At 44.3% G+C, this 576,716-nt stretch overlaps 17 protein-coding genes and 2 pseudogenes across 41 annotated transcripts; 9 read left to right on the top strand and 10 right to left on the bottom strand.

Moving 5' to 3' along the window:
• Nucleotides 1–2,321: 2,321 nt before the first annotated feature.
• Nucleotides 2,322–5,527, top strand: gstt1a (glutathione S-transferase theta 1a). The gene is made up of 5 exons (XM_014171685.2): nucleotides 2,322–2,626; nucleotides 3,150–3,237; nucleotides 3,436–3,592; nucleotides 4,231–4,407; nucleotides 4,593–5,527. Exons 1-5 carry the CDS (start codon nucleotides 2,515–2,517, stop codon nucleotides 4,791–4,793), a joined length of 735 nt encoding a protein of 244 aa, XP_014027160.1. The 5' UTR covers nucleotides 2,322–2,514; the 3' UTR covers nucleotides 4,794–5,527.
• Nucleotides 5,528–6,648: 1,121 nt separating this feature from the next.
• LOC106585307 (taste receptor type 2 member 40-like) lies at nucleotides 6,649–7,614 on the bottom strand. The gene has a single exon (XM_014171404.1). The coding sequence runs from the start codon at nucleotides 7,612–7,614 to the stop codon at nucleotides 6,649–6,651; it is 966 nt and encodes a 321-aa protein (XP_014026879.1).
• A 1,407-nt stretch (nucleotides 7,615–9,021) lies between these two features.
• LOC106585461 (P2X purinoceptor 4) lies at nucleotides 9,022–15,843 on the top strand. 2 transcript variants are annotated; one of them, XM_014171686.2, is made up of 13 exons: nucleotides 9,025–9,228; nucleotides 9,653–9,800; nucleotides 9,948–10,019; nucleotides 10,143–10,215; nucleotides 10,538–10,634; nucleotides 11,182–11,262; nucleotides 11,481–11,622; nucleotides 11,890–12,026; nucleotides 12,222–12,312; nucleotides 12,452–12,517; nucleotides 12,610–12,714; nucleotides 12,858–12,965; nucleotides 14,719–15,843. In XM_014171686.2, the coding sequence occupies exons 1-13, from the start codon at nucleotides 9,110–9,112 to the stop codon at nucleotides 15,202–15,204; spliced, it is 1,725 nt and encodes a 574-aa protein (XP_014027161.2). In that variant the 5' UTR covers nucleotides 9,025–9,109; the 3' UTR covers nucleotides 15,205–15,843. The 2 variants fall into 2 exon arrangements, with proteins under 2 accessions (XP_045563026.1, XP_014027161.2); XM_045707070.1 differs by lacking the exon at nucleotides 12,610–12,714 and having other exon boundaries at nucleotides 9,022–9,228.
• An 11,886-nt stretch (nucleotides 15,844–27,729) lies between these two features.
• LOC106585463 (small nuclear ribonucleoprotein Sm D3) lies at nucleotides 27,730–29,428 on the bottom strand. 2 transcript variants are annotated; one of them, XM_014171688.2, is made up of 4 exons: nucleotides 29,188–29,428; nucleotides 28,773–28,902; nucleotides 28,168–28,360; nucleotides 27,730–27,898 (listed from the first exon to the last, which is right to left on the bottom strand). In XM_014171688.2, the coding sequence occupies exons 2-4, from the start codon at nucleotides 28,896–28,898 to the stop codon at nucleotides 27,834–27,836; spliced, it is 384 nt and encodes a 127-aa protein (XP_014027163.1). In that variant the 5' UTR covers nucleotides 28,899–28,902; nucleotides 29,188–29,428; the 3' UTR covers nucleotides 27,730–27,833. The 2 variants fall into 2 exon arrangements, with proteins under 2 accessions (XP_014027163.1, XP_014027164.1); XM_014171689.2 differs by having other exon boundaries at nucleotides 28,773–28,898; nucleotides 29,188–29,374.
• Nucleotides 29,429–29,709: 281 nt separating this feature from the next.
• Nucleotides 29,710–33,711, top strand: LOC106585462 (protein GUCD1). Of its 2 annotated transcripts, XM_045706727.1 has the most exons (7): nucleotides 29,711–30,081; nucleotides 30,209–30,389; nucleotides 30,620–30,704; nucleotides 30,808–30,973; nucleotides 31,130–31,221; nucleotides 31,378–31,619; nucleotides 31,934–33,711. In XM_045706727.1, the coding sequence occupies exons 3-7, from the start codon at nucleotides 30,694–30,696 to the stop codon at nucleotides 32,023–32,025; spliced, it is 603 nt and encodes a 200-aa protein (XP_045562683.1). In that variant the 5' UTR covers nucleotides 29,711–30,081; nucleotides 30,209–30,389; nucleotides 30,620–30,693; the 3' UTR covers nucleotides 32,026–33,711. The 2 variants fall into 2 exon arrangements, with proteins under 2 accessions (XP_014027162.1, XP_045562683.1); XM_014171687.2 differs by lacking the exon at nucleotides 30,209–30,389 and having other exon boundaries at nucleotides 29,710–30,081.
• Nucleotides 33,712–65,242: 31,531 nt separating this feature from the next.
• Nucleotides 65,243–76,035, bottom strand: LOC106585464 (adenosine receptor A2b). Its single transcript, XM_014171690.2, has 4 exons — nucleotides 75,267–76,035; nucleotides 73,288–73,372; nucleotides 70,470–71,191; nucleotides 65,243–67,265 (listed from the first exon to the last, which is right to left on the bottom strand). Exons 3-4 carry the CDS (start codon nucleotides 70,802–70,804, stop codon nucleotides 66,236–66,238), a joined length of 1,365 nt encoding a protein of 454 aa, XP_014027165.1. The 5' UTR covers nucleotides 70,805–71,191; nucleotides 73,288–73,372; nucleotides 75,267–76,035; the 3' UTR covers nucleotides 65,243–66,235.
• Nucleotides 76,036–89,346: 13,311 nt separating this feature from the next.
• Nucleotides 89,347–112,922, bottom strand: LOC106585466 (cytospin-A). 3 transcript variants are annotated; one of them, XM_014171692.2, is made up of 16 exons: nucleotides 112,639–112,922; nucleotides 106,957–107,119; nucleotides 106,431–106,569; nucleotides 104,668–106,313; nucleotides 101,074–101,281; nucleotides 100,498–100,571; nucleotides 100,096–100,271; nucleotides 99,666–99,850; nucleotides 99,391–99,512; nucleotides 98,285–98,375; nucleotides 97,658–97,750; nucleotides 97,274–97,424; nucleotides 96,411–96,513; nucleotides 92,431–92,547; nucleotides 91,489–91,548; nucleotides 89,347–90,829 (listed from the first exon to the last, which is right to left on the bottom strand). In XM_014171692.2, the coding sequence occupies exons 2-16, from the start codon at nucleotides 107,101–107,103 to the stop codon at nucleotides 90,740–90,742; spliced, it is 3,402 nt and encodes a 1,133-aa protein (XP_014027167.1). In that variant the 5' UTR covers nucleotides 107,104–107,119; nucleotides 112,639–112,922; the 3' UTR covers nucleotides 89,347–90,739. The 3 variants fall into 3 exon arrangements, with proteins under 3 accessions (XP_014027167.1, XP_014027169.1, XP_014027168.1); XM_014171694.2 differs by having other exon boundaries at nucleotides 99,684–99,850; XM_014171693.2 differs by having other exon boundaries at nucleotides 112,723–112,922.
• LOC123730450 (uncharacterized) lies at nucleotides 109,740–109,900 on the bottom strand (annotated as a pseudogene).
• Nucleotides 112,923–115,219: 2,297 nt separating the features above from the next.
• On the bottom strand, nucleotides 115,220–158,594 carry LOC106585467 (breakpoint cluster region protein). 5 transcript variants are annotated; one of them, XM_014171696.2, is made up of 24 exons: nucleotides 158,439–158,594; nucleotides 156,605–158,252; nucleotides 141,653–141,831; nucleotides 140,712–140,834; nucleotides 140,352–140,537; nucleotides 139,547–139,654; nucleotides 139,299–139,356; nucleotides 138,975–139,027; nucleotides 137,448–137,588; nucleotides 125,998–126,119; nucleotides 125,668–125,833; nucleotides 125,364–125,483; nucleotides 125,080–125,155; nucleotides 124,877–124,981; nucleotides 124,659–124,733; nucleotides 124,019–124,116; nucleotides 123,794–123,925; nucleotides 121,503–121,562; nucleotides 121,061–121,170; nucleotides 119,581–119,720; nucleotides 119,061–119,195; nucleotides 118,804–118,909; nucleotides 118,496–118,658; nucleotides 115,220–117,180 (listed from the first exon to the last, which is right to left on the bottom strand). In XM_014171696.2, the coding sequence occupies exons 2-24, from the start codon at nucleotides 157,959–157,961 to the stop codon at nucleotides 117,091–117,093; spliced, it is 3,903 nt and encodes a 1,300-aa protein (XP_014027171.1). In that variant the 5' UTR covers nucleotides 157,962–158,252; nucleotides 158,439–158,594; the 3' UTR covers nucleotides 115,220–117,090. The 5 variants fall into 5 exon arrangements, with proteins under 5 accessions (XP_014027171.1, XP_014027172.1, XP_014027173.1 ...); XM_014171697.2 differs by having other exon boundaries at nucleotides 124,659–124,730; nucleotides 156,605–158,594; XM_014171698.2 differs by having other exon boundaries at nucleotides 140,712–140,816; nucleotides 156,605–158,594.
• Nucleotides 158,595–158,620: 26 nt separating this feature from the next.
• LOC106585468 (intraflagellar transport protein 81 homolog) lies at nucleotides 158,621–182,072 on the top strand. The gene is made up of 19 exons (XM_014171700.2): nucleotides 158,621–158,714; nucleotides 158,841–159,444; nucleotides 159,662–159,765; nucleotides 160,873–161,053; nucleotides 161,698–161,787; nucleotides 161,920–161,985; nucleotides 162,287–162,397; nucleotides 162,674–162,758; nucleotides 163,413–163,576; nucleotides 163,736–163,831; nucleotides 167,221–167,367; nucleotides 170,496–170,645; nucleotides 172,643–172,771; nucleotides 174,507–174,596; nucleotides 176,432–176,518; nucleotides 176,738–176,809; nucleotides 176,911–176,996; nucleotides 177,393–177,438; nucleotides 180,280–182,072. Exons 2-19 carry the CDS (start codon nucleotides 159,301–159,303, stop codon nucleotides 180,460–180,462), a joined length of 2,031 nt encoding a protein of 676 aa, XP_014027175.1. The 5' UTR covers nucleotides 158,621–158,714; nucleotides 158,841–159,300; the 3' UTR covers nucleotides 180,463–182,072.
• Nucleotides 182,073–184,981: 2,909 nt separating this feature from the next.
• On the top strand, nucleotides 184,982–214,719 carry LOC106585469 (sarcoplasmic/endoplasmic reticulum calcium ATPase 2). Of its 4 annotated transcripts, none has more exons than XM_014171704.2 (21): nucleotides 184,982–185,501; nucleotides 188,878–188,895; nucleotides 189,101–189,183; nucleotides 191,329–191,433; nucleotides 192,912–193,050; nucleotides 199,682–199,762; nucleotides 200,497–200,582; nucleotides 200,925–201,389; nucleotides 206,901–206,989; nucleotides 207,118–207,220; nucleotides 207,318–207,449; nucleotides 207,545–207,664; nucleotides 207,785–208,003; nucleotides 209,644–209,979; nucleotides 210,097–210,317; nucleotides 210,419–210,621; nucleotides 210,813–210,898; nucleotides 210,993–211,126; nucleotides 211,269–211,386; nucleotides 211,478–211,598; nucleotides 213,937–214,719. In XM_014171704.2, exons 1-21 carry the CDS (start codon nucleotides 185,384–185,386, stop codon nucleotides 213,948–213,950), a joined length of 2,991 nt encoding a protein of 996 aa, XP_014027179.1. In that variant the 5' UTR covers nucleotides 184,982–185,383; the 3' UTR covers nucleotides 213,951–214,719. The 4 variants fall into 4 exon arrangements, with proteins under 4 accessions (XP_014027179.1, XP_014027178.1, XP_014027177.1 ...); XM_014171703.2 differs by having other exon boundaries at nucleotides 184,983–185,501; nucleotides 211,478–211,781; XM_045706885.1 differs by lacking the exon at nucleotides 184,982–185,501 and adding exons at nucleotides 185,512–188,132; nucleotides 188,216–188,397 and having other exon boundaries at nucleotides 211,478–214,719.
• Nucleotides 214,720–215,050: 331 nt separating this feature from the next.
• Nucleotides 215,051–220,644, bottom strand: LOC106585471 (anaphase-promoting complex subunit 7). The gene is made up of 11 exons (XM_014171705.2): nucleotides 220,248–220,644; nucleotides 218,988–219,174; nucleotides 218,693–218,812; nucleotides 218,426–218,537; nucleotides 218,161–218,314; nucleotides 217,901–218,043; nucleotides 217,625–217,742; nucleotides 216,762–216,958; nucleotides 216,396–216,620; nucleotides 216,105–216,255; nucleotides 215,051–215,946 (listed from the first exon to the last, which is right to left on the bottom strand). The coding sequence occupies exons 1-11, from the start codon at nucleotides 220,346–220,348 to the stop codon at nucleotides 215,757–215,759; spliced, it is 1,698 nt and encodes a 565-aa protein (XP_014027180.1). The 5' UTR covers nucleotides 220,349–220,644; the 3' UTR covers nucleotides 215,051–215,756.
• Nucleotides 220,645–233,880: 13,236 nt separating this feature from the next.
• LOC106585472 (ubiquitin-conjugating enzyme E2 G1) lies at nucleotides 233,881–238,658 on the top strand. Of its 2 annotated transcripts, none has more exons than XM_014171706.2 (6): nucleotides 233,881–234,064; nucleotides 236,402–236,504; nucleotides 236,614–236,711; nucleotides 236,841–237,019; nucleotides 237,156–237,258; nucleotides 237,364–238,658. In XM_014171706.2, exons 1-5 carry the CDS (start codon nucleotides 233,902–233,904, stop codon nucleotides 237,240–237,242), a joined length of 630 nt encoding a protein of 209 aa, XP_014027181.2. In that variant the 5' UTR covers nucleotides 233,881–233,901; the 3' UTR covers nucleotides 237,243–237,258; nucleotides 237,364–238,658. The 2 variants fall into 2 exon arrangements, with proteins under 2 accessions (XP_014027181.2, XP_045562965.1); XM_045707009.1 differs by lacking the exon at nucleotides 233,881–234,064 and adding an exon at nucleotides 236,092–236,309.
• Nucleotides 238,659–241,955: 3,297 nt separating this feature from the next.
• Nucleotides 241,956–255,899, top strand: LOC106585308 (cell cycle checkpoint control protein RAD9B-like; annotated as a pseudogene).
• A 2,709-nt stretch (nucleotides 255,900–258,608) lies between these two features.
• On the bottom strand, nucleotides 258,609–276,693 carry LOC106585473 (protein phosphatase PTC7 homolog). The gene is made up of 6 exons (XM_014171707.2): nucleotides 275,871–276,693; nucleotides 270,733–270,912; nucleotides 263,113–263,311; nucleotides 262,462–262,585; nucleotides 262,198–262,327; nucleotides 258,609–261,960 (listed from the first exon to the last, which is right to left on the bottom strand). The coding sequence occupies exons 1-6, from the start codon at nucleotides 276,070–276,072 to the stop codon at nucleotides 261,902–261,904; spliced, it is 894 nt and encodes a 297-aa protein (XP_014027182.2). The 5' UTR covers nucleotides 276,073–276,693; the 3' UTR covers nucleotides 258,609–261,901.
• An 8,366-nt stretch (nucleotides 276,694–285,059) lies between these two features.
• LOC100194534 (protein phosphatase 1, catalytic subunit) lies at nucleotides 285,060–287,851 on the bottom strand. Its single transcript, NM_001139620.1, is given in 7 exon segments — nucleotides 285,060–285,675; nucleotides 285,868–286,002; nucleotides 286,094–286,317; nucleotides 286,505–286,609; nucleotides 286,769–286,999; nucleotides 287,105–287,236; nucleotides 287,730–287,851. Coding segments are annotated over 7 exon segments (972 nt in total). The 5' UTR covers nucleotides 287,785–287,851; the 3' UTR covers nucleotides 285,060–285,585.
• A 10,957-nt stretch (nucleotides 287,852–298,808) lies between these two features.
• Nucleotides 298,809–413,635, top strand: LOC106585474 (homeobox protein cut-like 2). Of its 5 annotated transcripts, none has more exons than XM_014171709.2 (22): nucleotides 298,809–299,355; nucleotides 343,701–343,811; nucleotides 345,392–345,439; nucleotides 371,874–371,952; nucleotides 398,374–398,514; nucleotides 399,298–399,454; nucleotides 399,671–399,747; nucleotides 399,830–399,896; nucleotides 402,193–402,241; nucleotides 402,996–403,100; nucleotides 403,344–403,535; nucleotides 403,627–403,685; nucleotides 403,786–403,834; nucleotides 404,074–404,173; nucleotides 404,521–405,162; nucleotides 405,737–405,886; nucleotides 406,046–406,875; nucleotides 407,333–407,498; nucleotides 407,672–407,968; nucleotides 408,203–408,391; nucleotides 408,574–408,850; nucleotides 409,013–413,635. In XM_014171709.2, the coding sequence occupies exons 1-22, from the start codon at nucleotides 299,293–299,295 to the stop codon at nucleotides 409,827–409,829; spliced, it is 4,665 nt and encodes a 1,554-aa protein (XP_014027184.2). In that variant the 5' UTR covers nucleotides 298,809–299,292; the 3' UTR covers nucleotides 409,830–413,635. The 5 variants fall into 5 exon arrangements, with proteins under 5 accessions (XP_014027184.2, XP_014027186.2, XP_014027185.2 ...); XM_014171711.2 differs by having other exon boundaries at nucleotides 298,810–299,355; nucleotides 405,737–405,838; XM_014171710.2 differs by having other exon boundaries at nucleotides 298,810–299,355; nucleotides 409,016–413,635.
• A 574-nt stretch (nucleotides 413,636–414,209) lies between these two features.
• LOC106585478 (myotubularin-related protein 3) lies at nucleotides 414,210–440,293 on the top strand. Of its 7 annotated transcripts, XM_045707013.1 has the most exons (23): nucleotides 414,210–414,405; nucleotides 422,628–422,708; nucleotides 423,029–423,102; nucleotides 423,679–423,744; nucleotides 424,705–424,794; nucleotides 424,985–425,101; nucleotides 426,109–426,132; nucleotides 427,696–427,778; nucleotides 427,866–428,032; nucleotides 428,154–428,250; nucleotides 428,552–428,665; nucleotides 428,904–429,115; nucleotides 429,357–429,488; nucleotides 429,593–429,704; nucleotides 430,251–430,446; nucleotides 430,637–430,822; nucleotides 431,112–431,282; nucleotides 431,622–431,767; nucleotides 432,385–433,933; nucleotides 434,138–434,248; nucleotides 434,403–434,491; nucleotides 435,647–435,673; nucleotides 436,294–440,293. In XM_045707013.1, exons 5-23 carry the CDS (start codon nucleotides 424,726–424,728, stop codon nucleotides 436,469–436,471), a joined length of 3,780 nt encoding a protein of 1,259 aa, XP_045562969.1. In that variant the 5' UTR covers nucleotides 414,210–414,405; nucleotides 422,628–422,708; nucleotides 423,029–423,102; nucleotides 423,679–423,744; nucleotides 424,705–424,725; the 3' UTR covers nucleotides 436,472–440,293. The 7 variants fall into 7 exon arrangements, with proteins under 7 accessions (XP_045562969.1, XP_014027200.1, XP_014027196.1 ...); XM_014171725.2 differs by lacking the exon at nucleotides 423,679–423,744 and having other exon boundaries at nucleotides 435,647–435,668; XM_014171721.2 differs by lacking the exon at nucleotides 423,679–423,744.
• Nucleotides 440,294–440,357: 64 nt separating this feature from the next.
• On the bottom strand, nucleotides 440,358–504,526 carry LOC106585475 (citron rho-interacting kinase). 2 transcript variants are annotated; one of them, XM_045707012.1, is made up of 39 exons: nucleotides 504,177–504,526; nucleotides 490,715–490,836; nucleotides 489,590–489,733; nucleotides 487,868–487,987; nucleotides 483,873–484,043; nucleotides 483,696–483,749; nucleotides 483,203–483,256; nucleotides 482,539–482,679; nucleotides 480,275–480,400; nucleotides 479,690–479,785; nucleotides 479,347–479,463; nucleotides 478,957–479,066; nucleotides 478,584–478,758; nucleotides 477,757–477,954; nucleotides 477,580–477,633; nucleotides 473,940–474,137; nucleotides 472,257–472,450; nucleotides 472,045–472,180; nucleotides 471,859–471,963; nucleotides 471,543–471,683; nucleotides 463,625–463,735; nucleotides 463,238–463,457; nucleotides 462,899–463,069; nucleotides 452,854–453,027; nucleotides 452,527–452,707; nucleotides 452,151–452,239; nucleotides 451,262–451,366; nucleotides 450,930–451,099; nucleotides 447,510–447,590; nucleotides 444,740–444,875; nucleotides 444,478–444,617; nucleotides 444,268–444,360; nucleotides 443,927–444,035; nucleotides 443,577–443,705; nucleotides 443,297–443,377; nucleotides 443,067–443,145; nucleotides 442,555–442,728; nucleotides 441,912–442,203; nucleotides 440,358–441,747 (listed from the first exon to the last, which is right to left on the bottom strand). In XM_045707012.1, exons 3-39 carry the CDS (start codon nucleotides 489,731–489,733, stop codon nucleotides 441,724–441,726), a joined length of 4,893 nt encoding a protein of 1,630 aa, XP_045562968.1. In that variant the 5' UTR covers nucleotides 490,715–490,836; nucleotides 504,177–504,526; the 3' UTR covers nucleotides 440,358–441,723. The 2 variants fall into 2 exon arrangements, with proteins under 2 accessions (XP_045562968.1, XP_014027193.1); XM_014171718.2 differs by having other exon boundaries at nucleotides 440,359–441,747; nucleotides 490,725–490,836.
• Nucleotides 504,527–576,716: the final 72,190 nt, after the last annotated feature.

Here is a 576,716-nt window from a genome sequence, read left to right as displayed (position 1 = left end):
TTAGTCCAGGTCTGGGAGGAGATCCCTCAGGAGACCATCCGCCACCTCATCAGGAGCATGCCCAGGCGTTGTAGGGAGGTCATACAGGCACGTGGAGGCCACACACACTACTGAGCCTCATTTTGACTTGTTTTAAGGACATTACATCAAAGTTGGATCAGTCTGTAGTGTGTTTTTCCACTTTAATTTTGAGTGTGACTCCAAATCCAGACCTCCATGGGTTGATAAATTGGATTTCCATTAATGATTTTTGTGTGATTTTGTTGTCAGTACATTCAACTATGTAAAGAAAAAAGCACTTAATAAGATTATTTCATTCATTCAGATCTAGGATGTGTTATTTTAGTGTTCCCTTTATTTTTTGGAGCAGTGTATAATCTTTCTAAGGGAATTGAGGGAAGGGAATTGAGGGAATAGAGGGAATTGTCAGTTCAACAGCCAATGTATTAACATGGTTCACACACATCAACACAGTCGTCAAGAAGGCACGACAACGCCTCATCGCTCTCAGGAACCTGAAAAGACTTGGCATGGGCCCGCAAGGCGCTACAGAGGGTAGTGCGTACGGCCCAGTACATCACTGGGGCCTAGCTCCCTGACATCCAGGACCTCTATACCAAGAGGTGTTAGAGGAAGGCCGTAACAATTGTCAAAGACTCCAACCACTCAAGTCATAGACTGTTCCCTCTGGTACCGCATGGCAAGCAGTAGCGACACAAGTCTGGAACCTATAGGACCCTGAACAGCTTCTACCCCCAAGCTATAAGACTGCTAAATAATTAGTTAAATAGTTAACCAAATAGCGAACCTGACTATCTGCATGGACCCCCTTTTGCACTAACTCTTTTGACTCATCACATCACATGCTGCTACTGCTTATTATCTATACTGTTGCCTAGTCAATTTACCCCTACCTATATGTACATATCTACCCCAATTACCTTGTACCGCTGCACATCGACTCGGTACTGGTACCCTGTGTATATAGCGGAGTTATCGTTACTCATTGTGTAGTTATTCCTGGTGTTATTATTTTTCTATTTTTTTAAAAGCATATGACAAATAAAATGTGATTTGAATTGATTTGACAAAACTGTGCATGTAGAGTGGAAGTGACAAAAACATCTGAAACTTGGGCAATAGGGCTTTGTCAGGTGTTCTGAGACATTGCTGAACAAAAATGACAATATTCACATGCCGTCATCAGGGACACGCATGTACTCTCCAAGGCCGTTGAGCCCATTTATTAATTTGCTAAATATTACAGGAGTCTACTGCATTCCAAGTGGAGGTGAAAGAGTTTAAATGGACTGCCAGTTAACCAAAACCATTGCTAGACTAGGCCCTTGTCTCTGGGGGCTGAGAGCAGAGGCGTCATGCCCATAGCGGGCACAGGGGAACGTGACCCCTAAGATTTGTACTGTTTCAAATAATAATAATTTCACTTTATTTTGTTGTTGTTGTTGTTTCTCTGTAATACCACTAGCCATCTAGGAATTTTATGAAGTAGGCTTTAGCGAGCCCAGATAGGTTCCCAATCTCCCAACCTCATAACTAACTACCAAGAAGCCATTTCAGGCTATCAAGTTAGAGTAGTTAGCTTGTCTAACTATCTTAGCTGGCATACCTGCTGGCAAGGTTGGTAGACTTGAGAAAAGCATGCAATAACTAAATGTACTGAATAAGACTCACATTCCTTTCAATCTTCTACCCAGATTTTAGCATTGATGCAGAAAAGCATATTTAGTTTCTTTAAAAAAATACAGACAGCTCAAGAGGTATGCTTAGCTATGCAGAACAATATACATATAAATATAAAATATAGAATTAAGCATAGCACTTATGGCTCTAGATTGTAGGAAAAAGCTGTTTCGGATTTGTATAAAATGCAAAAGGCCATCCTCATGTACTTTGTGACCCCTCAAATTTTTGGGGTGCGTGATGTCCCTGGGTAAGAGAGTCTCTGGACTTTATGCCTTCCTCCCAAATCTGTCTTAAAGGCCCATTATGTTAGTAAACAAAAAAACTTGACCTACTTATAACATGATCAATACCGTGGTGAAATTGATAACGCTAGCTACCAACTGCACTACTGGTTCAGCTGTACCACTGGTCATCAACTTTGGTAAAAAAAAAAAAAATGTAAATTGCACCTAGTGAATGCCCAAAAATGCGTTCATGAAATGATCCAGACTCGCAAACAATAACTGTCTGAGACATTGCTCATTATATGACATTATAATAAAACAGTCTATATGCAAATAATAACTGAATCATAGCATGGTCGATTGCACGGAGTCCCCTTATGGCTCAGTTATTCTGTCTGGATAATTTTATAAACATTTACAAAATGTTGCCAACGCCTGACCCCGACAATCAGAAGCAGACACTACATTGAACTGTCGGAACCTCTTATAATCATTTGACTATATGGGAGGGGCTCCATACCAACATAAAGGATAGCGGGTGCTGGGAAGAGATTCGGCACATAACATCTCTTCTACATCTGTGAAAATGCCGTTGGAATTGTATCTTGATCTGCACTCTCAGCCATGTCGCTCTGTGTTCATTTTTGCAAAGAAAACAAACATTCCGTTTGATTTCAAGTTTGTCGATCTGGCTACAGGTAGGCTACTGCGAGATATTTGGAATGTGATTTATAACGTTTATATTGAATATATAGTATGTATGTTGACGACTTCTACACAACAGAGTTTTGGTGTGTATAAAATATGTTCAAATATAGTGAAATTCTATTCGAGGTAAATCAAAAAATAGATTATTTTGAAGCAAGCATTTTAGTAAATATGGGCCTACTGCAAATACAGTTAGGAAATAGCCTAGCCTATTATGAAAATGAAAGTTAGATTTTATATGTAGGCCATAAACTTCTAGGTGAAAACAATCAATTGCAAACTTTGAACATGTTACATAATGACCTTGTTTGTTTATTCAGAAGGTAATATCTAACTGGACCCAATAACTAGATAGAAGTCATGAAACATGAAAGACATACTGTATATGGAAACGTTTTTTCACCATAGATAATCATCATGCTATATGTGTAAATTTATTATAACAACAAAAGAACTATATTTTCTTAAAAGTAATATTGGATAAATCAGTATCACAATTGTTTTGCTCCTCAGGCCAGCAGTATGGGGAAGACTTTGGTAAGATCAGTGTGGTGAGAAAGGTTCCAGTCATGAGAGATGGAGACTTCATTCTTACAGAGAGGTAAAGTAGCCTACAGTAATCTACACAGAGAGACTTCCCACTGGGCACACACTGGTTGAATAAACATTTCAATGAAATTACTTTGAACCAACGTGGAATAGACGTTGAATTGATGTCTGCCTACTGGGTTACATGTCGACTCTACTTAGGTTTCTAGGGAGTTCCTTAAATGAATTGTATATCTCTCCTTATTTTTAGTGTTGCCATCCTGAAGTATCTGGCTGAAAAATTTGGCACCTCAGATTCAGACCACTGGTACCCAGCAGACCTGCAAAAGCGAGCCCGGGTCAACGAGTACCTGTCCTGGCAACACGCAGCCATGCGAGCCCATGGCTCAAAGGTGTTCTGGTTCAGGGTAAGATATAAACATCCAATATGTCCTGTAAGTGGAACTGCACTAAAAGCCTAAAAGCCTAAAAGGGTTCTTAGGCTGTCCCCATAGGAGGACCCTTTGAAGAACCCTTTTTGGTTCCAGGTTTGGTTCCGTTCCACAGAGGGTTCTACCTAGAACCAAAAAGGGTTCTCCTATGAGGACAGCCCAAGAACCCTTTCGGAAGCTTTTTTTCTAAGTGTGGACCTTGGCTGGTTATTGAACCATTTGTACACAAATCATTTCTTGTGTAATAACTTAGTTAATGATTGAAGGAAATCATTAGCGTTGATCATTTAAGTCTATGGCATTGGTGAATAGACATTTTATCACTGGATTATTTTATTTAAATGTAGACTCAGCGACATGACTCAGGTGCATAAAGTAAACAGCATAGTGGGTCAATTTCCGGAATAGCTAAGAGCATTGAAGCGCGAGGCTCAACTTCTTCGTTGTTTTGGTGCCCTGGCTACCACACTGTGAACAGTGTTGCAACTTGCTAATTTCAATATCTCCGGTGCTGCTCGTGGCAACTTCATTTTGCTCAGTCTACCTTTAAACCATATTGAATAAGTATGGGTATAGACACAAGTGAAATGTAAAAAATATTTACATATTTTCAGGCAATAGTTCCCATCATAACTGGTTCAGACGTCCCTAAGGAGAAAATGGACTCCGCTATGGAGGACCTGACACTGTCTCTGAAGGTGTTTGAGGAGAAGTTCCTGGACAACAGACCCTTCATCATTGGGGAAAAGATCTCACTAGCAGACCTGGTGGCAATAGTAGAGATCATGCAGGTAACATTAAATTTGTAAAAAGTGAAAGGGTAGGGAAGAGTGAGTTGTGCATGATTTTGAAGCTATTGTGTGAGGGATTCTCTCACTAACTGTTGTAAATGTCCCTCCCAATGTCTTTGGTTGCAGATTTGCGCTGTACTTTCCCTGAAATGATATGGGTTTTCCTGTGTGTGCATGTTTTTCAGCCAGTTGGCACTGGTCTGGATTTGTTTGAGAACAGGCCCACTCTCAGTGCCTGGAGAGACAGGGTAAAAAAGGAGCTTGGCGAGGCTCTCTTTGACGAAGCTCACAAGACCATCATGGATGTGGCCAGCCTGCCTCAAACCTTTGAGAACAATGGAATGCTGGAATTTCTCAAGCCAAAGATACAGAAGATGTTCAACTAACTCATGATGAGAACATTTTGACCACCAAATATTGTGTGACAATGCTTTTAATTTTTGTCTTAATTTTTGTATATCTTTGCACCTTTTATTAGCAACCTGAACTCAAGTTTAGACATAACATACTAAACGCACATCTGATACTCCAATTAGTATGATATGTTATATTTCGTATTGTATGTATTAATTTGTGGAACTCCATCAACCATTTTGTGTGATATGTTACAAGTTACAATCCGTATGATATGTTACGGATTGCAATTCATACAATATGTTACAAACTTGCAAATCGTATGATATGTTACGAATTCCAATTTGTTGTGGCTAACGTTAGCTAGGTGGTTAACGTTAACTAGGCTAGGGGTTAGGGGTTAAGGTTAGTGTTAAGGGAAGGGTTAGCTAACATGCTAAGTAGTTGCAAAGTAGCTAAAAAGTAGTAAGTTGTTGCAAAGTTGCTAATTATCTAAAATGCTAAAGTTGTACATGATGAGATTCAGAACACACAACCTTTGGGTTGCTAGACGTTACCGTTATACGCCCATCCAGCCACCCTGACTAACCACCCTACTTTTTGCCTTAAGTAACCATCTGTCTTATGTTACCATACCAAATATAATATATCATACTAATTTGAGAGTCTCGGATTTACATTTACTATGTTACGTCTAGTCTATGAGACCAAGTTGTTATTAGAATAAACACTTAATTTCTTGATAATAAATAAAATAAAATCTAAATGTGTCTTTTTCCAATTTTTTCGAATGATTTTTAATTCTTAAAAGATATTAAACAATAGAATGTAAAGTACTATTTGGTGAGAGATGCAAAGGTTCTGCAGTCCAAAACCTGAAAGAAAATTCTTTAAACTCTTCCCATTTTTCCAAAAAGGTTTAGTTCTAAAAAGAAAATGCCCAATTAACAATAGAATGTAAAGTACTATTTTATGAGATATGCAAAAGTCCAAAACCTGAAAGAACATTCTTCAAACTCTTCCCATTTCATTTACAGTGCCTAGTGAAAGTCTACACATCCCTTGCACAGTTTTCACCTTTTGCTGCCTTAATAAAATGATGTAGATCTAAAAAAGGGGAAAAAAATGATTTTAGTGGATTTTTTCCCTGCTTATCTACCCAACTTGCTTCACATTAACAAAGTGACATTTATAGAAAATGTTCTTAGTTAATAAAAATATTAAAGAAAGATGTCTTGCATAAGATTGCATATGTCTTCACACTCCAGAGTTAATATCTGGTGCAAGCGCCTTTGGCAGAAATTACAGCTGTGAATCATTTTGAATAAGATTCTACCAAATCTGCACAACTCTGCACAATTCTATCCATTGTTTTTGTTAAAATTGCTCCAGCTCAGTAAATTTGGTTGGGAATCATTGATGGACAGCCATAATCAAACTTTGCCTCTGATTGTCAAGCAGATTCAAGTCAGGACTGCTACTGGTCAACTCAGGAACACTCAGCACCATGCTGGTGTGTCTTTGGCATTAACATTTGTGTAATTGTCCCTCTGAAAAATAAAACTGACATTGAAATAGTGTAGACTTTCACTTGGCAATGTACATAAAGCCACACTCCTTCATTTGTGCAAATCATCATTAAGAAAATACATAAAAAATATAACAAGACAAATAAAGCCAATACATGCACTGCTACTTAAAAGTAAAATACTATGAAACCCAGTACACCTAAGCATAAAAAGCCAACAACAGCAGTAGCAAAAAGGGATTTTACAACAAAATAATTAGCACTTGCTTGTAATATCTGGCAATGACAAACATTAAGTATATTGTGACATAATACACTGTCCTGAAGAACTGAAAAGGAGACAATGTATTAAAAGCATATCAAGCTGCCCCAGTTTCTCCACTCAGGCTTTTGCTTGATGGGTTTGATGCCTTGGTACTGCAGAAAAGAGCCAAGAGTTTCTCCCTCAGGTTCTTATTGGAGATAGTCAAGAGAACGCCTGATGCTATGCAATAGAAGGAGTAACCCAGCAGGAGTGAGTTAATGCTAATGTCAGAGCCATATAGTTTAGAGAGATAGAACAGGGAGATGGTGGTCAGAGTGGTTATGTAGACGCCCACCAGGGCCACAGTAAGCTTGCACACCAGCAGGTAGGAGTCAGCACTCTGAACATCGGTCTTGTTCTTTCTCATCTCCAGCGTGTGTTTGCAGAGATGGACCACCAGTCTGATGGAGGAGGGAACCATCACCATCACAGGTAACGGAGCCAGGTAGCAGATGAAGACTAGTACATAAAGGTTCATGTTGATCCAAGTGGGGAATAGAGGTGTCTTAATCACGCAGGTGGTGTTCTTTGTCACAGGTGTTATGTATGACTCGTTACGGTAATTAAGGGAGAAGAAGGGGGAAAACATCACACATGAGTTCAGGAAGGTCACTGCAAGAGCCACGTTGATGATCGGTGAGATGTTTGTCTTGATCTTAGCGAACAGCTCAGAGGTGAAGTTGACCACCTTCACACAATAGAGGACACTCAGCCAGGCGATGGACCAGAAGCTCAAACAGCTGCTGCTCAGCCACACATACAACATGGCACAGAAGAACATGGGTAGATCATCCCAACACAACACCCCACGCCATGTAGTGACTACGATGCCAAAGGTGGAGAGGTGCAGGAAAACATTGCCCAGGGAGATAGTGGAGATGATCAGTCCCACAGTCTGGACACCACCAGCCTTCCACTGCTGGAACATGGTTGTTATCAAGTTGAAGGTGTTCCATAGCACTCCAATAATGACCAGGACAGCTATACCATACAGCTGGACTTCATGTTGTCCAAAAACCATAGTTATAACCAGAGGAGAACGAATTCCTCTTTGTTATGAAGCAGAGTATTATCCACATAACATTTTATAGAGAAAATGAGTATTCCTATGCAAATCTGTTTCTGTGAGTAATGACTCTCTGAGATAATGTAAATGAGGGACAATGCTGATTGATGGTAGGGCATGGCCATTCCACAGCAGAATTTGAAAACACAAATTAGCCATGAGGAAGACAAGTCACGTTATTCATGACCATTTTGCTTTTATGAAAAGCATGCATGAAGTATACATTGACTAGAATGTAGACTATTACTGGATTTGCAATGCTATAACCAGACACAGATTAAATTGAAGATGGAGGGAGGGAGTAGCGATGCAAGATAGTGAATACATGTATCATCTCAACCACTCTCATTGTCCCTACTGAGGATAAACATGACATTTTACTTACTGTCTGCCTTGCCACTGTCCATCAAGCCATGGTTTTTGTTTACAGACCAGACAGTCATTTACTTACAAGCGTCTTCTGGGGCTGGTTTTACATTTTTAAACCATGGAAATTATATGTATTTTATTTTCCTTTGCCTGATGACGCTGGACGTATTTCCTTATTCAAATCCATTATGTATTTCATTTGTACAAATTAGCTTATTCAAAATGAAGTTTTGTGCTTTTCATCCTGTTTCAATGTCATGTAATTCACAATGCAAATGTTTTTGAGCCCATAGTCTCTTTTCTCCAGATTTTATATTTTTCTGAGGCATAATTGCACAAGCAATTTTAATGTCACACATTAACAAAAACGAAATATATTGAACTACAGTGAAACTAAAGCTAGTATGTGACACAATTATATAGTCCTCCTTTTCAAGCTCCTGTGGTGGCCAAATACATCCAATTCCTTTCCATACTAATTATTTACTGCACCAAATCAGGAAACTTGTTTGGCACAACTTTCCCCCAAAGAAACTGTCACTCATACTGCATAAAAAAACATCACGCCTACTGTAACCTATATCATATCTGGAGTAGGATGCAGTGCACATCTTCACAATCAAGTTAAGTGGTCAGGATACAGCCATGCCCAGATACAATGACTTCCTTCATAGGGATATGTGACCCTTTGATTTGCAAATACTGATAGTGACAGAAATCTTCATTTAATCTAATTTATCGGTATACCCCATGGCAGGCCAACTTCATATGTTAGTCTTTAATTCATATGAATGCATTCCTGTAATTTTCATGTAATACATTTCAAAGTAGCAAATAACATAAAACAATAGACAAACGCTACTTTGTTCCAGCTTTGGCTGCACAACAGGGATACATGCATAATGCCATACAACAACGATGACTGGACCAGTCTTGAATTTCACAGACGTAGAATATTGTTTGGTCAATGGAACTGAAACAGCTCCAAGCAGATGTACATGTGATCACTGACCCACACAGGAAGGAGAAGAACCAGTATGAGTCAGAAGAAAGAGATTCACTCTCTCAGACAATATCCAAAATGCCTTGTAAACTGCTAAATATATGTGAGTATGAAACACATAAACTGGTCCGAATACAAAGTGTAAGGCTGGGATCGCTGAAATGGGCATTTAACGGAGTCATACTGATGTTCATCTGGTGAGTATTCTGCAGAATGATTCAGTTTGCGGTAATAACGGTAGCAGACAAGGAACGCCCACGCATCTTGATCAAGAATGTGTGCATGAAAATAAAGTATGAATGTTACTATAGATAACGAATACATTCTGAAATAATGATTTATTACTTTTATCAATTGTATTAACAATTTATTTTTATGTGTTTACCATCCATCTTCTAGCCATACCAATAATATTTCAAAATTAATGTTATTATAGATAATGAATACATTCTAAAATAATGATGTATTACTTTTATCAATTGTATTTACTATTTTGATTTTTTTATTTACCATCCAACTTTTGTAGCCATACCAATAGTATTTAAAATCTATCAGGGACACATAAAAGTAATTTACTCCAATTTGCAACATTCTATAATAAAATACTGTTTTACATTGTAGCATTGTAATGTTCTGGAACAAGGAGTACCAAGAACACGACTATGTGGTCAGCTCTGTTACTGCTAAGGTCAAGGGAGTGGCCATGACCAGCTTGCCAGATGTTGGTGATATAGTATGGGATGTTGTAGATTACAGTGGGCCATCACAGGTGTGTGTGTGCGTTCATACGTGTGTGTTTTACGAATATTCTTGTTCTATTGTCGTATATTATACACATATTATATTTGTATTATACATGCATATATTTGTACATTGGTTCTGACTTTCTATACATTTGTTGGACTTTCTGTTTAAGGGAAAGAATTCATTTTTCGTGGTGACCAATGTCATTGTTACAAAAAATCAAAGGCAAGGAAAATGCCCTGAGGTAGAGTGCCAGTAGGACGTCCCTACCCAATTCCTGTAAATTATAATGTCTTATATCACTTCTATTAACCACACTATTTGATGACTAGAACCAACTCATCTCCCAGGAGTCTTTGTATTACAGGTCCCTCCTTACGGAAAAGTGTGTTGGACAGACAAGGACTGCGTGAAGGGGTTCTGGGATCAGAACAGCCACGGTACAACTACAGCTGTCTACAACTTTTCTCCTGATCATTCTCCTCTGTTTGTGTCATCTCTATCTGGTTAGACCATTAGTTCTTGCAAGGAGGGGAGGAATTTGTCCCTGATGTGTAGAGGTTTCAGATGGTCAGCTCTGTTCTCTATGTCTTTACTGTAGGCAGATACATTCTGGTTATGTAAGGGTTACACAGTAGTAGTAAACATGTAGACACATGATAATAGAAAATCTAAGACAATTTTTGTTATTATTTGTCATGTGAACCATATAATAGTTCAAATTGAACTCATTCTAAATTCCACATTTTGCTTTCCTTTCAGGGGTTCAGACAGGTGCATGTGTGAAGTTTGATGTAACACAGAAAACATGTGAGGTGTCTACATGGTGCCCCATAGAGACCAAGAAAAAGCCCCCCAAGTAAATAAGCTCACTATTATTTGTATTCTCATTATCAGTATGTGTGCCTGCCTTCCCCCTCTCATCATGTTCAGTGTGATTTGACTTGCAGTCTCTGCAGAGTTTAGTTACTCAGTAAATCAAGTCATCTTCACTTCTACATAGACCACTGCCTGACAGCTATATTTATACTTTAGTTCCTCTAATGTGGAGGAAGCTCACCACATTACTGCTGCATGAGTGTATAGTCAAATATGATGAGGAACATTGTTTCAAAGTAGTTTCACAACAACTTTGGAATGAAAATGAAGGGCTCTATTCAATTGTGGAAGTTCAGCTTTGCAGCGTGATTGAAATTTAAATGCAATGTTCCCGTTTTAGCAGAGACTGCGTTCACGGTAAACGCTGCATGTCGGCTCAACCTGAAATTACCTTTACATTTCTATCACGGAATCTGTAACACTTCAGCTTTAAAGACTGAATAGAGCCCTAAACCATCAGCTGTAAAAACATATTTTTTTCACAACTATGCTTCAATAGTGCAATTGATGACTGCTCTGACATCTAGGCCTGCTCTCTTGGCATCAGCTGAGAACTTCACAGTCCTCATCAAGAACAACATCAGATTCCCAAACTTTAACTTCATTAGGTGAGACTGCCCAATTGAATGTGAATAGATTTTTATTTTTAGCTTGCACACCACAGTTAAGTATATTATATATATTATATTCAGAGTAACCTTCACCACCCCACCTTTACATACTCAAAGGGTCACAAAAAACAGAATTACATGAATTCAGAAACAGATGGAAAACAAGCACCGTCTTTACATTCAGCTGATCTTACTAATGTGTGCTTGTCTCACAGAAGGAACATCCTCCCTGAGATGACGGACAGCTACCTGAAGCACTGCCAATTTAACAGGCGTACAGACCCCTGGTGCCCCATCTTCCGCCTCGGGGACATTGTGTTGGAGGCCAGAGAGAACTTCTCAGAGATGGCAGTTGAGGTGGGCTGCTCTGTTAGAGGGAATTTCTCAAATAACCACAAACTTACCCTATGACTCTCAATTATGTATGTATGTAACTGATGTCTGCATCTATTTGGCATTGCACATACTAGCAGTTCATAACGTTGGACATATTTGATTACTTAATGAATTACAGAATGAAATCCCCTTAATTACTTCAGATGTGAGAGGGTTTACATGATTGTCAGGTAAGGTTGATCTTAAACAAGTTGAGTAGATCATCTTCACCATGCTCTCTCACCAAAGGGTGGCGTCATTGGGATTCAAATTAACTGGGATTGTAATCTGGACGGGTTCTTGCGGAACTGTCTGCCCAAATACTCCTTCCGCCGGCTGGATGAGAAGGAGAGCAACAGAACTCTGTACCCTGGTCTCAACTTCAGGTAATTGTGACTGGTCTTGTTCTTTAGGCCGAATGTCATAGACCATACATGGCCAGTTGACCCATTTCAAATGAGATTATGGAAAGCTGTCAATCTATGCTGGAATAGGCATTTGTAATTGTAGATATCGGTGCATCCAGATATTACAGTGTAACATAGTTTTTTTTACAGTTTTATAACTACATGTGTTGGCAGGTTTGCCAGATATCAGACAGAGAAAGGTGTTGGGGAGAGAACCCTGTTTAAAGCGTTTGGGATCAGGTTTGATGTCATGGTGTTTGGAAAGGTTTGTATGACTCATTAAGTCTTATCATTCAAACCTGCAATAATGATGATGGTAATCTTATGAATGAGCATATATTATTCTAATGAAGCATGAATCAGAATAATACAAATGGTCATTTATCATGTGTGTTCTTTTAAAGGCAGGAAAATTCAGCATAATCCAACTGATCATCTATATTGGATCAACTCTATCCTATTATGCACTGGTGAGCTTTATTCAGATGTTTTTATTCAACTTTTTTTGAAATTCAACATTTAAACAGGCAAAGATGCCTACATTGACTGTGACTTTCCCCAGACCACTTTATTCATTGACTGGCTCATTGGGACCAGCTGCTTCTCTAAAGAAGCCAGACAGAACTACTCAGAGAAAAAGGTTGAATCTGTTCAGGACAGACAACAGGTAGGAGTGGGATGGCATTCCCCACTGGGGATTATACATGCCCTCAAATCCACAGCAACATTTGCATTCCCATTGACTGAATGTTGGATGTAAATGTGTGGTGAGACGCTGAACAATGGCACTATTCTTCTTCTGTGTTCCAGTGCATTCTCTGTGTCTCGTTTGTGGACGATAACCATATAAGAGTGGTGAAAAGATCACATAGAAAAAGTTTACAACAAGTGAAGCCCATGTCCGTTCACCCATTCAAGGTTAGCATAATTGTGTTTTCCCAAATGTAGTGCCATTCTCACCCCCAGATACAGTAGATACTCCCTTTTACAGTGAGGGAAAAAAGTATTTGATCCCCTGCTGATTTTGTACGTTTGCCCACTGACAAAGAAATGATCAGTCTATAATTTTAATGGTAGCTTTATTTGAACAGTGAGAGACAGAATAACAACAACAAAAAATCCAGAAAAAACGCATGTCAAAAATGTTATAAATTGATTTGCATTTTAATGAGGGAAATAAGTATTTGACCCCTCTGCAAAACATAACTTAGTGGCAAAGGGTGGCAAAACCCTTGTTGGCAATCAGAGGTCAGACGTTTCTTGTAGTTGACCACCAGGTTTGCAGATCTTCTCCAAGTCATTAAGGTTTCGAGGCTGACGTTTGGCAACTCGAACCTTTAGCTCCCTCCACAGATTTTCTATGGGATTAAGGTGTGGAGACTGGCTAGGCAACTCCAGGACCTTAATGTGCTTCTTCTTGAGCCACTCCTTTGTTGCCTTGGCCATGTGTTTTGGGTCATTGTCATGCTGGAATACCCATCCACGACCCATTTTCAATGCCCTGGCTGAGGGAAGGAGGTTCTCACCCAAGATTTGACGGTACATGGCCCCGTCCATCATCCCTTTGATGCGGTGAAGTTGTCCTGTCCCCTTAGCAGAAAAACACCCCCAAAGCATAATGTTTCCACCTCCATGTTTGACGGTGGGGATGGTGTTCTTGGGGTCATAGGCAGCATTCCTCCTCCTCCAAACACGGCGAGTTGAGTTGATGCCAAAGAGCTCCATTTTGGTCTCATCTGACCACAACACTTTCACCCAGTTGTCCTCTGAATCATTCAGATGTTCATTGGCAAACTTCAGACGGGCATGTATATGTGCTTTCTTGAGCAGGGAGACCTTGCGGGCGCTGCAGGATTTCTGTCCTTCACGGCGTAGTGTATTACCAATTGTTTTCTTGGTGACTATGGTCCCAGCTGCCTTGAGATCATTGACAAGATCCTCCCGTATAGTTCTGGGCTGATTCCTCACTGTTCTCATGATCATTGCAACTCCACGAGGTGAGATCTTGCATGGAGCCCCAGGCAGAGGGAGATTGACAGTTCTTTTGTGTTTCTTCCATTTGCGAATAATCGCACCAACTGTTGTCACCTTCTCACCAAGCTGCTTGGCGATGGTCTTGTAGCCCATTCCAGCCTTGTGTAGGTCTACAATCTTGTCCCTGACATCCTTGGAGAGCTCTTTAGTCTTGGCCATGGTGGAGAGTTTGGAATCTGATTGATTGATTGCTTCTGTGGACAGGTGTCTTTTATACAGGTAACAAGCTGAGATTAGGAGCACTCCCTTTAAGAGTGTGCTCCTAATCTCAGCTCGTTACCTGTGTAAAAGACACCTGGGAGCCAGAAATCTTTCTGATTGAGAGGGGGGTCAAATACTTATTTCCCTCATTAAAATGCAAATCAATTTATAACATTTTTGACATGCGTTTTTCAAGATTTTGTTGTTGTTATTCTGTCTCTCACTGTTCAAATAAACCTACCATTAAAATTTTAGACTGACCATTTCTGGGCAAACGTACAAAATCAGCAGGGGATCAAATACTTTTTTCCCTCACTGTAAGCTCACTTTATGTTACCCTTCTCTTGTCTTTTACACAGTTACTAAGCAAGGTAAACTATTGTATATAAGTACATATGACTACTGTAATATGTATGTATTGCACTCTTGTTGTCAGGACGACATAAGGCACCTGAGTGCCATGGCTGGTGTATTGCAGAAAGGGCACATCATAGACAAGCAGCCCCAGGCTCTCTCTCGGCCCAGCCGTCCAGCCTGGTGTATGTGTGGCTGCTGCCTCCCCTCCACCCCTCCCCAGGAGCAGCTGTGCTGCAGGATGAGCAGAGGTCGCTGCATCACCACCTCTTCCCTGTTTGAACAGCTGGTGCTGAGTCGGCCCTTGCTGGAGGCAGTGTTGCTGTACAGAGAACCCCTTTGTGAGCTGACCGAGGGGGAGCAGTGGACCACCGCCCTGCGTCACTGCGCCTACATTCAGTATATCACCTGGAGAATTGGGGCCCCACCCAGAGAAAGCCTCCCTGTCATACCCAGTTGTAGTGTGTGGAGAATCAGAGAGGAATACTCCAGCCAAGATGGAGAGTACACTGGCATGAGACCCAGCAGAACTACTTCTCCCCAGTCCAGCCCTAACACAAAGCTTTAGGGAAGAGGGAGAGTCAGTGTTCTAGAAAGCAGTGTTCTACATAGAAGCTCCATCAGAGACTGGTCCTCATCATGTAGCAGCTGTATCATGCATTTGTACTGGTGTATTTATCTAATCTTCCATTCTGCATTAAGGTTAACATTTTCAACTTGATCATTATCCTCGCCTGTAGATATTGTGTTTATCCATCCCACTGTCTAGAGACCCTGAATGATGAAGAGGGCTCCCAAGTGGCGCAGCGGTCTAAGGCACTGCATCTCAGTGCTAGAGGCGTCACTACAGACCCTGGTTTTAATCCAGGCTGTATCACAATCGGCCGTGATTGGGAGTCCCATAGGGCGGCGCACAATTGGTCCAGCGTCTTCGGGTTTGGCCGGGGTAGGCCGTCATTGTGAATAATTTGTTCTTAACTGACTTGCCTAGTTAAATTAAAGGTACAATACATTTAAAAAAATGTATTTAAAATAAAAAATATTGCGGAAGATCCATTATCTTAGATGACAATGAACTGGAGCTAACTGGAGAAGGGAATTGTGTTATCATTTTGTTGACTGTCTGCAGACATGTAACCTATTTCAATTATTTTTTATATTGAACAGATCTTTTTTACCATGTGCAATAAATGTAATTTGGAAAATATTGTTGACTTGATGATAATGTAATTTCACATCTTCTCCAGTTCTTGTGTGCATAAAATAGTACATACGGTTTCTATGGATCCATTGTAGTCGATGTACAGTAGTTTTATTATGCCTCTAATCAGATGAGTTAGATTTGTGAAATGAGCCAGGGTCAGTTTCAGTAGAGATTTTAGCATGTAAATCTAGGTGTCACAAGCGTCAGAATGAGTAGACCAAGGTGCAGCGTGGAATATGTTCATCTTGTAGTTTAATGCGAAAGAATGAAGACTTTACAAATTAAACAAAAATGACAGCAGACAGTTCCGTCAGGTACTTACAACTAAACGGAAAAACAACTACCCACAAAAAACAAAGGAAAAACAGGCTGCCTAAGTATGGCTTCCAATCAGAGACAACGATAGACACCTGCCTCTGATTGGAAACCATACCCGGCCAAAACATAGAACACCAGACATAGAATGCCCACCCACCTATCACACCCTGGCCTAGCTAAACAGAGAAAACACAGCTCTCCTAGGTCAGAGCGTGACACTAGGTGGGGCAACAACCAAAAAATTATGTGGGATGCATGCCAGCAAAGCCACTACAAAACACTAAACAATACATTAATTGCACTATAACGGTGACAAACGGTGCCCACAAACTGGCCTACATACAGTGCCTTGCGAAAGTATTCGGCCCCCTTGAACTTTTCGACCTTTTGCCACATTTCAGGCTTCAAACATAAAGATATAAAACTGTATTTTTTTGTGAAGAATCAACAACAAGTGGGACACAATTATGAAGTGGAACGAAATTTATTGGATATTTCAAACTTTTTTAACAAATAAAAAACTGAAATATTGGCCGTGCAAAATTATTCAGCCCCTTTACTTTCAGTGCAGCAAACTCTCTCCAGAAGTTCAGTGAGGATCTCTGAATGATCCAATGTTGACCTAAATGACTAATGATGATAAATAGAATCCACCTGTGTGTAATCAAGTCTCCGTATAAATGCACCTGCTCTGTGATAGTCTCAGAGGTCCGTTTAAAGCGCAGAGAGCATCATGAAGAACAAGGAACACACCAGGCAGGTCCGAGATACTGTTGTGGAGAAGTTTAAAGCCGGATTTGGATACAAAAAGATTTCCCAAGCTTTAAACATCCCAAGGAGCACTGTGCAAGCGATAATATTAAAATGGAAGGAGTATCAGACCACTGCAAATCTACAAAGACCTGGCCGTCCCTCTAAACTTTCAGCTCATACAAGGAGAAGACTGATCAGAGATGCAGCCAAGAGGCCCATGATCACTCTGGATGAACTGCAGAGATCTACAGCTGAGGTGGGAGACTCTGTCCATAGGACAACAATCAGTTGTATACTGCACAAATCTGGCCTTTATGGAAGAGTGGCAAGAAGAAAGCCATTTCTTAAAGATATCCATAAAAAGTGTCGTTTAAAGTTTGCCACTAGCCACCTGGGAGACACACCAAACATGTGGAAGAAGGTGCTCTGGTCAGATGAAACCAAAATCAAACTTTTTGGCAACAATGCAAAACGTTATGTTTGGCGTAAAAGCAACACAGCTCATCACCCTGAACACACCATCCCCACTGTCAAACATGGTGGTGGCAGCATCATGGTTTGGGCCTGCTTTTCTTCAGCAGGGGCAGGGAAGATGGTTAAAATTGATGGGAAGATGGATGGAGCCAAATACAGGACCATTCTGGAAGAAAACCTGATGGAGTCTGCAAAAGACCTGAGACTGGGACGGAGATTTGTCTTCCAACAAGACAATGATCCAAAACATAAAGCAAAATCTACAATGGAATGGTTCACAAATAAACATATCCAGGTGTTAGAATGGCCAAGTCAAAGTCCAGACCTGAATCCAATCGAGAATCTGTGGAAAGAACTGAAAACTGCTGTTCACAAACGCTCTCCATCCAACCTCACTGAGCTCGAGCTGTTTTGCAAGGAGGAATGGGCAAAAATGTCAGTCTCTCGATGTGCAAAACTGATAGAGACATACCCCAAGCGACTTACAGCTGTAATCGCAGCAAAAGGTGGCGCTACAAAGTATTAACTTAAGGGGGCTGAATAATTTTGCACGGCCAATTTTACAGTTTTTTATTTGTTAAAAAAGTTTGAAATATCCAATAAATTTCGTTCCACTTCATAATTGTGTCCCACTTGTTGTTGATTCTTCACAAAAAATACAGTTTTATATCTTTATGTTTGAAGCCTGAAATGTGGCAAAAGGTCGAAAAGTTCAAGGGGGCCGAATACTTTCGCAAGGCACTGTAGAGCTGTCTCAACAGCAGAGTCCCAACAGCAGTCCCAACACCTTACCACTGCTACACCTGGCTATCAGGGGAGCCTAGTCCGGCAATGAAACAGTTCATTCAGCTTCATTTACTGCCTTTTTAAAAAACATAGCTGATATGGCTGACTTACTTAAACAAATGTGGTTTCTACTGACAATTGAGATGTACAAACTATGGCATAAGGGGACGACAATCGGATAAGAGGCAATCCGTAATTTCAATAAAGACATTGAGCGAGCTAGGACGGACGTTGTCAATATAATTATTTGCTCAGCACTTTTGAAAGGTACAGCGACAGAATTCAGAACATGGGCCGTTCTTACAGTATTTTCCCTGTACACCAAGTCAGAACCATAAGATAAATAACGGGGCATATAAGCTGACAATGAAAGCTCTTACAATATTTGATGATTACATTTCTCTAAAAACAGGCTATAGGCTAATTAAGAGGGGAAAAGGGAGCAAATTATTAGCGTGAGGCACATGGGCTACTAACAACTTACTAAACAACATATGCTTAGTAACGTTATTACTTTCTTAGCTACAGTATACATATCTCCCTGGCATATTACATCATTTATGCAGCAGAATACAATACATTTTTGGACTTCAAAACCACTCGTTGATATTTGCGATTTCTAACTTGTTGTGTAATGTTTATGTCCAATGGCCGATGAGCACCGATAAGTTTTATCTATAATTTCTCTTCATTATTTATCTTTATCTTTCAAGGATTAAAAAGGATTTGCCAGTAGATTGTCAACTTGACTCATGATGATGACTGCTAGCTAAGATTTTGAAAGTATGATGTTGACATGATCAGTCCAATCAAAGCTACTGCACAAATAATGCGATTTGACGTCATTTTATCTGTGGCCAATGACCTTGAGTCTTCTTGGATGGGCACTTCTAATGTCAGCAGCCAAAGGGCTAGAATGTTTGAGGACTCCCCTTACACTTCACGGTGACGTAGTTTCCCCACAAGTGACAGAACACTGAGCCAATCCCGGCGCAACACTCCGTATTTTCTGCTGGCTTGCCCCACCACCACAGAAAGCACTGAGCTAGGCTGAAACACCTACATTTTGGAGCTGCCTTACTCAAGAAAACAAAAAGAGACCATGTTTGTATGCAGCTTTCTTAACTCAATGATAAACTCAGCAAAACAAGAAATGTCCTCTCACTGTCAACTGCGTTTATCTTCAGCAAACTTAACATGTGTAAATATTTGTATGAACATAACAAGATTCAACAACTGAGACATAAACTGAATAAGTTCCACAGACATGTGACTAACAGAAATGGAATAATGTGTCCCTGAACAAAGGGGGAGGTCAAAATCAAAAGTAACAGTCAATATTTGGTGTGGCCACCAGCTGCATTAAATACTGCAGTGCATCTCCTCCTCATGGACTGCAACAGATTTGCCAGTTCTTGTTGTGAGATGTTACCCCACTCTTCCACCAAGGCACCTGCAGGTTCCCAGACATTTCTAGGGGGAATGGCCCAAGCCCTCACCCTCCGATCCAACAGGTCCCAGACGTGCTCAATGGGATTGAGATCCGGGCTCTTCGCTGGCCTTGGCAGAACACTGACATTCCTGTCTTGCAGGAAATCACGCACAGAATGAGCAGTATGGCTGGTAGTATTGTCATGCTGGAGAGTCATGTCAGGATGAGCATGCAGGAAGGGTACCACATGAGGGAGGAGGATGTCTTCCCTGTAACGCTCAGCGTTGAGATTGCCTGCAATGACAACAAGCTCAGTCCGATGATGCTGTGACACACCGCCCCAGACCATGACGGACCCTCCACCTCCAAATCGATCCCGCTCCAGAGTACAGGCCTCGGTGTAACGCTCATTCCTTCAAAGATAAATGCGAATCCGACCATCACCCCTGGTGAGACAAAACCGCGACTCGTCAATGAAGAGCACTTTTTGCCAGTCCTGTCTGGTCTAGCGACGATGGGTTTGTGCCCATAGGCGACGTTGTTGCCGGTGATGTCTGGTGAGCACATGCCTTACAACAGGCCTACAAGCCCTCAGTCCAGCCTCTCTCAGCCTATTGCGGACAGTCTGAGCACCGATGGAGGGATTGTGCGTTCCTGGTGTAACTCGGGCAGTTGTTGTTGCCATCCTGTACCTGTCCCGCAGGTGTGATGTTCAGATGTACTGATCCTGCACAGGTGTTGTTACACGTGGTCTACCACTGCGAGGACGATCAGCTTTCCGTCCTGTCTCCCTGTAGCGCTGTCTTAGGCGTCTCACAGTACGGAAATTGCAATTTATTGCCCTGGCCACATCTGCAGTCCTCATGCCTCCTTGCAGCATGCCTAAGGCACATTCATGCAGATGAGCAGGGACCCTGGGCAACCTTCTTTTGGTGTTTTTCAGAGTCAGTAGAAAGGCCTCTTTAGTGTCCTAAGTTTTCATAACTGTGACCTTAATTGCCTACCACCTGTAAGCTGTTAGTGTCTTAACGACCGTTCCACAGGTACATCATTGTTTATGCTTTATTGAACAAGAATGGGAAACAGTGTTTAAACCCTTTACAATGAAGATCTGTGAAGTTATTTGGATTTTTATGAATTATCTTTGAAAGACAGGGTCATGAAAAAGGGACATTTTATTTTGCTGAGTTTATAGTATATATATATTTTTTACATTGTTTGCAAACTGGTGTATGAGACGTATTAATGCCAAAATAACTTGCAAAACAGTTAAGCCCCCAAAAGAAATGTATGACCACTGGTCAGTTGTAGTTTTCATACTAGCCATGAAGATGATTTTACTATTATCTCAGCAGGCTGTGAGTGTGAGGCCTGTTTACCTCTTGTATCACTCCCATTGCTAGTTTGCTACAGTATATCCATAACTCAGAAGACGGGCTGCTGTAGCTGTCAGAGCTGCTTGTCAGAGCTGCCTCTGCTGTTTGTTTGATTATGAAACATTAGGAATTATTGTGGCTAAGAGCAAAGTGGTGGGAGCTGTCTTTAGATTAATCCAGTTTCTGGTCATCTTTTATGTGTTCGGGTAAATTGGGGCTTCAATAATTCAGTTTCTATTACAAAGCCATCTATATTAAGTCATAGTGGATGATGTGTGATTGTATCACTCTACACTTGTTTCTTCTTGTGTCGTGTCTAACCTGTTATACTGCAGGTATGTCTGTACGGTGCAAAAGTCTTACCAGGAGACAGACTCAGTGATCAGCTCTGTCACCACCTAGGTGAAGGGCACTGCCTTCCCCAACATCGCTGATCTGGGTGCCCGTGTGTGGGATTTGTGTGATTACATCCCCGCTCAGGTAGCATCATATACTCAATACACCTCATCTACAGTGTATCACCTTTTGGTCAGTTTCAGTTCAAATTGTATTTAACTGTTTTTATATTTGCGTATAAGGGGATTTGTTTGAGGAAAATGTGATCTTTGTCTGGCAGACTAACATGATCGTCACCCCCAATCAAACTCAACTGAGCTGTTCAAAGGTACGTTTCTGATTTCTTGTAACGCCCTGGCCATAGAGAGGGGTTTTTTGTTCTTTATTTTGGTTAGGCCAGGGTGTTACATTGGGTGGGCGTTCTATGTTCATTTTTCTATGTTGGCTGGTTTCTTTGCTTTGGCTGTGTGTGGCTCCCAATCAGGCACAGCTGTAGTTCGTTGTTGCTGATTGGGAGTCACACATAAGTAGCCTGTTTTTCCTTTGGGTTTTGTGGGTGATTGTATTCTGTTAGTGTGTTTTCCTGACAGGACTGTTTTGCTGTCGTCTTTGGTTTATTTTTGTAAAGTGTTCTCTTTTTCAATTAAATTGCTAAGATGAACATATCCTCCGCTGCACCTTGGTCTAATTCTGACCACGGCCGTTACATTTCTTCTTTAAAATATACTGAAAAGTATAATAGGCTATATTGTGAAACGTTATGTTATTGTTTGAATTGAACACTACTAAAAATATATTGTAAAATGTATAATGAGACTGTAGTTACACATTAATACATTTACTTATACAACCTTTTTTTCAATTGTAGTCAAAAAGGTATTTGAATGTTAGTGAAATGTGATCCTGTATCTTCTTAAGCTCCCAAACCAATACACCATTTGCATGTCAGACAGTGACTGCACAGATGGATCCAGTGATGTCCGTGGCAACGGTAAACCTCCATGTCTTGCTGATGAATCCTTGTAGAATTGTTAACAAGGGCAGCAACCAGCAAAGAGATGGCTGAAATATTCATTCAGAGTGTCATAAGTAAATACATATCTACTGCTCCAGAGAAATGTGTCCTAAAATTCATTAACATTTTCTGAATCATCCTGCAATATATTTGAATAACTATATAGCAATGTCTCTAATCATATTACTCTCTTCAAAGGTATGCAGACAGGGCTATGCGTAAACTACTCAGACACTGTCAATACCTGTGAGATGCTATCTTGGGGTCCTCTTGAAATAGACACTAAACTACCTGAGTAAATAAGAATACATTACAGTGCATTCGGAAAGTATTCAGACCCATTGACTTTTTCCACATTTTGTTACGTTACAGCCTTATTCTAAAATGGATAAAATAGGTTTTTTTCCGTCATCAATCTACACACAATACCTCAAAATGACAATGAAAAACAACAGAGATATCACACTTTACTCAATTAGTTGATGCACGTTTGGCAGTGATTACAGCTTCTAGTCTTGGGTGACGCTATAAGCTTGGCACAACTGTATTTGGGGAGGTTCTCCCATTCTTCTCTAAAGATCCTCTCAAGCTCTGTCAGGTTGGATGGGGAGCGTTGCTGCACAGCTATTTTCAGGTCTCTCCAGAGATGTTCAATCAGGTTCAAGTCCGGGCTCTGGCTGGGCCACTCAAGGACATTCAGAGACTTGTCCCGAAGCCACTCCTGTGTTGTCTTGGCTGTGTGCTTAGGGTCGTTGTCCTGTTGGAAGGTGAACCTTCACCCCAGTCTGAGGTCCTGAACGCTCTGGCTCATGTTTTCATCAAGGATCTCTCTATACTTTGCTCTGTTCATCTTTCCCTTGATCCTGACTAGTCTCCCAGTCCCTGTCGCTGAAAAACATCCCCACAGCATGATGCTGCCACCACCATGCTTCACCGTAGTGATGGTGCCAGGTTTCCTCCAGACGTGATGCTTGACATTCAGGCCAAAGAGTTCAATCTTGTTCCTCAAGGTCTGACAGTCCTTTAGGTGCCTTTTGGAAAACTCCAAGCAGGCTGTCATGAGCCTTTTACTAAGGAGCGGCTTCCGTCTGGCCAGTCTACCATAAAGGCCTGATGGGTGGAGTGCTGCAGAGATGGTTGTCCTTCTGTAAGGTTCTCCCATCTCCACGGAGGAACTCTGGAGCTCTGTCAGAGTGACCATCGGGTTCTTGCTCACCTCCCTGACCAAGGCCCTTCTCCCCTGATTGCTCAGTTTGGCGGCTAGCTCTAGAGTCTTGGTGCTTCCAAACTTCTTCCATTTAAGAATGATGGAGGCCACTGTGTTCTTGGGGACCATCAGTGCTGCAGAAATGTTTTGGTACCTTTCCCCAGATCTGTACCTAGACACAATTCTGTCTCGGAGCTCTACGGAAAATTATTTCGACCTCGTGGCTTGGTTTTTGCTCTGACATGCACTGTCAACTGTGGGATTTTATATAGACAGGTGTGTGCCTTTCCAAATAATGTTCAATTGAATTTACCACAGGTGGACTCCAATCAAGTTGTAGAAACATCTCAAGGATGGCCAATGGAAACAGGATGCACTGGAGCTCAATTTCGAGGGTCTGAATACTTCTGTAAATAAGGTATTTCTGTTTTAATTCTAAAAACCTGTTTTTGCTTTGTCATTATGGGTTAGTGTGTGTAGATTGCTGAGAATTGTATTTATTTAATCCATTTTAGAATAAGGACGTAACGTAACAAAATGTGGAAAAAGTCAAGGGGTCTGAATACTTTCCAAAGGCACTGTATGTTTGTGTTGCACTCAAGTGAAACATGTAGGAATAAAGGCAGGGCACCTGCTTAAGAGTTCTATTTTATTCTGCAGAATACCCCATATTTTCTCCATTAGTCTCTTGCAGAATAAACATTTTGGCTGATGTTAACCCTTCATATCTGAAGCAATGTGATTTCAATCGCACATCAGACCCCAACTGTCCCATCTTCTGCTTCAAAGACATGGTCACTGAAACTGAGGAGGACATTCAGACCATGGCTATCAGGGTATAACATGTAGCCACTCACTTTCTTTTCTCAGGTCCCATTTAGATTTGACTCTGCATAAGCCCATACTAGATATTCCTGAAGTTATTCTCAGCAGTTATGATGTGTTTGGTTTGTGTCACAATTTAATAAGGGCTTCATCCATGCCCATCAGGCTATAGGCTATTTGGGCAATAGTGTAACTCTGTGGTGTATATACACTAAGTATACCAAACATTAGGGACACCTTCCTAACATTGAGTTGCACCCCCACAACAGTCTCAATTCATCGGGGTATGGACTATCCAAAGTGTCAAAAGTGTTCCTCAGGGATGTAGGCCTATATTGACTCCAATGCTTCGTACAGTTGTGTCAAGTTGGCTGGATGTCCTTTGGGTGGTGGACCATCCTTCATACACACAAGAAACTGTTGCGCATGAAAAACCCAGCATTATTGCAGTTCTTCACACAAACCGATGCGCCTGGCCTGGCACCTACTACCATATCCCATTCAAAGGCACTTAAATATTTTGTCTTGCCTATTCACCCTCTGAATGACACACATACACAATCCTTCTTTAACCTGTCTCCTCCCATTCATCTATACTGATTGAAGTGGATTTAACAAGTGACATCAATAAGGGATCATAGCTTTCACCTGGTCAGTCTTTCATAGAAAGAGGTGTTCTTAATGTCTTGTATATTCTGTGTAAAATTCGCTAAATAGCTGAATTTTGAAATTAGACTATATCATGGTTATGTTGTTAAGGGTGGCATTCTTGGGATTGTGATTGACTGGAGCTGGGACCTGTGGCCCTAAGTACTCTTTCCGCAGGCTGGACATAAAAATTCTGAGAACAATGTACATTTGAAGTCAGAAGTTTACATACACCTTAGCCAAATACATTTAAACTCAGTTTTTCACAATTCCTGACATTTAATCCTAGTAAACATTCCCTGTCTTAGGTCAGTTAGAATCACCACATTATTTTAAGAATGTGAAATGTCAGAATAATAGTAGAGAGAATGATTTATTTCAGCTTTTATTTCTTTCATCACATTCCCAGTGGGTCAGAAGTTTCCATACACTCAATTAGTATTTGTAAGCATTGCCTTTAAATCGTTTAACTTAAGTCAAACGTTTCGGGTAGCCTTCCACAAGCTTCCCACAATAAGTTGGGTGAATTTTGGTCCATTCCTCCTGACACAGTTTGTGAAACTAAGTCAGGTTTGTAGGCCTCCTTGCTCGGACACGCTTTTTCAGTTCTGCACACAAATCTTCTATAGGATTGAGGTCAGGGCTTTGTGATGGCCACTCCAATACCATGACTTTGTTGTCCTTAAGCCATTTTGTCACAACTTTTGAAGTATGCTTGGGGTCATTGTCCATTTGGAAGACCCATTTGCGACCAAGCTTTAACTTCCTGACTGATGTCTTGAGATGTTGCTTCAATATATCCACATCATTTTCTTACCTCATGATGCGATCTATTTTGTGAAGTGCACCAGTCCCTCCTGCAGCAAAGTACCCCCACAACATGATGCTGCCACCCCTGTGCTTCACGATTGGGATGGTGTTCTTCGGCTTGCAAGCATCCCCCTTTTTCCTCCAAACATAACGATGGTCATTATGGCCAAACAGTTCTATTTTTGATTCATCAGACCAGAGGACATTTCTCCAAAAAGTACAATCATTGTCTCCATGTGTAGTTGCAAACCGTAGTCTGGCTTTTTAATGGCGGTTTTATAGCAGTGGCTTCTTCCTTGCTGAGTGGCTTTTCAGATCATGTCGATATAGGACTAGTTTTACTGTGGATATAGATACTTTTGTACCCGTTTCCTCCAGCATCTTCAAAAAATCCTTTGTTGTTGTTCTGGGATTGATTTGCAATCAAAGTACGTTCCAAAGTACGTTCATCTCTAGGAGGCAAAACACGTCTCTTTCCTGAGCAGTATGATGGCTGCGTGGTCCAATGGTGTTTATACTTGCATACAATTGTTTGTATAGATGAACGTGGTGCCTTCAGGCGTTTGGAAATTGCTCCCAAGGATGAACCAGACATGTGGAAGTCCACAATTTTTTTTCTGAGGTCTTGGCTGATTTATTTTGATTTTCCCATGATGTCAAGCAAAGAGGCACTGAGTTTGAAGGTAGGCCTTGAAATACATCCACAGGTACACCTCCAATTGACTCAAATTATGTCAATTAGCCTATTAGAAGCTTCTAAAGCCAAGACATCATTTTCTGGAATTTTCCAAGCTGTTTAAAGGTACAGTCAACTTAGTGTATGTAAACTTCTGACCCACTGGAATTGTGATACAGTGAATCGTAAGTGAAATAATCTTTCTGTAAATAATTGTTGGAAAAATTACTTGTGTCATGCACAAAGTAGATGTCCTAACCGACTTGCCAAAACTATAGTTTGTTAAGAAATTTGTGGAGTGGTTGAAAAACAAGTTAATGACTCCAACCTAAGTGTATGTAACTTCTGACTTCAACTGTAGCTCCTGAATACAACTTTAGGTGAGATCAATGAACATGTGGACACAATACTCTAAAGAGAATAAATGTAGCTTTTCAATAAGACTATGTTATTTCCACAGGTTTGCAAAGTACTACAAAACCGCTTATAATGTGTAAACAAGAACCTTGAAGCCATGCTCTTTTTGTCCAGACCTTTACCCACCTCCAATATCCAGCCCCTGCCACTAAACATCATGCATACACTCATATTTCCTTAACTTTTCAACTAAGCCTCTTCAGTGTACGACCTATCAAACTGCTCTGAAGTTTAGCCAGAATGCTTGCTTATATGTGCACTGCGGTCGACAGGCTTCCTGTTTAGATTAAGACATGAGATATGGCTCAGAAGACAAACCATAATCCAGGAATGAGAAATGCGTTGTACTCCGAATTGTCCCTTTACCTCAACTGTTATACCGATAAGATTGAACGACTGCTAGTTACAGAAAACTGCCCTTTTCGTCCTAATTCTAGGTAGCAGAAGCAAGAGCAGACATTTTGGAATGGTAGTGTCAGCCAATCAGCTCTTTTGTTGTTCAACGGAACATTCCATAACAACGCCAATGGCTACTGCTAGCTAGCATGAGAACAAAAACAGCAGTTTACTTAAACTAGCAGTCGTTCAATCTCCTCAATGTTACAGTTGGGATAATGGGACAATTCGGCGTACAACTAATTTCTCATCCCTACATTGAGGTATATTTCCCGAGCCATATCTTGCACCGGCTCCACTGTGTTTTAATCTAAACAGGAAACCTGTTCGACCCCAGTGCAGCTGTAAGCAAGCGTAGGGTCAGAATCTATTATGGCTACTCTAAAGTTATTTGCTACCTGATAACAAGGAACAGATAAATATTAAGAAAATCATTTTAATATGGAAATGGTATTTCGCATCATTTATCAACAAAATAACAACAAACAAGCGGTATTATAGAAAGTAGAAAATCATTTTTAAAATTATCGTCTTTTCGGGAACATATTTCCTCTTCCCATCCCTCCACGTCCTCGACCCCTAGCAGCCACTGGGAGAGGAGACAAAGCAAATTGTTCATCAATCAACATACATTATTACAATAATCTGCTTCCATAATTTATGTAGCAAATCCAATAGGATACTAGCCTGGGCCTAGATCTCTTTGTGCTCCTGCTAACGCCAACTCCATTGCTGTTATAGTCAAGCCAAACACGTTTGGCATCACAATGACTGACAAAGAGTTGGCATGATGGCGCACGCAGGCCAGTTGGATTCAAAGAAGATCTGATTAGGGCCAGAATGTAATAAAATCTATACCTTGTGCTTTGAGAATGGCAGCTTTGCCTCTCCCAGCTCCAGCTCCCTGGTTCTTGTTCTTCATACTCTTTAGCATTGGTGCGTTCTTCAGCATGTCTGGTAGAATAAGGAATCGGATCTTGCTGCCTCGGATGTACACCTGCTCCAGCTGGGCTACACGGCCATCTCTGTGAGTCACTGTGATGTTGGCCATCTGGAGGGGACAGAATGTTGAATAAGAAATACATCAAATTAGATTAGAAAGGGAGAGGTTGGCGGGTAGGTTGTGGAGGACTACTCTTTATGAGGGCTTCAGGGAAAAGAGATGCTGATTTGTACATTTTAGTCATTTAGCAGATGCTCTTATCCAGAGCGACTTACAGTAGTGAATGAATACATTTTTTTACTGGTCCCCCGTGGGAATCGAACCCACAACCCTGGTATTGCAAACACCATGCTCTACCAACTGAGCCACACGGGACCATCATAATATTAAAATATAGACTAGTAAGGAACTTAGAACTTAAGAGAACTTGATGCAACATGTTCAGAATGATACATTATATAAAATTGTAATTCATGTTAGGCATGAAATCCACTTTAAAGTTTGAGACGCATGTTATTACCTGGCAGTTCATGTTGTCCTCAGCTTCAATGAGTTTCCCCCGGTACACCTCCCCGGTGTTGGTCTCGCAGGTAACGATGTGGCCCTCAGCTTCATGAAGGACTTTGATTGGCACTCCAATGGACATCTTTCTGAGCACCACCACAAATACAGTAATGGTTTTAGGGAAATATAAAACAGTTAGCTTCTGGTTGATGTTATTTGTCACTAAAATCAGTAGTTAAACGTTAGTAGCTAAAACAGGATGAATGGAATTGGCTAGCTGGATGTTAGCTAGCTATGCTTGGTAGCTAACGTTGGCTAACGATAACTATCTAACGTTAGCGCCGAATGATACGTACTGTAGCTAGCTCATTTCCGTGTGCACTGCTATAATGCTAATAGCTAGATAGATTATGATAACCGTAATGTCTTACCGTTTAAATCCTTGCTAACAAGTTCGTGGAAATTATTCAGCTAGATTGCTAATATTTTTATTTAGGTCTAGTCTAGCTATGGGTGAATGGCAAAGATGTCCTGCTTGTTTGAAAGCTAGCCTCTCCAGACCCGTGTATTTCCTGTTTGTTTCACTCATAGACATGGCAAAGACGTTTTATAACTAATAGCTCATTGTTCTATCTGTGGCGATGCAGGGTGAAAACTAGAGCGAGAACTGTGTGTGCTGCCACCTACTGACGTCCTGCCAACGGTGCAGTTTAGTTCACTACTAAAGCTTTTTTCTTTTACAGACAACGCTCAATTCAATTTAATACGTTTTTTTATATTCCATCTATAGTATGAACAACAATTAAGCGACTCTAATAATTTGGGATACACTCTGTGATAGATGTTGTTCTTGTTTGCGACCAGGGTTATTTTGGTGGCAGTGTAGTTTCTGGATCCACTTTTAAGTGTGTGCGTGTGTGTGTGCGCGCGCTATAAACAACATTTGGGTGTGCGGGCGCCACTAGCTACCGGAAGTGAGTTTGACTCGCAATCCTCGTTCGTATCAATTATTTGAAGAAACCCAGCTAGCTATCCGAACAGAACTAGCTTAGCTATCAGTACAAGAAAACATTAAACAATTCACATGAATCCACTTTCAATGATCTAACAGTTAGTGGGCGAATTGACTATTAAGTCGACCAACCAGATGTAAATAATGATATGTTCTAGAGTACACTAATTCGGTTGCTAGCGCCAGGCAGTGCTAGCCAACACCCTCATGAGGCAATCCAACTCCGAAGGATTAACTAGCTACCGACCGTAAGCAAGTCTAACTAGTTTGTGATTTGCATCTAGCAGCAAAGAACACACCAACAGAATGTCAGGTACGTGTGCTCTAGTTATCTAGAGAGTGTTTTGTGAATGGTAGTAGACCCCACCTAACTTAGCTAGCTAACCACCAATTTAATGTGAAGCAAAAGCATTTTTTTAATTTAACCTTTATTTAACTAGGCAAGGCAATTAAGAACAACTCATTATTTACAATGACGGCCTACCCCGGCCAAACCCCCAACTAACCCGGACGACGCTGAACCAATTGTGCGCCGCCCTAAGGGACTCCCGATCACGGCCGGTTGTGTTACAGCCCGGGATCGAACCAGGGCATCCCATCCATCTCATGACATTGTCACATGTAAATAACACTTGCTGTGTTTATCAGTGATGCTAAAGGAATGTCCAACCCATTAGAAAAACATTAGTTAGCTAGCTACAGTAGTTATTTACTTTTGTAAACATGATTTTAATTAATTTGGAGAAGCTTGCCACAACAGTAGGAAACTGACATATTATAGGCCAGGTGAGACCGGTAGCTAAAATTGTGTAATTCTTTCCATCAGCCTCATCACATCTTGTTTTTGACAGATGATGCTGTCCTGCTGAATGTACCTGTCATTCGGCAGCTGTACCATTGGGACTGTGGATTAGCCTGCTCCAGAATGGTTTTGAAGTAAGAGGACCTTTCATCATATACTGCATACAGACATGGGTCTGCATTTTAACTACAGTGCATTGTGTAGCTGAAGACTTCATCATATAAAATAATTTGGCAGGTACCTCCACCCTGTGAGTGATGAGGAGTTTCAGGGTGCTTGCTGGGAGTTGAAGCTGACGCAGAGCGTCTGGACAATTGACTTGGCTTACCTCATGTGCCAGCTGAGGGTCCGGCACCGCTTCTGCACTCAGACACTGGGTGTTGACAAGGGCTTCAGGAATCAGGTAATGAGTCAACACTTTGTAGGCCATCACAAGTACAATAGTTATAATGTAAGGTTAAGTACATTTAATTATCATGTAGCCCACCATAACAAATGTCCTTAACTAATACGTACCTGAGAGACTTACCATGTTTATGTTTCTTTCATCTGTTTCCAGTCCTTCTACAAGAAGCATTTTGACACTGAGGAAGACCGAGTCAACGAACTCTTCCTAAAGGCTGAAAGCAAGGGTGTGGTGGTGAATAAATGGTTAGTTAACTTTGTGAAAAACTTGCACGGATATAGAAAAAAGACAAATTGTTCCAAATCTACCAGCTTGTCTGGTTAGTAATAGTTTTTTTACAGACCTAGACAGAAAACAACTAAGAGATGCTAACTTTCTGCCTTTTTGAATGTCACCTGTAGCTCTGTGACAATTCAGGAAATCCAGGAACATATTGACCAGGGCCATGTGGCCATAGTGCTGGTCAACGCTGTGGTTCTGGTGTGTGAACTCTGCTCTTCGCCTGTCAAGTACTGCTGTTTCCTGCCTGTGGGCCAGAAGTGCTTCTGCAGGAAGCCAGAATACCAGGGTCATTTTGTGGTGGTGTGCGGCTTCAACCGGAGCACTGGCTGCATCTTCTACAACAACCCTGCCTACTCAGACCGTTAGTCCTCCCTCTACACATTTCCAACAGTAGACAGGGCCACTGACTTACTAGACCCATATATTCATTAAGTATAAGTGTGGAATAAATCACATTGTATTTTTTGGCATTCCAAGTTCTAAATCTAAGTGCTTCTTAATAAATTTCACAATAACATAACACCTGCACCTGACTCTGTGCCCTGCATGGTGCTTTGCATGAACATGTAACCAGAGGGTGAAAAGTTGACCATGTTCTTGTCAATAAGCACAGAGAGATTGAGTAAGAGTGAAAATATCACATTGACCGAAAGCCTTTGTGTGTTTTGCTTACAGGTGTGTGTTGCACCAGCATTAGTAACTTTGAAGAGGCTCGAATGAGCTACGGGACAGATGAGGATATTCTTTTCATCTTCAAGGAGAGCTGATGGCTTAGGGACAATGAAGATGCAGATGGTCTCCACATTGCTATGGCGCCCCATCCTCACTATGATGACACACCAGTGGGTCTACAGGTCCCTGAACTGGGACTGCTGGTTCCAGCTCTAGCCCAGTGTTGTAGATGGTCCCGGGCTGTCCTCTCCAGGGCTAACTGACTGCTCACCGAACACACAACACCACTCCAACGTCACCACACCCGCCTCACTTCACATAGCCCATGCTAGTTGTCAGTGTGTAAAGGAATAATCACTGAAGACATAAATAAAGTGTGGTTTGTAAGTTGGTTGGGGGACAAGCAGATAGATGATATAGAATAAATGAATTTTTCCTGTGTCCCATTTTGTTTAGTTTTACTTCAGTTAGTTGATTCTACCAATTGATGTGTGAAATGGTGAGCAGTGCAAGACTTGAAATCCTTTTCCTAATGTTGGGTGGAAAAAATAACATGACACTCAAGTTGATTCTAGACTTGGAGAGGACAAAACAATGCACATACAAGGGCTTATGGCAACATGATGCTTTCTTTGGTTTTACCTGGTGTCATGCAAGTCTGATGGGCCATGTATTGCTGCTTTCATCCCCTTAGACTAGCCTCGTCTTATTTTATTAATAGTTATTTTGATACTGTTTGTTAAACTTCATGTATTATTTAGTATTTTCTAATAACATGGAATAGAGGGAGAAATTGTTTTTAAAAGACTCAGGTAATTAATGTCCATAGAGTCTAATGTGTTGTACTACAATAACAAACCCATGTTACAAATGTATTTTCTTTAATGCAATACACCTTGACCCATAGCCTGTTTATGGAACCAAATCTGCCTGGCAGGCCACGGTGTCAGTCATCAGGACATCATGTTCAACCTCAGCCTGCTGCTTTGTACAGACTTTGCTTTTGTTGTGTGAACCAATGATTACAGTCCATGTCAGTGTCGTTCACATCAAGGAGATTATTACAGAGAATCAGTTATAGTTTCATCTGGAGGCAGTGGAGGCTGGTGAGAGGAGCTATAGGAGGACGGGCCCATTGTAATGGCTGGCATGGAATTAATGAAACTGTATCAAACATGGAAACCACATGTTCGAATCCGTCCCATTAATTCCATTCCAGCCATTACAATCAGCCTGATCCTCCTATAGCTCATCCCACCAGCCTCCACTGTCTGACGTTTTGTCCGTGTTGCACTACATGCCTCGATCTCCATGCTCTTTGAGTTTGGAAAAGGGAGAATGGAGACAGTGGAAAGTGTGAAATAGTCGGTACCCGGTAGATGGATGCCTTGCAGGTTTTGCTTCAGTATATGACATATTTAACACTACCTTCCAAGTTTTAAAGGAATTATTAGATCATAAGATATTTTCTGTTGAAAATAACAATCAAGTGGAGGCAACACACAGAATGACTTCTTTATTCTCTTTCAACATTTATTTTTATATTTTGGTATCATGGATGATGTTATTGCACTTTGGTTTTTGTACCAGCCATAATTATGTATTATTTAATTTTCATTTTACCATGATAACATATTTTCCCAATCTAAATGGGATGACAATGATTTATTCCTGCTTGTGTATTTTTGTTATGAACAAATGGAATGTGTTAAAATGGCTTTATTTTTATGAAATATACAATTCCATGTATGTACTGTACTCAATAAAATAATTTGAACACATTCTTTGCTTTAGCTTATGGTTGGCTTGTTTGGTCTGTTAATAATCTTGATAGCACTAATCATGTCTTCCTCAACATTGACCTCATGTCCTCTCATTGAGATAGCCTACTGTCTACAGTGCAGCACGTCTCTTTGTTTAGGGGTATCTTCAGGTCATATCGATCTTCTACTCCTTGATAATGTTCGGCTTGAAGTCATGCTTGGTTGCCCTGGTGAGCTCCTCTGAATACTCCCCACACCTCCCAGTCATCTGCAGATATAGTAGTGCAAACTACTTATGCAAATGTAATATACCAGGTTTATGTTATTGTGTAACTGAACATGATACAGGTTAGACCAGACAGTGATGTCTGTTAGAGTTTCACAGGTAGACAACCTGCAACATTATGCATGGGTCATGAGGTCTATGGATATGAATGTGCTGTGAGGCTAACGTTCAGCAACATGACACTTGTTAACATGGCACCTGGCCCCAGGCCTGTTCTGGATGCAGAATGTAAATGGCAGACAGACACACTGCACTGGGGTGTGGCTCATATATCAAACATGGGTCTATGCCATTGAGGCTCACTGTCAATGACGCTGGTATAGACCTGACCCATTTCTGGATATCCCTTTTGTATGCTTTACTTATTCAGAATTATCTCTATTCATGCAGACATCCATGTCAAATTCTTGACAGAAAGATGCAGTGTTAATTGAGTACTTAGTTGAAAAACAGATATGCAGTAATATGCATGATACTACACTGTCCTAAAAAAACAGTGAAAGATTCATACCTTTTTTTTCCATTCCCAGAGGTGAACTCATTCTTAAAGTGCTCCTACATAAAACAAGAGAGATGTCCTCTTCAGGAAACTGCATTATGATGGTTCATACATAATGTAGTTGTGTTCACCAGCTGTGAAGTCTTGCAGTGGCATACTATATGAGGCTACACACAAAAGAGAGGATACCAGTATATCATGGATAATTGGACTATCGAGGCAGTAGAGGGCAGAACGGAATAGATGTTTCAATGCCCCTAGGACTTGGCTCAGTAATAAGAGGTTGTAAAAGAGATAATGTGGAACAACATAAACCAGTCTTTGGTGGTATTTACTGTCCCAACAAGGTTGATTCCACAGGTGAAGCAGTGGTTTGCTATAGCTGCATTCCTAGCCTCAATTGACCACATGGGCTCACTGAGTTGAAGAGGATTTCTGCTTATATATCTGAGTCTAGAGGAAAGTCTTTGTCCTTCGGCCTGGAGGGAAGCCAAAGTCATTCCGCTACCCAAGAGCCTTTAGTGGTTCTAACAGCAGACATATCAGCTTGCTGCCAGCTATTAGCAATCTGTTTGAAAAAATGGTGTTTGACCAAATACAATGCTATTTCTCTGTAAACAAATTAACAACAGACTTTCAGCATGCTTATAGAGAAGGGCACTCACCATGTACTGCACTGACACAAATGTCTGATGATTGGTTGAAATAAATCAATAGGAAGAAGATTGTGGGAGCTGTACTGTTAGATTTCAGTGCAGCCTTCGACATTATTGACCATAACTTGTAGTTGAGAAAACATAAGTGTTATGGGTTTTCAACCTTTGCCATAATATTATTATGGATTCAGAGCTATCTATCTTATAGAACTCACAAGGTTTTCTTTAATGCAAGCTTCGCTAATGTCAAACATGTAATCATGGCCTCCAAACCCTCAAGCTGCATACTGGACCCTATTCCAACTAAACTACTGAAAGAGCTGCTTCCTGTGCTTGGCCCTCCTATGTTGAACATAATAAACGGCTCTCTATCCACCGGATGTGTACCAAGCTCACTAAAAGTGGCAGTAATAAAGCCTCTCTTGAAAAAGCCGAATCTTGACCCAGAAATTATAAAAAACTATCGGCCTATATCGAATCTTCCATTCCTCTCAAAAATTTTAGAAAAAGCTGTTGCACAGCAACTCACTGCCTTCCTGAAGACAAACAATGTATACGAAACGCTTCAGTCTGGTTTTAGACCCCATCATAGCACTGAGACTGCACTTGTGAAGGTGGTAAATGACCTTTTAATGACGTCAGACCGAGGCTCTGCATCTGTCCTCGTGCTCCTAGATCTTAGTGCTGCTTTTGATACCATCGATCACCACATTCTTTTGGAGAGATTGGAAACCCAAATTGGTCTACATGGACAAGTTCTGGCCTGGTTTAGATCTTATCTGTCGGAAAGATATCAGTTTGTCTCTGTGAATGGTTTGTCCTCTGACAAATCAATTGTAAATTTCGGTGTTCCTCAAGGTTCCATTTTAGGACCACTATTGTCTTCACTATATATTTTACCTCTTGGGGATGTCATTCGAAAATGTTAAATTTCACTGCTATGCGGACGACACACAGCTGTACATTTCAATGAAACATGGTGAAGCCCCAAAATTGCCCTCGCTAGAAGCCTGTGTTTCAGACATAAAGAAGTGGATGGCTGCAAACTTTCTACTTTTAAACTCGGACAAAACAGAGATGCTTGTTCTAGGTCCCAAGAAACAAAGAGATCTTCTGTTGAATCTGACAATTAATCTGGATGGTTGTACAGTCGTCTCAAATAAAACTGTGAAGGACCTCGGCGTTACTCTGGACCCTGATCTCTCTTTTGAAGAACATATCAAGACTGTTTCAAGGACAGATTTTTTTCCATCTACGTAACATTGCAAAAATCAGAAACTTTCTGTCCAAAAATGACGCAGAAAAATTAATCCATGCTTTTGTTACTTCTAGGCTGGACTACTGCAATGCTCTACTTTCCGGCTACCCGGATAAAGCACTAAACAAACTTCAGTTAGTGCTAAATACGGCTGCTAGAATCCTGACTAGAACCAAAAAATTTGATCATATTACTCCAGTGCTAGCCTCCCTACACTGGCTTCCTGTTAAGGCAAGTGCGGATTTCAAGGTTTTACTGCTAACCTACAAAGCATTACATGGGCTTGCTCCTACCTATCTTTCCGATTTGGTCCTGCCGTACATACCTACACGTACGCTACGGTCACAAGACGCAGGCCTCCTAATTGACCCTAGAATTTCTAAGCAAACGGCTGGAGGTAGGGCTTTCTCCTATAGAGCTCAATTTTTATGGAATGGTCTGCCTACCAATGTGAGAGACGCAGACTCAGTCTCAACCTTTAAGTCTTTACTGAAGACTTATCTCTTCAGTAGGTCCTATGATTAAGTATAGTCTGGCCCAGGAGTGTGAAGGTGAACGGAAAGGCTGGAGCAACGAACCGCCCTTGCTGTCTCTGCCTTGCCGGTTCCCCTCTTTCCACTGGGATTCTCTGCCTCTAACCCTATTACAGGGGCTGAGTCACTGGCTTACTGGTGTTCTTCCATGCCGTCCATGGGAGGGGTGCGTCACTTGAGTGGGTTGAGTCACTGACGTGGCCTTCCTGTCTGGGTTGGCGCCCCCCCCCCTTGGGTTGTGCCATGGCGGAGATCTTTGTGGGCTATACTCGGCCTTGTCTTAGGACGGTAAGTTGGTGGTTGGAGACATCCCTCTAGTGGTGTGGGGGCTGTGCTTTGGCAAAGTGGGTGGGGTTATATCCTGCCTGTTTGGCCCTGTCTGGGGTATCATCGGATGGGGCCACAGTGTCTTCTGATCCCTCCTGTCTCAGCCTCCAGTATTTATGCTGCAGTAGTTTATGTGTCGGGGGGCTAGGGTCAGTCTGTTACATCTGGAGTATTTCTCTTGTCTTATCCGGTGTCCTGTGTGAATTTAAATATGCTCTCTCTAATTTTTCTCTCTTTCTGTCTTTCTCTCGGAGGACCTGAGCCCTAGGACCATGCCTCAGGACTACCTGGCATGATGACTCCTTGCTGTCCCCAGTCCACCTGGCCGTGCTGCTGCTCCAGTTTCAACTGTTCTGCCTGTGGCTATGGAACCCTGACCTGTTCACCGGACGTGCTTGTTGCACCCTCGACAACTACTATGATTATTATTATTTGACCATGCTGGTCATTTATGAACATTTTAACATCTTGACCATGTTCTGTTATAATATCCACTCTGCACAGCCAGAAGAGGACTGGCCACCCCTCATAGCCTGGTTCCTCTCTAGGTTTCTTCCTAGGTTTTTGGTCTTTCTAGGGAGTTTTTCCTAGGGAGTTTTTCCTAGCCACCGTGCTTCTTTCACATGCATCGCTTGCTGTTTGGGGTTTTAGGCTGGGTTTCTGTACAGCACTTTGAGATATCAGCTGATATACGAAGGGCTATATAAATACATTTGATTTGATTTGATTTGGTGTACCGCACGAAGGTGAACACGGGCAGCTTCCCATGTCTCCTCTGCGCCTGGACCAGTCGTCCACCGCAGGAGCCTTGGTCTGACTCTGATGCCAAGGCGCCAGAACCGGCTGGTACCCCAGTACGCACTGGAAAGGAGAGAGGTTAGTGGAGAAGTGGCGAAGCGAGTTCTGTGCCATCTCGGCCCAGGGCACGAACGCCGCCCACTCCCCCGGCCGGTCCTGGCAATAAGACCGCAGAAACCTGCCCACATCCTGGTTACTCAATCCACCTGCCCATTACTCTCAGGGTGAAACCCCGAAGTAAGGCTGATCGAGACCCCCAGACGTTCTATGAACGCCTTCCAGACCTTAGACGTGAACTGGGGACCTCGATCAGACACTATATCCTCAGGCACACCGTAGAGCCGGATGACGTGCGTAAACAAGGCCTCCGCAGTCTGTAGGGCCGTAGGGAGAGACCGGGCAGAAGGAGGAGACGACAGGACTTAGAGAACCGATCCACAACGACCAGGATCGCGGTGTTACCCTGTGAGGGGGGAGATCGGTACAAAAATCCACCGACAGGTGCGACCAAGGCTGTTGTGGAATGGGTAAGGGGTGTAGCTTCCCTCTGGGCAGGTGCCTAGGAGCCTTACACTGGGCACACACCGAGCAGGAGGAAACATAAATCCTCACGTCCTTAGCCCAAAGTAGGCCACCAGTACCTCCCGCTCAAACAGCGCACTGTCCGACCGACCGAAGCCCAGCGGGACACTGGACGGGAGCGGGCTCTGTATGTAACGCCTGCTCAATGTCCGCGTCCAGCTCCCACACTACCGGCGCCACCAGGCAGGAGGCTGGGAGTATGGGAGTGGGATCTATTGGCCGCTCCTCTGTGTCATACAGCTGGGACAATGAGTCTGCCTTCATGTTCTGGGAGCCTGGTCTGTAGGAAAGTGTAAACACAAAAGAGGTGAAAAACATGGTCCACCTTGCCTGGCGAGGGTTCAGTCTCCTCGCTGCCCGGATGTACTCAAGATTGCGGTGGTCAGCCCAGATGAGAAAAGGGTGTTTAGCCCCCTCAAGCCAATATCTCCACGCCTTCAGAGCCTTTACGACAGCCAACAGCTCCCGGTCCCCCACGTCATAGTTTTGCTCCGCTGGGCTGAGCTTCTTCGAGAAGAAGGCACAGGGGCGGAGCTTCGGTGGCGTACCCGAGCGCTGAGAGAGCACAGCTCCTATCCCAGCCTCGGACGCATACACCTCCACTATGAATGCCAAAGAGGGATCCGGATGAGCCAGCACGGGAGCCGAGGTAAACAGAGCCCTCAGGTGACCAAAAGCCCTGTCCGCCTCAGCCGACCACTGCAAACTCACCGGCCCCCCCTTCAGCAGTGACGTAATGGGAGCCGCTACCTGATCAAGACCCCGGATAAACCTCCGGTAGTAATTGGCAAACCCAAGAAACCACTGCACCTCCTTTACCGTGGTGGGAGTCGGCCAATTACGCACGGCTGAAATGCGGTCACTCTCCATCTCCACCCCCGAGGTGGAAATGCGGTACCCTAGGAAGGAGACGGACTGCTGGAAGAACAGGCACTTCTCAGCCTTGACGTACAGGTCATGTTCCAACAATCGTCCAAGCACCCTGTGCACCAGGGACACATGCTCAGCGCGTGTAGCGGAGTATATCAGAATGTCATCAATATGCACCACTACACCCTGCCCGTGCAGGTCCCTGAAAATCTCGTCTACAAAGGCTTGGAAGACTGATGGAGAATTCATCAACCCGTACGGCATGATGAGGTACTCATGATGCCCTGAGGTGGTACTGAATGCCGTCATCCACTCGTCTCCCTTCCGGATACGTACCAGGTTGTAAGCACTCCTAAGATCTAGTTTGGTGAAGAAGCGCTCCCCGTGCATTGACTCAATGGCTGTGGCGATGAGCGGTAGCGGGTAACTGTACCCCACAGTGATCTGATTTAGACCTCCATAGTCAATACACGGGCGCAGACCTCCATCCTTCTTCTTCTTCACAAAAAATAAACTTGAGGAGGCGGGTGATGTGGAGGACTGAATGTACCCCTGACGCAGGGATTCGGAGACATATGTTTCCATAGCCACCGTCTCCGCTTGTGACAGAGGATACACGTGACTCCTGGGAAGTGCGGCGTCTACCAGGAGATTTATCGCACAATCCCCCTGTCGATGGGGTGGTAATTGAGTCGCCTTCTTCTTAGAGAAGGCGAGAGCCAAATTGGCAAATTCAGGGGGAATGCGCACGGTGGAGACCTGGTCTGGACTTTCCACCGTGGTAGCACCAACGGAAACCCCTAAACACCTCCCTGTGCACTCTCGCGACCACCCCGTGAGAGCCCTCCGTTGCCAAGAAACAGTGGGGTCATGACAAGCTAACCAGGGTAGGCCTAGCACCATGGGAAATGCAGGAGAGTCAATGAGGAAGAGACTAATTCTCTCCTTGTGACCCCCCTGCGTCACCATACCCAGAGGAGCAGTGGCCTCCATAATCAACCCTGACCCTAATGGTTGACTATCTAAGCCGTGAACGGGGAAGGGCACAGCCACGGGAACAATGGGGATCCCTAAACTACGGGCGAATGATCTATCTATAAAATTCCCAGACGCGCCTGAATCGACGAGAGCCTTATGCTGTGAATGCGGGGAAAACTCAGGAAAAGTGACATACAAAAACATATATGCAACAGAGGGCTCTGGATGAGAATGGTGCCGGCTCACCTGGGGTGACGCCAGAGCACCCTGCCTGCTGCCTCGATACCCAGAGGAACCAACCCGGCACCGACCGGCAGTGTGACCTCTGCGGCCACAGATGGTGTAAGAGCTGGAACCCCCTCCGGTCTCCCTGCGCACTGCCCCTCCCAGCTCCATGGGTATTGGAGAGGGGGTGCGGGGGATGGAACCAACATACCCTGATCTGAACGTCCGCGGGTAGCCAGCAGGTTATCCAGCCGGATGGACAGGTCCACCAGCTGGTCGAATGTGAGGGTGGTATCTCTGCAGGCCAACTCCCGATGGAGGTCCTCGCGCAGACTGCAGCGATAATGGTCGATCAGGGCCCTGTCGTTCCATCCCACGCCGGCAGCCAGGGTCCGAAACTCCAGGGCGAACTCCTGGGCGCTCCTCGTCCCCTGCCTCAGATGGAAGAGGCGTTCTCCCGCCGCTCTACCCTCGGGTGAACTCCTCAAACTGGTCCAATGCCGCATCTCCCTCTCTCCACACGGCGTTGGCCCACTCCAGGGGTGAGGCACGAGACGAGGGTGGACACCCTCTCACGGCCCGAAGGAGCCGGGTGGACGGTTGCTAGGTATAAGTCTAGCTGCAACAGGAACCCCTGGCAGTTTGCAGCCGTCCCATTGTATTCCTAGGGAAGGGAGAGACGAATCCCACTGGGACCAGGAGAAGGGGGGGTAGTGGAGGTGCGAGTAGTGGAGACCCCGGTTGTGCTAGTGGAGGTGCTGGTAGAACTCCCTGTCTCGCCCAGCGGTCCATTGTCTGGACAACGCGGTCCATGGTGGTGCCAAGATGGTGGAGCATTGCTGCGTGCTCCCGGACGCGCTCCTCCACCCCTATACCCGGGGTACCTGCTCCTGCTGACTCCATATAGCTGGTCCGGAATTCTGTAAGGGGTGCGTACTGGCGGCAGAGAAGTCAGGCGCAGGAGACCAAAAACTGTGTTTACAACGGAGCAGCTTAATAATAAAAACCACCGGAATCAGAACAAAACAATCAATGGGTACAAAACCCGTCGCACACCAGATAAACGTGCACATGCACTTACAAGAAACAATTCCGGACAAGGACATGGGGGGAACAGAGGGTTAAATACACAACATGTAATGATGGAATTGAAACCAGGTGTGTGGGAAGACAAGACAAAACAAATGGAAAATGAAAAGTGGGTCGATGATGGCTAGAAGACCGGCGACGCCGACCGCCGAACGCCGACCGCACGCCGACCGCCGAACGCCGCACAAACAAGGAGAGGAACCAACTTTGGCGGAAGTCGTGACACGTGACCTACTTGTTGTGTGTATGTACTGATATGTATGTGTAACTGATAGATGCAGAAATTACACTACATGTTAATGTTTTTAAATGTTTTGTCTGTCTTTTGTCTGTAATGTATTTTTCGGGTATGTTTCAGACCACAGTAAGACTAGCTGTCGCCATCGCCATCAGCTAATGGGGATCCTAATAAATAAAAAAATCTAATCAAATCTCAATCCATTCATACTGTACATGAACCATTTGAGAGGGTGATGGTGCCCATAGTAGATGTTCACAGCAATCTTTCCAAACTGGGTTTGAAACACTCTGTGGCCAGTGTCGCCCTCCATGTAATATGTGGACTGAGTTAGGGAGGGAAAAAAGTCAAAGCAAAAGTCTGTGCATATCTGCATCCAGTATAGTATATTTGCCATAAAAAATGTAAGAGGTCAGCTAAACAGGGTTACATGTAAGGAAATATAGAAGAAAAAGACAAAAGAAGAAGGTTCAAATAAATTCTCATAAGCTCTACAAATCTAAGTATTCTTAAGGAAATGGTTGATACTGTAGGTGTCAGTGTAGGACAATGAACATGAGCAATGCACATGTCATGCATGCCTTGTCATCTGCATGAACATGCAGAATCCGTTGACCTGTAATAATAGGTTTAGTGGATGACATGACATGATTATTAACTTCTTGAGAAATGAAACAACAGCCCGTTGTGTTCAGCAAGTAATGAGTATGTCTTCCTACTGTAGACACACCATTGTGGGATGGGAGCTTGAAGAGTATAGTGTGTGTGTGTGTGTGTGTGTGTGTGTGTGTGTGTGTGTGTGTGTGTGTGTGTGTGTGTGTGTGTGTGTGTGTGTGTGTGTGTGTGTGTGTGTGTGTGTGTGTGTGTGTGTGTGTGTGCGTGACAGACACAGAGTACAAAGAATACAGGCAGGCTGGAACAGTCCTCCTGCCAGCCCTAATTACAAATGTCTGTTCCTCACTCTGAGTATGGACATGCATCTAATGAGACAAGCACACAGGTAGATAAAAGAGATGGGGTCGTAAGCAGGGAACCTTTGTTGTGTTCAGGCCGTACAATGCAGGGCTGCAGCAAGTGTAGAACATATATAGCAGAGTGAGGTTCTTAATAGGCCTTTTCCATGGATTCAAAGTGCACCCGCTCCAATTAACACGAATTTATTTTTGTCAGGGGCGAGCTACAGGCTCTAAATTCAGCTTCCTGTTGGTTTACAGATCGGAATGCCAGAAATATGAGGAATTATTGTTTGATGAACAAATGGGACACTATTCAATTAATATGTACACAATGATCTGCTCGGGACTTGATGTACACATACACGACGGTTCAAAAGTTTGGGGTCGCTTAGAAATGCCCTTGTTTCTGAAAGAAAAGCAAATTTTTTGTCCATTAAAATAACATCAAATTGATCAGAAATACAATGTAGACATTGTTAATGTTGTAAATGATAATTGTAGCTGGAAAAGGCAGATTATTTATGAAATATCTACATAGGCGTACAGATGCCCATTATCAGCAACCATCACTCCTGTGTTCCAATGGCACGTTGTGTTAGCTAATCCAAGTTTATCTTTTTAAAAGGCTAATTGATCATTAGAAAACCCTTTTGCAATTATGTTAGCGCAGCTGAAAACTGTTGTTCTGATTAAAGAAGCAATAAAACTGTCCTTCTTTAGACTAGTTGAGTATCTGGAGCATCAGCATTTGTGGGTTTGATTACAGGCTCAAAATGCCAGAAACAAAGACATTTCTTCTGAAACTCATCAGTCTATTCTTGTTCTGAGAGATGAAGGCTATTCCATGCGAGAAATTGCCAAGAAACTGAAGATCTCGTACAACGCTGTGTACTACTCCCTTCACAGAACAGTGCAAACTGGCTCTAACCAGAATAGAAAGAGGAGTGGGAGGCCCCGGTGCACAACTGAGCATGAAACTAGACACATAAGAGTGCCTAGTTTGAGAAACAGACGCCTCACAAATCCTCAACCGGCAGCTTCATTAAATAGTACCCACATAACACCAGTCTCAACGTCAACAGTGAAGAGGCGACTCCGAGATGCTGGCCACCCGGGGAATATGATTATTCCTGGTTTTACCCAGGACGCTGCCTGAGTTGGAGACCTCTACTGCTGTGTTCCAAAGTACGTTGTGTACCTTTTCTCGCTCCAAAATGGGCGATATCACTACGATGTTGTATTTATTTTCCAGCTGAAGACAAAACAAGAGTAGAGTTTAAGACATGAGTCATCATACAAAGACAAAAGGCTGGAATTGCCCATCTCCATCAGCACAAACACATGCACACACACACATGCAAACACAGAGATGTATGTGTGCAACAGCGCACAGCTACGTGCTGGAATGCTCATATCAGACTGGAGCTTTTTTTATGTTCTCGACCCCAAGCTGAGCATGAACTCCCACCACAAACATGTATTATTCACTATGCATGAATTAGATGACAGCATGCAAACTACCCCAGAGTACAATCACTCTTTGTTTCTCAACAGCTAGGCCTACATTATGTTGTAGAATGTGCCTTGTAGTTAAACATAATGGAACATTATTTCACATGCACTAAGGAGCAATACCAATCTCTAATCTATACAATGGCATTATTTGACTACAGTTTCATATCTGTTAACCTTTTACTGCAGTGGGCTAAATCAGGGTCACACAGAGTGTTTCTTGGTAGTCAAATAAATCTACTTTGAAACAAAAGTATACACCTCACACACATGGTTATGGGCTTACAAAAAGAAGACACCTGGACCATGTCAGATATAGAGTTGAATGTATAAAATCTTTAGTTTGCAACTCAATATTACACTTTATATACATCATAGAAGACTGAAATATAACACTGTTTGATATAGAAACACAGGATTTTCGCCACAATTGTTTTGTTTTATTAATTTTGAAATTATGAAAAATATTAATAACATTCCACCCATGAGGCCACTAGGTCATTTGACTGCAGGGAATTTGTAAAACTACAGTTAAATGATGCATACTTACTACTACCCATACTATTAAATGGCTACTACTATGACTGTTCTCAGAGTATGAGTCACTAGTAGTATTGCATTGGATGTGGTACATTCCTGTGCCATGGATGACCCTTGAACTCTAACCTCTTGGCAGAAGCGGGTGGTTTATCCACCTTATGCAGACTCTGTCCGCATTTCTTTCTCCCGGGTACGGAAGGCAAAGGGAATACCTGTGATGGGGAACAAAGCAGGATCGTCTCTAAAAACTCAGAGCCGTAAAATTGAGGTACACACTAGAGAGCACTTAAACATAACTGTTCATATAAGTATATCTCTCAGAGGACAGAAAATATGCATACTATGCTCCAAAAATGTATCACGTGATCTGTCTTCACACCATGTGAAGCATTTTGATGAAAACGTCTATGTATACTTATTACTGTTGCACATAGTTGTGGGGATGGGGGTCACCTCCCTGGTGGAGCGTTGGGGGTGAGTTTGGTGTATTTCTGCTATACTAGGACACTCTAAAGGGGCAAGAGGCCATAGGAATCCACTCCTCTTTCATCACATGTTCAACACATCATAATGTTGTTTAGGACCCCAAACAAATAGGATAACAGACTGTGTTTGGTGTGCTGCTGATGTCCCTATGACCAATTAAGGACAAATTAACCCTCTGCCGTATACCCAGGTCCTATCACCCTGGCTGATCCAGTTAAAGTACAGTAAAGTGAACAAGCACAATTTGTATCCTTATTCTCTGTAACAGATTGCACAAAGAAAATGTATGGAAAGCTCCAATAGGCTACCCCAGTAAAACAGATCTGTAATCTCACTCACTCCAGGCCTCCTGAAAGCAGACAATATTGACCCCACACATGGCCGCCACATCGACCATCTCACCAATCCTTTTGTGGAATGCTATTATCCGGGTAGAGGGATGAACACCAGTGGAGGCTGCTGTGGGCAGGACGGCTCATAATAATGGCTGGAATGGAGTGTAATGGCTGGAATGGAGTGAATGGAATGGTGTTTGATACCATTCCATTTACTCCATTCTGGCCTTCATTGATGAACACAGAGATCAGTCACCAAGCCCCATGGATCTTCTCAACACTGCTCATAGCAAGGACTTCAAATTGCAATTGGGTAAATCCATTTAAATTCAATAACTTTTTGACAGCACCCATTTTGATTTGAACAAAACGTTCCATACATATTTTCCAATTGTAGAAGGGCTCAGAAATGGACTTTTTGGACCTGAATGCCAAATCATTCAAGAGAAAAAGGTGCTCAAAGTTGACCCATTTTGCATACCCCACTATACCATGAAACATCCATGTCATCACTGGAAAAGATAAATGGTTGAGATTAATATAATTTAAAAGTTTACAAACAGGGTTGTCAAAAATGTTATAATATACAAATAGAAAATAGGTCATGTTTTAGCTTAGACCCTATTTTACATCATCTGAGGTTTTTGTGTTGTGCCCGCCATCAGTTGAGACACAACATGCGCTTGAATACAGGGTGGGTGTCATGTTTTGGCTGATAAATGTACTAAAATGGGAATATATTGAGATGTCAACTTTCAAATGGTACGACAAAGATGGTTAGAGGTCCACACATCAGAGGATGTTGACTTGAATGGGAATATCTGTTGTTTTAGATTATACTGTCCATCCTCCATAAGAAACATGGCCATTAAGTTGAATATTCAACGATGGTTGGACCCGTGGTCATCTTTGTGGTAGTAATTAGAAGTTAAAATTTCTATTCAATTTTTATGGTGTACCAGCTAAATTGCAATGGTCTGAAGGGATAGGGTCTGTTTTATGAATTCGTTTTCTATGGTTGAAATGACACTGTATTCAAGCAAGTACCCCTGAAGCTCAAAGTCCCTCTCCAATGCAGCCTCCACTGCACATGCTGGGAGGTCAAACTTCCTGCAAGAGATTGTCAAATGTGCTTTAAAGGTCAGCTAAACCTAATTATCCAGACAGAAGTGACTCACATCTGGTTTCACAGACCCTCAGCAACACCTATATGAAATGCTGGTAAACCCTACAAACAAGTGCATCTTTGTGTGATTGTATTAACAGTTGAGTAATTAACAAAATACTACACGATTTTGATTGAACCATCCCTTTGTTTGGCCATTGCTGCCAGGAGGCACCAGCCTGCCAGGCGGCACCAGCCTGCCAGGCAGATAGTGTGTGGATTGCTTAATGTCCATATATACTAAAGACTGAAGATGGCCCCCATGAACGGTTCAATCATAGACATTAAAACCAGGGTTCAATACTGCCCCCATTTACAGGCACTATGACAGGGGTTGGTTGAAAGGACACTGTTTGATCAAAGTCCACTTGATTGTAAATAATTTACTCACTCTGCTGAACATCAGACTCCAAAGGAATGTTTGAAAAGGAAAAATTAAGAGACATCAACATTTTCATATATTTTTCACTTCATAACAGCAGTGTCAAAATGTGGCTAAACCTCATGGATGAGTACATATTGTCCAAATAGTTATAAAATGCAATCTACTGTATTTTCTATGGTTGCATAGCAACCTGGTCTTATAGCATTTCGTATTATTCTGTACATGTATCTGAAAGACTCCATTTAGTATGATATGTTATGTTTCGCGTGGTATATATTTAGTCCCAGGATCCTTAGCTTAGCTCATCACTAAGCTGAGGATCCTGGGACTAAACACCTCCCTCTGCAACTGGATCCTGGATTTCCTGATGGGCCGCCTCCAGGTGGTAAGGGGTAGGTAACAACACATCTGCCACGCTGATCCTCAACACTGAAGCCCCTCAGGGGTGCGTGCTCAGTCCCCTCTTGTAGTCTCTGTTCACCCACGACTGCATGGCCAGGCACGACTCCAAAATGTCATTAAGTTTGCAGACGACACAACAGTGATAGGCCTGATCACTGACAACGACGAGACAACCTATAGGGAGGAAGTAAGAGACCTGGCCGGGTGGTGCCAGAATAACAACCTATCCCTCAACGTAATCAAGACAAAGGAGATGATTGTGGACTACAGGAAAAGGAGGCCCAAGCATGCCCCCATTCTCATCGACGGGGCTGCAGTTGAGCAGGTTGAGATCTTCAAGTTCCTTGGTGTCCACATCACCAACAAACTAACATGGTCCAAGCACACAAAGACAGTCATGAAGAGGGCACGACAAAGCCTATTCCCCCTCAAGAAACGAAAAAGATTTGGCATGGGTCCTCAGATTCTCAAAAGGTTCTACAGCTGCAACATCGAGAGCATCCTGACTGGTTGCATCACTGCCTGGTACGGCAACTGCTCAGCCTCCGACCGCAAGGCACTACAGAGGGCAGTGCGTTCGGCCCAGTACATCACTGGGGCTAAGCTGCCTGCTATCCATGACCTCTATACCAGGCGGTGTCAGAGGAAGGCCCTAAAAATTGTCAAAGACTCCAGTCACCCCAGCCATAGACTGTTCTCTCTGCTACCGCATGGCAAGCGGTACTGGAGCACCAAGACTAGGACCAAAAGGCTTCTTAACACCTTTTACCCCCAAGCCATAAGCTTCCTGAACATCTAATCAAATGGCTACCCGGACTATTCATCAAATGGCTACCCGGACTATTCCCAACCCCTCTTTTATGCTGCTGCTACTCTGTTTATCATTTATCACTTTAACTAATCCTACATGTACATATTTCCTCAAATAGCCCGACTAACCGGTGCAAACACACATTGACTCTGTACCGGTACCACCTGTATATAGCCTCGCTACTGTTATTTATATATATTTTTTCTTTATTTATCTATTGTTTACCTAATACCTATTTTTTACTTAAAAACTGCACTGTTGGTTAAGGGCTTGTAAGTAAGCATTTCACTGTAAGGTTGTATTCGGCGCATGTGACAAATAAACTTTGATTTAATTTGATTTGGATTTGTGATTACAATTCGTATGACATGTTACGAATTGCAAGTCGTACAATATGTTAGGAATTGCAATTTGTAACATATGTCATGAATTTTCAAAATGTACAATATGTTACGAATTTGCAACATGTATGATGTTACTAATTTGCAAAATGTATGATATGTTACAAATTCCAATTTGTTGTTGCTAACGTTAGTTAGGTGGCTAATGCTATAACGTTAGCTAGGGTCAAGATTAGGAGTTAGGTTAAAGGTTAGGGTTAGAGGAAGAGTTGTTAGCTAACATGCTAAGTAGTTGCAAAGTAACTAAAAAGTAGTACTGTAAGTAGTTGCAAATTAGCTAAAATGCTAAAGTTTTCCATGATGGGATTCAAACACACAACCATTGGGTTGTTAGACGTTCACATTATACACCCACCCAGTGCTTAATGGTAAATTGGGAGGTGCTGGAACAAAAAGTGAGCCTGAGAAACCTGGGCCTGAAAAAATATAGATATATCCTTTTGCATACTGGCATAGAGCAGTAGAGTAGAGGTCTTTGCAGAAGTTGCACAAATGAGGGAACACGTTTGTAGCCTTTTATAACCGCATTTCATGCAATTCTACATAATTTTAGATTACTGAAAGAAAAATTGGTTTGGGCTCATTGCGCATGCGCTTTTAGCGCCTTTTGGAGCGCATTCTTCTGTCAAAATTGTTGCGTCTAAGTGAAATTGACTGACAACACTGTCAGCAAATTCGATGTCTAGCCAGTCTCAACTAGTGAAAAGCCACTAAAGCCACCAATGGGAATGCGAGACATTCTCAACTAACGGTATCCAACCACCATCGCCCGTTTGTCGTGTGGGTGCAATCATGTTCGTACTTTGACTTTAGCCTCCGCCCAAACTCGAATTTTCAAAAACAAACGGCGGCCATGACGCTTTCCCCGCGTTGGATCATTGTTTACATCACACAGAGAGAGAGTTACATTGTTTTATAAAATGGCATGAAAACGATTGTAATGTTTTTGCTACATTTGTAAATTTTTAAGAATGGAAAGCGAATTGTAAACATTATTATACAGTGCAATCTCATTGTAAATAAGAATTTGTTCTTAACTGACTTGCCTAGTTAAATAAAGGTTAAATACAAATAAATAAAATACATCTCTGGTGTCATCAACCATCTACCACGTAGCATTTACCGGCATCGGTAAATCATATTTTTACAATCGTAGCTATTTTAATGCATACTTGCGCTTACATTTGTGGTTTTTTTTGTATGGAATAAGACGTCTGTTAAGTTGTGAGAAAGTAGCATGCTACAGTAGTTTATTTTTAGTTCCAGTGTATGGCACAGTTTTATGTAGTAGTATCAGTCATGTATTAGCTAATACATGTATTTTGTTAGCTAGTTTAATGGTGTAAAAATCGTGATATTTCCCTTGCATTTCAATCTACACATGCATATGGGTCTGCAATGTTAGGTAGGCTATTCAATTCCCTTGACATTCTGCAAGCATGAATACTTTACAATAATGGAAGATATGCATTGTGTTAATCTTACTATTGTCCATGTAGATTTTTTTATTAAAAAAATAAAAAATCGAACCTTTATTTAACTAGACAAGTCAGTTAAGAACAAATTCTTAGATCTGACATGTGTTACATTTTACACAACTTTACATGCATGCTTTCCATACATGCAATGTGTGCTTTGCACAGATGAAAACCCTTCCATGATGACACTCTTCCTGTATCTGTCATATAGGCCTATGGATTCTTTGTCCTATCGCTACATAACTAAATCTAGTAGCTGTCACTTACCATCCATGCTGCTGCTTGGGTATAGATTTGCTCTCATGGTGCTGAGAATGCTTAGTACTGTAGCTGTCACTTATGTATTCTCTGTATGTATTATGTATGAACCCTTGGACGTACAGGTACCTCCAGCATGCCCTCCTGCATCACGTTTGGCCCCTGTCCCTCGTGATCTACCTCAGGTCCTCTTGTATCCACCCCATTCTTCTATCTGTGCCTTGGTAGAGCAAAGTCCAGCAGAAGAGGGTGATGTCCTTTCTGCCTCGATGGCATGCCTCAGAAAGTGCTGTTCTATAATAAATTAGCTTAGAAATAGTAATTTAATATTTGCTAATGTTTGGATAACTATTAGTAGTTTAACTCTCTCTCCCTTAAATGCAGCTGGTGATTCCGGAGAGCTGGCAGGCAACTCTCAACAGGAAGCAGCAGCAGTGGATTGACCGGACGCTGTTTACCAATAGCCGCCTACGGAGCTCACAGTTCATCACTCTCCTTGCCCCTGTGGGCAAAAACCATAAGAGGGCGATGTCCTTCTTGCCTTCAAGGCCTGCCTCAGAAAGTTCTGGGATGAGTTTTTCTATAATAAATGAGAAGCTTAGAAATGGTAATTGTATAGTTGCTAATGTTGGGTCGACTATTAGTAGTATAACACCCTCCCTCTCTCTCTCAGCGCTTGCTGGCAACTCTCAACAAGCATCAGCAGCGGTGGATTGGCCGGACGCTGTTTACCAGGAGCAGCATGGGGAGTTCATAATTCATCACTGACTTGCTTGAAAGACACTAGACTAACGTCGGTCCAGTGTGAGCTGGCAGCCAGCAGTGGATTGGCCGGACGCTGTGTACCATCTCCCCGATCCCCTTCTTTGCATGTCCTCTGTTCTGGATGCCCGTTTGTATGTGGGCATTTAAGCTCACATGCCCCCAGCCTGGGTGAGGGCACAATTCATCACAGACTTGCTTGAGACACCAGACTAATGACAGTCCAGTGTTTGCTTGTCTAACTCATGCTGACAAGAGACATTTAAGTGTGACATTTTGTAACTAATCAGCATTTCACTCAAATGTGTGGCATGCATATTCAATGCTTAAAATTGTCTACTACAAAGGGACAGTTATACAGACACTCCTGTTATGTCTATGGCCTCCTCTAACTTCGAAATGTTAATTGTGAACTGAAAATAACTATGTTTTAAGTTCTGCTGAGGGGAAGATTGTAGAACAGTGGCTGGCGGAGATGAGAGACGCTAAGGGGGCGAGGTGCTGAAGGAAACTGAGCCACTCGTAGGGTGGTCGTGAAACAATCCTTTTGTATATACACTGAACAAAAAATATAAATGCAGCATGTAAATTGTTGGTCCCATGTTTCATGAGCTGAAATAAAAAATGTTCCATACACATAAAAACATATTTCTCTCACATTTTGTGCACAAATTTGTTTACATCCATTTTAGTGAGCATTTCTCCTTTGCCAAGATAATCCAGTCACCTGACTGGTGTGGCATATCAAGAAGTGGAGGAGTATTTCTGTCTGTAATAAAAGCCCCTTTGTGGGGTAAAAACTCATTATGATTGGCTGTGCCTGGCTCCCCAGTGGGTGGGTCTTTGCACTCCCAGGCCCACCCAAGGCTGCACCCCTGTCCAGTCATGAAATCTATAGATTAGGGCCTGATGAATTTATTTAATTGACTGATTTCCTGATATGAACTGTAACTCAGTAAAAGCTTTGAAATTGTTGTATGTTGCGTTTAGATTTTTGTTCAGTATAGTTCACAGTTCAACTTGTTCCCCTCTACCAAGACAGTGTAGAGGCTTGTGTGTTTGGAAGACCCTCTGAGCTATATTCTCTATAGCCTATGACTACAGGCAGGAACTCCCATGACAAACTAGTCTGAGGTGAGTCACCAGCCTGACATCAGTTCTTTTTTCAATGTAACAATTATTTATTCCAAAGGAACAGACATTTGGACATTGGTGAAATATGTTTTAAGTTTGACATTTGTTACTAATTTGTAGTTCACTCAAATGTGGGGTGTGAATATAAGCATTGCTTACAATTGCTTCTACAAAGGGACAGTTATACAGACTCTCCTGTCAGTTCTATGGTCCCCTCTTCAAAACTTCAAAATGTTAATGAATTGTTTTAAGTGCAAAATATATGAGCACAAGAGACACGGTAAAGGTTTATTTTACTTTATTATACATTCAAAATGGGAAAGGGATATGTTTAAAGAATATGTAAAAATACCCTCTAAATGAAAATAAATACATAGAAGAATTTGTGTGAGGCAGGGGCAATAGGGAAGGGGTGGGAAAGGGATATATTGACAATGTATGAAATTGAAATATGAACTGTAAAAAAAAGTCATGAGTTGAGTAGAATACAATGACATTTTATTTTTGTCTACTACAAAGGGACGGTTTCACCTTTAACTTGTATGTATTTGTCACGGCTGTCTGAAGAATGGGACCAAAGCGCAGCGTGTGTATCGTTCCACATTTTATTTAAACTGTGAAACTATGCAAGACACACAAATAAACAAAACAACAAACCGTGACGAAGAGGTGCGACATACACTTACTCAAAATAATCTCCCAATAAACCTCCCAATAAACCTAGTGGGAAAACCAACAACTTAAATATGATCCCCAATTAGAGACAACGATGACCAGCTGCCTCTAATTGGAGATCATCCCAAAAAAACAGAACATAGAAATACAGAAACTAGACAAAACCCCCTGTCACGCCCTGACCTACTCTACCATAGAAAATAAAAGCTTTCTATGGTCAGAACCTGACAGTACCCACCCCAAATGTGCGGACTCCGAACGCAGAACCCTAAACAACAACAACAAAAAACAGGGAGGGTTAAGGTGGGTGTCTAATGTCGGTGGCGGCTCTGGTGCAGGACGAAGAACCTTCTCATCCCGCGGATCCTCCTGCATTGGAGGCGGTTCTGGTGCGGGACGAAGAACCCTCTCATCCTGCTTATCCCCCAGCATAGGAGGTGGCTCCGGTTCGGACACTCTGGACAGCGGACCACGCTGGAGAATCCGGACCGGGGGACGTCGCTGAAGACTCCGGACCAGGGGGCCGTCATAGGAGAATCCAGACCGGGGGACGTCGCTGGAGAATCTGGACCGGGGACGTCGCTGGAGAATCCGGACCGGGGGACGTCGCTGGAGAATCCGGACCGGGGGCCATCGCTGAAGACTCCGGACCAGGGGGCCGTCATAGGAGGCTCCGGACCGGGGGCCGTCTCAGGAGGCTCCGGACCGGGGGCCGTCTCAGGAGGCTCCGGACCGTGGGCCGTCTCAGGAGGTTCCGGACTGGGAACTGTCGCCGGAAGCTCTGGACTGGGAACTGTCGCCGGAAGCTCTGGACTGGGAACTGTCGCCGGAAGCTCTGGACTGGGAATGCGCACTGGAGGCCTGATGCGTGGGGCTGGCACGGGTGGTGCCAGACTGGTAACACGCACCTCAGGGCGAGTGCGGGGAGCAGGAACAGGACACCCCGGACTGGGCAGGCGCACTGGAGGCCTGATGCGTGGGGCTGGCACAGGTGGCGGCAGACTGGTGACACGCACTTCAGGCCGAGTACGAGGAGCAGGCACAGGGTGTACTGGGCTGTGGAGGCGCACTGGAGGTCTGGAGCGTAGGGCTGGCACAATCCGTCCTGGCTGGAGGCTCACTTTAGCCCGGCAAGTGCGGGGCGCTGGCACAGGACGCACTGGGCTGTGAATGCGCACTGGAGACAATGTGCGTATCATCGCAAAACATGGTGCCTGACAGGTCACACGCTCCTTCAAGTGAGTGCGTGGAGGAAACACAGGACGTACCAGACTGGGGAGGCACACTGAAGGCCAGATGCGTGAAACTGGTGCATATGACACCGGACTGGTGTCACACTCCTCAGCATGTCCGCTCTGCAGCGCTCTCAATGCCAACACCTCTCTCCGGAATCTTGCGTCGAGCTCCTCACTCGTCTCCCTGACTGGCTCTGGTTCACCCCTCAGCTCTCCATGGTAAGCACGAGGAGTTGGCTCAGGTCCCAAACCTGACTCCACCAAACTCCCCGTGCCCCCCCCATTTTTCTTTTTGGAGCTGCCTCTCAGGCTTCCGTCGTTGCAGTGCTAGTTCCTTGTATTGTCGCAGTTCCTCTCTCGCTGTCTCCGCCTGCTTGCCTTGATGGTATAACGCCTCGTAATATCGACGTTCTGCTCTCGCTGCTTCAATCTCCTCCTTTGGACGGCGATACTCCCCGGGCCTTGTCCAGGGTCCTGCCCCATCCAGGATTTCCTCCCAGGTCCAGTCCTCCTGACCACGCTGCTTGGTCCATTGGTGGTGGGAGATTCTGTCACGGCTGTCTGAAGAATGGGACCAAAGCGCAGCGTGTGTATCGTTTCACATTTTATTTAAACTGTGAAATTATGCAAGACATACAAATAAACTAATAAACAAAACAACAAACCGTGACAAAGAGGTGGAACATACACTTACTCAAAATAATCTCCCACAAAATCTAGTGGGAAAACCAACAACTTAAATATGATCCCCAATTAGAGACAACGATGACCAGCTGTCTCTAATTGGAGATCATCCCAAAAAACAACAACATAGAAATACAGAAACTAGAACCCCACATAGATATACAGAAACTAGACAAAACCCCAACATAGAAAAAAAGAAAGTAGAACCAACATAGAAATAAATAAACTAGACAAAACACCCTGTCACGCCCTGACCTACTCTACCATAGAAAATAAAAGCTTTCTATGGTCAGAACGTGAGAGTATTGTAATTTAGCCCATCTTCTATCACCTTAACTTGCACAGTAGGTATACAGGGGACATACAGGGGACATACAGACAGTGGAGCAATTGTGCTGTGATGGTTTGGGGCACACGTTATCCTGTAATTTCTTTCACTGTGTTGTTTTCCACATTTTGTACAGGTGTGGCATCTGGTGTGAGCTAATGTTCAATGTCCCCTCCTGTGAAAATATGCAGTATTATTTATCTTTGCAGACTTTAATGAATTGTTTTTTAATGAATTACATTTGTATTCAGTTTTCAATCACACACCAACTGTTACTAATTTAGTCACCTATTGGACACCATAATGCAAAACTATTTAAAACAATATAGCTTCAAGCAGCCATGCACGGGGTTCAACCTGTTGGGGATAGGGGGCAGTATAAAATAAAAAACGTACCCGATTTAATCTGGTTACTACTCCTGCCCAGTAACTAGAATATGCATATAATTAGTAGATTTGGATAGAGAACACTCTAAAGTTTCTAAAACTGTTTGAATGGTGTCTGTGAGTATAACAGAACTCATATAGCAGGCAAAAACCTAAGAAGACTCCATGCAGGAAGTGGAAATCTGATTTGTGGAATCACCTTCAACACTTTGCCTATAAAACACACTGTGAGTTAGGATTCATTTAGCACTTCCTAAGGCTTCCACTAGATGTCAACAGTCTTTACAAAGTGGTTTGAGTCTTCTATGGTAGAAACTGACCGAAAGAGAGGCTTGGAAAGTTGGTCACAGGGGGAGGGCCATTAGTACTATGGGTACTCTCTCATTCCGAAACGTTTAGTAAGACAATGCAATCGTCCGCCTTGAATATTATTGAAGCTCTGGTTGAAAAAGGCCCTAAAGATTTATGTTATACAACGTTTGACATGTTGGAACGAACGTAAATATATATTTTTTGCTCTTTCGTGACAACAAGTCCCGCGCGCTACAGTACATTATGAGTAGCCTTCGGAACGCGCTAACAAGAAGGAGCTATTGGGACATAAATTATCAACTTTTTCAAACAAAACTATATTTGTTGTGGACCTGGGATTCCTGGAAATGCCTTCTGATGAAGATAATCAAAAGGTAAGGGAATATTTACAATAGTATATTTGATTTTAGATGGTTCCAAGATGGCGCTAATCTGTATCGCCTAGCCTATTTTTCTGAGCATACCACCTCGTTTATTGCAAAGTGTGATTTCCCAGTAAAGTTATTTTTAAATCTGGCAATGTGGTTGCATTCACGAGATGTTAATCTATAATTCTTTGAATGACAATATTACATTTTAACAATGTTTTCGAATAGTAATTTTGTAAATTGTAGCGCTGATCCACCGGAAGCATTTGAGGGAAAATATTTTCTGAACGTCACGCGCCGATGTAAAATGCTGTTTTTATATATAAATATGAACTTTATCGAACAAAAAAATGCATGTATTGTGTAACATGATGTCCTAGGAGTGTCATCTGATGAAGATTGTCAAAGGTTAGTGCCGCATTTAGCTGTGTTTTGGGTATTTGTGATGCATGCTAGTTGCTTTGAAAATGGCAGTGTGATTTTTTTGGCTGGGTACTCTCCTGACATAATCTAATGTTTTGCTTTTGCTGTAAAGCCTTTTTGAAATCGGACAACGTGGTTCGATTCAGGAGAGGTGTATCTATAAAATGGTGTAAAATAGTCATATGTTTGAGAAATTGAAGTTATAGCATTTATGAGGTATTTGTATTTCGCGCAACACGATTCCACTGGCTGTTGACTAGGGTGGGGTTCCCAGACAGGTTAATCTACATGTATTTTGTAATTGACAGCTTAATCTACATTTATTTTGTAATTAACAGTTCCTAGGACTGTGTAAGGACAACATAGCACATGGTTACTTAGTTATGCATTGTTCACATTTGGAGGGGTGTGTTTTTGCTTATTGCCCCCTGTCGTGTCTTTGGGGTACCATTAAACTGAAGACATGTTTATCAATTAACTCCCTGTAATTATTATCACGCGATTAAACTGATTAATCGTTTAATTGTAATTAACTAGGAGATCGGGGCACCAAGGAAAATATTCAGATTACAAAGTTATAATTTTCCTAATATAACTTTCCTACATTATAACATTATACATTATATTCTATTATAGTATAGGCCGATTATCTTCTGGTTTAAATGGTGTATTTTACCTCGCGTCCAGTCTCATTCCAAACGTCGTAAATTGTTGTATCTGCACGAACCCAGTCTTTACTAAGAGTCATCCATACATCAATTGTCTTAAAATCATTTATTTACTAAACGAATTAATTCACAGAAAGTATACAAACAGTAATTATCATCACAAAGAATTGGTAGAGTAATGTGCCCTAGTGGTCTAAACAGGCATGGCTGGTGTCTTGTCGAACAATGGGTCATAAAGGGCAGCTGAGAAGACCCTACAGAGTTCATTAATATTAACAATTGATATGCTAATCCTTTGCACATGAACGCTCACTCATTCGAGAACAATTGCAATCAATATATATTTACGCTCAGTGTGTCGTCGGGATCCTTGTTGGAGCGTCGTTCGGTTGGAGAGTTCTCTCTCTCTCGGTTAGAATGGATCTTTCAAAGCGACATTCATTAATGTCGTCATAGAATGGATGTTTCGTTGGTCTTCGCGTTCAATGATATAATTTACTTAGCTGCAGACTAATAATTAATATCAAAGACTTGTTCTTATTCTGTCAGTATCAATAGTCTAAAAGTTAACCACGTGGTATGGTTCACTTTCAGTAGATGGATTGGATGGTCAAACCTATTGGCCAACTTCTCGCAATGGAGTGGAGGCCTGGTCTGGAAAAATGTAAATCAGGGTATAGTTTTATAGTGACATAAAACAGCTTGTCACATGACGCCTGGTCCTGTCTGTGTCCCAGATTATTCTTCTCTTTTCAGCAGGAGCCATTTACTTTCCAATCTGTGTTTTCCGGTGATGGTATTTGAAATATTGGGAAAGGCCTGTTTTAGCTAGGTTCTGTTCACTGAACGATTTTCTGCATGCTCCCAGCTGTAGGCGATTGTGATTGGGCTACACACAATCCACAGCTAGGCAAAAAAATAAAATAAGCTATTGATCCTCTGTGGCTAAATTATAGGCCTACTCCTGGAGTAGTCTTCTGAATTATTTCACTTCTTTTTGAACAGGCAGCAGTAATTCTATAACTTTGGCAAAAGTGTTTAAATGTATCAGGGGTGCTGGTGCCATCCAGCACCCTTCCTGCGGCTATGATTCTATAAGGAAATAAATTATGAACTGTAATGCTGGAGAGATGAGAGTTGCAGGCTCATGTTCATCAGAGCAGAGAGAGGGACAGAGATCATAAAAAGTTCTGTGAGAGATACAGGCGTGCTTCTCTCTCTCACCACAGCAAAGGCCACACGTTGGTCTATAGGCTACATGTTTCGCAAACAATAAACCCGGGCTGGTAGAATATCAGGCACTTTTTTACATTACATTTTTAAGGGGAAGGAGAATTACGGAGGAGGCAACTTGAATGAACTCTGATTGCTTTTATTATAATTCTTACATTGCAAACAGTGACAATTATTTTTTAGGGCAATAGAGATACCAGATCTTGACAAATGGGTTTGCGGAATGAAACAGTCCAAATGGAGAGGTGCAGGATCCTGTTCTGGCAGGATCCGTCTCAAATTATGCACTGCGCTCACCCATCCACCCCGACCAACCACTCTCCTTTCGTTTTTGCCTTAAGTAACCTTCTGTCTCATGTAATCGTACCAAACTTTACATATCATACTAATTTACATGCCCCGGATTTACTTTTACTATGTTACGTCTAGTCTATGAGACCAGGCTCAGCATACAGACAAGGAGACTTCTGCAGCCTGATAGGGCCGAATGCAGAATTCAACAACAACTCACTTGGTTTCTTTTCCAAACAAGATTCGTTTCACTTCTTTCAATTCCTCATCTGGAATATGTGTCTCCAGTGTCGTCTCCAAAGATTCAAACTCAGACCCCGACATTGTGAGGCTCCTTCTGTACAAGTTCCACTGTCCAAGCCGTGTGCTTCTGTAATTGAACCCGATAGCCCAGTAAGCCCACCCCGTCGTCTATTGGGCAAAATTAACATAGTCATATTTTTACTTTTGCTGTGGTTATGCAACCTGTCCAATTCTATCACGTTTCTCTGTCGTATATCATCATGAAGATGATGAGTCACGCTTTACACTGACTACAGTTAGGAAGTCTATGACACTTCAGGTACAGTATAGACAAAGCTTGTATTGTATAGAAAACTATGTGGTATAGGACTAGGCACTGTATATACAAATATATATGCTACCTTTACTAGTTGTTCAACAATTGTTGTATTTTATTTTAACTTGATTAATTGTTGTGAATACATGGATAAGTAGATTTATGCATTTAATAAGTGGTCCATATAGCCTAATTCTTACAAATAGTCCTGTATGAGTACAAAACGTTTCTGGACCTATACCAGGCTCTAGTATGCACAGCAGACATGTAATATTCTTACATTACCAGTTGGGATATGTTGGAATGTTAATTTATCAACCTAAATGTACCTTTGTTAAAAAGAATCGGAGTGAAGAGAACCACAGCACCAACACATTTACTGTATCAGTATGTGGATCACATCGTTTTATTCATGCATGTCCATCACCATCATTTTCACCTTTCCTCCTCTCCTCTCATCATAGTCAAAGTTTTCCAGAATGGCTCTTCTTGTTTCCAGCGGTGGCCTTGCTCCAGGTCTGGTTAACAGAGCCTTTCCTTGACGGACCACCCTTTCTGTCCCGCTCCTTACAGGGGTTGGACAGCTTCTTTAGGACCTCTGAGGTAGAAAAATTGTACAAAAGTAACAAGGGTGCAGACAGTACATAGAAACGTACATATTAGCCACCCCTTTTCATAAAGTCTTAAATCAGAATTGATGTGGGTTTGCTCAAGGCAAGTGCGGCGCACATGTACAGTAACTAGGCAAGAGAGTCATATTACAGGTACAACTCCAGTCTGTACCATTAGGAGGCCGCAAAGAACCACTTCAGATCATGCGCAGCTCCAACTGAATAGACTCATGCAGTGGTTTCAGTGGTGCACATTTACCTGTGCTGTGGATGAACGTGTTTTTTGCATTACCTGCTAACTCAGGATGGCTCTTGTCCAGGTCATTTAAGAGTGGCACATACTTCTGCCCTTCAGTACCATCACCTTCTGGGGGCAAAATATGAAGTGAATTAAAGTTAATCAGTCTCATTACTGTAAAATAGCTTTAGTAATAATAACATTTATTGCAGCCATGTTAATAACCTATCTATAACATATTAGTAGGCATAGTAATAGTGTTGGGCAAGCAATGTGAGAAACCAGTCTTTGATCCCATGGGATTTTTAATATGGACATGTGAAGCCTAGTGCCTTCATCATATTTTGAGAGACTCACTGCAGATGCGTATGAGAACGTAGCTGTGCCTCTTCTTCATCAGACTGCTGGCCTGCTCCATGCTCTCCTCCTTGTCACTCAGGTGCACCAGCTCCCCTGTCCTGTCCATCAGGTCCACACAGTCTGCAGAGTACATCTTCAATGTGATCTTTACACTGGGCTCTCTCGGTCTATTACATATTCACTTATGACATTTACTCAGTCAGGAACCAATCTGGCAGAGTTACCATATAAACTCAGCAAAAAAAGAAAGGTCCTCTCACTGTCAACTGCGTTTTATTTTCAGCAAACTTAACATGTGTAAATATTTGCATGAACATAACAAGATTCAACAACTGAGACATAAACTGAACAAGTTCCACAGACATGTGACTAACAGAAATTTAATAATGTGTCCCTGAACAAAGGGGGGGGTCAAAATCAAAAGTAGCAGTCAGTATCTGGTGTAACAGTAAGTACCAGCTGCATTAAGTACTGCAGTGCATCTCCTCCTCATGGGCTGCACCAGATTTGCCAGTTCTTGCTGTGAGATGTTACCCCACTCTTCCACCAAGGCACCTGCAAGTACCCGGACATTTCTGGGGGGAATGGCCCTAGCCCTCACCCTCCGATCCAACAGGTCCCAGACGTGCTCAATGGGATTGAGATCCAGGCTCTTTGCTGGCCATGGCAGAACACTGACATTCCTGTCTTGCAGGAAATCACGCACAGAACGAGCAGTATGGCTGGTACCACATGAGGGAGGAGGATGTCTTCCCTGTAACGCTCAGCGTTGAGATTGCCTGCAATGACAACAAGCTCAGTCCGATGATGCTGTGACACACCGCCCCAGACCATGACCACCTCCAAATCGACCCCGCTCCAGGGTACAGGCCTCGGTGTAATGCTCATTCCTTCGACGATAAACATGAATCCGACCATCACCCCTGTTGAGACAAAACCATGACTCGTCAGTAAAGAGCACTTTTTGCCAGTCCTGTCTGGTCCAGCGACGGTGGGTTTGTGCCCATAGGCAACGTTGTTGCCGGTGATGTCTGGTGAGGACCTGCCTTACAACAGGCCTACAAGCCCTTAGTCCAGCCTCTCTCAGCCTATTGTGGACAGTCTGAGCACTGATGGAGGGATTGTGCGTTCCTGGTGTAACTCGGCAGTTGTTGTTGCCATCCTGTACCTGTCCCGCAGGTGTGATGTTCGGATGTACCGATCCTGTGAAGGTGTTGTTACACGTGGTCTCCCACTGCGAGGACGATCAGCTGTCCATTCTGTCTCCCTGTAAGCGCTGTTTTAGGCGTCTCACAGTACGGACATTGCAATTTATTGCCCTGGCCACATCTGCAGTCCTCATGCCTCCTTGAAGCATGCCTAAGGCACGTTCACGCAGATGAGCAGGGACCCTGGGCATCTTTCTTTTGGTGTTCTTCAGAGTCAGTAGAAAGGCCTCTTTAATGTCCTAAGTTTTCATAACTGTGACCTTAATTGCCTACCATCTGTAAGCTGTTAGTGTCTTAATGACCGTTCCACAGGTGCATGTTTGTTAATTGTTTATGGTTCATTGAACAAGCATGGGAAACAGTGTTTAAACCCTTTACAATGAAGATCTGTGAAGTTATTTGGATTTTTACGAATTATGTTTGAAAGACAGGTTCCTGAAAAAGGGACGTTTATTTTTTGGCTGAGTTTACATTAAACCTCACACTGCAATGTACTGTTTAATGTATATCCAGTACTGTTTGTATCACCCTTTCATACTGCAACCACACTATCAGGTTGAATTAGGAATGTGATATTTGATGAAACACACCAGAAGTTCAACTGTAAATTATTCTTCTCTATGGGAGAAGTACAGGACAGTACCTTGAGGATCCAGATCACACCTCTCCTTCAAACTGTGGATGAAGTTTATCATCCTGCAGTTCAGGTTAAACAATTCTGTTTGGGCCTCTTTCAAAGTAATAAAAGAGAAGTATTTTTGTACATATCCTCTATCTATAACCCCTTACTTCATTAAAGTAACCTGATTGTCACATCTAAATCCACACAATGATTTTCTTAAAGGTTTTATTCTCATATGATCCATTTATATCAACAAAGCTCTCCATTACCGTATGTCGTACATTTCATTATAGGTCAGCTGTTGACCTCCACAGAGATGATGGAATTATGCCCAATCAAATTATGATGATGATATAGCGCCATCTTTTACTTACCTCCAAACTGCACTGTGACAAACATTTCACCTTCTCTCTATACAAAATGCTTCAGACCAGACCTCTATAGACCCCTCCTGTAAGGTCGCTACAAGCAGCTGAAGCACTCGCCTCTTCCATAGAGCCAAAAGAAGTAATGAGTTTGGGCTAAGCACACAGTGCCACAATAGGGGGTGTTAAATCAATGTTGTTGACTACAATCACACTTAGTGACAAAGCTTTGGCATTGAGGGAGAGGCCATTGTGAATGGCTTCTGCAGTTGCTCTGAGCAAACCAACAGTTGACAGGGTAAATATTCTGTTTGGAATTTTAACCAGACATGTAAACAGTTTTGAACTGTTGCAGGGACATCACATTCCCCCATGGTCGATAACCCCTCTGACACCCACTCTTCTCTCTTCTCCTTTCAAAAGATGAGAAGACAGGAAGCCTTTTATGTGAAGGGACTGTTTTTGTTTGTATCCATGGAGTCAATACACAGACAAAGCTTTTACTGCTACTTGTTGAACACTGTGGTCTGACAGCTATACTGTGGGAGATGACTTATTGTCAGCCGACCACTAACTGGAATTGAAAGTAAGACTGTGTATGACCTATAGAGACAATGCTACACTACTGTCTAGCGAATTACAATGGCAAGCCAGTTGTTACCACAAGCCTCATCACAACAAATCTAAGAGAGCAATAATCTGTCTTTATGCTTAGAGATGTTAGGGGCAGGAATCAGCTTTTCCTCTTACTTCACAAATACCACACAAGTTGTATTGAATACACTTCACACATTCTCTACTTACCACCATAACAATGACCAGTACAGTAGATCATCTGAGGACCTAAGTCCATTCATGGCATGGTCTGCTGACTTGTATATGCTACATCAAGCAGGGCTGGTGAGAGTTAAACCATCAACACTGAACTATGAATAAACTAGCATTTTCCCCTCTATGACCATGAAGAGAATTGCATTGGTACTGCTCAAATCACACTATCAATCAGATGAGCCAAGAATACCAGACCATCGAACACTTGATAGATTGTACAGTGAATGAGGCACTAGAACCACTCAGCGACAGAATTAGATTAGTCTTGTTCAGTGAGCACCATTACTCATGGCCAAATGTACAGTAAACCATGTACAGTATCAGGACCAATGGTCATCACTGAGTCATGACAGGAAGGTAACATAACCCCCCAGGTCACTTAGGACAGTCACAGGTATATCATTTTACATTAGATTTGAGTAATTTAGCCGACGGTCTCATCCAGAGCGATTTACAGTAGAGTGCATACATGTTCTTACGTTTTCTTATATCAACAGTAGAGGTTAGTACAGTAACACTGGAATAAACATACATGTGGGTGAGGATGACACTGTAAAACAGGTAAGTGGTGAGTGGTGAGTGAGAGATGTATTGGTCAGAATGGCCACAGCTAAAAGGGTGAGTTGTTGAAGTCTGATTTAGCAATGTCAGAAATGGGGGGAGAGACAATATGTTGTTGTGCAGAAAAAAACAGTAAACACCAGTGAACTAGTCTGGGAGCATCTTTTAAAAAACATTCAAATGTCATTTCAGGAAGCCCCTGAGAGAATATCAAAAAAGAGAATGCCCTGTAACCCTGTAACCTGGAATCATCAGGGAATTTGGATAAAAGCTGGGAAAGCTGGAGAAATCTGAGGATCTCACAGCTTGTGATAGGGGACATAAATCCCCATAGAGGGCCCGTCTGCTCTAGTCTGCCCCCTCCCCAGACTCACCAGCAAGCCTGCCTCCGAAGCTTCACTTCCCTTTGTCCAAAACTCCTCCCTGCTTGGAGCAAAGCCACAGTGAGCCCTAGAGCTTTCTCTGCACTTATTGATCAATAGTTGGTTAAGCTTATTGATGAATAGTTGGGAAAGCTTATTGATGAATAGTTGGGAAAGCTTATTGATCAATAGTTGGGAAAGCTGTACAGTAATTGTAATGCGTAAACAGTGCAACATGGAAACGCAAACAGATACACTTTAAGATGACAATTACATGCAAATATTTATTTTCAAACAGGAGGTATTGCATCCTGTATTGCATCTGAAAATGTGAAAATGCAGAGAATGCCATAGCTATGTAACACTTGAGAGTATATTCAGTGAAAAATGTAAGCTGTATGTGTCATTGATGAATTATTTGGGCCATTTAATTGTCTGTGTAATCTCAACGATCAGCTCAACAGTTTTGGTTTGTGTTACTGACAGACAAGTTGAGAAAGTGCACAGTAGTTTAGATATTCCTCAAAATAGTTTAAAACCATTATCATTTAAAAACACGCAGATCATTTTTTGAGCATTCATACATTTGCAAGATCATAAACCTGAACATCTAAAAGAGATTGTTCTTATCATGTCCATCTGTATGGTGCACAAACATTCTAAATCAATGCAGTAGTACTGTCCCCTTATCACGTACCTGGAATATCCCTGCCATCCCCAAACGCACAAGATTCATCATAAACGTGATTTATTAAAACCTCACCAGTTATCATACAACAAAAGTTAATTGTGAGGATTCAGATTTAAGCACCAGACACAAGTCACAGACCAAGAGAATAAACATCGTAAACAGAATCACATTTAACTATTCGAGTCACATTAACGTTTCTTCCATAAACTAAAACATTTTTGTTTGCAAATTTAAATAGAATTGTTCATGCCCCCAAAATAAGTTGTTCTCTTCCGCATGGTGAATGTACAGTAGGCTTTGCATGCCTGCCTTTGTGTAGGTCCTCGTTTCGTACTCATTCAGGACCACGGTTACAATCCCTGGCGATAGAATGCCTCCAAGTATGTGGAATTAGGCCATCTGGATAAGATGGGATACAACCAAACTCTGATCCTCAGATTGTGAGCCTGACTGCCCAGTAATCTACCTGAGCTGACTCCAAAAAATGTACACATCCGTAGTAATTTCACACCAAAGGCCAGGTGATAAGGATCCTTTCTGGCTGTCTAATGCCCATTCTGTGTCCATTAGGACACCTCAGTGAGCTCAGCGAAGCAGGTTTTATGTTTATAGAACAGTGTTTTGACCTGGACAGGGGAGAGATCCTGCCTGTCCTTTACCTCTTCCACCTCCGGACCTTTGTGAGACTGCTGCTGCTGGTCCCCATACTGCAGGGGATGACATAAAGGGGGTATATGTGTCTGTCTGAGAGGCTGTGGCACAGGGAGGCTTTCCCTGTGATTGTGGGAGCTAATCACGGTAAGAGGGTGGTTGTAAATGGGCGCTGGCTTCAGAACACCCCCTGCAGGTTTGATATGGCTATGACAGGGGTGGGAGCTCTCACAGCTACTGCTGCTGCTACTGTGCTTGGTAAAGAGGTCGAAGCGGAGGCCATTGGCCTTAACCCTTACTGAGCCGCTGATACTGTTGTGGGTGGAGGTGCGGCTGCTGCCACCACTGTCAAACAGCTCCCGGCAGACCAGGACATGGCGGCGGATGACCCTCTTGAAGGTGTGGCGGAACTCCTGGATGCGGTATGCGTAGATGAAGGGGTTGACCACTGAGTTGCCGTGAGAGAGGATGATGGCAACGTATATGATCCAGAGGGGCGGGCGGGCACACTGAGGGCAGAATAGGGTGAAGCAGTTGATGATGTGCAGCGGCAGCCAACAGATGGCAAACAGGCCCACGATGATGGCCAGCGACTTGGCCGCCTGGACCTCCTTCTGCAGGGTGGAGTGGGACTTCCCCCCGTGGACAGCCTTCAGTTCTATGAGCTTCAGCTGATGCCGAGCTGCCATGAAGATCCGCAGGTAGATGACCAGCATGAGCAGCAGAGGCATCAGCACACAGGCGAAGAAGTTAAAGTAGACCATATAGTCCATGACCACCACATCCTCAAACAGGCACTCCATCAGGCCTGGGGGGCAGGTGCTGTTGGGGCGCTCAGTGGACTTATTCCAGCCCAGCATCGGGGTCAGGCCGATGATAATGGACAGCACCCAGCAGACAGCAATTATCCCTTTGGCACGCTGGCCTGTCACCAGGCTATTGTATCTGTGGGAATAATAAAGCAATGGACTGTCAGTAAGACACACATGATGGGCTCTCTTGGCTGGAGGAGGATAAGTTAGACTCCTCCAGAGGTTAAGGGATAGAGAGTTAAATAATAAACACTATAATAGTATATCATCAGCTAGGTTTCCATCCAATTTGCGACCAATTTTTATGTGAATATTCTAAAATCTTTATTAAACAATATGCGCATTTTCCCACCAGAGATGTTTCCATCAAACAGACTTTTTGCAGATAAAAGGCTGTGCGTGATGACGTGGTGCACATGAAAATAACTTTTTCCCTTAAATTCCCATGTACCGAATGAAAAATACAAGTTAAATGGTTTTCCAGCGCATTTTGAAATCTACTCATGGTTTTGTCACAAAAACTGTTGTGTTATTTAGCAAATGTGCCCACTCCAGTCTTGACACATGCACTCTAGCCAACAGCTCACAGATACAGCAGGTAGGCTACCTACATTATGAGATTATTATGGATAAGAGCAATATTATTTGTATTTGTCAAATGGCAGCCAAGCATCGATTATCATGTCACCAGAATAAGACCCTTGATATTTATTGGAAAGGAGCATCAAGCTCATGACCTTTAACATTCACCACACTGCGAAGTTCATCATCATTTCTTTAATCTGTAGCCTAATAAACTGCATGCTTTCCCGAGTCATAGTGGGAGGACAACACAACATACACTACATGAACAAAAATGTGTGGACACCTGCTCATCTAATATCTCATGCCAAAATCATGGGCATTAATATGGAGTTGGTCCCCCTTTGCTGCTGTAACAGCATCCCCTCATCTGGGAAGGCTTTCCACTAGATGTTGAAACATTTCTGCGGGGACTTGCTTCCAATCAGCCACAATAGCATTAGTGAGGTCGGGCACTGATGTTGGGCAATTAGGCCTGGCTCTCAGTCGGCGTTCCAATTCATCCCAAAGGTGTTCAATGGGGTTGAGGTCAGGGCTCTGTGCAGGCCAGTCAAGTTCTTCCGCACCGATCTCGACAAACCATTTCTGTATGGACCTTGCTTTGTGCACGGGGGCATTGCCATGCTGAAACAGGAAAGGGCCTTCCCCAAACTGTTGCCACAAAGTTGGAAGCACAGAATTGTCTAGTATGTAATTGTATGCTGTAGCATTAAGATTTCCCTTCACTGGAACTAAGGGGCCTAGCCCGAACCATGAAAAACAGCCCTAGACCATTATTTCCCCCCCACCAAACTTTACAGTTGGCACTATGCATTCGGGCAAGTAGTGTTCTCCTGTCATCCGCCAAACCCAGATTCGTCCCTCGGACTGCCAGATGGTTAAGTGTCATTTATCACTCCGGAGTCCAATGGTGGAGAGCGTTACACCACTCCAGGCGACTCTTGGCATTGCGCATGGTGATCTTTGGCTTGTGTGTGGCAAGTCGGCCATGGAAACCCATTTCATGAAGCTCCCGACGAACAGTTCTTGTGCTGACCTTGCTTCCAGAGGCAGTTTGGAACTCTGTAGTGAGTGTTTCAACCGAAGACAGACGATTTTTACGCAATATGTGCTTCTGCACTCGGCGGTCCCAGTCTGTGAGCTTATGTAGCCTATCATTTCCAGCTGAGCCATTGTTGCTCCTAGACGTTTCCACTTCACAATAACAGCACTTACAGTTAACCGGGGCCGCTCTAGCAGGGCAGAAATTTGACGCTGACTTGTTGGAAAGGTGGCATCCTATGACGGTGCCACGTTGACAGTCACTGAGCTCTTCAGAAAGGCCATTCTACTGCCAATGTTTGTCTATGGCGATTGCATGGCTGTGTGCTCGATTTTATTCACCCGTCAGCAACAGGTGTGGCTGAAATAGCCGAATCCACTAATTTGAAGGTCTGTCCACATACTTTTGTATATATAGTGTATCATTGCGTGACTAAGTTTACTTCGACATGATGGTTATTATATCAATATTTGCGCATAAAGGCATTTCCACTGCTTTTTTTGCGTAATTAATTTTACAGACACAAAAAGATCCCACCATGTCGAACTAACAAATTGTCTGTCGGCATTTATAACATTGCCCGTTTGTGACTTGTTTCATGCGTCAGGTAATTCATCTGACGGATGGAAATGTGGTTAGACACACTCTTTTTATGGGAAAACCTCTCGTCTAAGTTATAAAAAGAGACTTAAAAACAAAACGTCAGTATTTAGAAGGGAAGTCTATTTCAAGTGTCTGTCGGTCAGTGTGGGAGAGCAGCTGAGCTTTTGGGCCTGTTTCTGTCACATTCTCTAGAAGTTGAGTTTCAAAGGTTAGCTGTGCGAAAACAGCAACCCCCCCTCCCCCGTGCAGCAACACAGACATGCACAAATGCCCTTAACACATCCCAGGGACACAACAGAACAGCAATCTTGGACGCAATAAAAAGGGAGTGAATGGCATGTTGTTTTTAGGTAATGCACACTATCAAATATGCCAGTAAGAGTGAGGTTGAAAAGAGTGTGTGAGCATCAATCTACACACACTATCCAGAAAGTGTATAAGTAATTACTGATTATTAATATATTTTAGGGAATAATGTAATTTATATTTGTTTATCTAGGAAAATAAATGGTCTGAACAGCATTTTTTTTTTTACATGCTTATAGTTCTGAATGGGGATCATGATCTGTATAAACTATTAGTAAGAGGAGATTACAGTTAACTGGTCTTGGGTGAGATGGCCTCCTGAGAGACTATAGCTGGTTCCACTGAGGAAATCAAAAGCTCATCTAGCCATTTGGTCCAAAAACCTAAAGTTCATTTAAAAATAGCACGGTCCTCTACTGCTCTATTCTGAAAATATCTCACACAGATTTTAAGATTAAGAAAAATGTAGCAATGTGCTACTGGCATAAAGCATGAACTACACAATGTACCTGCAACCTGGGTATGCAAATCAATCAATAACGCTATACAACCTCAGAGGGCAGATTTAAATCTTTGAAAAGCCTAACCCAGGGTTGGGAAACCTTTTGACTCGAGGGCCACATAGGGATTTCGAAATTCGTCCGCTCCAATTTTTTTTGTGGGCCATTTCCCCCCAAAAGTAGTTTGCTCACCCCTGGTCTAACCTCTTTCTCCGTATATGGGAGTGGAAAGCAGCGCGACAGCAGCAATATGTTTAAAATGGTTGGCACACTCTCTGTTATGTTCATACAATTTGGAACTGACCTGAGGGGTATCTTGATAGCGATGTAGCGGTCTATGGCAATGGCCAGCAGGCTGAAGATGGAGCTCTGGGTGAGCACCAGCACAAAGCAAGCAATGAAGAGGCAGCCATAGAAGTTGGAGCAGAAGCCCGTGCTGATGACGATGGCGAAGGGGATACCCAGCACTCCCACAGCAATGTCTGCCACCGCCAGGGACACCACAAAGAAGTTGGTGATGCTCTGCAGGTTGCTGTTGAGACAGACGGCCCAGCAGACCAGCACATTGCCCAACACAGACAGTACAGCTATCAGCAGCTCCAGCACAATGTAGATGACAGACGCAGCATCGTTCAGCATGGTGAGAAGAGCAGCGAGGTCACTGAGGAGGAGGGAGGACCACTCTCCTCAAGGTCCATAGCTGCAGCCTGGCAGCAGTGCGCTTACTCTGTAGGGTGTATCTCACTGCCTGGGACTATGGCTGAGCTCTCCACACAGAGAGCACTTCACCTTAAAGCCTCTTAGAAGTCCCACACAGTTGGTGGTCAGAGAAGCAGTCCAAAGGCTAAGGCATTCTCCTCACTTAACATATAAGGCATGACAGTCTCCTTTCTGTTATGGTATCTGCTGTCCTGTCTGGCCCTCGCCTCTCAAGTCCTTCCCCTCCACTGTTTGAAGATTCAGCCCTGTGAAACTCAGATGGGGCTCAGATTGAGCCAGGAAGTGATCACGAGCGTCATACTGCTGCTGATAAAGGGAAGAAAGAGTAAATAAAGTGGAAATACTGAATGCAGAAATGACTACACAAAATACCAGTGAATAAGAGGACTTTCCATCAAATATTAACCACATTTGAAGTCAAACAATAAATTACAATGTATTGTCTGCCATGATACTCTGGAATTTCCAATGTAGCAAGTCAAATAACAATTGTACTGTTTACTTTACATAGACAATGTACTGCATCCCCATACAACTGCCGGTCACTAACAGTCACGAAACTGTAAACCAGGGCTAGAGTAAATAATGTCATGATGACACGGTGGTGTTATGGAGCCACTATCCCAGTGACAGTTAAATGTCAGCTGTACCAGAGAGAGGAAGAAGTCAGATGCTTCAGGAACTGGAATTTTCTATGTCCCCTGAGATCACCCAACCCCTGCCTGATAAGGAGAAAGTAGTCTTGAGGACATCCAGACAGAATCACTAAATGAGGTTATCAGGACACCAAATGAAGCATTCAAATTTCGTTAGAGAAGGGTGTCGTCATGCTCAAGAATAAAAAGAAGAAAAAAAAGGAACGTAGTACAGTATGTGGTTTGGGATTACAGCAGGTATAATCTACACTTGAAATGACAATTGTTTTAAACAAGGTCTAATTTGTCAATCAACTGTGGTCACTGCGCCACGCTGAATTTCCCTGGAATTAAATATGAGCGTGAAGAGGTTTCCAAACTCCTTTCATACAGAACTCTGATCATGTTTATGGAGAATTCCCACTGTGAAGCCAAGGATGTTTTCTGAGGTTACTCATGGTTTCAGGAGATAACAGCTGTGATGGAACTGAAAGGCCTTTGCTCTCAGAAACATTTCCATTTAGGTGGGACTGAGGTTTCTTCCGACCAATCTCAGTTACTGTTTTAAGTTTATCACACACATACAGCATGAGGCACCGAGGCTGCTGTGGCAAATAGTGTCAGTCTTGGAGCACATGTAACCCAACAGTGACAGATCTGATAGCCATAGCCTAGAATACTGTAGGAAAAACCCTTTGCATTGCAAAAAGCCTATAATGCAGTTGTGAAAGGCGAAATTATGTTCACCATCACACAGACCTAGTCACAAAAAGACCAGGGAAGGTACAAAGTGGTACCTTCAATATAGAGGTTACAACTTGATTAGAAGTGACATCGCAATGTGACTGCATATGTGACCCTGTCTCAGTCACCTTACAACAGCAGTCAAAAACTAGGTAATAACAGGGTATTTCAGTTGTCCCCTTTGACAGCACTTGAGGGGTATGAATAGTCCAAGTATAGTCTATAAATTCATTTTTATTCCATTGTGAAACAGCTGTAGCAAACAAGAGCTCTGACTGTATTCTGCTGAACAGTGGACCCTGGTGGTTGGATTAAAACCAAGGGTAGTGCTTAGATACTGCATCTCAGGTAAAAAGTATTATTTTAAGTAACTGTCTAGTGTTTACAGATTTCTATGAAATATGAAGAGTCATTAATTACGTAAAATTGTTGGAATGGTGTAGACGTACCCCAACAACAGAAGGGTGTGGGTGTAAATGGGTCATAAAAAAATTATGTAAGTAGACCACTGATTGGCCAGCTTATCGATGACATAATCCTCTATGAGGAAATAGCAAGTATTTTTATAAATGGTCTGTTTGTGATATAAGTTTGAGGTTGGGTTAAAATACAAAATGTTATATCAAATTTATGCTTTGGCCACAAATACGAGCATAGGATGAAACAAAAACATTATTTGGGTATGAGTTAACAGAATATGAATTTATAAAAGTTTGATTTTCTCTGGACAGTTACTGTAAGCTTAACACAAAATATGTTCAAGCTTGACACAAAAGGCAAATGAAATCATTCCCATGAAGACAAACCAACTGAACATACTGGGCCTCAATAAGTGCACATAAACAGCTTCATGTAAGACTGTTTGCTGAGGAAACCAGAGAACATAAAGAATCTGACTCCCACTTTAATACACTTACCTGTAAAACCACTGTGGTAAAATGGAAACATAATATACCTGGCACACCCATCAACATTATCCTTACCAGTAAGTGACAGTATTAGTATCCCTAACTATCTACTCACCTCCATCCTGTAGTTCCCTATCAAAGAGGGAGTATTTGTTTATTTGGATCCCCATTAGCTCTTGCAGAAGCAGCAGCTACTCTTCCTGAGGTCCCAAAAAACACAAAACATGACAAGTAACAAAACACTGATACACTGCTAGACAAGGACAGTCACATTCATGTTTAAATACAATGATTTACAAACAATACAACATACAAGGGGATCTGTGTAAACATAATATCTAGAAATACATAGTGATTAAAAAACTTCCCAAAATGTATTGGGCACAATTATCCATAATATACAGTGCCTTCAGAACGTATGCATACCCCTTGACTTATTCCACATTTCTTGTGTTAGTCTGAAATCAAAATCCCCAAAAATACAACAAATCTCACCCATCTACACACAATACCCCATAATGACAAAGTGAAAACATGTTTTTAGAAGTTTTTCAAAATTGGATAGAATTCCAAGGATTTGGACTTCTAGTTCACCCTTCTAACTCCATTTTATTCATCTATTATCTATTAATTCATCCAAGTATGCAAGCGCTTTGCACACCTGGATTGTACAATATTTGCACATTATTCTGTTTAAAATTCTTCAAGCTCTGTCAAGTTGGTTGTTGATCATTGCTAGACAGCCATTTTCAAGTCTTGCCATAGATTGTCAAGACGATTTAATTAAAAACTGTAACTAGGCCACAGGAACATTCAACATCATCTTGGTAAGCAACTCCAGTGTATCCTGTATTTGGCCTTCTGTTTTAGGTTATTGTCCTGCTGAAAGGTGAATTTGTGTCCTAGCGTCTGTTGGAAAGCAGACTGAACCAGGCATACCCATAACATGATGCAGCCACCACAATTCTTGAAAATATGAAGAGTGGTACTCAGTGATGTGTTGTATTTGCCCCAAACATAACGGTTTGTATTCAGGACATAAAGTTAATTTCTTCGCCACATATTTAGCAGGCTTACTTTAGTGCCTTATTGCAAACAGGATGCATGTTTTGGAATATTTTTATTCTGTACGGTCTTCCTTCTTTTCACTCTGCCATTTACGTTAGTATTGGGGAATAACTACAATTCTCAGTTTTCTCCTATCACAGCCATTAAACTCTGTAACTGTTTAAAAGTCCTCTTTGGCCTCATGGTGAAATCCCAGAGCTGTTTCCTTCCTCTCTGGCAACTGAGTTAGGAAGGATGCCTGTATCTTTGTAGTGGCCGGGTTTATTGATACACCATCCAAAGTGTAATTAATAACTTCACCACACTCAAAATGATATTAAATGTCCGCTTTAATTTTTTTTTACCCATCTACCAATAGGTGCCCTTGTTTGCGAGCCATTGGAAAACCTCCCTGGTCTTTGTGGTTGAATCTGTGTTTGAAATTCACTGCTCGACTGAGGGACCTTACAGATAATTGTATGTTTGGGGTACAGAAATTAGGTAGTCATTCAAAAATCATGTTAAACACTATTATTGCACACAGAGTGAGTCCATGCAACTTATTATGTGACTTTTTAAGCAAATCTTTACTCCTGAATTTATTTAGGCTTGCCATAATAAAGGGGTTGAATACTTATTGACTCAAGACATTTCAGCTTAGCATTTTTAATAAATTTGTAAACAAGTCAAATAGCATAATTCCACTTTGGCATTATGAGATATTGTGTGAAGGCCAGTACAACAAAATGTCAATTTAATCCATTTTAAATTCAGGCTGTAACAACAAAATGTGGAAGAAGTCAACGGGTGTGAATACTTTCTGAAGGCACTGTAAGCCTTGCATAGGCTAAGGTCCCGTGTCTGTATACCTGAACGAAAATCATTTTGATACCTGAACGAAAATCATTTTGATTGCACCAGCACTGTTGTATAAACTTACATTGTTTAACAAAATGTTTAATTAGGCAATTCATTAAAATAGTTAAAATACTCTAAATGCAAACCCTTTGACTTCTATCCAATTCCATGTTCAATAAAAAAACTTACCTTTTTAAATGTTTGCCTCGTCGTATTCGAAATGAATTACAATCTTTTTAGAAATGAGTTTGCACCATATTTATAATCATTACTTAATAAAATAACATAATTCCTCGAAAACCTGTTGTGAAGAATAAGATATGGGAAACTCAATTTGATAGGCTACTTGTGCGCTCCGCTCCCACCGTTTCACTGCCGATTCTCGGTTCAATACCTCAGGCTGACCAGATTTACACCACGTGATCCCATGGTCCGTGTTCGTGCGGATAATTACTTTTCTACACTAAACCGAGTAACACGGAATGAGAAAACGGACAGTTGTTTTGTTTTTAAGACACATTTTAAAACGGATTTCTTATTTTTTTACATTTTTAATCTCATTTTTCCTTATAAACCCAAACACAATTTGATATATTTTGATTTTACACATGTGGGTGGGGTTAAATGTGGAATGCCTGTCATTGGCCAAATAAACAGCCAACACTTCCTGTCCATTCAAAATAGAGGTTCACCCTTCAACTCCATTTTATTAATCTATTAATTAATCCATTAATAGCTTCCCATAACATGCCACAGTGCCAAGGCAATTTCTACTTCAGATTTAAGGTTAGCTATGTAAGCTAGCCACAAGAAAGATAGTGTTTATTGACTTAAATTCCTACTTCAGATTGAAGGTTATTCATGAACTTGTCACACCCTGATCTGTTTCACCTGTCCTTGTGATTGTCTCCACCCCCTCCAGGTGTCACCCATCTTCCCTATTATCCCCTGTGTATTTATACGGGTGTTCTCTGTCTGTCTGTTGCCTGTTCGTCTTGTTTGTCAAGTCAACCAGTGTTTTTGTTCTCAGGGCCTGCTTTTCCCAGTCTCTCGTATTCTCGTCCTCCTGGTTTTGACCCTTGCCTGTCCTGAGTCTGCCTGCCTGGCCACTCTGCCTGCCCCTGAGCCTGCCTGCCTGCATCTTTGCCCCACCTCTGGATTGTTGACCTCTGCCTACCCTGAGCCTGCCGTCTGGTACCATTGCCCCACCTCTGGTTTACTGACCCCTGCCTGCTTTGACCTGTCTATTGCCTGCCCCTGTTGGAATATTAAACCATTGTCAAGTTGAAGTGTCTGCATCTGGGTCTTAACTTGATTCCTGATAGTATGAACGGGCCATGACTGACCCAGCAGTCCTGGGCCAGCTGCGCAACACCGAGAGAACCCGAGGCCTCCCGACCTGCCCAGAGGGCTGCCGAAGATGACCGAGTCACCTTTTCCTGAGTCTATGCTAGTAGGCAGAGCTGGGCTGTCACCAGCGGAACGGCAATGCAGAATCGACACGAAGAGTTGTCTGTATTGTGGGACTCTTGGTAATTTCTTGTCCTTTAAAAAAAAAAACAGGCTGGTAGGAGCGAATACTCTGGTGGGCCATATCGAGAACGTTCCTGCTTCCCTTGCTCGAACCCCTTTTCATGCCATTCTGCTGTGGGGAGACCAGTCCAAATCTCTCTGGATTCTCATTGACTCTGGGGCCGACGAGAGCTTTTTGGACGCTACCCTGGCGTCCGAGCTGATCATCCCCACTCAGCCCCTCTCCATTCCCATGGACGTTAGAGCGCTGGACGGGCACACTATAGGCCGAGTCACCCACAACACCACTCCCATCAACCTACGTGTGTCAGGGAACCACAGCGAAGCTATCCATTTCCTGCTCATCAAGTCCCCTCAGATTCCAGTGGTATTGAGATTCTCCTGGCTCCAGCGACACAATCCCCTCATTAACTGGTCTATTGATGCCATCATGGGCTGGAGCCTGTTCTTCCACACCAGTTGCTTGAAGTCAGCACAACCTGCCCTGGGACGTCTTCCTGGGGGCTCAGTAGGTGCCCTGGACCTCTTCGCCATTCCCGCGGAGTCCCAGGACCTCTGGGAGGTGTTCAGCAAGGCCCGGGCCGCTTCGTTCCTGCCGCACCGACCTTATGACTGCGGGATTGACCTTCTCCCTAGCACGACTCCGCCCCGAGGACGACTGTACTCTCTGTCGGGACCTACATTGGGATGGAGACCTACATTGGACTCCCTTGCTGCAGGATTCATCCTTCTCCTGCCGGCGCAGGGTTCTTCATTGTGGAGAAGGACAAGACCCTGCGCCCGTGCATCGACTACCTGGGTCTCAACAACATAATGGTGAAGAACCGCTACCACTCATCTCCTCGGCCTTCGAGGCGCTCCAGGAGGCCACCGTGTTTTCCAACCTGGATCTACACAATGCCTATCACCTGGTGCGGATATGGGAAGGAGACGAGTGGAAGACCGCCTTCAACATGGCCAGAGGTCACTACGAGTATCTGGTCATGCCATTTGGCCTTACCAACGCCCCTGCTGTGTTCCAGGCTCTGGTCAATGATGTTCTCCGCGACATGTTGAACCGGTTTGTCTGTCTACCTAGATGACATCCTCATCTTCTCCTATTCCACCCAAAAACATGTGCTCCACGTCCGACAGGTTCTCCAACGCCTCCTGGAGAACCATCTGTTTGTAAAAGCAGAGAAGTGTGTGTGTTCCCTCGTTCCACCATCCCTTTTCTGGGTTTCATCCTCGCCGCAGGGAGTGTGCAAATGGATCCTGGGAATGTGAGAGCAGTGGTGGATTGGACCCAGCCTACTTCCAGGGTGCAGCTGCAACGTTTCCTGGGGTTCGTCAACTTCTATCGCCGCTTTATCCGGGGTTACAGCACCTTGGCTTCCCCCCAGTCCTCACTCAACTCGCCCAAGGTTCCGTTCATGTGGTCTCCAGCTTCTGACCAAGCGTTCCCGGACCTCAAAAAATCGTTTAACCACAGCTCCTATCTTGGTTCATCCGCACCCTTCCCGTCAGTTTGTGGTGGAGGCCGATGCTACTGATGTCGGCGTGGGGGCGGTCCTATCCTAGTGTTCTGCACTGGACCTCAAGCTACATCCTTGCGCCTTCTCCCATTGCCTCAACTCTACGGAAAAAAACTACGATGTGAGGAATCGTGAGCTTCTCGCGGTGACGATGGCGTTGAAGGAATGGAGGCACTGGCTGGAAGAGGCGGAACACCCATTCGTGTGAACCAACCACAAGAACCTGGAGCATCTCCGCACCGCCAAACGCCTCAACTCCAGGCAAGCCAGATTGGCCCTGCTGTTCACACGGTTCAACCGTACCGGTCGGAATCCAAGAATGTCATGCCGGTAATTGGATGTTTGAGTCTGATGCTGTCTGCACTGCGGTACTGGAGTGGGTCCATTCCTCCAGGCTTACCTGCCACCCGGGCTCCCGTCAGACCCTGGCCTTCGTGCAACAACGCTTTCGGTGGCCTACGATGGTTCCGGATGTCGCCGCATTTGTCTCCGCCTGCATGATCTGTGCTGCGAATAAGACTCCTCAGCAAGCTCCGGCTGGTCTGCTGCAACCACTGGCTGTCCGTCACCGCCCCTAGTCCCACATATCCCTGGATTTTGTCACGGGTCTCCCCCCGTCTGACGGCAACACTGCCATCCTGACTGTGGTCGACTGGTTTTCCAAGGCCACTCACTTCATTCCTCTCCCCCAACTACCCTCGGCCAAGGAGATGGCCCAAATCATGGTGTAGCACCTCTTCCGGATCCATGAACTGCCCGTGGACATGGTTTCCGACTGGGGGGGGGGGGTCGCCCATTATCCCCTGTATTTATACCTGTGTTCTCTGTATGTACATTGTCAGTTCGTCATGTTTGACAAGTCAACCAGCATTTTTTGACTCAGCTCCTGCTTTTTCCAGTCTCTTTTTTTCTCGCCAGAGCCTGCCTGCCATCCGGTACCGTTGCCCCACCTCTGGTTTACTGTCCCCTGCCTGCCTTGACCTGTCTATTTCCTGCCCCTGTTGGAATATTAAACGATTGTCAATTTGACATGTCTGGGTGTTACCTTGATTCCAGATAGCTAACCATTTACAATAACAGCAGTTCTAACTGATATATCCTAGCTAGTCATCTCCAAAATGATGGGCAAAAAATACTTTATAAAAATACTGAGCTATATTGTAGGCCTATGCAAAAAAAAGTATATTTTATACAATTGCTCAAAGATATGTTTAAGTAATTAAAAAAAGGTGTCAATTATTGCCACTCGTTTTGAATACTTTGTGTACCCTACCCTTGCGAGGATAACAGCATTTAGCCTTTTTCAAGGCCATTCCTCCATACAGAATCTTTCCAGAGACTTGATATCCTTCGGTCTGAGCTTATGGACTGGCCTCTTCAATTCAAACTACAGGTTCTCAATGAGGTTCAAGTCCAGAGACCGAGATGGTCATTGCAAAATGTAGATTTTGTGGTAAATTAACAATTTCTTTATGGATTTTAATGTGTGCTTGGGGGTCATTGTCTAGCTTGACGATCCACTTGAACCCAAGTTTCAGCCCAATGGCTTAGGCAACCAGGTTGGTGGCTAAAATGTCCTGGTACTTGGTAGAGTTCTTGATGCTGTTGACCCTAACAAGAGCCCCAGGTCTAGAGGAAGCAAAACATCCCTATAAAATCAAAGATCCACCACCATATTTTACAGTAGGGAGAAGGTTCTTGTCTGCATATGCATCCTTCTTTCGAAGCCAAAACCACCACTGGTGTGTGTGGACAAAGAGCTCTATTTTCATCTTATCTGACCATAGCGCCCAGTTCCAAACTCCAGGCGTTTACATTTGTTTGCTCTGAATAAAGGCTTTTTTATGGAAACTCTTCCAAATAGCCTATAAATCAAATCTTATTGGTGACATACACATATTTAGCAGATGTTATTGCGGGTGTAGCGAAATGCTTGTGTTCCTAGCTCTAACAGTGCATTAGTATCTAAAAACGATTCACAAGAATACACATCTAAAAGTAAAAGAATGGAATTAAGAAATATAAATATTAGAGCCATGTCGTCGTGGCATTAATTCAAATACAGTATATACATATGAGATCAGTAAAGCAGTTTGTAAACATTATTAAAGTGGCCAGTGATTCCAAGTCTGTCGATAGGGCAACAGCCTATAAGGTGCAGGGTTGCGTAACCGGGTGGAAGCAGGCTAGTGATGGCTATTAAAAAACAGTCAGCTTCTGTCTCTCGGTCCCAGCTTTGATGCACCTGTACTGACCTCACCTTCTGGATGATAGCGGGGTGAACAGGCCGTGGCTCAGGTGGTTGATGTTTTTGATGGTGTTTTTGGCCTTCCTGTGACATCAGGTAATCATTAGAATACGCCGCCTCAATATTTGCAGCCGTAGGCGGTAATATCTCTCTAGGAGCTTATCCGTTGTCAGTATTGTGAGATACTGAAATATTTCAATGGAGAAAGCTGATTCAAGAGCAGCACTCCTTTTCTTTTGATCCTATCAGTATCGACACATGCTCCAATGACGCACTTAACGACATTTATATTTGGGTGGTGTTTTGGGAAACGCATGTTACATCTTCGGACGTTGTAGGAAAGATGCATCATGAAAACAAATCATAAGCCTCAAAAGTTTAATCGCTATCAGGAAACCTGCCCAAGTCAAAACATTGTGTTGCAGTGTGTTAAAGCACTGCGGAGAAGAAAAAAACAACCGGGGTTGAAATCAATTAACGTTACGAAATTTAGTTAGTTTGTAGACTTATTTATTTTTATTTTTAAAAACTAGTCTGCGAAATGTATAGGCCTAGCCTACATTTCACATGAAATGTGGGCTATTAGTGGTGTTTGCATAAGACGCAAGCGGTGTTGATTTCAGCGCCAGGGAACTGGACAGCTCCCCCAACTGGATCATGTAAAAAACCGAACATGCCCCCAACAATGCTCTTAGCTGTGGGTCAGCATATGTGGGAACTCCTTCCAGATTGTTGAAAAAGCATTCCAGGTGAAGCTGCTTGAAAGAATGTCAAGAGAATGCAAAACTGTCATTAAGGAAAAGGGTGGCTGGTTTGAAAAATCTCAAATATATTTTGATTTGTTTAACACTTTGTTGGTTACTACATGATTCCATGTGTTATTTCATAGTGTTGATGTCTTCTATTATTCTACAATGTAGAAAATAGTAAAAATAAAAACCCTGGAATAAGTAGCTGTGTCCAAACTTTTGACTCGTACTGTATGCATGCATGCATGTATAAATAAATTACCAGAACAAGGCTGCTGGCTGTATTCCAAATCCCACTGGCTAGCTGACTGAATGAAACACTATTTCATCAACAATTAACGTCCCAATCTAATTTGATATAATCCCATGATCTAAATCACACACGTAGTTTAATATGCCCTCTTACAGAGAATCAGAGAGAGTATTACTGTTTCCTGTTTCATAAGAGAGGATGAGGAATTATGTTCGTCTTCACAAAACACATACCTGTTGCAGTGATCCTTTAATATTACTTTCTGCAAAATAAAATATAAATACATATATAAAACCTCTCTTTTTTCCCCTTTTTATAAATGGTTGATTATCATAATACATGAGCATTTGGTCTACTCCCCTACACAACACCATACTCTATCAGTATCAAATCAACAGGACACGTTTTTCTTTCAAGATACACCTTCGGCAATTAAGTGGCAATCATGACTTATTCTGTTTATAAGAAGACGACATGGATCTCTTGGTCTCCTTATTACCAAGTAAAACTCTGGCAAGAATGACATTCATTTGAATGCAAAAAGCACCATGAATAAGAATGAAAAGGCTTAGAAACATTTAAAACCTTTCAAATTAACAAAAGAAATGTATAACATATAGACCCGTAAAACAAAATAAAACATGCTTTATGTTCTTTTCACATTTGTTGTGATGTAATGAAGAAATAAATCAGAAGAACACGCTGAGCAAAATACTAAAAGTCTAAAGAAGCCAAGGAAAATGTGCAACTTACTGAATGAACTCAAGCACTACGTACACAGTTGAAGTCGGAAGTTTACATAGACCTTTGCCCAATACATTTAAACTGTTTTTCACAATTCCTGACATTTAGTCCTAGTAAAAATTCCCTGTCTTAGGATCACCACTTTATTTTAAGAATGTGAAATGTCAGAATAATAGAGAGAATGATTTATTTCAGATTTTATTTCTTTCATCATATTCCCAGTGGGTCAGACGTTTACATACACTCAATTAGTATTTGTTAGTATTGCCTTTAAGTTGTTTAACTTGGGTCAAACGTTTCAGGTAGTCTTCCACAAGCTTCCCACAATAAGTTGGGTGAATTTAAACCCATTTCTCCTGACAGAGCTGGTGTACTTTTCTGCTCTTTTGCACACCAGTATTTCTACTTGCACATCATCTGCACATTACATTTACGTCACTATCACTCCAGTGTTAATTTGCTAAATTGTAATTATTTCGCTACTATGGCTTATTTATTGCCTTACCTTCCTAATCTTACTACATTTGCACACACTGTATATAGACTTCTCTATTGTGTTATTGACTGTACGCTTGTTTATTCCATGTGTAACTCTTGTGTTGTTTGTGTCGCACTGCGTTGCTTTATCTTGGCCAGGTCGCAGTTGTAAATGAGAACTTGTTCTCAACTAGGCTACCTGGTTAAATAAAAGGTGAAATAAATTTTATAAAAAAAACACTGAGTCAGGTTTGTAGGCCTCCTTGCTCGCACGCACCTTTTCAGTTCTGCACACAAATTTTCTATAGGATTGAGGTCAGTGCTTTGTGATGGTCACACCAATACCTTGACTTTGTTGTCCTTAAGCCATTTTGCCACAACTTTGGAAGTATGCTTGGGGTCAATATCCATTTGGAAGACCCATTTGCGACCAAGCTTTAACTTCCCGACTGATGTCTTGAGACGTTGCTTCAATATATCCACATAATTTTCCTGCCTCATGATGCCATCTATTTTGTGAAGTGCACCAGTCCCTCCTGCAGCAAAGCAATCCCACAACATGATGCTGCCACCCCCGTGCTTCACGGTTGGGATGGTGTTGTTTGGCTTGCAAGCCTCCCCCTTTTTCCTCCAAACATAACGATGGTCATTATGGCCAAACAGTTCCATTTTTGTTTCATCAGACCAGAGGACATTTCTCCAAAAAGTACAATCTTTGTCCCCATGTGCAGTTGCAAACCTTAGTCTGGCTTTATTATTGCAGTTTTTGAGCAGTGGCTTCTTCCTTGCTGAGCAGCCTTTCAGGTTATGTTGATATAGGACTCATTTTACTGTGGATATAGATACTTTTGTACCCGTTTCCTCCAGCATCTTCACAAGGTCCTTTTCTGTTGTTCTGAGATTGATTTGCACTTTTCGCACCAAAGTACGTTCATCTCTAGGAGACAGAACGCGTCTCCTTCCTGAGCGGTATGACGCCTGCATGGTCCCATGGTGTTTATACTTGCGTACCATTGTTTGTACAGATGAACGTGGTGCCTTCAGGCGTTTGGAAATTGCGCCCAAGGATGAACCAGACTTGTGGAGGTCTACACTTTTTTTTCTGAGGTCTTGGCTGATTTCTTTTCATTTTCCCATGATGTCAAGCAAACAAGCACTGAGTTTGAAGGTAGGCCTTGAAATACATCCACAGGTACACTTCCAATTGACTCAAATTATGTAAATTTGCCTATCAGAAGTTTCTAAAGCCATGACATAATTTTCTGGAATTTTCCAAGCTGTTTAAAGGCACAGTCAACTTAGTGTATGTAAACATCTGACCCACTGGAATTGTGATAGTGAATTATAAGTGAAATAATCTGTAAACAATTGTTGGAAAAATTACTTGTGTCATGCACAAAGTAAATGTCCTAACCGACTTGCCAAAACTATAGCTTAACAAGAAATCTTTGGAGTGGTTGAAAAACAAGTTTTAAATGACTCCAACCTAACTGTATGTAAACTTCCAACTTCAACTGTACGTTCTTCAGTGGTGATATGTCAAGATGATAGTCTGATATTTTGACATTGTATAATCTACTATACCACCTCCATTCTGTCCACACAGTACAGTTGAGTATGTTAGGGAAAGGTTTCAGTCCTCATAAATTGCAACATATACAGTGGCTTCAGAAAGTATTCACACCCCTTGACTTTCTCCACATTGCTGTTATAGCCTGCATTTAAAATTGATTAAATTGAGATGTGTCACTGGCCTACCAACAACACCGTAATGTCAAAGTGGAATCATGCATTTAGATTCTTTTACATAATAATAAAAAATGAAAAGCTGAAACGGTCAATAAGTATTCAACCCGTTTGTTATGGCAAACCTAAATAAGTTCAGGAGTAAAAATGTGCTTAACAAGTCACATAATAAGCTGCATGGAGTTTATTGGCTGTGATAAGAGAAAACGGAGAATGGTTCAACATTGTAGTTACTACAAAATACTAACCTAATTGACAGAGTGAAAAGAAGGAAGCCTGTACAGAATGCAACATTCAAAAACAGGCACTAAAGTAATATTGCAAAAAAGTAACTTTTTTTCCTTGAAGAAAGTGTTACGTTTGAGGTAAATCCAATACAACAAATTACCGAGTACCACTTCATATTTTCAAGCATAGTAGTGGCTGCAACATGTTATGGGTATGCTTGTAATCGTTAGGGACTGGGGAGTTTTTCAGGGTAACAAAGAAACAGAATGGAGCTAAGCACAGGAAAAATCCTAGAGGAAAACCTGATTTCCACCTGATACTGTGAGATGAATTCACCTTTCAGCAGGACAACAACCTAAAACACAAGGCCAAATATACACTGGAGTTGCTTACCAAGAAGACAGTGAATGTTCCTGAGTGACCGAGTTAGTTGACTTAAATCTACGGCAATACCTGAAAAGGGTTCTCTAGCAATGATCAACAACCAATTTGACAGAGCTTGAAGAATTTAGAAAATAATAAAAATGGGCAAATGTTGCACAATCCAGGTGTGGAAAGCTATTTTTATTTTATTTGTACCTTTATTTAACTAGGCAAGTCAGTTAAGAACACATTTTCAATGACAGCCTAGGAACAGTGGGTTAACTGCCTTGTTCAGGGGCAGAACGACAGATTTTTACCTTGTCAGCTCGGGTATTCGATCTTGCAACCTTTCGGTTACTGGTCTAACGCTCTAACCACTAGTTAAGTCTATTAGAGACTTACCCAGAAAGACTCACAGCTGTAATCGCTAACAAAGGTGCTTCTACAAAGTAATGACTCAGGGGTGTGAATACTTAATGTTAATTAGATATTTCAGTCTTTACATTTTCAATACATTTGCAAAAATCTCTAAAAACTTGCAGTCACATTGTCATTATGGGGTATTGGGTGTAGTAGATGTGATCAAAATAAATGTTAATCCATTTGGAATTCAGGCTGTAACAACAAAATGTGGAATAAGTCAAGGGGTATGAATACTTTCTGATGGCACTGTACCACTTATCAATACCAATGTACATTGGAACATGATCAAGAGACATTCCAAGGGTATCTTAGGGATATGCAAAAAACATTTCAAATTCACATGCGTGAAATAGGACAAATGTAAGCACACCCACCCAATTATTATTACATTGTGTACTTGGCAAGAAGTAGCAGAGGAGCTTCACATAATAGAATCATAGCAAACCAACTGCTGTTTGGATCCAATGCAAATCAGATTTTAGCCACAGGTTTGCAGTATGGCAATGGGAAAGAAATACAGTGGGGGAAAAAGTATTTGATCCCCTGCTGATTTTGTACGTTTGCCCACTGACAAAGAAAGGATCAGTCTATAATTTTAATGGTAGGTTTATTTGAACAGTGAGAGACAGAATAACAACAAAAATATCCAGAAAAACGCATGTCAGAAATGTTATAAATTGATTTGCATTTTAAATGAGGGAAATAAGTATTTGACCCCTCTCAATCAGAAAGATTTCTGGCTCCCAGGTGTCTTTTATACAGGTAACGAGCTGAGATTAGGAGCACACTCTTAAAGGGAGTGCTCCTAACCACAGCTTGTTACCTGTAAAAAAAAGACACCTGTCCACAGAAGCAATCAATCAATCAGATTCCAAACTCTCCACCATGGCCAAGACTAAAGAGCTCTCCAAGGATGTCAGGGACAAGATTGTAGACCTACACAAGGCTGGAATGGGCTACAAGACCATCGTCAAGCAGCTTGGTGAGAAGGTGACAACAGTTGGTGCGATTATTCGCAAATGGAAGAAACACAAAAGAACTGTCAATATCCCTCGGCCTGGGGCTCCATGCAAGATCTCACCTCGTGGAGTTGTAATGATCATGAGAACGGTGAGGAATCAGCCCAGAACTACACAGGAGGATCTTGTCAATGGTCTCAAGGCAGCTGGGACCATAGTCACCAAGAAAATAACTGGTAACACACTACGCCGTGAAGGACTGAAATCCTGCAGCGCCCGCAAGGTCCCCCTGCTCAAGAATACATATACATGCCCGTCTGAAGTTTGCCAATGAACATCTGAATGACTCAGAGGACAACTGGTGAAAGTGTTGTGGTCAGATGAGACCAAAATGGAGCCCTTTGACATCAACTCAACTCACCGTGTTTGGAGGAGGAGGAATGCTGCCTATGACCCAAAACACACGGCCAAGGCAACAAAGGAGTGGCTCAAGAAGAAGCACATTAAGGTCCTGGAGTGGCATAGCCAGTCTCCAGACCTTAATCCCATAGAAAATCTGTGGAGGGAGCTGAAGGTTCAAGTTGCCAAACGTCAGCCTCGAAACCTTAATGACTTGGAGAAGATCTGCAAAGAGGAGTGGGACAAAATCCCTCCTGAGATGTGTGCAAACCTGGTGGCCAACTACAAGAAAGGTCTGACCTCTGTGATTACCAACAAGGGTTTTGCCACCAAGTACTAAGTCATGTTTTGCAGAGGGGTCAATTACTTATTTCCCCTCATTAAAATGCAAATCATTTTATAACATTTTTGAAATGCGTTTTTTCTGGATTGTTTTGTTGTTATTCTGTCTCTCACTGTTCAAATAATCCTACTATTAAAATTATAGACTGATAATTTCTTTGTAAGTGGGCAAATGTACAAAATCAGCAGGGGATCAAATACTTTTTCCCCCCACTGTACATGAGATTTAGAGGTAACATACTATGCAATGTTCCAACAGTAAATACTGTACATGATAACAATCACAGCTCATGCTCTCTCACAAATTAGTGTTCATCCATACAATCCCTTCCTACAACTTTTAACCACAGTCTTACTCTCCAACCACACTGATCGAAAATAAAAATAAAAATAATTCCACTCATGCTCCTAGTTGTGCTTGGTCAGTGAGTGCCTCAATCACCATGCAGTGCTTGGCAAGCAGACAGGAGTCAATGTGCTTTCAAATATATATATTTTTTTAAGTCCCTCAAAAGTTTCATTGCCACATGCAAATGTGTCAGATCGTAGATGTATGGGGGTCTAAACTAAGGTTGTACAGCAACGAGGGAGTATCCACAGCTTCCTGTACCATTCTGAAATTATACAGTAGTGTGGTTGGAAACAAATGAAAGGCAACAAGCCAGCTTATGTTATGAGCTTATGAGAGATATCAGTGCAGCAGTGTGATGAAGTCATAGACTTGTGTCACATACACTACATAACCAAAAAGTATGTGGACACCTGCTTGTCGAACATCTCATTCCAAAATCATGGACAATAATATGGAGTTGGTCCCCCCTTGCTGCTATAACAGCCTCCACTCTTCCAGGAAGGCTTTCCACTAGATGTTGGAACATTGCTGCAGGAGCTTGCTTCCATTTAGCCACAAAAGCATTAGTGAGGTCGGGAACTGATGTTGGGCGATTGGGTCTGGCTCGCAGTCAGCGTTCCAATTCATCCCAAAGGTGTTTTATGAAGTTGAGGTCAGAGCTCTGTGCAAACCATTTCTATATGGACCTCGCTTTGTGCATGGGGGCATCGTCATGCCGAAACAGGAAACATCCTTCCCCAAACTGTTGCCACAAAGTTGGAAGCACAGAATTGTCTAGAATGTCAGTATGCTGTAGTGTTAAGATTTCCCTTCACTGGAAGTAGCCCAAACCATGAAAAACAGCCCCAGATATTTATTCCTCCTCCACCAAATTTACAGTTGCACTATGCATTCGGGCATCCGTCAAACCCACATTCGTCCGTTGGACTGCCAGATGGTGAAGTGTGATTCATCACTCCAGAGAACGCATTTCCACTGATCCAGAGTCCAATGGCGATGAGCTTTACACCACTCCAGCCAACGCTTGACATTGCGCATGATGATCTTAGGCTTGTGTGTGGCTGCTCGGCTTTGGAAACCCATTTCATGAAGCTCCCGATGAACAGTTTTTGTGCTGAAGTTGCTTCCAGAGGCAGATTGGAAGTCGGTAGTGAGTGTTGCAACTGAGGACAGACGATTGCTACTTGATACGAAGCTTCAGCACTCGGCGGTCCCGTTCTGTGAGCTTGTGTGGCCTACCACCTTGAGGCTGAGCTGTTGTTGCTCATAGACGTTTCCACTTCACAATAACAAAACTTAAAGTTGACCGGGGCAGTTATAGCAGGGCAGAAATTTGACGAATTGACTTGTTGGAAAGGTGGCATCCTATGATGGTGCCAGGTTGAAAGTCACTGAGCTCTTTCAGCAAGGCCATTCTCCTGCCAATGTTTGTCTATGGAGATTGCATGGCTGTGTGCTCGAGTCTATACACCTGTCAGCAACGGGAGTGGCCGAAATAGCCGAATCCACTCATTTGAAGGGGTATCCACATACTTTTGTGTGTGTGTGTGCATGTATGTATGCATGTATATAAAATAGTGTACTTTAACATTTATAATACTTGCCTCGCTATACTGGATGGTGGATTAAACCACACTAATAAATCCACAGAAACTGTAATAAGCAGGGGCACAATAACATGACAGTCATTCTTCATTCCAATATCTTTCTTGCCGACTATGTAAACTACATAGAATTGAGATCCACATTAATGTTAGTAAGGCTTTATATCAATGAAGTAAATTGGGTGAAGATAGCTCAGATATATAATTTACTTATGTGTTACTTAAGCATTTCTTGTAGTTATAATTTGCTGTGCAAATTTCTTTGTAGGCTAGGTAAATGTTACTGGCAAGATGGAATATCAACTTACAAAAAGTTTGTTTACACACACACACACACACACACACACACACACACACGATTAGTTAAAGCCATTGTGAGTTGAGCTCAGAGTATCTAATAACACATCAATCTTATAGTTCAAGAGCAATGGACTGTGAACAATCCTGGGAGTTCAACGTATGGAATGCAAATCAGTCTGCTGTTGGTGGAAGTAACGTGTTAACACTAACAACATGTTAATACAGTTGGTTCCAGCAGCAAAACCGATGCATTTTGTAGTTGAAAAACTTTCCCAATCTTGATGACCACAACAAAAGTGACTATGAAGAATGTCCAACCTTGAGACTTGAGATCCAGGCCAAACAGTCCAATCAAATCACCAAGAAGCAGGGCTTTTGGCAAGTCTAACCCTGGATTTCACATAGAGAAAAAGCACATTCCTTTTTTGGTTCAGGATTAAGACAGTTCTATGTGAGAAAGCTGTCACGGAGAAACATTGTGTTGGTCCTGTATAGTTCATTGGTCTCTGTTACCAATACAAAATGCTACTGTAGCAATGTTCACGCTCCTAAAAACAGACCAAAAGCACATCAACATTGTAGCTTGAATCTAACAGGTGATCATGGGAGCACCTGACAGCTTTATCCCTTATGATGTAGCTAGTGTTTCTCATATAACTGCTGAATAACTAGTGTTTCTAAAAAGCTTCACTTCGATTGCTCCAAAGATGCTTTGAAAGCATGGCGCATTGAAACAGTTTCATTTAGACATTTTTGCTACAACCTTCTTTCTTAGGAAGTCAGTGATGTGATTTAAACAGGCACTTAATCCATGATAAAAGATGAACCTGCGCCTGACAGTGTTCCATTTGTCTCTCTTATTTCCATAGAAAATAAGTGCCATGAACATACTACACACAATGGGTATGGTTTGGCTGAAACATTTTGGATAACCCCTTGGTTAGAAGAGTAAAGGCTGGGTGCAAGGCACAAAAGCTGGGATAGTCTGTAGCATGTTCCCCAACTGGTTTAACCAGACCATTTGGATTAAGGGTCATCTCAGCCGGGTTATTCAGTAATGGATCAGAGTAAAAATAGAATCCCCAACAGAGCAGGCCCTGAACAGGTGTTTGAAGTGCCCTTAAGCTGTGTGTCCATCACACTTAAGGTGTCAGTGAAAAGGGCAAGACTGTTCACAATAGCAATATTATGAATAGCTCGCAGTGAGCTTATTTGTATGTTTCTTATGGCGATTCAAAATTAGCAGGCCTCTAGACCAGAGACAGAGTGGCCGGCATGTGGCACGGCTGGGATGAAGGGTGGTTCAGTGAAGTGAGCTATAACACCGGAGTTGAATGTCGAGGTGAAGTGTTGGAGGTGCAGGGAGGTCAGAGGAGCTTCCGAGCAGGGCTGCAGGTTGTGCTTGCAGTGTTGGGTGGTGAGATCACATCAGGTCTCAAAGTACTTGTAGATGGCTGTGACGTAGGTCATCACACTCTGCCAGTCTGGTCTCTCAGTACTGGCCATCTCATTGAGGTCCTGCAGCACAGAGAATAAGACCACGGGGGTGACAGAAGCTTTGTCATTAAGACACATAATGCCTTGGAAAAAGTCCTTGCCATTTGTTCATCTTTGTATTATCTCTCTCTCTCTCTCTCAAGGTGAAGTTTGTAAAAAAAAAAAAAAAATGAAATAACATGCTGTTGTTGTCTAGGTCAGAGTTCCACAATCTGACTAGAAATAACTGTGGAGGTCAGAAGAGTGCTTTTGTGGCATATATTCTGAAAATAAGAGCTTGCATTTTCAATTTATGGAACCAAGTGAACCCATAAAACAAATGTCAGGACAATTCACACAGGGCCTGCTTTATACCTAGCTATGGATAGTGATATACATTCATGTGAGGACTTATTTTGTGAAAAGGACTAAAATAGCTGTCCAGGTGATGCTATGAAAGTGCAGTTTCATCTAAAAGATCCTCTGTACAGGAGTCTGCCTATAAGAGCCAGTGAGTACAGTCCACAATCTCAACACCTCACAGAAAACATACCATCCTCAACATGCAATAGAATAGTGACATTGTGGTGATTTTTAAAGGTGAAATGAGCCTGAAAGATTCTCTATTAAAAAATAGAATTTTTTTAAAGCATGTCAGATATACTTTTGAATATATTCAGTTCAGTTAATCTTTCACTTACCAGAGTGGACTTGATCCCCACACTCTCTGCAGCCTGGAAGGCTAGTGTGAAATTTCGCCTCTAAAGATGGAGACAAAAACACACCATAATGATCCCTGATGATAGATTAATGAGACAACTGTAAACAATAGCTAGGTTTTCATCCAATTGGTAACAGATTTATGAGAATATTCCAAAAACGACATAAAAACAATATGCACATTTTCCCGCTAGAGTTTCCATCAAACTGACTTGTTGCAGATAAAAAGTCTGTGCCTGCTGACATAGTGCACATGAAAATGACTTGTGGTTATGTTCCCATGTACCGAATAAAAAAACTAAGTTAAAAATGGCCTTCAATCGCAACTTCAACTCTAACGATGATTTTGTCACAAAAATTGTTGCAATAAATAGCAAACTTGCACAACCTGGTTTTATCACACTCTCTCTAGACTTGGCTGAAAGTGGACAGGGGGTTGTATTTGATACAGAAAAGAGCAAGAATTGTATTTGATAATTGGCAGCCAAGCACCGATCATCATGTCATCAGCATTTACATAATATTCTACCTTTGATATTTAGCCTATTGTAAATTTGCATGATTACTGTACACTCAACCACAAATAAACTTTTGATGATTTTCCGCATTATGGTGGTAGGCCCATATTGTCTTGTGACTGAGTTTACTTCCATATGATGGTTATTATATCAATATTTGCGCATAAAGGCATTTCCACTGCATTCCTCAAATAATTAATTTTAGTCACAAAAAGATGTCGAACGAAACAAATTGTCTGTCGACATTTATGAATTTGCGACAAAAATTTCCTGTTTCCATAAGACCTGTTGTGACTTATTTTAGTCAGGTAATTCTTCCACATGTAATGGTTGGATGGAAATTTGTATATAGTTCTCTGACACATTGTTACTCATCATCACCACCATAGTAGGAGGTAGGCTTGCCTTGTCCTGGCTTGTGAGCTCCTGGTAGGGGATGTGAGCAGGCAGGTAGGTGTGGAGCACAGCACAGAACGCAAGGCCGTCGTTCCAGCTGCTGCTGAAGTTTGTTATGTCGATGTTCTGCCAGAAAAAGGGGCAAAAAGTTATTTTCATTGTAGTGCAAATGTACAGTGTAAAGACATGTGGGATGCAGGAGTTTGGTATTGATAATACAATATATAACTGGGTCAGGTCCCAGACATTGGTCCTAAAAGCACCATGCGGTTTCATCCTACTAGTGGCTATAATGTCTAAAGTAAACAAGCTTGTGTTCCTCATGAACAAACTGTTTTATGAGAATGACCTCGTTTCTCTGAAGGATGAGGTCATATACACTGAGTGTACAAAACATTAAGAACATATTGAAAATATTGAGTTGCACCCCTTTTTGCCCTCAGAACAGTCTCAATACATCAGGTCATGCACTCTACAAGGTGTTGAAAGTGTTCCACAGGGATGCTGGCTCATGTTGACTCCAATGCTTCCCACAGTTGTGTCAAGTTGGCTGGATGTCCTTTGGGTGGTGGACCATTCTTGATACACAAGGGAAACTTTTGAGCGTGAAAAACCCAGCAGCGTTGCAGTTCTTGACACATTACATTTACATAAGTATTCAGACCCTGTACTCAGAACTTTGTTGAAGCACCTTCAGCAGCGATTACAGCCTTGAGTCTTCTTGGGTATGACGTTACAACCTTGGCACACCTGTATTTGGGGAGTTTCTCCCACTCTTCTCTGCAGATCCTCTCAAGCTCTGTCAGGTTGGATGGTGAGCGTTGCTGCACAGCTATTTTCAGGTCCCTCCATAGATGTTCGATTGGGTTCAAGTCCAGGCTCTGGCTGGGCTACTCAAGGACATTCAGAGACTTGTCCGGAAGCTACTCCTGCATTGTCATAGCTGTGTGCTTAGGGTCATTGTCCTGTTGGAAGGTGAACCTTCGCCCCAGTCGGAGGTCCTGAGCGCTCTGGAACATGTTTCATCAAGGATCTCTCTGTACTTTGCTTTGTTCATCTTTCCCTCGATCCTGACTAGTCTCCCAGTCCCTGAAGAACATCCCCACAGCACGATGCTGCAACCTCCTTGCTTCACGGTAGTTTCCTCCAGACGTGATGCTTGGCATTCAGGCCAAAGAGTTCGGTCTTGGTTTCATCAGACCAGAGAATCGTGTTTCTCATGGTCAGTTTCCTTTAGGTGCCTTTTGGCAAACTCCAAGCGGGCTGTCATGTGGCTTTTACTGAGGACTGGCTTCAGTCTGGTGGAGTGCTGCAGAGATGGTTGTCCTTCTGGAAGGTTCTCCCAACTCCACAGAGGAACTCTGGAGCTCTGTCAGAGTGACTGTCGGGTTCTTGGTCACCTCCCTGACCAAGGTCCTTCTCCCCATATTGCTCACTTTGGCCGGGCGGCCAGCTCTAGGAAGTCTTGGTGGCTCCAAACTTCTTCCATTTAAGAATAATGTAGGCTACTGTGTTCTTGGAGACCTTCAATGCTGCAGAAATGTTTTGGTACCCTTCCCCAGATCTGTGTCTTGACACAATCCTGTCTCTGAGCTCAAGGACAATTCCTTCGACCTCATAGCTTGGTTTTTGCTCTGGAAGTGAAATAAACGGACACCTGTTTAGGCGAGGTGCTGGCTAGTGGAGTAGAAGACTTGAAAAAGAAAAGGAGAGCTCCACACTCTAGGAGCTCAGATGAAATAATTAAATAACCAACATTGACAGACAAGCTATCTTCATCATTGGTTTTTGCTCTGACATGCCCTGTCAACTGTGGGACCTTATATAGACAGGTGTGTGCCTTTCCAAATAATGTCCAATCAATTTAAAATTTACCACAGGTGGACTCCAGTCAAGTTGTAGAAACATCTCAAGGATGATCAATGGAAACAGGATGCACCTGAGCTCAATTTCAAGTCTCATAGCAAAGGGTCTGAATACTTATGTTAAGGTATTTCTGTTTTTGAAATGTTCCAAAATGTCTAAAAACCTGTTTTCGCTTTGTCATTACTGGATATTGTGTGTAGATTGAGAATTTTGTATTTATTGATCAACTTTAAAATAAGGCTGTAACATACCCAAATGTGGAAAAAGTCTAGGGGTCTCATTACTTTCCGAATGCACTGTAAATCTTTTGTCTTGCCCATTCACCTTCTGAATGGCACATACTGTACACAATTCATGTCTCAATTGTCTCAAGGCTTAAAAGTCCTTTTAACCCATCTCCTACCCTTCATACACTGATTGAAGTGGATTTAACAAGTGACATAAATAAGGGATCATAGCTTTCACCTGGTCAGTCTATGTCATGAAAGAGCTGGTGTTTTAAATATTTTGTATACTTAGCGTATGTTGATTGAGTATGATGTGTCTGCTCAAATTAATCTGACCGGATGATCAAATGCAACTATTAATCAAATGTATTTTATAAAGCCTTTTTACATCAGCAGATGTCACAAAGTGCTTATTTAGACACCCAGCCTAAAATCCCAAATAGCATGCAATGCAGATTTAGAAGCACGGTGGCTAGGAAAAACTCCCTAGAAAAGCAGGAACCTAGGAAGAAACCTAGAGAGGAACCAGGCTCTGAGGGGTGGCCAGTCCTCTTCTGGCTGTGCCGGTGGAGATTATAAGCGTACATGACCATTAAGGCCAGATAGTTCTTCAAGATGTTCAAACATTCATAGATGACTAGCAGATAAAATGACTAGCAGATAAGATGACCAGCAGATAAGATGACCAGCAGATAAGATGACCAGCAGATAAGATGACCAGCAGATAAGATGACCAGCAGATAAGATGACCAGCAGATAAGATGACCAGCAGATAAGATGACCAGCAGATAAGATGACTAGCAGGGTCAAATAATAATCAGTGGTTATAGAGGGTGCAACAGGTCAGCACCTCAGGAGTAAATGTCAGTTGGCTTTTCATAGCCGAGCATTTAGTTGGTCGAGACAGCAAGTGCGGTAGAGAGAAAGTGTGATAGAAACTAGATTTATGTTAGCACATTCTAATCCTGACAGGATTGTTTCCTCAGCTACAGCAACAACAAAATAATCCCCCCCAAAAAAACAAAGATGGTTAGTTTCCATCCCACTAGCGCAATGCATTACATCCCAATGCTCTCCTCCCAGCCAGGCAAACCACAGCTTTTCTGTCAGGCAGTTGAAAGGACATGTGTAATTTGGCGCACTTCCTGAAGAGGACCTCTGTAAAGGGGGAACCATGACGAGCATTCACTCTCTGCACCAGAACCAACAAGACCATTGAAAACAAAGCTGTTTCAATATGATAGAGTGAGTCTTAAAGACATGCCCTAGATAGCAAATTCAACAAATCAATATAGTTGATTTATAGTAGCTAAATGTTTATTCCCTCTCTGGATGACGTTTGAAGCCGTGCCCAGGCACTGTTGGTCCAATCCCATGCCTTAGAGTAGGAGAGGAACCATAAGGACAACACAATAAAACTGACACAAGTCCTCATGACATCTAGAATGGTTTAGGACTTGAAAAGGAGAGCATAAAGGATGCACTGATATAGGTGTCTGAGAGGGGCTTTTAAAACTCAATGAACTAGACCTCTGGACGAATAAAGGACATTCTGACAACGCTATTGAATTAGACTGTCATTAATGAACCTCACACCAGATATTTTAACTTCTAAAAAAAAACATCCATTGGATCAGTCTCACTGTTGAGATATTTAACTAAATAAATTATTATCAACAGGCGAGGCAGTGACATGAGGTGAAACGACCCGAGATATCATTCTCATCCCAACCCTTCTGTTCTGACTGAACGACACATACCAGTGTGTTCCTGTTCTGACTGAACGACACATACCAGTGTGTTCCTGTTCTGACTGAACGACACATACCAGTGTGTTCCTGTTCTGACTGAACGAAACATACCCGTGTGTCCCTGTTCTGACTGAACGCCACATACCTGGTACCCCTCAGTCTTCTTCTGGCACCACTTGAGCAGTGCGTTCCTCTTGGAGCCCCCATACTCCCGGGCCAGCGCTGAGAGGGGGTCCTTCCGCTCCTCTCTGAACACACATAGGAAAGGGCAGAGAGTCATTTGAATTAAATACATATCCAGATTCCATGTACCTGGCTAGTCCAAAGTCCATTGAAGCCTAAATGCGATAGTCAAAATCAGTGTTGTAGTACTGGAGATCGGTCTCCAGACCACACATTGAGTGTCTCGGTCTCGACTAGGTCTCGGACAATCAGGACTCGTCACCGAGACCATTAATAATTATCAGCTCCCATTCAGTCAGCGCATAAAACCACTTCATCAGGCCTACTATCCACACTTCATTTAGGACACATTATCTTTTCACCTACCTGGGCTTGCTACTTTGTAACATTACTGTCCTTTACTTCTGTAAAAAAAATATCCTCAAGCTTTGTTGCGCTCGTCAGAATTTCCTTGCTTCGCTAGCAGTCTCACTATTAGTAAGGGGAGACTGGGGAAGTTACAGAGTGGCTCCCTATTTGCCCTCAGCTTGCATTCTGAATGTCGAAATATAAACACAGAAACACTGGACATTTTGAACTCTTATTATGATGGCGATTTGACACAATTACAATCATGGTCTTGAATTTGACTTTTTGTGCATTTTTCTGGTCCGGTCTTGACTCGCTCTCATACCCCTTTGCCCCCCTCCCGGTCTTGGGTTTGACTCGATTGAATCAGTCTCGCTTTAAGTGGTGTCGAACACAAAAATATAATGTTAACCATACAAAGGACTTAGTGGACTCATATGTATCGTATGAAAGGTATGGAGCTGATAAGGCTGTTACCGGAGGCGGCTGCGTGCGGTGGGGGTGACAGAGGCGGTGGGGGAGGAGGAGGACAGGGAGGAAGCAGAGCCCATGGCCATCAGAGAGGACGAGGTGCCACCCTCAGGGGCAGAGATGTCCCTCTTCATCTCCTCACTGCTCCTGCGGGACACTGGCCACCACACAAACAGACAATGATACAGTGTGGCTGACACGTCTTCACAGCAAGTGACAACTCAAAAGTCTGATCTGTGCTGTGTGTGGATGGTAGGAGAAGCATTTCGATAAAATATTTTCAAATGTCATTGATTTCTTTCTCAAAATGCACTTAATTTGACTGGCAACCATTTCGAAGAAAGGCGGATTTATTTCAAGGTCGATTCCTACTTCCATGACTTGTGATACCTGATATGGCCATGGCCTTAGAGGAGTCCATGTTTGAGACCCTCTGGAGAGCAGAGGCAGGGCGGCTGGCAGAGGAACCCCGAAGATGATGCTCTGGTGTGGAGGGAAGGACATCGGCAGGATTAACAACCAGTCAAGAAACAAATATGACTTTCAAGCGAGAGGGATGTGGGGTCAAAAGCAACATTCCAGGCCTGGAACTGTCAAGTACCATGGAAGGAAGTTTATTTTCCATGCAAGAAAACAGCCGGGACATTAAACTAAACATTGGAGACTGTGACCACTATAGTACGTTCACATTTACAGGCCTTTGAACATGGAGTTAGCAGGGCTTGATGTTTACCCACCCATGGTGCTTTGTTACACCTCCCTGACCAAATTAAAGTCAACATGAAGCTCTGCTGACTGCACGCTGACCTCCTCAGGGGCTAATTACACCTCCTGCTAACGGCAAAGCACCACCACACTCGCTGAAATATAGCCACATAATATGAAGACTCACTGAGGTCTAATGTCCAAGATGAAATTGTATTATTTTCCTGTGACAGATTAAATGCCTCTCTCAATTTGTTCAAGAGAGACCGAATGATATCCAGACATGGAGCTTTGTTTGTGCTTCCGACTCACCTGGCATGCTGATGTCTGTGTAGCTGGGCCTTTTGTCATTCAGAGAGGAGAGGGGTTTGGCTGCTGAGATGGACCCAGTTATGGAGTGTCTCTGAAATAGACCAACAATCATTTGATTAAAAGTCTCACATACAAAATGTCTTCATCCTCCCAACAGAAGTAGCCTACTGTTTGCCATTTCTGGAAAAAGGCCCAGCTCGAGGAGAGGCCATTTTGACAGCAGCACTAGCAGCCAGCCACTGGCAATAATCTTGTGACTGCAGAGGAGGTAGAAAAAATGAAAACAACAAGACTGAAGACTTATGAAAGTTGTATATGAGGAAACAGAAAAACCCATCTCTCCATCTCCCCCTGAACTCTGACCCTTTTATATGAGAATACCAGATTCTCTACTAGAATAATGCATGTAAAATATCCAAGGCTCAGATTTCCCCCCTCTGTCCACAGTATTACATGGCCTGACTGAATGTGTCCGTCTACTGTATAGCACCGCAAAGTCCATGAAAAAGGTGGTAGTCTTTGAGCCATGAAGCTCATTATGTTCTGAAAAAATGTGAGAGTTTAAAACATGAGAAAAAAAATGTATGGGGGAATTGAATGCATTGAGAAAGAATCTATGGATGATGTGGATGCACTGATAGTAAGTCACTCTGGATAAGAGAATCCACCAAATTACCAAAATGTAAGTGAAGGGAAAGTGAGGTAATGGAATTAGAGCGATGGGACAATATTCTCAATCAAAATCTCAATATCTGTTCCATCTCACAGTTTGTGTATGAGGCAAGCCCAGCTGTGACAAAGTGCCAGAAGAGGAAGTGCCACCTGTAGAGTATTGGAGGTCTATAAACACTGTGAATATAGGACAACTCTTGACCTGGTGGTCACAGTAACTCTTTAACTACTGCACCGCTCCCCATCCTAAACTGCTCTGGCGGGTTCTAAAAACACTCAATTTGATCTAGACCTTGATAAGTAGTGTGTGTGAATGACTGGTCTAGTGTAAGCCAGGGATTCTGTGTGTTTGACCAGATGCCTACATTTAGAGCTCGCCATGCAAATAAACACACTGAAATGGGTCAGTGGGTCAAATGTTCCAGGTGATATACCTGTATGGGTGTGATGGCGGCTGCAGGAGGGGTCTTCATGGGGCTGGGGCTCAGGGGAGTGCGTGGTAATGTGGCAGCAGGTGCTGTGGGAGCAGCAGGGGCAGCGGTCGGGGGGACTAGGCCTGTTGTGAACAGAAGAAGACACAAATCAGTCACATCAGGTAGAAATCCCACAGTAATAGAACTACACTGTATAAGGAGCAGTGATGCTGGTAGGCTCATTACTAGGAATGTACAGGTCAAATTAGAAGTCAGAAAAGGGGTCCATATCTTACACTCGCAGGTTGGGGTACCTTGTGAGGAGGCATTGTCGAAGCTCTTGATGAGGGTTTTGACGGTGGGAGAGGGCTCTGAGGAGGTAGAGGAGCGACGGCTCAGGCCCATACCCTGCCTCAGTGCAGCCAGATCCCTCTCCACTGCATTCATGTAGTTATACACCCTGCCCCTCTCCTCATCCTGCCTGAGGAGACAAACAAAAACACACTCAATACACACACATACAGACCAAGGCACATCAGGTGTCACATCACCCATTTCATGTGAATGAAAATACAGACCAGTACATCCAGCTTGATCAATGTGACTATTACTGTTAAACCCAAACCTGCACACATACATCTATCTCCCTTAATGATCACAAGACAGCTGGCGCCGGCTGACGAGACACTTGGAATCAAGCACAGTGTGTTCCTCAGTGTCTCTTACTTGCGGTTCTTGACTTCCTCCAGCTCCTTGCCCAGCTTCTCGTTCTTCTCCTGGGCCTCGCGGAGACGGTGACGCATATCCCCAATCTCCTCCTGTGCTTCCGACTTGATGTCATTAGCGATGACCACGGCCGTCTGCAGATCAGCCTGGAACTGACGCCACTCTGCCGACTCTTCCTGAACACACACACACACACACACACAAGCGCATCATGAGATACGGCCCTCTGAATGCTGAGGCTGAATGATCAATCCCATCTAATAAGACTTATTTTTGGAACCAAACGTCATTATATTGCTTTCCAGTGAATTCCAGTTGTAATGAACATGGCCCAAACCATAGTGCTGCTGTGTTTGACCATGTCAGTGGTACCCTGGTCCTCAGATGGCCCTGTCCACTCACCCTCAGCCTCCGGTGGAGAATCTTCATCTCCCGCTCCATGTCATGCTTCTGGTCCTGTAGCTTTTTCACAGAGTCTGAGGGAGGAAGCAGATACATGGCTGAGTTCATGTGAACAGGCCACAGGGTATATTCACACGCAGCACAGGAAGAGAATCTGCTTTTAAAAAATTCAAGAGCCGATAGAGGCCTTAGTAGCACCAACTTATGAAACTGGGAGTTAGACTGAATTACACAATAATTAACCCTATGAAGTAAACTGAACCCCATTGATGGCAATAGCAATATAGCTACACATCAAGGAGTCTCAAAGGCAAAACATTATTGACTTGTTAAATAACAACAGTTCATACGTGTGCCTTTTGTTAGTCTGAGTGACTTATAACCACATAAATCAACAAAGGTGCGAGTACAGAAATCTCTTATTCTAACAGAGGACTATTCACACTTTCCTCAGGCTGCAAGAAGCCTGACACAGCCCCCATGTGGCCAAAAGTGGAAAATGCATTGTGGGGCTCCAGTGTTATGATGACGTAGTTCTATGATGCTGTGCCCCCCCCCGGGCCCTAGCCCACTCACTCTCCAGGTCTGTGATGATGAGGTTGTCGTGGAGTTTGACGGCTCGGTGCTGCTCCACCTCATCCTCCAGCTCAAATATGGTCTCCTTCATGTCCCCGATCTCAGTCTCCTTCTCCAGCAGCTCACCGCGCTGTTTCTCCAGCCCACGCTTCTGCTCAGCCATCTGCTTCTGCACCTGCTCCTGGAAGTCCTGGTACTCCCCATCCAGCTGCACACACCACCCAGGACAGAAGAAATCAATCCTCTCATTCATTAACTAATGTCCCAAATGAATACTCATTCTTTTTTTACAGTGGTGAGGGAATACAGTGGTTTGTCCTTTAAAAGTTGCAGCGTACTGCAGCGCAGCTTGTACGGTGCCACAGAATTCTATGTCACGTTATTTAAGTGTGAACCACTGGTACCATTAATGCTTGTTAGTGCTAGTTTAACCACCAGAGGGCATCTTTGAGAAGCATTTGATAGCCTTCAATAGTGGCTGTATTAGAGAATTGAAAACCTTTTTTTGTAAGAACATAGTATATGGGACTGATTAAGAAATGTTGCTTAATTCATTTAATAAAAATGGTGTTTCTATTTCAAGAAAAACCCTCTGAATTTCCATTAGGATGGAACGGAAAATATGGTGCTGTACAATGTGACGGTCGGGAGTAGGCCACAGTACTGGGCTATTTAGCTAAAGAATCCCTCTGTCCTGCGGGCACATGGGAGACCGGGGTTCAATTCCCCAACGGGGAGGAAGGAGTAGGCTGTCCTTGTAAATAAGAATTTGTTCTTAACTGACTTGCCTAGTTAAATAAAGGTTACACTAAGAGCATAACATTTCTACACCCTAATTGAATAATTGTAGTCTAACCAATACCCAAATGGAAATTCAGTCAAAATAACAATCTCATCGATTTATCAAGACCAGTCCCCATGCTTGTCTCAGAGCAGCGCGAAACAGTGCTAAAAGAGTTGTAGGCTATTGCTTCAAATCCTATTGCTTCTAACTTCAATATGCTCTTTAAATAAATAAGACCTACACCACTTTTAACAGCACATTACTCAACACTAGTGAGACTCATGTTGCCTACGGTAAGCCGACAGTATATCGAAAAACATGACGTGACTCTCCGCCATTAATTACAGGAGGATATTTCTGTAATTCACTGATATTTATTCCCATAGTAATTCATTATGGATCCATAACTAAATAAACATTGGCATTTTGAAAGAGTATTTTTATCATTATTTTATTAACGAAAGCATAAAGATGCCATTATTAGTTACATTGTTTTAGTTTGAACGTGCAGACTGGCACTAAGAACAGTGGGAACATTTCCCTAGTCAGTGCCATTATTAGTGCAATGCCCATTAATAAAGTGTTGCTCTGTGCTACCCAGTGTGGCGGGGGCGGGGTAGTGGTCCCCCCCCCCGCCCCATGGGCTAGGTCGGTCTTCTGTGCACGGCTCTGCGACCCATCCCGTGCCCCCTGCCCTTGTGCTTTGAACCTTGCACGCTTTCAGTGGATACAACTGGAGAACTGCAAGGCAATCCCATTGGGCGCCACTCGGGAGCTATGAACAATATGACCAATATTTACTGTCCTGCTAATAACAGGGTTAATAATATATCTATGAGAATATCCAAGGGGCTTTTACATAATTCTAAATTAATAGTAAATCACTTTGTTTAAAACAATAATATTTTGGAGATTATTAAATTTTCAAATAATGTAAAATGAGCGAGAAAAAGGCCATTCTTGAACATGGGGTGAGACATCTCCTAATTTGTTATTAAAGAATGATTTATTTCTGTTTTTAGAGAGAGAGAGAAAACAAAATCCTAGTCATCTCATGGGTCTCCCAGTAGAGGGTGTTGAACCAGCATCTGTAGCAACACTGCTATGCAGTGTCTTATTTCGTTGCGCCACTCAGGCGCTGTACAGGACTACAGTAAGAGCAAAATAATCCTAACAAAATAATAAAAACATTAGTGTAACAACAGTTTTAGTAAGTAATACTTAGGTCGTGCACAATTATCAGTTTCATGTCACCCATTCATTGTCACAGTAGGACCCAAAAGCATAATCACTGCTTTAACTCCTCCTTGCGCTGCTCTGGAGCAATGAAGTGGTGACGCAAGGTACCCTACTAAACCACAAATTACCTCTAAGTCCCGCAGCATAACCACAAAACTGTATATACTCAGTTTATTAGGTACACCACCCAGTTCAAGAAAATGGATCGCTCCTACAGACAGTGAGTCACGATGCCGTGGCTTGCTATATAAAGCAGGCAGACAGGCATCCAGTTACTGTTCAATTGAATGTTAGAATGGGCAAAACGAGTGACCTAAGTAACTTTGAGAGTGGTATGATCATCTGTGCCAGGTGCACCGGTTCCAGTATCTCAGAAACAGCCACTCTCCTGGGCTTTTCACACATGACAGTGTCTAGGGTTTACAGAGAATGGTGCAACAAACAAAAACATCCAGTCAGCGGTAGCCCTGTGGGCGAAAACAGCTCGTTGATGAGAGAGGTCAAAGGAGAATGGCAAGAATCAGGCAAACTAACAGGCGGGCCACAAACAGACAAATAACGGCGCAGTACAACAGTCGTGTGCAGAATGGCATTTCGGAACGCACAACTCGTCGATCTTTGTCATGGATGGGCTTCTGCAGCAGATGACCACACCGGGTACCACTCCTATCAGCTAAAAACAAGATATAGTGGCTTCAGTGGGCACACGATCACCAACACTGATTTGAGGAGTGGAAAAACATTGCCTGGTTCCTGTTGAGTCATGCTGATGGCAGAGTCAGGATTTGGCGTAAATAGCATGAATCCAAAGACCAATCCTGCCTGGTGTCAACGGTATAGGTTGGTAGCAGTGGTCTACCGCCATCTGATCTGCAGCAACTATGTGATGCCATCACATCAGCATAGACCAACATTCCTGTGGATCGTTTCTGACTTGTAGAATCCATGCCCCGAATAATTTCTGCTGTTCCGGAGGAAAAGGTGGGTCTGTCCCGGTACTAGATGGGTGTACCTAAAACTGACCGGTGAGTGCATAAAGCAGACAGATGCATTTCTATGAAAGCTTTAAAGTAACTGTCCAGTGAAAATCTCACTTTTAAAAAGTTCATATTCTGTTAACTCATACCCAAATAATGTTGTTGACTCGTCCTATACTCGTATAAGCATAAATGAAAGAAAAGAATACTTCAAAAACCCCACCTCAAAAATGCTTTCTATTTCTTTATAACGTGATGTCACATTGGCCCATTTGCTGAGCTGGCCAATCAGCTGTTTACTTGAATATTCTTAATGACCAGTATACAGCCACACCATTCTGTTGTTGGGGTACAACCCACACCATTCAAACACAGAAAAGCTGCTTTTTAACATACTTAATAAAACAATTTAAGGAAAAATATTTCACTCATAATTAATTAAAAACACTGGACAGTTACTTTAAGGTGGTATAGAGGAAAGTGGACTTTTATGAACTTTTCACAAGTTGGATACAGGAGACAGAAGCAACCATCAAAAGGGTGGGATGAAGGAAAGTGTACTACCTCTGTAGGATAGTGTGTGCGTGGACTCACCTTATTGAGGGTGTCCTGCAGCCTGGTGACATCACTGCAGGCGTGGCCCAGGTCCTCCTGCAGTTTGGCAGCCCTGCCCTCTGCCTCCTCCTTGTCCAGCCGAACACCTTCCAGCAGCTGGCAGATGTCACTCTTGTCTCCAGAGTTGTGGATGGAGTAGAGCTCAGCCACCTTCTGCCTCTCCTGGTCCAGCTGGGCCCTGCAGCGGCTCAGCTCTACCTGGTCACTGCTCACCGCTGCCTTGTACTCCTCCAGTGCTGCCACCATGGCCCCCCGGTCCTGCCTCTCTGACTCCATGATGCGCTCCATGTGGTGGTTTCTCTCCTTCAGAGCGCCGATCACCTCCTGGGCCTCGGCGTTGTCCTGCTCAGCCATCTTCAGTGTGTTGCTGAGATGCTGCTGCACTCCCAGCAGCTGCTCCCTCTCGAAGCGGGCGTTGTCAGCCAGGTCCACGTAGCGCTGCTCCAGCTCCATGTAGCGGCCGCTCTTGATGTCCTCCTCCAGGCCGTAGGACACGTGGTGGTCGTCCAGCAGAGAGCGGAAGTACTCAATCTGCCGGCCGTAGTGCTCCAGCTTGTCGCTCTGCTGGCACAGGGAGTCCATGAGGATGACCTTCTCCTCCCCTAGCCTCTCGTTCTCTCCATTCAGCTCCTGGGTGATCTGCTGCAGGTCAGCCAGCTCCTGTAGTGTGGCCTGCAGCTCCTCGGCCGTGCTGTGCTGGTTCTCCTCCATTTGGTGGATTCGCTCTGTCAGGCAGGCCACAGACACCTCGCTGGCGTTGCCGCTGCTACCCCGGCGCGAGCGCTCTCGGCTGGGCAGGCTCTCAGACTCGGAGGAGGAGGAGGCTCCGGAGGGGGCGTCCAGGGCGTCGTCGCTGGATGTGACACCCTGGTAGACCTCGCTGGACTCACTGTCCAAGTTGTCCAATGAACCACCGTGCTGTTGGGCCGTCAGCAGGTCCTCCAGGGAGCCCGGGGCAGAGCCCTCCACAGAGGAAGTGAGGGTACCAGTGCACCTGCCATCGCTGTGTCCGCTGCTGGCTGCCAGGTCTGGGCTCAGGGAGGTGTAGTTAAAGAGCTTGTCAGAGCCATCCAGCCTCTGCTCCAGGGAGAAGCCAAGTGCATTGAGTCGGTCCTTTAGCATGCGGTTCTCACTCTTCAACAGGTTCAGTTCCTCACGGATGGCATGGTTCTGCTCCTGCAGGAGGAGCAGCGTGGACTCCACATCCGCTGCTGTGATGGCCGACACCTCCCTCTCCAGGGGCTTCTCCTCCCCCCTTCCGCCTTCTCCCTCCTCTGGGTGCACCTCTTCCCGTCCCAGGCCCAGCTGAGCCCTCATGTCTCTCAGCTCGCTGCGCAGGTGCAGGATCTCCACATCTTTGCTCTTGGCCAAACCCAGCAGGTCCTCCACCTTGGCCTCCAGGGCCACCTTGTCACTGATCTGGCTGTCTGATTTAGACTTGTTCATGCGGCCCTCTGACTCTGCTAGCTGCTGACTGCGAGAGCGCTTTCCCTGGGCCACATCTCCCTGCCCTGCCCCTGATGATGACTGCTTCTTACTAGGCGATGTTCTGGATGTCCGCAGACGATCCCTTGATGAGTTGGGCTCCTTGGAGGTCGAGGACGTCACACGTTTGGCTGAGGAACCTTGTAAAAAGAGAGAACAGAGCAAGCATGAAATGCAGAGTAATAATAAATATGATGAAAATAGACTAGGTCATTAGAAGCTAGTCAGCTAATATAAAAGATATAAACAGATAATACCTGTGCTAGTCTTTGGTTTACTGTCTGGGTTACCATTGCTGGTCCCCGTGGAGGCAGTCCTCTTATTCTTGGTCACAGTGCGGTTCGAAGCTGGAGCGCCCCCTGCCATTGCTGCTAGCAGATCATCATTGCTTTTAACCTGAAGAACAATCACATGAGAAAGATTACTTTAATACCCCTCCCACTGATCCAGCCAGCCACCAGAAGAATAACTTAGTAATGTTCGGTACCATGGTAAACATGTACAAATGGGTGTTGGCAAACTAGGCCATTGTATGTTTAAGCAATAAGGCATGAGGGGGTGTGGTATATGGCCAAAAAAACACGGCAAAGGGCTGTTCTTAGGCACGACGCAACGTAATTAGAGCAGTAACAAGAAATGTTTTGTCATACCCGTGCTATACGGTCTGATATACCATGGCTAAATCAGCATTCAGAGCTCAAACCATCCAGTTTCTAATACATAATATGGTAGAAGTGTACCTGGCTTAGTTACAAAAAGTGTAGTGGGATAATAGAAGTGTACCTTTGACAGTGGTGCTGTTGTGGTCTTGGCTGCAGCCTTGCCGGTGGTTCCTGTAGCAGTGCCTTCAGTCTTCCCCCTCTCTCCACTCTGAGCCTTAGTCCCCACCGGCCTGCCTGTCTTCTTCATACTGGGCTCTCTGATGCCCATACATTTACACCTCAGTCTGGACACACAAAGGGGGTAAGGACAACACATCAGTGGAAAGATTACAATCAACTACATTTCATTGAAACAATTGCCATAAAAAGGAAAACACCTCATCTCCACAAGTCTGGAAAACAAGGCATTCTCCTTTGGAATTCATCTTGCTCAGTCTCAGATTTCCTGACTGTCATCAACTCCACTAGATGGCAGTCACTGGCTGGTTTGGGTCTACCTGGGGTTGTTCCGCGGTCAGAAGTTCTTACTGTCACAGATCAAGATTTAATACACAATCCATGTGTATTAGCTCACATCTCACCCAGGTGCATGGACAACTGGCCTTGCTGTCATGGTGACCAAGGTAGGGAAAGTATTTGGGGCTTTATCTATGACAGCAGAGCTTATAAAACAGTGTTAAAGGACAAATGAGGCAGTCTTTTTCATCCTGAAAAAACAAAAACCTTTCTTCTGTATGCTCTCCCCTAAGATTCCTACGATCGACCCAACCTGCTGCTTCTGGCTATACTATACCTCACTGCATAGCCTATGTGACCATTAAACCAAAACAGGCTTTCTGGGTGTCTTTGTGCCTGCTCTCAAGATGGGTGCAGATGGAAGTTCCAACTCCCTGCCTGGAAAGTCTCTCATTGTTTAATCAATTAAGACGACAAAAAAAGGTAGAGTAAATATTATACTTGCTTCATTTTAAAATAGAAATTATATAGGGAGCATTTCTGGTTAAAGACAATTATCTGTGCCTGTGACAAAGTTAACTTTTCCTAAACTCTTTTGTTTGGTGTATTAAGAAATTCCAAATTGAAGCCAAAACTCTTTCAATTCTCTTTCTTCTTTAGACTAACTGACATAATCCATCAAAGAGTTGCAAATAAAGGGAACACGCCGTCTGGTCCTTGTGCTGGAGTTATGAGATCTTTCCAGAGCTTTTCTAACAGCTCCCCGTTGTCCTCTCTCACCTCATTTATGGCAGAGCAGCAGAGGGCTTGTGCTCATGAGGAGTGGGCCTAAACTCTGCCTAATGTCTCTCAGCTGTGCGCAAGTGTGTGTGTGTGTTGCAACCCTGTGGTGGGGAGGTGCTTGTTTATTCAGACCCCCCCATTGAAATATATCTAGTGTACACATTCCTGAACAGCCAGAGGGCAAGAGACAGGCCAGACCGTGAATGTTGAAATATCTAAAGGGAAATACATTACAGTAACATAGTACATACACCCTTATTGGCAGTGGAATATTAATGTAAAAATTTGCATTGGAATATTCCTTTACAGTTGCCCCTATAATGCAAAACAAAAACACAGAAATAGGGACATCTTGCAACAATGAGTGTTCTACTGAAGCCTATGCGTTCCAGTCAGGTGTGCGTATGCCTGTTCTCACCCCCATCTAACCTCTGTTTGGATTGTGCAATGCGTGTTGCCAGCTGCTGACATGGGCTCTCAACACACATACTGGGTAGGCTATAGTTGTCTGTAGCTCAGATGTGGGTCAAACCAGATCACCCAAACACACAACCTGGACCTAGAGGGCTGCTCTTTTCTGTAGCTATGAATGAATGGAACTGGGTGACAGAGGCTGGGGAATAAACTGACCTTCAGTCTATGCTCACCCTTCATAGAGTAACATGATGGAATGTCTTCTGTAGACCATCAGGTTCAGGTGTGAAGTAATACTTCAATAGCTTTCTTATAGTCAACATACACTGAGTACACCAAACATTAGAAACACCTTCCTAATATTGCACCCCCCCAGCACTGGTCCTGATGAATGGGCTAGTGATGCTATTTGACTACAACAATGTCAGACTAATGAATGCATGGGACCCTTGGATTCAATCCAAGGCTGAACAGAAGGACAACTGTGCATAGTCAGTGTTCCTTATTGCTTATTTAACAATACCATTAAAAGTGGGGGGGGGGAGCAAGAGAGCAACAGACCATAAATAAATTGAAATTCACAAATTTACTCCTAACTGCCCCCTCCCTCTTCCTTATTCAGCATGCTTTGACTGTGGGAGTCACTTCCCTTTCCATAACATCAGCTTCCTGTGGTGTCGTCTCCTTTGAGTAAATCCTACAAGGATGAATGTGTGCGAGGACAAGTAGGCATCATTGCGTTTGAGACAAAGCAGACAGTGTAACCTACTAACCTCTGATCTCACAGTCTAAAACATCTTTCAAAGCCGAAGAGCCAGTCCTAACAGATCCAACCAAGACCTTTCTCCTTTAAGATTAAGATCACAAGATCCAACCGAAATGTGACTTCCACTTTATCTCAACCCCTCCAAAAGACACACATACCTATACAGGATAGGAGAGGTTGGAGGAGGGGGCTGCCACACTGGGCACCTGTGAAGCAGTTGTTTTGGGGGGTTAAGTGCCATACTCAAGGGCACAACAGCTGGCAATGGCATTTAGGATTTGATACCAGCAGCAACCCTCCGGTTGCCAACCAGAGATTTGAACTGGCAACCCTCTGGTGGACCCCGAAATGTGGTGCACTGTTCCCGGGGGTACACCAATACTGGGTAGATGCTGAACAAGGCAGTTAACCCACTGTTCCTAGGTCGTCATTGTAAATAAGAATTTGTTCTTAATAACTGACTTGCCTAGTTAAATAAAGGTAAAATAAAGAAAGAAATGCGTGGAGCAACTCCCATTTCCCACTCCCTATTTGAAAAATCTATTTAATAAGTAATCAATTTAATAAGTAATCCCCCGATGGGGGATGTATTAGATAATAAACTGATAAGAACAGATACTACACTTGATTAGGATTGCAAAATTCTGGCAACGTTCAATAAATTCCCTGGTTTTCCAGAAATCCTGGTTGGAGGATTCCACATTTTCTGCTTATTCCAGGATCCTCCAAATGGGATTTTGGGAAACCAGGGAATTTACTGAAAGTTCCCGAATTTTGCAACCCTACACTTGATCTCAGCCAAGTTAGGGTTAACTTAACATGTACCTATTATGCTGGATTGGGAAACACTGAGCTATACAATGCATACAACAGAAAACATGGCTAGGACAGTCTGTATCAGAGTTTAGGGGAACTTGGTTAACAACTCACAAAAGGAGGAGCCCACTCACAAAGGAGGACAATCACACATGCACAAACATATTCTGTTTAAAGGGGGAATTGGCTCTGGAAGCAAAAACAGCCAAATACTCCATCTAAATCGATTCTCAATTATGGTCCAGTTCTAGAAACATAAATCCCTCTATTTTCATATCACATCAAAATAATTTCACAAATCCAAAATACATCCCAACTGTAGACTGTTTTAACCCGCTTTAACACATTTGCAGCCGACAGTATTTTTCAGTGACAACTTTGTGGCATCGTTCTTCCGTTTACAGGTGTTCGGAGACACAGATAACTAATTAGCACAGATAGCCCACTCTGTCTTCCGTATGTTTTCCGTAAACAAGCGCTGTAACATGGAAATATGGCCGTGTGGGAACACTAACCCTATAAAAGGCGTGTATCAATGAAACCTTTTTATTATTTCTCGCGGATATGAAAGATAAGGTTCCAAAACCGTACCGCGAGCGATGGTGTGTATGTTCAGACCGAGCATTGCGGCTCTTAACAAAACTTACCCTACAGAAGCCTTCGTCCAATGACTTGTGTGTAATATAATGGAACTGAGAGTCATGACCAAGGGCTAGTGCTTAGGTAACCTCCAGCTTTAGGAATGTGCTTTGTTTGGCAGGGGTTTCCTTTCAAACTGCAAGAGGAACATTTCCAAGAACTGAAGATTTTTCACTTTGGGACATTTTTCCAAAAGGCAAGCTGCAGAGACAAGGAGGAGTAGGCTAGGCCTAATTCCTATTGCATAAGTCACATTCCTTGGACAGGACATTGAAGAGCAGACCATAAAAATATAGCTTAATGATGCACTATGCAGAAATTGGTGGGGCCTAAAATTCTAATAGTTCACTTAATTTCAGTTTGTGAGAGAATCATTGTACCATCTAAACCGCTGTGAAATATATTTTCCATAACCAAAAATATTGTATTTTCAGCTGGTGTACAAAACCAAAACTATACCGAACAAAAATATAAAATGCAACATGTAAAGTGTTGGCCCCATGTTTCATGAGCTGAAATAAAAGATCCCAGATATTTTCCATGCGCACAAAAAGCTTATTTCTCTCAAATGTATTTCTCTCAAATTTGTTTCTGTCGCTATTAGTGTGCATTTCTCTTTTGTCAAGATAATCCATCCACCTGACAGGTGTGGAAGCTGATTAAACAGCATGATCATTACACAGGTGCACCTTGTGCTGGGGACAATGAAAGGCCACTCTAAAATGTGCAGTTTTGTCACACAACACAATGTCACAGATATCTCAAGTTGAGGGAGCGTGCAATTGACTGTAGGAATGTCCACCAGAGCTGTTGGCAGAGAATTTAATGTTCATTTCTCTATCATAAGAAATTTTTTGTTTTAGAGACTTTGGCAGTACGTCCGACCGGCCTCACATCCGCAGACCACGTGTAACCACGCCAGCCCAGGACTTCCACATCCGGCTTCTTCAACTGTGGGAATCGTCTGAGACCAGCCACCTGGACAGCTGATGAAACTAAGTATTTCTGTCTGTAATAAAGCCCTTTTGTGGGGAGAAACTCTTTCAGATTGGTTGGACCTGGCTCCCAGATTGGCCTATGCCCTCCCAGGACCACCCATGGCTACACCCCTGCCCTCCCAGGCCCACCCATTGCCACACCCCTGCCCAGTCATGTGAAATCCATAGATTAGGGCCTAATTAAATGTATTTAATTTGACTGATTTCCTTATATAAACTGTAACTCAGTAAAATCGTTGTTTATATTTTTGTTCAGTATAAAATATGCAAAAACGAAACTTTAACAGCTGTTTAGCCTTGCTTTCAATGAGAATTACAGATTTATAACATTTATATGCGAGTTTGGTCGGGTTGCCCAAAAAGTATTATTCCATTAAGTCAAATTAAAGATGTCAGTTAAAAGAGACTCACAATTATTCTACTGTATATGAGAACAGTGTACGTTTTAACAAAAATAAGTATGGCCTTAAAATAAATCTCTAAATTGCATGCGGTAATGAGAGTGACATGCTTCAAGTTCAAGGAATCAAACATTTAATTACATGACAATTGGTTACTAATGTAATGACATTTGAAATAGAGCAGTTGACAGAATGTCACCCAACTTGCCTTACTTGTCAGCTATCAATCTAATAGCTTTCTGCCAACATTTTGTTACCTAGCCAAACGCTTGTTTTCCCAGTGCTTGTATATGACTAACTAGCAGACATAGTTATCATTATACGACAAGGAATACATTACTTGTAGCTCTATTTTCTAATCACGTTAGCTAGCCATCGTTTTAGCAAGCAAATCAATCAATACAGCCACTCATGAGTTGTCAGCTAACGTAGCTACCTACCGTCGCTAACTATTTAAGGTAGCTAACGTTAGCTGTGTCAAACTATTCAGCTATACTACCAACTAATTAGTTAGACAAAAATATACCCACCTAGCTAGTTGAATGTTCCAGGAGACGTGAACGCTGCAAGGTTTTCATTAGCTTAAAAGCTATCTAGCTGGCTAACAATCATACCTTGTCCTTGGCTTTTTCCATCTGATCCTTGAAGATTAAATATGACTTCCGGGGTGCGAGTACATCTGAAGACAGCTTTGTAGCCGAGACAGATAGCTACTGGAGATTATCCCAATATTTCCATTGCAGCTGCATTGGTCCATCTGACACGATGCTTTTCAGTTGTCAATGCAGCAGCTAACAGCAGCCTGATTCTTGATTGGTCAGTGCAATCCGGGATCCTTGGGACGTCCCTACCATATATTAAAACCCCTTCCCAGAGCCTTGCCTGGTCTGGAGAGCATCGTTCATAGATGCGCATTCTAGCCCTTCTATCTCCATCTTCTTTTTCTGTGGATTTTAAATGGCTATTGGCAACCAAACTATCTCCATCTAGAGCCAAACTCGAGTTGAGGGCAGGTTATACAGTATATATGAATGAGATGTTTTTATTTATTCTATTTCACCTTTATTTAACCAGGTAGGCTAGTTGAGAACAAGTTCTCATTTGCAACTGCGAACTGGCCAAGATAAAGCAAAGCAGTTCAACACATACAACAACAGAGTTACACATGGAATAAACAAACATACAATCAATAATACAGTACAAAAATCTATATACAGCATGTGCAAATGAGGTAGGATAAAGGAGGTAAGGGAATAAATAGGCCATGGTGGCAAAGTAATTACAATATAGCAATTAAACACTGGAATGGTTGGATTTGCAGAGGATGAATGTGCAAGTTGAGATACTGAGGTGCAAAGGAGCAAGATAAATAAATAAATACAGTATGGGGATGAGGTAGATTGGATGGGCTATTTACAGATGAGCTATGTACAGGTGCAGTGATCTGCTCTGACAGCTGGTGCTTAAAGCTAGTGAGAGAGGTAAGAGTCTCCAGCTTCAGAGATTTTTTGCAGTTCGTTCCAGTCATTGGCAGCAGAGAACTGGAAGGAGAGGCGGCCAAAGGAAGAATTGGCTTTTGGGGTGACCAGTGAGATATACCTGCTGGAGCGCGTGCTACGGGTGAGTGCTGCTATGGTGACCTGTGAGCTGAGATAAGGCGGGGCTTTACCTAGCAGAGACTTGTAGATGACCTGGAGCCAGTGGGTTTAGCGACGCGTTTGAAGCGAGGGCCAGCCAACGAGAGCATACAGGTCACAGTGGTGGGTAGTATATGGGGCTTTGGTGACAAAACGGATGGCACTGTGATAGACTGCATCCAATTTGTTGAGTAGAGTGTTGGAGGCTATTTTGTAAATGACATCGCCAAAGTCGAGGATCGGTAGGATGGTCAGTTTTACGAGGGTATGTTTGGCAGCATGAGTGAAGGATGCTTTGTTGCGAAATAGGAAGCCGATTCTAGATTTAATTTTGGATTGGAGATGTTTAATGTGAGTCTGGAAGGAGAGTTTACAGTCTAACCAGACACCTAGGTATTTGTAGTTGTCCACAGATTCTAAGTCAGAACCGTCCAGAGTAGTGATGCTGGATGGGCGGGCAGGTGCGGGAAGCGATCGGTTGAAGAGCATGCATTTAGTTTTACTTGCATTTAAGAGCAGTTGGAGGCCACGGAAGGAGAGTTGTATGGCATTGAAGCTCATCTGGAGGTTAGTTAACACAGTGTCCAACGAAGGGCCAGAGGTATACAGAATGGAGCAGCAAGAGCGACATCATTGATGTATACAGAGAAGAGAATCGGCCCGAGAATTGTAACCCTGTGGCACCTCCAGAGACTGCCAGAGGTCCGGACAACAGGCCCTCCGATTTGACATACTGAACTCTATTGGAGAAGTAGTTGGTGAACCAAGCGAGGCAATCATTTGAGATACCAAGGCTGTTGAGTCTGCCAATAAGAATGTTGTGATTGACAGAGTCGAAAGTCTTACCCAGGTCGATGAATACGGCTGCACAGTAATGTCTCTTATCGATGGCGGTTATGACATCGTGTAGGACCTTGAGCGTGGCTGAGGTGCACCCATGACCAGCTCTGAAACCAGATTGCATAGCGGAGAAGGTACGGTGAGATTCGAAATAGTCGGTAATCTGTTTGTTAACTTGCCATTCAAAGACCTTAGAAAGGCAGGGTAGAATAGATATAGGTCTGTAGCAGTTTGGGTCTAGAGTGTCTCCCCCTTTGAAGAGGGGGATGACCGCAGCAGCTTTCCAATCTATGGGAATCTCAGACGATACGAAAGAGAGTTTGAACAGGCTTGTAATTGGGGTTGCAACAATTTCGGCAGATAATTTTAGAAAGAGAGGGTCCAGATTGTCTAGCCCGGCTGATTTGTAGGGGTCCAGATTTTGCAGCTCTTTCAGAACAGATTGATGAAGAACATGTATTTAGTCTCTGTAGCTCATGCAGCTGTTTTGAAGAATATTTGTAGCTAAATACATTGTGAAGAAAAGAGAACAAACATCAACATACGGTGTAGTAGGCCTACATACAACACGTGAACAACACATATAGTTCAATTGTGTTCTCAGACGACAGAAAATCAAGAAAAAAATACAAAGCACATGGAAATGAACTCTTTATTGTACATGTACATAAATTATTGGGATAATGACTACAACGGTATCTGTAAGGAAAAAGAGATGTCAATTAAGTGATTGCTGATAGGCTAACTGACTGTTTGTATGTAGCCTAACAGTTTCATATGTGCTATAATTGTATCTTAACTTGCATAACATCTCAATTCAGATATCTGTAAACATTTGGAATGATTTTCACTTTGCCAGCACAGATACATTTTCCAAGAGCTTTCAAAGTTACAGCTCACCAGGCAGAGAACAGTAAACCGCATTATACATTCTACTAGAAACAAAATAACACAACAGAAGACAATGGTGCCCTTCACAATGCCCATATTTGTTTTCATACCCAGGAGATTTGGATATTAGTGGATCAATACCAGGGCAGGCTACCACTAAAATGTAATAAAGAGACAAAGCTTAGCTCAGTGCTATTTCTGTCTCAGTTCCATGTGACAGCACTGAACAGTCTGTGGTTGTAACCCTTCTGAAATAAAAACTAAATTCCTCCTGTGAAGGGATGGCGTTTTCAGATTAATGACCTCTAATTGAATCAGATCAAAAGATAGATTATCCTAAAGAGGAAATGCTTAAGGCCAATGTAGGACCTTTATAAGATAACAAAACTCTGATAGACGGTTGAGGTCCACTTTTATAACCTGGCAGAAATCTCTTAACTAAAACTATCACATAGACAGCAGTTGAAGAGAAAAATATTTAAAACATATTTAAATCAACATGCCTGCATGTTAAATATACCTACTTAAAAGTGTAATCAATCTCACATTCCTTACAAAATAAAGACAGCATTTGCATAAACATCTGGTGAATACATTTTTCCTACAATGTGTTTCAACAGGGGGGAAAAAAATGGCACATGATTCCACAATGAAACAGGCCTAACGAATTAGCTCCATAATAAGGATTTGAACTACTGTATCTTTCTGTTTTGAGAATTATGCTCATTAGTGGATAACCAGTACCTCTAAAATGACTTGATTGTCAGATATAAGTAACATAAATACATTTTGACACACTATCTGTAAGTGCTCAGCACACCTAATATGTGGTAATGACAATGGAAGTATAAATATCTAAAGATCCCAAATTAATCAGAATATCAGTGTGCAATATACTGTAGGAGAGAATGTTTTTCTCTTTTGCAACAGCTGCATCATGGAGTTGACAATTTGCCTCACTTCCATCATCTGGTTAAACTATTATTTCCTTTTAAAATCAAATAAAGGAATGGCCTGTGCTTTGATCTGACCACATTCAATGGATTTCTTTGTGTTTGATGTAAGACAGTTTTAATGTCAACAACAAGATAAGGATGACATCAGGATCATCGATCATATTGGAATGGCTTTGGTCACGTAATGAAGTATTTGTTCTAGTATGGAATGTGCTGTTGACTCCATCTGGTGGCCATATAGAGGAGCTGCGCTGTAATCCAGCCATTGCCTCTCAGCACACCGTAAAAACAATTTTTTGGATTCAACTAATTATTACTAAGTAACTGGTTCCAGAACCTTTTTAGTTTACTCAACTTTTCAATCAGTGTTACCTGAACTTAACATTTTTAGTTGGCCCAAAATAATAATTTCTAGTTGAATAAACATATGAGACAAGTTAAGCAAAAACATAATTTTAATTTGACTGAATTTATGCCTAAACTTTCTCAAGTTGGAGCTAAGTTTGGACCAACTAAAAATGTTACGTTCAGGTAACACTTTGATCAGAAAGTTGTTAATTAGCTCCTGCCGCAGCCATTCTTGGTCACAGACAACAATTTATCACGGAAAGCAACATTTTGTCAAATTCTTCCTCAGATGGAAATGTCCATGCTCCCGCTATACTTCAGTGGAGAAGAGGATGCTTTGACGTTTGCTGTCTGGTGTTGGGATGCTCTCAAGCTGAAGGAAATACAGTAGGACCTGTACCTACAGAAGGGGAGAAGGGACAGAGCAGAGGAAAGGGATAATTAGAATCATATCACAGATTTATGGGCTCTTCAAATACACCACATGACCAGAAGTATGTGAACACCTGCTCGTCGAACATCTCATTACAAAATCATGGCCATTAATATGGAGTTGGTCCCCCCTTTGCTGCTATAATAGCCTCCACTCTTCTGGGAAGGCTTTCCACTAGATGTTGGAACATTGCTGCGGGGACTTGCTTCCATTCAGCTACAAGAGCATTAGTGAGGTAAGGCAATGATGTTGGGCGATTAGGCCTGGCTCACAGTAGGCGTTCCAATTCATCCCAAAGGTGTTTGATGGGCTTGAGGTCAGGGCTCTGTGTAGGCCAGTCAAGTTCTTCCACACCGATCTCGACAAACCATTTCTGTATGGACCTCGCTTTATGCACGGGGACATTATTATACTAAAACAAAAGTTGGAAGCGCAGATTTATCTATAATGTTATTGTATGCTGTAGCATTAAGATTTCCCTTCACTAGAACTAAGGGGCCTAGCCTGAACCATGAAAAACAGCCCCAGATCTTTATTCCTCCTCCACCAAACTTTACAGTTGGCACTAAGCATTCGGGCAGGTAGCGTTCTCCTTGCATCCGCCAAACCCACATTCGTCCGTCGGACTGCCAGATGGTGAAGCGTGATTCATCACTACAGAAAACGCGTTTCCACAGCTCCAGAGTCCAATGGCGACGAGCTTTACATTGCACTTTCGCATTGCGCATGGTGATCTTAGGCTTGTGTCCGGCTGCTAGGCCATGGAAATCCATTTCATGAAGCTCCCGACGAACAGTTCTTGTGCAGACGTTGCTTCGAGAGGCAGTTTGGAACTCAGTAGTGAGTGTTGCAACCAAGGACAGACGATTTCTACACACTTCAGCACTCGGCCGTCCCGTTCTGTGAGCCACTTCATGGCTGAGCCGTTGTTGGTCCTAGACGTTTCCACTTCAAAATAACAGCACTTACAGTTGATCTGGACAGCTCTAGCAGGGTATACATTTTACGAACTGACTTGATGGAAAGGTGGCATCCTATGACAGTGCCAAGTTGAAAGTCACTGCGCTCTTCGGTAAGGTCATTCTACTGCCAATGTTTGTCTATGGAGATTGCATGGCTGAGTGCTCGACGTTATACACCTGTCAGCAACGGGTGTGGCTGAAATAGAAGAACCTACTAATTTGAAGGGGTGTCCACATGTTTTTGAATATGTGGTGTACCCCAATCTACCTCAGCAACAAAAATCAACATCGAAGCTTACTTTCAATAGACACTATAGTACCTGTGACATAACCTCCAGTGACCAGCTGTCATTCATAGTGATGGGCTGTGTGGCATTGCTTGGGATCTTGCTGTCTTTCTCAGAGGGGCGGAGTAGGGTGGGGCCAAAGACCGTGGCCAGGTTGTGGAAAGACATCTTGTTAACACTCTCATTATCAGCAATCCTGTAAGAACACAGATGATATGAAGTGTCAGCTTGTGGGATGCAGAGAAAAAGGAAGGAGATATTAGCAAGAGGATTTGAATGACAGCTATCTGACTGTATTCATGTCACAGAATAGAACATGATGCCACTTTGGGGGACTATACCTCTTCAGGTGGTCCAGCAGGAAGAGGAAGGTGACCAGGTTGGGTTCTGGGAGTGATAGCAGCAGGTTCAGCATACAGCTCTCCTTAGCCACACTGTCTGACAGGGCTGAAAGAGGATACAATTAGTTAGCTTTTCTTGTGGTAACTGTACTACCCGATCTATGTTGAATGGTTTGTTAAATTTCACGCTTATGCTGTATTCACAATGACAATATGAAAAGCAATGGTAGGCTTTGAGGTTACAAGGAGAGACTGACCGATGCCTCCAGCGAAGTTGGGGTACAGGTCATCTGTGAAAAGAGGTTCCGGCAGCTCCCGGAAATACAGCTTCAGCGTTCCAGCAATGGCATTCACATCCATCTCACTCATCATCACCGACACATCCTTATTGTCTGTCAATCACAGGAAGGAAATGATAATCAGGGGGAACAGTAAGCTGCAAGACGGTATAAATAATAGTAATCCATTAATGACAATGTATACTCCCTGCTGTATTATTTGCAGGTTAGCGTTGTTCGTCACTGTTATGGAGGCAGCTCTGCAGAGTGCTCACTAGCTGTCACAGCCACAAAGTCATAAAATCTGATTCAAGTTATGTTGAGAACAAAAACCAAATGTTTATTGTCATAAATTCTTACAATATAGCCAATTTTGATTTTGCAGTTGGCCTATCTAAGGGAAAATCGCTCAGTTCTGCCTCCAGGACAAGACTCATGACAATAAATGTCAACCTGCGTATTATTTGCTATGGAGGAGACCCAAGGTCTGTGTACTCACTGGCATCAAATGCACCCTTCAGGGCCTGGATGTCTGTAGCCACCCCTGAGACCCGGTAGATTCCCACCTCCTCCATGCCCCGGCGCTCTATCTCCTCTACACACTGCTTCACGATGAGGGGCACCTTGGACCGCTCCCGTCTGTCAAGGACACAAACACACACACACCAGGATTAAAACAGGATCAATGCAGGAAACGAGAAGTCCAGTACTTTACACTACTGTTACCTGTGACTGCATAACTGGGTGTCTCATTTCTGACTACACAGCTGGTGTTTATGTATTGTGGTAGTGCATAAACTATATCCAGATAATTTTTCTGCTTTAATATGTAAAACCAGTTCCCCAGTATGTAATACCTGTTCCCCAGTATGTAATACCTGCTCCCCAGTATGTAAAACCGGTTCCCCAGTATGTAATACCTGCTCCCCAGTATGTAAAACCTGTTCCCCAGTATGTAATACCGGTTCCCCAGTATGTAATACCGGTTCCCCAGTATGTAATACCGGTTCCCCAGTATGTAAAACCTGTTCCCCAGTATGTAATACCGGTTCCCCAGTATGTAATACCGGTTCCCCAGTATGTAATACCTGTTCCCCAGTATGTAATACCGGTTCCCCAGTATGTAAAACCTGTTCCCCAGTATGTAAAACCGGTTCCCCAGTATGTAAAACCTGTTCCCCAGTATGTAATACCTGTTCCCCAGTATGTAATACCTGTTCCCCAGTATGTAAAACCTGTTCCCCAGTATGTAATACCTGTTCCCAGTATGTAATACCTGTTGCCCAGTATGTAAAACCTGTTCCCCAGTATGTAATACCTGTTCCCAGTATGTAAAACCTGTTCCCAGTATGTAAAACCTGTTCCCAGTATGTAAAACCTGTTCCCTGTTCCCAGTATGTAATACCTGTTCCCAGTATGTAAAACCTGTTCCCCAGTATGTAAAACCTGTTCCCCAGTATGTAAAACCTGTTCCCAGTATGTAAAACCTGTTCCCCAGTATGTAAAACCTGTTCCCCAGTATGTAAAACCTGTTCCCCAGTATGTAAAACCTGTTCCCAGTATGGAGGAATGGCCGCTGCCTTCTTTCTACTAGTAGAGTAAAGTGAACACTGAAAAAGACGTCCAGCAGTATTGCATCTTCAGCACTATAAAATTATGTTTTCTCAAATAAAACCTGACCATAAGGGGCTGAAGTTTAGAGTTACTTTACAAATTATCATGAGAGCCTTGGGCTCCCTATGAAAATAGAAAAACCCAAACAAGGCATGTCTTTGAGAGTTATTCCTGGCCTTACATTGAAAGTGAAGGAGGTTGGAGGAGGTATCCCATTCATTTGGCAATATTAGGTCTGATCTGTGTTGGTCACAGAAATGTGGTATGCATTACACTGAGGCTCTCATGACAGGCTTAACATGAGCTGATTTGGTTCAGGGTGCTGAGATTATACAGAGGCTAACAAAGACACATTATTCACTCACTTGGTTACAACACTTATTTTCACCCCAAACACGCCTGACTGTTTCCGCGAGGGCATTCTCTTTAGACTGAACTCTCTGCTGGTGAACTTCATTGACAGCTTCACCTCAATCTGTACCAAGAGAAGTTAAGAATTAGCCAGCAGTCAGAGAAATGAAGACCATTGCATGTAACATCATCAACACAGTAAATGTAAATACAGGGGGCACACTTAATATTGAAAAGTCTTTATACCACAGTAATCATCATTGGAAAAACCATTGTAATTACCATGTTATACAGGCCTAGATAACGTATTCAACAATGTTTACACTGGCCACTGGAGTATAAAGTGGTGCCAAAAACTGTCCCTTTGCAAAACAAAAAAAAGTAAGATGGTGTGGTTTCAGAAAGATTTGTGAAAAACAGTGATGATTTAACATTTCCTATGCTGGTAATACGTACTCCGTTCATGGTGATGACTGTTCTTTGCCAGTCTTTGCTTTGTAGGGTCTGGGGATCCAGCTAGAAAATATGGAGACATCTGTCAGTCAGAGCAATCATCTGACCCAGTAAAGACAAACTGATCAGACAAACGCTGTTCAGACACCATGATGGTGTGGGATTGATGCAGTCTTTATCTCAGTACAGACATGTTATAGTACTGTATTAATGACATCCATTTTATTATTAAGAACCACTGAGATATTTAAACCACTAGAATGTTTCGCACAGTTAGCCTCTTGATCCTTTCCAACTTATCAGAGACTAAAACAGAGTATAAAAAATAAAACAAGTTTGAAGGAAACTGTCCATATTAGAAGGAAATGATCATTTCACAGAAGAAAAGCTAAAACTGCACAAAAGGATTCATTTAATGATGAAGATGGTTATTTTGTATTTCTTTCCAATCAGTAAGCCTGGGTCTTACATACCAGTTACCCATCACTTTCCCTCGTCCTTACATAAGCTCCATATGGTTGAGTAGTGTCAACTCAAGTTACTGTGCTATTTTAATCATCTGACTAATACCAAGCTGCCAACAGTTCTTTCTAGTGGTCAGGCACAAGTGTGATAACATCATCTCATGGTATTCAGATGATCTACCATGACAGATGTCCTCTCAGCCAAGGAACCAACAGATACTCAATATAACTCTGGTAATCTTAATCTTTTTGTTCTGTGGACATCTTCTTACATAAGGCGGTGGACTTATCAAAAGAGAATAGAGTATTAAGTATGAGAATATAACACATTCAAGGATACTTAAAAGATGTACCAACTAAGGATGTATGTACATATTAATATATCTACCCTACCCTCTAGTAATGTTCCTAATCAAATACCATCCACGACAACAATAAAGACCATTCTCTCTCTTATGTGTGACATGTCTTTACCTTCTGTCTGAGCAGAGTGCTGCGGACCTTGCCCCACAGCCGTGCCCCTGTGCCTGGGGGCTTCCTGGGACCTGTGTCCCCCTCATCCTCCAGAGAACAGCTGCTAGTGTTCACCTCTCCAATCAGACTGCTGGTCTGATCCAGAATCAGCTCTTCAGTACAGGTCTCACCCATTCTTTTAGTTGAGACTCAGTCGTTCACTCTCTACTTTCACCACTAATGTACTGTACCAAACAATGGGACAAACAAAACGAGACAGCAGTCCAGAAAATAATCTTCCAAATCAGCCACTCTCTCCTAAACAATCCCCACCAAACAGCATGGGATTGGATCCCTCTGATCTGATATGGTTATTGTATTGTCTCAAAGAATCCTGAGGCCCGCATAGTCTTTTAGTGGTCCGGTAGAGTCCCCCACAAGTGTGTGTGTCCTGTCAACTCCTTAACCCTGTCATGCTATCAATCCTTCCACACCAGATAAAAAATAAGTTGAACAAAGGCAGCCTCTCAACCACGCTGCCTCCCTGTTGTTCCAGTTCCCAGATGGATATGTGGATTAACTCCTGAGAATCCCCTCCTCCTGTGATTATGGACACACGCTGGTGGCTGCTCAGAGGTTGTTATGAGAACTACAACCCCAAGCCTCCTACAGGATCCTCATCAGTCACCAGTTGGTAGATATTTTTTGGGTCTACTGGCTCCTCCTAACTGAGTGCCTTTGTCTGACCCTTTCTCCTTTCAACCAAACCCTCCCACATCTGATCTGTCTCTTTTTAATCCCCAAACATTTGGGCACACATGCACACACAATGTTCAGACTGCCTCTCCAATCAGCACTTATCTCAAATTCCACAAACAGATCAGATCAGACCCAGGCCAGAGGGTCACACACAATTGAATTGAAGTGTGGGACCACGTTGGCTGTGGATTGTCCAAAAAGACAATAGAAACAGTACATTGTCTATTCAAAAGACAAACATACAATGTTCTCTTTTGGATGTTTTCAGGGTTTTTCTGAGAGGGGTCCCGCTCTGTCTCACATCCACTGGATGGATCTGTGCCAGGGGCTACATTTGGTCAGCCTGTTTCCCTTCCCAACTGTAATCCCCCCCTCTGTCACAACACCCCATCACCAATCAGGCTGAGGTGACCCAGGAGCATCCCCCACAGCCCTTTTCCTCACCACAGAACCACACATGGTGGGATTATCCACAGACAGGGCAGCTATTGGGGCTGACATACTAGATAAGTCATTTTCGCCACTGTGGCCTATTAGTTAATTCAGCTATGTCACGGTTGACACTGTAGACCAGCGTGACAGGCAACACAAAATGTGCTTCATACTCTCACTCCGTACCTGTATCTGTCCTTTGGCCATGATCCTGTCTGTGCTCTCTCCGTCCTCCTTGTTTTGCTTGGCTTTGTTGTAGCACTTCTCATAACACAGCAACCTCAGAGTCTGAGAGCCTTCCAGCTCAATCTCAAACTCCTGCAGGGAAACAGCAAAAAAAAAACACGTAAGAATCAATCCAGCAGATAAGGCAGAATAGACAGGACACTAACTGACAAGTGGCATCCTCACCTCGTTCCACTTGGGTTCTGTGGAGTCTCTGTACACTCGTGTCTTGGCTTTGTTCACAAAATAGCCAAAGGAGTCCACCTCCAGAGTGCAGTAGAGATCTGTGTGGAAGAAGAAACAGTTCATGGGAGTTAGCATGGTTCATAGGGATACACACTGAGTCACAGTAAGACCTGGATGGAGGAGTATACATGTACTTTGCCCTACACTGTTAAACCATACTTTATGACAACCCTCACAATACAACTTGCCGTGCCCTCTGAATCTGGTAAGTATTGAGGAAAATATTTCCTGTCCAGAGCATGTTTACATCTGGATTAACAGGTCAGATTTGTTATAAAATAAGAGATACTGTATGCATGTGAGCTGTACGCGTGACTGTATTTGGGACAAAGAGTGAGACGACAGGGGTTTTCCATCCAGACCAGCTGTGGCCGGACCACAGTGTTCCTTGTTAATCCTCAGAGTTCTGACTGTTCCCCAGCAGCTGTTCCACATGGGAATGTCCGCTGACTGCCAGGTGACAGCCGGACTGGAGGAGACTGACAGCGGAAGGGAAGGACAGCCTTGGCTATACTCCATTCAAGGTGATCAGTGTAGGACACCAAAAAATATGGAGAAAATACACAACTGAGCCACTTACTCAAGCTCTGTTGGAGGCCTGATGCAGAGTGAACAATGACATTCAGAAAACCGTAGAATCCAGACGATTCATCTTCTAAAGAGAGGGGAAAGTCATGAGAGTTGTTCAATCAAAAACAACACTAATAAACATCTCCCTCTCTTATTATTAATAAGTGTGACATTACTAACCAGCCTTCCATCCTTACCAATGCTGTATCAGTTGTGTCTATGGCCTACCTTCTTTATTCATGGTCATTGGTATAGTATGGACCGTCTGAAGCTTCACACATGAGTTGGTGAGCATCTGCAGCTCCAGAGAGGTCAAAGAGAAGCTTTTGAAACCTGCAGGAGGGAATGGAGTTCAGAGAGAGACTGACAGCCACCATCAGCTCAATCATGGGATTGTCACAAGCATAGCTTATGTTGCAGAGAACACTCACACTTCTTCTGTTGCTCGCGGATGATGTCCTTCCACTCCGCACGTTCGTAATCTGACGAGATGAGGAATGTGAAGCCCTGAAACACACAAAAGAACATGTAGCCCTCTGCTGTACAATACAACAGACATCTTAGCAATGCTGTACCACATTTCTACACCTGTAGGGGGCAGCAGACCCTGGACCAAAATATTTCAAAGTACAAACAATGAGCTGTGTAGTTGTTAGATATGACCTTGCAGAACCATAGGTGCAGAGAGAGAGTAATCAGTCAGTGGCTGGCTCACCTTGCCGTTCCTGTTGGCCACTCTAAAGGCCATGCTGGGGGACATGAGCAGCAGCAGAGAGTCCTGCTCCGACAGCTTCTTCCTCAAACGCTCCATCGCCTTCCCTCCTTTAGTGGTTCTCTGCACAGACGCATATAGAAGAAGAGCACTCAGACAGCTGCTGCCGTCTCAATGTATAGCACTGTCTCAGTCATTAATGGCTATTATGAAGCCATAATCTGGTCAAGTGTTTCAACATTATTATAATAAAGTGATCCGTTATAACACTACAGGGATTTCCCCTCTGTCTGACGTCTGTTGTCACCTTCTCTCTCTGGAGCTCGTTCTTGATCTGTGAGATTCTGATCTTCATGGCGTCAATCTCCTCTTCCTGGACCTGGGGTATGGGCGTGGCCTCTGAGTCCTCAATGGTCTGGAAGGTGAGGTCTGACAGTGGGATGTACCACTTACAGTCATACTGCTGGCCTTTCCTGGAGAGAGACAAACACACACACACACACACACACACACACACACACACACAGGAACCATCAAACAACAACACACACACACACACACACACACACACACGTAAGGAACACCACAGCCAGGATATTAAACAAACCATCTGGTCCATCAGTAAATCTACACTCACCCTGCAGTCTGTTTCTTCAACTTGGCACAGAGAAGTAAGTCTGTGAAGAGGAAGACATGGCGAAGCTTTCTGGATCCCTCCACCAGCTCCACCATGAAGCAGTCCCTCAACAGCTGACGGTTCTACAGGGGCAAAACAGGGAATCACACATTCATTGGATATTTTTTCTATTCATATTTGCTAGAATTTGCTTCCACACCACCAGAGTGGTGGTATGGAAACATTTTTCAGTAATGTCCTTGTCAAGTTACTTTCTGACCCCATCACATTCAGCAAATGAGAGCTGTACCTCAGGCAGCTGACCCTTAACCCCCTCATTCAATCAATTCACAGTTGACAGAACACAGATTATACCCAGAACACAGAATCAGTAGTTGTCGAGTGGGTTTCATAAACAATAAATGTACTCTGATGACTCACGTGACTAGGGTTGCAAAATTCCGGGATTTCGGGAAAATCAGGGAATTTATGGAAAGTTGCTGGAATTATGTATCCCTACATATGACACATGGTCAGAACATGTTATTATGGCCCTCAAGTGGAACCAGTATGTGTATGATATACCAGTATGATGTATGTGGCCTGACTGGTTCTAGACAGGAGGAGCATCTCCAAAAGGAATACTTGCACTGAATAGCAGAGGTGAGGACTCGAGTCATATGACATATTTGATGACTTGACACTCGACAGAAAATAAAATAACTTTACTTGGACTTGGAGCCTCAAGACTCGACTTTGACTTGAAATTATCTGGCCAGGTTTGGTAACGTTTTGTCACTCATTTTGTGGCACAGAGTCTCTACTGTCCAAGCAGCCAGAGACAGCTGCATGCCAGCATCACACTTGCAAAAAAACAAAAAACAGATTGGCTAGTTAAAACGCACACTTGGCCCTCTGATTGGACCAGCAAACTTTCAATCAACAGGTCGAGTGAGCTAGCACAGTGAGTTTTTTTTGCATCAAGCAACAATTACTACTACTGGCTACTGGTCTGATAATTAATCATTTACTTGCATTTGGAATTTGTTGTTAAAATGAATTACATAATCAAAATGTGTTGTGGACAAAAATAATTTTAAAAACCCTCTGGTAGTCTCAATAAATAGACACAGATTTGTATTTCAGCAAGTCATTGCATGTATAGATTATTTTTTTCTTGACTTGAAAAAAACTTGACTCAACTCGCTCTTAGAATTCACGACTTGGACTTGACTCGAAACTCAACCCGTTCTACTTTGGACTCGACTTGACACTCAGACCTTGTGACTTGCTTGTCACTCGAATAATAGTGAAACCTCTGCTGAATAGTAACATAATATTTTAACTAACTTCTAGAAGCTGCTGGGATAAAGATATTCTCTTCCCATAAATTAACATCTGTCCTCAAACAGATTTGAGACCTGGTTGTAAAAAGTGTAAATGAAAGAGATCAAGTTAAATCAGTGTCTTGTTATCAAAGAAAATCAAATCAAACTTTAATTGTCACATGCGCCAAATACAACAGGTGCAGACCTTACCGTGAAATGCTTACTTACAAGCCCTTATCCAACAGTGCAGTTCAAATAATCTGGGTGGCCATTTGATTCATTGTTCAGCAGTCTTATGGCTACCCTCTGTAGCGGCTTACGGTCAGATGCCGAGCAGTTGTCATACCAGGCGGTGATTCAACCGGTCAAGATGCTCTCGATGGTGCAGCTGTAGAACTTAAGGATCTGGGGACCCATGCCAAATGCCAAATCTTTTCAGTCTCCTGAGGGGGGAAAGGTGTTGTTGTGTCCTCTTCACAACTGTCTTGGTGTGTTTGGACCATGATAGTTCATTGGTGAAGTGAACACCAAGGAACTTGAAACTCTCAACCCGCTCCACTACAGCCCCGTCGATGTTAATGGGGGCCTGTTCAGCCCGCCTTTTCCTGTAGTCCATGATCAGCTCCTTTGTCTAGCTCACATTGAGTGAGAGGTTGTTGTCCTAGCACCACACTGCCAGGTCTTTGACCTCCTCCCTATAGGCTGTCTCATCGTTGTTGTGTTGTCAGCAAACTTAATGATGGTGTTGGAGTCGTGTTTGGCCACACAGTTGTGGATGAACAAGGGAGTACAGGAGGGGACTAAGCACACAGCCCTGAGGGGCCCCAGTGTTGAGGATCGGCGTGGCAGACGTTTTGTTGCCTACCCTTACCAGCTGAGCTGTAGTCAATGAATAGCATTCTCACATAGGTGTTCCTTTTGTCCAGGTGGAAAAGGGCAGTGTGGAGTGTGATTGGGTCATCTGTGGATCTGTTGGGGCGGTGTGCGAATTGGAGTGAGTCTAGCTTATCTGGGATGATGCTGTTGATGTGAGCCATGACCAGCCTTTCAAACACTTCATGGCTACCGACGTGAGTGCTACAGGGCGGTAATCATTTCAGGCAGGTTACCTTCGCTTCCTTGGGCACAGGGACTATGGTGGTCTGCTTGAAACATGTAGGTATTACAGACTCGGTCAGGGAGAGGTTGAAAATGTCAGTGAAGACACTTGCCAGTTGGTCCGCGCACGTCGTCGATGCACTTATTGATGAAGCCGATGACTGAGGTGGTATACTCAACGCCCTTGGATGCATCGCGGAGCATATTCCAGTCTGTGCTAGCAAAACAGTCCTGTAGCGTAGCATCCGCGGCATCTTACCACTTCCGTATTGAGCGAGTCACTGGTACTTCCTGCTTTAGTTTTTGCTTGTAAGCAGGAATCAGGAGGATAGAATTATGGTCGGATTTGCCAAATGGAGGGCGAGGGAGAGCTTTGTATGCATCTCTGTGTGTGGAGTAAAGGTGGTCTACATTGCGTGCACAATTATTAAGCAAGTGAGTATTCTGATCTTATCATTGTTTCTATTCACATTTTCGAACTCCAAACCATATAAACTTGAATGCTTATTGGATTTAATCATTTTCAGGTGATATGTATTTGTGTAATGAGGGAGGGTGTGGCGAAAGTGAATAACACCTTATATCAAGGTGTGCATAATTATTAGGCAGCCTCATTACCTCAGGTAAAATGGGCCAAAAAACAAATTTAACTGACACTGAAAAGCCAAAAATGTAAAATGCCTTTCAGACGGATGCGACACTCTTTAAATAGCTAAACTATTGAGGTGTGACCGCCGGACATTCAAACGTTTTGTTGCGAATTGTCAACTGGGGAGCAAAAAACGCATGGGGAAGAAAAGGCGCAAATTAACTGCAAAAGACTTGAGAAGAATTAAACGTCAAACTACCAGGAACCCATTATCCTCCAGTGCCACCGTATTCCAGAACTGCAACCTACCTGGAGTGTTCAGAAGTACAAGGTGTCAAGTGCTCAGAGACATGGCCAAGGTCAAGAAAACTGAAACAAGACCACCACTGAATAAGATTCACAAGTTGAAGCGTCAAGATTGGGCAAAGAAATACCTGAAGACAGATTTTTCAAAGGTTTTATGGACAGATGAAATGAAAGTGACTCTTGATAGACCAAATGGATGGGCCCGTGGCTGGATCAGTAATGGACACAGGGCACCACTTTGAGTCAGGTGCCAGCAAGGTGAAGGAGGGGTACTGGTATGGGCTGCTATCATTGAGGATGAGGTAGTTGGACCTTTTCGGGTTGAAGATGGACTGAAACTCAACTCCCAAACCTACTGCCAATTTCTGGAATATTCTTTCATCAAACAGTGGTACAGGAAGAAGTCCTCAGCATTCTAGAAGGCCATGATCTTTATGCAGGACAATGCTCCATCACATGCATCCAAGTACTCCACTGCTTGGCTAGCCAGCAAGGGCCTCAAAAATGCCTGAATAATGACCTGGCCCCCTTCCTCACCTGACTTAAATCCTATTGAGAACTTGTGGGCCCTTCTCAAAACGTGAGATTTACAGTGATGGAAGACAATACACCTTTTTGAACACCATTTGGGAGGCTGTGGTTGCTGCTTCATCGAAAATTGATCGTGAACAGATCAAGAAACTGACAGACTCCATGATGGAAGGCTCATGGCAGTTATTGAAAATAAGGGTGGCTATATTGGTCACTGTATATTTCTGAAAGGCCAAAAATGTTATATAATTGTCATTTTGTGTTACTTATCTGTTACACTTACTCTAAAAATTGAGAATAAACAAGTGAGTTGAGAGAATTTTTTATTTTTATTTAGTTGCCTAATAATTCTGCACACTAATAGTTGCCTAATAATAATGCACACTTATATATTTCCCTGAGAAAGGCAAAACTCACTTTTCCCTTGTTAAACATTCAGGTTTGAGGTTCAATAACATTTTGGATTGACTGAGAGCATTGTGTTTGTTCAACAATAAAATTAATCCAGAGGAATACAATTTGCCTAATAATTGTGCACGCAGTGTAGAGTTCTTTTTCCTCTGGTTGCACATGCTGTTAGAAAATAGGTAAAACGGATTTATGTTTGCCTGCATTAAAGTCCCCAGCTACTAGGAGCGCCGCTTCTGGATGAGAATTTTCTTGTTTGCTTATGGCCTCATACAGCTGGTTGAGTGCGGTCTTAGTGCCAGCACTCAACCAGGTGGTAAATAGACGGCTAAGAATAATATAGATGAGAAATATCTTGGTAGATAGTGTGGTCTACAGTTTATCATAAGTCAGGCGAGCAATACCTCGAGACTTCTTTAATATTAGACATCGAGCATCAGCTGTTATTGACAAATAGACACACTTGGCTAATAGAACGGACGGCAGCGGGGGTTTAATCACTTGCCTATGAATTCTCAGAAGGCAGCCCGACCTCCGCCCCATTTTTCTCTGTCTTTTCTCCACGCAAATGACAGGGATTTGGGCAGTTCCCAAGAAAGCAGTATATCCTTCGCATCGGACTCGTTAAAAAAAAGAGCCAGTGTTTACAGGAATAGATCCTAATAATCCTGCCTGCCCGGCCAGTCCAGTGGGTAGTTGGTAACTGATGCAGTGACATCTGCTCTTCCTGTGGCTAGAGTGGGGCTGTGAATGCTTGGACTGTTAATACTGACCTTTGACCCTACGGGCTGAAAGCTGCTTATAAATAAAAAAATAGCACCGATGTGGGACTCGACCAAACCATCCTAACCACATTTATGCAAAAACAAGGAAAACTCCACCAGGGAGATGCCCTCATGGATTTATAGTCACTGTATTGACATGGCCATCGGTTACTTTGACATATCTCAAAATGGAGGATGACTATCTGATGACAAAATTGGTAAGATGGGCCCAACTAGGGTTGCACATTTTGGGGAATATTCAGGTGGAAATTTTCCCTGGGAATATATAGGAATTAATGGGGATATATGCAAATTAATATGAATACTATTTAAATGTAGATGTTTTTTGCATTGGAAATATTTACCATATCATATAGAGCCAGAAACATAAACCTTTTACCTTATCATAAGTAGACATCATTTCAAATGATTAAATCCATCCAATAGAAATGTTATTATGAATTTTGGTTTAATTAAATGGGTTGACTTTTCACATGGGATGATTTCACTGAAAAACAAAAGGGAATATTGAATGATCCCCAATGATCCATCGCATCTCCCCCCAAAAATGTCAACGTACATCTGTAAAATGATTCTGATTCCAGGAGGACCATGAGTTGTTGCTATTGATAAGGTGTCTGATTCATCATTTTCACCTCGAATAGAAGTAGAGGGACTTTTGTCAGAGGTTGCTTGTTGTGAGTGCGGAGGGAACTTTATGCACTTGGCCAGGTGATTCTGCAACTTTGTTTCATTCTTCACATATGATTTGGCACAGTATTTGCAAATGTACCCAGCTTTTCCTTCTACATCAGCTGCAATGAAATGTCTCCACACATCAGATAGTGCCCGTGGCATTTTCCTGTAAAGATTAGAAGAAAAATATATACAATTCCATGTACAGATAAATAGTTAAGCAGTTAGATTAAACAATTCATTTGTAAGATGTTTTATTTTACTTAACATGTATGGATTAACACTCCTTAGTTAGCAGGCTCAATCAAGCTAAAACCCACATGGTAGCAACTAACCAGCAGAAAATGTTAACAAGTTAGAAATTATTTAAACACACTTTGCTGTAGACTACCATTTACCAGTTACATGATTTTTTGTTATGTCATAAAATATATTCACCCCACCCAGTATTGTAATCAAAACTTACCAGAAAGCATGTAGTCCTTGGCTCAGACAGTGTAGTGGGGTGGGCTCAATAGCATCTCATTAGTGTGCAAGATCTTGAGAATCAGCTGTACATGTGATGGAAGAATGCACTGTGCATGCAGAGGGTTGCAATTCCATTGAATTGGGGACAGTTTCACCAAAATATGCCACAAGACCTCGAATTGCCTTAAGTGTATCCCACAAAAAAAGGTTCACTGTTATAAGCTAAACATTTTTTATGAATTTAAGCAACATTCCCAAAATTCTGGGGCTTAACTTCAAGGGAAATTGACCCTTTGCAACCCTAGGCCCAACTAAATCGAACCCTGGATTTCAATCACCACAGTAAGTTTATCCAGTTAGCTACCAAACTCCAGTCACTTACAAGTACTACATTTATTTTGCCTTAAACAAATAGAGGCCTATGAATTGTGGAATACTACAATAGAGCCAACCCATACAGAAATGTAGTTTGTCTGAGTTTCATTCTCACGTTTACTTATTGTAAGAAGTCTGATGGACAAAGTGGGAAAGGTTTCCAGTAATAATAGATGAAATTCAGCAGGGGTGAGGGAGTGAGGGTAAGTAACTAGTACGTGCCGCCACAGGAAAGGGTGGACAAATACTTGATAAGACGTGCTACAGGTCATTTCTGGGAAGCAGACTTCAGAGTGGAACAGGAGGATGGGAGTGGGGGAGCCAGGACAAGGATGTAGGCAGTGCGATGGGCTTTCCTGGTCAGAACCATATTATTTTGTCATGAGCTTCCTCTACGCTCCACTTCCTCCACTAATAAACCAGACAGGCAGAGATGACTCAGCAGGAATCTGACTCACAACGCAGGTTTATTGGAGTTTACAGACACACCATTTCCCTGGCTTTTACAGGAACTGAGAAGCACTGATTGGTGTGTTTACGGACATATTCAATCAACCTTATCCCAGTCTGCTGTCCCCACATGCTTCAAGAGGGCCACCATTGTTCCTGTTCCCAAGGAAGCTAAGGTAACTGAGCTAAATGACTACCGGCCCGTAGCACTCACTTCCGTCATCATGAAGTGCTTTGAGAGACTAGTCAAGGACCATATCACCTCCACCCTACCTGACACCGTAGACCCACTCCAATTTGCTTACCGCCCCAATAGGTCCACAGACGACGCAATCGCTATCACACTGCACACTGCCCTAACCCATCTGGACAAGAGGCATACCTACAGTGGGGGGAAAAAGTATTTGATCCCCTGCTGATTTTGTACGTTTGCCCATTGACAAAGAAAGGATCAGTCTATAATTGTAATGGTAGGTTTATTTGAACAGTGAGAGACAGAAAAAACAGAAATATCCAGAAAAACACATGTCAAAAATGTTATAAATTGATTTGCATTTTAATGAGGGAAATAAGTATTTGACCCCCTCTCAATCAGAAAGATTTCTGGTTCCCAGGTGTCTTTTATACAGGTAACGAGCTGAGATTAGGAGCACACTCTTAAAGGGAGTGCTCCTAACCGCAGCTTGTTACCTGTAAAAAAAGACACCTGTCCACAGAAGCAATCAATCAATCAGATTCCAAACTCTCCACCATGGCCAAGACCAAAGAGCTCTCCAAGGATGTCAGGGACAAGACTGTAGACCTACACAAGGCTGAAATGGGCTACAAGACCATCGCCAAGCAGCTTGGTGAGAAGGTGACAACAGTTGGTGCGATTATTCGCAAATGGAAGAAACACAAAAGAACTGTCAATCTCCCTCGGCCTGGGGCTCCATGCAAGATCTCACCTCGTGGAGTTGTAATGATCATGAGAAAGGTGAGGAATCAGCCCAGAACTACACGGGAGGATCTTGTCAATGATCTCAAGGCAGCTGGGACCATAGTCACCAAGAAAACAATTGGTAACATACTACGCCGTGAAGGACTGAAATCCTGCAGCGCCCGCAAGGTCCCCCTGCTCAAGAATACATATACATGCCCGTCTGAAGTTTGCCAATGAACATCTGAATGACTCAGAGGACAACTGGTGAAAGTGTTGTGGTCAGATGAGACCAAAATGGAGCTCTTTGACATCAACTCAACTCGCCGTGTTTGGAGGAGGAGGAATGCTGCCTATGACCCCAAGAACACCATCTCCACCGTCAAACATGGAGGTGGAAACATTATGCTTTGGGGGTGTTTTTCTGCTAAGGGGACAGGACAACTTCACCGCATCAAAGGGACGATGGACGGGGCCATGTATCGTCAAATCTTGGGTGAGAACCTCCTTCCCTCAGCCAGGGCATTGAAAATGGGTCGTGGATGGGTATTCCAGCATGACAATGACCCAAAACACACGGCCAAGACAACAAAGGAGTGGCTCAAGAAGAAGCACATTAAGGTCCTGGAGTGGCCTAGCCAGTCTCCAGACCTTAATCCCATAGAAAATCTGTGGAGGGAGCTGAAGGTTCGAGTTGCCAAACGTCAGCCTCGAAACCTTAATGACTTGGAGAAGATCTGCAAAGAGGAGTGGGACAAAATCCCTCCTGTGATGTGTGCAAACCTGGTGGCCAACTACAAGAAACGTCTGACCTCTGTGATTGCCAACAAGGGTTTTGCCACCAAGTACTAAGTCATGTTTTGCAGAGGGGTCAAATACTTATGCAAAAAATGCAAATCATTTTATAACATTTTTAACATGCGTTTTCTGGATTTTTTTGTTGTTATTCTGTCTCTCACTGTTCAAATAAACCTACTATTAAAATTATAGACTGATAATTTCTTTGTAAGTGGGGAAACGTACAAAATCAGGAGGGGATCAAATACTTTTTCCCCCCACTTTATGTGAGAATGCTGTTCATCGACTACAGCTCAGCATTTAACACCATAGTGCCCTCCAAACTCGTCATCAAGCTCGAGACCCTGGGTCTCGGCCCCGCCCTGTGCAACTGGGTCCTGGACTTCCTGACGGGCCACCCCCAGGTGGTGAGGGTAGGTAACAACATCTCCACCCCGCTGATCCTCAACACTGGGGCCCCACAAGGGTGCGTTCTCAGCCCTCTCCTGTACTCCCTTGTTCACCCACGACTGCGTGGCCATGCACGCCTCCAACTCAATCATCAAGTTTGCAGACGACACTACAGTGGTAGGCTTGATTACCAACAATGACGAGACGGCCTACAGGGAGGAGGTGAGGGCCCTCGGAGTGTGGTGTCAGGAAAATAACCTCACACTCAACGTCAACAAAACAAAGGAGATGATCGTGGACTTCAGGAAACAGCAGAGGGAGCACCCCCCTATCCACATCGACGGGACAGTAGTGGAGAGGGTAGAACGTTTTAAGTTCCTCGGCATACACATCACAGACAAAGTGAAATGGTCCAACCACACAGACAGCGTGGTGAAGAAGGCACAGCAGCGCCTCTTCAACCTCAGGAGGCTGAAGAAATTCGGCTTGTCACCAAACACACACAAACTTTTACAGATGCACAATCGAGAGCATCCTGTCGGGCTGTATCACCGCCTGGTACGGCAGCTGCTCAGGCCCATAACTGGAAGGCTCTCCAGAGGGTAGTGAGGTCTGAACAACGCATCAGCGGGGGCAAACTACCTGCCCTCCAGGACACCTACACCACCCGATGTCACAGGAAGGCCAAAAAGATCATCAAGGACAACAACCACCCGAGCCACTGTCTGTTCACCTCGCTATCATCCAGAAGGCGAGGTCAGTACAGGTGCATCAAAGCAGGGACCGGGAGACTGAAAAACAGCTTCTATCTCAAGGCCATCAGACTGTTAAACAGCCATCACTAACATTGAGTGGCTGCTGCCAACATACTGACTCAACTCCAGCCACTTTAATAATGGAAAAATTGATGTAATAAATGTATCACTAGCCACTTTAAACAATGCCACTTCATATAATGTTTACATACCCTAGATTACTCATCTCATATGTATATACTGTACCCTGTACCATCTACTGCATCTTGCCATCTTGATATGTAATGTATCACTAGCCACTTTAAACAATGCCACTTTTATACGTTTACATAGCCTACATTACTCATCTCATATGTATATACTGTACTCTATACCATCCACTGCATCTTGCCAATGCCGTTCTATACCATCACTCATTCATATATTTTTTTATGTACATATTCTTATTCATTCCTTTACACTTGTGTGTATAAGGTAATTGTTGTGAAATTGTTAGGTTAGATTACTCGTTAGATATTACTGCATTGTCGGAACTAGAAGCACAAGCATTTCGCTACACTCGCATTAACATCTGCTAACCATGTGTATGTGACAAATAAAATTTGATTTGGCTAATTTACAGTAACCCTCAGATTCCTAATGTATAGCTCTGAACCTGTGCTGCTTGGGGGAATCTATCTTATTATGCAATCTACCCAACTAACTACTGTAACTGTCTGAATGGACAAGAGACTGGTGATTTCTCATTTTGACGCAAGCTGTGTAATCGGACACTATTTTGCTTATGGAATGGTGCAGTGTGACATCAAAGTGTCTGAAAAGAAGACAAGTATGAAAGCATTATAAGGGAGGTCCAGATAGCCACAGGGCCAGGTTGGGGTGTCTGTGTGCCTCTAAAGCCGTATTCACATTGGCAGTTTGAAGTGACTCATCCTATACATTTGCATATCCGATTAGAATCTGATATTTTTCCTGCAAAGATTTTTCCTACAAAAAAGCACACGGAATCTGATATTTCAAGCCACATATCAATTACAAATCTGATTCCTGGCTATGTGACTTGTGTCTGAACGGTCAAATCTGATTTATTTGCCCTCAAGTGGTTTTTTGACTTTTTTTCAGCATATATTGTTTCTTGCTAGCTACTCTGCTGACAGTTTGACAAGAGCATGTGGTAGCTAACTAGCTTGTTAATTAGTAACAAATACATTTGTGAATGTGCTAGCTAGCTAGTTGACTGCTGTGGCTAGCCAAAAAAGTATTGTTTGAAAGTTGGATCATCTTATCCTTTGAGGCTTTAAAAGTGTTCTTACCCTATGATTTTGAACATTCAAAGCAAACGTCCATGGCAAGCATTGTTGTCACCTTAGCTTGCTACATAACTTCTGAGTGACAGGAAGCACAAGCACCAGAACCAATCAGCCTACCCCACTGTACACACACACCCGTCGTTACTGTGACAACTAGTGGAGCCTTGTCAGCAAATTACTGCTGTCTGAACATACACACATTCGATTTGGTCACTTGAAACTTTCTGTTTGGACAGTCAGTTGTCCAAAATGCATGCCACCTCATGTCATAGCCTGCCACACTGACCTCTCCCTTCTTCACTGTCATAGACTGCCTGCGTGGGGTGATCTCCTCGTTAATGCTGGACAGGAAGTTCTGGGAGATTCTCAGGGCATCCTGCAGCAGTGGATAGTCTGGGTGGCTGGAGGGGGTGTGTTTCAACAGGTCCTGAGAGAGAAAGAGAGAGAAAAAGATAGAAAGAGGGTGAAAGACAGAGCGGGTGAAAGAAAGAAATAAAAAGAGGGGTGAGAAAGGTGAAAGAAAAAGAAAGAAAGGAGAGGAGAGAGAGAGAGGGTGAAAGAAAGTAAGAGAGAGATAGAAAAAGAGTGAAAGAGTAAGAAAAAAAGGAGAGAAAGATGGAAAAAAGAAAGAAAGAAAGCAGAGAGAAAGAAAGTAAGAAAGTAGGAGAAAGAAAGAAAAAGAAAGGAGAAAAAGAGGGTGAAATAAAGAAAGAGAGAAAGAGGAGAGTGAAACAAAGAAAGTGGAGAGAGTGAAAGAAAGACAGAATGAAGAAAGAAAGATAAACCGGGTGAAAGAAAGAGAGAAAGAAAGAAAGAAAGAAAGAAAGAGGAGACAGAGTGAAATAAAAAAATGTAAGAAAGGAGAGAAATAGTAAGAAAGAAAAAGAAAAAAGAAAGGAGGGTGAAAGAGAGAGGGTGAAAGAAAGAGAGAAAGAAAGAGAGAGAAAGAGAAAGGAAACAGAGCGAAAGAAAGAAAAACGTAAGGAGAGAAATAGTAAGAAAGGAAAAGAAAAAAGAAAGGAGAGAAAGAGAGAGAGGGTGAAAGAAAGAGTAAGAGAAAAAAGAAGAGGGTGAAAGAAAGAAATGAGAGAAACAAAGAATGAGAGAGAGAGAGAAAGAGTGAGAGAGACAAAGGAAAAGAAGAGAAAGAGGGTGAAAGATAGAGAGGAGAGAGAAAGAGGAGAGAATGACAAAGAAAGAGGAGAGTGAAAGAAAGAAAGACAGAATGAAGAGAGAGAATGGAGAGAGAGAAGAGACAGAAAGAAAGAGATGAGAGGGGGAATGAGGGAGAAAGAAAGAAAGAAAGAAAGAAAGAAAGAAAGAAAGAAAGAAAGAAAGAAAGAAAGAAAGAAAGAAAGAAAGAAAGAAAGAAAGAAAGAAAGAAAGGAGGGCAAAAGAGTAAGAGAGAAATAAAAAGGAGAGAGGGTGAAAGAAAAAAGAGTAAGAAAGAAGAGAAACAATGAATGAGAGAAAGAGAAAGAAAGAAAGACAGGAGAGAAATAGGAAGAAAGGAAGAAAAAGAGAGGAGAGAGTGAAAGAGGGTAAAAGAAAGGAGGAAAAGAGAGTAAGACAGAGAAAGAAAGGGAGAAAGAAAGAAATAAAGAATTTAAAATTAAGAAAGGAGAGAGAGCGAAAGAGAAAGAAAAAGGAGAGAGCAAAAGAGAGAAAGAAAGAGATAGAAAGAGAAAGTGTGAAAGAGAGAAAGAAAGAAGATAAATTATGATCACTTCTTCTAAGATATGTGAAGCATTGTTTTCATAAAAGAAATTCAAGTCTGAAGGGGAAAAATCTTCAGTGTGTTGATTTGACTTACATGCAGAACCAGGGTGCTGCGGGTGACTCTGTCCACAGGTTTGTAGAGCAGAGCTGAGAGGGACAGGGTCATAAAGTAAATAAAGTCCAAGACAGGACAAGGCAACGCAGAACTAACAACATAACTAACAACATAGCATCCTATCAGTCACCTTGAGGTTGAGGGTCATATTCAATATGCTTTAACTTAAGCATGTACCACTCTTTCTGAATTCAAATAACTAGAGGGTTGAATGCTTCATAGTCTTGAACTATAGATATTTAAATAAATGTAAGGTTTAGTTCATTTTGAATGAATTGTTCAAAATAATGAAATTGCACTTACTTTCCAGTGAATTTTTTGCCTGGTCTTTGCATTCCTTGGTGCTTATGACCTTAAGATTCTGAGGGCACAACAGGAATTGAGAAAGGCATAATGATATGAGAACACCATTTCAACACAGCACAGTATCGCCGTAACATTTATTCTAATCTCGGTCCACCCAGCCGGTTCTGGCAATTGAGCCTGGGGATGAGGTATTCTAACCAAAACGTTGCCCTTGTAAAAGTAGACATATAAAATACAATACATACCTGACATATTTCAGCAAACTGTATGTTGGCCTGGCAGCACTTGTCTGCCGTCTCCACAGCAACCGTATAGTTATCCACAAAGGCCCTGTACACTCCTAGCTGGCTGGCCTATAATAGAGAGTAGATACGATGAAGTTAACCTGCTGTTGGATTCATGTACCCAGTTTTGGCTGCTCTCTACTCCGGCCATACTAGATGCTTTCCCTTCTCATGGTGCTGGGTATAGCCATCAGACGAGGTATGGCCTTTCAACACAAACAGCATTGAAAACATGCATCCTATCATCATAATTTGTCCTTTTTTTTATGACTGTGTGTGCATGCACACTCACTGCCGCACGTGTGTGTGTGTGTGTACGCGTGCACATGTGATTTTGTTTCATGCATCTTCCTTTCCTCCACTGTCATACTGAGGCAGCTCTTTGCAGTCAGGAGCCTCTTAGTGGTGTTTTGTCCTCCTTTACTGCCTGTTATGTGCTATAGCCAGGCTTTTATCTGTGTGGGAGATGTCTCCAGGCAGGTCCAGCATCCACCGCACATTATAGCCAGTCTAACTCCCTCTTTCTACTCTTTAAATCTCTCGTCAGTATTATTAATGATCAAAGGAAGTCTACTAATATTGTCTTTAAAAGTGACTTATTGGATAAATATCTGCTTACTCACAGAAGAATGCAGTTTGTGGCTGGGGGAGTCTATTTCACGTTTTTTGTACTTATGAACAAAGGAACAAATACATCTGGAAGAACTAACACAAAATAACCATAACAGCATTTCCTATGTCTTTACACAACAATAATAATGCTCACCAGTTTCTGGAAGAGATCGCCCACACACTGGTTGTGGCACCACTCCTGAACTCTGGGTAGCAGGGCATTGTAGAAGTCCTTGTGGATCTCATGGAGCTCTGTCACCTTGAAGAAGATGGTCTCTATCTGCTGGGTGGTCAGCATCGGCTGGGAGGTAGTAGCTGCCGCCCTCAGAGGCTTCATGGGCTGGGACAATCAATGCAAGACAAGCATTACTGTGTGTGTATGTGTGTGTACGTGCATCCATCCATCCATCCAACATTTTCCTGTCCCAACGCCCTTAAATCACTGTTCATCACAGTGAGGTGTGGCATATTCAATTAGTGTCATATTCAATTAGCTCAAAGTCCTGTCTCTTACCAGTAAGATAGCCCCCAGGTGGCTGAGATATGTCTCCTCACTGGCCAGGATCCCTGACAAAACCCACTTCCGCATCTCCAACTCTTTCTCCTGATCCAGCTCTGTCTGTGTGTGAGAATGGGACTAACAGTGAATGGCAGAGAGCGAGAGAAAGAGAGAGACAGAGAGACAGTGAGAGTGACAGACCAGGTATTCACTTCTACCAGGCTTATTTGGTGATTGTAATTGTAACCAGAGCAGATCTTCCCTAATCTCCCTGGGTGTTGAATGAGACCTCTAAACAGCCAGGAGTTGAGACTGTCCTCTCAAGGGAACCCAATACATTTGATTAAATCCTGTTGGAGATGTAGAGGGCAGAGGCCAGGGTCAAAGATCCAATGTATTATAGAGGGAAACGATTGTTTTCCTAGCCTAGGATGGGACCTGTAGTTACTGATGGGTCAAAGGCATCAGTAGTGAGGTTTCTGACAGTCTGTCGCTCACGATTCCATTTATTCCGTTCCAGCCAATACTATGAGCCCGTACTCCCCCATTAAGGTGCCACCAGCCGCCTGTGGTCGGTCGATATGGAGCTCATGCACAGAGCAGAAATGAATAGCTCTGACATTCCACAGCCTGAATACTAAGGGGGGCACAAGAGGAGGCCTCCCCCTGGATTTAACCTTTGAAGATCAGAGAGCTGAGCACATCAGAGGAGGACCTAGGGGACACCGGAGATTGGCTAGGTACAGTACAATAGAGGTGGATGAGATTTATAGGGTGAGTGAAAGTGTGGTTGGAACGAGCAGAGCATCTATATTAAATACACTCAGAGAGCCCAGGGCAGACTTATAGAGGACGGGGGAATTAACAGACAGCTGCACTGGGTGGAAAAATCAGACACATGGGCTTTAAGAGTAGAAGATGGAGGTGTATGATAATAGGACTGGCAATAACCTTACCGACAGGGTGGACTCCAGGGAGCCAGAGGAGTGTGTGTGCTGGCTGCTGCAGCTCTTGGAGCGGAGGCGAGGTGAGGAGGAGGGTGAGGTGCTGAAAGGCAGGAGGTCATGGTGCTGCTGGTGCTCCTCCGCCTGCTCCAGGTCATAGCCATAGGAAGGAGGGGTCCCACTGTAGGGGACTTTTGGGACAATTACAGACAGATGGAGGGGATTAGGTGTGGTAGTGTAAAGTAGGTTCCAAGACAGTGGCACTGTGTGAATCTCTCGCTCTCTGACACTTCACATGCAAGACATCCTCTCTTCTCCTCTAAAAACACCATTAAAGCCACTGAACAGGCAGTGAAAGAAGATAGAAATGTGTGATCAATTGTCATGACCGGTTTGACTGGAAACATCACCTCCCTCAAAAAAACGAATCTGTATTCATATTTGTCTATATTCATCTGCTCTTTGAAATTGAAAAAAAAAAGAAAGTTAAACAATAATCCTTTGTTGAGGCGAGAATATGGTGCAGACTCAAAAAGAACCAAAATAGGTCTTACATCAAACACAAGGGCTTAAAAAAATTACAAAAACAAAATTAAGTTATTCATATCTGTATATCAATGGTATTATATAAAAGCTACTGTACATTCAAAATAACTAGAATGACCTGATGAAAACAGCTCTGTCACTCAAACTCTAAATGTGCTCTATTCCAATACATTCTGTGTCTCTGTGCTTCAAATCCCCTCTGATCTTCAGAGACTGTGCCAGACACACAGGGACCGTCCCACCGCAGAGGATAAGCCAGGAGAATCGCAGCGAAAACTCTGATTCACTTGTGTGGTGAGGAGAAGCATTAGTCAGTCCCTCTACTCTCTGTACGTAATATACTTCAACTGTACAGATGCAGCAGCAGTTCAAGGCAGCTATACTGGACAGGAGCTTAACCATAGTAATGCTTTATTTACATATCAACTCAATGATGACAAAAAAAAACTCTGTGCCCTCCCTAGAGTATGAGAGCAATCAAAGAGGAATTCCCTCTTAATGATCACTCAGTAGCCACAGGTGAACCAGTAACCTGAGGGACAGATATTTGGGTCAATGGGATTTCCGCCACTCGTTATCATATCTTCTCCTCTCCTTCCTTCTCAACCATGTCTGATTGTGGCTGTGCGGTTTTCAAGTTAATTCTGGGTGAATAAATCCAAGGTGTAGGGAAGTGGCCAAGGCTACATTAGACCTCCCCGTTACAGAGAGAGAGGACTAAGCGCAGCTCTTCCTGCTCCTGTATTCTCTCTGGTTTGTACTGCAGGTGTTAGACACAGACCAGAAAACACCACCTTTTATTCACAATCACAGCAAAAGCAGACAGACATTCTGGGTGGAAGTGTTTGCAGACACAATGCAACACAGGGGTCTATCTTGATGTGTTAGCTGCTGTTGTGTAGACTAGTTGTTTCCTCTATTATTCCTCTATATAGTATTGCATCAAGAACAGTTCGATCCCTTTTATTGTCACTTTGACTCACCAATAATATCTACCATTATTATCAGTATCTGTGTGGGAGAAGCACCAGCACCACCAGTATAATGATACAAGCTGTGGTGTTTGTCTGAGGCCTCAGTGTTAAAATAGCAGGACACTGAAATACTGTATGTTCAGAAGTGGACACAGAGATAACTATACTGAACCAAAATATAAACGCAACATGTAAAGTATTGGTCCCTTCATGAGCTGAAATAAAAGATCCTCAAAAATGTCCATACGCACAAAATGCTTATTTCTCTCAAATTCTGTGCACACATTTTTATCCTCGCCGTCAGTGAGCATTTCTCATTTGCCAAGATAATCCATCCAACTGACAGGTGTGGCATATCAAGAAGCTGATTAAACAGCATGATCATTACACAGGTGCTCCTTGTGCTGGGGACAATAAAAGGACACTCTAAAATGGGCAGTTTTGTCACACAACACAATGCCACAGATGTCTCAAGTTGAGGGAGCAATTGGCATGCTGACTGAAGGAACGCCCACCAGAGCTGTTGCCAGATAATTAAATTAAAATCAGGCCCTACACCCAAACAAGGGCACTGCGTTCATCCACCTCTGGCCTGCTGGCCCCCCTACCTCTGAGGAAGCACAGTTCCCGCTCAGCCCAGTCAACTGTTCGCTGCTCTGGCACCCCAATGGTGGAACAAGCTCCCTCACGACGCCAGGGCAGCGGAGTCAATCACCACCTTCCGGAGACACCTGAAACCCCACCTCTTTAAGTAATACCTAGGATAGGATAAAGTAATCCTTCTAACCCCCCCCCTTAAAAGATTTAGATGCACTATTGTAAAGTGGTTGTTCCACTGGATATCATAAGGTGAATGCACGAATTTGTAAGTCGCTCTGGATAAGAGCGTCTGCTAAATGACTTAAATGTAAATGTAAATGTTAATTTCTCTACCATAAGCCGCCTCCAATGGCATTTTAGAGATTTTGGCAGTGCGTCTACCGGCCTCACAACCGCAGACCACGTGTAACCACGCCAGCCCAGGTCCTCCACATCCGGCTTCTTCACCTGCAGGATCATCTGAGAGCTGTCACCCGGACAGCTGATAAAACTGAGTTTGCACAACCAAAGAACTTCTGCACAAACTGTCTCAGGGAAGCTCATCTGCATGCTCGTCGTCTTCACCAGGGTCTTGACCTGACTGTAGTTCAGCATTGTAGCCAACTTCAGTGGGCAAATGCTCACCTTCAATGGTCACTGGCATGCTGGAGATGTGTGCTCTTCACGGATGAATCCCAGCATCAACTGTACTGGGTAGATGACAGACAGCGATGGCATCGTGTGGGCGAATGTTTTGCTGATGTCAACGTTGTGAACAGAGTGCCCCATGGTGGAGGTGGGGTTATGGTATAGGTAGGCATAAGCTACGGACAATGAAGACAACTGCATTTTGTCAATGGCAATTTGAATGCGCACAGAGATACTGTAACAAGATCCTGAGGCCCAGTGTCGTGCCATTCATCTGCCGCCATCACCTTACATTTCAGCATGATAATGCATGGCCCCATATCGAAAGGTTCTGTACACAATTCCTGGGAGTTGAAAATGGCCCAGTTCTTCCATGGCCTGCATACTCACCAGACATGTCACCCATTGAGCATGTTTGGGATGCTCTGGATCGCCGTGTACAACAGCGTGTTCCAGTTCCCGCCAATATCCAGCAACTTCGCACAGCCATTGAAGAGGAGTGGAACAACATTCCACAGGCCATAATCAACAGCCTGATCAACTCTATGTGAAGGAGATGTGTCGTGCTGCATGAGGCAAATGGTGTTCACACCAGGTACTGTATCTGTGACCAAGAGATACATATATGTATTCCCAGTCATGTGAAATCAATAGATTAGGGCCTAATGAATTTATATCAATTTACTGATTTCCTTACATGAACTGTAACTCAGTAAAATCTTTGAAATTGTTGCATGTTGCGTTTATATTTTTGCTCAGTATAGTTCACCTCTGCTAGAAAACAGGAAAGAGAGGATTCCGGAAGCAAGGAAGGCAGATGGAACCCAGCCATGTGGAGTGGCCGGGGGCTGGTTGAGTCAGGCTGACAGTGGGACACCCCCAGAGACCATGACAAAGAACCTGAACAAACACACTGGGCCGTACAGAGAGAAACCACTGTGTTTACTCTGGAGGAGCAGGCCTGGGGAATACAGGGGAAGTCAATGTGAAAGGCCACACTGTGTGTCCGTCAGATTATACAACAGCAGTGACACTGTGTGAATAACCACTCACACAGCCACAGAGGCCTGGAAATCACTGTCAATGGACACTGACCAATCATACAGACACAAATATATTTCAGTAAAATGGACATAAACTATAAAACATGTCTTAAAATGTTATTTCTTACATATGAATTGATATGAAATAAAAATAATGTTCACAGAGACAGTTATTTACATGGTTCTGGAATAACCATGCTTTTTTAAATGCAGAATAGTTATCCATGGTAGCATGAAAAAGCAGGCAAGCTTCCCAACATTGAGTGAAGAGGATTTCACAATAGACTAGTTTCTCAGTACAGCTTAGTTCTCGGCCTGTTGCTAAGGAAGTGTCCAGGCAGGTCTGTCCAGAACGTTCAGCAAATTCATCAACTTCAGAGCAGGAAACAGACATTCTGCACAAGGTCACCTTTTCACACAAACATCCCCCTCCTCCCACACGCACACATTTAGATGAATATTAAATATAATATATCAACTCTAGGATTGCTGTCCTTGAACCAACCCTGTGAGTTGTCTAATGCATTGACTTTTTCCTAAGTTAAATCATGATAAAACATTTAACAAAGAAGTCCAGCTACAGCTCTGTGGGATTAACAAAGAGCTAATACAGTTTCCCCTGTGCAGTATTAGTATGGAAAGCCGTTTTAACATAGTCAGTGGCCAGTTCACGAAAATGGTTCGCTCCTACAGACAGTGAGTCACAAGGCCATGGCTTGCTATATAAAGCAGGCAGACAGCCATTCAGTTACTTTTCTATTGAATGTTAGAATGGGCCAAACTAGTGACCTAAGTGACTTTCAGAGTAGTATGATCGTCGTTGCCAGGGGCGCGGGTTCAAGTATCTCAGAAACATCTGGCCTCCTGGGCTTTTCACGCACGACAGTGCCTAGGGATGACCAAGAATGGTGCAACAAACAAAAAACATCCAGTCAGCGGCAGTCCTGTGGGCGAAAACAGCTCGTTGATGAGAGAGTTCAAAGGAGAATGGCAAGAATCATGCAAGCAAACAGGCGGGCCACAAACAGACAAATAATAGCTCAGTACTACAGTGGTGTGCAGAACGGCATCTCGGAAAACTCAACTCGTCTGTCTGTGTCACGGATGGGCTATTGCAGCAGACGATCACACTGGGTTCCACTCCTATCAACTAAAAACAAGAAGTGGCTCCAGGAGTAGAAAAACATTGCCTGGCCCGACAAATCCTGGTTCCTGTTTGGTCATGCTGATAGCAGAGTCAGGATTTGTCCACGGCCCCATCCTGCATGGCGACAACAGTACAGGCTGGTGGCGGTGGTGTAATGGTGTGGGGAATGTTTTCCTAGCACACGTTAGGTTCCTTGATACCAATTTCCATGCCCCGAAGAATTAAAGCTGTTCTGAAGGAAAAGGGGACTTTGAACCAGTACTAGATGGGTGTACCTAATAAACTGTGTGTATATTCATCACATTTTTTATATTAATAATGGAATTTATATCAATAATGGAATTTTCTATATCAATTATTTATTTATTTAAAATTAATAAGGAATATGAAATAATTTTTATTTTACTTTGAAAATGTGGACTAGGTTGTGTACATCAGTACGAAAAATATAAAATGTAATCCTTTTTTAGATAACATTTTAAGGCAGCAAAACGTGAAAACTGTGCAAGGGGTGTGTAGACTTTCACTAGCACTGTATGTAGGAGCATGCAAATGTGATCCCGCCCCCATGAAGTTCATTCTAATAAATAACAAAATATAAAAATGCTATTGTCGCTATCAAAAAATTTGAATTATTGCTATCAATAATTACATTTTTGATATCCAAAATGGTCATTTTTATATTGATGAATCATATATAAATAAAAATATATATCTTAATTACATTTTTACAACAATAACTATGTTAAAACAGCTTTCCCTAGTAATAGTCAAAGCAGATGGGTTTACTCTTAAACACTATGTGGTTGAATGGTGGTAGAGTGTATCTGACAGTCTCCCCTCAATTAACCTCAAAATGGTTACTAATGTGCAATAGAGCTGTAACAAATACATTCTAATAACATTGCATAACAGCGCTCAAACCAACAGCTGGGGCTGAGAGTGTTTTAGATGTAGCAGCAGAGGACAACGTTTCTCTGGACTTTTAGTAGACAATCCTGCAGAATTTAGAGGTTCTTTCAGCATTATTGAATTTGCCTGTGTTCTGATCTTTGGGTTTAGGAAGCCAAAGTTCATCAGGCTCAGAAAAGCTTTGGCTGGATCTGGAAGTTGTGTTGGTTTAGTGTACAAGTTAGTAGTTCCCGAGGGAGCCATTTTGCCACACTACTACAAATCCTCTTCTCTTTTATCTTTTACAATAGGACAGGGCTGACCTAGAAATAGCTGCCTGCTAGGATTCCAAACATAACAGGTTAACATGCTCTTAAATCCTAGTCCAGAGAATAACCTGTGCACTGTCAACACGCACTCTCCCTGTGGATGCAACAATTGTGGAGAGTGATGAGAGGTTTGACGCAACACACACAACAAAAGCATCAAGGACATATTCACAGACCTGTAATCCTAATCCACATGTATAGATAGATGAACCGACTATGATCCAGAGAGAAGGGGGAATGACAGATGTGTTAACAGGACAAATCCACAGAATCATAAACACAGAAATTCAACATCACAACTGTGATGTGACCTTGCTTAGAGTGCAGGGTTCACACAGTTTTGGTGGAATACAGGATATCCATATGAATGCTAAAAAATAAATGTAAAAAAAGACTTGTCTTGAAGATATAGTTCCCTTTTCTTTCTCCCTTGGATTAAGACTGAGCGCTTGATTGTGTTGAAGCTGAATGTTGCTGCTTTTAGAATCTCCATGTAATGCATGCATCAAAGCACTGTCACACTTCACTGCATTGGCTAAAGAACACTTTAAATATTTCTATGGAGAGAAGGATGAACTCTGCATTTGTTCTGGAAATAACTAAAAGGAGGAAATGGTCCAGACAGTGATCAGAGTGACAGCCTGTAGAGATCCTGTCAGTCCCATCTGGACACACATTAACCGGGATGGGATGCAATGAACAAAACAGAGTACACCAATTCCTCTCAATTGACAACCAAAAATCTGTTAAAATGAGACACAAATGTTAAAGGATTCTCCAAAGAAGGGGCTAATATTCCCTTTAAGACTGATTACTTGGGACATTATGGTCCAGGAATAATAACTTTAGTATTGTTAGGGTTGAACTGGCTATTTGTATGCATAACCTATATAATATACTGGGGAAGCTATGCTACAATATTAAGTATATAAACTACGGATAAATCAACTGCTGAAGACAAGAACTACACCCGGCGACAGGAAGTGCGTCATGAGGCTGGGACCAGCCTGCACGCCGACGATAGGATGAGCAAGTTTAAACCACGCTCCTCCTCCCTCTGACAGGCCAGCATTGAGCGGGAACTCTCTCTGTCAGAGTATATAAGAGAGAACAATAGGATGTGACGTTCTCTTCTCTGTCTGCCCTGCGTGGTGTCACAGCGAGACCGATATATATATATATATATATATATACAAACATCATATTTTCCATTTGTACCATCATTCTATTTATGAATTAAATAATCATTGCAAAACTAAGTTGCATGGTTTGTTTATATCCTAATACCAGATTCGATTTGGCGCAACGTGACAGTATTGAGTGTAGCACAATGACAGTCTGTCTGTCACCTCTGACAGCATGTTTATAGATTAGAAGAGATATGGCACCTTCTAAAAAATGTTTTTTGAAATGATGCTGTTAAGAGGTTTGAACACTTTCTGCCTCCACTAAATGGATTCTCATCCTGATCGTGTGATCACTGGAGAGACAACTGTCAGCTAACAGAGAGGAAACAAGTGTTACAATGGCTTTTACCATCCAGCATGTATGGAATGTACAAATAGAAAGTTATACAGGTTTATCAATAACAAATCTGCTTTACTAATCCTCAGCCTACAAAGAGCTGCACTTGAATCCCACTACTACGAAGGGGTCTTTTCATCCCTCACAGCTAACGCAGGAAGGCATGGGTTGGGTGGAGTGGATCTTTCAGTACTGCATACACTTCATTTCAGCACATCTGGTTTCTCTCTGATTGAGCGTCACCCATCAGGTTGAAAAGAACCAGGTCTGAAAACGTGGCACCTGCAACGGGGCGGTGGCTCTGCAGCCCTGAAAGAAGCTGACTGGGTGTTTTGGCAGATCAGCAGAGTGCGAGCCAACCAACCATCAGCACATTCTGGCACATCTGAAGTGCCCTGTTGAAGTGGGAGGGAGCCCGACCACAGGCCCAGTTGGAGTAGTGAGGCCCACCAGGACTGCTCAGATCGGTTATGGGACAGTCTAAAATTAGCACCAGCCATTGAGCAGTGTAGGTCAGAACTCAGCTGCCCAGCCCACCACACTTACTAATCAGCGTGTTGAAATAGCTCAGGGTGGTCACAGTAATGCTCTGTATAACAGAATATCAAGGTTCAATAATTGCTCCAGTCTGTGACCTACAGGATAAACAGTACCAGTCAAAAGTTTGGACAAACCTACTCATTAAAGGGTTTTTCTTTATTTTTACATTGTAGAATAATAGAAGACATCAAAACTATTAAATAACACATATGGGATCATATAGTAACCAAAAAAATCAAAATATATTTTAGATTCTTTAACCTGTTAGGGCTAGGGGGCAGCATTTGCACGTCTGGATAAAAAAAATGTACCCGATTTAATCTGGTTACTAATCCTACCCAGTAACTAGAATATGCATATACTTATTATATATGGATAGAAAACACTCTAAAGTGTCTAAAACTGTTTGAATGGTGTCTGTGAGTATAACAGAACTCATTTGGCAGGCAAAACCCTGAGACATTTTCTGACAGGAAGCGGATACCTGATGTGTTGTATTACCTTTAAACCTATCCCATTGAAAAACACAGGGGCTGAGGAATATTTTGGCACTTCCTATTGCTTCCACTAGATGTCACCAGCCTTTACAAAGTGTTTTGAGTCTTCTGGAGGGAGATCTGACCGAACAAGAGCCATGGAACGATGATGTCCCATTAGACACCTGGCGCGCGAGTTCATGTTGGGTACCCTCGTTCCAATACGTTATAAAAGAGTATGCATTCGTCCACCTTGAATATTATTCATGTTCTGGTTAAAAAGGCCCTAATGATTTATGCTATACAACGTTTGACATGTTTGAACGAACGTAAATATATTTTTTCCCCTCGTTCATGACGAGAAGTCCGGCTGGCTTAGATCATGTGCTAACAAGACGGAGATTTTTGGACATAAATGATGAGCTTTTTTGAACAAAACTACATTCGTTATGGACCTGTGATACCTGGAAGTGACATCTGATGAAGAGAATCAAAGGTAATGGATTATTTACATAGTATTTTCGATTTTAGATCTCCCCAACATGACGTCTAGTCTGTATCGCAACGCGTATTTTTCTGGGCGCAGTGCTCAGATTATTGCAAAGTGTGATTTCCCAGTAAGGTTATTTTTAAATCTGGCAAGTTGATTGCGTTCAAGAGATGTAAATCTATAATTCTTTAAATGACAATATAATATTTTACCAATGTTTTCTAATTTTAATTATTTAATTTGTGACGCTGACTTGACTGCCGGTTATTGGAGGGAAACGATTTCCTCAACATCAATGCCATAGTAAAACGCTGTTTTTGGATATAAATATGAACTTGATAGAACTAAAAATGCATGCATTGTCTAACATAATGTCCTAGGAGTGTCATCTGATGGAGATTGTAAAAGGTTAGTGCATCATTTTAGCTGGTTTTATGGTTTTGGTGACCCTGTCTTTGACTTGACAAACCATTACACACAACTCTTGTAAATGTACTGTCCTAACATACTATAAATTTATGCTTTCGCCGTAAAACCTTTTTGAAATCGTAAAACGTGGTTAGATTAAGGAGATGTTTATCTTTCAAAGGGTGTAAAATAGTTGTATGTTTGAAAAATTTGAATTTTGACATTTATTTGGATTCAAATTTGCCGCTCTTGAAATGCACCTGCTGTTGATGGAGTGCACCACGGGTGGCACGCTAGCGTCCCACCTAGCCCATAGAGGTTAAAGTAGCCATCCTTTACCTTGATGACAGCTTTGCACACTCTTGGCATTCTCTCAACCAACTTCATAAGGTAGTCACCTAGAATGCTTATCCAACAGTCTTGAAGGAGTTCCCACATATGCTGAGCACTTGTTGGCTGCTTTTCCTTCACTCTGCAGTCCAAATCATCCAAAACACAACTGATTGGCTCAAAAGCATTAAGGAAAGAAATTCCACAAATGTACTTTTAACAAGGCACACCTGTTAATTGAAATGTATTCCAGGTGACTACCTCATGAAGCTGGTTGAGAGAATGCCAAGAGTGTGCAAAGCTGTCAAGGCAAAAAGGGTTGCTACTTTGAAGAATATATTTTGATTTGTTTAACACTTTTTTGGTTACTACATGATTCCATATGTGTTATTTCATAGTTTTGATGTCTTCACTATTATTCTACAATGTAGAAAATAGTCAAAATAAAGAAAAACCCTTGAATGAGTAGGGCTGTCCAAACTTTTGACTGGTTCTGTACACGTGTATGTGTTTGTGTGCGGGTGCGCACACAAACTTGACTGATACAGTGAGGGTGTGATACTAGCTGAAAAAGAGGGAAAGAAAATGTGTTTTCCCCTCATATCATAAATTATTCAGATCTCAACACCCGTGTCTTATCTTCTCTTTTCCAATAAACCACAAGAAAAACAGATTGCAGACACACACACAAAATTCAACCCAAACAGATTGCAGACACACACACAAAATTCAACCCAAACAGATGCACTCACATGAGACAGTCTAAGAGTTGGACACACAGAAGGCCAGGTTTAGAGGCTTTTCCTCTCAGCACCGTGGACAACCAGGAAATGGGAGCAAAGACCAGCAACTAAACATGATTATTCCCTATAATTGTGCTTTCAGAGCAATTTCAAGAAAAGCTGTTAGCTTCCAGGAGGAATCTTCTTAAGGACTCATGCTTGTGGATATGGGTATTTGTTCTACAGTACATCTTGTTAAAGTAAATACATGAAATAGTACTGTCTGCCAGAAGCGACATCCACAAAGTAATTATTGTCTAACATGGCCCAGGCTGTTTGTGCAGAGGTGAGCTCATCTCATATAGCACATTACCATCGCTGTGTTCCCCCACACCCCACAAGCAGCTGAGACATTCCAGAAACACGTGGCTTGCCAGCCAGCAGCACAGAGGGCCCTTTGAATAGGACCTGTAAAGGGAGCTAAGACCAGGGGACCAGAAGGGGACAGAGACAGAGCACGAGGGAGGATTAGAGAGAAGGAGGAGGCCTGGAGGGAGGGCCAAAAGATCAAACATTTCTCATGCATTTTTACCATTATCTGTAAGAAAATATATGGATATGGAAAACAGCCTGGGGTAGACACAAATACTTTCAGATGTTCTGCTCAACCTGAGAGTATTTCTCATGTTTCCGAGTTAAGGGTTGAAATAGCACCAAGTAGGCTCCTGCCCAACCGTTAACCCCTATGCTGGTTTAACTTGAACTGGATAGGGCCTGCTTATTTGAGAGATATTAATGGTGTGTTTGTCCCTTCGCTCCATCTGACTGCAGTTGGCAGGTCCCTGGCCTGCTGCTATGATCCCCTTTCAGCTCTCCAGGCACACTCCATTCTGTACCATTTTACCAAGTCACCCACCCGAGAGGACAGGTGACACTAAACACAGAGCTCACTCAGGGTGCACAAGAGCTCTTTCCCTTTTCTGTGCTGGCCCTACTTCATCTAAATTGTTGGACACGTATCTTGTATGTAAACTCAATGGGAGGGAGAGGTGAAATAATGTTTGCTTCCTTAACCACTAAAAGCTCAGAATGTTGTCATTCAGGTACAAAAAAGAAACAGTGTGAGCTTCATCAGGAGCTCTGAAATATTCACGATTGGATCGTAAACCTGGAGGGTGGGCCACCACCGCCTCTCTGACTTCTCCTGTGGTTGCAAATACAGCCCTGGACTGAGGCCAGACACGCAGACAGATAGGACCACTATCAGACCGCCTGAGTGAAAGCGTTTCATTAGTGTCAAATGAGACATACAGACCTGTCTAATTGATATTAAGTGGAAGCTGCTCTTGGCCTGGCACAGGTTCACTCAAAGTGCAGACATTCTAACAACACAATCCCCAGTAGACCTTCTTATAATGTACTCATGATTAGCCATGAGTCAGTTGTTTGGAAGCCCCAGACTGAGCCACACCCTAAGAAAAAGTCCTGGCCACTGGCATATGCCTATGTTATAGTGATAATTAACTATAGCAAAGCAGACAAACCATAGAAGTGGCTTCCTTTAAGCCACGCAGCTAATCAGCAGCTCTATTCACAGCTAATCAGCAGCTCTATTCACAGCCAATCAGCAGCTCTATTCACAGCTAATCAGCAGCTCTATTCACAGCCAATCAGCAGCTCTATTCACAGCTAATCAGCAGCTCTATTCACAGCCAATCAGCAGCTCTATTCACAGCCAATCAGCAGCTCTATTCACAGCCAGGAGTGACAATTGGCCTAGATCTCCACATATGAGGAGACTGGTGCTCATTCTCTAATTCCTAGGCTATTCTAGGAAAAAGAGACCTTAAGAGATTTGTACATTTTAGACTGGCTGTTTTCCGATGATTACAAGCGGGAGGTGTAGCAGGGTTTGTAGAGTCAGTATGGCAAGGACAGAGGCCCATGTATGCCATTCAGTACTGTACCCAATACTAGGGCTGTCCCTCCTCCTCCTCCTCCTCCTCAGGCAGACCCAAAGTATGCCACAATGCCAGACAGTAAAACACTAGAGGTCTGCCGGGTAGTCAATGCCCCTCCATGTTTGACTGGCTGTTTGCTCATGCAGTCACAGGAAAAAAACGCATCGCTGAGTTGTTTTTTTCTTCAAATGTAGCAATGACATTAACTAATTCAAATGAAGGCAGCGCCATCTGAAAGGAACATACGAACCCTCCTAAAGCTACAGTAAATATTCACCAGAACGCTTACGTAACTAGAGCACAGTGGCCCTTTATAACATTGTCATTATAAAATAGCTTTAGCAGATTACATGGAATTTATTGAATGCTGCAAGGAGTTTTATGATAAAAACAAAAAATGACATTTCCCACACTCTCTAAAAGTCAGTGCCCACAACAGAGGACAGCAGTTTGTCATGCTCGCCTCAAAACTACTGCTTATCACAGCACTGAGCCAGCAATGTATGCAATAATGTTCCTACGACAGAAAATAAATCCAGATCTCTGTTAATCCACAAAGCACGGTTTGAATGAAGTGATCCTGCGGCAGGACCGTTACCTCAGCAGCATGGCCTTTAATTAAGACAACCACTCCAGGGACAGGCTCAGCAATGTTTTTGCTGGACATTTAATCAGAAAGCTGGAGCAATCGCAACTTTCTCTGTATCTGACAGACGGTTTCCCTATTTTCTACAGGTCAAGCTGCATTGGTAAATAGGTGTTATTGTGAAGAAACAATCAAATGGTAAGACAATGTGGAAAACCACACATTACAGTGTCATAAAGCTAAATATTTGACCACAAGTCTCATGGACTTGTGTACTTTGTCAGAAGAGCCACACACTGGTTTACTGTTCTCATGCTGATTATTTCCCAGATTATTTGCTTGTTCATTGCACCTTTGGTTTACAATCCTATGCTTTCCAGCCTATCCCCTTTCATAACAGCCTATTCTCAACAATTGCTACCAAAAAAAAGTGTTCTGCTCTTCTCATATGAATTATCATAACTTTTATTAGTTGAGCCTAGCATGTCGGAAATGGAAGACAACGAATGACCCTGACTGATTTACTACAACCAACAGTCTGCTTTTATGACTTCAGTGAAATCATGTGATATGAGGAAATATGTGGCATTGAGTCAGCCATTCACTTAGACATGTCTATACCTATTTGAGTCATCATAGACCTGAGCAACCAAAAATATCTCAATGACTGTTCGTTTAGAGACTAAGAACAACACAGGGAAGAAGACAGCACATCAAATCGTGACCTTTCCCTGTCAATCTGTGGCTAAGGAAATCAGTTCTAAAGACTAACGGAGAGGAAATCAACATTTGGCTTTTTTCATCTCCACCAAAATAATATTTTCAAGACCAGATCAAAGCAGTTAAGCATAGGCTTAATAAGAGAGGGAGAACATATGTTTATTTGTTTTTCCTCAGCGGTCTGGAACAAAGTGTTTTATAAAACATACACCCTGTCATGTATTGATGCTTTAATAAATATTTTGCATTGAACTCACTCTCTTCTCTCTGACCTTGCAGTACCTAGTACCACCCTATCCCACTTAAACATTGTTGCAGTGTCAATACCTTCTACATGAGTGACTCTCCTATTGTGTTCACACATCACAACAGGAAACACTGAGGACTGAAATGTTGATGGGAAGCCATGTGACGATGAGCCCTCCATCCTCTTTTTAGTGAGAGTTATCAGGCCTTTCCCTCCCCATCCCCAACAAAGAGCCTCCCTAAACGGATCACGCTACACAAACCCTTTTAAGTGAATTACTCCTAGACAAGGACAACAATGTTGATGTGTGCTGACACAAAAACACTCTAGGTGGACAGGGCCGAGCGTCTGGGCAGCCTGAGGGCACGTACTGTCTCAATCAGGGCATCTCTAGAAGAGCACTACACACTCAATGGTAGAGAACAGAAGGGGGGAAAGGGGGCAGGCATGCTTACAAAGTGAAAAGAAAACAGTCGTACAATCCACAACGAACCACACAAGCACTAGGGTGCTTTGCAATGGTGGGCTGTGCTAATGGTTTCATATAATCATATGTAAACAAATTTGGCAGAGCTATAGTACACTATAGCATCATGTTGCAGGTGCACATATAAGCACATCGCTGCCTGAGGAGAGATCAAGGTTAGAGCAAGTACAGGCATCTCTAATAAACACATGAAATGGCAGTGGCTATTGAGCCCTAAGGATGCATTAACAGTTCTTGTGCTTTTATACATAAAATATAAATAAAAGACTCTTGAGTACAAAAGGACAGTATAGAGACTATGGGCTTGTAGACCTACCCAGATCTCCATGGAGACTGTTGTCATGCGAGGTCCTACTGGACGTAGTGGAGTCCCCATCACCGGGCCAGATCTGGCCTATTTTACGGACACCCATGATGGAGGCCTCGGACACCAACACTTGCTGCTTCAGACGATTCTGAGACAGTGGGGAGGGCAGGCTGCTGCTGTCAAAGGACTGCTGGGAAATCTGGGAAGGCGAATGACTTTTCTGTCTGTACATGTGATTGGTGGTAGGACTTGGGGACACGTGACTTGACTGGCCGGAGGAGAAGTCTTCCTCGCTGGACGTTAGGTTCTCATTGGAGCTGCAGTCTGGGGTATAGCCGCCCCCAACATCGTAAAAACTGCCAGGTGAGTAGGAGCGCCTTGGCCAGTTTTGGCGTGAGTCCTCCTCCACACTGTGGTCCCTGATGTGAATGACCCTCCCCTCCCCCTCTGCCATCATCCCCCCGACATACACACTGGTGTAGGGTTGACAGTTTGCCGGCTGTCTCCCCCCATTGGAACGGATCACAGTGTCCTTGAGGAAATGTGGGTTAACCTCTGTATCATCATACAGCCCATTGTAGCCACAGCCACCCTCTGTGGACCTGCATCTGAGCACAGATTTGCGGATCTCCCCAGTCGCAGTGGACAGGTTCCCGGGCAGGGAGTGCATGGACCTGTTGCGCTCCATTTGCATGGCCTGACAGCCCAGGCTGCTGATCTTATCTGAGACCTCCCTATCATTGACCTTCACGAGGCCCCTCTCATGGTGGTACTCCATGTTCACATAGAAGGGTCTCTCTGTCCCTCCAACCCCTTTCCCATCTCCAGCTGTGTGAGAGTTGGCTATCTTGATGCGCTCAAAGGTGGACCTCAGTGCTGCTACTGAGCTCATGCCCACCCTGTCCCTGTCCAGATCTGTGTCTGGGGGACCCACAGTAGGCATGTGGGGGGACAACTCACCCCTCTGTTCGGAGGGAGCCACCCCATCTACCTCTCCCTCTGGAAACAGTTTATACCTCCCTGTGTCGACTGCCTCTCTCGGCTGCTCCTCCACTGTAGGCTCCTCATTTATGTGGGATGTCTGGGTGTCTGAAACACTGGATTGGTCTCCAATATTCATTAGGGACATCCTCTTGATGCCCCATCTCTGCCCATCATAAGCCTTCCTCTCCTTGGCCAGTAACGTCTGCAGGTAGATCATCTGAAAGCGCTCTTTGTTTTCCTCTAACTCCAGCTGCCTGATAGATGACTTGCATTTCTCCAGCTCCTGCTCAATATCACCCAATGATTTTAGCTCCATGCTTGGGGCATCTGACTCAGGGAACTGGGCTTTCCAAGCCTCCACAAAACCTACTGGTTCAACCATTGTTTTTTTTGTTTTACCTAGTCCACTGAGAATAGAGTAATAGAGTAGAAACTAAGTTTCTACTAAACTATATGATACGTTTCCAATCAAAATAATTTCTAAAGCATGACTTATAATGGCCATTAAAAGCTATTTCCACACTAGACTGACTGAATAGATTTTTCATAAGACTCATGCAAAAAAAATGTCTACTTAACATACAACAACATGATATTATAATCAGATCGAGTGTTTACGGGCACCAGTGAGAATGACATGAGGCCTGTTCTCAAAACGAGCCAGTTCAGATACCTGCAACAAGAGAATAACAAAGAATAAGTGTCCTTCCATATCTTCTGTAATGTCGGTAACAAACAATTATTCTTCCTTCATCGTAAAAGCAGAAGAACTGTCCTATCCAGAAGTTCCATTCAATGATTTAGTGAAAGTCCAAGAACAATTAAACATTTCCAGTGTAATAACTGTTTTTAATGTTACCGGTAATTCGTTATCCTGCACCCGATTGAAAGTTAGTTTGAATGTTCTCTCGTTAACCTTACACCCACTAGACATTAGATACACTTCGTCGGATCGCACACTAGCTACGGTTACTGTGTGTTTTGGTCATTTTCTTTATTGAGTTGGTGCTGAAAAGAGAGGGAGGGACTTTGATGTGTCCAGTTTTAAAGACGCAAGCACGTCGAGAACACAAAAGATAAAGCCAAGCTGCAAAACAACTCTGGAAAATATGATTATATGGTCTATCTATAATATGTAAGTAATAATGTAGACTAATCTTTTGCTATTTTGAAATATTAAAAACATAAATGTTGTATTGCGGTAAGTATGCTACAAACCGCCTGAAATAATGATATTTGTCTCCATCTACTGGTACAAAAGAGAATTCCAGACGGACAAGAACCCGCATGCAACTCTGCGTGTGCACTTGGCAGAATCTTGCGCAGCATGTTCCACAGGCTGAACCCACTGCAGGCTGACCCTCTTGAACAAGCCGAAATACTTCCTGTTAGCAACCAGCTCGAGGACGCTTGTGTCTGGTTTCCAAGACGGATTGCCTTGTGACTGTACACGTTGTCTTTGCGGTTTAAAACGAGTTTTTCTCAAAAGAAACAAGGGGACAAGCCAGCTGGCCACTTTGTGCATACGAACTGGCTTGTCAGCGTGTAGCTAGCTATGCTTCAAGCTATCCACCTCGGAAAGTAACGGTAGCTAGGCTAGTAAATAGCTAGCAAGCTAATGCTAAGGTTGATTCTGACTTTTTGCTAGCTAATCGTCTTGACCAGCTTGCAGCTAAAGTTCTTTACCTCGCAATAACATTAGCTGACCAGTTGATTTCAAGATGAGCGAGCAACTTAAATTTATTGTTGAGCACCTGAATAAAGACCCCTTCAAGAAAAACTTTAACCTGATCACGTTTGACTCACTGGAGCCAATGCAACTTCTGCAAATTCTCAACGATGTTCTGGCCGAAATAGACCCTAAGGTGAGACAAATTATGTTTTGCAATGAACACAACAACCTCATACTTGATCACGAGTTGTCCAGTGGTGTATACAGTTGTCCCAGTTGATATTATGCCTATAATGGTATTATCTTGATGATGACACCTGCCCCATTTGGAGCCCCACTACTATTGTGTTTACCAGTCACCTAAAGTGTGTGTAAAATGTGTGAATTACTTCATATTTTATTTATTTCAGCAAACTATTGATATACGTGAAGAAATGCCTGACCAGACAGCAAAGAGAATGTTCACTCTGCTGGGGATGTTGAAATACAAACCACTTGGGAATATGTCTGAGCCGTAAGTATTCTTCTGATCGAATCAAATCAAACTTTATTTGTCTACAACAAGTGTAGACTTTACCGTAAAATGCTTACTTACAAGCCCTTAACCAAAGTGCAGTCCAAGAAGAAGAAAATATTTACCAAGTAGGCTAAAATAAAAAGTAATAATAAAATGTAACACAATAACGAGGCTATGTACAGGGGGCACCAGTACCAAGTCAGTGTGCAGGGGTACAGGCTAGTTGAGGAAATCTGAACATGTAGGTGGGGGTGAAGGGACTATGCATAGGTAACAAACAAACAGCGAGTAGCAGCAGTGTACAAGAGGAGGGGTGTCAATGTAAATTGTCCGGTGGCGATTTTTATGAATTGTTCAGCAGTCTAATGGCTTGGGGGTAGAAGCTGTTGAGGAGCCTTTTGGTCCTAGACTTGGCGCTCCGGTACCGCTTGCTGTGCGGTTGCAGAGAAGTCTATAACTTGGGTGACTGGAGTCTCTGACAATTGTATGGGCTTTCCTCTGACACTGCCTTTTATATAGGTCCTGGATGGCAGGAAGCTTGGCCCCAGTAATGTACTGGGCCGTTCGCACTACCCTCTGTAGCGCCTTACGGTCAGATGCCGAGCAGTTGCCATACCAGGCGGTGATGCAGGTCAGGATGCTCTCGATGGTGCAGCTGTAGAACCTTTTGAGGATCTGGGGACCCATGCCAAATCTTGAAACTTGAAACTCTCGACCTGCTCCACTACAGCCCCGTCGATGTTAATGGGGGCCTGTTCGGCCCGCCTTTTCCTGTAGTGCACGATCAGCTCCTTTTTCTTGCTCACGTTGAGGGAGAGGTTATTGTCCTTGCACCACACTGCCAGTTCTCTGACCTCCTCCCTATAGGCCGTCTCATCGTTGTCGGTGATCAGGCCTACCACTGTTGTGTCGCGTTTGGCCACGCAATCGTGGGTGAACAGGGAATACAGGAGGGGACTAAGCACACACCCCTGAGGGGCCCCAGTGTTAAGGATCAGCGTGGCAGACGTGTTGTAGCCTACTCTTACCACCTGGGGTCGGCCCGTCAGGCAGATTTCAGCATTAGAACACAGAGTGTTTACTGTCTTCTCTTTTTAAATACAGGAGCAGTTTCAGACAGGGCCTGGTGACTGGCAGTAAGCCTGTGATACACCCTATCCTTCACTGGCTGCTGCAGAGGATCACAGAGCTGAAGAAGAGAGCTTACTTGGCTCGCTTCCTGGTTAAGCTGGAGGTGCCTGCTGAGTTCCTGCAGGATGATGTCATCACTGACACCTATCACCAGGTTTGTTTAACATTGGGCAAATTCGTTGGCCCGCCATGCAAAACTATTTGCCCACTGACTTCAAGGTGGAAGCATAATGCTGCATTTATAACCAAGTGGGAAGGTGATGCATTCACGTGTTTTGAACTCATTCAGAAACACATATTGACTCATGGCCAACAAGCTGCATCAACCATAAACTAAAAGTACAGCTATAATGCTTGCAACCAAATTATGGTGTTTAAAAAAAACATATTAATAGATTGCTTTTTATAAATAATGTTTTGCTGTTTCATTTAACTGTCGAAAATGCTGTTCTACCTTAGTAGGTGATGTCAGAGGTCAGCATGTGTGAGAAGTCCGAGCTCAGGGATGATTTATGAGTTTCCCACTAGAAATTACCATTTGGAGGGATGTTCAAGTAGATTTTTCCTAGTCATACGTGGTAAATACCACCTTCCCACTAGATTATGAATGCAGCATAACATTTAACATGGGGTCATGGCTCCTCCTCTTGCTAGACTAAAGAGATCACACAATGATGCCATGATTAAAACCATTATTTTATTATTTAAAGGTCACTGTGTGTCAGACAGATGCTATGTGAGGCATAACTGAGAAATGTGATTCGTAGTTTCATAGTGTTTGATCTGTTGTTTTTGTAGTATGAAGAATTAGTGGAAGGATTCAAGACCTACCACAAGGAGTGTGAGCAACTGAAAAGCTCTGGCTTTTCCACTGCAGAGATCAGAAAGGTAAAAACGGGAACAACATTTTATGTATTCCACTCATCACTTGGTATCATATGGAATTCTCTTAAGTTAAGCCACAGATGGGGATATGTGCACAGACACAGTGCTAAAACACAATCTTTTCCCTAACCTCAGGACATTGGTGCTATGGAGGAGGAGAAGGACCAGCTGATCAAGCGAGTGGAGAGGCTGAAGAAGAGGGTAAGGCATGCAGGCAGTCTGTTTGAGGAAGCCCACCCTGTCATTATGCCTGGAACTCACAGGGATTCACAGAGTAATGAAAGCATAACCTCTCATACACGCCAAGAGATTCCTCATGGTAATGAGACTAGACAGGCATCTGACAGGCTCAATGCTTCACCCTTTTACAGGGCAGATGAGTAATGGAGCGATCATTTAGTGGGTCATACTTTTAAGCCATGCCAGAAGGGGGAACTGAGTCAGTGGCAGTGGCTCCTGGCAGTCGTGTGAGGTGAAACACAGTTTATTATGTGTCCAACAGGTGGAGTCAGTGTCCAACCACCAGCGGATGCTGGAACTGGCCAGACAACTAAGGGTGGAAAAGGAGAGAGAAGAGTCTCTGGCTCAGCAGAAGCAAGAGCAGAAGAACCAAGTAATGAATTGACTTTTCTTAGACAAAACAGGACGTAAATTAGACTATCTTTCCAATTTACAGGCTTTGTTATCCATATGATCAACTTGACTGCATACAGAGTACAAATAAATGATACAGACTTTAGGGTAAAGGTCTACATGTTATCACAGATTGTTGTCAATTAGATTTTCCAAATTCACCTACAAGTAGATTTATAAGCATGATGTTGGTTAAAACTTGATGTTGTTTTTTTTAGATGCTGATAAGTATGTGTTGTCATTTGGACATGTTCAGCTTTTCCAGGCAGAACAGAGACTGCAGAGATCTCAGCAGCAGCTGAAGGACCTGCGACAGGCAGCAGCAGATGCCAAGCCAGAGAGTGAGTAGGCATGTTCTGCATCACCCTCAACGCCACAGCTGGTTGAAAGGTCAGGTACACATCAGATCAGGCTGAATCTCTGTTAATTGATTCACATGTATTAAGGCCCTGTAATCATGCTGATCTTTGATGTGCTCCATTGGAGCTCACCATATGTGGACTTGCCTCTTTTTTTGTTGTTGTCCTGATCTACTAGTAGCCTTTTTACAATCACACAGGAGATTTACACATTTACAGTTAAAAAAAATTCAAAAGCAAAGAAAGACAGACATGAGACCTTGGTGTGTGGCACACCAACAAAGAATTTGACAATCCAATGACTCAAAATTTCACATATCAAAACATTTCCTAATGTGACTATTTTGTAACGGTTTTCAGTCTCATATAGGCCTACTGTGCATCAGAGCTCAACAGCAGCATTTAAGAGCACAATCTATGTTGAGGTTACATGCCCTTGAGTTAGTTAATTTAGACAGTGTTTTGCATATACTCTTGATCTTGTCTAATTTAAATGATTATGATGAACGGGTGTCTCAAGTTTAAGATGTGCATATTACCCTCCTTCTATGAGCAGGTGTGCCTCATTGTTTTTCAAAGAATGAGGTATCCTGATCAAAGGTGTAAGAACGAGCTTTGTCTTTGTCACTGTCTCAGGCTTAATGAAGAGGCTTGAAGAGGAGATCAAGTTCAACTCCTACATGGTGTCTGACAAACTGCCCAAGGAGCTGGAGAGTAAGAGGCGGATGGTGCAGTACCTGCAGAAGGTGGTGTCTGAGCCGGCCATGGGCCAAGCTGAGCTTGGGGAACTAGAGGACAAGGTGAGATATCGCTACCTACCTGGGCAATTAAGCTATAGAGCTTTGCAAGTTTGGTAAATTTGGTTCACACATATTACAATAAGAATGACTGACAATAGCCAAAAAGTTTGTTTCTGACAAATTGAAAGTTTAAGACTGACTGTTCCCCACTTTGTCCAGATTCGAGAAATCAACATTGAAATAAACCTGCTGATTGAGAAAAGAATGATGCGAAACGACCCCATGGATGATAAACTGTCTCTTTTCAGGCAACAGGTGATTATTTATTTTTTTCTTATTTTCTATTATCACATTCTTCAGAGATACAGTAGTGTTATTATTATATGACATAACACCAGCAATTACGTAGGATGAATTTTGTGTAATTTTCAGAATGCCATTCTCTGTCATTGATACTAAACTCAGCAAAAAAGAAACGTCCCCTTTTCAGGACCCTGTCTTTCAAAGATAATTTGTAAAAATCAAAATAACTTTACAGATCTTCATTGTAAAAGGTTTTAACATTGTCTCCCATGCAATTAATGAACATGCACCTGTGGAACAGTCATTAAGACACTAACAGCTTACAGATGGTAGGCAATTAAGGTCACAGTTATGAAAACTTAGGACACTAAAGGGGCCTTTCTACTGACTCTGAAAAACACCAAAAGAAAGATGCCCAGGGTCCCTGCTCATCTGCGTGAACGTGTCTTGGGCATGCTGCAAGGAGGCATGAGGACTGCGGATGTGGCCAGGGCAATAAATTGCCATGTCCGTACTGTGAGACGCCTAAAACAGCGCTACAGGGAGACAGGACGGACAGCTGATCGTCCTCGCAGTGAGAGACCACGTGTAACAACACCTTCACAGGATCGGTACATCCGAACATCACACCTGCGGGACAGGTACAGGATGGCAACAACAACTGCCCAAGTTACACCAGGAACGCACAATCCCTCCATCAGTGCTCAGACTAATAGTCTGAGAGAGGCTGGACTGAGGGCTTGTAGGCCTGTTGTAAGGCAGGTCCTCACCAGACATCACTGGCAACAACGTTGCCTATGGGCACAAACCCACCGTCGCTGGACCAGACAGGACTGGCAAAAAGTGCTCTTCACTGACGAGTCGCGGTTTTGTCTCACCAGGGGTGATGGTTGGATTTGCGTTTATCGACGAAGGAATAAGCATCACACCGAGGCCTGTACCCTGGAGCGGGATCGATTTGGATGTGGAGGGTCCGTCATGGTCTGGGGCGGTGTGTCACAGCATCATCGGACTGAGCTTGTTGTCATTGCAGGCAATCTCAAAGCTGTGCGTTACAGGGAAGACATCCTCCTCCCTCATCCTGAGATGACCCTCCAGCATGACAATGCTGGAGGGTCACTGCTCGTTCTGTGCATGATTTCCTACAAGACAGTAATGTCAGTGTTCTGCCATGGCCAGCGAAGAACCCGGATCTCAATCCCATTGCAGTGCCGCTCGGCAGGGTCGTGTTTCAGAAGACGCACGGCTCTCAACCTTCGCCTCTCCCGAGTCCGTACAGGAGTTGCAGCGATGGGACAAGACTGTAACTATCAATTTGATACGACGAAATTGGGGCGAAAAAAGGGGTTACATTTAAAAAAATATATAATTAATAAGAGATTTGCACACTCTTGGCATTCTCTCAACCAGCTTCTTGAGGTAGTCACCTGAAATGCATTTCAATTAACAGGTGTGCCTTGTTAAAAGTTAATTGCATTTGAGCCAATAACTTGTGTTGTGACAAGGTAGGGATGGTATACAGAAGATAGCCCTATTTGGTAAAATACCAAGGCCATATTATGGCAAGAACAGCTCAAATAAGCAAAGAGAAATGACAGTCCATCATTACTTTAACACAAGGTCAGTCAACACTTTTTTGGTTACTACATGATTCCATATGTGTTATTTCATAGTGTTGATGTCTTCTATTATTCTACAATGTAGAAAATAGTAAAAATAAAGGAAAAACCCTGGAATGAGTAGGTGTGTCCAAACTTGACGTATTCAGACCCTATTACTTTTTCCACATTTTGTTACGTTACAGCCTTATTCTAAAATTGATTACATTAATTTCTTTCCTCATCAATCTACACAGAATACCCCATAATGACAAAGCAAAAACAGGTTTAGACATTTTGGCTAATTTATAAAAAACTGAAATGACACATTTACATAAGAATTCAGACCCTTTACTCATTACTTTGTTGAAGCAGCTTTGGCAGCGATTACTGTACAGCATCGAGTCATCTTGGGTATGACGCTACCAGCTTGGCGCTGTATTTGGGGAGTTTCTCCCATTTCTTCTCTGCAGATCCTCTCAAACTCTGTCAGGTTGGATGGGGAGCGTTGCTGCACAGCTATTTTCAGGTCTCTCCAGAGATGTTAGATCGGGTTCAATTCTGCGCTCTGGCTGGGCCACTCAAGGACATTGAGACCTGTCCTGAAGCCACTCCTGCGTTGTCTTCGCTGTGTGCTTAGAGTCATTGTCCTGTTGGAAGGTGAACCTTCGCCCCCAGTCTTAGGACCTGAGCGCTCTGGAGCAGGTTTTCATCAAGGATCTCTCTGTACATTGTTCTGTTCATCTTTGCCTCAATCCTGACTAGTCTCCCTGCCACTGAAAAACATCCCCACAGCATGATGCTGCCACCACCACCCTTCACTGTAGGAATGGAGCCAGGTTTCCTCCAGAGGTGACACATGGTATTCAGGCCAAAGAGTTCAATCTTGGGTTCATCAGACCAGAGAATCTTGTTTCTCATGGTCTGAGAGTCTTTAGGTGCCTTGTGGCAAACTCCAAGCGGGCTGTCATGTGCCTTTTACTGAGGAGTGGCTTTCGTCTGGCCACTCTACCATAAAGGCCCGATTGGTGGAGTGTTGCAGAGATGGTTGTCCTTCTTGAAGGTCCTCCCATCTCCACAGAGGAACTCCGGAGCTCTGTCAGAGTGACCATCGGGTTCTTGGTCACCTCCCTGACCAAGGCCCTTCTCCCCAGATTACTCAGTTTGGCCAGGCGGCCATCTCTAGGAAGAGTCTTGGTGGTTCCAAACTTCTTCCATTTAAGAATGATGGAGGCCACTGTGTTCTTGGGGACCTTCAATGCTGCAGAAATGTTTTGGTACCCTTTTCCAGATCTGTGCCTCAACACAATCCTGTCTCGGAGCTCTATGGACAATTTCTTCGACCTCATGGCTTGGTTTTTGCTCTGACATGCACTGTCAACTGTGGGACCTTATATAGACAGGTGTGTGCCTTTCCAAATCATGTCCAATCAATTGAATTTACCACAGGTGGACTCCAATCAAGTTGTAGAAGCATCTCAAGGATGATCAATGGAAAGCTCAATTTCAAAACTCATATAGCAAAGGGTCTGAATACTAATGTAAATAAGGTATTTCTGGTGTTTACTTTAAATAAATGTTCAAAAATGTCTAAAAACCTGTTTTCGCTTTATCATTTTGGTGTATTGTGTGTAGATTGCTGAGTTAAGAAAATGTTTTAAATCCTTTTTAGAGTAAGGCTGTAACGTAAACAAAATGTTGAAAAAGTCAAGGGGTCTGAATACTTTCGGAAGGCACCATATATATACTGGCTGTATCTGTATTGACTGTATCTGTAATAATATGACTGGTGTGGCTCTTCAGGCATCGATTATAACTCGTAAGAAGGAGGCGAAGGCGGAGGAGCTGCAGGAGGCCCGGGAGGAGCTAGCTGCACTAGACCGAGAGCTGAATCAGAAGAACAGCCAGGCACGAGACCAGGACGGAGATGAGGTCATCCGGGGAGATGAGGTAACATTACAGTAACTAACCGCCTTTCACAGCTCAATACTTTTGTCTGAACATCATCATCCACACCAATAGTAATCACCTTCCTCACCAGTCAATGTCTGTGGAATAGGGTCAGATACTTTTTTTGGGGTGATTCAAATATTGTCATTTTGCAGCAAAAAGACTGCTACCATTATATATAATCTGCTCAGTATTCACTAGCAACGTTGTACAATTGCCCAACGCTCAAAACTGAACATCACTGTCCAAAATTTCTCAGAAGATAGTAAAATGCATCAGAGATCATATATTTTCCATCTTTAGGGGTAGATTGATTAAACATTCTCCTGTTTGCTTACGTCTACTCCGATACATAAACTTTGTTGATAAGGGTGACGTGCGGTAGTTGTGGATCCCAGTGAACATGAGACGCTATTTCTGCTCTTATGTAAACATAGTGGAGCTCACAGGCTAATGCTACTTATCCCTGTTCCCCTCACTCTCCCACTTTCCCATGCAAGGTTAAAAATAGACCACAACAGGGACTACCCAGAACCAGGACAGTATTTAACAAACTGTCTGAAATGTATTTATTTTTATATCTCTTGTGTAAATATTCTTCATTAATTCAGCAAAACAAACTAGTTCAGTGTAAATCCTTCAACTAACTTTGACATCTATGGAGGATATTTTACCACAAAGAAAACAAACTGACATGAGGTTTTGTTTATATTTTTTACTTTTACCCCTTTTCCGTGATATCCAATTGGTAGTTAGTCTTGTCCCATCGCTCCAACTCCCCTACGGACTCGGGAGAGGCAAAGGTTGAGAGCCGTGCGTGCTTTGACGCCATGTTTGGTTAGATCACTTAGTATAAACCATTGGCAGAGAAAGGTCTCTCAAATTTGAGTGCCTTTTTGCCTCTGCAACATAGTGCCAGGAGCCATCACTCCTGTGTGTCAGCACACCCTGTGCCTGGCTCTATAAGATCAAGGATAAAGAGAACGACCACTCTTCACATCTCAGACTAAGCCTGTTCCTGTTTGCAGCGTGACCTTTGGCCATTAACAGGTCTATATAGTTGGTGGTAGCTGATGCATAGGGCATGTGCTGTACCCATATGTTGTCTGAGTGGTTTATGGGCAGGCGTTCCACACTCAGTGAAAACATTGCGCTGACAGCTGGACAGGCTGGCGAAGCACAGGAGCTGCATGTCTGAAATAGCATCCACTTTCTCCCTGCTCTCCTCCATGCCCTGTTCAATGTGTGTGGTTTCATCTGCTCCTCTGGATAATGAGTGAGTGTGTTTGATGTGAAAGGAAACTCTAAACCTGACTTTTTCTCAGTATGGTAACAGTAGGTGAGAACAGGATGGAAGGGGAGTCAGGGGATTTATGGTAAATGGAAAGGGTCTAGTCACACTGGGCTTATCAGTCTCTCCTGGGGTCCATGGGTCATCGTGGAAATGAGCACCTTATCAGAGGTATTTTCCATTATGCTGCTAACATGTCATCACATGTCACTCAGCAACTGCTCATCCTCAGTTAGCTTGCTTTTACACCCACTACAAACTAGTCCACCATGTTGCTAGTGTTCCATCATTACATACACTGAGTGTACAAAACATTAAGAACACCTTCCTAATATTGAGTTATTGGCCTTAGAACAGCCTCAATTTGTCGGGACATGGACTCTACAAGGTGTCGAAAGCGTTCCACAGGGATGCTGGCCCATGTTGACTCCAGTGCTTTCCACAGTTGTATCAAGTTGGCTGGATATCCTTTGAGTGGTGGACCATCCTTGATATACATGGGAAACTGTTGAGCATGAAAAACCCTGCACCATTGCAGTTCTTGACACAAACCTACTACCATACTCCGTTCAAAGGCACGTAAACCCTTTGTCTTGCCCATTCACCCTTTGAATGGCACACATACACAAACCATGTCTCAAGGCTTAAAAATCCTTCTTTAACCTGTCTCCTCCCCTTCATCGACAATGATTTGAAGTGGATTTAACAAGTGACATCAATAGGGGATCATAGCTTCCACCTGGATTCACTAGGTCAGTCTGTCATGGAAATAATAATGCTTTCTGTTCACTTGCACCCCAAATTCCTCCAATGTAAATAACAGATGTATTTGCTCAGTCTGGAAAAGCTATTCACCCTGACAAAATGGATTTCACATATAGTAGGTTACTGCTATTTATAAATATGCTCAGTGCATATACTGTATGGGCACAATGTTTCATTACCTATTATAAACTGGGTGGTTCGAACACTGAATGCTGATTTGGCTGAAAGCCGTGTTATATCTGACCGTATACCATGGGTATGGCAAAAAATAAAATTGTACTGTTCTAATTACGTTGGTAACTAGTTTATAATAACAATAAGGCACCTCTGAGGTTTGTGGAATATTGGCCATATACCACAGCCCCTCGGGCCTTACTGCTTAACTATCCCAATGTGCTGCATTTTCCAGAACTATCCGCCTGTCCTGAGTATGTGTGTGTCTGACACAGGGTCATGATAAATAGTTCAAACCCTTCAAAGTTGTGTTGGATAACTTAGCAGCTGTTTTGGGGACATATTGTATGTGACGAGGGAATGCTACGCAGCCTTATTCTGGCTGCTAATTCCCTCTCAATCTTATCTGCCCTTGATGTCCCAATATTAAACAAACCATACATTCTTGCGCACAAGCCATGCATGCCCCAAGTGACTTACAGGACATTTTCTGGGATTCTCCAGAAGGAATACATTTTGACATGCACAGGAGTCTGAGGCACCTCGACCCCCCCCCAGTACTGCCTCACCCTCAGCATTTGTCTTCTCCAAGAACATTTTACATTGTTCCATCACTGCTGGATACTAAGCCACATTACAGTAACTCTCTCTCTCTTTTTCACACTCCCCAACTCACTCTCTCAGACATGGGTCATGTCTGTCTCAGTAGAAACTGAAGGGGATGACCTTGCTTCAAGATGTGGTTTCCCTTGTGTATTTACTTTTTCTTCACTGATGTTTGATCTGTGTGGGAAGAAAGTTAAAAAAAATATATATTTTTTTTATGTTGTCATTTCTGTCTCGTTCCATTTCTCTTAGCATATCTTTCATGACAATAGTCTCTCTTGATTCCTCTCAGTTTAAACGTTTTGTCGGGAAACTGCGCAGCAAGGGGACGGTGTTCAAGAAGAAGCGGCAGGAGATTACCGAGCTGAGAGCTGAGTATGGGGTCTTGCAGCGGACAGAGGAAATCCTAAAACAGAGGCACGAGGTCGCCCAACAGCAACTGGTAACTATGCACCACAGCAATCCCCTTCGCAGCAATCCACCCTACCACCCTACCTGCCCCCCTCCATACCTCATAGAAGCCCCTGTATGTGTATAGTGGGACACTTACCTTTCCATCCTGCCCTTGATCATGCAATGTACATTAACAGTAAAGTGACAAACCTTCCTGGAAATGACTTCACACCCCGTTCCCTCCCAGCTCCTGACTTGCTAATAGCCTGGCTGACACAGTAAGGGCTGGGCTGCTGCTATTTGCGATGGCTGCATTTGCTCTTCTCTCTGTGTCTGACGCTGGTATTTTTTTAAATCAGTGGATGTTAGGGTCTGAGCCCTCTCTCCTCTCACCACCTGCATTCCTGTTCCCATCACTCACCCACCCAGTCACCCCAGTCCAACTGTTACCCCTTCAACCTACAACTATGAACCATTTGCTGCAACAATGTTGGTTATAGCCTACTGTATAACCCAAAACTCACTAGAAGCCCTGCTTGAAACTGTGAACTATTCATATCAGAACCAAATATTACAATGTAATATATATATATATATATATATATATATATATATATATATATATATATATATATATAATAGACCACACACACGTCCTGCTATCTCAACCGCATGTAATCTTCTCTTCTTGGAGAACAAAGTGGCCTCTACTCCCAGGTGTTGAGCTGACCCCTGCCTGTTTGTGTGGACACAACCCTTCACAGTGCTTAGAGCACAGGCGCCAGGGGTCATTTCAGGACGAGGCTCCATGCTGCTATATATCCTCCCAGACAGGGAGGGAGTAACTCAGTCACTGTTTCAAGTTGTATTAGTCGTATGTACAGGATGCACATGGTAAACACCGTCCAATGAAATACTTACTATCAGGTTCCTTCTCGACAATAGAACAACAATAATAAATAATAAAAGATAAAAACATAAAGTAAATTTCAGTAGAATAGAATAGTACATTTTAGCGTAAGCATAATATAGGAAGGCACAATTTATAGTCCAATATTTACACATGTATCAAGGAAGGGGGGATTGGGGCCAAGTGTTTAAATTGTGCAGTTGTGATGTGTGTGTAGCATGAATGTGTGGGTGGATGTCTGTGTGGGTGGGTGGATGTCTGTGTAGGTGGGTGTCTGGGTGGGTGTCAGTGTGGGTGGATGTGTGTCTGTGTGGGTGGGTGGGTGTCTGTGTGGGTGGGTGGGTGTCTGTGTGGGTGGGTGGGTGGGTGGGTGTCTGTGTGGGTGGGTGGATGTCTGTGTGGGTGGGTGGATGTCTGTGTGGGTGGGTGGGTGTCTGTGTGGGTGTCTGTCTGTGTGGGTGGGTGGGTGTCTGTGTGGGTGGGTGTCTGTGTGGGTGGGTGGGTGTCTGTGTGGGTGGGTGGGTGGGTGTCTGTGTGGGTGGGTGTCTGTGTGGGTGGGTGGGTGTCTGTGTGGGTGGGTGTCTGTGTGGGTGGGTGGGTGTGTGCATGCGTGCTAAGGTGTGGAAAGTCAGTGCAGGTGGTCACTCTAGTTCAAGTGTTCAGCAGTCTGATGGCTTGTAGATAAAGTGTCTCTGAGCCTGTTGGTATCAGACCTCATGTTCTGACACCGTCTGCCCAACGGTAAGGGAGAGAACAGCCCGTGGCTGGGGTGTGTGGGGTCCTTGATAATGCTGCGGAACTTCCTCAACCACCGTTTCTGAGTCATAGCTATAGGCTTACATTTGTTGACATGGTGCAAGCGAATCATTAACAATTAAGTCAGATGAGCCACTGTATACATTACATGGAGGTTTACTCATTGCAAATTATTAACTTGAATTCACTGATTTCATCTTACTGCCTTGCAGCTCATGTGGGTGTAGACTACATTGCTCAAGTGCCATTTGCCTCAGGATTCTAACACTGGACACAATCGCATAATTTTATGCTGCTGCATTACAAGGCTGTCATATTTGGTGTAGTTACTGATGTGTCACCCCATATGCCCTCTCATGCTCTTATGGTGGTCCATTTAGCAATCCATGGAGGCACAGAAGGGGATCTCTGGGTACAGTGACACTCAGGAGGAACTGGAGAGAGTGTCAGCCATCAAGAGTGAACTGGACGAGATGAAGGGGCGCTCGCTGGACGACATGTCAGAAATGGTGACTATATCAGGGGATCGGAGCCACTGTCTGAGTAGCATGTCACTTTACCACAGTGACAGATCTTTCCCCACTCCAGACCACCCATACTCAGTCACAGGATCATGCTGATTGCTTTCAGATGCTCCTTCTAATGGGCTACACAAACACAGCACAATTTGTTTTACCAGAACTGTCCTAGTCCTGTTTTGTTTGTGTCATTGATTTATTTGCATTGACTTAGTGACTTGATACCTTTTGAAATACCACTTGTGCGTAATTAATCTGTCTTTTGTGGGGAAAGGAAGAGTAATTGCTGAGTTTTAAGCCAAGTTGGATCACCAAATCACTCTGTTTTATCAATCTGTCATCCCATTGCATTGAAGTCCAAATAGAACCAGTTGCAGCCGTTTAGGCCCCAGTCCAAGATGTTTTTGAAATTATTTAAAGGGTAGACAGGGCTTATGGTTAAAGCTGGCAGCTTGCACACTTGTGCTGCTGCCAATGATTCAAACATTCCTGGCTGTAACCATAAAGTAGATTTTGACTCACTTCACAATCTCCTGTTTGGCCTTAGATAGCTTTGCCTCTGAATGCACACCCTGTAAGGCCCCTGCTTGTGTACAACACAGGTGACATAAACTCAGCAAAAAAAGAAACATCCTCTCACTGTCAACTGCATTTATTTTCAGCAACTTAACATGTGTAAATATGTGTATGAACATAACAAGATTCAACAACTGAGACACAAACTGAACAAGTTCCACAGACATGTGACTAACAGAAATGGAATAATGTGTCCCTGAACAAAATCAAAAGTAACAGTCAAAATCAAAACAAAATCTGAACAAAAGTAACAGTCAGTATCTGGTGTGGCCACCAGCTGCATTAAGTACTGCATTGCATCTCCTCCTCATGGACTGCACCAGATTTGCCAGTTCTTGTTGTGAGATGTTACCCCACTCTTCCACCAAGGCACCTGCAAGATCCTGAACATTTCTGGGGGGAATGGCCCTAGCCCTCACCGTCTGATCCAACAGGTCCCAGATGTGCTCAATGGGATTGAGATCCGGGCTCTTTGCTGGCCATGGCAGAACACTGACATTCCTGTCTTGCAGGAAATCACACACAGAACGAGCAGTATGGCTGGTGGCATTGTCATGCTGGAGGGTCATGTCAGGATGAGCCTGCAGGAAGGGTGCCACATGAGGGAGGAGGATGTCTTCCCTGTAACGCACAGCTTTGAGATTGCCTGCAATGACAACAAGCTCAGTCCGATGATGCTGTGACACATCGCCCCAGACCATGACGGACCCTCCACCTCCAAATCGATCCCGCTCCAGAGTACAGGCCTCGGTGTGATGCTTATTACTTCGACGATAAACGCAAATCCAACCATCACCCCTGGTGAGACAAAACCGCGACTCGTCAGTGAAGAGCACTTTTTGCCAGTCCTGTCTGGTCCAGCGACGGTGGGTTTGTGCCCATAGGCAACGTTGTTGCCGGTGATGTCTGGTGAGGACCTGCCTTACAACAGGCCTACAAGCCCTCAGTCCAGCCTCTCTCAGTCTATTGCGGACAGTCTGAGCACTGATGGTTCAAGACAGGGTCCTGAAAAAGGGACGTTTCTTTTTTTGCTGAATTTATAATGATTATTATGGTCATAGTCATCTTTAACTGACATTTCTGTGGATTACTTTTCCCACCAAATCAGGATGTTGGCAGATGGGTAGAAATATGTGATGCTTTTTTTCAGGTGAAGAAACTGAACTCAACGATAGTGGAGAAAAAGTCTGCCCTTGCTCCAATCATAAAGGAACTGAGGCCTTTGAGACAGCAGTGTCAGGTGAACGTCACACGCTATAAAACTTTGTCTGCAGTTTCATCTTCAAATTGTGTCATTACACAGAGCTGTGTCTATAGAATAAGCTAAATGTACAGTACCAGTCAAAAGTTTAGACACACCTACTCATTAATGGTCTTTTCTTTATTTTTACTATTTTCTACATTGTAGAATAATAGTGAAGACATCAAAACTATAAAATGGCACATATGGAACACATGTGGTAACCAAAAAAGTGTTAAACAAATCAAAATAGTTTTTAGATTTTTCAAAGTAGCCACACTTTGCATTGATTTGCATAGCTTCGCACATTCTTGGCATTCTCTCAACCAGTTTCACCTGGAATGCTTTTCCAAGAGTCTTGAAGAAGTTCCCACATATGCTGAGCACAAAGAAATGCAATCGCCCAAATAAATGCTTCAGAGTTCAAGTAACAAACACATCTCAACATCAACTGTTCAGAGGAGACTGCGTGAATCAAGCCTTCGTGGTTGAATTGCTGCAAAGAAACCACTACTAAAGGACACCAATAAGAAGAGACTTTCTTGGGCCAAGAAACACTAGCAATGGAAAGCATTCCAGGTGAAGCTGGTTGAGAGAATGCCAAGAGTGTGCAAAGGCTGGTAACTCTAATGAACTTATCCTCTGCAGCAGAGGTAACTCTGGGTCTTCCTTTCCTGTGGCGGTCCTCATGAGAGCCAATTTCATCATAGAGCTTTATGATTTCTGCCACTGCACTTGAAGAAACTTTGAAAGTTCTTGAAATTTTCCGCATTGACTGACATTCATGTGTTAAAGTAATGATGGACTGTCGTTTCTCTTTGCTTATTGAGCTGTTCTTGCCATAATATGGACTTGGACTTTTACCAAATAGGGCTATCTTCTGTATACCACCCCTACCTTGTCACAACACAACTGATTGGCTCAAACACATTAAGAAGGAAAGAAATTCAACAAATGTACTTTTAACATGGCACACCTGTTAATTGAAATGCATTCCACTACCTCATGAAGCTGGTTGAGAGAATGCCAAGAGTGCAAAGCTGTCATCAAGGCAAAGGGTGACTACTTTGAAGAATCTCAAATATAAAATATATTTTGATTTGTTAACACTTTTGGTTACTACATGATTCCATATGTGTTATTTCATAGTTTTGATGTCTTCACTATTATTCTACAGTGTAGAAAATAGTCAAAATAAAGAAAAACCCTTGAATTAGTAGGTGTGTCAATTTTTGACTGGTACTGTACAACCACAGATTAAAAAGCATTAAACATCATGACATGAGGCCAAGAGATTTGACAAAAGAAAGGGGGGAAAACCCTGAGGCATCAGCCAGCTGCTGTTGACTTCATTCAGGATTTTTGTGGAGTCCATTAACGATAATTGAAACATAGTCTATGTGTATAGTGTACGACAGGGAAAGCACCTCACATCTCTCAGCTAAAGCTGGGGATCATATTTTCCAGATTGTGTTCCCTGAGTTGGTTGACCATCATACTGGCTAACATTTACTAATGATGAAAAGTTACGTCAGAAATGTATGAATATACTCAGCTAGAGCTTAGGCGTAAGTAAAACGGAGCAAATACATGGGCTTTGATCTGATAATGATATGAAAGGGGTTGGGAAAACTAGAACTTTTGCATACATAACATTTTATAATGGTGAAAAGTATTGTCATTGTACTATTGTCTTTTTAAATGCTATAGAATATATCCATTTATGTGTATTTCTTTGTGTTCATGTATCTGTGAATGTGTATTTCTTTGTGTTCATGTGAATGTGTATTTCTTTGGGTTCATGTATCTGTGAATGGGTATTTCTTTCATGACAGGAGCTAACTCAAGAGTATGAGGAAAAGAAGGCCCAGTATGACAGCTGTGCTGCAGGTCTGGAGAGTAACCGATCCAAACTGGAGCAGGTATAATATGAATGCTATGTGTAGACCCCTGGCCTATCTACTAACACACCCAACAGATCAGCATATCACCACATATCAAATCTTCTCTATTTACATCATTGGAATGTGCTCTGCGCGAGGACCAGTTCAGTACCGCCATAGCAACAAGCATCTGATGCTTCAGGCCTAATGCTTCAGTTTCTTACTGCCACATGTTTTCATTCACCACCTCCATTGCAGGAGGTGAGAGCTCTGAGGGAGGAGATGGCTCAGGAGGAAAACCGATACCACTATATCAACTGCATGAAAGAGGTAAGGGGTTCAGGTAGCAAACAACCCCTCCCCCAACACCTGTTCTGTGACCGTCAACCAGAGCTCTCTCTCTCTCTGCCCATCTCTCTCGCTCTTCACAGATCATTGAGATGCAAATGCAGCGAGCAGCAGAGGAAATGAAGGCCTACGTGTCTCCTGATCCGCAAGAGAGGAGGAAGACCATCAGGTGAGTCTGCCAGCTGCTTAGGATTTCTATTACCGCAGTCACCTCCATATGCTACGATTACAACACAATGGGTGCCTACTGTATGCTACTGTTGCCACCCACCTCCCCCTATACCTCCCTCAAAGGACACACTTACAGTAGTCTGTTAGTAGATTCACCCTCATAGGTCACCCTCATTTCCAAGTGTGTCCAGAAGTATTGCTTTGCTATAGAAAAATATGTAAATATATTTATATTACTGGTTTAATAAAATATGTTATGGATGTTTGCAATGTTGTTATTCAACTACCAGGTAGTATTTTCCTTGTAAAACTCACAGTAATGTCATAATAGCAGCATTGAGCTTGCGAAAGTTTTAAAGCTCACATGAACTCTGACCCTCTGGCTGTTTCACAGGGAGCAGTACATGAAGAACATTGCAGAACAGGAGTCCCTGGGCAAGGTGAGCAGAGAGGTGCTGTTTGTGCTTTGTCAGGGTGCAGGCACGGTGCCAATCCTGTGCTGCACTGGCATCTGAAATGGATCCCCTGCAAACACAGGCACCATACTTTGGGTTCCTTCCTTCTTCACCCTGATAAGAGGGATGCCAGAGAGGAGGAAGGGTATGGCAGAGGGGGCTCAGCTGCATTCCTGCTAAACCATTTGGCCCAGTAGACAAGCTGTAATGTAGACGTGCTGCTGCAGTAGACCAGCAGTGGAGGCTCCTCAGAGGAGGAAGGGGAGGACCAACCTCCTCAGTGAATTTCATAAAAATTGTGAAACATTAAAAGAGTAATCCTTTTTAAATAAAACTATACAAAATATATTCACGTCAAAAATAATTGCTTAAAACACACTGTTATTTATGAAGATCTACAGTAGCTTCAACAGCACTCTAGGGTTGCACCATGGTGTAGCCGAGAGGACAGCTAGCTTCCATCCTCTCGGTACATTAACTTCAATACAAAACCTAGGAGGCTTATGGTTCTCACCCCCTTCTATAGACTTACACAATATGCTGTAATAGAAATAAGGCCATGCTCAGTCAAACATTTTTACGGCACCGACCACCACTGCACACCAGTATAGGTGCAGCTTGTATAACACAATGTCCATCCTTATCACTGGAGCAGCTGGAGGGATGCATGCTGATTTCTCTCTACCCTAGCTCTGTCCTAGTCCTCATCTACATTTCCCCACCCCTGTCACATTCGTGACAAGCTACTTCTTTTTTAGGGTTATGAATAGGCTATATGCTAATTCCTCTAAGTAGTAAATATTTGGTTGGTCAAGCTTCCTGTTAATTTATAAAAGGATGGCTTGCCTTGCAACTTATAATGAAAAGGTACCGTAATTTCCGGACTATTAAGCACACATGAATATAAGCCGCACCCACTGAATTTAAAAAATATATATATATTTTGAACATAAATAAGCCGCGCATGTCTATAAGCCGCAGGTGCCTACCGGTACATTGAAACAAATTAACTTTACACAGGCTTTAACGAAACACGGCTTGTAACAAAAAATAAAAAATTAGCAGTAAGCTTTAGTTGTCTTTTTGCACTGAGTCAATTCCTCAAGCTGCTTCCTACTTACTCAACAGCCAGTGGAATCCCGTGGCGCGATATTCAAATACCTTAGAAATGCTATTACTTCAATTTCTCAAACATATGACTATTTTACACCATTTTAAAGACAAGACTCTCGTTAATCTAACCACACTGTCCGATTTCAAAAAGGCCTTACAACGAAAGCAAAACATTAGATTATGTCAGGAGAGTACCCAGCCAGAAATAATCACACACCCATTTTTCAAGCTAGCATATAATGTCACATAAACCCAAACCACAGCTAAATGCAGCACTAACCTTTGATGATCTTCATCAGATGACACTCCTAGGACATTATGTTATACAATACATGCATGTTTTGTTCAATCAAGTTCATATTTATATAAAAAAACAGCTTTTTACATTAGCATGTGACGTTCAGAACTAGCATACCCACCGCAAACTTCCGGTGAATTTACTAAATTACTCACGATAAACGTTCACAAAAAATATAACAATTATTTTAAGAATTATAGATACAGAACTCCTTTATGCAATCGCTATGTCCGATTTTAAAATAGCTTTTCGGCAAAAGCACATTTTGCAATATTCTGAGTAGATAGCTCGCCATCACGGGCTAGCTATTTTGACACCCACCAAGTTTGGCACTCACCAAACTCAGATTTACTATAAGAAAAATTGGATTACCTTTGCTGTTCTTCGTCAGAATGCACTCCCAGGACTTCTACTTCAATAACAAATGTTGGTTTGGTTCAAAATAATCCATAGTTATGTTCTAATATCCTCTGTTTTGTTCGTGCGTTCAAGACACTATCCGAAGGGTAACGAAGGGTGACGCTCCCGGCGCGTATCGTGACAAAAAAATTCAAAATATTCCATTACCGTACTTCGAAGCATGTCAACCGCTGTTTAAAATCAATTTTTATGTGATTTTTCTCGTAAAAAAGCGATAATATTCCGACGGGGAAACCCTGTTTTCGTTCAAAGACTAAAAATCTCAAATGGACTCTTCACGTGCATGCGCGCCCCCGTCTCATTGTTCTCTGATCGACCACTTACCAAATGCGCTACTGTTTTTCAGCCATGGCCTGCAAAGTCATCATTCAACGTTCTGGCGCCCTCTGAGAGCCTATGGGAGCTGTAGGAAGTGTCACGTTACAGCAGAGATCCTCAGTTTTCAATAAAGAGAGTGTAGAAGGCCAAGATATGGTCAGAGAGGGCACTTCCTGTTTGGAATCTTCTCAGGTTTCTGCCTGCCATATGAGTTCTGTTATACTCACAGACACCATTCAAACAGTTTTAGAAACGTTAGGGTGTTTTCTATCCAAATCAAACAATTATATGCATATTGTAGTTTCTGGGCAGTAGTAATAACCAGATTAAATCAGGTACGTTTTTTATCCGGCCGTGCAAATACTGCCCCCTACCCTAGAGAGGTTAACCCGTTCGGCAATTTCATTGGTCTAATGAAAGCTTCATGCCGCCAAAAAACTGAGCACGTCACAGAATGTGTTTTTTTGGAGAAAAAATTATTGAAAGCGGGAAAAATCCATATATTAGCCGCGTCATTGTTTAAGCCGCGAGGTTCAAAGCCTGGGAAAAAAGTTGCGGCTTATAGTCTGGAATTTACGGTATTCAACTGAAAAAGGCAATTTAACAATGCTGATCATACACTGTATGCATGTTGGGCTGACATTAATTCGCGGGTCTTTCCCTTTGGACAACAACAGAAGTTGCGTGAGCAGCAGAAGACTGTGAGGGAGAGCCATGGGCCGAACATGAAGCAGGTGAAGATGTGGCGTGACCTGGAACAGCTGATGGAGTGCAAGCGCCAGTGCTTCCTGAGGGCCCAGAGCCAAGCCTCCATTGGCCAGGTCATCCAGGAGGGTGGTGAGGATAGGCTGGTGCTGTGAGGACGAGGAGAATATTAAAGCAGGGCCAACTCTGGTACACTAAGCTCTACCACAATGACCAGGACTTCTCACTCGTCTAACTACTGTACTTAGTTAGCCAGTTATAGTTAATTAATCTGTTCTGTTTGTCTTGCATTATATCTATTTTTAGGTGAGATAATTACTCTTCATGTATCAAAACTACTCTGCTTTCATCGCCTACAGTTTAAAGGATTCCATTCATCCAATCTGTGTAAATCCTGGTTTAGTTAGTGATTTGTGTTTTTTGTAAATAATCCCAAAGTAGGATTCAGTTTAACTGATTTATCCCCTGTGAGGAACACCTTTCTGGTGACGATATTGTGAGAGTTGCCTGATGAATCCAGAACCAAAGGGACACATGTACCAGGAGGTTTCAGCCAGATAAGATGTTTAACCCTCTCTGGCCCTCTGACTTTAAACAAATCCACAGCCTCCATTTTAAGAATACAGCTTAAATCTATGTGTCTAAAGATAACAGCGTACAATGTGTTACACTTGGGATGCAACTGCACTCAGTTATTTTGGGAAACAACAGCCACGACCTTGGGTAAAGGAGCTTGCCAATTTTGGAATTCAACTGGGCCTCTGGTTCAGATGGGACAGTGCAGAGTGAACTAATCAAGCATCATTTTCTTGCATCTTTTACTTTGGTGAAGTCTATTTCTATGTAACACCTTTATTTGTTCCATAAATTATACTGAACAAAAATATAAATGCAACATGCAACAATTTCAAAGATTTTACTGAGTTACAATTCATATAAGGAAAACAGTCAATCGAAATCAATTCATTAGGCCCTAATCTATGGATTTCACATGACTGGGCAGGTGTACAGCCATGGGTGGGCCCATGGCTGTACATCTGCCCACTTGGCAGCCAGGCCCACCCACTGGGGAGCCAGGCTCAGCCAATTAGAATTAGTTTTTCTCCACAAAGGGCTTTATTACAGACAGAAATACTCCTCAGCACCACCACCCCCCCACTCAGACGATCCCGCAGGTGAAGAAGCCGGATGGGGAGGTCCTGGGCAGGCGTGGTCACACGTGGTCTGCGGTTGTGAGGCCAGTTGGACGTACTGCCAAATTCTCAATTTTTTGGGAGGGATCTTATGGTAGAGAAATGAACATTCAATTCTCTGGCAACAGCTCTGGTGGACATTCCTGCAGTCAGCATGCCAATTGCATGCTCCCTCAAAACTTGAGACATTTGTGGCATTGTGTTGTGTGACAAAATTGTACATTTTAGAGTGTCCTTTTATTGTCCCCAGCACAAGGTGCACCTGTGTAATGATCATGCTGTTTAATCAGCTTATTGATATGCCACACCTGTCAGGTGGATGGATTATATTGGCAAAGGAGAAATGCTCACTAATAGGGGTGCAAACAAATTTGTGCACAAAATTTAGAGAAATACACTTTTTGTGCATATGAAAAAAAAAAAAGGTTTTATTTTTCAGTTCATGAAACATGGGACCAACACTTTACATGTTGAGTTTATATTTTTGTTCAGTGTATATATTTTATGAGTTACATAATATCCTGTTGTACTTCTCATTTAACTTTGTTCATAAAAATATATTCTTATAGAGATTCTCTGGAACTTTTGTATACTTATTAGCGAGTAGTTCTGAAAGTAGGCCACATGAGCCAAAAGTGGTTCGTTAAAATTGCATACTACGTCACATATGTGCAGATATGTACACCACATCATTGCTCTCCCTCTGCTGTGCGCATCTTGCTAGCTGTCACTCAATTGGTGAGGTGCTGAAGCTCATCGGCTAGAACTCGAATTGCTAGGGTGTTGGACCATGTGGGGGGAAATGTAGAGAAAATGTCACATTTCAGAAAAACAGTCGCTTTCAAACTAGGGATTTCGTGGCTAATTGAGGTAAGATAGTAATTCTGCTCATAGAATATGCATTTATTAACTACACCTTGACACATCCAGCCCAAAGCGGGAGGTTTAAAAAATACTTAGTAGTCACCAAAGTTCCGGAGCATGTATTTAATACGATATTTGAAGTTTATTGATATTTGGTTGTATTTCTGTCTGACTAGTCACAGCCGTCTAAAGGGGATAGATAACAATCAATGATAAATCAAACTGACCGGTCATCCTTGGAATATATCTCCCATTCACAAATCAATCATTCTGAATACCTGTCTATAAATGCTGATGTGAGTAAGGGGACTTGTCACTTGCCGTACCCATGTCTTAGCTTTGACTATAGCGTGGGGACTTGAAGGGGGCATTCACGCATGGTAATTTCCACCCCCCTCCCCTCTCATTCCTTCCTCTGGGTATAGCATATACACTATATATAGAAAAGTATGTGGACACCCCTTCAAATGAGTGTATTCTGATATTTCAGTCACACCTGTTGCTGACCGGTGTATAAAATCGAGCACACAGCCATGCAATCTCCATAGACAAAAATTGCCAGTAGAATGGCCTTACTGAAGAGCTCAGTGACTTTCAATGCTGTTATTGTGAAGAACAACAACGGCTCAGCCACGAATTGGTAGGCCACACAAGCTCACAGAACGGAACTGCCTCTGGAAACAACGTCAGCACAAGAACTGTTCGTCCTGAGCTTCATGAAGTGGGTTTCCATGGCCGAGCAGCCACACAAAAGCCTAACATCACCATGTGCAATGCCAAGCGTCGGCTGGAGTGGTGTACAGCTTGTCGCCATTGGACTCTGGAGCAGTGGAATAGCGTTCTCTGGAGTGATGAATCACGCTTCACCATCTGGCAGTCCGATGGACTAATCTGGGTTTGGCTACCCGCCCCAATGAATAGTGATAACTGTAAAGTTAAGTGGAGGAGTAATAATGGTCTGGGGCTGTTTTACATGCTTCGGGTTAGGCCCCTTTGTTCCAGTGAAGGGAAATAATAATGCTACAGCATTCAATGACATTCTAGATCATTTTGTGCTTCCAACTTTGTGGCAACAGTTTGAGGAAGGCCGTTTCCTGTTTCAGCATAACAATGCCCCCATGCACAAAGTGAGGTCCATACAGAAATGGTTTGCCGAGATCGGTGTGGAAGACAACATGTAGCCTAGTGGTTAGAGCATTGGGCCAGTAACCGAAAGGTTGCTAGATCGAATCCCTGAGCTGACAAGGTAAAAATCTGTCGTTCTGCTCCTGAACAAGGCAGTTAACCTACTATTCCTAGGCCGTCATTGTAAATAAGAATTTGTTCTTAACTGACTTGACTAGTTAAATAAATAAAAACCTTAACTAGCCTGCACAGAGCTCTGACCTCAACTCCATCAAACACCTTTGGGATGAATTGGAACGTTGACTGTGAGCCAGACCCAATTGCCCGACCTCACTAATGCTCTTGTGGCTTAATGGAAGAAAGTTTTTAACATCTAATGGAAAGCTTTCCCAGAATAGTGGAGGCTGTTGTAGCAGCAAAGAGGGGACCAACTCCATATTATTGCCCATGATTTTAGAATGAGATGTTCGACGAGCAGGTGTCCACATACTTTGTCATGTAGTGTAACTCAATATACTGCGGACTGTCCTGACAGCCACAGTTAGTGGTCCCTCCCTGTGCCAGATGGATCGCGTGTGAATTCTAGAAGGCAGCTTGGCTCGGAACTGGTTGGGATAGAATTATAACTGAACAACAGGATCGGCCTTGTCCCACTGGAGGCTTCATTTAGAAGTGTCAACAGATGAAACAAGCCAGTCCTGTTACAAGAATGCCCCCTAATAAACACAGTGGGGTGTCATCTTAACCTAGTGCCCTTCGCTGACATACTACACGCCATCATAGTAGTTTGCCTGTGATTGCTTTGCATCACTTGGTTTGACAAAGAAATGCTGCCTTTGTTCACATCAAATTATGATTTCAGGTGAGGTGAGTGCATTCAAATATGTGCATGCTGCTAGGGTCCAGTCACTCTCATTGTTGTTGGTCATACTAATGTACGTAAATAATGGCTGTGGCTAGGTATGCAAACTCAGTGTGGATCACAATCTAGACTGGTACATAGACTTTCCATAGACAATATCCAGCCTGGTCAGTATCCCATGTCAAAGTATATTGATATAGTTCACAGTAAATAGTTAATGGCTTTTTATTTAGCTAATTTAATAATTCAGAGCAAACTCTGGCACTGGAGAGCATGCAGGCTTATATTACAGCCCTATGACTCAGCTAATTATGGCCCAGACTAAATCCCATGCTACATTTTATTTTAACATGGTGTGTTAATGATGCACTGGAATAAAAGCTTGTAGGTCGACACCTCTGGACCCTGAGTTGGGGAACCCTGAGCTAGGGCCTACTGATCCTGGGAAAGGGAAATGCATCAACCAGATTTTCTGCATCATATTCAGATTACTTCAGAGTATTGTTGTTTGACCGTGTTTGTCACTGACTGCTAATATCAAACTCTTGGTAAATCCTTACTTTTGAGAACATTTCCGGACTACTTCCGTCCAATGAGAGTAGTCCACATACTGAACATGCAAGGGGCAGTGTTGAGGCACTTTTGAACAAAACAGATGAGCACTACAGTGTGTTACCACTGAAGCTGAGACGGTAGACCTAACGCAAACCGAGGGTAGCGCAAGGATTGGACTGGGTGAATGCAGCCCTCAACAGTGGCGATTGCGGCTTTCTTTTCCACCATTTTTGGGGAGATAAGAGGACACCCAAAGTAACGTCAACATTCGTCGAAGGGTCATGTTTCGTTCCAAATAGCTCGTTCATAAGGCTAACAATTTACTATTCGTATCATCAGGCAGTTATCTGAATGCATATTTCATAGTTGGCAAGCTGTATTTTTTTTTTCTTCTGAAAGTGTTGACTTTTAAAGAGACGGAGGCGACTGAGTAACGTTAAACGAAATACAACTGACATAAGGAGCAGATAGTCCACCATGGATAACGCTCACACAAAGAGTGTTGAAGAAGTTTATAGCGATTTTTCTGTCAACGAAAGCACAGGACTTGGTTTGGACCAGGTGAAACGTCAGAAGGAGAAATGGGGCTCGAACGGTACGTGAACCTCTAGCTACACTTTTACCGGTATTTAAGCTAACTATATTTCACTGGCAAGGGAACGAGATCAGGGTTTCCCAAAGTCGGTCCTGGGCACTCCCCCGGTACACGTTTTGGTTTTTGCCCAAGCACTACACAGTTGATGATTCAAATAATGAAAGTTTGGGTGACCTTGGACTAGATAACGTACGGTCATTTGTGTCTGTTGTTATGGGGAGGGGGGGAGAGGTCAAATTATGACGTCAGTGATTTTCAGGTCTGAAAGTTGTCGCTCGAGAAAGAGGCCCGAGTTCCCGGGCTGGAATTCTGTTGGATAACCGTTCAACACGAATTTTCCCAGATGGAGCTCGTTCTTTTCCCGAGTTCCCAGTGGTCTTCAATGCACTGGTCTGAGATTTCCCAGTTCAGTTATTTTTAACGCTTCATTAGCTAAACGTCAGCACACACCCGGCTTGATCATTGGTTGACGTCATCGTAGACTACCTTGTGGGTTTCAATCTTACATTTACACAATTTACTGAACGAAGTAGTTACACGGGGGAATTGTCAAATTAGTTCATTTTCAAGGGTGTTTAAACCAGGCAGCAAGACTGCTGCGCTGACCTGTGCATTTGGGTCAGGATAGCCGCCCGCACAGGCCCATGTAGCTGGCTAACTAACGTTAGTTAAAACGAAAGCTGGTTCATAGGATCCTGTGGTCTGTCGTTTTTCTAGATGGTTATTTAGTAGTATTCTGCCGGCACCACAAATTATGACGTCGTGTGTATTGTAATGAAGAAACCTTCAGAATAAAAGCCCGTATTGCAATGTGGGTAACTCATTCAAAAGAATTAGCATTTTAGTCAATGGCAACTTTTATTGTGCCAACAAAAGAAAATAAATAATTTATTAAAGCAAATGTTTTAAACAATTTTTTTTATTTTTTTACACCAATAATGAAAAAATAATATGTTGACACTTTGGGCTATAGAGAACTTTTCTACCTGTCTCAGCTAAAGTGTATTGGAAAATGCTCAGTAGGATCTTAACTAACCAAATATATGTAGTTTTTGAGGGGAATGTGTCATACATATCCAGAAGCACTTCGTTCTCCACCCCATCCATAGCTGAGACGGGTTTTCTCTCTCCAGCCAATATGTACCCCATGTAAAGTCTATTACAGTGCATTGCGATGGAGGTGGAGAACAAAGTGCTGCTGGATATGTATGACACAGTCCCCCTCAAACTACACACACTTGGTTAGTAAAAACCCTACTGAGTATTTTCCATTCCAGTGTATCTGAGACGTGTAGTAACGTTTTTTTCTCTACATCCCAATAAGTATCCCATATAGTGTTTTGCATTGCAGTAAATGGAGTTGGAGTAAGGAGTCACTCTGTATTATACCTGTTGCCCAGCATGAGACCAATTAAAGTTTTGCAGACTCTATTGAGTAATTCCAATAACATGTCTTATTAAGTACATTTCTTAAAATGTAGCCTACACAATAGCTTTCAACGTAGTACACTTTTATTTGTTACATGCGCCGAATACAACGGGTATAGACTTTACCGTGAAATGCTTACTTACGAGCCCTTTCCCAACAATGCAGAGTTTTTGGAAAAGGAATTTTAACACAATAAAATAACGAGGCTATATACAAGGGGTACCGAGTCAATGTGCAGGGGTACGAGGTAATTGAGGTAATATGTACATGTAGGTAGGGGTAAAAGTGACTAAGCACTGAGGATGGATAATAAACAGCAGCGTATGTGAAAGTGTGTGTGGGGGTAGAAGCTGTTCAGGAGGCTTGGCGCTCTGGTATAGCATGCTGTGTGGTAGCCAGGAGAACAGTCTATGACTTGGGTGGCTGGAGTCTTTGACAATTTCTAGGGCCTTCCTCTGACATTGCCTGGTATAGAGGTCCTGGATAGCATGGAGCTCGGCCCCAGTGATGTACTGGGCCGTACGCATTAACCTCTATAACATCTTGCGGTCAGATGCCATGCAGTTGCCATACCAAGCAGTGATGCAGCCAGTCAAGATGCTCTCAGTGATGCAGCTGTAGAACTTTTTGATCTGCGGACCCATGACAAATCTTTTCAGTCCCCTGAGGTTAGAGTGGCGTTGTCGTGCCCTCTTCACAACTGTGTTGGTGTGTTTGGGCCATAATAGGTCCTTAGGGACGTGAACACAGAGGAACTCTAAGCTCTCGACCCACTCCACCACAGCCCTGTCAATGTGAATGGGGGCGTGCTCGGCCCTCGGTTTTCTGTAGTCCACATACCCGTATTTGTGTAAACTTTCAAAATAAAAGTGTATTTTATTTTTACGGCTCCTGACCAATTGTGCTATTTTGTATTTTTTTGTTGATGATCTTAAAACATTTTTTTTAACATGAGCAAAAAGAGCTTCTGGACATCAGAACAGCGATCACTTTCCTCGATTTGGATGAGGATTTGTACTTCAATGAGTCGGCGGCGAAGGACATCTGCTCATCCCGGACCATGCCCAAATCACAGACACTCGTAAAAGGAAGAGGCAACATTCTAGAGGTTGACGTGCGGGATACCTGACGAGACTACGTCGGCGAACGTGCAGTCACTGGAGAATAAACTGGACAAGCTCCATCAAGACTATCCTATCAATGTGAGCTGAAGAACTGTAATATCATATGTTCTCAGGACATGGTTGGACATGGAAAATATAAATCGAGTTGTTTTTTTCCACAGACGACGCAATCTCTACTGCACTCCGCACTGCCCTTTCCCACCTGAACTTCCTGACCCCAGGTGGTGAGGGTAGGCGGCAACAACATCCGCCACGCTGACCCTCAATGCAGGGGCCACTCAGGGATGCGTGCTTAGTCCCTTACTGTATTCCCTGGCCGGGCACGACTGATGACATGACGGTGGTAGGCCTGATCACTGACGATAATGAGACAGCCTATAGGGAGGAGGTCAGAGATACACACAAGATTATATATTGGATGTCTGACAACTTTCAAGGTGACCTCTGAGAAGATGGGTTAAATAGAATCCCTACACCACCATGAATTCAAACATTGAGTGGGCAATGTTCTTACCCTCTACGCTTTTGCTACCGTTAATGACTCAGCCAAACTCAAGGCTGTGGTTTCACGCAGTGAAAGCAATTAAATTAAGTCCCTGTTTTTAAAATTCCTGGTGGCAAAGTTTTAGCTTTGCACAATCTAAACCAGGACATGGGGGGTTAGTGGGAGTCATTGGGGTCGGTGGTAGTCAAAGCCGAGGTGGAGATCAACAAATTGCAATGCCATGTCATGCTATGTCAAAATGTAAGAACGTTACTAAACCATTTTCCCTAATGGTGTGTTCTCTTTTCCCTGATGCATTTTGGATTGGAACGTCTCCAGAGCTACCAGCTGAAGAAGGTAACACTTGTTGAAAATAGTCTATTGTAAAAATTAAACCTAATTCTGATATTTTCTCCAATTATTTGCAAAAGAGCTGATCTGATTGGTCAAAAGACCAATTTAGTGAAAAAGTATCCGGAATGGGCTGCCTGTGTAAACGCAGCCTATGTGATGCAGCATTATTTTCTTGATTTCATGTCATTTAACACCTTTCATTCTACAGGGAAGTCTCTATGGGAGCTTGTTGTTGAACAGTTTGAAGATTTACTTGTACGAATTCTTCTGCTGGCAGCTTGTATATCTTTTGTAAGTATATCACCTGGACAATTTTTTTTCTTCCTGAGATGGTGTTTAGGGCACACAAAATGTGGTACTGCTGCTGCTTGCCATGGGCCAGTTTTCCCCCTTTTAATAGGCTAGCCCTTGATATCAATCAGCCAAAATTTTACATTAGACAAGTATAGATTGATGTCTGTATTAGAAGCATGTCACTGTGGGGAATTTAGTCACAGTATTCTTGCTGTCACCGTAAAGGTTTAGATTAATATATTTTTTAATGCATTTGATTGCTTTGGTTTATTATGTAGATGTGTCAATCCCCTTATAAGCAAACCCCTAAATCATCTGATCATATGCTTGCTGTCTGGAGTTACTGAAAAAAGCTAATGAGAAGGAGTGGGCTGTCTAATGGAAAGGGAAAGTTTGTTTGGCCTCGTGGCATGAGGTGTGGACAGCAAGTGCAAATGTCTTCTGTTTTTATGCCTCTGCTGAGGTTACATTCATAGATCAGGTGGCTAAACAGCTGAGAAGGCTAGCTACACATCTGAGGAATGGTGACAACAGCAGTTGCTTGAATCGAGTTGCTATCACCATGTGTCTAACAAGACATTTGAGTCGTCTTGTACTCTTTCAGCGTAATCACTTCTATCAGGGTTCTCACTGGTAGTGTGCCTTTCGCCTCGTGTTTAGACATTTAACGTTACATCGTTATTGGTAGTAAGTTGCCTATACACAAGCTAAATGGTTTGGTGGAAATGTAACTGACAGCATGCAGTGATCTAGCCTAAATTCCATAGTCCTACAGTATTATCAGTGTACTGCTGCATCTGTGTTTACTATTCATGTTCTTAGGTAGTGGACAGACGGATGTTTTTGCATTGGAAAATCTAGTGTCCGATACCATGCGCATTGATTTGAGGAGATGGGGTCCTTTTGAGGCCAATATGGAGGATTCAAGAGCTGGAATCTATAATCCCTTGTGTGTGTGTGTTTTTTTTTTAGAGGAGCTGGTATGTAGTGTGCACAGCCGTGCGATATGAAGGTGTCAGTGGCTGCTGTCCGGGGGACAGGGCACCACTGAAGACCAAATTTGGGCTCTTACCTTCAGTGGGAGGGCACACGCCAGACGAATGCACCATGCCCGTCACTCCCATACTTTTGGCCGGTGGTCAGTTATGAAGTCAGATCTGACTGTGGGAGTAATAAACGGGTGCAGCAGGTTGTTCATGATGGTGTCTGTGTTATGCAGCTTTGTCTCGTTGAAGTGAATTCGTGTGCTCTTATTCTCAGCAGTTAAGAGGGACATTATTCAAATGAGTCCCACTCCCAGAAGAGTGTTTTTATCTCCTGTTTGTGAGAGAGGAGGAGTGCTGAGTTGGAGAAGAGCTTTACTAAATGCACAATGTGTGGGTTGTGATTGATTACAGAAGCAGTGGTCCTCCTGGTAACTGGTTTAATGTTTGTGGGGGGTTTGTTTGAGTTGGTAAGGTGGTTGTCTGTTGGTTTCAACTGCTCATATTTGATATGCATACTGTGTATGATACTGATTAATTTAGCCAAACGTACTGTTATGTGATGTGCTGACACTGATGCAGCATTACAAATCCAGTCCATCTTTTATAAGCTTTGTAGCCTTACTCTATTTTCTGTGTTTGATTGACAGTTTTCTAGTGCAAATGCAATTTATGTGCAAAATTTACCATAAACCTCAATTAAATCTGGCAGCATGATTTAATTAAATTCTGATTCAATAATCACCTCCTTATAATACACATTGTTGAAGAAAAGTTTCAAATTAAATCATGTTGCCAGATTAAAATGAGTTTAATGGTTAATTTTGCACTTATTAGCTCAAAGCTTTTAATTTAAAAAAATAAATAAATGTGACTGCCACTGCTAAGTTAATTAGTCATTTCAGATTGTATATTCTACCATGTTTGGGTCCATTGGCAGGCATGGATGAAGTTTGTTTTTTAACAGCTATGCTTTCTCCATGACATTTAGTACAACCTTATTTCACAACATACTTCAATCATAGCTTTCTTAACATGATTATGATCATTTAAATTCATAGTTGTAAGCGCGTAGTAAGTATCCAGGGGGAATAATGTTGGTACGTGCTCCTGTACTATGTGCAATAATGGATCATCTCGTTGTCTTGTTTACCGTTAGGTCTTGGCCTTATTCGAGGATGGAGAAGAAACAATCACAGCCTTTGTGGAGCCTTTTGTAATCTTACTCATTCTTATAGCCAATGCCATAGTGGGTGTGTGGCAGGTGAGCAACTTACATTACATCATTTAGACCTCTTTTACAGTATCTTGAATGTCTGTGTGGAGCTGCAATGACAAGTATTCAGAAACTCTTGTTTTGCTTGTATACTGCTAGCTAGTGACTATAGGCAAAACAGGCCACCATTAAAAAGTTACAGGTAGGAGTATCCACAAATCTCATACATTCTGCTTGCTGGTCACATGTCTGCTTTACGCTTTCCTCTTATTAATGTCATGCTTTTCAATAGAAAGTAAATGGGCAGAGGAAGGAAGTGGGTCATTGACTACATTTGAGACATGTTGATGTTTACACACAATGGTCTCTTAGCCATTCTCTAATCCATATTTGCAGTTTTTGCAAAGAAAAATCAGCCTGTAGCAACATAAAAAGGCTATATGCTCCCTTAGGATTTATTCATTCAGTTTAAACTCATGCATATTTCTGGCCTGCATGATTTTTGTCCAGAAGAACTAGGCTACATTTCCTCAGCTGTCTGTCAACATAGATGGCATGTTTGTGAGCAAATGACCTTGAACATTTGAATCCAATCCATTAAGCATTTATGCGCAGCCAAAGAATGAGCATAAAATATTGTCAATCACTCTGTTTCAAACAACAAGTTGATAGTTGTCTTTTTTACTCAGTTTTGATGCCCAATTTCTAGTGTCGGTTAGAATGTCTGTCGCACTGGTTGACTTTGCTTACGCTGCCTGGCAGCTCCTAGGAGGGATATCCAAACCACTGTGTGCCATGGAGGGATATCCAAACCACTGTGTGCCATGGAGTAGACTTTAACCTCTGTCCCCATAGCCCTAAATTACCATGCTCAACAGACAATTATAGGCTCTTTATTAACTTATATCAATCAATAAAATGTCATTCATAAATCTTTTTTCACATAAACTGTTTTCACAAAGTGCTATACAGATACCCAGCCTAAAACCCCAAAGAGCATGCAATATAGATGCAAAAGCACTTATATGTTGAAGCTGGCCAGGAAATGTGGACTTTAGAACCAAGCATTCTATTCCTCCAAGTTATTGAGTAAACACAAACGTGGATTTTCTTATTTAGCTGCTGTTCTCATAAATGTGACATTCCCAATGACGCAGTGTTAAGAACTTACACTTCTGTTTTCTTAAGCATAATCAGTACAGAAATTGACTATTTTCAGAATGTAAAATATGCAAAGGGAATCCCCTGGTCCTTGTCATGCACAATCTCTAAAATAGTTCCTGCTGTCTATGACTTTGGTTACATTTTTACAGGCACAACCATCAGAGTTAATGAAACAAAGTGGCATGGTTAGGCTGTTGAAGTGACAGATTGTGCCTTTTAAAGAAGTCACATATCTGCAGTTTGTGGGATGGTGAAAAGTCAAATTGGCTTATTTGATTTGAATTGGCTTCTAAAATGTCATCAGATCATCTATTTCAGTATGTAATATGTAACCGAACAGTCAACATTTCTAATCTACACAGGAACGCAATGCTGAGGATGCCATTGAAGCCCTTAAAGAGTACGAGCCTGAGATGGGTAAGGTCTACCGCCAGGACAGGAAGACCGTTCAGAGGATCAAGGCCAAAGAAATCGTGCCTGGAGACATCGTGGAGGTTGCTGGTAAGTTGGGCCTGTCTTTCTCGGTGCTGTAGGATGCATTAAACCCACATCATTTTTGGTGATTCAGTAATTTGGCTTATGAATAACCATTATTTAAGATTGAAGCAAAAACAGTTCTTAGTTTTCGTTAGGAAAAAAAGGACACTCCTTCTAATCTATTTTCACTCAAACCAGCATAGTTTGACACCTCAGTTAGGTACATTTTATTTTTAATCGGACTCATGAATCCAGGCATGGTTAGGCTTACATTTTAACAACAAAATCTCATTTAAATTCCCCTCTCCCCCAGTCCCACTGCAGAGGTGACACCCTACATGAGAGGTGTATTTTGGGATGTTTATATTAACCCATTGTCCCAGAGGACTAGGCACTAGTGGTGCTAAGGACCTCTCGAATCACGTGTGCATGTTTCCTGGGGTGCTAAACTCACGAAGGTGCACTGCACACGGCACACCACCTTAACGAGGCTCCCATTGCGTTCAACCATAGCACCATGCTAGCACATTCCCATTGGAGCCGGTAAACTGAACCTCGGAGTGGCTCATCTCTCACGTTTCCTCAATGCAGCTCATGAAAAAGTCTGGTATGACTTACCCAAAGACGGTGACTTTAGCAGAGAGAGAGAGACGTTTCTGATTGATTTTCAGAGGAATTGTGTCCTGAAAAGCATGTGGCTGCAGTGCAGCAGGGGATGGACATGGATGTAGTCAACTGATGTGCAGTAAAATACTGGAGTCCTTGAAGAGCTAATGTTATCATGATACTTGGTTTAACCCTAAGCCACTGAGGTGATACTGTGTTTTTCTGTGCATAGTGGTGGGTTTTATTTTTAGCCTGAATAGCCTGTCTAGATTATGGAATCATGGTGTATTTATAGCAGGCAGTGACGGTAGTTCCTTTCTGGGGAAAAGTGTTGCCGTGTATGACGTGGGACTCCAAGCAGGACTCCAAACTCACCTTGAGAAGGGCACCGGCAGCACAGTGCATTTGCTGCTCGCTCGTTTCTATTAAACCCATTGTTTTAGAGTGACGGAACATTTGGTTTGGGGGTTAAAGTTTAACAATACCTTCATGATGGTATGGTTACAAAGTGGATCCTGGATGTATTAGTGGGTGTTCTGTATATTTGCCTTTATTTGTTGCACAGGAATCCTTGACTGGTCCTTGCTGTGTAAAACTATGATCGAGTATAGGCGTGATTGGTTGTGTAGAGTGAAGGTCGCTTATGGTTTTGCTGTATGTTTACTCAGGAAAATGGATAACGGCCTTGCTCGGAAACCAGACTCTCTTCAAGGGAACAGTCGGTAAAGCAGATATTGTCAGAGTGATGCATTGTGGATGCTGTCAGGTGGAGATTGAGAATGTCATTGGGGAAATCCTGCAGAGCCTTTTCAGATTGGTTTCTGTGAGGCTCCTTTCTGAATGTTTGCCCAAATCCCCAGTGTGACCCCCTGCCATGCAGGAAGGCTGGTCATGACGCAGATGCCAGCTTACTGCTGAGGCAGAGGACGCAGGCTGCGCTGACTGGCTGAACTGTGAGCAGAATACTAAACGGGCCAATCTCTGGCCTTGCCTGTCAGGGTACCACTGTGGGCCCTGACACAGCCAGCCTCCCGCTCCACTCGTCAATGTGTTTATTGCACATAGCTAGTAGTCATCAACTAGTAGTCATCAACGTAATGTGTCTGTAGCCAGGGCTGTTGCAGTTCCACAGGACTGAGGAGAGTCTGGTCTGGTCCCTGGCTGGTGCATGTTCAGTACAGTAGGGGCCCAGATACTGATGGGGCCAGTCGGTGTGGGGTGGAATGAGGGGGAGGATCTCTCAGCTGCTTCTATTGTTTGGACAGCATGATGACCTTGTAGGGAAGTCTGTGTCAGTGGTGGATCGCGATCTCCCCCCCCCCACCTCCAAGCCCAACACACAGAGACCCTACCCATCACCACTCTCCATGGCCTGGGATTCCAGACACTCAGCGTGGCATTTTGTGTGGCCTGCTGTGGGGTCTTTTGGCAAGTGTCTGTTCCAGCCAGGTGTTTGCTGTCCCCAGCTTGTCAGCAGGAGGCACAATGGCTGTCTGGGACTTAGATGAATAAGGTGGAGGGATCTGTATGTTACTGCATCAGCATCCCCTTTTCAAGTTCAATCTGCTGATAGTCCTGGGCCCGGTTTCCTGATAACGATGGAACTTAGGGAGGGATTTAACAATGCATCTTTCCTGCAAGGGCTGAAGATGTAACATGCATTTCCCTAAGCACCCCGTAGAGAGAATGTTTAATAAGTGAGTCATTGGAGCATGTAGCTACTGATAGGATCGAAAGATCAGATCAGCTTTCTCCATTCAAATCTTACCTTAGCATTAGAATTGTTCCACAATACTGATGACGAGTCAGCTCCTAGAGATATTGTTATCACCTATGGCTTCAAATATTGAGGCGGCTTATTCTAATGCTTAGCCTATAATAATGCACTAAATCAATATTTGGCACAATTTTGCGCGCATGTTACGCATCATGAAATATATTGAGCCAATTTTTATACAGTAGCCTACAATTAGCAAAATAGAGCTTAATTGATTGAACATGAAATGTATTTCAATATTATTTAAATATATAGTGTCTTCAAAGTAATAGATTTTCTCACCAATCTACACACAATACCCCATAATGACAAAGTGAAAACATGTTTTTCGAATTTTTTTGGGTGCAAATTTATTGAATAATATCAAATTTACATAAGTGTTCACAGCCCTGAGTCAATACATGTTAGAATCCCCTTCAGCAGCGATTACAGCTATGAGTCTTTCTGGGTAAGTCTCTAAGAGCTTTGCACACCTGGATTGTACAATATTTGCACATAAATAATTATTCAAGCTGTCAAGTTGGTTGTTGGTCATTGCTAGACAGATTTTCAAGCAGATTTTAGTCAAAACTGTAACTCGGCCACTCAGGAACACGTTGAGGCTTCACTGTCTTCTTGGAAAGCAACTCCAATGTAGATTTGGCCTTGTGTTTTAGGTTTTTGTCCAGCTAAAAGGTGAATTTGGTCTGTTTTGAAAGCAGACTGAACCAGGTTTTTCTCTAGGATTTTGCCTATGCTTAGCTCTATGCCATTTCTTTTTATCTTAAACTCCCTAGTCCTTGCCGATGATGAGCATACTCATAACATGATGCAGCGACCACTTTGCTTGAAAATATGAAGAGTGGTACTCAGTGATGTGTTGTGTTGTGTTGGATTTGCCCTAACATAACGGTTTGTATTCAGGACATAGTTAATTTCTTTGCCACATTTTTTGCAGTTTTACTTTAGTGCCTTATTGCAAACAGGATGCATGTTTTGGAATATTTTTATTCTGTACAGGCTTCCTTTTCACTCTGTCATTTAGGTTAGTATTGTGGAGTAACTACAATGTTGGTCCATTCTCAGTTTTCTCCTATCACAGCCATTAAACTCTGTAACTGTTTTAAAGTCACCATTGGCCTCTGAGCGATTTCCTTCCTCTCTGGCAACTGAGTTAGGAAGGACGCCTGTATCTTTGTAGTGACTGGGTGTATTCATACACCATCCAAAGTGTAATTAATAACTTCACCATGCTCAAAGGGATATTCAATGTCTTATTTTATTTTTACCCATCTACCAATAGCTGCCCATTGTGAGTCATTAAAACCTCCCTGGACTTTGTGGTTGAATCCGTTTGAAATTCACTGCTTGACTGAGGGACCTTACAGATAATTATGAGTGGGATACAGAGAGAGTCTACCAAATTGTATTTATGGTTTTTACAAACCATTCAAATAAAAGTACTTGTTTTGGACTCTGTATTAAAAAAAACACAAATTATTTTAGATACTCAAATACACATGTATTTGAACCCAGGTCTGGTATCAACCAACAGTTATTAAGCCACTGCAATTTTCTGAATGTTGTTTTACATTGTCCTCGTGTTCCAGTGTCAGCTAATCCTGAGGCATGTCCTGCATTGACTGCTGGGAATCTGTGCTATGCTGTCTGGTTCTAGAATTGGTGGTAAAAGGGAAGACATGCTGGTCTGACCCTGGAGAGACTGTTAAGAGGAGCCACTAACGAGGAAGAGGTTGACCACAAGACAACAGGGGAAACATTAGTACCCTTCAGAGCTTCTTCTTTCAGAATACATTACTGTGGTCAGACTGTAGCATTGTACACAGCTGCTCATGACCACATGTGGAACAGTGCATTAGAGTATTAAGAAGACTGCTGTGTGGAGAGGGAAGGCAGGACGAGTCATCAACGCTCCCCTTTCATTAAGCTAAGTAGAGGGATTAACAGAGGGTTTAATTACAACCTTTTCATGGTGTTAATGGCAACAGAACGCACTGGGACAGGACATCCAGAGAGGTGTTTAGCGATCCATTTCAATGTCTGAGTGTATGATGTGTCCCAGCATATAGAGGCCATAGATGGTTTGAAGGCATGTTGACCCCTGACCTCTGCTCTTCCTTCCTATCTCCCAGCAGAACGCTGTTAGTCGGGCAGCACTGGTCTACATTTCACACAGCATAGGCTGCGGGTCTTAATCTAGGTGTCATGTGGCTCCGTCGCAGTGTCCTGTTGCCACAGCAACCAAACCTGGCCCAGGACAGGACATCTGTCTGTAGTGTACTGTACAGTCCTACACACAGCCCTGTTCTGTTGGTTATGAGAGGAGACTGGAGATCTCAGTTCACCCACTGAAAACAGGAAGCAAAGATTAAAGCCAGACACATGGTTGTTACTCCAACTAGCTTTAGGCTAGTGTTCATGGTCTCACATGCTCTTTTTTTCCTTTTGTAATTTTCTCTGATTCAACAAGTTCTTTTGCCTTTTGAATTGTTAGTGTACTGTACACTTGGTTAGTGGTGAATGCTTTCTAGACAAGAACAGCTGGTTAAGAGCACTTGAAGAGTTCTAGGACGTAGTTACCCGTCAAGTGCTTCTAAAATAGCCTCCTCAGAATGAGCTTTTCAGCCTTTTGTTGGAGCTGCCATAAGCACCTGCACTCTCAGGATCGTCCACAGAGAAACCTGCTGTGTCATGCAGTCATACACAGCAGGGCCTGTGTCAGTCTGTCAGCAAAAGCAGTTTTTCTGTCTTCCTGGTGTGGCAGCCTTGCTTGGACCTACTCCACAGTTGTAAAGAAGGACACCCCTGGAAGTCATGTCTGGCACTGGTTCACGGACTCTTGTGTCTGTGCCTCTTGTTGCTACGCGGCCTGTCTCACTCTCCTGGGTGTGGAGAATCACTTGTTGGCAAGCCTTGGGGTGAAAAGGTGTTCATGTTTGAGGAGACTTTTGGCCTGGTACCAAATAGGATGTTGACTTAAAGGGATAGATGATATATTCACACACACTTCATCCAGAGCAGACGTGCGGGCCAGGCTAACTGCACCAGGACAGTCTTACGTGTTTTGTACCCCCATAAGGACATCAAGTGTTTATTGTAATTGGCTTTACGCCCTGTAGTCACCAGCGTTTCTTAAAACATTTAATATGTCTTGGCACAGGAAGTGTCGCACAACCCTGAGGATGTGGCCGTTATGGGGGGGAAACGTTTGACTGTGGTCATGTTTTCTTTCAGTTCAGCTTGGCGTCAAATTGTATTTTGAAACTCCTCCCAAATGTGGTATCTTTCTTTGGCCTGTAGATAATATTCTGTAACTGTTTGCCTTTGTCTGAATAGCTTTCAAGTGAGCCTGATGATAATTTGATGTTGCGGCCCATCAAAGGCCAATCCATTGCATACTTCCCTCGGTGAGTTAGGTCTCCTGACCTTTTCAGAAGTGAAACGCATTGTTCCACATTTAAACAGTTGAAAGATGCCATTGAGCTCTACACAATTATTTCTGAGAAAAGCGGTCTGTCTCTCTCTCTGAGCCAAGGCCTTGTTGGTGTTGAGGCTTATGTGTCTAGCTTTAATATGTGACACCTTAGAGACACCCGCTTGTTAATTTGAAGGTTTAAAAACAAGGAGTTTGAGGTTAAAGCGTGTACTGTGTGCTAAGCGCCACTCCTGTTGCGTCAATGAGCTTTGGAAAGCGGGGCTCCATGTCTGAGTGACAGCAGCTGGTGTTATCTCCTCCACCTCTTCCTGTGCAGTGGGGAGGACAGGAAATCAGCTGGCATTTAAACCAATCAATCAAATGTATTTTATGAATCCCTTTTTACATCGGCAGTTGTCACAAAGTGCTTATACAGATACCCAGCTTAAAACCCCAAGAAGCAAGTAGTGCAGAAGCACAGTGGCTTGGAAAAACTCCCTAGAAAGGCAGGAACCTCAAGGAACCAGGCTCCGATGGGTGGCCAGTCCTCTTCTGGCTGTGCCAGGTGGGGATTAGAACAATATATGGCCATTAAGGCCAGATCGTTTGGACAGCTCATTGGGGGAACATATTTAAATAGTTTTCCCATTTTTGGCTGTGTGTATTGTTCATCCCATGCTATTTTCCTCTCCTCTCAAGGGCACAGGGGGATCGGATTAGTTTAATGTCTGTTCAGTCCTGAAAAAGGAATACTGACATTCATGTCAAAATGTGCAATGCATCATTGTCCATCTATGATGTTTTTTTAATCTGTGTACCTCTAATTCTGTCTGTATGTCTGGTTTCCCCCTCGCTAGTTGGAGACAAGGTTCCCGCAGACATCCGTCTTACTTCCATCAAATCTACAACCCTGAGAGTAGACCAGTCCATCCTGACCGGTAAGACACATGGCTGTTTGCTGCACTGTGTTTTTCTATACGGAACAAACTTAGGCTACTCTACATCTCTAGTATAAATAGACAAACTGTCTTACTCCAAAAGCATAACAAAACTCTCTCTTCCTGTGTAAAGACATTGTGTGCTAATTTCAGGTGTTCTACAGCTGTCTTTACTGATCGTATGAGCTCCTCAGAGCCTGCAAGCATACTGTATGACTCACTTTTAATTGTCGTCTGCCACAGGTTTATTTGCCTTCATTCCACATAGGCAAACTTGAACTGTTTATTCCTCCTCCAGAACCAAGTTATTCCAAACTTTATTTGATAGGAGAGTGTCCCTAACAAATCACCTCCATAGACTGGTAAGATTGTAATACGTGAGGAATGTAGAAGTCAGTTCAAACCCAACTGCTCACCCCCACCTCACAACAAACGTTTGTTTTACTTTAGCTTATCAAAATAAGACTTATTAATAATAATTGAATATCATGACACTGTTTAATTAACTGAGTTCACGTCCTCTGAGTCTAGAGCCAGGGTTTCCACATGATCCACATTATGATAAGAGGCCTTGCCCTGGACCAGGCACACCAAGAGCCATGAATGTTACACATTGATTGTGGAGTGGGAGTCTATGATTTGAAGTTGATACAGTTTTTCCCCGAGGCTTTAGACACAGCCAAAGGGATATCTGTGTAATATGTGACCTGCGCTGCTCTCTGCTGGGATTCTAGGCGAGTCGGTCTCTGTCATCAAGCACACGGACCCAGTGCCTGACCCTCGAGCTGTCAACCAGGACAAGAAGAACATGCTCTTCTCCGTAAGCAACACTCTTCTCTCTTCACTCCTTACTGCTCCTTGTAGCGGCTGTGTGATGATTGAACTCTCCACCATCAGCTCGTAGTTTGAGATTCTCCTTCAGTTACTTGTTTACAGTCAAGCTCAATGGAGTTGAAGAACATGCTTGATGCAGGTATCCCTTAACTTTCCTAAACGTCATTAACAAATTATGCCAGCATCACTCAATATCAAAAATGTACTTAAAAATACAGACCCTGCTATTTTATTTTGGTTTGTAAATATAGAATATTTAACTATCTAGTCTGCTCTCCTCAAGCGTGTGTGATTGTGTGGCCATAACATTCTACCTGTGTGTTTTCAGGGCACCAACATCTCGTCTGGCAAGGCTATTGGTGTGGTGGTGGCCACGGGCGTGAACACTGAGATTGGTAAGATCCGTGATGAGATGGCAGCCACTGAGCAGGAGAAGACCCCCCTGCAGCAGAAGCTGGATGAGTTCGGGGAGCAGCTGTCCAAGGTCATCTCCCTCATCTGCATCGCTGTGTGGATGATCAACATCGGCCACTTCAACGACCCCGTCCACGGAGGCTCCTGGATCCGCGGCGCCGTCTACTACTTCAAGATCGCCGTGGCCCTGGCCGTGGCCGCCATCCCCGAGGGTCTGCCTGCTGTCATCACCACCTGCCTGGCGCTGGGCACCCGCCGCATGGCCAAGAAGAACGCCATCGTCCGCAGCCTGCCCTCTGTGGAGACCCTGGGCTGCACCTCGGTCATCTGCTCCGACAAGACCGGCACCCTCACCACCAACCAGATGTCTGTCTGCAGGGTGAGTCTGGCTGGTTGTTTTACACGCTGACTGGACAGTGAAGTCTGCCTCTGAATTGGCTCTGTTGTGTTACCTTGCTGTGATTACTGTTTCAGAGTATGTGTTTGTGTGCAGAAGGCTCTTTTGTAGTGGAGAATCAAGAGTGAGATGTGTTACAAAGAGGTGGTGAGGCAGCGGCGCGCTGCGGCTTTGATAGACAGTCAGCCATTAGGTGTTCATCCGCGGTGCTCTTGCATAACTGACCTTGCGTCACCGCTCTGCGGAGCATCCAGTCCCTCCCACTTTCTGAGTGGCACCCCAACACACCTACAGCTCTTTCCCAGAGCAGAGAGACATTTCATTATTCATGAGCATGTTTATTCTCTTTTTGGTGAATATGCACAGGTCTTTGGAACTGCTGACTCCACTCCTTTAAACTTTGACCTGTTGCATTATTTAGTAGGCCTATGTCTATCAACCGTTTCTGGATGAGAGGCTCTTTATTTGGTAGCGGCCATTTTTTTCCCAGAATACATTTAGTTTGAACTAGCATTCCATGGGTCTCTGGTCTGTTTTAATGTATGTCCCTCTGTAGTCACTTCCTTTCACCTCTGGTGCAGACTGAAATTATTAGGGGAAAGGGGATGTCTAGTTAGTTGCACAACTAAATGCATTCAACTGAAATGTATCTTCTGATTTTTAACCCAACCCTTCTGAATCAGAGAGGTGTGGGGGGCTGCCTTGAAGAGAAACTTCAGGATTTTGACAATGAGGCTTTTTTTATGTACTTCCCTAGAGTCTGAACTCGTGGATCCCATTTTTATGTCTCCATGTCCAGTATGAAGTTAGAGTTAGTGCGTAATGGCTGGAGGTTTATGGGTATCTGCTAGCACAGGACTCTCTAACCCTGGTTCTAGAGAGCTTCCATCCTGTAGGTTTTCACTCCAACCCTAATCTATCACACCTGACTCTAGTAATTAGCTGGTTGATAAACTGAATCAGGTTAGTTACAACTGGGGTTGGACCTACAGGATGATAGCGCTCCAGGAGCAGGGTTGGAGAGCCCTGTGCTAGCCGATACCCATAGACGTCCAGCCATTGCGCTAACGTACGTTAGCATTGGATCACGAAACTAAATCCAACTTGCTTCATACTGGATACATAACATAAAAATGGTATCATGAGCTCATCTGACTCTGGGGAAGACGATAAGCGGCCTCATTACCAAAATCCCGAAGTATCGCTTTAATCGGTGTCCACGTCATCGGTGCCCAGGGAGCAGTTGTTGTTAGGATGCATGATGCAATTTTTGCCATAATACACCTGGTAAATTAGTAACTACTTGTCATCATATCCTACTGTACCCATCTCATTGTTTCCATGAAGTGATGATGACATTTGTTTAAGTAACACATGTTTTCGGCTGTGACGAGTTCTCCACATTGCTTTCACCTATCCCAGTAGTTTGAGAATGGGATCTCTGGTGTAGAGGCTAGGAGCTGAAAGAGAACCATGCCTTTTTCAGGTCACTACCCAGTGTCCACCAACCAACCCCCATCTCCCATTTCATCTGTCAGTGATGCTTGGAAAATCTTCCACAAAATAGTTTGTGTTGAATTCACGACTTAAGCCTAATGTATTCAGCGAGAGGATGTAATGTTATTTTCTTCTAATCATCTGACGTCAGCAGGGCTCTCTGAAGTGTGGCCTCCAGCTGGAAAAGGACATGAATGATTACCATCACTCTTCCTTCATCCTATCTCTCTGAGTGGGACTGCAGGCGTGTCCCAGCTGACTGGCTGTTGTGACGTGGTGTTAGTTTGCACGTGCCTACTACTAGGCTTGGACCAGTCCAGTTCTTCCTGTGGGAAAAGGCCCAGCCCTCCAGGCTTCAGCGCACTCTTATCTTTATGCTGGCTCCCTGACAGATGGCCTCCACTATTTACTTATGGACTAAACCAAACAAGCACTGCTCACTGCTAGACTCCTGCCTTAGCCCCCACACAGCCATAGGGCATCTAAATCCCTCCAGCCCAGAGAGTATGACACACACACACACACAGTATAAGGTGGTCTACAGCAGTGTTTCCTAACTCCAGTCCTCCAGTACCCCCAACAGCACACGTTGTTGTAGCCCAGGACAAACCCGCCTGATTCAACTCATCCAGGGCTTGATTAGTTGACAAGTTTGTCTGGGGCTACAACAAAAATGTGTGCTGTTGGGGGTTCTGGAGAACTGGAGTACAGTTGTGAGAGCAGATCTACAGCTCTCACAGGCTCTGTGGTGCTGACTTGCTGTTGTCCACTGTGCTATTATGGGGTGTTTGCTGCCATCTACAGTGTAAGTTAATAAATGGCCTCTAATGTAATGTCGTAACCATACATCTCTTATGACCAAAAATAACTTCTAGACATCAGGACTGCGATTACTCACCACAGACTAGCAGAATCCTCTTTTTCCTTTCACGACTCTGACAAGCCCGACGCGAAGGATATGTTGCTTCCTCGGGAACAGGCCCTGATCCCTGTGATCTGCGTGGAGGCTGAGAAAGAGGGGTCGAAGGTCCGGCTGCCTTCTGAGAATTTGCAGGCGATCAAATAAACCCCCACTTCCCTCCATTCTGCTAGCAAACGTGCAATCTTTGGACAATAAAATCGACGAGTTACACAGAAGATTGAACTACCAATTAAAAACTAACATCTTATGCTTCACGGAGTCGTGGCTGAACGATGACGACAACATACAGCTGGCTGGTTATATGATGTACCAGCAGGATAGAACAGCGGCGTCTGGTAAGACAAGGGGCGGTGGTCTATGTATTTCTGTAAACAACAGCTGGTGCACGATATCTAAGGAAACTCAAGCTATTGCTCGCCTGAGGTAGAGTATCTCATGATAAGCTGTAGACCACACTACCTATCGAGAGAGTTCTCATCTATATTCTTTGTAGCTGTTTACATACCACCATAGTCAGAGGCTGGTACCAAGACAGCATTGAATGAGCTGTATTCCGTCATAAGCAAACAAGAACTCACCCAAAGGCGGCGCTCCTAGTAGCCGGGGACTTTAATGCAGGGAAACTTAAATCCGTTTTACCAAATTTCTATCAGCCTGTTAAATGTGCAACCAGAGGAAAAATAACTCTGGACCACCTATATTCCACACACAGAGACGCATACAAGGCTCTCCCTCGCCATCCATTTGGCAAATCTGACCATAATTCCATCCTCCTGATTCCTGCTGACAAGCAAAAATTAAAGCAGGAAGCACCAGTAACTAGATCAATAAAAAAGTGGTCAGATGAGGCAGATGCTAAGCTACAGTACTGTTTTGCTAGCACAGACTGGAATATGTTCCGGGATTCCTCCGATGGCATTGAGGAGTACACCACATCAGTCATTGACTTCATCAATAAGTGCATCGATGACGTTGTCCCCACAGTGGCCGTACGTACATACCCCAACCAGAAACCATGTATTACAGGCAACATCTGCACTGAGCTAAAGGCTAGAGCTGCCGCTTTCATGGAGCGGGACTCTAACCCGGAAACTTATAAGAAATCCCGGCTATGCCCTCCAACGAACCATCAAACAGGCAAAGCGTCAATACAGGACTAAGATCAAATCGTACTACACCGGCTCTGACGCTCGTCGGATGTGGCAGGGCTTGCAAACCATTACATACTACAAAGGGAAGCACAGCCGAGAGCTGCCCAGTGACACGAGCCTACCAGACGAGCTAAACCACTTATATGCTCACTTCGAGGCAAATAACACTGAAACATGCATGAGAGCACCAGCTGTTCCGGAAGACTGTGTGATCACGCTCTCCGCAGCTGACGTGAGTAAGAACTTTAAACTGGTCAACATTCACAAGGCCACAGGGCCAGACAGATTACCAGGACGTGTACTGCGAGCATGCGCTGCCCAACTGGCAAGTCTCTTCACTCACATTTTCAACCTCTCCCTGTCCGAGTCTGTAATACCAACATGTTTTAAGCAGACCACCATAGTCCCTGTGCCCAAGAACACTAAGGTAATCTGCCTAAATGACTACCTACCCGTAGCACTCATGTCTGTAGCCATGAAGTGCTTTGAAACGCTGGTCATGGCTCACATCAACACCATCATCCCAGAAATCTTAGACCCTCTCCAATTTGCATACAGCCCCAACAGATCCACAGATGATGCAATCTCCATTGCACTCCACACTGCCCTTTCCCACCTAGACAAAAGGAACACCTATATGAGAATGCTATTAATTGACTACAGCTCAGTGTTCAACACCATAGTGCCCTCAAAGCTCATCAATAAGCTAAGGACCCTGGGACTAGACACCTCCCTCTGCAACTGGATCCTGGACTTCCTGATGGGCTGCCCCCAGGTGGTAAGGGTAGGTAACAACACATCTGCCACGGTGATCCTCAGCACGGGGGCCCCTCAGGGGTGTGCGTGCTCAGTCCCCTCCTGTACTCCCTGTTCACTCATGACTGCACGGCCAGGCACAACTCCAACACAATCATTACATTTGCCGATGACACAACAGTGGTAGGCCTGATCAACGACGAGACAGCCTATAGGGAGGAGATCAGAGACCTGGCCGTGTGGTGCCAGGACAACACCCTCTCCCTCAACGTGATCAAGACAAAGGAGATGATTGTGGTCTACAGGAAAAGGAGGACCGAGCACGCCCCCATTTTCATCGATGGGGCTGCAGTGGAGCAGGTTGAGAGCTTCAAGTTCCTTGGGGTCCACATCACCAACAAACTAACACGGTCTAAGCACACCAAGACAGTCATGAAGAGGGCACGACAAAACCTATTCCCAATCTGAAGGTTCTACAGCTGCACCATCGAGAGCATCCTGACTGGTTGCATCACTGCCTGGTATGGCAACTGCTTAGCCTCCGACTGCAAGGCACTACGTGGCGTAGTGTGAACGCTCCAGTACATCACTGGGACCAAGCTTCCTGCCATCCAGGACCTCTATACCAGGCAGTGTCAGAGGAAGGCCCTAAGAATTTTCAGACTCCACCCTAGTCATAGACTGTTCTACCAGAGTGCCAAGTCTAGGTCCAAGAGGCTTCTACCCCCAAGCAATAAGACTCCTGAACATCTAGTCAAATGGCTACCCAGAATATTTGCAGTGCCCCCCACCCCCTCTTTACACCACTGCTACTCTCTGTTGTCGTCTATGCACAGTCACTTTAATAACTCTACCTACATGTACATACTACCTCAACTAACCGGTGCCCCCGCACATTGACTCTGTATCGGTAGCCCCCTGTATATAGTCTCGCTATTATTATTTCACTGCTGCTTTTTAATTACTTGTTACTTTTATCTTTTATTCTTATCTGTATTTTCTTAAACTGCATTGTCGGTTAGGGGCTTGTAAGTAAGCATTTCACTGTAAGGTCTACACCTGTTGTATTCGGCGCATGTGACTAATAACATTTGGTGTGAGATGATTAGTTTGTGTGTGTGTGTGTTAGTCAGCCCTAACTTTCCTTGTGTGTGTTGTGGTCTCCAGATGTTCATCATTGACCAGGCCGAAGGGAACAGCTGCTCTCTGAATGAGTTCACCATCACTGGCTCTACTTACGCCCCTGAAGGAGAAGTGTAAGTACCAAATACTCTCTTAACGCCAGTCCGTTTAAGATACAATTATTTATTTACTTCCAATTACATAAAACGTTGGAGGGAGTTAATTATTCATCTTGTCTCCTGGCCTGTGTGTCTCCCTCCAGGTACCAGGATGGCAGACTAGTGAAGTCCTCTGCGTTTGATGGTCTGGTGGAGATTGCCACCATCTGTGCCCTGTGCAATGACTCCTCTCTGGACTTCAACGAGGTCTGTGTGTCTACCTGACTGCCTATCTCCTCCTTCATATGGATCATTAAGGGATGTTGAGTAGCGGTGACTGATTGGCTAATGTTTGTGTTGTCAGGCCAAAGGTGTGTATGAGAAGGTTGGCGAGGCTACAGAGACGGCTCTCACCTGCCTGGTGGAGAAGATGAATGCGTTTGACACCGATGTCAAAGGCCTGACCAAGATCGACAGGGCCAATGCCTGCAACTCTGTATGTACACTAACTTCAACCATTGAAGAATGAAATGGTGTGTTACTCCACAGCTGGTTGTTAGCAGGTTTTCTGAGTGGTGTGTTGTCTGTCAGGTGATCATGCAACTGATGAAGAAGGAATTCACCCTGGAGTTCTCCAGAGACAGGAAGTCGATGTCTGTGTACTGCACCCCCAACAAGGCCCGCTCCTCGCTTGGAAAGATGTTTGTCAAGGTATCACCACATTTTTAGAAACTCTGCTATGTTTGACTCACATTGAACCAAGTGTTAGTGTTTTTAAGTCAACCATATTTGAATTGTGTGTCAACCTTTAAAACACTTTAATCCCCACAGGGTGCCCCCGAGGGAGTTATTGACAGATGTACTCATGTCAGAGTGGGCACCTGCAAGGTTGCCATGACCCCGGGCATCAAAGAGAGGATCATGTCAACGATCCGTGGGTACGGGACGGGGCGTGACACCCTGCGCTGCCTGGCTCTGGCCACCCGGGACACCCCACCCAGGAAGGAGGACATGGTGCTGGTTGATTGTGCCCGCTTCGTTGATTACGAGGTGAGCACTACTCATCACCACTGCATAGAGTAGGAGTTGACAGGCATTTTGCGAAAAGGCATTTGTTATGTGTAGATACCATATCTGACTTATACTGCTGGATCCTATTAATATCATATGAAGACAAATATAAATGCAACATGTAAAGTGGTCCCATGTTTCTTGAGCAGAAATAAGAGGCCAGAAGTTTCCCATACGCCTAAAAAGCTTAATTCTTTCAAATTTTGTGCACACATTTGTTTACCTCCCTGTTGGTGAGCATTTCACCTTTGCCAAGATAATCCATCCACCTGACAGGTGTGGCTTATCAAGAAGCTGATTAAACAGCACGATCATTACACAGGTGCACCTTGTGCTGGGGACAATAAAAGGCCACTTTAAAATGTGCAGTTTTGGCACACAACACAATGCCACAGAAATCTCAAGTTTTGAGGGAGTGTGAAATTGGCATGCTGACTGCAGGAATGTCCGCCAGAGCTGTTTCCAGAGAATTTTATGTTAATTTCACTACCATAAGCTGCCTCCAACGTCATTTTAGAGAATTTGGCAGTACGTCCAACCGGCCTCACAACCGAAGACCATATGTAACCACGCCAGCCCAGGACCTCGCCAGCCCAGGACCTCCACATCCGGCTTCTTCACCAGCGGTGTCGTCTGAGACCAGCCACCCGGACAGCTGATGAAACTGTGGGTTTGCACAACCAAAGTATTTCTGTTAGAAACCGTCTCAGGGAAGCTCATCTGCATGCTCGTCGTCCTCACCAGGTTCTTAAACCGACTGCAGTTCGGCGTCACAACCGACCTCAGTGGCCAAATGCTCACTTTCGATGGCCACTGGCACACTGGAGAAGTGTGCTCTTCAAATATTAATCCCAGTTTCAACTGTACCAGGCAGATAGCAGACAGCATGTATGGCGTCGTGTGGGCAAGCCGTTTGCTGATGTCAACGTTGTGAACAGAGGGCCCCGTAGTGGCGGTGGGGTTATGGTATGGGCAGGCATAAGCTACGGACACCAAACACAATTGCATTTCATCGATGGTAATTTCAATGCACAGAGACACCATGATGAGATCCTAAGGCCCATTGTCGTGCCATTCATCCGCCACCATTTCAGCATGATAACGCACAGTTCAATGCCGCAAGGTTCTGTACACAATTCCTGGAAGCTGAAAATGTCCCAGTTCTTCCATGGCCTGCATACTCACCATTGAGCATGTTTGGAATGCTCTGGTTCGACATGTTCGACAGCGTATTCCAGTTCTCGCCAATATCCAGCAATTTCGCACAGCCATTTCATAGGCCACAATCAACTGTATTCGAAGGAGATGTGTTGTGCTGCATGAGGCAAATGGTCACACCAGATACTGACTGATTTTCTGATCTGGGCCCTTATTTTTTTTCAAAAGGATCTGTGACCAACAGATGCATATCTGTCTTCCCAGTCATGTAAAATCCATAGATTAGAGCCTAAATAATTTATTTCAATTGACTGATTTCCTTAAATGAACTGTAACTCAATAAATCTTGTGGCATGTTTCCATTTTTATATTTTTGTTCAGTGTAGCATAACCTTTGGATGTATTGTGCAATTCTAGTAGGAACCCTGATGGTGACTCTGTTTTTGTGTTTCTCTGCCCAGTCTGATCTGACCTTCGTGGGCTGCGTTGGCATGCTGGACCCTCCCAGGACCGAGGTGGCTGCCTCCATCAAGCTGTGCCGCCTAGCCGGCATCCGCGTCATCATGATCACCGGCGACAACAAGGGCACTGCCGTGGCCATCTGCCGCCGTATCGGCATCCTGGGTGAGGAAGACGACGTGGACAAAATGGCGTTCACTGGCCGCGAGTTTGACGACCTGTCCCCTCAGGCCCAACGTGATGCTGTTATCAACGCCCGCTGCTTCGCCCGTGTCGAGCCCTCCCACAAGTCCAAGATCGTTGAGTTCCTGCAGGCCATGGATGAGATCACAGCCATGGTACGCTGAACCCCTCCCCCCACTCGCATCCTTACTGTACATGCAAAGCTGTTTCATCTATTACTGTTGTCTTGTAGCCTCCTATCCACCCTTAAGTATCTGTGTTTTCTCCCACAGACTGGTGATGGAGTGAACGATGCTCCTGCCTTGAAGAAGGCAGAGATTGGCATCGCCATGGGCTCTGGCACTGCCGTGGCCAAGTCAGCCTCTGAGATGGTCCTGGCCGATGACAACTTTTCTTCCATCGTGGCGGCTGTGGAGGAGGGCAGGGCCATCTACAACAACATGAAACAGTTCATCCGCTACCTCATCTCCTCCAACGTGGGAGAGGTCGTCTGGTGAGTCTGTCATTTACGTACCTCCTCCTGCCAAAGTGATGTCTCTGTAGTGGTGTCATGGTGCTCCTGTGGAGGTTAATGATGTGTCTCTATGGGGGCAGTATCTTCCTGACGGCTGCTCTGGGCTTCCCTGAGGCTCTGATCCCCGTTCAGCTGCTGTGGGTCAACCTGGTGACAGATGGTCTCCCTGCCACCGCACTGGGCTTCAACCCCCCTGACCTGGACATCATGAACAAGCCCCCCCGCAGTGCCAAGGAGCCCCTCATCTCTGGATGGCTCTTCTTCAGATACCTGGCCATCGGATGTGAGTTAATGGGACTGTTGTGCTTTGTTTCCAATTCTATATCATAGCTCAATCTTAACATTTTCTCAAGCTCACTGCTACTGGCATACCCTGCCACATACTGTTATTGTGCACCTCTCTGCCTGTCCATTGTCTTCCTAGTTATAGAACTAGTCTGTCCCACAGTCAGTCAGCTGTGTCTCTGTCCTCAGGCTATGTGGGAGCTGCCACAGTGGGAGCCGCTACCTGGTGGTTCGTGGCTGCTGAGGATGGCCCTATGATCTCTCTGTACCAGCTGGTGAGACTAACGTCTTGATGTCAGCTTTACTGTCCAAATGGTGTTTTACCTCCCAGCCTTTCTTATCTCTCATGTCTGACTCCTCCCCCCACAGAGCCACTTCCTGCAGTGTTCCCCGGACAACCCTGACTTCTCAGACCTGGAGTGTCATGTGTTTGAGTCCCCCTACCCCATGACCATGGCCCTGTCTGTGCTTGTCACCATTGAGATGTGCAATGCCCTTAACAGGTGAGTCTCCTGCAGTGACATGAGCTTTCTTTCATCCTCAAAAATCATTTGCATTCAGTGGAGGACAGCTCCAACTTTTATAAGTCCAAGAATAGAATATAGAGTTTTGACTAATCTGATCCACAATGTGACCTTCTCCCAGCCTGTCAGAGAACCAGTCCCTGCTGCGTATGCCTCCCTGGGAGAACATCTGGCTGCTGGGGGCCATCTGCCTCTCCATGTCCCTCCACTTCCTCATCCTCTATGTGGAGCCACTGCCCGTAAGTCAGCTTTACTTATAGCAGCCAGGTCAATCTAAAGGTTCCCCATGTTCACTCTCTCTCCATCCCTCATTCTCCTCTATCCTTCCAGGTCATCTTCCAGATCACCCCTCTGGACCTGACCCAGTGGCTGGTGGTGCTGAAGATCTCCCTGCCCGTCATCCTGCTGGATGAGCTGCTAAAGTTCGTGGCCAGGAACTACCTGGAACCCGGTAACCAGCCAGAGTCTAAGTCAGCCAGCAAAGGCTGGTCCCTCTCTGCATGCACAGAGGGCATCTCCTGGCCCTTTGTGGGCATCACCCTCCCCCTGGTGCTGTGGCTCTACAGCATCGACACTAACGTGTCTGCCCTGTTCTGGTCCTGACTACACCACACAACCCTCCCAGTGCACCAGTGTGAGTGGAGATTAATACACGTCTAACAAAATCCCCCATTAACCAGGATCAACCACATCAACTGCAGTGAGCGCTCAAGTCAACATTTGTACCTGTGTTGATGACAGATGTAATCTGTGAGCCCTCTGCTGGTTCGTCTCCAGGACATTTTCATCATTCCGCTTTTTTATTCATATTTTTAATGCTTTTGGTTTGTCATTTGTCCATGTCTTTAATTTAATATCAAGGTTTTGGTTATTTTTTTGCTCCCCTTTTCTTTTCTTTTTTAACAGGCATAAAAAAAATCAGCTATTTAGGAGCTGTCTGTGTATAGAGAATTAACACTATTTTATCAAAATTAAGATTTTTGTAGCTTTGGGAAGGCGTGTGGGGGGAGGGGGGGCAGCCAGGTGGTATAAGGGGAGTGCACAGAACTCAAACGTTTCTCTTGTTTTCAGTGTGAACTTTGACCTCTAAAGAACTTGTAGATAAGTATGCTGTGCCATAACTGTAAGGACCATCATTTGCACTGAATCAGAAGTCTGTACCAAAACTGCATGTGTTCTGCCCAGGCATGAATAACGGGAATTTCTTCACCAAATGAATGATTGTTCGTTCCCCTGTTTGAACTCCTCCATTTGCTTTTTTTGTGTTTATTTTCTGCTCTAGTCAGAGCACAGCTACCTCAATGCTATTGATATCACAATTGATTACTACCTGTGTTCCTCAGTAAGCTTTTCATAAACATTGTCATATTGCGTGTTGAGGTATGTGCCATTTGGCTTGTGAATAAGGAAATCTAGAGCCCTCATTTGCCTTTTTATGTTGCTTTTTTAAAGTTTAATATTGTTCTTTTGATGTTCCTTGAGGGAGGTTAGGGTTAGGAAAAATATGTAAATGTTACCTTAGTTCAATTCAAAGCAGTTTTTTGTAATATAGACAAGCCTGTCGTTAAACACGTTTACTTGAACACAACATATTCTGTCTTTTCATTAAGGTTCACTTTTTTATGTTTGGTCTTCATTTATGGACACTGTAGTGTCTTTATTACAATAATAATATAGATTAAGTATTGTGCATATACTGTACTTGAATATGTATAAACACACCAAGTGGTAGATTTTCATATCAGTTGAGCACAAGATGGATGCTTTGATGGGACTGTTGTGGTCAGCACTCCCTATTGGGGTGGATCACCAAGCAGAGACTGCTTTGGCCATAGTATATAGGCCCAATGCTAAAATGACTGGCTTGTAGAAGAGTCTGTACATATAACACAAATAGTATCTATGTGTATAGAGTTTTAATGATGCTCCATACCTTTACACTAGTTTTACTTGAGTGTGTTTTAGAAACACCGTAGGTAATAGGTATTCCTAGAAAGCAGGCTTTCTCCAATACCATGCCAGTAAACGCTTGAGTGTAATTAAACCTAACTGCTATTTCTTCCAATCAGTGGTGGAAAAAGTACCCAATTGTCATACATGAGTAAAAGTAAAGATTTGTTAATAGAAAAGTGAAAGCCACCCAGTAAAATACTACTTGAGCAAAAGTCTAAAAGTATTTGGTTTTAAATATACTTACATATCAAAAGTAAAAGTATGAATCGTTTAAAATGGCTTATTAAGCAAACCAGATGGCACAATCATTTTTATTTACAGATAGCCAGGGTCACACTCCAACAGTCAGACATCATTTACAAATGAAGTGTTTGTGTTTTAGTGAGTCTGCCAGATCAGAGGAAGTAGGGTGTGTCAACTGGACCATTTTCTGTCCTACTAAGCTATCAAAATATAACGAGTATTTTGGGGTGTCAGGGAAAATGTATGGAGTAAAAAGTACACCATTTGCTTTAGGAATGAAGTGAAGTAAAAGTTGTCAAATATAAATAGTAAAGTACAGATATACACACACACAAAAATGACTTTAGTACTTTAAAGTAATTTTAAGTACTTTACACCGCTGAATGTCTTACTGCATTTATTTCCATCTTTCTGTTTGCACTTGGCATGAAGCAGTAGATGACTTAATGGCTTTCTGTTCACCATGCCTTTTTAAATTCCCAGTGAGAGCCATGTCTCTGTTTGCGTCTTTGCTTTTTTGACCTATGCCTTGTTTCTGTCTGTCCTATGATTGATTTGGTTTCTCCCTGTCTTTCTCTCTCCTCTCTCTGCAGCTAGTGCCGTGTAAGCCCGCTCCTCCTATAAATCCCTTGTAGGAACTGCTTTAGTGTTGTGCATGTGTTTTGAGCAGCACCACATCTTCCAAGACCTGCATGTCAATAAAGAAGAGCTATCAAGACATGAATGATACATTTCATAAGCAATTACATGACAAAAAAAGTAATCAAATGGTATATTTTTTTTACCCGAATAGATATAAATGTTTTTGGAATCAAATGAACCAATCCCAGGCCCCTCCATCCTTACATGAAGAGCCATAGGCTGCATTTACACGACAGCCCATTTCTGGTCTTTTGCCCAATTATTGGCAAAAGACCAAGTAGTGAAGAAATATCAGAATTGGGTTGCCTGTGTAAATGCAGCCTTCAAACTAGACACGAGTTCCTATGTTATCTTAATATACCTATTATAGTTTTCTATTAATGTACACTATTCCATGATGCATGTTCTCTGAAGCAGCCATTTTATCAGATGTGTAATTAATGTATTGATAAATTAAATGGACAATAGTACAAATGATCTTTTCCTAAGGAACTCTTTTTTGGGGGGGGATGTGTAAAATAACCAAATAGACTTTTCTTTGCGCTGTAATGTGCAACATGTTTGAAGCAGATTTTGCGGTATCTGGGACAGCGGAGGTGTGGCGATAGCTGCAGATCCATTACCCTGAAAGTCAGTCCCTTCAGTGGCACACGTGTGCCAAACTAATTTCAGAGCTGACGATTGTATTGTCACATGACTTGTGGTTTCAGGTAAATAAAGCAATTCTACATTAATATGTTGCCTATCTATATGCCAGACAGGCGATGTGTATTCATTTGAAGCTACCTTGTTTATAGCCTAAATACAAGGATGTTTTAGAGCAGTGTTTCCCAACTCCAGTCCTTGTACCCTCAACGGCACACATTTGTTTTAGCCCCAGACAAGCACACCTGATTCAACTAATCATCAAGCCCTCAATTAGTTGAATCACATGCATTTGTCTGGGGCTACAGCAAAAATGTGCTGTTGGGGGGTACTCGGAGGAGGAGTTGACAAACACTGTTTTAGAACTGTTACTCAAGAATAAGTCATTAATACTAATTTACCACAAACTTCAATAGAATGTCAGGGCATGAGACCAGACGTCATGATTTTATATCTTCAAAACACACACCACATGGTTAAACATCTGCATTGGAAAACTTTAACATTACTTTCTTTGCAAAGAATGTGTCAAATTAAATGACCCCGTGATTGACACACAACATTGAGAGACGGGCCTTAAGTTATCTGATTATTCAGAAGGAAAAGTATGTCACCAGTTTCACATCAATATGTGTTAATACATGCAAATATTACAAACAGAAAAAACTAAGCAGCAGAAATAGAATAATTTCAATGATTACTGGTTTCAGATTATCTTGTGTTAACCCAACAAACAAGGAAACTCTTGGGCCACGGCCCAACAATCCTAAAATAGCCTCTTCACCTCATCTCATTTACTCCTGATGGGTATGAAATAGGTTAGTAATGTTCATTTTCACCTACCAACTAATCAGTGATCGCAAAGGGAAGGAGACGTGGAATGGCAGGTTATAATTTTGGGGTGCTGGGTTGTAAAATGCATCCTCCCCAAACCTCAGTGGCTGCTATGATGACCTCTATAACCCTGAGATGGGGCTTTATACACCCGTATCTTATATACACCCATATCTTATATACACCCATATAGAGTCCACCAGAGCATTACATCAAGAACCCATGATGCCCATGTGTGGCGTATTCCCCCAGCCCCCCGCTGTGCCCCTGGCGCCTCTGCAGTGGGCCTGGGTCACTGCATGCCAAACCACTGCTCCTGGTCTGCCCACTGGGCTGCCTCACTGTCACTGCCTTCCAGCTCTCCATCCTCCCCACTGCCCTCCATGTCATCTCCATCCAGCTCCACAGTGGCATCAGCAGGGCTCTCCTCCTTCTCCATCTTCTGCATTCCTTCCAGAGACTTCTGGTCATTCGGGTCCAGGCTAAAAGACAGATGGAGTCAGATTCGGATGATAGAGAATCATGTGCAGTCTCAAGATCGAAGTGCACCCTACATATTTGAGAAAAGGTAGGCCTAAGAGCGACACTGCATTAACATTTCATGAGTTGTGTAAAACCCTGGACTTTGGCGTAACATTACCTAAGCGCTATGCTGTATTGGTCCATAGCCTCTTGATAATCATTGACCGCCACCAAGAAATCCCCCAGCATCCTGTGCAGCACACAGTCGCTCTGATTGGCCAAGGCATTCCGGAGAAGAGCAATCCCTTCCTCGTATTTCTGTTCCCGACCTTAAATGGGAAAACAAACACAATATCAAATCTCGTCCCTAACATCTTCGGTAAAACAAAAATGACAAAGATACAATGGTTCTAAATCTCTACAGCAAAACAACTAATAGAACTTCAGGGTTTGCTACCAAGCCACATACTTAGCAGCTCTGCCTTCTTGACCACAGCCTTGGTGTAGTCAGGCCTCTGGGCTAGTGCCTTATCCAGCAGGGTTTTGGCCTTCTCCTGGGTCACAGGGTCCTCCAGGCAGACTGTAGCCAGGATGGTCAGAGTCTGGGCATTCGCTCCCAGGGTCTTATAGATGTTATTGGCCATCCCCATTGCCTCTCGGATCCCATTGGATGCCAGGTAACAGTCAATCAGACCTGGGGACAGAGAAGGCTCATGACTACTTCAATACTAGTAACAAAAAAAACATCTGATGTTGCAGCTTTATGTGGGGGCAGTTCAAGATGAAAACACATGTTCATTACAATGATGCGATCATAACAAGTAGGTCCCCTTGCCTTCATAGCAGTCCAGACGGCAGGGCGCCAGGCGCATGGCCTCTCTGAAGTGGATGATGGCCTCCTGCACTCGGCCCATGTTCCTCAGTGCTGCCCCCTTCAGGAGGAGGGCTTGCACACTGTTGCTGTTCAGCTGGATGGCCTTGGCACCCAGGTAGAGGGCCCGGGAGTAGCGCTTACTGTAGAAGCTGTGACATCTGAGCCACCAAAAAACAGATTGGTAGGAACATGTATTTAGCCACTGTGTTCTTGGGGACCTTCAATGCAGAAATATTTTGGTACCCTTCCCCAGATCTGTGCCTCGGCACAATCCTGTCTCGTAGCTCTACAAACAATTCCTTCGACCTCATGGCTTGGTTTTTGCTCTGACATGCACTGTCAACTGTGGGACCTTATATAGACAGGTTTGTGCCTTTCCAAATCATGTCCAATCAATTGAATTGACCACAGGTGGAGTTGTTGAAACATCTCAAGGATGAGCAATGGAAACAGGATGCACTCGAGATCAATTTTGAGTCTCATAGCAAAGGGTCTGAATCCTTATATAAATAAGGTATCTGTTTTTTTTTTTTTAATACATTTGCAACAATTTCTAAAAACCTGTTTTTGCTTGGTCATTATTGGGGTATTGTGAATAGATTGATGAGGTAAACATTTTTTTTTAAATCCATTTTAGAATAAGGCTGTAACCTAACAACATTTTGAAAAAGTCAAGGGGTCTGAATACTTTCCGAATGCACTGTATAGTGAGCAATATGTTTGGAATATCGAATTGCAATACATATAGAATCATGAGAATCGCAATACATATCGTATCAGCACCTAAGTATCGTGATTATCTTGGCAATTCCCAGCCGTATTACCCAGATATGACCCAGGGCTCTGCATGCTGGTCTGAGATGTTGAACAGCCTTCCTCCCAGGACCTCAACATCCTCCAGGTGCCCCTCACGTGCCATAAGGTAGCCATATACATCCATGCCTGACAGTAAGTAAAGACAACATAACTGAATTAGTTCAACTATACATAAAAACCTAATAGTTAAGGTCTTAGATAAGAATCGCTAGCCTGGCTTAGTGAGTCCTAGGAAACTGATTTATTTAGTCAGTGATGGTTTTCTGATGTCTGCTGTCCAGTACCTTTGATCAGATAAGGGTCCAGCATCTGGGCCTGCTCAAACTTCAGGATGGAGTTCTTTGTGTCGCCTGCCCTGAAGTACACATCTGCCAGGCTCACCAGCAGGTCCACATTGTCACGCATTAGAGACTTCTTCTCCAGGGAGCTGAGAAGGAGAAAAACACAACACCCAGAATGAGAGCCACAGTTTAACAATACCGGAGATTATGATTCATGAAATGAATAACACTCCCATGGTGGGATGAGGAACTGGTCTGATCACCGGATGGAGTTGATTGCTCTGTGGTTGTCCCCTGCATGTATGAAGGCATAGGATTTGATCCACACAGAGAGCCACTCCAGGTTGGGAAGACTCTGGATCACATCCATCGTCATGGACGCCACCTCAGCTCCCTTCACTGACAGAGACAGGAGACCTACAACAGACACGAGTTAAAATAACCCTTCAAAATGAAGAGCACAACAACATGGGATTTTGGCATGTCTGTGTGACGCACTACAGAAACATCCCAATAACTAGTCCATACCAATGATGGCATCCAGTGCCAAGGGACACTGTCTCAGGACCTCTTTGTAGCTTGTGACAGCAGAGCGTTCGTGTCCAGCCTTCCTGTACAGATTAGCCAGCATCATGTTGATCTGAGGAAGGATAAACAAATATGCAATTCGGAAATTCCTCACAAGAATCTGGGCTGCTTTACTTTATTGAAATAATCATAAAACGGCACTGCAAGCTTGGGTGTCATTGAGAGAGGATGGGGCTTTCAGAAGGGGACCTCAAAACAGCAGCCTACCTTTGGGGTTCTCTGTCTAGATGGAATCCCATCAAGCACTGCAATTGCATCCTTATCCAGCTTCAGAATGGTGTAGCACTCTGCAATCTTATACTTGACCTCAATCTCTGAGGGAAAACTCTGAAATAAAGAAAAATGGCATTTGGTCAATTCAGAAGGCAATGCACATTGTACACAATTACATATAGTCTGTAGAGCAGCTCAGTCAAATGTGCATTATTTTTAATGAATGACATGGATGCCTGTTGCTACAGCCAGATATGTTGTAATTGACAGAGTTGGGAGCCTTCCACACCTGTGACTGCAAGGAGGATGCAGTTCCCCCGGTAGATGGCCGCACTTTAGAAGTTTTGCTGAGCACTTTCTTCTGCTGCAGTGCCATGTTGTACTTGCAAGCAGCATTACGGTACTCCTTGTCATGGAAGATGGCATCTGCATGATAAACCAGCAGCTGGTACTTCTGGGATGGTGAGAACAGTTCTCTGAAAGAACAGATGTGGTACGTGCATCAGCCTCTGGCACAGTATTTGACTGACAATAACTATACGAAGTGGTCAAGGAAATTAGCAATCAACATACAACATATTTTCACAAATAGTCACATTATTAATCCAGATTCAACTACACTGAACAAAAATATAAATGCAACATCTAAAGTGCTGGTCCTATGTTTCATGAGCTGATCCCAGAAATGTTCCATATGCACAAAAAGCTTAGTTCCCTCAAATTTTGTGCACAAATTTGTTTAAATCCCAAATGGTGAGCATTTTACCCGTTGTCAAGATAATCCATTCACCTGACAGGTGTGGTGTACACAAAAAAACAGAAGAAAAAAAAAACAGCACGATCATTACACAGGTGCACCTTGTGCTGGGCACAATAAAAGGCCTGTGCTCTTTTGTCACGCAACAATGCCACAGATGTCTCAAGTTGAGGGAGCATGGAATTGGCATGCTGACTGCAGGAATGTCCACCAGAGCTGTTTCCAGATAATTGAATGTTAATTCCTCCACCATAAGCAACCTCCAACGTTGTAATAGAAAATTTGGCAGTACATCCAACCGGCCTCACAACCACAGACCATGTGTAACCACACCAGCCCAGGACCTCCACCTTCAGCCTCTTCACCCCAGGATCCTCAGTGAGTTGACCTGGCTCCCAAGTGGGTGGGCTATGCCCTCCCACGCCCACTCATGGCTGCGCCCCTGCCCAGTCATGTGAAATCCATAGATTAGGGCCTAATGCATTTTTTTCAATTTACTTCCTTATATGAACTGTAACTCAGCAAAATCTTTGAAATTGTTGGGTTTATATTCTTGTTCAGTGTACATTTACACTCATCTTAAGTTAGTTGGCTTGCTAACTAAATATAAATATTGCCAACTGCGTCAATGTCAGCTTGGCTCTTGACGATAAGCATGCACTGATTAGGACATGTGTTATCAATTGTACAGAATGATATGCTTATAAGGATGATCGAACGGAGTGAACAACTAGTTAGGTAGCGAATACCACAGAGGGATGTTCAGTAGCTAGCTAATATATTGTTACTTACGGATTATTATTGCTCATTGTCAGCAGTAAGCTACTAATTATCCGAACGTTTGAGTGAAGTCCCGCGGCGGCCATATCCCTCACATGATCTATGACGTTCATTTCGATGTATTTTGATGGCTTGCTTTAAGATCAAAATCTAAAGTTTACGATTGCAGACAGGTAGCTTACTTGCAAGCTATCATCACAAACTGCGATGTATTAAATATGGCGCCGCAAGTTGAAGGACCCATCAATTATGTTTTGCTTTTATAAAAACATATCCTTGCTACGTGTCATAAATATGGTAGTTTTTTTTCTCCTCGGTATAAATGACAAAAATGTAAGTAATACGTTTTAAAACCTTAAACGGACACAACATTGTCCTGTTCAGGCGAATAGACAACCACAGTATGAGTCGCAATACCCTAGCGGTCAAACAGGGAAATTGTTAGGGTTGCCAGGTCCAACTAAAATGTCTAGCCCAATGAAATCTTCAAACCTACGCAGGTTTTAATGACGTAGCAAGGAAAATTCGGTTTTCTATCAAAATAATAATTCTTGCGAGTTTAAGAATGTCGCAAGAGAAAAGATAAATCGCCCTTATTAAACTCTCCAGATCATTTTCCATCAATGGATGTCGATGTAACTTGTTCTGACTGCCATGATTAAGCAATAAGGCCCGAGGAGGTGTGATATATAGCTTATATACCACAGCTAAGGGCTGTGACCAACTGGCAAGTGTCTTCACTGACATTTTCAACCTGTCCCTGGCCAGGTCTGTAATACCAGCATGTTTCAAGCTGACCATCATAGTCCCTGTTCCCAAGAACACCAAGGTAACCTGCCTAAATGACTATCGACCCGTAGCACTCACGTCTGTAGCCATGAAGTGCTTTGAAAGTCTGGTCATGGCTCACATCAACACTATTATCCCAGAAACCCTAGACCCACTCCAATTTGCATTCCGCCCCAACAGATCCACACATGATGCAATCTCTATTGCACTCCACACTGCCCTTTCCCACCTGGACAAAAGGAATAGTTACATGAGAATGCTATTCATTGACTACAGCTCAGTGTTAAACACTGAAGTGCCCTCAAAGCTCATCACTAAGCTAAGGACCCTGGGACTGAACACTTCCCTCTGCAACTGGATCCTGGACTTCCTGATGGGCCGCCCCTAGGTGGTAAGGGTAGGTAACAACACATCTGCCATGCTGCCTCAACACGGGGGCCCTCAGGGGTGCGTGTTCTGTCCCCTCCTGTACTCCCTGTTCACCCATGACTGCATGGCCGAGCACGACTCCCAACACCATCATTAAGTTTGCCGACGACACAACAGTGGTAGGCCTGATCACTGACAACGATGAAACAGCCTATAGGTAGGTCAGAGACCTGGCAGTGTGATGCCAGGATAACACCCTCTCCCTCAACGTGATCAAGAGGAAGGAGATGATTGTGGACTACAGGAAAAGGAGGACGGAGCACGCCCCCATTCTCATTGACGGGGCTGTAGTGGAGCAGGTTGAGAGCTTCAAGTTCCTTGGTGTCCACATCACCAAAGAACTGTCATGGTCCAAACACACCAAGACAGTCGTAAGAGGGCACGACAACGCCTATTCCCCCTCAGGAGACTGAAAAGATTTGGCATGGGTCCTCAGATTCTCAAAAAGTTATACAGCTGCACCATCAAGAGCATCCCAACTGGTTGCATCTCCGCCTGTTATGGCAACTGCTCAGCCATTTAACCGCAAAGCACTACAGTGGGTATTGCGTATGGCCCAATACATCACTGGGGCCAAGCTTCCTGCCATCCAGGACCTCTTTACCACCAGAGGAAGGACCTAAAAATTGACTCCAGCCGCCCTAGTCATAGACTGTTCTCTCTGCTACCGCACGGCAAGCGGTACTGGAGCGCCAAGTCTAGGTCCTTAACAGCTTCTACCCTCAAGCCATAAGTTTACTGAACATCTAAATGGCTACCCAGACTATTTGCCTTGCCCCCTCCCTCTTTTATGCTGCTGCTACACTCTGTTATTATATATGCATAAGTCACTTTAATAACTCTACCCACATGTATATATTACCTCAATTACCTCGACTAACCGGTGCCCCCGCACATTGACTCTGAACCGGTACCCTCTGTATATAGCCTCGCTATTGTTATTTTACTGCTGCTTTTGAATAATTTTTTTAGGTATTTTTCTTAAAACTGCATTGTTTGTTAAGGGCTTGTAAGTAAGCATTTTACTGTAAGGTCTACCCCTGCTGTGACAAATACAATTTGATTTGATTTGTTGGAAGGTGAACCTTCACCCCAGTCTGAGGTCCTGAGTGCTCTGGAGCAGGTTTTCATCAAGGATCTCTCTGTACTTTGTTCTGTTCATCTTTCCCCTCGATCCTGAGTAGTCTACCAGTCCCTGCCACTGAACAACATCTCCACAGCATGATGCTGCCACCACCATGCTTCACAGTAGGGATGGTGCCAGATTTCCTCCAGACGTGACACTTAGCATTCAGGCCAATCTTGTTTCATCAGACCAGTGAATCTTGTTTCTCATGGTGTGAGTCCTTTACGTGCCTTTTGGCAAACTCTAAGCAGGCTGTCATGTGCCTTTCACTGAGGAGTGGCTTCAGTCTGGCCACTCTACCATAAAGGCCTGATTGGTGGAGTGCTGCAGAAATGTTTGTCCTTCTGGAAGGTTGTCCCATCTCCACAGAGGAACTCCGGAGCTCTGTCAGAGTGACCATTGGGTTCTTGGTCACCTCCTCGACCAAGGCCCTTCTTCCCCAATTGCTCAGTTCGGGCTATACAGTTCAGCTATACATTACAGCTCTAAAATCAATCAAGGATAGAGTCTTGTTGGTTCCAAACTTCTCCCATTTAAGAATGATGAAGGCCACTGTGTTCTTGGGGACCTTTAATGCTGCAGACATGTTTTGGTACCCTTCCCCAGATCTGTCCCTCGACACAATCCTGTCTCGGAGCTCTAAGGACAATTCCTTTGACCTCATGGCTTAGTTTTTGCTCTGACATGCACTGTCAACTGTGGGACCTTACATAGACAGGTGTGTGCTTTTCCAAAGCATGTCCAATCAGTTGAATTTACTACAGGTGGACTCCAATCAAGTTGTAGAAACAACTCAAGGATGATCAATGGAAACAGGATGCACCTGAGCTCAATTTCGAGTCTCATAGCAAAGGGTCTGAATAGTTATGTAAATAAGTAAATTTGCAAACATTTCTAAAAACGTGTGTTCACTTTAATGGGTATTGTGTAGATTGAAGAGGAAAATGTTAAATTGAATACATTTTAGAATAAGGCTGTAACGTAACAAAATGTGGAAAAGGGGAAGGGGTCTGAATACTTTCCGAATACACCGTATGTCAATACTTTTTACTTTCACTGTTCACCATGGACTGGTGAACATCAAGGCTTTAGAGACACTTTTGTAACCCTTTCCAGCTTTATGCAAGTCAACAATTCTTAATCTTAGTCTTAATTTTCTGAGATCTCATTTGTTCAAGGCATGATTCACATCAGGCAACGCTTCATGTGAATAGCAAACTCACATTTTGTGAGTGTTTTTTTTATATTGCAGGGCAGCTCTAACCAACATCTCCAATCTCGTCTCATTGATTGGACTCCAGGTTAGCTGACTCCTGACTCAAATTAGCTTTTGGAGAAGTCATTAGCCTAGGGGTTCACATACTTTTTCCTACCTGCACGGTGAATGTTTAAATTATGTATTCAATATAGACAAGAAAAATACAATGATTTGTGTGTTATTAGTTTAAGGACACTGTGTTTGTTTAGTGTTGTGACTTTGAGGAAGATCAGATTTTTTTTTTTTTACCAATTTATGTAGAAATTCTGGTAATTCCAAAGGGTTTTTTCTTGCAACTGTACATAAAGCTGACCCAAGGGCAGAGCTTTCTCTTCAACACCATGGAGTGAATCCTTACCACCGCTACACCTGGCCATCAGCAGAGCCTTGTCTTGCAGCAAAACAGTTAAAGCAGCCTCATTTACTGACTTATTAAAAAACATAGCTGATATAGCTGACTTGCTTAAACAAATGTGGTTTCTACTGACAATTGAGATGTACAAACTATGGCATAAGGGAACAACGAGTGGTTAAAAGGCAATCCGTAATTTCGATTGAGACTAATGAGTGAGCTAAGACTGATGTAGTCAATACAACTATTTGTTCAGCACTTTTTAAATTTACAGAGACAGAATTCAGAACATGGGCCGTTCTTACAGTATTCTCCCTGTACACCAAGTCAGAACCGTAGGATAAATAAAGGGGGCATATAAGCAGACAATGAAAGCTCTTACAATATTCGATGATTACATTTCTCTTAAACAGGCTATAGGCTACATGTGCACCACCAAGTCAGAACAGTAGGCTAAATAGTGAGGGGGAAAGGGACCAAATTATTCGGGTGAGGCACATGGGCTACAAACAGCTTACTACACAACATACACTTAGTATTACTTTCTTAGCTATAGTATAAATATATCCCTGGTATATTACATCATTTATGCAGTAGCATACAATACATTTTTGTGGACAAGTTTTGTCATCAAACTTTGTCATCAAAATCTGACATTCTCTGGATTTATGGTGCTTTCAAGACAACTGGGAACTCTTGAAAAAACAAGGTTGAATCATGACGTCAGTGATCTTCAGGTCGGAGCTCTAAAAAGAGGCCCGAGTTCACAATTTTGGAATTCCGAGTTGGGTGACTGTTCAAAACGTATTTTCCCGGTCTGAGCTAGTTTTTTTCTGAGTTCCCAGTTTTCCTGAACTCACTGAAGTTTGAGATTTCCCAGTTCCGAGTTTCCAGTTGTTTTGAACACGGCATAGGTCATGCTTGTTTGACAGCATGGCCAATGAATTCAACGTTTTCTGGCCCATGGCATGTGAATGTTAATCCTTTAAGCTTGGGAAAGAGGCCCTTAAAGCCAGATTTGGACCAAATCAAATCAAATGTATTTATATAGCCCTTCTTACATCAGCTGATATCTCAAAGTGCTGTACAGAAACCCAGCCTAAAACCCCAAACAGCAAGCAATGCAGGTGTAGAAGCACGGTGGCTAGGAAAAACTCCCTAGAAAGGCCAAAACCTAGGAAGAAACCTAGAGAGGAAGCAGGCTATGAGGGGTGGCCAGTCCTCTTCTGGCTGTGCCGGGGTGGAGATTATAACAGAACATGGTCAAGATGTTCAAATGTTCATAAATGACCAGCATGGTCAAATAATAATAATCATAGTAGTTATCGAGGGTGCAACAAGTCAGCAACTCAAGAGTAAGTGTCAGTTGGCTTTTTCATAGCCGATCTTTGAGAGTATCTCTACCGCTCCTGCTGTCTCTAGAGAGTTGAAAACAGCAGGTCTGGGACAGGTAACACGTCCGGGGGACAGGTAGCACGTCCGGTGAACAGGTCAGGGTTCCATAGCCGCAGGCAGAACAGTTGAAACTGGAGCAGCAGCACGGCCAGGTGGTCTGGGGACAGCAAGGAGTCATCATACCAGGTAGTCCTGAGGCATGGTCCTAGGGCTCAGGTCCTCTGAGAGAGAGAAAGAAAGAAAGAGAGAAAGAGAGAATTAGAGAGAGCATATTTAAATTCACACAGGACACCGGATAAGACAAGAGAAATACTCCAGATGTAACAGACTGACCCTAGCCCCCCGACACATAAACTACTGCAGCATAAAGACTGGAGGCTGAGACAGGAGGGGTCAGGAGACACTGTGGCCCCATCCGATGATACCCCCGGACAGGGCCAAACAGGCAGGATATAACCCCACCCACCTTGCCAAAGCACAGCCCCCACACCACTAGAGGGATATCTCCAACCACCAACTTACCATCCTGAGACAAGGCCGAGTATAGCCCACAAAGATCTCCGCCACGGCACAACCCAAGGGGGGGCGCCAACCCAGACAGGAAGACCACGTCAGTGACTCAACCCACTCAAGTGACGCACCCCTCCTAGGGACGGCATGGAAGAACACCAGTAAGCCAGTGACTCAGCCCCTGTAATAGGGTTAGAGGCAGAGAATCCCAGTGGAGAGAGGGGAACCGACCACACACCCACTCTACTGAATAGCAGGCTAGTGGTTGCTTTGCAATGTTTGCAATTAGCCACTGATTCCTTCCAAGCCACTCGTTGTTGAATTTGCGATTTGCAACTTGTTGTGTAATGTTTATGGCCAATGAGCACCGATACGTTTTATTTATAATTTATCTTCATATGACAAGGTTTGAAAAGGATTTGCTAGTAGATCGTCGACTTGATTCATGTAGATGACTGCTTGTCTAGCTTGCTAGCTAAGATTTTGAAAGTATGATGTTGACTTGATCAGTCCAATCAAAGCTACAGTAGATATAACGTGATTTGACATCCTTTGATCTGTAGCCAATGACATTGAGCCTTCTTGATGAGCACTTCTAATGTAAATATATAGCAGCACCCAATGGGCTTGAATTTTCGAGCTCTCCCCATAGATTTTGCAGTGAAGTAGTGTCCCCATGAGTGAGAGAACACTGAGCCAATCACGGTGCAACTAGAGAACATTACCAACCCCTACGCTCTGTATTTTCCACTGGCCGCCCCACCACCACAGAAAGCACTGAGCTAGGTTGAAGCCCCTGCATTTTGGAGCTACCTTACTCAAGAAAGCAAAAAAAGAGACAATGTTTGTATGCGACTCTATTAATTCAATGTATATATATTTTTTTTTATTAAAAAAATTGCAAACTGATATATGACACGTATTAATGACAAAATAACATGCAAAACAGTTAACAACATGCTGGTTAAGTGTGCCTTGAATTCTAAATAAATCACTGACAGTGCCACCAGCAAAGCACCCCCTCACCATCACATCTCCTCTTCCATGCTTCACGGTGGGAACCACACATGCGGAGATCATCCATTCACCTACTCTGCGTCTCACAAAGACATGGTGGTTAAAACCTAAAATCTCAAATTTGCTCTTATCAGACCAAAGGACAGATTTCCACCTGTCTAATGTCCATTGCTCGTGTTTCTTGGCCCAAGCAAGTCTCTGCTTCTTATTGGTGTGCTTTAGTAGTGGTGTCTTTGCAGGAATTTGACCATGAAGGCCTGATTCATGCAGTTTCCTCTGAACAGTTGATGTTGAGATGTGTCTGTTACTTGAACTCTCTGAAGCATTTGTACTGCTCAAAAAAATAAAGGGAACATTTAAACAACACAATGTAACTCCAAGTCAATCACACTTCTGTGAAATCAAACTGTTTCACTTAGGAAGCAACACTGATTGACAATACATTTCACATGCTGTTGTGCAAATGGAATAGACAACAGATGGAAATTATAGGCAATTAGCAAGACACCCCCAATAAAGGAGTGGTTGTGCAGGTGGTGACCACAGACCACTTCTCAGTTCCTAAGCTTCCTGGGTAATGTTTTGGTCACTTTTGAATGCTGGCAGTGCTTTCACTCTAGTGGTAGCATGAGACGGAGTCTACAACCCACAGAAGTGGCTCAGGTAGTGCAGCTCATCCAGGATGGCACATCAATGCGAGCTGTGGCAAGAAGGTTTGCTGCGTCTGTCAGCGTAGTGTCCAGAGCATGGAGGCGCTACCAGGAGACAGTCCAGTACATCAGGAGACGTGGAGGAGGCCGTAGGAGGGCAACAACCCAGCAGCAGGACCGCTACCTCCGCCTTTGTGCAAGGAGGAGCAGGAGGAGCACTGCCAGAGCCCTGCAAAATGACCTCCAGCAGGCCACAAATGTGCATGTATCTGCTCAAACGGTCAGAAACAGACTCCATGAGGGTGGTATGAGGGCCCGACGTCCACAGGTGGGGGTTGTGCTTACAGCCCAACACCGTGCAGGACGTTTGGCATTTGCCAGAGAACACCAAGATTGGCAAATTCGCCACTGGCGCCCTGTGCTCTTCACAGATGAAAGCAGGTTCACACTGAGCACATGTGACAGACGTGACAGAGTCTGGAGACGCCGTGGAGAACGTTCTGCTGCCTGCAACATCCTCCAGCATGACCGGTTTGGCGGTGGGTCAGTCATGGTGTGGGGTGGCATTTCTTTGGGGGGCCGCACAGCCCTCCATGTGCTCGCCAGAGGTAGCCTGACTGCCATTAGGTACCGAGATGAGATCCTCAGACCCCTTGTGAGACCATATGCTGGTGCGGTTGGCCCTGGGTTCCTCCTAATGCAAGACAATGCTAGACCTCATGTGGCTGGAGTGTGTCAGCAGTTCCTGCAAGAGGAAGGCATTGATGCTATGGACTGGCCCGCCCGTTCCCCAGACCTGAATCCAATTGAGCACATCTGGGACACATCTGGGAATCCAATCTGAGCACATCATGTCTCGCTCCATCCACCAACGCCACGGTGCACCACAGACTGTCCAGGAGTTGGCGGATGCTTTAGACCAGGTCTGGGAGGAGATCCCTCAGGAGACCATCCCCCACTTCATCAGGAGCATGCCCAGGCATTGTAGGGAGGTCATAAAGGCACGTGGAGGCCACACACTACTGAGCCTCATTTTGACTTGTTTTAAGGACATTACATCAAAGTTGGATCAGCCTGTAGTGTGGTTTTCCACTTTAATTTTGAGTGTGACTCCAAATCCAGACCTCCATGGGTTGATAAATTGGATTTCCATTGATTATTTTTGTGTGATTTTGTTGTCAGCACATTCAACTATGTAAAGAAAAAAGTATTTAATAAGATAATTTCATTCATTCAGATCTAGGATGTGTTATTTTAGTGTTCCCTTTATTTTTTTGAGCAGTGTATTTGAGCTGCTGGTAAGTCTATTGAACTTATCCTCTGCAGCAGAGGTAACTCTGGGTCTTCCTTTCCTGTGGCGGTCCTCATGAGAGCCAGTGTCATCATAGCGCTTGGTGGTTTTTGCGACTGCACTCGAAGAAACTTTCAAAGTTCTTGAAATGTTCTGCGTTGACTGACCTTCATGTCTTAAAGTAATGATGGGCTGTCATTTCTCTTTGCTTATTTGAGCTGTTCTTGCCATAAGATGGACTTGGACTTTTTTGTTTTCCTTATTTCTTAAGGAACAGTGTTTAAACACTTTACAATGAAGATCTGTGAAGTTATTTGTTTTTTTTACGAATTCTCTTTGAAAGACAGGGTCCTTAAAAAGGGACTTTTCTTTTTTTGCTGAGCTTATTATTGTTCATTGCTATTTTGTGTAAATGTTGCACAAAGACCAACATTTTATTCTAGTTGCGGTGAATATGTTTTGTATTATGAACCAATTTTTATAGTTAGTTTGTGAATACGTTTCTTGTACAAAGGATTGTGTTCCAACATTATCATAAATATGGCTTTGATATAATTAAAGTAAACCTCAGAGTAATCTTCTCTATGAGTTGTTTCGATGTTATCTTTATGAATAAGATGCATGCAATTCAAATGTGCTCGAACACTCATTTGACTTCATTTAATTAAACCTCAATGTAAAGAAATCTATTTTTTTTGTCTTTATTTGCATACTTAATGGCAAAGGCAACGTCCCCCAAATGCAAGACGTCCTCCAGCGATGTCTGAACTTTTACTTTTGAAAAGCTATATTCCAATTATAAATACAGTAAAGTACACACACTAAAGGGTAAAAAAACACATTTTAGACAACTTTTTAGGCATTCAAGGTGTTGGTCTGATGGGAATCCATGATGTTATCTTGCTTGAGGAACAATCGAGGAACAACGGAGAACAAAAGAGGAAAGCCCCCACTTGTGCTATGTCATGACTTACCTGGATGTGCCTCTTGTTAAGTAAATCAGGTGTTACATGAGGTGAAAAGGACACCAAATCAAATTTTATCGGTCACATACACGTGTTTAGCAGATGTTATTGCGGGTGTAGCGAAATGCTTGTGCTTCTAGCTCCGACAGTACAGTAATATCTAACAAGTAATATTTAACAATTACACAACATCAAATCAAATTTTATTGGTCACATACACATGGTTAGCAGATGTTAACGCGAGTGTAGCGAAATGCTTGTGCTTCTAGTCCGACAGTGCAGTAATATCTAACAAGTAAACTAACAATTCCCAACAACTACCTAATACAAACAAATCTAAAGGGATGGAATAAGAATATGTACATATAAATATATGGATGAGCGATGCTGAGCGGCATAGGCAAGGTGCAATAGATGGTATAAGGCACAGTATATACATATGAGTAATGTAAGATATGTTAACATTATTAAAGTGGCATTGTTTAAAGTGACAAGTGATCCATTTATTAAAGTGGCCAGTGATATGAGTCTCTGTGTAGGCAGCAGCCTCTCTGAGTTAGTGATTGCTGTTTAGCAGTCTGATGACCTTGAGATAGAAGCTGTTTTTCAGTGTCTCAGTCCAAGCTTTGATGCACCTGTACTGACCTCGCCTTCTGGATGGTAGCGGGGTGAACAGACAGTGGCTTGGGTGGTTGTTGTCATCCTTGATGATCTTTTTGGCCTTCCTGTGACATCGGGTGCTGTAGTTGTCTTGGAGGACAGGTAGTTTGCCCCCGGTGATGCGTTGTGCAGACAGCACCACCCTCTGGAAGAGCCTTGCGGTTGAGGGCGGTGCAGTTGCTCTACCAGGCTGTGATACAGCCCAACAGGATGTTCTCGATTGTGCATCTGTAAAAGTTTGTGAGGGTTTTGGGTGACAAGTCAAATTTCTTCAGCCTCCTGAGGTTGAGGAGGCGCTGTTGCACCTTCACCACACTGTCTGTGTGAGTGGACCATTTCAGTTTGTCAGTGATGTGTACGCAGAGAAACTTGAAGCTTTCCACCGTCTCCACTGAGGTCCCGTCGATGTGGATAGGGGGGTGCACCCTCTGCTGTTTCCTGAAGTCCACGATCATCTCCTTTTGTCTTGTTGCCATTGAATGAGAGGTTATTTTCCTGTAACCAGACTCCCAGAGCCCTCACCACCTCCCTGTAGGCTGTCTCATCATTGTTGGTAATCAAGCCTACTACTGTTGTGTCATCTGCAAACTTGATGATTGAGTTGGAGGCGTGCTTAGCCACGCAGTCATGGGTAAACAGCATGCGCCCCTGAGGGGCCCCCGTGTTGAGGATCAGTGAAGTGGGGATGTTGTTTCCTACCTTCACCACCTGGGGGCAGCCCATCAGGAAGTCCAGGACCCAGTTGCACAGGGAGGGGTTCAGTCCCAGGGTCTCAAGCTTAATGATGAGCTTGAAGGGTACTATGGTGTTGAATGCTGAGCTAACCACATTCTTACATATGTATTCCTCTTGTCTAGATGGGATAGGGCAGTGTGCAGTGTGATGGCGATTGCATCATCTGTGGATCTATTGGGCAGGTAAGCAAATTGAAATGGGTCTAGGGTGACAGGTAAGGAAGAGGTGATATGATCCTTGATTAGTCTCTCAAAGCACTTCATGATGACAGAAGTGAGTGCTACGAGGCGATAGTCATTTAGTTCAGTAACTTTTTTGCCTTAGGTACAGGAACAACGCCATCAATGTGGTCTGCGGTTGTGAAGCCGGTTGGACGTACTGCCAAATTCTCTAAAACGACGTTGGAGGCTTATGGTGGAGAAATGAACATTCAATTCTCTGGCAACAGCTCTGGTGGACATTCCTGCAGTCAGCATGCCAAATATATACTCCCTCAAAACTTAAGACATCTGTGGCATTGTGTTGTGTGACAAAACTGCACATTTTAAGCTTTTTGTGCATATGGAACATTTCTGGGATCTTTTATTTCAGCTCATGAAACATGGAACCAACACTTTACATTTTGCCTTTATATTTTTGTTCATAATAATATATATTTTTTGCTCTTCCAAAAGCAACACAGGCCTAATACCTGTAAAGTCATGAGTGACCATTTTTTGAAAATCATGGGACATATAGTCTTGGTTGCATGCTATTTTGGCCAGGTAGGTAGGTCTGGCCGGCCAAGCAGCTAGGTCTGGCTGGCCAGGTAGGTAGGTAGGTCTGGCTGGCCGGATGGGAGAAAAATAATCTTCTGAAATGTCATTCGTAGTCTTATTCTGCTATCTATTGGAATTATTTAGCAATTGCAGTTCATAATTTTTTTGGAACAATGTGTTGATCAGATCAAAAAGTTTCCGTACCTAAGGTCACTGAATAAAGTGTATACTCTACTGAAGTAGTAATTGCTAAATATAAAATATTTGCTAGTTAATTTGATCACTTACAACCATAAAATAACAATTTATAGCATAATGGCTTTTATAGCATAACGGCTTCGGTGAAGGAAGTTATGGTGGTTCACACAACGAAGAAGCAAGTGTCCCTTCCAGTAATGTGGAGTTGACATTGGACTTGATGCCAGTAAGGATGGTCTTTACGGAGACTGTAATACACTCCCTCCTTGATATAGAAATCCTTAGACTTCACTGCCTCTTCAATGATAAGGTCCCTTGCACCATAGGGACACTTAACCTCCACTGCTGTGGTGCCCATCCGACACTCCGGTGATGCAACCAGGATCCCAGAATCTGTGACCCAAAGCCCTGACATCCATTCCTGTAGCCATTTCGAATGCCTTGATGCCCTCCTCTTTGTTATCTGTGCCCCACTTTACAGACAACGTCCCATCCAACGACAGTGAACACCTTGAAATTCATTTGTTGTAAGAAATGTGCTATATAAATCAAGTTTGATTTGATTGATGACATTACAGCTGTAGAATATTTAATAAACTGTAATTTTCAAGAGGACAATTGCAGTTTTTCCATCAACCTAATTGATAACTTGGCATTTTATCACTTGACATATCAATCATACAGTGGGAAGGATCCTATAAATCAAGACTGTGTGAATGCATGTACCACTCAGGATAAATAAATACTGTGCCTTTGAAGATTTGTCTCTGGTCATGAAACTACAATACAGGCTGGATGTCTAAACAAAGTCCATTTTGAATGTCACATTTTTTTATTAATTCTCATCAATAACAACATTCTAGTACTGAGTTATCACTCGTTAGTCTGGTATCTGGGGTAATCTGGTTAATGATTATATAATTGATTAAGTGGCTCTTTCCTTGTAGAATGTTGACCGCTGTATAGAAAACATTATTGCTATGATGCTCAAACTTAACAGCTAGACTCACTGACACACAATATACTTTATCCCTCATGCTGGCCCTGACCAAACGCAAACTGGTAAATTGCCCCTCTCCACATGGCCAGACTTTTAGTGGTCTTCTCCCCTTTTAATGTTCTTATGCTCATCCATGAAAAATGCCATGAGGTCTGAAAGACACCAACGTCACATACTGTGCAAACAATTATGTAGGCTAAGTAAAACAACCATTTTTTGATATACTGCTCAGCTAACTAGCTAGCTAAAGTGTAGTCAGTGGCTAGCTAAACAGAGAAAGTGGATGCAAATGCATGGCTTGGGCTAGAGATGACATGCAGTAGCTTTCTGCAGGAATGTGTAGTCTTGCTGAGATCTTCTCTGTTGCTAATTGGCGTTTAGACTTTTTGGGGAGTAAATTCAGGCCAATCTATTGAGAATATTCTACTTGTCCGAGAGAGAATTACATGGCATTCAAAACGTCCACCAGGGTAAGTCTACACGAAACACAGACCTTATATAAAGTAGTTCTAAAATTCCAGATGCAAAAATGAATGGGGAAAAAACGATTGGAACCATTACCGGGTTTTACCGCTAGGTTTTATGGGTATTATGACGCATCCACTGTGCCGGTCTATTTGGCGAAACATTTATTTTGTTGCAGCCCACATACCATGACTGAACAATCAGCACTACTTCTTCGAAAGCAATTGGCAGGTAAGCCAAAGATTCAAAGAACGAAAGAGCCCCCAAGCTAGCCTAGCTAACTTTCCATGTCCGGGCTTCCTCGACGGCAGTCATGATTGTTTGTTTACTTTACATTAGCGCGATCCAATTATCTCGGTTGTGAAACACATTCTAGATAATATTTTTTCCTCTAATTTATCAAATTTGTTAAGATGACTGAATTCAACTTCACTAGCCGTATCTAACATTATGCATTGAACAAGTCTAAACTGACGAACTAAGGTTAGCAATCATTAGCATTTTGACTGTCAGTGAGAACGTCACCAGGCAGCGTCAGCTGGCTAACTTAGCTAGAAAAATCAACATTTTGTTACTGATTCGAGCAATGGTCGAAATAACAAGCGTTATCTAGCCGTAATCTAATTTTACACCAACCTCTGTCTGCTATAAATCACAACCCTAGGTAGCGATTTACATGATCTGGCTTGCTATAAGCTACTACCTAGCTGACAAGATAACAAAGGAATAATCAGCCCCATCCCATCTGTCAGTGGTGGGAACATCACATCATTATTAGCCAGTTCACTGGTTCTGACAATGGCATCACTGTAGCAAACTCCATTAGCTGTTAACAGCTAGCATATACACCAGGGATCATCAACTAGATTCAGCAGCGGGACGATTTTTTTCTTGAGCTGCTGGTCGTGCAGGCTGGGAACATTGTGTGTATATATAGTGTATGTGGACACCCCTTCAAATGAGTGGATTCGGCTATTTCAGTCACACCCTTTGCTGACAGGTGTATAAAATTGAGCACACCGCCATGCAATCTCCATAGACAAACATTGGCAGTAGAATGGCCTTACTGAAGAGCTCAGTGACTGTCACCGTGGCACCTAGAGCAGCACAGGTCAACTGTAAGTGCTGTTATTGTGAAGTGGAAAGTCTAGGAGCAACAACGGCTCAGCCGCGAAGTGGTAGGTCACACAAGCTCACAGAACGGGACCGCTGAAGCGCGTAAAAATCATCTGTCCTCGGTTGCAACACTCACTCCCGAGTTCCAAATTGCCTCTGGAAGCAACGTCAGCACAAGAACTGATCGTTGGGAGCTTCATGAAATGGGTTTCCATTGCTGAGCAACTGCACACATCCTAAGTTCACCATGCGCAATGTCAACAGCTCCCCGCCATTGGTCTCTGGAGCAGTGGAAACGTGTTCTCTGGAGTGATGAATCACACTTCACCATCTGGCAGTCCAACAGACAAATCTGGATTTGGCAGATGCCAGGAGAACGCTACTTACCCCAATGCATAGTGCCAACTGTAAAGTCTGGTGGCGGAGTAATAATGGTCTGGGGCTGTTTTTCATGGTTTGGGTTAGGCCCCTTAGTTCCAGTGAAGGGCAATCTTAATGCTACAGCATACATTGATATTCTAGACGATTCTGTGCTTCCAACTTTGTGGCAACAGTTTGGGGAAGGCCCTTTCCTGTTTCAGCATGACAATGCCCCCGTGCACAAAGCGAGGTCCATATAGAAATGGTTTGTTGAGATCGGTGTGGAAGAACTTGACTGGCTTGCACAGAGCCCTGACCTCAACCCCATCGAACACCTTTGGGATGAATTGGAACGCCGACTGCGAGCCATGCCAAATCGCCCAACATCAATGCCTTACCTCACTAATGCTCTTGTGGCTGAATGAAAGCAAGTCCCCGCAGCAATGTTCCAACATCTAGTGGAAAGCCTTCCCAGAAGAGTGGAGACTGTTATATCAGCAAAGGGGGGACCAACTCCATATTAATGCCCATGATTTTGGAATGAGATTTTCAACAAGCAGATGTCCACATACTTTTGGTCATGTAGTGTAATTACAAATAATTTGTAGACTGCAAATTGACAGCAAGTAGCCCAAATAGATATATTTGACAAAAACGTGATAATTTCAAACCCTGCTTACATTTCTATACGATCACACATGTCTCTCTATTATGTGTGGAAATCTTGGAACTGATTTCCTGGTGTGTTTATTTTTTTGGGGGGGCTCAAATAAAACCCACTCAGGGGGCACCAGTTGGGGAACCCTGATATACACGTTTTTAATTCAATTGTACACTAACCCCCTCCCTTTCTGTATTTTAGAAAATAAGTTAAACCTATCTTTTCTTAATATCGGCGGTTGTCAGACATCATGCACATTATTTCAGCCAATGGATAGTTATGTGCACCTGATGTGGGCAACATACAGGCCACCTTTTCAATTGGCACCACTGACAATAGGTACCTGTTACTCATTGTCTACACAGCATTCCACTGTTCTGTGTTTTTTGTTAGTTTATTGCATTTTGTTACCTTGTGTCTTTCTATTTCAGAACTCAACAAGAACCCAGTGGAGGGCTTTTCAGCTGGCCTAATAGACGATGTCGATATATACAAATGGGAGGTTGTCATCATAGGGCCACAAGACACCCTCTTGTAAGTTAAGACATAGGTTGGTATTCTGAAAGAAGAGGAGTACATATTTTAAAAGTACTCTCAGATGGGGATGATGACTGCTTTGCTTTCTCTGTTCTCTCTATTACAGCGAAGGAGGTTTTTTTAAAGCATACCTGACCTTTCCCTATGATTATCCTCTACGGCCTCCCAAGTTGAAGTTCATCACTGAAATCTGGCATCCTAATGGTAAACACACTGTTAACACTTTGAGCCCTACTAAACCTAGCACTATAATATTTTATAATCATTAGTGGGATTTATGTGTCTCCTACCATGTTTGCTAATGTATATCATTACTTTTCATCTCTTTCTTAGTGGCAAAGAATGGTGATGTATGTATCTCAATTCTGCATGAGCCAGGAGAGGACAAGTTTGGCTATGAGAAGCCAGAGGAACGTTGGCTTCCTATCCACACTGTAGAGACGATTATGATCAGTGTAATCTCCATGCTGGCCGACCCAAACAGTGAATCGCCTGCTAATGTGGATGCTGCGGTGAGTTGTAATAATACATGTATTTAACACAGACTTTGTGTGTTACAGTAGCCAAGTACGTCCAGAACCTGTGTCAAAGTGACAAGGACAACTGTGCTGTTGAGATTTTGAAATGGAGTTTGCGCTGGTCCCACAGAAAGAGTGGAGGGAGGATCCAAATGGTGAATTCAAGAGGAAGGTGGCTTGCTGTGTACGGAAAAGCCAGGAGATGGCATTTGACTAGAACCCAAACTCAATGGGTGAGTAAGCAACATACACCTAGAATCTGGGTTTCACCCAGTCTTGTTGCTATTGGAAGAAATGCAGTCAGTATTTTGTAATGTTCTGTTTTTCCTTCCATCCAGCTAAAGGACATGGGTTCAGAAGGAAAATAGGCAGTTCAGCAAAAGGCTTTAGCACCCCTTCTTTTGCCATTCAAGGGATTTGGTTGGTCAGACACTTTTCTTTTTTTTTCCTGAGAGGTCGTTGTTTTTTGTAAGAGGAATTAATGTGAGAAACCTACCAGTGAAAATTTCCCTCCATTTCCCTAACTGGAATTCTATAGAATTCTAAATGTAATTATATTTATTTTGGAAAAATATAGATTAGATTTCAAGTTTAATAGTCACATGTACAGGGTTGCAATGATGTAAGATGTCACTACTGTAAATTAACTAGCTTTTTTTATCTGCTGCTGAACAGTTTTTCTACTTCGTATCAGGTTTCTTATGCAATTTGTTTGTTGTGCTTGAAGAATTTAAAACACGTGAAAGTTCTTCTCATTATTAGGTTCTCACCAAGTGTCCCATCCTCACAATCACCTTGTCAAACATGTTTTTGTCGTTCCACAATCATTTGATCCCTCTTTCCTGATGTTAGTTCTACTCTCTCGTGGTTTTTCTCACCTGCTTGTTGACTGGGTCCTTTACCCAGACAATCACAATGTCTGCTACCAATCATGTCACAGTCAAGTCTCTGAGGTCCTACTCACTCTGTTTTAATGAAACGTTCCGAACCAACCAAAAAGTTATGTTAAGACTTAAGCTATGATTATTCAGTGGATATACCGGTTTGATGGCATCTGAATTTACCTCAATTTAAAAGGATTACATTTTTGTTTTCAGGTTTTATGGATGTTTTATTTGTTCTTAGTCTAGTGTTACATGGGAGCTGTAAGTGACATTGACATAGAACTTGACCCTCTGAGGTTGTTTCTGGGTGATGGGTGGCACATTTGGCTTCTTGGTGCATGTGTATGATCAGATCTTGTACAATTCACAATTACCCCAAGATTTATATTCTAATTTGTGTATTCAGATGATATGATTACAAAAGCCTCAAACTAAGGCAGTCAAATTTTTAGTTATGGGTGCAGCCTCTTGTGGACAACATGTTTTTCTTTGCTCTAAGGACTATCAAGTCTCATGATAATAACTGCCATATACCATCTGTTTATTCTTGGTGTAACCAGGTGGTACATCACTGGGAGGCATGCAATTACACCATTAGTTAAAACAGTTCACAATATGCAGAAGGCATCTAGAGTTGCTTTGTCTTTATTATATGGGATTTTGCTGTTGGCTTGTTGATCAAATCAAATTTTGTCACATGCGCCGAATACAACAGGTATAGACCCTACAGTGAAATGCTTACTTACAAACCCTTAACCAACAATGCAGTTAAGAAAAAGTGTTAAAGTATTTACTAAAATAAACTGAAGTAAACTATAAATAAAAATAACAAATAATTAAAGAGCAACAATAAAATAACAGTAGCGAGGCTATATACAGGAGGTACCGGTACAGAGTCAATGTGAGGGGGCACAGGTTAGTCAAGGTAATTGAGGTAATATGTAGGTAGAGGTAAAGTGACTATGCATAGATAATAAGCAGGGAGTAGCAGCAGCGTAAAAATGGGGGGGGTTTAGCTGTCCAGGAGTCTTATGGCTTGGGGTAGAAGCTGTTAAGAAGCCTTTTGGACCTAGACTTGGTGCTCCGGTACCGCTTGCCGTGTGGTAGCGAGAGAACAGTGTATGGCTAGGGTGGCTGAAGTCTTTGGCAATTTTTAGGGCCTTCGTCTGACACCATGCCAAATCTTTTCAGTCTCCTGAGGGGGAATAGGCATTGTTGTGCCCTTTTCACGACTGTCTTGGTGTGTTTGGACCATGACAGTTCATTGGTGATGTAGACACCAAAGAAGTGTCAACCTGCTCCATTACAGCCCTGTCGATGAGAATGGGGGCGTGCTCGGTCCTCCTTTTCCTGTAGTCCACGATCATCTCCTTTGTCTTGATCACGTTGAGGGAGAGGTTGTTGTCCTGGCACCACACAGCCAGGTCTCTGATCTCCTCCCTATAGGCTGTCTCATCGTTGTCGGTGATCAGGCCTACCACTATTGTGTCGTCGGCAAACTTAATGATGGTGTTGGAGTCGTGCTTAGTCATGCAGTCATGGGTGAACAGGGAGTACAGGAGGGGACTGAGCATGCACACCCCTGAGGGGCCCCCGTGTTGAAGATCACTGTGGCGGATGTATTGTTACCTCCCCTTACCACCTAGGGGCTGCCTGTCAGGAAGTCCAGGATCCAGTTGCAGAGGGAGGTGTTTGAGTCCCAGGGTCCTTAGCTTAGTGATGAGCTTTAAGGGCACTATGGTCTTGAACGCTGAGCTGTAGTCAATGAATAGCATTCTCACATAGAATTTTGTCCAGGTGGGAAAGGGCAGTGTGGAGTGCAATAGTGTGTCATCTGGGAGTTTTTCCTAGCCACGTGCTTCTACAACTGCATTGCTTGCTGTTTGGGGTTTTAGGCTGGGTTTCTGTACAGCACTTTGTGACATCAACTGATGTAAGAAGGGCTTTATAAATACATTTGATTGATCTGTTGGGGCGGTATGCAAATTTGAGTGGGTCTAGGGTTTCTGGAATAATGTTGTTGATGTGAGCCACGACCAGCCTTTCAAAGCACTTCATGACTACAGACGTGAGTGCTACAGGTCGGTAGTAATTTAGGCAGGTTACCTTGGTGTTCTTGGGCACAGGGACTATGGTGGTCTGCTTGAAACATGTAGGTATTACAAACTTGGTCAGGGAGAGGTTGAAAATGTCAGTAAAGATACTTGCCAGGTGGTCAGCGCATGCTCGGAGTACACGTCCTCGTAATCTGTCTGGCCCTGCGGCCTTGTCAATGCTGACCTGTTTCAAGGTCTTACGCACATCAGCTACGAAGAGTGTGATTACACAGTCATCCAGAACAGCTGGTACTCTCATGCTTCAGCGTTGCTTGCCTCGAAGTGTGCAAAGAAGTTATTTAGCTTGTCTGGTAGGCTTGTGTCACTGCTGTGCTTCCCTTTTGTAGTCCATAGTAGTTTGCAAGCCCTGCCACGAGCATCGGAGCCGGTGTAGTACGATTTGATCTTAGTCCTGTATTGACACTTTGCCTGTTTGATGGTTCGTCGGAGGGCATAGCGGCATTTCTTACAAGCGTCCGGGTTAGAGTCCCGCTCCTTGAATGCAGCAGCTCTACCCTTTAGCTCAGTGTGGATGTTGCCTGTAATCCATGGCTTCTGATTGGGGTATGTACGTACGGTCGTCGTGGGGACGACATCATCGATGCATTTATGGATTTAGCCAGTGACTGATGTGGTGTACTCCTCACGCCACCGGAAGAATCCTGGAACTGGTCAGATTTGCTAAATGGAGGGCGAGTCAGAGCTTTGTGCGCGTCTCTGTGTGTGGAGTAAAGGTGGTCCAAAGTTTTTTTTTTTCCCCTCTGGTTGCACATTTGATATGCTGGTAGAAATGAGGTAAAACGGATTTAAGTTTCCCTGCATTAAAGTCCGCGGCCACTAGGAGCGCCACCACTGGATGAGCATTTTCTTGTTTGCTTATGGCCTAATACAGCTCGTTGAGTGCCGTCTTAGTGCCAGCATCGGTTTGTGGCGGTAAATAGACCGCTATGAAAAATATTGATTAAAATTCTCTTGGTAAATAGTGTGGTCTACAGCTTATCATGAGATACTCTACCTCAGGGGAGCAAAACCTTAAGACTTCGTTAATATTACATCTCATGCACCAGCTGTTATTGACAAATAGACACAGACCGCCACACCTTCTCTAACCCGGAGGCAGCTGTTCTATCTTGCCAATGCACGGAAAACCCAGACAGCTGTATGTTTTCCATGTCCTCGTTGATATGTGAAAAGGAATGAAAATTCAAAGTAATCTGGAATCAAGTGTTATTGTGAATTAATATGGACAATTATGGTGCATGTTGATTTTAATTTAAGATTATGCACAACAATCAATGTTTAAATTGTGGTGGGGGGCTTTGCCATAGGCTTGATAATCCTACTTTGCTTTGATAGTGTTATTTTCATTAAAGCCACCATAAAGCCTACACCAAATCATCAATGTCATAGCCTTGACCAATACTTAAACTAACAACTAATGACACATGCAATCATGTTTGCAGGTTTACTTGCTAACAAATTAGCTATGCTGGGATTGCATACAAATGCAGGTATTCATATGATTGGATGTGACAAATGATGTAAAATGTATGGTACTGTGTAGGACTCATAAATGACCCTTTTCCTCTAGATTTGCTAACATGACCACCTCAGACTGTTAATCACTGTATTTACAGAAGAGACTCAGTGCATTTTTAAAACATTGAAACAAAACACTCAGATAATCTCAATGGTGTTTATCCAAGTAATCCTGATATCTCACTTTATCCCTCTTGTTTGTTGTTTTTACCACTTTGTTTATCCAATGTGTATTTGACATGAGCTCAATAAAATGTGTTAACTGTCATATACTTTCGGTCTTTTTGTATTTTTGTTTGACCTATTTAGTTGTATTTATCTAGTGATAGTCTAATAGGATGGCAAGATTACTTTATATAACCTCTTGTCTAGGCGCTGAATCTGCCCAAAGGATTGACATTCTCTGCGACCATGGCTCTGTAAGCTTGATACTTGTAACCACTCATATTAAAATTGACCTCAATTTGTTAGAGTGACCAGGAGAGAATGTCAGTACAAAAGTCATGAAAAACAGGTTACATTTGTCGAGGAAAAAAAAGGGATTTGTCTGATTTAAAACACAGAGGTAGCTGCATTTTAGCAACAAGGTAGGCTTAAAAAAATAGCTAATTGTATGCTTCTGTAATGAATGGTAATTAATTTATATGTGTAGACCTGTTTTTTAATGACTTATTCGAACTTTTGTAATATTGCCTTCAATGTAAACATCTCAGGTCAAGTATCTATTATTTCATTGTTATAGGTCTGCAGAGTCCAATAACATGCAGAATCATAGATATGGGTATGTATAGCCTACTGGTTGTTCAACTCATGCATTGCATGTTTGCATTGTCAAATAGTGTGTCAAATAGTGTGAAACCGAGACCTGAAATGCAATAGCCTGCATGTGGTGTATTAGACTCCACAGAAGCCAGGAGGTAGGCCTATAGGAGGCCATATATTTTCAAATTGTTGTTTGTGGCATATCTAAATGTTAATTTGGTGAATAAATCTATTTAACACTTGATGATTGAGTTAATAGCCTACCCATTAACATGTTACTCAATCAAAAATGAAAACAAACATTGTGTGATTCATTCAGATCAAGGCTTCATTAACACACCCATCTACAGTGCATTCAGAAAGTATTCAGATCCCTTGATTTTTTTTCCAAATTTTGTTACCTTACAGGCTTATTCTAAAATTGATTAAATTGTTTTCCCCCCTCGTCTACACACAATACCCCATAATGACAAATCCAAAACAGGCTTTTAGACATTTTTGCAAGTTAGTAAAAAATAATTCTACACTGCTCAAAAAAATAAAGGGAACACTTAAACAACACATCCTAGATCTGAATGAATGAAATTATCTTATTAAATACTTTTTTCTTTACATAGTTGAATGTGCTGACAACAAAATCACACAAAAATAATCAATGGAAATCCAATTTATCAACCCATGGAGGTCTGGATTTGGAGTCACACTCAAAATTAAAGTGGAAAACCACACTACAGGCTGATCCAACTTTGATGTAATGTCCTTAAAACAAGTCAAAATGAGGCTCAGTAGTGTGTGGCCTCCACGTGCCTTTATGACCTCCCTACAACGCCTGGGCATGCTCCTGATGAAGTGGCGGATGGTCTCTTGAGGGATCTCCTCCCAGACCTGGACTAAAGCATCAGCCAACTCCTGGACAGTCTGTGGTGAAACGTGGCGTTGGTGGATGGAGCGAGACATGATGACCCAGATGTGCTCAATTGGATTCAGGTCTGGGGAATGGGCGGGCCAGTCCATAGCATCAATGCCTTCCTCTTGCAGGAACTGCTGACACACTCCAGCCACATGAGGTCTAGCATTGTCTTGCATTAGGAGGAACCCAGGGCCAACCGCACCAGCATATGGTCTCACAAGGGGTCTGAGGATCTCCTCTCAGTACCTAATGGCAGTCAGGCTACCTCTGGCGAGCACATGGAGGGCTGTGCGGCCCCCCAAAGAAATGCCACCCTACACCATGACTGACCCACCGCCAAACCGGTCATGCTGGAGGATGTTGCAGGCAGCAGAACGTTCTCCACGGCGTCTCCAGACTGTCACGTCTGTCACATGTGCTCAGTGTGAACCTGCTTTCATCTGTGAAGAGCACAGGGCGCCAGTGGCGAATTTGCCAATCTTGGTGTTCTCTGGCAAATGCCAAACGTCCTGCACGGTGTTGGGCTGTAAGCACAACCCCCACCTGTGGATGTCGTCCCCTCATACCACCCTCATGGAGTCTGTTTCTGACCGTTTGAGCAGACACATGCACATTTGTGGCCTGCTGGAGGTAATTTTGCAGGGCTCTGGTAGTGCTCCTCCTGCTCCTCTTTGCACAAAGGCGGAGGTAGCGGTCCTGCTACTGGGTTGTTGCCCTCCTACGGCCTCCTCCACGTCTCCTGATGTACTGGCCTGTCTCCTGGTAGCGCCTCCATGCTCTGGACACTACGCTGACAGACACAGCAAACCTTCTTGCCACAGCTCGCATTGATGTGCCATCCTGGATGAGCTGCACTACCTGAGCCACTTGTGTGGGTTGTAGACTCCGTCTCATGCTACCACTAGAGTGAAAGCACCGCCAGCATTCAAAAGTGACCAAAACATCAGCCAGGAAGCATAGGAACTGAGAAGTGGTCTGTGGTTACTACCTGCAGAACCACTCCTTTATTGGGGGTGTCTTGCTTGTTGCCTATAATTTCCACCTGTTGTCTATTCCATTTGCACAACAGCATGTGAAATGTATTGTCAATCAGTGTTGCTTCCTAAGTGGACAGTTTGATTTCACAGAAGTGTGATTGACTTGGAGTTACATTGTGTTGTTTAAGTGTTCCCTTTATTTTTTTGAGCAGTATATATTCACACACACACAGTTGAAGTCGGAAGTTTACATACACTTAGGTTGGAGTCATTAACTCGTTTTTCAACCACTCCACAAATTTCTTGTTAACAAACTATAGTTTTGGCAAGTCTGTTAGGACATCTACTTTGTGCATGACACAAGTCATTTTTCCAACTATTGTTTACAGACAGATTATTTCACTGTATCACAATTCCGGTGGGTCAGAAGTTTACATACACTAAATTGACTGTGCCTTTAAACAGATTGTAAAATTCCATAAAATTATGTTATGGCTGTAGAAGCTTCTGATAGGCTAATTAACATCATTTGAGTCAATTGGAGGTGTACCTGTGGATGTATTTCAAGGCCTACCTTCAAACTCAGTGCCTCTTTGCTTGACATCATGGGAAAATCAAAATAAATCAGCCAAGACCTCAGAGAAAAAAAAGTGTAGACCTCCACAAGTCTGGTTCATCCTTGGGAGCAATTTCCAAACGCCTGAAGGCACCACGTTCATCTGTACAAACAATAGTATGCAAGTATAAACACCATGGGACCACGCTGCCGTCATACCGCTCAGGAAGGAGACACGTTCTGTCTCCTAGAGATGAACGTACTTTAGTGTCGAAAAGTGCAAATCAATCCCAGAACAACAGCAAAGGACCTTGTGAAGATGCTGTAGGAAACAAAAGTATCTATATCCACAGTAAAACGAGTCCTATATCGACATAACCTGAAAGGCCGCACAGCAAGGAAAAAGCCACTGCTCCAAAACCGCCATAAAAAAAGCCAGACTACAGTTTGCAACTGCACATGGGGACAAAGATCGTACTTTTTGGAGAAATGTCCTCTGGTCTGATGAAATGTTTGGAGGAAAAAGGGGGAGGCTTGCAAGCCGAAGTATACCATCCCAACCGTGAAGCACGGGGGTGGCAGCATCATGTTGTGGGGGTGCTTTGCTGCAGGAGGGACTGGTGCACTTCACAAAATAGATGGCCTCATGAGGAAGGAAAAGTATGTGGATATATTGAAGCAACATCTCAAGACAACAGTCAGGAAGTTACAGCTTGGTCGCAAATGGGTCTTCCAAATGGACAATGACCCAAAGCATACTTCCAAAGTTGTGGCAAAATGGCTTAAGGACAACAAAGTCAAGGTATTGGAGTGGCTATCACAAAGCCCTGACCTCAATCCTATAGAACATTTGTGTGCAGAACTGAAAAAGCGTGTGCGAGCAAGGAGGCCTACAAGCCTGACTCAGTTGCACAAGCTCTGTCAGGAGGAATGGGCCAAAATTCACCCAACTTATTGTGGGAAGCTTGTGGAAGGCTACACGACATGTTTGACCCAAGTTAAACAATGTAAAGGCAATGCTACCAAATACTAATTGAGTGTATGTAAACTTCTGACCCACTGGGAATGTGATTAAAGAAATAAAAGCTGAAATAAATCATTCTCTCTACTATTATTCTGACATTTTACATTCTTAAAATAAAGTGGTGATCCTAACTGGCCTAAGACAAGGAATTTTCACTCTGATTAAATGTCAGGAATTGTGAAAAACTGAGTTTAAATGTATTTGGCTTAGGTGTATGTAAACTTCTGACTTGAACTGTATATATAAAATGTATTCAGTATTCAGCCCCTTTACTCAGTACTTTGTTGGAACACCTTTGGCAGCGATTACAGCCTCGCTTCTTCTTGGGTAGGACGCTACAAGCTTGGCACACCTGTATTTGGGGAGTTTCTCCCATTCTCTGCAGATCCTCTCAAGCTCTGTCAGTTTGGATGGGGAGCGTCGTTGAATAGCTATTTTCAGGTCTCTCCAAAGATGTTTGATTGGGTTCTTGTCCGGGCTCTAGCTGGGCCACTCAAGGACATTCAGAGACTTGTTCCGAAGGCTCTCCTGCATTGTCTTGGCTGTGTGCTTAGGGTTGTTGTCCTGTTGAAAGGTGAACCTTCGCCCCAGTCTGAGGTCCTGAGTGCTCTGGAGCAGGTTTTCGTCAAGGATCTCTCTGTACTTTGCTCCATTCATCTTTCCCTCATTCCTGACTAGTCTCTCAGTCCCTGCCTCTGAAAAACATCCCCACAGCATGATGCTGCCACCACCATGCATAATCGTAGGGATGGTGCCAGGTTTCCTCCAGACTTGAGGCTTGGCATTCGGGCCAAAGAGTTCAATCTTGGTTTCATCAGACCAAAGAATCTCATTTCTCATGATCTGAGAGTCTTTTAGGTACCTTTTGGCAAACTCCAAGCGGGCTGTCGTGCCTTTTACTGAGGAGTGCTGCAGAGATGGTTGTCCTTCTGGAATGTTCTCCCATCTCCACAGAGGAAATCTGGAGCTTGGGTTCTTGGTCACTTCCCTGACCAAGGCCCTTCTCCCTTTTTGCTCAGTTTGGCTGGGTAGCCAGCTCTAGGAATAGTCTTGGTGGTTCCAAACTTATTCCATTAAAGAATGATGGAGGCCACTGTGTTCTTGGGGACCTTCAATGCTCCACATTTTTTGGTACCCTTCCCCAGATCTGTGCCTCGACACAATCCTGTGGCCAAGCTCTACAGACAATTCCTTTGACTTATGGCTTGGTTTTTGCTCTAACATGCACTGTCAACTGTGGGACCTTTTATAGACAGGTGTGTGCCTTTCCAAATCATGTCCTTTCTATTGAATTGACCACAGGTGGACTCCAATCAAGTTGCAGAAACATCTCAAGGATGATCAATGGAAACAGGATGCACCTGAGCTCAATTTCGTAGTCTCATAGCAAAGGGTCTGAATACTTATGTAAATAAGCTATTTCTGTTTTTAATTTAAAATTTGCAACAATTTCTAAAAACCTGTTTTCAACCTTTGTCATTATGGAGTATTGTGTGTAGATTGATGAGGAATTGTTTTATTTAATCAATTTTAGAATAAGGCTATAATGTAACAAAATGTAGAAAAAGAGAAGGGTTCAGAATACTTTCCGAATGCACTGTATATGACAGACACTGAGCATGTGTATAAGGAACTAAGCGCCAGGGTGGAGACGCACAGGACAGCACATTTCAAGGTCTCTGACAACCAGCAGGTGAATATCCACACTAAGTCCATGATGACTGCATAATTTCTACAGGTAAGATGTCTGCAAGTTATTTACCATATACCATAATTAATATATTTCTCAATTTAAATGTAGTGTTATACTAAATATTGTAATCATGTTCCAGCATCCAACCCACACAACTGAACAAAAACTATCTCGACAGCATTGAAAATGTCTACAGCACCGATCACATGAGAAGACTGATGAAGCAACACTATCTTTATGTGCTGCACAGGTGTATTTAATCAGGTGTGTTGTAACTGTATTTACTTTAGAATTAAATATGGACCAACTATTGCCCATCTTTCATTAAATATTTCCCCCCTACGTCATAGCTCTTTGGATGGAATCAGAAATACTACTGGATATCCGCTACTTAAAGCTCACGTTCAAGATGGACAATGAGCGAGATTCTGGATCTAGGATCAAGCCATATGGACAGAGGAAGGGCACCACAGTGCACTCTAAAGTTATCCTCTCAAAGTCAACAGTCACAGTGCAGAGTTAGAAGATGGCATTTTAAGTAATTATATTTAAGACAGGTTAAACATTTAATTAATCTGACAATGTATTGAGCTGTAGTATAATATTGAACATTTCAAAATACTTTCATACTCCTTATTGGTAAATTAATTTCTGTCTGCCTGTAAACTGTGTACAGGGTTGGCGAGTAACAGATTACAAAAAACAACCTGTAATCCGTTACGTTACCAGCTAAAATATTGTAATCAGATTACAGATACTTTTGAAGAACTAGATGATTACTTTTAAATTCAGAAAAGATGTTAACGGAAAAAAAATACATTGATATCTTTTTAGTTCTTCTCAATAACATTAAATTCAGCATTGAAAAAAGGCACACATTTAAGTTTGTTCCACCTGAGCGAGTCTGACCACAAATCAAATACCGCTATGATGGTACACAATGCATTTGATGGTTCCTTTTGGCTTCTTCCAATGCCTTTTAAGGGGAAAGCCATCCAAAAGTACTGAGTTTGGGTAATCCATAATTACTTTCTGATTACAATTTAGACAGTGGATTACGTTTAGAAATGAACCTTCCCAACCCTGACTGTGTATAAGCACTATCACATGCAGTAGTTTATTAACCATGTAAATACTACAGGCTACATTTAATATCTGTTCATTATTTATATATGATTACAGTTAATTGTAATGAATTGTTTATAACTCTAAATTTTCAGTTTAAGGGTTAGGTAATGGTATGACTTTGAGCATATTCTTATCCCTAGGCTACCTGCTGTTTTGTAGCTGATGTGAAAGACTTTGAGATCTGGTGTCAGCCTAACTACCGCTCAACATCAGCACCATAGAAATAAGAATGAATTTTGTTGCACATTTATTCCAAAAAGCTAATATACCTGATCACAGAAATATTCATTTTTATACCATGGCATTGTTGAATATTCCTTTCTGATTGGCTTGAAGGGTATTCTAGGGCGTGCATTATTTCCATATAACGCACGGTATATTTGCACAGTAGAATTCAATGGCTGTGGTTCATTTTTACATGTTTTGTTTGAGCTGCTTTTGAAAGCAAAAGTCGAAGTGAAAACAGTATTGATATGATTGAATTCGATTTTCATAATAACAAGCTAGGACTGACGGTTTGATTAGCTAAACTAGCAAGTCTGTTTGTTTGGTTACCACGGCAACTGCTGTAGCTATCTAGTAAACTTGCTATCTACTTCAGTGGATGTTGAACACATTTCTAGTGGCAAACGGTATAAAAGGGATAATCATCAAGGGGCTCTATGCGTTCTCTGGAAAGTAATGCAACTCTGTGGAGGGTCAGGTCCACTCTGTTAGCGTGTCGTGGCACACACCTTTTACGTCGTTCATTATTTTCCATGGAACGCATAGCCCCTCGTTGATTGTCCCTTACTTATTATTTCTATGATCATCAGCACCAGCTCAATATCAGCGCCAATCGACATGACGTCACATAGCTGACAGACAAACTGAGTGAGAAGCAGTGACTGCACTAAAAAAATACAACATTGTGGTAGCTACTTGAACTTGACTAACAAAATGAAGTGTGTCATTGAAGGAAACCGTGTGAAAGTTATATTAACTTTAAGAATATAGACCAGGGGCATAAATGTTCAAAGTAAATAGCTAAAGTGCCAAACCTGGATAGTTAGTAGCTAACGTTAGGTTAATTAGCTAGCTAACCTAGCTCTTTAACGTTAGCTAGTTAGCACTCTAAAGTTGGCTAGCTCTTTGACTGCGTACTGTACCTAAACTAGTCACTGCTGATTGCTCCCTGGGGTAACTAAGCTAGCTAAAATGGAAACATTTGTGTCAGCTAGCTAAATATATTGACACATTATTACTGCTTGGTGAATTCCATCCACCAAACTGTCTCTTTTTGACAGCATTTGGGAAGGCTATTCATGCACTGGCACACATAGGTGATAAATTATGGTTGGATCCTATGGTGAAAGGTGTAAACATAATTGATTTACAAAGCTTTGTCAATTTAAAGTGGTACATAGCATTGCCCTGTCCTAACCCTAACCTTATGTCTATCATTATCTGCTTGGTCTGGTCTCTTGTAGTTGGCAATGCCCATTCAGCCTATGACTGCTTCCTCTTCACAACACTGTTCTACCAACACTACAGCCCAGACACAGGACCAGCCCAGGACTGTGGAACTGTCAAATACAAATTGGTAATGAAGGTAATGGCCAAGCGGTTCTGAATCTGCTGAATATGACCCCAAGTTATCTCAGGCCTCAGGGGAGATAGATGACTCTGACAACCGTTTGGAACAGTCCATCATAATTTCTTGTAAAATGTGTGACTTTATAATAGCTGTTTATTAATATACATCCATTGGTTTTAGTCAGTGGTGCCACTGTTTCGGTGCCTGGCTACTATTGAGCATAATGTGGATCGCTGTCAAATATCCATCAACCTCCCAGATAACCGGGTGATATTCCAGTTTCACTGAAGACTTAGTAGGAGAAAAGTCCAATAGCATGCTCTCAGATAAGATCTTGATTTATACTGAACAAAAATATGAATGCAACATGTAAGGTGTTGGTCCCATGTTTCATGAGCTGAAATAAAAGATCCCAGAAATGTTCCATACACACAAAAAGCTTATTTGTCAAAAATGTTGTGGACAAATTTGTTTACGTCCCTGTTAGTGAGCATTTCTCTTTTGCCAAGATAATCCATCCACCTGACAGGTGCGGCATATCAAGAAGCTGATTAAACAGCATGATCATTACACAGGTGCATCTTGTGCTGGGGACAATAAAAGGGCACTCTAAAATGTGCAGTTTTGTCACACAACACAGTGCTACAGATGTCTCAAGTTTTGAGGGAGCGTGCAATTGGCATGCTGACTGCAGGAATGTCCACCAGAGCTGTTGCCAGAGAATTGAAAGTTAATTTCTCTAAATATGCCACTCCCAACGTTGTTTTAGAGAATTTGGCAGTACGTCTCACAACCACAGCCCAGTAATAAAGCCCTTTTGTGGGGAAAAACTCATTCTGATTGGGTGGGCCTGACTTCCCAGTGGCCTGGCTCCCAAGTGGGTTGGCCTATGCCCTCCCAGGCCCACCCATGGCTGCGCCCCTGCCCACTCACATAAAATCCATAGATTAGGGTCTAATGAATTTATTTCAATTGACGGATTTCCTTCTATGTACTTAAACTCAGTAACTTTTTGGGAAATTGTTGCGTTTTATAATTTTGGTCAGTAAATATGTTAAGGACTTGTGTGTTGGTGAGCAACATCCAGTAGGTGCTCAATAATGATTTTGGAACAAAGTGGATTTCTCATCATCAGAATTTTCAGATTGCATTGCATGGTATCACCACTAGATGGCGGTGTTTTCCAACAGCGGTGTGTATCATACTTCTTGTGACAGGTATCACCAAAACACATAACCTGTGTTTCCAGGAGAGTGAAGCTCTGCAAGCAGTGTTTCCTTCTCACCTCTGCCCCAACGTACTGAAGGCCCAGGCCAGGTGAGCTGCCATAACATACCCCAATCTATCTCCTCATATGACATTTATGAAGAGTGATTCAGATACCGTCTGAGAATTACTACAGGGTATATGATGATTATTTATTTAATTAACATTTGTATAATCTATTATTATTATTATTATTGTATTACATTTCTATTATTATTTTGGGCCAGACTTCTAGGCAGCATGGTGATGCACTTCCCGGTGTCTCAGGAGGAGATCACTCTGTCCATGTCCCCTCTGAGTGTCAATCTGAAAAAACACTATGAAGAGGAAAGTGGTGAGATTCTGCACTGTCTACACAGTATTAAAAACATACAAACATCAGAAACATATTGTTCCTAACTCCTCATTGTTCTGGGTGCAGATCAAATGAAAGCCATGCACACTGAGATGTCTTTAGATCCCAGTGAGTTTGACTACTTCCAGGTTGGAGTTGACTAAGACATAACCTTCTGTCTGAAGGAGCTGAGTATAAGGGGGTTATTTTGAGAAGGTCCTACATTTTCTGTCACATGAGCTTGTAAATATATGGGTGAATCACTGTCTGTTCTTGCAGACTCAGGGTTAATTCATTTTTAAGGGGTCTTATTTACTGCACTAGACCCAAGTGTCCAGGAGACTCCGTACCCTATCATTTTCAATGGAATTGACCCCTCCTGGGTGAGATTCTGTTTTATGACCGTAGTGAATCAAGTTATAATATGATATGTTTTTTGCTGCACGTGTACATTTTTTGTGAACAGACAGTAATAAGTAGTAGAGCACATGTATTGATTACCTAACTCTCATGCATGCTCCAAATAAACCCAAGTCCTCAGAGGACAAATATACATAAACATTGATCCAATAGCAAAATAAATCATATTGAGCCCCCCCCCCCAGAATTTCAGTCATTTGGGATCCTGTGTTCACTTGAAATATAATAGTTTGTGTCATTATAAAGTACAAATAATGAGTTTCAATCTGTGGTTCGACCCACAACCTTTGATCCGACCCTAACATCCTGGAATGTTGTTGGGGGTACCCTATTGTGAAGTCCCTTCATTACACAGCAAAGCCATGAGCTGTTTCTATGGACTGCTTGCCTGCTGGACAGTGAGCCGGTCTCTACATTGCTGCTAGTCTTACCTGTCACAGTGTGTTAGAGGGGCTAGTGTCACACACAGGGGCTCTGGTATCTGGGCTTGGGACACAGCGAGTTCACTGAACACATGATTACCCCTTTCACTGTGATTGACCTCTACAACTTCAAAGGTCATGGCTAGCATACACAGCAACAAATCAAATCCAGTTTTATTGGTCACACATATTTAGCAGATGCAAGTGAGGGTGTAGTGAAATGCTTGTGTTCCTAGCTCCAACAGTGCAGTAGTATCTAACAATTCACAACAATACACAAATGTAAAAGTGAAAGAATTGAATTAAGAAATATATAAATATTAGGACGAGCAATGTCGGAGTGGCATTGACTAAAATACAGTGGAATAGAATACAGTATATACATATGAGATGAGTAAAGCAGTATGTAAACACTATTAAAGTGACTAGTGATCCATTATTAAAGTGGCCAGTGATTTCATGTCTATGTATATGGGGCAGCAGCCTCTAAGGTGCAGGGTTGAGTAACCGGGAGGTAGCCGCCTAGTGATGGCTATTTAACAGTCTGATGGCCTTGAGATAGAAGCTGTTTTTCAGTCTCTCGGTCCCAGCTTTGATGCACCTGTACTGACCTCGCCTTCTGGATGATAGCGGGGTGAACAGGCAGTGGCTCGGGTGGTTGTTGTCCTTGATGATCTTTTTGGCCTTCCTGTGACATCAGGTGCTGTAGGTGTCCTGGATGGCAGATAGTTAGCCCCCGGGGATGCGTTGGACAGACCTTACCACCCTCTGGAGAGCCCTGCAGTTGCGGGTGGTGCAGTTGTCGTACCAGGTGGTGATGAAGCCCGACAGCATGCTCTCAATTGTGCATCTGTAAAAGTTTGTGAGGATCTTAGGGGCCAAGACATATTTCTTCAGCCTCCAGAGGTTGAAGAGGCACGACATTGATAATATTTGCCCTGACACCTAATGTACATTGCTGTCTAGCAGAGTAGCAGAATGTTGTGATCCACTATGACCTGTTATTCTCATGTGTGGTGAATGATCAAACTTTGAGACATCAGTTAATGATGAACGTTAGTTGTCTCCAAACATGCATGTGTTTAATGTATTAACCTCTTCTCTAGGGATTGTTGTAATTTTCTTAATCTCATGGTCTACGGGTGTCTGCCCACTTTGACGCTGCAGGAAAGTAAGTATCCTGGTCCTTGTGATTATACCTCTTTTTCTTAGATCCTAAATAAGGCCCCGAGTTTTTCCCGGTCTGGTCACATGATTGGAGAAATCTCAGTGCCCTGATTACAGGTATGCTGATGCTGTGCTCTGCTGTCTGTCAGGCCTGTGTCCTTCCTTGTGGATGACATGGTGCTGGAGGCCAGTGTGGTGTTGGCTACTCTTGTCCACCCAGAGAGCAGGACCCCTCCCAGGCTACAGAGGCCCAGGCTCCTGCTGCACTAAGGTAGCCATCACCATTTATTATACAGTAATTACACCACCACCAATAGGGGGGTTCTGTATTTGGTGCAACATTGTGTAATACACAACATCACCAGCATCACTTGCTGCTCTTAATCTGATTCTATCTGTATCGTCTATTATGTCGTCGTCACCAGGGCAACCATAAGGGTAAATTCAATTATGTTTTATGTAGAAGTGGCCGAATTATTTCAAATAGACATTGACCAAATTATTTCAAATAGACAGGGAAGCCCTAGTTAGGGAACATGTTGTGGAAAAATGCAGGACATTTTGTCCTAGGGAGAAGCAGTTTCTCAATAGCATATAAAAAAGCAAACAGCAGTAAGTAGCCTTAAAGCGCTTGTCCAATCATGTGACAGTCACAGTAGAGTACATTTGAATCCTAGAACTAGAACTGGCTGTGCCAGTGATGTCCTCCTTACTGGAGGCAGTTTGCCATCATGTGCTTTTTTTGGTGCCTCAGTGGGTGTTGTGTTACAGAACAGTGCCGTGGTAACAGAGCCTGGCTATCTGGGGCAAGGACGTGCTGGCTGGGTTAGAGGCCTGACAGGCTGTAATCCCTACATCCCCTACAGTCACTAACCTGTTATGTTGCTGTGGCGATGATGTCACTCAGTGTGGCTCTCCTTGCCCGCCTCTATCTATTTCTCTAAGTGTCTGCTCTGAGCTGCCTGAGGTGGGTTTTGCACCAGTCCAAGTCGGATTATGATGACCATGTAGTTAACGCCTGTCAGGGCTCCCTCTTCCTCCCCAAGCTTAAACATGTCCTCTGTTATGTACCCACGGTTTCAAAGGAATTGTACATACAGTTCCGGCCAAATATAGTGGCACCCTTGCACTTTTCTTAGATAATTCCCTATTTCTCTTAAAATAAGTTGAAATTGAAAAACACTTTTGGTCTCCACAGCTTGTTATTGGATTTTCAACATTGCAGAACCAATTTTATTTTTGTAAACTTAAGTTTACAATTTTTTAAATAAAGACAAATGGCATAGACACCCTGGAGCTAGTACTTGGTTGCACAGCCTTTGGCCAAGGTAACTGCAGACAAATGCTTCCTATAACCATAAACGGTCTTGCTGCACCTTTCTACTGGTAATTTAGCCCACTCTCCAGCAGCACACTGCTCTAATTCTTCAATGTTTGATGGGTTCCCTCCACCAACTGCTGTTTTCAGATCTCGCCATAGGTTTTAAATGTGATTCAGATCTGAACTCTTTGCTGGCCACTCCAGAACAGTCCAGCGTTTCTTTTTGAACCATTCCTGGGTGCTTTTTGATGTGTGTTTGGGGTTGTTGTCCCCGGGTCCTCTCCAAATACTACCACTGCACCATCGAGAGCGTCCTGACCGGTTACATCACGGCCTGGTAAGGGAATTACTCCATCCACGACCGCAAGGCCCTCCAGCGGAGGGTGAAAACGGTCCAGTACGTCACCGGGGCCGTGTTTCCCACCCATCCAGGACATCCACTTGGCATGGTGCCTGAGGAAGTCCTGCAGTATCAACAAGGACAAGGTTTGACATAGAAACACCACATTTTTGGCAGGTTTTTTGAAATGATGTTTATTGATTATGAAATTATTACAAATATTAATAACATTCCACCAATCAGGTCACTAGGTCATTTGACTGCAGGAAAGGGCTACACTGGACTGACCACCTGCACTGACTCCCTGCACCTCAGCACACATGTACTCACACACATATTTCCTCTCCCCCTCCCTCTGTCTGCCTACAGCTTCCTCTTGTTTCCCTCTATGTTCCTCCCATTCGCTCCCTGCCATATAATGCTCCATCTAGCTCTGCCCCTCCCCTCGCTCTCCCTTACACACTGACGCACCATGCAGTTGTAATAACCCACGTGGCATAGTGGGTAACCTACGCGCTCATGAGAGCTGACCTCTTTAAAACACACTACTGTGTTATCTAGAAACTATATTTTCCCAATAGAACATAGCGTGCAAAATGAGATCTATCTCATCTAACTTCTATTAGATATCTACTGTATCTATGTATGTCTATTAGAATACATTAGACCTATTGCTTTAGTTTGTTGACTATCACAAATGTAGTTAGTTCATTTATATTGATTTAAGACTGACAGGCATAATCTGTTTTAAATCTTAAGCTGTATATAAAGATAGGCAGATCACTAGAGGGAAATGCTAAAGGCAGCCTTAGGGTAATGGTCCTTATATGCTCTCAGGTGGGGAGGTTTTGCAGAGCTTCCAGAGGGTGAGGCAGATGCTGGTCCCCCCCCCCCCCCCCAGGCCCAGGTGTTTCCCTCTGCATGCAAGTTGCTAGTATCCAGCCAGGGAAGCCCAGTGTTCAGTGGAGCAGCCTTCATGAGAGAAGATTTTTACAGGGTGATGGTTGTACCTTTGTGCTGCCCAGTCTGGTGTGTTCCAGTGATACAGAAGATGGGGGAGATGACAGGGTCAGTGGTGCCCTGTAAGTTACCATAGAACAATGAACCAGCCAAGAACTGTTTTTATACCCTGCAAGTTTTTTCAGCAGATAATATTTTGTCTTTTTCCATCGTGTAGTGTCGTGACTTTACTTTCATTAATCTGATAACTGTTATTTATTTAATCAACTATGTTTAATTGTTACCCAATTAAATGAATCATGTAAGAATTAACTCATTAGGATTTGGGGCACCACAGAAGAGGTTATTTAAAGAATTACCATCTCCCGAATTAAACTCTAAAGATCTTTACCTATCACATTAATCTTCTGTTGTTCACTCTGGAAGATGGCCAGCCATGTCAGCGGTTCCCATTGGTGATGAGCGTAGTAGGATAGTCTCACCTAGATTCGCTTTTCTCAACATCCGCCCAGGACAGCTAACCAGCCGCACCAGTGATTGTCTGGGAGGCGAGCCTCACCTTGTGCCGATTACTCAGGCTTCAGGATTCAGACCACTTCACATGTACAACTGCAACCCGGCAATGTTCCGGTCCAAAGGAAGGTGAGTTTATTTCTTCACCTCGTGTTGAGGTTCAAAGTTCCAACCATTAGCTCCCGTTTCCTGGTCTCTGAGATTCAGCGTTTAAACCACTTTAGACATGGCTGCAACTCCCCATCTTTCCTGGTCTAATGTTATTTTTGTGGGCAATCCTTTTATGCACTCTGGCCAAAGGGGACGGTTCCATCAGGCTGACATGCTCTCTGACCTCAATCGGGGCGTGGCTACTTACTGTGCACAAAGTTATGTAAAACTAACTCTCTCTTATGGCTCCAAAAATCACATTCATATTTCATATTATACGCACAACGTATTGGATGAAAACTTGATAAAGGGGATATACTTTCCAAGTTACAGTATTTCTTCCATACAATTTATGACATCACAAAATGAAAAGCAGTATGACAGCTTTTTTTATAGCTTCCCACTGACCATTCCCCACATTCTTATGTCAGAATTATTGTTCCAGTATCCACTTTTGATGTTAAGAGTTTCGGTGGGAAAAGCCTATTAACAAAGACATTCCTCAGGTGGATTTTACTGGAGGGAGAGAAGGACCCCCCTTCTCCTGTAATTTATAACAGGGTGTGAACTGTCAAACCAGTCCAGTTCCCTCTTCACCTCTTCTGTGGGTGAGAGAAGGTCTGGTTATTGTAACCATTGCCAAGCTGATTTGACCCACAGGACCGTCATGACAAATGTAATTGTATTTAATATTTAAATTTGAGTGCTTTAAATGAAAGTTCATAAAGTATGGACATTTTGTTTTTACTTACAAATAAGTTATTCCAATGGTATATGTGCATTTATAGCAAGGAGGAGAGTATATTTGAAAGTCAGACATCAAAAACAAAGACTCCGGACATTTTGTGAGAAGTATTTTTTTTTAACTTCCACTTTGGGCTGGATGTGTCAATGTGCAGTTTATACTTGCATAATCATCATGAAAGAGAAATTATGTGGTGCACATATCTACACAAGTCCACTTTTGGCTCGTGAGTGCTACCTTCAGAACTACTGGCTAAAAAGTATCAGAATCTCTTTTAAGTGATGTATAGTTGATCTAGACCTGCCCATGAAAACATTCCTCAAGCCAAGCGCATGGAGATGTCACACCTGAGGAATGTGTAACTAAACATACAGATCACACTGAGCATTCTCATGTAGCTTCAGGCAGTTTCCTCTGGTTGCATAAGAGCAGACAACTGCGAGGGAAACAGGCTCATAGTGAGTCTAGTCCATTGTGGTGCTGAGACAGAGGCATTGACAAGCCACAGCAGGGAATTGCTGCCTGGCAGGAAGCAGTAGGGTTCCATCTGAAGAGAGAACAACTATGGAGAGATTCTCTATCAGAAACACATGATCATGTATAGCCTACCTAGCTGGTATTACAATTGTAGCCTGTTCTTGTTCTAGATGCTCTTGTGCTTCTAACCTACATGTGTTCATTATCTCAGGACATGTTCAGCCTACTGTGCAAGTAAATATAACTTTCAGAGACCAGTGAACAAACAATATTGACACAAGAAAAACCTATGACAAGGGTCTGTTAAAGGAAAAGAACAAGGGTAATAAATACTATACTCTTTATTTAAATATGACAGCTTTGAAAACATGTTTAGAACCTGCACAATCAAAATAAAGATACAAGCAGCTCTCATTGTAACAAACTTTGCTTTTTGAACTGAAGTCTAGAATTGGCCAACAGAACAAAACTGTCTGGTCAGGTCACTAGGCCAGTGGAGAGCCGGACATGGACATAATGGGGAAGCTAGCTTTGATAATAGTGCCATCTGACAGGGAGGTTTTGCTTGTACTTTAAGGTTGATGAGGTTATCGGCAACCTCTAGTGCCATAATGCTTACAAAAACATTTGTGTCATCCAGTGCAGATGCCTTTCAACTCCCTGCGCATTTGAAAAGGTATGCAGGGTATTGTTAAATGCTTTCGTTTTTTTATTTTTATGATGAAACACCTGATAGCCAGTCTGTACCAGAATCAATATTATTTTCCTAGTTAGGGGAGAGCCCTTGAAGCAGGACAGTAGCCTTCAGTGAGGGTGCACCATTACATCAACAAGAAGAACACCAAGGGTACTACAGATGATACACAGAATATTAAGGATTCTAAAGATGTCATGCTTTTTCAACCCTTAAAAATAAAAAAAATTGCTTGTTCATTCAAATATGTCCCATGGTGAAAGGGGATCAGATGGCGTAAATTAATTGTTAGACAGCAGGGCATGGATGGGAAAAGTGTGAATCATATGGCTTCAGTTTCTGCTCTGTGTTCATTAGCTGTTTAAATGAACATGTGCATAGTACATGTTTACTCTTAAAATGTTGCTGCACACAAGTAATGTTGTAAATGCATAGTGCATTTGTCTGCAGCAACAATGAAAATGAAAACCTGCAATTAAAGATGAAATAAAAGTGACCTGATTATTATGGGGCGGCAGGTAGCCTAGTGGTTAGAGCATTGGGCCAGTAACCGAAAGGTTGCAAGAATGAATCCCCGAGCTGACATGGTACAAAATCTGTCATTCTGCCCCTGAACAAGGCAGTTAACACACTGTTCCTAGGCTGTCATTGAAAATAAGAATTTGTTCTTAACTGACTTGCCTAGTAAAATAAAATGATGACTTAATGAAATGTGCTATTGGAGCTTTACAACTGATGAGACAAGGAAATGCTGATTGTGAACAATTATGCCTAAAGCTAAATTGAAGCTGTGTGCAGTCCAGATTCCCAACTAACATGGTCACCTGACCAATATCAACTGTGATCTTACAGATATGCTTTCTTTAACCTTGTGCGTAAATGGTCATTACCATTGCATCCCAGTGGATACTGAAGAAAGCTGTGTAGCATAGATACAAAAAACATCCATTCCACATGTATACAATATAAAACAGACAGGCTAGAGGTTACTCTATCACACATAACCTTCCACATCACTTGCAGTTACACTCACACCCCTCGCATCACTGCAGGAGTGAGGACAGGTTTAACAGAAACATCAAGTCAAAATGTCCCATCCTTAGAAACAATTAACTTGGTCTATGTACAACTCAAATTGCACTCAAATGTATTTTATAAAGCCCATTTTGCAAGAGCAGTCATCAAAGTGCTATACAGATTCCCAGCCTAAAACCCCAAAGAGCAAGCAATGCAGATGTAGAAGCACAGTGGCTAGGAAAGACCCCCTAAAAAGGCAGGAACCACCTAGAGGAACCAGGCTCTGCCGGGTGGCGATTATAACAGTACATGGCCATTAAGGCCAAATCGTTCTTAAAGACATTTAAACGGTCATAGATGACCAGCAGAGTCAGATAACCGAAGTGGTTATAGAGGGTGCAACAGGATAACACCTCGGGAGTAAATATCAGTTGGCTTTTCATAGCAGAGCATGAGGTTGAGAGTGAGAGAGAAAGAGTCAAAAACAGCAGGTCTGGGACAAAGTAGCACTTCCAGTGAACGGTCAGAAACTGATATGGCAAAGTATGCAGCAACGGCACCTGGTCTTCATACAACCCATTAGATCAGCCAAACTACTTAAAATATCACAGTCCCTTGTTCAAAAATCTACCAAAACATTTCAACATTCATTCACATCACATAGACACATGCCCTTATGCCTGCATAAAAATGTTTGCCCTTCAATATGTTTTATTAATAGGATTTTGTTTAATCTGAGTCACTGAAAGTGATGTTTTTCGTAGCCTTATTATTCAGACTTAATGGTATATCTTACAGATTCTCCTGCCTGTGAGTTATAACTTTATGCAGCTCACTCTACCAATCCCTGCTGGTGCCAGAGAGACTAAGGGATCCCCAAACCCAGTGACCTCTGCTACTAGATCACCAATATGTTGCTAGAGGGCAGGACACCTGACAGTCCTGCCTGCTCAGGTCAGAGCCTCCTCAGTCTCTCCAAGTGGACAAGAGTGATGATATTGAACCTTGAAGATTTACTGTTGGTTGTTACTATTGCTTGTTGTTAATAGTAGTTGATGCTGTGTGTTATACAAGTCCTTTGCTTATGTCACCATCTCCTTATACAGTCAATATTATTATTGCTTGTGCTATTACTCCTTTATTCTCATGCAATGTTTATTATGTACAGTATATTCATTCATCTCTCTGTACAGAACCACATCCATCTCATATGTCCTCTGGAGCTAAAGTTCTCTATTGTAGATAACTCTGAGGTTGCCTTATTCCTCTGACCAGGACAGGTGTCAGCGAGTCACGGACCAGTCTAACTGGAGAGCCACTCTCTTTCAGTATAGTATTCTGACGTTACTTACTGTCTTCAATCAGCTCAGCTCCTGTGACGGAATACTCACATGTACGATCCATAGATTTTCATTCCTGACTCAATCAACTTTTGACTGGCTACTACTGACCCCGTTTCTTAATCTCTACCTTCTGGGCTTTGTTTTACAGCCCAAATCCCAAAATAACAGACTTATTCCTCATGTGAGAGCCAGAGCTTCATCTTCAACACGACTACATCCTTTATCCCACTGAACAGGGATTAGGTCAAAGACAACTAGATCCTTTCCAAGATAGATACTTTGCAGCAGGTAGCCTAGCAGATGTGTCAGACAACCCTCTGCTTTATTCATCCATGTCTTCAGGCTATTAAAGATTAACACTCAGTTCTGATGGTGAAGTCAGTGCATGTATGGTCAGTGTTCCATCTGAGAGATGGGCCTGATTGTATCCTGGAGGAATGATGGTCTCAGGAGGGCAGCTCAGCCACCAACATCAGTCCTTAATCCCCGCCAGCAGGAACCAAAGCAGTCTGACATCTTCAAGAGGAAACTCCTAATTCCCTTCCTAGCCTCCATACAGTCTCTAGTCTGTGTACTCTGCCACTATTGACAGCAACACAGTGATGTCATCTGGCTTTCCTCCTGTGGGAATGAGAAAGATGCAGTCAGTAGGATGAATGGACTGAGTTTGGGAACAATCAAATGTATCATCCCCAATGGAAGGAAAACTACAATAAAACTAGGGATCAGTCACTTCTTATTCCTCTCTGGGTGTCATTCTCCCTGAAGCAGGGCAGGAATGGAGCCAATGGACTGAAATGAGGACTACCTTGGCTTTGTCTCCAATTTCCACTCGCATGAAGAAGTGATAGTCATTACCTCTTACATTCAGTCCATTGTCACAGGCAAACTGCGCAAAAGGTGACATGTAGTTGGGGTCGTATGCCAGAACATGGGCCTGCTCTGCAATGCTCCTGGCTGTCTGCTGGATACTCTCATAGTTGGTTTTCTGCAAAACACCAAAAAAATGGAGGATAGTGTGTTAACATTTTTGGAATGTCTCGTTCCTCCACTTCAATACTCTACTTACTGTAAACATGTTTGTTGCACACAGGTACTGCAAGGATTTATGCGAGGGTGTACCTTGAGTTTTTTCAGCTCCTGTAGGATCATGTGTTCGGGCATGTTGTCGAAGAGGCCATCTGTGGCTGTGAGAATGATGTCCCCCAACTGGACGTCAAAGGAGGAGCTGTCTGCAGCATCAGGACTGAGGGTGCACAGAGAGACACTGAGTCAGTGTGGAAGTCTTACAAGAGCAAAAAAAACATTTCCAATTCACACATTCGTATAATGTGAAATAGGACAAAACATCCACCAAATTAAATAATCTCCCTGTTCTAGAATACAGGGGTCAGAAAGCCTGTGGGCCAGCAGACCTGGGATTGGCTGCTGTGAGGAGGGCCCTTAGTCTGCCCCTCTGTGTGTGTGATGACACGGAGCTGGCTGGGACAGTAGAAGGGATCCAACACCCACCCCACACTGGAGTATCCAGCGCAGCTGATGGCATGCCACCGCAACACCAGCACATGGCCCCAGCCGCCCCTGGCCTGCATGCACACTGACTGTGGCAGTACTGACAATAAAGCTGCAGCAACACTGTACAAACCAGGGAGCAGCTCAAGGGCTGAACCAATGCTGAGACTGAGGGGCTGTGCTTCAAAACCAAACCAATAAATAGCTACACAGCTTCTTTACAATACAAAATATGGCTTCGACAGAATCCACAAAACTGACCTGTCACTTAGGACAGCCCCCTCTGCCTCAGGCGGGGCGATAGAGAGCTGGAAGGGGGTGTTGAAGTAATGCTGCTGTTCATCGGAGCGGTGCACTACCTCTCCTCCCCGCACCACCAGGAAGCCAGAGTCTCCCAGGTTGGCTGTGTGCAGCCTGTGACTCCGCCGGTCCAGCACCACGATACAGGCCGTGCTGCTGCCTGGAGGGAAACACAAGAGGATGAATATATGGGTGGTGTAATGGGAACTTTAATGTTTGTGCTGTTCTAATAACCAATTTCTGTGTTCATGCAAGTGGCTGACTGTACAAATCCTCACTATCAGTAGCTGCAATTTGCCCTGACCGTGTTTGAGAATGAACAAAATCTCTGTTTCAAGGGCTCAGCTTAGAAAGAAGCCTTGTGAGGTGTTGGTCTGTCACATGTTATGAAACAGTATTGGTCGGTCACATTTATATAAAAAATATTATTATTATTTTTATTTTTTTAAGTAACCTTTATTTAACTAGGCAACGGTGATGATTAATTAATTATGTTAAATCATGCAAATATAACTTGTCTGTGTATAGCCGTATATAAGACAACTGCTGGGACTGCCCAGGTAGAGCTCCTGATTGACATGTGTACTATGGTGCATTGAGTTGGTTGGAACCTCTCCAGCGCACTGACAAACAATAATTAATTTAAGATCGACTTCAGGTGTCCCTGTGTAAGAATTTCCACAACAGTGTCACACCCTACATCCTGATTCTGTAACTAATGAAGTTGAATAGATCAATGGATTTCTCCCCAATTTCGTGGTATCCAATTGGTAGTTACAGTCTTGTCTCATCGCTGCAACTCCCGTGCGGACTCGGGGGAGGCTATGGTCGAGAGCCGTTTGTCCTCCGAAACACAACCGCACTGCTTTTTGACACAATTGCCCACTTAACCCGGAAGGCAGCCGCACTAATGTGTCGGAGGAAACACCGTACACATGGTGTGCACTGCGCCCAGCCCGCCACAAGAGTCACTAGTGCGCGATGGGCCAAGCACATCCCTGCCAGCCAAACCCTCCCCTAACCCGGGTGACACTGGGCCAATTGTGCGCCGCCCCATGGGGCTCCCGGTCACGGCGGGCTGCGACAGAGCCTAGACTCGAACCCAGAATCTCCACTGCGCCACTCGGGAGGCCTTGGAAGGATAAAATTGAAGGAAACATAAAAGTAAACCGAACCGGCAAAAACATGGCTCTGTGTGCAGCAACATCCTGCTGATGAGTCATCTAGTTTGGACCACCAGAATGTGCTATGGGTGCTCCATACAACCCCCTCACACTCTGACTCACTCTCGTTCTTGAATGTTTTTCCAATAGTAATACAATTACTGCTGGCCTCATGACCGCAATGGAAAAATACAATACTGACTTGTTTTTGTCTTCTACATGCGAGATGGGATAAAAAAGTACAGACTACCGAGACAGACCGTTCTGGACTCCTTACTCAGTTCTTTCTCCCACATGTTTCTGCATACTTCATTCTAGCAAAGCACTGTGATCAAGACAAGAGATTCTGGAGCTGAGTTGCAGGAATAGGCTACTACTAGTCTTTACATAGCAGCAACAACAAAAATAGTAAGAGGCATGCAGCAGCTCTCTGACTCACGATGCAAATATCCTATCTAAATAGCAGCGCCCCATGCCACTTAGTCTAACCACACAGACCAAAAAATAACAGCCCATCCCATGACTGTTCCCTCTACTGCAGTGGTTCCAAAACTTTTTGAGCCCACGACACCATTTTGATATCTGAAAATCCTTGCGATCCTAAATGTGAAAGAAATGTACTTAACAGCCAATGTTAACTTTTTTATTTGGGGCTATGGTAGTCAATTGAAAAACATTCAAATCGTATTTTTGATTGTGATGGTGTGTTGAGAAGACATACTTTTAATGTGGGGCTGTCAGACTAATTTGCAATTGACTATGTATCTTCTCAAAACCACTAATGAGATGGGTGTGGCTTGATGCATGTCGCGTCTGAGTTTCTCAAAGTCAGGGGGCGTGGCTGACAGCGCGCACCTCATCTCTGCAGTAACATCCAGCCTGGAACGATATTTGGTTTTAAGACGAGAGCACTGATGGTGCTTTCAAGACAACTGGGACCTCTGAAAAATACAAGGTCAAATCATGACGTCAGTGATCATGTCAGCTCTTTGGAAAGAGACCAGAGTTCACGAGTTGGAATTCCGAGTTGGATGACTTCAAAATGTTCTACTCGAAGCTAGTTTATTAAAACATTTTTTTTTAAAGTATTCCCCCCAGAGTTGCCAGTTGTCTTGAATGCACTGAAGTTGGAGATTTGAGTTCCCAGTTGTTTTGATCGCTGCATTAATTCTCAAAAGGGAGACAGCAGGGTATTCCCTTGGAGTAAGGAACCAAAACTCCTCCGTAGTGACCCGTGAATCCATTCGGTCACATGACAGCTCGATCAGCTGTTCGATTTCACTTACCGGCATGTCAACTGAGCCAGGATCACAGCCAAACAGATTGGGAAGTAGGTTCCAAAGTGCTCTTCCAAGCGTTGGAGGTGAGCAGTCATTACTCAAGTGGGACACTTACTGATGCTGTTTTCTGTTAGAAACACGCACAGCCGAGGGAAGGGGCATCATTCACTTTTGAAAGACTCTCTCCAATAAGAATTCTTTCCTCTGAAACCACTGTTGATTCGGTCACTCATCTGTAGAAGGTTTTTGTATTTCCCCTGCATGCTTGCGTTCAGTTCGTTCAGTTCCCTAAATATTCTTTCTTTCTAATTACACAGAAAGCCAAGGCTTTTTGTTTGTGAATTATTTCTTTATGAACTGTTGTCATTGTGAATGACAACCATTCCTCTCCCAATACAACAAAAATCTTCCCAACACTCCCCCTTGATAACCACCAAGCCTCGGTGTGAAATAGAACATTATCATACTCTGATCGCAAAAATATGTGGAGACATGAGAACAGGCATGTGTGCAGTGGCTGTGGTTTGATGTACATTGAACAAAAATATAACCACAACATGTAAAGTATTGGTTTCATGAGCTGAAATAAGATTTTTTTCCATACGCATAAAAAGCTTATTTCTCTCAAATGTTGTGCACAATTTTGTTTACATCCCTATTAGTGAGCATTTCTCCTTTGCCAAGATCATTCAACCACCTGACAAGTGTGGCATATCAAGAAGCTGATTAAACAGCATCATTACAGAGGTGCACCTTGTGCTGGGTACAATAAAAGGGCACTAAAAATGCACCGTTTTGTCACGCAATGCCACAGATGTTTTGAGGGCGCGTACAATTGGCATGCTGACTGCAGGAATGTCCACCACAGCTGTTGCCAGAGAATGTAATGTTAATTTCTCTACCATAAGCCGCCTCCAACGTCATTATAGACAATTTGGCAGTACATCCAACCGTGGGCCAGCAGTTTGCTGATGTCAACGTTGTGAACAGAGTGCCCCATGGTGGCGGTGTGGTTATGGTATGGGGAGACATGGACAAAGAACACAATTGCATTTTATCAATGGCAATTTGAATACACAGAGATAGTGACGAGATCCTGAGGCCCATTGTTGTGCCATTCATCTGCCGCCATCACCACTTTTCAACATGATAATGCACGGCCCCATGTCGCAAGGATCTGTACACAATTCCTGGAAGATGAAAATATCCCAGTTCTTCCATGGCCTGCACACTCACCAGACATGTCATCCATTGAGCATGTTTCAGATGCTCTGGATCGACGTGTACAACAGCGTGTTCCAATTCCCGCAACTTCTCACAGCCATTGAAGAGGAGTGGGTCAACATTCCACAGGCCACAATCAACAGCCTGATCAAATCTATGCGAAGGAGATGTGAAGCACTGCCTGAGGCAAATGGTGGTCACACCAAATACTGACTGGTTTTATGATCTACGCCCCTACCCTTTTTTTTTTTTTAAAGGCATCTGTGACCAACAGATGCATATCTGTATTCCCAGTCGTGTGAAATCCATAGATTAGAGCCTAAATAATTTATTTCAATTGTCCGATTTCCTTATATGAACTGTAACCCAGTACAAATCTTTGAAATTGTTGCATGTTGGGTTTATATTTTTGTTCAATATAGTTTACAATCAATTACCTGCTGCAGTATATCTCAGTTCTGTGCTCAGCTCTTTTGCCACCAGTTGCTCTCGGTGTATCATACAATGCGTCCATATGGCAGAGGGATACAATGGTCAAGTGCAGCCTTTTCTCATGATCCAAGGGTGCTGTCTGGTTGAATTATATATAAATTGGAATAATTTTTCATTTACACTACCGGTCAAAAGTTTTAGAACAGAGTTTAATTTGTACTCTTCTCTACATTGTAGAATAATAGTGAAGACATGTTATTTCATAGTTTTGATATGGAATCATGTAGTAACCAAAAAAAAAAAAAGTGTTAAACAAATCAAAATAAATGTTATGAGATTCTTCAAATAGCCACCCTTTGCCTTGATGACAGCTTTGCACACACTTGGCACTCTCAACCAGCTTCATGAGGTTGTCACCTGGAATACATTTCAATTAACAGGTGTGCTTTGTTAAAAGTTCATTTGTGGAATGTCTTTCCTCCTTAATGCATTTAGGCCAATCAGTTGTTGTGACAAAGTGGGGGGGTATACCGAAGAAAGGGCTATTTGGTAAAACACCAAGTCCATATTACGGCAAGAACAGCTCAAATAAGCTAAGAGAAATGACAGTCCATCATTACTTTAAGACATGAAGGTCAGTCAATGCAGAATATTAAGAACTTTGAAAGTTTCTTCAAGTGCAGTCGCAAAACCCAAGCGCTATGATGAAACTGGCTCTCATGAGGACTGCCACAGGAATGGAAGACCCAGAGTTACCTCTGCTGCAGAGGATAAGTTCATAAGAGTTACCAGCCTCAGAAATTACAGCCCAAATAAATGCTTCACAGAGTTGAAGTAACAGACATCAACTGTTCAGAGGAGACTGTGTGAAATCAGGTCTTCATGGTCAAATTGCTGCAAGGAAACAACTACTAAAGGACAGCAATAAGAAGAGACTTGCTTGGGCCAAAAACACAAGCAATGGACATTAGACCGGTGGGAATCTGTCCTTTGGTCTGATGAGTGCAAATTGAAGATTTTTAGTTCCAACCGCTGTGTCTTTGTGAGACGCGGTGTGGGTGAACGGATGATCTCCATATGGGTATTTCCCAGCGTAAAGCATGGAGGTGGTGGTGTTCTGGTGTGGGGGTGCTTGATGGTGACAACGTCTGTGATTTACTTGGAATTCAAGGCACACTTAACCAACATGGCTACAACAGCGATACGCCATCCCGTCTGGTTTGGGCTTAGTGGGACTATAATATGTTTTTCAACAGGACAATGACCCAAAACACACCTCCAGGCTGTGTAAGGGCTATTTGACCAAGAAGGAGAGCAATGGAGTGCTGCATCAGATGACCTGGCCTCCACAATCCCCCGACCTCAACCAAATGGAGATGGTTTGGGATGAGTCGGACAGCAGAGTGAAGGAAAAGCAGCCAACAAGTGCTCAGCATATGTGGGAACTCCTTCAAGACTGTTGGAAAATAATTCCAGGTAAAGCTGGTTGAGAGAATGCCTGTGCAAAGCTGTCAAGGCAAAGGGTGGCTATTTGAAGAAACTCAAATATATTGATATATTTAACACTTTTTTTGCTTACTACATGATTCCATGTGTTATTTCATAGTTTTAACGTCTCCACTATTATTCTACAATGTAGAAAATAGTAAAAATAAAGAAAAACCTTTGAATGAGTAGGTGTTGTAAAACTTTTGACCGGTAGTGTATATTTAAGGTTAACCACATTGCAATGATTTTGATATACAAAGACGATATGATAGATCTCTATATTTTGTATATACACTACTGTTCAAAAGTTTGGGGTCACTTAGAAATGTCCTTGTTTTCCATGAAATGAGTTGCAAAATGAATAGGAAATATAGTCAAGACTTTGACAAGGTTATAAATAATGATTTTTAATTGAAATAATAATTGTGTCCTTCAAACTTTGCTTTCGTCAAAGAATCCTCCATTTGCAGCAATTACAGCCTTGCAGACCTTTGGCATTCTAGTTAATCTGAAGAGATTTCACCCCATGCTTCCTGAAGCACCTCCCAAAAGTTGGATTGGCACTTCTTACGTACCATATGGTCAAGCTGTTCCCACAACAGCTCAATAGGGTTGACATCCTGTGACTGTGCTGGCCACTCCATTATAGACAGAACACCAGCTGACTGCTTCTTCCCTAAAAAGTTTTTGCATAGTTTAGAGCTGTGCTTTGGGTCATTGTCCTGTTGTAGGAGGAAATTGCCTCCAATTAAGCGCCGTCCACAGGGTATGGCATGGCATTGCAAAATGGAGTGATAGCCTTCCTTCTTCAAGATCCCTTTTACCCTGTACAAATTTCCCACAACGAAAGCACCTCCAGACCATCACATTGCCTCCTCCAGCATCTTTACATTTTTTTCTGCTTCTCACGAATGTTCTTCTTTGTGATCCGAACACCTCAGATTCATCTGTCCTTAACACTTTTTTCCAATCTTGCTCTGTACAGTGTCTGTGTTCTTTTGCCCGTGTTCTTTTGCCCATCTTAATCTTTTCTTTTTTTATTGGCCAGTCTGAGCGTCCCGGAGTTGCCTCTTCACTGTTGACGTTGAGACTGGGGTTTAGCGGATACTATTTAATGAAGCTGCCAGTTGAGGACTTGTAAGGCGTCGGTATCTCAAACTAGACACTAATGTACTTGTCCTATTGCTCAGTTGTGCACCAGGGCCTCCCACTCTTTCTATTCTGGTTAGAGACAGTTTGCGCTGTTCTGTGAAGGGAGTAATACACAGCGTTGTACGAGATCTTCAGTTTCTTGGCAATTTCTTGCATGGAATAGCCTTCATTTCTCAGAACAAGAATAGACTGATGAGTTTCTGAAGAAAGTTCTTTGTTTCTGGCCATTTTGAGCCTGTAATCGAACCCACAAATGCTGATGCTCCAGATACTCAACTAGTCTAAAGAAGGCCAGTTTTATTGCTTCTTAAATCAGAACAACAGTTTTCAGCTCTGCTAATATACTTGCAAGTGTTTTCTAATGATCAATTAGCCTTTTAAAATGATAAACTTGGATTAGCTAACACAATGTGCCATTGGAACACAGGAATGTGCCATTGGGCCTCTGTACACCTATGTAGATATTCCATAAAAAAAATCTGCCGTTTCTAGTTACAATAGTCATTTACAACATTAACAAAGTCTACACTGTATTTCTGATCAATTTGATGTTATTTTAAAAGGACCATTTTTTTGTGCTTTTCTTTCTAAAACAAGGAAATTTCTAAGTGACCCCAAACTTTTGCACGGTAGTGTATTATTTTCTTCAGATTTTGGCAATTTTCCCATGACCCCACTTTCATATCAGGCGACCCCGCATAGGGTCGTGACCCCTAGTTTGGGAACCGCTGCTCTACTCTAAATGCCTATTCTAGTAAGCATGAGGCTGACACTAGTGATTTATTTTTGCACCAGCCTCCAGGTTCACAAAACAGTGATCCTCAAGGGCTGGCTTTACTCACCTAGCAGAGGCACTTTGTTCTGTAGGAGCTCGTAGTAGCTGCTTGTGAGGACGCCCACAGGGTTGCTTGGAACAAAGCGTCCCTCCTTTACCAGCCGCTCACACGTCTTCATCAGTGTCCCTGAAAACTGTGATGGGTCCACCCCGTAGTCTCTCCAACCCCCCACTCCATCTGCAACGCCTAAGGAGACCACAAACAGTTTGGTTAAAAAGAGGATAACACAGGATAGGAAAGAATCAGGATTGGATTATGATTATTCTTAACACTCCTGACTAAGACACTACTTCCTCCCAAACCACACAGAGAACAACATGTAGCCTCAAGTGGATGGTGATTTTCAATCTAGTCAAGGTGGATTTTCTGGCTTTTGTTGAGGCCGGGGCAATTCCACAGTAACGGAATTACATGAAGACTCCAAAGTCTTCCCTTTAAAATGTATGCCAAACTAAAACCAAAGTTCAACAACCAATACAACCCTATGTGCAATGACTACTTTGTCAATTATTCAAAGTAAATGAAAACTAAAAAACATTTGCCAGAAAAGAAATCAAACATATTTTGCAAAACTTTGTAACAGAATTACAGTACAATCTCCCTCAGTTTTATTCTGGTACCAAACTTTGTATCTGCACAGTTCTTCCAGTAAATGTGTTTTTGTAAAAGTTTGTGGAAATTGTTAAAAGTAGCCGAAGAACAACATCCCAACCGTGAAGCACGGGGGTGGCAGCATCATGTTGTTGGGGTGCTTTGCTGCAGGAGGGACTGGTGCACTTCACAAAATAGATGGCATCATGAGGGAGGAAAATTATGTGGATATATTGAAGCAACATCTCAAGACATCAGTCAGGAAGTTAAAGCTTGGTTGCAAATGGGTCTTCCAAATGGACAATGACCCAAAGCATACTTCCAAAGTTGTGGCAAAATGGCTTAAGGACAACAAAGTCAAGGTATTTTATTTTACCTTTATTTAACTAGGCAAGTCAGTTAAGAACAAATTCTTATTTTCAATGACGGCCTAGGAACAGTGGGTTAACTGCCTGTTCGGGGCAGAACGACAGATTTGTACCTTGTCAGCTCGGGGATTTGAACTTGCAACCTTTGGTATTGGAGTGGCCATCACAAAGTCCTGACCTCCATCCTATAGAAAATTTGTGGGCAGAACTGAAAAAGCGTGTGCGAGCAAGGAGGCCTACAACCTAACTCAGTTACACCAGCCTTGTCAGGAGGAATGGGCCAAAATTCACCCAACTTATTGTGGGAAGCTTGTGGAAGCCTACCCGAAACGTTTGACCCCGAGTTAAACAATTTAAAGGCAATGCTACCAAATACTAATTGAGTGTATGTAAACCTCTGACCCACTGGGAATGTGATAAAATAAATAAAAGCTGAAATAAATCATTCTCTACTATTATTCTGACATTTGACATTCATAAAATAAAAGTGGTGATCCTAACTGACCTAAGACAGGGAATTTTCACTCTGATTAAATGTCAGGAATTGTGAAAAACTGAGTTTAAATGTATTTGGCTAAGGTATATGTAAACTTACGACTTCAACAGAGAGAGATATGTATATATAGATAGATCTATATCTATACACACACATTACCCTAAAAAGGCGTCAGCACGCTTCAGCCCGCCTGGCGCCTAGTCGAACTCTGCTAGCCGAACCGTAACGAGTGTGTTTGCTTACTCCCTTAAAAAGACCTTTGCTTGAAAAACGAGAAAAAAACAGCAATAGTACCGTTTGTCCATTTTGAGACACCATAGCAACTATATACTTCCTCAAAATAGTCAGAATTTGATTGGACGTTTTTGCCAAAGAGATCTTAGTGGCGCAATTTTACATCTAAGATGTTTGGGGCAGTATTTTTCAATGAAAACAAATGCATGAAAACGAGTCGTCACTCATTGAATGACAAATACTTTATTGAAGAATCCCTAATGTTGACCAATCACTGACGAATAGGTGTAGACTTTGGTGCCGAACTTCAGCTTTATTTTGGCACTTACCTGTATATATGAACGTTTTGTAACAGTGTTCTCCTGAGGTCCAGGACCAGTTAGGTACACCCTATATATTGTGGCCTGGGGTAATGTGTGAATGAAAAACCAAATCTCTCTGAGATGAACTGGTTGTAGCATACATAGTAAAAAATAAACAAGCAAGAGATAAAAAAAAGAAAGGACGCCCCCCATTCACGTCGTCGGGCTGTAGAGTGGTTTGAGAGCTTAAAGTTCCTTGGTGTCCACATGACTAAGGATCTATCATGGACCGCACACAACAGTCGTGAAGAGGGCATGACAACACCTCTTCCCCCAAGGAGGCTGAACATTTTGGCATTGGTCTTCAAAATAAGTTCTACAGCTGCACCATTGAGAGCATCTTGACTGGCTGCATCACCGCTTGGTATGGCAACCGCTTGTCATCCGATCCCAAGGCGCTACAGAGGGTAGTGCGTACAGCCCAGTAAATCACTGGGGCTGAGCTCCCTGCCATCCAGGACCTCTATGCCAGGATGTGTCAAAGGAGGGCCGTAAAAATGGTTAGACTCCAGCCACCCAAGTCATACTGTTCTCTCTGCTACCGCACTAATGCAAAGTCTGGAACCAACAGCACCCTGAACAGTTTACCAAATAGCTACCCGGACTATTCTTTTTATGTTCTTTATTCATCACATACGCTGCTGCTACTGTTTTATCCATCATGTTGCCTAATCACTCTATTCCCAGTTATACACCGAGTGTACAAAACATTAAGAACACCTTCCTACTATTGAGTTGCACCCAGAACAGCCTCAATTTGTCTGGACATAACCTCTACAAGGTGTCAAAAGCATTCCACAGGGATGCTGGCCCATGTTGACCCCAATGCTACCCACAGTTCAGCCAAGTTTGCTGGATGTCATTTGGGTGGTGGACTATTCTTGATACACACGGGAAACTTGTGTGAAAAACCCAGCAATGTTGCAATTCTTGAAACACACTCAAACCGGTGCACCTGGCACCACACCCCTCAAAGGCAGTTAAATATTTCATCTTGCCCCTTCACCCTCTGAATGGCACATACACAATCCATGTCTCAAATGTCTCTAGCAATAGGCTTAAAAAATCCTTCTTTAACCTGTCTCCTCCACTGATTGAAGTGGATTTAACAGGCGATATCAATAAGGGATCATAGCTTTCATCTGGTCAGTCTCATGGAAAGAGCAGATGTTCCCAATGTTTTGTACACTCAACGTGTGTACACATAGTGCATTCGGAAAGTATTCAGACCCCTTGACTTTTCCCACATTTTGTTACGTTATAGCCTTATTCTAAAATGGATTACATATTTTTTTTATCCTTAATCTACACACAATACCCCATAATTAAAGCAAAAACAGGTTTAGATTTTTTTTGCGAATTTATAAAAAATAAAAACAGAAATAGCTTATTTACATAGGTATTTAGACCCTTTGCTATGAGACTCGAAATTGAGCTCAGGTGCATCCTGTTTCCATTGCTCATTCTTGAGATGTTTCCACAACTTGATTGGAGTCAACCTGTGGTAAATTCAATTGATCGGACATGATTTGGAAAGGTACACCTGTCTATATAAGGTCTCACAGTTGACAGTGCATGTCAGAGCAAAAACCAAGCCATGAGGTCGAAGGAATTGTCCGTAGAGCTCTGAGACAAAATTGCGTCGAGATACTGATCTGGATTGTGTCAAGGTACAGATCTTGGTCAGGGAGGTGACCAGCAGCCAGACGGAAGCCACTACTCAGTAAAAGGCACATAACAGCCCACTTGGAGTTTACCAAAAAGCACCTAAAGAACTCTGACAATGAGAAGCTAGATTCTCTGGTCTGATGAAACCAAGATTGAACTTTTTGGCCTGAATGCCAAGCGTCACATCTGGAGGGAACCTGGCACAATCACTACGGTGAAGGATGTTGGTGGAAACATCATGCTGTGGGGATGTTTCAGTGGCAGGGACTGGGAGACTGGTTAGGATCTAGGGAAAGATGAACGGAGCAAAGTACAGAGACTCTTGATGAAAACCTGCTCCAGAGCACTCAGGACCTCAGACTGGGGTGACCGTTCACCTCCCATTAGGACAACGACCCTAAGCACACAGCCAAGACAACGCAGGAGTGGCTTTGGGACAAGTCTCAATGTCCTAGAGTGGCCTAGCCAGAGCCCAGACTTGAACCCGATTGAATATCTCTGGAGAGATAACAAAATAGCTGTGCAGCAGCGCTCCCCATCCAACCTGACAGAGCTTGAGGAGATCTGCAGAGAATAATGGGAGAAACTCCAAATACAGGTGTGCCAAGCTTGTAGCGTCATACCCAAGAAGACTCAAGGCTGTAATCGCTGCAAAAGGTGTTGTGTAGACTAAGAATGTATTTATTTAATCCATTTTAGAATAAGGCTGTAACATAACAAAATGTGGAAAAAGTCAAGGGGTTCAAATACTTTCCAAATGCACTGTATCTACCTCAATTACCTCAAACATTGAATCGGTACTTTATATAGCCAAGTTATCGTTACTCATTGTGTATTTATTATTTTTCTCTTTGTATTATTGGGACGGGCTATTAAGCATTTCACTGTTAGTCTACACCTGTTGTTTACAAAGCATGTCACAAATAACAATTTATTTGAAGTCCTAAACAATTGCCAATACTCTCCATCTGTCTAATCTATTTCTTAATGTGTACATAATAATGGTTATGGCTGCCCCCCTTTCATTACAACTCTGAAACTACTACAGGCAGCTGACTTCTAGGACCCCTCAAAGGGAAGCAGAAGAAGGCTGATACTAATGAGATGGCAATGATGGCAGATAACCCAGTAAGCAGTAAAACATTCTCTTGGCTTGAAGCAGTACATTATTTTCTTGCCTTGAAGCTAAGCGAATAGCTGTTAACGCATTGGTCATTAGAGAAAAAAAAGTTTAGTGTCCCTGTTTTTTAAAAATTGTTTGACAACATGCAACACTAAGGTTACAAACTAGCTAGCAAATGTGCAGTCTGGCCTGTTAGCTGGCTATCAAGCAAGCTAAACAACCTGACAGGTTACATCATCACGTTACAGAATAGTTGTCAATGTAATGTATGTATTTTTTTGTCAAATTAGTTTGTTACTCACCCAAAACATCGGCAGATCTATGTCGAGCAATAAAGCAAGCGTCGTCGCCGTAGCACATCCCTTTCTTCAAGATACCTTTTCGAAAATCCTTCTCAAAACCGCATCTTGCCGTTACCAGGCTGTAGTCACGGCTATCTGTTTGAGAGAGTCCGCCAATAACAGCTCTGGTAACAAGTCTACCGTACGAAAGTACGGAGAACATCACATACACACCAGCTCCTACTAAAGCGCCAAGCTAGCTAGTTTAGCGCCGATATAACCACACAATATTGACTTGCTAGCTTTCTACTGTGATGCTTGGACTAGTCAGCTAGATAGCCTGACAATAACATTAGCCACGCACAGACAAAGACGCGGGCAAGCAGACGTGTTAACGCCCCCAGACGAGACGTGTATTCTTTAGTCTGAAGAGTTCTTGCAAATTTTGTGACAACAGCGCCGTAATTCGACGGAGATCACACATCCAGATCCCAAGAGATGTTCCAAGTTTGTCATAGCCATCGGGCCTGTAGAACAGCCCACATTATACACATCTGCGATTGGGGGAGTGAGCCAGAGTGATCTGTGGTGGTCTTGTGACTGCTGACGTCCATCTCATTACTTCTTCGAGGAGGTTTCACGGCGGCTGGCATTCAATATGTTGCATTACCGCCACCTACTATATACTTTGCTTGACAAATAAATAAACACATACCCTACCATAACACTACAATAAACAAAAAAAGTAATAATAATACCACCCTACTCCACTATTTAAATCTATTTAGTCCTACCTCATGCCAAATGGATTAGCGGTCTAAGGCACTGCATCTCAGTGGAAAAGGCGACACTAGTCACTAGTTAGAATCCAGGCCGAATCACATCCGGCCGTGATTGGGAGTCCCATAGGGCGGCGCACAATTGGTCCAGCGCCGTCAGGGTTTGGCCAGGGTAGGACGTAATTGTAAATAACAACGTTCTTAACTGACTCGCCTTATTAAAGGTTAAATAAAAAATATAATGCCAACAACCTGAAAGGATGGAACATCCCCACTTAACACACCCTGTAACTCTTCGGATGTCAAGTCTCGCACACCCAAATACCTCTCTGCAGCTACCACCACAACCTCAATTTTCTGCGACTTACGTTCCATCCCTGCAGTATAGTTGATAAACATTGCTATAAATGCTAAACATCCACTCGTACTGAAACATCTCTCTTGTTGGCCTATCCCTCTGTACTGGTACAGATCTACTCACACCATCCCTCTCAGGATCCCTCCCCTTGACCCTGACCCATCTTCACTGCCTCAGCATATGACAATTGATGCACTACTCTAAGCCTGGAAACCTCAACCTGCCTCTCTCGCATAGGACATTTCTGATCCCCAGCCCCATGAGCACCCCTACAATTAACACATACCACTACTTTCCCCAATGCGACACATTCTTTTGTCTCATGCTCTTCTGCACACTTATCACAACCTCCCTCCTACACACTGCTGCCACATGCCCATAAGCTTGACACCTGTAATAACGTAATGTATTCGGTACAAAAGCTCTTACGGGATAACTTATATATCCTAACATTACTTTGTCAGGCAGACTCAACATCAAAACTCAAAAGAACAGACAATGACTCTTCTGTTTCACCACCGTCTGCGTCGCACCAAAAGACAAGCATCACAAACACCAGGATTCTTCCCTTTTGGATCAGCCAAAAGGCAAGGGTCCACTTTTTCCAAAAACTTAACTCCTACTACTATCACAGACTCAGCTTTATCCTGACCCTCGGTGCAAGTCTCTGGCTCGGAGAACTTCACCACATCTACCACCTCCAATACTTCGCCCTCATTCACTTCCATTTATCCTCCTGTCTTCAGCTCACTCTGCTTACAATTGCTACCATTAATCTTTAACAAACCATCTCCCTTTTTCTGCTATTTTTAACCGACTCAAGCTCACCATCTTCCTCCCTCTCGTAGACCTCCTCTGCCTCTCTTTTTCCCTCCATTACTCCTCCGTATTCCAAGTATACGTCTCCTTATGATAATACTGCACTTCCCCTGACATATATAATTGTTCTTGCTTTCTCAAGGAACACCATTTTACCGGCTGTCACAATCAGCACGAACCCCTCGGGATGTAGCGCTAAACAGTGCATCCCACGTATAATGCAGCTGCTATGTTTTGATGTTATTCTTTATCAAACGCTATCGTGACACTTTTCAATTTCAAACAAGCGCGCTCCCCGGCTTCCTTCTCCGACGTGCACCTTCAACTCCATCTCATTACGCAATTTGAGTTTCCTTAAAAGGTAATCGATTCTGACACTTAATCATCCATTACTTTTCAGGTTTTCAATACATTTAAACTTTTTAAATAAGTTTTCAAATAATGAATTTCATATTTCTGAAACTTAGATGACAGAAAAGCATGATGACTTCTATGCTGAGCGAGGGTAAGAGCCTGCTGGATTTTTGGCACCTCCTTGTGGCAGTAATGGAAAATGTCTACTTACATTTACATCATTTACATTTTAGTCATTTAGCAGACGCTCTTATCCAGAGCGACTTACAGTAGTGAATGTATACATTTTATGCATTTTTTGTTGTTGTACTGGCCCCCCGTGGGAATCGAACCCACAACCCTGGCGTTGCAAACACCATGCTCTACCAACTGAGCAACAGGGAAGACTACTTCGATGCCCACCAGATTTTAAAGTTGGGGACCCCTTTTCACATCGTCTGTCTGCTAATGCTGCCCAGTCAGTTCAGTCAAGAGTGGTTTAAAGTGGCAATATTTCAAGAATAAAGTCAACATTTTATTGTGTGAATAAAGTCACAGTTATATCAGGATTAATGTAAGGGATTTGGTTACTTTCAATCAAATTTTATAAAAATGGTGGGTAAACTGCATTTAGTTGCATTTACCCTCCACTAGGCCTACACCACTGCTGGTAGCCTACCCTCTCAGCAGAGACACCCATGAACACACGCAGAACAGGTAGCCTTCTTTCAATATAATACACGAGTTGAATCAAAACATGTTTCCACCGTAATTTATGAGTTGTCCATAATTCATGAGTTGAATGCTTGGAGTCTTCACAGATCCTGTGACATAAAACACCACATTTCTTTCCTTACATTAATGGCATGACCGTGTTATTTTTAAATTATGAAGCATTTAACAATTGAATTAGAACATTGAACTTAAACCCTGTATGATTCCTGGATCTAAGTGTAACTATGGAAATAATACAGATACATACATGGTCTACTTCTTCTGGCCACAGATGCCACAGACAACACCAATACCTGCGCGCAGTAGAAAAACAAAGCAATGAGCCTCTAAACAGCTGACTGACAAAAGCAAATAATGATAAATCAACGGATAAATCAAATGCATTGCAATAAAGGCTATTTTTATCAACGGCGCATGGCAAACAAATGGCGAAAATGTTGACTGAACAAAAATATAAATGCAACATGTAAAGTGTTGGTCCCATATTTCATAAGCTGAAATAAAAGATCCCAGGAATGTTCCATACGCACAAAAAGTTTATTTCTCTTAAATGTTGTGCACAAATTTGTTTACATCCCTGTTAGTGAGCATTTCTCCTTTGCCAAGATAATCCAGTCAACTGACAGGTGTGGCATATATAGAAGCTGATTAAACAGCATGATCATTACACAGGTGCACCTTGTGCTGGGGACAATCAAAGGCCACTATCAAATGTGCAGTTGTGTCACATAACACAATGCCACAGATGTCTAAAGTTTTGTGGGAGCGTGCAATCAGCATGCTGACTGCAGGAATGTCCACCAGAGCTGTTGCCAGAGAATTGAATGTCGTTTTAGAGAATTTGTCAGTACGTCCAACCGGGCCTGACAACCGCAGACCACGTGTAACCACGCCCATCCAGGACCTTCACATCCATGATAATGCATGGTCCTATGTTGCAAGGATTTGTACACAATTCCTGGAACCTGAAAATGTCCCAGTTCTTCAATGGCCCGCATACTCACCAGACATGTCACTTACTGAGCATGTTGGGATGCTCTGGATCAATGTGTACGACTGCGTGTCCCAGTTCCTGCCAATATCCAGCAACTTCGCACAGACAAGGTATCTGTGACCAACAGATGCATATCTGTGTTCCTAGTCATGTGAAATCCATAGATTTGGTCCTAATTTTCAGCTTCCAAGAATTGTGTACAGATCCTGACGGCGCCGGAGAAGATGGCTGATATTTTACGTGCTTCTAACCGATTGTGTTTTTCTGTTCGTTTTTTTTGCGTTATCTGTAACTTATTTTGCACATAATGTTGCTGCTACCATCCCTTATGACCGAAAATAACTTCTGGACATCAGAACAGCAATTACTCACCACGAAATGGCAGAAGCTTTTTTTTCCTTTAATGAGTCCAACGAGCCCGAATTGAACGACATACTGCTTTCCCTGGAACAGGCCCAAATCCCCGTCATTTGCGTGAAGCGACGACAGAGAAAAAGAGGACGGAGGTCGGGCTGCCTTCTGAGAATTCGTAGGCAATCTAATAAAACCCCCCCTGACTTCCGTTCTACTAGCTAACGTGCAATCATTGGAAAATAAAATTGACGACCTACGAGGAAGATTAAACTACCAATGGGACATTATAAACTGTAATATCTTATGCTTCACCGAGTTGAGGCTGAACGACAAGATTATCAACATACAGCTGGCTGGTTATACGCTGTATCGGCAGGATAGAACAGCGGCATCTGGTAAAAAAAGGGGTGGCGGACTATGCATATATGTAAACAATATCTACGGAAGTCTCGAGGTTTTGCTCGTCTGAGGTAGAGTTTCTCATGATAAGCTGTAGACCACACTATCTACCTAGAGTTTCAATCTGTATTTTCCGTAGCTGTCTACATACCACCACAGACCGATGCTGACACTAAGACCGCACTCAATGAGCTGTATTCCGCCATAAGCAAACAGGAAAACGCTCAACCAGAGGCGGCGCTCCTAGTGGCCGGGGACTTTAATGCAGGGAAACTTAAATCTGTTTCACCAAATTTCTATCAGCATGTTAAATGTGCAACCAGAGGGAAAAGAACTCTGGACCACCTTTACTCCACACAGAGACGCGTACAAAGCTCTCCCTCACCCTCCATTTGACAAATCTGACCATAATTCCATCCTCCTGATTCCTGCTGACAAGCAAAGATTAAAGCAGGAAGCACCAGTGACTAGATCAATAAAACAGTGGTCAAATGAAGCAGATGATAAGCTACAGCACTGTTTTGCTAGCACAGACTGGAATATGTTCCAGGATTCTTCCTATGGCATTGAGTACACCACATCAGTCATTGGCTTCATCAATAAGTGCATCGTTGACGTCGTCCCCACAGCAACCGTACCCACCAGAAGCCATAGATTACAGGCAACATCCGCACTGAGCTAAAGGCTAGAGCTGCCGCTTTCCAGGAGTGGGACTCTAACCTGGAAGCTTATAAGAAATCCCGCTATGCCCTCCGACGAACCATCAAACAAGCAAAGTGTCAATACAGGACTAAGACCGAATAGTACTACACCGGCTCCGACGCTCGTCGGATGTGGCAGGGTTTGCAAACCATTACAGACTACAAAGGGAAACACAGCCAAGAGCTGCCCAGTGACACGAGCCTACCAGACGAGCAAAACTACTTCTATGCTCGCTTCGAGGCAAATAACACTGAAATATGCATGAGAGCACCAACTGTTCTGGACGATGGTGTGATCACAGTTGTGTCCAGTCCATGCTAGACAAGCACTAATCTAGTCTACCAGCCGGCTCTCCATATGCGCTGACAATCGAGACGGGGAACTTGGACGTTAGACGAGCACTAAAAATGTTATGCCTCAAGTACGAATACACTGGAAAAATCAAAATCACAGTTGTGTCCAGTCCACGCTAGACAAGCACTAATCTAGTCTACCAGCCGGCTCTCCATATGCGCTGACAATCGAGACGGGGAACTTGGACGTTAGACGAGCACTAAAAATGTTATGCCTCAAGTACGAATACACTGGAAAAATGTAATGGGTCTTGAAAACAAATACTAAACATATAAGACCCTCTAGAAAGAGAGTGGACACCTAATGTTTTTTATTTTTTAGTGAACAATTGAAGGTATTGTCTTTAATGGTGTATTTGTACAATTTATATACTGTAATTGTTTCATGCTTCTTTTGCTTTTAAACAGGTCAACATTCACAAGGCCGCAGGGCCAGACAGATTACCAGGACGTGTACTGCGAGCGTGCGTTGACCAACTGGCAAGTGTCTTCACTGACATTTTCAACCTCTCCCTGTCCGAGTTTGTAATACCAACATGTTTTAAACTGACCACCATAGTCCCTGTGCCCAAGAAAACTAAGGTAATCTGCCTAAATGACTACCTACCCGTAGAGCTCACGTCTGTAGCCATTAAGTGCTTTGAAAGGCTGGTCATGGCTCACATCAACACCATCATCCCAGAAACCTTAGACCCACTCCAATTTCCATACAGCCCCAACAGATCCACAGATGATGCAATCTCCATTGCACTCCACACTGCCCTTTCCCACCTAGACAAAAGGAGCACCTATGTGAGAATGCTATTCATTGACTACAGCTCAGTGTTCAACACCATAGTGCCCTCAAAGCTCATCAATAAGCTAAGGACCCTGGGACTAGACACCTCCCTCTGCAACTGGATCCTGGACTTCCTGATGGGCCACCCCCAGGTGGTAAGGGTATGTAATAACACATCCGCCATACTGATCCTCAACACAGGGGCCCCTCAGGGGTGCGTGCTCAGTCCCCTCCTGTACTCCCTGTTCACTCATGACTGCACGGCCAGGCACGACTCCAAAACCATCATTAAGTTTGCAGATGACACAATGTCGAGACAGCCGTGTGGTGCCAGGTCAAAAACCTCTCCCTCAACGTGATCAAGACAAAGGAGATGATTGTGGACTATAGGAAAAGGGGGACCGAGCACACCCCCATTCTCATCGACAGGGCTATAGTGGAGCAGGTTGAGAGCTTCAAGTTCTTTGGTGTCCACATCACCAACAAATTAACATGGTCCAAGCACACAAAGACAGTCATGAAGAGGGCAAGACAAAACCTATTCCTCCTCAGGAGACTGAAAAGATTTGGCATGGGTCTTCAGATCCTCAAAAGGTTCTACAGTTGCACCATCGAGAGCATCCTAACTGTTTGCATCACTGCCTGGTATGGCAACTGCTCGCCCTCCGACCCCAAGGCACTACAGAGGGTAGTGCGTACAGCCCAGTACATCATTGGGGCCAAGCTTCCTGCCATCCAGGACCTCTATACCAGGTGGTATCAGAGGAAGGCCCTAAAAATTGTCAAAGACTCCAGCCACCCTAGTCATAAACTGTTCTCTCTGCTACCGCACGGCAAGCGGAACCAGAGCACCAAGTCTAGGTCCAAGAGGCTTCTAAACAGCTTCTATCCCCAAGCCATAATATTCCTGAACATCTAATTAATGCCCCCCCTTTCACACCATTGCTTCTACCTACATGTACATATTACCTCGACTTACCGGTGCCCCCGCACATTGCCTCTGTACCGGTACCCCCTGTATATAGTCTTGCTATTGTTATTGTACTGCTGCTCTTAAAACTACTTGTTACTTTTATTTCTTATTCTTATACATATTTTTTAAACTGCATTGTTGGTTAGGGGCTTGTAAATAAGCATTTCACTGTAAGGTCTACACCTGTTGTATTTGATGCATGTGACTAATACAATTTGAGTTGGTTAATTTATTTTAATTGAATGATTTCCTTATATGAACTGTAACTCAGTAAAATCTTTGAAATTGTTGCGTTTATATTTTCGTTCAGTGTTCAAAGGAAAATCTATGCTTTTAAAGGAGATCAGCTGAAGCCAAATTCAGCACTACTGAGTGGACAGCGCAGTGGACAGGGAGACAGTATGTGCAGCCACGTAGAAATAAATGTTTCATTTGGAAGCTTTTATTTTCATATTGATCAAATGTAAAACATATTTACCAATGCATTTTAAACAAATAGAATGGTTAAATTAGCATTATTTAGAGCCCCCCCAAAGTTTGACTTTTGTTGCATTTAGGGGAGCTAATGTCTCATTAACATTTTTTTTAACCTTTATTTAACTAGGTAAGTCAGTTAAGAACAAATTCTTATTTACAATGACGGCCTAAGAACAGTGGGTTAACTGCCTTGTCAAGGGGCAGAACGACAGATTTTTACCTTGTCAGCTCGGGGATTCGATCTAGCAACCTTTCGGTTCCTGGCCCAACGCTCTAACCACTAGGCTACCTACCACTCATTCAGGGAAGCTGAGCCCCCACTGGCTCCGCTGTAATTCACACCCTGCTTTATCTTTCATATCAGCAATAAATAATAAAATAAAAGGTTAAATTACTACAAACCTTTATAGGGTTAGGGCTCCCACATGGCCATAGTTCCATGTGAGCTATTTGCGTCTCTGAACACCTGTGTGTAAACGAAGACTGACACCACAGACGTGTTGTCACCAAAAAATACAGTCAGCTCCAACTGTTAAAGTGTACAGTAAGTGTATATTTTGCATTTGGAAATAATTTTGATGTGATATGACGACTTTATGTTTTTAGAACCGTACCGCAACTGAGAATCAATTTCACGGTTCGATGGAGTATTTGGCTGCCAGAGCCAATTAGTCTCTGAACAGAACATGTTAAGGTCCTTGGACTATAAGGAGTGATGTTAGGCTCCTTTAGTCCATAAGTGTCTTTCACATCACGTAGTAGCTAGTTAAGCAATAATGCACGAGGGGGTGTGGTATAAGGCCAATATACCACGGCTAAGGGCTGTTCTTCTGCACAACACGGAGTGCCTGAATACAGCCCTTAGCCGTGGTATATTGGCCATATACCACAAACCCCTGATGTGCCTTATTGCTAATATAAATTGGTTACCAACGTAATTAGAGCAGTAACAAGAAATGTTTTGCCATGCCCAGTTAATCAGCATTCAGGACTCGAACCACCCAGTTTATAATACAAAATATATGGCAGTAATTAATTCAAGGTTGAGCTTACCTTGTAATCCTCAAATAATTGATGAAGGAGCATGATGCTAATACAATTCAAATGCCAATTTCCCCCTAAAAGTTTATTAGAAAGATTTAGTCAACATTATAAGAATGCTTTATTTCTTCATTTAATTCAGCACAAGACATGTTTTAAAAATGGTGAGGATGCAGGTGCAAAGTGAGGATTCAATGTCCTATGATAAAGAAAGTTATACAGAAATGAACAACTAAGTGTCTTGTGATATTTCCATAGTTGTTTTAAGAACCATTAATTGCATTATTAACATTGACAGTGAGAAACAGGTGATGACAGAAATTGATGAAACATGAAATGAAGAAATTGTGAAAACAACTCTGCACAGCTTTAAACAAGGCATTTCTGTGCATTATCAGCCATATTGTTACATTGTTCCTGGTTGAACAGTCATATGTGGCAAAGACTAGTTGCAATGGAGTGCAAAACACCTGAGGTTTTCATGGTGACATATCCATTTACCCTTGTGGACAAAACATTTTGCTTTCATCAGGTTGGAGTGGATATCTTTTCAGTATTGGCAGCACAAAGGGCAACCAACCCTTCAGACGCGAAAGACAAAAGCAGAACAGAGAGCAGAACATAGGTCCACTCATGCCACCTTATTTCTTGCCTTGCTTGGTGACCATGTTCCGTGGGGGTGTGACTGGACGGCTGCCATTTGGCTTCTTCTTCTCAGCGGGCTTCAGAATCTACAAGTGGAATGAACACAAGTAATCCAACCTAAGATGATGTTTTGCCCACTGCAATAGTCTTTACATCGTAGTTTGACAATGACAAGATTGGTTATAGCGTTAAGATCTCCATACACTAGTACTAATACAATCCCTGACACATTTACATTCCTGCGATAAGACAGAGTATATTCATGATGAAATACTCACCTGAAAAGAGCACATGAGGGTCTCATCCACACTCATCATAGCACCAGCATTGTCAAACTCCCCGCAGTAGTTGGGTGCTGAGAATAAAGTCACAAGCTGTCGCTTGGCGAAGAACTCATAGCCGTCCTCAACAACCTGCGGAAAAAACAACATTGATTATGGTTGGGTTAAAAATAAAAACAATGCATTCAACTCCAGACAGTACAGTGAAAGTATGCAGACATACCTGATGGGCGCGACAGATCAGATCCAAATCATGTTTGTGCAGGAACTTTGCCACCACTTCTGAGCCAAAGGTGAATGAGACGCCTCTGTCATTCTCTCCCCAGCCGAGGACATCCTTGTCTGGATCTGACCAGAGCAGGTCACACAGGAGGCCCTGGTCGGGGACGTCGGTGGGCCTCATGACGCGCCTGATCTGCTCCATGGACTGGAGGTCTGGTGACAACCCTGAGAGACACAGAAGGAGATGAACAGCAAGAATACGGTTAATTGCAGTAAGAACTTGTGGGTAAATGAGAAGTATACAATTCAAATAAAAGAAAATAGTATTTCTCAATATCACAGCAATGTCTTAGTGTGTCCTAAAACAGGACCACTTCTCTTCATGTTTAAGGACTACTAAAACACAACCTACCTCCATGGCAACAGAAGATCTTTTCATCAACAATGGCAGCAATAGGGAGGCAGTTAAAGCAATCTGTAAATGTTTTCCAGAGCTTGATGTTGTACCTTCTTTTACCTAGAATAATAAAATATAATTTTAGGATGATAGTAAGCTAGGCAATGCGTAGCTTTGGAACAGGAACCTATAACAAAATGCAATTTATGTAGATACAAAGGCTATATTCTGTCAGAGAGTGCAGGGTTATGATTATTACAGCCACCACATATCACTCACACTCATCATAGAATCCATATATTCTGTTGATGGAGGCGCACTCATGATTCCCTCTCAGCAGGAAGAAGTTCTCTGGGTATTTGATTTTGTAGGCCAGAAGCAGACAGATGGTCTCCAGAGACTGCTTCCCTCTGTCCACATAGTCTCCCAGAAATAGGTAGTTGCTCTCAGGAGGGAAGCCCCCATACTCAAACAGCCTCAATAAGTCATAATATTGCCCATGGATGTCACCTGCAGAAGGCAAATGATTTCAACTTCAGGTTCTACACATCCCTCATTGGGATAGAAGACACTTCATGTAACAGTTATGTTCACCAAATATTGATGATTACTCACCACAGATCTTGAGAGGGGCTTCAAGTTCAAGAAGGATAGGTTGGCTGAGAAATATCTCCCTGGACTTGAGGCACAATCCTCGGATCTCGTTCTCCTGCAGCTGCACATTCTTACCAGGCTTTGCTCCCCTGACTAAAAATGAAACAATCCTGATGAATCTACAAGCAAAGATACAGTATCTACCTAGTTCGCCATCATACTCATTGCCATGTTGTCTGGATAGGGGTGTGAGTGGTGACCATCATATCAGATTTCTCATGTTATTGACTTAATCTTTCACTGACTGACTGGGGCAGCTATTAGTTGACTAAGACAGTGCCCTGGATCATGTAGCTAAAGTAACGTTAGTTACATAGCTAGCTAGCTACTTTGAATGGACATTTCTTAATGTGTCGTCCGGGACAAATGTCAGGTTAACATTAGCTAGTTAGATATGGGCAACAACAGCCTTAATAACTAATGTTAGCTAGTTACTAGCTAACGTTAGCTTAGCTAGCTACAGATAGCCAGAGCCAACCTGCGTCAACAACTAACGCGTTATCTAGCTAAGGCTTGCCACCAGTCATCTAACGAAGTAAACATAATATTGCATAAATAACGTAAGATTAATGTACTCTTTCCTTACCTTCTAAAAGACGCTGGATGATACTGTCTATGTTGAGTTTGTCAACATCGGCCATGGCGACGTAGAAAAAATGTCTGAGTGAGCTGCAAATCTAGTGCTGGTTAGCTAACGCTAGCTAGTGGTGGCTACGATTGGCTAGCTTCACTAAATTGCTGGTTCCAAGAACAAAAACGTGTAGAAATGACACCCTGTTATTTAGTTATCATACAACGTTATATTATACCTAGTTAACTACTTCAACATCTTAGTGTTATACAAAACAACACCTAATATTAGCCGTCTACCGGGACAAAATAAACGTTAGCCTATCTATTAGCCGTTAACGATGCCCTCTGATCTAGCCACACCCACTTTCCTACTTCAGAGGAATCTGCACGATCAACCTTCTGGGTGGATTTGATGGCCGCTGCCATCTACTGTGCTGTCCTGGGATATACTACCCTCCTAGGTGTGCCACGCCGTGGCATCCGTGCATGACTGCTGCCACAGTGCCAGCCTCCTCCCTAAATATTTCAGCCTCCGTAGAACTTGATTGTCAATTACAATTTAATTACTGTGATTTTCATCTTCCCCAGAAGAACTGATTATTTTACTAATAGTCAAGCTTAGATTTATGAGAGGGGAGCAGGCGTCTGGTAAGAATACCAATAGGAATTTCAGACACCTCATTAATTGTAATTGACCATTCATGTTTTTTGTTGCAATATTTGTATTGATAGATTTTGAAGGTTTACAAGTGCACATCCTTGTTCACAGGACAAAACATTAATGTGGAATTTCTGAACAAGATTACAAATACAAACTGTTGTGAACCTAGACTCTCTAGATGATTTTAGAATGTGTACCAGCTGGGGCTGTGAACCTAGACTCTCTAGATGATTTTAGAATGTGTACCAGCTGGGGCTGTGAACCTAGACTCTCTAGATGATTTTAGAATGTGTACCAGCTGGGGCTGTGAACCTAGACTCTCTAGATGATTTTAGAATGTGTACCAGCTGGGGCTGTGAACCTAGACTCTCTAGATGATTTTAGAATGTGTACCAGCTGGGGCTGTGAACCTAGACTCTCTAGATGATTTTAGAATGTGTACCAGCTGGGGCTGTGAACCTAGACTCTCTAGAGGATTTTAGAATGTGTACCAGCTGGGGCTGTGAACCTAGACTCTCTAGATGATTTTAGAATGTGTACCAGCTGGGGCTGTGAACCTAGACTCTCTAGATGATTTTAGAATGTGTACCAGCTGGGGCTGGTACAGTTCAAATCATCTGATAGCTTTCCCAAATGGACAGATCAGACTTAGTTACAGTTGGATCTATATCCTGTATGAAAATGGATTCTATGCGATTAACCTGAAAATCCTTTGTTTACAAGATGATCATGCACATCTCAAACATTTCCAGATAGCTTTGATGCGCAGCGGGGCGACGTGTAACAGAAGAGATGCAAGGACAGTTAGCAAGAGGTGGATTTATTCATGGTCCTTCTCTTCCCCATGTGTGATGATGTAGACCAGATTCTTGAAGTCCAGGTGTCCAGCCACATCTGGAGGGAAGGTGGTGAACATCTGCTCCATCTGAAGGGATAGATCACAGAGCCTGTTTGAGAAGATGATGAAAGTGTTTTTGCTTAGTATGTAAAAAAAAATGATCAGTGATGATGGTTCTAAACTTTTCGCGGGAGAACCCATCTGCCTGGATTGTTAACATCTCAAATCTAATTGTATTGGGCACAAACACGTGTTTAGTAGATGTTATTGCGGGTGTAACGAAATGTGTGTATTTCTAGCTCCAACAGTGCAATAATATCTAACAAGTAATATCTAACAATTTCACAGCAATACACACAAATCTAAAGTAAGGAATGGAATTAAGAATATAATATTTGAAAGAGCAATGTCAGAGCGGCATAGACTAAGACACTGTTACACTGTTATACTATGAAGAGTAGTAGTAATTATTAGGAGTCTACATACAGTACATACTGTATGTAGTATCTTAATTTGATTACTCTTTTGTTGCTGAGAATTTTCAGGAAATGCAGGAAATGCAGAAGGAAATGCATACGTTTAATGTATTTGAGGTTTAAAAAGGCTTATTAGAGTTTGTAATTTCCAGTTGGACATTTTAGACTTGATTTGTCCAAACAAAAAAATCTATCAACCCCTGCAAAAATGTCCATGAATTATTATCCACATAATAATTAACGTTTCCTGTTGCTGCAGGATTATTTTATTGCTTCAGCAAACTGGCTCAAATTAAGATCCTACATCTGTACACACCTAATATGTAAGACTGCATTGTAAGACAGGCACACTCACAAGTCCTTCTTCAAGGTCTCCTTCCCCTCAGGATCAAAGACTTTGAAGGCATTGAGGATGGTGTCCTCTGGGTCTGCACCTAAAGGATGACAGACAGACAGACAGACCAAGGCATCATTTCAATTTGACAGATGGGCCAAAACCAGGATCTGCTGCCAGCATGAAGCCAGATAAACCAGCTATTTATCTCTGGCTATAAGCACCTTTTCAATCAGTCATATGAGCAGTGAAACCTTTGTATGACATCTATGTTTGTATATCATCAATGTATTGGTTGACCATTCTCACATACTTCCATTCAATATTCCCACTTATATCCTGTATATCCCACTTTATTTCATGAATTTATCTTGTACAAATGTATTAAACCATCCCTGTTTTGGTCCATGATAGTGAAAGCCTGTTGAGGGTTGATAGGGTGAGTAGGTGTACATGTATTCACATCAGAGCATACTTGCGTACTCCTGTTATGCAAGTATATATTCAGATTCAAAAGAGAATTTATCAATGTACTGCCAGTGGTGTGTCAAGGGTGTCTCCCCCCCCAAATCTGAGATCTGATAGGTCGACTCTGAATATATTGATAATTTTGACCAAGACCCACACCTGACAGCAAGACTCACCAATATTACCGGAGAAAGCATCAGAGCGAGCGAAACAGCATACCACTGTCTTGGTATGTGTAGCCCATGTACCTGATACTGTCTGGGCTACAGATACTAAGACAGAGGGGCGCTGTTTCCCTCGCTCAGATGCTTTCTCTGGTGAAATAGATTCAGCCACTTGCGAATTTAAGGAAAATTATGAAACACGGATAGACACAAATGAGAAATCATTTTAGAAGTTAGTTTAGCTACCATTTGAACAGGGAAATGTACCAAACCTAATCTGAAGCATTTAATACATTGAACCATCATATTTATATAGAAAAAAAAATCCACCTTGCATTGATTAAGGTTCAAAATGTTATGGCCCTCCTAAACTGGGTCCATGCTCCACCTCGGCCACCCCATTAAAAATGTTCTGGACAGACCACTATGTACTGCATGTGTCTATGGTTGTGTTACTTGGCAAAATCAATGGAAAAGAAATGTTACTAGCTTTGGAGAAGAAATGTATCAAGTTGGTCTACTTACTTCTTTGAACTCGTGGATCTGGGCCTGTTCAAACATGGAGAGAACACATTGGAGTTGGCTCCCTCTGCTCTCTTCTTTGCTTTCTGGGGGCCTGGATTTAACAAACACACAGCAATTGGTACCATGATCACCTGAGATTGTTAATTTATTATTGGCTTTTTCACATAAGTAGGTCATGTCAGCAAACTAAATATCTGACCGGGGTTACTATAACCTACTTATATCATGCCAGCAAACTGGACATCTTCCGGTGAAACTGGGGGGCACATAATTCAAATAAATTCTAATTTTGGTACATATAAGTGTCTTATATCAGCTGAAAGCTTAAATTGTTGTTAATCTAACTGCACTGTCCGATTTACAGTAGCTATTACAGCGAAAATATGCCATGCGATTTACTATTTACTATTTACTATTTACTTCTCAGGTACCCTAAAATGTAATAAAACTATAATATTTTTTTCGGAAAGAAGTATGTTTAATAGGAAACCGATTTTGGAAGATGTGTAATTTCTTCATGGCGCGCAAACACGGCTTTCCAAGACTGAGTCCTTCTACTAAAACTGTTATTTCTTATTTGTTTTTGAAGCTACAAGCCTGAAACTTTGAACATAGACTGCTGACACCCTGTGGAAGCCATAGGAATTGCATCCAATTTACAATATGGCGTTTCTCTTGCATTTTAAGAGGATGGTCTCTCTCTTAAATTATTTTAACATTTCTACAAACTTCAAAGTGTTTTCTTTCCAATGGTACCAATTATATGCATATGCTAGCTTCAGGGCCTAAGCTACAGGCAGTTTACTTTGGGCACGTCATTCAGGCGGAAATGGAGAAAAAAGGGATCATGCCAGCAAAATAAATATCTGACCGGGTTTACTATAACCTACTTAGATCATGCCAGCAAACTAAATATCTGACCGGGGTTACTATAAACTACTTAGATCCTCCCAGCAAACTAAATATCTGACCGGGTTTACTATAACCTACTGAGATCATGCCAGCAAACTAAATATCTGACCGGGTTTACTATAATCTACTTAGATCATGCCAGAAAACTAAATATCTGACTGGGTTTACTATAACCTACTTAGATCATGCCAGCAAACTAAATATCTGACTGGGGTTACTGTTAGCTACTTAGATCATGCCAGAAAACTAAGTATCTGACCGGGTTTACTCTAACCTACTTAGATCATGGCAGCAAACTAAATATCTGACCGGGTTTACTATAACCTACTTAGATCATGCCAGCAAACTAAATATCTGACCGGGTTTACTGTAACCTACTTAGATCATGCCTGCAAACTAAATATCTGACCGGGTTTACTATAATCTACTTAGATCATGCCAGAAAAATAAATATCTGACTGGGTTTACTATAACATACTTAGATCATGCCAGCAAACTAAATATCTGACCGGGGTTACTGTTAGCTACTTAGATCATGCCAGAAAACGAAGTATCTGACCGGGTTTACTCTAACCTACTTAGACCATGGCAGCAAACTAAATTTCTGACCGGGTTTACTATAACCTACTTAGATCATGCCAGCAAACTAAATATCTGACCGGGTTTAATATAACCTACTTAGATCATGCCAGCAAACTAAATATCTGACTGGGGTTACTATAACCTTGCACACTAAACATGATTGATGGTATAGCGCACATTTCATAATGAAGACCTGAAATACTTCTTATTTTGCAATTAAATTATTTCCATAGCCCTTTCCTCACTGGGAGTCTATAATTAGCATGGTGAGGGAGTGGTCCTCCCGTACTCAGAGCCCCTGGATCATATGAGGGATTATGCACTGGGGCCTAGGCTTTGACAGGGTGGTGCATTGAGCCACGTTTGAGTGGAGATATCCCATGAGGCAGGGATTACCATGGAATCATGAAAACAGAGCATGGGAATGCAGTCTGATGACATTAGAGTGCCAGGATTGGCAGGCCTCTCTCGACAGCTGATGTCTAACGGGTGCTGTGGATTAGCCCCACCAACAGTTGTGCTTCACAGCTGAAGGTTGTTGTGCCAATAGGTATGTACTCATCTCAATTTAGTGAAAGATTGTCTGCTTTGTGTGGAGTTGAGTTGCATTGATGATGAGTTGAGTTGATGATTATTTGATCATATTATTTGGGTTGAAATGAGGATGAACACAATCGTAAACCCATGGAAAATGTTTGCACCTCATGGGACCAGTGACCAGGTGCAACAACCTCAATAAACATATGCCTTACATCTTATCAGAAAACTATCTGATGTTTGAGGTCACTTGTCCCATCTCTATTCCCATCTCTACTCCTTGCTCCAGTCCTCAGTTGTCCTCACCCCAAAATCTTCACAGAAATTTTGCTAAATCTATTAATTTGGACATTCAAAGACATCTTAACTCTTACAGCAGGTCTTTCCTGAATTTTCAGAGCAAAGTAGATAAAGAACACAAATGAAAGATTCTCATCTGTTAACACATCTTACCCTTACTTCAATTTGCCTATTCTCTCAAAGTTAGATACCAACCATCTGCTCTGTCGGCCCAAAAAAATAACAATTTCATACTCTCCATGAACAAATAAAGCAGCAGTAAACCTGAGAGAGAGAAGTCATCTCAATCTCAATCTTGCTGTACATTTAATGACAAAAAAATATGACAACTGCCAGCATCCTGTCCCCAGAGAGATACAACTAGAAGAGAACAGGAATTCCCCAACAAAATGATTCCTGACTAAAAATCTACTTGGGATCACTTATTTCACACAGTGAAATGCATATGGCTCTCTGAAGCTTCCTAGGATTAGATCCAGTCAAGGGGTGAGCATCTACTCACCATGTCGTAGCTGGAAAAGGGCAAAGAGGATCCTTGACGGTTTAAAATGTGACAGGATGATCACTAGGGGGTAGATATATAGGCTACTGATACCCCACCACACCCATTGCCAACCTTCCCTACACATACACTATAAAAGCTCCATGCCTTCTATAGGCAGTGACACAGGTGAAGAGCACTAAGTATTCCCCTTCCTTTTGGTCTATTGTCAGTGCTTAAACTATGATTTAGAGTAACAGCCCAACACTCCATCACATTACCGAGACACTAGAATCAAATATGGCTTGAGTAGAAAGCTAGAGGTTTGACTGACAGCTCCACTTGCTGGGCTCCATCCTCCAGCTGTCCCATTACATTTCATGATGGACCATAACTATTGTGATGAGAGGTGTTTCTGGGTAGCAGCTCTGTTTGGTTTAAACCTCTGAATTTTTGTCATATTGGTGACTTTCTTACATAGCAAAGGAAAAAAGCTATGGAAAATAGGGGTATGGTGCCAATGTTCATCAAGGATTTTCTAATTATACAGTATCCAAATGAATGTTTTGTCAATACATTTTCCACCTAAATAGACGGTCAGTGGTGTGGTGTGTTCTTGGGGGCATTTGAACTACTAATGTTCATGCATTACAGTCTTTGTAACTGAGTCACACATACTCTACATGGGAGATGGATGGATGGATGGATGGATGGATGGAGAAAGAAGAGACATAAACGGAAATTGTGATACAAACAGGGTGGCTTGGATTTCAAAGTAGACAACGTGAAAATACTCCCTCACAAGGTAGTTGATGTCATGTCACTTCTCAGTTCTTCACACACCCTTTTGCATAAATTCCGGGATGTCTGATGATATAGGATATATTAGAAGGGTTAAGTCCAAGGGGCTTACTGTTTTCCCAATGTCAGAAACACAAGCCATCCTCCTCAGTAACTGCAGATCTTTAAAGCAGGCAGCAGAGCATGATGTGCCCTTTCTACTCATAGTGATTTTCGACTGAGGCTTATAGTCTTGTAGGTATTTGTTAACATTTACAAGACCAATAACCAGAAAATGTTACACTGAAATCAAATCAAATCAAATTGTATTGGTCACATACACGTGTTTAGCAGATGTTATTGCGGGTGTAGCGAAATGCTTGTACTTCTAGTTCTGACAGTGCAGTAATATCTAATAAGTAATATCTAACAATTTCACAACAAATACTTAATACACACAAATCTAAGTAAGGAATGGAATTAAGAACATATAAATATATGGACGAGCAATGTCAGAGCGGCATAGACTAAGATACTGTAGAATAGAATACACTATATACATATGAGATGAGAAATGCAAGATATGTAAACATTATTAAAGTGACATTATTAAAGTGATTAGTGTTCCATTTATTAAAGTGGCCAATGATTTCAGGTCTGTGTATATAGGCAGCAGCCTCTCTATGCTAGTGATGGCTATTTAACGGTCTGATGGCCTTGAGATAGAAGCTGTTTTTCAGTCTCTCGGCCCCAGCTTTGATGCGCCTGTACTGACCTCGCCTTCTGGATGGTAGCGGGGTGAACAGGCCATGGCTCGGGTGGTTGTTGTCCTTGATGATCTTTTTTGACTTCCTGTGACATCGGGTGCTGTAGGTGTCCTAGAGGGCAGGCAGGTTTCCTCCGGTGATGCGTTGTGCAGACCGCACCACCCTCTGGAGAGCCCTACGGTTGTGGGTGGTGCAGTTGCCTTACCAGGCGGTGATACAGCCCAACAGGATGCTCTCAATTGTGTATCTGTAAAAGTTTGTGAGGCTTTTTAGGTGACAAGTCAAATTTCTTCAGCCTCCTGAGGTTGAAGAGGTGCTGTTGCGCCTTCTTCACTACACTGTAAAGGCTTTGTCATAACAATGGATGGTGGCAATGGAGATAACTTTAAAACACAATACTAGGTTGCCCATGCCTTGACTTTGAAAACGATTTACCCCTGTTGGCCAGTAGGCAGTGCTAGCAGCACATTTTTTCAATGTGTCAAACCAAATTTATCTTGGCTCTTCGAAAATGAGCCACTGATACTGCACGTTTTGTAATACACCTGAATGTTAAAGTTTTGCTGGTTCTTCTTCAATTGAATCATCTCTTTCTACACGACCTACTGCATTTGATACACATGTAATAGAAGTGGACATAACCTGCTTCTGTCAATATGCAACCTGTGCCTGTCAATATTGGTTGTTCATTCACTGCTCAAAACTTTATCAAATATGTGAGATTACTCAGGTGATTGATCGATATGCATGAGAATGAAATCTGCAAGCGCCGAATTGTTCAGTCAAACTTGGACTAAAAACATATTTACATAAAACACACAGCCCGGTGGGTTTATTGTGGCAACAACCCTGGCATGAAATTGTCTTCCATATCAACTCTAATTTGAATGTTAAGTTTCCAGATAAATCACAGCTAACTAAGATGTTATTATTTTCATATGAGGCTTGCATCTCATTGCCACCCTCGAGCCACCAATAAAACGCAATAATACTGAAACTTTTAATAAGCTTCCTTCAGAATTCCCCCTAGGTGATTTTTGTCTGGCATGAGAATATGAAATTCCTCCCTTTACATATGGTTCAGATAGTAATAAACTTTAAGTTGCTAAAGTACAACAATATATGCATATTATTTTCTCTTTACAGACGTTTTAAAAGGGATGTCATGTATGATGTAATAAACACATAAACGGCATTATGATGCATATCACAGTGACCTGAGTTAATGACCTTTTCCTATATTTGTGATTTCACATGGCTCCAGATTATCATGTATGTACATGTATTACCTATTTTCTTATCAATGATTTGGTAATTAAATCAAAGGATGTGTTTAATGTTAACATAGGCCTACAGGTGTAACCCTTTGGTCAGAATATTATTCAGTGTACTACTGTACCCTAAGAACATGTACAGCCACCAGGGGGAGCAGACAACACTAAAACAGGTCTTGTTCAAGCTTAGCTTTGCTTGGTATGCGTTTAATAGTGGAAGGAAATGATTTGTTGAAAGTGCAGAGTTGGTATAACAACCACCTCCACCATCACCACTACAACATTTTGAATGCTAGTCTATGGTGTACAGAGAGTCAAGTATGATGGAAAACAACTTTATTGTAAATTATGGAATATGTCTGCAGCCTTCACTGGTCTTACAAATGTATTTATTTGTATTTATTTAACCTTTATTTAACTAGAAAAGTCAGTTAAGAACAAATTCTTACAAACCACTTAATGTAAACAGAGGCAGGTTTTCCAGAGTAGTGGTGATGGACATGAATGCCTGCGTAGTATATCGTCTTTGTATTTGATGTGCGTGTCTGTCTACCTGTGCTCTTCAAAAGTAAGCTACCACTGAAAAACACTATATCAATATGATATTCATTACATATGAATCCTTCTCTGAGTCACAGGGGTTGAGTCAAATGCGGAAGAGACATTTCGGTTGAATGCATTCAGTTGTGCAACTGACTTAGGTATCCCCTTTCCCTTTCCTTTCCCCTGTATAGCCTCCAGATGTGATGAAACAGAAATACACATATTTGTAACTCCTCAGATACCATATACGTACTGTTTTCACATTATAATCTTTCATTATCTAATCAAAATTAAGTTCCGGAATCCAGTAATTGACCTCATAAACATGTTATTTTACCCCCTACAGGCACTGCTCAGAGTAGACTCTAGAGGATTTGTGTCAATTTGTCAATAATATGCTTTATTTTAAGTAGGCTACTCAGTACCTCCCATATGCCTTTGTTTATACAGGTCTCATATCATCCAGTACCAGTCTGTATCCCAGAGATACAATGCCTAGATTTGTTCTATGCCTGCATACCCACTTTTTCTGAGACCCAGTTAACCCACCATATACCAGCCACTGTTCAGTTTCAGAGATCAAAGCTAGATCCAATTGCTAGAGTGATCAATTCATTTTCACATATGAACTAAGTTCAAAAATATGTTTCATATATTTTTTATGGAACTTTGAAATATCTAAATAATCAGTAACTAGGCATGTGTGGGAATCATTTTGCAAAGTTTAGACAGTGAAATGTTTAAGAAGTTATTTCAAATTAGTTTCAAGTTTTTGTAAGTCATATGTACAGGATACACATGGTATATACTGTCCAATGAAATGCTTACTTGCAGGTTCCTTCTCGACAATACAACAACAATAAGAAATAATAAAATACAAGAATTACAAATATAAAGTAAATGGCTCAGTAGAATAGAATAATATATTTTAGCATAAGTATAAAACAGGAAGGCAACGATCTATAGTACAATATTTACACAAGGCAGCAGCTACTCTTCCTGGGGTCCAGCAACATTAAGGCAGTTATATTCAATTTAAAATATTACATGACATTACATTTCATAACACTTTTCACAACACATTAAGTGGGAAGGGGGGATTTTGGGGCAAGAATTTGAATTGTGCAGTACTAGCAATAGTAGATAAGAGTATTGTAGCAGCAGTTGTGATGTGTGTGTAGCATCAATGTATGTAAGTGTGTGTGTGTGCGCGCGTGCGTGTGCGTGTGCATGTGCGCGAAGGTTTTTGTAGTATTACTATTTCACATTTTGAAATGGTAATGAATTAACATGATCACAGATTAAACTCGTTTTTATTCGTTCACCAGAGTAGGTGCATGCATTGCCAATGATCTGCGCCTATTTCTTCAGATGAGCAGAAATCCAAAGTGCAATGGATATATAGTCTATTCATCCATTCACTGTTATTTGTAGGCTAAGCTAATGGAGGGAGGGGTGTAAACATAAAAAGAGGTGTTCTGTGTATTTCACTATTTAGGCCACTATTATTAAGGACTGAAGATATGGACGCAACTGTTTTATTCATTTTATACAATGGTAGACGGATTTCCATAAGCACAATATGCATAGATTACATTGTTGTTCTCCTTCCCTTTATCAGACGGTAGGCTATTGATCAACCCCTTACGTCAGTATTGATAACTTTGACAAACCAAAATCAAATGCAATTTGTCCAGTTAACCGGGACTGCACAAATGCGTTGATACTATTTTTCTTTTCAAAAACACTCGCGGTCCACCAGAACATCACTTATTTTTTTACAAACACATTTGCGTTAGTTCAGTGGACTTTCATGTGCTCGTTGCCTTTTTTTTTAAAGTAGAACGAGTAATCATTAACGTTGTTTAACAAGGGAAATCCAGCCCACATATTTATTGCAGCCGCTGAAAAAAATATCTTCAATATCCCCCAAGATGGCCGCCGATGTGGGATCGATGTTTCAATATTGGAAGAAATTTGATCTACGGCGGCTTCAGGTTAGTGTAATCCTTTACCTTTTTGGTTGCATGTGTTCATAGAACATTGTGTACTTTAAAATGATGGGAAATATGTTACTGTGGACGAATGGAGAAAGAAATCGGCGGTGTTGCATTGATAGTTATTAGAAATTGATCCTTTTCTGCCTTTGTTCAGTTCAATCATTGATCAGCGATGGAACGACCATAGAGTAGCACAGGCGCTCTGTAGCCTCCGCTCTGCGTTCACCGCTGGGATCAGCACCACGGACACAGACCTTATTTCTATACGATTCTGTCTTTATAATGCCAATCAGTGGTGTAGACAGAGAACGGATTGAAACTTTTTATGTCCACATGAATCTTGCTCCAAGGACGTAACTTTTCACCAGCTTAATGTTTTATACCATTTGTGTCATGATGGTGCGTAGTTTTTCAATCTCTTTAGCGACATTTGGTTCTATTTTATTTTCTGTGTATGATAAAAATAGAATCTTTCGTTTTTGCTTGTAAATCAACTTTGTTTGCCACAATTAGATTGATGAAAGTTTTTTCTTCTTCTGTTCATCTGCTAAATAATCATCGCTTATTCAAGCCATCGGCTATAGGCTACCGCTGGATAGCCTACTTGATTGACTGTTTGTTATTTCTCTTTTAGACAATAACCCAGTCAAAAAAACTTGACGCGCATTTATTATAGGCTTAGTCTACCAATGACGTTATCATGTAATCTATTTAGGCTGTTGGTCATTCCGGTGTTGCGCGTTAAAACATGTGTAAAATCATGATAGTCTGTTTGGCTATAGGCAATGATGTAGGCTTAATGCAACGCGTGTTCAGTGAATAGTCAGACATCTGAATTAGACAGCTCATGTTGACTTGGTTATCACAAAGTTGTTAATGATCCGGTTTTACAAACTTGTCTAGTAAATTGACAAATAGTTTTACAACCTATTAGGCTACTGACATACGACTATAGCGTTTTTAATGAACCTTTTCAATGGCATTTCTGTAAGACTTGACATCACTAAAAAGCCAGAGTGTTGACGATGTAATTCGCTTATCTGTGCGTCTCGGTACATATGTTTTCAGCCTCTTCCCCTCATCTCGAGCCGCATTGTGAGCACAAGGCTATTCGGGCAAGGACTGTTGTAATTGTATTCCTCGCTAATGTTTGTAAATCAGGCTCGGCCAGCGCAAAAGCACTGTCTCTACTGTATGATTGATGTTCTGTAATATGAGAAATGACTGGAGCATGGCAAGCCAGGTCCCGCGGAAAAGCCTGCCGAAAAGAAATCTGATCTGTTCTGGGTTGTCTTGTGTGGCCGGTTGTTATTGTGCCCCCCAATCGCTGAACTACTCGTTTAATCAGTGATGCAAAGGGCGAGTTTAGCTATTACGTAGCTATAGGCTACGTCGAGATTCAGTCACTTCTTTCCTCTTACAAAATAGCACGTTTTTACATAATTCGTTTGCTGCAATCCTGGCATTAGTGGCCAATGCTTAGAATCAAATAGCCAACTGCTCATTTTGTCAGGTTTGAGTCTAATAAATCAATTTGCACATTACTTTTCTCTTCCTGAATGAGGCCTGACACCTCAAAATAAAGTGTTTCCAACCAAAAGATCAAAATATCTATCAAGTCTATGTTTTAACGTAGCGGGAGGCCACTGATATTCTGTTTGACAAAGTCATTCATGTTCGTAATTTAACGTTGAAAATGATAACATGACTAAATTACTGTTAATTGAATAAGGCAATATTACTCAAAAGAAACATCTTGAAAAATCCCAATATTGTTGTCAGTCATATGTTGTAGTTTATATAGTAGGCTAAAGTGAACATTATAGAATCTATAGAAATGACTATTAAACGTATGGTCTTCAACTTATATCTACATGGTCCTACAGCCTGAATTAAAAATGGATTAAGTCTGTTTTTTTTCTACATACAATGACAAAGTGAAAACATGTTTTTAGAAATGTTTGCAAATTAATTGAAAATGAAATACAGAAATATGTCATTTACATAAGTATTCACATCCCTGAGTCAATACATGTTAGAATCACCTTTAGCATTGATTACAGCTGTTAGTCTTTCTGGGTAAGTCTCTAAGCCTGGATTGTGCAATATTTGCACATTATTCTTTTCAACATTCTTCAAGCTCTGTCAAATTGGTTGTTGATCATTGCTGGACAACCATTTTCAAGTGTTGTCATATATTTCCAAGCAGATTTATGTCAAAACTGTAACTCAGGAACATTCACTGTCTTCATGGTAAACAACTCCAGTGTAGATTTGGCCTTGTGTTTTAGGTTATTGTCCTGCTGAAAGTGAATTCATCTCCCAGTGTGGAAAGCAGACTGAACCAGGTTTTCTTCTAGGATTTTGCCTGTGCTTAGCTCCATTCCATTTATTTTTTGTCCTTAATGATTACAAGAATACCCATAACATGATGCAGCCAGATATTATGCTTGAAAATATGGCGAGTGGCACTCAATAGTGTGCTGAATTGGATTTTCCCCAAACATCACACTTTGTATTCAGGCATATTCATAATTGCTTTGTCACATTTTTTTCAGTATTACTTTAGTGCCTTGTTGCAAACAGGATGCATGTTTAGGAATATTTTTATTCTGTACAGGCTTCGTTATTTTCACTCTGTCAATTAGGTTAGTATTTTGGAGTAACAACAATGTTGTTGATCCATTCTCAGTTGTCTGAACACCATTGGCCTCATAGTGAAATCCCTTCCTCTCCGGCAACAGAGTTGGGAAGAACACCTGTGTCTTTGTAGTGGCTGGGTGTATTGATACACCATCCAAAGTGTACTTAATAACTTCACCATTCTCAAAGGGATATTCAGTGTCTGTTTTTTTTATCTACCAATCGGTGCCCTTCCTTGCGAGGCATTGGAAAACCTCCCTGGTCTTTGTGGTTAAATCTGTGATTGAAATTCACTGCTCGACTGAGGGACCTTACAGATAATTGTATGTCTGGGGTACAGAGATATGAGGTAGTCATTCAAAAACCATGTTAAACACTATTATTGCATGAGTGCATGCAACTTATTATGTGGCTTGTTAAGCAAATGTTTACTCCTGAACTTATTTAGGCTTTCCATAAGAAAGGGGCTGAATACTTATTGACTCAAGACATTTCAGCTTTTCATTTTTAATTAATTTGTGTGTGAACTTGATTTCTGTTGTAGAATAGTCAGAGATGGATGATTCACCCCGAACCTAACAAAAAGAGAACAGGTAAAGTGAGCGTGGAGGTGGAGTGACCTTGGTTCCCGCTGGCCGCAGGTCACACGGCCATTGCCGGTGTAATCATTCACCCCAGCCAGATGGCATTTCCGTGGGCGACCATGGAAAGGACGGGTCAGGAGATGTCCTGCCAGGTCCAGCCGGGCCCAAGCCAAGTCTTAGCCAATAGCGAGAACGCCCAGGAATCAGGATATCATTCAGCCAGTAGGGAGCATTCTCAGACCCAGGTGACAAGAAGGTGAGGTCAGACTACAAGAGGACACAGTTTACGAAGTTATTACATTGTAATAACATTGTATATTGTTTTCACAATATAAAGCACACTTTAGCTATCCAAAATATAATAGAGGAAACATCATGTGTTTAGAAGATTATTTCTTAAAGTAATCAACCTTCATCAGGTACATTTTGAAGTGTAATGCAATGTGTTTTATCAGAGTTCCAGGTAACGTTGTCCAAATGTAGACACCAACTATAGCTTCAAATCATTACTGTGCTCCCACTTTATATAAAATACATTTGAGAATCCCCCTGTTGTCTTATAGTGATGGAATGCTGTGTTCATTATATATGGTTTAAAAGCAATGCACTTATTTGATGATATTTTCCTGAACCCACGTATCTCCATACTCTTCTCTCCATCATTCTCTGATGCAGTGAGTTTAGATCAGGAACGAAAGGCTTTGATTGTATACATTTAGCATGACTCAGGCGCTCCCGTGTCAGCTCTAATCCACAGACAGAGACAACAGTATTGCCAAACAGTGAAATTGCTTTGCAGCCTGTGAGCCTGGCTGCCGCTGCTACCAGCCTGCTCTCTCTGTGTGCCTTTTGCCGGCTGCTCCCGCCCCCCTAAACCCAACCCTGCAATCTCAAATTGGCTGTGAAAACAGGTCTCTCATTCCCTTTCATTCATGCTTTAATAGATTTGTTTCTCGTTATTGTTTTTGTCACATAAGGCGCTACCATCATTTCATAATTTACCGGAAATGCCAGGTCTAGGGCACTATAGGGTTGAGGGGAGGATTAGGGTTTGTGTCCTGAGAAAGCTTTGTCCAATATGACTGAGTGATCTATAAAGGAGGAGAGGGGGAAATGGCTCTAGAGGCAGCCATTGATAGCCTCAACCACAAACAGCATGGACAACCCAGGGAGGGAGCATGGGTGGAGACAGAGCCCCAGGGTATGAAATAGGAAAATGCACACACAGACCGACCCACTCATGCACACACATACACGCTTGTGTGTAGGCATGTGGACACGTACCTCCTCCATAGGTTACATATTAATCACATAAGGACAGCCATACTCATACATGCACATGTAATGCAAACGTGTCGATTTTCTTTATTGACTCACTCCCACATACAAACATATGCAGAGTCAGAGATGGATACTAAGCTGACCTCAAATTGATACTCGAGTAAAGAGAAGATATGTCCATCCTTTTAGACCTGCAATCTCCTCTTTGACAGACCTTTCCAAAAAAGCCTCAGTGGATTAAGCATGGTTTTTAGAAGCAGTGGGACATAAGCTGCAGCCTCATCACCACAGGTCTGTGTTGCATCCATGCCCTGCTAGATAAACATTCTTCAAACATGCTTTCACACCTCCTCATTGGGAGATAACGGACGGGTTACGTCTGCCATGGTCTCATTTACCATAAGCCCCTTCTTATTCTTTGACAGTGAGAAGGACAGGAAATAAGAAAGGAGAGAGCTTTTACAGAACTAGCTGGGGTAAATTGAGTTGTGAAATCCAGGAGCCATAACCCGGGTATATAAAACGAAGGCAACATTAGAGAGAGAAGTGAAACAGACTTCAGCATTAAGCTATTTAACCTCTCTGTGTAGCATTAGTGGTAGAGACTTCAAAGCAGATGCTTCATCGTTTGGAGCGGAATTACAAATGGGTTTAGAGACAGCTACGGTGAGCATTCACACAGAAAGAGTAGACCTGTCATTAATGTCAGCTTAATCACTTTGACCTTCCTTCAAGCAGATTTCCATACCCATCCGCAGTCGTTTTGCCTCGTTCATGCCCCTGTTCGCAGGATAAGTACTGCGGTTTGATATGGGTGTGTGATGATGTCTTTGTAATGATGATGAGTTCTTGCTTTCACAGAACTTGTCATAGGCTTTCTTCTTTGAACAGTGTGAGAACATTTCTAACAAGGATATACATTGAGATATTGTTATTAAGAAACATGGATTCGTTTTTGATCATCTATTTATGACCCTCTGTATTCTTCTCAGGTGCCTCAACCTCTGCTTTAGCATTCAGCCTTACCTAAATGTCCTATCCAAAGCCTGCACCCCAATTTTGAAGCAGTAATCCCCCCTTGGTAGTTGACAGTGTTTCATCGCAAAAGGCATGAGCTTTTTCACAGTTCTGTTTTTTTATTTATTCTGCTGCCCCTAGGCTGAAGCAATTGCTTTGCAGGAGTAAATAACCAGCTTTAACAAAACTTCAGGGACACATTAGTCTGCAGGATGAAGGATCCATGGCGGCAGGCTCCTCTTCCATAGCAGTGGGCCAGGCAGGCAGGCAGGCCAGGGGAGGTGGAAGATTCAGCGGGAGAGGTAGTGGCTCATCGGTATGGGTATAAAGCTGTGTCCTTTCTCCCTGCTGACAGCCAGTTCCCTGCCCAGTGAGTCCATATTGAGTTGTGTATCTCTACAGCGGCCCCTCTTTATTTGTTTTGATTGTCTGACAGCACTGCAGACGTATTGAGCACCAGCCTTTCTTGTTCATTTTACTGAGCTTACATTGAATCCCCTCCATTCTCCTCCCTTTTCCCTATCTTTCTCGTCCCTCTTCCAGCCTTTCTCTGCTGTATTTGGCAGGGCTTCAGTGGCTGTAATTCATCCCCCTATTGTCCATTTTGTCCTTCAGGGATAAAAAGGAGACCCTGGTTTTTGTGTGAGCGCTGGGCTTTGTATGTTGTATGATGTGTGGTGAGGATGCTGGCGGATGCCTGTTCTGTTGTGTAGCAGAGGTGTGGATAGTGTGGAGGGTTCTCCTGGGCCCCTAAGCTCTTGACATCAATGCCTCCCTGCTCTCCTCAAGGGTCTCTATGGGGATCCCTGGCGGTCTTATGTGTCATTGCTCAGTGTTTACTAGAAAGGAGGAATATGGTGGACTCTACGTTGCACACCTTTCTAAGGCCCATTTGTCCTCATTTTAACAGAAGAGGGAAGAGAAAATATGGCCCCTTTATTTCTGTTTAAAAAAAAATCTAAACAGCTTTTTTATTTCTAAGCAGATGTCCTCTGTTTTATCAAAATGATACAAAAGGTGTGTTACAACAAAAACAGATGAATCAGGCTTGTTATTTTAGCCAGTCCTGTCTTTGTGCAGCTGCTATCACGCTCCAGTTAATTATTCTCTTATTCATCTCCAACAATGGGAGCAGGATAGAATAAATCTGACAAGAGTTCAGCTTTTTTACTGTGAAAGGTGCATACTGGGACCCGAAAGCGAGCGAATAGCTTCAAGAGGAACAGTTTATCATTTTTAATGGAGAGGAACAGGAAGTTGAGACGTGAAACGCTGCTCTGTGATTTATATGCCGCTTCACTCGGAAAAGAGAGAGCAAGTCTATCTCTCCATCCAGACCACTGTTTCCCTGCCATCGCTACTGCTCTTGTCATATCTCTTCTTTGGTGATTTCTGCATCTCTTCAACACCATAAGGAAAATGCATTTCTCTTGTCTCTGTACTTCCAGCTAATAAAAGCTAAAAGGATAGTTAGGTATTTTGACAATGAAGCACTTTATCTACTTCCCCAGAGTCAGATGAACTCGTGGATACCATTTTTATGTATCTGCGTGCAGTATAAAGGAAATTAGAGGTAGTTTTGCGAATCAATGCTAACTAGCATTAGCGCAATGACTGGAAGTCTCGCTAGTTAGCAGTTAGCAACTTCCTTCAAACTAATACATTTCTTTAGGTTGTGGTAACATTGTGGGGACATGACAAAAGATATGTTCCCAAAACAAAAAAACTGTCCAGTTGTGCTGATGATTACAATGTTTGTATTAGGTTGAAAACACAATCCCCTGATGTTGCAAGAATGTTCCCAGAACACATTTTTTTATGTTCTTTTAAAGTTCCTAAAAGGTGGTGGGAACATGGAAACATTGTGGGGACATTACAAGAGATAGGTTCCCAAAACACAAAATCTTATGATAACATTCTTACAATGGTTGTATCAGGCATAAGAGGTTGGCGGCACCTTAATTGGGGAGGATGGGCTCGTGGTAATGGCTGGAGCAGAAAGAGTGGAATGGTATCAAATACATAAAACACATGGTTTGATGCCATTCCATCTGCTCCGTTCCAGCCATTATTATGAGCCGTTCTCCCCTCAGCAGCCTCCACTTGTGCACAAAACATTCCCCCAATGTTCTTTGAATATTATTCCTATGTTCACAGAATTATACAATTAGGTTTTGAACAGTCCATGGAGTGTTATCCCTGGAGTGTTATCCCTGGAATTGTTACACTGCGCCTGCAGGGATGAAACTAACACAAATATAAAGCTGTTTACACCTTTACTCTGACTTCCAGGTTCTGGTCTTTGTCTAGAAAAAGAAGTATCCTTTATTATTTCTTACTCTACAAATCTTCTTTATATACTGTAAAGTCTGGATGTTTTGATTTTTATTAGTAGCCTACCGGGCTTGAAGATGGCAGATCGCATGTTCAATCCTACTTGATTACCATTCTTTAAAAAAAGCTCCAGCTATGTCTGGACGGTACCCTAATAAAATATAATAATGTTACATTACACATCAATATTAGCAGAACATTGCAGCAATGTGTTTAGAACTACTCCCATTATTGTTGAAGTATGTTTTTAGAACAATTCTGGATCGTCATAACCTTAATATAAGCGTCTTGCAGGAATGTTTCTTATTTGTTGTTATAGGTGTTAGTTGTAATATCTTCAACATTAAATGAATATTCCGGGAACTTCTATTGCTCCAGCACTTTCTTGCTGGAGTATGTTCAGGGAATGTTATTAGAACCATCATAATGTCACACTATAACTTTATGAGACCATTGTAGGAATATCCCCTGCTTGTTATGTGTGTTTTGAATAACATATCCATCAACATTACCAGAACATTATTTTATTACATTCTCTGGCAACCTAATGAGAAACTTAGGGGAATGTTCTGTGGTATTTTTTTACAGATGTTGTGATCAACATTTTAGTGAATGTTAGGATATTCCAAGGATATTTAATAAACCATTTTTATATTTGGTGATCAAAAATATTCTTTGAATGTTTGTGGGACGTTAGCATCCAAACATTATCATCCAAAACTAGAACTTAATGTGAATGTTAGCTAATGTTCTGGGAATGTTCCCGGTTTGCTGGGTATGTTCTGAGGGATGAGAGAGCAATGTACCAGACATCAGTTCTGCCCCCACAGAGCCATGCTCCCCGTTCCTCACGCCTCCGTTTCCATGCAAATGCTTATTTTGGAATCACAACTGATGGCATCCTTCTGTTGTCACTTTGTAATTTATGTTGATGGCGGAGGACGTTGGGGTATTGATTGTGTGTTGCAACTGTGTTCGCAGCTCTGTAATGTAGGCCCTGAGGCAGGCCTCTCTTTTTGCTAGTCTCAAGGTGGCTCCTGAACTCTCTAATCTTAATTAAATATGCACTTTTTCATGGCAACAGGGTCACTGTTTTTGCATTATAATGTGGTCACAGAATTCCCCTCTTCAGTTGAAAGAAAAGGACTGTTTAGGCATTTTGAATCGTAATTTAAAAAAAATAAAGGAGAAAAAGAACAAAGAGCTGAATTAAATTGCTCCTTTTCAATTTCCCTTGTTAGTCTCTTACTGCATTCCCCTATAGTTTTTTCATTTTTTCCAGATTAATTTTATGATAATTTTTTTCACTCTCCCTCTCTCTCTTCTCGGAGGTTTTCCCCAGACAGGTTCTACAGTGTTTTAGAGGGGATGGATTTAATTGCTCTGTGGGGATTGGTTGGCTGTGCCGGGCTCGGCTGTTTAATTAGTGTACCCTGCCGGGATTGGTTTAATGCTTCATGATCTTGAAATTGTCTGATTGTTCAGCCCTCTGGGGACTCTCTCTGCCTACGTAGGCCAGCAGGTTTAGCTAAACGTTGCTCTAGGCTTCTACAGGATGGGACTGGAGGAAGAAAACCCTGAAGAGAAGAGCAGGAATAGGGAGGCAAAGATGGCGGATAAATGAAGATGGTTCACTCAGGCTGTTTACCATTTAAAAAAATTGTCAGTTCCTGTCTACTTCAGGGGGTGGCTCTCCCATAAACACCAATGCTATAGTAGCTGGGCCTGGTGTACGTAGTTCATTGACTTCCATTGAAACAGAAAAATGTGGGAGTGGGATGTCTCGCTTCCTCTTCCGTCTCTAGGGAGGTTTAAACCTGAGGGCCAGCGCCTTTATTATGACACACCAGTGGACCTATTGCTGAGTAGGGCAGCATTTAAAGTGCATCCCTTACCCTAGGTGCTCTCTCTCCTCACATCAGGAGTTGTAGCTTTAGGCAGCATGACTGTCTTTGCACAGAGGATGAGTTCATGTTGCTCTCAAATTGCATGCCTGTGGATGAATGTTAAATATAGCACATGCTCATTAGCCATAGCCATATTACACACAAAACATCTTGTGATTTACATATTTCCAACTGGTTTGCAATTCTTGTGTATAAAATGATTATTTAGAACACATTTGACATTGGTTGTTGTATTTTGTCGACTTCTGTTTTCGCAGTGTATTGAATGTTCATAGTGCATCTCCCCCATCAGGTTTTCTCATTGTTATGACATCCCCATCAGGAGAGCCCATGTAGATCTCTAAGTTATGTGCATAGTCAGTCACCTTGAGGGACAGAGCTGTGGAAATTACATTTGTGTAAATAAGAGAGGGGTGTGTGTGTCCTCTCTACCCTGCCATGGGATGCCCTTGGTTTGGTTCCATCCTGGCAGAGACGTTGACCTCAACAGTAAATGTGCTTGGCATTAGATGCAGGATAAGCAGAGAGCAGGGGTGGAGAGTGGCAGTACATATGCCTATTGAAGGCTATACTCACTCCGCCTCATCAGACCTATCGAGCACACTCTCTCTTAAAGAACCCAACCTTGAAGTTCATGAATCTATTTTGGATGATATTATAAATATGCTTCTTTAACCCCAGCCTGGACTTTATTATCTATATGTCCTCTCAATTGACGATGGCTTGGTGCTTGGGTATACTGTTGATTACTTTTCAGCAGTTTGTAAATCTGAACTTACTCCCCTCTCTGTCGGTGCTACTTTGCCTTGATGTGTTTTGCTGTTGTTGATTGGCTTGTCTCTGGACTACACGGGAGGTTGTACTCTCCTGTGCCTGGTTTTCCTGTAGTGCTTATCCCTTAGATAGATTGGGCGGATGCACTACATACAGGTCTGGGCATCTCCAGTCCTCGGGGGCCTGATTGGTGTCACACTTTCACCCCACCCCTAGCAAACACACCTGATTTAAACTAATTGCATTTTTAACTGAAGATCATGATTAGTTGATTATTTGAGTCAGGTGTGTTAGCTGGGGCTGGGGCAAAAGTGTGACACCAATCAGGCCCCCGATTGGAGTTGCCCAGGCCTGTGTGACACAACATGATCACCAAGGTGATAGAAGAACTCATGGCAACGGAGCGGTTGCCAAGAGTGTTCCCCACCCTTGTGCCTTACCCTCTCAGGGAGAGATGCCCTGATTACTGAATGACTCTCTGCCTGAGGAGGCTGGTGGACGGAGCTATAGGAGGACAGGCTCATTGTAATGGCTGGAATGGAATAAATGGAACAGTAATAAACATATAGAAACCACATGTTTGACAGCGTTCCATTTATTCCATTCCAGCCATTACAATGAGTCCGACCTCCTTTAGCTCCTCCCTCAAGTCTCCACTGTTCTCTACCATGGTGGAGGTGCCACTGTAGCGGATTTAGTTGTCTGTGTGATGATAAGGGGTAAGTGTATGGAGTCACTAATCAAGGGGGCTCTGTAGGCGAGCTTAGAATTCCTCCTAGTGAATGTGAATTTGAAGAGGTATCCCCTCATTTGATGTATTCAGTTGTTTATGATATGAATTGAACTCTCTCTCTTCACCTGAGGGATTTTCTATTTAGATAGCATGTTGTGGTAGACAGCACCATCAAAACACATAGCAAATCCCAGTACATATCACCAGCAGCCGAGATGGTCATTGTTTCATTCGGTTTATGTGGTGGTTGAAATATGGATGCACCCAGTGTAGCCATGTGTGGATCCATGGTGAAAGTCAATAACACCAGTTTATTACAAATGCCCCTAAAGAGTTAATGTTCTGGTACCGGTTTTCCTTTAGTGGACCCCGGCCACACGCCCATAGCCTTTTGGGAAGGGTGTGAGCCCAGCGTCCGTCTAGACGTGCGACATCATTAACCCGCTGTGACCTCAGCCACTGATGAATTCTCTCTTACATCCCCTGCAGCCCTACGCTACGGCCCCTCCTCCCTCCACGGGTGACTCCGCTGGGACCCAGGGCTCCTCTGGACAGGCCATTAGAGCCACTACCCCTTTCTGCCACGCATAAATAGACGAGGTGGCCGTAGCCGCTGCTAGACTACTGAATAATTCAGGGCGTCTGGGCCGTGTCTGGTCCCGGGGCACTAGGGGACGGGTGCTGCTGGGGTGCAGGGTGCTGTGTGGAGGTGCAGGGGTTAATAACAGGTCTGTGTCAGCTGCTGCCCCACCATCACCTCCACTCCACCCTATCCCACATATGAAAAAATCCTGTTCAGTTGTTTAGAATTTTCTAAATGGATCAATTTTTAATCAGCGGAGCATCTGACTACGGTCAATATCATTGTCGCTGGGAAGACAGTTGCCAGACAGCTGTCTTTATTTACAGGAATGTTTTTTTTTCTGTATGCTGATCCAGAGACAGGAAACGTCTAAGTCAGGCTACTGCACCACTGCAGTCATGGGTCCGTCTTGCCTGGGCTTTGGCCTTTTGATACTTATCTGTAAGAGCAAAATGGTTATATTCAGGTCCCAGCAAATCCTCCTCTCTCCAATCTTTCCATATTGTGGGTGTCTACTTCTGTAGGAACACAGTAGTGGACAGTCATTGTTATGTCTGTGTTAGTCCAATAGAGAGGGCCTTATCATTGCTGCCTTGGCTTCTCTCTCCCATTTGCATGCGCATAAACGTTGAGTAGTAGTGAGGAGCCAGTGAACTAGCTGTAATACTGCCATCACATTTTCATAGGGCCATGGGGAGACTCTAACATGTTAAATAATGAGAGGCCTATAAACCCTACGTTCAGTGCCCACTCCACAACAGCTGTCAGGATCTAGTTATGACTCAATATCTGCAGAGAAATATGAGTTGTTTTTCATTTCCTTTGATCTGTTATTATCACTCCTCTTTTCTCAACTGCTCTCATATTGTCTGTGCGTCTGTGTGTCTGCGTCTGTGTGTCTGCGTCTGTGTGTCTGCGTCTGTGTGTCTGCGTCTGTGTGTCTGCGTCTGCGTCTGTGTGTGTCTGTGTGTGTCTGTGTGTGTCTAAGGATGCTTCAGCATTTTGATCAGGTGTACAAAATATTCTTTGTATGTCCTTTATTATTATTCACCATGTGCTACTCATAGTAGATTTCTGTGCTAAAGACAACACATTTTATTTACATATGGTATTGTGCAAAGTTACACAAAAGGGTGGCAGGTAGCCTAGCGGTTAAGAGCATTGGGCCAGTAACCAAAAAGTCGCTGGTTCCAATCCCCGAGCCGACTAGGTGAAACATCTGTTAATGTGCCCTTGAGCAAGGCACTTAACACCAATTGCACCTGCAAGTTGCTCTGGAAAAGACCATCTGCTAAATGACTAAAATGTAGTTGGTGTCACTTTAAAAATGCCAATCTTACTGATTTGGGAAGATGTTTTTGAGTCTTTGTGCCATGACGCCAAAAGGGTTAATTTCCTCCATTTGCTCCCTGATTATACAACTGTGGAATCTGGGCTAGCTTTTGAATTCCAAGCTGATTGCATGCCTGTAGCAAACACACTTTCTGAGTTTTTCTTTTAAAGCCTCCTTTAAAATCTTCTAACGTTGTACTTTTTTGCCAATATTGAGACACCATTTACTGAAATAGACAGAAATGCACGATATGTGTTTTTGATGTAGGGTTTGAGTTGAGAAATGTAAATTGTGAAACTGAAACAGACATTTAAAAATGTAATCTTAGGAAAGGTTTGTGACATACTGTGCACAGTATTTTGAATGCATCTCTCAAGCCTATCTAATATGCTGACTATCAATTAGATTGTCAACTCCTATTTGTATACATTCTAGAGCACACTGTCCCACTGGGCAAAAACTGGTTGAATCAACGTCATTTCAATCAAAAAAGTCTGATGACTTTGAATCAGTGTGGAAAACTGCTTGCGTTTCCAAGAAGTCATCAACGTAAGGGAATTTCGTCATTTTTTTTCACCCAACTTTTAACCTAAATCCAATGACATGGTGACATTGTTTGTTGATTTCATTTTGAATTCACGTTAGTTTACAATTCAACCAAATGTAAATCAAAGTAAACATTGAACTGACGTCTGTGCCCAGTGGGGTGTCTCTTCTCACCATGTCACTGTTCATGTTTAGTTCCTCTCTTGTGCACCAGCAGTGTCTCCATTGTCTGTTTCACTGCTTAATATGCAAACGCAGTCATTCAGGGAGTCATTTTGGACCAGTGTAAACGAACTAGCCACAATGATTAGCTTGGGCTGGGAAGCAAGTGTCCATCAGTGCATCTAAGTTCATTTTGAGCCCATCAACCCTCACTGCACCGGCCCTGAGACTGAAATGACAGAGCATTCTTCAGACACACAGTTTTTTTTCAAATTCCTAAACATTGCCATGAGTGTAAGTATAAAAGTGAATGTACTCCAAAGCGATATTTCCATGCTTATTTCATGCATGGATTAATAGTCCATTGAATGGCATCAATATTTTTTATGAATACATGTACAGTATGGATATGCCTGCTTTTGATGGTGGGATTGATTAATTGATTACATATCATTTTACCGGTAAGAAGCATTTACACAAAGATACAAACACAGTACATTGTCATAACAACAGCATGTGAAAGCATTAGACAGTAGAGGGTCAGGTGGTTTGTGGCTATCTTGCCAATGGTGGCGATTTTATCTTAATATTGAAAAGACAGGAGCCGGTGCTTGACTTTACAACAAGTATATTTGTCTGAATTTACACAGCCAGTAAACAGTCCTTTTTGTTAGTTTTGTATTCATATGCAAGCAAAGCGTGCTTCAGGGTGGCAGCATAAACGTCCCCAGGGAAATATCATCCTTATTTATTGGAACCTTTTTTAGCTTCAGTTCAATAGGAGTAGTCTGAGGGATGGGATACTGAGGGAGTATCTGGAGGAGGTGGAGCCTGGCTTGGCATCAGCCTCAATGACCAGCTCTTATTTACCGTCCAGATCTATGACTCATTTTATGTACCTAATCGTAAAGCTCTGAAATTTATCAGAGGGAATGGGCCAGTAGGGAATACCCCAGGAGACACACTGATTGACCCCCCCCCCCCTTTGGAAAAGGTAGATACTGTAAATTACAATATGTTTACTACCTGGGCATCTTTGGAGAAATTGACTCAACTCTGTATTCAAGAAGACATAAGACAAAGGTCTAAGACCACCTAACTAGCCTAAAGTAGCATGGTCAATTCAATAAATGCTAGCAAGGGTTAAGAAAAAACCTGCAATTTTGGTTCACTGGTTTGGTGTAATTTATACACAAGAAATTCAAATAAGAAATAAGAACATGACAAAGTAAGAAGATGAATACAGGGTCAGTTCCAATACCATATTTACAATGTGCAGGCGTACTGGAGGGATAGAGGTAGATATGTATAGGGGTAAGGTGACTAGGCATCAGCTTATATGATAAACAGAGTAGCAGCAGCGTAGATGATTGTGTGTAAAGACAGTATAAATGTGTGTGCATGTTATGTGTGTGTTGGAGTGTCAGTGTGTAGAGTTCTGTGAGTGTGCATATAGACAGTGCAAAAATAAACACAATACAAGGGTTAAGTCAGTCCGTGTAGCCATTCTGTTAGCTATTTAGCAGTCTTATGGGTTGGGGATGGAAGCTGTTCAGGAGCTTGTTGGTGTCCGGTACCGCTTGTCGTGCGGAAGCAGAGAGAACAGTCTATGGCTTGAGTCTTTAAAGATTTTCCAGCCCTTCCCTTCAAACCGCCTGGTATAGAGGTCCTGGATGGCAGGGAGCTTGACCCCAGTGATGTACTGGGCCGTCCGCACCACCCTCTGTAGCGCCAGGCGATCGAGGACAGTGCTGTTGCCATACCAAGCAGTGATGCAGCCAGTCAAGATGCTCTCAATGGTGCAGCTGTAGAACTTTTGGAGGATATGAGTGCCCATGCCAAACCTTTTCACCTTCCTGAGGAGGAAGATGCGCGTGTGAGTGGACCATTTTAAGTCCTTAGTGATTTGGACACAGAGGAACTTGAAGGCCTACCACGATTGTGTCGTCAGCAAACTTGATGATGATGTTGGAGTCATGCGTAGCCACGCAGTCGTGGGTGAACATGGAGTACAGGAGGGGACTAAGTAAACACCCCTGTGGTGCCCCTGTGTTGAGGGTCAATGGCGGAGGTGATGTTGCCTACCCTCACCACTTGGGGTTGGCCCGTCAGGAAGTCCAGGATCCAGTTGCAGAGGGAGTTGTTAAATCCCAGGGTCCTAAGCTTAGAAATGAGCTTGGAGGGGACAATTGTGTTGAACGATGAGCTGTAGTCAATGAACAGTATTCTCACCAGTGGCGGTCAGTGCCGTTTAAAATGAGGGAGGACAATTTTTGTTTTTCATGAGCATGGCCTTATTTCTATTACAGCATATTGGATGACTCTCATTCATATTCCATTCACCCAGTTCAATGTAACAGTGATAGGTTTAGGCTACTACATGATACTCAAATGTCCTTATACCCATCATGACGTTGCTACCTATGAATGGATTAAGTAATCCCCCCCCCAAAAAACGATATAGATGTACTATTGTAAAGTGGTTGTTCCACTGGATATCATAAGGTGAATGCACCAATTTGTAAGTCGCTCTGGATAAAAGCGTCTGCTAAATGACGTAAATGTAAATGTAAATGGAAGTTTACAACGTAGGTGCACACATGTTGAGAGACAAATTTGAGGTGACAGACAGTGACACATGGACTGACAGTGACGTTCAATACCGCCTGCATCTAGCTGATATAGGGTGTAGTCATTAGTCCAACAGTTGCAAATTAGAGTTTCTATTGAAAAAATTCAGGTATGTTTATCCCCGTTTTCTTCTGTTTGCTTACGTTTAAGAAACGTTTTCAATAGAATCGGCAGAATGAATACACCCCTGATCACACGTAAACACAGTTCACTTTCATAGCAGCCACGTTGTATTCCTTCTCGCATCTATGCGCTCTCTCCTCTCACTTCTTCCCTTCACTTGTGGACTTCAATACACAACACATCAGCTGTATGTGATCAGGTGAAAAAACCTTACCAAACCAAACCGCTACACACAGCCTTCATCGTTGTCACTATATTAGCTAAAGTAACATCATAGTCAGGATAGCTAATAGAACCAACGCGTTAGTAAACCCGCTACAATCATGCAGTAAGGTTAGTGTACAGTCAGAAAACAGTTACACAGGCGGGCCCCGGTGGCAATAAATTAGTAATACCAGCTAGCTAACATAGGATCCCTCTGTTTGAGCAGGGTGTTTCAGGAGGCTAAGCTAGCTTTCTGCATTTGCTAGCTAAGTAAGTGAAACTGAAAGTGAAAAAAATGGATGAAAAAATCTCTCTCTTTCTCTCTTGCTTCTCCTTCATTTTGGAAGAAATTCATTTGTTCAAAACTATTATGTTGCTCTCTCTTTGAGTCAACTACTCACCACATTTTATACACTGCAGTACTAGCTAGCTGTAGCTTATGCTTTCAGTACTAGATCAATTATTTGATCCTTTGATTGTGTGGACAACATGTCAGTTTATGCTGCAAGAGCTCTGATAGGCTGGAGGACATCCTCCGGAAGTGGTCATAATTAGAGGTCGACCGATTTATGATTTTTCAACACCGATACCGATTTATTGGAGGACCAAAAAAAGCTGATAGATTTTAACATTTTTTTGTTATTTTTATTTTTTATAATAATGACAATATTATTAACAATACTGAATGAACACTTATTTTAACTTAATACATAAATACTATCAATTTAGCCTCAAATAAATAATGAAACATGTTCAATTTAGTTTAAATAATGCAAAAACAAAGTGTTGGAGAAGAAAGTAAAAGTGCAATATGTGCCATGTAAAAAAGCTAACGTTTAAGTTCCTTGCTCAGAACATGAGAACATATGAAAGCTGGTGGTTCCTTTTAACATGAGTCTTCAATATTCCCAGGTAAGAAGTTTTAGGTTGTAGTTATTATAGGAATTATAGGACTATTTCTCTCTATACGATTTGTATTTCATATACCTTTGCCTATTGGATGTTCTTATAGGCACTTGAGTATTGCCAGTGTAACAGTATAGCTTCCGTCCCTCTCCTCGCTCCTACCTGGGCTCGAACCAAGAACACATCGACCAACAGCCACCCTCGAAGCAGCGTTACCCATGCAGAGCAAGGGGAACAACTACTCCAAATCTCAGAGCGAGTGATGTTTGAAACTCTATTAGCACGCACCCGCTAACTAGCTAGCCATTTCACATCGGTTACACCAGCCTAATCTTGGGAGTTGATAGGCTTGAAGTCATAAACAGCGCAATGCTTGAAGAATTGCGAAGAGCTGCTGGCAAAACGCACGAAGGTGCTGTTTGAATGAATGCTTATGAGCCTGCTGCTGCCTACCATCGCTCAATCAGACTGCTTTATCAAATATCAAATCATAGACTTAATTATAACATAATAACACACGGAAATACGAGCCTTTGGTCATTAATATGGTCGAATCCAGAAATTATCATTTCGAAAACGAAACGTTTATTATTTCAGTGAAATACGGAACCGTTCCGTATTTTATCTAACGGGTGGCATCCCTAAGTCTAAATATTCCTGTTACATTGCACAACCTTCAATGTTATGTCATAATTATGTACAATTCTGGCAAATTAATTATGGCCTTTGTGAGGAATAAATGGACTTCACACAGTCCGCAATGAGCCAGGCGGCCCAAACTGCTGTATATACCCTGACTGCTTGCACGGAACGCTAGAGAAGTGACACAAATTCATGTTAGCAGGCAATATTAACTAAATATGCAGGTTTAAAAATATATACTTGTGTATTGATTTTAAAGAAAGGCATTGATGTTTATGGTTAGGTACATTGGTGCAACGACAGTGCTTTTTTCACAAATGCGCTTGTTAAATCATCACACGTTTGTCGAAATAGGCTGTGATTCGATGAGAAATGACAGGCACCGCATCGATTATATGCAACGCAGGACACGTTAGATAAACTAGTAATATCATCAACCATGTGTAGTTAACTAGTGATTATGTTAAGATTGATCGTTTTTTATAAGATACATTTAATGCTAGCTAGCAACTTACCTTGGCTTCTTGCTGCCCTCGCGTAACAGGTGGTCAGCCTGCCATGCAGGCTCCTCGTGGAGTGCAATGTAAGGCAGGTGGTTAGAGCGTTGGACTAGTATCCGGAAGGTTGCAAAAACAAATCCCTGAATCCCCCCTGAACAAGGCAGTTAACCCCTGTTCCTAGGCCGTCATTGAAAATAAGAATGTGTTCTTAATCTGACTTGCCTAGTTAAATAAAGGTGAAAAAAATATATATAATAATAATAATTGGCAAATCGGTGGCCAAAAATACCGATTACCGATTGTTATGAAAACTTGAAATCGGCCCTAATTAATCGGCCATTCCGATTAATTGGTCGACCTCTAGTCATAATTACTGTGTAAGTCTAAGGAATGGGGTGAGAACCATGAGCCTCCTAAGTTTTGTATTGAAGTCAGTGTACCCAGAGGAGGATGGAAGCTAGCTGTCCTCCGGCTACACCATGGTGCTACCCTAAATAGTGCTGTGGAAGCTACTGTAGACCTTCCTTGCAAAATAGTTTTCATCAGTTATTTGGTGACATGATTATATTTAGTATACTTTTATCTAAAAAGGATAACTTTTTAAATGTATCACCATTTTTATGAAATTCACTGAAGAGGATGGTCCTCCTGAGGAGCCTCCACTGATTCTCACATAGGTATTCCTCTTATCTAGGTGGGTGAGGGCAGTGTGGAGTGCATTTGAGATTGCGTCATCTATGGATCTGTTGGGGCGGTATGCAAATTGAAGTGGGTCTAGGTGTCTGTGATGATGGTGTTGATGTGTGCCATAACCAGCCTTTCAAAGCACATCATGATTACAGATGTGATTAATGGATTAGCGGGAAGACAATCCACCAGGGGTTGACTCTCAGTATGATAGTTCAACTTCAACTTCAGTACGTCCTGTAGTAGTGGGAGATTATTGAAAACTGAGGTTATTGTAATACTGCCTTTGAAGTGTTCTCTCAGACTCCGAGCCTATTTCAATGAGTGCCGAAAAAAATCAAATGAAAATGTAATTGTTGTGCATGCTGTTTAATCCAATAACCATCTGATGTAACAGACTGCTATATTATCTCTCAGCATACTTAATCGGAGCGGACTTAGCCCTGTCACTTTTTGTTAACCTCTGTTGCAATGGGAGAAGGGTTTCACTAATCTGCCATTGTTGGGTTTTGCAGTCTGTAGTGCAAAACAGACTTGGCAGTCAGTGCGAAAGTAAAGGCTTTTTAATGATGACGGGCCCCACTGCTATTTCAGCTTATTAAATCGAATAATGTAGTGCTCTTTGAAATAGATAGGAGGGGGATAGTGGTGGTCTGGCAGGGTTTATTTTGGGGGTTAACTAAAATTGCGTGTTCCCTTTCCTGTTTTCCTTTCTCTCCCTCTCCCACTGGAAGTTGGCAAACAATTTAATTCCCAATGGCCTCTAAATTCGAAGTGTGTGTGTGTGTCTGTTAGCAAAAATGTCTTGTCTGGTAGAGACAGTACCCCCAAGTATATGTTGGAGATAATTGTATTTTGTCTATTTTGGTTGTCTAAGTGTTGTATTAGTAATAAAATATGAGCTTCATCAGGAAGTATTTTACTAGGGGAATTCAGTCTCCTGTGACAAGCTGATCTCCTACAGTGCAGTACAGCAAGGCATCCTCTGCAGTGTCATCACAGCACTTAACTTCTGTGTCCCCTCTGAAGGCTATCCTGTAACTTAAACAGATAGCTGATCGCCGGCTTGCACACCCTCCTCCACAGCATCTAACATGGATGAGGTTTCAGCTCAATAGATAAAGTAGCAGTTAATTCTCATGTGCTTTGCTCATTTTGTCAGTTTGACTGTTCCACTTATTCAGTGTTTTCTGACTTGCTGAGCTTGAGGGGATCTGAGTGCCATTTCGCAGCCAGATCTGAGTTGTGTTGATTGAATTAGACAAAGTCGGAAGATAATTAAGAACCGCAAGGCGCTGCAAAACTGTCTGCTTCCAAACTGGTGAAAATGAGACGTTGCCACATCAATGAGCGAGCCTGTTCTGCTGGATGTCAGCGCTGGGTTATATCAGTTGACACCCTACCTCCTAGAGCTGGAGCCATTTCTCCCCTCCCTTTCATGTTTATCCAAATAGAATTCATCACAAACCCAAAAAACCCTGCTCCTGACAGTGCAAGACATTTGCAAAGCTTTGTTCCCTTCTTTCACCTAAGTATTTCATGACTTTAAGCTGCCAACAGTAGTTTAGCATAAACACCAAAGAGGTGTATGTGTGACAGTGTAATGTGCATGTTAAGTTTTGTTCCCTGCAATCCCATATAACTGCATCCAAAATATGACTAATTATAATGCACTAATGCTCCAATTTAGGTATAGGTTGTTTGTGTAAAGTATTCAAGAATAAATAATTCATACATTTTACTGAACACTGACACCTGATCACATTTCCTGGTTTTCACCTAGGTCTACTTCATGTAGCCTATTTGCTTCGGTGTGCACTGGTTATCTTTTCTGTCCTTGATAACAGATCATTGATAGTCACAGGCATGGATTTGGATTCTGACCTTGATGTCCTTGGGCTGCATGTAGTCTCCTGTTCTTTAATGTTCACTTTGCCCTGTTATTCTTCTGACTTTACAGTTCATATTTGATATATACAATGTTTATAAGACTCCAAAACTTCACAGACTCACAGTAAACACAGACTTGAAGATAAATCATCGGAACATCATGATTCTCCGAACCAGATCCTGTCACGACTTCCGCCGAAGTTGGTTCCTCTCCTTGTTCGGGCGGTGTTCGGCGGTCGACGTCACCGGCCTTCTAGCCATCGCCAATCCACCTTTCATTTTTCCATTTGTTTTGTCTTGTTTTCCCACACACCTGGTTTACATTCCCTCATTATTTGACATGTATTTAACCCTCTGTTCCCCCCCATGTCTGTGTGTGGAATTGTTTGTTTCGTGTATGTGCACGTTAGACTGGTTTGCGCTGGGTTATGTCAACCCGTATTGTGTTTAGTGTTCTTAGTGCCGTGTGTTTTGTCCGCCGAAATAAAAGGCTCGGTTTGCTACCCAAATTCTGCTCTCCTGTGCCTGACTGCTTTACAGTCAGTTACGCATACTTAACAGATCCTTTATATTACAACCATAATCCATTCTTCAACACAGAGCAGTCCCATGCAATTCAGTCCCTTCCCAATGCCCCTGAGTTTCCTGTATCAATAAGCCAAAAGGTGAAGCATAATGAACAGCTGCTACTTGACTGAAAAACAAATACTTTCCGGTGTTTAATGTAGAACACAGGAACTGCTCAATTATATGTTTGAGTCATTTATGTACAGGAAAGGGAATAGGGCAGTTGTCTGAGGCTTGGTCTTTATGTCTGATGATAGTCTATTGGCAGCTCTTCTACACTCTCACTCACCCTCTGTCTGTCTATTTCATGCACTTGGTTTATGGATGTTGGCTGGGACGGCCACTCCCTCTCCTATGTTCGTTTTGGGGTGGGGAGCTGTGAGTAATGGCTATTGTAGATTTGCTGCTTATATATTTGCAATGGAACAGGGGATGGTAGCTTACAAGGGATGAAAAAGGGTGCAGTGTTATTTGTTTTTGAAAAGGGATTTGCCTGCGCAGATCCCTTTGGTGGGCTAGGAGGGAGGCGGGATGCAGTGGAACACGGGGTGCAAAAGGCACATTTTCAAAGCCACTCACTGGCGCCCATCTCTCACCATGAAGTGGCAAGCGTGGTGAGTGGCTTGTACGTTGTCATGGATACTAAAGCATGGGACCCCAGAGATGGGGAGCAGGGAGGACGAATGCCGCCCTGCGTATAGGATTCCTGTCAGGTCTGCCCTAATAGATGGCATTGATGGACCATTTGTCATACTCTAATTGTTCCAGAAAACACGAAATACCCACTAGTAAAAACAGTGGTATGTCAGTGGGCTTTTAAAGTGGGGAAATGGGAAGGGGATGCGTTGATACACTGTCTAGCACTCTCACTTAAAGAGACAATGCAATGCCTCTGTTCTGTTGTTCAGGCCAGCTGGACTGATTAGACCTGGAAGAGTGGTGGTGGTGAGGTGAAAGCAGGCAGAGGAAAATAAAGAAAGCTAATCATAAAGCAAACGGCAGTCACTTCTCTGTATCGATGTGGCTAGATGGGGGTGAAGCAGGCTGAGAAGTGTTGACAGCCTGGGGAACAACAGTGGTGGGGTTGGGAGTGATTCGTTCTCTCTCCCCTCTTTATTCTACCAGTGAAATGCTGTGGGATAATGCTTGTCCAAGATAATAAATAAAGCAGGGCAGAAGCGTAGATTCATGGCTGGGAATAGCACTTCTCTCTTTGACACACGGAGACGGCCAGACTCCTGAGTTGAGTACAAATTGCACAGGGTACAAAGGTATTACTTGTTCTGCCCTGTATTGGCATGGCTCCTGTGTTTCTGGTAATGCTGTTGGGATTAATCTGGTAGTATATCCCTGATGGATGGCTTTCCTCCTAGGCTTCCCTGATAAGCAGGAGGATCTCTGGATCAGATATGCAGACTGCAGACCTCTGGGATCACCCAGGTATTTAAGGGTTCAAGTTGAATTAGCATGTTGAACCCCCTCCCCATCTTACAATCATAGGTCCTAATTCTGTGAAACCTGGACAGATCCTCCTGGAGTTAAAGATTAAACATGATGGCGGAGTGCCATGACTCCAGATGGAGAGAATAGTTTAGGACCTGACGACAATACGTCACTTTAATCATTCATGGAGCCCTGTCAGGAGCATTATAATTATGAATTTGGAACATATTGTTAGCAATTCCAAAAACCCCAATTTGGTACTTTTTAATCAAATTCAAGGTATTTTTCCGTGAGAGTGTGTTAAGTTTTCCCCCTGACCTTGTACCCCAATTATTGTCCTAGTTATGCAGTAAGTGCTAACGTTAGGAGGTGATGAGTCTGTCAGTGGGTCCAGGAGGCCTGGATCCCAGAGACCTGTGGTGAGATGAGTGTTCGTAGGGTCACAGTGTGACGGCCCAGCACTTTACCGTGACCTGGCTGCTCACCTCCAGCCTGATGGACAGATTAAAGGACCATTAAGTATAATTACAATTTCAGTTGGAGAAGCGAACTCACGGTGTCAGAAATGGTTACAAATTGATGCCCTACCCCATCTGCCTTTTAAATTCTGCATTTAATTAGATTCATCTACTTTTACTATCAACAAGTATGGACTTTTGACAGGGAAAAGAAGGTGTGGTGGTGTGGGAATGGAAACTTCACAGTGCTGGCGACTCGAAGTGTAAGGGATGCGAAATATTTTATTTTGCTATTGCCTAAGGTATTTTGAAATACATTTTTCTGTTTTCCCACTGAATCCAATTGTGACATGTCCAGTCAAATTGTATTTGATGGCTGCAGAGGAGACATTGACAGGTAGTTCCAATGTGATCCTATGTGCTGCTGTGTGTGTGGCCCGACTTGCTGTCTGTCCGTCTGTTTGTCTGATTATGTCAAATGTGGTGATGTTGGCGCAACATTGGCTGGGTGTTGCCGTGGTTTGCCAGCTCCTAAGGGCAGGTTGCCAGCTTTGTATGTGGAGCACAGGATGGTAATGTACTCATCTCTGTATCCATAAGAAAACCCACACTACCGCCCAAGAGAAATTGGTCGATGTCATCATCTCAGGTGGAGGCCCAGGCGGCAGACAAAGTTTTCTCAGTTTTACATCAACAGTAATGTTTATAAAAAAAAAATCTTTACGGTAACCTTCCCCTCTCCTTCTCATTTGGGGCGATTACTACACCCATAGTGAGAACAAACAGTTTCTCTACTTAATAATTCTCATCACTTTCATCTGATATTCAGTTACCACGGGCAATTTAGTAGTTGAATAATTTTGTGAAAAATTCATTTATTATCGCTGTACGTTATGAATCTGGAGAGACATAGAGTGGTGGAGGATTTTAAATGGTGTCTGTGGAGCGAGGGATCCAGGGGAAGGTAATGTGTTCTAATGTTCTCAGCCATATGCATTGTTTTCAGGGCTCATCGGTTTTACATCGATTCCCACTGAAGTGTTTAATTGCATCATGAATATGATCTAATTCTGTCCTTTTCTTGGAAACTGGAGCACTCTCCGCCAATGATGTACGGCCTTGACAGCGCCACATCAGGATATATCTTATATGGAATGTAAATTATAGTGTTAAATTAGCCCGGAAAGATAACTAGCTGGCACGGGGAATGGACTCAACAGTTTAATTTAGTGTCAAAAGGCCGTGAAGGGATAAATCACCTCTTTCTCTCCCCATCACAGGTTGGAATTATTTCCCTTCCCTTTTACTGTATGTATTGTATTTCAGTGCTGCTGCAGGAGTTCTTGTGAAGTTCAAATGCTATGTTTTTTTGCATGGCATCAACTGACTGGTGCCTGTTGGTCGTAGTCAGAACACCTGCTACGTGGTCTCAGACCTCTTATTCCACAGATCACGCCCTCTGTTCCCTGGGGGTCTGCATTGCCATATACAGGTAATGCAATTTTACACCAGTAATCCTGTGGTGCTGCAGGGTCTGGTTGAAAATGGACCCGTCCTGGCTACTTGCATTTCCCCTTTTCATTCTTCCTCTTTCTATTCCTTCTCCACTCCTTCCCTCAATGTCCTATTCTGAGTAAGAGTGATTGCTCATGAAACCAGGACAAAAACTAAACAAAACATTGAATAATAATTTAGAAATAGTTGCCATATTAATAACCCCTTTAAGACTTTGTAAGTGCTACAAAGCAAACCATTATTGCCATATGAAGCTTTACCGCTTGCTCTGTAATATGAGTAGTATTTTAATTTCAATTAAAAAAGATTTACATATAAAATTATGAATATTTAAAAATAGAAACATGAATGTTGAAAAAAACACCAATATCCCACTCTGGAACGTTGATATGTCCGTAGAGTATGATATGTTCAACAATATATAGAAACATTTGCAAAATCAATAATGGTGTTTTTTTTCCAGATTCATGTTTATGTCTTTCAGTAATCATAAATGTATGTGAATAAAAGCTGTGGATTTAAAATACTCCTCATATTACAGAGCAAGCTGTAAAGCTTCATATGGCAGCAATGTTTGCTTTGTAGCAGCTACAGATGAGACGACATGGAGTCTTAAAGGAGGCCTGAGTTAAGCCAAAATGTCATAAAAATGCCAACTTTGATACATTTTTTTCTTAATTATGCTTTCAGATACAAATGTCAAAGGCAGGGCTTTGAAACAGATTATTTTAAGTGGCTATTCATGGAGCATTGTGGGTATTCAAGGGCGTTGGATAGGCCTTCGTTCATGTGAAGGAACTCTCACAGTTTCCTGTTTTCAGGAGTCAAGTGTTTGTCTGAGTGCCCTGCCTCTACACTGACTTACCCTGAATGACCCAAATGGACCAGTGTTCCTGCAATCGTCAGCATGATCTTGCTCGGCCATTTTCATTGATAACAACTAACCGAAACATTCAGCCCAATAGGCAAGTTTAATGTGAGAACTTCTGTTTCTGGTGTTCCCAGAGAAGAGTGGAGCAGTCTCAGGGAACCTGGTCTGGGTATTCACAACCTCAACCTGTCTCCGTCCCCCTGGACTGGACGAGTGTTAGGAACAGGACAGAGACAGAGAAAATCCTAGCAACATAAGTATTACCATGGAACAAGATTGGCATTAGAGACAGTATTAGTGTGACATGTCATCAAAATGGTCCTCTTTCCCCTCAGTGTTATGCTTTAGTAATGGTGGTTGACATGCAGACATTATATCTTGCCTTCACTACCTACTATTGGGAATAGGCATGTCCACAGGCGTTCCTCACCACCTACTATTGGGAATAGACATTCCTCACCACCTACTATTGGGAATAGACATTCCTCACCACCTACTATTGGGAATAGACATTCCTCACCACCTACTATTGGGAATAGACATTCCTCACCACCTACTATTGGGAATAGACATTCCTCACCACCTACTATTGGGAATAGACATTCCTCACCACCTACTATTGGGAATAGACGTTCCTCACCACCTACTATTGGGAATAGACGTTCCTCACCACCTACTATTGGGAATAGACGTTCCTCACCACCTACTATTGGGAATAGACGTTCCTCATCACCTACTATTGGGAATAGACGTTCCTCACCACGATCAAGAGGGGCTGTTGTTTTGGGTTTAGGGGAGGGATTGGTATGTTAAATGAGCTATGGGAGGTCTGCTGAGGTGTTTTTTTTAGGTTCAGTCAGATGAGAATTGCTGTGTTGGGAGTTTGAGGCAGCTGTGTGAAGTCATTTTCCAGGAGCGCAAGCGGGAGAGAGGTGCGGATTAGACAGCGCTTCTGAGCCGGAACAAGTCTGTCTGGGAAGGGATGAAGGCTACAAACAATGGATCTAATTCCCCGCTCACACTGCTAGACAGCAGATGCACTCACACACCCAGTGTGAATTAGGCCTATTTGCTCCTCTCACAGTCTGAACTGAGCGTGCCATAGCACAGGAGCTGCCCGACAGAGAGAAGCTGACACGTTCTTCACATCCTAGCCTTTCTCCTGATCTTCCCCTATTTCTGTTTCCAACCGACCTCCAAAAACTGTCTCCACTTTTCGCGTTTTTGTTTCATGTGCTGCAGGTCTTCATTATTGGTGACATAAACATGAACACACAGCAGAAAACAGGCTCCAGCATTGTGTTGGAGGGGGAGAAAGGGCATTCCACTGGCGGTGCAGAGAATGTGTGCACCTGTGGCCCCATTGATTGCGTGTTTGAAACTCCAATGCTGAGAAGTTCATGCCTTTTTAATGTCAGTAGTGCTTTGCCTCAGGTCATGCGAAAGCCCCGAGGTTAGGGAGGGTTCACGAGAGTGGATAAGCTGAATCACAACAGCCCTCCACCACCAATCGAACCAAACACAGACCCAGTACCACCTTCTCTCTCTAACACACACACACACACCCACCCCTGACCCCCAGAGCCATTTGGTAGGGTAGAGATCAATGTCACTGACCCAAATGGATTTTGTCCCTCTTCTCTTCCCTCTGATTGGGGACAGTAATGGGTCAACCTCTGTTTGGTTGTGTCGACAACTGTTAACGCAGCAGGTAAATAAGCATTTGTATTAGACTGTCGTGACCTGTACATGTAACATGCATGCTTGTGTTTGGTTTGGAGCCTACTACTGTGAATGTTTCCTCAGGTAGCCCTCAAACAGTTTCCATGTCAGGATTGTATCTTGTTTTTCAATACCTCATTTAGTATTCAAACAGGAGCTAAATAGCAGGCTGAATGTTTAGAGAAGTGTAGTTGTTATGTGGCGAGTGAATGATGGAGATGTTGGTATACAGACCTGCTCCCTGCTCTCTCCTCTGTGCTTCTCTCTCCCATCGCGGCCATCTCCACCCTGTGTGCCCAGTAATGAGCTGTGGTGGACATGCCTTGTGTTCCCAGGCTAAATTCAATCTCTGGTCTCTGAATGGAGGGAATGGCTCTTTGTGTGTCTTTGAGAAGCAGTGAAATGAAATGGTGTGCACTGAGTGAAGCTGATTTAGAGTCTTGAGAAGAACATGTGGATGCCTGGCAGGCAAGGTTGTGTGTGTGTGTGTGTGTGCGCGTGTGCGCATTTATGCACATGTCTGAGTGAATGCATGTACGTGTGTGTCAAGGAATGTGCTGCCTTGTTGGGTGTCTATTGAATTAGGTTTTTTATTTAACTCTGCATTACCAAATGGTCTGCCAAAAATACTGTCTGAATGAAAATCTCTAGCCCGCTGGTTCATCATTGAGAAGCTCATTGTGCTCTCATTGTGACCCATTACAGGGACTGGTGAAGGACCTAGCAATAGGCTAAGTGATTTTATGAGCCAATGTCATTGGCACAAGTCTTATTCTTTTTTCCAGGAATGCATTTTCCCTTTAAATGGCAACAAACTACATTTGCACTTAAAACATATTATTTAATCTTCTGTTATTTTACATACAAATTGCATCCTGGGCGATGCATTCATCATTTCTCATATCTACCCTGCTCCTAAATGAAAAATGGATCTGAAATGAATAATGGATCTCTCGCTATAGTATAATTTTCTGTTACTTGAATATAGTCATGTTTCTTCCCCTGCATTCTTTTCCAAGTGTTCTTCCTAGTTGCCTGGAAGAGGTTGTGATGTGTGAGTGTAAGGCTCGGGTGTCGTGAGTGAGGAATCAAACGCAGGAAGCAGCGAGCACAGGGTAGTGGCTTTTTAATGGATCAACAGGCGAGCACACACAAGCCACCCCAAACAGCGAATAACGCGCACACAAAATAAAGTGCCCTAAACACAGGGGAAAACACATGCGGCGCAGAAACAAACGCACAAGCACAAACAGGAATGACAATCCCGCACAATGAGAAGGCGGACTAGCTAATACTAATAGCCCCGCTAATCACCCCCACTAAGAACAGGTGCACACAATCACAAAAAGGTGGGAAACAAAAAAGGGAATCAGTGGCAGCTAATAGGCTGGTGACGACGACCGCCGAGCGCCACCCGAGCAGGAGGGGGCGCCACCGTCGGTGGGAATCGTGACAGTGAGGGGATGATATGTTCTTCCTAGTTGCCTGGAAGAGGTTGATGTGTGAGGGGATGATATGTTCTTCCTAGTTGCCTGGAAGAGGTTGATGTGTGAGGGGATGATATGTTCTTCCTAGTTGCCTGGAAGAGGTTGATGTGTGAGGGGATGATATGTTCTTCCTAGTTGCCTGGAAGAGGTTGATGTGTGAGGGGATGATATGTTCTTCCTAGTTGCCTGGAAGAGGTTGTGATGTGTGAGGGGATGATATGTTCTTCCTAGTTGCCTGGAAGAGGTTGTGATGTGTGAGGGGATGATATGTTTTCCATCATCTATCTCTGGCACAATGACCCTGGTTGTGGTCCTTCATTCTACAGTATTTTGTGTTGGTGTTTTGCGATGTTTCTGTTTTATATGATAGGCTTATGGATCGGTACTGGAGGCATACATAATAGGGGTTGTGGTTGGGTATTCACAGGTGGCTTATAGATGGTAGAGCTGGGATGGGCGGTTGTCCTTTGGGAGGTTATGGGTGGGCAGTGTAGTGTGAACCTGGCAGAGTTGGGGTTGAGTACCCTGGTCCTGTGTCTTTATCTGTAATTACATGGTGGAGCTTGGTGAGATTGGGCAGAACTCTAAAGCCCTGTAGATATCTCTGCAGGGACACCGTGCTCCAGGCTGCAGGCAGACAGACAGCAGGGTCTGGGAGTGTGAAGCAGAACCAGCCCTCATCATGCTGTAATCCCACCACAGACGTTTTCCCCTGGGACCAGGGCTGGTGTTCCTTCCTGTCCTCTACGGTTCTGGTTCTGTGGCCTGGCTGCCTGGCGTACTCTGCCGAGAAGCCTGCTGAGGCGCCGGGAGAGGCAGCCCACTCTGTCGTGCTCTAGTTGTTCTTGTCGGTTTGTCATCCCTAAAGTTTCCAGCGTATCCTAGGAGACGTCCTGACACTCAGTTGCAGATGGGAGCCGGTGGACCATGGCAGTTTGTCACATTGTGTATTGGAATTTACAGTAGGAATGAAATATGAAACAAATATGTCATTATACTTATGTGTTTTCGACTCATCTATCATTTCCCTTCAACACCTCCTTCCTACTTGTATCTCAACCTGGCCAGGATTATAGGATGAAATACCTGATTTGTCTGAGACATTGTGAAGGTCAATTTATTTTACTCAGGTGGCATCCAGCTAATGGTAATATATACTGTGATGATGCTGGTTAATTTACTTGTTGCATCTGACTGGTCCACTTCACAGTAATAACAATAATTGCATTATGAAAAAGAGGACACTTTGTCCTGGATTTAACATCTTCATACTCTGCTGTGATGTTTGGCTTCACCACAAAGAAGAACAGAAAACAAACTTCAGCACAAATGAACAGGGCAGAATTATTCCCACTCAGTTAAGTGTCTTTTGAAGTTTAATCTGCAAAAACCAATAAGAGGATGCAAAGTGGAGCCTGTGAGTCAACAGTCCCAGTGTTTGATGGGTAAACGGACAGTCAAATGGATGATCTGAAGAGACGTTCATCTTTCTTTAGGCAAATTGGGCTGCTAGGTGACTAATTGATTGATTGCATGACTTGCTGATACAATCAAAGCTCCGGCCTGATTTATGACGATAAATCGATTGATTAATTAGATTTCCTGTGATGGAGGGGGAACCCTGCGATGGCGGTGAAGAGTGGGGGAAAGACACCTCCAAGTCATACATCCATCGTGGAGCCGACAGCCATGAGGGTTTAGTGTGGTAATGAGAGCAGCCTAGATCTCACTGCTGACATTTCCAACGCGCCGGCTACCTCTGACCCGTCTGACCCGCTCCCTAGATTAACCTGCACATGTTCACATAAACACTGCTGATATTTCCAATGCGCCGGCTACCTCTGACCCGTCTGACCCGCTCCCTAGATTAACCTGCACATGTTCACATAAACACTGCTGACATTAAAAGGATGGGGAGGGAGAGATGTGTGAAACAATGAAGTGACTTTTTCAGTTTGTCGGGTGCATACATCATTAGGGGAACAACAAAACATGTCTATTGCACATTCCAGACTAAATAAAAACCTATCTTGAACAGGGTAATATGAGTGCGTCTTGTTGACTCTGCAGATGACATTTAGCTGGGTGTTTAAATGCTGATTTAAAGCAAGATGGAGCCCATTCTCACCTGTAAATACTTTATGGCCCTTTTGAGAGACATGGCAGGGAACTGGCTGTGTGGTACCCACCCCACACCCCCCTGCACACACGTACAGTTCATGCACACACATGCATACATGCAGACGTACACACATACATCCCACCGAGGAGAGCAGCTACAATAAACTGTGTGGTGTGGACATCAGGGATGCTTTTTATTTGCTGTGGGTCAGAAAGGCTGTTCTGGTGATGTGATGTGCAGCATCTTACAAAACCACTCTCTGCTGTCCTCCTGAGATCAGTACTGTACAGTATACTAATGATTAAGCTGCATTGGGCAGCTCTTTGTCCAGATGTTATTTGCCTTGATAATACAATAGAAAAATACAGGCAGTTCATTTTATTTAGGCCTACATTATGAAAGTTACTGTGTTCACCAAAGCAATTTACTTTGCTATTGCAAATCTATAAATGGTTTTCCTATTGCAAATCTCACATAAAAATTCCCATTCATGGGATGTTAACTTATCTGCTGGGTCTTGCAGCCTTTGTGACAGCAGCACTCTAAGTTTTACACTGCTTGTTGTCAGCCCAGGTTGTATTTTCACTCTCACAGTTCTATTTAAATAATTGTATTTTTGGTTCAAATGCTGGAAAATTAGAAGAGAGAGAGAGAGCGAGGTAGAGAGAAAGAGAGGGAGATAGTGGGAGAGAATAAAGGAGCCCCTCTCTCTGACAGGTGGCCCTGGTTCATGATGCCGGGCCCCAGGGGCCCCTGGAACACTGTGAGAGAGAGAGGAGGGACGAGTCTCTCAGCGCACAGGTGGTGTGAAACGCAGCCCTCTCTCCTCACCTGAAATATTTAGATTCTTCTGGCGGCGGCGCTTTGATCTTCCTGCAATCGACAAGGGAAAGTAGGGGGGAGAAACAACGAAAAACAAGAGGAAGATCAGCACACCTGAGAATGAACAGATTGGCATTTTCTTAAGAGAGAATAAACAATCGCAGGTTATCTGTGTGTGTTTCACTGCTCCGCTATTGTCATTTGTGGTGAAAAGTGGGCCAATGTGGTGATGACTTTATTTGTAGAGCTTTACCAAGTGTTGTCTTATTCTCATGCTGAAATTAATGGTTGGTTTCTGAGAGAGAATCGTCCATCGCAGTCCATTCGTACAGTAATTGTAGAGCATCACTCTTAAAATATATATACACTACTGTTCAAAAGTTTGGGGTCACTTAGAAATATCCTTGTTTTTGAAAGAATTTGTTGTCCATTTAAAATAACATAAAATTAATCAGAAATACAGTGTAGACATTGTTAATGTTGTAAATGACTATAGTAGCTGGAAACTGCAGATATTTTGCTGGAATATCTACATAGGCGTACAGAGACCCATTATCAGCAACCTTCACTCCTGTGTAACAATTGCACGTTGTGTTAGCTAATCCAAGTTTATAATTTTAAAAGGCTAATTGATCATTAGAAAACCCTTTTGCAATTATGTTAGCACAGTTGAAAACTGTTGTTCTGATTTAAAGAAGCAATAAAACTGGCCTTCTTTAGACCAGTTGAGTATCTGGAGCATCAGCATTTGTGGGTTCGATTACAGGCTCAAAATGTCCACAAACAAAGATCTTTCTTCTGAAACTCGTCAGTCTATTCTTGTTCTGAGAAATTACGGCTATTCCATGCGAGAAATTTCCAAGAAACTGGAGTTCTCGTACAACGCTGTGTACTACTCCCTTCACAGAACAGTGCAAACTGGCTCTAACCAGAATAGAAAGAGTGGGAGGCCCCGGTGCACAACTGAGCAAGAGGACAAGTACAGTAGAGTGTCTAGTTTGAAAAACAGACGCCTCACAAGTCCTCAACTGGCAACTTCATTAAATAGTAGTCGCAAAACACCAGTCTCAACGTCAACAGTGAAGAGGTGACTCCGGGATGCTGGCCTTCAAGGCAGAGCTGCAAAGAAAAAGCCATATCTCAGACTTGCCAATAAAATAAAAAGATTAAGATGGGCAAAATAACAATTTGTAGACCTCCACAAGTCTGGTTCATTCTTGGGAGCAATTTCCATACTCCTGAAGGTACCACGTTCATCTGTACAAACAATAGTACGCAAGTATGAAAACCATGGGACCACACAGCTGTCATACCGCTCAGGAAGGAGACACGTTCTGTCTCCTAGAGATGAACGTACTTTGGTGCGAAAAGTCCAAATCAATTCCAGAACAACAGCACAGGCCCTTGTGAAGATGCTGGAAGAAACAGGTACAAAAGTATCTATATCCACAATAAAACGAGTCCTATATCAACATAACCTGAAAGGCCGCTCAGCAAGGAAGAAACCACTGCTCCAAAACCGTCATAAAAAGCCAGACTACGGTATGCAACTGCACATGGGGACAAAGATGGTACTTTTTGGAGAAATGTCCTCTTGTCTGATGAAAGAAAAATGGAACTGTTTGGCCATAATGACCATCGTTATGTTTGGAGGTAAAAGGGGGATGCTTGCAAGCCGAAGAACACCATCCCAACCGTGAAGCACGGGGGTGGCAGCATCATGTTATTGGGGTGCTTTGCTGCAGGAGAGACTGGTGCACTTCACAAAATAGATGGCATCATGAGGGAGGAAAATTATATGGCTATATTGAAGCAACATCTCAAGACATCAGTCAGGAAGTTAAAGCTTGGTCGCAAATGGGTCTTCCAAATGGACAATGAACCCAAGCATACTTCCAAATTTGTGGCAAAATGGCTTAAGGACAACAAAGTCAAGGTATTGGAGTGGCCATCACAAAGCCCTGACCTCAATCCTAAAGAAAAGTTGTGGGCAGAGCAAGGAGGCCTACAAACCTGACTCAGTTACACCAGCTCTGTCAGGAGGAATGGGCCAAAATTCACCCAACTTATTGTGGGAAGCTTGTAGAAGGCTACCCGAAACATTTGACCCAAGTTAAACAATGTAAAGGCAATGCTACCAAATACTAATTGAGTGTATGTAAACTTTTGACCCACTGGGAATGTGATGAATTTTTTTTAAAGTTGAAATAAATCATTCTCTCTACTATTATTCTGACATTTCACATTCTTAAAATCAAGTGGTGATCCTAACTGACCTAAGACAGGGAATTTTTACTAGGATTAAATGTCAGGAATTGTGATCACAATGACCACAATGATCGGCTATGAAAAGCCAACTGACATTTACTCCTGAGGTACTGACCTGTTGCACCCTCGACAACTACTGTGATTATTATTATTTGACCGTGCTGGTCATTTATGAACATTTCAACATCTTGGCCATGTTCTGTTATAATCTCCACCCGGCACAGCCAGAAGAGGACTTGCCACCCCTCATAGCCTGGTTCCTCTCTAGGTTTCTTCCTAGATTTTGGCCTTTCTAGGGAGTTTTTCCTTGCCACTGTGCTTCTACACCTGCATTGCTTGCTGTTTAGGGTTTTAGGCTGGGTTTCTGTACAGCACTTTGAGATATCAGCTGATGTAAGAAGGGCTATATAAATACATTTGATTTGTTAAAAATTGAGTTTAAATGTATTTGGCTAAGGTGTATGTAAACTTCCGACTTCAACTGTATATATACAGTACCAGTCAAAAGTTTGGACACTCCAACTCATTCAAGGGTTTTTCATTATTTTTACTATTTTCTACATTGTAGAATAATAGTGAAGACATCAAAACTATGAAGTAACACTTATGGAATCATGTAGTAACCAAAAAACTGTTAAACGAATCAAAATATATTTTATATTTAAGATTCTTCAAAGTAGCCACCCTTTGCCTTAATAACATCTTTGCACACTCTTGGCATTCTCTCAACCTGCTTCACCTGGAATGCTTTTCCGACAGTCTTGAAGGAGTTCCCACATATGCTGAGCACTTTTCCTTCACTCTGCGGTCCAACTCACCCCAAACCATCTCAATTGGGTTGAGGTCGGGTGTTGTCGAGGCCAGGTCATCTGATGCAGATCTCCATCACTCTCCTTCTCGGTCAAATAGTCCTTACACAGCCTGGAGGTGTGTTCGGTCATTGTCCTCCTGGAAAAACAAATGATAGTCCCACTAAGTGCAAACCAGATGTGATGGCGTATTGCTGTGGTAGCCATGCTGGGTAAGTGTGCCTTGAATTCTAAATAAATCACTGACTGTGTCACCAGTAAAGCACACCCACACCATCACAACTCCACCTCCATGCTTCACGGTGGGAACCACACATGCAGAGATCATCTATTCACCTACTCTGCGTCTCATAAAGACACGGTTGTTGATTGTTGGAACCCAGACTTCCACCTGTCTAATGTCCATTGCTCGTGTTTCTTGGCCCAAGCAAGTCTCTTATTCTTATTGGTGTCCTTTTAGTAGTTGTTTCTTTGCAGCAATTTGACCATGAAGGCCTGATTCACGCAGTCTCCTCTGAACAGTTGATGTTGAGATGTCTGTTACTTGAACTCTGTGAAGCATTTATTTGGGCTGCAATTTCTGATGCTGGTAACTCTTATGAACTTATCCTCTGCAGCAGAGGTAATTCTGGGTCTTCCTTTCCTGTGGCGTTCCTCATGAGAGCCAGTTTCATCATAGCGCTTGATGGTTTTTGCGACTGCACTTGAAGAAACTTGACATTTTCCAGATTGGCTGACCTTCATGTCTTAAAGTAATGATGGATTGTCATTTCTCTTTGCTTATTTGAGCTGTTCTTGCCTCAATATTGACTTGGTCTTTTACCAAATAGGGCTATCTTCTGTATACCATCCCTACCTTGTCACAACACAACTGATTGGCTCAAATGCATTAAGAAGGAAATAAATTCCACAAATGAACTTTTAACAAGGCACACCTGTTAATTGTAATGCATTCCAGGTGACTACCTCATGAAGCTGGTTGAGAGAATGCCAAAAGTGTGCAAAGCTGTCATCAAGAAAAAGGGTGGCCTCTTTGAAGAATCTCAAATATATTTTGGTTTGTTTAACACTTTTTTTGGTTACTTCATGATTCCATATCTGATATTTCATAGTTTTGATGTCTTCACTATTATTCTACAGTGTAGAAAATAGTAAAAATAAAGAAAAACCCTGCAATGAGTAGGTATTTCCAAACTTTTGACAGGTACGGCAGCGTAGCCTAGTGGTTAGAGCGTTGGACTAGTAACCGAAAGGTTGCAAGATCGAATCCCCAAGCTGACAAGGTACAAATCTGTTGTTCTGCCCCTGAACAAGGCAGTTAACCCACTGTTCCTAGGCTGTCATTGAAAATAAGAATTTGTTCTTAACTCACTTGCCTAGTTAAATAAATGTAAAATAAATATAATTTTTTTTAAGAGTGATGCTCTACAGTTCCTTTGCCTTTCACAACTACGAATGGACTGCGATGGACGATTCTCTCTCAGAATCCAACCATTAATTTCAGCATGAGAATAAGACAACACTTGGTAAAGCTCTACAAATAAAGTCATCACCACCACGTTGGACCACTTTTATATACAGTCAAATCTTTATCATTCACATCCAGTCTCCATTTTACCAGACCTTATTTGGCCTGTTGAGGTTATGTTTTCACTTAGGTTTCAACCCCCCAGCTTGCTAATGAATCCAGGGAGGTCTAATCAGTCAGTGGCCATGTATTACAGTATGACAATAGACATCCTGATTGTAACCACAGACTTGGAGATGAGGAGAACAATGGCCTGGCTTAATGATGATAAATAAGCTCTTCTAATTGGCCGTTCAATTAGAATGTTCACCCATAGATAGCAGTTTGAAGGTTCTAATTGGAGGACATTTAAAGATATCCTTAGGATTCTAGATTCAATGGAAGGGCTATGTTAAGGCTGTAGTTTTTATTAGTATTTTTTTTTTTTTAAAGGTGCTGTCTCAACTGAAAAATACCATAATGGTAATGTGTTACCCTTTCTTATCAGTGGTTGTGTGTTCATGTGCGTGTGTGCATGTGTTTAAAAATAGAAAGAATCGTTGATGGGACAATGTGCTTTGGTGCATCAGGCTCTAAAACTCCCTAAATGAAGCTGGCTATGACGAACAATGTCTGACAACACCAGTCACACCTTTTACTGATGGTTGTAACGCTCACGCGCCTCTCATCCCCTTTGTGAGATTTAGCTTGCTGTTTAACGACAGCCTGCCTGACTGGGGATTAATTATTTGGGATGATTTATCAGGCTTACTAGTCCAGGGTTTAGAAAGGTGTCAACATTTAAATGTGATTTTCAGCCTACACCAAACTATTCAACACCACCACTTTCTACTTCCTATGTACTGTACTACTGCTGCACAGTGGACACTATGATACCAATCACTGTATGGTCTAAACACAGTGGACACTCCGGTACCAATCACTGTATGGTATGAACACAGTGGAGAGTGGAGTAGTGGAAATGAGAGCAGCTGAATGAACAGGGGGGTATTATAGTAGACAGTTGTGTAGAGATGTAGAGAGCTGCTTGCCTGTCAGTCGGTCGGTCAGCCCAGGGAGGGAGGCCAGATAAGGGCTCATCCTGTAGATGGACAGAAGCCAGCCAGCCAGCCGAGGCTCTGCCTGCCCCAAACCCCTCTCCCTCCCCAGCCTTGTTTTTCTTTTTCTCCACCCCTCAGCGGCTGGGGGGTGCCAGTAATAACGTTGAGGCCAGACTAGACTGCAGCGATCGGGGCCATTGATTGTGGTGATTTGATTTATAGATCGATCCCACTCTCAAATGTGGCGTCTGAGATGCGGGGCCAATCTTAGACGGCTATGGCCAATCTGGTGCCCTACAGAGAATAGGAGGGGATAAGGAATGTATAAAAGGAAACTAGACTTATCTTAATCACACACTGGCTTCAGTGCTGCCTTGCTACGACCAGTGTGTGTGTGTGTGTGTGTGTGTGTGTGTGTGTGTGTGTGTGTGTGTGTGTGCTCTTTTTTGTGTGAGCTTGCATGCAATGTGTGTTTGTGTCTCTTGGTGTGCGTATGCGGTGGGGGTTGTGAGGCTCCACAGTCACCAGGCAGAACAGAGTGGATCTATAAATTGATGGAATTCAAAGCCTCCAGCATCGATTACCATTATAACTAACAGCAGCACACAGAATGTCTGATTATTTTTAGACAAAGATTCTGTGCTCTCAGCAGCAATTCTGCTGATGCTGTCACACTTTCAGACATTTGCCTATGATTGCAATTAGATGAGATGCAAAAAGAAAAATAATACCCATCTGCATTTTCCCCTGTCCTCCTCGCCCTATTTTCCCCTTTATTTGTGCTGTCCAAGCCCGCTGCATACAATAGTGTGTGACTGTGAGTCTACATTCTATTGCAGTATCTTGGTAGTTTTTCCACCATGTTTTGTCTTTGTGGAAGGCCAGGAAACAGCTTATGGCCACAGATGTATTCGAGAGGAGTAGGTTTAATGAATCAATTTCAAATGTACTGTTTTACAATATAGTAGCTTCACATTTTTTACAGAAAACATTTTATACATGCTTCTCACACACTACTGATTTTGTATGTCTTTTATGTATTGAATGTTTTTACAGACGAACATCAGTGGATATGAATGATTTGTAGTGGGATTGCTGGGCTAAGAAGCTTTAATAAGCATTAGTATTATTACTACTTGCTAACATCAATGTTGGCAATGGTCCAATGGTGATTTATTTCATAGCATTGGCTATAAATTGTAGTACCAAAAATATGATGTTCCTGATATCATTATCTCTCCACTACTTTCTTATCACCATTATCCTCCATTTTGCTTGTCTTGTTTTTCACGTCCCTCCGTGGAGTCTAAAAGGACCACCCCCTGCAGTCCTTTCAGCAACACAACACACAAGCTTAAATACCTGACCCACTCAATGCTGTGTGACTGGCTTTGTCAGGACATGTGACTTCTCCTCCACAGAGACTGTCCTCAGCTCCTTCACAGAGACTGTCCTCAGCTCCTCCACAGAGACTGTCCTCAGCTCCTCCACAGAGACTGTCCTCAGCTCCTCCACAGAGACTGTCCCCAGCTCCTCCACAGAGACTGTCCCCAGCTCCTCCACAGAGACTGTCCCCAGCTCCTCCACAGAGACTGTCCCCAGCTCCTCCACAGAGACTGTCCCCAGCTCCTCCACAGAGACTGTCCCCAGCTCCTCCACAGAGACTGTCCTCAGCTCCTCCACAGAGACTGTCCTCAGCTCCTCCACAGAGACTGTCCTCAGCTCCTCCACAGAGACTGTCCTCAGCTCCTCCACAGAGACTGTCCTCAGCTCCTCCACAGAGACTGTCCTCAGCTCCTCCACAGACACTGTCCTCAGCTCCTCCACAGACACTGTCCTCAGCTCCTCCACAGAGACTGTCCTCAGCTCCTCCAGAGACTGTCCTCCGCAGGACCAGGCCTGGACCCTCCCTCCCTCCCTCCCTCCCTCTGGACCGGCCCTGCTCAGCATCCCCCTTACCCCCTCTCCTCCTTCAACTACCCCCTCCTCCTCCTACCCCACCACTTCCCCACCCCAGCGATAGCTCTGCCCTTCCTAGGGGAAACTCATCAGTTACGTCCGGATGTTTGACTGGCAGAAGCTTAATGACAGGAGCTCGGTATTGACCTGACTGCTACACACTGAAAATTCGGTCCCGATCGCCTTTTTTAAAACCTTGTCAAACGATGCCTGGGAAATTCTTCTTTGCACAGGGAATCAAACTTGTTTACTCCCCCTATTTTCAATGTAAGTAATCAAGACTATAGTAGCTCTAGATGTATGTGTTGTTTTGGACACTCCATGCGGATTCATGGAGATAAGTGAATCTTATCAGAGACCTCAGTTGCCCATAACTCAAGGTGAAATGGATCAGCTATGATTAGTGAGGTGTAAAATATTTTGGTTCAAGAGACTTCAAGTACAGTACAGTTGCTCCATCATCCGTGTCTTCAAGAAAACCAAACAGGCAAACAATGTTCTGCTTCAGTTCTCTTCAAGAACGTGGACAGACACCAGGTTTCATTTGATGTGCTATTGCCCAGCCTTTTCAGCTATTGTTGTTTTACTCATATAGATGTATTCACTGCTCTCATTGGTTGAGCTACTCACAATTGAATGGAAACTGAAATCCATAGTATATTTAACATGCAGTAAAAATAAGTGGTCTGTTATGATGCCATTTGATAAGTTTATACGTTTTACATTCCTTGCCCAACACTAGACTGATGCTTTCACTTTCGCAATTAATAAACTTGGAGATTTTGAGGATATACTGCAAACACTGAACTATACATTCCAATTACACTTTACCCACATAACCAGTGCTTGACTTGGGATGAAAGAAGTACAGGAGCTGTCTTTTTCCAAGTTGGTCCATTAGACTATGTTGACCGAAATTCACAAATGATATTATGCTATAGACACCTCCTGATTATTCACTGTTAAGGGTTCCTACACATTTTCCATGACTTCTCCATGACTTAACCTCATTTTCATGACTTATAGCCTACATGAAAAAGTTACCATTATTGACCCTGGAAGGCTGCTGTGTCTGATCCCATGCAGGCCTACCATCTCCTGCCATTGTGCTCTTGATCAAGGCACTTAACCGCCCACAAAGTAGAACTGCACTATTAGTCACATGTTGTTAACATGTGGTCAACCCTCCACCTGGACAGCTCCTGGGTGTGCAGGCTTGGCTTTTGATCCAGCCCTGAAACAGCCAAGTCTGCTTATCAAGGTCATGTTGAGTAGCTGATGTATAGTCTACAGTGTGGTTAGACCAGGGATTGAACAAAAGCCTGCACACCCAGTAGCTAACATGGAGGATGGTTCCCACCCTTGATATAAATGTATCGCAACATTACAACCAAATACTTCTGTCTTTAGAAAATGATTCCCTCATTCAATAAATCAGGGATCAAATGGATAAAGTAGGCTACTTCAAAGCAAGGTATCTAATTAGACATGTTTATGTTTAAGGCTCAAATATTCATGTTTCAGGGTAGATTTTTAACATTACATGGCTACTGTTTAGTAGAGGGGAATCCCAGCTTTCCAACGGTGCAGGTAGAAAGGCGACAAAGACATTAATGCTTAGCTATAGTTAACTAGCTCCATAGCTGCTACAAGTTATGTTTTGAATTGGCTATCTAGTTAGTCTGTTGTCTGACATTATTTTATACGTGCTGCTAAAATGTCGCGCTCTCTCTTCTCAGGCAACGGCACACACGCAGCACACACTGGCAGGCACTGAAGAGTCATTCCGATAATGGCTGATATGTAGATTAAGTGATTGATCATATTTAAAAGTGTGCCTTCATTAATTATTTTAACACAAACTATTAAACTAATTTTATGACTTTTCATGACCTCCAAACCCTCATTTGACAACTTGGAATAGTGCATCATGCGTATTCATGACAGATTTGCGCAATCTCGAACAGCCTACTGTCACGCACAGAGTCACAGACTAGTGGCAAATAAACTTGAACAAAGCGGAATCAGGAAATGAATGCCCACTCTCCATTGCTCTTCAATGCATTCTGCTTTGATCAACCTTCTTTTTCTTCTGTGTGTGAGTCTGGGCCGGCAATAGGCTGCTTAGTTTTATAGAGGAGCCGAGAACCAATTCCCCAAAAATGAGAAGTGCCAGAACGGCGCTGCGGACAGCTCCGGCCCAAATCAAGCACTGCACATAATTACAATGTAAATACATATGTTATTGGACTCTTCATGTGAAGAAGCAACCAAACATTGTGTTGAATTTGACTGAAATGAGGCTTCAATGTGATTTGCTTTACTTTAAAGTCTCTTCATGGACAATGAAGGGCTAGGCAATTCAGAATCAGCACTATAATCCACACAAAGCCACTTCTAACAGGATTCTCTCTCAGCCAGATTAGCTGGTGGTCTAGAGCTGCTTGAATCTGTTGGAGGTTAGCCCACTCCTAACAGCCAAGTCCCAAATCCCCCAAAAGTCTCATCCAATATGTGTTAGAATGGCTGACTGAAGCACAGTGACTAGCTAATAAGAGCACAAGGCAGTCGGAAACCAAATAGGAATGTGTTCCTGACAAAAGAATGATGGCTCCATGAAATGCTTGGTTTTGCTATAAACATCATGATTTACAATCTGAGATGCATGAGAATGGGATAAGCAAAGGAAAATTTAGTCCATTCTGACTCTTGGAGAAAGTCCTTAGGCAAAGGACCCATCTCTTAAGAAGACCCATATTACACAGTTGAAAGGTCCATTTGGACAATTTGTATTTATTGTGTTTACTTGATAGCTACCTACACAAATAGCTAGCTAGAACAAAGTGTTAATAAGATTAAAATTCATTAAAAAGATTTAAGAGCAACTGTCCCCGAGAGAGATCAAATAAAACTCATCAATGGGAGCATTCTGTCGCTGGCTTTGGAGAGAGAAAGGTGGCCTCTTTCAAGGACCAGTACAGTAATCTATTTACATCAAGATCTGATGAAACTGAAGGGTTAAAATGCTTTCACTGGGAATAAGTGGAATCAGTTACATTTTTCAAATATGGAACTGGAGTTTTGTCCCTAGGTTTTCTCTCTCTTTGGCTCATGTGATAATTTATTAAATTGCTTTTAAGTAAGACTGGAGATTAATTAAAACACAGTCAATTTCATTTTCCAGCGTCATATATAAATTCACTGTGTTAATTGAATCCCTCACTCCAGTTTTTTATATTATATCCCAGCAGATACAAGGGAAGACCTTCATCAAATAAAACCAATCCAAGAGGACAGGAAAAGAGATGGGATTAAAAGGGACAACCGTTGTCAGCCGAGACGAGTACTGTAGCAAGATTTTAGATGTGTTTTGTTGGTTTGCAGAAAGAGCTGGAAATTGGATGATTAATCAATGGATGCTATTGGGTTTGTGGATGGCAAGTGGTGTGGTGAGGCCAGTATAAATGCATGGGTCTGAGGAGTGGCTGTGTACACAGATCGCTGGGAATTGTACAGTGGATGTTGATAGGGTGGAGTTTTAGCAAGTACTGTATCACCAGGTATTGAAGGATTTAGACAGATGAATTGTGACACTAATAGGAAATGTGGGTTATTAGCACTGGGCCTTGATAAGATCCTAGCAGTATATTTCTGTTATTAAAATCCACCTGAAATCAATGTAAAGATGTGGAAGAGAGATTTGAATGAAATGGAGGCTTCAATGGGATCTGTGTTAATCATGGAAAAATAAATAATGTTGTGTGTTGAATCGTGTCTTGTCTAGGCTTAAAATCAGCTCTTCATTTCTCCAGGAAGCCCTATATTTGTTTATTAGGTTGTTTGTCAGGTTATTGGTTCCTTCACACGTGACTCCGCTGCCTTGTTTATTCTTTCTCTCTCTCCTCTATCTCTCCTCTCTCTCCTCTCTCTCTCACTGGAGTTCCATGGCCGTTGCAAGCGTATTGATTATTTCAAATACTGATTATCTAAAATGCCTTCTGCTACTGTAGGCATTGGATTTATTTTGGCTTAATTATTTATGGGCCAGGGCTTGCAGTAAGTATTACCTCTATAAGATCATGAAGGATTACATAGTTAATATTCAGCACTGTATTTTTATTTATGTACACTCTAAGCTGCACTGTATTACAGTTGGCAGCCTCTCTAAGTGGTCTCTCTCTCTCTCTCTCTCTCTCTCTCTCGCACGCTCTCTGTTGCTCTCCCTCTCTCCCTCTTTTTTTGTGTTTATAGAGGGAGTTAAACTCAGTAGCGTCTGAGCTGGCAGGGCGACAGGAAGAGAGCGAGCACTCCCACAAGCACCTGGTGGAGCTGAGCCGGGAGTTCAAGAGAAATGTCCCAGAGGTTAGTGCACCCTACCTCCTACACCCTGCCTCCTCCCTACCCACTGTACTCTGCCTCCTCCCTACCCCCTATCTCCTACACCCTGCCTCCTCCCTACCCACTACACTCTGTCTCCTCCCTACCTCCTACACCCTGCCTCCTCCATACTCCCTACCTCCTACACCCTGCCTCCTCCCTACCCTCTACACCCTGACTCCTCCCTACACCCTGCCTCCTCCCTACCCCCTACACCCTGGCTCCTCCCTACACCCTGCCTCCTCCCTACCCCCTACACCCTGCCTCCTCCCTACCCCCTACACCCTGCCTCCTCCCTACCCCCTACACCCTGCCTCCTCCCTACCCCCTACACCCTGCCTCCTCCCTACATCCTGGCTCCTCCCTACACCCTGGCTCCTCCCTACACCCTGCCTCCTCCCTACTCCCTACCTCCTACACCCTGCCTCCTCCCTACTCCCTACCTCCTACACCCTGCCTCCTCCATACTCCCTGCCTCCTCCCTACCCCCTACACCCTGCCTCCCCCCTACACCCTGGCTCCTCCCTACCCCCTACACCCTGCCTCCTTCCTACCCCCTACACCCTGCCTCCTCCCTACCCCCTACACCCTGCCTCCTCCCTAAACCCTGCCTCCTCCCTAAACCCTGCCTCCTCCCGAAACCCTGCCTCCTCCCTACACCCTGCCTCCTCCCTACCCCCTAAACCCTGCCTCCTCCCTACCCACTACCCCCTGCCTCCTCCCTACCCCCTGCCTCCTCCCTACCCTGCTATGAGTTCTATGTGTCATTCTGCTCATCTCTGCTCCACTAGGCAGACTGACTTGCTCAGTGTTTGAGCCCTGCTTACCTTTGTGCCTGGAATTATTTATTTCATTTTATAATCCGCTTTAGTGCATATAATTTGCGCACAATGCTTGGGACAAGTCAGTCTCATTACCCCAACCCCCCTTCTCCAGGTATGTTAACATTTAAATTAAAATATGTGGTTTACAGCTAGGTGTTGTTTAAGGCCAGTGTATCTGCAGTAGCACCATGGTCACAGCCAGGGTTCCTTGGATCTCCCAGAGTCAGACTGCAGATCCCCTGTCCCTGGTTGAGAGTGGGGAGAGTGTGCTGTAACCTTGTCAGTATAATACAGGTGCAGATGGCAGGATCAGGCTGTCCCCACAGGCAGCTCAATCCCTCTACCTGGAGCTCACTGAGAGCCAGGAGGAAGGGAGAAGCTGGAGCCTGAGCTAATACAAGCAGGAAATCCCCACTTACACACCCCACTTTTAACCCCCCCATCCTCCTCTGCCTCCCTCCCTCTCAAATTAATCCAAACCAGGGACGTTGCTTCTTCGGCTGAAATTTGGCTAAAGAAAAATACATCTGGGATCAAACAGCATTTGACAGTCTTCATCATCTTAAAGTTGTCCATAACAAGTTAGTATATTCAGTACTATTGAGACAAATTATAATACAAGGTGCAGTAGAAGTCTTCCCCTGTTCTCAACAGGGCAATTGGTCCCTAGTTAGATGGAGCTTCTACCCCCTTCTAGTGTCTCAAAAATGTAAAACCTTGGTTCTGTTTATCTGTATTCAGGAAGTGCGGGAGATGGTGGCTCCTGTCCTCAAGAGTTTCCAAGCCCAGGTGAGTTGACATCTCCTTGCCTATGTTTTACCTGTGGGGCTTTGACATGATTTACAGACACTTTACCAATTACATTCTGACACAAAGCACTGTAAGGATGGGTGATAGGGTAGCAGGGATAGAACTTTATGGCCAAGTGTAAGGAGGATCCAGTTTTCATGTTACACTTCATCTGATGCTTATTGACTGATGCCTTTTCTGTCAAAGTGGAGTAGCTGCCATTAGATGATCAGATACTGTATCTGACTGCTCATATTATCTTGGCTGAGACAAGCCCTCATTTCCTGTTGGGATGGTGCATTCTTAGTGCCCTCTCTGACGCTGCCATATTGAAAAAGTCATCTGATACCTAACAAGGCTCTGCTCTAGCCATTAAACCAAGGTCATAAATCACATTTGTGAGCTGCGTTATGGTCCACAAAGTAGAGGCATATTGAAATGATACTACAAATAATGTTTCCAGTCTCCCTCTCTCTCCTCAACTCACCATTTGAAAGGTAACCTGAAAGCTGGATCACTAAATATGATAACAACATGGATTGTTTGGCTCTCATTTATTATCATAGTCAACTTGTTTTTTAAAAAGTTTTGTAAATAGCTAGGCCAAAGCAGCAGTCTGTTTTGGCTGGAGTTATTCTGTTCAATGCTGCTGCTATGTGAGGTTCATGTCAAGGCCAATTGAATGGCTGTGACCTCAAAGGCACAGACACAAAAATATCAAAAAGGCCCTGCCATATCTGTATTGTGCAAACATGCAGTAAAAATACTTGAAAGTATTACGAAAGTACGTTTTGGGGGTATCTGTACTTTACTATTTAGATTTTTGACAACTTACTTTTACTTCACTACATTCTTAAAGAAAATAATATACTTTTTACTCCATACATTTTCCCTCGCACCCAAAAGTACTTGTTACATTTAGAATGCTTAGCAGGACAGGAAAATTGTCAAATTCACACACTTCTCAAGAGAACATCTCTGGTCATCCCTACTGCCTCTGATCTGGCGGACTCACTAAACAATGTGAGTGTTGGAGTGTGCCCCTGGCTATCGGTAAATAAAAAAAACAAGAAAACGCTGCTGTCTGGTTTGCTTAATATAAGGAATTTGAAATTATATATTATTTTACTTTTACTTTTAGTACTTAAGTATATTTTAGCAATTACATTTACTTTTGATACTTCAGTATATTTTAAACCAGATCATTTTAGACTTACTCAAGTAGGATTTTATTGGGTGACTTTTACTTGAGTCATTTTAAATTAAGGTATCTTTACTTTTACTCAAGTAAGACAATTGGGTACTTTTTCCACCATTGCAAACATTAACCTAGGGGATTAATCTGAGCACTATTGATGTTTGACAACAGGGAATATAGATGTTTAGAAAGTAAATAAAGTAGATGGCTGATAATGAAAGATAATATTAAAGCTTTCTCCAGAGGTATCGGTCTTGAAGGATGCAAGGTCTTCACTATTACTTTGGATCTCTCTTATCAAACTTCCATATGTATAGAATACAGATTTGAAAAGTAAAATGTACTACTGTGCATACAATCATTCTCACTATGCATAATCATAAATGAATGAAACCCCTTGTGTTTTCTGATACATTTTGACCTTCCTGCTTAATGTCAAACAGCTTGCGGAGGCTTGTGAACTTTACCCACCAGTAGTCAGCCAGGCCTTAGAGTAATGCTGAGGGAGTTATACCTGCTGCTTCAGGGGTGAAGTACAGTAAGGAGGAGGTGTAGTTGCAGGCGCTTGTTTGGCTGTGTGTTTTGGGATACACTAAAACTCCCCTACAGCTGTACTGTAAAGGTGGCGTTTGAGCCAGAAGAGTGTGTGTGTGTGTGTTTGTGTGTGTGTGTGTCTGTCTCTATATGAGAGGCACACAGCTCGGAGGAGTCCCTCTTGGTATTTGGATCCTCATCATGCCACTTTTAAAAGAGAAGTCTCTGCCTTTGAAGTGTTTGCGACATGACAGGTTCTCTTTCTTTTCTGTTTCATTTCAATGTACCCCTCCCACTTTTTCTCTCTCCCCTCGTCCGATCCTGGCTTCTAATTATCGCTAACCAGGCGACTGATTAGAAGCACGTCGACAACGACCTAGTTTCTACAGCGCTGAAGTACCACAAAGGGTTAATCCCAGAGCTGGTGGCTGTCATTGGTCGCTTCCCTCCTTCTTCTTCTTCTTCTTCTCCTTCTTTTTCATTCCTCTTTTCTTTCCTTCCCTGGAAGTTTGCTAATGAGGTCCCGTCAGAGCTGGGGAGAGGTGTTAATTTGGCCTTGTGAAGTGGGAAGGAGATTAAGGACAGTGAGGAGTTTACAGCTTAAAATACACCGCTGTCCTTATTAATCCACTGGGCCCTGGGAGACCAGCGTTTTTGGTTTTATAATGAACACTGTCTTATAATGAAGGTAATTTTAATAAAATGTACTGCAGAGACAGATGAGATGGTACATGTCTCCATGGTCTCCGGCACACCTTTGGGGCTGGTGGATATGACAGTTATTTCTCAAATAACCGATGGCAGGAGAGAGAGGCCTGTTGGACTGAGACTGAGCCTCTCTGCTCCACACGCTGTTCACACAACTTTCACACAACCTTCCACTGTTCACACAACTTTCACACAACCTTCCGTTGCAATCTGACTATACGGTATTGCAGACTCCACCAAGCCTACATGGGATCCAAGAGGCAATTTATACCTCTCTCTCATTTTAGAGTGTAAATCCCCCTTAGGTCTCACCTTCTCAACAAAAAACTGTGATGGAATTCTGGAATCTGTTGGCTGTGGATTCCTGTGTGGCTAGATTCATCTTCATACAGCTAGATACTGTAGATGCCAGATATTGTAGATACTGGCTCTGTATTGGGATGTCAGACCAAAATGAACCAGTCATCTAATTTTCCCCTCTTCACTTGATGTCGTTCGGCAGCCTACTCAGAAAAAGAAAACAGCAGCCCGGGCTCCTAATTACGGAAACTTGCTTTACAATGATAATCCGAGGAGTAATTTAGCGTGCACAATGAGAGTTGTGGTGCTTGAGTTGCGCAGATGGAGAATCTGATAAATAGTTTGTAACGTGTAATTAGCGGCTCTGCCGGTTACATACCATTAACCCCTCGAGCTCAGGAATCATTATTGGCCCTCATTATCAGCCAGAAAGGTACAATGGAGCTGACTAGACATCAAAACCATCAAACAGCTTTTAACACACTGCCGACTGTGGGTTGGGGTTGGATGGTGGACACCTGTCTTTGATTCTAACTGTGCCATCTCTTCCCCTGAGGTTGTGGTGATGATATGGGCAGAAAACAATGTTTTTTTCTCTGTTATTCATGCTCTAGTAGTAAATTAAACATACAGAAAGGAGATAATCCCACATCTCTTTAAGTCAATAGCAGAAACAGTGCCGGGAAAAAAGTATTTGCCCCTTTTCTGATATTCTCTATTTTTGCATATTTTTGATACTAAATGATCGTCATCCAAAACCTAGTATTAAATAAAGGGAACCTGAGTATTTATTTATTTATTTAATTAATGAATTAATTAACAAACACTCAATAACTGGTTGTGCCAAAATTAGCTGCAATGACTGCAACCAAATGCTTCCTATAGTTGTTGAACAGTCTCATATCGCTGTCGAGGAAATTTGGCCCACTCTTGCATGCAGAACTGCTTTAACTCAGCAACATTTATGGGTTTTCAAGCATGAACTGCTCGTTTCAAGTCCTGCCACAACATCTCAATTGGGATTAGGTAAGGACTTTGACTAGGCCATTCCAAAACTTTACATTTGTTGCTTTTTAGCCATTTAGCTTTTTAGCCATGTAGACTTGATTGTGTGTTTTGGATTATTGTCTTGCTGCATGACCCAGCTGCGCTTCAGCTCACAGACGGATGGCCTGACATTCTCCGGTAGAATTCTCTGATACAGAGCAGAATTCATGGTTCCTTCTATTAAGGCAAGTCTTCCAGGTCCTGAGGCAGCAAAGCATCCCCAAATCATCACACTACCATCACCATGCTTGACCGTTGGTATGAGGTACTTACTGTGGAATGCAGTGTTTGCGACCCATGTCATCCAAAAAGTTGACTCAAGTTTGCCCAGCACCTGGAAGCACATCAAGACTCTTGGAAGAATGTTATATGGACAGATGATTAAAAGGTATAACTTTTTGGACGACATGGGTCCCATTTATGCCTAGCGAAGACCAAACCCTGCATTCCACAGTAAGAAAATCAGTGTGCAAATGGTGCGACCACCATTTGCCTCATGCAGCACGACACATCTCCTACAAATAGAGTTGATGAGGCTGTTAATTGTGGCTTGTGGAATGTTGTCCCGCTCTTCTTCAATGGCTGTGCGAAGTTTCTGGATATTGGCTGCAGTCAGGTCAAGACCCTGGTGAGGACGACGAGCATGCAGATGAGCTTCCCTGAGACGGTTTCTGTGCAGAAATTCTTTGGTTGTGCAAACCCACAGTTTCATCAGCTGTCCAGGTGGCTGGTCTCAGACGATCCCGCAGGTGAAGAAGCCGGATGTGGAGGTTCTGGGCTGGCGTGGTTACTCGTAGTCTGCGGTTGTGAGGCCGATTTGGATGTACTGCCAAATTCTCTAAAACGACGTTGGAGGCGACTTATGGTAGAGCAATGAACATTCAATTCTCTGGCAACAGCTCTGGTGGACATTCCTGCAGTCAGCTTCTTGAAATGCCACACCTGTCAGGTGGATGGATTATCTTGGCAAAGGAGAAATGCTCACTAACAGGGATGTAAACAAATTTGTGCACAACATTTTAGAGAAATAAGCTTTTTGTGCGTATGGAAAAATGTGGGGATCTTTTATTTCGGCTCACAAAACATGGGACCAACACTTTACATGTTAAGTTTATATTTTTGTTCAGTGTAGATGTGGTTTTAATTCAAGCTCCATTTATAATCATGCTATGTATGTACATTTCAATACCTTCCAATCAAGGTATATTCAGTACTTCTGAAGTCTATCAGCTGATATGAAACTAATGTCCTGCAGAGACACCAGTCTATCAGTCCCCTGTTGCAGACCTGCCCATGAACCCTGAGCCCAGAGCCTGAACCCATACAGAGCAGAGCGGGCAGCATTGCCGCTAGCTAGGTAGACACACAGTCTTTGATCATCCATCGAGAGGAGACCAGTCCTTCCTGTTTTTGATTAATTCCTGAAGGAAATTATAATTTGTCTTGAAGGTATAAATATGTTATGAATAGTGGAATGAATCAAAGAGTAAAGGATGATGATTAATTATGGCGCTGTGATGAAAGGCGGTGTGTGTTATGACACAAGTTTCCTCCTTGTCATTACGAGAGGCTTCATAATTACTTTTCTACACAAAAAAGCTCCTGGCTGTCCTGCCGGTGGCAAGAGCGCCGCAGCGGTGAGTCTAACGGTCATAAAGCTTTTCCTTGTCTAATTGTCTGTGGGGCTCTATGGCACTTTCATAGATGAGGGACTGTGCCGTTTGTGAAATACAGTGGTGATGCTCCCGCTTTAACGACCCAATGAAGACAGATCTACATTATGGACTAAATTGGTTGGTTATTAGGTGCAGATAGGCTGATCAGATGGGTATCATGGGTCGGTGGGTTTGGATTGGTTCGTAGAGTCCTCATCTCAATGCAGTAGTCTATAAAGGTGAGGTTTGGGACAGTGTTGAAAGTGTCACTAAGTACAGTACAGCACAATTTGATACCTAGAAACTCCCCTCAGTACAATTCCACATTCACATATCTCCAGAACATCTGTGAGATACGACATATCTCTGGATCTGACCCACTCCAACTCTGTGTTGCTGGATCTATCCCTCTCAACCATGTCTATTGTGATGCCTGTGTGCTGAGCTGCTGAGGTGGTTCTAATGCTGTCTGTCTGCTGTCTGTCTGCTGTCTGTCTGTCTGCAGTCTGTCTGCTGTCTGTCTGCTGTCTGTCTGCTGTCTGTCTGCTGTCTGTCTCAGGCTCAGGCTCATTGAGCAGCAGCCAGTCAGCCTAGGCCCATACAGGAACTCCAGGCCATTAGGTATGAACAGCACACACCACACCTCCAACCTATTGTTGGGAATATAATGGACTGCAGGGGCCATGTAAACCAGTGATACTCTCTCGCACTCTCGCTCTCTCTCTAGCTCTCGCTCTCTCCCCCCTCTCTCTTTCTTTCTCTCTCTCCCTGTCCCCTGGTTTATCACTTGTGTCATCTACATTGGGGAGAGTGTGGGGTTCTCTGCACCAATAGGAGCTCATATTTAAGGCCCTCCACCTGAGGCAGCAATAGTGCTCCCATTGAGGACATACTGTACTGTATTTGTTTTGTCTCTTTGCTTTTTTATTAACGTCATTAGTATAGCTACATTACAGTAGCTGGTAGAGTAAGAGAACACATTATTCAGTCGAATCAAATGTATTTAGCAGAGATTCTTGGGTTAGACATAATAAAATAATGTCCCTCAGCCCAGTTCATCCATGCAGTCTGTCCTGTAGAACAGTCTTCTCTCTCTGCTGCTGCCTTTGACACTGGTCATAATTAGTGCTGCAGCTCTGCTAATTTAAAAGTCCATACACAGAGACCAGGGAGTCGGGACATGTCACAGAAGATTAAACCCAGAGTGAATACACAAAGCTATATGACTGTCCCAGACTTGTCTTCATCCTTCTTGACTGATGTTTTGACTGGGCTGTGTTTGTGCTGGAATCCCTCATCCTCCATCAGACTCCCAGCGTTAGTCTCATTACACGTCTCAGGGCTGTGTGTGAAGACGCGTTGGGATGTGATTGTGTTTTGGTGTGTTTGTTTTCCTGTACTGACTGATGCCCTGTCTGCACATCCCAGTTGGAGATATTCATCATTATAGGAGCGTGTTTAGATATAGGGATGCACACTAGGTAAAGAGAGAGAGGTGTGATGTTATAAATAGGCACTTGCCTCTCTAGCCATGTGGAATTGATGAGTTTTAGCACATTGTGCTCTGCAGTGCTAGGTTTAATTTCTACAGTCCTGACAGCACAAACCTCTGAGCCAAGAGACTTCATATCTGAGTAATGCTGCTGTGCAAATGTTAGCCATGTTTGACGACGGTGTTGTGCTGCTGTTATTGGGCATCAGACTGCCCATATATCCACTCTCTGTAAACCTCCCACCACCTTAACAGCCACTCCTCAGACTCCCTTACTCACCCCTTGACAAACAGGCAATCTCTGAAAGAACCACAGTAACTCTCTCCTCTCATCTAACAGGCAGTCTCTGAGACTCCTAACTCCAGCCCCAGCTCCGGCCTTAAATGGTCAACTGACTTGTTATGAGACAGGCATTAGGCTCCCCAAGGGATCCCAGTCTGAGAGCAAAGCAGAGTAAAGCAGTTGTGTTCTTGGGATGCTCTGACTCCTAGCTGGCTCCCTCTCCGCTGCTGGCAAGAGCACAGTCGAATTAGCCAATAAAAATGTGTGAAATCGGTGCCTCTGTTCCGGCGAGGACATGCCAGGAGAAATAAACGTCAGCGCTTGTACAACCAGGAAAACCCCATGTGAGGAAGAAAAGGCAGAACAGGGGAGCTGCTCCGCCAATTCCGTGACGTGATGCTGTGATTTCAGGACCAGAGTCAGCACTACACAGCCACTGAGCCCAAGACCCAGTCAGTCATAGACGCAGATGCAGTCAGAGACGCAGAGCAAGTCTTCTTACATCTACCACAGATACACAGCTAGAGATCAAACCAGTTGCAGTGTAGTCACATACAGAACATGGGCTGCTGTCAGAAGACGAGGTCCTCCCATGTGGTGTTGAAGAGATTTTAATTCTGTTTGTCTGTTCCCCTGCAGAAGTCTGTATCCTGTAATTTTCATATCACATTGTGTTGTGCTGTGAAGTTAAATTTCAGCAGAATCTAAACACACTAATTAAATATCACAACTTTTCTGAAGAAGGCACTCCTAAAGGTACCTGAAATTTTTATTTAGACTTCAAAAGAAGCCAAGACTTTAAAGTAAATCTATTGTTTTTCATTTAGACTTTCTTGTGGAAGCACTGCTGTATGTAGTTTTGATTGATCTGGTAATTAAAATATGCAGAGAGGGAAAAATATTAACTGCTTGTTTTAGAAAACAGCCAACACTTTTTCCAGCACAGATAATTACATTTCACACATTGATGTTCTTTACACAGCATTCATCGGTCTCATTATTTTTCCATTTTCATCTTTCTGGTGGGAGATCGATAGATTGATAAAATGATGGAGCCTATCTTAAATAATGTAAAGGAGAGAAGCTAGGCTCACTTTGCGTCTGGCTAAGTGCTTGAACTTTTATTCTCCTTTCAAATTATGTTTAATATCCCATGAAGGTACTGTAGACTTCACAATGCTACCGTCTTTACTTAATCAATATAATTCAAGGGGTTAAATCATTTATTTTCATTTTTGCTTTCCCTGTAAAGCGAATGTGGAGTTCTGCTGACACTTGTCAGGGCTAATATATAAAACTATAAAGAAACTGGCAATTCGAAGAAAGACAGCATAAATTAGGCCAATTAGTACCTAGGGAACATTTAGCTAGGAGAGATAGCAGCTCAAAATGTCCCACAGACTACCGTTGGGTCCTATTGTTTACAATGTGACCTGACAGTTTGGGTCTCTTCAATTTCGGATTAACTACAGTACTAATTAACATGGAAGGAACTCTACTGCAGAGGTAGACAAATGTGCATTAAGAGAAAAGAGAAGCAACCCATGTATAGTTTTAATGAAAAGTTTTTTTTCCCTCTACATGCTGTCTAATGTGATTCTTACAGATCCATTTGCACTATTCTGATGCTACTTTTTACCATTGTATCTCCCAAACCCGGGTACCACAGAGCGCTTTGCCTTTCCCACAAACAGATATGTGTGTATTCAACTCCCCACTGTAGCTCCCCTGTGTGTCTCTTCCCTTCATCCCTCGGTTTGATCAGAGAGGAGTAAAGTGGCGATGGTGGCCTGAAGAAGAGCGCGTGAGAGAGAGAGCAAGAGCGTAAAAACACGTCTTCAATTAAAGCCGCAGCTTTGCATCTCCCTGTGATTCCGCTTCTATTGCCGAGTTCCGTCCCTTTTAATTGGGTCTCCGTGGAGTAGTGTGAGTTCCCGCTCCTTCAGCCTGATGGGCCCAGCCTGGAGAGGGGCTGCTGGGACAGCCAAGGGGAACAGCTGCTGATGTTGGGGCCCTGCCACTGACACTGGGAGAGTGATGGAGGACTGGGGGAGTCAGCTGGATCTGGATGGAGAGGGAGGGACACACTGGTACAGGGGGCTTGGCCATGTATCACTCTTTACAGATGGCCCAGGTTATTCACTCTGTCAGAGAGGCAGAGCTGCATTAGAGCACAATAACTGATTCAGTGTGTGGCGTGAACTGGTGTGGTGTATGTACGCTACTCCGTCTTTGTCAATGTCATTTGTGTGCGTGCATGGATGGTGTGTGTGTGTGTGTGTGTGTGTGTGTGTGTGTGTGTGTGTGTGTGTGTGTGTTGTCTAGCGAGACACATGAAGGACGGCTGGAGGTGCTGTGAGATTCTGTGATGTCTTTTTTTATGATCTCATATTGAGACCAATCTCTGTCCATTCACCTGAAGGACAGCCAGCTATTCCCCAACTAAATTAGCCAGCATCTGGGAGCAGGCTTCTACAGGCTCCCTTTAATATCAAATCAAATCAAATGTATTTATATAGCCCTTCTTACATCAGCTGATATCTCAAAGTGCTGTACAGAAACCCAGCCTAAAACCCCAAACAGCAAGCAATGCAGGTGTAGAAGCACGGTGGCTAGGAAAAACTCCCTAGAAAGGCCAAAACCTAGGAAGAAACCTAGAGAGGAACCAGGCTATGAGGGGTGGCCAGTCCTCTTCTGGCTGTGCCGGGTGGATACATGCTTTAGACACACACATGCTCATGCACACGCACACGCACACTCACAAACACACTCCCTCATGGGCGCATACACATGTGTATTCTCAATCTGCCCTCTCCTTCTCCACTTTTCTTTCATCATTTTCCCTGTTTGGGGGGGGTTGGGGTGGGTTGGGTTGGTTGAGGGTTGGGGTGTAATTGCAAGCATTGTCTGATGGTGCCCCTGCTGGACGGGGCTGGAGAGCCTGGGGGAGTGTGTGACTGTGATTTCCACGGACACTGTCTATCAAGCCTGGCAATGGATACCATACTTACTCTGTGTGTGTGTGTGTGTGTGTGTGTGTGTGTGTGTGTGTGTGTGTGTGTGTGTGTGTGTGTGTGGTGTTTGCTTCCTGAATCCATCTCTAGAAGTGTACCATTACATTTCGCCCATGAGGCTGTGGGCAGGAGGCAAATGTGCATTTCTCTTCCACCAGTCTTCCCTAATTAAACCATTTTTGTGAAGGCTGGTTTTTCATTCATGGAGGATGCTTCCTCTCTTTGTAATGAAATATCAGTTGGGCTAGCTAGCGCTGCAGAACCATGACATCCCGTGTGAAAACCTCCCCAAATCACAGTGGCTGCAGCCGTGCGTCAGGTTGCTTTATTTATACCCCGGGTGGAGTTGTCCTACACTCTGAGCATACGGGGGCTTACGTAACCCATGACAGCAAGTAGGAGCTCAGTCAGGAAACTCTGATGATATAAAGCTTCCTGAAAGGTTGCTTTATTAGATTCAATTCATGATGGATCTCCTGTAGGCTAAACAGTGTATATTTTTCATTATGCTCACATGCATATTAGAAACTCATTTTGAACAATATGATTAACCTTCTAGCCTCTGTAGCTCAGTATTTCCTCAGTAAGGGCTGATTTCTCCTTATTTTCAGTGTGACTCTCATCCCATGAGCTCTCATCACATGTGCCCGACATTAACCCCACATCTAAACCACTGTTGACCTGTAACATGAGAGATCAGACAGATAAGCTGCTCATTACAGTCATGACACCAAACTCCTGGCATAGTTCATTTTGTTTTACAGCTTTTAGAACAGTCTTGGTACTGGGGCACATGGGCTTTAGGCACGCAGGAGGTCCCATTCAGGAGGGAGGGCGAGCCATGGCCGTTCAGGAGGGAGGGCGAGCCATGGCCATTCAGGAGGGAGAGCGAGCGAGCCATGGCCATTCAGGAGGGAGGGCGAGCGAGCCATGGCCGTTCAGGAGGGAGGGCGAGCGAGCCATGGCCGTTCAGGAGGGAGGGCGAGCCATGGCCGTTCAGGAGGGAGGGCAAGCCATGGCCGTTCAGGAGGGAGGGCGAGCGAGCCATGGCCGTTCAGGAGGGAGGGCGAGCCATGGCCGTTCAGGAGGGAGGGCAAGCCATGGCCGTTCAGGAGGGAGGGCGAGCCATGGCCAGCCCTCTCACAGAGCCGAGAGGGAGTGTGTGTTATTGTGCCCCCCACCACCAGACTGCTGATTTACGCTGCTGAAATGGACTGCCACAAACTGGGCTCTCAAGCCTGTAAATGATCCTCAGGTCAACTGCTAAAAGGCTTTATGTACTGATATGACAGTTACTCCAGTTTTTTTGGGAGAATCTTGGCTCACCTCTGAAAGCAGTGCACTATATAACTTTTTCTATTAAAGTGTCACTCTAACGTTGTAATATTTTGTAATCTCATTTTCTCCAATATATAGTATTAAGAAGCACCCTTAAGGTGCACGCACATGCACATGCACATACACACCTTGTGAATATTGCTATTTGTCCTTACCTGGTTCTAATTATAGTGTATGATGGCACACCTTCACGGAGCCAACAGTGATCTGTCATTGACAGGCCCACAGAGCTCCATGCTCACTGTGAAAGGGAGTGATATCTCTCTGTAAAATATGTATGACATCAAAAAGCCTTAAAGGTTATTACAAATGAATAATGAGTAGTGGGGCGAGAGCAGTAATGTTTAATTTAACATGCACCAATATAGAGCTGGACTGGCTCCCAGCAGTGGTAACTTGCCTGTTGGCCTGGCTGGCCCATACTGCCTGTCTGCCTGCCTGTCTGTCTGCCTGTCTGCTAGGAACACGGGCTCCAACACACACATTCTCAAATGAACATTCATGTTCAGTAGTCTGTATGAATGATCATAGATTTGGTTTCCTTGAATAGACTCGATCTAGGTCTATACTAACAGCATATTTGATACACACAAGCACAGGCTTCAGTAGCATCATCCTCAAATCCTCTGTCGGTTACAAGACAGAGAAAAGCTCTCTCTCTCTCCCAGTATTTCTCTGAAGGAACTTGAATCATGGCCCTGAACTGCTCACGTTAATGTCTGAAGACACTGTACAAAATTGCCTTGTTTATGCCTGTAATGTAAACTGTCTGTTCCAGTGTCGCTCATTCTCAGTGAAACCGGCGAAGATGACAGCCGAGTCTGGAGTGAATTTGTCGGGCGACTACCTGGGAAACAACAGTCATTAATTATGTAAAACTCTTCTCACAATGGGAGCAGAGAGCAGCATACAACTGCAGCTCTGGCTCCTATTAGAGTCACTGTACTCTACAATAAGCCCCTGCTGCCTGGGGCGCTGTGGAGGGATTATCAACCTTCTCAACAACCACCACCCCCTTGACCCTGACACACACACACACACACACACACACACACACACACACACACACACACACACACACACACACACACACACACACACACACACACACACACACACACACATGTCCTGGTATGTTTAGCTGGGGATGAGAATGAGATGAGTCTGTGCTGTCTCCCTCTCCTAACAGCCCCATCATTCACTGCTCTACTCTACACTTCCCGTTATTTGTTTTGTTTTTGTTCTGCAATTGCCTGTTTTCCGGCATCCTCGGAAAACGATAGGTGAAAGAGAAAAATCTGACAGGACAAATTATATATCATACCAGTGGGGAAGGGAAGGGACTGTTTCATTGCTGATGGTGCTGTCATAACTAGCCCTGTTCATAGGAAGTAGTCATTTTGTTCACATGCTGAATTAAGACCCATCTCCCCCAGTGGACATCACTACTGACAGCTGATAGTGGACGTCCTTTCTTCTTTCAAGTTGGTCACTATTACAAACAGTTTTGGAACACAAAAGGCCTGAATTCAATGTCACCAATCTGTCTACAGACACTTGGCATCAGATGATGGCTGTTTAGAGTTGTGCTTTCACTTGTCCTTACTGTTTACTGTAAGCAGCAAGCATTTGGTTTCATCTCTGTCAGCTGTGCCTCTGAACCCCCATTCAGCACTTGTTCATCAGATGCTCTCTTTTGAGCATCCGGTCGAGCTGTATCACCGCCTGATACGGCAACTGCACCGTCCGCAACCACATGGCTCTCCAGAGGGTGGTGCGGTCAGCTTAACTCATCACCGGGGCCACGCTGTCTGCCCTCCAGGACATCTACAGCACCCGGTGTCACAGGAAGGCCAAGAAGATCATCAAGGACCTCAGCCACCCGAGCCACGGCCTGTTCACCCCGCTACCATCTAGAAGGTGGAGACAGTACAGGTGCATCAAAGCTGGGACTGAGAGGCTGAAAAACAGTTTATCTCCCCAGGCCATTAGACTATTAAATAGCCATCACTAGTTGGCCTCCGCCCTGTACCCTGCCCTGAACTTTAGTCACTGTTACTAGCCGGCTACCACCCGGTATTCAACCTTGCACCTTAGAGATTGAACACTGGTCACTTTAATAATGTTTACATACTGTTTTACCCACTTCATATGTACACTACTGTTCAAAAGTTTGGGGTCACTTAGAAATGTCCTTGTTTTTGAAAGAAGATTTATCAGGAATACAATGTAGACATTGTTAATGTTGTAAATTACTATTGTAGCTGGAAACAGCTGATTTAAAAAAAATGGAATATCTACATAGGCGTACAAAGGCCCATTATCAGCAACCATCACTCCTGTGTTTCAATGGCACGTTGTGTTAGCTAATCCAAGTTTATCATTTTAAAAGGCTAATTGATCATTAAAAAACACTTTTGCAATTATGTTAGCACAGCTGAAAACTGCTGTTCTGATTAAAGAAGCAATAAAACTGGCCTTCTTTAGACTAGTTGAGTATCTGAAGAATCAGCATTTGTGGATTCGATTATAGGCTCAAAATGGCCAGAAACAAAGACCTTTCTTCTGAAACTCATCAGTCAAATGAAATCCAAGTTTATTTGTCATGTGCGCCGAATACAACACCTTACAGTGAAATGCTTACTTACAGGCTCTAACCAATAGTGCAAAAAAGGTGTTAGGTGAACAATAGGTAAGTAAAGAAATAAAACAACATTTAAAAGACAGTAGCGAGGCTATAAAAGTAGCGAGGCTACATACAGACACCGGTTAGTCAGGCTGATTGAGGTAGTATGTAGATATGGCTAAAGAGACTATGCATATATGATGAACAGAGAGTAGCAGTAGCATAAAGAGGGGTTGGCGGGTGGCAGGACACAATGCAGATAGCCCGGTTAGCCAATGTGCTGGTGCACTGGTTGGTCGGCCCAATTGAGGTAGTATGTACATGAATGTATAGTTAAAGTGACTATGCATATAAGATAAACAGAGAGTAGCAGCAGTGTAAAAAGAGGGGTTGGGGGGGCACACAATGCAAATAGTCCGGGTAGCCATTTGATTACCTGTTCAGGAGTCTTATGGCTTGGGGGTAAAAACTGTTGAGAAGCCTTTTTGTCCTAGACTTGGCACTCCGGTACTGCTTGCCATGCGGTAGTAGAGAGAACAGTCTATGACTGGGGTGCTGGGGTCTTTGACAATATTTAGGGCCTTCCTCTGACACTGCCTGGTGTAGAGGTCCTGGATGGCAGGCAGCTTAGCCCCACTGGGCCGTACGCACTACCCTCTGTAGTGCAAACTGGCTCTATTCTTGTTCTGAGAAATGAAGGCTATTCAATGCGAGAAATTACCAAGAAACTGAAGATCTCGTACAACGCTGTGTACTACTCCCTTCACAGAACAGTGCAAACTGGCTCTAACCAGAATAGAAAGAGGAGTGGGAGCCCCCGGTGCACAACTGAGCAAGAGGACAAGTACGTTAGAGTGTCTAGTTTGAAAAACAGACGCCTCACAAGTCCTCAACTGGCAGCTTCATTAAATAGTAGTCGCAAAACACCAGTCTCAACGTCAACAGTGAAGAGGCGATTCCGGGATGCTGGCCTTCTAGGCAGAGTTCCTCTGTCCAGTGTCTTTGTTCTTTTGCCCATCTTAATCTTTTCATTTTATTGGCCAGTCTGAGATATGGCTTTTTCTTTGCAACTCTGCCTAGAAGGCCAGCATCCCGGAGTCGCCTCTTCACTGTTGACGTTGAGACTGGTGTTTTGCGGGTACTATTTAATGAAGCTGCCAGTTGAGGATTTGTGATATTAGGAAGGTGTTCGTAATGTTTTGTACACTGTGTATATTTATATTCCAGACTCTGACATCGCTCATTCTAATATTTATATATTTCTTAATTCCTTTTAATTTTGGGGATTTGTATGTATTGTGTATTACTGCGCTGTCAGGTATTACTGCACTGCTGGAGCTAGAAACATAAGCATTTCGCTACCCCCACGTACACTCCCAATACATTTGATTTGATTTGATGCAGGTTTGGCATGATGTTCCTCTATAGTGAAACAAAGGCTGACACCTGTAATTAATTAGGCTATTATGCATTCTGCAATGATAATTGCTTCACTGGAAAGTCACCAGCCTTCTGAGAGGGAGAGAGAGGAGAGGTGGCTGGAGAATGCTATCCATCAAGAACACTCTCTCTCTGTCTCAGCCTCGCCCGCGCTGTCTCACCTTGACATGGTGTAGGCCAGGTGGAGAGGTACATTGTCTTCGTATGTCTAAGGGGGAGAGATGCTGCTGTGCCTCCCTCTGCCAAGCATGTGCCACTGGTGGGTGCCAGGCTCCACTACTGGACTCAAGCTGGCATACCCATGCCTTCTCCTCTGCTGTGGCTTTGTCCATGGGGCCGTCTAGGAATGGGAGCAGTCCCTTTGTCTTCATCTCTCCTCTCTCTCCTCACACCTCTCCCCTCTTCCCTCTCTCCTCACACCTCTCCACTCTTTTCTTCCCCACTACAGTATTCTCTGGCTCCACTCCTGTCCTAACGATATTTCATATGATACACTCCTCTTTTCACTCCACTGTCTCTCCCTATAGCTCCGTTCTCGGTACATCCTACTCTCTCTCTCTCTCTCTCCCTATAGCTCCGTTCTCGGTACATCCTACTCTCTCTCTCTCTCTCCCTATAGCTCCGTTCTCGGTACATCCTACTCTCTCTCTCTCGCTCTCTCCCTATAGCTCCGTTCTCGGTACATCCTACTCTCTCTCTCTCTCTCCCTATAGCTCCGTTCTCGGTACATCCTACTCTCTCTCTCTCTCTCTCTCTCTCTCCCTATAGCTCTGTTCTCGGTACATCCTACTCTCTCTCTCTCTCCCTATAGCTCCGTTCTCGGTACATCCTACTCTCTCTCTCTCCCTATAGCTCCGTTCTCGGTACATCCTACTCTCTCTCTCTCTCTCTCTCTCTCTCTCTCTCTCTCTCTCTCTCTCTCTCTCTCTCCCTATAGCTCCGTTCTCGGTACATCCTACTCTCTCTCTCTCTCCCTATAGCTCCGTTCTCGGGACATCCTACTCTCTCTCTCTCTCCCTATAGCTCCGTTCTCGGTACATCCTACTCTCTCTCTCTCTCTCTCTCTCTCTCTCTCCCTATAGCGCCGTTCTCGGTACATCCTACTCTCTCTCTCTCCCTATAGCTCCGTTCTCGGTACATCCTACTCTCTCTCTCTCCCTATAGCTCCGTTCTCGGTACATCCTACTCTCTCTCCTGTCATGTCACTATAGATTTGTGACTCCTCTTCAGCAGACACACGTTTTCCAACCTTTTAGGTCACTCAGCACTTCAAACATTTCGAATCTCTTGTCTCAAAAATAAATAAACGATCCTGTCTTTTGAACTACAAAGACTTTCACAGAATATTTATTTTCCTTTATTTGTCTTACTCCCTCTCTCTGTCTTGACTTTCCGGTGACTTTGAGGTGTTAAGCAGAGGTTTATGTTGGGTTTTGTGGTGTGGGTGGGTGGGTGGAGCTGCTGGCTGGCTCTGTCTGTCTGTTCCACTGTGATGGTGGAGCTGGGGGGACCGAGCCTACTAGACTCCTGCAGGATGGCGGAGCCAAATAGGGCTTTGATCTGAGTTTAATGCCTCACACTGTTCGGTCTCACACGGAGCTCACCCTGCCATGTCCATCAGGATTACTCTACTCTACCTTGATTTGCTGGAGATCTGCTCACCGCTCTGCCTGCGTCATTTCTCTCTCTCTCTCTCTCTCTCTCTCTCTCTCTCTCTCTCTCTCTCTCTCTCTCTCTCTCTCTCTCTCTCTCTCTCTCTCTCTCTCTCTCTCTCTCTCTCTCTCTCTCTCTCTCTCTCTCTCTCTCTCTCTCTCTCTCTCTCTCTCTCTCTCTCTCTCTCTCTCTCTCTCTCTCTCTCTCTCTCTCTCTCTCTCTCTCTCTCTTCTTCTCTCTCTCTCTCTCTCTCTCTCTCTCTCTCTCTCTCTCTCTCTCTCTCTAAATCTGTGTGTCTTTGTACTACAGCTACTATAGTTATTTTTCACAAATTTAGTGTCCATCCCTTTTATTGATTTATTTTTTTGTTGTATTGAATGTATTGATTGAGATGATTAATTTCTTTATAATTGATTGGTTAGATGTATTGCTTGGTTTGGTATTGATTGTTTAGATTGAAATTATTGATTTGTTTGTTATTGATTAGTTAGATTAATTATATTGATTGGCTCAAAGATCATTGTGACCGCAGAACATCACAAAATGACCTTAGATGTTAGGATAATCGTGTGGTCAGGTTGAGTGGCTGAGTCTGGTCTGGTCAGCCTTGGTGCCTTGGCTCTATTCTCCCATGGGGATGGCAGGGCACCAGTCTGCTGAGGGAGAGCGGTGACGGCGTCTGTGTGCTGGGAGCGTAAGAGGAGGAGTGACAGGAGCTGCTGATTGGAATTGACGTGGGGACGGGATGTGTGTCAGGCCACTGACTGCTCCTCTCACTGGGCACCTGGAGACGGACTCAGCCTCAACCTCAACCTCATCCTCAGCCACCATTCCACCACTCAGAGAGGGGTGTCACCCAGAATAAATCCCCTGCAAATACAGAGGTGGAGGTGTGTCTCTGTGTCTGTGTGACTGTCTGAGTGTGCAAATATCTGTGTGTGTGATTGTGTCCTCCCCCTCCTTTAAGCAACTTGAACCAGTGTGGGTGTGTATGACAGTGTGATGTCCCTCTCCTCTACCCACTCATCAGTCACTCAACACCAGTTCATCACTACTCCCTTCTCTCTCTTCTTCTCTAAACACTCAAGGAAAAACAAGCACGGATGACAGTGGTTGTAGCTTCACCAGCATTGTAGCAGTAGCCATATTTACCTATAGCTCCCACTCTCACTCTCGTCACCCAGAGAATGGTGTTTTTTACAACCCATAAGGACAACCCATCCCTGTCTCACCCCACGGTCCTGTGACTTGCTGCATTATGTTGTGGTGGAATTCCCAGTGTGTTGTTTTAAAAGGTATGAAGCCTGACTGGGGCTGTGGTGACACTGTCAGCTCCTGGGCCGTGGTGACACTGTCAGCTCCTGGGCCGTGGTGACACTGTCAGCTCCTGGGCCGTGGTGACACTGTCAGCTCCTGGGCCGTGGTGACACTGTCAGCTCCTGGGCCGTGGTGGGACTCAGTGAGCAGCACAGAGCGGTACAAAAGACCAACTGCCATGATTGTGCGCTGACCTTTGCATCATGGGCAAATGACAGGTAATTTAGAGGCCTCTGGGATTGTGGAACCATACAGTCCCTGTCCCTTATATACACACTGCTTCTCTCACCCACCAGCAGCAATAATCTTACCAACACACACACACGTGCGCACACAGACACACACACAGACACACACACAGACACACACACAGACACACACACACACACACACACACACACACACACACACACACACACACACACACACACACACACACACACACACACACACACACACAGACACACACCTAACACCCCCACCGCCCTCACACATTCTAATCACCTGCATCATCACACATCCCGTCCTCAAACACCCAAATCACAGGATGTGGCAAGCTGGTAAGGTGAGGGGGAAAAATATGCTTTAGAGTGATAATTGCATAATCACCAGTTGTGATAATTGTAATTGATGACTGCATAATTGCTAATTGCAGTCTTTATGGGAACCTGTCTTTCGCTCTCTCTATCTTTGTCTGTAGTTCAGTGCCTGTCTCTATCTCTTCCCTCCACTTCTTTATCTTACACTCATCTTTCTGCCATAACTTATTCTTCTCTTCTCACATGCTTGCACACACACACGCACATGCATAGAGACTCACACATCGACCATGTGTTCCACTATAAGTATCCTCCTAGGTCTCAGTAAGAATTTCCCAGCAGTGCTATCCCACAGACAGCAGCAGTAGCCTGCCCACACGGACTGATCCTCTGTGAAGAATTATGGTCCACTTTTAACAGGTTTCCCCTCTCTCTGTCTCTCTCTCTTTCTCTAGCTTTCTCTCTCTCGCTTTCTCTCTCTCTCTTACTTTCTCGCTCTCTCGTATTCACTCTCTCTCTCGCTTTCTTTCTCAATTCAATTTACGGGCTTTATTGGCATGGGAAACATGTTTACATTACCAAAGCAAGTGAAATAGATAATAAATAAAATGAAATAAACAATAAAAAAATTAACAGTAAACTTTACACTCACAAAAGTTCCAAAGGAATAAAGACATTTCAAATGTCATATTATGTGCAAATAGTTAAAGTACAAAAGGGAAATAAATAAACATAAATATGGTTTGTATTTACAATGGTGTTTGTTTTTCACTGGTTGCCCTTGTGGCAACAGGTCACGAATCTTGCTACTGTGATGGCATACTGTGGTATTTCACCCAATGGATATTGGAGTTTATCAAAATTGGATTTATTTTTTCTAATTCTTTGTGGGTCTGTGTAATCTGAGGGAGATATGCGTCCCTAATATGGTCATACATTTGGCAGGAGGTTAATAAGTGCAGTTCAGTTTCCACCTCATTTTGTGGGCAGTGTGCACATAGCCTGTCTTTTCTTGAGAGCCAGGTCTCCCTACGGCGGCCTTTCTCAATAGCAAGGCTATGCTCACTGAGTCTGTACATAGTCAAAGCTTTCCTTAAGTTTGGGTCACTGTGTACTCTCTGTTTAGGGCCAAATAGCATTCTAGTTTGCTTGTTTTTTTGTTAATTCTTTCCAATGTGTCAAGTAATTATCTTTTTGTTTTCTCATGTTTTGGTTGGGTCTAATTGTGTTGCTGTCCTGTGGCTCTGTGGGGTCTGTTTGTGTTTGCGAACAGAGCCCCAGCACCAGCTTGCTTAGGGGACTTCTCCAGGTTCATCTCTTTGTAGGTGATGGCTTTGTTATGGAAGGTTTGGGAATCGCTTCCTTTTAGGTGGTTGTAGAATTTAATGGCTCTTTTCTGGATTTTAATAATTAGCAGGTAACGGTCTAAATCTGCTCTGCATGCATTTATTTGGTGTTTTACATTGGACACTAAGTCATACCACATTGAGCCAAAAGCTTTTTTTAAATCAACAAAGCATGAGAAGACTTTGCCTTTGTTTTGATTTGTTTGTTTGTCAATTAGGGTGTGCATGTTGAATACGTGATCTGTCGTACGGTAATTTGGTAAAAAGCCAATTTAACATTCTCTCAGTACATTGTTTTAACTCAGGAAATGTACGAGTCTGCTGTTAATGATAATGCAGACGATTTTCCCAAGGTTGCTGTTGACCCATATCCCACAGTAGTTATTGGGGTCAAATTTGTTTCCACTTTTGTGGGTTGGGGTGATCAGTCCTTTGTTCCAAATATTGGGGAAGATACCAGAGCTAAGGATGATGTTAAAGAGTTTACGTATAGTCAATTGGAATTTATGGTCTGTATATTTTACAATTTCATTTAGGATACCATCAACACGACAGGCCTTTTTGGGTTGGAGGGTTTGTATTTTGTCCTGTAGTTCATTCAATGTAATTAGAGATCCAGTGAGTTCTGGTAGTCTTTTTTGTTTGTTTGTACTTTTACTCCTTTTTCTCCGCAATTGGTAGTTACAGTCTTGTCCCATCGCTGCAACTCCCCAAAGACATGGGAGAGGCGAAGGTTGTGAGCCATGCGTCCTCCGAAACACGATCCTGCCAAGCCGCACTGCTTCTTAACACACTGCTCGCTTAACTCAGAAGCCAGCCAGTCGGAGGAAACACCGTCCAGCTGGCGACCAAGTCAGCTTGCAGGTGCCCGTCCAGCCACATGGAGTCACAATGGGACATGGAAATCCTGGCCGGCCAAACCCTCCCCTAAACCGGACGATCATGGGTCTCCCAGTCACAGTAGGCTGTAACACATCCTGGGATCGAACCTGGGTCTGTAGTGATGCCTCATGCACGGCGAAGGAGTGCCTTAGACCGCTGTGCCGCTCGTGAGGCCCCTTTTGGTAGTCTTTAATAGTTGATTCTAAGATTTGTATTTGATCATGTATTTGGGGGTTTTTATACGGCCAAAACGATTGGAGAAGTGATTTATCCATACATCTCAATTTTGGATAGATAACTCTTCGTGTTGTTGTTTGTTTAGTGTTTTCCAATTTTCCCAGAAGTGGTTAGAGTCTATGGATTCTTCAATTACATTGAGCTGATTTCTGACGTGCTGTTCCTGCTGTTTCTTCTTTTTCCGTAGTGTCTCTCTCTCTTGCTCTCTCTCTCGCTTTCACTTTCTCGCTCTGTCTCTCGCTTTCACTCTCTCTTGCTTTCTCACTCGCTCGCTCTCTCTCTGAACTGGGTGTTTGTTACTGCTTGTAAAGTTAACCTTCATCACATCCCTTTCAGAGAAGCCATAGGACAACCAGCTCTGCAGCACTCCACCAATCAGGCCTTTATGTTTGAGTGGCCAGACGGAAGCCACTCCTCAGTAAAAGGCACATGACAGCCCACAACGATATTGCCAAAAGGCACCTAAAGGACTCTCAGACCATGAGAAATAAGATTCTCTGGTCTGTTGAAACCAAGATTGAACTCTTTGGCTTGAATGCTAAGCGTCATGTCTGGCGGAAACCTGGCACAATCCCTACGGTGAAGCATGATGGTGGAAGCATCATGCGTGGGGATGTTTTTCAGTGGCAGGGACTGGGAGACTAGTCAGGATCGAGGGAAATATGAACTGAGCAAAGTACAGAGAGATGCTTGATGAAAACCTGCTCCAGAGCACTCAGGGCCTAAGACTGGGGCAAAGGTTCACCTTCCAACAGGACAACGACCCTAAGCACAGAGCCAAGACAACGCAGGAGTGGCTTCAGGACAAGTCTCAATGGCCTTGAGTGGCCCAACCAGAGCCCGGACTTGAACCCGGTTTGAACATCTCTGGAGCGACTTGAAAATAGCTGTGCAGCGACGCTCCCCATCCAACCTGACAGAGCTTGAGAGGATATGCAGAGAAGAATGGGAGAAACTCCCCAAATACAGGTGTGCCAAGCTTGTAGTGTCATACTCGAGGCTGTAATCGCTGCCAAAGGTGCTTCAACAAAGGGTCTGAATAATTATGTAAATGTGATATTTCCGTTTTTATTTTTAATACGTTTGCAAAAATGTATAAAAACCTGTTGCTTTGTCATCATGGGGTATTGCGTGTGGATTGATGAGGAAAAAAACAATTTAATACATTTTATAATGTGAGTAAGACCTTTAAACAGGTCAACATTCACAAGGCCGGAGGGCCAGACGGATTACCAGGATGTGTACTCCAAGCATGCGCTGACCAACTGGCAAGTGTCTTCACTGACATTTTCAACCTCTCCCTGTCTGAGTCTGTAATACCTACATGTTTCAAGCAGACCACCATAGTCCCTGTGCCCAAGAACACTAAGGTAACCTGCCTAAATGACTACCGACCCGTAGCACTCACGTCTGTAGCTATGAAACGCTTTGAAATGCTGGTCATGGCTCACATCAACACCATAATCCCAGAAACCCTAGACCCATTCCAATTTGCATACCGCCCCAACAGATCCACAGATGATGCAATCTTTATTACACTCCTCACTTCCCTTTCACACCTAGACAAAAGGAACACCTATGTGAGAATGCTATTCATTGACTACAGCTCAGCGTTCAACACCATGGTGCCCTCAAAGCTCATCACTAAGCTAAGTACCCTGGGACTAAACACCTCCCTCTGCAACTGGATCCTGGACTTCCTGATGGGCCACCCCCAGGTGGTAAGGGTAGGTAACAACACATCCGCCACGCTGATCCTCAACACAGGGGCCCCTCAGGGGTGCGTGCTCAGTCCCCTCCTGTACACCCTGTTCACTCATGACTGCACGGCCAGGTACGACTCCAACACCATCATTAAGTTTGCTGATGACACAACAGTGGTGGGCCTGATCACCGACAATGATGAGACAGCCTATAGGGAGGAGGTCAGAGACCTGACCATGTGGTGCAAGGACAACAACATCTCCCTCAACATGATCAAGACAAAGGAGATGATTGTGGACTACAGGAAAAGGAGGACCGAGCACGCCCCCATTCTCATCGACAGGGCTGTAGTGGACCAGGTTGTGAGCTTCAAGTTCCTTGACGTCCACATCACCAACGAACTAACATCGTCCAAGCACACCAAGACCGTCGTGAAGAGTGCACGACGAAACCTATTCCCCATCAGGAGACTGAAAAGATTTGGCATGGGTCCTCAGATCCTCAGTAGGTTTTACAGCTGCACCATCGAGAGCATCCTGGCGGGTTGCATCACTCCCTGGTATGGCAACTGCTCGGCCCCCGACCGCAAGGCACTACATAGTGTAGTGTGTACGGCCCAGTACATCACCGGGGCCAAGCTCCCTGCCATCCAGGACCTCTATACCAGGCGGTGTCAGAGGAAGGCCCTAAAAAATGTCAAAGACTCCAGCCACATTAGTCATAGACTGTTCTCTCTGCTACTGCACGGCAAGCGGTACCGGAGTGCCAAGTCTAGTTCCAAGAGGCTTCTAAACAGCTTCTACCCCAAAGCCATAAGACTCCTGAATATCTAATCAAATGGCTACCCAGACTATTTGCACCCCCCCCCTACGCTGCTCTCTGTTATTATTACTTTAATAACTCTACCTACATGTACATATTACCTCAATTACCTCGACACCGGTGCCCCCGCACATTGGCTCTGTACCGGTACCCCCTGTATATAACCCCACTATTGTTATACACTGCTGCTCTTTAATTATTTGTTATTCTTATCTCTTACTTTTTTGGGGGGGGTATTTTCTTGAACTTTATTGTTGGTTAAGGGCTTGTAAGTAAGTATTTCACTGCAAGGTCTACACCTGTTGTATTTGGCACATGTGACAAATAAAATGTGATTTGATGGTAGTGGCAGCGTGTGTACCGAGTGTGCTAACGTGAGGAGACATCAGGCATGTGATAGATGTCTACTCTAGCAGCTGCAGACAGGTTAATGGTGTGATTGTGGAGGTAATCTCCATGTTCTCTCGTTAAAGGATGATGAAGGGCCAGGAAAATGGATCCTGTTGCATTCACAGGTCCTGTGCTTCTTACATTTGCAGTTCAGGGCCCTGTTTGATGGATTCATCAATGCATTGACTCAGTGGACAGTCAATGAGCTCACCATGGCATCATTCACAATGGGACAGTAGCCTTCTTCTTTGTTAATGCATCTCATTGACAGGGAGACAAAGGGCTTTTGACATTTAACAGCTGGCAAGTAGCCTATACTTATGTGAATAATGTTAATATCTACAGATTCTTCTTTACTGAGGGTGGATCGGTTTACAGGCACACACAGCACACTACATTTCGTAGTTTGGATTTTGGATTGTTTGGGGATTTTGGAGTCACAGTCACACATATACATGTTTTGTATAGAGAGACCACTTATTTTATACGTGTGAAGGCTATTTGCTGAACCAACAATGCAGAGGGAGAGAGAGCGAGAGTAGAGGAGTCAGCTGAGAGCTGCAGACTATTACATCTGTATTGATTGGGCTCCAGCTTTTCCATGAACTCCGAGTGGGAGTGATGGGAGGGATTTGCTTGATCTTTATGATATTTCTTTAAACATGATGCTGTCGTTATGCCTCTCCAGGGAGGACACAAGCCATTTCCAGTAAATCAAGGGCTCTTTGTCTCTCTCTGTTTTCCACAGTTGTTATTTATAAGCCTCTAAACAGTTTCTCCACCATTCTCTTAAGTGTTTTCAGTCAGTGTTCCACAATAATATTGTTGAGCTGAAGATAGACCATTAAAGAACGTCTCAGACGTAACCATACACTTGGCCCCTTTAATAGAAGTCATTGTGTCTGATCAGATCAAAAATATAACACTGACAGGAATTCTATAGACAATAGATGGAAATAATTAGCTTTCAGTCTGCTCTTGGACTGGAGGGACATTTGGAGTGGATCTGATGTAATATTTCAGAGTTGCTAAACTACAGATGTACGATCTTAATTTGAGCATGTTTGCTACAGCAGGAAAAGAATCCTGCAGCAACAGGAAAAGTGGTTTGTAATTAATCAACATTTTGTAGGGGTTGATTACATTTTTTGTTGGGGCAAATCAAGTCTGAAATTTCTATGTGGAAATTACAAACTTTAAGAGCTTTTTTAAAACTCAAACGCTCTACAAGTTTGCATTTCCTTTCTCTCAGCAACAAAAGAGTGATCAAATTAAGATCCTACATCTATAAGACTTTCAGCCAATGACATCCTCCGACAACAGGCCTGCTGGTGTATTATAGGACCTGTGAGGACTGTAACCCATATATCCACCAGGGCAGGTGCCCTCTCCATGGGGCCAGGTGGCGCCTAATTCCCTTCTTTGTCCCTCCTAATGAATTGTTAATTGGTTTACATCACCCGTGGAGTGGAGAATAGCAGGAGGGTCTGGGTGTTGGTGTGATGGAGGTCACAGACGCTGACAAGCCTCATAGAGCACACCAGCACCTGCGTTTCAACAGGACAAATGTCACCTCACTACACACTGCAGCGTTGGGGTTTAAGAGGCCAAATATCAGCTTGCAGTATTACCTCAGAAACTTGTTCACATAATTCAGCACACAAACCCCATCAGAATGTCATGTTGGGGATTAACTTCTACAGATGGACATTGTGGCTTTGTTTCTGTCTGTCTCATTTGCACAATTACTTTATATGCTGGCTGTTTACTTCATATGTCAAAACAGTGTAGAATGCATTTAAATGTAGATTGTCTGTGTGTATGGGTCAATAAATGTCCATTCAGTACAGGTGAAGTATTGATGCCTGAGTGTCACCCTGACGGCTGTGTCCTGTCCTGTTCTCTCTAGGTGGTTGCTCTGAACAAGCGCAGTAAGGAGGCAGAGTCTGCATTCCTGGGAATCTACAAGCAGCTTATCGAAGCCCCAGGTGAGTCTCCCACCTGGAACAGAGCCACACACACACATCACATCACATCACATCACAACACAGTCACAGACACAGACAACATACATTACTCATGTAACAACCCTCCCATAGGGGATCACTCTTCCCAGCCAGATCAACTACACACCAAGCCCAAGTCAGCATCATTAGGTCAACCACAGAGTTTCTAAACCAAGAGGCGCAACATCGCGAGACTTCCGGGAACGCTTGCGAAACAGACAAAGCAGACCAGGCTGTGGTTTGGGGTTCGAGAAGTTAAAAACTATTTCTTAGTTGTTCATTTTCTCAATATAAAGGCACAACTTAGATTCAAGCCAATGTCTTAAGTAGTTGAACATGTGACAAACTGACACATTTTCGTTAAAAAAAACATATCGAAGGAGGGCCTTTGATTTGACGGCCTGCACATGCCCAGTTCTGCGCGAGACGACCGTTAGACTCAATGATTTATATATACAGTACACTGGATGACTGATAGGGGCCACTGTGTTAAGCCGCCACGCCTCCATCTTGGCACTCCCTCACCATTGTAAAAAATATTTTGGAAGCTATAGAAAAGCATTTATTAATGTCTACGTTTGTTTCTGCCATGTTTATTCTATTACAGACAACTTAATGCATACTTTTAAATTATATTATGTGAGCTAACCATACAAATTGAAATTGAAAAAATTATAAATACTTTAGGGAAAATGTATATTTTTTTATTACTAATGATACTGCCCCCACTACAACAACAACAAAATACTTAAATACATGCAATTTTGTCCTTGAAACAATGAAATCTGCAAAACACCAGTCTCAACATCAACAGTGAAGAGGCAACTCCGGGATGCTGGCCTTCTAGGCAGAGTTGCAAAGAAAAAGCCATATCTCAGACTGGCCAATAAAATGAAAAGATTAAGATGGGCAAAAGAACACAGATACTGGACAGAGGAACTCTGCCTAGAAGGCCAACATCTTGGATTCACCTCTTCACTGTTGATGTTGAGACTAGTGTTTTGCGAGTACTATTTAATGAAGCTGCCAGTTGAGGACTTGTGAGGCGTCTGTTTCTCAAAGTAGACACTCTAATGTACTTGTCCTCTTGCTCAGTTGTGCACCGGGGCTTCCCAATCCTCTTTCTATTCTGGTTAGAGACAGTTTGCGCTGTTCTGTGAAGGGAGTAGTACACAGCATTGTACGAGATCTTTAGTTTCTTGGCATTTTCTCGCATGGAATAGCCTTCATTTCTCAGAACAAGAATAGACTGACGAGTTTCAGAAGAAAGGTATTTGTTTCTGGCCATTTTGAGCCTGTAATCAAACCCACAAATGCTGATGCTCCAGATACTCAACTGGTCTGAAGAAGGCCACTTTTATTGCTTCTTTAATCAGAACAACAGTTTTCAACTGTGCTAACATAATTGCAAAAGTGTTTTCAAATGATCAATTAGCCTTTTAAAATGATAAACTTGGATTAGCTAACACAACGTGCCATTGGAACACAGGAGTGATGGTTGCTGATAATAGGCCTTTGTACGCCTATGTAGATATTCCATTAAAAAAATCAGCTGTTTCCAGCTACAATAGTCATTTACAACATTAACAATGTCTACACTGTATTTCTGATCAATTTTGATGTTATTTTAATAGGCAAAAAAAGTGCTTTTCTTTCAAAAACAAGGACATTTCTAAGTGACCCCAAACTTTTGAACAGTAGCATATGTTTAAACGGTTTCTCATGCTTGGAGTCTTCACAGATTTGGCAAAAATCGTGTGACATAAAACACTACCTTTCTTTCTTACATTTATGATACTGCTTGTCATTGTACCATATACTAAGCATTTAACAATTTAATTACACATTGAACTTGATCCTGTAAAATTCCTGGATATTGCTGTTGTACTTTTTCTTTTTTGTTTGGAGATTTCGGAATTGTACTGTACCTCTTAACATTTCGTATCTCGCTATCTTAATACATCTAGATGTTCCGCTAGCGGAACACCGCTCCAATATCCAATGATAGGGCGTGGCGCGAATTACAAACTCCTCAAAAATCCCAAAACTTCAATTTTTCAAACATATGACTATTTTAAAGACAAGACTCTCCTTTATCTAACCACATTGTCCAATTTCAAAAAGGCTTTACAACGAAAGGAAAACATTAGATTATGTCAGGAGAGTACCCAGCCAGAAATAATCACACACCCATTTTTCAAGCTAGCATATAATGTCACAAAAACCAAAACCACAGCTAAATGCAGCACTAACCTTTGATGATCTTCATCAGATGACACTCCTAGGACATTATGTTATACAATACATGCATGTTTTGTTCAATCAAGTTCATATTTATATAAAAAAACAGCTTTTTACATTAGCATGTGACGTTCAGAACTAGCATACCCACCGCAAACTTCCGGGGAATTTACTAAATTACTCACGATAAACGTTCACAAAAAACATAACAATTATTTTAAGAATTATAGATACAGAACTCCTTTATGCAATCGCTATGTCAGATTTTAAAATAGCTTTTCGGTGAAAGCACATTTTGCAATATTGCCATGTGCACAATTCCAAAATAATTATGTGGTTGCAAAATCGAATACTTCTAACAGAAAGAGTAACTTTACCATGACTTATAAAACAAAAATATATACTGTCATTAACGGGGTTCTTCAATAATCGTGCATAATAGTTGTTTCATGCACCTTTATCTAGCTGTTTAGTTATGTGGGGACATTATCGCGCAACATCACCTGATTCAGGAAAGGGTTTTCTGAATGACGGTCAAGTGATAAAGAGCTTGTGTGATACTGCACAAGACTGAACAACAGCCAAAATGCGGGAATGAATGTTTATCTCGAAGATTGACAGAACATTTTGGTTTCTATGTTGTTAGAGCAGTCAAGATAATTAGCCTATGTCATGGACAACATTAAGTCAAGATTCCTGAGGTTAGATAACGGTCTGTGTACGTTTTGATCATTTGCTTTCCAAGTTAAAGCGGAGCAATCGGGAACATGAAAACGGTTTATTTAATTTTTTTATAGAAATATAAAAAAAATGCTTGTTTTTTTTTCTTCCGTTTTTGCTATAAAACCCCAAAACGACTTGATATTTCAACTTTCACATGTGGACGGGGTTAAATTTGGAATGCTTGTCATTGGTCAAGTGCACAGCCAACACTTCATGTCCTTTCACTTCATGTCCTTTCAAAGTAGGAGTTCACCCTTCTATCTCTATTCTATGAATCTATTAAAGTAGCGGTGTGTGGGTAAAATCACTGGGGAAGCAAAGCCAGGCAAAAATGTGTTGTGATAATTGTGTTGCTTGCTGTATAACATATTAGTTCATATGCTCTGACACCGTGATATATACGCCTAAGGCCGAGACAATAAGAAGACACAGTGGCAGAATACATTCAAAACACACCTTTTCTTCATCATAAAACCAGAGTGCATCATCCACAAAACATACAGCATGTACCAAACAGTTACATGACCTACAGCATGATCAAGCAAGTTCATGTCTCTGACATTTTGGACTACTAAACAACTATTGATTTAGAACCACAGAGAGTTACCGCCAGTGGTAAAGAAAACAGGCACCGCTGCCTCCACTATTCCAGCACCATTTCAACTTCAACATTTCAACATCATCAAATCACCTTTGCTTAGTCTAATACAGTGACAACTAAAATATATCATAAACGATTTAGTCCAATCAACATTAGCTAAATATGATGTGGCAGTCCATGGTATCCGAATGATTTCTGTGTGCGTGCATGCAAGTAGAAAAAACCTGACTCGCCCTACTTGTAGAGAAACACCAATGCCATCCTCCTCTTTCATGTTGCCTAAATGGTTTATGACTGTCATACAGTACAAGCTTTTAGATTTTATTGTCCTAGGCTATCTGGCTAAAATACTTGCTCACTAGCCTAACTTCCTTTCATGGGCAACAATGTGCCAGGCCGCTACATCTAGCTACATGTTGAACTTCCATCCTCTCGCGCCTCCCGAGTGCATTGCCGTGCTAGAAGCATCACTACAGACCCGGGTTCCCAGGCTGTGTCACAGCCGGCCGCGACCGGGAGAGCCATGCGGCGACGCACAATTGGCCCAGCATCGTCTGGGTTAATTGTGCGTCGCCGCATGGGTCTCCCGGTTGCGGCCGGCTGCGACACAGCCTGGGAACCCGGGTCTGTAGTGATGCTTCTAGCACGGCAATGCACTCGGGAGGCGCGCCGGGATGTCCTTGTGGCGGCCCGGGCGCATGCATGCTGACTTCGGTCGCCAGTTGTACGGTGTTTCCTCCGACACATTGGTGCGACTGGCTAGGTTAAGGGTCGTAGCTAGGTTAAGGGTCGTGTTTCGGAGGCTGCATGGCTCTCAACCTTCGCCTCTCCGAGTCGGTACGGGAGTTGCAGCAATGGACAAGACTGTAACTACCAATTTGGATATCATGAAAAAGGGGTAAAAAGTACAAAAAATAAATAAGAAAAGAAGGTCCATCCTCTCAGTCCAGGGGCACAATGTCTGATCAAAATCACTTTTATAATCATTAGTCAGTATGGAGAATTAAATCACCGTTATAATCATTAGTCAGTATGGAGAATTAAATCACCGTTATAATCATTAGTCAGTGTGGAGAATTAAATCACCGTTAGAATCAGTCAGTGTGGATAATTAAATCACCGTTATAATCATTAGTCAGTATGGAGAATTAAATCACCGTTATAATCATTAGCCAGTATGGAGAATTAAATCATCGTTATAATCATTAGTCAGCATGTAGAATTAAATCACCGTTAGAATCATTAGCCAGTATGGAGAATTAAATCATCGTTATAATCATTAACCAGTATGGAGAATTAAGTAAAACTACAAGTCCAAATCCCTATCTCCATCCATGGCTAAGTTAGGAAATGCACGATTTTAGCTAGCCACCGGAGGACAATGACACAACGAGATGTGTTGTGATGGGATTGGTTTGAAGCCAAATCCAAACTAACTTCCTTTGACACTTTTTTTTGGTGTGCCAGGACCATTCACAGCTGAGCTCACTCAGTTGGCTATTATTTTATTAAACAAATGATCAAGGGGAGACCAAATGCTCGCTGGCTTCCCTTGCATTCAATGCTACGTGCAACAACAATGTCATACTCTTTTTGACCAGACAGAATCTGATAGATGGGCTACACATACTGAGACAGAGGGGTGCTGTTTCATTCGCTCGGATGCTTTCTCCGGTGAGATACTGTACATTCAGCCTCTTGTGAATTCAACAAAATTTATGAAACACAGAGAGACGAAAGAGACAATTTTTTGGGGAAGCCTGGCTTCCCTTGGCATCCATGAATACACACCACTGATCTATTATCTATTAATTAATTGATTAATAGCTGCCCATACCGTGCCACAATGACAAGATTAAGTATGATTTCTCAAATGTTTGCATAAGATTTAGTGTGTATTGACTTATTAATAAACTGTAAATTGTTAGCTGACTGATATATCCTAGCTACCTACACTACCGGTCAAAATCTTTAGAACACCTACTCATTCAAGGGTTTTTCTTTATTTTTAGCATTCATGGTGAAGCTGGTTAAGAGAATGCCAAGAGTGTGTAAAGCTGTCATCAAGGCAAAGGGTGTCTACTTGAAGAATCTCAAATATAAAATATATTTTGATTTGTTTACCACTTTTTTGGTCCATATGTGTTATTTCATAGTTTTGATGTCTTCACTATTATTCTACAATGTAGAAAATAGTAAAAATAAAGAAAAACCCTGGATTGAGTAAGTGTTCTAAAACTTTTGATCTGTTAGTGTAACTAACCATTGGCAATATTATTCAATGATGCCATATAGCCAAAATAACAGTCTCTTGCTAGACTAGAGATATGCTCCTAGCTATTTGTTAGCCAGGGATTGTGCGTCTAACTAGCTGGAAGGAAGCAAAGGTGTGAATAGTAGACATGTAAATATATAATTTCATTGTTTACAGCAGCTGTGAAGCTACCCAGACCTGTCTGATCAGCCTGGTAGGGTGCCCTGAGTGTGTCCAGCTTACACCTGTGCTAATCTGTGTGTATAACAATGGAATGAAACATCCAACCCGTGCCTAAAGTGTCGTGCTGTAGGTCCACCACACACCCAAAGGGTTGTGGGGTCCTGTCCAGAAACAACCCCTAGACACTTGTGGAGATCTGAGACGATTGGACAGGTGTAAGCAATACTGCCAAAATTTCACCAAACCTATCAGAGGGTTAGGTGGAGCTCTCACCATGTCACCATCCATCAATCCTTCTCAGGTCTCCACAAGTGACTAGACTCTGGGCAGTAATAATAATTTATTACATTTGTAAAGCGCTTTTCATTATACATGAATTAACTCAAAGTGCATGAAATATATATTTTTATTTTTAAAAGCCCAACAGTGAACAGTCTTGTCAGGAAGGGAGTTCCATAGGTGTGGTGCATGGCAGGAAAAGGTACGGTTCCCCATTGTTTGGAGCCGGGTCCTGGGTGCATTAAGCAGTTTGGCATGGCTTGATCGTAGGGTGCGTGGAGGTTCATAGGGAAAGAGTAGATCTGGCAGGTAGGCAGGTCCAATGCCATTTAGGGCTTTGTAGACCAGGAGGAGAATTTTAAAGTCAATTCTTTGAGGAACAGGTAGCAATGGAGGTCAGCAAGGATGGGGGGGAAGTGGACAGACTTTTTTTGTTTGTGTCAGAAACCTTGCAGCACTGTTTTGAGCTGTAATTTATTGAGTTTGCAGGCAGGCCCCCCAAGTACTGCATTCCCATAATCAATTCTGGAGAAAACGAATGCATGGATAAGGTTTTCTGTGTCAGAAGTGGTAAGATAGGGTCTTAGGCGGGAGATGTTCTTCATGTGAAAGAATTCTGTTATACATATGTGATTAATGTGGGCATTGAAGGAGAGGTGCACAGAATATCAAACCCAGGTTGGTGATGACTGAGGAGAGATGGCAGGGCGGATGCTGCATTAGTTGGTGATGACTGAGGAGAGATGGCAGGGCGGATGCTGCAGGAGTTGGTGATGACTGAGGAGAGATGGCAGGGCGGATGCTGCAGGAGTTGGTGATGACTGAGGAGAGATGGCAGGGCGGATGCTGCAGGAGTTGGTGATGACTGAGGAGAGATGGCAGGGCGGATGCTGCAGGAGTTGGTGATGACTGAGGAGAGATGGCAGGGCGGATGCTGCAGGAGTTGGTGATGACTGAGGAGAGATGGCAGGGCGGATGCTGCAGGAGTTGGTGATGACTGAGGAGAGATGGCAGGGCGGATGCTGCAGGAGTTGGTGATCTGCTGGGAGGTGCCTATCAGCATTACCTCGGTCTTGCTGCTGTTGAGTTGGAGGAAGTTGTTCTGCATCCAAGACTTAACCTCTTCCAGACAGTTGGACAAAGTTGACAGAGCAGATGTTGAGGGGCTAAGCGTTGTTTCTGGACAGGACATGGGTCTTATGGTAGCCCGGTCTGGCACTGTCTAAAAATGTTACTTTTTTCAGACACACACACACACACACAATGCTTGAAGAGTTTACCGATTGTAATGATTTCATTATTGGTTATTATTATTGTCAAGGATTTTGCTTTGTTCGTCTGCCGATCGATGTTTTGGGGACCACCCGTCATCATTTTTTACTTGATTCTACATGCAGTGCGCACTCAGTTCACAAATTACTTTCAGAGGTGCTAAGTACTCTCGACCAAACGCTATTGGTGTATCTGAGCCTTAACAGTATTTGAGTGTGTGTGTGCGCACAAGTGTTAAACTTCAAGAACATTGATAAGAGGGAGTAGGACTACTTAAACATTGGGAGCATTAATAGCTGTGTGTTACAGTAACTTGTTGTGTTATTTATGGACATAATGCCATTAAAAACGTTCTGATACAGATTATTTTGTGTTTCTTTCCCTTACAATCAAAACATGCCTATATTTTAATGCACTGCTTTTTTAATGGAAAATGGTTTATTTAGGACCAAATTTGAACAAATGAAAAAATTGCGATTAAACGCGATTAACTAATGCCATTAACTTGATTTAAATATTTGTATTGTTTGACAGCCCTAGTTAAAATACAAAGTGAATGTTTTCTTGCCATAGATATCCAAGATATATAAATATCCTGTAATATCATAAGACAGCCTGTAGCTCTTATCTATGTTTTAGAGTCGGTGCTCTCTGTGGTTCCCAAGACTGTGTGGGGCCACTTCAAAACCTGAGTGCTGGTCCTTGAGAGTTGCATTGCTGAGGAGAGCCGATCCTTGTGGGGATAGGCTGGTGATTGGAGAGGGCCAATTAAAAGCCAACTGTAGCTTGTCTTAGTGTGGAGCGCAGGCCTGATGTGGCCAGCAGGGGAAGTGAGAGAGAGAGGGAGAGAAGGAGGGGGAGAAATACTGTTTATTCTGTTGTTGTTTGGTGCCGGGGCAAACTAAACAGTATTGCTCTTTGTTGCAGGAGACGAGAGGAAAACACAGTCCAATCTCCAGCTAGATCAGAGGAACACTCATGGAAAGAGTAGAGAATTCTGTTTACAGATTTAATGAATACAAGATAAAAGTGGGTGTCAGAGAAATAGCTACTTACTTTTAAAGGTCTCCATTTTTCATTGAAGTCTCCTGCTTGATATTGCACCACACACTTTGAATTTAGTTATTTTCTTGATAAGAAATGGATGTCTTTTAAGATGTATTCAGTTTGATATCCTGACCTACACTTGCACGTATCAAGGGCTTAATGGAGGACCCAGGATGGTTTTAGGGGCTATATTTTGTCATAAACACATTTTCTATCAAGAGCAGACTGAACCAACAGTGGTATTGTAAGGCAACGAGGACAACACAGGCATTGACAAGAAAGTGTACTCATAAACCATGTGGCGGTTAAACTGTATCAGAACCCTTGTAGCTAGGATAAGGATGGAATTGAACATTTACTTTTACTTTCACGCACGCACGCGCGCACACACACACACATGCATGCATACTCACTTTCTAATCAGTTCCTATTTTCTGTTCATTTGACCAATGTGATGTAATTTGTAAACATATATGACATTGAAGTGGACATCCATTCCCAACAATCATTTCTCTTTGATTGTCCGGGTTGGGGGTTGAGCCTTGCCTAAAGGAGTGGGCCTCTCTGGCTACATCAGGTGTCCTTGGATTAGCAAATCCAGACACTCATCTCCATCTGATTTTACCTGGACCTGCATTAGCATCTAGGTGACTTTCCCTCATCGGAGTCTCTAGTCTTAGCTCTCATACTGTGTGTCACTGCAGGTGTGTGCATGGATGATTTCTCCTGGGCTTACTACACAGAAGGAGTTAATATTGGAGTTATTTTTTTGCAGTAAAAGCAAAAACTCAGCCAGCTGATTGCTGATTATTATTTGCCGTCTAATCCCATAATGCTATACCAATAATTGTCGTTAACTGCTAATTGCTAAAAGTCTCAATCTGTTAATTATTATCCTTCAGATATTCTTTACCTCTTATCTGATTCCAAACAGGAGTCACAACAACGAGTAGGGTATTTGTGTATCGGCCCCCTCACATAATATGCCATCTGTGACTGTGAGGTGGGCCTGCGGTATCCAACGCCTGTTTATCATTGTGCATCTCACTGGCCTGTCCAAGGTCACCCCCTCTTCCCAGAATGGATTGCTCCAGGTACACCAGAGGACAGTCAGTTGGCTGTGGTTCCCACTTTATCTCCCTCCTAAACACAACAATGTGCTGCTTTCTCACCAGTCTCCAAACAAATGCTCCAGCTCATGTATTTTTAATATTCTGACAGACGCAATTATTCTTTACACGCCGTGCTCGTTAATCTTAATGCCGTTATTACTATTCATTGCCAGGCATTTTTTTTCTCTCTCGCTCCTCTTATTTCAATTGAAAGGATCCTTGCATGCTGGTCGGTCTGCTGACACTCAAAGGCCATTGGTCCAATGAGAACAGCCGACAGCAGAGTTAATGAATGCAGAAGGAGAGCCAGGGAGGGGGAGGGGACAAGGGCAGCAACTCAATATGTGACCTGTTGTATCCAGTTAGCAGTGAAGTTTGGTGTCAGGTATCAGTTATCCACAATAACGATGAACATGTTATGATGCTGTTTTCAATTTCACAATGCATATGAATGTTATAGACAGAGGAAATGCTATACACTGTGTGTGTCACCTCTCTCTCTTTCTCTCTCTCTCTCTCTTTCTCTCTCTCTCTCTCTCTCTCTCTCTCTCTCTCTCTCTCTCTCTCTCTCTCTCTCTCTCTCTCTCTCTCCCATGCACACACACACACTCACGGGCAGACATACAGACTCTAACATAGACATCACTCTGCTCTTTCGGCTGATGTCAACAGAAATCCTCTATACTAATGGCTAATTCTTCATATTTTGTTATGATTTGGCTTTTGTTTTCACTGTAAAGTCAGCAAGTGTATCAATTCCTAGCTGCTAAACAAGATGGCTATCATTATATATGTGTCTGGACTCAGCTTCACTTGTGTATTTTTGATATTTATGGTGTGTTCACATATATTTTAGAGGCTACTTATACAGGAAATTGGTATAAAACCCATATAAACTGTATTTCTGATAATATAACAATATTTTAGGTTGACAATAATTATGATACAATACAATTTTTGATATAGAGTATCACATGCCTTTGTTTTATTTCCCTACATAAGTAAAATGAGGATAATGGCTCTACTGTCATTCATTCCAATTAGACTGGTTTGGATTGCTCCCTGAACAATATGGCTGCCATTTTTACCTCATTCTGGAACTTCGAGAGTTTATGGCATAGCCCCTCTAGTAATTTAATAAGATCTCTGTGGTCCTCCCTCCATCCAGATACTGTGAGGGGGAAAAAGTATTTGATCCCCTGCTGATTTTGTACGTTTGCCCACTGACAAAGAAATGATCAGTCTATAATTTTAATGGTAGGTTTATTTGAACAGTGAGAGACAGAATAACAACAAAAAAATCCAGAAAAATGCATGTCAAAAATGTTATAAAATGATTTGCATTTTAATGAGGGAAATAAGTATTTGACCCCTCTGCAAAACATGACTTAGTACTTGGTGGCAAACCCTTGTTGGCAATCACAGAGGTCAGACCTTTCTTGTAGTTGGCCACCAGGTTTGCACACATCTCAGGAGGGATTTTGTCCTACTCCTTTTTGCAGATCTTCTCCAAGTCATTAAGGTTTCGAGGCTGACGTTTGGCAACTCGAACCTTCAGCTCCCTCCACAGATTTTCTATGGGATTAAGGTCTGGAGACTGGCTAGGCCACTCCAGGACCTTAATGTGCTTCTTCTTGAGCCATTCCATTGTTGCCTTGGCCGTGTGTTTTGGGTCATTGTCATGCTGGAATAGGCTGAGGGAAGGAGGTTCTCACCCAAGATTTGACGGTACATGGCCCCGTCCATCGTCCCTTTGATGCGGTGAAGTTGTCCTGTCCCCTTAGCAGAAAAACACCCCCAAAGCATAATGTTTCCACCTCCATGTTTGACGGTGGGGATGGTGTTCTTGGGGTCATAGGCAGCATTCCTCCTCCTCCTAACACGGCGAGTTGAGTTGATGCCAAAGAGCTCCATTTTGGTCTCATCTGACCACAATACTTTCACCCAGTTGTCCTCTGAATCATTCAGATGTTCATTGGCAAACTTCAGACGGGCATGTATATGTGCTTTCTTGAGAAGAGAGACCTTGCGGGCGCTGCAGGATTTCAGTCCTTCACGGCGTAGTGTGTTACCAATTGTTTTCTTGGTGACTATGGTCCCAGCTGCCTTGAGATCATTGACAAGATCCTCCCGTGTAGATCTGGGCTGATTCCTCACCGTTCTCATGATCATTGCAACTCCACGAGGTGAGATCTTGCATGGAGCCCCAGGCCAAGAGAGATTGACAGTTCTTTTGTGTTTCTTCCATTTGCGAATAATCGCACCAACTGTTGTCACCTTCTCACCAAGCTGCTTGGCGATGGTCTTGTAGCCCATTCCAGCCTTGTGTAGGTCTGCAATCTTGTCCCTGACATCCTTGGAGAGCTCTTTGGTCTTGGCCATGGTGGAGAGTTTGGAATCTGATTGATTGATTGCTTCTGTGGACAGGTGTCTTTTATACAGATAACAAGCTGAGATTAGGAGCACTCCCTTTAAGAGTGTGCTCCTAATCTCAGCTCGTTACCTGTATAAAAAATACACCTGGCAGCCAGAAATCTTTCTGATTGAGAGGGGGTCAATTACTTATTTCCCTCATTAAAATGCAAATCAATTTCTAACTTTTTTGACATGCGTTTTTCTGGATTTTTTTCTTGTTATTCTGTCTCTCACTGTTCAAATAAACCTACCATTAAAATTATAGACTGATCATTTCTTTGTCAGTGGGCAAACGTACAAAATCAGCAGGGGATCAAATACTTTTTTCCCTCACTGTAGGATATGAACACATCATGAAGTTAGCTAGCTTTAGTGGTACCACCCAGAGTGGTGCAGAGTGGTGTTGTTTCCTGTGACAAAGAAATACATGTAGCACGACAATGTGACTATGGCAACCTGGACCGGTATCATGAACAGTTCTACAGAGCATGCTCTATGAGGCAACTCCAATACATCCTATGCATTTTATGGGGAACAGTATATTTTTTTGTATATGGTCTGAGCAATGAGAACACCTTAAATGTTATACAAGTAAAACAACTATTATTGGGTCTCCAAGCCCAACTGTCACACACCAGAATCATAATAGAGGTAGAGATACTCTCAAAGATCGGCTATGAAAAAGTCAACTGACACTTACTCTTGTGTTACTGACTTGTTGCACCCTCGACAACTACTATGATTATTATTATTTGACCATGCTGGTCATTTATGAACATTTGAACATCTTGGCCATGTGCTGTTATAGTCTCCACCCGGCACAGCCAGAAGAGGACTGGCCACTCCTCATAGCCTGGTTCCTCTCTAGGTTTCTTCCGAGGTTTTGGCCTTTCTAGGGAGTTTTTCCTAGCCACCATGCTTCTACACCTGCATTGCTTGCTGTTTGGGGTTTTAGGCTGGGTTTCTGTACAGCACTTTGAGATATCAGCTGATGTAAGAAGGGCTATATAAATACATTTGATTTGATAATGTCATGCATTTTAAGACACATCAGGCCTGGAAAAATACTTGTATACAATGCTTTGTTGTTTCTATTTTCACCTCCATACCTTTTGATCAGTGTAAATAAACTAGTTCTCCATCACAGAATGTGAAAAACAGTGACAGTTTCCATGACTGCATTGGCTCTCCAGAGCTACACCTCTCTCCTGGTCTATCCTGGTCTCTCCTCATGTTTCAAATCAAATCAAATCAAATCAAATTTATTTTTATATAGCCCTTCGTGCATCAGCTGATATTCTCAAAGTGCTGTACAGAAACCCAGCCTAAAACCCCAAACAGCAAGCAAAGCATGTGAAAGAAGCACGGTGGCTATGAAAAACTCCCTAGGAAAAACTCCCTAGAAAGGCCAAAAACCTAGGAAGAAACCTAGAGAGGAACCAGGCTATGAGGGGTGGCCAGTCCTCTTCTGGCTGTGCAGGGTGGATATTATAACAGAACATAGTCAAGATGTTAAAATGTTAAAATGTTCATAAATGACCAGCATGGTCAAATAATAATAATCATAGTAGTTGTCGAGGGTGCAACAAGCACGTCCGGTGAACAGGTCAGGGTTCCATAGCCGCAGGCAGAACAGTTGAAACTGGAGCAGCAGCACGGCCAGGTGGACTGGGGACAGCAAGGAGTCATCATACCAGGTAGTCCTGAGGTTTCCTGGTCTCTCCTCATCTCTCCTGGTCTCTCCTCATCTCTCCTGGTATCTCCTGGTCTCTCCTCATCTCTCCTGATCTCTCCTCATCTCTCCTGGTCTCTCCTCATCTCTCCTGATCTCTCCTCATCTCTCCTGATCTCCCGTCATCTCTCCTGATCTCTCCTCATCTCTCCTGGTCTCTCCTCATCTCTCCTGGTCTCTCCTCATCTCTCCTGGTCTCTCCTCATCTCCCCTCATCTCTCCTGGTCTCTCCTGATCTCCTGTCATCTCTCCTGGTCTCTCCTGATCTCTCCTCATCTCTATCCCTCACTCTCCCCCCTGTGTGAGTGTCTCTGACTCTGAGACGGCGTTTGAACCTTGCTGTTTTTACCTGTCACTGTGAGAAGAGGAGCTGGCCTTGTCGCCAGGAGCGTAGCCCTGAGACTGGCGCTTCAGGTGTTTGCTCTGCCTCCCCTCTCTTTACTCACACTCCTCCCTCAGGATCACCCATCCCCCTCTCACTCGCTCTGCCTCCATCTCTCCTGAATAACACAGTACCTTTCATCTGAGCAGGGAGCTCACTTACTGTGTGTGAAGAGGTGCTGATCTGAATGCACTCGTATGTTTGTGTGTGTGCACGCCTGCGTTTGTTTGTGTGTTTTATGTTTGTTGGGCCCTTGGCAGGGCTGAGATCTGCATCAGCTGAAACGTTGGGCCAACAGTGCTTGCTAGTGGTGACAAAATACTACTGCATGGTACAGGTTCAAGGACCAGGTACAACTACTGTATACACACAATTCCATCATTGCACAGTGAACATTCATGTATTGAAGTCTCCTTGGCCTGCGAGATTGTAAGTGCAGTACATATTGAAGTCCGTTAGTTATTTCTTTTGGCTCCAAGGTTGTAAGAACAGAGCGTTATTGACTTGTGTTGACCCTATTCTATTAAAATAGTATTACTTTCCCCTTGTATCTCTTTATATACATTGGCAGACACCTGAGAGAGAGAGGCTTATGGATGCCTGTAAGGTATTGAAGGGATTTTTATAATAAGTGTGCTGCTGAGTACATTCCATAGAAGATGAGGGAACTCAGAGAGCTATGTGTGTGTGCCATGTTTGTGGCGGTATCGAAAATGAAAGCTCCTTTGGGCGGGACGAGATTATGCACAAGTGATTAATAAGAGCAGTAATAAACAAAGGCCCAGGAGATGTTTGAGGTGCTTAATAATCCATTATGTTCATAAAAGAGCTGGGCCTCTCCAATGGATCCCCGTGGAGCAGAGAACCCAGAGGGACCGGCAGAGTGTGTGCTCAGAACAGAGAGGAAGTGTGTGTGTGTGGAGAGGGAGAGATACTTTTGGTAATGTAGTGTATGTGGACACCTGCTCGTCAAACATCTCATTCCAAAATCATTAATTAATATGGGTTTGGTCCCCCCTTTGCTGCTAAAACAGCCTCCACTCTTCTGGGAAGGCTTTCCACTAGATGTTGGAACATTAATGTGGGGACTTGCTTCCATTCAGCCACAAGAGCATTAGTGAGGTCGGGCACTGATGTTGGGCGATTAGGCCTGGCTCGCAGTCGGCGTTCCAATTCATCCCAAAGGTGTTTGATGGGGTTGAGATCAGGGCTTTGTACAGGTCAGTCAAGTTCTTCCACACTGATATCGACAAACCATTTCTGTATAGACCTAGCTTTGTGCACGGGGGCATTGTCATGTTGAAACAGGAAAGGGCCTTACCCAAACTGTTGCCACAAAGTTGGAAGCACAGAATCATCTATAATGTCATTGTATGCTGTAGCGTTAAGATTTCCCTTCACTGGAACTAAGGGGCCTAACCCGAACCATCAACAACTGCTCCAGTCCATTATTCCTCCTCCACCAAACTTTACAGTTGGCACTATGCTTTCAGACAGGTAGGGTTCAATGGCGGAAAGTTTTACACCACCCCAGCCAACGCTTGGTATTGCACATGGTGATCTTAGGCTTGTGTGTGGCTGCTCGGCCATGGAAACCCATTTCATGAAGCTCCCGACGAACAGTTATTGTGCTGACGTTGCTTCCAGAGGCATTTTGGAACTCGGTAATGAGTGTTGCTTCAGCACTCGGCTGTTCCGTTTTGTGAGGTTGTGTGGCCTACCACTTCATGGCTGAACCATTGTTGCTCCTAGACGTTTCTACTTCACAATAACAGCACTTGCAGTTGACCGGGGCAGCTCTAGCAGGGCAGAAATTTGACGAACTGATTTGTTGGGAAGGTGGCATCCTATGACAGTGCCACGTTGAAAGTCACTGAGCTGTTCATTAAGGCCATTCTACTGCCAATGTTTGTTTATGGAGATTGCATGGCTGTGTGCTTGATTTTATACACCTGTCAGCAACGGGTGTGGCTGAAATAGCCGAATCCACTAATTTGAAGGGGTGTCCACATACTGCTGTATATATATAGTGTACCCGTTCGGTAGATCTGTATACAAAATGAACCCAGTCAAAGAAGAGAGCAGCAGGGGTACTCTGAGGGACCAGGGTGTAGCTCTGAAAGACGGGCAATAATTTGGGGGAGAGTTAAAGAATGCTGATAATGAAAGCGAACAGGGCTACTAATTGAAGTTGCTGGATATTCCTTTAAGAGCAATTCTCTAACCGTTAATCTTTCCTATAAAAGGAATATTGAATACTTGAATGGAATTTGTCCACGTACTTTTGTATATATAGTCTATATAATGGTAAGACTGACACTCAAGCTCTGAAGTCTACATGACTTCAGTTGTTCACTAAACAGTTATTGCTTATTGGTTTTGTAACGAAGAAAGAAAACATGAATGCTTACTCTATCAATTAAAGTGGTGGAGTTAGTTTTTTGTTTATGTATCTAAGAGTGTCTTTTGACATTGTTGTAGAGACACTAGTTATTGATGTAATGCTGTCTATGTCCTTCAGTCTGCCAGACAAAGGCATGTGTGGAACACATACAGCAGAGCATGTTAAAGACTGTCTCTTTCAGCTTGTCTGTCAGTGAGACTCTTCTTTCACCATTACTCTATCTTTCTCGCTCTCTTTCTGTTTCTTTATCTATCACTCTTTCACTCTTCTTCACATCAAAACATCAAGGGACAAACGTTTGTTCTGCTCTCTGAATATCAGGTATGTATTATTGAAAAGACAGCACAGAAACCTACTGATTTTACTGTAGTATTAGGATTTTTTTATTTTTTCATAGGTCGTCAAAGTTAATATTTTGTTAAATGGTTTTATTGTAGCTACAAAAATCAATATAATCTAGGTTGAAACCAGGATAGACATTAAATAATTGTACCTTGTGAGTGCAAGTGACTGTGCAGTTGTTAAAAGAATAGATGACTTTGTAAAGACTATTAGACTTTAGTCAATAAAAGTGTCCCCACACGGCTGCTTTGGATGGAGACTCCCCTACTCTGTAAGTACAATTGTTTGTTATTTTTTAGTTTAATTTAAAAAAGCTAACCTTTTTCAAAGGTAGCCATTTTGATGATGCACTTTGTCTTTGAAGGTTGAACTAAGGACTAACAGTTCAGTCAACCTAGTTTCGGTCCATGACAACACACTCTTCATGTACAGTGTTACGGTTTGTTGCAACAGCAGAAAAGGATGTTTTTGGACCTTGAAGACCACTTGGAGAAAAAAACAAAACAAAAACAAGACTGTTTTGAATGAAAATAAAAAAAACCTTGAAGCACAGCCTTATAAATTAATTTGTTCGTGTTGTATGATGGGAACACAGCTGGCCTCATTAACACACGCACAACACATAATTATAGAGTTTTTTTCCTCTCTCCAGCCAGCCAGCGCTTGGCTAATGGGCTTGCTGGGTTAATTATGTCAGAACGTAATTACACAGGGCCCAGGGAGACGTAGTGGTGCACCCCGCTGAGCCCACACTGCCTAATGATGGTGTATCGCTGACAGGGCCAAGACGGACCGCCCCAACACACCTGCTTGTCTTGGCTCACGCCACCCTCGTCCACTCCCACGCACCACCACCGCCCACCTAGACACACGTTTGGGACCTGTCTGTCCCACCAGACACAGTTTCTATGTGGACGAAAACACAGTGGGCCTTGGCCAAGCCTGTTCTATATCCAACTCCATAGGAACAACCATAGGAGTTAGCTATCCAGCACAAACAGATCTGTGGTGACCAGGCTAGCCCTGGCCTGTCAAGGAGAAGCACCCAGCACCCAGAGGGCTTCCCCCTGCTGAGGGATGAGCAATAGCAGAGTAATACCAGACCAGTGGCTGCTAGGAACCAGCCAGGGAAGCCCTTTATCTCATCTGTAACGCTGATGCAAACTCCGCTCACAGTGTAAACAATATAGATGATGAGACCATACACACATAGATTATATGATAGCTTACACAATAACACCAAACCAGGTAGAACTTTTTAAACAACTGTGGTGAAGTACAAATGATGCCTGGATCCTGAATGCCAACTTGTCTTTGCTGGTATACTGCGAGGACAGCAGGCGTGTGTGTGTCCTCTGAACCACCTCCTCCTCATAACATTCTGTTCATCCCCACCTTCTCCCAGTCACTGTGATTCATGTGGTAATGAACCATGTTTCACTGAAGAATATGATGTATTAATGTGCTTTGATTTATGACCCTCAATGAGGTGCTGTTATGCTCTGTTATCATGACCTCAGGGCAGATGTCCAATCAGCCATAATTAAGATAAGGGCTGAATTACAAAATTAACTGTATTTGCATAGATAACGATATGACTGACTTCTGTACATAATGGTGGGTCGGCCATGGTTCGCTTCATGATTGGGATGAAGTAATTCTAGGTATAATGGCAGGATAGTGTACAATTCCATTCAATTATTTAATATTCCCTTTTTAGTAAAGATTTACGGTTAGTAATTTGCTTTTAAAGGAATATCCAGCACTGCATATTAGCAACTTCAATTAGTAGCCCTGTTCTCTTTCATTATCAGCATTCTTTAACTCTCCCCCAAATTATTGCCCGTCTTTCAGAGCTACACCCTGGTCCCTCAGAGTACCCCTGCTGCTCTCTTCTTTGACTGGGTTCATTTTGTATACAGATCTACCGAACGGGTACACTATATATACAGCAGTATGTGGACACCCCTTCAAATTAGTGGATTCGGCTATTTCAGCCACACCCGTTGCTGACAGGTGTATAAAATCAAGCACACAGCCATGCAATCTCCATAAACAAACATTGGCAGTAGAATGGCCTTAATGAAGAGCTCAGTGACTTTCAACGTGGCACCGTCATAGGATGCCACCTTCCCAACAAGTCAGTTTGTCAAATTTCTGACCTGCTAGATCTGCTCCGGTCAACTGTAAGTGCTGTTATTGTGAAGTAGAAACGTCTAGGAGCAACAATGGTTCAGCCCCGAAGTGGTAGGCCACACAAGCTCACAGAACAGAACCGCCGAGTGCAGAAGCACCTAAAAATCGTCTGTCCTCAATTGCAACACTCACTACCAAGTTCCATACTGCCTCTGCAAGCGACATCCGAGAGTAGAGTGTTACTTTATTAATCCCAACTTGGGAAATTGTTTTATCACGGAATGCATCATCAATGACCTACAATGACCAACACATGAAGAAAATAAGTTTAAAAAAAAACACTTTAAGACACAAAGGCACATGCACAAACCATAGTATCCCTAAAAGAATAGTCTGATTCAAGTGCTGTTTTCTATCCTACTCTGGAGGGAAACAGGCAACAAAAAATACATTTTATAGAAAGACCTCATAAAACAGTTCATCAATTATACTCCTTTAGGACTGTCCCCGACTAAAAAAAATCTTGGTCCACCGAAAGTGGTCTGTTCTTTCTACCAATGGATTGGTCGACATTTTTTAAGTGTATTTTTCCATATATAGACACACCCTATGTGTTTTAATAAAATCATCTATATGCACTGAGCTTGTCTAATACTTAAAGTTTACGGTTTGATGAAATAAGACATGCCTCACGAGGGCGCCAGAGATCTAGATAACCAGAAGAAAAAACCTTAGCTGACCCAACTATTCTCCTCCTGCTGGCTTTCGCAGATTCTGCCATCACTCTCCTGAAGTTAATAGGCTACATGAGGAGTCAGCAACCTTTCTCATGTTGAATGCCAATGTATCTTACCATTTCTACCGATCTGCGTGCCAGTCATGGTTTTCATATGTACATTTTCGTGAAACAGTTTCAGTAAAATAGCCTACATAAAGCCAACAAATGAAAACATTGCATCCTGCAGGTAGAAAACATCCTGATGAAAATGAATATCCTATAAATCACATTGGCTGCACATGTCCTGTCTGCAACATTGCATAAAATATTCTGGGCCCCCAGTTACTCCGCAGTGAGCGGAGGCTATTTTCAAGGGATACGAAGCAGTGCTTGACGTGGGGAGGAGCTCACCGGAGCTGAGTATTGGCACCTCAAATGTTCTACTGCTTGAGCTTCTGTTTCTCTTATAGAATATTAGCTCAAAAGTATTGTGGCGCTCTTGCACCTAATTATAAACAATACCAGCACCCAAAATGAGTACCGGAACCTATTTCAGTCCCTGTCAAGCGCTGATAAGAAGTAATAAGGTAGGCCTATTTTATGACGTTTCCACTGGATCAGAGCATGACATTTTCCGCTTTCACGCTGAGTGGTTATCGAAAGGGAGAGCTGGAAAGATTTTGCAGGTAGCCTATAGGCTACTTCTATGCGTGCGCGTCCCTACTCAACATTGACAGGAGAGTACCAAACTAAAGACAATGACTAAATTGACAAAACTTGTAAATGGAATGAAATAAATCAAAACTTGTTTCTCACAAATGTACCATAGGTTGTGCACTCTGCAAACAATGTGTCCACTCAGACAATGAGAACGGAAAGACTGGAATAATATTGAATGCATTAAAGTAATTACCGTGACCAATGTAACAAACATTGTAGATTAGAAATTAAAGGAATTAACGACATATGTAATGGTGAATTAATATACACTAACAATCAAACGCGAACAATTTGGCGATAGAGAAGTGCATAGTAAATCCGACGTCTGCATTGGCCATGCAGATTCTCGGTGATAATGCAGAAGTCAGGGCATTCACTTCTTGCGCATCACGGAGCAGTGCAGAGCTGTTGTCAAGGAAGTGCGTTTATGTTTATACAGGATGTGCCGCGCCCACCTACCTTCAACCAATCATGTCAATGCGGAGCAATACAGAGCTCTCCGCATTGTTGCAACATTTGGGAGGGGCATGGTGATGTGGTACAGAGCTCGATTTGGCCTCTGGAGGTTCCAGGATTACGTCACAACCTCTATTTACATGGAGCCTCCAACCATATTTTCGGTTCAAGCATAAATTGGCTTTTAGTTTAGGCCTCCGCAATGGATTAGTTCACTGAGATGGGCGCATATATGTATATACTACCGTTCAAACGTTTGGGATCACTTGGACATTTCCTTGTTTTTGAAAGAAAAGCTAATTTTGTCTATTAAAATAACATCAAATTGATCAGAAATACAGTGTAGATATTGTTAATGTTGTAAATGACTATTGTAGCTTAAATGACTATTGTAGCTTGAAACGGCATGGAATATCTACATAGGCGTACAGAGGCTCATTATCAGCAACCATCACTCCTGTGTTCCAATGGCACGTTGTGTTAGCTAATCCAAGTGTAGCATTTTAAAATTGCAACTGTTGTGTTGATTAAAGAAGCAATAAAACTGGCCTTCTTCAGACTAGTTGAGTATCTGGAGCATCAGCATTTGTGGATTCGATAACAGGCTCAAAATGGCGGGAAACAAAGAACTTTCTTCTGAAACTCGTCAATCTATTCACGTTCTGAGAAATGAAGGCTATTCCATGCGAGAAATTGCCAAGAAACTGAAGATCTCGTACAATGCTGTGTACTACTCCCTTCACAGAACAGCGCAAACTGGCTCTAACCAGAATAGAAAGAGAAGTGGGAGGTCCCGGTGTACAACTGAGCAAGAGGACAAGTACATTAGAGTGTCTAGTTTGAGAAACAGACGCCTCACAAGTCCTCAACTGGCAGCTTCATTAAATAGTACTTCATTAAAACACCAGTCTCAACGTCAACAGTGAAGAGGCAACTACGGGATGCTAGCCTTTTAGGCAGATTTCCAAAGCAAAAGCCATATCTCAGACTGGCCAATGAAAATAAAATATTAAGATGGGCAAAAGAACACAGACACTGGACAGAGGAACTCTGCATAGAAGGCCAGCATCCTGGAGTCGCCTCTTCACTGTCGACGTTGTTTTAGTCGAGCAGTAATATATGTGTGTGTGTGTGTGTGTGTGTGTGTGTGTGTGTGTGTGTGTGTGTGTGTGTGTGTGTGTGTGTGTATGTGTATATATGTGTGTGTATGTGTATATATTACTGCTCGACTAAAACCATCTCGGTTGACCAACAGCCTATTGACCGACCAGTCGACTAATTGGGGTCAGCCCTACACTCATTAAAATGCCTCATCGCTGTGGGTAAAAATGACCGTCTAAACCTCTGTGGTTTAGACAGGATAAACCTGCTACTGAAGCTGCTCCTGTGTTGCATTTGAGTGTTGTGGATTGGTCAGCACAATAACTGTTAACCGGGAGTTTCATGAAATGGGTTTCCATGGCTGAGCAGCCACACACAAGCCTAAGAGTGGTGTAAAGCTCGCCACCATTGGACTCTGGATCAGTGGAAACGCGTTCTCTGGAGTGATGAATCACACTTCACCATCTGGCAGTCCGACAGACGAACCTGGGTTTGGTGGATGACAGGAGTACGCTACCTGCATAGTGCCAACTAAAGTTTGGTGGAGGAGGAATAATGGTCTGGGGCTGTTTTTCATGGTTCGGGTTAGGCCCCTTAGTTCCAGTGAAGGGAAATATTAATGCTACAGCATACACTGACATTCTAGACAATTCTGTGCTTCCAATATGTGGCAACAGTTTGGGGAAGGCCCTTTCCTGTTTCAGCATGAAAATGCCCCCGTGCACAAAGCAAGGTCCATACAGAAATGTTTTGTCGAGATCAGTGTGGAAGAACTTGACTGGCCTACAGAGCCCTGACCTCAACGCCATCGAACACCTTTGGGATGAATTGGAAGGCTGACTGCGAGCCAGGCTTAATCGCCCAACATCAGTACCCGACCTCACTAATGCTCTTTTAGCTGAATGGAAGCAAGTCACCGCAGCAATGTTCCAACTTCTAGTGGAAAGCCTTCCCAGAAGAGTGGAGGCTGTTTTAGCAGCAAAGGGGGACCAACTCCATATTAATGTCCATGATTTTGTAATGAGATGTTCGACGTGCAGGTGTCCACATACTTTTGGTCGTGTAGTTTATCCACCTTCACTTTAAATTTGATTTAGCCACTGCTTGATAATCCCTGCTTGTCCACGTGTGAGAGATCCCTTACGTAATCTCTGCGCTTTGATCATGGAAGGTTAAAAGGATATATGGAAAAGAGTCTAATAAAGGGATTTCTGTGACAGTGGGTCGATGTGAATAGCACTGTTTTAAGTCATCCTGTTTGTCTAAGAAGAGCTCTTCTCTTCAGTGTGATGTCCCATGTGACTGATGCAATATCTCCAGTGTTGGTGTAACAGTGAACACAGACACATAGGAGGCTCATTTGACTGTAAACGGTCCTGGGAAAAAATGGTTCAATCAGTTATCTCTGACCAAGTGTTTCTGATGAAACTTCAGATATGTCAAGTGGCTGTGGAAGTCTTTCAACAAATTGCTTATTTAAACTTGTGCGTCTCTGATAAGGGTTTGTACGTGTGACTGTTGTGTTTCTGTGGCCTGTTTCGACATAGCTGTCTTGTCTCAGTGGTGTCTGTTGAAGTGTAAACGTCTGTGGTTAGGCTCTCTGAACAGTCAGTTCTGTCTGTGCCCATGCTATAAAAGGATATGATTGTGATCCACACAGCAGCAGAAAGACGAACGGATGAAAGCTGCGGGAGAAAAGTTTGTGCAGCAAAGCAGCGACTTTTTTTTTCCCTCCTCTTTTGGAGTTTTAAAGGGCTGGTGTGTGTCTCTACATCCTTCCTTCCTCCTTGTCAGACAGCTCCCCTGAGCCCCTCTCTCTGTGCTTTGGCACTAGAAGTCACCTCCTTTGGTGTGCGGCAGGCAGGTACACAACAGGAGCAGCTCTCTCTCTCAGAGCTGTTGAACTTTTCGGGAGGGGAAGAAAGGGAAGGGAAGATTAAAAACAGCCCTGTGATGTGGAGTGCCGAGTCTCCTCCTGAGAATTCCTGGCATAATAATTTAAATGATCAAATGATACAGAGGAGACTTGTTAGCAGAGAAACAGCCTCCTAGTTGGCCCCATGGGCCCAGCGCTGCTGCACATGCATTGCAAAGCAGCTCCTCTGTTGTGCTAAAGAATTTTTTTTTTCTGTTCTTTTCAGGAGCAGACTTTTTCCACACTTTGTTTAGGTGTATACTCGGGACTAAAGTGTGTGTCATATTCTACTGCAATCTATGCGGTTTACTTTTTAATGAATTTATACATTTAGGTGATGCTCTCCATTGAATTTGATCTCAGTAGTTTAGTCTATTCATGTCATTAGGCCCAGCCTGTGAGATTTTCAAAGGCATCTCATTTGAGTGAATTCCAGAGACACTCTTGGGAACAATTTCTCAGTGGGATTCTGTCTCCTACTGTTGATACTGCTGTGAAGGAGCGCATTTGATGTACTGTCCTGTACTGTCTCATGCAGGATTTGGGATAGTAGGCAATTTTAAAAGTTACATTTTAAAGATCCTGACATCAGTTGTATAATAGGATAAGTATTTTGACAGCAGCAACAGGATAATTGTGATATCTCATTATATTTGATCAAATAGACTGCAATGAAATTAGCTTGACTGAAGTGTTGAACTTTATACTTTACCGTTTTTACATTATGTCCAGATGTACAGTGCATTCGGAAAGTATTCAGACCCCTTGACTTCCACATTTTGTTATGTTACAGCCTTATTCTAAAATGGATTTTTTTTTTTAATTCCTCATCAATCTACACACAATACCCCATAATGACAAAGCGAAAACAAATAAATAAAATCAAAATAATAATACCTTATTTCATAAGTATTCAGACCCTTTGCTATGAGACTCAATTGAGCTCAGGTGCATCCTGTTTCTATTGATCATCCTTGAGATGTTTCTACATCTTGATTGGAGTCCACTGGTGGTAAATTCAATTGACTGGACATAATTTGGAAAGGCACACACCTGTCTATATAAGGTCCCACAATTGACAGCGCATGTCAGAGCAAAACCCAAGCCATGAGGTCGAAGGAATTGTCTTTAGAGTGCCGAAACAGGATTGTGTCGAGGCACAGATCTGGGGAAGGGTACCAAAAAATGTCTGCAGCATTGAAGGTCCCCAAGAACACAGTGGCCTCCATCATTGTTAAATGGAAGAAGTTTGGAACCACCAAGACTCTTCCTAGAGCTGGCCAAACTGAGCAATCGGGGGAGAAGGGCCTTGCACAGGGAGGTGACCAAGAACCCAATGGTCACTCTGACAAAGTTCCGGAGTTCCTCTGTGGAGATGGGGAAACCTTCCAGTAGGACAACTATCTCTGCAGCACTCCACCAATCAGGCCTTTGTGGTAGTGGCCAGACAGAAGCCACTCCTCAGTAAAAGGCACATGACAGCCCGCTTGGAGTTTGCCAAAAGGCACCTAAAGTCTCTCAGACCATGAGAATCAAGATTCTTTGGCCTGAATAAATCAAATCAAAGTTTATTTGTCACGCGCGCGAATACAACCTTACAGTGAAATGCTTACTTACTATAAATAAAAAAGCAAAAAAGTTATTAGGTGAACAATAGGTAAGTAATTAAATAAAACAACAGTAAAAAGACAGGCAATATACAGTAGCGAGGCTATAAAAGTAGCGAGGCTACATACAGACACCGGTTAGTCAGGCTGATTGAGGTAGTATGTACATGAATGTATAGTTAAAGTGACTATGCATATATGATAAACAGGGAGTAGCAGCAGGAAAAAAGAGGGGTTGGGGGGGGCACACGATGCAAATAGTCCAGGTAGCCATTTGATTACCTGTTCAGGAGTCTTATGGCTTGGGGGTAAAAACTGTTGAGAAGTCTTTTTGTCCTAGACATGGCACTCCAGTACCGCTTGCCATGCGGTAGTAGAGAGAACAGTCTATGGCTGGGGTCTTTGACAATTTTTAGGGCCTTCCTCTGACACTGCCTGTTGTAGAGGTCCTGGATGGCAGGCAGCTTAGTTCCAGTGATGTACTGGGCCGTACGCACTACCCTCTGTAGTGTCTTGCGGTCAGAGGCAGAGCAATTGCCGTACCAGGCAGTGATGCAAACAGTCAGGATGCTCTAAACAACAACATTATTTTAGAATAAGTTTGTAACTTAACAAAATGCGGAAAAAGTAAATGTGTCTGAATACTTTCCGAATACAATGTGCAAGCTCTTCAATTCTCTTTATTTGTGAGTGGCTGTTTTGTGTGGAATGGTTCATAGAAAAATAGCAAATTCCTCTCCATCTCGTGTGTTTTTTCTCTCAGACCCAGCTCCTGTGCTGGAGGCCACACACACCCTGGAGGAGAGGCTGCAGCAGCTGCAGTGTTCAGCCCCAGACAGTGAGGTTCTGGTCAGGGAGGTCAGCAGGCACTGGAGGAGACACCTGGAGTGCCTTAACAAGCCAGGTCAGTGCCATGGCCACAGCACTCACCCCAGAATGGGCCCAGGCCCAGCTCACTGCTGCTTGTTTGTTCAAAGTTGTAAAGTATTTCTTTTTCAGAGAAAAACATCTAAGAAAGTATTTTTGTTGTGCAAAAACACACTATAAGCCACACAAGCAGGGGTTGGAACAGAAATTATTTTCCAATTGTTTCGTTCTGAACAGATGTATTTTTTGTCGTTTCGTTCCACTGTTCCCCGACGTCTTAACTTTTTGTCGTTAATAAATCCAATGTGAAGCGTAATAACTATAGTATCCTTAATTAGCATTGAAAAAGTGAATCCATTCTTCTCTTATTAAAAATCTCTCTCCCTAATTTCTGAATCACGCTTGTAACGTCAGTAGGCTACAGTAGACTATACTTTGGCGGGGCAGGTAGCCTATTTTCAGCTGACAGGCAGATGCTGGAATAAGTTTCTGAGTGACAGAGTGAGGGATTTGCATAGGTGCTTTGTTGCGTATTATTTGTTGTGACTGGGAAAAAAATCACATGTTCGTAAAAAAGAACGTTATTAACCTGTTCCCATGCTTTTAAAATAACGGTTCTGTTCCGGAACAGTATCAATCACTTTTGTTCCTCATTCTGTTCCTTGAAAAATGTTGTTATTTTCCAGTTTTCTGTTCTGTTTCCAACCCAAGCGCACAAGGATGTCTCTGTTCCATGCACTCTCTCTGTGGTCCCTCACTTCAGATGACTACAGCACTCATCTGTACTCCTCTCCCTCTCCTATCCTTCTCTTCTCCACAGACGACACAGAGGACGGCCCAGCAGCAGCATCAGGAGCTGGGGAGGCATCGAGCTGGACCGCCTGTGTGATGACTCCCAACAGCAAACAGGCCTTCAGAGCCACAGGCTCACCTCAGCAGAACCAGCAGAACCACCAGATCCAGAGTCAGACAGAGGGGTGAGAAACACAGGCCTGGTCCTCGCCTCCTTCACACCCCTGTGAACATGATATGATGTGTATAATAAAGACAAAAATTAGAACAGCCCTCATCAGTCATATACTGTACAATGAAAATAGACCTGGATGTAAACAGAATGCAATGCAGTATTGTGTGCTGTATTCCTGAGAGTCTATGAAAGTTTGGTCATCTTAGACATTGTGTCTTCCTCATAGGGAGGTTGAAGACACAGATACCACCCTGGCCGACAGACTGGGTGAGGCCGAGGAGAGGATCAAAGTGCTGCATTCATGTGAGTATTTTTGTCCGATGGTCCTTTCTGGACACTGTGGCGAAAGGACATCATGACTAATGGCCTTCCTTTATCTTTCTAGCTCTGAGCACAGCCCAGACAGACCTGCTGGACCTGCGGTGTAAATACGACCAGGAGAAGGCCAACAAGTAAGAGCCTGCTTGTCTCTCCACTCTGTCTATGTCCATGCTGTCCTCTCTGCTACTTCTCTAACATGTCCATTGCAATCCTTCACTCTTCTCATGGTCTCTCCTTATACACTACTGCATGTCCCTACTCAGCCCACCTATGCATACACCACTATGCTCAGCCTTCTCTCTTTAGCCATGCTTGCTCTACTCTAATCAACACATGGTCACTCCCCCACTGTAATGTACTGTACCCATTTCCAGTCTGAACCCTCAGAATGCCATTGTAAATACAGGGTGCATCTGAAATGGCACCCGATTTCCTTATAGTTCACTACTTTTGGCCAGAGCCCTAGGCGGGTAGTGCACAATATAGAGCAGGGTTCCCCATCTGGCGTCCTGCAGGTGTTTTTCATTGTTGGACATAAGAGACTGTAAAAACACCAGGAAATCAGCTCTAGGTGATTTTAGATTTGAAAAGACACGTGATTATACAAATGTAATCAAGGGTTGAAATTATTATGTTTTTCAAATATGATGTCTGTTTGGGCTTCTTACGGTCAATTTGTAGTCTACGAATTATTTACAAATTGTTCTGGCCCCCCGACCTTCCGCTTAAGAAAAACAATCGGCCCTCTACTGAATGTAGTTGATGATCCCTGATATAGGGAACCATTTTGGACGTTACCGCGGTGTGACTAATGCAGGTCTATGGATGGGAGAGCTCTGTGTTGGCCGCCTCTGTCTGGCGGCCAGAGCCTTGACACGCCTCAAGAAGAATGGCTCCATTTAAAGATTGCTCCAGAAAATATTCTACCTTGTCCTGGATCTGTGAGCGCTATGTATCCAACTCAACGTTGAAATGAATCTGAAGTTGTATGAAGGATGTCGATAGACATTAAAAGTAAACACTCCTTTTTTTGGGTTGAGCCGGTGGTAATGGATTTTCTCCCAGGCTTAATCCATGGTGCTATTGAACTGGACTTTCCAGACCCACCGCCATCCATTCTGCTGGATTTGAAGCATTTTCCATTTGACTCCCCTCTCATGTTCAGCAGCTGTTCACAGTGACAGCTCTTTAGCTCCCTGTGAGGGAAGAGGAAGGATGGTTGTGTGTTGGTGCTTGGACCACCGGGCCAGTGCTTCATTTGTGAATGGCTGGGTTTGTAGTTAATGAATAGGTAATGAGTTCTACATCCTATAAGGGTTGACATATGAGTGGGTGTTGTCCTCAACTGACGCAGTAGTCTAATAGGAATACTGAATACACAACCCCCTGGCCCATAATCACCACTACCTCTCTCTCAGGACTCATCCCCATGGCTCTGTGATTCCAACTTTACCTCTTCTTACTCTCACTGACTTTTTCCATGATGTTGCTAATTAGGGTAATTTGGCTACTTTGGCTGATTTTGAGTATCTGAACAGTTAATCAATACAAAGCATTTTTCCATATTGCACAAGTTCATTAGTTCTGTATGTGACACCTCGTTCCTTTTTCTGTCAGTGTGGTCCCACCTATCATAGGCTTATTGGCGTGGCCTGGACACTGCCCAGAGCCCTGTGAGTCTTGGACTGTACACCAGCACAACACTACTACTAATTAATATGGAGAAATATTGGATATTTTAAATGTCCTGAATTTGGGGTTCTAACTATTGTTAACCACACAAAATGTTGGAAAGCAATGCTTTGTGACTATTCAGAATGGGTGATGAGTTAAGTTGTTTGTGTCATTAATCTTCCTAAAGCAAGCCCATAATAACCAGCAGTGAGATGAAGGGCACTGTGGGGGCAGACGGAGGTGAGGAAGAACATGGTTGGTTTGAAAAGAGTTTGTTTGATAGTGAACAAGATCTCTGATTTCCTCTCAAAAACACATTTAGTGAAACGGAAAGGGGTTACTTTGTCCCGAAAAATTCCAGAAATCTATGTGCATATTTTAATCAATCTCACAATCCCCATTAATTCATTTTTCTCCACCTTTTGAAAATCAAGTCCCATGTGTCTAAAAAGAAACTGTTGAACTTCAAACAAACCTCATGAATAATCTGGCAGAGCTGCTATTTAAATTAGACTTCTGATTGTTAGATGTATGGAGGAATGTAGGGATGCAATCTCCAAAGAACTCAGAGTAGGGGTCAGACAGGCAGTCCAGGGCGCGATATGAGGACTGATGCTTTCTTGATGTTGTGTGAAGACTGCGGCAGTGTGTGATTTACTGTGAATCATGTAAGAAAAGTGTGTAAAAGTCAAGGAGGGTGTATAAATCATAGCCCCCTCAGTAACCCACTGGCTGGTTCTGTGTGTGTTCCAGGGTGGAGGAGGTCAGCGTGATTGTGATGAACCTTGAGAAGGCGAACCAGGTGAGTGAGACCTGCCGTCCTGTAGGCAGCCCTCTGATTGAGATGCTCATTCGTTAAGGTAATCACTCCTGTAATCAAGCCTCCTGTTTTAATTAGACACCCTGCATCCTGCAGCCCCCATGCCGCCTCCTCCCCTGCCTCCCACTCCCTGAGCCCCTGTGATTAGAGACAGAAAAACCTGGCCCCCGTCTGTGGGTGCTCCACGGCACCACGGCAACACTCAGTAGAGGACAGGAGAGACTGCCGAGCGCGATTGATGTCGGAGTGCTATGAGCTGGGGCTCTTACTTACCTCATTGCCTTGATTGCTATCTTTCCTTCCTAGTGATTTCTCTTCTCTCTCTCCTTCTTTCTCTTGTTCCTCTATTTCCTTCTCGCTCTCTCTCTCTCGCTTGCTCGCTCTGTCATTCGCTCACTATCCTACGCTCTCTCTCCGCCAGCAGCTCTTAGATAAATGTTCTCAAAATGAATCATTAATTAGCAGCCCGAGTGTGACAGAGCAGGTAAACAGTTTGGGAAGAAAGTGCGCTGACTAAACAGCCCTCTCAGCAAAATGGAGTGGTAGATGCACTCTTCTGCTGGTGGGCGTTGTCTCAACCCCTCTCCTATTTCTTTTTTTGCTGAGGGTCTGTCCTCAGATTTGTCTTTCTGTTCTCTTCAGGACCAGTTCATCTGTATATCTGCTGAGTGACTGACAGATTGGTTGTGTCAGTGTTTTGTTGTGTGAGTTGTTATGCTGTGATGTTTGGTTGTAGAAAGCGGAGATGGCCCAGAGGCAGGTGGAAAGGCTAAAGGAGCAGCTGGCCAGTGCCCGGAGCACCACCCCAGGCAGCTATGATCCACCAGAGGGCACTAGTGGGGTAAGACGAGACCACATCCACTTCCTCTTTAGATCAATGTGTTCCTCGATTTCTTCCCCTTCAAATTCATTGACAGGGAGCCAAGTCAAGCTTCACGTCATGGATCTTTTAAGTGTGTGAATTCTGGATGGCAGAATATATAAATTTTTTTAAAGGAATTATCGCCTTTCATTAACTTACCCTTCAGTGTCTCTTACTCTCTTTGACTTTCTTTCTCTCACACCCTGTCTTTCTTCCTCTTAGGAGAGGGATGAGAAGGGTGGTGTGTCGTCATCCAAGTTGGAGGCTAAGCTGATTGCTAAAGACCGTGAGATCCTCAGGCTATTGGAGAACATACAGAGACTGCAGTTTGCACTACAGGAAGTCCAGGACACCTCAGCCAATCAGATCATATCGCTGGAACGCCAGCTGGCCTATAAAACGGAAGCTATTGAGGTATGTTCTATTGCACACACTCAAATGGCAAGAGGTACCTTCTTGTTAGTGGAGTTTTGTGAAATATGCTTCCTCTCTTTGACTGTTTCAGAGATTAGAAGCTAAACTGCAATCCCAGATGGACTATGACGAGATTAAAACAGAACTCAGGTGACCCACAGTGCTTGATAAGAGACTACTAAACGTTTTACACCATCTTATATACAGGAACACAATATAACATTCATACTGTTTTTTTCCCCTCTTGTAGTATACTGAAGGTAATGAAGTTGGCCTCAGCGAATGGTAACTCGTCCCAGGTGAGATATTTACTAACGGTCTGCTGTGTATTGCGTTGTTGTTCATAGCCCAGTATTAAACAGAGTAGTTTATTTCAAAGTAGACTTTTGTTTTCCTCTTCATGTTCCACTGCGGTCAAGGAAGGAAAAGTACAGCAGTGCCATTGAATGCCTTAGTGAGCAGCATCCATTGTAAGGACATCTACAGCCACTATAATTGATACACACAGGCTGTTAAATTACGATGTGTGTGTCACCAGGAATCTGCCAAGGCTGCAGAGGCTCTTTTGCTGGACAAAGAGGCCTTTCTTCCCTCTCACAAATACCTGATGGATAAGGCCAGAGTCTTACACAACAATGGTGAGGCAACAGTGTCTATGGCCACGTTCGAGAGCATCAAAACCGTGATGTATCATGGGTAAATTGTGACTGACTAATCTACAAATCGTATTCAGTAGTTATTTATGATGCAAGGTGATTTGTAGATCAGGGAGTCAGTCTCGACTCACCTTCCAAGTCAGCTGGAATGTCGAACGTGCCCTATGTCTATGACATCTAATTGTAGTTCTTGAAAGCTGTTTTGTTGTTTATAGACCCGAGACTACACAGTGTATGTAAGCTTCATGTAGTGTCTGTGTTGGTCCTATGCAGCTTTAACCCCAGTGGCTGTGAAAGTGCTGCCAAACTGAGTGTGACTGTGTCTGCAGATGAGGACCAATCGGAGGAGTCAGGCAGAGAGGGGGGCAGGCCCACAGGGTCCTTCTCCTCAGTCTCCCAGGTGGATGTGCGTACCTCGGCCAGCCCTGGTCCTCCCACCATGGACGTCTCCTCCTCTAGCCACGACCTCCCCCGCCCCTTTTCTGTGTCCCCCTGCTCAGGGGGCAGGCTGTCTGCGGACCACGTCCTCCACAAGCAGCTCCTCTGCTCCCCACTTTTTAAGAAGGAAGCCGGCAGCCCCATCATGGCCTTCCCCACCGCCCTGTATGCAGCCAAAGCCGCCCTAATGTCAACCAATCAGGGACCTGCAGGAACTGGGGGCATTGAGGCTGGCCTGCCCAGCGACCAATCGGAGAGTGGGAGCTCCACTGCAGGCGATGATGACCAGTTGGAGACAGCGGATATTGCCTTCCAGATCAAAGAGCAGCTGTTGAAGCACAACATTGGCCAGCGTGTGTTTGGTCACTACGTGCTGGGCCTATCACAGGGCTCGGTCAGTGAGATCCTGGCCCGGCCCAAGCCCTGGAGGAAGCTGACAGTGAAAGGCAAGGAGCCCTTCATCAAGATGAAACAGTTCCTGTCTGATGAACAGAACATTCTGGCCCTCAGAACCATCCAGGTCCGACAGAGAGGTGAGTGGACTGGACAGTGGTTATTCTGAACCACAGATATAACAGCAGATCACTGGGTGTGTCAGGAAATACTGGACAGGATCACAGTGCCGAGCCATGAAAACTCACTTTCTAAACTGAAAGAATTGCAGGCACTCATTTAAAAGCATTTAATATGCTAAAACTGAAGGTTGTCTGCAGATGTATTGCGATAGCAGTGTTTTCATTTCAGGATTTTATTAGTGCTGAGGGATAGAGCAGAGTTGCCAACTCGTCTCTCATGTGGTGTGTTTTGAAAGGCTGGTGGTGTAGTTTCTGGACCTCTCTGCGGTTAAACCTTTTAATCTCCTTGGCCTGCACCTCAAACTTCTTCATGGCTTCCTCTCCCATGTTTGTTGTGTTACTTTTAAACTTTGTTTTCTCCCCAGATTTCAGAGCTTTTGAAAGTTGAACTTGCCGTATACTGCAACCTCAGATGCCAAGATCTCAAAGGCAGCCATTGATCTACCAGTCAAAAGCAACGCCTTGGAACTGCTCTCTGATCAGCCATCCCACTCACCCCCTTTCTCTCTCTCTGTTACCCTCTCTGTGGCAGGGAGCATCACTCCTCGCATCCGAACTCCTGAAACTGGGTCAGACGACGCCATCAAGAATATCTTGGAGCAGGCCAAGAAGGAGATCCAATCCCAGAGAGGAGGTGGGTCTGGAACAGGTTATGCATCTACCCTATATTCAACTGTGCTAGGTCAGGTGACATTTAGATTATCATTATTTTGGTGTATACATTTTGACAGCAATTGGTTTTGATGGCAGTTTAAGTTTTTTGAAGTCGGTGTGGAGTATGTATTCATAGAGTTGTGTGTAACGAGGGGGTGTTGTGACTGTATGTGTGTGTGCTCTGCAGGTGACATTAAGACATCCCTGGGCAGCCCCTCGGGCAGGAGCAGTAACGGGGCAGACAGCAGCTCAGATGACACCATCAAGAACATCCTGGAGCAGGCCAGGAGGGAGATGCAGGCGCAGCAGCAGGCCCTGATGGAGATGGAGGTCTGTGGCAGGGCCTCTGCCACCAGCGCTGGGCCCCAAGTGAAGCACCTGGGTCTCCCTGAGCCCTCCAAGGTCCTGCCCCTACCCACCTTCATCAAACAGGAGGAGGGGGGCACGGTGACTGTGTGCATGGCCAACCCCGTCAGCAGCCCCCAAACCCCCCTCAGTGTCCTCTCCCCTGCCGCCTTCGTTCAGAACATCATCCGTAAAGTCAAGTCAGAGATCGGCGAGGCAGGGACTTACTTCGACCAGCACTGGTCCGTGGAGCGGGGGCCCATAGGCATGGTGGGCGGCGTAGGGGGCGGCAACTCTCAGCCCTTCACCTCAGTGTCTCCCTCCCTGTCCTCGTCCTCGGGCCCCTCGGCCCGGCCCCGGCTGGAGAACGGAGAGTGTCTGCCCAACAGTGAGGAGGCGTCTGCGGCCGAGGAGGACACTGGCTCGGGGATGATGCAGTCTGTGGAGGTGAAGGTGGAGTCAGACGTTTCAGTGAGTGGAGAGTCAACTGGCCGTGGCCTGGCCTACTACCCATCATATATCCCCCGCACCCTGAAGCCCACCGTGCCGCCCCTGACGCCGGAGCAGTATGAGATGTACATGTATCGCGAGGTGGACACCATCGAACTCACCCGACAGGTCAAAGAGAAGCTGGCCAAGAATGGCATCTGTCAGAGGATCTTTGGTGAAAAGGTGTGTTTACTTTACTTCGCTGTACTAACTTCCTTACTCCGTCCTGATTTGTCTGTCCATGCTTCATCTAAAATGGTTTGCATTGTTTTGGATGTTTTTCTGTGACTCTTTTATGCCTGTAGCATCATACATCTAAGTAATTAGCAAGGCTTCTTTTTAAGTAAAAGATGATTCCAGAGCAAGTGTTATTTAATTCTATAGACTGTGTGCTACCGCCCTCTAGTGGTTGTAGATATGCAACATTTTTAAATAGTAATGTGGTGAAGTTGATGTGCCAGTCACTTTTTTGTCACATCTCAAACTGGTTTTCGTCTTGCAAAAGAGTGTATGAAATAGCCAAACTTTTCTCCCCAAGATCTTTATCAACTTAAGATTCATATTCACATTAGAAATAGCTGTTTAGTATTTACTCTATTTTACTTGCTGACTCTTAGCCTGTTTCTGGTGTCCTCTCCAGGTGCTGGGTCTGTCTCAGGGCAGTGTGAGTGACATGCTGTCTCGGCCCAAACCCTGGAGCAAGCTGACCCAGAAAGGCAGGGAACCCTTTATCCGCATGCAGCTGTGGCTGCTGGACCAGCTGGGACAAGGACTCAACCAGCTCCCCAGCCAGAGCCTCTCTCAAGGTGGGCCACTCCATATCACATTGCAACATGGACACATTTTTTTAATAGAAGTAATAGTTTGTATACGTTTAAGTTCTGGTCAATCAGTTGAATGGAGAAGGTCTCTTTGCTTCTTTATCTGTTGCTGTAACTGATTATATTACCCTCTGATGTTTTGTGACTTCCGCCCATAGATAAAAGCCCAGTGACGGCCCAGTCGTCGCCCTCCCCGCCCCCCAGCCCAGAGGAGAGCCACCCCAGCCCGCTGGTGGAGCCCATCAGCCTGACCCTGGAGAGCAGCAAGGAGAACCAGCAGCCTGAGGGCCTGGTGAACCCCCACCCAGAGGGAGGGAAGTCCACCCCCAGTCTGCTTTCCCTTCACCAGCCCCACACCCCGCTGGGCATCCAGGAGCTGGTGGCCATGTACCCAGAGTTGGACACATACGCTATCACCAAGAAAGTCAAGGAGGTACTGACAGACAACAACCTAGGTGAGTCTGTTGGTATATCTGGATATGGGTTTTAGAAATGAGTGTCTATGTTCTGGTGAGTTATTGATATGTGTTGTGGTTTGGTCTGACCACCTGACTAGGAAAAACCCTGAGTCTTAGTTATGTCATGTATCCACTAGGTCAGCAGTGTTTAAACAGATCTACTTTGTGTGCTCTGTTTGGGAAATGTGTTATGGTGTGTGTTTACACCTTTTGTTTGTGTGTGTGTTCTAGGCCAGCGGCTGTTTGGGGAGAGTATACTGGGCCTCACCCAGGGCTCAGTGTCAGACCTGCTCTCCAGGCCCAAGCCCTGGCATAAACTCAGCCTCAAAGGCAGGGAGCCTTTCGTCCGCATGCAATTGTGGCTCAACGACCCGCACAATGTGGACAAGCTGAGGGACATGAAGAAGATGGAGAAGAAAGGTTGGTCTATTTACAGCATGGTATCTGGTCTTCTGTTATCAGGGTTTGCATGTTAGCAGTAGAGCACTGAGTGTACCCATGGATGTATGTACAGCAGCTATACTGTGTGATGTATTGATTCATGTTATTCCGTGCGTCGTCATTGAATTCTCTAACTCTTTCTCTCTTTGTTGTCCTCCCAGCCTATCTGAAGCGGCGGTATGGGCTGCTGAGTACCGGCTCAGATAGTGACTCTCCCAGCGCCAGCTCTGAATGTGTGAGCCCGGCCCTGGCCTCCATAGACCTGTGTCCCTACAGCCAGGTGAAGAAGCCCAGGGTGGTGCTGGGGGCTGAGGAGAAGGAGGCTCTGAGGAAGGCCTACCTCCTGGAGCCATACCCATCCCAGCACACCATTGAGATACTGGCCTCCCAGCTCAACCTCAAAACCAATACCGTCATCAACTGGTTTCACAACTATAGGTCAGACATTGCTTCAGATCCTCACCCCCAGAGGGACTAGAATAATGAGATTTGATCAATATAGTACATGGAATTACTAACAGAATACGTAGATGCTTGTTTTGGATGAATGAAATACACGACTCCTTCCAACTGTTTGTTTGATTGTTGTGTTTTTCTAAGCAGGTCCAGGATGCGACGGGAGGTCCTCATGGAGGGTCTCCAGGACAACGACACGGATGCAGAACACCACAGCTACTCTCCCTCGGCCACACAGAGCCCCACCTCAGACGGGGATGAGAGGGGGCTGCTGCACCCCACTGGACGCACCCACCCCATCCTCCCCCTCAGCGCCAACACACCACTGCCTCATGTCAAACAGGAGGCCAGTGAGGGAGAGGAGGAGGAGAGGGAGGGCTTCATCGGACAGTCTAAGACCCAGTGTTTCTCTATGGGCATCCAGTTCCCTCAGTTGAAAACGGAGCATGGGGCCCTGATGGTCGGCTGCCAAGAGCCCCACCTGGCTCCACACTATATTCAGAGCCTGAGGCAGGAAGAAGGGATGAGTAGCCAGGCTCAGGGGCTCTTCCACGGGGAGCTCTCCCTAGATGGCCCCCAGAGAGCCAGCCAGTCCAGGCACGAAGGTGACAACTCCAGCAAGTCTTTTGTAGACCCGGTCAGCTTCAAGGCATCGTCGGAGCCCTGTCGCAGCAGCCTGGAGGTCTCCCTCAACTCCCCCTCTGCTGCCTCCTCACCCGGCCTCATGATGTCTGTCTCCCCTGTCCCGACTTCCTCTACACCCATCTCCCCATCCCTGCCCAACCCACCCACCACAAGCACCAACCACAGCCTGGACCCTAACCCCCTGCCTCCCATCCAGAGCCCCAAGCCCAACAAGAGTGTTCAGAGACGCACTGAGAAAATGGCCAACCTCAACAATATCATCCATAGGCTGGAAAGAGCAGCTAACCGGGAGGAGACCCTGGAGTGGGAGTTTTAGGCCCCTCCCTCCCTCCACATTTCCTCAGTCCTGCTGAATCGCACTGCACATGGGAGACTCTCAAAGAGAAGCTTCCAGAGCACATGGAGTGGAGCCTGGCTCCTCAATGCCTGTCCTCCCTGTCTGATCACACTAAATAAATACCCCTTTTCGGAAAACCGGGGGAACCGGAGCTAAACTCTTACAGAAAAATTCCCTTAGAGGACTTGTAGAAAATAAAAAATATTTATAAATGTGTTTTAGGTTTTTTGATAATGGATACTACTTTGAAATATATGTAACAGCACTAGCTGTTGTTTTACTTAATGGACTCTGACGTAAAGACTTCTGCAGCTATGGTGTCATGAAATGTACACTGAAGTTGTGTAGATTGCCACTGGGTGAGATTAAAAAAGACCCCTGTCTTAAGCCATCAAAAGCACTATAATTATTTAAAAAGAGACTGACCAAATTTGCTACTTTTTGAATAGCAATTTTTCAGATTTTGTCTGTAAGACAGGACTGTTTAAGTCAAGTACCGTGAAATTCTACTACTGACTGAGAGATAGTCCTTTAAGACTCTAAATATTCAACATCTCGTATGTACTTGGTTTCTTGGTTGTATGTTTTGAAACATTTGTAACAAACATATAAAGTGTGGTTGTACATGTTGTAGAATTGTCTGCAATAGCCTTCTGAACCAGATGTAGCATGGTACTTCACTGACCCTGTTATCCTTTATAGTTAGTCACCTGTGATATACTTGAGCAAAAATTGGTGAAAAAAAAAAATCTGCAAAAAATAAGAAAGGAAATGTCAAATCTAATTAGTAGAATCTATTTAGTGTATTTTGTATTTATTTTTTATCATTGAGGTTTACTAGGCTGTAAATGAAACTCACTACACATGAGCACAGTTTACATGATTTATTTCAGACTGCTCTCGTCCTCTAAATCACTGGTTTCAGACTGTAACGGGCCAATGCACACCTGGTTACCTCAGTTTTTGTTGATGCAGATCATGCCATGATTGTGTTGTCATTCACACTCATGACCTTCCAACCTTTGAATAAATGGATTAAGATATGTTTGAGTGATGTCTCAGACAACAATGGAACCTGATAATCTTCTAGTGAGGAGTCTCAGGCAAACATGAGCGTTCTTTAAAGACCACATTGAGAACCCCAACTCTTGGATTACAAAGGAACACATTCATCATCTGCTCTCTTTCTCTCCATCCTAATTCTGTCTTTTCAGAGACTCATGCTGTTCCTCCTGCCTTCATGTCGATCTTGTTCTTAGCTCAGTGGGCAAACACAGTCTTGAGTCATCCAAACAACTCTGGTTTGATTACATGGTGGTAACATACTGTAGAAAGAAATAATGCACTAAAGAGCACTGACATGTCCCTCTGTTTGGCTCTGTCTGACTGGAATAAAAATCTGAAAGCATGGAAATGAATCCTGATGGAAAGAACATCATACAGTATGACCAACATTTGACTACATTGAATTCAGTTAGAATGTACATTCTATGACACAAAATGGAATTGATTGTCTCATTATCCTTGCCGCTAGCCACTACTGTATTTAATATATTAGTTTTGTCATGCTTGCAGTTCGTTATAATCTTCTGTATTTTCCTTCTGTTTTGTACTCAACCATTTTAATAGGTCTTCAATACCTTGTGTATGAACTACTTACAGCACTTAGATTTGAATAATTGTGAGGATTCAAGAAATGTAATTTTTAGTGTCCACAAGTGAGTCTTTGCCTTTACTGTATCGTTGAAGTTGGTAGTAAACACTGTCTAACTAGTTCAGAGGATTTGGATTGTATATGTATAGATATATAAATATTACACATTTACTGAAAATTATATCTTATGTTATTGAACAAAATGTGCTGACTATATTGAAATATAGTGTACAGATTTATTAAAGGGATCATTCTTCCAAATTACAAAATGACATTGCTTACAGGGTTAGGAAACCAGTCTATGGACAAGGAATGACAGTAATCCATGCTTTGGTTTTATTTCCCTGGCACTTTTCCCAAATGTTAACCTTTTAGCATTTGTGGCACAAATCCCATTCAAGTCATGTTACCGATATTAGCATTTTCGCACATCATGTTCAAATCATCTATAAGGAGTCAAGCAAGGCAATTTCACTATACTTGTGCACGTGACAAAAAAAATTGTTGAGCTTCACAATCATTTTGAGATATTTTCAAATAATTTGGACATGATGCCAGAAAAATGCTAATATCGGTACAAGGAGTTGGATGGGATTTGTGCCACAAATTCCAAAACATTAGCATTTTGAAAATGTGCTAGGGAAACTAAACCAAAGCATAGATTGCTGCCGAACCTTGTCCGTAGACTGCTTACAGGGTAAGGAAACCAATATGTAATTTTGTTATTTGGGGGAACTATCCCTTTAACTAAAACCCATATGAGCCAGTTCTGGTCTGGCAAGCTTGCCCATGTTTTAGACCTTCTCTCAGGGTAGACTTGCTTCTTAAAGCTTTACTGAACCAGTCGCTTTCATAAATGGTAAACACAATAATTAATGAATATAATAACAGAAGAAATCAGTAGACAGAATGGTTCTGCCATATGTTATATGGGATTATGGAAGTTTTAACTATGGGAATGCACATGGAAAACTAATGGTTGTTTTTTGAGAGAAATGGCAGGCTATTTTGTAATCCATTGGTTCAATGACAATGTTCATAATTAGGTCATTTAATATAATGTTTTTTGTGAAGCAAACAGAGAGAGGCAAAAGTATAAAATTGCTGACATCCTGACAGAACTGACTCTTCCATACTTGCTGAGCAGATACAGTATGTGCTTGACACTTCAGAATGACACTGTATACCTCTGAGGATGAAATGGGGAATCTGGATATCCTATATTAATCTATGATGAACTGTCCTTTATTTTTACAACTCATTTTCTATATCAGTGATACTGTGTATGGGAGTACTTAGAAGTAACATTTCTTGTATGAGATCTCATCGTCTTACACAGAAGAATTGACAAATAAATGGCTGAAAAAGGAATTGATTTACACAGACCCTTATGGACCTTTACATATTCACATAAACCTAATTTAATTGTTTGAATTTTGCATGCAATTTCATACTGGTCACAAGGGGAATAGACTGTTTTGTATTATTGTTCTGGTGCATTGACATTGAATCAGCACTTATCCCTTTTTACGCTGGTGAAACCATGCATGTTGCAATTGGCAGTTTTGGTGACAGACACAATGTGTTATATATTCAACTGACTGAATTGACTCTTTGTAGTATTCACAAGACGGGTTTAGTAATGTGTGAATAAGATGGTGAATTGAATGAAAACAGGACTAAACAAAGTCCCTCTGAAATGTTCTATCCCAAATCCCTAAGTAAAAAGCAGACATTTAGAAATGTCTTTTTATCCCATATCAATTAAGCCTCATGATTTTTCTGGCCTTTTTGATAGATTGTGATTTGATGGTCATAGACCTCCATCACTAAAAGGTGGTTGAGTACTTGGGTAAGCAAGTATGCGATTGTTTTACTGAATTACCTATGAGATTTGGGTTTGATCATAAAGAGATTCCAAATGTTGTTTAACAGTATGTGCTCTGGCGTCACCTCTCCTGTCAAAATAAATGTAATAAAAACCTGTTAATACAGATGAGGTGCTCAAAAGGCTAACATCTCATCTCATGTTTCAAGGCATTGGGAGCTGTTAAGGAATGGACAAAAATATACCAAGTGTCTTGGATTCACATATGTATGAAGCCATCATCCAATACATTATTGAATAAGATCCTATGTGTGTTGTGTTTTTTGTTACCACTTTAGGCATCACAAATTGGTCTCCGTTTTTGGAGCACACACACACACACACACATAGGGAAAATATAATATTTTAATGTAATTTATTCTGGCAGTAGTTATTGATGATAAATTAAAATCAATCAAATCAAAATGAGTGCTTCAGCTTGATCGTTTCTCAATGCTAAGTTGGTGTCAACATGCACAAAAGCATAGGAAAATAGGTTAATGCTGGTTTTCTACAATGACAAATTCTCTCTGGTGGCCTAGTATAAGTTTAAGCCTACTAAAAATGTATGTAACGTTTAGACAGATGTAAACAAAGATGGTAGAAATAGGTTTAAAAACGGTGTACTTTTCTTGGAAAAGTCTCAACCGAATCCTTTGGACGTCCCAACTGACGCTACCCCATTGAAGTTTACATTTAAAACGGTTATGATAGGCGTAAGGGTTTATGGTATGGACGTCCCAACGACCCCGGATAGCGTACAGCTTGCATTTATTTATTTGTTTACACTATCATGTGATTCGTTTGCGTACCCATCCCCCACACCCAAATAAACGTGGTTACGTTGCGTACCACGTCACGTAGAATATTGGGTTGGAGATTCGCAGCGATGGCGACTCGATTCTTCTACTGGACGTATTGAAACTGGCCTCGGATATGACAAATGTATTTTCTAACGTGTAATTTATTGCAAACCCAGTGCACGTATCTTCAACTGGATCATTAACGTTTCTATTGTCATTGCTTTCTCTCTGGTGAGTCCGCCGGTTGTTTTCCTGCTTCGGTGTGTTTTGACAGAGGCCTCAGTTTTGGGGTCCGCCCTCATAACAACAACAAAAACAGTTCCAGAAAGAGCAAGCAATGGCCAGCTCTGACTACGATTACTAGCTAACTGTAACTTTAGGACTGGAAGAAGCATAACTACGTCGTACCCAAACAGCAATATATTTATTTTGACCTGTCAAAGTCATAACGAGAAAATAGCAGTCTCACAGCTTAACTAACTGACGTTAGCCGCTAACTAGCCATGTGATGTATATTGTTTCGATTGACTGGAGTAGGCTAGCTCGCCGCTACTAGTTAGCAACCTGGCGTAACGTTAACGTGTGCTACGTTATAAGATGGCTCAAAGAGGAAACTACAACTACCCAAGTTAGCCAGCTAGCTAACGTGGTAAACTCCAATCGGGTAAAAATGGTCTGTATCATGACAGCTAACATGTGGCCGCGTTATGTCCGTCGACACAGTGACTGACAGAGAATGGATATTTAGCCAGCCTGCTAACTAACGTTAAAGTTGTTGGCTAATAATATGTTTATGATTAGTCTCGCTAGCAAATATTAACCTTGAGTTAGCTAGTTATCTAATAATAGTTGTTGAAATTGCTATTTTTCTATTGCACGTCGCGTATAGGCCTGTAACATGCATTACATGACCAAAAGTATGTGGACATCTGCTCGTCGAACATCTCATTCCAAAATCATGAGCATTAATATGGAGTCGGTCCCCCCTTTGCTGCTATGGAAGGCTTTCCACTAGGCGTTGGAACATTGCTGTGGGGACTTGCTTCCATTGAGGTTGTGCACTGATGTTGGATGATTAGGCCTGGCTCGCAGTCGGTGTCCCAATTCCTCCCAAAGGTGTTTGATGGGGTTGAGGGCAGGGCACTGTGGAGGCCAGTCAAGTTCTTCCACACTGATCTCAAGAAACCATTTCTGTATGGACCTCACTTTGTGCATGGGGGCATTGTCATGCTGAAACAGGAAAGGGCTTTCCCCAAACTGTTGCCACAAAGTTGGAAGCACAAAATCATCTAGAATGCTGTACCATTAAGATTTCCCTTCACTGGAACCCGAACCATGAAAAACAGCCCCAGACCATTATTCCTCCAACAAATTTACAGTTGGTACTATGCATTCGGACAGGTAGCGTTCTCCTGGCATCCGCCAAACCCACATTCGTCCGTCGGACTGCCAGATGGGGAAGCGGGATTCATAACTCCAGAGAACGCGTTTCCACTGCTCCAGAGTCCAATGCCGGTGAACTATACACCACTCCAGCACATGATCTTAGGCTTGTGTGCAGTTGCTCGGCGATGGAAACCCATTTCATGAAGCTCCCGACGAACAGTTATTGTGCTGTTGATGTAGTTTGGAACTCTGTAGTGAGTGTCGCAACTGAGGACAGACTATTTTTACGTGCAACGCACTTCAGCACTCGGCGGTCCCGTTCTGTGAGCTTGTGTGGCCTACCACTTCGCGGCTGAGCCGCTGTTGCCGTTGTTTCCACGTCACAATACCAGCACCAGACAAATTGACTTGTTGGGAAGGTGACATCCTATGATGTTGAAAGTTACTGAGCTCTTCAGTAAGGCATTCTACTGCCAATGTTTGTCTATGGAGATTGCATGGCTGTGTGATCAATTTTTATACACCTGTCAGCAACGGGTGTGGCTACAAATAGCTGAATCAACACATTTTTGAAGGGGTGTCTACATACTTTTGTGTGTATATGTATAGTGTACCTAGCTAGTTAGCTCTTGAAAGCCCTTCTCCTAGGGTTTTCAGCTGTTGGCTTTGGCCACGGTTGGCTGTGTGTAAACTACAATTGTGACACTAATCATCGCTTTGCAAAATGGTTTTTGAAACATATGCTAATATGCCCCTTATCTTTCATATCAGCGAGAAATAATCGTTCAAATAAAAAATATACACTTAATATCTTTTTCTTTGTACAGATCCATTTGCTGTGTGCACCTCCAGTTGACGAACTACACTTCCTCACAGCATTTCCCAAACTCGGTCCTCGCGACCCCAAGGGCTGCACGTTTTGTTTTTTATTCTAACAATACACAAGTGAATCAAATGGTCAAATTGATTATTTGAATCTGCTGTGTAGTGCTAGTGCAAAAACCAAAACGTGCAGCCCTTGGGGTCCCGAAGACTGAGTTTAGGAAACCCTGGCTTACACACGTGTGCTATCTTGCGTTAACAAGCGCTGTAACATGGAGATATGGCCGTGTGGGAACACTAACCCTATAACGGTGTGTAGTAATTTAGCTTTTTTTGTTTAAAAAAAAATCTTGCTGCTATGAAAGATGCGTTCCTTTTTAGGGCTGGGCCATATGGCCTAAAAATCATATCTACATATTTTTTTTTAACTGGCTGTTTAACGATATACAGTACTAGTCAAAAGTTTGGACACCTACTCATTCCAGGGTTTTTCTTTATTTGTACTATTTTCTACATTGTAGAATATTTAGTGAAGACATCAAAACTATGAAGTAACACATATGGAATCATGTAGTAACCAAAAAAGTGTTAAACAAATCAAAATATATTTTATATTTGAGATTCTTCAAAGTAGCCACCCATTGCCTTGATGACAGTTTTGCACACTCTTGACGGTAGTCACTGCCCATCGATGCTTATCACTTATTAACCTTCATTTATTCACTTTACTTTAATAAAATATTTCAGTTGTGTATATTACATTTGTTTTATTTGACGACTTTATTAAATTCCAAAGTCATCTCATCTCTATAGAGCTGCTGCCTATGCTGTCTGACAAACACTATTTTAGTAGTTCTTCAAAGTAAATAAGGCATATTTTTATGACCAACGATCAATGACTTAGATCATGTATTTTCAGGTTGAGATACCTCGGGAAGCAACTGCTCTCCTCTCCATCGCTCATTCTTAGCAGCCGTAAAAGAAACCACGACCGGACTAGTTATTGTAGTTAATTACCACGTTTTCTGTGCTGAACTATGTAGAATATTGGACTGTTGGAAACTACAACTCCCTACCACATCACGCAGTTCGGTTTGATCTGATTTATTTCTAGAGAAACTGCAATGTGCGAATTGATCTCACAGGGGGAGAAAAAAAACGAAATGGAATTCAAATAATTAAACCGACCTTTGTTTTAAAACGCCAAAATAACTGAAATGTTTCATCGCTCAGCACTATATTCTAATTGCATGCCTTGCTAGCTTAATCTCTGTAAAGATAACAGTGAAGGCAAACTGCTACCGTTCACCAGTAACGGTAGTTGGCTATCTGGAATTCGAAAGTTTATGCTTTGATGCATGATTACTAGTGCGTTAGTAAAATTATCTGGAAGGCTAGTTCTTCTCTACTGGTCCTTGATCAGTGTTGGTGATTCACACAGTTAACAATAAATAGTTTGAGAAACATGTTTTTATTCACTGCTGGATAGATTGGCTTTGAATGTTTTGATAATATCAGGCTTATGTGTCAGAACATTACAGCTAGACTAGCTCTTGCCCTTATCATGACTCCAATTCCCTTGCACTACAGTGGAGTCAGTGAATGTCCCTTTTTGCCTTGAGGGAAATGGTGAGGATTATTAACGTTTCTAAATGTTAAAACAGAGCCACAGGATTGTAGTTTACATGGAGCTGTGGTCCATACGTTCAGCTGAGAACCCATAATAGGGGAAGTTATAAGCCGCCTTGGGTTCTCAAGACCAGCACATGCAACTACTCAACCTTTACTCTTCCCCATAACGTCACACAGATCCTCACTCTTTCCTAATTTCCTCCTTACGTCACTGAGATGGGAAGTATTCACTTTGAGAGATGATGATTTAAGCCTTTGCTTGAGTGTTGCAGGTTCAGATCAGATGCATGGTAGTCACATGACAGGACTGGGGCGCTAAGGGGCTTAGCCTGCCCTGTGTGACTCTGCACTCAGAGCCAGGCTGAGCTGAGGCCATGGGTCACGAGCATGCTGATGTTAAAAAAAAAATACATGATTTGTTGGTGTGTCCGCACACCTGTGTGTGTGTGACAAATGTTTTATCAGTCAGTGCCAGTGAGGAGGGGGGTACCTCTGGAGCATGCACTGCTGACTTAGCTCTCGGCTCAGTCAGGTGACAGAATGACTCCCTTTAGGCTGTGCCTAGGTCTTCACAGTCTAGTAGGTTCAGATTCTACGGTTCAGAAAGGAATCGGGCTCTTTCAGTCTGCAGGGTCTGACATTTTACAAGCATTTGTGGGACTGTTAATGCAGGCAGGTTGAGGTGAGATAATGAAGGTGCAATGTAAAGGCAATTCATGTTTTAGAGCGAATTCATGTTTTAGAGCGACGTTCCAAATGCCGTATCGCAGAAATCGAGGTTTGTTTAAAAAATATATAACGTATGAGTGTTCTGTGTCTATGGTTTCGACTCCCTCTGTGCTGTGTGCACTGTGCAACTTCCCACTCGCACAGACACCAAGCTCCTCCCACTCACAGAAAAGATGAAAGATAATGTCTTCCTTTCTAACAACAAGCAATTTAAACTCTCTGAGGTTTGGTCCAACAGAATCGGTCATATGGATACTGTAACGCTTAGACATTATTTGACTGAAATAGACGAGAACTTAATCTTTCTAACGATAGCCTAGTGGTTAGAGCGTTGGGACAGTAACCGAAAGGTTGCTGGATTGAATCCCCGAGCTGACAAGGTAAAAATCTGTTGTTCTGCCCCTGAACGAGGCAGTTAACCCACTGTTCCCGGGCGCCAAAGACGTGACTAGGTATCCTCCTTTCCTTTATGTCTGAATGCCCAAAATGTACAGTGCCTTCAGAAAGTATTCTCACCCCTTGACTTTTTCCACATTTTGTTGCGTTATAGCCTGAATCTAAAATTAATTAAATTGAGATTTTTGGTTACTGGCCTATAAACAATACCCCATAATGTCAAAGTCAAGTTATGTTTAAAAAAATATTTACACATTCATTAAAAATGAAAACCTAAAATGTCTTGAGTCAAAAAGTATTGAACCCCTTTGTTATGGAAAGCATAAATAAGTTCAGGAGTAAACATTTTCTTAACAAGTCACATAAGTTGCATGGACTCACTTGTGTGCAATAAGTGTTTAACATTAATTTTGTATGACTACCACATCTCTGTGCCCCACACACACAATTATCTAAGGTCCCTCAGTCAAGTAGTGAATTTCAAACACAGATTCACCACAAAGACCAGGGAGGTTTTCCAATGCCTCGCAAAGGGCACCGATTGGTAGTTGAGTAAAACATTTTAAAAAGCATAAATTGAATATCTCTCTGAGCATGGTGAAGTTATTAATTACACTTTGGGTGGTGTATCAATACACCCAGGCACTGAAAAGATAAAGGTGTCTTTCCTAACTCAGTTGCCGGAGAGGAAGGAAACTGCTCAGGGATTTCACCATGAGGCCAATGGTGACTTTAAAACAGTTACAGAGTTTAATGGCTGTGATAAGAGAAACCTGAAACAACATTGTAGTTACTCCACAATACTAACCTTATTGACAGAGTGAAAAGAAGGAAGACTGTACAAAATACAAATATAACAAAACATACATTCTGTTTGCAACAATGCACTAAAGTAGTGCTTAAAGAAATGTGGCAAGGCAATTCACTTTTTGTGCTGAATACAAAGTGTGATATTTGGGGCAAATCCAAATCTTCAAGTGTAGTGGTGGCTGCATCATAGGGGTATGCTTGTAATTGTTAAGGGCTGGAGAGTTTTTATTTTTTTATTTTTTTTCCCAGGATAAGAAAACAAACATAATGGCGCTAAGCACAGACAATCCTACAGGAAAACCTGGTTGTCTGCTTTCCACCACACACTGGGAGATGAATTCACCTTTCAACAGGACATTAACCTAAAACACAAGTCCAAATCTACAGTGGAGTTGCTTACCAAGAGGAGTGTGAATGTTCTTGAGTGGCCGAGTTAAAGTTTTCACTTAAATCTGCTTGTAGATCTATGGCAAGACTTAAATTGTTGTCTAGCAGTGATCAACAACCAATTTGACAGAGCTTGATTTTTGAAAAGAATGGGCAATATTGTAACATCCAGGTGTTCAAATCTCTGATTTACCCAGAAAGACTCACAGCTGTAATCTCTGCCAAAGGTGATTCTAACATGTATTGACTCAGGGGTGTAAATACTTCTGTAAATGAGATATTTCCGTATTTCATTGTCAATCAATTTGCAAACATTTCTAAAAACACTGTCATGGGGTATTGTTTGTAGATGGGTGAGAATAAAACATTTTAATTCGGGCTGTAACAAGAACATTTTGAATAAGTCGGTGTATGAATACTTTCACTGAAGAACAGAGCAGACCCTACTAAAACAAAAGTATCGGTGAACGTGGAAAATTAATGCTCAGTTTCTTTCATTGCAGTACCACACAATGCTAGTAGCATTTTAGTGATAGACTGTGCTGGCTGTCTACTCTGTTTTGTAAATGTAGAATTAGTAATAAGACACGTTTATACAGTGTATTCAGACCCCTGGACTTTTTCCACATTTTGTTACGTTACAGCCTTATTCTCTAAATGATCAGGATTCTTTTTTTAAATCCAATCTACCCACTACCCCGTAATGACAGCAAAAACAGTTTATTTTTATGTTTTGTGGCACGTTTTATAAACATTTTTAAACAGATGCCTTATTTACATAAGTATTGAGGCCCTTTGCTATGAGACTCAAAATTGCACACAGGTGCATCCTGTTTCCAGTGATCATCCTTGAGATGTTTCTACAACTTGATTGGAGTCCACCTGTGGTAAATTTACATTTATTGGACATGATTTGGAAAGGCACATGTCAGAGCATATACCAAGCCGTGAGGTCGAAGGAATTGTCCGTAGAGCTCCGACACAGGATTGTTTCGAGGCACAGATCTGGGGAAGGGTACCAAAACAATTCTGCAGCTTTGAAAGTCCCCAAGAACACAGTGGCCTCCATCATTCTTAAATGGAAGAAGTTTGGAACCACCAAGACTGTTCCCAGAGCTAGCCGCCAAACTGAGCCATCGGGGGGAGAAGGGCCTTGGTCAGGGAGGCGACCAAGAACCAGATGGTCACTCTGACAGAGTTCAAGAATTCCTCTGTGGCGGTGGGAGAACCTTCCAGAAGGTCAACCATCTCTGCAGCACTCCACCAATCAGCCCTTTATGGTAGAGTGGCCAGGCGGAAGCCCCTACTCAGTAAAAGTCACATGACAGCCTGCTTGGAGTTTGCCAAAAGGCACCTAAAGGACTCTCTGACCATGATAAACAAGATTCTCTGGTCTGATGAAACAAAGATTGAACTCTGGCCAAGCGTCACGTCTGGAGGAAACCTGGCACCATCCCTACGGTGAAGCATGGTGGTGGCAGCATCATGCTGTGGGGATATTTTTCAGTGTCAGGGAATGGGAGACTATTCAGGATCGAGGGGATAGATGAGAGGAGCAAAGTACAGAGTGATCCTTGATGAAAACCTGCTCCAGAGTGCTCAGGACCTCAGACCTTCCAACAGTACAACGGCCCTAAGCACACAGCCAAGACAACGCAGGAGTGGATTTCGAGACAAGTCTCTGAATGTCTTTGAGTGGCCCAGCCAGAGCCTGGACTTGAACCCGATCGAACATCTCTGGAAACACGTGAAAATAGCTGTGCCTTGACACAATCCTGTCTCGGAGCTCTGCGGACAATTCCTTTGAGCTCATAGCTTGGTTTTTGCTCTGACATGCACTGTCAACTGTGGAACCTTTTTATATACACAGGCGTGTGCCTTTCCAAATCATGTTCAATCAATTGAATTTACCACCAGTGGACTCCAAGTTGTAGAAACATCTCAAGGATGATCAATGGAAACCGGATGCACCTGAGCTCAATTTCAGCACTGTAGCTGTATCTTAGTTACACCCCCCCATCGGTATTGATGAGCATAGTATACTGTGGCCCAACTGGATGTAAATGGCTTTTTTTTTTCTCCATTCCATAAATGTGTTTTAAGTGGTGTCTCTCACCTCTCTTGCAGCCAGCCTACTGTAACCACCAGCACAGCTATATTTACCAGGGAATGAAAAGGTCTATTGTAGATTGAATGTTCCAGGGAAAAGTAAGCTGTTTGAGATGTTTGCAAATTAACTATTTGTTCATTCCTTATAATAACTAGTTTCATGTTCTCTTTTTTTCCTACAGAATTCAATGTCTGCACTCTAACTGGAATTTGCAAAACAGGATCATCAGGATAGCACCTCATCTGTTGCTTGTTCTCTTTTGGTACGTAGCAAAACCGGTGCACGTCACAGTACTCACTACTCATTTTGTTTAGCCTCCTATCATTTTGAAGTGATAACAACCTATTGAAAAGAACGTCTTGGTCTGTGTAAGGGCAGTATTTCATTTTCTACATGTGACACAGAATGACTGTTTGTGCCCTGCACTCCAAATCTAGGTACTGCAGGGTGTTACTCTCATCCATGTGATCACTGTTAATGAGAGATTGTTTACAAGGGATCCTCTGCAATATGATAGACTACAGTAGTCTAGTTTTATGGAGCAATCAAATGAGATCTTTCCCCTTGTTCCACTCTCTACAGACTTAGATTTGGGGTCCAGTGAGGAAGGCCTGTGTTCCTTGTCCAGTGACCCACACTCCTTCACAAGGGCCATGGTAAAGTGCATCCTTCATCATGACCGTTTTCTATCTACCAGTGAAGAGTTATCTGTGTGTGATGTCTGCAGAATTGGAAACTCTCCATTGATTTTCAGCCTTTTTTTAAATCAGCTGTGTTTACTGGTAGCTAGATGGTTGCGTCGGACACAGGGTCAAAGTTCCACCCAGTCTGCTGCCTCCGCAGGGAGTGTTTGATTTTGACTGGAAGCCTTAGTCTTATGGTGATATGGAGTAGTATTACCACTGCATGTGATGAGTTACATCTTGGTCAATCATAAACCTTGCTCTGAAAGTGTGTGTGTGTGCGGGGATTGACATTAAGGGTAGCCCTATAACTCGGGGGGGGTGTGACCTGAGCAGTCACGCAACTTGAGCCTGCTTGTGGAGGTTGCCCCATTGGGAAGGCGATATAAAATACCTGATATCAATCAAAAAAATACTCCTGGTTTGCCTGATGGGCGAGTGTCTTTCAGACCGTAAATACCTGATGTGTATGTCTTTTGTGTGTGTGTGTGTGTGTCTGCCCATGTGTGTTGTGCGTTCCTGTGCCTGCCCCCTGACTGGCCCCTGCAGAGTGTTACCCCAGCCATGTGGACGAACAGGACACTGTCAGCTTGGCTCCCAGACAGTGTATAGTTGGTGGGATGGTCGCACTGAGCCTGCTGCCCCAGCCATGTCTTTTATCTGCTATGTCTATGGACCAGACCACCCTAATCTCTCTTTGTCCCTGCCAGTATTGCCATTATGTTCTCACTAGACTGAACTCTTATTGTGTCCTAGCCTTACCGCCCATGGGCCCCAGGGTGCTGCTGAAACAGACCGGGACAAAGCAAAGAGCACAGCCTTCTGCTATAGCCCTCCCTGTTTCAGAAGGCAGTTTAAAAAAATATTCTACAATTTAGTCCCTGAATAAAAACTATTTAACTGCTTACGTGTTCATGCCTCACATTACCATCAAAGAAATGTCCTCTGTGGGTTTCTGAAATATGCTCATTAAATTGGGAAGTAGGTATGCAACATCAAAGAGCTCCTCACGTGTGGCCAGACGGATACCAGTAGAAATCAAAGGGGGGACCATAATTGGATCTAGCCACCCAAATTGCATTTAGACCTGTAATGTATTTAAGACACTTGGTTGTAAAAGGATTACTTTATGATATTTTGTACTTGGTGACGTGTGCTCTGTAGCCGGTATCTGTTTCTGGCTCTGAACTGGGTTACATAGACAAGCTTTAGTACCATGCCAGGCTGTCAGCCAAGGGTGAGGTACTCTTCGCAGGGGACTTTGGCCTTGTGTGTGTGGAGGATTGAGAGATTGCACAGGGATGATTTAAGACCACACACCTATTTATAGTTGGTTTCAGCATCAACACTCCTCTGATTACATTTGGCTTCATCTTTGGCTGTTTGTGAAAGCCTATTCAATTAAGTTACTGTTAGAGGTATGGAAACAGATTAGGTTAAATGTGGGAGTGGTTGGAGAATGGCTACAGTCGATGCTGGTTGTAACCAGTGAATGGGGATAGTAGTGGACTATTGAGTTATTTTACAAGACACTGGACATTCCATTTAATCAACAACATATTTTCTGATTGGCAGGAGGAGGAGGGGCCGCAGAGCATGGAATGTATCCAGGCCAGTCAGATCTTCCCCAAGAAGCCCCCAGTCCTGGAGGAGGACAGCCTGCAGGTGAGAACACTAATTGTCGGAGCTGGTTAGCACAATGCCAAGTCATGCCTGTACAGTTATTGCAAAGTCATTCTTCTACATGTGTTTGTAAAGGTAATTTACAGGTATGTATGTAGGTGTGTATTTATATGGCACCTTTTCAAGTGATAAGGTTCTGTGCCCTTTGATAACTTCCCTCCTGTGGTGCCAGGTGCCCTTTCCCGAGCTGCATGGGGAGTTCACAAAGTATGTGGGGAGAGCGGAGGATGCAATCATCGCCATGTCCAGCTACCGCCTCCACATCAAGTTCAAAGAGTCCATCGTAAATGTAAGTACTGCCAACTAACTAAGTGAAGGCTTGGGACTTGATAGCACACAGTTTATCACCCAGCTCTAACACACACTTTAATTTCACAGACAGTGCCTAAGTGTCTGAAGAAACTCTACAGCTGGTCAGTAAAGTGAAACCCTATTGTCTCCAGTCTCTGTGCACCTTGACTTTTTATGAATGGAGACTGTGTGCTGGGTCCAGTGACAGTGTGCCACTACTGTTGTGGTAACAAGGCAGTCAGTCTGGAGAGGGCATTCTCAGTTGTTTTGCTTTTCTCTTTCCACTTGCCGTTGCCATGGTTGCAAAGATCCCATCAGGGATGCACAACACTTCCGCCATCTCCCCCTTTTGCCCTGTTATATAAAGACCGTCTTTGTTACCAATGTGTGGTTATTCTTAGGAATTGACATCTCATTATTACACTGTTCTTAGTACAGACAATTCCCCCCATTTACAAACAAATGACACTGCTTCACTTCCTCTCACTGTAGTAGTATAGTACCGTAGTGATAAACAGCATTGCTGTGCAAGTTCTGCTCCTTTTGGATTGGCATGTTTTTACATATACAGGGACGTTTTTGCTCAATCACCTGTGTTAATTTTCCAGTTCTTACCGGCTAGCTCACCTGTGATTTTAATTTTTTATTTATTTATTATTTTCTTCCCATTTCTGCCGTCAGTCTGGTTATATTGGAGCTGAATCTCACTATGTTTAATGAAACTGGGTGTGTTCTCTTCACACATTTGGATTGGATGGTAAAGCGTTTGCATCACATGGCTGTGGTTCACCACTCACGTAAACAGAGAATGGAGAGGCAGGCGCAGTGAGGCAGGCCGTTAACAAGCATCCGAGGAATTCATTGTGGGGTCGGATGTAGATTAGAGAGCAGGAATTATAACAGAGCGTAAGGAATGTGTGGCCAGGCAACAGCAGCAGTACAGACACAGCTTTAACTCTGTTTCCCTTGTCTTTATTGTCTCTCCTGTTTTGTTTTGAACAACAGAGTGACAGTTGTTGTGAGGTGTCAGTAAGTACCCAGCAGCCTCTGCATGCACAGCGTGTTGCCCTGCTCACAGACTGGGCTGGGGTGGATGATGACATGGCAACTGTGTGTGTGTGTGTGTGTGTGTGAGAGAACCTGTTGAACACTGACCGCCTGTTCATTCTGCATGGCATTGGACCGTGTTGGAATTGTAAAACCAGCATTCGCTGCACTCCCCTCTGAGTCACTGCAGAGCAGAAAATGTACTTTTGGGTGAAACTTTGCTCTGCCATTACCTGGTTGCTAAAATTCTATAATGTTTGCCTAATTTCAGTTTGTGACCAAACAAGCAATGTATAGTGTAAAGTAAGGATATTTAACTCTTACGAGGTCCGGATCCTGCTGGTTTTCTGATCTACCTGATAATGAATTGCACCCACTTGGTGTTTCAGGTCTAAATCAGTCCCTGGGGGGGAAAAAAGCAGTGGGACTGGTTTTGAGGTCCAGAGTTGAGTTTGAGGGGTGTTGAGAATGATCGTATGATCTAAACCACTGTGACATTTTATTTTTTCAATAATCCAAAATATATTATTTTCAGCTGTTTGAAGCTGTTGTACAAAACCGAAAGTAAAAAGACACAAAAGCTAAACTCACTCCTCGATCACACCTACGGCATCATTGTGTTTTGGTACACCAGAACTACATACATTTCCAATGGAACGCTGTGTTTGTCTTGCAGCATTGCGTTGCAGTTGCAGTGCGTTCTATGTGGTGACTACATTGGATAAGTCGAACGTATGCATCAAATTGTACGCGGCTTGACAGAAATGGTAGCAGAAGGTGAATGTTGAACTTTTGTTGCACACATATCCAGATGATGCTGCGTACCATTTTGCACAAGGACGCTCTAGGTGTGATCGAGGAAGCTTAGAACAGATCTACCAATTATCAGGCTAGATCTATAACTTAAATTTTTATGTGAATTTGGTTGAGTTGCCCATGAAGCTACATGCTGGATCTCTTCAGTATAATACTGTAGTTTTGGTGGTATTTGCCTCGATCAGATGAAGGTTTAATAGACAGTAAATAGGGCTGCAGATGAACATTTACTGCACAATGATCCAGCAGTGTTACATACTGAATCAGTACACAAGGGAAGCACATCAAATCAGAAGGCAGTGTTAAAGGAGATGTGAAAATGGCAACCTTTGCCTGGGAAATGCTATTTGACATGTAATGCAGCTAGTTTGCAGCTGTGAAGGAGTAATATGTGCTCAGATTCTCATGGTAACAGCAGTTTAGCCTTTAGCACTTTTGGCATGATCGGCATTATCACACTTAACGTGAAACATTTAACTAGCCTACTAACTTGTTTTGAAATGTAGACATTTTGTTGGTGGCGATATTGCACAAGCATTTACTGCATGTGCTTGTGACTTCTGCTCTTTTACTTTAGGATGTCCCCTTGTGTGACTGTAGAGCACATGTAGGCCTAGAGCCTAAAACTAGCTTATTTGTGCAAGATAAAGTCAGCCTGCTGGTTTGGAGATTGTGGTACACCAGAGTGTGACTGTTGTGTTCCTGTGTCTCTGTTTATTCTCTCACCAGGTTCCTCTGCAGCTCATAGAGACTGTGGAGTGTCGTGACATGTTCCAGCTCCATGTCACCTGCAAGGACTGTAAGGTCGTCAGGTAGGAGGACCAACTGAAACAATATACACATGCATATTTGGTTTAGGCCTATAGCTAGTATGTATGACTGTGCTGCTTGTCTCCCAGGTGTCAGTTCTCCACCTTAGAGCAGTGTCAGGAGTGGCTGAAGCGGCTGAACGCTGCAGTCCGCCCTCCGTCTTGCCTGGAGGACCTCTTCTCCTTCCCCTTCCATGCCTGGTGTGTGGACGTGTACGCCGGGGAGAAGGAGCAGCACGGGGAGCTGTGCAGGCCAGGTACGTAGACCAGGACACCGGTGTCCTCAGACAACCTCTACTCAGTGGTGACAGACCTAAATCCTTCCCTTCATTTTGGCTAATCTCATCTCTCCTCGTGTGTCCCTGTGTGCTCTGTTAGGAGAGCATGTGACCTCCTGGTTCAAGAATGAGGTGGAGAGGATGGGCTTTGACACTCAAAACGCCTGGAGGATATCTGACATCAACAGCAAGTTCAGGTATGAGCAGCCAACAGCCCCCTGACAGCCTGCATCCTACAGGGCTGATCTGATTACCAGGCCTCCCAGGGTAGTGCCATGATAGCCGTCTGCTGTCACCCTGCTGCACACACTGCTCTGTGTGTCTGATACAGAGGCTGGTTGTACTGTTGTTCTCCACTGGTGATGAGCCTCCTGTAGATAAGGACCTTGTCCACGATTAGGTGTCCAGGGATAGGGACTTTTGAGGCATCACTCAGCCTGTGCCCCCCCCTCTCCTCCTGTTCTAACCCCTGCCCCCTCTCTCCCCTGGCATTACCAGGCTGTGCTCCAGCTATCCGCAGCAGCTCCTGGTGCCAGCCTGGATCACAGACAAGGAGCTGGAGAACGTGGCAGCCTTCCGCTCCTGGAAGAGGTTCCCGGCCGTTGTGTTCAGGTGGGGCGTTGTTAGTCAGTGAGAGAGAACCCAACCCTGTTATCTGTGAATACAATGCAAAGCTAGGAAAACTCCTTTCACCCTGAGGTGTGTTTCATGAGTAGGGAGGGTTCCATCTTTGCATATGTATGTTATTGACTCCAGATGCTAAATGGATCAGCGTTGCTCCATGTTGTTTTCCCACACAGTGCAGTCTGTTCTCCTGACTGTCCCATGCCTCTCCTCCCCTGTCCTCCAGGCACCAGAGCACTGGGGCTGTGATCGCCCGCTGCGGCCAGCCGGAGGTCAGTTGGTGGGGCTGGAGGAATGCAGACGACGAGCACCTGGTCCAGTCCATCGCCAGGGCCTGTGCTGTGGACTACAGCACCCGCAAACACCTGGCAAACGGATCCTACATCAATGGAACCAATGGAATCATCGGCACCAATGACCTCGTGGACACTGACTTCGGTCAGTCCAAAACACACAAACATGCACACATTCTCACACCCGTACCATACACACAGAGTGCTGAAGCCGCACCTTCCTATCTGTTTGTGTGGCTTTGCTGCAGACACATGGTTGTGTAATGTGGGCCTGTCAGGACTTGTGCTGGCCCCTCTCAGACATTTATTACCGCTTTTATTTGATAATACTGACTGTCATCACCTATGCAGAGATTTAATTCAGGTTGTGTCTCTTCATGTTTCAGAATCGTCCCTGACGAACAGCTCAGAGGTAGAGACACTGGCCATCCAGCCACAAAAGCTGCTGATCCTGGATGCCAGGTCCTATGCAGCCGCTGTGGCCAACAGAGCCAAGGGAGGGGGCTGTGAATGCCCAGGTAAGATGGCTCATACTGTTGTTTTTCTGCCCTAGAGTGGTTGTTTTGGAATTAATGATATGTTAATTTGTCACAAACTGACTCTCACCATCTCCTCCATACAGAGTACTACCCCAACTGTGAGGTGGTGTTCATGGGCATGGCCAACATTCACTCCATCCGCAAGAGTTTCCAGTCCCTGCGCTTCCTCTGCACCCAGATGCCAGACCCGGCCAAGTGAGTTGTGCCTCTAGCACTGCAGTGGAGGTCCATTCCGACTAGGCTCACAATCCAAGATGAATTACACAAGCAGAGACCACCTACTCCACTCCAGTTTGTTGCCATGATGGCTTAGTAACTGTAGTAACTCCAGCTGGGTTTTAGCCTTGCCCACACATCTGGTTCTGGTTTAGGAACCCGGCCCAGCCCACAACTAAAGGATCTCTTTCCATCTGAACTCTCACATTCCACTCTGCCATTTGTAATTGAATCAAAATGTCTCCCTTGAACCAAGAGCACATTGTTGAAAGTACTCAGACTCAATAATAGTAAGCCCTTTTCATAACTATGGTCAAATTCAATGAAACAGACATATTACAGATACATATTTAAGAGCCTCTTGCTTGTCACATTTAGAGGAGATCTTTGGTTTGTCTTTATCTAAGATGAGCTGTTGTGTTTATAAGTCAGTGCTTGGTGTGACTGAGTGTATGGGAGTAGTTTGTGTACACTACAGTGAGGCTGTGCATTCAGGAGATAACTTAACCGGCTCTCCCTCTGTAGCTGGCTGTCTGCTCTGGAGAGCACCAAGTGGCTGCAGCACCTGTCTCTGCTGCTGAAGGCTGCCCTGCTGGTGGTGAACGCTGTGGACCGCGACCACAGACCTGTTCTGGTGCACTGCTCTGACGGATGGGACCGCACGCCCCAGATCGCTGCCCTGTCCAAGCTCTTGTTGGACCCGTACTACCGCACCATTGAGGTAGGCTGGCTGGGACGATCATTGGGCCCCGTTGATTGTTGTATTGGAACATCTTTAGGTTTATTAACAATTAGACATAAACAGATGCACATTTTAGATGGCTGGAATAAATGCATATGTGCCCCTCTTAAAGTATAACATCCATTTTGACTGAAATGTATCTCTTGCTGTTGATATGATTTCTCTACAGGGTTTCCAGGTGCTGGTGGAGACTGAGTGGCTAGACTTTGGCCATAAGTTTGCTGACCGCTGTGGCCATGGGGAGAACTCCGAGGACCTGAACGAGCGCTGCCCGGTCTTCCTGCAGTGGCTGGACTGTGTTCACCAGCTCCAAAGGCAGTTCCCATGCTCCTTTGAGTTCAATGAGGCCTTCCTGGTGAGGAGGATGACCATAGACCTGAATAGGATGGAATCAAACTCACTTAGTCAGGAATTATGCAACTCAAATGTTTATATTTGGAGTAGTATGAATGACAGTAAAATTTTGTTGGTTTGACTTACTGTTTTTATCCAGCTGTGAGACTGATATGTAATTACCCTGGGGAGTTTTGTAATATTTTATGCTCCTAGATGCATGGCATTTTTAACTCGCTATCATTATCATACCTGAGATTTGAGCATGCTCTGACATGTTTGTGTGTTTCTGGTCCCGTGTGTCTGTGCAGGTGAAGATGGTGCAGCATTCCTACTCGTGTCTGTTTGGCACCTTCCTGTGCAACAGTGGGAAGGAGAGGGAGGATCGTCAGGTTCGGGAGAGGACCTGCTCCGTGTGGTCACTGCTGCGACCAGCCAACCGCGCCTTGAGGAACATGCTTTACTCCTCCCACTCCGAGACTGTATGTCTGCTCTCTGTTTGCTCACCCCTTCATATTGGAACATTCCTCCATGCCTTACATACAATGGGGGGGGGGACGACTTTTAGGGGAAGCCCCAGAGTGCTATAATTTATTATTTTTGTTTACTTAAAATGTTCATGGTCCTAGACCTAAACTTTAATTTATGACACAAACAATGTCGTCTTTATCTATTTTAAACTGTTTTTGTGGCCACTTTGTTGACATTGTACTGTCTTGCCTTGCTTGCTCAGGTGTGAATACTTTGTCCGTCACATACATTAATTTTAATGTTCAGCCCCCTGCATATTCCTATATCTAAAGTTGGGTCTGTTGTTGTAGGTGCTCCACCCAGTGTGTCATGTACGTAACCTGATGCTGTGGACGGCAGTCTACCTTCCCACCTCCTCCCCCACCACGCCCTCTGACGAGTCGTGTGCACCCTATCCTGTGCCAGGCGCCAACCCTGAGGACGCTCCCCTGGGCAGGTGAGCCTGCCACTCTGCTCCCTCTCTGATGTAAGATAGACCCAGGTGGAGGGCACTACCGCCAGAGGGACCTCGCTCTTTAACCTGCTCTATAACCAGCTCAGCTGCCTAACTGCTTTTCACTCACACAATGATTGGTCTGGGAGATGCAAATAGTTTTATCCTCTGCTTATTTAATCTCTCATGACTTTGTCAGTGTCTTGAAAAGATAAAAATAAGTTGGTTGAGGCTGTTTACAACAACATACCGCAAAGTATTTTTGTAGCCATTTGTTATTGACGATAATAGTGTTGAGGACGTGTTTCAAAAACAGTGCTGAATCCGTTCCATCTTTTTTTTTTCTGATTAACTGTCTGTTTTTTGTTTTTCCTTGATCAATAGGTTATGGGGATAACATTTGATTACAACACACATTTTACATGGTCTTCTCAATCACTTGAGCTATGCTTTGATCCGTATTTTCCATTTGTGGACATGCATGTCCTAATCCTGAACACTATAATATGATTACCTGATTATATATACTGACTCAATGATACAGAGCCATTGTTTATGTATAAAAGGCTGTTTTTTCCATGTGCTAATCAACTCAATTAATCCCTTTCCTCCCTCGAAAGACGTCCGAAGACCCGTTCCTTCGATAACTTGCCCAGCGCATGTGAGCTGGGGAGCTCGCTTGCTCCCAACCGGCGCTCCAGTGACCCAAACCTGAATGAAAAGTGGCAGGACCACCGGCGCTCTCTGGAGCTCAACATCGCTGTGGGGCCCGACGGAGGGGGAGCTCAGGAAGGGCGTGCTAACGGCCAGTCTGGAGCAGCAGGGCCTCAGGCAGGCACGGCCGACTCTGAGCCGGAAGACAGCCCTGAAGGAGGGCAGACTGAGCTGAGAGACGGAGCCTCCAAGGGGTTGTTGGCAGCAGGAGAAGAACTTGAGCTCTCCATTGAGCTGGCTGTGGCAGAGGGACAGATGGAGAACATTCTCCAGGAAGCAACAAAGGAGGAGGTTGGTGCCGATACTCAGAGAGAAGCTAACGCTGCTGCTCCTCCTATTGCCGTGGCTCAAACTCTGATTGATGCTAACGTTAATGGAAGAGAGACGGAGAAAGAGGCCAGCACCAGTGATGGTAAGGCTGATAAACAAGCTAACATCAATGGGACTGAGAATCAGACGGAGGCTACTATCACTAATGGGCATCACCCAGAGAAGGGCACAGATGAGCCTGAGGAGGAGTCTAGTGTCTCTCCATGCAGTCCCACGGATGTTCCAGAGGAGCAGGAGGCGGTAGAGAAGGTCGAAGAAGTGCTGGTGAAGCAGGTTCTGGAAAACCTTACTGCCCAGGAGGAGCCAGACCACAACCCTAGCACCAGCACCCCCAGCCCATCCCACGCTGCCCTTAGAACTATGACCAATGGCTTTGGAGAGAGGACACCAGTGGTTGCTGAGAATCACCTTCCACCAGAGCTTAACTCCAGCAGACACCTCTCAGAGGTCCTGGTGCAGGCTGATAAGAGGGCCTCCCTCATGGAGAGCTCAACAGAGACTCTGACTGAAGAGGCCTGCACCAGGCCAGAGGCCCCAGTGCAGGCACCCATCTGTGCAGGCCCCCAGCCCTGCTCTGAAGGCAGGAGTCAACCCCCCTGCCACAGGAGAGTGAACGGGGAGGCAGAGCCAGAGCAGGGGGCACCCAGGACTTCAAATGGAGGACACAAGCGGCCCTCCGTCAGTGCCTTCCAGTCTTTGAGTGCTGATCCCAGCAGGGAGGGACTGTGTAATGGCGAGAGCTTGGAGGGGGAGCCCTGCAGTGGCCCTCACTGGGCCAAGGTGAATGGGGAGCGGGCCCCACTGAGCCACCAGGTGTCCCTGGCCTCCTGCAGCTCCCTGACCTACCACCGCCGGGGCAGCTGCTCCCAGCACCGCTGCCTCCATGCCCTACTGGGGCGCCCCGCCGCCACACCCAGCCCCGAGCAGCCGGCCCGCAGTCACCTGGACGATGACGGGCTGACGCTCCACACGGACGCCATCCAGCAGCGGTTAAGGCAGATCGAGGCCGGCCACCAGATGGAGGTGGAGACGCTGAAGAAGCAGGTGCAGGAGCTGTGGAGCCGTCTGGAGAGCCATCACCACGCAGCGTCCCTCAGGATCAACGGAGACATGGGAGATGAAGTGGTAAGACCCGGCCTCGCCCTGCAGAGAGATGACTTGGCAGTTAAGAGCTGTGACTAAGTTGATTTGAGTGAGGATTTTCAAAAACGATTTGATCAGACTGATAGTGCTGGAACTAAACATTTCAGGGGAGAACCACTTAATTGTTAATATTTAGTCAGATGTGAAATTACAAAGATACTGAGTGTCTCATTCCCTCCCACTCAGACCTCAATGACAGACTCTGAGTATAACCTGGATGCTAGCTGCCTGTCCCGCTGCAGCACAGAGCTCTTCTCCGAGGCTAGCTGGGAGCAGGTGGACAAGAATGACACTGAGGTAAGCTGCCTGGCCGAATGGGATGCTACGATAGAGGACCTGGATGAGGGGTGGAAGATGGACTATAGTGGCTGTAGAGACTGGGAGTTCACAGATAAAGTTTGGCTGACCTTAAGATGCTAGCTGAGAACTGCCATTTGGCTGCCTGTTGCAGGTGACCCGCTGGTACCCGGACCACTTGGCAGCCCAGTGCTACGGGTGTGAGAGTAGGTTCTGGCTCGCCACCAGGAAGCATCACTGCAGGTAACCAACCACAGGCTTTTGTCCTTGCTATGGTTTGAACCAGGCCTTGGCTGCCCTTAGACACACTGCTATCACTTCTGATGTGACGAGACTTAACTCAGGAGACACTGCCTCAGTTCAAGCTTGTTGATATCAGTTTTCTACTCATTTTTTTTCTTCCTTCCCCCTGAGATCCTGCTGTTGGTCAGTTTGGGTCTTTTTTTGCTTTGCAAATGTATCGCTTGTAATTCAGGTGTTGTGATGTGATTAGCCTTATGCCCGCAGGCATCAGTAATAGAATGACAATTTTCGTGATCATTTATCATTACCATTTTGTGAGAGAAGACAAACGTTTTGTTTTCTTCATGGATGTTGTGGATGTGCTTATGAATGGGACAGATCTGCCATGCAGGTGCTGTAGTCTCTGCATTGCCTCTTTTGGTTTTCTCATTTCCTCATATTGTTATCCTTTCTACTTCCCTGGTACTCTGAGCCAATGTGGGACAGCTTCAACATGTTGCCATTTAGACTTCCACGGTGCTCCAAAAGCTGCATATCTATAAGCTGTCTGTACCTTTTGGTCAAGCCATAGTCCGCAAACTAGTTTACCAGCACAATTTTGGTCCCTGTCCAACAGAATGCTCACAATGACACATTGTAGCCTACAAACAGGGTATCTTAGTTTAGTTTCTTCCATGTTATGCCAACTGGAGCTTTTACAAGGCACCTTGTGTTTGAGCCCAGGTGTAAAGGCCTTACATGACAATTAGCTTGTTGGCAATATGTTAACATTTGGGCTATTTGCTACGTTTGCAAAACTGTTTGGGGCTGATTGCAGACTTCTAGTGTAATTTAGAGATTGTTTGAATGCGCAGTTTAAATCAAGGCCATTCAAGACCGACCTTTTCATAGTATGTGCTACTGGTACCATCCAGTCAAGACCACAGTGAAGGAACGTTTTTCAATCTGTGCCGTAATGGGAGCAGCCTATGCAAAGAGGTCTAGTGTTTGTTATGCATGGAACTGGGAGGGTTTCTACAGTATCTGAGTGAGTGTGACGGGGAGAGATGTTGTCTGTATTAGCAGTGCAGACCAGATGAGAGCGCAGTGTTTGTGTCTGGTCTGGGCCACACTCTGATGGTTGCTCTTGTCCATTCTGTACCCTCTCCTCCACAGTGACAGGGAGCCTGTCCAAGAGGTCTGGTGAGATACGGCTTCACTGTCCCCTCTCTCCCCTCTCACCTACCCTCCCTCTAATCCTGCATTGCTCCACCTTTTTGGTTGACTTCATCCTAACCTAACCCACCCCCTACCTATTGTAAAACCACCCCGCTCAGACACTATATGTTGGCAGCATTCTCCTTAAGAAAGTCAGATGGCTCTCACATGACCGTGATGGCCATCTCCTGTCTGGTCATTTGTCATGTGGAAGGTATGAGCATGAAGCTGAGAATGGCTGGGAGTTGTCTGCAAATATGTATTAACAACACACCTGTTTTTCATGGCAGTGCAAGGGGTGCATTTAGTGAGTGGGCTATAGGGGAAGTTTTGGTTTTCAGGCCTTTCGCCAATACTTCCACCTGGAAATGTCTAATCAGTGACCAAAGTGTTGAGCCACTAGTCTGAAAACCAGACATGGTCCTGTATGTTTTCTTATCGGGGTGTCAGTATAACAAGTTATGATGAGTATAAAGGTTGTGCACTACATATTAAATCAAAGGGTCTTACTTTTAATTGCTGCATGGATTTTTCTCTCATATCCACTAAACAGCCCCTCTGTGATGAAGACTGAACCTGTGCTGTCTCACTGTCTCCCCCTGTAGGAACTGTGGGAATGTATTCTGTGCCAGCTGCTGCGACCAGAAGATACCCGTGCCAAGCCAGCAGTTGTTTGAGCCCACCCGTGTTTGCAAGACCTGCTACGGCAGCCTCCAGATCAATACAGCTCCCAATCCCATGGAGCTGGAGCTGGAAGAACCCATCACAGCCAACTCAAACTAGGGCCCTGGGAGGGGCTAGGCCGAGCCCCCCAGCCAATACTCAGCTAGCCACTGACACAGTCAGGCACACTACTGATGAGCTCAGGAGCTGCAGAATGTCCCATGTACGTGTGTGCTGCAAAATATGGATTTTCATGTATATAGGTCTGCAATGCCAGATGTAGTGGAGGAGGTGAACAAGGTGTTTTTGCTAGATGCTAAGCACTTTGAATGGTGGTTATGCACAGGAATGGATGAATGGACAGATTGACAGAAGGGAGGAAGGGTGTGTGACAACACACAGAGGACTGCTGATAGTGTTTGTCGATGTGGTGTAGGACTGGGACAGCGATAGAGCAAGGATAGCCTGTCTGGTCCCACTTTCCTTTTTGGTCCTGCTGTCCAGGGGGGGCACGAGAGGGTCATCTCCGAATGATGCTGCAAAGTCTTCTTGAGGGCTTGTGTTCATCTGAATTTTTTTTTTTTTAACCCACTTATAGTTCTCTTACAGGAGTAGTACCATCATCCATCCCCTAGGGACTTTTTCTGTTGGACAGTGGAGAGATTTGGGACAGAATGGAAAAAGAGCTCCAGTGCTTCAGAAACCACTTCTAGTGTCCAGAATAGGACTGGGCTGTGATGGCAAGACCTTCCATTGACCTCTGGGGAACACCTGGATGAACTTGGGCAGAATTTCAACTTGAGTTGTGTCTGAAGTTAGAACTCTGCCCTAAGCAGGGAGGGTATTTGGGAGTTACTGAGATCTAACAAGTGTTAGTTTTTGAATTGCATCAAAGTATGAATCCTCTCCTAGCTGGTTCCATTTTGCAACTCTCTTGGTGTGAATAGGTGCCACACACTAATGGTAGACGGTGTATATAATGTTGACAGCTGGTATTATGACAGAGCTTCTGAACCAATGCCGCGTTCAAAACAACTGGGAACTCAGGAAAAATAAGAAGTCAAATCATGTCAGTGATCGTCAGGTCGGCAAGTCGGAGCTCTAGAAAGAGGCCTGAATCGCCAAGTTGGAATTCCGAGTTGGATGACTGTTCAAATAGATTTGTCCCAGTCGGAGCTCGTTTTCTTACGAGTTCCCAGTTGTTTTGAACGCGGCATAAATTAAACTTGGCATTGTCACTTGTTTTCAGAGACCTAAATAAGCTCGAGGAGAGGCTGTGGAAATACATTTTATTTACTCTGCCTTCATGCCCATCACTTCAAATTAAGATGATTTCCCCCCCAATTTACCCAGCAGGCACTTGGAGCATGGTGGCACTGAAGTGGACATGACATCACGTTCAATCCATCACAACCAGTGTTTTAATAGGAAGTGGTGTAATGGTTGTCATGGGGTCACTAAGGGATGTGCTTTAGTCATGTTTCTGTATCAGTTTCCTTCTGTGATGACAGGAACTCATTTACCAATGTGTCCTCATCTGCAGGATGGGTGAATTATTACCCAACACTGACTGCTTAGTTAGTAACTAACTTCCTTGCTATTAGTTGAACATAATGAAACAGCCCTAAAATGTTAAGTTGAGAGTCATACATGCATCACAATCTTTCCCTTTGAACATCCTCATAACCACCATTGCGTCATGTCCTATATAAACCAACGAAGTGCTGGATAGTACAAGGGGATGAAATGTATAGTACTGTGTCTCTGTGGTACATCCAGTGACACTAGAGGGGGCTTTTCTCTTAGCTGGTTAGCTCGGTTTTCTCCATCTGAATTGAGAAGTCACTTATTTCATCTCTCTTCAATAAACTCCTCTCAGATACATTTTTGTAACATAAATAATATATTCAGATAAGTATATAGCGTTTAAGTAACGATGTATAGGATAATCCTTTTATAGTGGCTCACCAAATTAGTCACCATAAACTTTTTCTTTTTGCTGATTGCAGAAAACTATACTTTCAGCCTGTTGGAACAGGTTTTTTAAGCGGACATGTTGTTCCTGTTTTGATGCTGCAGTGGTTTTCCATTTTATTGCTATCAGTACCCTTTTCATTTATTTATTGATGTTTTATTCTTGAATTGCTGTCTCAAATTTAGACAATTCCATTGCCACAGGATAATCAGTGTTTATCAGTAGTGGATCTTAAGGGCCGTGAGAAAAGATGGCCCAAATCGATGAGATTCCCATGCACTGACAGAATGGTGGTCAGAAACAACAACAACTTATACTCTACCCCCACCTCCCACTCACATACGGTCATGCATACCCCACTCATATACAGTACATGTACACACTACCTCAACCATACAGACAGGAGCTCCACACACTCATACATGCACACAGAGAGATTCTCACTGCGCTTGTAGTAGTTGATATTTGCTTTTCAGATGTTCGCCATCAATATTGGCCTTTTGTTATGAATGATTTTTGGGTTTTACGAGCATTAAATGTACAAATACAACCCTATACTATGTCCAAAATGATATCCTTCAAGACTGCCAATCATTAATAATGCCACTTGTCGTACTAGCAGGACACAAATGAATCATAGGATTTCAGCAATTGTTATTATTCACAACTCTCTATCTGATCAGCAGACTGTGTGAAAGAGCTATGTATAGTTTGGACAGACATCTTGTAAACCATCTGAGGGCTTAGACCAAACTCTTGATCTCTTTCAATGACCCCCTGAATAGCTTATACTGTGTACATTTCAATGGCTTGACTAAATAGTCCATAGCTTCAGATCTCAAAGCCATGTGGGTCTTTCTGGTCATAATTTCCCAAACTGAGGTTTGACATTGAGGGCTAAATTAGGTCCAGAGTAATGCTCCTTTAGACACTCATTTACTTCTGTCTTCCATTAGTGGCCCTGTCACACTCTGGCATGTCGAGGGCGAGGTTAGAGGCTGTAGGGCAGTTTCACCATTACAGGCATGATGAGGGGAAGCAAACTTGGCTAACAATCCATGAATGCGAATTAGGAAAAAAAAGTGACTGTTTTGCACAGCATTTCAGATAAAGTAGACACTGCCACAGAAATACATCAAACAATAAAGCTGAAAATGAGTCTGTTCTATTCAGTATTATGTCACCCACAGAAGGACTCCCATGAGGGATGAGCCTGTTTTTCTTTTGGTGCTGTTGTGGGGCATAGCTGGATATGATGATGGGAGTAATGTGGAGGGGTTGGATTTACACATTGTCTGTCTGGAGGAGCCCTTACACTTTGTCCAGTTGGGTTTTGAGTTATTTTGACCTTTTGGTTTTCATTTCTCTTCCCTCGTGTGATTTAAGAAGCTGCCCGTCACGTAGTTCCCCATAGGAGGCATCCCTGCAATGGCCCAGGAATCCGGTGGAAATGCAAGTGTTTCCGAGCGTGTGTGTGAGCGTGTGTGTCTGTATGTCAGAGGGAAACTGGTGCCAAGCAGTTCTTATACAGGTCTCTAACAAAGCAGTGGAGGCTGCTGAGGAGAGGACGCTCATAATAATGGCCCGACCAGCGCAAATGGAATGGCATCAAATACATGGAAACCATGTGTTTAATCTGTTTGATACTATTCCCGCTCCAGCTATTACCATGAGCCCGTCCTCTCCAATTAAGTTGCCACCAACCTCCTGTGTAATAAAGGGATAACTAATGTGCTTTTGATTTGTTTTCCTCCTTTACCGTTATCTTTAACAAGCACTTTCAACCTTCTCATGTCTCGTCGGTCGAAGAGGACTTTGTAGCTGTTTCCTGTAACAGGACATAGCAGTTTCTTGTAACAACAAGTGCTCTTTTTGTTTAGTATGTTTTGTTTTGTTGAATTTACTTTAAAGAGCATTACATTGATGTAGAATTAAAGGAAAATAAAGTGGGCTATTTCCATATGTTATTTGCTAGCCGGAATAGTATCTCATGCAAAATGATATGTAAGTTGTCTGGTACAAAAAAAGGACATATCTTGACACATTGCCAGGGTAGCTCAATCATCTTTAATGTATGTACAAAAATCAAGAAAAACCTTTTAGTTGTCTTGCAACAATGTATACTTATTGAATACAAATTCATGTGAATACATGACAGAAAAACACAACCCAAAAATCAAGGTAAAAAAAAAGCAACTGCTGCTCTAAATTACTCATGCTCTTCTGATGTGACAAATGTAATATTTTATCAATTGAAAAAGAAGCGATAATAGAGACGAACCCTGACGATTACTGGACTTCATAGTTAGTTCACTGCACAGAAGTAAGAACAGGACATCTGTACCATAATAAGCAGCTGCAGGCAGCAGACTAATGGTCAGCCATCTCCGCTGCCTGCTGTTTCAAATCAAAGACAAAGTTTTTATAGGCGTATTATTCATCTTAGGTATATTTAATACAAGGAACACTTGTAGCCTAACATTTATTTTGTCCATTAGTATGGTAAGACAATAACTGTTATTAAGCAATCATATGCAATTAGATATTAAAGTCCATTTAATGAAAAGGACCATACAAAGTTGATCCAAAAAGAAGACTGGTCATGTAGAAACAATGAATTTGGAATCCTGCTCAGTTAGGGCTCTATTCAGTCTTTAAAGCTGAAGTGTTACAGATTCCGTGATAGAAATGTAAAGGTAATTTCAGATTGAGCCAACATGCAGCGTTTACCGTGAATACAGTCTCCGCTAAACCGCTAACATTGCCTATACATTTCAATCATGCTGTAAAGCTGAATTTCTGCGCTGCAGATTGAATAGAGCCCTTATTCTCAAGTACAAAGTGAAAAGCTCATGAGTTTTGACTTCTTGGAACCCATATTATTTGTACACTACATGGGTGATTAAATGTTGGCATGATTGACCGTCCATAGAAAAGCAAAAACTACAGTATTGTATCTGGGATGGTGATGAGATTTTGAGATTAGATTTCTCTCCCTGCAACGTCATTAGAAACACGTCCTTAAAAAATATAGACTTGCCTTTACCAGCCTACTATTCCCTTTTCGCTATAAAAACTGGAACAATATTTACAACTTTGATTTTAGTACTTATAAAGGTTTATATCCTTGACCCATTAGATCCACAGGGGTTCCCTGCTAATGCTGCTCTGTTGAACAACTATCTGCCATAGGACCATAGCAATGAATACACATATCAGAAAGGAGAAGATTGTCAAAGGAAATTTCCCAGTGCAATAGTGTGTTGGCAAATGAATCCAGATTGCACTATATACAGGCGATGGGTTTTCTGGTTGGTCACCCTTTGATGGCGTAGCCATGTGCAGAGTGGACAGAGGGTCACACAGCTCCTCTCTCCTAAACCTCTCCTTGTGTTACTCACACAGACGACTGGTCCCACACCTAAAATACAGAGATCGATAGCCATAGCCTCTGTCACAGAAGATCAACTCTACTCATATGTATTACTGCACTATTGAGTGTGCCAGCTTCACAATCAATCATTAAAAAAATTGGGCAGTTGATGTAATCGAGATATAATTCCTAGTGTGGCTGTGTAACTGTACCTTGTTGACAGGGGTGAGCTGTGTGCGGCGGTCAGAGCCGGTGTGTAGACGTTGGCGATCGTCAAACCTTCCAGGGGACCTCTCTCTGCGGCTGTCCAGTCTGGGGCCTGGGGACTTCTCTCTGTCCAGGGGGCGTGCCGGGGACTTGTCCCGCCGGAACTCAGTTCGGCCCTCCCGGAAGCGGTGCGGTGTGCTGGGCTCACGGTGAAGCCCCTCATGGCTGCTAGGGCCCGAGGCCAGACGCTTGGAGATGTGCTCTGTGTATGTAGGTGGTCCTCTCTTACTGGGGCTGCTGTAGATGCCAGAGCAGAAGACATATGTATGGAGACAAATAAGCTGTTGTTTCAGCTCAAATGAGACAAAAGTCAGATCGATAAAACCATGACTACAGATTTTGGCTTTAATTGAAACAATAACAATGGCTAAAATATATTTGGCTGCCAAGCTTTGCTAAGTATCAGCAATGAAAACTCAAAACAGCAGGTGGCACTATACCCTTAGCATTAGACTTGTGACCCAGTGTATCTAGTTTCTAGAGTTTCCTTTGTTTATTTGTATGTGCAAGTGCTACCCTTAATAGTTGATGGTACAGTAGTTCAGGGCCATTAGCTAAAGGTTTGGGGACATGACAGGGAGAGCTCACCCGCGGCTAGAGCCGGTCCTCTGCAGCTCCCCAGACTCCCTGACCAGGTTGCCCTTGCAGCAGATGACCCGCAGCTTGTTCTGGTAGGAGGAGGCCAAGTAGATGGCCCCGGAAGAGATGGCTGGACCCAGGTAACGGGGGTTAGGGATGTCCAGGTGGGCTAGCACTGGAGGGCTACACACAGGTACATAAACAGAGAGGCAGGGTTAGGATTAAGTCTGGAAATACACTACCCAACATTCAATTCAGTGAGTTGAGAGGAAGTAATAACATCATGCTTAATGGCCTACTGGGCAAATAAATCAATAATGCCTGCCATTTAGCACAATGGATGAATAGAACAATTAGCATCAGACAGGGAACATTATTGGAGATCATTTCTCTATTATTGTACTATGTGTTATTCTCAATTTGTCTTATTGATTGTGGTTGCATACTCAGATGAATCCTGATGCATTTGTCATAATCAAGTTCTTATTGTGTAAGTTTGTATTTCAGTCGTTTTCCTTTACCCAAGTGCAGCATGTCCCTGAACCTCGATCACATCCAAAGAGTTAAAATATGTCACAAACAGGTAGGGCTCTCTGTAAGCTGTGCAAGACCGAGAGGGAAAGGGTTACATTACAAAAGGCATGGCATACACATTCGTAGCACGTTATGACAATATTGCGTCAAATCCACCACAACGTATACCACTTTGTTAGAAATGTACTGTGTGAAGACAAAGCTTTTCTATACACACCGAAGGCCAGGGGCAGACGGCTCCATTTGATCTCTTCAGTGCGGCTCCTTCGTCCATATGCGTCCACAAACACTCCAAACTCTGTGACAGAACAATAGTGTAGATGAATGTACCATGGAAAGTTTTACAATCATTCTGTGGGCAATATACAGTACATAGGTTGTGTGTGGGAAATACAACACAAACAATTTCTTCCAATATGTACAGTAAAACAGGTAATACAATATCACAGATGTTAAGATGCATTTATTTAAATTGCAAATGTCAAGCCAGATCTCACCATGGAAGCAGAGCAGGTACTCCTCCTGCTGCAGAGTGCTGGTGACCTGCATTATGGAGATGGGGAAGCTGTGGCAGGAGGAAGCAAACACCGCCGAGGCCAGAGACACGTCCTTCTTATCCAGGAACTCTACAGGGGCGACACGAGTACAACACGCTCTCTGTCACAGATAAAGAAATGTCATGGAAATTATTTCGTGGCATCAACCTTTAAAATGTGCAGTAGAGTGGCTAATTTACATGTAGCACTTTTGGATTGGCAACATTTCATTTTGTGGTACACATGAGTTCCAGTGGGTTTCCTGAGAGAAACTGTACAGCAAAAAAAACGACTCCAAAAAGACCACTAACCCTCCAGAACATACTGCTTCATCTCAACCTCATAGAACTTGTTGGTGCCGATGATGATGCTGTAGCTGGTCAGGTGGAGGCAGCTGCAGGGCTCCAGAGTCTCTATCTCCTGGTAGAGGGGTGGAGGAAGGAGGACGTTAGGGGATTAGCGAGGGAATACATCTGATTAACTGATAGGAGGAACAGATTTTCTTCAGGTACAGTTCAATATAAATGAGGTGCATGTCTAGTCACTGTGAGCTGTCTTGAGGGTTAATTAAATGTCCTCTGTAACCAGGAAATGAAGCATTTATCATTCCATCTGATTATTTGTGTGTAGTGCACATTGAGGTGATACTCACCTTGCGAATGCAGAACTTGTTGAGGTTATCATTGTAACGCAGAATTGTAATCTTGTTAGGCATTGCAGCACAGATACAAGGCCCATTATCTATCTGTAGACAAATCCACAACATCAGCCACACAGCTAGCATAAGGGATAAACATTTCTTCTGCCAAGGGATGACCAACTGAAACAATGTCCCCAAACCATTGAAAACCAGTGGACTTACTCTGCCTGCAGAGAAGAGGTGGCATCCCTTGACCGTCTCAAAGATAAATGGTTCCAGTTCAGACTGGGCAGGCAGGTGGGACTGGGCCAGAGACTGCTTCACCTTTTTAATCTCCACCAAACACAGCGCCCTCTCATCCCCTACAGGCCAAACACAGACATTACACCTCTATTCAATTCAGTCTGACTGACAAATAAATTAGACAGTAGTAGACTATGTATATGTGCTGTTATCACTGGTGGAGTCAAGTCGGCTGTCTCACCAACAATCATCAGCAGCTTTTCATGTTCTTTCATGATGTGGATCTGGAAGACGGAGCCCAGGCCAGGGATGTGGGTCAGGGAGTTCTTGATCAGATTCAGGGCGTACAGACCCTCCTCAGAGCCCACTAACACTATCTGTGGGAGTGGAGAGAACAGACTCACATCACTGATAGTGTATTGTACACTGTGGCACTACATGAAGTGGATATACAGTACCAGTCAAAAGTTTGGACACACCTACTCATTCCAGGGTTTTTCTTTATTTTTACTGATTTTTACATTGGAATTATGGAATTATGTAGTAACTAAAAAAGTGTTAATCAAATCAAAATATATTTTATATTGGAGATTCTTCAAAAAAGCCACTCTCTGCCTTGATGTCAGCTGCAGTTGAAGTCGGAAGTTTACATACACTTTGGTTGATGTCATTAAAACTATTTTTCAACCACTCCACACATTTCATGTTAACAAACTATAGTTTTGGCAAGTCGGTTAGGACATCTACTTTGTGCATGACACAAGTAATTTTTCCAACAATTGTTTACAGATTATTTCACTTATAATTCACTGTATCACAATTCCAGTGGGTCAGAAGTTTACATACACTAAGTTGACTGTGCCTTTAAACAGCTTGGAAAATTCCAGAAAATGATGTCATGGATTTAGAAGCTTCTGATAGTCTAATTGATATCATTTGAGTCAATTGGAGGTGTACCTGTGGATGTATTTCAATGTATTTCAGTGCCTATTTGCTTGACATCATGGGAAAATCAAAAGAAATAAGCCAAGACCTCAGAAAAAAAGTGTAGACCTCCACAAGTCTGGTTCATCCTTGGGAGCAATTTCCAAACACCTGAAGGTACCACATTCATCTGTACAAACAATAGTACGCAAGTATAAACACCATGGGACCACGCAGCCGTCATACCGCTCAGGAAGGAGACGTGTTCTGTCTCCTATAGATGAACGTACTTTGGTGAGAAAAGTGCAAATCAATCTCAGAACAACAGCAAAGGACCTTGTGAAGATGCTGGAGGAAACAGGTACAAAACTATCTATATCCACAATAGAACTAGTCCTATGTCGACATAACCTGAAAGGCCGCTCAGCAAGGAAGAAGCCACTGCTCCAAAACCGCCATAAAAAAACAGACTACGGTTTGCAACTGCACATGGGGACAAAGATCGTACTTTTTGGTGAAATGTCCTCTGATCTGATGAAACAAAAATAGAACTGTTTGGCCATAATGACCATCGTTACGTTTGGAGGAAAAAGGGGGAGGCTTGCAAGCCGAAGAACACCATCCCAACCGTGAAGAATGGGGTGGCAACATCATGTTGTGGGATTGCTTTGCTGCAGGAGGGACTGGTGCACTTCACAAAATAGATGGCATCATGAGAAAGGAAAATGATGTGGATAAATTGAAGCAACATCTCAAGACATCAGTCAGGAAGTTAAAGCTTGGTCGCTTATGGGTCTTATGGACAATGACCCCAAGCATACTTCCAAAGTTGTGGCAAAATGGCTTAAGGACAACAAAGTCAAGGTATTGGAGTGGCCATCACAAAGTCCTGACCTCAATCCTATAGAAAATTTGTGGGCAGAACTGAAAAAGCGTGTGCGAGCAAGGAGGCCTACAAACCTGACTCAGTTACACCAGCTCTGTCAGGAGGAATGGGCCAAAATTCACCCAACTTATTGTGGAAGGCTACCCGAAACGTTTGACCTGAGTTAAATAAATAAATAACTGACAGTGATCACTGACAGTGTCACCAGCAAAGCACCCCCACACCATCACACCTCCTCCACCATGCTTGACGGTGGGAACCACACATGCGGATATCATCTGTTCACCTACTCTGCATCTCACAAAGACACGGCGGTTAGAACCAAAAATCTCTCATTTGGACTCATCAGACCAAAGAACAGATTTCCACTGGTCTAATGTCCATTGTTCGTGTTTCTTGGCCCAGGCAATTATTTTCTTGTTATTTGTGTCCTTTAGTAGTGGTTTCTTTCCAGAAAATCGACCATGAAGGCCTGATTCACGCAGTCTCTGAACAGTTGATGTTTAGATGTGTCTGTTACTTGAACCCTGTGAATCATTTATTTGGGCTGCATTCTGAAGTGCAGTTAACTCTAATGAACTTATCCTCTGCAGCAGAGGTAACTCTGGGTCTTCCTTTCCCGTGGTGGTCCTCATGAGAGCCAATTTCATCATAGAGCTTGATGGGTTTTGCTACTGCACTTGAAGAAACTTTAAAAGTTATTGAGCTTATTTGAGCTGTTATTGCCATAATATGGACTTGGTATTTTACCAAATAGGGCTATCTTCTGTATACCACCCCTACCTTGTCACAGCAAGGCTCAAACGCATTAAGAAGGAAAGAAATTCCACAAATTAACAAGGCACACCTGTTAATTGAAATGCATTCCAGGTGACTACCTCATGGATCTGGTTGAGAGAATACCAAGTGTGTGCAAAGCTGTCATCAAGGCAAAGGGTTGCTACTTTGAAGAATATATTTTGATTTGTTTAACACTTTCTGGTTACTACATGACTCCATGTGTTATTTCATAGTTTTGATGTCTTCACTATTATTCTCCAATGTAGAAAGTATTAAAAATAAAGAAAAATCCTGGAATGAGTAGGTGTGTCCAAACTTTTGACTGGTACTGTATGTTAACAACACAGGGAAGAAATGAATCTACCCATAACACTCAATGGCTGGTTGGCAGTTGCCCACTATATGCTTGCCATTATATTACCTGGTCTGTAAGGGGGAGTGTACAGTTGATGTCAAGTCTGTCATCACCCTCCAGCTTCAGCAGAGAGTTCCCCAGCAGTTTCTGGTGGAAGGGGGAGAAAAACAGAGGGTCAGGAGGCTTAGCTTCAGTAAAGTCGGGACTCTGTCAGGGTTTGTATAGGAACAGAGAGAGAGGGGGTCTATGTGCAGGTAGGTTGGGGTGAAGACAGTGTGTTCTGGCAGAGTGAACAGGGGGTAGAGAGACAGTGTATTCTGGCAGAGTGAACAGGGGGTATAGAGACAGTGTATCCTGGCAGAGTAAACAGGGGGTAGAGAGACAGTGTATTCTGGCAGAGTGAACAGGGGGTAGAGAGACAGTGTATCCTGGCAGAGTGAACAGGGGGTAGAGAGACAGTGTATTCTGGCAGAGTAAACAGGGGGTAGAGAGACAGTGTATCCTGGCAGAGTGAACAGGGGGTAGAGAGACAGTGTATTCTGGCAGAGTGAACAGGGGGTAGAGAGACAGTGTATTCTGGCAGAGTGAACAGGGGGTAGAGAGACAGTGTATCCTGGCAGAGTGAACAGGGGGTAGAGAGACAGTGTATCCTGGCAGAGTGAACAGGGGGTAGGGAGACAGTGTATTCTGGCAGAGTGAACAGGGGGTAGAGAGACAGTGTATCCTGGCAGAGTGAACAGGGGGTAGAGAGACAGTGTATCCTGGCAGAGTGAACAGGGGGTAGAGAGACAGTGTATCCTGGCAGAGTGAACAGGGGGTAGAGAGACAGTGTATTCTGGCAGAGTGAACAGGGGGTAGAGAGACAGTGTATCCTGGCAGAGTGAACAGGGGGTAGAGAGACAGTGTATCCTGGCAGAGTGAACAGGGGGTAGAGAGACAGTGTATCCTGGCAGAGTGAACAGGGGGTAGAGAGACAGTGTATCCTGGCAGAGTGAACAGAGAAGCTACAGGGTGGGAGAAGTGAAAGTTGATGGTACTACCAGACCACTTGTCCTGGCTACAGGAAGGCCTATCACATTCATAGGTCTGGTTATATCCCTGTAATAGGTTTGTGATGAGTCTATGTTCATTCATCTTGAAAGTTCAACATCTCGCAGAACATCAGAAATCTAACATTTAAGTAAATCAATATACAGCAAAAAGACTACCAAATGATCTAATCACAATACATCTAAGCAAAGATATTAAACAAAACACAATCATGTCTGATAGTTGCCAGGTGCTATAACAGTCAGACAATCACTTACAGTAAACACAACTTTGATATGACAATAGAGGAAAGAATAGTAAGGACTGTGGAAAAAAACAGAGTGTGGTCACAGCATGAGGTGCACAGCAGGAAAGATGAACACACATTCAAGACAAACATGCACAGCATTATTCTCAATATTGCAATTCTAATGTTGTACTGTAATTGAAAATGTATTGTAATTGTAATTTCATTGTAATTGTCTGTATTAAGTGCCTGTGTGTCTGGTATCAACAGGAAAGCAGACAAAAGCAGCCTCGTTGGACTCTTTACCTGGACCAGAGGAGGCAGAACCATCTGTCTTTTGGACACAGCAGCCTATGTGCAGTGAAACCCCATAGAACGGGTAGAATAGAGCAAATCAACAAAACATGCCCACATACAGGGACATACAGTATGACGTGATGAAAAAGCAACAAACAGGTGTGAGAGAAAGAGAGAGCGAAAGAGACAGAGAGAGAAGAAGAGGGACAATTAACGACGCATACAGTACAATAGACATCAGATGTTGCTCACAAAACTTTACAACTGCAGTAAATTTACCACCTGATTTTTTTTTTTTTAAACCAATAAAAAAATTATTCATAAACATTTAATGGATGCGTCATACTCATCACAAGTATGCTGTGTTAAAGAAAACAACTGATGGTAATTGTAAATGCACTGTGGTGGTAAAGTATTATGGATACACCCCATACAGTAAAAATGATGTTTTAACCCTTGAGTCAGACCTGAGGCAGCTAGACAGAGCAAATACCTTCAAAACATTAGCCAAGGGAAACAAGGGCCTATCCACTTGGCAGCCCTGACATCAATGACAGCTATTGGCTGAGGCTATTGTTATGGTTGAACTGGGATGTAGACATGAAGCTAGGGTTAGAGTTAGGGTTGTGCCTGGGGTTAGGGTTGAACTGGGATGTGGACATGAAGCTAGGGTTAGAGTTAGGGTTGTGCCTGGGGTTAGGGTTGAACTAGGATGTGGACATGAAGCTAGGGTTAGAGTTAGGGTTGTGCCTGGGGTTAGGGTTGAACTGGGATGTAGACATGAAGCTAGGGTTAGAGTTAGGGTTGTGCCTGGGGTTAGGGTTGAACTGGGATGTGGACATGAAGCTAGGGTTAGAGTTAGGGTTGTGCCTGGGGTTAGGGTTGAACTGGGATGTGGACATGAAGCTAGGGTTAGAGTTAGGGTTGTGCCTGGGGTTAGGGTTGAACTGGGATGTAGACATGAAGCTAGGGTTAGAGTTAGGGCTGTGCCTGGGGTTAGGGTTGAACTGGGATGTGGACATGAAGCTAGGGTTAGAGTTAGGGTTGTGCCTGGGGTTAGGGTTGAACTAGGATGTGGACATGAAGCTAGGGTTAGAGTTAGGGCTGTGCCTGGGGTTAGGGTTGAACTGGGATGTAGACATGAAGCTAGGGTTAGAGTTAGGGTTGTGCCTGGGGTTAGGGTTGAACTGGGATGTAGACATGAAGCTAGGGTTAGAGTTAGGGTTGTGCCTGGGGTTAGGGTTGAACTGGGATGTGGACATGAAGCTAGGGTTAGAGTTAGGGTTGTGCCTGGGGTTAGGGTTGAACTGGGATGTAGACATGAAGCTAGGGTTAGAGTTAGGGTTGTGCCTGGGGTTAGGGTTGAACTGGGATGTAGACATGAAGCTAGGGTTAGAGTTAGGGTTGTGCCTGGGGTTAGGGTTGAACTGGGATGTGGACATGAAGCTAGGGTTAGAGTTAGGGTTGTGCCTGGGGTTAGGGTTGAACTGGGATGTAGACATGAAGCTAGGGTTAGAGTTAGGGCTGTGCCTGGGGTTAGGGTTGAACTGGGATGTAGACATGAAGCTAGGGTTAGAGTTAGGGTTGTGCCTGGGCTTAGGGTTGAACTGGGATGTGGCCATGAAGCTAGGGTTAGAGTTAGGGTTGTGCCTGGGGTTAGGGTTGAACTGGGATGTAGACATGAAGCTAGGGGTAGAGTTAAGGTTAAGCCTGGTGTTAGGGTTGAACTGGGATGTAGACATGAAGCTAGGGGTAGAGTTAAGGTTAAGCCTGGTGTTAGGGTTGAACTGGGATGTAGACATGAAGCTAGGTGTAGCGTTAAGGCTACAGGAAGGTTTTGGGTTGGTTGAGTGTGTTTGTGTGTATTAGTAAGTCATTATACTCATTTAACTCCACAGTACTGTGGTACTCACTGCATCTGCCTCAGCCTTCTCCCGGGATGCTCGCCCCCCTGCCACCACAGACTCCAGCACGGCCACCCAGCGCTGCTTGTCTGGGAAACTGGGAGCCATGAAGTACAGAGTCTGTCCGGGCCAGCACGAGGTGTGGGGGTGGGACTCCAGTTTTAGCACATACTGCACATCTACACACACACCACAGCACAGTGAGGGAACAAGGAGACAGTCCATTCCTAAGCAGATCATGATACTAATAAGTAAAGCGCTAATCATAACCAGTTGAGGCACTATCTTAGCTCACCCCCTGTGGCAGGGCTTTGCTATGAGTGTAAGTAAGTTTGGTGTACCTGACTTGGCGGTGTTGAGCAGCTCAGACGCCCCTACAGCACCATGCACCATCACGTCTCCATCAGACAGACACAGCTCAAACTCCTCCAGCGGCTTCACTGACTCTGAACAACACAAACAGAGAGAAATCAAAATGTACCGAAAACTACACAGACCAAAATACACCACCTGGCAGCAATCAGGAACACTGTTAACCCAGCGGAATAAGAATTGGTTGTTTTGAAAAGTACTACTTGGTGTTCGACCTACAGTGAGCTCCAAAAGAATTGGGACAGTCACAATTCGTTTTTCGCTTTGGCTCTGTACTTCAGCACTTTGGATTTTAAATTATACAATGACAGTGAGGTTAAAGTGCAGTCTGTCAGCTTTAATTTGAGAGTATTTTAATCCATATCGGGTGAATGTTTATGAATTACAGCACTTTTTGCACATAGTCCCCCCATTTTAGGGGACCAAAAGTATTGGGCCAAATTCCCTTATACGTTTATTAAAGTAGTCAAAAGTTTAGTATTTGGTCCCATATTCCTAGCACACAATGATTACATCAAGCACGTGACTCTACAAACTTGTTTGCTGCATTTGCTGTTTGTTTTGGTTGTGTTTCAGGTTATTTTGTGTCCAATAGAAATGAATGGTAAATAATGTATTGTGTCATTTTGGAGTCACTTTTATTGTAAATAAGAATAGACTATGTTTCTGAACACTCCTACATTAATGTGGATGCTACCATGATTACAGATAGTTCTGAATGAACTGTGAATAATGTTGAGTGAGAAAGTTACAGACAGAGAGGAAAGGGGGGGGATATTTGTGTCACTGTCCAAATACTTTTGGAGCTCACTGTATTTTATAATCATATTTACTATAGGAACTTTAAAGTTGTAGGACCTTCTCTGGGCTCTGTTTCGTAGATGGTCACCTTGGTCCCATCCAGCACCAAATACTTCCTCTCCCAGCCCTGGCCACGCTTCACATTCCTGCAGAACACACACGTTTGTCACTGGGCCAGCATCATAGACTACCACAGAGTCAGACAATCAATACCTGGGACAGATGAGCGTAATGCTGTAGTCTACAATTATACTTCAGCACTAGAGAGCCATCTCAGATGATATCAAATACAGTATGAGAGATCAACAATCAGTCTACATTGATCAAGGGCAAGCAGATAGGCAGTGTTGATCTATAGTATAGTGCTATTAGTCAAATCTGTTTCACAGTAATAGAAAGTATGAAGTCCACACACCAGAGTTACCAGACCCACCTGGGCTGCTTCATCCACCCCTCCAGACGAACATGTCCACTGGCCTCTTTGAGCTGCAGGCCAGGGGAACTGCCTTTGTCCCGGCACAGCCCCTCAGCCATATGCAAGGCACAGTCCCCAGGCATGCCACACGTGGCAGGAAGACAGCGGGAGCATTTTGGATGGCACAAAGCGTGACATTCTAAAGGAGAGAAGAAAACACATAAAGACAAGGACTGCCAGAAACACAATACTGTACAGGCTACCCTTCTGAAAAAGCCTTGCTCAACAGAAATGTGCCATGCCTAGTCAACGTGACAGGGAGTGGAAAGTTGGAACATAACATACCGATACAGGTGGCTGCCTGACGACCGAAGTGCACAGTATCCAGGCACACAGTACACTTGGCAGCCCTCATGTTGAGTCCCACGGTGAAGCAGTGAGGGGTGTTGTGGTGAATGCTCTCCCTCTGCCTCCCCCTCTCCCTGTCTCTCTGACTGTCCTTCATGCGATGGCCGTACTCTGAACACAGCCAGAGAAGGCAGTGAGTAGGGAAAGTGTCCATAGCAACCACAATGATTGTATGAAGAACACAAATCTGTGCACCATGCCATGTCAGCTGTGCAAGTGAGGCAACAAACAGTAAGCATCACCAACAACACGTTAATGTTAAAGAGGATCTGAAGTAAAAATGTAAATCATATTAATTGCATCATCCACCAGTGATCAGTTCATGACTGGAACTTAACACATGCATCCAGGAATCTTCTTATTGAGGGAATTGAATTCATATGTTCCAACAGTACGGTATAGGGTGAAAAGCTGAAAAGAAATGTATGGTGTGCAAGTCTGGGTTGAGTTGCAGTGGTTCAAGATGCACGGCAGATCGCTGTGTGAGGGTCAATGGATTGGAGTGTAGGTCAACAGATGTAAAGGAAATTGCTTCAGATTTCCAAAGCTGAGCACTTAGAGGGAGGAAAGTTTAGTTCAACAACAGTGAACTATGTATGTAAATGTTTTCATTCTCATCTATCCAAGTAGAATACAGACACAAAAACGGTATGTCACAAACAAATAATTGGTCCTTAACATGATAGGGTGATTTTATGTTAGCTGGTAATGTCTAATCATCCAATCTGCTGATTTGAATTTAATTTCTACAATGATTTACCTGACAGCAGCCAAGAATGAGCATTGATACAATATTCCAACATGGTGGTAGACAATACTTTTACTATAAGCTACCAAGAAACATTTCTTTATGATTTATGTATGCATAGACATGTAAAGTTACTTTTGATGAACATACTCCTTCATTGAAGTGAACACCAACTTCAGAGCTTGAATAATTCAGTAAAGGGGCATTACTGGAAAGTGGAAGCTCCAATACAAGCATTAAAAACCCAAACTTAGCATACCATACTCTACATTAAACATTTTTTTAAACATTTAGCAGACACTCTTATCCAGAGAAATTTACAGGAGCAATTAGGGTTAAGTGCCTTGCTCAAGGGCACATTGAATCTGCACCAGCAACCTTTCAGTTACTGGCCCAACGTTCTAACTGCTAGGCTACCTGCCGCCCTAAAGATCTGCCATTTGATCCTAGTGCGGAGCTTTTAAAATCTGGCCCATTCGGAGTGTGTTAGAGGGTTAAAGGGATGGGACAGCAAACCGAAGGCTCCATGAGTTAGGAGAACTTACTTTCAAAAGTGACCCTCCTTCTCTCTGTTGAGTGTGAGAAAAAGGACAAAGGTCTAAGGCATTAGGAGGAAGATGAATATTTGCAGGATGGTAGTGGCCATCAGAAAAGCCTAGGTACTATTACAGTTCCAAGTAGCTTTATTATATACTGCATTATATGGAAATATGGACACATTGCTGAAGCCCACACAGAGGTCTCATCTGGTGGTGTGTGTGTTAGCTGGGCATAAGGTCTTTCTATAAATAACGGGGACAATGTGTGACATTGGGATACACATTTCTAAATGGTTTGCAACTAAAATAAAAAGGATACGTATACAGTACACTACCGTTCAAAAGTTTGGGGTCACTTAGAAATGTCCTTGTTTTTGAAAGAAAACCTTTTTTTTTGTCCATTTAAAATAACATCAAATTGATCAGAAATACAGTGTAGACATTGTTAATGTTGTAAATGACTATTGTAGCTTGAAACGGCAGATTGTTTATGTAATATCTACATAGGCGTACAGAGGCTCATTATCAGCAACCATCACTCCTGTGTTCCAATGGCACGTTATGTTAGCTAACCCAAGTGTATCATTTTAAAATTGCAGAAGCAATAAAACTGTCCTTCTTCAGAAGCAATAAAACTGGCCTTCTTCAGACTAGTTGAGTATCTGGAGCATCTGCATTTGTGGGTTCGATTACAGGCTCAAAATGGCCAGAAACAAAGAGATTTCTTCTGAAACTCGTCAGTCTATTCTTGTTCTGAGAAATGAAGGCTATTCAATGCGAGAAATTGCCAAGAAACTGAAGATCTCATACAACGCTGTGTACTACTTCCTTCACAGAACAGTGCAAACTGGCTCTAACCAGAATAGAAAGAGGAGTGGGAGGTCCCGGTGCACAACTGAGCAAGAGGACAAGTACATTAGAGTGTCTAGTTTGAGAAACAGACGCCTCACAAGTCCTCAACTGGCAGCTTCATTAAATAGTACCCGCAAAACACCAGTCTCAATGTCAACAGTGAAGAGGCGACTCCGGGATGCTGGCCTTCTAGGCAGAGTTGCAAAGAAAAAGCCATATATATCTCTTACTGGCCAATAAAAGATTAAGATGGGCAAAAGAACACAAACACTGGACAGAGGAACTCTGCCTAGAAGGCCATCCCGGAGTCGCCTCTTCACTGTTGACGTTGAGACTGGTGTTTTGCGTGTACTATTTAATGAAGCTATATTACCAGATTATATTGTGAATTTTTTTGTCATTATATCCACAATAATTAATAGGAATTGCATTGGGTGTTGCGCAATAGTCTAGCCTACACAATTGTGCACAGTAGACTCGGTGTCCAATCTGAGGCACAAAACACATGAAAACATGAACACATTACCTTGATGCTTTTTCTGTTAAATCTAAGAACACCCTGCTGTAAATCAAGCAGACAACAACAGATGATCAACCTCAATATTAGTTTCAATGTGGTACCAGGCACAACTCTCTTCATGAATGAGACACCAAAATATTCTGGATATTCCTTGCGAACACCTTTTTTCCAGCACTTGGTCTGTTGTTGCCAGAGCCGGGTGGCCCTATATGCTCACTACGCAAGTTGCGTAGGGCCCCGCAAATTACGCAAAGGCCCCACCTCCCCTTCGTGTCAAAGCGGGTGTCAATGTTTACAACTTCGATAAGAGGATGAAGTGGAACTAACCTTCTGGTCACGAAAAGAGAAAAAATAAAACACCATGAGAGTGAATTGCGGGAACAGCAATCAGGTAAACTTGTGTTCTCTCCTCTCCAAGTTTGATGTCAGCAAATAACAGTACCGTTAAGTTGTGCTAGCTTGCAGTGCATCTCTCTCTAGTCTGTCTGTCTTGCTAACCTAGCTGGGCAGTGCATCTCTCTAGTCTGTCTGTCTTGCTAACCTAGCTGGGCAGTGCATCTCTTGGTCTGTCAGTGTCTTGCTTGCTTGCCAGCCACTTCCAAAGCTGTGTTCTGTGACTTTGTGCCTGACAAAAGTGAGAGTGAAATACAGCTATTTATTATGTTTGATAAACGCCAACGGTGTTTATAAACTGTAACTCAGGAAAAGATAAGCGTGTCGCGCGTGAACATGCGTTCATATGCGCGTGCACGAAATGAAACTCGCGCTTTCCAGCAGCAACCTCTGTGGGAACCAGTCCAGACAATATATGGGTGTGATGGCACTCCTCACAGGCGCAAGTCATTTTAAAACAAGACAAGGATTATCTAGTCTCTCAGTGAAGGTTTAGTTACAATTCTGGACTAATGCAAGATGGAAAGCAATGGATTGACATTGACTATTGATCTATATATTGAATTTAAAATGTTGATTAGCTGGGCATACTGGGCAATATGGATGCACATCTCTCAGTAAATAATAACCATCAAGTATTCAGCCAAGTCAGAGTATAAATAGTATTTTATATTTGAAAATGCAGCCAGTACAATCACAGACTCAGTTGATCCACATCCAGCCTCAGCCAGTACTAACACAGACCCAGTACAGCTGGCTTCAGCAAGTACTAACACAGACCCAGTACAGCAGGCTTCAGCAAATACTAACACAGACCCAGTACTGGCAGTTTCAGCAAGTACTAACACAGACCCAGTACAGCCGGCTTCAGCAAATACTAACACAGACCCAGTACAGCAGGCTTCAGCAAATACTAACACAGACCCAGTACTGGCAGTTCCAGCAAGTACTAACACAGACCCAGTACAGCCGGCTTCAGCAAATACTAACACAGACCCAGTACTGGCAGCTTCAGCAAGTACTAACACAGACCCAGTACAGCGGCTTCAGCAAATACTAACACAGACCCAGTACTGGCAGTTTCAGCAAGTACAAACACAGACCCAGTACAGCTGGCTTCAGCAAATACTAACACAGACCCAGTACTGGCAGTTTCAGGAAGTACAAACACAGACCCAGTACAGCTGGCTTCAGCAAATACTAACACAGACCCAGTACTGGCAGTTTCAGCAAGTACAAACACAGACCAAGTATAGCCGGCTTCAGCAAGTACTAACACAGACCCAGTACTGGCAGCTTCAGCAAGTACTAACACAGACCCAGTACAGCCGGCTTCAGCAAGTTCTAACACAGACCCAGTACAGCTGGCTTCAGCAAGTACTAGCACAGAGCCAATACAGCCGGCTTCAGCAAATACTAACACAGACCCAGTACAGCTGGCTTCAGCAAGTACTAACACAGACCCAGTACAGCTGGCTTCAGCAAGTACTAACACAGACCCAGTACAGCTGGCTTCAGCAAGTACTAACACAGACCCAGTACAGCTGGCTTCAGCAAGTACTAACACAGACCCAGTACAGCTGGCTTCAGCAAGTACTAACACAGACCCAGTATAGCTGGCTTCAGCAAGTACTAACACAGAGCCAATACAGCCGGCTTCAGCAAGTACTAACACAGACCCAGTAATGGCAGCTTCAGCAAGTACTAACACAGACCCAATACTGGCAGTTTCAGCAAGTACAAACACAGACCCAGTACAGCTGGCTTCAGCAAATACTAACACAGACCCAGTACTGGCAGTTTCAGGAAGTACAAACACAGACCCAGTACAGCTGGCTTCAGCAAATACTAACACAGACCCAGTACTGGCAGTTTCAGCAAGTACAAACACAGACCAAGTATAGCCGGCTTCAGCAAGTACTAACACAGACCCAGTACTGGCAGCTTCAGCAAGTACTAACACAGACCCAGTACAGCCGGCTTCAGCAAGTTCTAACACAGACCCAGTACAGCTGGCTTCAGCAAGTACTAACACAGAGCCAGTACAGCTGGCTTCAGCAAGTACTAACACAGACCCAGTACAGCTGGCTTCAGCAAGTACTAACACAGACCCAGTACAGCTGGCTTCAGCAAGTACTAACACAGAGCCAGTACAGCTGGCTTCAGCAAGTACTAACACAGAGCCAATACAGCCGGCTTCAGCAAGTACTAACACAGACCCAGTACAGCTGGCTTCAGCAAGTACTAACACAGACCCAGTACAGCTGGCTTCAGCAAGTACTAACACAGACCCAGGTGAAGTACAGGCAGCCTCAGCCAGTACTAGCACAACCAGAGGTGTACAGCCAGCATCAGATACAACCAGCTCAGACCCTAATAGAACAGTAGATTGGCCACCAGTCTTAACAGACTTTATGAGGACTGAGTTAGTGTTCAGAGGTCCATTCAAACCAGGACTGGATATTACTTACCCTAAAGACAAGTCTAGAAGGGGTTTCCATTCAGGCGTATTACAGAGACAGCTGTCAAATGAAGAAAGGATTACCAGGAGCTAGCTTTCAAACTCAATCAAAAACAACGATGTGTATTGTTTTTGCTGTAAGCTCTTTTCTAAAAAAGACTACAAAATAATAAAGGAAGGAATGAATTACTGGTGAAATATCAACGCCATTCTGAAACACCATGAGGGTAGTCCTGAACACACAACAATATGATTAAGTGGAGAGAACTTGATCTGCGCCTAAGTTGGGGACAGACTCTTGACCAGATACAAATTACAATTTTGGAGGCTGAAAGAAAGAGATGGCGGGATCTCCTTACACATTTAATAAGTATCACCCAGTCTCTGGCTGAAAGAAACCTAGCATTCAGGGGTTCATCAGACAAGCTCTTCCAACCAGATAATGGAAACTTCCTAAAAGAGGTTGAATTACTGGCAAAATTTGACCATGTTATGGAAAATCATCTCAGCAAAATTAAAGATGGAGAGACACATGCTCATTACCTTGGGAAGCACACACAGAATGAGCTGATACAGATTATGAGTGACAAGATTCTGGAAGGAATAGTGACTCAAGTCAGAGACTCAAAGTACTTCTCCATTATCTTGGACTGTACACCTGACATTAGTCACCAGGAGCAAATGTCCATTATTCTAAGAAGCGTGGCTTTAAAGGGAAAGCCAGAGATCAAGGAGCACTACCTTGGCTTTGTGAATGTTGAGGTTACAGGTTTGAATCTGTCCACTGTCATCTTAGATAAGCTGAAGATTCCATTTGAAGATTGCACAGGGCAAACTTATGATAATGGGGCCAACATGAAGAGCAAGCACCAAGGAGTACAAGCCAGACTGCTAAAAAAAAATCCCAGAGCTGTGTTTGTCTCATGTGGAGCACCGACTCTAAACCTTGTCATTGCAGATGCTGCCAAATCTTCAAAAGATGCAGTTGGGTTTTTGTGCTAAAGCTCTTCACCTTCTTTTCAGCTGGCACATGAAGATGGAGTGTTTTTGAAGAAACACGTGAACATAACCGTGAAGTCATGGAGTGACACAAGATAGGAAAGTAGGCTCCAAAGTGTTCTGCAATCAGGTATCAGGCTTCTGAGGTTTGGGAGGTATTACTGGAAGCCAGACAGACGATCAACAGTCCTGTGGCCAAAGTGGAGGCACAAGCACTTGCAGAGGAAGTTGGGTCCTACCGCTTCTTGATTTGCTGTGTCGTATGGTGTGAGATACTGACAATGACAAACAAGGTGAACAAGCTCCTCCAATCCACCTCAATGTAGTTGATATCGCAGTGAATTTAGTCTCAAATGCAAAGGCCTCCCTCACTACATACCAGGAAACTGGATTCTCTGAGGCCCAAACAAAAGCATTTGTGAAGAAATGAATGTGGAGGCTGTTCTGAAAGAGAAGAGACTGAGAAACAGCAAGAGGCATTTCAGCTATGAGGCTCCTGATGAACCAGTGACTGATGCACTGAAAAACCTTGAAGTCAACTACTTCAACATTGTGGTCGACTCTGCTGAGACATCCATGGATGAGAGATTTGAAACACTCAACCAGGTGAAAACCAAATATAGACTGCTGTTGAACTTCAGCACTGGCTCTCAGATGTCCAGTGAGTCTTTAAAGGCTCACTGCATGGAAGTTGAAAACACTCTAACCTTCAGAGATGACTGTGACGTCAGTGGAATGGATCTGACACACAAGATTCAGAATTGACCTGATCTGTCATCAGGTAAGATGACTGCCTTTGAGCTGCTTTCCTTTCTCTGTGATAAAAACCTGGAGGAACTCTATCCTAACCTTTGGATAGCCCTAAGAATTGCAGTCACCCTACCAGTAACAGTAGCATCGGCAGAGAGGAGCTTTTCAAAATGAAAGCTCATCAAAAGCTACCGGAGGTCTTCCATGTCACAGGAATGTTTGAATGGTCTGGCCATCATGAGCATAAATCATGATGTGGGGAAACACATGTCCAATAATGACTTCCTTGATGATTTTGCCTCAAGAAAGTGCAGAGAAATATTTTGATGGGAATATTTTAATTCAAATATTAAAATGTTTACACACTTAGTAACATTTAAGATTGTATGGCAGAAGTGCATGTGTGTAAATGACTGCTTAACTAACTATGTGACATACTTTCTCCATTTCTTCCAGACAGTCCAGATAGACTGGTGCCCATGCTGATGCTGAAAATGCCCAGGCTGTAGAGGGAACCAAAGTTAATCACACAGATGTATAGGTTTTATATTACTATTTTGAGACATATAGCTGCAGCCATAGGCTTATGTTTACATTGTTAAAAGATAATTGTATAATATCGTGAGGACTGGACTAATTACCAGGCAGCAGAGCCAAAGCTCTATATTTTCTACAATTTCTTATGTTAATATTAATATTCACTTATCTTAAGATTCTATAGAAAATATTTTATTCAATAAATATTGTTTGTTTATACCTCATTCTGTTCTGTATAGGTCTACTTATTGTTAGACCGACAGATGGAGCAAACTGTTTTAAAGTAGGGAGGATTGTAGTGGGAGCACTGGGGTGTCAGGTGTAACTGTGTGGCAATGGCAAATGGTTTACATGGCTCACGGGTCAGGTAGGAGGGCCCCTTAGCAGAATTTTCCTAGGGCCCCAGGGAGGTCAGGACCGGCTCTGGTTGTTGCATTGCATGTGAAATCACAACAGCTGTCCATCACTTGACCTTCATTTGGAAAATTCCTTCCTGGATCAGATGATGTGTGAAAATATCACAGTGTATCTAATCAGCCGGACACCAATCGCGCATCCGACAAGTATTATGCATAGTTATTGAAGAACCACACTAATGACAGTATCGATTTAGGTTTTAAGTATCAAGGTAAGGTGACTCTTTTGGTTAGAAGCATTCGATTTTGCAATTGCATTAATTGTTTTGGATTTTTGGTGCCCATGAAAACTATTTTCACCCTGTAACATAAGGATACACGAACTGTTATATAATTCCGCTGCATTTCTGAGATGTCTCTGTAAAACCTGCCAGACAGCCAGATCCAGGATTCTTACAGGATTCAAGTTCAACGACAACTAACGCTGCCATAAATGTACAGAAAAATAATGTTTTATGACACACGATTTTGGAATTCATCAAGACACCAACCATGATACAGGGTTAAACATTTCAATCAACTTGTGAATTGTATATCTTAATGTAATGACATGAAGAAAAATGGCAGATTATTATCAATGACTTATTTTATACATTTTTACTTAACCTTTATTTAACTAGGCAAGTCAGTTAAGAACAAATTCTTATTTACAATGACGGTCTACCAAAAGGCAAAAGGCCTCCTGCGGGGACAGGGGCCTGGGATTAAAAATACAAATAAATTAAACAAAAATATAGGACAAAACATACATTACGACAATAGAGACAACACAACACTACATAAAGAGAGACCTAAGACAACAGCATGGCAGCAACACATGACAACACAGCATGGTAGCAACACAACATGACAACAACATGGTAGCAACACAACATGGCAGCAGCACAATATGGTAGCAGCACAAAACATGGTACAAACATTATTGGAAACAGACAACAGCACAAAGGGCAAGAAGGTAGAGACAACAATACATCACGCGAAGCAGCCACAACTGTCAGTAAGAGTGTCCATGATTGAGTCTTCGAATGAAGAGATTGAGATAAAACTGTCCAGTTTGAATGCTTGTTGCAGCTCGTTCCAGTTGCTAGCTGCAGCGAACTGAAAAGACGAGCGACCCAGGGATGTGTGTGCTTTGGGGACCTTTAACAGAATATGACTGGCAGAACGTTGTTGTATGTGGAGGATGAGGGCTGCAGTAGATATCTCAGATAGGGGGGAGTGAAACCTAAGAGGGTTTTATGAATAAGCATCAACCAGTGGGTCTTTGCGATGGGTATACCGAGATTACCAGTTTACAGAGGAGTATAGAGTGCAGTGATGTGTCCTATAAGGAGCATTAGTGGCAAATCTGATGACCGAATGGTAAAGAACATCTAGCCGCTTACCTGCTGATCTATAAATTATGTCTCCGTAATCTAGCATGGGTAGGATGGTCATCTGAATCAGGGTTAGTTTGACAGCTGGGGTGAAAGATTACGATAGAGGAAACCAAGTCTAGATGTAACTTTAGCCTGCAGCTTTGATATGTGCTGAGAGAAGGACAGTGTACAGTCTAGCCATACTCCCAAGTACTTGTATGAGGTGACTACCTCGAGCTCTAAACCCTCAGAGGTAGTAATCACATCGTTGGGGAGAGGGACATTCTTCTTACCAAACGTACCAACAGCTGTAGAAAGTTGTCCAGTGTAGGTAATCCTCACTGGTACCCTAGTTTATAGAAAGACCCATAGACACTCCCATGTCCACTACTTCTCCAGAAGGACTCACCCTCGGGGGTGGCAGCCTCCTTCCTGCGGCCAGAGTTCGAGGTAGCCAGCAGGTTGCTCGGGCCCTGCTGGTGCTCAGGAGACTTCACCATGGCAGACATCATCATCTGCTGCCGTGTTGTGGCAGGGGTGTCAGGGGTACCACCATGGTCCACAGGCTTGTACTGGACCGCTGGATGTGTGTATAGAGAGAGAGAGAGAGAGAGAAATCATAAAGGGAAAGTCATTAGACCTGGTGTGAGTTTGATGTGCTGCTTGTTGTGAGATAGCATGTGCTGGACCACAGCAGTGGTCTTCAGTGGGATTATTTCCTGTTTATTTGAGATGACAGTGTCCTCACCCTCCTCTCGTAGGGCGCGCAGCTCCAGTCTCATCTTCTGCAATGCATCCTCCAGTTCAGAGCAGCGGGTGCGCTCCTTGTCCAGGGACACTTTCATGTCACTGTACTGCAGGGGCACCGGCTTCATGGAGGGTGCAGGGGACACCTGCTGGGGCACCTGGGACTGGCCCTGGGATGCCATGGCAGCCAGCAGGTCCTCTCTGCGCCGCCCAAATAGACCCTGGGACAAACACACACAAACACACACACAACTGTCACTGAAAAACATTCAGAGAAAATATTTGGGGTAAAATGAAAAGGTCCATGAAAAGGTGCTCTAGAAATGGTAATGTATGTATTAATGCACTCTGTGTCACTGTACCTGTATTGTGAGCTGTCCAGTCTCACCTTTTTCTTCTTGGAGCCCCCCTGGTCCACCCTGGCCTGGAGGAAGTCTATGAGTTTGGATTGCTGGGTGATGGTCCCCTCCAACTTCACTTTCTCATGGGAGTACACAGCCTGCAGGTGGAGCTAAGTGAACATTACTAAGGCAATGAATTTCTACTCTGTCTGTCTGTCTGTCTGTCTGTCTGTCTGTCTGTCTGTCTGTCTGTCTGTCTGTCTGTCTGTCTGTCTGTCTGTCTGTCTGTCTGTCTGTCTGTCTGAGTCAAATCAATTCAAATGTTATTGGTCACATACACATGGTTAGCAGATGTTAATGTGAGTATAGGGAAATGCTTGTGCTTCTAGTTTCGACAGTGTAGTAATATCTAACAAGTAATCTAACAATTCCACAACAACTACCTAATACACACAAATCTAAAGGGATGGAATAAGAATATGTATATATAAATATATGGATGAGCGATGGCCGAGCGGCATAGGCAAGTAATAGATGGTATAAGATTAAGTATATACCTATGAGATGAGTAATGTAAGATATGTAAACATTATTAAAGTGGTATTATTTAAAGTGACTAGTGACTAGCGTGTGTGTGTGTGTGTGTGTGTGTGTGTGTGTGTGTGTGTGTGTGTGTGTGTGTGTGTGTGTGTGTGTGTGTGTGTGTGTGTGTGTGTGTGTGTGTGTGTGTGTGTGTGTGTGTTAATTTTGGTACTCTTTTTAGATTTAGTCTTAGTCTTAGTCATTTAGACTAAAGTATCATTAAGTCACATTTTTGTCATAATATAATGATTTAGTCTAGTTATTCAAAACGACGAAAATAGTGGGCCAACAAAATGCCCTTTCTTTTTAATCATATTTTAGTCACATCACATTTGTATTGCCTCATTAACCTATAGTAAATATAAATCACTGACTTCCATGTGCACAAACATACATAGATAGCCTTGTCCTACCAAAATATTTTTCGGCTTAACATCTGTTGTGGAAATTCTTACTCAATGATTCTCTTCCCAACGGCCAAATTGACAGTAGAACACATTACTCTGCAGCAGATAATAAATCACATCCCTTGACAAGGGCTCCAGACTCATATTTCCCACAGTGCCACCAACTTTTTCAGTGGCACCAGCCCATGATTTTGTAGCACCAAATATTTTGTTATCATTCATCTTATAAAGTAATTCACAGTGCTTTAGACTGTGTAATAGACTAATGAGATAATAGGCCATTCAATAAATACGTTCTTTCATCTAACATGTCCAAGCAGGAATTCATGATTCAAGATATTTTGATGTGCAACCTAATCCAGTGATTGTCATGAATTGTGAGTTGACAATAGGGTATTGTTGTTTGTTATATTTTAATGTTAAAATAGGGTTTCAGAATTTTCAGAATTGTTTTGTTCAGTAAATATGAATTTTCATACATCTTTGTGTGCACTAATATCATATATATTCATATTCATATATATATATCATATTTCTCAAATGATTGCCTCGCCTGGTTCACCAACTACTTCTCTGATAGAGTTCAGTGTGTCAAATCGGAGGGCATGTTGTCCGGGCCTCTGGCAGTCTCTATGGGGGTGCCACAGGGTTCAATTCTTGGGCCGACTCTTTTCTCTGTATACATCAAGTGATGTCGCTCTTGCTGCTGGTGAGTCTCTGATCCACCTCTACACAGACGACACCATTCTGTATACTTCTGGCCCTTCTTTGGACACTGTGTAAACTACCCTCCAGACGAGCTTCAATGCCATACAACTCTCATTCCGTGGCCTCCAACTGCTCTTAAATACAAGTAAAACTAAATGCATGCTCTTCAACCAATCGCTGCCTGTACCTGCCCAGCACTACTCTGGACGGTTCTGACTTAGAATATGTGGACAACTACAAATACCTAGGTGTCTGGTTAGACTCTAAACTCTCCTTCCAGACTCACATCAAACATCTCCAATCCAAAGTTAAATCTAGAATTGGCTTCCTATTTCGCAACAAAGCATCTTTCACTCATGCTGCCAAACATATCCTCGTAAAACTGACCATCCTACCGATCCTCGACTTCGGCGATGTCATTTACAAAATAGCCTCCAATACCCTACTCAATAAATTGGATGCAGTCTATCACAGTGCCATCCGTTTTGTCACCAAAGCCCCATATACTACCCACCACTGCGACCTGTACGCTCTCGTTGGCTGGCCCTCGCTTCATACTCGTCGCCAAACCCACTGGCTCCAGGTCATCTACAAGACCCTGCTAGGTAATGTTCCCCCTTATCTCAGCTCACTGGTCACCATAGCAGTACCCACCTGTTGCACGCGCTCCAGCAGGTAAATCTCTCTGGTCACCCCCAAAGCCAATTCCTCCTTCGGCCGCCTCTCCTTCCAGTTCTCTGCTGGCAATGACTGGAACGAACTACAAAAATCTCTAAAACTGGAAACACTTATCTCCCTCACTAGCTTTAAGCACCAGCTGTCAGAGCAGCTCACAGATTACTGCACCTGTACATAGCCCATCTATGATTTAGCCCAAACAACTACCTCTTCCCCTACTGTATTTATTTATTTATTTTGCTCCTTTGCACCCCATTATTTCTATTTCTACTTTGCACTTTCTTCCACTGCAAATTTACCATTCCAGTGTTTTACTTGCTATATTGTATTTACTTCGCCACCATGGCCTTTTTTGCCTTTCCCTCCCTAATCTCACCTCATTTGCTCACTTTGTATATAGACTTATTTTTCTACTATATTATTGACTCTATGTTTGTTTTACTCCATGTGTAACTCTGTATTGTTGTATGTGTCAAACTGCTTGCTTTATCTTGGCCAGGTCGCAATTGTAAATGAGAACTTGTTCTCAATTTGCCTACCTGGTTAAATAAAGGTGAAATAAATAAAAGAAAAATATATGCACATTTATTTTGGGGCTTATTCACCACATGTGGAAGTGAACTCTAAACACATTAGCTAGCTCTCTAATTAAGCATTAAGGCATGAGGAGGTGCCTGGATACAGCCCTTAGCCATGTTATTTTGTCCATATAACACACACCCCCGAGTGCCTTATTGCTTAATTAGAGATCTAGCTAATGTGTTTAGAGTTTTCACTTCCTCATGTGGTGAATTCTGGAGCCCTATTTTAACAGTAAAATATAACAAACAACAATACCCTATTGTCAGCTCAAAATTCATGACAATGGCCAATGCGCATTTCGCGCATTTGTAATTTAAAGCCATATCAAATATCTGGGTTGTAAAATACAGTAGTTGCTTTTGAGTTCAATATCAAGAGATTACAAATACAAATTATACCCACAGAAAGTTGAGAACAACAGTAGTTGTTTTCATTGCTATGTATTTCCCGCAATTTGAGTTTTTAATCCTTTTTCCTAAGCCTTTTTCCTCTCGTTTTGAAACTGCAGTAAAAGTGCAGTAACTTCAGTCAACTGTGGTATTTTGGATGCAGTAATTGCAGAATAACATCTAAATGCAGTTACACAGCAAAATTACTGCAGTAAAAAAAACAGAAAATAGTAAAAATAAATAAAAACCCTGGAATGAGTAGGTGTGTCCAAACTTTTGACTGGCACTGTAAGTATTCACACCCCTGAGTCAATACATGTTAGAATCACCTTTGGCAGGGATTACAGCTGAGAGTCTTTCTGGGTAAGTCTCTAAGAGCTTTGCACACCTGGAGTGTACAATATTTGCACATTATTCTTTCAAAAATTCTTCAAGCTCTGTCAAGTTGGTTGTTGATCATTACAAGACAGCCATTTTCAAGTCTTGCAATAGATTTTCAAGCAGGTTTAATAACAAACTAAATATGAAAAAAAAAAATAATAACGAGCCTAGTTGGTTTACCCATGGAAAAATACAGGAATCTTCCAGACAAACGAAACACTTTTTTTGCCCACTTTGAGGATAATACAGTGCCACCGACGTGGCCTGCTACCAAGGACTGTGGGCTCTCCTTCTCCGTGGCTGACGTGAGTAAGACATTTAAACGTGTTAACCCTCGCAAGACTGCCGGCCCAGATGGCATCCCTAGCTGGGTCCTCAGAGCATGCGCAGACCAGCTGGCTGGTGTGTTTACAGACATATTCAATCTCTCACTATCCCAGTCTTCTGTCCCCACATGCTTCAAGATGGCCACCATTGTTCCTGTACCCAAGAAAGCAAAGGTAACTGAACTAAATGACTATCGCCCCGTAGCACTCACTTCTGTCATCATGAAGTGCTTTGAGAGACTAGCCAAGGATCATATCACCTCCCCTTTACCTGTCACCCTAGACCCACTTCAATTTGCTTACCGCCCCAATAGGTCCACAGACGATGCAATCGCCATTACACTGCAAACTGCCCTATCCCATCTGGACAAGAGGAATACCTATGTAAGAATGCTGTTCATTGACTACAGCTCAGCATTCAACACCATAGTACTCTCCAAGCTCATCATTAAGTTTGAGTCCCTGGGTCTCAACCCCGCCCTGTGCAATTGGGTCCTGGACTTCCTGACGGGCATCCCCAGGTGGTGAAGGTAGGAAACAACATCTCCACTTCACTGATCCTCAACACTGGGGCCCCACAAGGGTGCATGCTCAGCCCCCTCCTGTACTCCCTGTTCACCCATGACTGCGTGGCCATGCATGCCTCCAACTCAATCATCAAGTTTGCAGATGACACAACAGTAGTAGGCTTGATTACCAACAACGACGAGGCAGCCTACAGGGAGGAGGCTCGGAGTGTGGTGTCAGGAAAACAACCTCTCACTCAACGTCAACAAAACAAAGGAGATGATCGTGGACTTCAGGAAACAGCAGAGGGAGCACCCCCCTATCCACATTGTTGGGACAGCAGTGGAGAAGGTGGAAAGTTTTAAGTTCCTCGGCGTACACATCACGGACAAACTGAAATGGTCCACCCACACAGACAGTGTGGTGAAGAAGGCGCAACAGCGCTTCTTCAACCTCAGGAGGCTGAAGAAATGTGGCTTGTCAGCCAAAACCCTCACAAACTTTTACAGATGCACAATTGAGAGCATCCTGTCGGGCTCAATCACCACCTGGTACGGCAACTGCATCACCCACAACCGCAGGGCTCTCCAGAGGGTGGTGCGGTCTGCACAACGCATCAACGGGGGCAAACTACCTGCCCTCCAGGACACCTATAGCACCCGATGTCACAGGAAGGCCAAAAAGATCATCAAGGACAACAACCACCCGAGCCACTGCCTGTTCACCCCGCTACCACCCAGTACAGGTGCATCAAAGCTGACCCCGAGAGACTGAAAAATAGCTTCTATCTCAAGGCCGTCAGACTGTTAAACAGCCATCGCTAACACAGAGAGGCTGCTGCCTACATAAAGACTTGAAATCATTGGCCACTTTAATAAATGGATCACTAGTCAATTCAATAATTACACTTTAATAATGTTTACATATCTTGCATTATTCATCTCATATGTATATACTGTATTTTATACCATCTATTGCATCTTGCCTATGCCGCTCTGTCATTGCTCATCCATATATTTATTCGTATATATTCTTACTCTTATTCCATTCCTTTACTTAGATTTGTGTGTATTAGGCAGTTGTTGTGGAATTGTTAGATTACATGTTAGATATTGCTGCACTGTCGGAACTAGAAGCACAAGCATTTCGCAACACTCGCAATAACATCTGCTAACCATGTGTATATGACCAATTGATTTGATTTGATTGGCTGAGCTAATGGATGGGCTGGACATGCCGAGAGATGAGTTCGGATTAGTCTGACATGCTTCTGTCTATAACATGAGCTGCAAAGTATGTGCGGAAAATCCTGTCTACCGTGGCTTTTTTTTGAAAGATATAATGAAAACTGAAAAAGTTTTGCTACTGCTCTCAACATTGCTGCCCTGAAGTTAATAGCGCTATTGGTGTCGTTGTCATGGAAGATGTTGACAGAGTTTTGAAATCAGTGGAATGCCATGTGGAAGCAGAGAGATGATTGCCAAATAGAGAGAGTCCAAAAAGAGAACACAGTAAGAAGGCTGTTGTCACGCTCGTCGTTAGAAATGGCGGACCAAAACGCAGCAGGTATGTGTATACTCATCTTCTTTATTTACCGGAAAAGAAGGGAAAACCAAACAAACACGTATACAAAAATAAACAAAACGATGAACGACAAAATGACAGCCTTGAAGGCACCACAGCAATCCAAGAACAATCTCCCACAACAGACAAACACAAACACACCCTCATATATGGGACTCTCAATCAAAGGCAAATAGACAACACCTGCCTTCAATTGAGAGTCCCAACCCCAATGAACCCAACATAGAAACAGACACACTAGACTCAACATAGATCATAAACCAAAAACCCGGAAATACTAAATCAAACGCCCTCTTACCAACACACCACCCTGAACCACATAAAACAAATACCCTCTGCCACGTCCTGACCAAACTACAATAACAATTAACCCTTATACTGGCCAGGACGTGACAGCTGTTGTATAAAACACCTGTCTCCGGATTACATCTTCAAACTAAGGGCAACCATGGCATCCATGACAGAGAGAGAAGCGTTCATCCATGTATACGGGTAAGTGGTATGTGTATGATCTGTGTAGGAGCTCTAGAAAGAGGCCTGAGTTCCAGAGTTGAATTTCTGCGTTGGATGACTGTTCAAATATATTTTTCCCAGTTGGAGTTTGTTTTTTCAGAGTTCCCAGTTGTTTTGAACACGGCATTAGAGTTGGAATTATGGTTCATCGTTTAGCTAGCTAGCTAGCTAGCTACATGTCTAAACAACACACTCCACTATGCAAGTTACCATTTCACTGTACCATTTACACCTTCTGTATCCTGTGCATTTGACAAATAAACTTAGATTTTATTTGATATAGTGTGTGTTTACCAGAGACAGTAATGTGAAGAACAACAAGACCTTCACCAAAGCCAGTTTAGGATATAGGCCAAGGACTAGATACAGTTCATTTTTACTACTACTTTTTGCTACTACTTTCACCACTTTTAGTCTTGAAATCTTTGGTTGTTTACTACACTGTGAATCATCAAAGAGATGGGAGAGGCTAAGGCTTAAGAGGATGTGAACGATGCTGACCGGGTGTAGATAAAGAAATTCATGGGCCATTTTCTCAAAAGTGGGGTAACAAGTTTATCAACTTTCAAAGCAGGATTACTTTCTCAATGTTTCTCAAATGCAGTGTACCGTTTTCTAGCTCGGAGTCTCTACTTTTATCCAATGTAAAAAAAAACACCATTACAAATGTGTCTACAGTGCATTTGGAAAGTATTCAGACCCCTTCCTTTTTTCCACATTTTGTTACGTTACAGCCTTATTCTAAAATTGATTAAACAAAAAAATCTCAGGACCTTAGACTGGGGAAAAGGTTCACCTTCCAACAGGAAAACAACCCTAAGCACACAGCCAAAATAACGCAGTAGCGGCTTCGGAACAAGTATCTGTATGTCCTTGAGTGGCCCAGCCAGAGCCCGGACTTGAACCCGATTGAACATCTCTGGAAAAACCTGAAAATAGCTGTGCAGCGACGCTCCCCATCCAACCTGACAGAGCTTGAGAGGATCTGCAGAAAAGAATAGGAGAAAATCCCCAAATACAGGTGTGCCAAGCTTGTAGCGTCATACCCAAGAAGACTCGAGGCTGTAATCGCTGCCAGAGGTGCTTCAACCAAGTACCGAGTAAAGAGTATGAATACTTATGTAAATGCTTTTGCTTTGTCATTACGGGGTATTGCGTGTAGATGGATGAGGAAAACAAACAATTGAATCAATTTTAGAATAAGGCTGTAACATAGCAAAATGTGGAAAAAGTCAAGGGGTCTGAATAATTTCCGAATGCACTGTATGTGTGTGTTTGCTCATGCATGCGTGTGTGTGTGTACAGTACCTGGACGTTCTCCAGCCGGTACTCCAGGTCAGTCCTCTCAGTCTTCAGCAGGTCAGTCTGGTCCAGAGCGTCCTGCAGCCCCTGGGTTAGCCGGAAGATGTGGCTCTTCTGAACATCTAACTGCTGCTGCAGGTTTCCTTGCTGGGGGAGGGACACAAACAGTATCAACAGACATTCTGTGATATTTCACTTCTCACAAGACAAACAAACATACTGGGTTATAATAGAGGATTTTTTATTAAGCCCAGGTATGTGACATTATATGATATAAATAACTCAAATATAACACAGGCAGAATAAGAAAAACGTAGCCTACGTCATCCAGCAGCCTCTGCTTCTGCTCCCTCTCAGTCTCCAGCTTCTGCTGCAGACTCCTTGTATTCATCTCCAGCATGGCATGCTTCTTCTCCAGGTCATTCAGCTAGAGGGACAGAGACAGGATGTACGGGTCTGCTTTAGACAGAGAGATAGACAGAGAGACAGACAGACACATAAGGCTCACTGTGTCAGAGAGGCTCTCTGCTTTGAGTTTCTGGTCCTTGAGGGCCTCCTGCAGGGCCAGAATCTCAGCCTTGTGCTCCTTCACGGCCTGCTCAATAGACTGACGAGCTTCCGAGTTGCGCAGGTCAGCACGTAGCCTGAAGAGGAATAAGAGAGGGGACCATATGAGTGTGTGTTTGTGTGTTTGTGTATGTTTGTGTGCGTGTGTGTTACCTGTTCTGCTTCTCGTTGTCCAGCAGTCTCTGGATCTCCCTGGTCCTCCTCTCAGCCTGGTTCTTCTCTTCCTCCAGGGCTCCCCTCCAGGCATCCCATTGCCTCTCCTTCTCCAGCAACTCATCATTCAGGGTCTCCAGCTCCAGGACCTGCTCCTCCAGCATGGTGCACGTGGTCTTCAGCGTCTCAATGTTCTAACACAGAACATGGAAAACATAGGAGGGGTTACATGAGAATAGAAGTCATGCTATTCAACTGTTAAACTGGTCTGTTCTGTTCTAACAGACAACATGAACATCTTACAGAGATTGTAGGAGATAAACTTACATGAGACAACTATTTAAGGTACTTTTAATAGAGTTTTGTGGTCTTAATGATGACTGTTCTGAAATCAGCCCTCTGAGTAATGGACATAGTATCCCAAACCAACGTCAGTAATGTCAGATTCTGATCATCAGGAACATTGACATTCAATGGGTTGTGCTCCACAGTTAAAAATAGATACAAGTACCTTTGAGAGATAGGGCACATACTGAGCTACGTCTGTATGTTTCCTATTTCCTTTGCTTGAGACAAACACTAGGATAAAAATATAGCTGCAGCACCATGGTCCTCTGAAGTCCACACATCCAGGGCTGACACGACCTGGGAACGATGCGGATGACACATCCCTCCCACTCATGGTCGGATCCCTCTATGACTTCCATCCCTGGTTACACAACCACTAGCTAGGAAAGAGAGACTGAGAGCTCTAGCTACTGAACGCCTACACACCCCATCCCACAGGGGCAGAGCACAGCATCACACAGCCTACTCCCTCCCCCTACCCTCCCCTCCCCTCTCCTCTCCTTCCAGCCTTCCTTCCTTCCTCCCTACCACCCTCTCCTCTCCTCTCCTTCCATCCTTCCTTCCTACCACCCTCTCCTCTCCTTCCAGCCTTCCTTCCTACCACCCTCTCCTCTCCTCTCCTCTCCTCTCCTCTCCTCTCCTCTCCTCTCCTCTCCTCTCCTCTCCTCTCCTCTCCTCTCCTCTCCTCTCCTCTCCTCTCCTCTCCTCTCCTCTCCTCTCCTCTCCTCTCCCCTCCTTCCAGCCCTTCCTTCCTACCACCCTCTCCTCTCTTCTCCTTCCAGCCTTCCTTCCTACCACCCTCTCCTCTCCTCGATCTGCTAACTGAGCTGGAGATACATAACAAAAGAACAGTCAAGTATCTTCTGCCTGATTTATACTCTCTCCACTCAATCACATTAGCTGGTATAGTGTGTGTATGTATGTGTGTGTGTGTGCAAGTCTGTGTAGCCTAAATTGATTGTTGAGGAGTATGGAGAGATGTGTGTGTCAGTTTGTGTGTTTGGGGGTATGTGAAATGAAATGTCTGTGAAAGAAAGAGAAAAATAGAGAGAGAGAGCTCTCTATTATCCACATTCTGTTAACATGTTAGAGTGTGTTTGTTCTATACGGTACTATGTACCTATGGTCATGAGTGAGTGTGAGTGTATGTGTCACACCTAGGATTGCAAAATTCTGTGAACTTTCAATAAATTCCCTGGTTTTCCAGAAATCCTGGTTGGAGGATACCAGATCTCCTGCTTATTCCCTCCTGATTCCGGGACCCTCCGAACCGAGATTTCGGGAAAACCAAGAAGTATATTGAAAGTTTGCAGAATTTTGCAACCCTAGTCACACCTGTTTTTGGTTGTTGAGGTGCATCTCGCGGTCAGCCACCTCATGGCGGAGGCGGTCCACATCCTGACCCAGATGCAGTTGGTCCTCTGTCTCGTCCGTGGCCTCGTCCAGCTGCTTGGACAGGTAGAAGTTCTGACGGTTCAGCTCAGAGTTCTCCTGGGTCAGCTGGGTCAGCTGCTCCTCCAGGTCTGTGATCACCTGAGGGAAGGAGGGTGGGAGACATTATACTAGGCTCATTACCAGCTTCTACACAATAGTATATCATCTGAATGTATACTACTGCAAGATGTATTGATGTACAGTGTATTCGGAAAGTATTCAGACCCCTTCCCTTTTTCAAACATTTTCAGACCCTTTGCTATGAGTCTCGAAATTGAGCTCAGGTGCATCCTGTTTCCATTGATCATCCTTGAGATGTTTCTACAACTTGGAGTCCACCTGTGGTAAATTCAATTGATCGGACATGATTTGGAAAGGCACACACCTGTCTATATAAGGTCCCACAGTTGACAGTGCATGTCAGAGCAGAAACCAAGCCATGAGGTCGAAGGAATTGTCCGTAGAGCTCCGAGACAAAATTGTGACGAGGCACAGATCTAGGGAAGGTTACCAAAAAATGTCTGCAGCGTTGAATGTCCAAGAACACAGTGGCCTCCATCATTCTTACATGGAAGAAATGTTGGCCTCCCAAGTGTTGCAGCATTCTAAGGCACTGCATTGCAGTGTTGCGGAGTCACTACAGCCTGGGGTTCAATCCCAGGCTGTGTCATTACGGCCGTGACTGGGAGTCCCATAGTTTGGAACCACCAAGACACTTCCTAGAGCTGGCTGCCCGGCCAAACTGAGCAATCGGGGAAGAAGGGCCTTGGTCAGGGGGGTGACCAAGAACCTAATGGTCATTCTAACAGAGCCCCAGAGTTCCTCTGTAGAGATGGGAGAACCTTCCAGAAGGACAACCATCTCTGCAGCACTCAACCAATCAGGCCTTTATCATAGAGTGGCCAGACGGAAGCCACTCCTCAGTAAAAGACATATGAAAGCCCGCTTGGAGTTTGCCAAAAGGTACCTAAAGGACTCTCAGACCATGAGAAACAAATTTCTCTGGTCTGATTAAACCAAGCTTGAACTCTTTGGCCTGAATGCCAGGCGCCTCACAAGTCCTCAACTGGCAGCTTTGTTAAATAGTACCCGCAAAACACCAGTCACAACGTCAACAGTGACGGACAAAAAAGGACATTTCTAAGTGACCCCAAACTTTTGAACGGTAGTGTATATTTCTTTACAGTTATTTACATATGTACAAGAGTAATTGTATTCTGTTGTATTGGTTAGTATTGGATTACGCTATTGACTGCAAGTACCAGAATGCCTTGCGACAGGAAGTAAAATAAACGAGAACGTGCCAGTTAAGTACAAGTGACAAGTGATTATCCTGGCTTTCCCTAGCAACTTTCTTTTATTGTTTTGTGGAATCTAAAGTAGTAAAATGTAACGTGAACAAGTATTATTACTGAAAATAAGCTTTCATCTCAAAACCGACGTCCCGAGTCATTACTTTGAAGATAGTTTTCTACAGGGGATGTTTTTCAGCAGTAGGTACTGGGAGACTAGTCAGATGAACGGAGGACAGAGAGATCCTTGATGAAAACCTGCTCAAGAGGTCTCAGGACCTCAGACTGGGGGCGAAGGTTCACCTTCCAACAGGACAACGAAGCTAAGCACACAGCCAAGACAACGCAAGAGTGGCTTTGGGACAAGTCTTTGAGTGGCCCAGCCAGAGCCCGGACTTGAACCCGATCGTACATCTCTGAAGAGACCTGAAAATATCTGTGCAGCGACGCTCCCCCTCGAACCTGACAGAGCTTGAGAGGATCTGCAGAGAAGAATGGGAGAAACTCCCCAAATACAGGTTATAGGGTCATAGCGTCAAGCTTATAGCGTCATACACAAGAAGACTTGAGTCTGCAATCACCCTGTTGCAGGAGAACTTTTCTGTAATGCAGTAAAATGTCAAACTTGTAGCGTATTTGAGGTTTAAAAAGGCTTCTGAAGTTTGTAATTTCCACTTTTAAATTTCAGACTTGATTTTCCCTTATGAAAAATGCATCAACCTATACAAAAATGTCCATTAATTATAATCCACATTTCCTGTTGCTGCAGGATTATTTTCCTGCTATAGCAAACTGGCTGAAATTAAGATCCTCCATCTGTATGTAGTGAAATGAAATTATCAATCAATGGGAGTGGGGCATATGACTCCGTTGACAGACAAGAGTGAAAAGTCCTCACCAGCGCTTGCTGGATTGCCATACACTTGAGACAATCAATGTGAGTTTCCTTCAGTGAATGCTACATTTCAGCATACTAAGGCACCCATTTTGCAATTACAGATAAATATCCAAGCAAACTTTTTTTAATCTCAGACAGCCTTCATGTCTTTGTCAAGGCTGAGCAGGGAGCTGAATAATCAATTCATCAGCCCCATTCGGTCCTCTTAATCAGCCAGGATAATAGTACAGACTGTATGCAAATGAGGGTTAGAGGCTGCTGAAGCTCAGTTAGAGAGTTAGATGTTGTTCCTCTCTCTGGGGAGCCTGGCTGCTGGGTACCATGCAGGACTACATGGCAGTGGAGAGAAGGGAACAAAGCTTTTCTGTATGTAAATCATCTCTCTCTCCTGTTTCTACTGAGCCAGTCATCCCAACCATTCCCTCTAATGCTGGGGGCTGACAGAAGAGGAAATGGGAGGTCAACAGTGGGACTGATGCGCTGGGATCTGTCTATCAGCAATGTTCTCGCCCCATCCTACTGTGTAGACACGCCACATACTCCACACAAACCACCACACCACCACACCCTAGAGCAAGACAAGTTTGTGGTGCTGTAGTCTCCTTCATATACACAGAAACACAGTACAGTACAGTCCACTAGCAGCACCCAGGGTAGATAAACACTGGTGCTAACCTCAGAATGTTTGATTCATTACAGTAATTTTAATTACAGTGGGTTTGGTTAGAATTCACTACCCTCTACAAATGAGTAAACAAAACCTAGCTAATTACCAACAACAGCCAAATGACCCAGACCTTTACCTCCAGTCTTGTTACATTACATTATATGTTGTTGATACACTACTACCCCATGTCAATGCAACCTTACCCATGTTTCATTTCTGTTCTTTTTGAATGGTGGACGGCTGCCAGAAGTACTGTTATTAATAATCTAAATAGAAAAAATGGTGCCATACACAAAAATAAACATGGGGACCCAGGCAAGAAGCTAGGCACAATTTGTTTCTGAACTTGGGAGTGATTGCCTGAATACCGGCCAGCTGAATCTAGGGAAAATGCTCTTTCCCAACAGTTTGCGAGTGGGAGGATCTCAAAAGTAGGGCAAGCGGATAAAGAGAGACCATTATGTATTACCCACAATGAGTCCCAGCAGTGATTCAAACAATGTGACTTTAAATGTTTTTAAAACCCCTACCACAACACAATAACCTCTTCTTCTCAGGGTTAGTCTTCACATGTTCACCGAGAAAGAGATATGAAAAAGATATGGGTATACATTTTTCATAACATCAACCTTAATACAAGATTAATTGAAAACAGAGAGAGAGAGCGAGAGAGAGGTGGCATACCGCACAGCTGTCTCTGAGGGCATCATACTTGCGCTGGATCTCGTCTCGGTGGGCCTACCAGACAGATAGAGAGAGGGACAGGTTTGGTGGCTGTACTACAGTACTTCATCATAGCATAGCAGTAACATGAGTAATAACAATAGACTGTTACAGTATGTCTGTCCCTCTTGCACTCACTCTAAGAACACAGATTTCCTCCTCAGCCTCAGCGGTGGTGTCCTCGAGCTCTGACTTGGCCTGCTGCAGCTGACTCTCCAGGGATTGGCGTGCCGCTTGTAGCCCGCTGATCTGAGAAACCCTCTCCTGCAACGACAGGGTCAGCTCCGTCACCTGACGCTTGATCTCCAGCTTCTGCTCCTCGTGCTCCAGGCCCATCTAACAACATGACGGACACACAGAGAGAAGGGAGAGACAGAAAGGGGTCAGGGAGAGGAAGGAGAGAGTCAGAGAGATGAGTCACCCAGAGGAATGAGAGAGTCAGAGAGATGAGTCACCCAGAGGGATGAGAGAGTCAGAGAGTTGAGTCACCCAGAGGGATGAGCGAGTCAGAGAGTTGAGTCACCCAGAGGGATGAGAGAGTCAGAGAGTTGAGTCACCCAGAGGGATGAGATAGTCAAAAAGTTGAGTCACCCAGAGGAAGGAAAGAGTCAGAGAGATGAGTTACCCAGAGGAATTATAGAGTCATAGAGTTGAGTCACCCAGAGGAATTATAGAGTCAGAGAGTAGAGTCATCTAGAGGAAGGAGAGAGTCAGAGAGTTGAGTCACCCAGAGGGATGAGAGAATCAGAGAGATGCTGATCTGGCAAAACAACTACCGATATTTCACCCTACATGACCCCTCTATCTGCCAACCCCCCGACAGCTCTCCTGGCTCCTTCCCTCTTTTCCTCCTCCTCTTCTTACCTGCACTCCCCTCTCCTCCTTCCTGTGACCCTAACCGTTCTGTCCTCTACTTCCTTCTCTGCCCTCCTCACCTCCCCCTCTCCTCCTCCTTCTCTCCTCACCTCTCTCAGCCTGTTCTCCAGCTCCAGCACTCGGCTCTTGTTGCTCTGCTCCTGCTGACTCATCTTCTCCAGGTGCTCTTCCAGCTTGGCGTTCTGGGCCTCTAGCTTCCCAGCCTGGGACTCCAGGTAGAACTTCTGCTGCCTCAGCTCCGAGATCATCTCCTCCTGGGATTTCCTGTCAGGCCCAGACAGATAAACAAACACGCAGCACAGTCAGTATCACTGTGTGGCGAATCCTCCTAACTAATTAACCAACTAACTAACTAACTAACTAACTAACTAACTAACTAACTAACTAACTAACTAACTAACTAACTAACTAACTAACTAACTAACTAACTAACTAACTAACTAACTAGTCCACAACACTCACATGTTCTTCTGGGTGTAGATGCTGCTGTTGGCTGCCAGTTTGTTGGCCTCAGATAGCTCAGCAATCCTCTGCTCCAGGCTGGCCATCTTTGAGTCCATGGCATTTATGGTCTGGGATGGACAGAAGAGTCAAGTTTCAACACACATTTACATGCAGCCTCAACATGTCTGACAATTTGCAGTACATTCAGAATGTTACCTCATTTATAAAATGCTCACTACTACTGTCAAAACAATACAGTACATGTACAATATATGACAGTTGCCTTGCAACAGGTTCTTGCAAGTTTGAAATAAACCAAGTCAGTGTGATTAATGTGAAAAATAAACCAATTCAGTGTAATGTGAAAATAGGCCTGGCCACATCCTAACTAGGCTGGCCAGCTCTTACCGCCTTCTGCTCACTGATGATGCTGCACTTCTCCTGGACCTCCTCCTCATACTTGCTCTGACTGGATTCCAGCATCTCCTTATCTGCCATGCCTGCCTTCATCTGGTTCTCCAGAACCTGGTTAATATAAGAGAGAGATACAACACAATATCAGGCTACAGCTCAGGATCAAGGCCCAGTCAGAGTTTTCATGACCAAGGGACCTGCCCAGGAAAAACTCTGGGCCCTAGTTAAAGCCGACAACGTCCCCTAACAGTGTGAATACACCAGTAGTCCTTAATATGATACTCTCCTGAATGGGTGTGCTAAACAGGAGAGAGACGTTGAGGCTCTGAAGCTCTACCTTGATCTTCTCTTCATAAAGCTTCTCCTTCTGCTCCAGGTGGGTCTCCACGCGTTGGGCTGTGGACTGGCTCTCACGCAGACTCTCCTCCAGGTCCTATGCAAACAAACACGTTAGAGTACATTGTTTATTCAGCCTTTTCAAGTTAGGATATAACACCCTGATATTATACAGTAGAGCAAGGATAAAATGTACAAAAAACAATCTTAGTCAAAATAAAAAATGATCTGTGTTCATAATTGGTCACTTTTGGGTCTGAGACAGAGAGAAACTACACTATGAATGACCCCCAGGGAGTCAGGGCTGAATCCTAATGTGAGATCATCACTGATGTCAATGGGAGATGCTTGAAAATTACACTTACGAACGTAGATCTCCAGTTAGGATTTGGCGCAGACTGAATAATAAGGTGAGGGAGTGTGAGTATGTGTGTGTATCTAAGCGAGTGTGTGTATGAGCAGTGAACACACATATGTCCTGGAGGGCTTGTGTGATAATCACTCTGATGGAAGGTAATCCTCCAAAGAAGGGCAAAGTTGTGAGGGCCAGAGGGGGGCTGAGGGCCCCTCTTTCCCCTCCCCTTACCATGATTTGATCCGTCATCTGCTGGATCTGCTGGGCCTTGCTCTGCATGTCCTCCTTCAGCTTACTCTCCCTGCGCTCAACTATCTCCAGCCTCTTCACCTGGTTCTCCAGGGTCCTCCTGCCATCCTACACACAAACACACACACACACACACACACACCGCTAACTGCCTGGTACTCAGCACTCTATTGTCCCTCTAATCACTCTGACATCAATGCAAATGTTATCGATAATCTAATCAAACACTTCATGAGAGCCCATGAGCTATTGTTGCGTAACATTTCTGTAGGCTACACAATTGCATTAGAAAACAAGAGTGATGGTCTCTATAAAAGAGAGGAGGCTACAATGAACTTTCTATAGGCTAGGCCTACTATATTTATTAATCAACTTTCCTAACATTAAGCACATTGCTTCTCTTTAAAACAGGAGTATAGCCTACTTAGCTGGCATGAAAATGAACCATAGGAAAAGTGTGCTCCATTCGTTATTTAAGTGCATAGATGACATTCTTTTCTGCCCATGTATCTAGACAGGTGCATGATAACGGTCCATTCTAAATCAAAACACAATTCACACATATATGATTTAGTATATGTAACAACACATTACATCAAGAATAGTGTGATGGGTGACAATTCTAGCCTATCACTTGTGAATGATGCCCAGCTTAAGGCAAACAGCCCATACTTTTTTTGCAACTTTTTCAAATCACAGTTGCACACCTCATGTAGCCTAGCCATATGCCTATATGTTTTGATAATGTTTATATCACAATTGAAGTGGCCAAATAACTTCTTAAAATGAAGCACATTAATCTGCTTTACAATGGGTGTAGAGCCTAACTGGCAGCAGGTGAGTTTCAAGTTTTCACCATAAAAATGCACCTTTATAATAAAAGCATTACATGCATAATCACATTTGTGGTCACTTTTGAGAATGGTATTTTCCTGCTAATGGAACATTCGCGCTTATAGCCTACTGCCATGTGCGCATTGCTGTGCTTATAATGTTACAGTCTAATAGTTATCAACATTTTAAGCTAAACGTGCTCTTCTGTTGTCAGCCACATTACATAAACAAGGTTTTTTGATGCTAGTTGTTGTATTAATTTGGGATCTATCGCATCCCACAACTGTCCCAGACTGTTTGGAATATTTATTTTCCCACAGAATAGGTCGACTTTTGTACTATGGGGGATAGTAGATTGACATAGGCTTGTGCTTTTGCTGTTCGTTAGGCCTGCTCATCTTGTTGACTGACAAAAAGTAAATGTGGGCAGTTCGTCCAATATCTTCAACATGCACCTCAGAATTGCACAAGGACGCGCGCAGTTGAGTCCCAGATGTGTCTGTTTTCACTTGTAGCTCACGTGACTGAAAGCCATGTGAGTGAGAGGTGCCTCCGCACGCAGCCGGGAGAAGGGAATTATAATTATTATATTCAGCCCAAGGGCACAACGACCACTGGCAGAAAAGGCATTGTTTTTTAGGGGGATTATGGCCACACAAAGGGAATGCAGCCGGGAAATTCGAGGCATTATCAAGTGCTTGTCAAATTGTGAATGAAAGACTGATGAATGGTGTCTGCGCAAAAAAAGAAAGCAGAGCTCATGCCTTTCATGCGACTTTTTCAAATTCATCATTAGAGTGACATCAGGCTGCCTTAGAATGTATTAAAAATCAAAACATATAGCCCGACATTTGTATCACAACTAAAATTACATATATAACTATAAAAAATGCATATAGGATTACTTGTTTTTTTGTTAACCGCTCAACACAGAATAGCTGTGGAGAAAATATCCCTTCTATTTCATTCAGCGTTGTTCTATTGTATTATTCATACTATAAAGTAATATAAAATAATGCCACGGAATTCTAAGCAAATCTTGTCTGCTAAATGAACTAGCGTAGCACACAGCCATATGGCATAGCCAGATCAGGACCTAACAAGGACCACGCAGAGTATTCTATTCTGTTCTTCTGAAATAGACTGCATTTTATTCATATCATGTTTCTTTAGACCTGTCTAAAAGAAATGGATATATTGTGAAGGTGTAGGCTGTATTACATGGATTTATTAGACATATTAAAATGTAGATGATCCATAGGTCCACATCAGTGGCTTGTAGGCTATGTGTGGAAGCCAGGAGATGCTAAATGTGTGTATGCTAATTAACGGTCAATTTGGCAGTTATTTGCTAGACAATCACCGGCTAACAAAATATCATGACTGCCACAGCCATAGTCAGTACTGCATACCTCCTTCTCTCTTAGGCGTCTCTGGAGGCTGTCACTGGAGTCCTCCTTGGTCTGAAGCCTCTCCAGCTCATGCTCCATGCGCTCCTTAGCCACCCTGATACTATGGAGGAGATCTGTGGTCTCACTGCTTGCCTTCACTGCCTGTGTTATGGGCCGGGGAACAACAAACACTTTCTGTCACCTATCTGACATTTACATAACTTTAAACTGTCATATTTTAAGCTCTGCAGGCTTTATTGGTAGTTGCATGCATGAATAGCCTAGAATACTGGGTGAAAATGTGATTGATTGTGCCTCTGAAATATGTGCCCATACAGCCTGGAGAATTCCATTAGGAAATGGCTTTAGAGTTATTTTGAAAATGTCTTCATTTAATGTAGTCATCGCTATAAAACATATTACATAGAGAAACCAATATTGTCTGAAAAATATTTGGATAGCTGGCAATTAAGCAGAAACTGACAAATTGTGATTTTAGATACAGTTGATTTATTCTCAGGCCACAATTTAACATCTGCTTTACAGGACAATGGAGGAGTTGACACACATCATCAGCAAGAGAGAGAGGACTTTCACATGTCTGTGTGTGACAAGCATCTTTTCTTCCCTTAAAGCATATGCTGAATATGAATAATCCATGAAGTTTTCAACAAAAATATTCTACCTTGGCAAGCTTATCTTGGAGATCCTCAATTTTCACTTGCTGTTCAGCATTGGTCTGAAACAGAGAAATAGAACGAAAAACAACATTTCAAGCTAAATATTTCACAGTCCATATGAGTTCAGCCCCAAACCATCTTCATGGTTTCATTCATGATGGGATAATTTGTCTCCTAACCACCGAACATTACTTTAAGGAAAATATACTGTATGAGTCAATCACCACCTTCCGGAGACACCTGAAACCCCACCTCTATAAGGAATACCTAGGATAGGATAAAGTAATCCTTCTAACCCCCCCACCCTCCCCCCCAAAATATATAGATGTACTATTGTAAAGTGGTTGTTCCACTGGATATCATAAGGTGATTGCACCAATTTGTAAGTCGCTCTGGATAAGAGTGTCTGCTAAATGACGTAAATGTAAATGTAAAATGTAATGACCATCCAGGGTGTCAACAGGAGATCAACATGAGCCAATAGGACCGAAGTTGTACCTTCTCCAGCTTTGACAGAAGCTCCTCTGTATCAGTTTTCCCTTGCTCCTTGGCCTGTGTGAAAATAACCAGAACATCAGTTAAACCTCCTGCTTTCAAAACCAACAAATGCCTTTCAAGTTCTCTGCATGTGGGTCAGAGTCAAGAGATCAATATCAGAGTGAATTGTTAAAGCACCTTCTGCATCCTCTGTTGACAGTCTGCTGCTTTCCTCTTCAGCTCTTCACTGGTCTGACGGGACTCCTTCAGCTCCGACTCATACAGGTCGCTACGACGACGGGCCGCAGACAGGTCCTCCTCCAGTTGCCTGATGGCCACACGCATCTCCTCCAGCTGGGCATGGTACTCCTGCAGAGGGATGAGAGAGGAACGACAGAGGAACGAGGGATGAGAGAGAGGATGGAGGAGTGCAGAGGTGAAAGATATATGAAAAAGGATAAATAACAAAAAAGTGAATAGAAAGGAACAAATGGAAAGCATCCCAGAAAGAGATTAGATTGGCAGACATGAGAGAGGGAGTGATGGGGCGGAGTGGTACAAAGAATAGACAGAAGAGGATATACGGTATAATAGAATCTTTTGAACAAAGAGTTATGGAACAAGAAACGTTGCGGCAGAGAAAAATTGCACTAGCCAAAGTCATTTAGTGTCCTTGTCCTCTAAGGGTCTAATGATGATTAGATACGGCTAGCAGCCTTCATTTCCACCTCGTGGCTGAGTCACGGGGCATGCAGCAGTCCTGATTATCAGGCTGGTTAGGACTAGCAGAGGCTAATGAAAAGTAGCATGATCCCGGTGCCTGGGGAGGGTGAGAACACCCTGACAATGGAACATGACAGGTGCAGCAGATAGCATCAGCAGCACAAGCCAGCACCTCGTCAGTCCCTTTTCAATTAAAAGTGCTCCTCCTGTTTCCATTCATTCAAACTCTGCTAAGTGCCTGAAGCATGTCTCCAAGGATGTCCGCCTGTCATCTACAGTAAGTGACAGGAAGACACCTCATGAGTCATGAAACATTATAGTAACACACATTTTTTTAAATGTTGCACCCTCTAATTTAGTGTGCATTAAATGAAAGACAAAAGAATGTCATATTCAGCACAATTTACATTTGGACCTCCTTTAGAATGTTAATAAGATACAAAAAGTGTTTGATATTTAATTGAATGATGATTCATAAAGGTTAAATATACATATATTTTTTAAATTGTCATTGTCAATTACAGTTCATTACATATCCTAGGTATTGAGGAAGAAAAAGGCAAACAGTAAAGGAAATGTATAATCGGAATGCTAATTGAACGTTTTCACATGAGCAATATTTGCATCAACTGAATAAACCTGACACCACAGGGACCTCTCATTTAATCTCTTTGAAGAATAATTAAAAAAATCTATTTCAAGTGGGAAAAGCCTTTGCAGTGTTTGGCCAGCGGGCTGGCTCAGAGCCCTAGTTCCTCAGTGTCACCAGTCCACCAGGTCCTTGACTGGATCACAGAAACTCTCTGGCAGCCCTAAACATAAGTCAGCAGGAGAACTGAACTAGGCCAGGGCTTAAGCACAGAGCTGAGTGGTACCCATGGAGAAGGATGGAGTGAGCCAGGGCCAGGAAGGAAGGGATCAGATTAGAGAGCGGCAGAGAAAGAGAGGGAATACGGGGTGAATACAATAGGTTTATGCATGCCAGAAAAGCTGATTCAGAGTTTTCATGTGAATATACTCAATACACTCACACACGCACGCACATACACACACATGCGCAAACACACACACACGCGCCCGCACACACACTCACACAGAGAGTGTCTCCCTATCGCCCTGACCGACACACTCCTGCTGGGAGCTTCAAACACAGTAGGTGTAGCCCTGACAGGGAGAGTGACAGTTCTACTGTAGCCTCTTAGGATGGGGAGACTAATCCATGGTCCTGGGGAAAAAAACACAACCGCTTTGCCTATACCTCTTCCCACTGCCTTACAGAACAGATTTATCCTTCCTTTCAGTCATCTTTAGACAGGTTTGTCTGTGCCAAAGGTACATTTGCTGACAAAGTGGTTAAATAAAGCTTACTTTAGGTAGGTACTAGAACTGAATTCAACCTACCTATCCACAAATACAACACTGAGAGGTAGAACACTTGTCTTATCCCAGTTAGAATCTGTCAGCATGTGTGCTGTGTATGTATTCAGTGAAAGGGATCTCTCTTCCAATTAGCCTAGCATTTTGTTCTCACTGGTTCACAGAATTACAGAATTTCCATGTACTGACTGTCTTGCCATGGATATCTCTTTCTCCTGTCACTGAAAAGCTTTTCATCTCTCATATCCCCAATCATCTATGTTTGTTGAGCCAACACTACATAAATTGTGCATGAATTTGTATAAGTTACAGACTCAAAAAACAGAGTGTGGGAGAGAGACACTGTTCAAGACAAGACCTATGCAGCATACAGTTGGGTCAAAATCAAGCAGGAAAGCACTTTTGAAAATATCATCTAGCATGACTCATTCTCATGCATGACAATAACTTTAACTAGAAGTGGGTCAATCATTTCCATTGCTAATTTCCAGGTTCGCATTAATAACAATAATGATAATAATAATATATGCCATTTAGCTGACACTTTTATCCAAAGCAACTTTTACGTATGGGTGGTCCCGGGAATTGAACCCACTATCCTGGCCTTGTAAGCTCTACCAACTTAGCAGACCGGTACGCCGTATCAGTGAGCGGTAAGTATACCATCCATGGACGACCATGGATTGGCTGTGAAGACTGCAGAGCAGTGTAAATGGCAGTGAAGGGGTTAACAACAACACTCTAGTTCCCATAATGTTAGATCCAAGGCCCCCATCGCCTCATCACGACAGCCTGCCCACTGCATCAGCAGCTCTGCACACTCTCCACTTCTAGGTATGGATGATTCACATTGCCATGGCAACCATCGCACTATAGAGCTTGTGCCTGGTAACCAATGCCAGCAACTGCTAAGGGGAACAGGTTGTTTTTCTATTACCTTTTTTTGAATTCTGCTCTGTGGTTTGGAGGGAGGGGGAGGGGGGGGAGGGGGTCATATATTTTATGCTGTTTGCTGTTCTCTACTGTCAACCTCTCAATATCCTAATTCTCAAACCTTCACCGAATCAGATCATTGTTTATGTGCGCCGCACACACACACACACACACACACACACAGACACACTATTTGGATAAAGGTTGTCTCAGCGTAAATCTGTCCTTCCTCTACATTACTCTGTTGATCAGCAGAGTTCAGGAGACACTGCATCACTCCTGAGAGTAGCGATGGATAGATACACAGGAGACACCTTGAAGTACTGCGGCGCTGAGCTATGCAGAGGCATGCTACTATCAGAGAGATGTCCACTGAGCCTTTTTCATGGTCAGGACAGGTCAAATGCATGAGAGTGCATTTGGGTTCATGTCCACTGTTAGAACAGCATACTGCAGACTGCTAGGAAAGGCTCAACGTTGATACTCACTGAAGGTAATCGCTACTATTACTTCTATTGCTATCAGACTTCTATTATGTGGCACTCAAGCCTTGTTATAGTTTTCTGCCTTACTCTGACTATCCTTGTTCGATAAAGGCAATGAAACCACAGTATTAACACGAATTCATCTGAATAGGGTTCCAGCAGTCAGGAATCCTGAGCCAGGGTGTTTAATAGTACACTGACTCCACCTGCACAGGGAGCACTGAGCACGGAGGAGGGATCACGGAGCAAAGAGCAGGGAGCAGGGAGCACGGAGCACGGAGCAGGGACCAGCGAGCAGAGAGCAGAGAGCAGGGAGCAGAGAGCACAGAGAAGAGAGCACGAAGCAGGAAGTAGGGAGCACAGAGTAGAGTAGAAGGCAGGGCGATGGGAGCAGTTGGGAGGCCTCAACACCCTCTTTTCTCTGTAATTAACATGGCTGTAGCAGGAGTAGCACTCGACTCACACACCACAGGGATGGGCAAGGTCAGGTCAACCCACAACTGTATATCCCTCCACAGCACTCTGGATAGAAGCTAGAAGGATAGAAGGATCAGCTTACCATCCCCAAATCTTAACCCTAAACATTATAGTTTAGGGGCAACTTTGTGCAACTCCCTCCACAACCCACAAACCCTGCCAGACCTCTGTTGCCCCACAGGAGGGGCTCTCCTCTACCTGTTCTTTAATCTCCTGCAGCTTGTTGCTCTGCTCCCGGATGCCGTGGAGGAGCTGCAGTGCCTTGTCGTCTTCCTGGGAAACCTCCGTACGGGCCTGCTCCAGACTAAGCTTCAGACTCTGAAACACACACATACAGTGCATTCGGAAAGTATTCAGACCCCTTTACTTTTTTACATTTTGTTATGTAGTAGCCTTATTTTAAAATGGATTAAATATATTTTTTTAATGGAAATATCACATTTACATAATTATTCAGACCGTTTACTCGGTACTTTGTTGAAGCACCTTTGGAAGTGATTAAAGCCACAAGTCTTCTTGGGTATGATGCTACAAGCTTGGCACACCTGTATTTGGGGAATTTCTCCCATTCTTCTCTGCAGATCTTCTCAAGCTCTGTCAGGTTGAATGTGGAGCGTCGCTGCACAGCTATTTTCTGGTCTCTCCAGAGATGTTTGATCAGGTTCAAGTCTGGGTTCTGGTCAGGCCACTCAAGGACATTCAGAGACTTGTCCCGAAGCCACTCCTGCATTGTCTTGGCTGTGTGCTTAGGGTCGTTGTTCTGTTGGAAGGTGAACCTTCGCCCCAGTCTGAGGTCCTGAGCGCTCTGGAGCTGGTTTTCATTAAATATCTCTCTGTACTTTGCTCTCTTCATCTTTCCCTCGATCCGGACTAGTTTCCCAGTCCCTGACACTGAAAAACATCCCCACAGCATGATGCTGCCACCACCATGCTTCACCATAGGGATGGTGCCAGGTTTCCTCCAGACATGATGCATAGCATTCAGGCCAAAGAGTTCAATCTTGGTTTCATCAGACCAGAGAATCTTGTTTCTCATGGTCAGAGTCCTTTAGGTGCCTTTTGGCAAACTCCAAGCGGGCCGTCATGTGCCTTTTACTGAGGAGTAGCTTCCATCTCTACCATAAAGGCCTGATTGGTTGAGTGTTGCAGAGATGTGGAAGGTTCTCCCATCTCCACAGAGGAACTCTGGAGCTCTGTCAGAGTGACCACTGGGTTCTTGGTCACCTCACTGACCAAGACCCTTCTCCCCCGATTGCTCAGTTTGGCCGGGCAGCCAGCTCTAGGAAGAGTCTTGGTGGTTCCAAACTTCTTCCATTTAAGAATGATGGAGGCCACTATGTTCTTGGAGACCTTCAATGCTGCAGAAATTGTTTGGTGTACCTCGACACAATCCTTTCTCGGAGTGCTACAGACAAATCATGTACAATCAATTGAACTTACCACAGGTGGACTCCAATCAAGTTGTAGAAACATCTCAAGGATGCTAAATGGAAACAGGATGCACCTGAGCTAAATTTCGAGTCTCATAGCAAAAGGTCTGAATACTTACGTAAATAAGGTATTTCTGTTTTTTATTTTGAATAAATATGCTAACATTTCTAAAAACCTGTTTTCACTTTGTCATTATGGGGTATGGTGTGTAGATTGATGAGCGGGGAAAGTATGTAATCCATTTTAGAATAAGTTTGTAATGTAACAAAATGGAGAAAAAGGGAAGCGGTCTTTATACTTTCCGAATGCACTGGATACAGTATAACGCCCATTGGCCACACTCACACACACACACACACACACACACACACACACACACACACACACACACACACACACACACACACACACACACACACACACACACACACACACACACACACACACACACACACACACACACTCACACACACATTTTGGGCCACTCACGTTGCACTCGGTGATGTAGGTAGCCAGGTCTTGCTCCAGGATGGTCCTCTGTGTCTCTGAGGCTTTCAGCTCCACATCCTTCTGCTGCAGCACTGACTCCAGATCAGACATCTTACTCTGGACTAGAGAGATCTCCTGTTCCATCTGAATACAGCAACATGGAGGACGTTACCACGACAGCTTAATTTGTCCATTTCAGCATTAGTTCATTTTCTCAATATCAATTGAACTCTTGCAGGTGACCGAAACATTATATTACCGTAAGAAGCATATTTTTTTTCTATTTTTGAAACATAGTCATTTATGTAAACATATTTTAGGACTGCAGTGAAATGCAATGGCCTGAAGTTGATTGTGCTAAAATGTAAAAGCATCTCCTTGATCACAGCTGTTGGGGTTGAAGAAGACTGTGTGGTGAAAACATAGATGAATCATTGCTGCTGGACTTCACAGGATAACACATAAAAGACAACAGAACATTTAAGTCCATTATGTAAAATAAATCACCATTGCCAAACCTCCTTTGAACCAAGCCCACAATAAAGAAATGGTGAGGTAAAAGCAGAAGCTATAGGAAGTTATTTCTCCCCCACCTAAGCTAAGCTGCTCATCTCAGTTTGCATGCATGGTTTAAGAGATGAGCCAGTAGGGTGATGGATGGATGCAATTAAAGAAGCCATAAGAGCCCATGAGGAGCACTGAGAGTCACATAGGCAGAGCCGCCAACCGAGACAGATACACAATCACAATGCATACCGGGTTGTATAGAACACATACAGTACAGGAGTACCACTGACACAGTCACAACATAACACACAGAAAAGGGTTATGGTATAGAGTCACAGCATTGAGTAGCAACACAGGGCACAACAGAAATGTAAAGTGACAACACAGAGTACAGAGTACATAACAACAGCTCAGCCTCAGAGCAGAGAACCATCAGTCAGTCACAGGACATGAACCATGTCATGTTAACACAGATTAGTACAGAATCATGGAGCACATAAAACTAACATAAACAAATGAGTACAGCACATGGTACAGAATGTTCCTGTGACACAGACTCACAGCAAAGACTACAACAGCACGCCAACTGATAGACAAACACAGAGTAACTTCACAGACCTAAGAGTACCTGTGACATGTGTCTTGTATCTCTCAATGTCCTCTGCATTTAGTGTATAAGAGTTTGTTTCAAGGGAGCAGGACAGGTCTTATCTAGAGAGCTGAGGGTTGTAGCCAAGAATCTGCAGGGGGAAAAAAGAGCGTGGGAGAGAGACAAACGGCAGTACACACTCTATAGGCTATTCACAATCTCTCCTGAAAGCTGTGGGGCTGACTCAAACCATTAATTTACAGCTCTTATCTTTTCATGTCATACTGCTATACCAGACCACCTTTTACTCATCAATCTACAAACAATACACCATAATGACAACTGTTTTTTAGACATTTTTGCAAATGTATTAAAAATAAAAAACAGAAATTCCTTATTTACATAAGTATTCAGATCCTTTTCTATGAGACTCGTTTCCATTGATCATCCTTGAGATGTTTGATTGGTTCAACTGATTGGACATGATTTGGAAAGGCTAACACCTATCTATATAAGGTCCCACAGTTGACAGTGTATGTCAGAGCAAAAACCAAGCCATGAGGTCGAAGGAATTGTCTGAAGTGCTCAGAGACAGGATTGTGTTAAGACACAGATTTGGTGAAGGGTACCAAAAGATTTCTGCAATATTGAAGATCCCCAAGAACACAGTGGCCTCCATCATTCTTAAACGGAAGAAGTTTAGAACCACCATGACTCTTCCTAGAGCTGGCCGCCAGGCCAAACTGAGCAATAGGGGGAGAAGGAATTTGGCCTGGGAGGTGACCAAGAACCTGATGGTCACTCTGAGCTCCAGAGTTCCTCTGTGGAGATGGGAGAACGTTCCAGAAGGACAACCATCTCTACAGCACTCCACCAATCAGGCCTTTATTGTAGGAATTCCCCAGGGTAACTGTTGAGGCCCCTTAACCTTTCTTAATTTTGTTCTACCAACGTACTGGCTTTGCACTGTAAATGACCTCTATAAAAATAAGAATATTCCATTTCCTGAATGTATTCTTCTGGTTACATGTTGTAGCCTGAATAGGAATGGGTATAAGAAGAGAAAGCCCTATACAAAAGCAGTTTTTTAGTGCTATTCATAATCATAATGAATAATGAAACTTTGTATTCTAATCAAACAATTAAGGTAATTAAACAATTAAGCTAATCAAGTGAAATGCAAGTAATAAAGAATTCAAAAAAACAAAACATCCCTTTCATGCCCACGTTGAGGGCTCACAAATGAAAAATAGTAATCAGACCAAGGCAAAGACTAAAGGCGCAAGTAGCACAACACTCCACAGCAGCTCAATCTGCCATGCTTTAGATCTTGATGCATGCCCCTTATATTACATAATAACAAACATAATTAGCAATTCAAAAATGCTCTATTCTGAGAACTACATTTAATCACAGAGTGGAAAACATAGAACCATACTGTGTGGATCACAATTATGGGTGTATTCTGGAATAAGACAAACCTATAAATAGAGTTGGAGTATGAGTGTGTGTGCACACAGCCACCTCTTTAACCACTCTTCAAAATATTTGGCAGCCTTTGAGATGGAGAGGCAGGCGAATGAGTGACAGAAGAAGAGTCTAATAAAAGCATGGCTTCTCTCCCACTCCTGCTCACAGCAGCAGTGCAGTGGAGTAGCTTCAACAGCCATAGGCCCAGGGATTTCACATCACATTCCATGATGCAATGCAGAATACGGCTTCACACAGAACAATCACCAAACCCATAAGATAACACTTCGCACATCACAGCCAAACATCATGTATCACATGAAGAGGCATGTGTGTTCTCCGGACGTCATACCTTGTCACGGACCTTCTGTTTCGATCTTCGATCTCTCTCTCTCTCTCTCTCTCTATCTCTCTCCCTCTAACCCTCTCTACCACACCTGCTGTCTCGACCTCTGAATGATCGGCTATGAAAAGCCAACTGACATTCACTCCCGAGGTGCTAACCTGTTGAACCCTCTATAACCACATTATTATTTGACGGTGCATAACATTATCTCATATCACATGCATGGCAAGACATGATTGATGTAATTAGATGCTCTGGAGAGATCCCAGCCTCCTTCCCCAACACATGTAGAATGCTTAGAAACCACCAGAAACCTGTGAAATGGATCAACAGATGTTGTTTTATCTCCTCTCAAGGTCTGATGATTTACAGTATCTCAGAATCAGGAAGTGTCATATCCCATGTGATATGTCAAAACAAGTTGATGCATGTATTATCATGGTGCATTGAGTTTGTATTTGTACTTATTATGGATCCCCTTTAGCTGCAGCAGCTACTCTTCATGGATTTCAGGGGGTAGGCTGTCAACAGCACGTACTGTGACACTATGATATGTATTCTGATTAAGTCAACAATACCTCTAGGCATATCTGACGTCATGTATTTGATATCTTTATGTGAAGGTTAATGTCCATATTGACATCAGTTCATTGTGTTTGAGGACGGTTCACTGACGGGTTTTCAACGGATAAGATTAGATTAGACTAGTTTAACAGTTACAGAGCAGCTACAGTAGCCTATCAGAACAGCTGCAGTATCAGAGGCGCATAGCCTTAATTAACGGGCTACACATAATGGCTGACGACAGCCAGGTAAGGTTCATTTTAGCCTACGTTTAATTAACGAGCGTTAGAGTTTTCCTAATTCCATCTTGTTCTAGTGGCAAGTCAGCCTTAAGTGCAGAAACTATGGTTGATATTAGAAAATAAGTATGATTGGAAGTTTAGGCAAGTAATTCCAATTGGGGAATTGTTGTGGGATGTTAGCATACCATACTGCGCGTGTAACATTAGTGCCATGGAGGATTGTGCAGGTCGGCAGGTTGCTACAGTAGCCTAGTAGCATGTATTTTATAGGGATCAGACCTGGCTGACTTTTTCACCTGAGCTGCTCATTGGCTGTCCATAATGAGCCCAGCGAGCAGGATGTGTAGCTGGACTCTGCAATAATTAGCTCCCAGAGCAATTACAAATAACTATTCTTGTTTTAATAGCGTCATTACAACTAGCAACATGACAGTCAGTCACCTCTAAGCAGGACTCAGTAGAAACGCTATGTGTTGGATTTGTCCATGTCTCGCTAAATTAACCTAGCTACCATAACAGATGTGGAGAATTTATTCTGCAGTTTTAAGGGATCTCTCTGAACGTTTTAGATGATACAGTGGAACTTCGTCCTCTGGATGAAGAACTATACATCTCGGCTTGGCTTCATTGCATTATTGCTTGGGAAACGTTGACATGCCCTTTTTGTTGACGGATGGATGAAAATAATGTAATTATAGTATCGTTATACATAGGCTAGCAGGAAAATCCGCATGAGATACCCATAGAACTGAGCCCTGCTCCATTTCAGCACCATGCCGCGGTCTCAGGTGCTGCCCAGACTCGAAACATTTCAGCACCATGGCACGTTCCCCTGACGCCTAGAAACGTGTCAGCTCTATGCAGCGGACAGCTCCATAATGCTGAAATAGTTAAAGCCCCCTAGAACGTCATTGATTTTAAATTATTCTAAGTGCAAGTGGTTATAATTTATTGCATGTCCTAGTTTTGCAGCTTTGCAACCTCAGAATTATAGCTAATGGATTGCAGCGAGTTACGTTTTTGTGCATGGTGATGAATGAGGATGCTTGATAAACCATAAATTTAACGCAAAAACGTGCACTTGCAAATATTTTCGTTTGGCAGAACTTTGACAAGCTATGATCTGTTTTCTAATGACATTGACAATTCATATAGACATTAGACTTAGGCCTAATTGTGACATCATGTGTGTATGACATCTTTGAGGAATGCCCTCGCTTCAGCCAATCGGAATCGAGTATTCAACAATGCTTTGGCATAATTCAAGGAAGTTCATATTCACTTCAGTTGTCTGCCGATGGTTCACTGACGTTTTTTCAAAGGAGATATTAGTATTACCTCTAAATAGCCTACAACAATAAGCTACACATCATGTCAGACAACAGCAAGGTATGGTTCATTTAGACTATTTTTAGTTTAGAGGAGAAATTACTAACAGTATAGTAGGTCACTACCACAGCAATAGGTCTCACTGGTTTGATCCATGGACTGAAATCTGACCACTATTGCCATTTTGTTTAAAATAGGAGCGAATAAGTTCTTTCATAAAGTCACAACTTAGCACTGATATTGACCTCTCATTTATCCACCAGAGCGTGAAATGGGAGGATTCCCCGGATGATCAAAATAAAGTTGTGGAGAATATGAAGGATGAAACAGAGACACATGAGAACAACAAGAACAGGACTGGAGGCAAGGTAAGAAATATGCTGTCCTTTACACATCCTCTGCCTACTTAGGCACAGATCTAGGATTGGTTTACTATCACTAAATCCTAACCTTAAAGCATTAGGAGGAGACGCTACACTGACCTTAGATCTGCTATGAGACCTATAATCTGTTGTCATGTAGGCTAAACGTAAGTCCAGTGGCCGTGCCAAGAAGACTTCCGTGGAGGAGGACAGCAGCATTGGTGCAGGTCCGAGATTACTTCATGTTGGGTGCAGGTTGTGTTCAAATTCATCAGCACTGATCTGAGAAGATAGTATCTATATAGGTGAAAGCAATATAGTGGAGGCCCGCAGAGAGATGTGCTTTTACCTGTCCAGTGCAATCAAATCACTAAAGGTGAAGGAAATTAGACAAAGTTCAGATTCAACTTTAGATTTCTCTTTGCGGTTTCCCAGAGTCTTCTCAGACCCCCCGGTGTGGTTTCCGGGAAAGGGGATCTATCATTGAGCAGCTGGAGAAGGAGGCTCAGAGGACTCTAATGCCTTCTCTCAAGATTGGGACATGCTGTGCCCCAATCCTCCTCTCCTTCCTGAGGAGTCTAACTGATGAGCAAGTCCCATGTCTTTCTCCAACCTCACATACAACAACTCTGAATTTATAGTCATAGTGCACCTTCTAACCACAAATGCGATTTCAAACACTACACCTAACCCTAACATCAACGTAACCACACCCCTAACTCTTCCTGTAAATCAAGAACAAAATGGCTCATGTACTTGCTAATAGCTTAATTAAATACACTTTTATTTTCCCTAACATGGCTATCTAGTGACTCCACTAACTCAACACCAGTGTGCAGCTAAAATATGTTTCCTTTCTTTTCTTTTCTCTAGCCAATGGAGAGTGATTCAGAATGGCATGAAAAATAACGTAAGTCTCTCCACATAAGGTTCTGGTCAAAAGTAGTGCGCTATATAGGGAATGGTGTCATGGAATTGCTTGATTGACAAAAACATTACTCTGTTTGTTGGCCATAGCTCACATTCGAGCAGCTCTCCATGCTGTGTCTGAAGATTGTTAAGGTCGTGACCCAGAGAGCCCTCCGCATTCTCCTACCAGCGCTAGCTCGTATCATGGGTGTGGACCTGAGGAGTGGGGCAGCCTCCCCAGAATCCCAGTGCTCTCTGACAGGGTCTGATGATTCCTTAGGCAGTCTGGATGAGCGAGAGAAAAGGCTGCTGATCAATGAGATGAACTACTGGACTAAGGAGAGGAGGAGGAATGGCAGTGCAGGGTGCCGCCAAAAATCCACTCGCAGAACCTCATCACCATGCTGGTCGCCTAAGAGGTATGTTCACAGCAATATTTCAACTTAATAATTGCAAGACCTGACCCATACTTATCATAAATTATTAACTTGGAATTCATACCTTGTAGTTTGAAGATCTGGTCAGAAATGTTGCCCCTGTGGGGGTGGGTCCAGGTGAAAGTAATTTTTAACTGGGTTAGCCATAAAGTAATCTATGAATAAATAGATCAGGTAAATGCCTTTCTGAAGTAATCATATTCTGATGTCGTACAAACATAAAAATCAGGCAAAAACTCGTGTCAGTTGGCTTTAGGCTTCTAGAACTATGATGGTATGAGAAGTAAACCATCATTGCTCTCATTTGATTTTCAAGCTCACTAATGACCCAGATTAGATACCAGCTGGCTGGTCACATTTGCATGGCATAAGTGGTGATTGTGTGTTTATCTTCAAGGTCCCAGACCTCATTGCAGAGTTTGCCAGCAACTAGAGAGGCTCCCCTCATGGAGGAGCCTCTGAAGGCTCTCTTTGGGGTAACGGAAGAGAGCCTCCTGATATCCCTGGTTGAGGGTCACTCCAACCCCACCTCCTCCAGCTCTTCCGAGTTGAGCTATGCTATCGCGGGGGAGGTAGTACACCAGCTTAACTCTGGCCTCTCAGTGGCCATTCAGGCCAGCTCGGGGAGTTGCCCCCCTATGGACAGTCAGGACATAGCAGCAGGCAAGGAGGTAATTCGGGTAGCCTCGGTGCAGATCCTGGACGAGCTACAGAGCCAAACGTCTGAGCCAGAGTGGGTAGGGTTTATCGAGCCCCTCATGGACCCTGTGACCGATGATGTGCTGAATGCCATTGTCGGCACAATGGACAAAATGGCACAGGACTACAACATCCTATTGGATCTGGCCAAGAAGATGACAATCTTGGGGTCTAAATTTCTGACCAATCTTCAATGTGACCTTGATGTTGAGTGTCCATCTGGGAAAGAAGGGACCACTCACTTTCTCAAAGAGACTGGATCCTCTAGCAGTGTGGTGTCCAGAAAGCTTCAGACCCTCTCCAGCCCCGACTTTCAGTCTAAAGCCCTCAAGGCGGTGAGCACCATCCTTACAAGGAAAGTCAGCAGCTCTTCTGGCGTGGCTCCTTCCTCTAGGCCTTCTAGTGCTGCTCCTAGCCTTACTGAAGCTCCCCTGAATACCAGCTGCACAGCCCTGACATCTGTAAGCTCCACTGCCACAGTGATTGTTAAGGCATTTGTGGGAGGCATGGAGACGATAGCATCACTTGAAGGCAAATGTGAAGCAGTTGATTGGCCAGTTCCTGTAAATGACCACAAAACAGGGTTTTCACAGAAGATAACCTTCTCTCCAGCCCGAAAACTCTATGGCCTTATACGAGCAAATCTGAGGGACCTTTTAACTCTATCCGCTCGAGAAGAAGGTGTAGCTCAGGATGCTTCTCTTCAGGAGTCTTCAGACACCCTGGAAAAGGCAACTGTTTCAACTGTTGAGGTCCAGTTACCCAGCACCAAACTTAGTAGAGTTCCCAGTGAGAGCCAACCAATACCAGCTCTCTGTCTCTCCAATCTGGATAGCAGCACTCAAGAAGTTCTTAGCAGTGTTTTTTCCATCTACAAGTCAGAGTTATCAAAAGTGGAGAGTAAATGCTTGGCCGTTGTCAGTTCATCTGATGAGTCCCTAGATGTTTGTTGGCTTGTTGATGGTGTCCTATCAAAGCTTGATGACTATACTATTTCCCAGTCACCCTCACCCAATGAAGACTTGAGTGTGAGTACTCAATGTTCTCAACTGAGCTCAGAAGAGAGTGTCAGAATCACACAGTCCTCTACTAGTCTGATTCAGAGCATTAAGAAGCTCTCTAGCAATGACTTTCAGACTCAGGCAGAAGAGGCAGTGAGTAAAGTGCTGATGAGATCCAGTCATTCCTTTATCACACAGATCAGCCATACTGGTCTTCAGAAAAGTCTGCAGGCTGGCTTATCATCTAGCTCGCCATCAGAGATTGCCTCCATGTCCTCTCAGAATACAGCCCCTGGATTAGTGGAAACCTTTGTCAAAGGAATGGCGACTATTTTCCAGAAAAATGAGTCCACTGACACTGTGCTCCTGGAAAGAAGTGGGAGAGTTTCGCAGTGCTCCTACGGGGGCTCCCAACTGGATGATACTGAATTGAGTGTTAAAATATCAGAAGAGAAGCTTTGGTCAACAGCTAAGACCATCTGCGTCAATATGAAGAACATACTTAAGGATTTCTTCACAGGGCTGAAGCCATCCGGATCCGAAAGGACAGAAAATGCTTCTTCCAAAGAGACCCTTGGGGAAATCCTGGTTGCTATCCAGAGTGAAATCTCAAACTTAGGGCGAATTAAGGATTCCAGGGAGCTCCTTCAGATCAACGATATGGTAGGAACTATGCTGAAGGAGGTTGAGAAAAGTGAGGATGACAGTGAACAAGTCTGCCAAGACATCCCTAGAACCTGTTCATCTTTGTCCACTTCTTTAAAGGGTCGTAGTTCCTTGTCTAGCTCTTCAAAGGGTCCTAGGTCAGAGTGTGAGTTAGAGATCAACCTCCCTGGCACTCCCATCCCTGACGAAGTGCCTTTTGATCTGACCTGCCCCATCGTCAGGAGCTCCTGCATCGACACCAGGGACTCTAAAATGCCAGAGATTTCTACAAGTGACCTAAGGACAAAGATGATGGCACACACAGATGAACCCCTGCATCGTAACAGTCCAATGACTGACAGCAGCCGACCACCGAGTGCTAAAGCCTCTTTTCGATCCTCCACTACTCCATCTTTCACCAGCAAGGGAACCTCTTTGGTACCAAAGGGAGATGGGATTGACATTGAAGAGAAGGAGGTGAGCATCCCCAGCAGCTCTGGCCATCTGAGGGAGCTCTTAATCAGCCCAGACATCAGCAGTGCCACTGCATTCCCACTGCAGTACTTGATGGACTCCAGCAAAGATGATGTAATCTGTTTGGTCACCGTACTGGTGATAAGGTTGCTATCGAAGATCAGACCCTCAGCCCTAGATGGACCCTCCCAACAGGCACCAGACATGACAGAAACATCTCAGCAACTCATCAGACAAGTCCTGTCTGAGTTCTGTGCTGCATCCAGATTCTCCAGGACACAGGAATATTCCCAGAACCTGCACATCCACAGGGTGTTCAGAGGTGTACATAAAAACCTGATGGAGGAGTTTGGCTCTTATAACACCCTGCAAGCAGCTATTTCCTCCCAGGACCCTGCATTTGACAGAGTCCTGGTAAAGTCCTTGACCCAGCAGCTGGTACAGGGACGCAAGGAGGCGTCAAGACCAGCTTCGGCTGCAACAAACCCAGCAGACCAGGCTGAGACAGAGAGGGGGGCTGAGCAGAAAGCAAGAAGGAGCTTCCTTTGCTTTTCAATGACCAAACTCAGGATCAACTTCAAGGTATAGCAGGGAGTTAGCATTTGTTTTTTGTTCCAGTTAGGTGCTGATGTTATTGATGTGGCTATGATAAGACAAATATATGAGATAAATATGTTTTATTCATCACTAAATTGTTGCCTTGGATTCAGAAGTGTTCCATTTATTTATTTATTCTCTGTACCATTTTCTTTACCTTTCCCCTGTTAGCGTTCCAAGAGAGGAAACAAAAAGGACTGCCATTCAGTCCAGGAACAGACTGAGATTCCCTCTACTGATGGACATTGCATAGGTAAGGATGTTTTAGAGCTCTGCTATAGCTTGTAATTTTGTTTAGGTGTGTGTTAGAAACATAGAGTATGCCTACCAAACTCATAGCACTGTTATTTATCAAAGTTATTATACTGTATTTCTCTCTCTCTCTCTCTCTCCCTCTCTCCCCATCCATTTCTCTTGTGTTTCTAGCTCCACACATTGAGGCTCATGGTGCTGAATCTCCAGTTGGAGAGGTTTCTCCCTCCATATCTCAGCCTATCAAAAAACGATCCTTGATTGTCAGGGTCTTTTCAGCAATGATGAAGCCATTCAGGCGCTTCACCAAGAAGAACCTGTAACCTGTTACACTGCATGAAGAACTACTTTTGTAACAGCAAGACTTTTGACAAGAGGAATTTCTGCATGTCTACCCTTTCAAAGTCTATTTGATCAAATAAATGCAAATTATTTTACAAGAGTTTCAAGTGTTTTGGATGATTGGTAGCATTGAAGCAGCTTTTCTCAGAGAAATGCACCAGTTCCCCATTGGTTACACATTTATTGTGCAGTTTTTGAGTTGGCAGGACTTCAACCACAACTTTTTTCAAATTCAATAGTTGCTTCATGGACAGTTAGAAAACCAGATGTTCTCTATTAATTTAGTTTGATTGATAAGAGCTTATTAGCAGCAAGGGGAAAACACATAGAGGAGAATTAGCTATCTGCAGCTAGATCAACCCTCTGAGATGTTTTCTGTATGTTGAATAATGTGTGGTATGAGTCAGTCCTTTTGCAGGGGAGGAGAGCACAGAGAGGTTTCATCCCAGTCTTGGTGTTGCTCTACATTCAGACTGCAGGGTGACCAGGGGCCACAGGTGCTACTTTAACGTATGGGCTGTAGGCGGCAGTGAATCACTAACATGTTACAAGAGTACATCAGTGGCATAGATTCTTTCAAGATACCATTTCTAGTTTGCCTACCTAACCCTATCATGTCCAATCCCTAAACCCTAAAACTGACACGGTGATTGTTTTCTATAGCTAAGTCCCTGCTCACGACATCAGCAACTCAGTAAACCTGATGCTAAATGTGTACATTCATTTGTACCTTAGACAGACTCTTTACAAAGGAACTATTTAGACGTAGAGACATCACACAAAGAGGATCAATCGTCAGAAATGACACTTGAGGGTATGGGAGAGCTACAGCAGCAGAGCTCTCCTCTCATCACGACTCACAATAACATGGATGGATTTGCGCTAGAGCGCAGCTACACCACCTGACTCTATCTGCTCATCGCCTTCAGCCCTTTCTCTTTCTCCAAGTCACATTTCACACTGTTTTGCACCGCCTCCTGTCTACAGGTAAACACAAGTGCAAATTCACATAATCCTCTCTTGACAATTCCTCTTGCCTACTCCACACTTCTTTCATTATATGGATACTCCCTAAATACTTTCCATATTTTCTATATGCAGTGCCTTCAGAAACGTATTCACACCCTTTGCCTTTTTCCACATTTTGTTGTGTTACAGCCTGAATTTAAAATGGATTAAATTGAGATTTTGTGTCACTGGCCTACACACAATACCCCATAATGTCAAAGTGGAATTATGCTTAGAAAAATGTCAATAAGTATTCAACCCCTTTGTTATGGCAAGCCTAAATATGTTCAGGAGTAAAGATGTGCTTAACAAGTCACTTAATAAGTTGGATGGACTCACTCTGTGTGCAATAATAGTGTTTAAGATTTTTTTTAATGACTACCTCACGTCCGTACAATTATCTGTAAGGTCCCTCACTTGAGCAGTGAATTTCAAACACATATTCAACCACAAAGACCAGGGATGTTTTCCAATGCCTCGTAAAGAAGTGCACCTATTGGTAGATGGGTAAAAAAAAAAGCTGACATTGAATATCCCTTTGAGCATGGTGAAGTTATTAATTACACTTTGGATGGTGTATCAATCCACTCAGTCACTACAAGGATACAGGCATCCTTCATAACTCAGTTGCCGGAGAGGAAGGAAACCGTTCAGGAATGTCACTATGAGGCCAATGGTGACTTTAAAACAGTTACAGAGTTTAATAGTTGTGACAGGAGAAAACTGAGGATGGATCAACAACATTGTAGATACTCCACAATACTAACCTAAATGACAAAGTGAACAGAAGGAAATCTGTACAGAATACAAATATTCCAAAACATGCATCCTGTTTGCAATAAGGTACAAAAGTAAAACTGCAAAACATTTGGCAAAGAAATGAATACAAAGCATTGTGTTTGGAGCAAATCCAACACAACACATCACTGAGTACCACTCTACATATTTTTAAGCATGTTGGTGGCTGCATCATGTTATGGGTATGCTTGTCATCTGTAAGGACTAGAGAGTTTTTTGGGATAAAAATAAACGAAAAAGAGCTAACTAAGCACAGGCAAAATCCTATTGGAAAGCCTGGTTCAGTCTGCTTTCCAACAGACACTAGGAGACAAATTCACCTTTCAGCAGGACAATAAGCTCTTAGAGACTTAACCAGAAAGACAGCTGTAATCGCTGCCACATGTATTGACTCAGGGGTGTGAATACTTACTGTATGTAAATTAGATATTTCTGCATTTCACTTTGTCATTATGGGGTTTTGTGTCTAGATGTTTGAAAATCCATTTTATCAAGGGGTATAAATACTTTCTGAAGGCACTGTATGGATATATTTTATCCTAAATGTATAGCTATGTCCACTCCCTATACCCCTCTATGCACCATGTGGAACCCCTAATAAAGCCAACTACATCTGTCCCTAGTTAAACCTCTCTCTATACAACCCACCTCTCTGTCTTTGAGTGGAAATTAGTCCATTGAAAATACATGAATATACCTTCATCAGTCAGAAGACAGAGGGGAAAGGCAGATATTTCATAGTAATCATCATACGTTTTTAATGATGACCGTTTTAAAGCAAGTAAGGATGAGGTGTATTGTAACAAGACTAAATACTTGAATATCATAATTTATTATGAACCACTATGATTAATATGTACATATTGTAATACAATTGAATGTGGGCCTTATAAAGAAACAGGAGCTGTCACCTGCTCTGAGAGGAACCTGAGGAAGAAGTGAGAGAGAGACAGATGGAAACAACTGTTTCCATGGAAATACATTTTTGATCATTTTGATCATTTCGGACTTTTCTGCTTTTCCTTTTTTAATTACAGAATATATTGGCACACACCCAAGAAAGTTGGTAGCGGTGTTGACTAACAGCAAGTAGACTGTAGGCTACAAAATAAAGAGAACTGCACACTCTATATACAAGCTCCTAGAAATGTATTGGGTAAATCACCAATGTTTCGGCTTCAACCTGAAGAAGGCACAGTGATGCAGAAACGTTGGTGGTTTACCCAATAAATTACTTGGAGCTTGTATATAGAGTGTGTAACTCTATTTATTTATTTTGATAGCCTACAGAATATATTTTTGCCTCACAGGCCTACCAATGCACACGTTCAACTAACAATAACTCACCAAGTGCCTTACCATTGGCAAACTCAGGACACAAATCAAAGTTTTGTGGTCCAAAATTCGTGGCAAAAAATTCATGATTCACAATTGAACTCTCAAGAGAGATGATTGTTTGTTCTACCAAGTTTCGATCTAACCTGCACTGTATGTTTATTTCCTACATCGAGATCTAGGCAAAAGAAAGCCATCAGAAACAAAGTGGGATTTAACACTGATATTTTCAGAATCCTTTGAAGAAAACAGTACATCACAGCAGAGAGAGGCATCAGAATGTGAATGCTGTGATTCCCCTATGAAGTTGGAGATCTACTGTATGAGAAGAGGGATGCTACTGCACATTGATGCTGAAGAAGATGGGTCAACAAAGACACACATTTAATGCTAACACAGCATCTCAGTGTCGTGACAATAGAATACTCTTCCCTACTACCGGAGCAGGCAGCTGTTCTATAGCACTATCACATCTGGCTAAACTCCCCTGTCATAGTATAAGAACTAATCAATCAACATGCTGAGATGATGAGATGGGCAAACAAAAGCAGAGCAGTTATGGGCAGTTAATATGTGCTACACACACAATCTTGTCATCACAAACATTGTTTGTTGTTACTCTGTCAGTGCTATCAATACCACCTTGTTATCAGTGAAAGATTCCTTCAGAGCAGTACTTACTCAGACCTGGCCGGTGCTGTCAGTGCCTTTGCTGAAGAACCACTTTAGAGGGGGCAAGTCCTCCCCCAGAAAGCCCGATCTTGTGGGGTCTTGCTGGGTAGCCACCGGCCAGTAGGAGGGGCTCGCTGGTTCATCAAAACTGGGGATGTCATCTTCACTGTAGAGAGTAGAGCCAAAGGCAGGAGAAAGAGATTTGAGCAGTGAGAGCGAGTGAAGATAAGCACACAGAGAGAAAGAGTGGAGGAGAGAAGGAGGGAGTGGAGAGAGGGAAACTGCATTGTATATTAATGCAGTAGACCAGTGAAAACACAATCGCAAAGACATGCAGGGAAGCTCTCGCTCCCCCCACACTGCAGTAGCTCCAGCTAATCACAGTAATACATGCAGCCTGAGTCACTGCCTAAACTGTGTGTTCTCTCCTGCAAAACACAGGCATTTCAGTAACAACAACCACTCCACAGAGACCCCAGTTCTTTTCAGACTTCCAACACAGAGATATATTAGGCCTACACAGTCTCTCCTATCACACGGCTATCAAATGTCAAATGTAGTGGAAGGCAAAGTGGTCCTCTAACTGATAAGACTTTTCTTTGCTATAGAAAAATCTTAAGCTACAAGTTCTCCACATGACATGTTGAATGCACTGAGCTGCCTGTTTGAACTGCTGGGGCACAGCTCGGACACCCATGCATACCCCACAAGACATGCCACAAGAGGTCTCTTCACAGTCCCCAAGTCCAAGACAGACTATGGGAGGCGCACAGTACTACATAGAGCCATGACTACATAGAGCCATGACTATTCCACATCAAGTAACTGATGCAGCAGTAAAATTTTATTTAAAAAACAGATAAAAATACACCTTATGGAACAGTGGGGACTGTGAAGCAACTCAAACATAGGCACAGACACATGCGTACACACACACACACGAAAACATGCGCACTATACACACACGTACACATGGATTTTGTACTGTAGATATGTGGTAGTGGTGGAGTATGGGCCTGAGGGCACACAGTGTGTCGTGAAATTTGTGAATGTAATATTATGTTTTTAAAATTGTATGAACTGCCTTCATTTTGCTGGACCCCAGGAAGAGTAGCTGCTGCCTTGGCAGGAACTAATGGGGATCCATAATAAATACAAATACCTGTCCACACCTGCTCCAAAACAACTCCAGTGTATGAATACACTTCAAAGTTCAGCTGTTTAGACATGCTTCTAAGCTGTATTAGAAATTCTATAGAATTGTACAGAAATTTGGTGATGAAGCAAATTCATCATATCAAGATAATCCCTATGTCATGGTCATGCTGGTTGGGCTTTCTGTCACTCTCAATGCTGAGATGAGCCAGACACACACACACGACAGACATCTCCCTAGGGCCTCTGAGGTCCCGGCTTTGGAACGGGTGGCAGGACCTGTCCTAAGAAGCAACACTCCATCACAGCAGTAGGGAAATGAAACAGCTTGGACAGTCCAGGTAACCAATCAATGGCTGTTATGACCCTGTCACGCACCAGAACACAACTCAGCACTCATACTGTAGGCTACCATACTGTAGGCTACCATACTGTTGTTATGAGTCTATGCAATCACTATTTCCTTTTCTTTCACTTCATAAAGTGAAGCCCTGTTTAAAATGAACTTTCAACTCAAATTGGATGTGGAGCTAAGTAGGCAATAAGTAGACTATAAACATCAAGCATGAGTGGGAAATAATGGACCAGCACACAGGGCTTTGACTTTGTCTTTTTGGTTTCTGTTTAGTGTTTACTCAGCTATGATGAAAGCAAAACATTGGAGGCATGCTTTATCTTATGAGCAGAGAATATAATTGCTTCAGACTCCCAATGTTTCAGTCAAGCAGCCCTCTCAATCTAAACACAAATCTGGGTTTGCAAGAGAGCAAATCAAGTAAGAACCCTCAATTACTGATTTATCAGAGCAGACTTCTGATAGTGCAGCGTGAGGTCATGCTCGCTATGAAAACAGTACATTTGTCTTTGGACTAGGCTGAGAACCAAATACAGTTTACAGCTATCCTCTAAGGAATACCACGGTATGCCATTTGTTGTTTGTGCATGCATTGTACATGCAGTGCCTTCGGAAAGTATTCAGACACCTAGACTTTTTCCACATTTTGTTACGTTACAGCCTTATTCTAAAATGGATTGAATAACAACATCTCCTCAGCAATCTACACACAATACCCCATAATGACAAAGCGAAAACAGGTTTTTAAAAAACAGTATGCTATGAGATTTGAAATTGAGCTCAGGTGCATCCTGTTTCCCTTGATCATCCTTCAACAAATTGATTGGAGACCACCTGCGGTAAATTCAATAGATTGGACATGATTTGGAAAGGCACACACCTGTCTATATACAGTTGAAGTTTGAAGTTTACATACACTTAGGTTGGAGTCATTAAAACTCATTTCTCAACCACTCCACAAATTTCTTGTTAACAAACTATAGTTTTGGCAAGTCGGTTAGGACATCTACTTTGTGCATGACACAAGTAATTTTTCCAACAATTATTTACAGACAGATTATTTCACTTATAATTCACTGTATCACAATTCCAGTGGGTCAGAAGTTTACATGCACTAATTTCACTGTGCCTTTAAACAGCTTGGAAAATTCCAGAAAATGATGTCATGGCTTTAGAAGCTTCTGATAGGCTAATTGATATAATTTGAGTCAATTGGAGGTGTACCTGTAGATGTATTTCAAGGCCTACCTTCAAACTCAATGCCTCTTTGCTTGACATCATGGGAAAATCAAAAGAAATCAGCCAAGACCTCAGAAAAAAATTGTAGACCTCCACAAGTCTGGTTCATCCTTGGGAGCAATTTCCAAACGCCTGAAGGTACCACGTTCATCTGTACAAACAATAGTACGCAAGTATAAACACCATGGGACCACGCGTCCGTCATACCACTGAGGAAGTAGACGCGTTCTGTCTCCTAGAGATGAACGTACTTTGGTGCGAAAAGTGCAAATCAATCCCAGAACAACAGCAAAGGACCTTGTGAAGATGCTGGAGGAAACAGGTACCAAGGTATCTATATCCACAGTAAAACTAGTCCTATATCGACATAACCTGAAAGGCCGCTCAGCAAGGAAGAAGCCACTGCTCCAAAACCGGCATAAAAAAAGCCAGACTACGGTTTGCAACTGCACATGGGGACAAAGATCGTACTTTTTGGAGAAATGTCCTCTGGTCTGATGAAACAAAAATAGAACTGTTTGGCCATAATGACCATCGTTATGTTTGGAGGAAAAAGGGGGAGGCTTGCAAGCCGTAGAACACCATCCCAACCGTGAAGCACGGGGGTGGCAGCATCATATTGTGGGGGTGCTTTGCTGCAGGAGGGACTGTTGCACTTCACAAAATAGATGGCATCATGAGGAAAGAAAAATATATGGATATATTGAAGCAACATCTCAAGACATCAGTCAGGAAGTTAAAGCTTGGACGCAAATGGGTCTTCCAAATGGACAATGACCCCAAGCATACTTTCAAAGTTGTGGCAAAATGGCTTAAGGACAACAAAGTCAATGTATTGGAGTGGATATCACAAAGCCCTGACCTCAATCCCATAGAAAATTTGTGGGCAGAACTGAAAATTGTGTGCGAGCATGGAGGCCTACAAACCTGACTCAGTTACACCAGCTCTGTCAGGAGGAATGGGCCAAAATTCACCCAACTTATTGTGGGAAGCTTGTGGAAGGCTACCTAAAACGTTTGACCCAAGTTAAACAATTTAAAGGCAATGCTACCAAATACTAATTGAGTGTATGTAAACTTCTGACCCACTGGAAATGTGATGAAAGATATAAAATCTGAAATAAATCATTCTCTCTACTATTATTCTGACATTTCACATTCTTAAAATAAAGTGGTGATCCTAACTGACCTAAGACAGGGAATTTTTACTAGGATTACATGTCAGGAATTGTGAAAAACTGAGTTTAAATGTATTTGGCTAAGGTGTATGTAAACTTCCGACTTCAACTGTAAGTTGACAGTGCATGTCAGAGCAAAAACCAAGCAATGAGGTCAAAGGAATTGTCCGTAAAGCTCAGAGACAGGATTGTGTCGAGGCACAGATCTGGGGAAGGGTACCAAAAAATGTCTGCAGCATTAAATGTCCCCAATAACACAGTGACCTCCATCATACTTAAATTAAAGAAGTTTGGAACCACCAAGACTCTTCCTAGAGCTGTCCACAAACTGAGCATTCGGGGGAGAAGGGCCTTGGTCAGGGAGGTGACCAAGAACACGATGGTCACTCTGAAAGAGCTCTAGGAAGTCCCTCTGTGGAGATGGGAGAACCTTCCAGTAGGACAACCATTTCTGAAACAATCCACTAATCAGGCCTTTATGGTAGAGTGGCACATGACAGCCTGCTTGGAGTTTGCTAAAAGGCACCTAAAGACTCTCGGACCATGAGAAACAAGATTCTCTGGTATGATGAAACCAAGATTGAACTTTGGCCTGAATGCCAAGTGTCAAGTCTGGAGGAAACCTGACACCATCCCTATGGTGAAGCATGTTGGTGGCAGCATCATGCTGTGGGGATGTTTTTCAGTGGCAGGGACTGGGAGACTGGTCAGGATCGAGGTGAAGATGAACGGTGCAAAGTACAGAGAGATCTTTGATGAAATCCTGCTCCGGGAGCGCTCAGGACCTCAGACTGGGGCCAAGGTTCACCTTCCAACAGGACAACGACCCTAAGCAAACAGCAAAGACAATGCAGGAATGGCTTCAGGACAAGTCTATAAATGTCCTTGCGTGGCCCAGACAGAGCCCGGACTTGAACATCTCTGGAGATACCTGACAATAGCTGTGTAGCAACGCTCCCCTTCCAATCTGACAGTGCTTGAGAGGATCTGCAGAGAAGAATGGGAGAAACTCCTCAAATACAGGTGTGCCAAGCTTGTAGCGTCCTACACAAGAAGCCTCGAGGCTGTAATCGCTGCCAAAGGTGCTTCAACAAAGTAGCCTACTGAGTAAAGGGTCTGAATACTTATGTCAATTAGATTTTCATTTATATAAATTAGCAAACATTTCTACAAACCTGTTTTTGCTTTGTCATTATGGGGTTTTATGTGAAGATTGATGAGGGAAAAAAACAATTTAATCAATATTAGAATATGGCTGTAACGTAACAAAATGTGGAAAAAGTCAAGGGGTCTGAATACTTTTCGAAGGCAATGTATGGACATCTTTTAAAATCCTTTGAAGTAGAACTAATTGTTAGGATTTAGAAACAGAACCCACGTTTGGCTCAACAGAATTGCGTAATACAGTGTGTTGCCAGAGAACCACTATCAATAGCCTTATGCTGTATTTCCACTTATATCTGATCTAACTGCAGCTAAAACCTGCCTATCTGTCTCCTCACTGTGACTCTAAAATACCACTAAATCTAACAAAACACAACGAAACCGTTACAATTCCAAATCATTACACAGTCTTCATAGTGCATCAAAAACATTTTGTGCCATTGGTATTGTAGCTCATTTGAGATAAATGCATGCAATAGTAGAAACGTATAATATATGAATAAAGTTAGCGAATTACTGTTGTCAACATTTGTCAAAAGATCTTAATGGTTTTCAGGATGACGCTCCTCTTCAAAACACACAAATAGTTATGGGTTCATAGAGAGAACATGAGGATGGTAGAGGCTTTTTGCTGATGTTACCTAGCAACAAGCTATTGTAAGTCCCCAAGGCCAATCACAGCTTAATATCAAAGGAGGGAGAATACATTTTAGTAATTTAGCAGACACTCTAATCCAGGGCAATTTACATGAGCAATTAGTGTTAAGTGCCTTGCTCAAGTGCACATAAACAGATTTTCCACCTCAGGGATTCAAACCGGTAAAATTTTGGATATTGGCCCAACACACTAGGCTACCTGCCGCCCCAAATTTCATCACAATTCACTGAGTTTATATGAATGATCCTTCAGACTGTCTTACTCTGTTGCTAGAGTACAGAGGGGAATTCTTAATCCAGGGAAAATGACACTCCAAAAAGAACAATCAATTCAACCACTCATCTTTATAACAATGCATCACAGTCTTCTTTCATGCACAATGAATGCTGAATTTAAGGGACATCAGGGGGACAAAGTTATTTTATGTGTGAGAGCTCTATGCAAAGCTCAATAGATAAGGCTGTAATACAGTACAATCATAATGGTGATGACCACTGGGTGCAGAACACTGAGGCTTCCTAGAGAAAATACCAGTGATGAAATATTGCCCTCCATTGGTACAAAAATGAAATGACATTACAGGGTATAAAACATAATGGTTAATGCATTGGGCAGAGTTCTTAGAGAGGAATCATCAAAAGAGACCCTTACATAAACAGAGTCTGGAGGATCACCCTTGTATTGGCTGAAATGTAGCGAACAGGCAGAAGCACACTGACAGCAGACACAGTGTCAGACCAGACCAGGCCTGATGTATAACTAAGGCAGATGTTAGATAAGTGTTGTTCTGAAAAAGAGCTTCTATCTCCAGGCCATCAGACTGTTAAACAGTCACCAGTAGCCGGCCTCCACCCAGTACTCTGCCCTGAACCTTAGTCACTGTTACTAGCCGGCTACCACTTGACACTCTACCCTGCACTTTAGTCACTGTTACTAGCCGGCTACCACTCGACACTCTACCCTGCACTTTAGTCACTGTTACTAGCCGGCTACCACTCGATACTCTACCCTGCACTTTAGTCACTGTTACTAGCCGGCTACCACTCGACACTCTACCCTGCACTTTAGTCACTGTTACTAGCCGGCTACCACTCGATACTCTACCCTGCACCTTAGACACTGTTACTAGCCGGCTACCACTCGATACTCTGCCCTGCACATTAGTCACTGTTACTAGCCGGCTACCACTCGATACTCTGCCCTGCACCTTAGTCACTGTTACTAGCCGGCTACCACTAGATACTCTACCCTGCACATTAGTCACTGTTACTAGCCGGCTACCACTCGATACTCTACCCTGCACCTTAGTCACTGTTACTAGCCGGCTACCACTCGACACTCTGCCCTGCACCTTAGTCACTGTTACTAGCCGGCTACCACTCGACACTCTAACCTGAACCTTGAGACTGTTACTAGCCGGCTACCACTCGACACTCTACCCTGCACCTTAGACACTGTTACTAGCCGGCTACCACTCGACACTCTACCCTGCACCTTAGAGACTGTTACCAGCCGGCTACCACTAGAAACTCTACCCTGCACCTTAGAGACTGTTTATAGCCGGCTACCACTCGACACTCTGCCCTGCACCTTAGACACTGTTACTAGCCGGCTACCACTCGATACTCTGCCATGCACCTTAGACACTGTTACTAGCCGGCTAACACTCGACACTCTACCCTGCACCTTAGACACTGTTACTAGCCGGCTACCACTCGATACTCTACCCTGCACCTTCGAGCACTGTTACTAGCCGGCTACCACTCGACACTCTACCCTGCACCTTAGTCACTGTTACTAGCCGGATACCACTCGATACTCTACCCTGCACCTTAGACACAGTTACTAGCCGGCTACCACTCGACACACTAACCTGAACCTTAGACACTGTTACTAGCCGGCTACCACTCGAAACTCTACCCTGAACCTTAGTCACTGTTACTAGCCGGCTACCAGTCGATACACTACCCTGCACTTTAGACACTGTTACTAGCCGGCTACCACTAGACACTCTACACTGCACGTTAGACACTGTTACTAGCCGGCTACCACTCGACACTCTACCCTGCACCTTAGACACTGTTACTAGCCGGCTACCACTCGACACTCTACCATGCACCTTAGAGACTGTTACTAGCCGGCTAACACTCGACACTCTACCCTGCACCTTAGAGACTGTTACTAGCCGGCTACCACTCGATACTCTACCCTGCACCTTCGAGACTGTTACTAGCCGGCTACCACTCGACACTCTACCCTGAACCTTAGTCACTGTTACTAGCCGGATACCACTCGATACTCTACCCTGCACCTTAGAGACAGTTACTAGCCGGCTACCACTCGACACTCTACCCTGCACCTTAGTCACTGTTACTAGCCGGCTACCACTCGACACTCTACCCTGCACCTTAGAGACTGTTACAAGCCGCCTACCACTCGATACTCTACCCGGCACCTTAGAGACTGTTACTAGCCGGCTACCACCGACACTCGACACTCTACCCTGCACCTTAGTCACTGTTACTAGCCGGCTACCACTCGACACTCTACCCTGCACCTTAGTCACTGTTACTAGCCGGCTACCACTCGACACTCTACCCGGCACCTTAGAGACTGTTACTAGCCGGCTACCACTCGACACTCGACACTCTACCCTGCACCTTAGAGACTGTTACTAGCCGGCTACCACTCGACACTCTACCCTGCACCTGAGAGACTGTTACTAGCCGGCTACCACTCGACACTCTACCCTGCACCTTAGTCACTGTTACTAGCCGGCTATCACTTGACACTCTACCCTGCACCTTAGTCACTGTTACTAGCCAGCTACCACTCGATACTCTACCCTGCACCTTAGTCACTGTTAATAGCCGGCTACCACTCGATACTCTACCCTGCACCTTAGTCACTGTTACTAGCCGGCTACCACTCGACACTCTACCCTGAACCTTAGTCACTGTTAATAGCCGGCTACCACTCGATACTCTACCCTGCACCTTAGTCACTGTTACTAGCCGGCTACCACTTGACACTCTACCCTGCACCTTAGTCACTGTTACTAGCCGGCTACCACTCGATACTCTACCCTGCACCTTAGTCACTGTTAATAGCCGGCTACCACTCGATACTCTACCCTGCACCTTAGTCACTGTTACTAGCCGGCTACCACTCGACACTCTACCCTGAACCTTAGTCACTGTTACTAGCCGGCTACCACTCGATACTCTACCCTGCACCTTAGAGACTGTTACTAGCCGGCTACCACTAGAAACTCTACCCTGAACCTTAGAGACTGTTACTAGCCGGCTACCACTCGACACTCTACCCTGCACCTTAGTCACTGTTACTAGCCGGCTACCACCGACACTCTACCCTGCACCTTAGTCACTGTTACTAGCCGGCTACCACTCGACACTCTACCCTGGACCTTAGAGACTGTTACTAGCCGGCTACCACTCGACACTCTACCCTGCACCTTAGTCACTGTTACTAGCCGGCTACCACTCGATACTCTACCCTGAACCTTAGTCACTGTTACTAGCCGGCTACCACTCGATACTCTACCCTGAACCTTAGTCACTGTTACTAGCCGGCTACCAATCGATACTCTACCCTGCACCTTAGAGACTGTTACTAGCCGGCTACCACTCGACACTCTACCCGGCGCCTTAGAGACTGTTACTAGCCGGCTGCCACTCGACACTCTACCCGGCACCTTAGAGACTGTTACTAGCCGGCTACCACTCGACACTCGACACTCTACCCTGCACCTTAGTCACTGTTACTAGCCGGCTACAACTCGACACTCTACCCTGCACCTTAGAGACTGTTACTAGCCGGCTACCACTCGACACTCTACCCTGCACCTTAGTCACTGTTACTAACCGGCTACCACTTGACACTCTACCCTGCACCTTAGTCACTGTTACTAGCCGGCTACCACTCGATACTCTACCCTGCACCTTAGTCACTGTTAATAGCCGGCTACCACTCGATACTCTACCCTGCACCTTAGTCACTGTTACTAGCCGGCTACCACTCGATACTCTACCCTGCACCTTAGTCACTGTTAATAGCCGGCTACCACTCGATACTCTGCCCTGCACCTTAGTCACTGTTACTAGCCGGCTACCACTCGACACTCTACCCTGAACCTTAGAGACTGTTACCAGCCGGCTACCACTAGAAACTCTACCCTGCACCTTAGAGACTGTTACTAGCCGGCTACCACTCGACACTCTACCCTGCACCTTAGAGACTGTTACTAGCCGGCTACCACTCGATACTCTACCATGCACCTTAGAGACTGTTACTAGCCGCCTAACACTCGACACTCTACCCTGCACCTTAGAGACTGTTACTAGCCGGCTACCACTCGATACTCTACCCTGCACCTTAGTCACTGTTACTAGCCGGCTACCACTCGACACTCTACCCTGCACTTTAGTCACTGTTACTAGCCGGCTACCACTCGACACACTACCCTGCACTTTAGTCACTGTTACTAGCCTGCTACCACTCGATACTCTACCCTGCACTTTAGTCAATGTTACTAGCCGGCTACCACTCGACACTCTACCCTGCACCTTAGAGACTGTTACTAGCCGGCTACCACTCGACACTCTACCCTGCACTTTAGTCACTGTTACTAGCCGGCTACCACTCGACACTCTACCCTGCACCTTAGTCACTGTTACTAGCCGGCTACCACTCGATATTCTACCCTGCACCTTAGTCACTGTTAATAGCCGGCTACCACTCGATACTCTACCCTGAACCTTAGTCACTGTTACTAGCCGGCTACCACTCGACACTCTACCCTGAACCTTAGTCACTGTTACTAGCCGGCTACCACTCGATACTCTACCCTGCACCTTAGAGACTGTTACTAGCCGGCTACCACTAGAAACTCTACCCTGCACCTTAGAGACTGTTACTAGCCGGCTACCACTCGACACTCTACCCTGCACCTTAGTCACTGTTACTAGCCGGCTACCACTCGACCTTCTACCCTGCACCTTAGTCACTGTTACTAGCCGGCTACCACTCGACACTCTACCCTGCACCTTAGTCACTGTTACTAGCCGGCTACCACTCGACACACTACCATGCACCTTAGAGACTGTTATTAGCCGCCTAACACTCGACACTCTACCCTGCACCTTAGAGACTGTTACTAGCCGGCTACCACTCGATACTCTACCCTGCACCTTCGAGACTGTTACTAGCCGGCTACCACTCGACACTCTACCCTGAACCTTAGTCACTGTTACTAGCCGGATACCACTCGATACTCTACCCTGCACCTTAGAGACAGTTACTAGCCGGCTACCACTCGACACACTACCCTGCACCTTAGAGATGTTACTAGCCGGCTACCACTCGACACACTACCCTGAACCTTAGTCACTGTTACTAGCCGGCTACCAGTCGACACACTAACCTGCACTTTAGTCACTGTTACTAGCCGGCTACCACTCGACACACTACCCTGCACGTTAGTCACTGTTACTAGCCGGCAACCACTCGATACTCTACCCTGAACCTTAGTCACTGTTACTAGCCGGCTACCACTCGACACTCTACCCTGAACCTTAGAGACTGTTACTAGCCGCCTAACACTCGACACTCTACCCTGCACCTTAGAGACTGTTACTAGCCGGCTACCACTCGATACTCTACCCTGCACCTTCGAGACTGTTACTAGCCGGCTACCACTCGACACTCTACCCTGAACCTTAGTCACTGTTACTAGCCGGATACACTCGATTACCCTGCACTTAGAGACAGTTACTAGCCGGCTACCACTCGACACACTACCCTGCACCTTAGAGATGTTACTAGCCGGCTACCACTCAAAACTCTACCCTGAACCTTAGTCACTGTTACTAGCCGGCTACCACTCGACACTCTACCCTGAACCTTAGTCACTGTTACAAGCCGGCTACCACTCGATACTCTACCCTGCACCTTAGACACTGTTACTAGCCGGCTACCACTCGACACTCTACCCTGAACCTTAGACACTGTTACTAGCCGGCTACCACTCGATACTCTACCCTGCACCTTAGACACTGTTACTAGCCGGCTACCACTCGACACTCTACCCGGCACCTTAGAGACTGTTACTAGCCGGCTACCACTCGACACTCTACCATGCACCTTAGACACTGTTACTAGCCGGCTACCACTCGACACTCTACCCTGCACCTTAGAGACTGTTACTAGCCGGCTACCACTCGACACTCTACCCTGCACCTTAGAGACTGTTACTAGCCGGCTACCACTCGACACTCTACCCTGCACCTTAGTCACTGTTACTAGCCGGATACCACTTGACACTCTACCCTGCACCTTAGTCACTGTTACTAGCCGGCTACCACTCGATACTCTACCCTGCACCTTAGAGACAGTTAATAGCCGGCTACCACTCGATACACTACCCTGCACCTTAGACACTGTTACTAGCCGGCTACCACTCAAAACTCTACCCTGAACCTTAGTCACTGTTACTAGCCGGCTACCAGTCGACACTCTACCCTGCACTTTAGTCACTGTTACTAGCCGGCTACCACTTGACACACTACACTGCACCTTAGTCACTGTTACTAGCCGGCTACCACTCGATACTCTACCCTGAACCTTAGTCACTGTTACTAGCCGGCTACCACTCGACACTCTACCCTGCACCTTAGAGACTGTTACAAGCCGCCTACCACTCGATACTCTACCCTGAACCTTAGAGACTGTTACTAGCCGGCTACCACTCGACACTCTACCCTGCACCTTAGTCACTGTTACTAGCCGGCTACCACTCGACACTCTACCCTGCACCTTAGTCACTGTTACTAGCCGGCTACCACTCGACACTCTACCCGGCACCTTAGAGACTGTTACTAGCCGGCTACCACTCGATACTCTACCCTGCACCTTAGTCACTGTTACTAGCCGGCTACCACTCGACACTCTACCCTGCACCTGAGAGACTGTTACTAGCCGGCTACCACTCGACACTCTACCCTGCACCTTAGTCACTGTTACTAGCCGGCTACCACTCGACACTCTACCCTGCACCTTAGAGACTGTTACTAGCCGGCTACCACTCGACACTCTACCCTGCACCTTAGTCACTGTTACTAGCCGGCTACCACTCGATACTCTACCCTGCACCTTAGTCACTGTTACTAGCCGGCTACCACTCGACACTCTACCCTGCACCTTAGACACTGTTAATAGCCGGCTACCACTCGATACTCTACCCTGCACCTTAGTCACTGTTACTAGCCGGCTACCACTTGACACTCTACCCTGCACCTTAGTCACTGTTACTAGCCGGCTACCACTCGATACTCTACCCTGCACCTTAGTCACTGTTAATAGCCGGCTACCACTCGATACTCTACCCTGCACCTTAGTCACTGTTACTAGCCGGCTACCACTCGATACTCTACCCTGAACCTTAGTCACTGTTACTAGCCGGCTACCACTCGATACTCTGCCCTGCACCTTAGACACTGTTACTAGCCGGCTACCACTAGAAACTCTACCCTGAACCTTAGAGACTGTTACTAGCCGGCTACCACTAGAAACTCTACCCTGCACCTTAGACACTGTTACTAGCCGGCTACCACTCGACACTCTACCCTGCACCTTAGAGACTGTTACTAGCCGGCTACCACTCGACACTCTACCCTGCACCTTAGACACTGTTACTAGCCGGCTACCACTCGACACTCTACCCTGAACCTTAGACACTGTTACTAGCCGGCTACCACTCGATACTCTACCCTGCACCTTAGACACTGTTACTAGCCGGCTACCACTCGAAACTCTACCCTGAACCTTAGACACTGTTACTAGCCGGCTACCACTCGACACTCTACCCTACGCCTTAGACACTGTTACTAGCCGGCTGCCACTCGACACACTACCCGGCACCTTAGACACTGTTACTAGCCGGCTACCACTCGACACTCTACCCTGCACCTTAGTCACTGTTACTAGCCGGCTACAACTCGACACTCTACCCTGCACCTTAGAGACTGTTACTAGCCGGCTACCACTCGACACTCTACCCTGCACCTTAGTCACTGTTACTAGCCGGCTACCACTTGACACTCTACCCTGCACCTTAGTCACTGTTACTAGCCGGCTACCACTCGATACTCTACCCTGCACCTTAGTCACTGTTAATAGCCGGCTACCACTCGATACTCTACCCTGCACCTTAGTCACTGTTACTAGCCGGCTACCACTCGATACTCTACCCTGCACCTTAGTCACTGTTAATAGCCGGGTACCACTCGATACTCTGCCCTGCACCTTAGTCACTGTTAATAGCCGGCTACCACTCGATACTCTACCCTGCACCTTAGTCACTGTTACTAGCCGGCTACCACTCGATACTCTACCCTGAACCTTAGAGACTGTTACTAGCCGGCTACCACTCGATACTCTACCCTGCACATTAGACACTGTTACTAGCCGGCTACCACTCGACACTCTACCCTGCACCTTAGACACTGTTACTAGCCGGCTACCACTCGACACTCTACCCTGAACCTTAGACACTGTTACTAGCCGGCTACCACTCGATACTCTACCCTGCACCTTAGACACTGTTACTAGCCGGCTACCACTCGAAACTCTACCCTGAACCTTAGACACTGTTACTAGCCGGCTACCACTCGACACTCTACCCTGCACCTTAGTCACTGTTACTAGCCGGCTACCACTCGACACTCTACCCTGCACCTTAGTCAATGTTACTAGCCGGCTACCACTCGACACTCTACCCTGCACCTTAGACACTGTTACTAGCCGGCTACCACTCGATACTCTACCCTGCACCTTAGTCACTGTTACTAGCCGGCTACCACTCGACACTCTACCCTGCACCTTAGACACTGTTACTAGCCGGCTACCACTCGATACTCTACCCTGCACCTTAGTCACTGTTAATAGCCGGCTACCACTCGATACTCTACCCTGAACCTTAGACACTGTTACTAGCCGGCTACCACTCGATACTCTACCCTGCACCTTAGTCACTGTTACTAGCCGGCTACCACTAGACACTCTACCCTGCACCTTAGAGACTGTTACTAGCCGGCTACCACTCGACACTCTACCCTGCACCTTAGACACTGTTAATAGCCGGCTACCACTCGATACTCTACCCTGCACCTTAGTCACTGTTACTAGCCGGCTACCACTCGACACTCTACCCTGCACCTTAGTCACTGTTACTAGCCGGCTACCACTCGAAACTCTACCCTGCACCTTAGACACTGTTACTAGCCGGCTACCACTCGATACTCTACCCTGCACCTTAGTCACTGTTACTAGCCGGCTACCACTCGATACTCTACCCTGCACCTTAGTCACTGTTAATAGCCGGCTACCACTCGACACTCTACCCTGCACCTTAGTCACTGTTACTAGCCGGCTACCACTCGACACACTACCATGAACCTTAGAGACTGTTACTAGCCGGCTACCACTAGAAACTCTACCCTGCACCTTAGAGACTGTTACTAGCCGGCTACCACTCGACACTCTACCCTGCACCTTCGAGACTGTTACTAGCCGGCTACCACTCGATACTCTACCATGAACCTTAGACACTGTTACTAGCCGGATAACACTCGACACTCTACCCTGCACCTTAGAGACAGTTACTAGCCGGCTACCACTCGATACACTACCCTGCACCTTAGAGATGTTACTAGCCGGCTACCACTCAAAACTCTACCCTGAACCTTAGTCACTGTTACTAGCCGGCTACCACTCGACACACTACCCTGCACTTTAGTCACTGTTACTAGCCGGCTACCACTCGACACACTACCCTGCACGTTAGTCACTGTTACTAGCCTGCTACCACTCGATACTCTACCCTGCACCTTAGTCACTGTTACTAGCCGGCTACCACTCGACACTCTACCCTGAACCTTAGAGACTGTTACTAGCCGGCTAACACTCGACACTCTACCCTGCACTTTAGACACTGTTACTAGCCGGCTACCACTCGACACTCTACCCTGCACCTTGAGTCACTGTTACTAGCCGGCTACCACTCGATACTCTACCCTGAACCTTAGTCACTGTTACTAGCCGGCTACCACTCGACACTCTACCCTGCACCTTAGTCACTGTTACTAGCCGGCTACCACTCGACACTCTACCCTGAACCTTAGTCACTGTTACTAGCCGGCTACCACTCGATACTCTACCCTGCACCTTAGACACTGTTACTAGCCGGCTACCACTCGACACTCTACCCTGAACCTTAGACACTGTTACTAGCCGGCTACCACTCGACACTCTACCCTGCACCTTAGTCACTGTTACTAGCCGGCTACCACTCGACACTCTACCCTGCACCTTAGTCACTGTTACTAGCCGGCTACACCACTCGACACTCTACCCTGCACCTTAGTCACTGTTACTAGCCGGCTACCACTCGACACTCTACCCTGCACCTTAGAGACTGTTACTAGCCGGCTACCACTCGACACTCTACCCTGCACCTGAGAGACTGTTACTAGCCGGCTACCACTCGACACTCTACCCTGCACCTTAGACACTGTTACTAGCCGGCTACCACTCGACACTCTACCCTGAACCTTAGTCACTGTTACTAGCCGGCTACCACTCGACACTCTACCCTGCACCTTAGTCACTGTTAATAGCCGGCTACCACTCGATACTCTACCCTGCACCTTAGTCACTGTTACTAGCCGGCTACCACTCGACACTCTACCCTGAACCTTAGTCACTGTTACTAGCCGGCTACCACTCGATACTCTACCCTGCACCTTAGTCACTGTTACTAGCCGGCTACCACTCGACACTCTACCCTGCACCTTAGAGACTGTTACTAGCCGGCTACCACTCGATACTCTACCCTGCACCTTCGAGACTGTTACTAGCCGGCTACCACTCGACACTCTACCCTGAACCTTAGTCACTGTTACTAGCCGGATACCACTCGATACTCTACCCTGCACCTTAGAGACAGTTACTAGCCGGCTACCACTCGACACACTACCCTGCACCTTAGAGATGTTACTAGCCGGCTACCACTCAAAACTCTACCCTGAACCTTAGTCACTGTTACTAGCCGGCTACCAGTCGACACACTACCCTGCACTTTAGTCACTGTTACTAGCCGGCTACCACTCGACACACTACCCTGCACGTTAGTCACTGTTACTAGCCGGCTACCACTCGATACTCTACCCTGAACCTTAGTCACTGTTACTAGCCGGCTACCACTCGACACTCTACCCTGAACCTTAGAGACTGTTACAAGCCGCCTACCACTCGATACTCTACCCTGCACCTTAGACACTGTTACTAGCCGGCTACCACTCGACACTCTACCCTGCACCTTAGTCACTGTTACTAGCCGGCTACCACTCGACACTCTACCCTGCACCTTAGTCACTGTTACTAGCCGGCTACCACTCGACACTCTACCCGGCACCTTAGACACTGTTACTAGCCGGCTACCACTCGACACTCTACCCTGCACCTTAGAGACTGTTACTAGCCGGCTACCACTCGACACTCTACCCTGCACCTGAGAGACTGTTACTAGCCGGCTACCACTCGACACTCTACCCTGCACCTTAGTCACTGTTACTAGCCGGCTACCACTTGACACTCTACCCTGCACCTTAGTCACTGTTACTAGCCAGCTACCACTCGATACTCTACCCTGCACCTTAGTCACTGTTACTAGCCGGCTACCACTCGATACTCTACCCTGCACCTTAGTCACTGTTACTAGCCGGCTACCACTCGACACTCTACCCTGAACCTTAGTCACTGTTAATAGCCGGCTACCACTCGATACTCTACCCTGCACCTTAGTCACTGTTACTAGCCGGCTACCACTTGACACTCTACCCTGCACCTTAGTCACTGTTACTAGCCGGCTACCACTCGATACTCTACCCTGCACCTTAGTCACTGTTAATAGCCGGCTACCACTCGATACTCTACCCTGCACCTTAGTCACTGTTACTAGCCGGCTACCACTCGACACTCTACCCTGAACCTTAGTCACTGTTACTAGCCGGCTACCACTCGATACTCTACCCTGCACCTTAGAGACTGTTACTAGCCGGCTACCACTCGATACTCTACCCTGAACCTTAGAGACTGTTACTAGCCGGCTACCACTCGACACTCTACCCTGCACCTTAGTCACTGTTACTAGCCGGCTACCACTCGACACTCTACCCTGCACCTTAGACACTGTTACTAGCCGGCTACCACTCGACACTCTACCCTGCACCTTAGTCACTGTTACTAGCCGGCTACCACTCGATACTCTACCCTGAACCTTAGTCACTGTTACTAGCCGGCTACCACTCGATACTCTACCCTGCACCTTAGTCACTGTTACTAGCCGGCTACCAATCGATACTCTACCCTGCACCTTAGAGACTGTTACTAGCCGGCTACCACTCGACACTCTACCCGGCGCCTTAGAGACTGTTACTAGCCGGCTGCCACTCGACACTCTACCCGGCACCTTAGAGACTGTTACTAGCCGGCTACCACTCGACACTCGACACTCTACCCTGCACCTTAGTCACTGTTACTAGCCGGCTACCACTCGACACTCTACCCTGCACCTTAGAGACTGTTACTAGCCGGCTACCACTCGACACTCTACCCTGCACCTTAGTCACTGTTACTAACCGGCTACCACTTGACACTCTACCCTGCACCTTAGTCACTGTTACTAGCCGGCTACCACTCGATACTCTACCCTGCACCTTAGTCACTGTTAATAGCCGGCTACCACTCGATACTCTACCCTGCACCTTAGTCACTGTTACTAGCCGGCTACCACTCGATACTCTACCCTGCACCTTAGTCACTGTTAATAGCCGGCTACCACTCGATACTCTGCCCTGCACCTTAGTCACTGTTACTAGCCGGCTACCACTCGACACTCTACCCTGAACCTTAGACACTGTTACTAGCCGGCTACCACTAGAAACTCTACCCTGCACCTTAGAGACTGTTACTAGCCGGCTACCACTCGACACTCTACCCTGCACCTTAGAGACTGTTACTAGCCGGCTACCACTCGATACTCTACCATGCACCTTAGAGACTGTTACTAGCCGCCTAACACTCGACACTCTACCCTGCACCTTAGAGACTGTTACTAGCCGGCTACCACTCGATACTCTACCCTGAACCTTAGTCACTGTTACTAGCCGGCTACCACTCGACACACTACCCTGCACTTTAGTCACTGTTACTAGCCGGCTACCACTCGACACACTACCCTGCACTTTAGTCACTGTTACTAGCCTGCTACCACTCGATACTCTACCCTGCACTTTAGTCAATGTTACTAGCCGGCTACCACTCGACACTCTACCCTGCACCTTAGAGACTGTTACTAGCCGGCTACCACTCGACACTCTACCCTGCACTTTAGTCACTGTTACTAGCCGGCTACCACTCGACACTCTACCCTGCACCTTAGTCACTGTTACTAGCCGGCTACCACTCGATACTCTACCCTGCACCTTAGTCACTGTTAATAGCCGGCTACCACTCGATACTCTACCCTGCACCTTAGTCACTGTTACTAGCCGGCTACCACTCGACACTCTACCCTGAACCTTACTCACTGTTACTAGCCGGCTACCACTCGATACTCTACCCTGCACCTTAGTCACTGTTACTAGCCAGCTACCACTCGACACTCTACCCTGCACCTTAGTCACTGTTACTAGCCGGCTACCACTCGACCTTCTACCCTGCACCTTAGTCACTGTTACTAGCCGGCTACCACTCGACACTCTACCCTGCACCTTAGTCACTGTTACTAGCCGGCTACCACTCGACACACTACCATGCACCTTAGAGACTGTTATTAGCCGCCTAACACTCGACACTCTACCCTGCACCTTAGAGACTGTTACTAGCCGGCTACCACTCGATACTCTACCCTGCACCTTCGAGACTGTTACTAGCCGGCTACCACTCGACACTCTACCCTGAACCTTAGTCACTGTTACTAGCCGGCTACCACTCGATACACTACCCTGCACCTTAGACACAGTTACTAGCCGGCTACCACTCGACACACTACCCTGCACCTTAGACATGTTACTAGCCGGCTACCACTCGAAACTCTACCCTGAACCTTAGTCACTGTTACTAGCCGGCTACCAGTCGACACACTACCCTGCACCTTAGTCACTGTTACTAGCCGGCTACCACTCGACACACTACCCTGCACGTTAGTCACTGTTACTAGCCGGCAACCACTCGATACTCTACCCTGAACCTTAGTCACTGTTACTAGCCGGCTACCACTCGACACTCTACCCTGAACCTTAGACACTGTTACTAGCCGCCTAACACTCGACACTCTACCCTGCACCTTAGACACTGTTACTAGCCGGCTACCACTCGATACTCTACCCTGCACCTTCGAGACTGTTACTAGCCGGCTACCACTCGACACTCTACCCTGCACCTTAGTCACTGTTACTAGCCGGATACCACTCGATACTCTACCCTGCACCTTAGACACAGTTACTAGCCGGCTACCACTCGACACACTACCCTGCACCTTAGAGATGTTACTAGCCGGCTACCACTAAAAACTCTACCCTGAACCTTAGTCACTGTTACTAGCCGGCTACCACTCGACACACTACCCTGCACGTTAGTCACTGTTACTAGCCGGCTACCACTCGATACTCTACCCTGAACCTTAGTCACTGTTACTAGCCGGCTACCACTCGACACTCTACCCTGAACCTTAGAGACTGTTACAAGCCGCCTACCACTCGATACTCTACCCTGCACCTTAGAGACTGTTACTAGCCGGCTACCACTCGACACTCTACCCTGCACCTTAGTCACTGTTACTAGCCGGCTACCACTCGACACTCTACCCTGCACCTTAGTCACTGTTACTAGCCGGCTACCACTCGACACTCTACCCGGCACCTTAGAGACTGTTACTAGCCGGCTACCACTCGACACTCTACCCTGCACCTTAGTCACTGTTACTAGCCGGCTACCACTCGACACTCTACCCTGCACCTTAGACACTGTTACTAGCCGGCTACCACTCGACACTCTACCCTGCACCTGAGAGACTGTTACTAGCCGGCTACCACTCGACACTCTACCCTGCACCTTAGTCACTGTTACTAGCCGGCTACCACTTGACACTCTACCCTGCACCTTAGTCACTGTTACTAGCCAGCTACCACTCGACACTCTACCCTGCACCTTAGTCACTGTTAATAGCCGGCTACCACTCGATACTCTACCCTGCACCTTAGTCACTGTTACTAGCCGGCTACCACTCGACACTCTACCCTGAACCTTAGTCACTGTTACTAGCCGGCTACCACTCGATACTCTACCCTGCACCTTAGTCACTGTTACTAGCCGGCTACCACTTGACACTCTACCCTGCACCTTAGTCACTGTTACTAGCCGGCTACCACTCGATACTCTACCCTGCACCTTAGTCACTGTTAATAGCCGGCTACCACTCGATACTCTACCCTGCACCTTAGTCACTGTTACTAGCCGGCTACCACTCGACACTCTACCCTGAACCTTAGTCACTGTTACTAGCCGGCTACCACTCGATACTCTACCCTGCACCTTAGAGACTGTTACTAGCCGGCTACCACTAGAAACTCTACCCTGAACCTTAGAGACTGTTACTAGCCGGCTACCACTCGACACTCTACCCTGCACCTTAGTCACTGTTACTAGCCGGCTACCACTCGACACTCTACCCTGCACCTTAGTCACTGTTACTAGCCGGCTACCACTCGACACTCTACCCTGCACCTTAGAGACTGTTACTAGCCGGCTACCACTCGACACTCTACCCTGCACCTTAGTCACTGTTACTAGCCGGCTACCACTCGATACTCTACCCTGAACCTTAGTCACTGTTACTAGCCGGCTACCACTCGATACTCTACCCTGCACCTTAGTCACTGTTACTAGCCGGCTACCAATCGATACTCTACCCTGCACCTTAGACACTGTTACTAGCCGGCTACCACTCGACACTCTACCCGGCACCTTAGAGACTGTTACTAGCCGGCTACCACTCGACACTGACATCTACCCTGCACCTTAGTCACTGTTACTAGCCGGCTACCACTCGACACTCTACCCTGCACCTTAGACACTGTTACTAGCCGGCTACCACTCGATACTCTACCCTGCACCTTCGAGACTGTTACTAGCCGGCTACCACTCGACACTCTACCCTGCACCTTAGTCACTGTTACTAGCCGGATACCACTCGATACTCTACCCTGCACCTTAGAGACAGTTACTAGCCGGCTACCACTCGACACACTACCCTGCACCTTAGAGATGTTACTAGCCGGCTACCACTCAAAACTCTACCCTGAACCTTAGTCACTGTTACTAGCCGGCTACCAGTCGACACACTACCCTGCACTTTAGTCACTGTTACTAGCCGGCTACCACTCGACACACTACCCTGCACGTTAGTCACTGTTACTAGCCGGCTACCACTCGATACTCTACCCTGCACCTTAGTCACTGTTACTAGCCGGCTACCACTCGACACTCTACCCTGAACCTTAGACACTGTTACTAGCCGCCTAACACTCGACACTCTACCCTGCACCTTAGAGACTGTTACTAGCCGGCTACCACTCGATACTCTACCCTGCACCTTCGAGACTGTTACTAGCCGGCTACCACTCGACACTCTACCCTGAACCTTAGTCACTGTTACTAGCCGGATACCACTCGATACTCTACCTGCACCTTAGCGCTAGCCCCTGACACTCTACCCTGCACCTTAGAGACAGTTACTAGCCGGCTACCACTCGACACACTACCCTGCACCTTAGAGATGTTACTAGCCGGCTACCACTCGAAACTCTACCCTGAACCTTAGTCACTGTTACTAGCCGGCTACCACTAGACACACTACCCTGCACGTTAGTCACTGTTACTAGCCGGCTACCACTCGATACTCTACCCTGAACCTTAGTCACTGTTACTAGCCGGCTACCACTCGACACTCTACCCTGAACCTTAGAGACTGTTACAAGCCGCCTACCACTCGATACTCTACCCTGCACCTTAGAGACTGTTACTAGCCGGCTACCACTCGACACTCTACCCTGCACCTTAGTCACTGTTACTAGCCGGCTACCACTCGACACTCTACCCTGCACCTTAGTCACTGTTACTAGCCGGCTACCACTCGACACTCTACCCGGCACCTTAGAGACTGTTACTAGCCGGCTACCACTCGACACTCGACACTCTACCCTGCACCTTAGTCACTGTTACTAGCCGGCTACCACTCGACACTCTACCCTGCACCTTAGAGACTGTTACTAGCCGGCTACCACTCGACACTCTACCCTGCACCTGAGAGACTGTTACTAGCCGGCTACCACTCGACACTCTACCCTGCACCTTAGTCACTGTTACTAGCCGGCTACCACTCGACACTCTACCCTGCACCTTAGTCACTGTTACTAGCCGGCTACCACTCGACACTCTACCCTGCACCTTAGTCACTGTTAATAGCCGGCTACCACTCGATACTCTACCCTGCACCTTAGTCACTGTTACTAGCCGGCTACCACTCGACACTCTACCCTGAACCTTAGTCACTGTTACTAGCCGGCTACCACTCGATACTCTACCCTGCACCTTAGTCACTGTTACTAGCCGGCTACCACTCGACACTCTACCCTGCACCTTAGTCACTGTTACTAGCCGGCTACCACTCGATACTCTACCCTGCACCTTAGTCACTGTTAATAGCCGGCTACCACTCGATACTCTACCCTGCACCTTAGTCACTGTTACTAGCCGGCTACCACTCGACACTCTACCCTGAACCTTAGTCACTGTTACTAGCCGGCTACCACTCGATACTCTACCCTGCACCTTAGAGACTGTTACTAGCCGGCTACCACTAGAAACTCTACCCTGAACCTTAGAGACTGTTACTAGCCGGCTACCACTCGACACTCTACCCTGCACCTTAGTCACTGTTACTAGCCGGCTACCACTCGACACTCTACCCTGCACCTTAGTCACTGTTACTAGCCGGCTACCACTCGACACTCTACCCTGCACCTTAGAGACTGTTACTAGCCGGCTACCACTCGACACTCTACCCTGCACCTTAGTCACTGTTACTAGCCGGCTACCACTCGATACTCTACCCTGAACCTTAGTCACTGTTACTAGCCGGCTACCACTCGATACTCTACCCTGCACCTTAGTCACTGTTACTAGCCGGCTACCAATCGATACTCTACCCTGCACCTTAGAGACTGTTACTAGCCGGCTACCACTCGACACTCTACCCGGCGCCTTAGAGACTGTTACTAGCCGGCTGCCACTCGACACTCTACCCGGCACCTTAGAGACTGTTACTAGCCGGCTACCACTCGACACTCGACACTCTACCCTGCACCTTAGTCACTGTTACTAGCCGGCTACCACTCGACACTCTACCCTGCACCTTAGAGACTGTTACTAGCCGGCTACCACTCGACACTCTACTCTGCACCTTAGAGACTGTTACTAGCCGGCTACCACTCGACACTCTACCCTGCACCTTAGTCACTGTTACTAACCGGCTACCACTCGACACTCTACCCTGCACCTTAGTCACTGTTACTAGCCGGCTACCACTCGATACTATACCCTGCACCTTAGTCACTGTTAATAGCCGGCTACCACTCGATACTCTACCCTGCACCTTAGTCACTGTTACTAACCGGCTACCACTTGACACTCTACCCTGCACCTTAGTCACTGTTACTAGCCGGCTACCACTCGATACTATACCCTGCACCTTAGTCACTGTTAATAGCCGGCTACCACTCGATACTCTACCCTGCACCTTAGTCACTGTTACTAGCCGGCTACCACTCGATACTCTACCCTGCACCTTAGTCACTGTTAATAGCCGGCTACCACTCGATACTCTGCCCTGCACCTTAGTCACTGTTACTAGCCGGCTACCACTCGATACTCTACCCTGCACCTTAGAGACTGTTACTAGCCGGCTACCACTCGAAACTCTACCCTGAACCTTAGTCACTGTTACTAGCCGGCTACCACTCGACACACTACCCTGCACTTTAGTCACTGTTACAAGCCGGCTACCACTCGACACACTACCCTGCACTTTAGTCACTGTTACTAGCCTGCTACCACTCGATACTCTACCCTGCACTTTAGTCACTGTTACTAGCCGGCTACCACTCGACACTCTACCCTGCACCTTAGAGACTGTTACTAGCCGGCTACCACTCGACACTCTACCCTGCACTTTAGTCAATGTTACTAGCCGGCTACCACTCGACACTCTACCCTGCACCTTAGTCACTGTTACTAGCCGGCTACCACTCGATATCCTACCCTGCACCTTAGTCACTGTTACTAGCCGGCTACCACTCGATACTCTACCCTGCACCTTAGTCACTGTTACTAGCCGGCTACCACTCGACACTCTACCCTGAACCTTACTCACTGTTACTAGCCGGCTACCACTCGATACTCTACCCTGCACCTTAGAGACTGTTACTAGCCGGCTACCACTAGAAACTCTACCCTGCACCTTAGAGACTGTTACTAGCCGGCTACCACTCGACACTCTACCCTGCACCTTAGTCACTGTTACTAGCCGGCTACCACTCGACACTCTACCCTGCACCTTAGTCACTGTTACTAGCCGGCTACCACTCGACACTCTACCCTGCACCTTAGTCACTGTTACTAGCCGGCTACCACTCGACACACTACCATGCACCTTAGAGACTGTTATTAGCCGCCTAACACTCGACACTCTACCCTGCACCTTAGAGACTGTTACTAGCCGGCTACCACTCGATACTCTACCCTGCACCTTCGAGACTGTTACTAGCCGGCTACCACTCAAAACTCTACCCTGAACCTTAGTCACTGTTACTAGCCGGCTACCAGTCGACACACTACCCTGCACTTTAGTCACTGTTACTAGCCGGCTACCACTCGACACACTACCCTGCACGTTAGTCACTGTTACTAGCCGGCAACCACTCGATACTCTACCCTGAACCTTAGTCACTGTTACTAGCCGGCTACCACTCGACACTCTACCCTGAACCTTAGAGACTGTTACTAGGCGCCTAACACTCGACACTCTACCCTGCACCTTAGAGACTGTTACTAGCCGGCTACCACTCGATACTCTACCCTGCACCTTCGAGACTGTTACTAGCCGGCTACCACTCGACACTCTACCCTGAACCTTAGTCACTGTTACTAGCCGGATACCACTCGATACTCTACCCTGCACCTTAGAGACAGTTACTAGCCGGCTACCACTCGACACACTACCCTGCACCTTAGAGATGTTACTAGCCGGCTACCACTCAAAACTCTACCCTGAACCTTAGTCACTGTTACTAGCCGGCTACCACTCGACACACTACCCTGCACGTTAGTCACTGTTACTAGCCGGCTACCACTCGATACTCTACCCTGAACCTTAGTCACTGTTACTAGCCGGCTACCACTCGACACTCTACCCTGAACCTTAGAGACTGTTACAAGCCGCCTACCACTCGATACTCTACCCTGCACCTTAGAGACTGTTACTAGCCGGCTACCACTCGACACTCTACCCTGCACCTTAGTCACTGTTACTAGCCGGCTACCACTCGACACTCTACCCTGCACCTTAGTCACTGTTACTAGCCGGCTACCACTCGACACTCTACCCTGCACCTTAGAGACTGTTACTAGCCGGCTACCACTCGACACTCTACCCTGCACCTTAGTCACTGTTACTAGCCGGCTACCACTCGATACTCTACCCTGAACCTTAGTCACTGTTACTAGCCGGCTACCACTCGATACTCTACCCTGCACCTTAGTCACTGTTACTAGCCGGCTACCAATCGATACTCTACCCTGCACCTTAGAGACTGTTACTAGCCGGCTACCACTCGACACTCTACCCGGCGCCTTAGAGACTGTTACTAGCCGGCTGCCACTCGACACTCTACCCGGCACCTTAGAGACTGTTACTAGCCGGCTACCACTCGACACTCGACACTCTACCCTGCACCTTAGTCACTGTTACTAGCCGGCTACCACTCGACACTCTACCCTGCACCTTAGAGACTGTTACTAGCCGGCTACCACTCGACACTCTACTCTGCACCTTAGAGACTGTTACTAGCCGGCTACCACTCGACACTCTACCCTGCACCTTAGTCACTGTTACTAACCGGCTACCACTTGACACTCTACCCTGCACCTTAGTCACTGTTACTAGCCGGCTACCACTCGATACTATACCCTGCACCTTAGTCACTGTTAATAGCCGGCTACCACTCGATACTCTACCCTGCACCTTAGTCACTGTTACTAACCGGCTACCACTTGACACTCTACCCTGCACCTTAGTCACTGTTACTAGCCGGCTACCACTCGATACTATACCCTGCACCTTAGTCACTGTTAATAGCCGGCTACCACTCGATACTCTACCCTGCACCTTAGTCACTGTTACTAGCCGGCTACCACTCGATACTCTACCCTGCACCTTAGTCACTGTTAATAGCCGGCTACCACTCGATACTCTGCCCTGCACCTTAGTCACTGTTACTAGCCGGCTACCACTCGATACTCTACCCTGCACCTTAGAGACTGTTACTAGCCGGCTACCACTCAAAACTCTACCCTGAACCTTAGTCACTGTTACTAGCCGGCTACCACTCGACACACTACCCTGCACTTTAGTCACTGTTACAAGCCGGCTACCACTCGACACACTACCCTGCACTTTAGTCACTGTTACTAGCCTGCTACCACTCGATACTCTACCCTGCACTTTAGTCACTGTTACTAGCCGGCTACCACTCGACACTCTACCCTGCACCTTAGAGACTGTTACTAGCCGGCTACCACTCGACACTCTACCCTGCACTTTAGTCACTGTTACTAGCCGGCTACCACTCGACACTCTACCCTGCACCTTAGTCACTGTTACTAGCCGGCTACCACTCGATATCCTACCCTGCACCTTAGTCACTGTTACTAGCCGGCTACCACTCGATACTCTACCCTGCACCTTAGTCACTGTTACTAGCCGGCTACCACTCGACACTCTACCCTGAACCTTAGTCACTGTTACTAGCCGGCTACCACTCGATACTCTACCCTGCAACTTAGAGACTGTTACTAGCCGGCTACCACTAGAAACTCTACCCTGCACCTTAGAGACTGTTACTAGCCGGCTACCACTCGACACTCTACCCTGCACCTTAGTCACTGTTACTAGCCGGCTACCACTCGACACTCTACCCTGCACCTTAGTCACTGTTACTAGCCGGCTACCACTCGACACTCTACCCTGCACCTTAGTCACTGTTACTAGCCGGCTACCACTCGACACACTACCATGCACCTTAGAGACTGTTATTAGCCGCCTAACACTCGACACTCTACCCTGCACCTTAGAGACTGTTACTAGCCGGCTACCACTCGATACTCTACCCTGCACCTTCGAGACTGTTACTAGCCGGCTACCACTCAAAACTCTACCCTGAACCTTAGTCACTGTTACTAGCCGGCTACCAGTCGACACACTACCCTGCACTTTAGTCACTGTTACTAGCCGGCTACCACTCGACACACTACCCTGCACGTTAGTCACTGTTACTAGCCGGCAACCACTCGATACTCTACCCTGAACCTTAGTCACTGTTACTAGCCGGCTACCACTCGACACTCTACCCTGAACCTTAGAGACTGTTACTAGGCGCCTAACACTCGACACTCTACCCTGCACCTTAGAGACTGTTACTAGCCGGCTACCACTCGATACTCTACCCTGCACCTTCGAGACTGTTACTAGCCGGCTACCACTCGACACTCTACCCTGAACCTTAGTCACTGTTACTAGCCGGATACCACTCGATACTCTACCCTGCACCTTAGAGACAGTTACTAGCCGGCTACCACTCGACACACTACCCTGCACCTTAGAGATGTTACTAGCCGGCTACCACTCAAAACTCTACCCTGAACCTTAGTCACTGTTACTAGCCGGCTACCACTCGACACACTACCCTGCACGTTAGTCACTGTTACTAGCCGGCTACCACTCGATACTCTACCCTGAACCTTAGTCACTGTTACTAGCCGGCTACCACTCGACACTCTACCCTGAACCTTAGAGACTGTTACAAGCCGCCTACCACTCGATACTCTACCCTGCACCTTAGAGACTGTTACTAGCCGGCTACCACTCGACACTCTACCCTGCACCTTAGTCACTGTTACTAGCCGGCTACCACTCGACACTCTACCCTGCACCTTAGTCACTGTTACTAGCCGGCTACCACTCGACACTCTACCCGGCACCTTAGAGACTGATACTAGCCGGCTACCACTCGACACTCGACACTCTACCCTGCACCTTAGTCACTGTTACTAGCCGGCTACCACTCGACACTCTACCCTGCACCTGAGAGACTGTTACTAGCCGGCTACCACTCGACACTCTACCCTGCACCTGAGAGACTGTTACTAGCCGGCTACCACTCGACACTCTACCCTGCACCTTAGTCACTGTTACTAGCCGGCTACCACTCGACACTCTACCCTGCACCTTAGTCACTGTTACTAGCCAGCTACCACTCGACACTCTACCCTGCACCTTAGTCACTGTTACTAGCCGGCTACCACTCGATACTCTACCCTGCACCTTAGTCACTGTTAATAGCCGGCTACCACTCGATACTCTACCCTGCACCTTAGTCACTGTTACTAGCCGGCTACCACTCGATACTCTACCCTGCACCTTAGTCACTGTTAATAGCCGGCTACCACTCGATACTCTGCCCTGCACGTTAGTCACTGTTACTAGCCGGCTACCACTCGACACTCTACCCTGAACCTTAGAGACTGTTACCAGCCGGCTACCACTAGAAACTCTACCCTGCACCTTAGAGACTGTTACTAGCCGGCTACCACTCGATACTCTACCATGCACCTTAGAGACTGTTACTAGCCGCCTAACACTCGACACTCTACCCTGCACCTTAGAGACTGTTACTAGCCGGCTACCACTCGATACTCTACCCTGCACCTTAGAGACTGTTACTAGCCGGCTACCACTCAAAACTCTACCCTGAACCTTAGTCACTGTTACTAGCCGGCTACCACTCGACACACTACCCTGCACTTTAGTCACTGTTACTAGCCGGCTACCACTCGACACACTACCCTGCACCTTAGTCACTGTTACTAGCCGGCTACCACTCGACACTCTACCCTGAACCTTACTCACTGTTACTAGCCGGCTACCACTCGATACTCTACCCTGCAACTTAGAGACTGTTACTAGCCGGCTACCACTAGAAACTCTACCCTGCACCTTAGAGACTGTTACTAGCCGGCTACCACTCGACACTCTACCCTGCACCTTAGTCACTGTTACTAGCCGGCTACCACTCGACACTCTACCCTGCACCTTAGTCACTGTTACTAGCCGGCTACCACTCGACACTCTACCCTGCACCTTAGTCACTGTTACTAGCCGGCTACCACTCGACACACTACCATGCACCTTAGAGACTGTTATTAGCCGCCTAACACTCGACACTCTACCCTGCACCTTAGAGACTGTTACTAGCCGGCTACCACTCGATACTCTACCCTGCACCTTCGAGACTGTTACTAGCCGGCTACCACTCAAAACTCTACCCTGAACCTTAGTCACTGTTACTAGCCGGCTACCAGTCGACACACTACCCTGCACTTTAGTCACTGTTACTAGCCGGCTACCACTCGACACACTACCCTGCACGTTAGTCACTGTTACTAGCCGGCAACCACTCGATACTCTACCCTGAACCTTAGTCACTGTTACTAGCCGGCTACCACTCGACACTCTACCCTGAACCTTAGAGACTGTTACTAGCCGCCTAACACTCGACAATCTACCCTGCACCTTAGAGACTGTTACTAGCCGGCTACCACTCGATACTCTACCCTGCACCTTCGAGACTGTTACTAGCCGGCTACCACTCGACACTCTACCCTGAACCTTAGTCACTGTTACTAGCCGGATACCACTCGATACTCTACCCTGCACCTTAGAGACAGTTACTAGCCGGCTACCACTCGACACACTACCCTGCACCTTAGAGATGTTACTAGCCGGCTACCACTCAAAACTCTACCCTGAACCTTAGTCACTGTTACTAGCCGGCTACCACTCGACACACTACCCTGCACGTTAGTCACTGTTACTAGCCGGCTACCACTCGATACTCTACCCTGAACCTTAGTCACTGTTACTAGCCGGCTACCACTCGACACTCTACCCTGAACCTTAGAGACTGTTACAAGCCGCCTACCACTCGATACTCTACCCTGCACCTTAGAGACTGTTACTAGCCGGCTACCACTCGACACTCTACCCTGCACCTTAGTCACTGTTACTAGCCGGCTACCACTCGACACTCTACCCTGCACCTTAGTCACTGTTACTAGCCGGCTACCACTCGACACTCTACCCGGCACCTTAGAGACTGATACTAGCCGGCTACCACTCGACACTCGACACTCTACCCTGCACCTTAGTCACTGTTACTAGCCGGCTACCACTCGACACTCTACCCTGCACCTGAGAGACTGTTACTAGCCGGCTACCACTCGACACTCTACCCTGCACCTGAGAGACTGTTACTAGCCGGCTACCACTCGACACTCTACCCTGCACCTTAGTCACTGTTACTAGCCGGCTACCACTTGACACTCTACCCTGCACCTTAGTCACTGTTACTAGCCAGCTACCACTCGACACTCTACCCTGCACCTTAGTCACTGTTACTAGCCGGCTACCACTCGATACTCTACCCTGCACCTTAGTCACTGTTAATAGCCGGCTACCACTCGATACTCTACCCTGCACCTTAGTCACTGTTACTAGCCGGCTACCACTCGATACTCTACCCTGCACCTTAGTCACTGTTAATAGCCGGCTACCACTCGATACTCTGCCCTGCACGTTAGTCACTGTTACTAGCCGGCTACCACTCGACACTCTACCCTGAACCTTAGAGACTGTTACCAGCCGGCTACCACTAGAAACTCTACCCTGCACCTTAGAGACTGTTACTAGCCGGCTACCACTCGATACTCTACCATGCACCTTAGAGACTGTTACTAGCCGCCTAACACTCGACACTCTACCCTGCACCTTAGAGACTGTTACTAGCCGGCTACCACTCGATACTCTACCCTGCACCTTAGAGACTGTTACTAGCCGGCTACCACTCAAAACTCTACCCTGAACCTTAGTCACTGTTACTAGCCGGCTACCACTCGACACACTACCCTGCACTTTAGTCACTGTTACTAGCCGGCTACCACTCGACACACTACCCTGCACCTTAGTCACTGTTACTAGCCGGCTACCACTCGACACTCTACCCTGAACCTTACTCACTGTTACTAGCCGGCTACCACTCGATACTCTACCCTGCAACTTAGAGACTGTTACTAGCCGGCTACCACTAGAAACTCTACCCTGCACCTTAGAGACTGTTACTAGCCGGCTACCACTCGACACTCTACCCTGCACCTTAGTCACTGTTACTAGCCGGCTACCACTCGACACTCTACCCTGCACCTTAGTCACTGTTACTAGCCGGCTACCACTCGACACTCTACCCTGCACCTTAGTCACTGTTACTAGCCGGCTACCACTCGACACACTACCATGCACCTTAGAGACTGTTATTAGCCGCCTAACACTCGACACTCTACCCTGCACCTTAGAGACTGTTACTAGCCGGCTACCACTCGATACTCTACCCTGCACCTTCGAGACTGTTACTAGCCGGCTACCACTCAAAACTCTACCCTGAACCTTAGTCACTGTTACTAGCCGGCTACCAGTCGACACACTACCCTGCACTTTAGTCACTGTTACTAGCCGGCTACCACTCGACACACTACCCTGCACGTTAGTCACTGTTACTAGCCGGCAACCACTCGATACTCTACCCTGAACCTTAGTCACTGTTACTAGCCGGCTACCACTCGACACTCTACCCTGAACCTTAGAGACTGTTACTAGCCGCCTAACACTCGACACTCTACCCTGCACCTTAGAGACTGTTACTAGCCGGCTACCACTCGATACTCTACCCTGCACCTTCGAGACTGTTACTAGCCGGCTACCACTCGACACTCTACCCTGAACCTTAGTCACTGTTACTAGCCGGATACCACTCGATACTCTACCCTGCACCTTAGAGACAGTTACTAGCCGGCTACCACTCGACACACTACCCTGCACCTTAGAGATGTTACTAGCCGGCTACCACTCAAAACTCTACCCTGAACCTTAGTCACTGTTACTAGCCGGCTACCACTCGACACACTACCCTGCACGTTAGTCACTGTTACTAGCCGGCTACCACTCGATACTCTACCCTGAACCTTAGTCACTGTTACTAGCCGGCTACCACTCGACACTCTACCCTGAACCTTAGAGACTGTTACAAGCCGCCTACCACTCGATACTCTACCCTGCACCTTAGAGACTGTTACTAGCCGGCTACCACTCGACACTCTACCCTGCACCTTAGTCACTGTTACTAGCCGGCTACCACTCGACACTCTACCCTGCACCTTAGTCACTGTTACTAGCCGGCTACCACTCGACACTCTACCCGGCACCTTAGAGACTGATACTAGCCGGCTACCACTCGACACTCGACACTCTACCCTGCACCTTAGTCACTGTTACTAGCCGGCTACCACTCGACACTCTACCCTGCACCTGAGAGACTGTTACTAGCCGGCTACCACTCGACACTCTACCCTGCACCTGAGAGACTGTTACTAGCCGGCTACCACTCGACACTCTACCCTGCACCTTAGTCACTGTTACTAGCCGGCTACCACTTGACACTCTACCCTGCACCTTAGTCACTGTTACTAGCCAGCTACCACTCGACACTCTACCCTGCACCTTAGTCACTGTTACTAGCCGGCTACCACTCGATACTCTACCCTGCACCTTAGTCACTGTTAATAGCCGGCTACCACTCGATACTCTACCCTGCACCTTAGTCACTGTTACTAGCCGGCTACCACTCGATACTCTACCCTGCACCTTAGTCACTGTTAATAGCCGGCTACCACTCGATACTCTGCCCTGCACGTTAGTCACTGTTACTAGCCGGCTACCACTCGACACTCTACCCTGAACCTTAGAGACTGTTACCAGCCGGCTACCACTAGAAACTCTACCCTGCACCTTAGAGACTGTTACTAGCCGGCTACCACTCGATACTCTACCATGCACCTTAGAGACTGTTACTAGCCGCCTAACACTCGACACTCTACCCTGCACCTTAGAGACTGTTACTAGCCGGCTACCACTCGATACTCTACCCTGCACCTTAGAGACTGTTACTTGCCGGCTACCACTCAAAACTCTACCCTGAACCTTAGTCACTGTTACTAGCCGGCTACCACTCGACACACTACCCTGCACTTTAGTCACTGTTACTAGCCGGCTACCACTCGACACACTACCCTGCACTTTAGTCACTGTTACTAGCCGGCTACCACTCGACACTCTACCCTGCACTTTAGTCACTGTTACTAGCCGGCTACCACTCGACACTCTACCCTGCACCTTAGAGACTGTTACTAGCCGGCTACCACTCGACACTCTACCCTGCACTTTAGTCACTGTTACTAGCCGGCTACCACTCGATACTCTGCCCTGCACCTTAGTCACTGTTACTAGCCGGCTACCACTCGATACTCTACCCTGAACCTTAGTCACTGTTACTAGCCGGCTACCACTCGATACTGTACCCTGAACCTTAGTCACTGTTACTAGCCGGCTACCACTCGACCCTCTACCCTGCACCTTAGTCACTGTTACTAGCCGGCTACCACTCGATACTCTACCCTGAACCTTAGTCACTGTTACTAGCCGGCTACCACTCGATACTGTACCCTGAACCTTAGTCACTGTTACAAGCCGGCTACCACTCGACCCTCTACCCTGCACCTTAGTCACTGTTACTAGCCGGCTACCACTCGACACTCTACCCTGCACCTTACATTTACATTTACATTTAAGTCATTTAGCAGACGCTCTTATCCAGAGCGACTTACAAATTGGTGCATTCACCTTATAATATCCAGTGGAACAACCACTTTACAATAGTGCATCTAAATCTTTTAAGGGGGGTTAGAAGGATTACTTTATCCTATCCCAGGTATTCCATGAAGAGGTGGGGTTTCAGATGTCTCCGGAAGGTGGTGATTGACTCCGCTGTCCTGGCGTCGTGAGGGAGCTTGTTCCACCATTGGGGTGCCAGAGCAGCGAACAGTTTTGACTGGGCTGAGCGGGAACTGTGCTTCCTCAGAGGTAGGGAGGCGAGCAGGCCAGAGGTGGATGAACGGAGTGCCCTTGTTTGGGTGTAGGGCCTGATCAGAGCCTGAAGGTACGGAGGTGCCGTTCCCCTCACAGCTCCGTAGGCAAGCACCATGGTCTTGTAGCGGATGCGAGCTTCGACTGGAAGCCAGTGGAGAGAGCGGAGGAGCGGGGTGACGTGAGAGAACTTGGGAAGGTTGAACACCAGACGGGCTGCGGCGTTCTGGATGAGTTGTAGGGGTTTAATGGCACAGGCAGGGAGCCCAGCCAACAGCGAGTTGCAATAATCCAGACGGGAGATGACAAGTGCCTGGATTAGGACCTGTGCCGCTTCCTGTGTGAGGCAGGGTCGTACTCTGCGAATGTTGTAGAGCATGAACCTACAGGATCGGGTCACCGTCTTGATGTTGGTGGAGAACGACAGGGTGTTGTCCAGGGTCACGCCAAGGCTCTTAGCACTCTGGGAGGAGGACACAAGGGAGTTGTCAACCGTGATGGCGAGATCATGGAACGGGCAGTCCTTCCCCGGGAGGAAGAGCAGCTCCGTCTTGCCGAGGTTCAGCTTGAGGTGGTGATCCGTCATCCACACTGATATGTCTGCCAGACATGCAGAGATGCGATTCGCCACCTGGTTGTCAGAAGGGGGAAAGGAGAAGATTAATTGTGTGTCATCTGCATAGCAATGATATGAGAGACCATGTGAGGATATGACAGAGCCAAGTGACTTGGTGTATAGCGAGAATAGGAGTGGGCCAAGAACAGAGCCCTGGGGGACACCAGTGGTGAGAGCACGTGGTGCGGAGACAGATTCTCGCCACGCCACCTGGTAGGAGCGACCTGTCAGGTAGGACGCAATCCAAGCGTGGGCGGCGCCGGAGATGCCCAGCTCGGAGAGGGTGGAGAGGAGGATCTGATGGTTCACGGTATCAAAGGCAGCAGATAGGTCTAGAAGGATGAGAGCAGAGGAGAGAGAGTTAGCTTTAGCAGTGCGGAGAGCCTCCGGGACACAGAGAAGAGCAGTCTCAGTTGAATGCCCAGTCTTGAAACCTGACTGATTAGGATCAAGAAGGTAATTCTGAGAGAGATAGCAAGAGAGCTGGCCAAGGACGGCACGTTCAAGAGTTTTGGAGAGAAAGGAAAGAAGGGATACTGGTCTGTAGTTGTTGACATCGGAGGGATCGAGTGTAGGTTTTTTCAGAAGGGGTGCAACTCTCGCTCTCTTGAAGACGGAAGGGACGTAGCCAGCGGTCAAGGATGAGTTGATGAGCAAGGTGAGGTAGGGGAGAAGGTCTCCGGAAATGGTCTGGAGAAGAGAGGAGGGGATAGGGTCAAGTGGGCAGGTTGTTGGGCGGCCGGCCGTCACAAGACGCGAGATTTCATCTGGAGAGAGAGGGGAGAAAGAGGTCAAAGCACAGGGTAGGGCAGTGTGAGCAGGACCAGCAGTGTCGTTTGACTTAGCAAACGAGGATCGGATGTCGTCAACCTTCTTTTCAAAATGGTTGACGAAGTCCTCCGCAGAGAGGTAGGAGGGGGGGGGGAGGATTCAGGAGGGAGGAGAAGGTAGCAAAGAGCTTCCTAGGGTTAGAGGCAGATGCTTGGAGTTTAGAGTGGTAGAAAGTGGCTTTAGCAGCAGAGACAGAAGAGGAAAATGTAGAGAGGAGGGAGTGAAAGGATGCCAGGTCCGCAGGGAGGCGAGTTTTCCTCCATTTCCGCTCGGCTGCCCGGAGCCCTGTAGACCTTAGAGACTGTTACTACCCAGCTACCACTCGATACTCTACCCTGCACCTTAGTCACTGTTACTAGCCTGCTACCACTCGATACTCTACCCTGCACTTTAGTCACTGTTACTAGCCGGCTACCACTCGACACTCTACCCTGCACCTTAGTCACTGTTACTAGCCGGCTACCACTCGATACTCTACCCTGCACCTTAGTCACTGTTAATAGCCGGCTACCACTCGATACTCTACCCTGCACCTTAGTCACTGTTACTAGCCGGCTACCACTCGATACTCTACCCTGCACCTTAGTCACTGTTAATAGCCGGCTACCACTCGATACTCTGCCCTGCACCTTAGTCACTGTTACTAGCCGGCTACCACTCGACACTCTACCCTGAACCTTAGAGACTGTTACCAGCCGGCTACCACTAGAAACTCTACCCTGCACCTTAGAGACTGTTACTAGCCGGCTACCACTCGATACTCTACCATGCACCTTAGAGACTGTTACTAGCCGCCTAACACTCGACACTCTACCCTGCACCTTAGAGACTGTTACTAGCCGGCTACCACTCGATACTCTACCCTGCACCTTAGAGACTGTTACTAGCCGGCTACCACTCAAAACTCTACCCTGAACCTTAGTCACTGTTACTAGCCGGCTACCACTCGACACACTACCCTGCACTTTAGTCACTGTTACTAGCCGGCTACCACTCGACACACTACCCTGCACTTTAGTCACTGTTACTAGCCGGCTACCACTCGATACTCTACCCTGCACTTTAGTCACTGTTACTAGCCGGCTACCACTCGACACTCTACCCTGCACCTTAGAGACTGTTACTAGCCGGCTACCACTCGACACTCTACCCTGCACTTTAGTCACTGTTACTAGCCGGCTACCACTCGACACTCTACCCTGCACCTTAGTCACTGTTACTAGCCGGCTACCACTCGATACTCTGCCCTGCACCTTAGTCACTGTTACTAGCCGGCTACCACTCGATACTCTACCCTGAACCTTAGTCACTGTTACTAGCCGGCTACCACTCGATACTGTACCCTGAACCTTAGTCACTGTTACAAGCCGGCTACCACTCGACCCTCTACCCTGCACCTTAGTCACTGTTACTAGCCGGCTACCACTCGACACTCTACCCTGCACCTTACATTTACATTTACATTTAAGTCATTTAGCAGACGCTCTTATCCAGAGCGACTTACAAATTGGTGCATTCACCTTATAATATCCAGTGGAACAACCACTTTACAATAGTGCATCTAAATCTTTTAAGGGGGGGGTTAGAAGGATTACTTTATCCTATCCCAGGTATTCCATGAAGAGGTGGGGTTTCAGATGTCTCCGGAAGGTGGTGATTGACTCCGCTGTCCTGGCGTCGTGAGGGAGCTTGTTCCACCATTGGGGTGCCAGAGCAGCGAACAGTTTTGACTGGGCTGAGCGGGAACTGTGCTTCCTCAGAGGTAGGGAGGCGAGCAGGCCAGAGGTGGATGAACGGAGTGCCCTTGTTTGGGTGTAGGGCCTGATCAGAGCCTGAAGGTACGGAGGTGCCGTTCCCCTCACAGCTCCGTAGGCAAGCACCATGGTCTTGTAGCGGATGCGAGCTTCGACTGGAAGCCAGTGGAGAGAGCGGAGGAGCGGGGTGACGTGAGAGAACTTGGGAAGGTTGAACACCAGACGGGCTGCGGCGTTCTGGATGAGTTGTAGGGGTTTAATGGCACAGGCAGGGAGCCCAGCCAACAGCGAGTTGCAATAATCCAGACGGGAGATGACAAGTGCCTGGATTAGGACCTGTGCCGCTTCCTGTGTGAGGCAGGGTCGTACTCTGCGAATGTTGTAGAGCATGAACCTACAGGATCGGGTCACCGTCTTGATGTTGGTGGAGAACGACAGGGTGTTGTCCAGGGTCACGCCAAGGCTCTTAGCACTCTGGGAGGAGGACACAAGGGAGTTGTCAACCGTGATGGCGAGATCATGGAACGGGCAGTCCTTCCCCGGGAGGAAGAGCAGCTCCGTCTTGCCGAGGTTCAGCTTGAGGTGGTGATCCGTCATCCACACTGATATGTCTGCCAGACATGCAGAGATGCGATTCGCCACCTGGTTGTCAGAAGGGGGAAAGGAGAAGATTAATTGTGTGTCATCTGCATAGCAATGATATGAGAGACCATGTGAGGATATGACAGAGCCAAGTGACTTGGTGTATAGCGAGAATAGGAGTGGGCCAAGAACAGAGCCCTGGGGGACACCAGTGGTGAGAGCACGTGGTGCGGAGACAGATTCTCGCCACGCCACCTGGTAGGAGCGACCTGTCAGGTAGGACGCAATCCAAGCGTGGGCGGCGCCGGAGATGCCCAGCTCGGAGAGGGTGGAGAGGAGGATCTGATGGTTCACGGTATCAAAGGCAGCAGATAGGTCTAGAAGGATGAGAGCAGAGGAGAGAGAGTTAGCTTTAGCAGTGCGGAGAGCCTCCGGGACACAGAGAAGAGCAGTCTCAGTTGAATGCCCAGTCTTGAAACCTGACTGATTAGGATCAAGAAGGTAATTCTGAGAGAGATAGCAAGAGAGCTGGCCAAGGACGGCACGTTCAAGAGTTTTGGAGAGAAAGGAAAGAAGGGATACTGGTCTGTAGTTGTTGACATCGGAGGGATCGAGTGTAGGTTTTTTCAGAAGGGGTGCAACTCTCGCTCTCTTGAAGACGGAAGGGACGTAGCCAGCGGTCAAGGATGAGTTGATGAGCAAGGTGAGGTAGGGGAGAAGGTCTCCGGAAATGGTCTGGAGAAGAGAGGAGGGGATAGGGTCAAGTGGGCAGGTTGTTGGGCGGCCGGCCGTCACAAGACGCGAGATTTCATCTGGAGAGAGAGGGGAGAAAGAGGTCAAAGCACAGGGTAGGGCAGTGTGAGCAGGACCAGCAGTGTCGTTTGACTTAGCAAACGAGGATCGGATGTCGTCAACCTTCTTTTCAAAATGGTTGACGAAGTCCTCCGCAGAGAGGTAGGAGGGGGGGGGGAGGATTCAGGAGGGAGGAGAAGGTAGCAAAGAGCTTCCTAGGGTTAGAGGCAGATGCTTGGAGTTTAGAGTGGTAGAAAGTGGCTTTAGCAGCAGAGACAGAAGAGGAAAATGTAGAGAGGAGGGAGTGAAAGGATGCCAGGTCCGCAGGGAGGCGAGCTTTCCTCCATTTCCGCTCGGCTGCCCGGAGCCCTGTAGACCTTAGAGACTGTTACTACCCAGCTACCACTCGATACTCTACCCTGCACCTTAGTCACTGTTACTAGCCTGCTACCACTCGATACTCTACCCTGCACTTTAGTCACTGTTACTAGCCGGCTACCACTCGACACTCTACCCTGCACCTTAGTCACTGTTACTAGCCGGCTACCACTCGATACTCTACCCTGCACCTTAGTCACTGTTAATAGCCGGCTACCACTCGATACTCTACCCTGCACCTTAGTCACTGTTACTAGCCGGCTACCACTCGATACTCTACCCTGCACCTTAGTCACTGTTAATAGCCGGCTACCACTCGATACTCTGCCCTGCACCTTAGTCACTGTTACTAGCCGGCTACCACTCGACACTCTACCCTGAACCTTAGAGACTGTTACCAGCCGGCTACCACTAGAAACTCTACCCTGCACCTTAGAGACTGTTACTAGCCGGCTACCACTCGATACTCTACCATGCACCTTAGAGACTGTTACTAGCCGCCTAACACTCGACACTCTACCCTGCACCTTAGAGACTGTTACTAGCCGGCTACCACTCGATACTCTACCCTGCACCTTAGAGACTGTTACTAGCCGGCTACCACTCAAAACTCTACCCTGAACCTTAGTCACTGTTACTAGCCGGCTACCACTCGACACACTACCCTGCACTTTAGTCACTGTTACTAGCCGGCTACCACTCGACACACTACCCTGCACTTTAGTCACTGTTACTAGCCGGCTACCACTCGATACTCTACCCTGCACTTTAGTCACTGTTACTAGCCGGCTACCACTCGACACTCTACCCTGCACCTTAGAGACTGTTACTAGCCGGCTACCACTCGACACTCTACCCTGCACTTTAGTCACTGTTACTAGCCGGCTACCACTCGACACTCTACCCTGCACCTTAGTCACTGTTACTAGCCGGCTACCACTCGATACTCTGCCCTGCACCTTAGTCACTGTTACTAGCCGGCTACCACTCGATACTCTACCCTGAACCTTAGTCACTGTTACTAGCCGGCTACCACTCGATACTGTACCCTGAACCTTAGTCACTGTTACAAGCCGGCTACCACTCGACCCTCTACCCTGCACCTTAGTCACTGTTACTAGCCGGCTACCACTCGACACTCTACCCTGCACCTTACATTTACATTTACATTTAAGTCATTTAGCAGACGCTCTTATCCAGAGCGACTTACAAATTGGTGCATTCACCTTATAATATCCAGTGGAACAACCACTTTACAATAGTGCATCTAAATCTTTTAAGGGGGGTTAGAAGGATTACTTTATCCTATCCCAGGTATTCCATGAAGAGGTGGGGTTTCAGATGTCTCCGGAAGGTGGTGATTGACTCCGCTGTCCTGGCGTCGTGAGGGAGCTTGTTCCACCATTGGGGTGCCAGAGCAGCGAACAGTTTTGACTGGGCTGAGCGGGAACTGTGCTTCCTCAGAGGTAGGGAGGCGAGCAGGCCAGAGGTGGATGAACGGAGTGCCCTTGTTTGGGTGTAGGGCCTGATCAGAGCCTGAAGGTACGGAGGTGCCGTTCCCCTCACAGCTCCGTAGGCAAGCACCATGGTCTTGTAGCGGATGCGAGCTTCGACTGGAAGCCAGTGGAGAGAGCGGAGGAGCGGGGTGACGTGAGAGAACTTGGGAAGGTTGAACACCAGACGGGCTGCGGCGTTCTGGATGAGTTGTAGGGGTTTAATGGCACAGGCAGGGAGCCCAGCCAACAGCGAGTTGCAATAATCCAGACGGGAGATGACAAGTGCCTGGATTAGGACCTGTGCCGCTTCCTGTGTGAGGCAGGGTCGTACTCTGCGAATGTTGTAGAGCATGAACCTACAGGATCGGGTCACCGTCTTGATGTTGGTGGAGAACGACAGGGTGTTGTCCAGGGTCACGCCAAGGCTCTTAGCACTCTGGGAGGAGGACACAAGGGAGTTGTCAACCGTGATGGCGAGATCATGGAACGGGCAGTCCTTCCCCGGGAGGAAGAGCAGCTCCGTCTTGCCGAGGTTCAGCTTGAGGTGGTGATCCGTCATCCACACTGATATGTCTGCCAGACATGCAGAGATGCGATTCGCCACCTGGTTGTCAGAAGGGGGAAAGGAGAAGATTAATTGTGTGTCATCTGCATAGCAATGATATGAGAGACCATGTGAGGATATGACAGAGCCAAGTGACTTGGTGTATAGCGAGAATAGGAGTGGGCCAAGAACAGAGCCCTGGGGGACACCAGTGGTGAGAGCACGTGGTGCGGAGACAGATTCTCGCCACGCCACCTGGTAGGAGCGACCTGTCAGGTAGGACGCAATCCAAGCGTGGGCGGCGCCGGAGATGCCCAGCTCGGAGAGGGTGGAGAGGAGGATCTGATGGTTCACGGTATCAAAGGCAGCAGATAGGTCTAGAAGGATGAGAGCAGAGGAGAGAGAGTTAGCTTTAGCAGTGCGGAGAGCCTCCGTGACACAGAGAAGAGCAGTCTCAGTTGAATGCCCAGTCTTGAAACCTGACTGATTAGGATCAAGAAGGTAATTCTGAGAGAGATAGCAAGAGAGCTGGCCAAGGACGGCACGTTCAAGAGTTTTGGAGAGAAAGGAAAGAAGGGATACTGGTCTGTAGTTGTTGACATCGGAGGGATCGAGTGTAGGTTTTTTTCAGAAGGGGTGCAACTCTCGCTCTCTTGAAGACGGAAGGGACGTAGCCAGCGGTCAAGGATGAGTTGATGAGCAAGGTGAGGTAGGGGAGAAGGTCTCCGGAAATGGTCTGGAGAAGAGAGGAGGGGATAGGGTCAAGTGGGCAGGTTGTTGGGCGGCCGGCCGTCACAAGACGCGAGATTTCATCTGGAGAGAGAGGGGAGAAAGAGGTCAAAGCACAGGGTAGGGCAGTGTGAGCAGGACCAGCAGTGTCGTTTGACTTAGCAAACGAGGATCGGATGTCGTCAACCTTCTTTTCAAAATGGTTGACGAAGTCCTCCGCAGAGAGGTAGGAGGGGGGGGGGAGGATTCAGGAGGGAGTAGAAGGTAGCAAAGAGCTTCCTAGGGTTAGAGGCAGATGCTTGGAGTTTAGAGTGGTAGAAAGTGGCTTTAGCAGCAGAGACAGAAGAGGAAAATGTAGAGAGGAGGGAGTGAAAGGATGCCAGGTCCGCAGGGAGGCGAGTTTTCCTCCATTTCCGCTCGGCTGCCCGGAGCCCTGTAGACCTTAGAGACTGTTACTACCCAGCTACCACTCGATACTCTACCCTGCACCTTAGTCACTGTTACTAGCCTGCTACCACTCGATACTCTACCCTGCACTTTAGTCACTGTTACTAGCCGGCTACCACTCGACACTCTACCCTGCACCTTAGTCACTGTTACTAGCCGGCTACCACTCGATACTCTGCCCTGCACCTTAGTCACTGTTACTAGCCGGCTACCACTTGACACTCTACCCTGCACCTTAGTCACTGTTACTAGCCGGCTACCACTCGATACTCTACCCTGCACCTTAGTCACTGTTAATAGCCGGCTACCACTCGATACTCTACCCTGCACCTTAGTCACTGTTACTAGCCGGCTACCACTCGACACTCTACCCTGAAACTTAGTCACTGTTACTAGCCGGCTACCACTCGATACTCTACCCTGCACCTTAGAGACTGTTACTAGCCGGCTACCACTCGACACTCTACCCTGCACCTTAGTCACTGTTACTAGCCGGCTACCACGCGACACTCTACCCTGCACCTTAGTCACTGTTACTAGCCGGCTACCACTCGACACTCTACCCTGCACCTTAGTCACTGTTACTAGCCGGCTACCACTCGACACACTACCATGCACCTTAGAGACTGTTACTAGCCGCCTAACACTCGACACTCTACCCTGCACCTTAGAGACTGTTACTAGCCGGCTACCACTCGATACTCTACCCTGCACCTTCGAGACTGTTACTAGCCGGCTACCACTCGACACTCTACCCTGAACCTTAGTCACTGTTACTAGCCGGATACCACTCGATACTCTACCCTGCACCTTAGAGACAGTTACTAGCCGGCTACCACTCGACACACTACCCTGCACCTTAGAGATGTTACTAGCCGGCTACCACTCAAAACTCTACCCTGAACCTTAGTCACTGTTACTAGCCGGCTACCAGTCGACACACTACCCTGCACTTTAGTCACTGTTACTAGCCGGCTACCACTCGACACTCTACCCTGCACCTTAGTCACTGTTACTAGCCGGCTACCACTTGACACTCTACCCTGCACCTTAGTCACTGTTACTAGCCGGCTACCACTCGATACTCTACCCTGCACCTTAGTCACTGTTAATAGCCGGCTACCACTCGATACTCTACCCTGCACCTTAGTCACTGTTACTAGCCGGCTACCACTCGATACTCTACCCTGCACCTTAGTCACTGTTAATAGCCGGCTACCACTCGATACTCTGCCCTGCACCTTAGTCACTGTTACTAGCCGGCTACCACTCGACACTCTACCCTGAACCTTAGAGACTGTTACCAGCCGGCTACCACTAGAAACTCTACCCTGCACCTTAGAGACTGTTACTAGCCGGCTACCACTCGACACTCTACCCTGCACCTTAGAGACTGTTACTAGCCGGCTACCACTCGATACTCTACCATGCACCTTAGAGACTGTTACTAGCCGCCTAACACTCGACACTCTACCCTGCACCTTAGAGACTGTTACTAGCCGGCTACCACTCGATACTCTACCCTGCACCATAGAGACTGTTACTAGCCGGCTACCACTCAAAACTCTACCCTGAACCTTAGTCACTGTTACTAGCCGGCTACCACTCGACACACTACCCTGCACTTTAGTCACTGTTACTAGCCGGCTACCACTCGACACACTACCCTGCACTTTAGTCACAGTTACTAGCCTGCTACCACTTGATACTCTACCCTGCACTTTAGTCACTGTTACTAGCCGGCTACCACTCGACACTCTACCCTGCACCTTAGAGACTGTTACTAGCCGGCTACCACTCGACACTCTACCCTGCACTTTAGTCACTGTTACTAGCCGGCTACCACTCGACACTCTACCCTGCACCTTAGTCACTGTTACAAGCCGGCTACCACTCGATACTCTGCCCTGCACCTTAGTCACTGTTACTAGCCGGCTACCACTTGACACTCTACCCTGCACCTTAGTCACTGTTACTAGCCGGCTACCACTCGATACTCTACCCTGCACCTTAGTCACTGTTAATAGCCGGCTACCACTCGATACTCTACCCTGCACCTTAGTCACTGTTACTAGCCGGCTACCACTCGACACTCTACCCTGAACCTTAGTCACTGTTACTAGCCGGCTACCACTCGATACTCTACCCTGCACCTTAGAGACTGTTACTAGCCGGCTACCACTAGAAACTCTACCCTGCACCTTAGAGACTGTTACTAGCCGGCTACCACTCGACACTCTACCCTGCACCTTAGTCACTGTTACTAGCCGGCTACCACTCGACACTCTACCCTGCACCTTAGTCACTGTTACTAGCCGGCTACCACTCGACACTCTACCCTGCACCTTAGAGACTGTTACTAGCCGGCTACCACTCGACACTCTACCCTGCACCTTAGTCACTGTTACTAGCCGGCTACCACTCGATACTCTACCCTGAACCTTAGTCACTGTTACTAGCCGGCTACCACTCGATACTCTACCCTGCACCTTAGTCACTGTTACTAGCCGGCTACCAATCGATACTCTACCCTGCACCTTAGAGACTGTTACTAGCCGGCTACCACTCGACACTTTACCCGGCACCTTAGAGACTGTTACTAGCCGGCTACCACTCGACACTCGACACTCTACCCTGCACCTTAGTCACTGTTACTAGCCGGCTACCACTCGACACTCTACCCTGCACCTTAGAGACTGTTACTAGCCGGCTACCACTCGACACTCTACCCTGCACCTTAGTCACTGTTACTAGCCGGCTACCACTCGATACTCTACCCTGCACATTAGTCACTGTTAATAGCCGGCTACCACTCGATACTCTACCCTGCACCTTAGTCACTGTTACTAGCCGGCTACCACTCGATACTCTACCCTGCACCTTAGTCACTGTTAATAGCCGGCTACCACTCGATACTCTGCCCTGCACCTTAGTCACTGTTACTAGCCGGCTACCACTCGACACTCTACCCTGAACCTTAGAGACTGTTACCAGCCGGCTACCACTCGATACTCTACCCTGCACCTTAGAGACTGTTACTAGCCGGCTACCACTAGAAATTCTACCCTGCACCTTAGAGACTGTTACTAGCCGGCTACCACTCGACACTCTACCCTGCACCTTAGTCACTGTTACTAGCCGGCTACCACTCGACACTCTACCCTGCACCTTAGTCACTGTTACTAGCCGGCTACCACTCGACACTCTACCCTGCACCTTAGAGACTGTTACTAGCCGGCTACCACTCGACACTCTACCCTGCACCTTAGTCACTGTTACTAGCCGGCTACCACTCGATACTCTACCCTGAACCTTAGTCACTGTTACTAGCCGGCTACCACTCGATACTCTACCCTGCACCTTAGTCACTGTTACTAGCCGGCTACCAATCGATACTCTACCCTGCACCTTAGAGACTGTTACTAGCCGGCTACCACTCGACACTTTACCCGGCACCTTAGAGACTGTTACTAGCCGGCTACCACTCGACACTCGACACTCTACCCTGCACCTTAGTCACTGTTACTAGCCGGCTACCACTCGACACTCTACCCTGCACCTTAGAGACTGTTACTAGCCGGCTACCACTCGACACTCTACCCTGCACCTTAGTCACTGTTACTAGCCGGCTACCACTCGATACTCTACCCTGCACATTAGTCACTGTTAATTGCCGGCTACCACTCGATACTCTACCCTGCACCTTAGTCACTGTTACTAGCCGGCTACCACTCGATACTCTACCCTGCACCTTAGTCACTGTTAATAGCCGGCTACCACTCGATACTCTGCCCTGCACCTTAGTCACTGTTACTAGCCGGCTACCACTCGACACTCTACCCTGAACCTTAGAGACTGTTACCAGCCGGCTACCACTAGAAACTCTACCCTGCACCTTAGAGACTGTTACTAGCCGGCTACCACTCGATACTCTACCATGCACCTTAGAGACTGTTACTAGCCGCCTAACACTCGACACTCTACCCTGCACCTTAGAGACTGTTACTAGCCGGCTACCACACAAAACTCTACCCTGAACCTTAGTCACTGTTACTAGCCGGCTACCACTCGACACACTACCCTGCACTTTAGTCACTGTTACTAGCCGGCTACCACTCGACACACTACCCTGCACTTTAGTCACTGTTACTAGCCGGCTACCACTCGATACTCTACCCTGCACTTTAGTCACTGTTACTAGCCGGCTACCACTCGACACTCTACCCTGCACCTTAGAGACTGTTACTAGCCGGCTACCACTCGACACTCTACCCTGCACCTTAGTCACTGTTACTAGCCGGCTACCACTCGATACTCTGCCCTGCACCTTAGTCACTGTTACTAGCCGGCTACCACTCGATACTCTACCCTGAACCTTAGTCACTGTTACTAGCCGGCTACCACTCGATACTGTACCCTGAACCTTAGTCACTGTTACAAGCCGGCTACCACTCGACCCTCTACCCTGCACCTTAGTCACTGTTACTAGCCGGCTACCACTCGACACTCTACCCTGCACCTTACATTTACATTTACATTTAAGTCATTTAGCAGACGCTCTTATCCAGAGCGACTTACAAATTGGTGCATTCACCTTATAATATCCAGTGGAACAACCACTTTACAATAGTGCATCTAAATCTTTTAAGGGGGGGGTTAGAAGGATTACTTTATCCTATCCCAGGTATTCCATGAAGACGTGGGGTTTCAGGTGTCTCCGGAAGGTGGTGATTGACTCCGCTGTCCTGGCGTCGTGAGGGAGCTTGTTCCACCATTGGGGTGCCAGAGCAGCGAACAGTTTTGACTGGGCTGAGCGGGAACTGTGCTTCCTCAGAGGTAGGGAGGCGAGCAGGCCAGAGGTGGATGAACGGAGTGCCCTTGTTTGGGTGTAGGGCCTGATCAGAGCCTGAAGGTACGGAGGTGCCGTTCCCCTCACAGCTCCGTAGGCAAGCACCATGGTCTTGTAGCGGATGCGAGCTTCGACTGGAAGCCAGTGGAGAGAGCGGAGGAGCGGGGTGACGTGAGAGAACTTGGGAAGGTTGAACACCAGACGGGCTGCGGCGTTCTGGATGAGTTGTAGGGGTTTAATGGCACAGGCAGGGAGCCCAGCCAACAGCGAGTTGCAATAATCCAGACGGGAGATGACAAGTGCCTGGATTAGGACCTGCGCCGCTTCCTGTGTGAGGCAGGGTCGTACTCTGCGAATGTTGTAGAGCATGAACCTACAGGATCGGGTCACCGTCTTGATGTTGGTGGAGAACGACAGGGTGTTGTCCAGGGTCACGCCAAGGCTCTTAGCACTCTGGGAGGAGGACACAAGGGAGTTGTCAACCGTGATGGCGAGATCATGGAACGGGCAGTCCTTCCCCGGGAGGAAGAGCAGCTCCGTCTTGCCGAGGTTCAGCTTGAGGTGGTGATCCGTCATCCACACTGATATGTCTGCCAGACATGCAGAGATGCGATTCGCCACCTGGTTGTCAGAAGGGGGAAAGGAGAAGATTAATTGTGTGTCATCTGCATAGCAATGATATGAGAGACCATGTGAGGATATGACAGAGCCAAGTGACTTGGTGTATAGCGAGAATAGGAGTGGGCCAAGAACAGAGCCCTGGGGGACACCAGTGGTGAGAGCACGTGGTGCGGAGACAGATTCTCGCCACGCCACCTGGTAGGAGCGACCTGTCAGGTAGGACGCAATCCAAGCGTGGGCGGCGCCGGAGATGCCCAGCTCGGAGAGGGTGGAGAGGAGGATCTGATGGTTCACGGTATCAAAGGCAGCAGATAGGTCTAGAAGGATGAGAGCAGAGGAGAGAGAGTTAGCTTTAGCAGTGCGGAGAGCCTCCGTGACACAGAGAAGAGCAGTCTCAGTTGAATGCCCAGTCTTGAAACCTGACTGATTAGGATCAAGAAGGTAATTCTGAGAGAGATAGCAAGAGAGCTGGCCAAGGACGGCACGTTCAAGAGTTTTGGAGAGAAAGGAAAGAAGGGATACTGGTCTGTAGTTGTTGACATCGGAGGGATCGAGTGTAGGTTTTTTTCAGAAGGGGTGCAACTCTCGCTCTCTTGAAGACGGAAGGGACGTAGCCAGCGGTCAAGGATGAGTTGATGAGCAAGGTGAGGTAGGGGAGAAGGTCTCCGGAAATGGTCTGGAGAAGAGAGGAGGGGATAGGGTCAAGTGGGCAGGTTGTTGGGCGGCCGGCCGTCACAAGACGCGAGATTTCATCTGGAGAGAGAGGGGAGAAAGAGGTCAAAGCACAGGGTAGGGCAGTGTGAGCAGGACCAGCAGTGTCGTTTGACTTAGCAAACGAGGATCGGATGTCGTCAACCTTCTTTTCAAAATGGTTGACGAAGTCCCCGCAGAGAGGGAGGAGGGGGGGAGGATTCAGGAGGGAGGAGAAGGTAGCAAAGAGCTTCCTAGTGTTAGAGGCAGATGCTTGGAGTTTAGAGTGGTAGAAAGTGGCTTTAGCAGCAGAGACAGAAGAGGAAAATGTAGAGAGGAGGGAGTGAAAGGATGCCAGGTCCGCAGGGAGGCGAGTTTTCCTCCATTTCCGCTCGGCTGCCCGGAGCCCTGTAGACCTTAGAGACTGTTACTACCCAGCTACCACTCGATACTCTACCCTGCACCTTAGTCACTGTTACTAGCCTGCTACCACTCGATACTCTACCCTGCACTTTAGTCACTGTTACTAGCCGGCTACCACTCGACACTCTACCCTGCACCTTAGAGACTGTTACTAGCCGGCTACCACTCGACACTCTACCCTGCACTTTAGTCACTGTTACTAGCCGGCTACCACTCGACACTCTACCCTGCACCTTAGTCACTGTTACTAGCCGGCTACCACTCGATACTCTGCCCTGCACCTTAGTCACTGTTACTAGCCGGCTACCACTTGACACTCTACCCTGCACCTTAGTCACTGTTACTAGCCGGCTACCACTCGATACTCTACCCTGCACCTTAGTCACTGTTAATAGCCGGCTACCACTCGATACTCTACCCTGCACCTTAGTCACTGTTACTAGCCGGCTACCACTCGACACTCTACCCTGAACCTTAGTCACTGTTACTAGCCGGCTACCACTCGATACTCTACCCTGCACCTTAGAGACTGTTACTAGCCGGCTACCACTAGAAACTCTACCCTGCACCTTAGAGACTGTTACTAGCCGGCTACCACTCGACACTCTACCCTGCACCTTAGTCACTGTTACTAGCCGGCTACCACTCGACACTCTACCCTGCACCTTAGTCACTGTTACTAGCCGGCTACCACTCGACACTCTACCCTGCACCTTAGTCACTGTTACAAGCCGGCTACCACTCGACCCTCTACCCTGCACCTTAGTCACTGTTACTAGCCGGCTACCACTCGACACTCTACCCTGCACCTTACATTTACATTTACATTTAAGTCATTTAGCAGACGCTCTTATCCAGAGCGACTTACAAATTGGTGCATTCACCTTATAATATCCAGTGGAACAACCACTTTACAATAGTGCATCTAAATCTTTTAAGGGGGGGGTTAGAAGGATTACTTTATCCTATCCCAGGTATTCCATGAAGAGGTGGGGTTTCAGGTGTCTCCGGAAGGTGGTGATTGACTCCGCTGTCCTGGCGTCGTGAGGGAGCTTGTTCCACCATTGGGGTGCCAGAGCAGCGAACAGTTTTGACTGGGCTGAGCGGGAACTGTGCTTCCTCAGAGGTAGGGAGGCGAGCAGGCCAGAGGTGGATGAACGGAGTGCCCTTGTTTGGGTGTAGGGCCTGATCAGAGCCTGGAGGTACGGAGGTGCCGTTCCCCTCACAGCTCCGTAGGCAAGCACCATGGTCTTGTAGCGGATGCGAGCTTCGACTGGAAGCCAGTGGAGAGAGCGGAGGAGCGGGGTGACGTGAGAGAACTTGGGAAGGTTGAACACCAGACGGGCTGCGGCGTTCTGGATGAGTTGTAGGGGTTTAATGGCACAGGCAGGGAGCCCAGCCAACAGCGAGTTGCAATAATCCAGACGGGAGATGACAAGTGCCTGGATTAGGACCTGCGCCGCTTCCTGTGTGAGGCAGGGTCGTACTCTGCGAATGTTGTAGAGCATGAACCTACAGGATCGGGTCACCGTCTTGATGTTGGTGGAGAACGACAGGGTGTTGTCCAGGGTCACGCCAAGGCTCTTAGCACTCTGGGAGGAGGACACAAGGGAGTTGTCAACCGTGATGGCGAGATCATGGAACGGGCAGTCCTTCCCCGGGAGGAAGAGCAGCTCCGTCTTGCCGAGGTTCAGCTTGAGGTGGTGATCCGTCATCCACACTGATATGTCTGCCAGACATGCAGAGATGCGATTCGCCACCTGGTTGTCAGAAGGGGGAAAGGAGAAGATTAATTGTGTGTCATCTGCATAGCAATGATATGAGAGACCATGTGAGGATATGACAGAGCCAAGTGACTTGGTGTATAGCGAGAATAGGAGTGGGCCAAGAACAGAGCCCTGGGGGACACCAGTGGTGAGAGCACGTGGTGCGGAGACAGATTCTCGCCACGCCACCTGGTAGGAGCGACCTGTCAGGTAGGACGCAATCCAAGCGTGGGCGGCGCCGGAGATGCCCAGCTCGGAGAGGGTGGAGAGGAGGATCTGATGGTTCACGGTATCAAAGGCAGCAGATAGGTCTAGAAGGATGAGAGCAGAGGAGAGAGAGTTAGCTTTAGCAGTGCGGAGAGCCTCCGTGACACAGAGAAGAGCAGTCTCAGTTGAATGCCCAGTCTTGAAACCTGACTGATTAGGATCAAGAAGGTAATTCTGAGAGAGATAGCAAGAGAGCTGGCCAAGGACGGCACGTTCAAGAGTTTTGGAGAGAAAGGAAAGAAGGGATACTGGTCTGTAGTTGTTGACATCGGAGGGATCGAGTGTAGGTTTTTTCAGAAGGGGTGCAACTCTCGCTCTCTTGAAGACGGAAGGGACGTAGCCAGCGGTCAAGGATGAGTTGATGAGCAAGGTGAGGTAGGGGAGAAGGTCTCCGGAAATGGTCTGGAGAAGAGAGGAGGGGATAGGGTCAAGTGGGCAGGTTGTTGGGCGGCCGGCCGTCACAAGACGCGAGATTTCATCTGGAGAGAGGGGAGAAAGAGGTCAAAGCACAGGGTAGGGCAGTGTGAGCAGGACCAGCAGTGTCGTTTGACTTAGCAAACGAGGATCGGATGTCGTCAACCTTCTTTTCAAAATGGTTGACGAAGTCCCCCGCAGAGAGGGAGGAGGGGGGGGAGGATTCAGGAGGGAGGAGAAGGTAGCAAAGAGCTTCCTAGTGTTAGAGGCAGATGCTTGGAGTTTAGAGTGGTAGAAAGTGGCTTTAGCAGCAGAGACAGAAGAGGAAAATGTAGAGAGGAGGGAGTGAAAGGATGCCAGGTCCGCAGGGAGGCGAGTTTTCCTCCATTTCCGCTCGGCTGCCCGGAGCCCTGTAGACCTTAGAGACTGTTACTACCCAGCTACCACTCGATACTCTACCCTGCACCTTAGTCACTGTTACTAGCCTGCTACCACTCGATACTCTACCCTGCACTTTAGTCACTGTTACTAGCCGGCTACCACTCGACACTCTACCCTGCACCTTAGAGACTGTTACTAGCCGGCTACCACTCGACACTCTACCCTGCACTTTAGTCACTGTTACTAGCCGGCTACCACTCGACACTCTACCCTGCACCTTAGTCACTGTTACTAGCCGGCTACCACTCGATACTCTGCCCTGCACCTTAGTCACTGTTACTAGCCGGCTACCACTTGACACTCTACCCTGCACCTTAGTCACTGTTACTAGCCGGCTACCACTCGATACTCTACCCTGCACCTTAGTCACTGTTAATAGCCGGCTACCACTCGATACTCTACCCTGCACCTTAGTCACTGTTACTAGCCGGCTACCACTCGACACTCTACCCTGAACCTTAGTCACTGTTACTAGCCGGCTACCACTCGATACTCTACCCTGCACCTTAGAGACTGTTACTAGCCGGCTACCACTAGAAACTCTACCCTGCACCTTAGAGACTGTTACTAGCCGGCTACCACTCGACACTCTACCCTGCACCTTAGTCACTGTTACTAGCCGGCTACCACTCGACACTCTACCCTGCACCTTAGTCACTGTTACTAGCCGGCTACCACTCGACACTCTACCCTGCACCTTAGTCACTGTTACTAGCCGGCTACCACTCGACACACTACCATGCACCTTAGAGACTGTTACTAGCCGCCTAACACTCGACACTCTACCCTGCACCTTAGAGACTGTTACTAGCCGGCTACCACTCGATACTCTACCCTGCACCTTCGAGACTGTTACTAGCCGGCTACCACTCGACACTCTACCCTGCACCTTAGTCACTGTTAATAGCCGGCTACCACTCGACACTCTACCCTGCACCTTAGTCACTGTTACTAGCCGGCTATCACTCGATACTCTACCCTGCACCTTAGAGACTGTTACTAGCCGGCTACCACTCGACACTCTACCCTGCACCTTAGTCACTGTTACTAGCCGGCTACCACTCGACACTCTACCCGGCACCTTAGAGACTGTTACTAGCCGGCTACCACTCGACACTCGACACTCTACCCTGCACCTTAGTCACTGTTACGAGCCGGCTACCACTCGACACTCTACCCTGCACCTTAGAGACTGTTACTAGCCGGCTACCACTCGATACTCTACCCTGCACCTTAGTCACTGTTACTAGCCGGCTACCACTCGACACTCTACCCTGAAACTTAGTCACTGTTACTAGCCGGCTACCACTCGATACTCTACCCTGCACCTTAGAGACTGTTACTAGCCGGCTACCACTAGAAACTCTACCCTGCACCTTAGAGACTGTTACTAGCCGGCTACCACTCGATACTCTACCATGCACCTTAGAGACTGTTACTAGCCGGCTACCACTCGACACTCTACCCTGAACCTTAGAGACTGTTACTAGCCGCCTACCACTCGACACTCTACCCTGCACCTTAGAGACTGTTACTAGCCGGCTACCACTCGATACTCTACCATGCACCTTAGAGACTGTTACTAGCCGGCTACCACTCGACACTCTACCCTGAACCTTAGAGACTGTTACTAGCCGCCTACCACTCGACACTCTACCCTGCACCTTAGAGACTGTTACTAGCCGGCTACCACTCGACACACTACCCTGCACTTCAGTCACTGTTACTAGCCGGCTACCACTCGATACTCTACCCTGCACCTTAGTCACTGTTACTAGCCGGCTACCACTCGACACTCTACCCTGCACCTTAGTCACTGTTACTAGCCGGCTACCACTCGACACTCTACCCTGCACTTTAGTCACTGTTACTAGCCGGCTACCACTTGTCACTCTACCCTGCACCTTAGTCACTGTTACTAGCCGGCTACCACTCGACACTCTACCCTGCACCTTAGTCACTGTTACTAGCCGGCTACCACTCGATACTCTGCCCTGCACCTTAGTCACTGTTACTAGCCGGCTACCACTCGATACTCTACCCTGAACCTTAGTCACTGTTACTAGCCGGCTACCACTCGATACTGTACCCTGAACCTTAGTCACTGTTACAAGCCGGCTACCACTCGACACTCTACCCTGCACCTTAGTCACTGTTACTAGCCGGCTACCACTCGACAGTCTACCCTGCACCTTAGAGACTGTTACTAGCCAGCTACCACTCGATACTCTACCCTGCACCTTAGTCACTGTTACTAGCCGGCTACCACTCGATACTCTACCCTGAACCTTAGTCACTGTTACTAGCCGGCTACCACTCGATACTCTACCCTGCACTTTAGAGATGTTACTAGCCAGCTACCACTTGACACTCTACCCTGAACCTTAGTCACTGTTACTAGCCGGCTACCACTCGATACTCTACCCTGCACCTTAGTCACTGTTACTAGCCGGCTACCACTCGACACTCTACCCTGCACCTTAGAGACTGTTACTAGCCGGCTACCACTCGATACTGTACCCTGAACCTTAGTCACTGTTACAAGCCGGCTACCACTTGACACTCTACCCTGCACCTTAGAGACTGTTACTAGCCAGCTACCACTCGATACTCTACCCTGCACCTTAGTCACTGTTACTAGCCGGCTACCACTCGATACTCTACCCTGAACCTTAGTCACTGTTACTAGCCGGCTACCACTCGATACTCTACCCTGCACTTTAGTCACTGTTACTAGCCAGCTACCACTCGACACTCTACCCTGAACCTTAGAGACTGTTACTAGCCGGCTACCACTCGATACTCTACCCTGCACTTTAGTCACTGTTACTAGCCGGCTACCACTCGACACTCTACCCTGCACCTTAGTCACTGTTACTAGCCGGCTACCACTCGAAACTCTGCCCTGCACCTTAGTCACTTTTACTAGCCGGCTACCACTCGATACTCTACCCTGAACCTTAGTCACTGTTACTAGCCAGCTACCACTCGATACTGTACCCTGAACCTTAGTCACTGTTACAAGCCGGCTACCACTCGACACTCTACCCTGCACCTTAGTCACTGTTACTAGCCGGCTACCACTCGACACTCTACCCTGCACCTTAGACACTGTTACTAGCCGGCTACCACTCGATACTCTACCCTGCACCTTAGTCACTGTTACTAGCCGGCTACCACTCGATACTCTACCCTGAACCTTAGTCACTGTTACTAGCCGGCTACCACTCGATACTCTACCCTGCACTTTAGTCACTGTTACTAGCCAGCTACCACTCGACACTCTACCCTGAACCTTAGAGACTGTTACTAGCCGGCTACCACTCGATACTCTACCCTGCACCTTAGTCATTGTTACTAGCCGGCTACCACTCGATACTCTACCCTGAACCTTAGTCACTGTTACTAGCCGGCTACCACTCGACACTCTACCGTGAACCTTAGGGACTGTTACAAGCCGGCTACCACTCGATACTCTACCCTGCACCTTAGAGACTGTTACTAGCCGGCTACCACTCGACACTCTGCCCTGCACCTTAGTCACTGTTACTAGCCGGCTACCACTCGATACTCTACCCTGAACCTTAGTCACTGTTACTAGCCGGCTACCACTCGATACTGTACCCTGAACCTTAGTCACTGTTACAAGCCGGCTACCACTCGACACTCTACCCTGCACCTTAGTCACTGTTACTAGCCGGCTACCACTCGACACTCTACCCTGCACCTTAGAGACTGTTACTAGCCAGCTACCACTCAATACTCTACCCTGCACTTTAGTCACTGTTACTAGCCAGCTACCACTCGACACTCTACCCTGAACCTTAGAGACTGTTACTAGCCGGCTACCACTCGATACTCTACCCTGCACCTTAGTCACTGTTACTAGCCGGCTACCACTCGATACTCTACCCTGAACCTTAGTCACTGTTACTAGCCGGCTACCACTCGACACTCTACCCTGAACCTTAGAGACTGTTACAAGCCGCCTACCACTCGATACTCTACCCTGCACCTTAGAGACTGTTAATAGCCGGCTACCACTCGATACTCTACCCTGCACCTTAGTCACTTTTAATAGCCGGCTACCACTCAACACTCTACCCTGCACCTTAGTCACTGTTACTAGCCGGCTACCACTCGATACTCTACCCTGCACCTTAGAGACTGTTACTAGCCGGCTACCACTCGACACTCTACCCTGCACCTTAGTCACTGTTACTAGCCGGCTACCACTCGATACTCTACCCTGCACCTTAGTCACTGTTAATAGCCGGCTACCACTCGATACTCTGCCCTGCACCTTAGTCACTGTTACTAGCCGGCTACCACTCGACACTCTACCCTGAACCTTAGAGACTGTTACCAGCCGGCTACCACTAGAAACTCTACCCTGCACCTTAGAGACTGTTACTAGCCGGCTACCACTCGACACTCTACCCTGCACCTTAGAGACTGTTACTAGCCGGCTACCACTCAATACTCTACCATGCACCTTAGAGACTGTTACTAGCCGCCTAACACTCGACACTCTACCCTGCACCTTAGAGACTGTTACTAGCCGGCTACCACTCGATACTCTACCCTGCACCATAGAGACTGTTACTAGCCGGCTACCACTCGAAACTCTACCCTGAACCTTAGTCACTGTTACTAGCCTGCTACCACTCGATACTCTACCCTGCACTTTAGTCACTGTTACTAGCCGGCTACCACTCGACACTCTACCCTGCACCTTAGAGACTGTTACTAGCCGGCTACCACTCGACACTCTACCCTGCACTTTAGTCACTGTTACTAGCCGGCTACCACTCGACACTCTACCCTGCACCTTAGTCACTGTTACTAGCCGGCTACCACTCGATACTCTGCCCTGCACCTTAGTCACTGTTACTAGCCGGCTACCACTTGACACTCTACCCTGCACCTTAGTCACTGTTACTAGCCGGCTACCACTCGATACTCTACCCTGCACCTTAGTCACTGTTAATAGCCGGCTACCACTCGATACTCTACCCTGCACCTTAGTCACTGTTACTAGCCGGCTACCACTCGACACTCTACCCTGAACCTTAGTCACTGTTACTAGCCGGCTACCACTCGATACTCTACCCTGCACCTTAGACACTGTTACTAGCCGGCTACCACTCGACACTCTACCCTGCACCTTAGTCACTGTTACTAGCCGGCTACCACTCGACACTCTACCCTGCACCTTAGTCACTGTTACTAGCCGGCTACCACTCGACACTCTACCCTGCACCTTAGACACTGTTACTAGCCGGCTACCACTCGACACTCTACCCTGCACCTTAGTCACTGTTACTAGCCGGCTACCACTCGACACTCTACCCTGCACCTTAGTCACTGTTACTAGCCGGCTACCACTCGACACTCTACCCTGCACCTTAGTCACTGTTACTAGCCGGCTACCACTCGACACTCTACCCTGAAACTTAGTCACTGTTACTAGCCGGCTACCACTCGATACTCTACCCTGCACCTTAGAGACTGTTACTAGCCGGCTACCACTAGAAACTCTACCCTGCACCTTAGAGACTGTTACTAGCCGGCTACCACTCGATACTCTACCATGCACCTTAGAGACTGTTACTAGCCGGCTACCACTCGACACTCTACCCTGAACCTTAGAGACTGTTACTAGCCGCCTACCACTCGACACTCTACCCTGCACCTTAGAGACTGTTACTAGCCGGCTACCACTCGATACTCTACCCTGCACTTTAGTCACTGTTACTAGCCAGCTACCACTCGACACTCTACCCTGAACCTTAGAGACTGTTACTAGCCGGCTACCACTCGATACTCTACCCTGCACCTTAGTCACTGTTACTAGCCGGCTACCACTCGATACTCTACCCTGAACCTTAGTCACTGTTACTAGCCGGCTACCACTCGACACTCTACCGTGAACCTTAGGGACTGTTACAAGCCGCCTACCACTCGATACTCTACCCTGCACCTTAGAGACTGTTACTAGCCGGCTACCACTCGACACTCTGCCCTGCACCTTAGTCACTGTTACTAGCCGGCTACCACTCGATACTCTACCCTGAACCTTAGTCACTGTTACTAGCCGGCTACCACTCGATACTGTACCCTGAACCTTAGTCACTGTTACAAGCCGGCTACCACTCGACACTCTACCCTGCACCTTAGTCACTGTTACTAGCCGGCTACCACTCGACACTCTACCCTGCACCTTAGACACTGTTACTAGCCGGCTACCACTCGATACTCTACCCTGCACCTTAGTCACTGTTACTAGCCGGCTACCACTCGACACTCTACCCTGAACCTTAGAGACTGTTACTAGCCGGCTACCACTCGATACTCTACCCTGCACCTTAGTCACTGTTACTAGCCGGCTACCACTCGATACTCTACCCTGAACCTTAGTCACTGTTACTAGCCGGCTACCACTCGACACTCTACCCTGCACCTTAGACACTGTTACAAGCCGGCTACCACTCGATACTCTACCCTGCACCTTAGAGACTGTTACTAGCCGGCTACCACTCGACACTCTACCCTGCACCTTAGTCACTGTTAATAGCCGGCTACCACTCAACACTCTACCCTGCACCTTAGTCACTGTTACTAGCCGGCTACCACTCGATTCTCTACCCTGCACCTTAGACACTGTTACTAGCCGGCTACCACTCGACACTCTACCCTGCACCTTAGTCACTGTTACTAGCCGGCTACCACTCGACACTCTACCCGGCACCTTAGAGACTGTTACTAGCCGGCTACCACTCGACACTCGACACTCTACCCTGCACCTTAGTCACTGTTACTAGCCGGCTACCACTCGACACTCTACCCTGCACCTTAGACACTGTTACTAGCCGGCTACCACTCGACACTCTACCCTGCACCTTAGTCACTGTTACTAGCCGGCTACCACTCAACACTCTACCCTGAACCTTAGTCACTGTTACTAGCCGGCTACCACTAGAAACTCTACCCTGCACCTTAGAGACTGTTACTAGCCGGCTACCACTCGACACTCTACCCTGCACCTTAGAGACTGTTACTAGCCGGCTACCACTCGATACTCTACCCTGAACCTTAGTCACTGTTACTAGCCGGCTACCACTCGATACTCTACCCTGCACTTTAGTCACTGTTACTAGCCAGCTACCACTCGACACTCTACCCTGAACCTTAGAGACTGTTACTAGCCGGCTACCACTCGATACTCTACCCTGCACCTTAGTCACTGTTACTAGCCGGCTACCACTCGATACTCTACCCTGCACCTTAGTCACTGTTACTAGCCGGCTACCACTCGATACTCTACCCTGAACCTTAGTCACTGTTACTAGCCGGCTACCACTCGACACTCTACCCTGAACCTTAGAGACTGTTACTAGCCGGCTACCACTCGATACTCTACCCTGCACCTTAGAGACTGTTAATAGCCGGCTACCACTCGACACTCTACCCTGCACCTTAGTCACTTTTAATAGCCGGCTACCACTCAACACTCTACCCTGCACCTTAGTCACTGTTACTAGCCGGCTACCACTCGATACTCTACCCTGCACCTTAGAGACTGTTACTAGCCGGCTACCACTCGACACTCTACCCTGCACCTTAGTCACTGTTACTAGCCGGCTACCACTCGACACTCTACCCGGCACCTTAGACACTGTTACTAGCCGGCTACCACTCGACACTCTACCCTGCACCTTAGTCACTGTTACTAGCCGGCTACCACTCGACACTCTACCCTGCACCTTAGAGACTGTTACTAGCCGGCTACCACTCGACACTCTACCCTGCACCTTAGTCACTGTTACTAGCCGGCTACCACTCAACACTCTACCCTGAAACTTAGTCACTGTTACTAGCCGGCTACCACTCGAAACTCTACCCTGCACCTTAGAGACTGTTACTAGCCGGCTACCACTCGACACTCTACCCTGCACCTTAGAGACTGTTACTAGCCGGCTACCACTCGATACTCTACCCTGAACCTTAGTCACTGTTACTAGCCGGCTACCACTCGATACTCTACCCTGCACTTTAGTCACTGTTACTAGCCAGCTACCACTCGACACTCTACCCTGCACCTTAGAGACTGTTACTAGCCGGCTACCACTCGATACTCTACCCTGCACCTTAGTCACTGTTACTAGCCGGCTACCACTCGATACTCTACCCTGAACCTTAGTCACTGTTACTAGCCGGCTACCACTCGACACTCTACCGTGAACCTTAGGGACTGTTACAAGCCCCCTACCACTCGATACTCTACCCTGCACCTTAGAGACTGTTACTAGCTGGCTACCACTCGATCACCCTGAACCTTAGTCACTGTTACTAGCCGGCTACCACTCGACACTCTACCCTGCACCTTAGTTACTGTTACTAGCCGGCTACCACTCGACACACTACCCTGCACCTTAGAGATGTTACTAGCCGGCTACCACTCGAAACTCTACCCTGCACCTTAGACACTGTTACTAGCCGGCTACCACTCGACACACTACCCTGCACCTTAGTCACTGTTACTAGCCGGCTACCACTCGATACTCTACCCTGAACCTTAGTCACTGTTACTAGCCGGCTACCACTCGACACTCTACCCTGCACCTTAGTCACTGTTACTAGCCGGCTACCACTCGACACTCTACCCTGCACCTTAGAGACTGTTACTAGCCGGCTACCACTCGATACTCTACCCTGCACCTTAGAGACTGTTACTAGCCGGCTACCACTCGACACTCTACCCTGCACCTTAGTCACTGTTACTAGCCGGCTACCACTCGATACTCTACCCTGCACCTTAGAGACTATTACTAGCCGGCTACCACTCGACACTCTACCCTGCACCTTAGTTACTGTTACAAGCCGGCTACCACTCGACAAACTACCCTGCACCTTAGAGATGTTACTAGCCGGCTACCACTCGACACTCTAACCTGCACCTTAGTCACTGTTACTAGCCGGCTACCACTCGATACTCTACCCTGCACCTTAGAGACTGTTACTAGCCGGCTACCACTCGACACTCTACCCTGAACCTTAGTCACTGTTACTAGCCGGCTACCACTCGATACTCTACCCTGCACCTTAGAGACTGTTACTAGCCGGCTACCACTCGACACTCTGCCCTGCACCTTAGTCACTGTTACTAGCCGGCTACCACTCGACACACTACCCTGCACCTTAGAGATGTTACTAGCCGGCTACCACTCGAAATTCTACCCTGCACCTTAGAGACTGTTACTAGCCGGCTACCACTCGACACTCTGCCCTGCACCTTAGTCACTGTTACTAGCCGGCTACCACTCGATACTCTACCCTGCACCTTAGAGACTGTTACTAGCCGGCTACCACTCGATACTCTACCCTGCACCTTCGAGACTGTTACTAGCCGGCTACCACTCGACACTCTACCCTGCACCTTAGTCACTGTTAATAGCCGGCTACCACTCGACACTCTACCCTGCACCTTAGTCACTGTTACTAGCCGGCTATCACTCGATACTCTACCCTGCACCTTAGAGACTGTTACTAGCCGGCTACCACTCGACACTCTACCCTGCACCTTAGTCACTGTTACTAGCCGGCTACCACTCGACACTCTACCCGGCACCTTAGAGACTGTCACTAGCCGGCTACCACTCGACACTCGACACTCTACCCTGCACCTTAGTCACTGTTACGAGCCGGCTACCACTCGACACTCTACCCTGCACCTTAGAGACTGTTACTAGCTGGCTACCACTCGATACTCTACCCTGCACCTTAGTCACTGTTACTAGCCGGCTACCACTCCATACTCTACCCTGAACCTTAGTCACTGTTACTAGCCGGCTACCACTCGACACTCTACCGTGAACCTTAGGGACTGTTACAAGCCGCCTACCACTCGATACTCTACCCTGCACCTTAGAGACTGTTACTAGCTGGCTACCACTCGACCCTGAAGCTTAGTGACTGTTACTAGCCGGCTACCACTCGACACTCTACCCTGCACCTTAGTCACTGTTACTAGCCGGCTACCACTCGACACACTACCCTGCACCTTAGAGATGTTACTAGCCGGCTACCACTCGAAACTCTACCCTGCACCTTAGAGACTGTTACTAGCCGGCTACCACTCGACACACTACCCTGCACCTTAGTCACTGTTACTTGCCGGCTACCACTCGACACTCTACCCTGAACCTTAGTCACTGTTACTAGCCGGCTACCACTCGACACTCTACCCTGAAACTTAGTCACTGTTACTAGCCGCCTACCACTCGACACTCTACCCTGCACCTTAGAGACTGTTACTAGCCGGCTACCACTCGATACTCTACCCTGCACCTTAGAGACTGTTACTAGCCGGCTACCACTCGACACTCTACCCTGAACCTTAGTCACTGTTACTAGCCGGCTACCACTCGATACTCTACCCTGCACCTTAGTGACTGTTACTAGCCGGCTACCACTCGACAAACTACCCTGCACCTTAGAGATGTTACTAGCCGGCTACCACTCGACACTCTACCCTGCACCTTAGTCACTGTTACTAGCCGGCTACCACTCGATACTCTACCCTGCACCTTAGAGACTGTTACTAGCCGGCTACCACTCGACACTCTACCCTGCACCTTAGTCACTGTTACTAGCCGGCTACCACTCGATACTCTACCCTGCACCTTAGAGACTGTTACTAGCCGGCTACCACTCGACACTCTGCCCTGCACCTTAGTCACTGTTACTAGCCGGCTACCACTCGACACACTACCCTGCACCTTAGACACTGTTACTAGCCGGCTACCACTCGAAACTCTACCCTGCACCTTAGACACTGTTACTAGCCGGCTACCACTCGACACTCTGCCCTGCACCTTAGTCACTGTTACTAGCCGGCTACCACTCGATACTCTACCCTGCACCTTAGACACTGTTACTAGCCGGCTACCACTCGATACTCTACCCTGCACCTTCGAGTCACTGTTACTAGCCGGCTACCACTCGACACTCTACCCTGCACCTTAGTCACTGTTACTAGCCGGCTACCACTCGACACTCTACCCTGCACCTTAGTCACTGTTACTAGCCGGCTACCACTCGATACTCTACCCTGCACCTTAGACACTGTTACTAGCCGGCTACCACTCGACACTCTACCCTGCACCTTAGTCACTGTTACTAGCCGGCTACCACTCGACACTCTACCCGGCACCTTAGAGACTGTTACTAGCCGGCTACCACTCGACACTCGACACTCTACCCTGCACCTTAGTCACTGTTACTAGCCGGCTACCACTCGACACTCTACCCTGCACCTTAGAGACTGTTACTAGCCGGCTACCACTCGATACTCTACCCTGCACCTTAGTCACTGTTACTAGCCGGCTACCACTCGACACTCTACCCTGCAACTTAGTCACTGTTACTAGCCGGCTACCACTCGATACTCTACCCTGCACCTTAGAGACTGTTACTAGCCGGCTACCACTAGAAACTCTACCCTGCACCTTAGAGACTGTTACTAGCCGGCTACCACTCGATACTCTACCATGCACCTTAGAGACTGTTACTAGCCGGCTACCACTCGACACTCTACCCTGCACCTTAGTCACTGTTACTAGCCGGCTACCACTCGAAACTCTGCCCTGCACCTTAGTCACTGTTACTAGCCGGCTACCACTCGATACTCTACCCTGAACCTTAGTCACTGTTACTAGCCGGCTACCACTCGATACTCTACCCTGAACCTTAGTCACTGTTACAAGCCGGCTACCACTCGACACTCTACCCTGCACCTTAGTCACTGTTACTAGCCGGCTACCACTCGACACTCTACCCTGCACCTTAGACACTGTTACTAGCCGGCTACCACTCGATACTCTACCCTGCACCTTAGTCACTGTTACTAGCCGGCTACCACTCGATACTCTACCCTGAACCTTAGTCACTGTTACTAGCCGGCTACCACTCGATACTCTACCCTGCACCTTAGTCACTGTTACTAGCCGGCTACCACTCGACACTCTACCCTGCACCTTAGAGACTGTTACTAGCCGGCTACCACTCGATACTCTACCCTGCACCTTAGTCACTGTTACTAGCCGGCTACCACTCGATACTCTACCCTGAACCTTAGTCACTGTTACTAGCCGGCTACCACTCGACACTCTACCGTGAACCTTAGGGACTGTTACAAGCCGGCTACCACTCGACACTCTACCCTGCACCTTAGACACTGTTACTAGCCGGCTACCACTCGACACTCTGCCCTGCACCTTAGTCACTTTTACTAGCCGGCTACCACTCGATACTCTACCCTGCACCTTAGTCACTGTTACTAGCCGGCTACCACTCGATACTGTACCCTGAACCTTAGTCACTGTTACAAGCCGGCTACCACTCGACACTCTACCCTGCACCTTAGTCACTGTTACTAGCCGGCTACCACTCGATACTCTACCCTGCACCTTAGTCACTGTTACTAGCCAGCTACCACTCGACACTCTACCCTGAACCTTAGAGACTGTTACTAGCCGGCTACCACTCGATACTCTACCCTGCACCTTAGTCACTGTTACTAGCCGGCTACCACTCGATACTCTACCCTGCACCTTAGTCACTGTTACTAGCCGGCTACCACTCGACACTCTACCCTGAACCTTAGACACTGTTACTAGCCGGCTACCACTCGATACTCTACCCTGCACCTTAGACACTGTTAATAGCCGGCTACCACTCGACACTCTACCCTGCACCTTAGTCACTGTTACTAGCCGGCTACCACTCGACACTCTACCCTGCACCTTAGACACTGTTACTAGCCGGCTACCACTCGACACTCTACCCTGCACCTTAGTCACTGTTACTAGCCGGCTACCACTCGACACTCTACCCTGAACCTTAGTCACTGTTACTAGCCGGCTACCACTCGATACTCTACCCTGCACCTTAGAGACTGTTACTAGCCGGCTACCACTAGAAACTCTACCCTGCACCTTAGAGACTGTTACTAGCCGGCTACCACTCGACACTCTACCCTGCACCTTAGAGACTGTTACTAGCCGGCTACCACTCGATACTCTACCCTGAACCTTAGTCACTGTTACTAGCCGGCTACCACTCGATACTCTACCCTGCACTTTAGTCACTGTTACTAGCCAGCTACCACTCGACACTCTACCCTGAACCTTAGAGAATGTTACTAGCCGGCTACCACTCGATACTCTACCCTGCACCTTAGTCACTGTTACTAGCCGGCTACCACTCGATACTCTACCCTGAACCTTAGTCACTGTTACTAGCCGGCTACCACTCGACACTCTACCCTGAACCTTAGTCACTGTTACAAGCCGGCTACCACTCGATACTCTACCCTGCACCTTAGACACTGTTACTAGCCGGCTACCACTCGATACCCTGAAGCTTAGTGACTGTTACTAGCCGGCTACCACTCGACACTCTACCCTGCACCTTAGTCACTGTTACTAGCCGGCTACCACTCGACACTCTACCCTGAAACTTAGTCACTGTTACTAGCCGGCTACCACTCGATACTCTACCCTGCACCTTAGACACTGTTACTAGCCGGCTACCACTCGACACTCTACCCTGCACCTTAGAGACTGTTACTAGCCGGCTACCACTCGACACTCTACCCTGCACCTTAGAGACTGTTACTAGCCGGCTACCACTCGATACTCTACCCTGAACCTTAGTCACTGTTACTAGCCGGCTACCACTCGATACTCTACCCTGCACCTTAGTCACTGTTACTAGCCGGCTACCACTCGACACTCTACCCTGAACCTTAGAGACTGTTACTAGCCGGCTACCACTCGATACTCTACCCTGCACCTTAGTCACTGTTACTAGCCGGCTACCACTCGATACTCTACCCTGAACCTTAGTCACTGTTACTAGCCGGCTACCACTCGACACTCTACCGTGAACCTTAGGGACTGTTACAAGCCCCCTACCACTCGATACTCTACCCTGCACCTTAGAGACTGTTACTAGCTGGCTACCACTCGACCCTGAAGCTTAGTGACTGTTACTAGCCGGCTACCACTCGATACTCTACCCTGCACCTTAGAGACTGTTACTAGCCGGCTACCACTCGACACTCTACCCTGCACCTTAGTTACTGTTACTAGCCGGCTACCACTCGACACACTACCCTGCACCTTAGAGATGTTACTAGCCGGCTACCACTCGAAACTCTACCCTGCACCTTAGAGACTGTTACTAGCCGGCTACCACTCGACACACTACCCTGCACCTTAGTCACTGTTACTTGCTGGCTACCACTCGACACTCTACCCTGAACCTTAGTCACTGTTACTAGCCGGCTACCACTCGACACTCTACCCTGCACCTTAGAGACTGTTACTAGCCAGCTACCACTCGATACTCTACCCTGCACCTTAGTCACTGTTACTAGCCGGCTACCACTCGATACTCTACCCTGAACCTTAGTCACTGTTACTAGCCGGCTACCACTCGATACTCTACCCTGCACTTTAGTCACTGTTACTAGCCAGCTACCACTCGACACTCTACCCTGAACCTTAGAGACTGTTACTAGCCGGCTACCACTCGATACTCTACCCTGCACCTTAGTCACTGTTACTAGCCGGCTACCACTCGATACTCTACCCTGAACCTTAGTCACTGTTACTAGCCGGCTACCACTCGACACTCTACCGTGAACCTTAGGCACTGTTACTAGCCGGCTACCACTCGATACTCTACCCTGCACCTTAGACACTGTTACTAGCCGGCTACCACTCGACACTCTACCCTGAACCTTAGTCACTGTTACTAGCCGGCTACCACTCGATACTCTACCCTGCACCTTAGTCACTGTTACTAGCCGGCTACCACTCGACACTCTACCCTGAACCTTAGACACTGTTACTAGCCGGCTACCACTCGATACTCTACCCTGCACCTTAGTCACTGTTACTAGCCGGCTACCACTCGATACTCTACCCTGAACCTTAGTCACTGTTACTAGCCGGCTACCACTCGACACTCTACCGTGAACCTTAGTCACTGTTACTAGCCGCCTACCACTCGATACTCTACCCTGCACCTTAGACACTGTTACTAGCCGGCTACCACTCGACCTCTACCCTGAACCTTAGTCACTGTTACTAGCCGGCTACCACTCGATACTCTACCCTGCACCTTAGACACTGTTACTAGCCGGCTACCACTCGACACTCTACCCTGCACCTTAGTCACTGTTACTAGCCGGCTACCACTCGACACACTACCCTGCACCTTAGACACTGTTACTAGCCGGCTACCACTCGAAACTCTACCCTGCACCTTAGACACTGTTACTAGCCGGCTACCACTCGACACTCTACCCTGCACCTTAGACACTGTTACTAGCCGGCTACCACTCGATACTCTACCCTGAACCTTAGTCACTGTTACTAGCCGGCTACCACTCGAAACTCTACCCTGCACCTTAGACACTGTTACTAGCCGGCTACCACTCGATACTCTACCCTGCACCTTAGACACTGTTACTAGCCGGCTACCACTCGATACTCTACCCTGAACCTTAGTCACTGTTACTAGCCGGCTACCACTCGATACTCTACCCTGCACCTTAGTCACTGTTACTAGCCGGCTACCACTCGACACTCTACCCTGAACCTTAGACACTGTTACTAGCCGGCTACCACTCGATACTCTACCCTGCACCTTAGTCACTGTTACTAGCCGGCTACCACTCGATACTCTACCCTGAACCTTAGTCACTGTTACTAGCCGGCTACCACTCGACACTCTACCGTGAACCTTAGGCACTGTTACAAGCCGGCTACCACTCGATACTCTACCCTGCACCTTAGACACTGTTACTAGCTGGCTACCACTCGACACTCTACCCTGAACCTTAGTCACTGTTACTAGCCGGCTACCACTCGATACTCTACCCTGCACCTTAGACACTGTTACTAGCCGGCTACCACTCGAAACTCTACCCTGCACCTTAGACACTGTTACTAGCCGGCTACCACTCGACACACTACCCTGCACCTTAGTCACTGTTACTAGCCGGCTACCACTCGATACTCTACCCTGCACCTTAGTCACTGTTACTAGCCGGCTACCACTCGATACTCTACCCTGAACCTTAGACACTGTTACTAGCCGGCTACCACTCGATACTCTACCCTGCACCTTAGAGACTGTTACTAGCCGGCTACCACTCGACACTCTACCCTGCACCTTAGTCACTTTTAATAGCCGGCTACCACTCAACACTCTACCCTGCACCTTAGTCACTGTTACTAGCCGGCTACCACTCGATACTCTACCCTGCACCTTAGAGACTGTTACTAGCCGGCTACCACTCGACACTCTACCCTGCACCTTAGTCACTGTTACTAGCCGGCTACCACTCGACACTCTACCCGGCACCTTAGAGACTGTTACTAGCCGGCTACCACTCGACACTCGACACTCTACCCTGCACCTTAGTCACTGTTACTAGCCGGCTACCACTCGACACTCTACCCTGCACCTTAGACACTGTTACTAGCCGGCTACCACTCGACACTCTACCCTGCACCTTAGTCACTGTTACTAGCCGGCTACCACTCGACACTCTACCCTGAACCTTAGTCACTGTTACTAGCCGGCTACCACTCGATACTCTACCCTGCACCTTAGACACTGTTACTAGCCGGCTACCACTAGATACTCTACCCTGCACCTTAGACACTGTTACTAGCCGGCTACCACTCGATACTCTACCCTGCACCTTAGACACTGTTACTAGCCGGCTACCACTCGATACTCTACCCTGCACCTTAGTCACTGTTACTAGCCGGCTACCACTCGATACTCTACCCTGCACTTTAGTCACTGTTACTAGCCGGCTACCACTCGACACTCTACCCTGAACCTTAGACACTGTTACTAGCCGGCTACCACTCGATACTCTACCCTGCACCTTAGTCACTGTTACTAGCCGGCTACCACTCGATACTCTACCCTGAACCTTAGTCACTGTTACTAGCCGGCTACCACTCGACACTCTACCCTGCACCTTAGTCACTGTTACAAGCCGGCTACCACTCGATACTCTACCCTGCACCTTAGACACTGTTACTAGCCGGCTACCACTCGAACTCTACCCTGAACCTTAGTCACTGTTACTAGCCGGCTACCACTCGATACTCTACCCTGCACCTTAGACACTGTTACTAGCCGGCTACCACTCGACACTCTACCCTGCACCTTAGTCACTGTTACTAGCCGGCTACCACTCGACACTCTACCCTGCACCTTAGACACTGTTACTAGCCGGCTACCACTCGAAACTCTACCCTGCACCTTAGACACTGTTACTAGCCGGCTACCACTCGACACACTACCCTGCACCTTAGTCACTGTTACTAGCCGGCTACCACTCGACACTCTACCCTGAACCTTAGTCACTGTTACTAGCCGGCTACCACTCGACACTCTACCCTGAACCTTAGTCACTGTTACTAGCCGGCTACCACTCGACACTCTACCCTGCACCTTAGACACTGTTACTAGCCGGCTACCACTCGATACTCTACCCTGCACCTTAGACACTGTTACTAGCCGGCTACCACTCGATACTCTACCCTGCACCTTAGTCACTGTTACTAGCCGGCTACCACTCGATACTCTACCCTGCACCTTAGACACTGTTACTAGCCGGCTACCACTCGATACTCTACCCTGCACCTTAGTCACTGTTACTAGCCGGCTACCACTCGACAATCTACCCTGCACCTTAGAGACTGTTACTAGCCGGCTACCACTCGACACTCTACCCTGCACCTTAGTCACTGTTACTAGCCGGCTACCACTCGATACTCTACCCTGCACCTTAGACACTGTTACTAGCCGGCTACCACTCGACACTCTACCCTGAACCTTAGTCACTGTTACTAGCCGGCTACCACTCGATACTCTACCCTGAACCTTAGACACTGTTACTAGCCGGCTACCACTCGATACTCTGCCCTGCACCTTAGTCACTGTTACTAGCCGGCTACCACTCGATACACTACCCTGCACCTTAGAGACTGTTACTAGCCGGCTACCACTCGAAACTCTACCCTGCACCTTAGAGACTGTTACTAGCCGGCTACCACTCGACACTCTACCCTGCACCTTAGTCACTGTTACTAGCCGGCTACCACTCGATACTCTACCCTGCACCTTAGAGACTGTTACTAGCCGGCTACCACTCGACACTCTACCCTGCACCTTAGTCACTGTTACTAGCCGGCTACCACTCGATACTCTACCCTGCACCTTAGAGACTGTTACTAGCCGGCTACCACTCGATACTCTACCCTGCACCTTAGAGACTGTTACTAGCCGGCTACCACTCGACACTCTACCCTGCACCTTAGTCACTGTTACTAGCCGGCTACCACTCGACACTCTACCCTGCACCTTAGTCACTGTTACTAGCCGGCTACCACTCGATACTCTACCCTGCACCTTAGACACTGTTACTAGCCGGCTACCACTCGATACTCTACCCTGCACCTTAGAGACTGTTACTAGCCGGCTACCACTCGACACTCTACCCTGCACCTTAGACACTGTTACTAGCCGGCTACCACTCGACACTCTACCCTGCACCTTAGACACTGTTACTAGCCGGCTACCACTCGATACTCTACCCTGCACCTTAGACACTGTTACTAGCCGGCTACCACTCGACACTCTACCATGCACCTTAGACACTGTTACTAGCCGGCTACCACTCGACACTCTACCCTGCACCTTAGACACTGTTACTAGCCGCCTACCACTCGACACTCTACCCTGCACCTTAGACACTGTTACTAGCCGGCTACCACTCGACACTCTACCCTGAACCTTAGTCACTGTTACTAGCCGGCTACCACTCGATACTCTACCCTGCACCTTAGTCACTGTTACTAGCCGGCTACCACTCGACACTCTACCCTGAACCTTAGACACTGTTACTAGCCGGCTACCACTCGATACTCTACCCTGCACCTTAGTCACTGTTACTAGCCGGCTACCACTCGATACTCTACCCTGCACCTTAGTCACTGTTACTAGCCGGCTACCACTCGACACTCTACCCTGAACCTTAGTCACTGTTACTAGCCGGCTACCACTCGATACTCTACCCTGCACCTTAGACACTGTTACTAGCCGGCTACCACTCGACACTCTACCCTGAACCTTAGTCACTGTTACTAGCCGGCTACCACTCGATACTCTACCCTGCACCTTAGACACTGTTACTAGCCGGCTACCACTCGACACTCTACCCTGAACCTTAGTCACTGTTACTAGCCGGCTACCACTCGACACTCTACCCTGCACCTTAGACACTGTTACTAGCCGGCTACCACTCGAAACTCTACCCTGCACCTTAGACACTGTTACTAGCCGGCTACCACTCGACACTCTACCCTGCACCTTAGTCACTGTTACTAGCCGGCTACCACTCGATACTCTACCCTGAACCTTAGTCACTGTTACTAGCCGGCTACCACTCGACACTCTACCCTGAACCTTAGTCACTGTTACTAGCCGGCTACCACTCGATACTCTACCCTGCACCTTAGACACTGTTACTAGCCGGCTACCACTCGATACTCTACCC

The sequence above is a fragment of the Salmo salar genome, chromosome ssa24, assembly GCF_905237065.1.
Source record: "Salmo salar chromosome ssa24, Ssal_v3.1, whole genome shotgun sequence".
NCBI lineage: Eukaryota > Metazoa > Chordata > Actinopteri > Salmoniformes > Salmonidae > Salmo > Salmo salar.
The sequence above is the reverse complement of the archived record's forward strand: the minus strand, read 5'-3'. Positions and strand labels throughout refer to the sequence as shown.

Coding starts and splice junctions, on each gene's coding strand:
- gstt1a (XM_014171685.2), top strand. CDS start 2,515: ATGCCGTTGGAATTGTATCTTGATCTGCACTCTCAGCCATGTCGCTCT. Junction 2,627..3,149: donor GTTTGTCGATCTGGCTACAG/GTAGGCTACTGC, acceptor TTTGCTCCTCAG/GCCAGCAGTATGGGGAAGAC. Junction 3,238..3,435: donor GACTTCATTCTTACAGAGAG/GTAAAGTAGCCT, acceptor CCTTATTTTTAG/TGTTGCCATCCTGAAGTATC.
- LOC106585307 (XM_014171404.1), bottom strand. CDS start 7,614: ATGGTTTTTGGACAACATGAAGTCCAGCTGTATGGTATAGCTGTCCTG.
- LOC106585461 (XM_014171686.2), top strand. CDS start 9,110: ATGCCTTGTAAACTGCTAAATATATGTGAGTATGAAACACATAAACTG. Junction 12,715..12,857: donor CTGTTCAGGACAGACAACAG/GTAGGAGTGGGA, acceptor TCTGTGTTCCAG/TGCATTCTCTGTGTCTCGTT. Junction 12,966..14,718: donor TGTCCGTTCACCCATTCAAG/GTTAGCATAATT, acceptor TCTTGTTGTCAG/GACGACATAAGGCACCTGAG.
- LOC106585463 (XM_014171688.2), bottom strand. CDS start 28,898: ATGTCCATTGGAGTGCCAATCAAAGTCCTTCATGAAGCTGAGGGCCAC. Junction 28,361..28,772: donor AGGACAACATGAACTGCCAG/GTAATAACATGC, acceptor TGTCCCCTCCAG/ATGGCCAACATCACAGTGAC. Junction 27,899..28,167: donor TGCCATTCTCAAAGCACAAG/GTATAGATTTTA, acceptor CTCCTCTCCCAG/TGGCTGCTAGGGGTCGAGGA.
- LOC106585462 (XM_014171687.2), top strand. Junction 31,222..31,377: donor GGTGTGGTGGTGAATAAATG/GTTAGTTAACTT, acceptor TGTCACCTGTAG/CTCTGTGACAATTCAGGAAA. Junction 31,620..31,933: donor CAACCCTGCCTACTCAGACC/GTTAGTCCTCCC, acceptor TTTTGCTTACAG/GTGTGTGTTGCACCAGCATT.
- LOC106585464 (XM_014171690.2), bottom strand. CDS start 70,804: ATGCTGAACGATGCTGCGTCTGTCATCTACATTGTGCTGGAGCTGCTG. Junction 67,266..70,469: donor GCTATCAAGATACCCCTCAG/GTCAGTTCCAAA, acceptor TTATTCCCACAG/ATACAATAGCCTGGTGACAG.
- LOC106585466 (XM_014171692.2), bottom strand. CDS start 107,103: ATGGGCATCAGAGAGCCCAGTATGAAGAAGACAGGCAGGCCGGTGGGG. Junction 106,570..106,956: donor CAACAGCACCACTGTCAAAG/GTACACTTCTAT, acceptor ATTGTTCTTCAG/GTTAAAAGCAATGATGATCT. Junction 96,514..97,273: donor ACCGCACGCAGCCGCCTCCG/GTAACAGCCTTA, acceptor ATGTGTGTTCAG/AGAGGAGCGGAAGGACCCCC.
- LOC106585467 (XM_014171696.2), bottom strand. CDS start 157,961: ATGGTTGAACCAGTAGGTTTTGTGGAGGCTTGGAAAGCCCAGTTCCCT. Junction 124,117..124,658: donor AGGCCTCCAACAGAGCTTGA/GTAAGTGGCTCA, acceptor TCTTCCACACAG/ATCTCTACTGCACTCTGGAG. Junction 118,659..118,803: donor CTGCTGGACCACCTGAAGAG/GTATAGTCCCCC, acceptor GTGTTCTTACAG/GATTGCTGATAATGAGAGTG.
- LOC106585468 (XM_014171700.2), top strand. CDS start 159,301: ATGAGCGAGCAACTTAAATTTATTGTTGAGCACCTGAATAAAGACCCC. Junction 159,445..159,661: donor TGGCCGAAATAGACCCTAAG/GTGAGACAAATT, acceptor TATTTATTTCAG/CAAACTATTGATATACGTGA. Junction 172,772..174,506: donor TGGACGACATGTCAGAAATG/GTGACTATATCA, acceptor GCTTTTTTTCAG/GTGAAGAAACTGAACTCAAC.
- LOC106585469 (XM_014171703.2), top strand. CDS start 185,384: ATGGATAACGCTCACACAAAGAGTGTTGAAGAAGTTTATAGCGATTTT. Junction 210,899..210,992: donor TGATCTCTCTGTACCAGCTG/GTGAGACTAACG, acceptor CTCCCCCCACAG/AGCCACTTCCTGCAGTGTTC. Junction 211,387..211,477: donor TCTATGTGGAGCCACTGCCC/GTAAGTCAGCTT, acceptor CTATCCTTCCAG/GTCATCTTCCAGATCACCCC.
- LOC106585471 (XM_014171705.2), bottom strand. CDS start 220,348: ATGAACGTCATAGATCATGTGAGGGATATGGCCGCCGCGGGACTTCAC. Junction 218,813..218,987: donor CATCCTCCTTGCAGTCACAG/GTGTGGAAGGCT, acceptor TCTTTATTTCAG/AGTTTTCCCTCAGAGATTGA. Junction 216,959..217,624: donor GAGCCCTGGGTCATATCTGG/GTAATACGGCTG, acceptor TTGGTGGCTCAG/ATGTCACAGCTTCTACAGTA.
- LOC106585472 (XM_014171706.2), top strand. CDS start 233,902: ATGGGGAAAAAACGATTGGAACCATTACCGGGTTTTACCGCTAGGTTT. Junction 236,505..236,613: donor GGGCCACAAGACACCCTCTT/GTAAGTTAAGAC, acceptor TCTCTATTACAG/CGAAGGAGGTTTTTTTAAAG. Junction 237,020..237,155: donor CTGCTAATGTGGATGCTGCG/GTGAGTTGTAAT, acceptor CTGGTCCCACAG/AAAGAGTGGAGGGAGGATCC.
- LOC106585473 (XM_014171707.2), bottom strand. CDS start 276,072: ATGTTCTCCGTACTTTCGTACGGTAGACTTGTTACCAGAGCTGTTATT. Junction 270,913..275,870: donor TAGATCTGCCGATGTTTTGG/GTGAGTAACAAA, acceptor TGGTCTCCTTAG/GCGTTGCAGATGGAGTGGGG. Junction 263,312..270,732: donor GAACAAAGTGCCTCTGCTAG/GTGAGTAAAGCC, acceptor GTTTCCCTCCAG/GCAGCAGCACGGCCTGTATC.
- LOC106585474 (XM_014171709.2), top strand. CDS start 299,293: ATGGCCGCCGATGTGGGATCGATGTTTCAATATTGGAAGAAATTTGAT. Junction 405,163..405,736: donor CATCCAGGTCCGACAGAGAG/GTGAGTGGACTG, acceptor TCTCTGTGGCAG/GGAGCATCACTCCTCGCATC. Junction 407,499..407,671: donor CAGCCAGAGCCTCTCTCAAG/GTGGGCCACTCC, acceptor TTCCGCCCATAG/ATAAAAGCCCAGTGACGGCC.
- LOC106585478 (XM_014171721.2), top strand. Junction 428,033..428,153: donor CGGGGAGCTGTGCAGGCCAG/GTACGTAGACCA, acceptor GTGCTCTGTTAG/GAGAGCATGTGACCTCCTGG. Junction 431,283..431,621: donor ACTCCTCCCACTCCGAGACT/GTATGTCTGCTC, acceptor CTGTTGTTGTAG/GTGCTCCACCCAGTGTGTCA.
- LOC106585475 (XM_014171718.2), bottom strand. CDS start 490,763: ATGCAGAGGACATTGAGAGATACAAGACACATGTCACAG. Junction 487,988..489,589: donor CCTACATCACCGAGTGCAAC/GTGAGTGGCCCA, acceptor TGTGTGTTTCAG/AGTCTGAAGCTTAGTCTGGA. Junction 477,634..477,756: donor AGGAAATCTGTGTTCTTAGA/GTGAGTGCAAGA, acceptor TCTGTCTGGTAG/GCCCACCGAGACGAGATCCA.